Here is a 576716-nt window from a genome sequence, read left to right on the forward strand (position 1 = left end):
AACTGATTGGGTAGCACATTACAAAATGTAACTTTGTCCTGTAGAAAGAGTCAAGAGACGTTGAAGGACAAAAAAAGTGCTTGGCATGAACAAGGAAACCAAGCTTCTTGGAGGCAGCTTTAACAACGGAGGAGATGTGGGAGCTCAGTGTGAAGTCAGAGAAGATAGTAAGGCCAAGAAGGGTGGCGGATTAACAGGCGCATGCAGACACACCACACATCACACAGGCCCCTCTTCACTAATGTTTATGGTTTTCTGAAAATTCTTTTTGCATTGAGAGCTACATTACTATTCAGTAAATGCTTTCAGACAATCTGAAGGTCTGCTGAAAATGAATAATTTGCAGCAAAATGATGGTTCCCTCAAGGGCTTTAAGCCATGTGGTGAATTTGCTGTTGCTGCGTCCATAAAATAGACCCTTAGCTAAGTTGTATGTCCACACGTGGCTCTTTTTCAATATCAGAATATCTAGGCCCATTATTTGTTCTGCTGTATGTGCAACTGGCTATTTCATCTGGGTGGGCACTGCGCCAATAACTTTCTGAAGCATCAGCTTGCAGGGTGAGTTCTTCCTGCAGATCGCAGTACTTGGGTACTAGACGAGCTGTTTGCTAACTTTTGGCTGTGGAGGTGTAACTAGCACCAATCACCACCCTAAAGTGCCAGTTTTCTAATGGTATGTGTGACTTTGCAGCATTCCACAGGCTGCAGAGTAGGATATTCCTGCTGGAACCTAGGGTGTTTCTTCAAGCTGACGGTTGATCAGATCTCTCACGTGCTTGGTTGTGACGACATTGTAAGTTGCACTGCAACCAAACTCAATCAATTGGCTTCTGTTAATATATGAATTGGCATCAATCTAGTGGGGTAGCAGCATCCACTGTTGGCATTCACCTGTTCTTCTGGTAATAGGGTCATGGGCTTGTGCGATCTGCGAGCTAGAAACGATCAATAGGTACAGATGAAGGCCATTTGGCCTGCCTTAACTCATCCATCGACCTTCAATGCTCCTCAGCTGCAGGTTTCTAGTATTTCCATTACAATCATCAGAACTTTTCCATTTTCAAACTTCAAAGTAACTGGATCTTTTACATTTGTTTCAACTCGACCCCAGTGGCTTGTAATTTTGTTTTTTTATTTCAGACTTTCCTTCATTTTCTTTGTACAAAAAGCACTTCTGGCACTGTGTGGTCCCCCCCCACACTGGTATTATGCGATCAAGCAGTCAGAGACCGTATTTCCCAATAAAATATTTTAATTGTAGCATAAATGAACAATGCTTTCTGTCTCACAATAAATAATGCAATATACTTATTTAAAAAGACACATCAACATACATCATTCAGCTGTACATCAAATAGTGCTGCTCTAGAAATCTATGGGGTAGATGTTTCCGGTCCCAATGCATGGGCTGCTAGATTTGTTATGCAGCAAGCTGCATTCGGAATGGCTGACCCTGCTTGAATCATGGCCCTAATTAGTTATGTGGAGCGAGCTCTCAGCCTGGTATGGGCCTCTTGTCAGGACCTCACCAAAAGAGATTGCAGAATATCTGGAGCCGGTACAGTGCTTAAAGGCTGCAGCTGCCATTGAAAGTGGAATGAGTTTTTTTTTCTCCAGTAAGATCAGAGTTGGGGATATCTGTCATTGCGAAACAATGGTGCAATGCCCACAAAGAAGTCAATGGTAGAGCTGCTTCTTAACATGGGCCAAAGAGGGATTGTCTTACTTGGCATTGAAGGGTACAGGAGAACTATTGTAGTGCAAAAAGGGTCAATACAGTGTCCAACTTCAGAGGATCAGAAGCGCACAGCCTGTAAAGCACACATTCATCAGTTAGGCATCTGCGGCAGTATACATAGCTGCATGGGTAAGAGCGGGTGCGGGAGATCCATTGAGCTGTGGAGATATACTTTGTGCCTTGGATTTGGATCCACTAGGGAGTTGTAGACTTAGAGGGGATTTGATTCAGGTCTACAACATTTATTAAGGGCATTGATAACATGATAGATTGTTTGAGGTGATGGGGCCGTGTAGAACTACGATCCATCCATTTAAAGTAAGAAAGCAAGGAGTGAAATTGGATGTGTAGAAGTTTTATTTTTCTCACAAGACAGTTTATCTGTAGTACAAAAGTAATGAAACTGACTCCATGCAGTGCTTTAAGAAGACATTAGATGCATTTTTGGAAAATTATGATCACAGAAGAAAGATCAGATTTTGGATAATAATCAATGGTTTGGGCCTCCTGAGATTTCTCTGATTGTTGTGAGGAATTTTTGGCAGAGGTTTCCTTAATTGGCTATAGGCCTTTGACATAACATAACACCTCTGGTATGATTGAATTTGTCTCACACCCATTCTTTCATCCTCTTCTTGCACCTTCTCAAAACTCAGAGTAGAACAGAAGCCGCTATCTATTTTAAGAATTTAGATATACCAATGAAAATTCCAGCCATATGTAATCATTCACTGAAAGGCCAGAGAGTGGCTGCACTTTATCAAGCATTTTATCTGGATGAGCTAAGCACATTCCTGGTCAGAGAATCAAAAGGAATTCTTTGCAAATTTCCTTGCATGTACCTTTCACCCCAGTTTATGCCTGCTAGCCAAAAGGTTTATCCTTATATCTAAGCCATATGTTAGCTGCTTCGCCAGAGGTATTCACCTTTCCAAAACATTTTGTTTAAATTGCACTTCATGACTGCCATTGTGTGCACCAGGGATACAAACTGTGGGCTGCATTGGTTAGCTGGGGAAGAGCCCAAGGCAATCATCGGGTAATAGGTCTGCAACTTATCAGTCTAAGATTGGGGGTACACTGCACCCTCAAAATTATATGGGGAGGAGCTCCCTGTCCCAAAAGGCACTTGTATGTTTTGGTGCTCGGAATCAGCAAACCTCCACCCAACTTAGTATTGTGGCAAATGTGGTCTCTTGTCTGACATTTAATTGAACTCACCTGAGTTCTACAGAGACAGAATAGACCCCTGAGAAGAGAAGACATAAAAAAGAAATTGGGCCCAGTTTCTAGGGGGTAGATCTTAACTTTGTGCGATAGTGTAAAATGACGATAGTGAATTGGCAGCCTGTTTTACATCTCTCGTGATTTTCATTTCTATTGCCCGTTTTACACTATCGCACAAAGTCAAAATGAAGATGTTCTCAAAACTTTCAAATACGCATCCACTTAAGCCAACAGTGCCCTGGTTATACGGGACTACTTCAATTGGGATGTTTCCTTTATGGAGAGGCTGATGAGATCTGTTTCAATGACACCCACTCGTCTGGGCTTTGTAGTCAGAGTAGTCAATGTTATACTGAAAGATCATTAAATGTTTGACTTGGTTGTTTGAATTGCAAAGCTGCAGTGTCATGAGATTTGATTGGCTGCAGACCCAGTGTTTGGAGCTGGATTTTTTAACCTATGTGAATCAGTGGTGAGGAATGAGGGTGCAGGGGAACTGTTGAAAATTAATATTTGTAAATAGGAAATAAGGTCAAATAACTTTTACCATTGGATCACCTGGTTTAGTGGAATATTAGTCTCTCGAGGCTGGCCACATTTTTAAGGTTTCAGGTCACACAGCATGACACTGAAAACGAATGGTAGGATAACTAACAAATTGATTCAAATGTCAGAACTATTGTAACATTAACTATATAACTAAGAAACTTAAAATAATTTTACAAAAGTAAAGCATTTAAAACTCTTTAGTTTTGCTTGTCCCATCTTTCTTTCCCCATTTCTCTTTGTGTTATTTTTAAATGGATAACATAAGTGACAAACAATATTTAAAAAACGTGAAAAAGGAAGGAAGTAGCAAAGTAGAAAAAAAGAGAGGCAAAGCAAAAGTAAAAATTTTAAATCTTTTATTTGTATTCTTAAAAATGTGCTTTATTTTAGTAATATAATGCCCGTATTTTCCGACCCCCACGGGTGCGTATGAGTGCACCCATAGGGGCCTCGCAAGTGCCGGTTTCAGGCATGCAAAGCACATGCGCTAAAACCCGGCACTTCCGATCTGTCAAGAATCCTCTTGACAGATCATCCGCCTGCCCGGGAGAAGGGCCTCCGCGGGCAGAGAGTTCCGCTTTCTGCATAACCTCCGCCCACTGAAAACACTTCAAAATCTTACGCCTGTAAAAGCATGCGTAAGGCCTGCTTTTACCAGCAAAAGAGTTTTAAAAAGTTTTTTAAAAATTCACTCATTTATCATTTAAAAATACTTTTAAAAAAGGTATGTTTATTTTTAGCCCTGTAAAAATCTTTAATTTTTTTTTCAAAAAATTACATTTTTGTTTAAAATATTTAATTTAATGTAATTTTAACTAATTTTAAATATGTGATTTAAAAAATATATATTTAATGTTTTACTGTGTTTTGAAATGTGATCCCCATTCATACTTTTGACAGATCTGTGCGGAGAGATCTGTCACAAGTGTGAAGGGGTATTCCCTTCTTTGATTGGTTCCCCATGGCCTACATGATCCCAGGGACACTTGCGAACCGCCTGCACCCCTGGGATACCTGGGCCTCTGCACGCGCGCACCAGGAGAGGCCCAGGAGCGGAAGTCTCGGGACCTATGGAGCCAGTGGGTAAGTGATTAGATTTTTCCCGATCGGAGGCATCCGCACGCAGGAAACCTCTGATCGGAAACTCCGGCCCATTAACATTGCAATAATAAAGTTATTCCTCAAATCTGACTAGCATTACTACTGTAATATGAGGGGATTTCTGCATTGCAGTGCATGGGCTGAAATCGTAATAAAATGGGATGGAGAACAACATCCCAGCAGTGCTAGTAATCTAAGGATGAATGCTAATTGACAGTGATCCCTACATCACATTTAACATTAACTCGTCATGACAAAAGATCACTAATCCGTAATAGTTACTGTTACCATTTGATTTTCCCTGTCACAATTATGCATATTCTTGCCCTGCTAACCTGATCTGTGACACTGTTTTTCTTTTTCTTAGCTAATATTAAATATGCTTTCTGTGAAAAGTGCAAAAAGATGACAGGAGATCTCACAGTTTGCTATAGAAGTGACATGGAAAACTCCCAACATAGTTGTCAAGTGACTGATGCAATATATGCAGATGGTCGGGAACAGCTGCTGTATAAAACTTAATTTCCTCTCATTACTTGAAATGATACCAGGATAAACTGCCGATTACTAATCCATGAGCTCAAAACACATTTAAAGCCATCCTTTTGTCATGTGTTTAATTGTCTCTCTGTTCTCTTCTTGATAACAGTAGCAGTTGGAACATTTCTGATATATATATCAATTTTTTTTTAGTCATAAAGGTTGATTTTCAACAATCACTAGATTTGGCAGAAACTATTTCCTTCATAGTTTAAAGGGCCAATTTTAACTTGCTGTGCCCGGTGGGAACGGGGCAGTAGCGACCCTATAGTTGGAGTGCTGCACTTACCGCCCCGTTTCCCGCTGCGATCTTGCCCACCATCATTTTGCACGCGGGCTTCACCAGGACAACCTAAGTAACCCACCTGAAGAAGGTGGAAGCCTCATTGAAGTACGTAACCCTTATAAAGTCAATAGTACCCCAACGCCATTTTAATTTTGTAAAAGCACAGCGCTGGTCCCACCTCCCCCACTACTACTAAAATGGCAATTGGAAACGGTGTAGGGTAGGGTGTATTTGTATGATTTAGTAAAACATTTTTGTATAACTATAATATGTGAAATTGTATGTTAAAAGCCTAAAAGCCTGTATAAAATGACGAATGGCCGCGAGAGAAGTAGCATGGGAAATTATGCCAACCTGACTGAAACTCGCTCTGTTTTCAATTACTGAAGTAATGGAATGTAATGCTAAGTTTATGGAGACTATCAGGAACGTGGTATTCAGTAATGTGATGGAAAAGAGATAAGAGAAGAGAAGAGAGAGAGAAATTTAAGGCACCCTTCAGTGATACAACTATAAAATGGATAGACTGTTTAGACAACATCTTGGGAAATGGTCTTTGAAAAGAGAACATTTAAAGATAAAGGGCAATAACAACAGAAAATGCTGGAAAAACTCAGCAGGTCAGGCAACATCCGTGGAGAGAAATTTGAGTTGACGTTTCGGGTTTGACCCTTCTTCAAAACTGGAGAGGAAAGGAACTAGATCGAAGGCAGGGCTGCGATCGGACAAAAGAATAAAAGAACCAAAAGAAGTAAAAGAGATTAGAAGCTAGACGAGATGGTAATAGGCTGGGATTAGGTGTAAAGTGTACTGGCAGGGCAAAAGATAGCTGCCAGGTGTGAGAGAGAAACAAAAGGAAAGGGGGGGGGGAGGAAAGGAGTGGAAAAATATAAGTAAAAATGAAATAGGGGCCGAGGTTATGATCTGAAATTGTTGAACTCGATATTGAGACCGGAAGGCTGCAGAGTGCCTAATCGGAAGATGAGGTGCTGTTCCTCGAGTTTACGTTGAGCTTCCGTGGAACAGTACAAGAGGCCAAGGACGGTGAGGGCACTTTGATATGCACAAAGCAAGACCGAGTGGGATCAACAAGGTCATAAAACATGCACCAGGTGTCAGATAGCTGGTTGCAGTCACGTAGGCAAAAGAAGGGAAAGTGTATAAAGATAGAGATATTGAACACTGAAGGCAGCGCGAACCAAGTAATCAGAGTTGAAGGAGTTTCAGTCGACAGAACACAGCAAGAAACCAGAGAAGCGAGCTTCAGTCAACAGAAAACAGCAAGAGTCACTCGGAAGGAACGCCGAGGCTCAAACGAACAAGACTGTGACGATCTCCTTGTTAAGTATTACTTCTTTGTACTGGATGTTTAATGCTTAATAAACCTGTTTTACTGATACACAATATATCTGGACCCAGAGTGGTTTGTGTAGTCACGGACTGTTTTACTGATACACAATATACCTGGACCCAGAGTGGTTTATGTAGTCACGGACAAATTATTATAAGAGCTGTTGGAAGTTACAACGGTATTAAAAGGGCACTCGCCTGCAAGCACTCAGGTCATTGGTATCTGTGTGCAATTCATCTGGCTGGATTTCTTCACTAGTCTTTCAAATTGAATTTTCTGATTTTCACTTTTTTATTTGCTTCTACAGCCTCACAAAGTGCAGGGCTCAAGATGGGAGTCATCCTGGGCACTCTACTGTTGGAGAAAGGAGAAGCGGGAACAGCAGCAGCAGGGCGGGAAATCTCAGGAGACCACACAGGAGGAGGGCTGCTCGCAGGCATCCGTACCCAGACCATGGAGCCTACAGGCTCAGAGTGAGTTACCTCCACTTTTCCGAGGAGCAGTGCATCAGGAGGCTGTGCTTCTCCAGAGAGTTTGTCACGAACTGTACAGCCTCTTGCAACAAGACCCAAAACCCTCTCTCCCAGCTGGCCATGCATTGTCTGAATCAGTCAAAGTGACAATAGCTCTTAATTTATTTTGCCTCGGGCTCATTCCAGGCTGCAGCAGGTGACATCAGTCACATTAATCAGTCTTCAATCCATGCCTGCTTCAAACAGATCACTGATGCCCTCTGTGCCAAGGCCATCGATTGCTTTGCATTCCGAATGGATGCCAGCAGGAAAGGGCTGTGGCTTTTGCTGCATTAGCAGGCTTCCCACAAGTGCCGCTTGTCGTTGACTGCACGCCTGAAACCATGAGGCCACCTCCCAATCAGCCAGCAGCCTTCATGAAGAGGAAATACAGGAATCCCGCCCCAACCACGGTTTTGCCATACGCAGATTTCACGTATACACAGTTTCCTCTCTGCGATAATTTTTGCCAACCGCAGCAGTGAATTTTGCGAATACGCGGTTTTTAATTTTCAAGTTTCACGGGTCGCGCTTCCAAACACGAGACTGCATTAATCCACGCCGCCCTTTTCAGCATAATTACTACCACGCGTGGTCTCGCTCCACTCGTGGATATACTGTACCTGTACTGTGTGCGTGTAAACGTTTAGCCCTTAATCATGGCCCCTAAGCGTAATCTCAGTGGTAAAGGTGAATCAATAGCGAAAAGGGCAAGGAATGTACTAACCTTAGATAGGAAATTAGATGTCATTAATGGACTTGCCCGTGGTGAAAGTACAGCGTCGGTTGGACGACTAATGGGGGTTAACGAGTCCACCATTAGAACCATTAAAAAAGTGCGGTGTCGATAAGGGCTAGTATTGCGTCTGGCTCTTTGAAAAGTGCTAATGTGTCGTTTATGCCACGGGACCATAAGCTTGAAAAAATGGAGAAGGCACTTAATATCTGGTTGGAAGACCAGAACCAGAAAAAAGCGAATGTTAATTCCGCATGGGTACGTAAGAAGGCCCTTAGTATCTACAAGCATCTTACTGTGGCTGCCGGGGAAGTGTAGATGACATAAAGTTTTAAGCGAGTAAGGGCTGGTTGGAAAATTTTAAGAAGAGGTTCGCCTTGACTAACCTCAAGGTTGTGGGGGAATCGGCATCAGCCGATCACGAGGCCGCTGCCAAGTTCCCGGAGGAGCTGAAGAAGTTGATCGCTGAGAAGGGTTACCTGCCGGAGCAGGTATTTAATGCGGATGAGACTGGTCTCTTCTGGAAGTGGATGCCTTCCCGAACTTTCATCACGAAGGCTGAGAAGCATGCTTCGGGATTCAAGGTGGCTAAGGATAGGGTGACCCTTCGCCTTTGTGTAAACGTTTAGCCCTTAATCATAGCCCCTAAGCGCCTAAGCGTAATCTCAGTGGTAAAGGTGAATCAATAGTATATTTATACACTCAGGGATATATCTGTTTATACACTGTATGGATAGATCTGTATTTTTGTGTACAAACATGAATGTTTTTCGATGCTTTGGCAACATAAGATGTAACTTGTCATGCCAATAAAGCGATTTGAATTGAATTGAATTGAATTGAAAAGGGTAAGGAATGTACTAACCTTAGATAGGAAATTAGATGTCATTAATGGACTTGCCCGTGGTGAAAGTACAGCGTTGGTTGGACGACTAATGGGGGTTAACGAGTCCACCATTAGAACCATTAAAAAAGTGCGGTGTCGATAAGGGCTAGTATTGCGGCTGGCTCTTTGAAAAGTGCTAATGTGTCGTTTATGCCACGGGACCATAAGCTTGAAAAAATGGAGAAGGCACTTAATATCTGGTTGGAAGACCAGAACCAGAAAAAAGCGAATGTTAATTCCGCATGGGTACGTAAGAAGGCCCTTAGTATCTACACGCGTGGTCTCGCTCCACTCGTGGATATACTGTACCTGTACTGTGTGCGTGTAAACGTTTAGCCCTTAATCATGTGAATGTTAGCTCTCTGAATCCCCACGCTCTGAAGGGCAAAAACAAAAATTATCTACCTGTCTTTTGACGTTCTAACTGCAAGGCGTGGGTTACTGCTGCAGTCTTTGTGGACTGGTTTCATAACTGTTTTGTGCATGATGTGGAGTGGTACCTTGCGAGAGAAAATCTGGCCTTCAAGGTCCTACTCATCCTCGACAATGCCCCCGGCCACCCGCCGGCACTCCAATTCACCCACCCTAATATCGAAGTCGTCTTCCTGCCTCCCAACATGACTTCACTCCTTCAACCCATGGACCAAGGTGTGATAGCCACCTTCAAGGCATACTACATACGACGCAGCTTTGACCGCATGATGGAGGCTATGGAGGATGACGCAACACTGACGGTGAAAACCAACATAAAAGAATCGATGGATGAACTGAAGAGGACGACACTCAACGCCTGCTAGGGTAAACTTTGGAAGGAGGCAGTGAATGACTTCCGAGGCTTCCCTACAGTTGACGCTGAAGTTCAGCGCATTGTGAAGGTTGCGCGACGTTTGGGAGGCGAGGGGCTGGCCGACATACAGCCTGATGACGTCGAGGAGCTCCTTGAGTTGCACGGCAAGGAGTTGACGGAGGAGGACCTTGATGAGCTGATACAACATTCTAGTGAGGCAGAGGATGAGGACAAAGATGAGGATATGGTGGAGAAGTCGAAGATGACAAGTGCCAACCTTAGCAAGGCAATGCTCCTTGCCAATAATCTCTCGGACCTCTTTATGGAGATTGACCCATTCTTGGAGCATAGTTTAAAATTCAAACGAGGTTTGGAGGATTTAATGAGACCATACAAGCAGGTCCAGAAAGATATTCAGAAAAAAATGAGTCAACCGTCCCTTGCAGAACTCTTTAAGAAACTGCCCAGTTGATCTTTTTTATTGTGTTATTTGAACATTTATTGTTTTTGTTAGGTTATTGTGTATTTTATTTGTGTTTATTAAAAGAAGAAGCAACTTACACAGGCTCTGATGAGTGTAAATGCAGCCACGTTCCCCCTAACCCCATTTTCCCCATAGGGTCTTATATTTGCCAACCACGGTTTTACCAACCACAAGGGTTTCCAAGGACGTATCCCCCGTTGTTGGGGAGGGATTACTGTACTACAACTCCATCAATGTTTAGCTGGTGAGTGATCACCAACACCGAATCATGTAGGTCTGAGCCCGGTTTATTGGCAGCTGTCATGACTCATTCATACTGCACCAATCCACCATCCCCCCACTATTTGACCCAGCTCAGCACATCAGAGATGGTTGCTTGGGGACAAGGGCTATCCTCTGCACACATGGCTCATGACAGCTCCACATGACCCACACTCGCCTGATGAACGCTGATATTACCAAAGCCAGGGAACTACTAGAGCTATCATACAGCACGCCATTGAACTGGTCAAACACCAGACATTACAGGATCTGTAGCTACACTGCAGACAGAGTTTCAAAGTCAAAAGCTGCGATTTTCCTCATGGCTGACACAAGGGCCATAGCATCATCTTTTCATGGTAACCCAGGGTGCTTTTCTTAAGCTGCTTCTTGCCTATCCTACCACTCCTACAAGTTGTTCCCCGAGTGGCTTTAGTATGGATGGTGGAAGGCTGCTGGCTGGCTGGACGCTGGCCCTCTGCCACTTCTGGTCCTCTCCAGCTTATTTTGAGCTAACTTCTGCAGAAAGAGAGGGAGAGAATAGGTGAGTGGTTGCTGTAAAGCGTCGAGTAGATGTGTGGGGCAGCTTCATATGGTGTGCGTGCTGAGAAGGAGAAGCAGCAAGTTGCGAATAGGCTGGGGAGGGGGTGATGTGCAAGAATGTGGTACCTGTGTGAAATGTGAAAGCAGTCAGTAGAGGAGTGAAATACTTGCTTCCCAGGTAAAAGCATCATGCTGTTTGTGCCTGTTGTGAGGGCAGCAGCAACAGGCGAGAGTGCGATTAGAATGAGAAGGAGAGTTAGTGCAGTGTCCCCTTGTGATAGGTGGAGAAGCCTGTGCAGCAGGGAAGGGAAGTGTTGAGAATGTTGGGGGTGCGGGGGAAGGAGTGAGTGCTGTGGCCTGGAATAAAGATAGGAAGAACCCATGCTTAGCCTTGCTGTCCGGGTCAGGTCACTGAAGCATTTCCGACACTAAACCCACATCCTGGGGGGTGATGCTGTGAGTGTTGGCATTGTCTGCCACCTCCCTCCAGGTCTGCTGCAGCATCTGTTTGGGCACCTACCCGCCATCTGAGGGGAACAGGACCTGCCAGTGTGACCTCACCTGCTCCAGCAGCACCTCCAGCAGTGTATCAGAGAAGCACAGTGTTCTTGCCTGAGACATGTTGAAGTGCAGAATCCTCCCAGGGACAGCACTGAATTAAACTGAGTTGAATGACCTCTCACTTTAAGAGACGCATTCGCTCTTTAAATGGGTGATGGGCCCGCCAGAAATCCCGCCTCCACTGGAAATGCGTGGGCTGTCTACCAAAGAAATATAAATACTGACAAAATGGCGCGGGCCATGACTGATGATATCGGGCGAGCTGATTGCTCGGCCCACTGTCCGCCCGAAAACTGCCTGCGGTTAAAATTGGTCCTTCTGCGGGCTGCAAATAAATAAGTTTAGTAAAACATGTGATGATAAACTGATGCATAAAAAAAAAATTCAATCCAGTTTAATAATACTCCAAAACAACAACATTTCTGAATCTATTGATGGTTTCATTGTGGCTTTGTCAGAAAAATAAAGTTTCAGTTTTACGGTCTAATTAATTTTATTGCATTTCTATCAAATAACAATAGTTTAGAACTTAATCTGTCAAGGATAGCACTAAGAGTGGGCAGGGCACGTCCAGTATTTTACTGGAGTTTGTGCTAATAATGCAGATTTATAAACTGCAAAAGAATAAAAAGTGTTGGCACAGCACTGTTAATGGAGAGAAATTGCAGAACATGATATGCAGCTCAGTCTCAAACATTATTGCCTAAACTCTGGGACTGTTTAGAGTTTAAAACAAACTGTTTAATAACTTAAATTACTTGAACAATTTCCCTGCAATTTCCCTTAAAAACCAATAAGAACGCTTCTTTGGCAAAGTATGTAGATGTTTTGTGGTGATTAAAAACCAATATTATTATTTTCTCATGTACTCAAACCTGAGGAATGCATTCTATAGGAGGATTGATTGATTGAACACAGAATTAGAAATTAATCTCATTGACAAATGAATGAATCGGTTCAACATAATGAGGACAGGAAATGAAAAACATAATGAACTCAGTCTCAAATTTCACATTACAATCCTAACAAATATTGATCTACACTTATCACAAGGACTTTTAAAATTAAAGTATTATAGTGTGAACCCAGATGATATTTTTATTTGCATGGCTATGAGACAACTTAATGCTTCAGGCAGTGTAATCTGTTTAAGATTTGAAGGATCGCTCTGTATTTCTTTCTTACCTATTCCTATTTATTTTGGCCACCCTTAACGTTAATTTGTAGCGCATTCCATTGTTTTTTGCGTTAGGTCACGTTGACTCCTCATTCGCTGGAATAGATGCTAAATGTGCAGGTGGAAAACGAACAAATTAATTTCCTGGCTATGTCCAAAATCAGCAGCTTTTGTACTTGTCACAGAGGGCAGACCACAAATATCCACAGCTTGCCAAATGCTATTGCGCTGAGTATACTTAAACTTTGACATATCAGCCAGTGTGCCCTATTAAACCGATTAAATCACAACATTCTTTGAAACACTAGATATTAAACACAATTTTCTTGATCCTCCAGATGGATATTTAATAGCTCTGTGCAGAATAGTAGATTATGCAGAATGTGCTTGTCTCAATAATCAACCCAAATCTCTATAAACTGAAACGTAAAGCAACATGAACCTTTTGTTAGACAGTATAAACGGGTGCCACATCAGATGTGACAAAAATGATTCCAGTTGGAACATTAGGTCCCCTCTTTGGACGTTACTATTGGCTAATGAGGCATTTTAGACATTTTTGTGGTGGCAACTGCATTCAATTTCTGTGATGCTAATTGTGCTCTGTACACTAGCACCTAATCAAATAACATATAAAAACAGCATGCCCTCAACTTGACTACAAAAAATTGCAAAATACTTCAAACAAGGTACATAAAAAAAACTAAGATGTAGTCAGCCGCTATCTATGTGCTAAGCCCAATCACTCATAGGGGCAGAAATACATCTGGGCCTGTTTTGGGGCCCAGAATCGGTGTTACACAGCCAGTGCACGTCCAATCGTGTGGGCACAACTGGGAAGCAAAATTGGTGAGGGGTCCTCATCATTATTAATTAGCTGGGCTGCTAGCTCTCTCAGCACTATTGATTGCCAGCATGCCTAATGGGGGCAGGAATTTCGGGCAACCCGGTGCCATTTAAAGGCAGCCTGCACCACGTAAAGGGGAGGTGCACTGTGGCCGCAGGAACCTTGCATTGAATTCAACTTTGAAAAAGATGGCCGGCAGAGGGAGAATGTTTGAGGGCTGGCTTGGTTTTCGGACAGTGAATTGGAGGTGTTGGTAGAGGAGGTGGGTAGGAGGAGGGACGTCCTCTTCCCAGGCAGCAGGTCTCGAGACAAGCTGCTTGACAACAGCGGGCGGAGGTGGTGGAGTGGGTCAGGAGCGTTGTCCATGGACTTGGCTACAGTGCAGGAAAAAGTTCAATGGCCTGACTGGGGTTGTTAAGGTAAGACACCTAGCTCAGATCTTGCATTAAAATTTGCTCAACCCTGCACTACCTGCAGCCCCAGCACTGGCAGGTACTCCCTCTCCCTGATTACCACAGCTCCCTTCACTCCACCTCCTTCTGCTCCTAATGCCGCACACTATTCACCTCCTCACACCTCCGCCACCCTTCACACACCAGCATCACTAGTCTATCTGGGCAGGCACACCCTCATAGCATCTCACTAGGCTGTCGCTCACCCTCCCCATTCTTTCTTATAGGAGAAGCTCACAAGCAATAACAGGGAGTAGGTGAGCAAAGGAGGCAGGAGAGCAGTTGAAAATCGCCTCTAATGATTTTTATTCAATTTATATGATTGTTTATTCAGAAGCTCGTGCGAGTGAGAGAGCCGGTGGTGCAGTGTGTATGAACACACGGGAGGTGAATTTCTGCAAGGGCTTCTCCTGATCATCTACTGTAACTTTGGTAGAACAGCTGTAGAAACCCTGGGAAATGTGCGTGGACGGTGTTTATGCTGTTTCTCCAGGACTTCCACGGCTTTTCTGCCAAAATTACAGCGGTCCATGTCTTGTTTTGCACACTTTGTACAAAAATAATAAATTACAGGACAACGGAGTATTATAGTTTAAACTCTTTTAATGAAGCATCAGGTCTGTGAACTGACGCACAGCAGTACAGCACCATGTGGACAAGATGGGGTCAGGGCCCCTGGGGCTTCCAAACAATAGCAGTCCTTACAGATGCCTGCAGGCCAATGATAACTCAATATGCAAATGTTACATCACCTTTTAAAAGAAAAATGTTATGCATTACTTTTGAACCTTTCTTCTACATAATGTTCTTAGTAGCTTCAACATATAAGTAAACTCAACATTTAACTAGCACTGAAAACATCTCAATGTTTCAATAACGATCTACAGTTTTTTTAGGGCAGCGATCCGCCTACACCCTTTGGCAGTTCACAAGTCAAGGATAACTCTAGGCTTGACCTCTCGTCCTGACCTTGTGTGGTATGGAACTGGGCATGCTCCTGAATCGGTCAACAAATCAGGTTCAGGTTTAGGTTCAGGTAAGTATGATGTGTTTTGTGTATTGCTATGTTCATCACACTCTGTTGAACTGATCCTCTCGTCGGAATGACGGTGTTGTTCCTTGGTGTTCAGGAGGTGCCTGCGATTGTGGTGGTACACCTGTCCTTCTGGGGTGCAGACGTGATACGATCGCTCAGTGTCAGCTGGCTGGATGATGACTGCTGGCTTCCAGTAGTCATGCTCCTGGATTCTGATGGATTCTCCATTGTGCAGTGGCGGCAGTAGTCTAGCTGACCTGTCATAGTATCTCTTTTGGTGTTGCTGTCTCTGTACACATTTTGCATGCACTTGCTTGCAGCTGACGACCTGCCAGGGCCTGTCTGGGATACGGTGAGGTATCATGGGCTCTTTGACATTTGATGGGCGGCGTTCTAGACAAATGTCCTCAATGTGTTTGCACATTCCGGGCCAAAACATAATGTCACGTGCTCTTTGTTTGCATTTTTCCATGCCTATATGTCCAGCATGAATTTTTGTCAACATCTCTTCTCTGAGACTGGTAGGAATGATGATTTTCTCCCCTTTGAAGACGATTCCATTGATTTGTGACAGTTCGTCTCTGTGGTTCCAGAATTCAGATATGCTCTGAGGGCATTTCCTCCTTTCCTCAGGCCATCCTTCATGTATGACTTTGCTCAGCAGTGTGAGTTATGCATCTTTCTCTGTTGCTGCTCGGATCTCCTTCAGTTTTGAGTCACTGACAGGTAAGCTGTTGTATACCATGTGCACCTGCACATCCATGCCTTCACTGAGGCTGCTGTCCTGGTAGCTAAGAGACTTTCTGGAGAGCGTGTCTGCGACAGGAATGTCTTTGCCTGGACGGTGAATGATTGTGAAGTCATACTTCTGCAGCTGAAGGATCATTCTCTGTTGCCTTGGTGGGGCTACGGCTAGTGGTTTCCTCATGATTGACTCGAGGGGCTTGTGGTCAGATTCCACAGTGACTTGTCGGCCATAGACGTACTGGTGGAAACGCTTACATCCAAACAGAATTGCATATAGCTCTTTCTCGATTTGAGCATAGTTGATTTCACTGTCTGTGAGAGATCTGGAAGCATAGCCGATGGGCTTTCCTTCTTGCAGTAATACTGTGCCTAGTCCGTACTTTGACGCATCCACTTGTAGTCTGAGCTCTTTGTTGGGGTCGAAGTAGGCAAGACTGGTCCTGGTTCTCTGGTGATTAGGTCTTTCATTTTCTGAAATGCTGTGTCTTGTTGTTTGTCCCACAGGAACTCATTGGATTGTTTGAGCAACTGACGCATGGGTGTGTTGATTTTGGAGAGGCTCAGGGCAAACTTGGCTAAGTAGTAAACCATGCCTAGTACTGTCTCTAGCTCTGCGCGGTTCTTCGGCGGCTCCATCTTCTTGATGGCGGAGATTTTCTCTGGATCCGGCTTAATGCCATCAGTTGAGAGGCGATGCCTGAAATAACTGATCTCGGTGGATCCGATTATGCTTTTCTCGGGGTTGAGCCGGATGCCTTTCTCCCGTGATCTTTGTAGCATCCCACGGAGGTTCCTGTCATGTTCCGCTCTATTCCTGCCATAGATGAGGATGTCGTCTACGATTGCGACTACTCCATCGAGGCCTTCATAGGTTTCATCGATCTTCCGCTGGAATTCATCCTCAGCTGAGATAAGACCAAATGGTAAACGCAGAAATCGGTAGCGTCCAAATGGTGTGTTGAACGTTGTTAGCTTAGATGGCTCTTCCGTGAGCTTGATAGTCCAGTATCCTGATCGTGCGTCCATTACACTGAAGTAACGTGCTCCCACTAGCTTGGGTGTGATGTCATCTAGCATTGGTAAAGGGTAGTGAGGGCGTTTGATAGCTTTGTTCAAATCGCTGGGGTCAAGACAGACTCTGAGCTTGCCTGTACGTGGTTTCTCAACCACTACTAACGTGTTGACCCACTCTGTCGGTTCTGTTTCCCAGTCGATGATTTTTGTATTCTCCCTGCTCTGCAGCTCCTCCTTCAGGCGACTACATAGAGCAAGGGGTATCCTTCTCGGTGGGCAAACCACAGGGGTTGCTGCTGGGTCAAGGTGAATAGTGTATTCACCTGGGAATAGTCCGATTCCTTTGAAAACGTCAGCAAACTCTTCCATGACTGTCTGCTTCTCAACTGGTGCTGTCAATGATAGCACTAGCTTGACAAGATCTATGTCTAAACATGCCTTTAGACCTAGCACTGGAGGTGCTTGGGTGTCAATAATGTAAAAGTCCAGCATCATGTCGCTTTCTTTGTACTTGCATTTCATCCCGCATGTGCCTTTTACAATGAGCTGCTCACCCCCATAACCGGTCAGTCTGCGTGAGGTGGGCTGTAGCTCACAATCATCCTTCAAGCTGTGATACTCACTCAGAGGAATTACATTAACCTGAGATCCAGTGTCTAGTTTAAACTTAAGCTCTTTGCCCTGTTTTCCTATCTCAATATCGGCATTGGCTTGCTCAGTCCCTGAAATCTGTTTTTTCTGTGACACAGAATCAATAAACAGTTCCTCTGCATTTGGCTCTGCATCTGGCATTTGGCTGTCGCTCACTGTGTGTACTGCTTTTCCGAAAACAGTCTTGCAAACTTTAGCAAAGTGGTTCCATTTACCACATTTAGTACATTGCCTTCCTTTGGCAGGGCAGTACTCCTTTTCTCCATGCCAGTTGTTTCCACAATATCCACAGTTTTTGAAGCGTTTTATGTCTGTGTCGCCCATTTTTAGAACTCTCGCTGTTCTTTCTGTTCTGAAACATGCTCTCTGGGCGGTGTTCTTTGGTGTGTGTCTATTAACTGCGTGCACTGTCTGTTCACGCGAGCTGCTCGTGGTGCCGGTTATGGTTTTCAACTGTGCTTGGGCTATCTCGTGCGATCTAGCTATGTCTATAGCTTTGTCCAGCGTTAGCCCGGACCGAACATTCAAAAGTTTCTCTGTCACTTTAGCTGAATGTATTCCAAACACGATACGGTCTCTGACCATCTCATCTTTATCTGCATATGCACAGTCTTTTACCAGCAGTTTTAATTCAGTCACGAACTGTTCAAACGACTCACTAGCCCCTTGTACTTTCTCCTGAAACTTGTACCTAGCGAATATCGTATTTGTCTTGGCCATCACATATGCTTCAAAACGGTCAAAATAACTTTTCAGTACCTTTGCTTCATCCGCAGTGAGAGTCCATGTGTTAAAAATGTCTCTCCCTTTTTCTTCGATCCACAGAAGTAGATAGCTGCGTCTTTCTTCCTCCCCTTTGCTTTTCAACAGACCCGAAAACATTAACTGCACGTGTTGCTTGAACTTGCTCCATTCTCTAGGTAAGTTCAAAGATTCCCAATTCATTTGAGGTAAGGGAGTTCCAACGATGTCCATTTCAAATCCCTGTTCTGACACCATGGCCTAGAAATTGGGTTTTTGCTTAGCCAGGGCTTTAGCGCCGGAAATTAGTGCCGGCGCTAAGTCCCCTGCGCGCGCCAAAAATTCAGTGGCGCCGCGCCCAAACGGCTGCCGGCGCTACTGAAGGGTCTTAGCGCCTGGAAAAGGGCGCTAACTGCCGTTTCGCGCCGCAATTCCGGCGCTGCGGCACCCGATGCGGTGCGGCAGGCTGGGGAAGTGCAGGCCTCCTCCTTCCGTTAAGGAGGAGCTGCCTGCACCCGGCCGCGGCCCGCGCAAATCTCCTCAAAAATGAGCCCGGCACCTCGGACAAGTGCCGGGCTTGCATCTGTTCCGGGGGGGGGCGGGGAGAAGTCCGGGGAGGGAGCTGCGGGCAGGCGGCCGGCGGGAAAGCGGCCGGCCGCCGCGCCTCCTTAAAGCGCCGGCGCAGACTCCGGCAGCACTCGTTTGCCGGAGTCTTAGTTGCGGCTGCCACTGGCGAGGCGGCCGCAACTGAATTTCGGCTTGGGGCCGGGTTACCACGGCAACCGGGACGCTGCGCACACCGATGACGTCATCGGTGCCGGCGCAGCGCTACCGGTCTACCGCCGCGGTAGGGCCCCAGGCAATTTAGGAACCGGCGCCAATTGCAGCGCTAGGCCCTCTAGCGCCGCAAAATCGGTGCTAAGGGCACTGAATTTCTAGGCCCATGTCTTGTTTTGCACACTTTGTACAAAAATAATAAATTGCATGAAAACAGAGTATTACAGTTTAAACTCTTTTAATGAAGCATCAGGTCTGTGAACTGACTCACAGCAGTACAGCACCGTGTGGACAAGATGGAGTCAGGGCCCCTGGGTCTTCTAAACAATAGCAGTCCTTACAGATGCCTGCAGGCCAATGACAACTCAGCATGTGATCACATGTGAATATAATAGGTATTCCCTACAGATGCCTGCGGGCCAATGATAAATCAATATGCAAATGTTACAGTCCAGCAGAAGTCCTCCCAGGGAACGTTTCCCTCACTGACTCTGTGATTTGCCTTTGAATTCACCTCGGGTTGATGGGACGCAAGTGGCTTCTCCCCGCCGACCAAATTAAATTTTTACGGACTGCCTGACTTGAGGTGTCGGTGAGAACCAGTCCCAAACGCAAAGCTGTGAAGCACTTTACAACAACTGCCATTGAAATGGCCGGTTCACTCAGAAACGAAACTCTGGCATGGCTCTCGAGGACAATGAGAGTGATGCAGCAAGTGTGCTAATCTGTGGTCTAGGTCAAAGGGCATTGATAGGGAAGTGTAGAAGCAATTAAATACAAATTACTTGTGTTATGTCTGACTGGGTGATCCTTGATACTGACGATGTGTCTAAAAAAAAAGTAAAGAAATGTTCCATTTCCCTGCAGTCTTGGCCACAATGAAATTTCATCTGCTCCCTCATTTTTTTTAAATGAACCCACTTGATGGAGGTTATAATGATTGTAGGATAATCGGTGTACTGAGTAAGCACATTGATCAACCAACCACAGCTGCGTCTTTGAGGAGTCAACTAATTACATTTGCTCAGAATCACATGCCTGCTGCCTATAATAATTCTCCTCATTAAAGAATCCGGTTCGTGTTACGAAGAGTAAGCAGGCTGAAATCAGTGAGTCTGAATTTCGGCTTAAAGAAATAAATCCACGTTACTGATGTGGGGCCTAGCTCGGGCTTTACCATCTGATGACAGCACAATCAATGGGCTGTGAAGGGCCAATCAACTCTTTATTTTTGAGGGTGAAGTGAACCGCCAATCTAGATTCCTGTTTGTTTTTCTTTATGTTTAGTTGTTGCTTTCAGAAGCCCTCTCTGGTTTTCTGGTTGTCTGGGGGAGTTATTTTGCCTCTTCTTCCTCTTCAGAGCTGTACTGGGAACCAGCAGGGAGATTTCCTGTAATGAGTCGTATTTAATTACCATAAAATGCACGTGCTCATGCATGAAAAGCTCAAATTTTAAAACATTTTTGTAAACTTCGCAATTTGAGATATTTGATTAAAACATAACTTGACATAAATGGTTTCCTCAATCCATCATGGATGCAAATTGGCACAGTAACTGCCAGTGGTTTCACAGCCCCCATGTCCTTTAGCCCGACACTGTTTCTTCTTCCTGATTTCCATATCGTAGAATGGTATTGATAATTCTGAAAATATACACAGCTAAGATCATCCTCCTAGTCTGCACTGAGGAGACTAGATGGTAGCGAGCAGTGTGATGTATGGAGAGAGGTAGGATTTGGAAGAGAAAAAGATAAACTTAGTCCCTTTAAAAATCTGTAATTTAAATTTAGCTCTTGAGCATGTAGTGGGGAATGCCAATAATATTAGAATTGTAATAATGGATCTGAATTGTTTTTGTGATACTACTGTTCTGGGTCTTTGACTAATTCCCTGGTAGACTTATGGTGGTTTACATCCATTTTTTGGTAGTCTGCTGGCAGATTTATACCTGTATTCCCAGCCTCTGCATTGATAGGTTATTCTGCTTGAGGAGTGGTATCTCCATCTGATCTCTGTTGATGCCGCAGTCAGAATGTTTCTATTTCCTAGTGGAGCAGTGGTCCAGACAGGTTTGTTCAGTAGCTTAAAGGTAATTAGAATCAAGTTATGACTTTGCAAGTGTACATTTTCCAGGGCTCAAAATGAAAGCTGAAAGTAAATGTGGTTATCTCAGCAATTCTGAAACAGTGGAGAAAATGTCAAATATAAACCTTTAGGGTACAATAACATAGTGGTTATGTTACTGGACTAGTAATTCAGAGGCCTGGACTAATGATCCGGAGACATGAGTTCAAATCCCACCACGGCAGCTGGGGAATTTAAATTCAATTGAATAAATCTGGAATAAAAAACTCGTGTCAGTAATGGTGACCATGAAACTTGCGGATTGTTGTAAAAACCCATCTGGTTCACCAATGTCCTCTCGGGAAGGAAACTGTAGTGTATGTGCCTTTAAGTCAGAACTACTTTTACAGCTCCTGTATACTGTAGTACCGGCAGTGACCACACCTGTATATAAGCTTTGCGCATGCCTCTGTACCCCCAGTCTGGAGACTGTTAAGTCTGTGGGTTGTATTGTAAATAACACACAGACTCCAACATTAACAAAGAAAACAGGTCTTTACTATTCAGAGGTCTGGGCGATTTCTGTCCTAGTTAACATATCCCAGCCCTTATATACTGGTGTGGTCACTATCGGTATTACAGTATACATGAGCCAACAAATAGTGCCACACCTAAAATAGTGCTCTTAAAGGCGAACGGTTACATTCAATAGTTCCCTTAAAGGTAAACGGGTACATACACTACAATCCTCCCTTTTTAGCTTTTTACTTACAGAATCCCGTTAAACATACAATCTTCAACTTTATATAAACCGTTTGCAGATATACTCTCGATGGAGTCAACGTCATATAACAATTTACAGATATACTCTCGATGGAGTCAACGTCATATAACTTCATGTTTAACATAACATAATAACATATATAACTTCATGTCAAAACAGATCACAGATTCAGTCTCTGCGGAAAACAGTTCACAGATTCAGTCTCTGTGGTGTAGTCGGTTCACATTGCTGGAGTGACTCATTCAATAGTCCTTCCATGGATTTAACAGTTTGAACTTCCGAACTGATTTGGCTCCGTTCGGAGGGACCACGTGTGTGATCTGGTAGAGGTGATAATGGTTCAGATGGGTCATCTTCTGTTTCGACTTTTCCTTTTCTACTTCTTGGAGACTCTCTGGGCTCCACTGTCAGCTGCCAGCTGCATGCGCAGTTCCTCCTTCTCTTCCTCCTTTTTCCGTAGTAGAGCCACCTTCTCCCGATGTTCCGTAGACTTTTGGTGCTCCTCCATGATTTCTGCACTTTGGGAGTCGAAGTTACAAGCTGGGCAGGACAGGACATCGTAATATTCGGTGTAGTCCACCAGGTCATGGTAATATTCGGTGTCGTCCTGAGCTAGGCCAGCGAGAGGGTCGTCTATTTCCTCCATACCCAGCTGGACGTTAGCCAGCTCTTGTTCCAAATCCAGACATCTTTCCTGAAGAGACTTCTTCATGTGTACCTCTTCATCCAGCTTTTTCTGGGCTTTCAGCAAGTCGTTTACTAATGACCTCATTTGTGATTTTAATACTTCAACTTCCTTTGGAGATTGATTGATCGGACTATTCAATCCCTCTACCGGAGCAGCTGTTTCAGCGGTCTGTTGTTCTACATTGACGTGAGTCAGCGTACTTTTGGTATCCAAGGGTTGCTCTGCTGCCATCTTCTCAGTCTGTGTTGCAACCTCAGCTATTTCAATAACTTTTGAGAGCTCCAAACCCCTCTCCTCTTCCACCACTAATGTTTCATCTATGGATGGAATCTTTACCGATGAGGCAGCCTTGGCCTGGAGCTCATCAAACATTTCCTGCAGCCTTTGGACTTCTTGCTCATGTTCAACCTTTAGTTGTTCATATGCTTCTACTGAAACTAGCTTTTCGGGGGTTGCCGAGTTAATCCCCTCCAGAATTGTAGCCTGGGCCTGTCCATACTGCTCTTTCAACTTCTCACACTCTGCTTGTAAGGAGTCGTAGAGAAGGACTGGAATAAAATCCTGGCTTCCTGAAGATTCCTCTGCAATTGGTTTTTTTGCAATTTCCTGTTGGAGTTCAGCCAAGGCTGCTATGCTATCTGCCTCTCGAAGTCTCACTGCCATCAATTCTTCTTTATTCTTGCAGTCTATCTCAGCCATTTCCCGTTTACTCTCATTTAACTGAGTGAGTAGCCCCTTATTCTGGGCTGAGAGATATTGCACCTTCTCATGTAGACCATAGCACTCCTTCTCTGCTCGACATAGCTGATTTCTGCTGATTTGGTTCTGTGTTTCAAGTTCCAACATCCTTTGCTTAGCTTCTTTCAGTTTCGCCTCAATAATCCCCTCTCGCAACATGTCCACATTATTCACATCAGGTAAAGAAGCGTTTCTCTTTTCCATGTCCAAGATTTGTTTCTGCATCTCCTTAAGAGCACACTGCGATTCAACTTCTCTTAACCTTGCCTGCACTAGCTCCGTCTCCAATTGCAGAACAAAATCCTCAGTGTAGCGTGGTTTGCCCTTCTGCTGTATCTCTAGATCATGCAAATATTCTAACTCCTGAACATCATAAGGGAGATGTGATCGGTAATTGGTCACGATGGCTCTATGGTCGCTCTCTGCTTGAGCCAGTAGGTTCTGTTGTCTTTCCAGACTCTCCCATTCGGTGTCATAGAACTTTTTCATTGTTTTCATCTCTTGTACGAGGTGGTAACTTAATTGTTCTAATTGTTGTCGTACTTTGAAATAACGTTGAGTTCGAGCCCGGTGTTCCTCCGTAATGCATATGTCTGTAACTTGAACAGACTCAGAATTCTCTGTCTTTATGCACGCCATCGATTTTCCAACCTTAGTCCGTGAGTTCATGTTAACCTTGTTTTTCATACGTAAGCTGGACTTATCGTCTTCCGGCTCGGAGTCTGAGCTGCTTGTCTGCACCGAGTCCTCACTCGTCATTGCTTGTAGGTAGTGCCATTCCATGTCTATTTTCCTGATCCACTCCCGTCCTAGAAGTGGTGGTCCTGCCTCAGGTAGTACGTACAAATTCATTCTTGGGTGTACTTTACCCCTATCTCTCACCTTGACTCTTATTTTCCCCATGGGGTATACGTTATGCCCCGTGTATGTCTGTAATACGAACTTGGTATTTCTTAAGGGTATGTGAGAGAATAGCCGGTGGTAGTCCTTTTGGTTGATGACTGATACAGCTGATCCCGTGTCCAGCTCCATTCGTACTTGGACTCCAGCTATTTTTAGTGTGACCCAGATCGTCTGTAGATCAGTTACTTTACCCACATTGTGGATTCTCAGACTATCCAGCTCCTGGCTGTTTGGGTCTGAGTCCGAATTTTGTTCGTCTGAACTCTTTTCAGCCACCTGATGCACCTTGTACTTTTCTTGTGGTGGTGGCTTCCTTTGCTTGTTGGTCTTCTTTCCGGACCTGCATACCCTCGCAATGTGACCCAGTTTGCCACATTTCCTGCACTCTTGGTTCTTAAACCAGCACTGATTCTGGTCGTGCGTTGTCTTTCCACAACGGTAGCATTTGCAAGTGCTTGCAGTAATTTGGTCCACCCCGAGTGCCGCCGCCTTTAGCTGCATTTCTGCCGTTCCTTTCGCTGCGGCTTCGTGCGATGAAGCTATGAGGACAGCCCTGTCCAGTGTGAGGTCGTTTTCTTCCAGAAGTCGCTTCTGCGTTCCTTCTTTGGCCAAGCCGCATACGAACTTGTCCCGCAGCGCCTCTGTCAAATTCCCTCCAAACTGGCAGTATTTCGCTAGCTTACGCAGTTCGACTAAGTATTCCGCATTGCTTTCATCTTGCCTCTGGGTTCTGGCGTAAAATTTAAATCGTTCAGCCAGCATCAACGGTGTGGGGTTCAAGTGATCCTTCAACACTGTTACGATCTCTTCGAAGGTCTGGTCCACTGGTTTAACTGGTGCTATTAGATGTTTGAAAAGCCCGTATGTTTTTGCTCCCATCGAATTTAACAAAGTTATTGCCTTGTCGTCATCCTCAATTTCGTTGGCTACGCAATATATTTCTATGCGTTCCACATACGTGGCCCAGTCTTCTATTTCTGCATTAAAATCATTAATATTTCCTCGCTTAGGCATCTTCTTCTCTTTTCGAGAACAGCACAAATATTTCTTTACTTATTATTAATTTTCTTCTCTTCTTGAGAACAACACAAGTATTGCTTTACTTATTCTTATTTTTCCTCTCTTCTTGAGAACACACCAGCATTTCTGAAAATTCTTATTAATTTTCTAAGATGGCGGTTTCCCGCTTCTGTCTTCTTCCCCAGCGGTTTCCCCACGAAAAATGGCGGCTTTCCCGCGCTTCTCGCTCTCCCCGCCCACTTCAATGGCGGTTTTCCCGCGCTTGGCGGTCTTCATCCGACCCCCGACGCTGTCTTTCAGCCCGAGTGCGGCCCTTATCTCCGCCGCGATCAATGGCCCGCGCTGTTCACCGCGGCTCTCGCGCCTTCAGTGTCTGCCGACTCTGCCCTACCAGCCCGAGTGCGGCCCTTATCAGGGATTGCGATCGATGGCCCGGCTGTGCCCCTCACTTCAAAGCGGCCCGGCCCTTATCAGTGGATGCGATCGATGGCCCGCGCTGCGCCTCTCGCCCGAAGCGGCTCTCGGCCCTTATCGCTGGTGCGATCGCTGGCTCGCGAAGCGCCTCCCGCTCGAAGCGGCTCTTGCTCGCTCCCTCTCGGGCTCTGGCTCACCCGCTCGCGCGGCTCTTGCTCGCTCCCTCTCGGGCTCTCGCTCAGCGGATTCAAACGCCTCTCCCCGACCTCCCGCAGTCCGGCCCTTTCCTCCCCGGCTGCGGCTGATTCTTCGCGGGTTATTTAGTTATTTATTTATTTATCGCCACCGCGCCTTGTGATCCCGGTCGCTGTCCGGCCTTTTTCACCCCCTCGACCGTGGTGGTCACTGCCCTTATCCTCCGGATATTTTCCACACTTTCCCCTACTCACAGTCGTTGCGGTCGCCGGTTGCTTTCTTTTGTTAGTTGATCGACACACTCCGCACCATGGTAAAAGGGTAGTTGTGCCTGTTGCTGATGAACTTTCGTTGCTAGTCTGCTTCCTGTCTGTTGCTGCAGCCTCGTGTGTTCTTCCAGCAGCACGACGAAGGCGGTTGCCTCACTTCGACGCTCCTTAGTAGCTTAGGAAGTACTGTTGCCACAGGGTACGATCGTCCTCGTCGCCATTGTTAAGTCTGTGGGTTGTATTGTAAATAACACACAGACTCCAACATTAACAAAGAAAACAGGTCTTTACTATTCAGAGGTCTGGGCGATTTCTGCCCTAGTTAACATATCCCAGCCCTTATATACTGGTGTGGTCACTATCGGTATTACAGTATACATGAGCCAACAAATAGTGCCACACCTAAAATAGTGCTCTTAAAGGCGAACGGTTACATTCAATAGTTCCCTTAAAGGTAAACGGGTACATACACTACAGAGACTACCCTCTGTTTTGATTTATTTTGGGGTTCAATAAAGACTCATTTCTGAAAGAGAATGTTGTTTAATCTAAAGTCTTGTTCAAGACTTTCTACAGCTTTTTACAGAACACACTATGCTGTGATGCATCTAGAATGAAACTGAAAGTAAAACTCCTCTGGACTGCTTGTCTCTCACATGACCTCTGCTGGTCAGGCACAAGTAATCAAAAACACAGACAAATATGCTGTAAGGCATAAGTAATCAAACACAGACAAATATCATCACTATTTGCTGATATCATTACATCTCCCTTTCTTAAAACAAAAGTATTTTACTTTTAACTAACAACATTTAATGAACTTACATTATCATTATCATGATCAAGGTTTTTTACCCTTGCTTTGTGTGTTCACATGAAATATGTCAATACACTAGAACTTGAAGAAAGAATAAGATAACATTACTTCCTTCTTTAACAATAGTCCTTAAATTTGCTCAATGAGTCTCTCAGGAGGCTTCACGTGTCTTGAGGATTTTCTGATTGATTGTCCTTGAATCTGAGTTGTTGCCTCAGATGATTGGTTCTCAGCTGTGTGATCAGGTTGTTCACCAGTATCAGTCTCTTGACCTGCTGTGGCTGGTCCCATGAGAAGATCTCGACGATTTCTTCTCAGAACAGCACCCTCATCTGTCTGAATGATGTATGATCTTGGTTGAACTTCACTCAGGACAGTTCCCTTCTGAGTCCATGTGTTTGTTTTGTCTTTCAACCTTACTTGGTCACCAGTGTGGAGTTCAGGTAGGTTTTGTGTTCCTCTGTCATAGTAGTACTTTTGCTTTTCTTTCTGTTGCTCTTTGAACTTCCTCACTTTCTCCCCCTCTTTTGTTTTCAGGAGGTTCTCCGGGATGGGTAGGTTTGACCTTAGCCGACGTCCCATCAGGAGTTGGGCTGGTGACATACCACACTCGAGCGGCGTTGTGCGGTATACAAGCATGCTTTGGTAGAAGTCAGTTCCACTGTCTTTTGCCTTGTACATCAGTCTTTTCACTGTCTGGACCGATTTTTCCACTAGTCCATTGGACTGTGGATAGTGAGGACTTGACGTTGTGTGGACAAAGTCCCACTCTTTGGCAAAGTGTCGGAAATTTGCATTGTTAAACTGGGGTCCGTTGTCTGTGAAGACCTCACTTGCCACGCCATGTCTGGAGAATATGGCTTTCATACTTCTTATCACAGCTTCTGCAGTGGCGGTGTACAGTCTACAAACCTCTGGATACAGGGAGTAATAGTCTGTGACGACAAGATAGTCCTTCCCTTGACATACGAATAGGTCAGCGCCTACCTTCTGGTAAGGTCTGTCTGGTGCTGGGTGTGGCTTTAGTGGTTCTACCGGATTGCTTGCTCAATATTTCAGGCATATTGTGCAGTTTGACACCTCATTTGTCACATCTTGGTTGATTCGTGGCCAGTACATCACCTCTCGTGCTCTTTTCTTACACTTTTCGATTCCCAGATGTCCTCCATGGATCTTTTTTAGCATCTCTCTTCTCAGACTCTTTGGGATAACTATTTTACTTCCTTTGTAGATGATGTCTTCGACCACTGATAGTTCCGCCCTGCAGTTCCAGTACTCTGCTATATCAGGTGAGCAGTCTTGCTTCATGTTGGACCATCCATCCAAGATGCTTTTTCTCAGTCGTCTCATTGTTTCATCTTTGTTTGTCTCAGTCTTTATGAGCTCCATTTTTGCATCTGCTATGGGCAGTGCACTTGTGATCATGTCCATGTAGGCGTTCACTTTTTCATCCATTGTGGTGTTTGCGGGCTCACTTGGGTCAACAGCTCTGGACAACGTGTCTGCTGTATACATCAGCTTACCCGGTGTGTACGCAACATTCAGTTCATCATAGACTGTCTCTCCTTCGCTTTCCACAACGAGGACTCTCTTTACCAGGTTCAGTCTCTCACAGGCTTTTAACCCTAGTATGGCTTGCACATCCTTTGGCACCACGATTAATGCTAGCGTGTGCTCTCTGTCCTTGTGTGTTACTTTGACAATGCATTTTCCTTTCACTGGTATATCAGTACCTGAGTATCCGGTCACTTTCACTTGTATTCCATGTAACTTTGGTCTGGGTCTAATTCTCTTAAAATCGGTCTCTGATATCACATTAACTTGTGCTCCAGTATCCAATTTAAATGGAATGTGTATGTCGTTCACTTTTAGTGTCAACATCCAGTCTCTTTCTTCTCCTTTGTTTTCAGACACAACATCTACATAGAATTCCTCTATGTCGCTTTCATCTACTGCATGGACCTTGTTTTGTTGCACTTGGTTCTTGCAGCAACGGGCATAATGGTTGTTTTTGTTGCATCTATTGCATGTTTTACCATATGCTGGACACTTTCTTGGTGGATGCTGTGTACCGCATCGACTACATGACTTCCGATTGTCCCTTTTATTTTCGTTCGCTGGCCACGTCTCTTTTTTCACATTGGCGCTCTCTTTGTTAAACGGTTTGTATCCGTTCTTTCTCACTGCATCCACGTTGCAGCTACTGTCACTGAACAGCTCCTTTGCCTGCAACTTCACAGTCTCTGTAACCCTACACAGTGCTATGGCTTTTCCCAGGTCTAGATCTTGCTCTCTTAGCAGTCTTTCCCTTAGACCATTATCTCGAATACCACACACCAGTCTGTCTTTTATCAGCGAGCCTGTCAGTCCCCCAAATTCACACGATTTGCTCCGGTTTCTCAGTTCAGTCACATACTGATCAATAGTCTCGCCGATTTTCTGTACACATGTGAAAAATTTGTGCCTCTCAAAGGTCACGTTGCGTTTAGGTATGCAGTAGGCCTCAAACTGTTCCATTATTTTATCTAGCTTCATTTTGTCTCCATCAGCAGCAAATGTGAAATTATTATATACCTCCAGCGCTGCATCACCCACGACATGTAAGAACAGTGACGATTTCTGCTTATTACTTTTATCGTCAGCTCCGATTGCTGATAAATACAACCCTACATGTTGTTTGAATCTCCTCCAATTTTCAGCCACATTACCTGTCGATTGAAGCGTCGCCGGTGGGTGTAAACCTTCCATTCTTTCACTTCGTTAGCTATTCTCTAATGGTAAGCAACGATGTTCTCTTCTGGCTTGCTAATATGTGGAGAGCTGATTTTGCTTACTTGCCACAACTGCTTTCACTGTCCCATCAAGTTGCTAACTTCAGATTTTTTCTCTTTCAGCCACTTCTGACATCATGTTTTGATTTCTTTTTGGGTTCAATAAAGACTCATTTCTGAAAGAGAATGTTGTTTAATCTAAAGTCTTGTTCAAGACTTTCTACAGCTTTTTACAGAACACACTATGCTGTGATGCATCTAGAATGAAACTGAAAGTAAAACTCCTCTGGACTGCTTGTCTCTCACATGACCTCTGCTGGTCAGGCACAAGTAATCAAAAACACAGACAAATATGCTGTAAGGCATAAGTAATCAAACATAGACAAATATCATCACTATTTGCTGATATCATTACACCCTCCTCCAGTAAAGACCTGTTTATTGTTAATGTACAGCATCCATGTGATTATTTAATAACAGCATATCCACTGAACCACGGATCCAACAGTGGCGACGAGTGTCGATTCGAATCTACCTGCAACATAAAAAAAAAATAGTCGAGGCCAGCAACACGGGCGTCGACCATGAGCAACCGCCCAGCAGTCAGGCAGAGATTGAACTTCGCAGGGGAGGCTGTGGAGAGCCGGGCTTGGTTCCCCAGCCACGACGAGCAGCAAGAGACCGATGACAGGTCCAGCGCAGACCCTTCCCGAGCAGCGGCGGCTGGAGCCGACCGACGGCGGAGAGAAAGCCAAGCAGCGTCGACGGGGTAAGACAGAGGGTGAAGAGCGCAGGGCGCAGCCGGGGGTTGAACACCGAGCGGCGTCGAGAAAAAGAAAACAAACCGGAGAGAGAGAGCGTAGAGAAACAGCCGGGTTCTAGACTGAGCGGCGTCGAAAAATATAAAAAGAAGAACGCGCAGAGCACAGCCAGGGCTCACGGGCTGAACAGGGTCCACGGGGCAAAGAAAGAGGGCGGGAGACGCCATTTTTAGAAGCCGCAGCGGAGAAGAAGGGCGAGCGCGGGAAGGAAGGAAAGCGCGGGAGACGCCATTTTGTGCCAGCAGAGAAGAAGGGGACGCGCGGGAGGCACCATTTTTGACAGTTAACTCACACCCAAGGATGCCGAAGAGTGGCAGTATCTCCACGTTCGACAATGAAGTGGAAGATTGGGTGACATATGTGGAACGTATTGAGGTGTACTGCAGGGCGAATGAAGTGCCAGATGCTAATAAAGCACTGGTTCTGTTAAATTCCATGGGTGCAAAAACTTATGGGTTACTGCAAAATCTAATAACCCCAGAGAAGCCGGTAAACAAGAATTTTGAAAGCATAGTAGAAATCCTACAGGACCACTTAAACCCCACACCGCTGCTGATAGCAGAACGATTTAAGTTCTATAAAAGGAACCAACACAAAGACGAAAGCAATGCTGAGTACCTAACGGAACTGCGCAAGCTATCGAAACACTGCCAGTTTGGAGCGGGACTAGCAGATACGTTAAGGGACAAGTTTGTGTGTGGGCTACAAAGTGAAGGAACCCAGAAATGGCTTCTATCAGAAAAGGACCTTACGCTGGACAAAGCTTTCAGTATGGCAGTATCACACGAAGCAGCCACAAGGGGCACTGCAGAGATACAACGGAGACCGCAAGAATATGGCACCAACAAAATGACCTATGGAACAGGGAATTGCTATCGCTGCGGCAGTACAACACATGACCAGAAAGATTGTTGGTTCAAGGACCAAGTGAGCAGACAGTGTGGGAAAGCAGGACACATAGCAAGAGTCTGCAGGTCTGGGAAGAAAACCAACAGTAAGAAATCTCCACAGGAGAAGTACAAAAAGGTACACCAGGTGATGGACAGTGGTTCAGACGAACAGAAAAGTGACACAGACTCCGGAATCAAGGAGCTGGGTTGTCTGAAATTACATAAGGTAACAGAAATGGAGGATCACCAGACTATTTGGGTTACACTCAAGATAGACGGAGTCCAAGTGAAAATGGAATTGGACACAGGGTCAGCGCTAACAGTCATAGATCAAAGAGACTACAAGCGGCTACTTTCACACATACCCTTGAAAGCTACAGAGATTGTCTTGAAGAAGTATACGGGGCAAAAAGTCTACCCCAAAGGAAAAATAAGGGTGAAAGTGACATTTAAAGGCCAGGAAATACCTAAAATGGATATATATGTATTGCCAGATGGAGGACCACCACTGCTAGGACGTGAATGGATCCGGAAGATACAATTAGATTGGCATTCCATACAGGCACTGAAGGTTGAGGCCAAAAAGGATGACGACGTCACACCTGGATGACTGTCAAAAATGCTAACTGACGCAAAAGAAGTGTTCCAGGAGGGACTAGGAACACTAAAAGGAATAACAGCAACGATTAAAATAGAGGAAAATGCAAGCCCAAAGTTTCTGAAGGCCAGGCCAGTGCCTTATGCGATCAGACCAGCTGTTGAAGCAGAGCTGGAAGGGTTGGAATGTTCAGGAGTACTGTCCAAAGTGGACTGGAGCGAGTGGGCTACACACATTGTTCCTGTAATGAAGAGGTCGTTGAGTAATACGCCTGGGGAACCAAAGAAGGTCCGCATCTGTGGGGATTTTAAGGTGACAGTGAACCCAGTCCTTCACATGGTACAATATCCGCTTCCACGAATTGAGGATATTTTCGCCTCGCTATCTGGAGGTAAACGCTTCACCAAAATTGATCTAGCGCAGGCGTACTTGCAAATGGAGGTAGAAGAAGCTTCGAAACAATACCTTATGATCAACACTCACAAAGGTCTCTATCAATACAACCGGCTGGTGTTTGGAGTAGCCTTGGCTCCGGCTATCTGGCAAAGGGCGATGGATCAGGTCCTGCAAGGGATTCCAGGGACCCAGTGTTATTTGGACGACATCTTGGTCACGGGCGAAAATGACGGTGATCACCTCACCAACTTGGAGAAGGTGCTCACCAGATTAAAGGAGTATGGGCTACAAGCTAATCGCCACAAGTGCGAGTTTTACCAGAAACAGATCTCGTATTGTGGCCACGTCATCGATGAAGAGGGGTTACATAAGTCCCCTGACAAGATTGAGGCAGTAGTCAAGGCTCCAGCACCGGAAAATGTGTCACAACTGAGGTCGTTCCTCGGGCTGGTAAACTACTACCACAAGTTCTTACCAAATTTGTCTATGGTATTACACCCACTGAACACCCTGCTGCAAACAGGGGTACCATGGAAGTGGGATGACGAACGTAGACGAGCTTTCCAGAAGTGTAAAGAATTGATCACATCAAAAGAGGTGTTGGCCCACTTCAACCCAGCACTACCAATTCATTTGGCATGTGATGCATCACCCTATGGTATTGGAGCAGTGCTGTCGCACAAATTCCCTGACGGGTTGGAGAGGCCAGTAGCCTTTGCGTCTCGGTCACTAACCTCAGCCGAGCGCTACTACGCCCAGATTGACAGGGAGGCCCTCAGCCTAGTATGGGGAGTAAAAAAATTCAACCACTATCTGCATGGGCAGAAGTTCACCTTGCTGACTGACCACCAACCACTTGTCTCCATCTTTAATCCTAAGAAGGGCGTTCCAGTGATGACTGCACAGCGGTTACAAAGATGGTCCCTGTTTCTAGGGGCGAATCAATATGAAATATGAAATAGAATATAAAGGCACGAAACAGCATGGGAACGCTGATGGGCTATCGCGCCTGCCACTGCCTACTGTGGAGGAAGCACCAGCAGTGGACCCTATCGAGATATTTTATTCGTCAATAATTGAACAATTGCCAGTAACGAACGCGGATATAGAGGAGACCCACAATGATCCGACGCTGTCTCGGGTATATGAATTGACGGTGAGGGGATGGCCAACTCATGGCGACTCACTGTTGCCAGTGTAGGGTTTGAAAATCCACAACCACGTTTTATTGGAGCCCTCTAAGGGCAAGGTGACCAAAATTGGATTGCCCTATACAGTTTAAAACCAACATTTACGGCCAATGCAATGGTCCTGAAAAGTAGGCTGGGCTATCTGATTACAGGGGACTGTGGCTCAGAAGCGAGCCACAGATGTCGGCCAATCGAAACAAAGTGCATTCTCAAAGGCCAATCAGGGGACTGAGTCGGGCCTGAAGCAAGGATATGTGACTCACCCCTAATCGAGCTATGAGTACAGGCCATCATCACCTTAATCAACTCGGACTAGGGACAATAGTTTAGGGATCACTACAGTTAAGAGGTGGCCCAAAATAATCAAGTCCCAGGACTGACACAATGGGACAGCAGACTTGGAGGAGCCGCTGTGCACTCAAAGCAATACCCCTGCCCTCACACTTGTAAACACCAATTTAATTGGGTGCAAAGAGGCCGAAATGGAATTGGGTATAAAATACAGAACCAAGAGATTATTAGAAGACCAGAAGAAAGAGCAGGAGAGCGAGTTAAGAAGCTGAGGGAGAGACGAGCTGGGGCGAACTACCATCTAAAGAACTCCAACCACGCTGATGAGAAGATCCACCATCAGGCCCCAGACTCAATCGGCATACTGAAAGTTTACTCCGCTACCAGACGGCGCAACATCACCGCAAGAAACCACACCGTATACCGACTCCCGTCCCGGGGACATCAACAAGAAGACACCAACGACTGAAGTGGCTGTGGAAGACGGCATTCACTCCCGCTATTTCGGGAGCCTTTTCCATCAAGCACAAACCAACCAACAACAGCAACAACCCAACAACCGCACTCAAAGTAGGCTGTGAGTATAATCCAAGGGCCTGCAACTGTCAGTCTAGTCTAGGTAGGAAAGTGTGTTGGTGGGATTGGACTTGGTAAAGTTAAAACAGTGTAAAACATTTTTGTTCTGTCCGTTCTCTCCCATATTTTATTTACAGTTATAGAGTGTGTGTGTTTATTACGTTTGTGGTAGAACCAAATAAAATTGGTTGTCACCTGTTTTTTCCAAGGACTACTTGTCTCCGAGTGTCTATTTAAAGTGCATCGTTCTCCATCCAAATTCTGGAGTTAGAACCAGATAGGGGCATTAGGGCGCTTCGAACCCACCAAACAAGGGAACAGCAGGCTAGGGAAAAAGAGAGAGGACTATAGGAGCCCTTGGGCTCAGGAGTACCCCGCAGATTAGGTATAAACTGTGCGTGTCGTCACCGTATTCTAGTCCTCCTCTATAAGCTGTTGTTCTCTATCTCCTTAGAGGGTGTTTAGTGACACCCGACCTGCAGGCTAACATAAGCTGCAAGGGTATAAAGGAGACAGAGGCCCAATACATTAACAGGCACTAAAGACCCCTGTAATTGGGCAGAGCAAAACCCCCTACACAATGGAGACCGCGGCAGGACTCCAGTGGGTGAATGAATGCACAACCTCGGAAACAGTGGTTTTTGGTAAATCTAAGATGGAGAAGAGAATCTCCGCCTATGCTATTTCCAAGGTAAACTTCACAAAGGAATGGGTACAGAACCTAAGCAGGGCGCCACGCCCCGTGGACGCGGCGGCCCAGTGGACGGCAGGATCAAAGCATAATAAGAAGATAGAAAAGGCAATTTGGCTCATAGGTCCGGGCATTGGACTGCGAGATAGCCAGGCTTAGCGAGGAGCTGCGAGAGGCACTGCTCACCTCAGAAGCTAGGGAGGCTACAGGGCAGAGGATCATGTTAGAGCTGTTTGAGGAAAGGGAAATAAGGGCCAAAGAGGAGGAAGCCTCCCGCAGCCAGCAACAGTACCTGCAGGGGCAGGTGACCGAGACTAAGGCTGGGGAGCGCAAGGTTAAGAAGTTGAACGTGACTTATGCGCAGAAAATCGAAGAGCTGGAAGGCCAGCTGAAAGATTTGCAGGCGGCATATAGAGTTAGCTGCAAGGAGGGTTTTGAGAAAACAGATCACAGGCCTTGCAGAGAACGGGTTCAGTCGCTGCTCCAATCTCTTGCCCAGGCGAAGGGCACAATCTGTTTATTAGAGCCAAAGAGGGCTGACAACAGATCGGAGTATTGGGGAATAGTAGAGGACCCGGCTGCGAAGGACAGCCAACCGCTTCCCGAAGCACCAGTAGGTCCGGTCGAGCCACGGGGGGAACCAAGGGTGCAGACCAGGGAGCCCACAGGGCGGGGGACCGGAGAGGGAGGTCCGGCCCAGCCTAAGGGGTATGGGTCACCCACAGAAGGAGTTGGGTCTGTAGGATCGGAATCCGAGGCAGAGGAAGAGGAGGTAGAGGAAATAGGGACCCCAGCTACGGAGTCTGCGGCGGGACCTATGTGTCCAGTGGTCCAGAAAAAGTACGGGCCTCCACATGGGGCACAGGCCCGTGGGTCACTGGACAGTGAGTTTGTAGTCCCGCACGCAGCTCCAGCTCTGAAGGCCATGATTGCACATATCCCCACGCTCACCAGAGGGGGGGGAGATCCATCTGTACATTTCTCTAACATCGCACAAGCGGTGGAAATGAACAATTGTGACGACCAAGAAGCAGTAAAGATGCTGCTATTCTCAATAGAGGGGAGGGTGTACCAGGTGTGATGAAATATTCCATTCATCACTCATCAGTAGTTCTCTGCCTGTGACTGTGGTTGGTTTCAGTTTCATTTCCATTGTATTGTACTGTGTGTAGGGCTCCGCCCATACCTGGCTCCTATGTAAGCTGGCCCAGCCTGCAGCACATCCAGTACGGCAGACCTCTGGATGGAAGATACATTCTCCTCTGTGTGTTACCTTCTAAGTCAATAAAAGCCTTGTTTTGTTTCGCTAACATCGAGTCTCGGATTTATTGAGGCACATCAATTTTATTGACTTAATTTTCAACACAATGGATCAACTCTTGAAACCCGAACGTTTGGATTTGGACAAGCATGCTTCGGACGCATCGGCACGCTTCGGACACTGGTTTATGTGTATGGAATTCTTCCTGGACAATTCCGCAGCCGTCAAAGACGCTATGGACGCTGCGAGTATGAAACTCGGAATTCTGCGAAATTGGGTAAGCCACCGGGTTTACCCCCTCATCCAAGACGCCGACACGTACCCGGCCGCCTGCGACATCTTAAAGGCGCATTACCAGCAGCCTACGAATGAGGTGTATGCTAGGCATCTGCTCGCTACTCGCGCACAGCGACCTGGGGAATCGGTGGAGGAGTTCCTAGGCACCCTGAAAACGCTTGGCAATGACTGCAAGTGCCAAGATGTAAAAGCCGCAGTGTACACTGACGAGCTTGTTCACGATGCCTTTATCACAGGCCTCAGCTCCACTTACATCCGGCAGAGACTGCTGGAAAAAACAGGATTGGACCTGAAACAGGCTGCGGACACAGCACGATCCCTGGATGTGGCCCAGAGAAACTCGGACGCCTACTCTTCAGCCCGCGCCGTCCACGCCGCCACGTGTGCACCAAGGGCGCCGCCATCTTGGAAGGCATCTTCCCCGCCCGGCAGCCCGACACCGTCGGGGCCCCGCTCTCCCCCCAGAAGCCCTACGACAGCCGCGACGCGTCGGGGACCCAACTGCTACTTCTGCGGGCAGCTGAAGCACACCAGAAACCTGTGCCCGGCGAAAGGCACCACCTGCTTTAAGTGCGGTAAGAAGGGGCACTTCGGGAAGGTGTGCAGAGGGAACCCCGCCGGAAAACCCGCCACCGCCGCGTGTGCGCCGTGGGAGCGGCCATCTTGGACGCCATCTTGCCCGACCTCGTGGGGTCCGCCATCTTGTGAGCAGACAGCGTGGACGCCATCTTGTCTCGATCAGGGCCCTACAGTGGCATCGGTCACAGTGGACCAGACCAGGCCGCACCCGCTATCCAAATCAATGGTGGACATTGAGGTAAACGGGTGCAGGGTTAAATGTTTAATTGACAGTGGAAGCACGGAGAGTTTTATCCACCCTGAACTGGTACAACAACTCTCCCTAAAGGTGGTCCCTACTCGGGGTACCATCTCTATGGCTGATAAAACCCAGACATCGACCATTATGGGTTACTGCACGGTACAATTGTCCGTTAACGGAACTGTATACAATAATTTTAAAGTATTAATCATGAAGAATCTATGTGCGAGCGTGATCTTGGGCCTGGATTTCCAGTGCTACCACCAAAGCATCACGCTCAAGTACGGTGGGTCCCAGCCGCCCCTCACAGTGTGCGGTCTGGCTACCCTGAAGGTAAAGCCACCTTCGCTATTCGCGAACCTTACCCCTAACTGCCGGCCAATAGCGACCAAAAGCAGGAGGTACAGCTGGGAGGACAGGCGGTTTATCGCGACCGAGGTAGACAGGCTCCTGAAAGAGCGCATTATTGAACGCAGCAATAGCCCGTGGCGCGCCCAAGTGGTGGTGGTAAGGGGTAGCGAGAAGAAACGGATGGTGATCGACTATAGCCAAACGATCAACAGGTACACCCAACTAGATGCCTACCCGCTACCCCGCATATCAGAAATGGTGAACCAAATCGCCCAATACCGGGTGTTCTCCACCATCGACCTCAAGTCAGCGTACCACCAGCTCCCTATCAGACCAGAGGACCGCCCGTACACCGCCTTCGAGGCGAACGGACGCCTCTACCAATTCCTCAGAGTCCCCTTTGGGGTGACGAATGGGGTCTCGGTCTTCCAGAGGGAGATGGACCGCATGGTCGATGACCACCACTTGCAGGCAACCTTCCCCTTCCTCGACAACGTCACCATCTGCGGTCACAACCAGCAGGATCACGACTCGAACCTCGAGAGGTTCCTGAAAACCGCACAAAAACTCAACCTCACCTACAACGAGGACAAGTGCGTTTACAACACCATGCGCCTCTGCATACTAGGCAGCGTGGTGGAGAATGGGGAAATCGGACCAGACCCCGACCGATTGCGCCCCCTACGGGAACTGCCCCTGCCCAACACTCCCAAAGCCCTGAAAAGGTGCCTGGGGTTATTTTCTTATTATTCCCAATGGGTCCCCAACTACTCCGACAAAGCCCGCCCCCTCTTGAAAGCATCCTCTTTTCCGCTCTCTGCTGAGGCCCATGTCGCCTTCAAAAGCATTAAGCAGGATATTGAGCGGGCCACGCTACAGGCAGTGGACGAGAACACTCCCTTTCAAGTGGAAAGTGATGCGTCTGACTTTGCCTTGGCGGCCACTCTCAACCAGGCGGGGCGGCCCGTAGCTTTCTTCTCGAGGACCCTCCAAGGGCCCGAGATCAGACACTCCTCCGTAGAAAAGGAGGCCCAAGCCATCGTGGAGGCAGTGCGCCACTGGCGCCACTACCTAGCCGGCAAACGCTTCACCCTACTTACCGACCAGCGGTCGGTAGCGTTTATGTTCAATAATAAACAGAGGGGGAAGATTAAAAATGATAAGATTCTTAGGTGGCGGATCGAGCTCTCCACCTTTGATTATGACATCATTTACCGGCCAGGGGCCCTTAACGAATCCCCCGACGCCCTCTCACGAGGGATGTGTGCCAGCGCCACCGGGGATCGGCTACAGACCCTCCACAATGACCTCTGCCACCCAGGGGTCACGCGGCTGTTCCACTTCATAAAGTCCCGCAACTTACCCTACTCGATTGAGGAAGTTCGGTCCCTGACCATGAACTGTCGCACTTGCGCTGAGTGCAAGCCTCGGTTCTACCGCCCAGATAGAGCCCACTTAATCAAAGCTACACAGCCCTTTGAGCGGCTCAGCTTAGATTTCAAGGGCCCCCTCCCGTCCGTCGACCGCAATGTTTACTTCCTGAACATTGTGGACGAATACTCTCGTTTCCCATTCGCCTTCCCCTGCCCAGACATGACCAGCGCCACGGTCATTAAATGCCTCAACAGCCTGTTCTGCCTGTTCGGTATGCCGAGCTACATCCATACGGATAGGGGGGCGTCCTTCATGAGTGAAGAGCTACGCCAGTACATGCTGTCCAGGGGGATCGCCACGAGCCGTACCACCAGCTACAACCCCCGGGGTAACGGTCAAGTGGAGCGAGAGAACGGGACAGTATGGAAAGCAGTCACTCGAGCTCTAAGTACCAAAGGCCTCCCTATCTCCCGCTGGCAGGAAGTCCTCCCAGATGTGCTCCATTCGATACGGTCGCTATTGTGTACTGCCACTAATGCCACGCCTCACGAGCGAATGTTTGTCTTTCCCCGGAAATCCACCTCAGGCGTATCCATGCCGTCATGGCTCTCCACCCCAGGTCCGGTATTTGTGCGAAGGCATGTGAGGGGCCACAAGACGGACCCTCTCGTGGAGTCAGTGCACCTACTCCACGCCAACCCCCAATACGCGTATGTCCGGCACGCCGACGGAAGGGAGGACACCGTGTCCATAAAAGACGTCGCCCCAGCCGGTAACGACAACAACCACGACAACAGCAGCAACAACGACCACAGCAACTCTTACCCACCCACTACTCTTTCATCACCCCCGGAAGAACATCGACCAACGGTACCCCCACCAACTACCCCTTCAACAACCCTGGCGGCACCCCCGGCAGAGACCCAGGAGGCCACCGGGGACACCCAGCCAACACCCGCGGCACCACAACAGCCACGTCGGTCGCAGAGGACTATCAAACCCCCGAACAGACTAAATCTATAGAAGGAGTGAATGTGATGAAATATTCCATTCATCACTCATCAGTAGTTCTCTGCCTGTGACTGTGGTTGGTTTCAGTTTCATTTCCATTGTATTGTACTGTGTGTAGGGCTCCGCCCACACCTGGCTCCTATGTAAGCTGGCCCAGCCTGCAGCACATCCAGTACGGCAGACCTCTGGATGGAAGATACATTCTCCTCTGTGTGTTACCTTCTAAGTCAATAAAAGCCTTGTTTTGTTTCGCTAACATCGAGTCTCGGATTTATTGAGGCACATCACCAGGCCCTCCCAACAGCCTGTAGAACGGGGCAGGTTACCCCAGAGCGGTTACAACGGGCCATCTTAGAAGCCCTGGGGTGTAACAATGGGAACCCCCTTGACAGGCTCAACAAGACCAGCCAGTTACCTGGGGAAGCCCCGCAGGTATACGTGGACAGGCTGTGGACAGTGTACCGTGCAGCCTGTGACAATATCCTGGATAGAAGGGCTCTTACAGCGGACCAGCGTGAAGCGTGGTTCCGGATGATTATCGCAAACAGTCTGCCCTGTATTAAGACCCGGGCAGATCTCTGGTTCAACCCCAGAGACCCTAACCTCACCGAAGAGGCGGTGGCGGAAAGGATGTCGGTTACCCAGCGTAACGGGGAAACCCCAGATGAAAAGCTGGATAAACCCACAAAGGGGCGAGTGCATGAAGTGCACTCAAACCCTAATCCAAAAAGGGAATGGTATCAGGAGGGCAAGCACCCGTCCGTTAAGAGGGGAGTGTGTTACGGGTGTGGGAAGCCCGGCCACTACCGAAGTAGTTGTAGGAGCAATCCACCCCAGGCACAGGAAGGAAGGAACCCTCCCGCGACTGCCCAGTCCGGAGGAAAGAAAGGACAGGCAAACGAAGTTTTTGAAAACGCAGTGGTAGCACTCCGACAGCTGATGGCAGGGATGGGACACATAGATGTAGCCGTAGGAAAGGAAATCCCCACGGCGCCACAACCACAGGAACAATGACTAGAGCCCACGCAGCCTGCTTACTTGTGCCCACTAGATTATGACTCATGGGGTAGACCGTGGGTGAAGATGGAGGTAGAGGGAGCACGGGGTACCTACCTGTTGGACACAGGTGCCTCCAGCACCATCGTCCATGCGGAGGATCCGGGGGCTTCGCCTCTATCCAGCATGGTGCCCTATGAACTAGTGGGATTCACGGGGAATGAGAAGACAGGGTACTTCTCACTCCCACTTACGCTTCAGTTAGGCGCACTTACTGTGAAGTGGAAGTGTGTCCTGATGAAGTGGGAGCAGGCTGACAAGGGGATACTGGGGGCCGACTTTGTAATCGCCCACCAGATCCTGGTGGACTTGCAGAACCATTGTCTGTGGGGAACCGTAGACCCAGGGACCAAGAAGGGAGTTATGATGATTGACAAGGTGCAGGATAAGGGGACTCTCTGTACAGTGAAGCCAAAGGGGGGCTACGACCTGGAGCTTCTGGCCAGTGGCACCCCAGCCAAGTGCAGGGCCTATGTGCGAGCCAATCTCGCAGCATTTGCCACCCACAAGCACGACTGTGGGAGAGTCACAGGGGTGGAGGTCAGAATAGATGGGGATCCCATGTCTAGGCCCCAAAGACGATTTAGAGGTGGCGCTGGGTTTGCTAGTCGAGCAGGGTGTTCTGAGGCCCATAGCCACCCACGTAAACTCTCCCCTTTGGCCAGTCAGGAAACCGGACAACTCGTGGAGAGCCACGGTGGACTATCGGGTGCTCAATAAGAACATCCCGGCTTGCGCTCCCACGGTGGCGGCGGTTGCAGACCTGATCCGAGAGATCCCTGCTTCCGCCACCACATTTACGGTGCTAGACATTTCAAATGGCTTCTGGTCGATCCCTGTGAGGAGAGAAGACCAATACAAGTTTGCTTTCACATTCAAGGAGCAACAGTATACTTGGACCTGCCTCCCACAGGGATTCCACAATAGCCCCAGCATTTTCCACCAGTGCATGGCCAATTGTCTAAAGGGTTTCAGCCAGCCAGGACAGCTGGTGCAGTACGTGGATGACCTGCTGCTCTTCACAGAGAGCAGGGAACAACGCGGTCCACTGCTGGCTGAGCTGTTGGCTGTGCTGAAAGATGGCGGGTTTAAAATAAACCCCAAGAAGGCCCAGATAGGGTTGAGGGAAGTCAAGTTCCTGGGTTTAACCTTAAGGGCAGGAGAAAGGGGCATTGATGAGGCCCGAAGGCGGACAGTGCAGGAACTCCCGGTACCGACCAACGTGTCCGGAGTTCGATCCTTTCTGGGGATCACGGGCTATTGCAGAGACTTCATAGAGGATTATGCAGCCACGGCAGCCCCCCTGCTCAGGCTCCTCCACAAAGGGGTTGAGTGGCAATGGGACAACGGCTGTCAGGCTGCATTCCTTCGATTGAAGCAAGATTTGCAAAAAGCACCTGCACTGGGGGCAATTGATGGGGGTGAGGATTTCTTTTTGGAGGTGGCAGCCAGCGGGGACAGCCTGAGTGCCGTGCTTTTACAGGAAAGGCACGGACGGCTGAGACCAGTGGTGTACTCCTCTCGGGTCCTCACGGATGTGGAGAAGGGGTACTCAAAAACTGTGAGAGACATCTGTTGGCTACTCACTGGGCAGTGAAGAGGTCACTGGTCTTCACAGGAGTATCCCCTATCACACTCCTCACCCATCATACCCCGACCCAGATGCTGCTTGATGGGAGGATAAAAGATGGGACGGTCAGCAGTGCAAGGATCACTCGCTGGACCCTCCTCCTCTCCCAGATGGCGATCAGGGTCAGAGGCCTCTGTGAGCCAAAGCTCGCAGCCAACCTTACTTATGCAGGGGAACCGCACAGATGCTCAGTAGAGGGGGTGTGGGACATCGACTTCGGATTTCGGGCAGGGATACATCCCACAGGCCGCGAGATCTACGTCGATGGGTCAAGTTCAGTGTCCGCGGGTACAAGACTCACGGGCTGCGGAGTTTGGGACCCCAAGGCAGGCATAGCCTTGGCACTTAAACTCCCCAGCACCCTGAGCGCCCAGCAGGCTGAACTCTCGGCGGTGATGTACGTGGTCACTCACCCCGAGAAATTCCCCACCCCGTACACGATTTGCTCGGACAGTATGTTCACATGCAATTCGTGTACGGAGTATCTGGCGATTTGATCCCGCAGGGGGTACACCTCCGCGGATGGGAGACCCCTGGTCACCAAGCCCCTGCTAGTGAGGATAGTGGCAGCCCTAGAGAATAGTAGGGACGTCTACATCCATAAAGTAAAAGCCCACTCTAAGACCGAGCCACAGGCAGAGGGTAACCAGCGAGCCGACTTGCTGGCCCGAGAGGGAGCACAGACCGGTCGCTTCTGGGACCCGTACGAGAAAGGCAGTGTAGTAGCTGTCAGAGGCCAGCCGAGGACACCAGGGAACGCAGGGGTAGGATTGGCCCCGGACCTGAAAATGGTCCAGGCGCAGGATCCCGTCCTCAAGGCGGCCATAACAACCATCCTCGGTGGAGGAAAAGCAGAGGGCCCGTATGATACTGTGGACGTAGCTGTGAAGGAAGGGATGCTGCTTAAGGGGGACAAGTGGGTGGTCCCAGTGTAACACCAGCGGGAGTTCCTACAACTGGCCCATGAGGGCCCAGGTGCAGGACATCCCAGGCCAGAGTCCACCTGGCAGAAGGTGGAACAGGCAGCGTGGTGGCCAGATCTCCGGACCGACGTCTGCGACTTCTGTGCAGCCTGCCTGGTGTGTGCAGCAAACAACCCAGACCCCCAGAAAAGAAAGGCACCCATGAGGCACATAAGGCGGGTAGAGGGACCATGGCAGTTGATCCAGGTCGACTACATAGGACCCCTACCGACCGCCCAGGGAGGATACAAGTACTGCCTGGTGTTGGTAGACGTATTCTCCAAGTGGGTGGAGGCCTTCCCTTGCCGAACAGCCACCACAATAGGGACGGCCAGGATCCTGGTCAGGGAGGTGTTTTCAAGGTGGGGACTGCCACAGTTTGTGGAGTCCGACCAGGGGAGGCACTTCACTGGCCAGGTGATGCAGGCCACCCTAAAGGTACTAGGAATTAGGGCAAAATGGCATGTTGCCCACAATCCCCAGTCCTCAGGTCTAGTGGAACGCCTAAACTGCACCATTAAAGAAAGACTCCGCAAGGAGATTGGGGACTCACCGAACAAATGGGTAGAGGTCTTGCCTCTGGTCCTCATGGGAATTCGGGCCAGTCAGTCGAAGAGCACAGGGTACTCGCCCCATGAGCTGATGACCGGACGGCCCATGAGGACCCCGGTACACGTGTTGGTGCCCGGCCTCACCGAAGGACAGCTTCGGGAAACAGACCGGGACTGCTTTGCTGGGAATCTGCTGGAACGACTGCAGCAGATTCACTGGCAAGCGGCCACCAATATGGGGAAACAGCACCGCAGCAACAAACTGTTGCTGGAACCCCGCAAGCAGCAGGACTGGGAAGTCGGCGACCAGGTCATGGTCCGCAGCTTTGCCAGAGTGGGGGTGTTTGAACCACTGTACATGGGTCCTTATAGTATCATTGATAAAGCCAGCCCAATGGTTTATGCGGTCCAATTACCCCACCGGGTGAAGTGGTACCACATTAACCAATGTAAGCGGTTTGACCCCACTAGGGCAGGAAGCAAGAAGGTCCCCAAACCCAGAGAACCCCCAGAAGTGACAGGGGACGCCCCGGTGGAGGTGGCAGCTTTGACAGAGGTCGATGTCGGCCCGAAGGTTGTGCCGCCCGGGATGGTCCTCTGCCACTGCGGAGACATCACACCACTTGACAGACAGGTAGGAAGGATAGGACAGGAAGTTCAAAGTCAAGGTCACAGGGAGGCTGGAGCTCAGTGTGAAACCAACGCGCAGCCGAAGGAAGCCCTACAGCACGCAGCAGAGAAGGGAATTGTGTTAAGCATAGTAACCGGAAAAGCAAAGGAAGGGGAGGATCAGTGGGAGGACGAAGGGATACTGCCCATGATGTGGGACTGTGGCCTAGAAATTCATTGTAGCCACTTTTGGGGCGGTAAAGTCGGGCGGCCGCTAAAGTTTGCGCCCGCCGCCAAATCGAGGCCACTTCTCCGATATTCATTAGCTTCGCCCTAAGAGTTTGCTCGAGCGCTAAAACTGGCGCTGCACGCCTCTCTTTAGGTGCTAAGCCGGCGGGCCGGGGCGCTAAACCGGAAGTTGGGCGCAGGGCAGGTGCGGCGAGCTGCTGATTGACGGCAGACACTCTGGCTCCGGTGAGCTCTTAAAGGGGGAGGGTGGATGTGTTTTTTTGAAAGGCCGACACTGGTGTATATGTGGTTTTGGGGAGGGTTTCTCTCCATCAGTGTGTTATGTGTTCCCGGCACCACACCACTTCTCCTCCTCCTCCTCCTCCTCCCCAGCCAGCCAGCCAGCCAGCCAGCCGTACCATTTCTAGTACAGGAGGGCCCTTTAATTTGCGCTCCCCGCGGCCCGCATCGGCTGTGTACTGTTCCACTTCACAGTCGTTAGGGCCGCCCAGCGCACAATGGGCCGGCGCGAGTGAAGTTCCGGTTCGGGGCACACAAAGGGCGTTGCACGACGAAATGACGTCATGATCTGCGCGCGCAGCAGGGCGCGCGCTAAGACTTTGCGCCGGCGCTAAATGTGTACTGAAGTTGGGGCAAGGCGCAGATCGCGCTGCGCCCGGGCGCTAAGCGCCTAGCACTCGAGATCTACTCCTCCTAAGGCGCTAACGGCTGGCACGCCCAACTGAATTTCTAGGCCTTTGTACCGCCGGTGAGGCGTAGCTCCCGGGCGGTCCGACCCAGGGTGACTTGGTCCCCCGTGTATCCTTCCCCGAATACAAGGGTTCAAAAGCAGAGGAAGCGCCGGAAGGGTAAACTCTGTACTGTGAGGGGTAAGTCCCCGTCACAATCCCCAGAACGAGCACCAGACACAGGGGACAGTTGAAGGAGGTCCTCCTGCAAGCCCTACGAAAGGGGGTATCTCGATCCCCTGGGCAAGGTCGACAGGGTGACCAGGAAAGGGGAGGCAGTTACAGAGACTGACCTGGCCACCCGGAGACGGGTGGCGTTGTACATAGCACTGTTTTTTTTTGAAAGATAGTTGGGGTGATTTCACAGTGTTTTGGTTAAGCAAGGAAACAAAACTTGGTGCTACTCCAGTCGAGCCTGAAGAAGTCTCAGGCAAGACTGTGTTTTTCAATTTGTGTTCCAGAAGATGCTCCGGACCATTGTGATGATACTCACCTACCTGGGGACCTGCGCCGGACGCCGAGGGGACAGTGAGGGGTCCCTGGTGTAAGGGTGTTCCGGGGGCAGCGCGCCAACTGTAACCACGGGAGAAGGGATCATGGAGGCAGAAGACCAGGCCACCTACTTCCACGAGGGAAGATGGCCTGGGTGGGTGGGCTCGAATTCTACCCGGTATTCGAGCCACAAGAGCTTTACTTATGGAGAGGCCTCCATCCCCTGTCCGAACATCGAGGTGGCCACTTCCCGGGTTAGGGTGACAGAGGGGAAAAGGGTGTGTTTGACGTGTAAGGGGGACATACCTTTAGGACGCTGGTGGTGGCTCAGGAAATTGAGCACGGACATCGAGGACAGGAGCTCAGACTGGGAACGTCTGAGCAACGATACCTACCGGACCATCACGGGGTCACCGGGGGAAGTCACAGTGTGTTGGGAAAAATGGTGGGCCTACGACGAAGGGATGTACGTATGCCTATGGGGATCAGCCCAAGTATGCCCAGCGGGGCTGTCCATCGCCTTTGTCAGGTGGTGGCAGGACACAGGGTACGGGTTGGAGTGGGATAGAAGCAGGGAAGCTTGCGTCACCCCTCGCATCCGAGTGCCCATCAATGCCACCGAGCTCCTGGCTCAGGTGAGGAAACCCCTACCCATGCCCAAACACACTGACGCCCACGGATGTCCGACCACCACTAGGGGACCTGGGAATGGGTTGGTATTAGTACCGACGGGTAAGTTGGTGTACCAGGGAGTGCACTATGCGGTTGCATCTGTGGTCCTTAACCTAACAGAAGTTCGCCTACCTGCGTTCTGCCCCCGGAAAACCGAATTGCTGTATCAGGCTCTGCCGAGGGAGATGTTCCGAAGCTTCTATGAGCTGGACTTCGGGGACATCAGTGTGGCAGACCTGTACACAAAAGAAGACACGACCGAGAGGGGCAGACAGCGCAGGAGGGTTTTGAACGATGTTTTCACTGGGTTTAATACCGGGGCCTCAGTTATGAACAGCCTGGATGATGTGCAGCTGGCCCTACAGATTAATGGGCTAAAGTCTCAGCTGCGCAGCATCCTAGGGAAGGAGAATGATGTTTTGGGCTCCACGCTTCACGAGGGGGTGGCTATGACAGTGCACCTGAAGGAGATTGTCACCCAGCTAGAGGCTCATGCTCGGACAATAAACACCTTGATTAAGGAGGACCGGCTGGCCTCCGATCAGGCGGCACAGAATGAGGTGTGTGTGCTCTATGGGGCCTGGTTGCTGGGAGAGGGCCGCAGTAACTTGGAAGACCTTAGGCAAGGTCGGGTCCCCTCCTGGATCAGCAACCAGCACCTGAGGGACTGCACCCCTATAGCCACACCCTCAGCCCATGCCAGCTCCGAGTGGCGTCGGAGGCCTATCCTGTCCCGGTTGACTGTGGGAAATCCAACCACACTATTATGGGTGTGGTTGTGCAAATGCCAGTGATGGGGTCATCCGCCAAACCAGCACCCCTGTATCATGTGGAGAATGTCGGGGTCATTCGTGAGGGGGTACACGTCCGTTTCACAACGGTCCCACCCTATGTCATTGTGCGGAGCACACAGTGACGGGTACTGACCTGTCTGGTTGCCGTAGCCGGGGAGCACAGGTGATACTGTGTCCCCAGCACTTGAACGCCTTCAGGAGGTCACAATGCGGGTTTAGCACTGCTGGGGCAGAACCTATAAATTGCACGATGGAGGTAATGGCACCTGGCCATGTACCTCCACAGATAGCATATGTGGGTGGTGGGACATATTGTGTCGCCACGACTGCCCGCCGGTATAGGCACGGCCCGGGTGAGTGGTGTGATATACCGGACAGCAGCTTTTGCTTTAAACCTAGGGCAGAAGTTCACGTGGCCCAGGAACGGATCATTCCAATCCCGGAACCCTCCACAATTCACCTCACGGTACAGCACAATGTAAGTGACTTGCAGAACTATGTTGCCCGGTTTGGGTACTCTATACCACTCTTACCTGAGAAACTCACTGCCTTATTGAAGGCAGTGGACCTCAGTCAAAAACATTACTTCACCCTTGAACAGAAAAACAAAGACATAGCTCTTGGGATCGCAGACATACAGTCACCCGCGTGGTGGGAATGGGGAACGAGGGTAGATGTCCCTGTCTGGCTTCGCATGGCCTCCCACACGCTGGTAATTGTACAACTGGTCATTGTAGTGTATCTCATTATAAACACCTGCAAAGCCAGAAGAGCCCTCAAAGCACACCGGTATCTGAAATTATTCAACAAGCAGCAACAGAAGGACAGCCCAGTATAACCAGGAGAAGAATGCCCTTTTGTTTCCAGGTGTTCTTTCCTCGTCGGAAACAAAGAACCATTCTGATGCACTGTATCGCAGCACTACTCGCACCCGGAAGCTGGCTAATACCACACGCTACGTAAGCTGTCAAAACTTATATACGGCAAAGTTGTACGAACTTACGCCATCACGGATGGATAGGGTGAAAGCTGTACAACTTTGCAGGAAAGGACGCAAGGAACACACGCGGCATGGGGTATTTGTTATGCTCTATGTAATGGAAAAATGTAGTACCTTGTTTTGATGTATACCTGAAAGGGGATATGATTATTGTACCTTTTTCTTTAAGGAAAATGATATTGTTTTGTACACACTAACTTTGTAAGGGTTATTAGTTAGAGTAAACAACGGGGATGACTGACACTTGGTAGGCCTTTGGATTTTCTTACATGTCAATTGACACATCCCAGCTATATCCGGTTGTGTCAAGATGGGGGACTGTAGGGTTTGAAAATCCACAACCACGTTTTATTGGAGCCCTCTAAGGGCAAGGTGACCAAAATTGGATTGCCCTATACAGTTTAAAACCAACATTTTCGGCAGTGGTTCCGAAAAGCAGGCTGGGATGTCTGATTACAGGGGACTGTGGCTCAGAAGCGAGCCACAGATGTCGGCCAATCGAAACAAAGTGCATTCTCAAAGGCCAATCAGGGGACTGAGTCGGGCCTGAAGCAAGGATATGTGACTCACCCCTAATCGAGCTATGAGTACAGGCCATCATCACCTTAATCAACTCGGACTAGGGACAATAGTTTTGGGATCACTACAGTTAAGAGGTGGCCCAAAATAATCAAGTCCCAGGACTGACACAATGGGACAGCAGACTTGGAGGAGCCGCTGTGCACTCAAAACAATACCCCTGCCCTCACACTTGTAAACACCAATTTAATTGGGCGCGAAGAGGCCGAAATGGAATTGGGTATAAAATACAGAACCAAGAGATTATTAGAAGACCAGAAGAAAGAGCAGGAGAGCAAGTTAAGAAGCTGAGGGAGAGACGAGCTGGGGCGAACTACCATCTAAAGAACTCCAACCACGCTGATGAGAAGATCCACCATCAGGCCCCAGACTCAATCAGCATACTGAAAGTTTACTCCGCTACCAGACGGCGCAACATCACCGCAAGAAACCGCACCGTATACCGACTCCCGTCCCGGGGACATCAACAAGAAGACACCAACGACTGAAGTGGCTGTGGAAGACGGCATTCACTCCCGCTATTTCGGGAGCCTTTTCCATCAAGCACAAACCAACCAACAACAGCAACAACCCAACAACCGCACTCAAAGTAGGCTGTGAGTATAATCCAAGGGCCTGCAACTGTCAGTCTAGTCTAGGTAGGAAAGTGGGTTGGTGGGATTGGACTTGGTAAAGTTAAAACAGTGTAAAACATTTTCGTTATGTCCGTTCTCTCCCATATTTTATTTACAGTTATAGAGTGTGTGTGTTTATTACGTTTGTGGTAGAACCAAATAAAATTGGTTGTCACCTGTTTTTTTCCAAGGACTACTTGTCTCCGAGTGTCTATTTAAAGTGCATCGTTCTCCATCCAAATTCTGGAGTTAGAACCAGATAGGGGCATTAGGGCGCTTCGAACCCGCCAAACAAGGGAACAGCAGGCTAGGGAAAAAGAGAGAGGACTATAGGAGCCCTTGGGCTCAGGAGTACCCCGCAGATTAGGTATAAACTGTGCGGGTCGTCACCGTATTCTAGTCCTCCTCTATAAGCTGTTGTTCTCTATCTCCTTAGAGGGTGTTTAGTGACACCCGACCTGCAGGCTAACATAAGCTGCAAGGGTATAAAGGAGACAGAGGCCCAATACATTGACAGGCACTAAAGACCCCTGTAATTGGGCAGAGCAAAACCCCCTACACCAGCATTCTCATCCAGAAGAGAACAGCTGTCAGTATGCCAGGGGACAGTGATGTGTGGATCCAGAGTGGTGATTCCACCCAAGTTAAGGAAGAGAGTGCTAAATGAGTTACATGAAGGTCATCTGGGGGGAGTGAAAATGAAAAGCCTTGATAGGGCTTACGTGTGGTGGCCGGGAATCGATGAACAAATCGAAGACCTAACTAAGTGCTGCTTAGAATGCCAGAAGGTCCAAAATGCACCACCACATGCCCCTCTACACCCATGGGAGTGGCCCTCCTCTCCATGGCAACGGGTGCATATTGATTTCGCTAGTCCATTCATGGACTCAATGTTCTTAAAAGCAGTGGATGCTCATTCAAAGTGGCCTGAGGTGATAAAAATGTCTTCAACCACTACAGAGAAAACGATTGCAGTCCTATGGACCATATTTGCCAGAAATGGTTTGCCAGAGCAGATTTGCTCTGATAATGGACCACAGTTTGTGTCCGATGAGTTCCAAAAATTTATGAGAAGGAATGGGGTAAGGCATTACACATCCGCCCCGTATCATCCAGCCACAAATGGATTGGCTGAGAGGTTCGTACAAACCTTTAAGAAGGCGATAAAGGCCATGTGCGACGATGAAATTCCACTACAGCATAAGATGGACAATTTCTTATTAGCCTACCGAAATGCGACACATGCAATTACCAACCAGACCCCGGCCATGATGTTCTTTAACCGAAGGTTGAGATCTCGTCTGGACTTGCTTAGACCAAATGTGCGAAGAAATGTTGAGGACAAACAATTCCAGCACATCAATGAGAAGCCGACAAGGAGCTTCAATGTAGGGCAACCAGTCTTGGCCCGTGACTATCGAACAGAGAATTGGCAACCCGGAACGATATGTACAAGGCAGGGGCCATTAATGTACACAGTGGATGTCGGGGAGAACATTGTGAGACGCCACGTCGATCAGATCTTAGCGTCACAGGAATGCGTCAACCCCATGTCTCGAGTACCTGGGGATGAACCCGATATACCAGTAGCATCTACCTCAAACCCAGTAGCAGTGGAACCCGATGAACTACCCGATGAAAAGGGGTCAGAATTGCCTCTGCACCAAGAACAAGAACCTCCGGAAAGGCGCTATCCTGAAAGGGTCAGGAAGCCGCCCCAAAGACTGAGGCCTAGAAATTCAGTTGCGTTTGCCCCCAATTAGGGGCGCAAGAGTGGGTTGCGCCAGAAGTTGCGTCGCGCCCGAAATTAGGTGGGCCCTAACATCGACGTTAGCCGGTAGTGCTGCGCCGGCACCGATGACGTCATCGGTGTGCGCAGTGCCCCGGTACCGCCCGAAACCACGCCGATCCCCATCTTCAGTAGCGGCCGCCTCTTCCGTGGCGGGCGCTAACAACATCAGGAGACCGGGTCCTTACTGCAGCCTTAGCGGCGCAAGTTAAGGTGGAGGTGCGGGGCAGCCGCTTTTTCGGCGGCTGCCTGCCCGCACCTCCTTCCCCGGCCTCCTCCACCCCCCCCCCCCCGCGGCATTGCCGGCTGGTTTCCGTGGAGCCCGGCACTTCTCCGTTGTGCCAGGCTCTTTTGCCGGCACTTGCAATCGGGACTCCGGCCGTTGCAGGCACCTCCCCCTTAAGAGAAGGGGGAGGCCTGCAGTACAGCAGCCTGCCGCACCGCATCGGGTGGCGCAGCGGGACCGGGAGCGCTGAAATTCACTTTCAGCGCCCCAAGCGGGGCGGACACACCCTGTACCAGCGCCCGGTTCCGCTTTGGGGCGCTGAAAGTGAATATGGGGCGGGCACAACTGGCTCCGCGGCGGGCGCAAAATTTTCGGTGCAAACGTGCTGGCGGGGCTATACCCAATTTCTAGGCCTGAATCTATAAATGGACTTTTGTTGTTTAATGTACATGTTGAAATGTTAATTGTTATTTGAACATTAGGGGTACTACTAATCTAAAAGGGGAGGAATTGTAGTGTATGTGCCTTTAAGTCAGAACTACTTTTACAGCTCCTGTATACTGTAGTACCGGCAGTGACCACACCTGTATATAAGCTTTGCGCATGCCTCTGTACCCTCAGTCTTGAGACTACCCTCCTCCAGTAAAGACCTGTTTATTGTTAATGTACAGCATCCGTGTGATTATTTAATAACAGCATATCCACTGAACCACGGATCCAACAGAAACCTTCCGCCCTTGCCTGGTCTGGCCTATATGTGACTCCAGACCCACAACAATGTGGTTGACTCTTAACTTCTCTCTGAAATGGCCTAGCAAGCCACTCAGTTGTATTCCAGGCGGCGGCTCTCCACCACCTTCTCAAGGGCGATTAGGGATGGGCAATAAATGCTGGCCTTGCCAGCAATGCCCACATCCCACAAATGAATTAAAAAGAATCTGTAACTCACTATGAGCAAAATCCAAATGTGTTCAGTATATATTAATAATTCAACTTTTTCTGAAAACCAGATAAAGCACTATTGTGTATATCAACTTACTGCAGGTAAATGAAGAGTCTCAGGCTTAGGGCCTTGGTTCTTTTATATTGTTGAATACTTTAGACTTGTTTCTACACTCTGCGTGGAGGGGTTTCCCGTACGGGCTGCTCCTGCACACTCTCCCTCCCCCACACTTGATATCCCTCCGGACACAGCATCTTTCTGTCCGGCGGAGGTGGAGGTCCTCAATGGAGGGCTCTCTATGCGGGAGTCCTCCCTGACAATATTGGGGATCTGGCCTGGAGAATGTTGCACGGAACGGTACCAACAAACCATTTTTTAAGTCGCTTCACGGACTCCCAGGCCACTTGTCATTGTTGTGGCCGGGATGAGTCCGTGTTCCATATATACACAGAGTGTGACAGGTTGAAGGCCCTGTTCCGTTTTCTGAAGGGGGCCTGCTCCTCAACTTCTGGCTCCACTTCAGTCCCACACTCCTGATCCTTGGCCACCCTGTGCAGAGGGGGCTGGGCAAGTTGGAAGACCTCCTCGTGGGTCTACTCCTGGGCCTGGCCAAGGTGGGCATCCACAGGTCCAGGTTGGATCCGGCCCATGGGGTTGGTTGCTGTGGCTGCCTGCCTTTGTCCGCGGCTTTGTCCGCACCTGGGTGGCCCTGGAGAGGGAGCATGCGGTGTCCGCCGGTACACTTGAGGTCTACCGCGACCAGAGGGCCATGCAAGGACTGGAATGTGTAGTTGACGGTGTAAGTAATATTATGATATAACTTGCTAAGTTTCCTTTCTCATTTTCTATGATTTTGGGTGTTTATTGTTTGTGCCCCTTTAAAAAGGGGGCTCTTCTGTTAGATTTTTTGTTATTTGGGTTGATGACACTGGGGGTGTCAACTGTCGTCCTAATTTTCCAATAAGAAGAGTAGACTGGTTTCTAATTTACATATTCACTTGAGTTTCCATGGTTACTAAAAGCTAAAGGTCACAAATGCCAATATTTTATGATGGTGTAGTGAGCTTCTCTATCCATCATCCCAGGCAGAGCATTTGATAAAAACTGTCAATTATTTAATAGCTAAAGTATGGGTTATCATATTTGAGCATTGAGACTCTGAAAGATACATTTACCAGTGTAGTACATGACTCAGAACTGTTGTGTATGTAACCTGTTCCACCTTAAGAGAGCTTAAGCCTGTTCCACCTTAAGAGATGTACTACTTTCTCAGGCTGCTGTAGACGTAATACCGGGGGTGAACACACCGGTATATAAGCACTGTGCAGTAATCTTGTATTCAGTATAGTCCCTACCTCCAACCAGTAAAGACCTATTTTTATTGTTACTCATTAGTCTGTGTCTTAATTAACTAAATAATTCACAGACCTAACACTGGCGACGAGTCAGGTTCTTACCCTGCGGCAGTTATTCCACGGCGGTTGAAGAGAGGTTTCAAACCACACCACCCCACTGGAAGCGACAGGCATTAGGACCCTGAAGCCTCCATCAGCTTGTGAACCGGAGTAGAAGACAGGGCTGGGGAAGACAGGTACAGGGCGATAGCGATCGGCAGATAAGGGCCGGGCCGCTTTGAAGTGAGGGGCGTAGCCGGGCCATCGATCGCAACCACCGATAAGGGCCGCACTCGGGCTGAAAGGGCAGCGGCTGCAGAAATTGAAGGCGCGAGAGCCGCGGTGCACAGCGCGGGCCATCGATCGCGATCGGGAGATAAGTGCTTTGGAGTGCGAGGCGCAGCCGGGCCATCGATCGCAAGCACTGATAAGGGCCGGGCCGCTTTCAAGTGCGAGGTGCAGCTGGGCCATCGATCGCATCCGCTGATAAGGGCCGCACTCGGGCGATCGCGGCGAAGATAAGGGCCGCACTCGGGGGCTGAAGGGAGACGGCGTCGGGGGACGGGTGAAGACCGCCAAGCGCGGGAAAACCGCCATTTTGTGGGCGGAGGACGACGGGAAGAGCGGGAAGCCGCCATCTTTGATAACAAGTAAAGAAAATAAAATCTGAGAAATTGCAAATCTACAATGCCTAAACACGGGAATATTAGCACCTTTGATAGTGACCTCGAAGATTGGGCCATATATGTTGAAAGAGTAAAAAATTATTGTAAGGCCAATAAAATTCGTGACCAAGATAAAGCTCTAACATTATTAAATTTAATGGGTGTGAAGACATACGGGCAATTGAAACATCTGTTATCACCAGATGAACCGGCGGATAAGACGTTCGATGAGATTGTTACTGTCCTGAAAGATCATCTAAACCCCACGCCGCTGATGCTAGCGGAACGATTTAAATTTTACGACAGAAGGCAGCTACAGCATGAAAGCAATGCTGAATATTTGCTGGAATTGTGTAAATTAGCGAAATATTGCCAGTTTGGAACGGGACTGACAGATGCACTACGAGACAAATTTGTGTGTGGTTTATTTAAACAGGATACACAAAAGCGACTGCTCAAGGAGAATGAGCTGACGCTTGAGAAGGCGGTCACTATGGCAGCAGCACACGAAGCCGCAGCGAGAGGCACGGCAGTAATGCAGCTACAGTCACCGGAGCTCAGTGCACACAAATTGGGTGTGAGTTCTGGCAAATGTTATCGTTGTGGAAAGACAACGCATGATCAGAACCAGTGTTGGTTTAAAAACCAAGAATGTAGAACTTGTGGTAGGCTTGGACACATAGCTAGAGTATGCAGGTCAGGGAAGAAGACCAGCAACAAGAAGTCACCGCAAGGAAAATACGCAAAGGTACACAAGGTGACCGAACAGGAGTCCGATTCAGACGCAAGCTGTAATGAACTGGCTAGCTTAAGAGTACTCAACGCTAGTAAGGGTGCAGACCTCCAGACAATTTGGGTCACTCTTCAGATAGAAGGAGTCCAAGTAAAACTGGAATTGGACACTGGATCGGCATTGACGGTCATAAATAAGAAAGATTACGGAAAGTTATTCCAACATATTCCCCTACAGGATACGGGGATTATATTGAAAACATACACGGGGCAAAGAGTGTACCCCATCGGGAAAATAGAGGTTGCAGTGGTCCACAAGGGCGAAGACAGTCAAATAATGGACTTATATGTGATATCTGAAGGAGGTCCTCCACTACTAGGACGGGAGTGGATTAGGAAAATGAATATGGACTGGCATTTCCTACAAACAATAACGAGTGAGAACTCGGTGAAGATAGTCGGCCCAGACTCTGGAACGGATGATGGTAAGCCCAACTCAGGTGCAAAAGACAAAGTTTCAGCACAGAATTCCACTGAGCAACAACAACATAGTTTAACTGTGGATTCTGAGTCTGGCAAGTCTACTGATGTGCCCATTTCTGAGGGACACCGGGCTCGAACTCAACTCCATTTCAAACTACAACAGCAATTAGAACAAATGCTTCGCCGTTTTGAGCAAGAGTTGAATGCAACGAAAGAGTTCTTTGATATAGAGTTGGAGAATCTGGAAAGACAACAGAAGCAGCTGATGGAGAAAATGGAGCAGGAGCACACAAAACGTCTGATGTCAGAGGAGTTAACGGTCAGCCAACTCCTGCATATGCTGAAGGACAGGACTCTGAAATGGGAAAAACTTGAACACGAACTTCAATATTCAAACGAAAGGGGTTCGGAGCTCTCAAAGGTTATTGGAAGAGCTGAGGTGGCAACACAGACTGAGATGACTGCAACAGAGCAGCCCTTGGATGCCAAAAGTACGCTGACTCACGTCAACGTAGAACAACAGACCGCTGAAACAGCTGCTCCGGTAGAGGGATTGAATAGTCCGATCAATCAATCTCCAAAAGAAGTTGAAGTAGTAAAATCTCAAATGAGGTCATTAGTAAACGACTTGCTGAAAGCCCAGAAAAAGCTGGATGAAGAGGTACGCATGAAGAAGTCTCTTCAGGAAAGATGTCTGGACTTGGAACAAAAGCTGGCTAACGCCCAGCTGGGTATGGAGGAAATAGAAGACCCTCTCGCTGGCCTAGATCAGGACGACACCGAATATTACCATGACCTATTGAGTGACACTGAATATTATAGTGACCTGGTCTGCCCAGCTTGTGATGAAAACTCCCAAAGTGCAGAAACCATGATGAATCACAAAAAGTCTAAGAAACACCGGGAGATGGTGGCGCTACTACTGAAAAAGGAGGAAGAGAAGGAGAAACTTTGCATGCAGCTGGCAGCTGACAGTGGAGCCCAGAGAGGATCCAAGAAGCAGAAAAGGAAAAGTCGAAACAGAAGATGACCCATCTGAACCATTATCACCTCTACCAGATCACACACGTGGTCCCTCCGAATGGAGCCAAATCAGTTCGGAAGTTCAAGCTGTTAAATCCATGAAAGGACTATTGAATGAGTAACGTGAACCGACTACACCACAGAGATTGAATCTGTGAACTGTTTTCCGCAGAGACTGAATCTGTGATCTGTTTTGACATGAAGTTATATATGTATATATGTTATTATGTTACGTTAAACATGAAGTTATATATGTATATCTGTTATTACGTTAGGTTAAATGGGGGGATGACTATAAAGCTAAGAAGGGAGGAGTGTTGTGTATGTAACCTGTTCCACCTTAAGAGAGCTTAAGCCTGTTCCACCTTAAGAGATGTACTACTTTCTCAGGCTGCTGTAGACGTAATACCGGGGGTGAACACACCGGTATATAAGCACTGTGCAGTAATCTTGTATTCAGTATAGTCCCTACCTCCAACCAGTAAAGACCTGTTTTTATTGTTACTCATTAGTCTGTGTCTTAATTAACTAAATAATTCACAGACCTAACAAGAACCTTGCAAGGCCCAGAATGGATGAGCTCTCAGTTTCCCAAAGTATGCTTTTTTTTTAACCAATTTTGTCAATTTAAAGTCAGATTTTATCACAGTCTGGCCCTGCCAAGAAGAACGTTCAGCTGGATTATGATGTCAGATTTACTAGCCTTTTTTCAAGATGTCCTGACTTTCTCCCTCACCTTGATTTAATATACCCAACTTTTGTAATTTTTCCAGTTATTTACTTTATTACATATATTTAGACATAAAGTGTAGCAACTTGACCCATCAAGATTTTCATATAGTTTCTCACTTTTGTGAGGCAGGTGTTGATGAAGATGTACTCAAGTGATGAAGTGAAATGTTTTATTACTATTTACCGTAAAAGCATGTCATTATTTTAGTTACTAAGCAACAACTAGCAATAATGTTGGGCTGGATTTTTCCTGGGGAGAGGTGGTTGGCGGGTTCCGGTCCTGCTCTCGGCTGCAGCCGCTCTGCCAAAAGGATTTTCCGTTAATAGGGCTTTTAAGCCCGTCCTGCGGAATTCCTGGCCAATTAAAAGGAAGGAGGTCTGATGACATCATTTGATAATGCATCATCAGCCGGTTTCCTTAAAGGGACCATGACCACATTCATTTTGACAGTTGTGCTGTTGGTGTTCTGCAGCATTGAAGTGCTGAAAACACTGACAATCACTGCACAGAGGTGTACAGCTGCACCCAGGCTCTCCCATGACTCCCTCCATATGCTTATGGAGGGAGTCACAGCACGCAAGGAGGGTCTCTTCGCTTCCAATGGGCAAAAGAGACCTCTCCAGGACACCAACGCAGCCTGGTTGCACATTGCACAGGAGGACACAAGCAGGGATGTCGTCAGGAGGACCAGGCCGCAGTGGCACAAACCTTTCAATGATCTCAGTAAATCATGAAACGTTGCTGCAAAGCCACGCTCAATCTCATCCTGCTGTGCCACTCATCACATCCCCATCACTCTGCCTTCCCTACCCTACTCCTGTGCATCCTTACTCACACCAATTTACCTTGCACCTCCACCCATCCCTCTCTATCTACATTATCACATCCCCATCTCACTAGCCACCCCTCACACTCACCCTCATCCTAGTCCAATCATACCAACTAACAACACACAAGGGTAGGCACGTGGGTGTTATAAGCAATGTTCATGTAAATTTTCTGTTAATGTGTTGTCAAACATTTAAACCTTTATTTTCAACACTTTGTCTTATTGTTCAGATGTGTGCTCATCTTTGGAAGTATCTCAGTGAGTTGCAGTGAATGTTGAGACATAACGTGCCTCCCGCCTCCCCCCACCGCCCCCCCCGCACCCCCGCAATGGTGATGAGTGTGAAAGGAATGGCTTGGACATTGTAGGAATGCTTTATGGTGCTGGTGTGGGGTGGTAACTTGGCGCATTATGTGGCAGTCAGGGTGTACAGCATCAAGTGAAGTAAATCTGGATATGGTGATGACATCGCTGGCCTCCCGACAGCAATGTTGTCGGGTGCTGATGCCCTGTGTCCTGTTCAGCATCAGGTGATTGCGGAGAAGGTTGGTATTGTTGTTGGTGATGTTGGTATGTCTGGTGATGTTGGTGTTGGGGCTGATCGTGGAGGGATTCAGAGGACCAAGGTGAGATTTTTTCAAGGGCACCGATGTTGCTGGAATAGATGGCAGCTGAAGTGAGATGACAGAAGCAATCTGTCAACGGTGAGGGAGGTTGCTCCAAGGAGGTGACAGTGGATAGAGAGTTTACTCCAAACACTTCCAAACTGCACACAGCTCAAAAGTGTCTTTCAGGTCCTGAAGGCTCAAGCTTCTGACATTGGAAAGTGACCAGCTGTGAAATGGTAGTTTTCATACCACTTTTGCAGCTGCCACCTATTCACAGCAATGGGTAGACATAGAGAACCCGACCTACTTACCTGACGTGATCTCCTAACGACGGGAACCCCGTTAAAAATGTGAAAAAATAGAAAAAGGCTGGAAAAATAACAGTTAACAAGCAGTTAACTATCTTAAATGCATCACCCGCCGCTCGGTGTCGGGTCTGTTCTGAAATTGCAGATCCGACACTTTGGAAACTTACATGGAGGCTGGTTCACGGCGGGTTCCCAACCCGCCATCAATCATTTCAAATTTAACAGCTGACCCGACTCCGAACCTGCCCTCTGAGCGCCGGCAAAATCGCAGCCATAGTGTACAAACTGCAATATACAAAGTGCTCATAAATTATTTCATTCCCCCTACAATGTAATTCAGTCATCATAGATTCATTGGGCTGGATTTTAACAGCCCTGAGGAGGTGGGTTTGGAGGCAGGACTGCTGGCAAAATCAAAATGAATGGGAGCGGGTCCCGAACCCACTCCCAACCCACCTCCAAACAATCTTCCCGGGAATCGGGTCCCCGATTTGCGCAGGGACCCAACTCCTAGTGGCGGGAAGTGGATTATAGCCAGGTAGTTAACAGGCAGTTAAGAGGCTTTTTCCCATTTTGAGACTTCTGCTGCGGGTTTCCTGACGTCAGGGATCCCCGCCAGGGTAAGTGAGGCGTGCTGTGGGTCTGTTGTAACGTTTGTGTATAGATGACAGCTGCAGAAGTGGTGTGAAGGATCCAATGGGACACTGGTGAGTATCAGAGGTAAGGAGATGTTGGGAAAGTCATTTTTAATATGTTTAGATTTTTCTGTAGGTGGCAAGCTTTGAAGTGTTTGTGTGGTCTCACCTCATTGGGAGAAGTGACAGATCACTTCTGTACCCTCACCTGCAGCTGCCATCTGTTTTATCCTGAGGAGAGAGTCATTAGAGAGCCTGGGTGCAAGGGCTCACCATTGTACAGTGATTGCCAATGTTTGACAGCACCTCAACGCTGTCAAACACTGACAAATCATCTGTCAAAAATAAATGGTTCATGTCCCTTTAAGAAAACTGGCAGATGAAGCGTCATCAACTGACGTCATCTGACACCGGCTATCCCTTAATTGGCCGGCAAGCCCGCAGGGCGGGCTTAACAAGGCCAGTCAGGGGAAAATAGAGTCTGAGCATCGAATGTCGGTGGGGGCGGGACTAGAACCTGGAAGGCAGCAGTCCCGCCCCCCAACTCGTCTTGGCAGGTAAAATCCAGCCCATAGAGTCATAGAGTTATAACGGCACAGAAGGAGGGCATTCAGCCCATCGAGTCTGTGCCAGCTCTCTGTAGAGCAATCCAGTCAGTCCCGCTCTATCCCCGTAGTCCTGCAAGTTTATTTCCCTCAAGTGCCTATCCAGTCTCCCCTTGAAAACATTGAGTGTCTCCGCTTCTACCACTTCCGTCGGCAGCGAATTCCAGGTCATCAGCACTCGCTGCGTAAAAAAGCTTTTCCTCACATCCCCCCTGTATCTCTTGCCCAAAACCTTAAATCTGTGTCCCCTAGTCCTTGTACCATCAACTAGTGGGAACAGCCTTTCCTCATCTAGCCTATCCAAACCTGTCATAATCTTGTACACTTCTATCAAGTCACCCCTCAACCTCCTTTGCTCTAATGAAAACAAATCCAGCTTCTTCAACCTGTCCTTGTAGCCAAGATCCCCCATCCCCTGAACCATTCTGGTAAATCTCCTCTGCACCCTCTCAAGGGCCTTCACATCCTTCCTAAAGTGTGGTGACCAGAACTGGACGCAATACTCCAGTTGTGGCCTAACCAGCGCTTTATAAAGGTTCAGCATAACTTCTCTACTTTTGTACTCAGTGCCTCTATTTATGAAGCCCAAGATCCCATATGCTTTGTTAACCACTCTCTCAATATGTCCCACCACCTTCAGGGACCTATGCACATTAACTCCCAGGTCCCTCTGTCCCTGCATACTCTTTAAAACTGTGCCATTAAGTGTATATTGCCTCTCCCTGTTCCTTCTGCCAAAATGCATCACCTCACACTTCTCTGTATTAAATTCCATCTGCCACTTGTCTGCCCATTCTGCTAGCCTTTCTATGTCCTGTTGCAGTCGATTGTTTGCCACACCCTCAAGTTTGGTGTCATTGGCAAATTTAGAAATTCTACTCTGTATTCCAATATCTAGGTCATTTACATATATATCAAAAAAAGCAGTGGCCCCAGCACTGACCCTTGGGGAACACCACCATCTACCATCCTCCAGTCTGAAAAACAGCCATTTACCACAACCCGCTGTTTTCTGTCCTTAAGCCAATTCCTTATCCAAGCTGCCACCGACTCACCTATTCCATGAGCCTCAATTTTGTTAACCAGCCTTCTATGTGGTACTTTGTCAAACGCCTTCCGAAAATCCATGTAGACAACATCCATTGCATTCCCTTCATCAATCCTCTCTGTTACTTCATCAAAAAATTCAATTAGATTAGTCAAACACGATCTGCCTTTTACAAATCTGTGTTGGCTCTCCTTAATTAGTTTAAACCTCTCCGAGTGCCTGTTAATTTTTTTCTTTATTATTGTTTCTAAAACTTTACCCACCACTGATGTTAAACTGACCAGCCTGTAGTTACTGGGATTGTCCTTACACCCTTTCTTGAGCAATGGTGTCACATTTGCCACTTTCCAATCCTCAGGCACCTCCCCCACATCTAGGGAAGATTGGAAAATTATGCCAAGCCCTTCCGCTATCTCCTCCCCCAATCCCCTTAGCAACCTGGGATACAAGCCATCTGGACCAGGCGACTTGTCCACTCTAAGCATACCCAGCCTTACTAGTATATCCTGACTATCAATTTACACCCCTTCCATTGCTTCTACCTTTTCCACTTCTACCGATATTTTGTCAGCATCCACCTCCTTAGTAAACACCGATACAAAGTAGTCATTGAGTATTCTAGCCTCGCCCTGCGCCTCTAAGCATATATAACCTTCTTTGTCCCTAATAGGCCCCACACTGCCTCTTACTACCCGCTTACTGTTTACATGCCGGTAGAAAATTTTGGGGTTCCCTTTTACGTTAGCCGCCATTCTACTCTCATATTCTCTCTTTGCCAATCTTATTTTCATCTTCACTTCCCCTCTCAATTTATTGTATTTGGTCTGGTTCTCCCTTGAAGAATTCACCTGACATGCATCACACACCCTCTTTTTTTGTTTCATCATCTTCTCTATGTCCCTCGTCATCCAAGGAGTCCTTCCTTTGGTTCCCTTACCCTTCCCTCTTGTTGGAATGTACCTAGCCTGTACTTGAAACATCTCATTCTTAAAGATCACCCATTGTTCTGTTACAGTTTTTCCTGTCAGTCTTTGGTTCCATTTTACCCTGGCTAGACCCTTTCGCATCCCATTGAAGTTAGCCCTATTCCAGTTTAGAAGTTCCATTGTTCCTTGCTCTTCTCCATTGCTAATCTAAATCTTATGATACGATGATCACTCATACCCAAGTGTTCTCCTGCAGACACTTGGTCGACCTGGCCCACCTCATTCCCCAGCACCAGATCCAGCAATGCCTCATTCCTAGTTGGGCCAAGAACATATTGGTCAAGGAAATTCTCCTTAACATATTTCAGAAATTCCTCCCCCTCCTTTCCCTTTACCTTACCATTATCCCAATTGATATTTGGGTAATTAAAGTCCCCCAATATCACCACTCTATAGCTCTTGCATATCTCTGCGATTTCCCTGCAGATTTGCTCCTCTACCTCCCTCTCACTATTTGGAGGCCTATAGAATACCCCCAATAGTGTGATCATACACTTTTTGCTCCTCAACTCTAACCAAATGGATTCTGTCCTTGTCCCCTCAAGAACATCCTCCCTTTCCAACACTACAATGTCTTCCTTAATCAGCACTGCCACCCACCTCCCTTTTTTCCTTCCCTATCTTTTCTGAACACCTTGTACCCTTGAATATCAAGTGCCTAGTCCTCACCGTTTTTAAGCCACGTTTCCGTTATTGCCACAACATCATATTGCCACACAGCTAATTGTGCTTGTAGCTCACCAACCTTATTCACCACACTTTGTGCGTTTACGTACATGCATTCTAAACCCATTTTTGAATCTTTCTTAGTCTGCTCCTATCTAATATGGTACTACTACCGCCTCTAGTACTATCTTCTCTAGTACTATCCAACACACTCACTCTTTTATACAACTTATTCCTCTTTTCTACTCCTATATGCTGGTGCCCATTCCCCTGCTAGCTTAAACCTTCCCCAACAGCACTAACCAACCTCCCTGCGAGTATATTGGTCTCCGCTCTGTTGAGGTGTAACCTGTCCGGCTTGTACAGGTCCCACCTTCCCCAGAAAGGGTCCCAATGCCTCAGGAATCTAAAGCCCTCCCTCCTGCGCCACCTCTCCAGCCACGCATTCATCTGTTCTATCCTCCTATTTCTGTACTCAATAGCACATGACACTGGTAGTAATCCGGAGATTACTAACTTTGAGGTTTTGCTTTTTAATCTCTCTCCTAGCTCCCTAAACTCTGCCTGCAGGACCTCATCCCACTTTCTGCCTATGTCGTTGGTGTCGATATGGACAACGACCTCTGGCTGTTCCCCCTCCCCCCTCAGAGTGTCCTGCAGCTGCTCAGTGACATCCTTGACCCTGGCACCAGGGAGGCAACATACCATCCTGGAGTCACGTCTACGGCCGCAGAAACGCCTGTCTGCTCCCCTAACTATCGAATCCCCTACCACTATTGCTCTTCCACACTTTTACCTCCACCCCACCTCCCCTGTGCAGCTGAGCCACCCGTGGTGCCGTGGACTTGACTCTGGCTGCACTCCCCAGGGGAACCATCGCCCTCACCAGTACTCGGAACAGAATACTGGTTGGAGAGCGCGATGCACTCTGGGGATTCCTGCACTACCTGTCTGGTCATCCTATTCTGGCTGGCAGTCACCCATTCCCTCTCTGCCTGCAAACTCTTAAGCTGCAGGGTGACCACCTCTAGAAACGTGCTATCCACGTAACTCTCAGCCTCGTGGATGCACCGCAGTGACTCCACCCGCCGCTCAAGCTCCGAAACCAGGAGCTCAAGTTGCTGTAGCTGGCGACACTTCCCGCACATGTGGTCGTCCAGGCTATGCGAAGTGTCCAGGACTTCCCACATGGCACAGGATGTGCACTCCATGGGACTGAGCTGCCCTGCCATACCTTCAGTTAATAGACAAAAAACTAACCCAGCCAAAATAAACTTAAAACTTAACAAAATACACTCAGCAGCTACTCACCAATCGGCTCCTTCCCTTGTGCCAATGTCACTTTTTTTTACTCTGACATCACTTTTTCAAAAACTGCCTCTGTTGAGTTGCTGCTGCTCCTTTTAACTGCTCCGCTCTCGCTGTGCTCCCTCCAGGTTCGCTCCTTCCGGACTCGAGCTTCTGCCACTCGGGACTGCTCCTTTTAACTGCTCCGCTCTCGCTGTGCTCCCTCCAGGTTCGCTCCTTCTGGACTCGAGCTTCTGCCACTCGGGACTGCTCCTTTTAACTGCTCCGCTCTCGCTGTGCTCCCTCCAGGTTCGCTCCTTCCGGACTCGAGCTTCTGCCACTCGGGACTGCTCCTTTTAACTGCTCCGCTCTCGCTGTGCTCCCAGCAGGTCTGCTCCTTCCGGTCTCAGGCCAGATTCATCATTTATCAATGATAAATGCACCGACTACGGACATGGCAATGGCACACCCAGCCCAGTTGACCCTGTAAGGTCCTCCTCATCAACATCTGAGGACTTGTGCCAAAATTGGGAGAGCTGTCCCACAGACTAGTCAAGCAACAGCCTGACCTATTCATACTCACAGAATAATACCTTTCAGCCAATGTCCCAAACTCCTCCATCGCCATCCCTGGGTATGTCCTGTTCCACCGGCAGGACAGACCCACCAGGGGTGGTGGTACAGTGGTATACAATCAGGAAGGAGTGGCCCTGAGAGTCCTCAACATTGACTCCGGACCCCATGAAGTCTCATGGTTTCAGGTCAAACATGAGCAAGGAAACCTCCTGCTGATTACCACCTACCACCCTCCCTCTGCTGATGAATCAGTACTCCTCCATGTTGAACACCACTTGGAAGAAGCACTGAGAGTAGCAAGGGCACAGAATGTACTCTGGGTGGGGGACATCAATGTCAATCACCAAGAGTGGTTTGGTAGCACCACTACTGACCGAGCTGGCCAAGTCCTGAAGGACATAGCTGCCAGTCTGGACCTGTGACAGGTGGTGAAGGAACCAACACGAGGGAAAAACCTACTTGACCTCGTCCTCACCAATCTACCTGTTGCAGATGCATCTGTCCATGACAGTGACCACTGCACAGTCATTGTGGAGGCAAAGTCCTGTCTTCACACTGAGAACACCCTCCATCGTGTTGTGTGGCACTACCACTGTGCTAAATAGGATAGGTTCAGAACAGATCTATCAGCTCAAAACTGGGCATCCATGAGGCACTGTGGGCCATCAGCAGCAGCAGAATTGTATTCCATCACAATCTGTAATCTCATGGCCCGGCATATCCCTCACTCTACCATTACCATCAAGCCAGGGGACCAACCCTGGTTCAACAAGGAGTGTAGAAGAGCATGCCAGGAGCAGCACCAGGCGTACCTAAAAATGAGGTGCCAACCTGGGAAGCTGCAACACAGGACTACATGCATGCTAAAAAGCGGAAGCAGCGTGCTGTAGACATAGCTAAATGATCCCACAATCAACGGATCAGATCAAAGCTCTGCAGTCCTGGCACATCCAGTCGTGAATGGTGGTGGACCTTTAAACAACTAACGGGAGGAGGAGGCTCCATGAATGTCCCCATCCTCAATGAAGGTGGAACCCAGCACGTGAGTGCAAAAGACAAGGCTGAAGCATTTGCAACCATCTTCAGCCAGAAGTGCCGAGTGGATGATCCATATTGGTCTACTCCTGAGGTCCCCACCATCACAGAAGCCAGCCTTCAGCCAATTCGATTCACTCCATGTGATATCAAGAAATGGCTGAGCGCACTGGATACAGCAAAGGCTGTAGGCCCCAACAACATGACGGCTTTCGTGCTGAAGACTTGTGCTCCAGAACTAGCCATGCCTCTAGCCAAGCTGTTCCAGTACAGCTACAACAGTGGCATCTATCTGACAATGTGAAAAACTGCCCAAGTATGTCCTGTCCAGAAAAAGCAGGACAAATCCAACCCGGCTAACTACCGCCCCATCAGTCTACTCTCAATCATCAGCAAAGTGACGGAAGGTGTCATCGACAGTGCTATCAAGCGGCACTTACTCACCAATAACCTGCTCACTGATGCCCAGTTTGGGTTCCGCCAAGAACACTCTGTTCCCGACCTCATTACAGCCTTGGTCCAAACATGGACAAAGGAGCTAAATTCCAGAGGTGAGGTGAGAGTGACTGCCCTTGACATCAAGGCAGCATTTGACCGAGTGTGGCATCAAGGAGCCCTAGTAAAACTGAAGTCAATGGGAATCGGGGGGAAAACGCTCCACTGGCTGGAGTCATACCTAGCACAAAGGAAGATGGTTGTGGTGGTTGAAGGTCAATCTTCACAGCCCCAGGACATCGCTGCAGGAGTTCCTCAAGGCAGTGTCCTAGGCCCAACCATCTTCAGCTGCTTCATCAATAACCTTCCCTCCAACATAAGGTCAGAAATGGGGATGTTCGCTGGTGACTGCACAGTGTTCAATGCCATTCACAACTCCTCAGATAATGATACAGTCCATGCCCACATGCAACAAGACCTGGATGACATTCAGGCTTGGGCTGATAAGTCGCAGGTAACATTCGCGCCACAGAAGTGCCAGGCAATGACTATCTACAACAAGCAAGAGTCTAAACACCTCCCCTTGACATTCAACGGCATTACCATCACCAAATCCCCCACCATCAACATCCAGAAACTTAACTGGTCCAGCCACATAAATACTGTGGCAACAAGAGCAGATCAGAGGCTAAATATTCTGCAGCGAGTGCCTCACCTCCTGACTCCCCAAAGCCTTTCCACCATCTACAAGGCACAAGTAAGGAGTGTGATGGAATACTCTCCACTTGCCTGGATGAGTGTAGCTCCAACAATACTCAAGAAGCTCGACAACCATCCAGGACAAAGCAGCCCGCTTGATTGGCACCCCATCCACCACCTTAAACATTCACTCCCTCCACCACCGGCGTACTGCGGCTGCAGTGTCTACCATCTACAAGATGCACTGCAGCAACTCGCCGAGGCTTCTTCGGCAGCACCTCCCAAACCCGCGACCTCTTCCACCTAGAAGGACAAGGGCAGCAAGTGCATGGGAACACCACCACTTCCAATTTCCCCTCCAAGTCACACACCATCCTGGCTTAGAAGTATATCGCTGATCCTTCATCGTCGCTGGGTTAAAATCCTGGAACTCCCTACCTAACAGCACTGTGGGAGTACCATCACCACACGGACTGCAGCGGTTTAAGAAGGCGGCTCACCACCACCTTCTCTAAGGCAACTAGGAATGGGCAATAAATGCTGGCCTTGCCAGCAACGCCCACACGCCATAAACGATTAAAAAAAAAAAAAAAATGTGGCTTATTTAAAAGTATTTCAGTCCCGAATAGAGTGATTGAGCCGAGCATCATGGCCAAGTCTGCCTTCTAGCCTATGGCAGGTTTACACATGTTAGTTGACCTAGTTAAAACCAGCAGCCTGCTTCAGTCCACATGTTTAACAGAGAATATGACTCATATCCAAATTAAAATCTCGCTAGCATTAAGAAACAAGTATCAAATAAATTTAGAAACTGATTCTTTCCTCACCCCCCAGCCAAGCACTGTAAAATAAAACTTGTAGGTTTCCTGCAGGCTTATTCAGTAATTATTTAAAGATGCTTTACTTCACACATCAAAAAAGGGGGAAATGGTTAATTGATGGGTTCAAGCCAAGCTGAGACTCGTGAATACATCTTTTAGAATGAAAATGGCGATCAAACCCAAATTTCTATTTCAACATAAAATGAACAACATCTTGAATTCTGGACAGATAGGGGGAGAAATTCAGTAGGTTGCGCCACCCATTAGCACCTTAAGAGGGCGCTAAGTGGGTCGCAAGCCAACTGGCGCCCGGGCACGGCACTGCCCACGCCTCCCACAAAATTCCGCGGGACGCTAGTGGTGGCGCTAGCCATTAGCACTGCGTCGCTACCGATGATGTCATCGGTGTGCGCAGCATCCCGCTGATGCCCCGGCCGCGATATTTGGAAGTGCCCCCTGATTTACCGCCGGACGCTATGTCCGACCGGTTCAGGGGGGCCTGCCTGTGGCCAGGGAGGCGCAAATTAAAGGAGAGGTGCGGGGCGGCCATTTTTGTTGTTGGCCGCCTGCCAGCACCTGCCTGCGCTCCCGTCCCCGGCCTCCTGAACCCCCCCCCCCCCCCGGGGAGTGCCGGCTGCGATCCAAGAGCCCGGCACTTCTCCTCAGTGCCGGGCTCTTTTGCCTGCACTCGCGATCCTCGGGGGCCCAGCTGCCCCCCAGATCGCGCTGCACCAGGCCCCTCCCCTTTAAGAAGGGGAGGAAGGCCTGCAATACCGCAGCGCGACGTGCCGCAGCGTGTGGCGCTGCGGCACGTTGTGCCACGATATTCAGTCACAGCGCCCCAAGAGGGATGTGGGGCGCCTCCAGTAGCGCCGCGCTTCCCTTTGGGGCGCTACCACTCAAGTTCCGGCGGGCGGCCGGGAATGTTTCCGGGGCGCTACTTTTAGTGCCCTGGCGAGGCTGGCGCCCCAAACGGGGCTATACTCAATTTCTCCCCCATAGACTTTCCTATCCAATGCTAAGATTAGCAGACTAATATATCATATATCTGGGTGGAACATGGACTAACATGAATCCTATATAATCTATTGTGGTGTATGTAACCTGTTCCACCTTAAGAGAACTACTTTAAGAGATGTACTACTTTCTCTTGGCTGCTGTATACTGTAATACCGGTGGTGACCATACCGGTATATAAGTGTTGTGTAAGGATTTGCTGGGCAGTTCAGCCCTGACCTCCAAATAGTAAAGACCTGTTAAAAGTTATTCTTGTTGTCTGTGTCCAGTGATTGATCCTAAACATAACTGGGACACACAGACTCAACAGTGGCGACGAGTCTGATCTTACCCTGCGGCAGTTTTACATCCAAGGCAGCTTCGTCCTCAGAACGGGCGTCGAGAAGAGGCATCCGCCCTCATCATCCTGCTGAGCACCATCGCACGGGAGGCATCGAGAACCCGGGTTAAAAAGAAAAAGAATTCTGACCACGAAGCCCTCCATCAGCCCTCCATCATCCCTTCTACCACGGTGGTGGGTAAGCCGATCAGCGACACGAGCAGAAAGTCGGCCGCGTTGGCTGTGGGGTAGGGGAGGGAAAACGGAGGAATAAGGGCGGAGAGCTCGACCACGGCCGGTAGAAAGGGCCGGGCTGCAATCAAGGCCGAGAGGCGCAGCGACTGGGGCAGCTTAAGGCACGAGAGCCGCGGAGAACTCAAACGCAGCCGGTGTACAGGACCGGGCTGCAAGCGGGGCTGCGAGGCAAAGCAGCGTCGGGGAGTTGAGAAGCTTAAGGCACGAGAGCCGCGGAGAATTCAAACGCAGCCGGTGTAAAGGACCGGGCTGCAAGCGGGGCAGCGAGGCAAAGCAGCGTCGGGGAGTGAGAACCGCTGGGGAGGCGAGAATGGCAGCAGCAAGGCAATCGCCATTGCAACCAGCGGGGGAAGAAGGCAAACGCAGGAATCCGCCATTGTAGTCGGCGGGGGAAGAAGATGAGCGCGGGAAAGACCGCCAAGCGCAGGAAGCCGCCATTTTAGTAGGCGGGGGAAGAAGACAAGTGCGGGAAGCCGCCATTTTGAGAAAAAGAAAAATTAAAAAAAAAAAAAAAATTGCAAGGATGCCTAAACATGGGAGCATTAATACCTTTGATAGCGATATCGAAGATTGGACCACGTATGTAGAACGCATGGAAGTGTATTTTAAAGCAAATAAGGTACCAAATGATGAGAAAGCACTAACCTTATTAAGCTCAATGGGTGCGAAAACATACGGGCTATTGAAGCACCTTCTATCACCAAATAAACCGGCGGATCAGACTTTCACAAATATTGTTACTGTCCTGAAAGATCATTTAAACCCCACGCCGCTGATGATAGTGGAACGATTTAAATTTTACAGAAGAACGCAGCTGAAAGACGAAAGCAACGCTGAATTTTTAATTGAACTGCGTAAGCTAGCAAAGTACTGTCAGTTTGGAACAGGACTAGCAGATGCGCTGAGAGATAAATTTGTGTGTGGATTGTTAAAAGAAGGAACACAAAAGCGACTGCTTGAGGAGAATGAGCTTACGCTTGATAAAGCTGTCACTATTGCAGCATCGCACGAAGCCGCAGCGAGAGGCACTGCGGAAATGCAGCTACGGTCACCGGAACTCAGCACCAATCAAATGGTCTTGAGTACAGTAAAATGTTATCATTGTGGGAAGACAACGCACGATCAGAACCAGTGCTGGTTCAAAAATCAGGAATGCAGAAAATGTGGCAGGCTTGGTCACATAGCTAAAGTATGCCGGTCAGGAAAGAAGACCAGCAACAAAAAGTCACCGCAGGAAAAGTACAGAAAGGTACACAAGGTGACAGAGAACAGTTCGAACGAACAGAAGTCAGATTCAGACTCCAGCAGTAATGAACTGGGTAGTCTAAGAGTACACAATGTTGGTAAGGAAGCAGACCTCCAAACAATTTGGGTCACACTTCAGAAAGCAGGAGTCCAAGTGAAGATGGAATTGGACACTGGATCGGCATTGACGGTCATGAATAAGAAAGATTACAAAAGGTTATTCCCACATATTCCCCTACGGGATACGGAGATTGTATTGAAAACATACACGGGGCAAAGAGTATACCCCATCGGGAAGATAGAGGTAAAGGTGGTCCACAAGGGCAAAGAAAGCCGAGGAATGGACTTATATGTGCTACCTGAGGGAGGTCCACCACTACTGGGACGGGAGTGGATTAGGAAAATGAATATGGACTGGCATTCCTTAAAAGCACTAACGGTAGATTCCGGTACAAAAGATGTCAAACCTAAACGATTGTCCAGAATATTGGACGATGCTAAAGAGGTGTTCCAACAGGGACTGGGAACACTGAGAGGAATTACGGCAAACATCAAGGTTGAAGAACATGCAAACCCGAAATTTTTCAAAGCCAGACCGGTACCTTATGCAATACGACCTGCTGTGGAAGCTGAGCTGGAAGGGCTAGAACGTTCAGGAGTACTGTCTAAGGTAGACTGGAGTGAGTGGGCCACGCCCATTGTCCCCGTCATGAAGCATTCATCGAGCAACAAGCCGGGGGAACCGGGGAAGGTTCGCATCTGTGGAGATTTCAAGATCACTGTTAATCCGGTGCTTCACACGGTGCAGTATCCGCTTCCGCGGATTGAGGATATCTTCGCTTCGTTGTCTGGCGGGAAACACTTCACCAAGATAGACCTGGCGCAGGCGTACTTACAGATGGAGTTGAGGAAGAGTCACGCCAGTATCTCACGATCAACACGCATAGAGGCTTGTACCGGTATAATAGACTGGTTTTTGGAGTGGCATCGGCTCCGGTAATTTGGCAGAGGGCCATGGAGCAGGTATTACAGGGAATTCCAGGTACACAATGTTACCTGGACGATATTCTGATTACAGGAGATGATGACGAGGAACACCTTGCAAACTTGGAACTGGTGCTCACCAGATTGAAAGAATATGGTCTTCGAGTTAATCGCCAGAAATGTGAATTCTTTCAGAAGCGGATCTCGTACTGTGGTCATGTCATTGACCAGGAGGGGCTTCATAAGTCTCCTGACAAGATCGAAGCTGTTGTGAAGGCTCCCGCTCCGGATAATGTATCCCAATTGAGGTCGTTTCTAGGGTTGATTAACTATTACCATAAGTTTCTGCCAAATTTATCCACGGTGCTGCACCCGCTGAACGCTCTTTTGCAGAAGGGAGTACCATGGAAGTGGAGCGAGGACTGTAAGAGGGCCTTTCGCGAAAGCAAGGCATTGATCACCTCAGAGGAAGTGTTGGCTCACTTCAACCCAACGCTGCCTATTCGTTTGGCTTGTGATGCTTCTCCATATGGTATTGGGGCAGTACTCTCACACAAGTTGCCAAAGGGCCAGGAGAGGCCAGTTGCGTTCGCATCCAGATCATTGACCTCTGCTGAGCGCATCTATGCTCAGATAGATAGGGAGGCTCTCAGCCTTGTGTGGGGAGTAAAGAAGTTTAATCATTACCTGCAGGGCCAAAAGTTTACGCTTCTGACAGACCACCAGCCGTTGGCATCCATTTTTAACCCTAAGAAGGGTGTTTCGGTGATGACAGCACAGAGACTCCAGAGATGGTCCCTTTTCCTAGGGGCACATCAATATCAGATAGAATTCAAATGTACAAAGCAGCATGGTAATGCTGATGGGCTGTCGCGCCTGCCACTACCTACAGAGGAGGAGGCACCGACGGTTGACCCTGTTGAGTTATTTCACTCGACCATCATCGAATGTTTACCAGTCACCAATGCAAGTATTGAAAGAGAAACCAGGAACGACCCGACACTGTCCAGGGTCTACGAAGTGACAGTGAAGGGATGGCCAGCACATGGTGATCCACTGTTACCGGCATTCTCAGCAAGACGAGAACAGCTGTCCGTCTGTCAAGGAACATTGATGTATGGAACAAGGGTGATTATTCCTCCTAAGTTAAGAGAGAGAGTTCTAAAGGAACTGCATGAAGGTCATCTGGGGGGAGTCAAGATGAGAAGCCTTGCTAGGGCTTATGTGTGGTGGCCGGGTATCGACCAACAGATAGAGGAGCTGACGAAAAGCTGCTCAGGGTGCCAAAAAAGTGCAAAATGCACCTCCAATTGCACCGCTGCATCCATGGGAATGGCCTTCAACCCCATGGCAACGTGTACATATTGACTTTGCTGGTCCTTTCATGGACTCCATGTTTTTAATTGCGGTGGATGCACATTCTTAATGGCCAGAAGTGATTAAGATGACTACCACTACCTCGGAAAAGACGATCGCGGTGTTAAGAACGATATTTGCAAGAAATGGATTGCCAGAACAAATATGTTCAGACAACAGACCGCAGTTCGTGTCAGAAGAATTCCAGAGATTCATGAAGAAGAATGGGGTGAAACATTATACCTCTGCCCCATATCATCCGGCTACAAACGGGTTGGCCGAGAGATTTGTACAAACGTTCAAAAAAGCGATAAAGGCCATGAGCGAAGATTAGATTCCACTACAACACAAGGTGGACAAATTCCTACTGGCATATCGAAACGCCACCCATGCAGTGACAAACCAAAGTCCTGCCATGATGTTCTATAACAGGAGGTTGCGGTCTAGGTTGGACTTGTTAAAACCAAATGTGCGGAGGGAAGTTGAAAACAAACAGTTCCAGCATATAAATAACAAGACCACTCGGAGTTTCGAAATAGGACAACCAGTGTTAGCCCGGGATTATAAAAACGAGAAATGGCAATCTGGAACAATTCAGGCCAGACAAGGACCCCTGATGTACACGGTAGATGTTGGTGAAAATGTAATACGGCGTCATGCTGACCAACTGGTAGAATCGAGAACAAGGGTCGAACCCATGGTTACGGCAGAGACAACCGTGGAAGAAGTTAGTGAGCCTGAAGCATCTACCTCAGAAGTGAATGTACCTGATGATGATGTCCAATCCATAAGAGACCAACTAGATGAGTCACCCCAACAACGAGAATCAGAGACCCCTGAAAGGCGTTATCCAACTCGAATCAGGAGGCCTCCTCAGAGACTGAATCTTTGAACTGTTTTGCATGAAGTTGTATATATGTTATTATGTTATGTTAAATGGGGATATAACTGTTAAGCTAAAAAGGGAGGATTGTGGTGTATGTAACCTGTTCCACCTTAAGAGAACTACCTTAAGAGATGTACTACTTTCTCTTGGCTGCTGTATACTGTAATACCGGTGGTGACCACACCGGTATATAAGTGTTGTGTAAGGACTTGCTGGGCAGTTCAGCCCTGACCTCCGAATAGTAAAGACCTGTTAAAAGTTATTCTTGTTGTCTGTGTCCAGTGATTGATCCTAAACATAACTGGGACACACAGACTCAACATCTATAATCTGAGATACTTCTACACAAAATTATACATGCATTGAATATTTTAATTTTTATTAATGCATCAAGTCTAAATCAAAGTGATGTATAGAAACATATTTTGATCGACAGTATGATTTACAATATCTGTGGTGCTATTAAGAATTTTAAGTTGTTTAGCCTCCAATGAAGGTTATCCACTTTTAATTTTCTCCCTATCTTTCCCTACAGGCTCTCTGTCCTCTTGGTCCTCTTGATGAAGCGAGTCGGCTGCTCCACGGCCACCATCAGTGCAACTCTTGATCCACCGGAAGAGGAGGCAGGCGAGGGCACCCTCTCTCATTTTTTGCTTTTGCCCTATTGGGACAAGCCAAGCTCTCCTTTTCCAGCCAAAAAATTAGCAGAGTTGGGTTGGGGAGTGGCAGGGGGAGGGGGACGCGAGCTATTGTCTCTCCACTTGGTAGCGCTGTACATTGGTGCTCCATGACACCACTGTCCAAGAATCTGATCTTCATGTTCTTCTTCTGAGTAATGAATTTTCTGTACAATTTTCAAAGTGTTGTGTCATTAAGATGTTGACAAATAATATCTACATCTTTTTGTTTTTTCGGTTTGCGACAGTAAGGTGAGATTTGTGCTTTGAAATTGGAAGCATCCTGACCACCCAATTTATTGTGCCAAACAGCAGATTTCCATTCCCTGGATCTGAGATCAATTCAAAACCAGTCCCCAGAAGTGGAAGAATTGGCTAATTGCATAAATTCATAGTATTGATCAGTACAGAGTCTTATTACAGGCTCAGAATATATTGTGTAATGCTTGATTGCCTCCAAGATGCTTGAAAAATGACAAATGTATTGGTTTTTCCTTCTTTGATCCAGGAGTTATATCATTGTCCTTAAATCATTAAAACTCTGCCTTTGGGGGAAAACGCCAATCTTTCTTATCATTTGATCAATGGCTGTAAATTCAGACTTGTTCACAATTTAACAACTGTGTCAAATCCCACAACACTGGTTTGGATTGCGACCTGAAATATAATAAAAAATGATTTCAACTTCATTTCAATTTCACTCGCATGACGGTGACATAAATCTAGTTCTCATTCTGGGCACAGCGAGATAGATTTGCACCTTCAGTGTGCATATGTCGAACAACATTATTGTCTGAGGGTCTTCTTTGTTTAAAAGAAATTCCATATTTTACTCAAGTTCTTTAATAATCAGCACTAATGTGGTTTTCTCACCAATACCCACTTCAGCTTTGAATTGTATTTTAGCCATGCTCTGGTTTGCAGATTTTTGCTTTAACATTTATTAGTTGATTGCTGAAGAACTTTCTCTTCCTCGATAGTGTCTCCTGTTTATTCCCCATGTAAAGAAAGAACACAGCACTCAACAATCTATTATAGATAGCACAGTTGCTAGTTGTTCCTGTGAAGGCCTGAGAAAGGAAATATTAATTCTGGAGTCTTAGAACATACGCATGTACAAAAATGTACAGAAAGGAAAAGACCAGCTGCTCCATCAATCCTACCCCACACTCATGATGGCTGGAGCATCATGGCCAGACACTTTCTAACCTGGCTTTGAGGGTAAGGAAAGAGGCGTACACTAAATACATGGACAGCAGGGGAGAGCATGACAAGGGAGAATATGAAGAGAGTAGGAGAGAAGTAAAAAAAAATTAGGACGGCAAAGAGGAGCTATGATTTTAAATTATCAAGGAAAATAAAACAAAATAGTAAAATATTCTACAGGCACATCAGTAAAAAATGAAGGTCGGGACGGGAATAGGGCCACTAAGGCATGGACAGGATAAAGTCACAGGTAGTGTTATCGAAATGGCAGAAATATTAAATAATGACTTTGCTTCAGTATTTACCAGGGAAATGGATCAGGTGGATATGACATTGGAAGATGAGATTAGAAATGATATATCCCCATTTAAAATAAAAAGAGGAGAAGTATTAAATAAATAATTAAACTCAAAGAGAATGAAACCCCTGATCCAGACGGATTACATCTGCACATTTTAAAATAATCTAGAGAAAAGATAGCAGAGGCACTATTACAGATATTTAATAATTTATTAGAAAAAGGTGTAGTGCCAGAGGATAGGTGGATAGCTAACGTAATATCAATATTTAAGAAGGAAGATAGAATATGTCCAGGGAACTATAGACCAGTCAGCTTTACATCAGTATTAGGAAAAATAATGGAATCCCTACTAAAGGAGAAAATAGAAAAACATCTAGAAACCAAAAATATAATAATGAATAGTCATCATAGATTTAAAAAGGGAAAGTCTTGCTTGACCAACCTCATTGAGTTCTTTGAAGCGGTAACAGAGAGTGTAGACAAGGGTAATGTAGTAGATGTAATTTATCTATATTTCCAAAAGACCTTCAATAACGTGCCACTTAACAAACTAAAAGATAATGCCAGAGCACTCAGAGTCGGGGGACAAGTAGCAGAATGGATAGCTAGCTGGCTGCAAGACAGAAAGCAGAGAGTAGGGGTAAAGGGTAGCTATTCACAATGGCAGAAGGTGGGTAGTGGTGTTCCACAAGGATCAAAAATATACTTTCTAAATTTGAAACCAACACCAAATTGAGGTGATAAGCAATACTGAGGAGGGCTGCAACAAATTACAAGAAAACATTAATAATTTTATAGAATGGGAATATAATTGACAAATGAATTTCAACACAGATCAATGTGAGGTATTCCATTTTGGTAAGAAAAATGAGGAGGTCACATATTATTTGGAAAATAAGAATCTAAATGGAGTAGAGGAGCAAAGGGATCTGTGAGTACAAATACAAATACACAAATCAAAGTAGTGATGCAGGTTAATAAGGCCATAAAAAAAGCAAACCAAGCACTAGGGTTTATTTCTAGACGGATAGAACTGAAAAGTAGAGAAGTTATACTAAACTTATATCAAACATTGTGTGCAGTTCTGGTCACCAGATTATGAAAGGGATATAGAGGCACTGGAGAGGATGCAAAACAGATTTGCAATGATGGTACCAGAAATACCTATCAGGAAAGGATGAACAGGCTGGGTCTTCTTTTCTTTCTCTTAAAAAGAGAAGGCTGAGGGGTGACCTGAGAGGGGTCTTTAAGATGATGAAAGGTTTTGATAGAGTGGATAGAGAGAGAGTGTTTCCACTTGTGGGGAAGAGGCCATCAATATAAGATGGTCACCAAGAAAACCAATAGGGAATTCAGAAGAAACTTCTTCACCCAGAGAGTGGTGAGAATGTGGAACTCGCTACCACAGGGAGTGGTTGAAGTGAATAATACAGACGCATTTAGGGGGAGGCTAGACAAGCATATGAGGGAGAAGGGAATGGAGGGTTATGTTGATAGAGTTAGATGAGGAAGGATGGGAGGAGGTTAGAGTGGAGCATAAACACCGGCATGGACTGGTTGGGCCGAATGGCCTGTTCCTGTGCCATATATCCTATGTAATCCTCTAAGTGCTTACATCTTGCTACTTTTCTAAAATTTACTTTGGTGCAAAACACAACTGTGGTCCTCAAAGAATGAATAGATTTGAATTTATGATCCTCCCCTTCAATTTAATAGATGTTTGAAATTGAAAGTCAAACACTTTTCAGGTGCTTTTTCTGCTGGAAAATGTTAGCTCAGTAATGTATCAGGTTGATACAGCAAGGTAAGGTTAAGACATTAAGGTAATTTAGAACTTTTATTCTGATTAGATCAATATGTCTGATAAAGTTTGACAAAGTTAACGTGTGAAATTCAAAGTGAAATTAGAAGCAGAACCTACTAAAGCTTTTGAACGTTTTGTTTCCTTATTCGTTACCCTTTGGAGACCAACTCGTTACCCATTTGTGGAAAATCCCTTGCAAAAGTGGCAGTCATGACTTCCAATAGTTTCTTAAATTTGACATCACCCCTGCAAAGTTTATTTTCATTAGCTAAGGTGTACAACAGAAAGGACACGGTAGAATAATAATTATTTAAATTGCACAATTAAGCATGATAGTGGAAATTAGAGGTGCTCAATTCCACCTCTAATTTTAAGTGCTTGCCAAATTAAAAATAGATTTCTCAATGTGTGTGAGCACATTGTTAGTTTTAGACCAAGAGTTTTAGGGAGGCTTTTACCTAATTACCTGTACTTTAAACTACATGAACAGAGGTTCTTTGTAACTTCACTAAAAGATCAGGAGACTCTCTAAAAGGTGCGAATAACGGTGTTTAAAATCTGCCCTTGCACCCCTCCCCCCACCCCACCACCACCACCCCCCAAATATGGCTCTTATAATGGATTCTTTCTGGTGTTGTGCTTTTATGTATAGAGTTATCAAAGAACAAAGCAAATACTTCAGAACAGTTTAGGCTGACCAGGAGCTGGCTACTGCACAAGATTGTTCCCTTATGCTGCACATTCTACTTTCCATAATAGGCTGCTGCATACTTTGCTGGCCTGCATCATGGATGAATGTTTGCAATTTCCTGAACGTGAGCCCTCGGTGTGGGAGGATCCTCACCACTAATCCAGGATTTAGGCTGGGTCAAAACGGCCACAGCCAGCAAGTACAACACGGCTAACTTGTTCATTTAAACCTGGTAACGATCTCTTACTGTCATTACTAGTGTTGTAAAATGTAACATTTAAACGTGAATGCCTTGTAAATCTACTTGAATAAAAAATGATTTAATGATTGATTTTATTGTCGCAGCTTGGGGATCGGATATTAGAGGTGAGGGAAAGCTACACTTATCTGACTCAGAAAGAAGGAACATGATTTCTGAAGAAGTATGGTAAGTTTTAAAAAAACCTATAATTTGCAAGATCATTATAAAATGTTTTTTATATATGTTTTATTCAACAGACATACACATTGTCTTCCTTATAAAATTATCTTTGTTAATTTAACTAACAACAATGAAGGATGTAACCAAGCACCTTTTATTGATGGCCTGTAAACATTAATGCATCTAAATAATATTTTTAATATACATATCTGATAATATGGATTGAAATTCTACTTCTGCTCATCTGCATATCTATCAGTGTGTGCAATTATATAATTTTTAATGGGTTTTTTCAATACTGAAACCTCGGCCGCAAAATTCCGCACCTTAGTGCCGGCTGATAATGGCCGCTTTCAGCAGAAAAATGGCAGCCTCCTCGCTTCCGTCCACTTCCGGTGCGGGTCGCAGCGGCCGCGATTTTGGGCAGGTCGGTAGCGTGGCTGTTGCCGGCATTCGCCAGTAGAATGTTAATCAGTCAGATCCTGACGTCCACTGATTTGATGCATGACCTGCTATTTTGGATGTCGCCGCTCAACTGCACACCCTCTCCAAAACGCAAACAGCTGAACGTGCATTCAGCTGCATGAGGGACCCCCCCACCAGCGGTATTTAAAGGGATCATCAACAACTTGCAGGTGATTTGCTTTTCGATTTCTACTGGCTCTGTGTAAGCTTGTGTAACTGTTTGGAGCTTTGTACGGTGATTTAAAGTTGGCGAGGTTACAGGAAGTGGTGCTGCAAGTGGAGAAGGCCTTGCTTCTGAATTCAAGGGTTCTAATCAGACCACTTGCTCCCAGTCATGGGGGCTCTACTTGCAGTTCCCCTCACACTGGAGCATGACAGGGAGATGGAGCAGAGGCAGCAGGCAGCATAGAAGAGGACAAGACGCTCGCAGAGGGAGGAGGAGGAGGGCTCTCAGCAAGAAGCCTTACCCACGTAGGGTCTTCAGAGAGCACCTCTCCTATCTGCACTTAAGCCAAGAGCAGTGTATTCGGCGGCTCCGCTTCAACAAGGAGGTGGTCACAGAGCTCTGCCACCTCTAGGAACCAGACCTACAGCTTGAGCGCAGGCTGACGATGGTGCTGCCAGTGGCCCTCAAGGTCACCTTGGTCCTCAATGTTTTCGCCACTCGATCCTTCCAGCCTGGAGCAGGAGACATAGCTAACATCTCCCAGTTTGCCGTCCACCACTGCATCTGGTACGTCACAGAGGCTCTGTACTCTAGGAGAAGGGACTTCATTGTCTTCTCTCTGTTCGTGGACCAATGCATGCATTGCATACTCCCACACCCATTGGTCCCTGGCATTGAGGGGCCTAACCACTGCTGACCACTCAAGAAACTGGCCAAGATTTATTTTCTTTTATTTTAGTTGGGCCAAGAGGAGCAGGAGTGCTCTTGCTGGCTCCACAAAAATACTCTGACCTCTTACCTTCCTCTGTGCAGCCTCCCCGCGGAATCCCTTAGCCTCCCCCACCCACCCCTGCTTCCCCCCCACCCCCCGCAACCGCTCCCAGACCGGACTGTCGGCCGTTCAATTTCCCACCCTCCCTGACCGGCAAGTTGCCTCAGACTGCCCGATCAGCTGCATGCCAATGAGGCCCAACCACCAAGATGGTTGGGGCCTCTCGATGGTGTGATTGGGCGGGCAGCACAATCGCGATGCCTGCCACCTGCCCAATTAGTGCACTGATCAAAAATCGCCTCTTCCCTTTAAAAGGCATTTTTGGCCCTTTGTTATACCTTTGAGGTATACAACAGTAGAAACAATTCGGAACAATCACTGGCTACTGTTGTGTATGTACCTTTAAGAGAAGAACTGATTCTATACTGCAGTACCAGCAGTGACCACCCCTGTATATAAAGCCATAGCAGGCTTCTGTATTTCAGTCTTGAGTTCCCCTCTGTTCAGTAAATACCTGTTTTATTGTTCTCCTGCAGTCCGAGTATTATTGATACCCGGACACTACACTGGCGACGGGCAGGTTCGAACTCACCTGCTGTATTGCATCACCTCACGGGGATCTTTTCCCTGAAGAGAAGCTTCTTGGAGGTCGAAGTCAGAACGGCGGGCGTCGACCGCAGGCAACCGCCCAGGGATCCATCGGAGAGTTGCAGGGGAGGCTGTGGAGAGCTGGGCCTGGCTCCCCAGTCGAGGTGTTCCAGCAAGTCGTGCTGGTAGCAGGTAGTGCGCTGACCCTTCCGGACTGCGGTGGGCTCGGGCTCGATCGAGCGGCTCTGCAAAGGGGCCGTGCAGCGTCGTCGGGAGGAAGAGAGAGAGAGAGGGTGGAGCGCACAGGGCGCGGTCGGTGCTCAAGAACCGGGCAGCGTGGAGAGGATAGAACGAGGGGAAGGGAAAGTGATACGCGCCAAAGCCGCAGGTCACCACCATTACCCTGTAGAACGCGAGGAGCAGCGTGGCAGCAAGGGGAAGAAGGAAAAGCGCGGGAGGCGCCATTTTATTCCATTGGGGAAGAAGGAAAAGCGCGGGAGGCGCTATTTTATTCCATTGGGGAAGAAGAAAAAGCACGGGAGGCGCCATTTTAAATCACTCAAGATGCCGAAGAGTGGCAGTATCACTGCTTTTGACAACGAGGTAGAAGACTGGACCACGTATGTGGAAAGAATTGAAGTGTACTGCGAGGCAAATGAGGTGGCCGATGGAAAGAAGGCGTCGGTATTATTAAATTTGATGGGCGCGAGAACGTACAGCCTATTGCGGAATTTAATTACCCCAACTAAACCAATGGAGAAAAGTTTTGAAGAGATTGTTAATATCTTACAGGAACACCTAAACCCTACACCGCTGCTGATAGCAGAAAGATTCAAGTTCCATAAAAGAAACCAGCACAAAGATGAGAGCAATGCTGACTATCTTACGGAACTACGCAAGTTATCGAAGCACTGCCAGTTCGGAGCAGGACTGGCAGACACCTTACGGGATAAGTTTGTCTGCGGGCTCCAGAGTGAAGGAACCCAGAAATGACTACTTTCGGAAAAGGACCTGATGCTAGAACAGGCTTTCAGCGTGGCAGTATCCTACGAAGCAGCAGCACGGGGAGCTGCAGAAATACAACAGAAACCACAGGAATACAGCGCTAACGAAATGGCGTATGGAGCAGAAAAGTGCTATTGCTGCGGCAGAACAACCCATGATCAGAAGGACTGCTGGTTTAAGGACAAAATATGCAGGCAATGTGGGAAAATGGGACACATAGCAAGAGTCTGCAGGTCGGGAAAGAAAACCAACACTGCAAGAACTACTAAGGAAAAGTACAAGAAAGTAATGAAATTGACAGACAGTAGTTCGGAAGATCAGGAGAGTGATAACGACTCCGGGAGCAGGAGACTAAGTTGTCTAAAGTTACACAACGTGATCGCAAAGGAGGATCACCGAACCATTTGGGTCACCCTCATGATAGCAGGGTCCCCAGTAAAGATGGAATTGGACACAGGATCAGCCCTAACTGTCATGAATCGACGAGACTATGAGCGGCTATTCTCACACATACCCTTGAAGGACACGTCCATTGCATTGAAGACATACACGGGGCAAAAAGTCTACCCCAGAGGCAAAATAAGGGTGCCAGTTGAATACAACGGCAAGGAAACACAGAAACTGTATCTATATATACTACCAGATGGAGGACCACCATTATTGGGACGTGAATGGATCCGAAAAATACAATTGGATTGGCATTCCATTCAGGCGCTAACTGTGACTGATAAAAAGGATGATGACGTCACACCTGGCCGACTGTCAAAAATTCTAACTGACGCGAAAGAGGTGTTCCAACAAGGACTTGGGGCTCTAAAAGGAGTAACGGTAACGATAAAAATCGAAGAGAACGCAAACCCAAAATTTTTTAAGGCCAGACCGGTACCTTACGCGATCCGCCCAGCCGTTGAAGCAGAGCTGGAGAGTCTGGAGCGTTCAGATGTGCTGTCCAAGGTGGACTGGAGCGAGTGGGCCACACCCATCATTCCTGTAATGAAGAAATCATTGAGCAGCACGCCTGGGGAACCGAAGAAGGTTCGCATCTGTGGGGACTTCAAGGTAACTGTGAACCCAGTCCTGCACACAGTACAATATCCACTTCCACGGATAGAAGATATTTTCGCCTCACTATCTGGAGGGAAACGCTTTACAAAGATTGATCTGGCCCAAGCGTATCTACAAATGGAGGAGGAAGAAGCGTCTAGGAAATACCTCACGATAAACACTCACAAAGGCCTTTACCAGTACAGGTAGACTATCCTTTATCCGAAAACCTCGGGACCAGCCAAGTTTCGGATAAAGGAGAATTTCGGATTTCGGAAGGTGGGTCGGCGGGGGTCCGCGGGGGGGTCGGCGGGGGGGTCGGCGGGGGTCGGGGCCGGCGGGGTCCGCGGGGGGGTCGGTGGTTGTCGGGGCTGGCGGGGTCGGCGGTTGTCGGGGCCGGCGGGGTCCGCGGGGTGGTCGGCGGTTGTCGGGGCTGGCGGGGTCGGCGGTTGTCAGGGCCGGCGGGGTCCGCGGGGGGGTCGGCGGTTGTCGGGGCTGGCGGGGTCGGCAGTTGTCGGGGCCGGCGGGGTCCGTGGGGGCGTCGGCGGTTGTCGGGGCCGGCGGGGCCCGCGGGGGGGTCAGCGGGGGGTCGTGCGCACGACTTACCCTTTATCCGAACTTCCGAAACCGGAACCCTCTAAAAACCGAAGGTTTTTTCGTTCGTACGCACGACTTACGCTGAGCGAAAAAACCTTCGGTTTTTAGAGGGTTTCGGTTTTCGGAAGTCCGGATAAAGGGTAGTCTACCTGTACAATCGACTGGTATTCGGGGTAGCATCAGCCCCGGCTATTTGGCAGAGGGCGATGGAACAAGTCCTGCAAGGGATCCCGGGGACCCAGTGTTATTTGGACGACATCCTGGTTACGGGCGAAAATGACAGTGAACACCTTGCCAACCTGGAGCAGGTGCTCACGAGATTACAGGAATATGGGCTACGAGCCAACCGCCCCAAATGTGAGTTCTTCAGGAGCCAAATCTCGTATTGTGGCCACATGAATGATGAGGAAGGGTTGCATAAGTCGCCGGACAAGATTGAGGCTGTAGTCAAGGCTCCAGCACCGGAAAATGTGTCGCAACTGAGGTCGTTCCTCGGGTTGGTGAACTACTACCATAAGTTCTTGCCGCACCCACTGAACGCCCTGCTGCAAACTGGAGTAACATGGAAATGGAGTGATGAGTGTAAGCGTGCCTTTCAGAAATGTAAATGCCTAATCACTTCAAAAGAAGTATTGGCCCACTACAATCCAACACTACCGATTCGGTTAGCATGTGACGCGTCTCCCTACGGCATCGGAGCGGTGCTGTCACACAAATTCCTTGACGGTTCAGAGAGGCCAATAGCCTTTGCGTCGCGCTCGTTAACCTCAGCCGAGTGTAACTACGCCCAGATTGACAGGGAGGCCCTCAGTCTGGTGTTGGGGGTGAAGAAGTTCAATCACTATCTGCACGGGCAGAAATTCACCCTACTGACTGATCATCAGCCCCTGGTCTCCATTTTTAACCCAAAGAAGGGCGTTCCGGTGATGACGGCGCAACGGCTGCAAAGGTGGTCACTTTTTCTAGGGGCACATCAGTACGACATAGAGTACAAGGGTACGAAACAGCATGGAAACGCTGATGGGCTGTCGCGCCTACCATTGCCTACGGTAGAGGAAGCACCTGCAGTGGACCCTGTTGAGATATTCCATGCGACCATAGTCGAAGGTCTACCTGTTACAAACTCAAGTATAGAGAAGGAAACCCGAAATGACCCGACACTCTCTCGGGTCTATGATTTGACGGTGAAGGGATGGCCAGCACATGGCGACTCACTGTTGCCAGCATTCTCGCCAAGGAGAGAACAGCTGTCAGTGTGCCGGGGGACCTTGATGTGTGGATCCCTAGTGGTAATTCCACCCAAGTTGAGATAGAGTGCTCAATGAGCTTCATGAGGGTCATCTGGGAGGGGTAAAAATGAAGAGCCTAGCCAGGGCGTTTGTGTGGTGGCTGGGAATCGATAAAGAAATCGAGGATATGACCAAGAGATGCACAGGATGCCAGAAGGTCCAAAACGCTCCACCACAGGCTCCGCTACATCCATGGGAGTGGCCCTCAGCTCCATGGCAACGGGTACACATTGATTTTGCTGGTCCATTTATGGACTCAATATTCCTAATCGCTGTGGATGCCCATTCGAAATGGCCAGAGGTCATCAAAATGTCCTCCACCACCACGGAGAAAACTATTGCAGTCCTACGGACCATCTTCGCCAGGAATGGCTTGCCAGAACAGATTTGCTCCGACAATGGGCCACAGTTTGTGTCCGAGGATTTCCGGAGGTTTCTGAGGAATAATGGGGTGAAACATTACACATCTGCCCCATATCATCCAGCCACAAATGGATTGGCTGAGAGGTTTGTTCAGACCTTTAAAAAGACAATAAAGGCAATGTATAATGACGACATACCACTACAACACAAGGTGGATAATTTCTTGTTTGCTTACCGGAATGCGACACATGCAGTCACCAACCAAGCTCCAGCCATAATGTTCTTCAACCGAAGGCTAAGATGTCGCCTGGATTTGCTCAAACCAAACATAAGACGAGATGTTGAGGATAAGCAATTCCAGCACATCAATGAGAAGCCAACCAGGAGCTTCAAGATAGGGCAACCAGTCTTGGCCCGCGACTACCGAACAGAAAAATGGCAGCCAGGAACGATATGCACACAGCAGGGACCACTAATGTACACAGTGGACGTTGGAGAGAGCATCGTGAGACGCCATGCTGACCAGATTCTAGAGTCACAGGAACAAGCCAAACCCATACCACGAGCAGGTGCACCTGGTAATCAACCCGAAGTACAGATTACGTCTACCTCAGAAGCAGTGGTATTGGAAGCTGACGAACCAACCTATGACAATGAGCCAGAATCAACTCCGCCGCAAGAACAGGATACTCGAGAAAGGCGCTATCCAGTCAGGATCAGGAAGCCTCCTCAAAGACTGAACTTATAAATGATTATTTCAGTTGATGTATATAGTACAGAGAAAATTGTAATTGTAATTAGTTGTTATTTAGTTGTTAAATGAATGTTATGTACTGTTTATCTAAAAGGGGAGTAATTGTTGTGTATGTACCTTTAAGAGAAGAACTGATTCTGTACTGCAGTACCGGCAGTGACCCCTGTATATAAAGCCATAGCAGGCTTCTGTATTTCAGTCTTGAGTTCCCCTCTGTTCAGTAAATACCTGTTTTATTGTTCTCCTGCAGTCCGAGTATTATTGATACCCGGACACTACAGCTACAATCATTCTCGTGTCTGTTTTTGGTTAAATTTTCTACAGGACATCTATCATGAGAGAGATAGCAAGATACAAAGGGGATCGTGCACTAATGTAATAGCAAAATACTGCGGATGCTGGAAATCTGAAATAACAACAGAAAATGCTGGAAATACTCAGCAGGCCAGGCAGCATCCGTGAAGAGAGAAAGAGAGTTAACATTTCAGGTCTGGGACCCTTCATCAGAACTGGAAAAAGCTGGAGATGTAACAGATATTAAGCAGGTGCAGAGACAGGGGGTGGGGGGGGGGTTAGGAGGGGAGGAAGGAATAGAAAGAACACCCTGTGCTTTTGTAAGAGGCAGGAAAGATAAAATGTTGCAAATGGGAATGGCAAAAATCATACTGCATGAAAAATGGGGGCAGGGAAAATTATCTGAAATTGTTAAACTCAATGTTGAGTCCGGCAGGCTGCAAAGTGCCCAATCGAAAGATGAGGTGCTGTTCCTCGAGCTTACGTTGAGCTTCATTGCAGCAATGTAATAACCCGAGGACAGAGAGATCAGAGTGGGAGTGAAGCGGTGAATTAAAGTGACAGGCGACCGGAAGCTCAGGGTCACCCTTACAGACTGAACGGAGGTGTTCCGCAAAGCGGTCACCCAATCTGCGTTTGGTCTCCCCAATGTAGAGGAGACCGCATCGTGAGCAGCGAATACAGTATATTAAATTGCAAGAAGTACACGTAAATCGCTGTTTCACCTGGAAGGGGTGTTTGGGGCCCTGGACAGTGGGAAGGGAGGAGGTAAAAGGGCATGTGTTGTATCTCCTGCGCTTGCATGGGAAGGTGCCAGGTGAAGGAGAAGGGCTGTTGGGGGTGATTGAGGAGTGGACCAGGGTGTCTTGGAGGGAGTGGTCCCTTCGGAATTCTGAAAGGGGAGGTGAGGGGAAGATGTGTTTGGTGGTGGGATCACGTTGGAGGTGGCGGAAATGGCAGAGGATGATCCGTTGAATGTGGAGGCTGGTGGGGTGAAAGGTGAGGACAAGGGGAACTCTATCGTGGATCCGGGAGGGAGGGGCAGGGGTGAGGGCAGAAGTGCGCAAAATGGAACGGACAGGGTCAAGGGCCGTGTCAACCACGGTAGAGGGGAATCCTCGGTTGAGGAAAAAGGAAGACATGTTGGAAGCACTAGTATGGAAGGTGGCATCGTCAGAACAGACACGGCGGAGACGGAGGAACTGGAAGAATGGAATAGAGTCCTTACAGGAAGCGGGGTGGGAGGAAGTGCAGTCCAGGTAGCTGTGGGAATCGGTGGGCTTGTAGTGGATGTTTGTTGAAAGCCGATCGCCAGAAATGGAGACGGAGAAGCCAAGGAAGGGAAGGGAAGAGTCGGAGATGGACCATGTGAAGGTGAGGGAAGGGTGGGAATTGGAAGTAAAGTGAATGAACTTATCTAGTTCAGGGCAAGAGCAGGAAACGGCACCAATACAGTCATCGATGTACCGGAAAAAGAGGTGAGGGAGGGGACCTGAGTAGGACTGGAACAAAGAATGTTCCACATATCCCATGAACAGGCAGGCATAGCTAGGGCCCATGCGGGTTCCCATAGCAACACCTTTAATTTGGAGGAAGTGAGTGGAGTCAAAGGAGAAGTTGTTCAATGTGAGAACAAGTTCAGCCAGGCGGAGGAGGGTGGTGGTGGATGGGGACTGGTTGGGCCTCTGTTCAAGGACGAAACGGAGCGCCCAAAGGCCGTCCTGGTGGGGGATGGAGGTGTAGAGGGATTGGACGTCCATGGTGAAAAGGAGACGGTTGGGACCAGGAAACTGGAAACTGTTAAAGTGACGGAGGGCATCGGAAGAGTCGCAAATGTAGGTGGGAAGAGACTGGACAAGGGGAGAAAAAATAGAGTTGAGATAGGAAGAGATAAGTTCTGTGGGGCAAGAACAGGCTGAAACGATGGGTCTACCAGGGCAGTCCTGTTTGTGGATCTTGGGAAGGAGGTAGAAGCGGGCTGTGCGAGGTTGGGGGACTATGAGGTTGGCGGCCATGGAGGGAAGATCTCCAGAGGAGATGAGGTCAGTGACACACTTGGAAACAATGGCTTGATGTTTGCTAGTGGGGTCATGGTCCAGGTGGAGATAGAAGGAGGTGTTGGAGAGTTGGCGTTCAGCTTCCGCACGGTAGAGGTCGGTTCGCCAAACAACAACAGCGCCACCCTTATCAGCAGGTTTAATGATAATGTTAGGGTTGGATCGGAGAGAACGGAGTGCTGCAAGTTCAGAGGGAGGTAGGTTGGAGTGAGAGAGGGGAGCAGAGAAATGGAGACGGCCGATGTCACGTCGGCAGTTAGCAATGAAAAGATCTAGAGAGGGTAAGAGGCCAGAGGGAGGGGTCCAAGTAGAACGAGAATTTAGAAAGCGGGAGAAAGGATCAGCCGTGCAGGGGGAAGACTCCTGGCCAGAGAAGTGGGCACGGAGACGAAGGCGATGGAAGAAGAGCTCAGCATCGTGCCGAGCTCGAAATTCATTAAGATGGGGGCGTAAGGGGATGAAGCTCAGGCCTTTGCTGAGGACTGATCGTTCGGGGTCAGAGAGGGGAAGATCAGAGGGGATAGTGAAAACATGGCAGGGGGTGAGATTGGAAGAAGGGATGGGATCAGAGGAATGTAACAGGGAAGAAGGTTCTGGGGGGGCATTGGTGTCCACGAGTTGATGAAGCTTGCGATCCTTGACATCAGAAAGGAAGAAAAAAAGTTTTTTGTTGAAGCGTCGGATGAGTCGAAGGATGAAATGGAACTGTGGACCCGGACAGCATTGAAATAGAGTGCGTCGGTGCTGCTGAAGAGAGAGGTCGAGGTTGTTCATGTGGCGGCGCATGACGTTGAGCGTGGATCTCAAGATGCGGCGAGAGCAGTAGTTCGAAGAATGATGAATATCGAGGAGACATTTGTAATCCTGGGTGGATCCAAAACATGAAGGGTGGAAGTTTAGTTGGAATCCACGTGGAATAACTCTGAACCGGAGACAGTTACTGAGGAAAGAGATGTGGCTGTGAAACCGAGTCTTGGCAGATACCTGATCAAACAGGAGAAGGGAAACTGAAAGCAATGAAGATGAACAAGGTTGAATAGATAAACTGAACTCCCGTCGGAGAGAAGAGCAGAACTTCTTCAAGGTAGGCATTCCTAGAAGAGAGGTGGCAGTGAACCAAACACTAATGTAATAACAAAATACTGCGGATGCTGGAAATCTGAAATAACAACAGAAAATGCTGGAAATACTCAGCAGGCCAGGCAGCATCTGTGGAGAGAGAAACAGAGTTAACGTTTCAGGTCTGGGACCCTTCATCAGAACTGGAAAAAGCTGGCGATATAACAGATATTAAGCAGGTGCAGTAAGCTGTTTTCTCTCTCTATCTATATAATCAACTCACAATTTATATAACTCTCATAATTAGCAAAGTCACACAAGAGTTAAATCAGTATGGCTCATCAGGCAATAAATAGATTTGTTTCCCTCAGCTGCTCAACCATTTTATAAACATAAAATGGTTTCATTTATATCTTAAACAAATACTTTAGTGATTCAAGTGGCCATTTTTTGCACAGGAGCCAATCTCATGATTACTCTGCACGGAGTGATTTTTGTACTCCCTTTGAACACAAGACCATTAGCGCAGTTTGCAAAATGTCAAACTCCATTGTGATATAAAATATCAGTAATGTGATATCATCATAACTGGAACTTATTCCTGTTACTATATTTATTCACTTTACATGGGCAGTACATCATTTACAAGCTATTGTACGTGACTGGTTTTGTTCAAATGGTGTTCCATTCTATACGTTGTCCAATGGCAGCTTTGGCAATAGATGGACTCGTTAAGCTAAATATTCAGAGTAGTTCCACGACTAACTTGTGAAAGAAATAAGCCTCAATAATGTTGTTGAGTGTGCCTGGTGAGACGTTCAGGGTTGCCACGTGTAAAGGAGAGAACAAAGGGATGGACACCCATGACACCAGGGGGTGACTTTCCACGGGGGTTCTCCCACTCGCCACCACAACTTTGTTTACACCGTTTTTCCGTGGTTCCCGCGGCTCTTCCACCGAAGTTATGGTGGGAGAACTGCCACGGAAATTTGCTCCCAATTTTCTGCGCCCTTTACCTTAACCTGAGATTTCTGGGGCTGCCTCCAAAGGGGGTGGAGTGACTGCACCTGCGACAGTCACGGAATCAGGGGAGGTGGTATGCCCAGTCCCCCCAGATCACTTTCCTGAAGGGCGCCCAGACACGCGTGCGCCTGAAGAAAGTGTTGCTGGTTCTTGCACCTGCTCCCCTCAGGTTCGAGGGTCTGAGAGGGGCCGGCAGCACAGTGAGGAAGTCCCAAAAAAGTGTGGCCTTTTACTTCACAAGGACCCATTGGATCCTTTGGGCTGGATGCCTTCTGGCCGATGTTTTTAGTCAGGTGTTGCGGGGGTGGGGGACGGATATCGAGACCAAGGTATTTGGTGACCAGTTACATGAGTTTGACAACTCATCTTTGCAAAGAAGGCTTTCCAAAAGTTCTATTCATAGATTTGCTATAGCGATTTTCAAAAGAAAATAATTACTCAAATAATTCCTCGTCTCTGTGGCATTTTAATTTCCGTAAGTGTGATAATTTTAATGTTATGATCAGATTTATGGGGAGGAATAAAGGAATATACTGCACATGCGTAGATGACTGGTGCTGCATATTTTGTTACAAAATAAATTTTAAAAACCTATGTTTTGCAATTTGATAGGTTTATTTGGACGATGGGAGATTGATAAACTATGCTCTGCTCTTGTAATGCACTAAACCTCCAAGCATCGTAGTTTAATTAGCAAGGCTAGGTTAACTCAAGAATCAGATAATAATCCCAACGTGAAGTAGCTTTCACAGACACAAGCACTTTATTTACACAGTGAATTAACCTTGAATATTATAATGCACCTGCAACCCAGAATGCCACTCCATACTCCTGTCCCTATGCTAACCCACAACAGGATGTTGCATCAGACTGGCATGTGCAGAACATGGCTTTAATGGTTTGCTACTTCTGGTGGGGGGCAATAAAGCTTGAAGTGAAGGGAAGGGACAGGTAGCTGTGGTATAACGCAAACTGACCAGCCTGGCTTTACTTGGGCAGTGTTGATGAGGCGAGGCGTGGAAAGACAGCAAGAAAGCACAAGTATATCTCTCTTCATAATTTAGAGCCTTAAATTCAGAAAGTGCAGAGGGAAATAAATCAAAAACTAGAATAAAAACAGGGAAGAATGAAAACATATGAAAGGAAGGCAGTTTGAAAGAATGAAGGGAGGCTGGGCAGAAGGAAGGTTGAAGGAAAAGGGGAGACATGGAAAGGAAAATATTCCTTTCTGCTTTAGAGTTGAGAGTTAATCAACATAGAACTTAACTGAATTCTTTAAAGCCATTAATTATGTACTTGGTTCAGGCTAAGTCATTTTAATGTTTATTTTAGATAAACAGTTACATTCTGCTCTATTTTTAAGGGGAGTTACGGGACATAATTTAACTTTTTACAATGCAGTCTGGAACAAATGCAAAGGAAAGGAATAAATGAATGTCCTCCTACTGTAGAAGCCCTCCCATGATGGGCAGTGCACACGACAACATTTAGACTGCTGTATTTATTTGGTTGATTGCCTGTTTGTGTGTCACTCGATGAGCCGATGTTAACTGCACTTGGGGTTCAGCTGCTTTAAGCTTTTGTGTCTTTCAGCCAAATCTGGGATTATTCTTGAATAAAGTTCATTTTTATCCACAACTCATCCTATGAAAGAAAGGCAAGGAGAGGGGGGCACGGTGGCATAGTGGTTAGCACTGTTGCCTCACAGCGCCAGGGACGCGGGTTCAAATCTGGCCTCGGGCGACTGCCTGTGTGGAGTTTGCACATTCTCCCTGTGTCTGCGTGGGTTTCCTCCGGGTGCTCCGGTTTCCTCCCACAGTCCAAAGATGTGCAGGTTAGGTTGATTTGGCTATGAATAAATTGACCCTTAATGTGTGTTAGGGGATTAAATACGTGGGGTTACGGGGATAGGGTGGGATATGTGTCGGTGCAGGCTCGATGGGCCGAAATGGCCTCTATCTGCACTGTGAGGATTCTGTGATTCTGTGAGAGGAAGTGCAAAAGAATTCCATTTAAGGATGAGCCGTAATGCTTATAGCGGCCGCATCTTTGTTGCAAACTCATTTTGAGGCATTTGTATCAGAGGGACAGCCTCGTCCTTCCTGATCATTAAAATGGATTCCCCGGAGAGTTCCTTTCTTTTATCAGCTAACAGCTGTGGGGATTAAAACCCCGCAGAGGAGAAAAAAAAATCACACTCTTAGAACAAAATGCTGGCAAAATGCCCAGCCATTTATGTTAACCCTTCAAATTGGTGGGAGGATGGGGACGGAATTGGCACTTTCTCAACTACATGCCAAAAGGGCGTTCAGTAAAACACAAGTTTGCGAGAATTAAATCATACCTGCAGGAAAGATTCCCGTACCTCCTTTAGAGTAAAAGTGTCTTTGGAGCACAATCTTTTGGGGGGAAAATTGGGTGGCGCCCCCGCTAATGTCGCTGGGGCACTAATTTTAACGCCCTGAAAAGGTTAGCACCCCTACGCCGTAAATTCAGTAGTAGCGCCCCAAGTAGGAGGTGGAGAGCTACTGGAATCGCTCCACCTCCAGCTTGGGGCGCTACTACTGAATTTCACGGAGCTACGTGCAGCTGCATCACGCGCGTTGGCACGTAGCGCCGCGTCATTGCAGGCCTCCTCCCCTGATTAAAGGGGAGGGGCCTAGCGCTGCGCGCACCTGGGCCCTGCCGGAGCACTGGGGAGCGGGGTGCCGGGAAACAGCCTCAAGAGGAGTGCCGGGCTGAGCAACCACGGCCAGCACCCCGCATAAAAAAGTGAAAGGGGGCGGGCGCTGGCAGTCAGCCAAAATAAAAATAGCCGCCTGACACCTGCGCCCTTTAACTTGCGCTGCCGTCGCTACAAAACCGCCCCCTGATCCTGTCGCTCATATCGTCCGGCAATAGGTCAGGGGGCGCAAGGGAAGTTTGCGGCCAGGGCACTGTGCATAGTGATGACACCAGCGCCAGTGGTGCAGCGCCGCAGGGCGTTACCGGCTACTGCCGCCACCGCTAATCTCCCACTGAATTTCACAGGAGGTGTTAGCAGCACCACGCCCGGGCGCTAGGGGATTTGCACCCCGTTAACAGCCCCCAGGGACGCTAACGAGAGGCGCAAACCAACCCAATTTTTCCCTGTTCATTGAGGGTATTTTCAAGTATTCAAGAATTATTGAACCTGCAGGTTCACGTGGCTGAGCACAACATCAGCTGTTTCACTAAGGGCAGTGGCCAAGAAAACATGGGAGGTGATTGATGTCAGTCAGCAATGTTCCCTCTAATTTTTTTTTGGATGCGCAGCCCCTTTAACTGGTTGCCCTGCCCATTCACATTTTCGCGCATGTGTGGTTTTTTCCATTTAAAAGCCGGTGAGCGGCCTGCGCGGGACCTCCAGACCACCGCGCAACCACGCAGCTTAGCGGGAAAATTGTCACTCAGTCTGTGGCACAGCTCAGATAATTTACAAAGCAGCAGGGTTGAATTACCCTTAACTCAGTCTTCATTGAACTCCAAACATTTGGGCCTCGATATTTACCGAGCCGCGCGTTAGGAGCGGGGGATGAGGTGGGGGTGGTGGCGGGGCGGGAATAGTTATGGACGGGAAACCCGGAAGTATGGGTTTCCCAAATGTCTTGCAATTTTTAACAGCAGGACATGTTTTCAACTTTTTTTCTCCAGGTTTCCCGTCCGACAGCCAGCCTGATTCATAGGCTGCCTTGCCCGCCTGTCGGGCAGGACAGCCTTCAGCAGAAGGACGCAGCGGAGGAGCGGGTCAGTCTAGTGGTGAGGGGGGGGAGTGATCGCAGGGAGGGGGGTGTAGATCGTGGTCGGGATGGCAGAGCATGGTTGGGGGTGATGCCAAGATTGCAGGGGGAGAGATCGCAGGGGGTCGAAGATCGTGGAGAGGGGGGAATCGGACACATCGCGATGGAATTTACAGTGTAGCTTGTTGGGCCTGGGAGACGTCCTCTTGCTCCTCCCGGCCCACAAGCAGGACTGTAAACCCGCTTACCTTATGGATCCAGCCGTTCTCGCCTCCTGTTTCCTGCTGGATTTCCTGAGGCCTGGAAAACCCAGCCGACGTGAGTTAAAAATAGAAATCATGTTAAAATGGAGGCACGAGACCGCCTTAAAAGCTTTCAATGACCAACCCGCTTCCTGAGTGCGGATTGGGCGCCTGCCCCTCATCCCACCTCTGTTAAAACAGCAAGTGGGCAGGTTCAAGGTGGGTTGGGTTCAGCTTTGAAATTTTTTTAATTTAAACTTCCCATCCAACCGAAACCCATCTGTTTTGGGGTTAAAATTACCCCTCTTCGATGTCAATTCATTGTGTTCAAAATGAGTCATTTTGACAAATATTACTTTGCCATCATTCACACTGATTTATTGATATGAGAAGCAAGGTCTGCGAAGCAACAGCCAACTGGACTATTTGAACTTAAATGTGGGGGTTGTTATCAAATTTGACAAGTTATTTATTTTACACAACAGTGATGCAAAACATTTTAGTTGTGACTGCAAAGTGCACAGAAGGCAAAAGGAGGGTGGGGTGGGGGGGGGGATAAATGTATGTTTTGCTCTAATTCATGATTTTATTTGGTGAATAATTGTGGTTACCATGCAATCTCCTGAAGTAAGACTGCCTGAACTATGGCCAACAGGATGAGATATCGCCCAGCAAATATCCATGTTTTAGTTGTCGTTAAGGAATACTATTACATGGTCCAGGTGAAGAGTAAGAGGGAAACCTCCAAAGCAAACTTTCACATGTCTTTTCTGGTTTTTGTGAACCAGCTTCCCTGTTTACGCTGGATACGATATGTGAAACTATGACGCAGCACAAGTGGCATATTGTCACTCAATACTGTTAAATGTTGTTCCTGAAGCCACTTTATTCTCATAGAAATCATAGAATCATAGAAAGTTACAGCACAGAAGGAGGCCATTTTGGCCCATCTTCTCCGTGCCGGCCAACAAACAGTTATCCAGCCTAATCCCACTTCCCAGCTCTTGGTCCGTAGCCCTGCAGGTTAGAGCATCCCAAGTGCACATCCAAGTACTTTTTAAATGTGGTTAGGGTTCCTGCCTCTGCCACCCTTTCAGGCAGTGAGTTCCGGACCCCCACAACCCTCTGGGTGAAGAAAGTTCCTCTAAACCTTCCACCAATTGTTTTAAATCTGTGCCCCTTGGTTTTTGACCCCTCTGCTAAGGGAAATAGGTCTTTTCTATCTACTTTATCTAGGCCCCTCATAATTTTATACACCTCAATAAGGTCTCCCCTCAGCCTCCTCTGTTACAAGGAAAACAAACCCAGCCTATCCAGTCTTTCCTCATAGCTAAGATTCTCTACTCCCGGCAACATCCTTGTAAATCGCCTCTGTGGTGACCAGAACTGCATGCAGTACTCTAGCTGAGGCCTAACTAGTGTTTTATACAGTTGAAGCATAACCCCCCCTGCTCTTGTATTCTATGCCACGGCTAATAAAGGCAAGCGTTCCGTATGCCATCACTCAGTGCAAATGATGCCATGATTCGCCTCGCACACAAATATAAAGTTCAACTTTAATTGTCAAATTGTAAGAGTGCCTTTAAGAGTTAATTTACTCTACATTCTGTCTACCACCCAGACGCAGCATACCATGGTTACAGGCAGCTGCGAGTGCATTCTCTTTTTCAATTTATTAAGTAGCGTCAGTCCAATGTTATGTATTACTTTCAACACCATGCCACGGTGATCCAAATGTATCACCCTTTGTTTCCCTGGCGGAAGAATAATGGGGATGAAAGCCCGACTGGTTCTTGTGTCAATTTACCACAATGCAGAAAATGGTAATCTAGGTGTTAAGGCTACTTTGGGTGGTATTAACATCGCTTTTCAGATTGAAACCTAGCTTTTACATAGTGCTGAGTTTTAACCGGTTGACTAAAAATACTACTGAGCTAACTATCGGGATTAGATCCAATTAACTTCAGCAATGCTGCAAATGCTGAATGTTGTTGCATGTTGTACTTTAGTGTCACACCCAGACTAGGCATTAATCTCCACTACCAATATGTGTGCCAGACTAAATAAATTGTGAATACCATTCTAATGCTTTGTATGTTAATACTGGACAATTGAATCCACATTAGCGTTGATGCAATATCTGCAAATAACTCTCTTTCGGCTGGATTTTTCTGAGTGGAATTGGATACAAATGCAATATTTGCATGGAGAAAATAACTTGTCTGTTGTTACTGGTACAAATTAAGATGCCCTTTGCACAAATATATTAAGGAGAGCAGGACTTGCAGGATAAAAGAGCTCCATGTATCAGAGCATCTGTGCAACTAGCATTACAGTAGTTGTATATGTGATCAACATACTAAAGGTTTCAATTCCACAGGCAAAATGTTAAAGTTTCACACTCGGAGAACGGTTGCATAGTGGTTATGTTACTGGACTAGTAATCCAGAGGCCTGGACTAATGATCCAGAGATGTGAGTTCAGATCCCACCACGGTAGCTGGGGAATTTATAATTCAGTTCATTAAATAAATCTGGAGTAATAGTGACCACAAAACCACCAGATTGTCATAAAAACCCATCTGGTTCACTAATGTCCTTTAGGGAGGGAAATCTGCCATCCTTACCTGGTCTGGCCTATATGTGACCCACAGCAATGTGGTTGACTCTTAACAGCCCTCTGAAATGTCCTAGCAAGCCACTCAGGGTAAGTAGGGATGGGCAATTAATGCTGGCCTTGCCAGTGACGCCCACATCCCGTGAATGAATTAAAAAAACGAAGGACAAGGTTTTGCATAACGGGAGTGCATAATCAGCAATTTGGGCACAGAGGTTTGTGTATTTGATTCACAATTTTCCGTCCATTAAAACAGATGGAAATTGGTCGCGAATTACCCCTTCGTATGAAATTGGAATGAAAAACTGGCATGCAAGGGGAAAGAAAATAATATCAGACAGAAATGAGAAAAATCAATGTGCCAGAAGAATATTACAAGTAAAATGAACATTCACTAGCACTTTAAAACCAGTCTACAGGTTAGTATAGTTACCCTCACTCCCATCTAGATTTTTTTTAAAAGGTAACAAAATATATAGGTGTTTCTGCATGATATCTACAGTGTCACTGCCATTATGTTCACTACTGAAACAATGGGGTAAATTTCGTCTACAGTTTTAATGGGCAGAATATCATGGATCTGCAAGTGGGGTGTGTGGCTGAATTGGTAAACTGCATTCATGGTACATCTGTGAAACATGTAACATTTTTGAAATGTTGTTCAGTTAGTGGGATATCACAACCCATGCCTGCTTTCCTCCTCCTGTTTTTGATGGAGTTCATTTTGTCCCAAAATAACAATATTCGTATTTAATAAATCAGCCCCTGTAAAACACGGGCCTTTGCACTTTAGTCTTGGTCTCCAGTTTAGTACCAGCAGTATGCGATATCACACCATTAGTATGGACAAGGAACTCATTGCTGCTTTCCCTATATTACAACAGTGACTACACTTCAAAAGTACTTCATTGGCTGTAAAGCGCTTTGAGACGTCGGGTAGTTTCGTGGTCACTATTACTCCAGTATCTCTCTCTCTGTCTCTCTATCCGATCTCTCTGTCTCTGTATCTCTATCAAAATACTGTTGCTGGAAATCTGTAATAAAAACAGAAAATGCTGGAAACACTCAGCAGGTCAGGCAGCATCTGTGGAGAGAGAAACAGTTAACGTTTCAGGTCGATGACCTTTTGTCAGAACTGCTTGCATGCCTTCAATTAACAATAAGTTAAGATGCCGTATATCAGATTTTGCAGTGGGTGGTAAGTGAATGCATTTACTACTGCATAACTGTCTAGAATGCCTTCACACACACACAAGGTAAAGTATTGACCCAGTTATGTCAATGGGTTAGGACAAGGATAATATAGTTTAAGATGGATACTTTATGAACCATGCTTTTATAAAAAGAAATTAGATTAAAAAAGTAAAGAAATAATAAACTCACTAATTTAGAGATAGATAATTATTTTTAATTGGAAATGCCCGTTTTCATAATTAATGTCTCCCTAATGAATTTGCAGGATGACATGGCATTGAAATATGATAAATTTAGAATGTGATTTAATTAATAGTAATGAAATATATGAACAATCACAATGCGCCTGCGACAATGATCTACAACTCTTCTTAAACAGCTAACAAGTCACTTAACCTTCATAAATGTCAAAGTTTATGCATCTAGCTGTGGACTGTGCAATGTTTGTGGAAAATGGCTCAACAATGTTTCAGACAATTCAGATATACCGACGAGGCCCAGCATTTTTGTCACTGCTCTGGTGCTACTTCTAAATCTTCCTCTTCATCATTTAAGGGGATGGTAGCATAGTGGTTATGTTGCTGGACTAATAATCCAGAAGCCAGGACTAATGACATAAGTTAAAATCCCATCATAGCAGCTGGGGAATTTAAATTCAGTTAATTAAATAAATCTGGTAAAAACTACCATCAGTAATGGTGACCATGAAACTAGCAGATTGTCGTAAAAACCGATCTGGTTCACTAATGTCCTTTAGGGAAGGAAATCTGCCGTCCTTACCTGGTCTGTCCTATATGCAACTCCAGACACACAGCAATGTGGTTGGCCCTCTGAAATGGGTAATCAGTTGTACACATACGCTATGAAAAACAGTAATAAGAATAAAACTGGACGGACCACCCGGCATTGACTTCGGCACCGGATTCAGACACAGTACTCCTCCATGTTGAACACCATTTGGAAGAAGCACTGAGAGTAGCAAGGGCACAGAATGTACTCTGGGTGGGGGACTTCAATGTCCATCACCAAGAGTGGCTCAGTAGCACCACTACTGACCGAGCTGGCCGAGTCCTTAAGGACATAACTGCCAGTCTGGGCCTGCGACAGGTGGTGAGTGAACCAACACGAGGGAAAAATCTACTTGACCTCGTCCTCACCAATCTACCTGTGGCAGATGAATCTGTCCATGACAGCATTGGTAGCAGTGACCACTGCACAGACTTTGTGGAGACAAAATCTCATCTTCATACTGAGGACACCCTGCATGGCACTACCGCCGTGCGAAAGATTGGGATAGATTCAGAACTAGATCTGGCAACTCAAAACTGGGCATCCATGAGGCACTGTGGGCCATCAGCAGCAGCAGAATTGTATTCCACCACAATCTGTAACCTCATAGTGAAGACCCGGCATATCCCTCACTCTACCATTACCATCAAGTCAGGGAACCAACCCTGGTTCAATGAGTGGTGCAGAAGAACATGCCAGGAACAGCACCAGGCGTACCTAAAAATGTGGTGCCAACCATGGGGAAGCTATAACACAGGACTACATGCAAGGTAAAAAGCAGAAGCAGCATGCTATAGACAGGGCTAAGCGATCCAACAATCAATGGATCAAATCAAAGTTCTGCAGTCCCGCTGCATCCAGTCGTGAATGGTGGTGGACAATTAAACAACTAACGGGAGGAGGAGGCTGCATGAATATCCCCATCCTCAATGATGGCGGAGCCCCCAGCACGTGAGTGCAAAAGACAATGCTGAAGCGTTTGCAACCAACTTCAGCCAATTCGATTCACTCCACATGATATCAAGAAATGTCTGAATGCACTGGATACAGCAAAGGCTATGGGCCCTGACAACATGCCGGTTGTTCTGCTGAAGACTTGTGTTCCAGAACTAGCTGTGCCTCTAGCGAAGCTATACCAGTACAGCTACAACACTGGCATCTACCTGACAATGTGAAAAACTGCCCAGATATGCCCGATCCACAAAAAGCAGGACAAATCCAACCCGCCCAATTACCGCCCCATCAGTCTACTCTCAATCATCAGCAAAGTGATGGAAGGTGTCGTTGACAGGGCTATTAAGCGGCATTTACTCACCAATAACCTGCTCACCAATGCTCAGTTTGGGTTCTGCCAGGACCACTCAGCTCCAGACCTCATTACAGCCTTGGTCCAAACATGGACAATAGAGCTGAATTCCAGAGGTGAAGTGTGAGTAACTGCCCTTGACATCAAGGCAACATTTGACCAAGTGTGGCATGAAGGAGCCCTAGTAAAACTGAAGTCAATGAGAATTGGGGGAAAACTCCCCACTGGCTGGAGTCATACATAGCACAAAGGAAGATGGTTGTAGTTGTTGGAGGTCAATCATCTCAGCAGGAGAACATCGCTGCAGGAGTTCCTCAGGGCAGTGTCCTGGGCCCAACCATCTTCAGCTGCTTCATCAATGACCTTTCCTCCATCACAAGGTCAGAAGTGAGGATGTTCACTGATGATTGCACAGTGTGCAGTTCCATTCGTAACTCCTCATATAATGAAGCAGCCCATGCCTGCATGCAGCAAGACCTGGGTGACATTCAGGCTTGGGCTGATAAGTGGCAAGTAACATTCGCGCCACACAAGTGCCAGGCAATGACAATCTCCAACAAGCGAGAGTCTAACCACTGCCCCCTCAATGGCATTACCATTGCTGAATCCCACACCATGAACATCCTGGGGGTCAACATAGACCAGAAACTTAACTGGACCAGCCACATAAATACTGTGGCTACAAGAGCAGGTCAGAGGCTAGGTATTCTGCAGCGAGTGTCTCACCTCCTGACTCCCCAAAGCCTTTCCACCATCTACAAGGCACAAGTAAGGAGTGTGATGGAATACTCTCCACTTGCCTGGATGAGTGCAGCTCCAACAACACTCAAGAAACTCGACACCATCCAGGACAAAGCAGCCCACTTGACTGGCACCCCATCCACCACCTTAAACATTCACTCCCTTCACCACCGGCGTACCGTGGCTGCAGTGTGTACCATCTACAAGATGCACTGCAGCAACTCACCAAGGCTTCTTCGGCAGCACCTCCCAAACCCGCAACTTCTACCACCTAGAAGGACAATGGCAGCAGGCGCATGGGAACACCACCACCTCCAAGTTCCCCTCCAAGTTACACACCATCCTGACTTGGAAATATATCACCGTTCCTTCATCGTCGCTGGGTCAAAATCCTGGAACTCCCTCCCTAACAGCACTGTGGGAGTACCTTCACCACACGGACTGCAGCGGTTCAAGGAGACGGCTCACCACCACCTTCTCAAGGGCAATTAGGGATGGGCAATAAATGCTGGCCTTGCCAGCGACGCCCACATCCCAGGAACGAATAAAAAAAAAAGCTCACTAATCCCAGCTCTGGAGTGTAAAATACCTCCCTCACTTTTCCCTAACATTCATTACTCCATTTTTGGAGGTGTGGCTAAACACAGATAATAAGACAAAAGCAAAATACTGCAGATGCTGCAAATCTGAAATAACAACAGAAAATGCTGGAAACACTCAGCAGGTCAGGCAGCATCGTGGAGAGAGAAACAGAGTTAACGTTTCAGGTCTGTGACCCTTCGTCAGAACACGACCTGAAACGTTAACCCAGATAAATAAGATGTTGGCGCTTTCTGCTACGTGGCACCATGTTTTACTTGTGTCGCCGTTTTAGCTACAGTTAATGAAGAAAGGAATGTCAGCACCTTAACGACTCAAGGGTTGAGGTTTGTATTAAGGATATCACATTCCACTCATTATGGGCTTGAAGTCAAAAACAGTTATACCAAGGAAGGAATCAAAGTTAACTGTTGATAACAGGGAAAAGAACATGTCCGAACCCATTCAGCAATGCGTTGAAAGGAAGCTGTATTATTTGTGCGTGTTTTGTTTTTGGTTTACACTGACCTCCAAAATCTCTGAGTTTGGTGTGGAAGAAGTAAGGAAAGCTGAGCCATTGTTTATACAGTGTGTCCTGAACCTACAGCCTGCTGCAGAAGAGTCTCCATTTTTCAAATGATTTTTCATTGCAAACTCATTCCATTGCATTGGTACAGAAAAGTGACAAGTCTCAGACTAGCCGTATCAAATAAGCCTCATCTATCTCTATTTGTAATTGAGAGACACTAGCCATGTATTCTTCTCATCAAATAATATACAGCACGTATCAAAAATTTTATGTCTGATATGTTTCAGAGAATCAGAGAATCGTGCAGCCCCGAAGGAGGCCATTTGTCCCATTGTGCCTGTGCTGACTTTTTAAAGAGCTATCCAATTAGACCCACTTCCCCGCTCTTTCCCTATAAACCTGCACATTTTTCCTTTTCAAGTATATATCCATCTCCATTTTTGAAAGTTACTATTGAATCTGCTTCCGCCCCCCTTTCAGGCAATGCATTCCAGATTATTACAACTCGCTGCATAAAAATATGTCTCCTCATCTCCCCTCTGGTTCTTTTGCAAATTATCTTCGGTCTGTGTCCTCTGGTTACTGACCCCCCCACCTCCCCTCCCCCCCCCCGCCTCCCGCCCCCCCCCCCAGTGCAAACAAGAGTCCAAAGGAAGGAATATACCTTTAAATAGGTTCAAGCAAAGAAATCCATTTTAATCAGAGGGTCCATTTAACCAAGGGATATTAAAGATGCCAAGATTAGATGCCACCTTTTTTTATGAGAACCAAATATTTATTCCAATTTTCTCCACAAATTGATGTAAACTGAACAGTTTGAAAAGGACTGGAGTGAGTTAAATCGGCCTGATTCGTTGATAACTTTGAAGTTCAATCCAGGAGGGCTAACAAAAGATAAAAGAATGATTTTCAGCTGGAAAGAAAAAAAACATTTGGGCAACAGATAAAACTTTGCACTGTAACAACCACAGAATCTTGTTTGTTTTCCACAAACCAAAAGGTCTCCAATGTAGCAGTCCAAGATATGCATATTAAAAGCAGATTGTCTGCTTGACTGTGCCGTATAAAATACTCTTTGTTTGATAAATCCCTGTGCACAGACTGTACACTGCCAAGTGGAAGGAATGTTTGGAACTCAATAAGGTAGGCATATAATTCTATAATTGGTCTTGGGTCTGTTTTTTAAACAGTAAAATATATTTGTTTTTCCCCCAGTAAAGGTCGTTCCTCTAATGAATGTAGCATCAATGCTATAGCCTGCCTTCAAGCAAATCTTGATTAATACGTAATACTATATTTAAAATCAACAAACTGGCAATTTGCAGGCAAACTCATTAAAATCAGGCCCACGAATTCTAGTCGAGTACGACTGAATGTTCATTTCATAAACCACACCACAGTTTGTATTTTAAACCTGTCAAAGAAAAAAACAACGACCTCAAAGTATCATTAACATCTGCTGGTGTTACAAATTGCCCTGTGTTTGCTTTTCTGGGTTGTTAAGGGGGGTAAAACCGATACAGATCTTGTCAAGATTGCATTCAGTTCACATGAGGGCGACCTGAACTGAATCCACTACCCTGGCTGAAGATGAGGGGTTTATAGATTTAAGTTTTGTGTAGGGCAGTATTCAGATACTGAGAATACGTTGCTGATGTACGTGTCGAGTTTTCCTTCACCAGGACACTTGCTTTGCCAGCTTATGTCAGCTTGATGAAAACGTCCTGCTGTGAAGCCTAAACTACCTAAACTACCTAAAAGAAATTCAGTTGCGTGCGCCAGCCGTTAGCGCCTTAGGAGGAGTAGATCTCGAGCGCTAGGCACTTAGCGGCCGGGCGCAGCGTGATCTGCGCCTACGCCCAACTTCAGTAGACATTTAGCGCTGGCGCAAAGTGTTTGCGCGCGCTCAGCTGCGCGCGCAGATTATGACGTCATTTCCTCGTGCAACGCCCTTTGTGCGCCCCAATCCGGAACTTCAGTCGCGCCCGCCCAATGTGGGCGTGGCGGTCCTAAGAACTGTGAAATGGAACGCAGCAGAGGCCATGCGGGCCGTGGGGAGCGCAAATTAAAGGGCACTTACCCTGAACTATAAAGGCCAGCCATTTTGCAGCAATCACTCTTGTGCAACGGATTTATGGACAGAGACCAAGGAAGAGAGCTTACTGCTTTGGCCCAACATAGGAGAGGTATTTTTGGCTTCAGGCCAGAGCTTGGCAATTCGCCTTCATTGTGAGGTCATTGTTTGCCAGTATATTATGGGGGCTGCATGGGGTGCCAACCCTCAGTTTCAGCATTATGTGCGAAGGGCTCGCAGACGCTGTGTGAGAGGGGCAGCCCCGGCTAGACGCAGAGGGGGCAACAGGCGTCGGCAACGTAGGCCTTACCCACTCAGGGAATACCGCCAGCAGGTGTCCTATCTCACCATGCCTGCCGCGCAGTGTGTTAGGAGGCTGCGCTTCAGAAGGGAGGTGGTTGCAGAGATCTGCCAGCTGCTTCACAGAGATCTGCGTCCACAGCTGAGGTGCAGGACGTCTCTGTCGGTGGAAGTGAAGGTCACGGTGGCTCTGAACTTCTATGCAAGCGGCTCCTTCCAAGCCGCTGCTGGGGACATTGCTAACATATCCCAGTTCGCCGTGCATTGCTGCATCCGCCAGGTGACCAATGCCCTTTTCAGAAGGAGACACCAATTCATCTCCTTCCCCATGACCCTGGAGAAGCAGCAGCAGCGTGCAGTGGGATTTGCAAGAATAGCGGGCTTCCCCATGGTGCAGGGCACCATTGACTGCACGCATGTGGCTTTGCGGGCACCTATCGACAATGCCGAGGATTACCGCAACCGGAAGGGCTACCATTCCCTCAATGTACAGCTGGTGTGTGACCACAGGCAGCGCATCCTAGCTGTTAATGCCCGCTTTCCAGGCAGCAGCCACGATGCATTTATCCTGCGACAGACTACTGTGGCTGACATGTTCCAGGCACAGCCTCCCCCAAGAGGATGGCTTATCGGGGACAAAGGCTATCCTTTGTGTACCTGGCCCATGACCCCGCTCCGCGCGCCCAGGACCCCTGCTGAGGAGGCATACAACGAAAGCCATCAAGCCACTAGGAACATCATAGAACAAATGATTGGCGTCCTCAAGCAACGGTTCCGCTGCCTGGATCGTTCCGGCGGATCTCTGCAGTATTCGCCGGAGAGAGTCTCCCAGGTCGTGGTCGTTTGCTGCATGCTGCACAACCTGGCTATCCGCAGGACTCAGGCACTGCCACCTCACGCTGGAGCACCACCTCAGGAGGAGGAGCAGGAGGAGCATGAGGAGGAGGAGGAGGAGTACCAGCCCAGGAGGGAAGCACAAGGTCCAAGGGCCGCCTGTCGGCGGCTTATTGAACGTCACTTCTAGGCCCCCTGTCAGGGAATGGCTTGTGGCAATGAAGGGACCTGAATGCAGCCGCTCCGCAAGCCCTCAGCCGGTTAAGGCAACAACCACTTCAAACATCAAACATGGACAAGCTGAATAAATAAAATGCTTTATTGAACAAACTCAGGGCCCTTCCCACATGAAACCCAAAAACAGACAACACCCCCAAAAAACAGTCACACACATGACTCACTCCCACAACCTGGGGAGGAATAACAAAACATTTCCATCCAAATGGCCTTCATCCTTGGCCTTACAAAAACAACCATCCCCATAAACAAAACAACCATCCCCATATAAAAACAACCATCCCCATATAAAAACAACCATCCCCATATAAAAACACATTTGCCCACACCCTCTACTTTGTGGCCCGCGAGGGCGATTCCTTGACCAGCCTTTTGCGGCCCCTGGCCGCCCTGCTGCTCCTCCTCAAAGTGTGCCCAGTGGCTGCTGCAAGGCTGGGGGAAGGCTCCTGAGGGGCACATGGCGTGACGGCAGATGCCCTTGGGGGTCGGCCTAGATGAGCTCTTGCCCTCGAGGGGCCGGCTGGTGACTGCTGCAGCTGTGGCTAGGCAGCAGCAGTCTCTCCAGCAGCTCGTCGCAGCTCCACTGGGGGAGTGGCAGTGGCGGCTGCAGGAATGGGGGCAAGCTGGCTGATGGCAGGTGCTCGCTGCTCGCCTGAGACACTGGCACTCGCCCGGGCCAGCACTGCAGCATGCGCAGCAATCTGCTGAAGGACAGACCGCTGTGCTGCTGCAGCGCGGCGGGTGCCCTGGCGATGCCTGGCTGACACAGCGAGTGTGGCAGCAGTGAGTGCCCATACTGCCCTGGTCTGTGCCCGCATCAGACCAGCCAGTGACTGCACGGCACCACTGATCACCTGGCCACTCGCTGCGTGAGCTGCCCCGAATTCCGCCCAACTCGCTGCCTGTGCTGCCCCGAATTCGGCCCGACTCGCGGCCTGTGCTGCCCTGAATTCGGCCCGACTCGCGGCGTGTGCTGCTTCGAATTGCTCGAAACTCCTGGCCTGTGAGGCGCCGAAATCGGCCACACTATGAGCCAGGGACTCGATGGCCTCAGGCAACCGTCCCACAAACCCCATGAACTCGGTGTGCTGGCGATCCGAGTCCACGGACATTTGATCGAGGAGGCGCACCTCCTTGGCGAGGACCGTTTCCGGACTGGAGGCCGGACTCTCCCTCTGGGGAGAAGGCCGCCGAGCTGCCCGAACCTTCCCGCGTTGCTGGATGCCACTGGGCCCAGCAACTACACTCCCCTGCGACCCTTCCCCACTCTGGGAAGAAGGCCGCCGAGCTGCCCGACCCTTCCCGCGTTGCTGCACGCCACTGGGCACAGGAGCTACACTCCCCTCCGACACTTCCCCCTGGCTCTCCTCCAGGGAAGACGTGTCCCCTCCATTGGCATCCCCTGGCGCGGCTGAGGGTTCCCCTGATGGGCCGCCTTCCTCTTCCTCTTCCTCCTCCTCCTCCTCCTCTTCCGAGGGGCTGTCACTGGCAGCTTCAGGGACCTCCTCCTCACCATCTGAAAGCAGGAAGGCACAAGAGTAGCTTTAGAGTAAGGAGAGGGCGTCAGCGAGGGAGGCATGAGTGGTGGCATTCAGCGCATTGGTCGGACAGTGGCAAAGGATGTAGATCTGAAGCGCAAGTGGGACGAGAGAGGTCCAAAAGGTGATGTCCTTACCATTGGTGCCCAGAACAGGGTCGGCATCTCCAGATGCAGCGGGGCCAATCACCCGGGCACCCATGAGGCTACCCACGCGCTCTTCCAGGTCACTGAGCTGCTGGATCTGGGGACGGCCTCCCCCGGTCACAGTCCGGCTCTTCTGATTGTGTGCCAGCTTGGCCTGCAAGAGAAAGGACGGCCTCTAAGTACAGTGTGGTGCCCTGATCTTGTGTGCACTGCCTCCCATGGTCGAATAGCTTGGCCAGTGTGGAGCCCTGATCTTGTGTGCACTGCCTCCCATGGTCGAATAGCTTGGCCAGTGTGGTGCCCTGATCTTGTGTGCACTGCCTCCCATGGTCGAATAGCTTGGCCAGTGTGTAAAGTGCAGAATGTGCAATTGATGTTCATGCCAGTCCCATAGCTGCTGGATGAGGGCTGGCCATTAGGGCTTTTAGGTCCCTTTGCCCATAATGTGAGGTGCACATGCAAGGATGAGGAGGACACTGGAAAGGGGACTCACCCTGACAATCCTTGTGAGGTCATTGAACTTTTTCCGGCATTGGACAGCGTTCCTGGGGACCTCGCTGTTGGATGTGACCCTGTGGGCGACCTCCCTCCAGGCTTTCCTGTAGACGCTGGTGGCAGGCTTCTTGCCACTGTCCGGGAACAAGAGTTTGCGTCTCCTCTCCAAAGCCCTAACCAGCACCCTCAAATCATGGCCAGTGAAGCGCTGCGCTCGTTCACGGGCCTTCTGCATCTTTCCCGGCGCTATTTCGGTTCAGCAGCAGTGTTTAGGCCTAGCTGGAGGGCTGCAGTGTCCAGGGCGTGGCAGCAGACGAACTCGACCCTTCCCCCTTTAAGAGCTGGCCGGCGCCAGGGTGTCTGCTGTCAATCAAGAAATGACCGCACCTGCGCTGCGCCTGGCCTCGGCGGTTTAGCTCAGCACCGCTGGCTTTGCGCCTAAAGATAGTTGTGTAACGCCAGTTTTAGCGTCGAGCAAACTCTTAGGGCGAAGCTACTGAATATCGGCGAAGTGGCCTCGACTTTGCGCCGGGCGCAAACTTTAGCGGCCGCCCGACTTTTCCGCCCCAAAAGTGGCTATACTGAATTTCTAGGCCAGTATTTTTAAACTCCCAAATGTAGTTGGAGAAAATAAAGCTGGCATTATTTATATTTGACCACATGGTGTGATTTGGTTGCAAATTCACGAGAGTTTGAAACTCCAATATAAACCATGTTTCATTCTTAAGGGAAATTCTATCTAATGCACCCTTGAAACATCACTTATTTTGGGCAGCATCTAATTGGGTTACTGCAGCAATTTAACATGCTTTCAGATGAAACATCTAGCACATCGAGGAAAAAGATGACACAGTTTGCCAAATAATTGATTTATGCAATCATTGACAACCATCATTAGAAAAACAAGGATATTAAACACCATTTAAAACATTTTTACATTACTGTTGTGAAATATATACACAACTTGAAGTGTCATGGAGTGAAAATACATACCTGCTGCAATTTATCACTCATTTTGTAGTATCCTACTTATGGGCAGTGGACCTTGGGTAGGCTGCAGTTAACATTCACACTAACATCCAAGATGAGAATGGGGGCCTCCAGAAATCTAAACCTACTGATTGACAAACGTACCACACGTATCCAGGAGTACAGTTCCCTTTCCGTACCCGAAGACACTTCTACAAACTTGCAAAGCACCAAAGAATACTGAAAAATTCAGTACCAGCCGGACTTGGGCAGGTTCCTGCTGGGAGAATTGACATAAGCAGTTCTCCATTTGGCTGGAGTTTTACTTGGAATAGTGAGAATATCTCCTCTCAAGGAGGAAATATTCTCAGTAGAATTTTTTCCTGTCGTTATGGAGGGAATACTTTACATTAAGAGCATTTCCCCAGAGCGTTGCTCCTCTTATTCATGTATCAGATATGTGAACATTTTGAAGCACTTATCCAGCATTTTCCATCTGATTTTTGGATTTTTTTTCTCCAGTATTCCCTATTGCGTTATTAAAGATACGGGGGAAAATGACCATTCAATCATGTCCTGCACCATATGGTCAGAATATATGTTGGTATCAATGTAGGTGGAGTGGGGGATGGTTTAGTTACATTAATGACACGGTACTGGGTGCAGCGTAAACCTCTCTGCATGTACGGCTGGATTGAAAAATACTGCAGAAGGAATTCGTTTATTTTCCCAAGCCCCTGGTTCTCTGAAAAGGATTATTTTCTTCACAGTTCAGGTGCTTCTGCACAACACATGGCCCTAACAGTTTACAGACACTCTCAATACTAGGTTTGCTTGTGGACAAACCACCCACAGGGTCTTGACCTAGGTTTCTTTATATTGTGTTCAGAGCTCTGACTGCTTCGACAGATTCTCAGCAAGCACTGCATGAGACGGGCTTCCCTTCCTCTGAAGGGCCAGTTAGTTATGCATTTTCAAATAGTAGTGACCTTATTGTCCATTGAACGTGATCTGCTTTCAGCTCCCTGCTTTCTATTCCCACAAGGACCATCATGTAGCGAGTAATATGGTACCAAGCTGCCTCCAGCCAACTGTATTTAATATAGGAAACTATGTAGTCCAGACTCTCTGCGTTAGAGGTCGCCACCTGTATCGCAGGGGTAACTTTAAGAATATGCGCTCCTAGTGCAAAGCTGTGCCCACCATGAATGCATATCGGGAATTCTGGCATCGAGCCCAGCAGATTAATGGATGGAAAATACTGTGGGGCTCACTGACCTCCAAGCCCAAATTCCTGATGTGGACTTCCAATAGGTGAAAATCTATGCCAATAGTGCACATTCATAAAATAGCTCCAGCAAACTTCCCACTGCCCATTCCAAGTGCATTAAAAATAGAAAGCTCTATCTGCTACAATTCAAGCTACTTTCCTGTTCTACTTTGAGCTTTTACTTTCAATCATTTTCTGGGTTTAACATCTCAGACCATTCCCTAAGGCCCAGAATGTGCCTTTACCTGTCCAACAACTAAGTAATTTGTTGCAAACCCAGGGATCAAACTGAGAACTCTTGTTGTTTTCCAACTATTAATTATATCATATATAGTGATCAAATAAACAGTACACGAGACTGTGGCAGGAATTTTCCTTACCTGGGCTGGTCCGGTGCGGGCAGTGGCCATGTCGGGTCCCGACCCCGCTGCTGACTTCATTTTGCTGTCGAAAATTAACTTCCCTTAATAGGGCCTATTAAGCCCGCCCAGCGCATTACCCGGGCCAATTAGATGGAGCGGGTCTGGTGACGTCATAATGAGTTTTCAGCCGGGATACTTAAAGGGACCCTGGCCACATTAAATTTTAAGTTTAATCTAAAATAGTGGGTGTTAAATCTTTACTGTACAATAGTATAGTAAAAGTTATATATGAGTGACAAAGAAATATTTAAATAATATTATCATTAAGTAATGTGACTCCATCTACAAATACGATCAATAAAGTAATTAAAAAGTGCATTAATTGGGAAGTTATTGGTGCTTTAGTTGCAAATGTTGGCCCGGATTTAAATGTTTAAAAGTATTTATCAAAAAATTAAATTTTTATTGAGTTTGGTGCAATGAAGGGACTAATGAATAAAATTGAAATTCAGTGCATTTATATTTATTAGAATTGTGTAAATTATATAATTATTTGAGGATTCCATTGCATCTCATTAGAATCATAAAATGGTTACAACACAGAATGAGGTCATTCGGCCCATCGAGCCCATGCCAGGTCTCTACAAGAGCCCTTCAGCTAATTCCACTCCCCCGTCCTTGCCCCGTAGCTCTGCAATTTATTTTTCCTTCAGGTACTTATCCAATTCCCTTTTGAAAGCCACGATTGAGTCTGCCTCCACCACCCTTTCAGGCAGTGCATTCCAGATCCTAACCACTCGCTGGGTAAAAAACTTTTCTTCATGTCGCCTTTGGTTCTTTTGCCAATCATCTTGAATCTGTGCCCTCTGGTTCACGACCCTTCCGCCAATGGGAACAATTTCTCTCTATCTGCTCTGTCTAGACCCCTCATGATTTTTGAATACCTCTGTCAAATCTCCTCTCAACTTTCTCTGCTCTAAGGAGAACAACCCTAGCTTCTCTAGTCTATCCACGTAACTGAAGTCCCTCATCCCTGGAATCATTCTCATAAATCTTTTCTGCACTCTCTCTAAGGCCTTCACATCCTTCCTAAAGTGCGGTGCCCAGAATTGGACACAATACTCCAGTTGAGTCCAAACCAGTGTTTTATAAAGGTTCATCATAACTTCCTTGCTTTTGTACTCTGTGCCTCTATTTATGAAGCCCAGGATCCCGTATACTTTTTTAACTGCTTTCTCAACCTGCCCTGCCACCTTCAATGATTTGAGCACAGATACCCCCAGGTCTCTCTGCTCATGCACCCACTCCAGGATTGTACCCTTTACTTTATATTGCCCCTCCTTGTTCTTCCTAACAAAATGAATCACTTCACACTTTTCTGCATTAAATTTCATCTGCCACATGTCCGCCCATTCCACCAGCCTGTCTATGTCCTCTTGAAGCCTATCACTATCCTCCTCACTGTTCTCCTCCTCCTCCTCACACAAGTTTTGTGTCAGCTGCAAATTTTGAAATTGTGCCCTGTACACCCTGTACATCCAAGTCATTAATATATATCCACAAAAGCAGTGGTCCTAGAACCGACTCCTGGGGAACACCACTGTATACCTTCCTCCAGTCCGAAAAACAACCATTCACCACTACTCTCTGATGCCTGTCACTTAGCCAATTTCATATCCATACTGCCACTGTCCCTTTTATTCCATGGGCTTCAACTTTGCTGGCAAGCCTACTATGTGGCACTTTATCAAATGCCTTTTGGAAATCCATGTACACCACATCAACCCTCTCTGTTACCTCATCAAAAAACTCGATTAAGTTAGTTAAACACGATTTGCCTTTACCAATCCATGCTGGCTTTCTTTAATTAATCCACTTGTCCAAGTGACTGTTAACTTTGTCCCTGATTTTCATTTCCAAAAGCTTCCCCACTACCAAAGTTAAACTGACTGGCCTGTAGTTGCTGGGTTTATCTTTACACCCTTTTTTGAACAAGGGTGTAACATTTGCAATTCTCCAGTCCTCTGGCACCACCACTGTATCTAAGAAGGATTGGAAGATTATGGCCAGTACCTCTGCAATTTCCTCCTTAACCTCCCGATGCATCCCATCCTGTCCTGGTGACTTATCAACTTTAAGTTCAGCCAGCCTTTGTAGGACTTTCTCCTACTACTGTTCGGAACTCGAGAATTACAAATAAGCGTAACAATGACAGTTAAGTTTGTTATCAATAAAAATGGTCTTTATTCACACTACACATTATTAATTCATGCATTAATAAAAGTACCCTCGGCAATGTATATGCCCACAGTTTATTATTTCGACCGTACATAAAAGTATCCCCAGCAATACATATGCTCTAACTCCAGCAATTTATATGCTCCACAGTTTACACCAGCAATTTATATGCTCTACAGTTTCATACATAAAAATACTCCCAGCAATATACATGCTCTATGTCCGACTTTCATACATACACTCCTCCTCTGGTGATCAGTCCAAATTAGTGGTAGGTTGCAAAAGTCGACTGGCCATTTAAAATAGCTTCGTTTTGTCCTGATTTTCGCACCTCTGTCTTTCCCCTTTATAATGCTCTCCTGCATGTTCTCATATTTCTTCAGCTGCCTCCCTCTGTTAGGTCAGTTTCACTCCCAACTTTCATTGATTGGCGTTCCTTCTGCATTATTCGCTCATGATCCTGTGATGTGTGTGGGGTGGGACTTCCTCTTCATCCTGTGTTTCCCCTTCCTGTCCATGTGGTCTTCCAAAAAAAAGAACCACATGCTGACCTCCACCATTTGAATCCTTACAAACAAAGGACCACATGCTGGCCTCCTCCATTTTGAATCCATACAAACAAAAGATCACACACTGACCTCCTCCATTTTGAATCCATCCGTTATCATCTCACGATTTGTTCGCAATTTCGATCTCCACTCAGTACCAGTGGTTTTATTACGTGTATAGCACCTTTCTAGTACCTCCTCTTTATCAATTTTTATCTCATCCAGTAACTCTGCTCTTTCACTATAACTTTGGCAGCATCTTCTTCCTTGGTGAAGACAGATGCAAAGTACTCATTTAGTACCTCAGCCATGCCCTCTGCCTCCATGCGTAGGTCCCCTTTTTGGTCCCTAATCATCCCCACCCCCCCTCTTACTAGCCATTTATTATTTATATGCCTATAGAAGACTTTTGAATTCCCTTTTATATTAGCTGCCAATCTATTATCATACTCTCTCTTTGCCCCTCTTATTTTCTTTTTCACTTCCCCTCTTAACTTTTTATATTCAACCTGATTCTCACTTGTATTCTCAACCTGACATCTGTCATACACGCCCTTTTTCTGCTTCATCTTACTCTCTACCTCTTTTGTCATCCAGGGAGCTCTGGCTTTAGTTGCCCTACCTTTCCCCCCTTGTGGGAATGTACCTTGACTGTACCTGAACCATCACCTCTTTAAAGGCAGCCCATTGTTCGATTACAGTTTTGCCTGCCAATCTTTGATTCCAATTTACCTGGGCCAGATCCGTTCACAACCCACTGAAATTTGCCTTCCTCCAATTAAGTATCTTTACTCTAGATTGCTCCCTGTCCTTTTCCATAGCTAATCTAAACCTTATGATACTATGATCACTGTTCCCTAAATGTTCCCCTACTGACACTTGCTCCACTTGACCCACCTCATTCCCCAGAACCAGATCCAGCAATGCCTCCTTCCTCATTGGGCTGGAAACATACTGATCAAGAAAAGGTCTCCTGAACACACTTCAGAAATTCTTCCCCCATCTCTGCCCTTTACACTATTACTATCCCAGTCTATATTAGGATAATTGAAGTCCCCCGTTATTACTACTCTATACCTCTCTGTAATTTCCCTGCAAATTTACTGCTCTATATCTTCCCAACTAGTTGGTGGCCTATAGAGTACACCTAGTAATGTAATGGCACCTCTATTGTTTCTTAACTCTAACCAAATATATTCTGTCCTTGACCCCTCCAGGGCTTCCTCTCTCTCCAGCTCTGTAACACTCTCCTTAACCAATACTGCCACCCCACCTCCTTTCTTTCCTTCCCTATCTTTCTTGAACACCTTATATCCAGGAATATTTAAAACACAATTCTGCCCTTTTTTGAGCCAGGTCTCCATTATCGCCACAACATATTCCCATGTGGCTATTTGCGCCTGCAGCTCACCAACCTGAGTTACCACGCTTTGTACATTTACACACATGCACTGTAAACCTATGTTAGAGCATCCTGTGTTCTCTCTTAATCTGACCCCACCTTATACCTTACTATTTCCTACTCTAGGGCTATCTATCTCTCCCCATTCTTTGTGCACTTTGTTTCTCCTTTCTAATGCTACATCCTGATGCCCAACCCCCTGACAAATTAGTTTAAACCCACTGAATTAGGGGATTCGTTTGGAGTTGATTGCAATGGAATCCTCCTTGGTGATTGGAAGACCGGGCCCATGTGATCCCAGGGACGCTGGTGGTTCAGAAGCATCCCTGAGATCACGTGGGCCTTTAGCCTGATGTCCGCCTGGAGGCCTGAGACTGCAACTCTTCACTGCCTGGACGCCTGGAGGTAGGTTTAGATTTGTTTCACGGGTCGGGTACTCCGCAGGTACGCCTCCGACCACAATTTCTATCCCAATATTATGCAAAATGATAAATCAGCAATTGAGAATAACAAGTACATTACTTGACTTTCTTCAGTACATTAAAATGTTTTCTGAGGTGAACCTATTAAATCAGTTCAAAATTCTTAATCGTTCTCAGCGAGCATTAAATTAATGAAGCAAAACGTGGTAGTAACGGAGCCACGGGGCTGGATTTTAATTCAGGGGCGGGTTGGGGTCGTGTAATCCGTATTTCGTGTTATCCACATGAATCTAAATCGATGTGGGAGATTGATGCGATTTTAACTTAATTGGCCAATTGAGTTCCAACATGTGGGAACCCATGGCAAATGAGTTTTTCCAGTCTGAAAGTTGCCTCCAATGACGTCATCATTGCTGCTGCATTTAAGGTCTGCAACAAGCCTTGCTTCTTCTGCAGACTGCCAACCTTTTGGCCTTTCATGCTACAGGGACCTGGAGGCAGAATGGCCAGTGAAAGACCTAGGTCTGCTCCAAGGTTTGACGACGTTGCCCTGCAGGCTTTGGTAGAGGGAGCAAGAGCTCATAAAGAGGTGCTCTTCCCTTCTTCAGGGAGGAAGAAGCCTCCCCAGCAGACCAAGGCTGTGTGGCTGCAAGTGGCAGAGGAGGTCAACTCCTTATCAGTTACCCGCAGAACATGGATTCAGTGCAGGAAGAGATTTCATGACCTTCTGCGCACTGGAAAAGTGAGTATGAATTTCCCATCACGCTCAATCTGATCCCCATTGCCTTTCCTCACCAGCACTCCGCTTTAGCAATCTCTTCCTCCACATCCCACTTGACACTGACATCCATGCACCCTTAACCATTCCCTTTCTCTCTATGGTCACATTCACCTAACTATTCGAATATGCAGCCCTCACACTCCCTATCACTGTGATGTTATGAAAACAACTGACAATACACAGGGAGGGCCCTTGGTCTTGCCACCTCACTCCATCTTTGTCTCCTTCTAAGTATCTATGTTATGGAATCTCTACACTCACTCCTTCATTCTCACTCAACCTCCACTTGTCTCCCTCATTGCAGGAAAAGAGAGCTCACAATAAGCGAGAAAGAGCGAGGACAGGAGGAAGGCCACCCTCAGTAGCCCACCTCACCCCCTAGGAGGAGGCGGTCCTGGAAATCGGGGGAGTGGAGGAAGATTCCCAAGTGTGGGATGGACAGACGGGTGCATCACAGCAAGCTGGTGACAGAATAGTTTTCCGTCTCTCTCATTGACATTGCATGAGTTGCTGATAATGATGCTGAAGCTCTAACAGATGGACTTATGATCATCTGCAAAATGCAATGTGCATGTAACCTTGTCCTCACATCTCTGACTCTTTCCTTTACTCCCCCACAGGACCATCGCAAGCACCCGTCCCCACTATCCAGGAGGAACAGCCTGAGTCTCCAGACTCCTCAGAGGAAGCTGCAACCTCTGAGGGCACAGCGTCAGCAGAATTAAGCGCACCCAGCACCAGCGCAGACACTCACACCTCGGTGAGAACTTCGGGGCATAGAGCAGTGTTGTCACCTGGTGTATCACAGCTCACAAGTGAGCATCAGCAGATTGTGGAGACAGGGACAACTGGTTGAGAGTCCTAGTCGGAGGGCGCAGGACTCTGCCAGCTCGGCTCAGTTGCATGTCAACCCTCTGCCTCTGGGTCCATCCATAAGATCAGCGGTGCTGGAACTCCAGAAACAGATGCAGGAGTCTCTGGCAGGTTTTGTCTCCAGGGTCGCTGTGAGTGTGGAGCGAATGGAGGAGTCCATTGCGAACATGAGCAGAGCCTTTGTGAAGTCATTGGCGCATGAACGCATCACCATGGAAAGGATGTCAACCTCCATGGAGGTGATAAGTCACCAGAGTGCAGAAAACATGATGAGTGTTCAGACTAGAATGACATCTCTGGAGGAGCGATGGGCATCTATTGAACAGAGAAACCAGACCTTCATGGAAGTCCTTCTGAGTAGGACTGCCAGTGCAGATACGGGTCCCCATGGCCCCCCTGATGTGCAGCAAGGTGCTCTCAAGCCACTTGCAAGCGCTGAAGGGGACCTGACCCGTGAGAGGGAAGTTGGTGGCAGATATCAAGGAAGTGGGGGCTCCTCTCCAAGCACTCACACTTCCATGCCACTGCAGAGCCCTCGGTCAGAGCCCCACCAGAGTCCACACACAACTGAGATCAGCATCTCAACCCCTGCACAGCCACAGGAGCAGCAGACTGTTGACGAGCCCTCACAGGTTCGCAACCCCAGAGGATGCCCGCCAAATGTGTCGAGACAGGAGCAGCAGGAAAGTGAGCAACGGGCCTCCACATCTGCTGAAGCCACAGGGGAAGCACCACGTAGGAGCATGCATACAGTATCTGTAGGGAAATGGTGTTAGGAAAATTGATGGGACTGAAGGCCGATAAATCCCCAGGGCCTGATGGTCTACATCCCAGGGTACTTAAGGAAGTGGCCCTAGAGATAGTAGATGCATTGCTGGTCATCTTCCAGAACTCAATAGACTCTGGAACAGTACCCATGGATTGGAGGGTAGCTAATGTTACCCCACTATTCAAAAAAGGTGGTAGAGAAAAAGCGGGGAATTATAGACCGATAAGCCGGACATCGGTAGTGGGGAAAATGCTAGAGTCCATTATAAAAGATGTAATAGCAGAGCACTTGGAAAGCAGTGACAGGATCGGACAAAGTCAACATGGATTTACAAAAGGTAAATCATGCTTGACTAATCTACTGGAATTTTTTGAGGATGTAACTGGTAAAATAGATAAGGGAGAACCAGTGGATGTGGTGTATTTGGACTTTCAGAAGGCTTTCGATAAGGTCCCACATAAGAGATTAGCATGCAAAATTAAGGCACATGGGATTGGGGGCAAGGTATTGACTTGGATAGAGAACTGGTTGGCGGACAGAAAGCAAAGAGTTGGAATAAATGACTCGTTTTCCGAGTGGCAGGCAATGACTAGTGGGGTACCGCAAGGATCGGTCCTAGGACCCCAGCTGTTCACAATATATATTAATGATCTGGACGAGGGATTTGGATGTAATATCTCCAAATTTGCAGATGACACAAAGCTGGGTGGGAGGGTAAGCTGCGAGGAGGATGTCGTGAAACTCCAGTACGATTTGGACAGGTTGGGTGATTGGGCAGAAACATGGTAAATGCACTATAATGTGGATAAATGTGAGGTTATCCACTTTGGTGGCAAAAACAGGAAGGCAGATTATTATTTGAATGGCAATAGATTGGGAGAAGGGGAAGTGCAAAGAGACCTGGGTGTTATTGTGCACCAGTCGCTGAAGGTAAGCATGCAGGTGCAGCAGGCTGTTAAGAAGGCAAATGGTATGTTGGCCTTCGTAGCAAGAGGGTTCGAGTACAAGAACAAGGATGTCTTGCTGCAGCTGTACAGGGCCTTGGTGAGACCGCACCTTGAGTACTGTGTGCAGTTTTGGTCGCCTTACCTGAGGAAGGACGTTCTTGCCATGGAGGGAGTGCAGCGAAGATTCACCAGGCTGATACATGGGATGGCAGGAATGACGTACGAGGAGAGATTGTGTCGATTGGGCTTATACTCACTGGAGTTTAGAAGATTGAGAGGGGATCTCATCGAAACCTATAAAATTCTGTCAGGTCTGGACAGACTAGATGCAGAAAGGATGTTTCTGATGGCCGGGGAGTCCAGAACCAGGGGTCATAGTCTAAGGATAAGGGGTAAGCCTTTTAGGACTGAAATGAGGAGGAATTTCTTCACCCAGAGAGTGGTGAACCTGTGGAATTCTCTGCCACAGAGGGCGGTGGAGGCCAATTCATTAAATATATTCAAGAAAAAGTTGGATATATTTCTTGAGGCCAAAGGGATCAAGGGATATGGGGAGAAGGCAGGAACAGGGTACTGAATTTGGATGATCAGCCATGATCTCATTGAATGGCGGAGCAGGCTCGAAGGGCCGAATGGCCTACTCCTGCTCCTATCTTCTAAGTTTCTATGTTTCTATGTAAGAGAAAGATATGGCACAAATAGTCACAAGGGTAGTCACTTGGGTGAAATTTGATGTTTTCTGTGAAAAAGCCATCAGGTGAATAATGTAAATGAAAAATCTGATGACTACTGCTGTAGTTGTGGCGTGTGTCATTAAGCAAATGGGACTTTCACATTGAGGACTTGGGATTACTTGCAATTGTCAGTATGGTGGTCAAATTGCTAGGAATCCGCTGGTCCTTGGCCATTGTCAATGCTCAGGTAAGAAGCTGCGAGGCAAAAGTGCTTGATTGGCTAGGCTAAGCAAATCTGGCCAAGATGAGTGCGTTCCTTGCATCCCGGGCAGCAATGTGGTCGTGCGTTGGCGGCTTCTGGCCTGTGCAGCTTCAGGTGGTTGAGCAGCAGCTTGGAGCTCCTGCTGTTGCTGCTGCTGTTGTTAATGGTTCTGCTGCTGCCGCGGCTGGTCTTCGTCCTCATCTGATGTCCAGGAGGAAAGGAAATAAATGTTTCCCATGCTTCTGATATATGCCTCAGTTGAGGAAGCGCTCAGTGAAGGTGGCGAGAGGGGTTTCCCAGGAGGTCACACTGGAGATGGGTGTCAGGCTCCAAATTTCCACAGCTGTGGTTATGTCTTCTAAAAGTTCCCCCAGACCTGAGACTACAAAGTCCTGCCACCTGCAAATGATGGCTGATCAAATCTCCTCTTTAATGGTTGACCTGCAGCTGATAGTCAGCAATCCAATTGTGCTCCTGCCAGGTTTCACCGTCGTGTTTCAGAACAGGAGTGTTTCATGTGGGGAAAGGGTTAAAATCGCAAAGGCCTTTCAAAATGGCATTATAGAGGCAATTTAGTGCTTGTTAAGGGCCTTAACGGCCTATCCCGCCTCTTGGAGGCGGGACGGAGACGGGACCATTAGACACAAATTAATGAAAATTGCTTGGAGGTGGGATGGAGGCGGGTTTGGGCCTGCCCGCCAGTTTTTGCAATTTTAACCCCCCCACACGCCTCCAATCCCGCCTCCACGGCCCAATGAAAATCCTGCCCATGGAGTCCCTTCGTGCCACAGTGACTCAGACATGCAGTTTCCAAGTGAACTGAAGGTACTCAGGATTCGACACAGATACGTCCAGTGCAGGCATTTTCCTCAAAGCTCCAAATAAAAGAATCCTTCTCTCAGTAAGCAAGTTTCTTAAAAGAAGTGCTATAAAGTACAGCAGATTTGATGCATTTATGATTCTGATACAGAGCTTCAGGTGCTGGGAGTGTATATTGGGAATTTTAATGGCCAGAAAATCCTGCAGGACCAACTAACTTCTGTTCCTGAATTCCGGATCTGTGCTCCCGGCATGCAAAGCGCTGCGCCAGGACTGTGAGTTTATAAAATCTACTCTAGGGAGATTACTGGGGCTTCAAAGCAGATGAACTGACTTCTCATTCCAGACTACAGAAACAGGAGCCTCCCCATGGCAATTGCTGGCTGAAATCCATTTTTTAAATACCACGGTGTGGGCCGAGCTAAACTTTCTTCTTAAAAACGTATACTGCTCATGTTTTAAAATTTGAGACCTGACGAATTCCTATGCCTGTTATACTGGCCCCAGAATGCCTTGGTATCCTGGCATTTAGAAACATATAAAACTAATAGACAGGAAAAGACCAGCTGGTGAATCGAGCCTGCCCCATACAGTTATGCTGCAAGTAAGCATCATGAAGCCAGTGCTCCCTACACACCAACACTCATGTAATTATTTTTTTATTTGTTCCTGGGATGAGGGTGTCGCTGGCAAGGCCAGCATTTATCACCCATCCCTAATTGCCCTTGAGAAGGTGGTGGTGAGCCGCCTTCTTGAACCGCTGCAGTCAGTGTGGTGAAGGTACTCCCACAGTGCTGTTAGGGAGGGAGTTCTAGGATTTTGACCATGTGACTATGAAGGAGCGGCAATATATTTCCAAGTCAGGGTGGTGTGTGACTTCGAGGGGAATTTGGAGGTGGTGGTGTTCCCATGCATCTGCTGCGAGTTGCTGCAGTGCATCTTGTAGATGGTACACACTGCAGCCACGGTGCGCCGGTGTTGAAGGGAGTGAATGTTTAAGGTGGTGGATAGGGTGCCAATCAAGTGGGCTGCTTTGTCCTGAATGGTGTTGAGCTTCTTGAGTGTTGTTGAAGCTGCACTCATCCAGGCAAGCGGAGAGTATTCCATCACACTCCTGACTTGTGCCTAGTAGATGGTGGAAAGGCTATGGGGAGTCAGGAGATGAGACACTCGCTGCAGAATACCCAGCCTCTTACTTGCTCTTGTAGCCACAGTATTTATGTGGCTGGTCCAGTTAAGCTTCTGGTCAATTGTGACCCCCAGAATGTTGATGTTGGGGGATGTTGAGGTCACACCCGAACGACCAGATTTAGGAACAGCTTCTTTCCCAGGGCTGTCATCCTACTGAACTCCACAAATAAACTCTAAAGCCTGCACATCTGCCAATGCACTTTATTATGGTTATGTTTATGTTAATGTATTACAAGCCAAATGTATGTTGAATGTTTAAATGTCTTAATCTAAATGTACACTCTCGGGAGCCGCAAGCCTACATTTCGTTGTACTGCACCTGTGCACTAACAATGACAATAAAGTTGATTATTATTATTATTATTATTATTCGGTGATGGTAATGCTGTTGAATGTCAAGGGGCAGTGGTTAGATGTTTTCTTGCCGGTGATAGTCATTGCCTGGCTCTTGTGTGGCACGAATGTTACTTGCCACTTATCAGCCCAAGCCTGAATGTCATCCAGGTCTTGCTACATGCAGGTATAGACTGCTTCATTATCTGAGGAGTTGCGAATGGAACTGAACACTGTGCAATCATCAGCGAACATCCTCACTTCTGACCTTATGATGGAGGGAAGGTCATTGATGAAGCAGCTGAAGATGGTTGAGCCTTAGACACTGCCCTGAGGAACTCCTGCAGCGATGTCCTGGGGCTGAGATGATTGGTCTCCAACTATTATCTTCCTTTGAGCTAGGTATGACTCCAGCCAGTGTAGAGTCTTGCCCCTGATTCCCATTGACTTCAGTTTTACTATGGCTTCTTGATGCCACACTCGGTCAAATGCTGCCTTGATGTCAAGGGCAGTCACCTTACCTCTGGAATTCAGCTCCTTTGTCCATGTTTGGAGCAAGGCTGTAATGAGGTCTGGAGCCGAGTGGTCCTGGTGGAACCCAAACTGGGCATCAGTGAGCAGGTTATTGGTGAGTAAGTGCCGCTTGATAGCACTGTCGACAACCTTCCATCACTCTGCTGATGATTGATGACAGATGGGGACAGTATTTGGCCGGATTGGATTTGTCCTGTTTTTTGTGGACAGGACATACCTGGGCAGTTTTCCACATTGTCGGGTAGATGCAGGTGTTGTAGCTGCACTGAAACAGCTTGGCTAGAGGTGCGGCTAGTTCTGGAGCACAAGTCTTCAGCATGACAGCTGGGACATTGTCGGGGCCCATAGCCTTTGCTGTATCCAGTGCACTCAGCCATTTCCTGATATCATGTGGAGTGAATTGAATTGGCTGAAGACTGGCTTCTGTGATGGTGGGGACCTCAGGAGCAGGCCGAGATGGAACATCCACTCAGCACTTCTGGCTGAAGTTGGTTGTAAATGCCTCAGCCTTGTCTTTTGCACTCATGTGCTGGACTCCACCATCATTGAGGATGGGGGTGTTCATGGAGCCTCCTCCTCCCATCAGTTGTTTAATGGTCCACCACCATTCACAACTGGATATGGCAGGACTACAGACTTTTGATCTGATCCATTGGTTGTGGGATCGCTTAGCTCTGTCTATAGCATGCTGCTTCTGTTGTTTAGCATGCATGTAGTCCTGTGTTGCAGCTTCCCCAGTTTGGCACCTCATTTTTAGGCACACCTGGTACTGCTCCTGGCATGCTCTTCTACACTCTACACGAGTGACAAATCCCTAGGAACCAGATGGTTTCCATCCCAGGGTTTTAAAGGAAGTAGGTGAGTACATTGGGTAATGGGTAGGTACTCAAATTGGCAGGAGGTGACTAGTGGTGTCCCGCAGGGATCTGTGTTGGGGCCTCAACTATTCACAGTATTTATTAACAACTTAGATGATGGCATAGAAAGTCATATATCCAAACTTGCCGATGACACAAGGATAGGTGGAATTGTAGGCAGTGTAGATGGAAGCATAAAATTACAAAGGGATATTGACAGATTAAGTGAATGGGCAAAACTGTGGCAAATGGATTTCAGTGTAGGCAAATGTGAGGTCATCCACTTTGGACCTAAAAAGGAGAGAACAGGGTACTTTCTAAATGATGAAAGGCTAAAAATAGTGGAGGTCCAAAGAGACTTGGGGGGTCCAGGTACATCAATCATTAAAATGTCATGAACCGGTGCAGAAAATAATCAAAAAGGCTAATGGGATTGTGGCCTTTATATCTAGAGAATCCAAGGGGGTAGAAGTTATGCTGCAGTTATACAAAACCCTGGTTAGATCACACCTGGAGTACTGTGAGCAGTTCTGGGCACCACACCTTAGGAAGGATATATTGGCCTTGGAGGGAGTGCAGCGTGGGTTTACCAGAATGATACTTCAAGGGTTAAGTTACGAGGAGAGATTACACAAATTAGGGTTGTATTCCCTGGAATTTAGAAGATTCAGGGGTGATCTGATCGAAGTTTTCAAGATGTTAAGGGGAACAGGTAGGGTAGATAGAGAGAAGCTATTTCTACTGGTTGGGGATTCTAAGACTAGGGGGCATAGTCTAAAAATTAGAGACAGACCTTTCAGGAGTGAAATTAGGAAACACTTCTACACACAAAGGGCGGTAGAAGTTTGCAACTCTCTTCCGCAAACGGCAATTGATGCTAGATCAATTGTTAATTTTAAATCGGAGCTTGATAGCTTTCTGTTGACCAAACATTTTAAGGGATATGGGCGAAAGGCAAGTATATGGAGTTAGGTCACAGATCAGCCATGATCTCATTGAATGGCGGAGCAGGCTCGAGCGGTAGAATGGCCCACTCCTGTTCCTATGTTCCTATGCTGATGGCCCACAGCACCTCATGGATGCCCAGCTTTGAGCTGCTAAAACTGTACTGCATCTATCCCATTTAGCAGGGTGGTAGTGTCATACAAAATGATGGAGGGTGTCATCAGTGTGAAGATGGGACTTCGTCTCCACAAGGACTGTGCGGTGGTCACTGCTACCAATACAGTCATGGACAGATGCATCTGCGACAGGTAGATTGGTGAGGACGAGGTCAATTAGGTTTTTCCCTCATGTTGGTTCTCTCACCACCTGCTGCAGGCCCAGTCTGGCAGCTATGTCCTTCAGGACTCAGCCAGCTCGATCAGTAGTGGTGCTACCGAGCCACTCTTGGTGATGGACATTGAAGTCCACCACCCAGAGCACGTCTCCGGATAATTAATCCAGGCCTCTGGATTACTAGCCCAGTAACATAACCACTATGCTACCGTTCCCTTGATGATCTGGATCATGCCTACCAGTGCTATCCCCATTGGCATTTACCAGGTTGGGGGAAAGACGCCTAATTACCATGGCAGCCAGCCACCCCGCTGCAGGTGCATCCTGGGAGCCTGCCTGCCTGCCCCACGCTTCTGTGAAATTCATCCTCCACTGTGAGGTCTGGAGTGGAGAATCGGAAGCCCTCCTGGGAAAGCTCAATGTCTGCCCCAAGTGACCCACTTTGTAAGAGGGCTGCAGTAAACACAGAAGATAAATTCACGGTACGGTCAGTCTTGGGGAGGCCAGGCCAGGCCACTTCCTAGGTCATTAAAGAAAGAATGCAGTTCAAGACGGCATTAGCCAGACTGGCAGCTATATTCAATCATTTTCTATGTCCAAAATCTTAAAGGCACAACATTTCTATATAGGTTCTGTTGAGTACATTACTGCAGGAGAGGAGTTCTATTTTGGAAGCATGACGAGCTGTAATAGTGATGATGGAGTTGGCATTCATGTATTTGTTTCTCTGGAAACTTACCTATAAAAGGCAGTCATCTCCTGTACAAATGGTTCACAGAAGCTGTATGATATGAGGGTGTTACACAGCATTACTTATTAAACTACTATATATACCAGTCACTTATCAGTGGCTCCGTAAGATGAATAAATAGGGTTTCATTATGACAGCTGATGTGTAGACTATTTATAATACAAAGTTTAATTTGAAATGGTTACCTAGTTATAGTTTGCAACTTTTTGAAAACATGGCCACACAAATTGTATGTAGTTCCCAAATAAAGCTAAAGAGAAAGTGTCAGCAGAAGAAAATGTGTAGTTTAATTAAAGCATAAATCATGCTAAGTTGAAATTAATTCTTTATCCCATATGTGTTTCTTGTAGGTACACTGCCCAGCTGATGGCAGGCTGAAATAAGTGCTGTTTCTATATAGAGAAGGCTGTAACTAACATTCTTCAACTTTGAATGTCATCATTCAGTAACGTTCTAGGCTATCTACTCCATTAGAAATAAAACTTTATTTTAATAATTTATTTGAATTTGATTCTGTGTAAAGCCTCCATTACATTTCATGCACTACGAATGTAAGTAAAACGGTAAACAGGATATTAAAAGCTATGAACTGTTAAATGTCTGTTCCTGTAGCTCTTTGTTTATTAGGGTAAGTTTACAAAAGCCACGTGTCTAATTCCACGAGTCGTCTGTGATTACTGTTTTTGTGGCATTGGGAAGGAAACAGCTGTGCCAAAGAGTTTGTGAAAGAGTTGGATTTTTCCTGGAGTTACTGTTTATATTTTTGTACTTTCTCAATTACTGGCATGTTTTGGTTGTTGGTTTAACATACCCCAGGGAAATCTGTTCTGCAGGCACCAGCTCCCACGATAACCTACAAAGTTGGTTGCACTTTCTGAAAGTGACTCTGGTATTGATCTGCAAAGGACATTGACCTTTCTTACTTCAGTGTTTTGCTGGTCCCTGGTGGAGAGATACATATGCTGCTAACTTTTCTGAACACTCAGCCATTTCATCTCCAAAGTAACATGCCTGAGGCTGAAGGGTTGGCAGATTTAACTGTTTAACATCAGGCGGAGTGACGGAGCAGTAACTTATGAAAGGGGTTTGGAATTTTACATTCTAATTAACACTGTATATTTTGGCTTTAGCTACATTTACATTTGAAATGTTTTGTATGTACATTTCCGTGTGTACAAGGAAGTGAGTTTCTGCTGTATTTCAGAACAGGATTTGGCGTAGTTCTGATATATGTTTGTCCCCTGAAATTGGCATTCATAGTAGTAATAGGATAAGACATTAAAAGGTGAAAAAGAAGATGGATTATAAATCATAGAACAAAAAGGAGGAATTCCTGGCATTCATATAGATCATAAAATGTGAAAAGGAAAATTTACAAAAAAGTTAGCGAACTAATTAGTTTAGTCATTTTCCACCACTCAATCATATTATTCCCAGATCTCTCTTGATAGAATGTGAGGGAAAAACTATTTCCACTGGCAGGAGGGTCAATAACTAGAGTTCCCCGATTTAAGAAAATTGTCAAACGAACCAGGCAGGAGAGCATGAGAATTTTTTTTAATGCATTGTTATGATCTGGAATGCACTACCTGAAAGGGTGGAGGAAGCATAATCAATAGTAACTTTGAAAAGAGAATTGGATATATTCTTGAAAAGGAAAAAATTGCAGGGCTATGGGGAAAGAGCAGGGGAGTGGGACTAATTGGATCGCTCTTACAAAGAGCAGGAACTGACACGATGGGCTGAATGGCCTCCTCCTGTGCTGTATGATTCTAAAGGTTCTACGATTACTAAAAGTCACTCAAAGTCTATTGTGTTCAACTCTTTCTGATATCATATGACATCACTTTTAGGTACTTCAGAAAGTTGGGATAAGTCAGTAGTCAGTACGGTTTACAAGTCTACGGTGTACTGCTTTCTCAACCTGCCCTGCCACCTTCAACAATTTGTGCACACACCCCCCCAGGTCTCTCTGTTCGTCCACCCCCTTCAGGATTGTACCATTTAGTTTACATTGCCTCTCCTCATTCTTTCTACCAAAATGTATCACTTCACGCTTTTCTGCGTTAATTTCATCTGCCACGTGCCCGCCCATTTCACCAGCCTGTCTATGTCCTCTTGAAGTCTATCACTCTCCTCCTTACTATTCACTATACTTCTAAGTTTTGTGTCATCTGCAAATTTTGAAATTGTGCCCTGTATACCCACATCCAAATCATTAATATATATCAAGAAAAACAGTGGTCCTAGAACTGACCCCTGGGGAACACCACTGTATACCTTCCTCCAGTCCGAAAAACAACTGTTCACCACTACTCTGTTTCCTGTCACTTAGCCAATTCTGTATCCATGCTGCCACTGTCCCTTTTATTCCATGGGCTTCAACTTTGCTGATAAACCTATTATTTGGCACTTTGTCAAACACCTTTTGGAAATCCATGTACATTACGTCAACTGTATTACCCTCAACAACCCTCTCTGTTACCTCATCAAATAACTCAATCAAGTTAGTTAAACACGATTTGCCTTTAACAAATCCATGCTGGCTTTCCTTAATTGATCCACACTTGTCCAAGTGACTCTTTTTTGTCCCATCATTTCTAAAAGCTTCCCCACTACCGAGGTCAAACTGACTGGCCTGTAGTTACTGGGTTTATCTTTACACCCTTTTTTGAACAATGGTGTAGCATTTGCAATTCTCCAGTCCTCTGGCACCACCCCCATATGGAATATTATAGCCAGTAACTTCTCAATTTCCTCTCTCAATTCCCTCAGCATCCCAGGATGCATCCCATCTACTCCTGGTGATTTATCTACTTTAAGTACAGCCAGTCTTTCTAATACCTCCACTTTATCAATTTTTATCCTATCAAGTATCTCCACTACCTCCTCCTTTACTATGTCTATGGCAGCATCCTCTTCCTTGGTGAAGACAGATACAAAGTTCTCATTTAGTACCTCAACCATACCCTCTGCCTCCATGCATAGGTCTCCTTTTTGGTCCCTAATCGGCCCCACCCCTCCTCTTACTACCCTTTTACTATTTATATACCTGTAGAAGACTTTTGAATTACCTTTTATGTTGGCTGCCATTCTATTCTCATACCCTCTCTTTGCCCCTCTTATTTTCTTTTTCATTTCTCCTCTGACCTTTCTATATATAGCTTGATTCTCAGATGTATTTGCAATCTGACATCTGTCATACGCACTCTTTTTCTACTTCTTCATATTCTCTATCTCTTTCATCATCCAGGGAGCCCTGACTTTAGTTGCCTTACCTTTCCCCCTTGTGGGAATGTACCTCAACTGTACCTGAATATTTCCTCTTTAAAGGCAGCCTTTACAGTTTTGCCTGCCAATCTTTGATTCCAGTTTACCCGGGCCAGATCCTTTCTCATCCCACTGAAATTGGCTTTTCCCCAGTTAAACATTTTTACTCCAGATTGTTCCCTGTCCTTTTCCATAGCTAATCTAAGCCTTATGATACTATGATCTGTAGGGGGTTTTGTTCCAGGGGCTTATTGTAGGTCAGCCAGTTATGTCTTCCTGAGCTGCCCTGCCCGCTGTGCGGTTGCGAATCGCTTTCCCCTTCCTGATTCTGAGCTCAGGACTTATCGAGTGGTAACGAGGACAAACGAACAGACCAGTGGATTGGTGCAAGGAAAACCAATGTTTATTAATTAGAAAAGCTAACACTACAAGAAAAACAGTATTATACAGAAGATAAAAGAAATTGCTATGGATGCAATACAGTTTTACACTTAACGGGAGAAGAAACGGACACAACGAGGGAAAAATTCTAAAATCACAATTTTGTAATACCCCTTTAACTCCCACCCTTACACCTAGCTAGGTTGTCTTGTGACGGCCAGAAAGATAATGCTCACCGGTGAAACAGATGAAAAGGCCTGGCCCTTGTGCCCCGCTGCTGCCGTCGAAATGTGCTTGCGATGCTTTCTAGATGGTTTTCCTTCTTGGCTGCTAGCAGGCAAACAGGACACTGGGCCGAGGCGAAGAGAGAGAGAGAGAGGTGCTGGGCCGCCCCAGTTATATCCTCTCAGCAATGGGTCATTATCACGCCTCATCAGCCCGTTCCATTGTCCGATTTGGGCTTGAAAACGTAAGACAAGAGGACCTTGATTTTGGCCCATTTACGTTGATGGCACCGATCAGTACCACAACTGCCTTTCCATTGTTTTCTGAATGTCCTTAATTGTTCTGAATGTTCCTCAATTGTTCTGAATGTTCCTCAAGCAACTGGGACTATCTCCGCCCGAACTTAGATTGTGTAGGCAAACAATTGATAACCTGCCTCAGGGCGTGAATACAACTGAGCTTGCCTCACTGCATTGTTCAAATTAAACATGCAGTCTGTGAAGCTATCAGAAAATCCATATGGATGCCGCAGGCCCTTTGGCCATGTGCCTGACCGCAGCCATTTTGAGGCGCCCTGGATTTTTAAAACACAGTCACTCCAAGGTTTCTTTAATAACTCCAATTAATCTTCGGGGGGGGAACATATGAAATTTTGCGAATCCCTTCAGTCCCCCCTGTGGATACTTAAACTTGCTTGAACTGTCCATTCAAGGTGAGCAAAATTTCTGACCGCCGCAAACAACCCTCCCCTTTATTACCTATCCCCAATCCCTCGACACATACATTCCCTTACTTGGAGAGAGCCCCGGTGTACGGCAGGCATTCGGATAGAAAAGAAGGTTGAATTACAACAATCCCAGCACGGAGGGGTCCAAATACCCCTGCACCACTTGGGATGAAACAGTATTTCACATACTATGCATTCTTTATTAAAATAATGAAACAGGCTGCCATCACTCGCAAGTGATGCATCACAGAACTCACACGGGTGTTCCGTCTACCCGAGCATACTGGTCCTTCCATACCCTTTGTGTTCTAACTACCACCTCGGGACTCCTTTTCCTACACTGGACGCAAACCAGGTAGAGGACGATCCCGAGCTGACAGATTACTAGTATGTGCGATACCAGACGAATCCAGGAGGGGACCTCTATATTCTCAAAGATGTCCCACCGGGGTGGGGTCGTAATACTGAGAATATCGGCCCCTATCTGGACAGTCTTCTGTTCCAGCGTGTAAAAGTGTTTTTGGGAAACCACTACTGCTTTTAATAGTTTAACGAGGTGTTCTGGGAGAGGGGGGATCTGGTAGCCGAAGTGGGCTACATACTTTTGGAGGTTGGTGAAATTTTCTTTCACAGTGAGGTGAACAGTGGATGGTTCAGGGATGGGGACAATTCGTGACTGTGCCACTTGAACTTCTGCCTCGGGTTTAAAGCAGAAACTGCTGTCACTCACCGCGCACCAGCTGTGCTGACCGTGCTGGTAGTGGGACGCTGCTGTAGTGACGCAGTATGTCCCACCTCCTATATACGCCACCTGGGGGGGGACATGGCCTTGTGCCATGGCTTCCATGGTGCAGTTTATAGGCTTCGTGTCAGCAGCTCTGAACCTGCACTGTGGATTTGAATAGGCGTTCAAGTGCTGGGGACACAGGATTGTGTGTGATCCCCGGCTACGGCACCCCGAGAGGTCAGTACCCATCATAGCATGCTCCCACTTTATGACATAGGGCGGGACCGCTGTAAAACGAATGTGTGCACCCCCCTGAATGACTCCAACGTTCTCCACCCTGTATACCGGCGCAGGTCAGGCCGTCCCGCCCATGACTGGCATCCTTACAACTATCCCTATGATGGTATGGTTGCAACGTCCACTGGGACTGGGTAGGCCTCAGAAGCTAGGCGGAGCTGGCACGGGCTTAATGTGTTCTCAAAAGGGTGGAGGGCTGCGAGGTGCTTGTTGCTGATCCAGGACGGGACCAAACCTTGTTTTAGATCCTCCAAATTATTGCGGCCCTCGCCTAGCAACCATGCCCCGTACAAAACGCACACCTCGTTTTGCGCCGCCTGGTCTGACGCATTCCGATCCTCCCTAATGAGCGCATTCACCATCTTTGCATGCTTCTCCAGCTCCGCTATGATCTCCTTTAAATGGAGAGTCATGGCCTGGTCTTCGTGCAGTTCCGAACCCACCACTTTATTCTCATCAGTCAAAACCTTCTTTAACTGGGCCTTTAAACCGTTGATCTGCGACTGCAGTTCAATGTCATCTAAACTATTAATGACCGAAGACCCCGTATTAAAACCCATTAACACATCGTTAACACTACCCCTCTTTTGTCTCCCCACCCAGTCCCCAGCCTCGCGGCTATGCGTATATAATTTGGTCTTATCGACCTCTGAAAGATCGAATTCATAAAACCTTTGAAACGTTTCTTTTAACAGGGCTTGATATAGTTTGGCCGTCTCTGCAGGGCACCACGCGGGCAAGTGCACCTCTGTGAGATTTAAAATCACCGAGGCCACCACGTAATGCACCCCTTGATACAGCACCTGGTCTGTGGGTATCAGCACCAGGCCGTTCCCTGGTCCCTTGGTGGTGGTGGGGCATCCCTCTGCTACAGTCTGTGACGTCGGGGCCTTGGGCAGGGGCTGTCTCGATACCCCTGATATTTCTAAACGCTACTGTGAGCTGGTGGATCACCGTTTCTTCGGTGGTCTGGGGGCCTCGGGGGTCAAACCAGGCCGCAGCTTGAGTTCGAATTTGGGGCAGGCAGTTTGTCGTGAGACAGCGGAGCCAATTGAACTCTGTTCAGGAATGCCCGCACTGGCATTCCCGGGCATGCGCTCCGGTAGACTGGCCACAGCCTGTCTGCAAACGCCTGTGGGGACTCCCCGGGGAGCTGTACCATTTTTTCCACCCGGGCGAACGGACTCCGATCATTTAGTCCCATGGCCTCCAATATCTCATCCCTTAACTCCTCGTAATCCTTCTGCCCCTTTTTGCACTCATCTGATAAGGTTTGGAGGAGGTCACTACCCAGAGAAAACAGCAGCATTTTTGTTTGTTCTGCTTCATCGCAGTCATTAACGCACGCTGCCTGCTCTATCTCACGGAAGTGTAGAGAGGGGTCTCCCTTCACTGTAAGCTTAGGGATATGGCTAACCATGGCCCTGAGCTGTTGGGTGCCATGCGGCACTACAAACTGGTTCTGCATGGCCCCTAGGTCCTCGCCATTGGCGGGCGGGCCATACCTCCGTTGTCGGAGGGGGTACACTGGTCCCAGTCCCGGTCTCTCTACCAGGGCTTGCTGGGTCTCCCCTAATGCTTCATCCTCCACCCCCCCTTGCTGCCAGACCTCCTGAAAACTCGGGGCTATGGGTGGTGGCCGTGAAACCGCTGGTTCCCTAACCAGTGTCATTCTGGGAGCTGCCTGTGGGACTTCCCTGCTTGGGTTGCCGGTAAAATCTGACTGGCCTGCCTTCGGGCTAATGAGGCATACCATGCCCTTCGCCCTCGCTAAAGCCATGCTCAAGCTTTCTATTTCTTGCCTGCAGGGGCCATGATCTGCCTCCTCAAACCCCCGAGCGCAGGCCAGCTTATAGGCTGCTTTTACTTCGCCTACCTTTTCCTCCTGTGCCTTCAGTTCCCCCGTGAGGCGGCCAATCTCCGTCTTTAATCTCCTCTCTTTCTCCCTGGATTCTCTTGCCTGATATTCTACGTGTTCTGCCCTGAACCTAGCGCTCCCCTCCAGCTCAGCTATCTTGCCTTCCAGCCTTTCTACCCTGGCCTGGTGCTCACGCTGCACTTCAGCGGCCTGGCTTTCCATGTGCTCTACCTTCCCCCGATGGTCCCGGACCATCGCTGCCCTCTCCTGGCTTACAGCCTCCAGGGCCACTAGCACCTTCCCTTCCGCTGCAACCTTTTCCTGCAGCTCCCGGGACAAATGCCTTATTTTAGTTTCCTTACTGGCCACTGCTTGGTCCAGTATCAGAACCTGCTTTTTATAACACATAAGCCATACCGCTTTTTCAATGCCCTTGCGGCACTCTTTACTAGCCGTCCACTGGGCGGCTGCCTCTAGGGGACGCTCGGCTTTTAACATATCGTTCACCCACTTTTTCGCGATATTTACCTTGCCGCACACATAGGTGGACAACCTTTCCTCCATTGCGGATTCCTCCTCCGCACCACTGTCTGCCTTGTTACACACTTTCGCCATTTCTGTAGGGGGTTTTGTTCCAGGGGCTTATTGTAGGTCAGCCAGTTATGTTTTCCTGAGCTGCCCTGCCCGCTGTGCGGTTGCGAATCGCTTTCCCCTTCCTGATTCTGAGCTCAGGACTTATCGAGTGGTAACAAGGACAAACGAATAGACCAGTGGATTGGTGCAAGGAAAACCAATGTTTATTAATTAGAAAAGCTAACACTACAAGAAAAACAGTATTATACAGAAGATAAAAGAAATCGCTATGGATGCAATACAGTTTTACACTTAACGGGAGAAGAAACGGACACAACGAGGGAAAAATTCTAAAATCACAATTTTGTAATACCCCTTTAACTCCCACCCTAGCTAGGTTGTCTTGCGACGGCCAGAAAGATAATGCTCACCGGTGAAACAGATGAAAAGGCCTGGCCCTTGTGCCCCGCTGCTGCCGTCGAAATGTGCTTGCGATGCTTTCTAGATGATTTTCCTTCTTGGTTGCTAGCAGACAAACAGGACACTGGGCCGAGGTGAAGAGAGAGAGAGAGAGAGGTGCTGGGCCGCCCCAGTTATATCCTCTCGGCAATGGGTCATTATCGCGCCTCATCAGTCCGTTCCATTGTCCGATTTGGGCTCGAAAACGTAAGACAAGAGGACCTTGATTTTGGCCCATTTACGTTGATGGCACCGATCAGTACCACAACTGCCTTTCCATTGTTTTCTGAATGTCCTTAATTGTTCTGAATGTTCCTCAATTGTTCTGAATGTTCCTCAAGCAACTGGGACTATCTCCGCCCAAACTTAGATTGTGTAGGCAAACAATTGATAACCTGCCTCAGGGCGTGAATACAACTGAGCTTGCCTCACTGCATTGTTCAAATTAAACATGCAGTCTGTGAAGCTATCAGAAAATCCATATGGATGCCGCAGGCCCTTTGGCCATGTGTCTGACCGCAGCCATTTTGAGAGGCCCTGGATTTTTAAAACACAGTCACTCCAAGGTTTCTTTAATAACTCCAATTAATCTTCGGGGGGGGGAACATATGAAATTTTGCGAATCCCTTCAGATCACTGTTCCCTAAATGTTCACCTACTGACACTTGCTCCACTTGACCTACCTCATTCCTCAGAACCAGATCCAGCAATGTCTCCTCCCTCGTCGGCCCATTTTAACCTCTTTACACATTTCCAAACAAAGGGCCTGCAATTGATTCCTCTTTGAACAAAGGTTATAAGGGATTGCTTTTTTATTTGCATTGGGAACTTTGAAACATGTACTTTTGGAGAATGCAATTTCATTAGTGGTCCGTTGATTATAAAGAAAAATACGCATTTTACTGCGTTTTACAGGCAGCAAGCGGGGTGGTAGGTACTGCACACTGGGCCGTGCAGCACTGCCGCGTTGGAAGGCTCCTTCCCTCCCTTACAGGGAAGGGCCATCGCTGCAGACTCTGTAAGGAAAAATCTTACCTGGTCCCCGACGGCAGCCACGATCCGGCCCTATCAGCCCGATGCACTGCAGCAGAGTGCCGGGTTGATTGATCGCTGGCGAAGAAAAATGGAAAAAAAAACGGAAAGAGTGTTTCAGATTTTTTTTCACCTACCTCGGACACCTCACCTTTAATCATCGCCCCCCGAAGCACCCGGCCTCCCGATCAACACCTCCTGCAGCTGTCGGTGTTTTCGCCCGGCGATGCTGCAGGGGGCGGAAATTAATTTCGGGTCCGGGGCGATGTGCAGCCGGATGACGTCACAATTTCCGGGCACAGGAGATCGTGGCGCTAGGGGTTACCTCTGCCACAAACCGCCAGGTGAATTTCGCAGGCAGCGGTAACATCGAGCGGAAAGTCCTTAGCGGCCCGTTATCGCCCCCACAGATGTGCTAACGGGAGGCGCTAAGGCACCGAATTTCTAGCCCAACATTTTTAAAAAGGAAAAAGTACAGCGTATTATAGTTATTGATAGAGCTTACATTTTATCATAGAAGCAAATTACTGTATGACAAGCTTTGTCATATTGCACTTTTGACGTTTTGGGTTGTTCTTACTAGCAGTTATATGCGGATATCACATCACTAACAGCGGGTTGTTCTTACTAGCAGTTATATGCGGATATCACATCACTAACAGCTGAAATGTGAGTCTTTGTGACTTTGATACGAAAGATATTTACAGGCAGTTTCTCCAGTGCAATCTAACATAGTGCAGTAATACTCAGAATGCACATCTAGCTTTCAGCCCTTGGCAGACCTGTAACTCCATGTGAATCTGGCTCGCAGTTTATGACCTGTCAGCCGTGAGATGTAGCCAGGACTGGAATTCAATGCCATTAACCCTCTCTTACTGTTGAGTTACAGAAAGAAAGGGAAACTACTCGGAGGCAGGAATGCCTCAGCATCCATAAAGCAAAGAGCTCCATTAAAACTATTAAAGCTATAAAATTAACAGAGGATATTTTGACGCTTCCTGTGGGGAAGTAGCTGGCCTCCACTCAGCTCCCCATTTGGGGAACTGTGGATACAGACTCATGTCCTATTGTTCCGTGTACAGTATGTTGGTGTGTTCCTGGAATTGGCCCTCAAGCAAGACATGCCCTCAGCATTGGGGCTGTCAGCAGAGATTGAATCAGTAATACAGTGAAAACGGTGAAATATCAGATATATTTCACAAATAAGAAAGGCCTAATTACACATGGATGAGTTCAAAAGATCGAGCTAATAAGTGAAATAGAGCAGATGATTTATGTTTAAATAACAGCCACAGGAAAAATAAAATCCCTTTTTTTGATTTTTTTCCCCTCCCTTCCTCTCCTGTTGACTTGCTGGTTATGCTTTCGCAGGTAGCAGGTGGGTGCCCTTCGCCCAACCCACCATTATTCTACTGTGAGAGTTAATGTAGGAGCCTCACTCATCTACTTGACCAATGTGCATCACAGCTGACCATGATCTTGTCCTCTCCTGATGTCCAGACATGCCGATTTATAGCAGAAATCCCTTGAGAGTGATCAGGAGTAGAAACCTTGGCTGATTTTAATCCCCATAACCCATGCATTCTGAGCCCAACAGTAGCTCCCCAGGTGCCAATGTGGGGATCAAAGCTGGGCCTTTCCAGATCTGTCTGGGTCTCACTGCTTATATTAATCGAGCCAATTGTGTCCCTTTTGTCAGTTTCAATGGAAATTTTAAAAATGCAAAAGATGTTGTAATACTTCTCTGTTTAAGTGACCTACTTCTCTCCAGAAATGAGTGTCTACCTTCTTGGAAATCCCCAAATATGAATTTAATGGGCCATCAGCCCCAGACACTTAGGGAGAGAAATTCGGTTACGCCCCGTTTGGGGGTGGTAACCGAATTAGCGCCAGTCATTTAGCGCCCGGTGCAGGAGTACCGCCCCGGTGAGGAAGCGGCGTGCTATCTCGGGCATTTCACTTCCTCTCGGGCGGTGTCTGGGGCACAAAGCATGGTAGCGCCGGAGCGCTATCCAGCTGCTCCGCGTAGCGCAGATGCGTTTCATCACCCCTCCCCTTCCGTTAAAGGGGAGGGCCGCTGAGCACTCTGCAGGCCATTTGACGGCCTCCACTAGCCCACCAGGGAGACGTGGTGCCGCGGCTGCATAATGGCGGCCACGGCCCAGGCCAAGAGCCTCCACAAGGGGGTCGGCCAAAACAATAAAATGGCGGTGCAGTGCACAGCCAGGCTTCCCCTTTAATTACCACCTCGCGAGTGGAGGTTGGCCTGGTGCACGACCTGCGAGGCTCTCGCTGTCTTCGCCCGCGGCAGCTTCCCAGGGCACAGCCGCATTTCTGCCGTGGGGCGCTAAGGGATCGCGTCACTCGGTGATGACATCACCACCGGCGGCACAGCACCACGGGGCGCTACCGGCTACCACCACCACTAACCTCCCGCTGAATTTCACAGGAGACATTAGTGGCACCGCGCCCAGGTGCTAGGGGATTTGCGCCCCGTTAACGACCCCCAGGAGCACTAACGAGAGGCGCAAATCCACTCAATTTTGCCCCAATGAGTCAGGCATACTTATACCACAAATATGACATTTTAGCTCTATTGGCAAGAAACAAAAATGACAATTAATCTTATCAGATTGATCACTGTATGGAACAAAAGACCGCTTTACTCTTTCAAAATGCTGTCTATGTGGAGTCGACTCACAGTGAAAACAGCTCAGATTGATTTCTTTAACTCCTTCAAAAAGGAGCTAGATAAATAAATGGTTGGGAACTGGGTTGGATGTTAAATGGATATGTATAGAGCGAGAGGTTCATCTGCTGCTTGAGGTTGAGGCTTGGAGCAAAGAGGGAGGACAATGTTACCTGTAGAAGGCAGTAGGCTGAACTGAATAGTAGAGATATGAGAATGGATGAATAGTCTGGACTTTTATTTGATTAACTTTAGTGATTACGAATATATGCAGTTTCCTTCAGGAGATTGAATAGGTTATTACAGAAAAGTTTTTACACAAATGATTGGACATCTTTAAGCTGATAAACTCATGTTACCAGTGTGATGTAAATAATGTTCCACACACTTGTGATGACTGAGGCATCTCCCACTATCCAGATGTTTTTCAGTTTTAATACTGTACTTACTGCACTTCCTGAATCAAGGATAATTAATCAAATTTGTGGAAGGAATACTTGTAACAAATGATATGATAGAAGAGACACGGCCTGTGCAAGGAATGAGCTTGATGGATCAAATAGCTTTTCCTTGTCCCATGGTGGGTGAAGATGATTCAGTCATCACAAGTACAGTATGTGGAATATTATTCCTATGATTAAATGGGGGTGAAATTCAACTTTGCTGGGGGCACGAGACAGGTGGTAGAAGATCGTCCGCCCGTTATACACCTTGCTCGATCTTCCTCTCCATTCAAGTCAGGCGGGGAGGATAATGACTGACCAATCTTCGACCGCCCATTCATGCGCACCTGTTGAAGTTGAATTTCACCCCCTCCCCCAGGGGTTTATCAGATCCAAAATATTAAAATGTGTATTTATAAACATTTTTGTATAACTATTTCAATTAGTAAACTGCAGAAACATCTCTATTGTAAAAAATAATTGCAGACTTGCAATTTTAGCAATATCTTGGATATTTCAAGCAAATAAATTTGGTTTGAAAATACAAGTTTGAATCAGAAGATCTCTGATGACTTTAAATGCCATTATATCTTTTAATTGCTTTCTTTTACAGAGAAGGAACTTGTCATTTTATGTTAAAAGCACTTTTTGAATCAAGGATAACACATCAGATCTGTGGAAGGAGTAATTTTTTTGCGATCAGTGCTGTAACATTATTAATATTTATTAACTTTGCTTTGTTGGGAGGTTCAGTATTTTTTACTGGTTTGAGTTTCAATTTATTTCTTAGCACTGAGATGGGCTCTACTGACTACACTGTATACAGTTAAAAAGAAATCCCAATGCATTGACAGGTGAAACAAGACTTATCTCATCCTAAATGGACTTAGTTTTGTACGGGTCTGTTTGCACCTATAAAGAATTGATTCAGCAGAATTTTGATTGCATTCACTTAAGAATAAATTGGAGAGCAGTTTTTGACATGACTGAAAACTCTTGGCATGTACTTCTGAAAAACAAGCATTCCTTTAATAATTGCCAGATGTGTATCATTAAATGCAGATTTCCATGTGGTGAAAAACCACCAAAATTGAAAAAAAATTAGGGGAGTATGTGAAGTAAATCATGATGTAGGGATGGAACAACATGGTCATCAAGAATGGCAAAGGGTAGTGTGGTGATGGAAGCTTTACCTTGACTGACAGAGGAGCAGTCCTGAATTATAGAACTGTACAGATAGTCAGTAGTTGGCTCGAAGTTAAGTGCAACAGGAAAAAGCTACACTGTTTTAATGACAGAAACCACTGTAGCGATGAAAGGCTCAGTGAAGGTTCTATTCTAAATTCATTAATCAATCCGTTCGCGACTTTGCTTAGGTACAAGAGAATAGTAATACAGACTAAAGAAATAAGTTAGCCCTTGAGATACAATTGACTGTCAGGAGAGGAAAGACATGGGAGCAATACCCCATCTGAAGCCCTGCAGAGAGGAAGCCAACCTAATACCACTCCAACTAATGTAAGAAAGACTGCAACACCCCTCCACTTACCCAATCCTTTTCCTGGAGCACTGCGAATAAGCGACCATGTTTCTCAAAGTGTAGATCATCCACATATAAAGAACCATGTCAACAGTTCTAATCCATTAATGCATGGTCCTGTAAGCACCATGTGAACAAAATGTGCAGTGACTTAACCAAACATGTTAATCAATATAAGCTCTGAAAAATCAATTACAAATTGCTTATCATATGCTGCACATCATGGAGATCATGGCATTTTTCTGAAGTAATTGGTGTAGAATGTTGTGTTGTGTTGAATGTGCATGGTATTATAAACTACATAACTGAACTACTGACAGGATGATGCTATCATTGGTGGAATAGATTCTCCCAGAAGTCAATATTTGCTTCTGATGCTCTGGGATTGTGGAATGAATACCAACACTCTTTAAAATCAGAGACTGAAGAATAAACAGCAGCAATTCTCCAATATTTCCTTTCCAATACCACTGAAAAATATGCAGAAGATCGCATGTATGACGGAAGTGATGTCATTTTTACCAGCTGCACGCTGGCCTGGTACAAGATAGGAACTCCTCATCATTACTGCAAGACTCAGCATTATTTATAAAATCCCTTCCGTGAGAATTGACGCAATTTTAATACATATCCTTGTGAAAATCATGATAGTTTTGTTACTCTGAAATGAGGAAGACGGGGCTAAATACCTTTTCGAAAAGGAGTTCACATCAGCTTTAAATGCAGCATTTGGACTAGAATAAAAGGAATTGTAACTCTAATTGTAGTTTTAAAGAAGGCACAGCTTAAACTGAAAGCAATCCAAATCAATTGGCCTTAAATGAGAGTATGTCAAATCGCGAAGGATTTTCTCATGTAGCTACATATGGGAATATTTTATTACTGCTTTATTCTTGGAAAAGCTAAGCGTGACTTAGCTTATTTCAGGTAAATGAAGCACTGTGGAATGGTGGAAATGAGTGGTATTATAAATGGTTAATTAACCTGCTTCAATTTGCACAGTGAGGAAATTGGTTCATTATGATCCAGATCATTAAGTGTCAGTGCAGGCAGCATCTTAACATGATATGTGCCCTTTTCAAGATTAGGTTGGTTTAGTTTGAAACAACATGTTTTTATTTTTAATATAGGACATTCATTAAGGAAAGACACTTGGGAAATCTCCTGTGGGTGGGGAGATGGCTGGGGCTGTTTTCCGTTGCTGTTTAATGACAATGACAATGGAGATAGACATTAAAGCTAGCTGGAAAGCTAGGAGTTTTATTAGTTTTAAATTCTGGTTTTCTGCCATTTAAAAAACATGACTGAAATATTTAGTCAATTTTCTCAGTTTCCAGGTTGTTAAAACCAGTTAAGACTTTGTTAATTAGCCGGCTGGAGAAACATTTACTGTTTTCAGATGGTTGATATTACTGTGAGTACATCACATTGTGCTTCGCTGTTGAGCTAGAGTTACTCCAACAATGGGCAGTCAAGATCCTGGAGTAGCACCAACAGCCTCAAATTGGATGCTCAGGGTAGAGGCACAGCCACATATAACGAAGGAGGCAGAAGGAAGCGTGCTGGTAACAGACTGTACAAATAACAGAAATGTCCACTCATCTAAATTAACCGCAAAAACTGGTCAAAAATTCTTGGCTTAGTAAGGCGGTCATCTTAGAGGGACTTCAGTTCTGGTATTCCTTTTACCTGAGAGGACCACATGAATCACAGTTTGTTTATTTATGATTCATTTCAATTGAAGACATTACTTGCAGTGCTGGAGGAGTGGAGTAGCACAAGTTGACAGCAACAACAGCTCCATGCCACTAGTGCGATGATGTTGAAATGACAGCTCTCTCTCTCCCAACCGTGATTCTTGTCTAACTGTAGCATTTAATAACCAAACACAGAAAGGTAAGTGAGATAACAGAAATCAGAGTGTTTTTTTATCATTGACATCGTGTAATGATTCCATTTCAAGGGCAAGCCCATAGAGATGAGGTAAAAACAATTGACTGTTAGCTCATTAGTTGTTGATTGTTTGATATCTGTCTGTTGTGTTCTGCCCTAGGGCAAGTGCTAACTCAAGTCTCACACAAATGAAATTCTTCAGCCACTTACTAGGGAAGGATAGTTGAGGAGATTTCAGAATTCCGGAGATTAGGACGAAGGCGACTAAAGGCTTTGCCACCAATGGTGAGGTGAAGGGAGCGGAGAAGGATAAAGAGCCAGAGTTGGAGGGTTGTAGGATGTGGGGCCGGACATAAGGCTGAAGGAGCACACAGAGTTAGGGTGGGACTAGGGGATTTGATGATGAGAACAAGAATTTTAAATTCAATTCACTAGGGGTGGGGCCACTGCAGGCCAGCGAAGTTGGGGGCTACGGACCAGGTACGAATGACTGACATTTGGACAAGTTGAAGTTTATGGAAGGAGAGTCTGGCAGAAAGAAAGTTAGAAAATCAAGTCTAGAGGTCACTAAAGCTTGGATAAGGATAAGTGAGCGAGGATGTGGTAGGCAGACGCGGACAATATTGCATTATTTATTTTTCTCATTTATTTTCTTGTGGCGTTCATTCGCTATTCTTCTTTTATTATTTGTATTGAAATTGAAAGCTTTTAAAGTTCTGCAAATGGTTGGACAAATCTTTCTGGAAGGCAGGATGAGCAGAAAGGCTGTCCCATGATTCTCTGATGCCACCCTGGAGGCTTTAATTCAGGAAGTGAGGGGAAGGAGGGAGCAACACTTTGCCGCAAGCCAGGTGGGCAGGCTGGGTAAACTCCGGGCTTTTGTGTTTACTGTTGTGTGTTTTCTGCTTGGTGTCTTTGTTGATGTGCGCAATAGCTCTTGATACACTGTAGATAGTTTATACACTCATTGATCATAAGACTACGGCTGCGATTTTAACTCCAGGCCAGTTTTCAGTGGGTTTAGAAAGTCACCCACTGCTCCAGAAATGAGGCCCAGGGTACTTTAACTCTCGGGCCTCATTTAAATTGCGCCAGACAACTTACCGCCCCTTCCAGCAGGAAATGACGGAAAATCGCACAGCCTGGAGGTTGCCCCCTGACAGCAGCTAAGTGGTGGGATTGGCTGCCTGGTTGTTCCTGTGATCGGGGGTGTGGTGGAGGGGGGTGGGGGGCAGCGAGTTCACAGCAGGGGAGCCCTAAACTCTGCTTGTGGGGCCCGGAGGAGCAGACTCACTTCTCCTAGCCCCACAAAGAAAGTAGAAAGAAATTTTAAAAACGTACCTTTTTGGGCCTCTTCTGACCCCGATCCTCTTCATGCTGGGCTGACCTGGCAAGAAACTCTCTACCACTTTCCGCTCAGGTTGCCGAGTAAAAATTGCTGTTGTGACATGATGATGTCATTGGTTCCCAACATACATATGTTAAAAAGGACCCCGTCGACTTTGAGCGATTGTCCTTGTGCCTGTCAGCTCCATGCATGGGGTACACATGCTTCCTATTTTTACTTCCACCATGTAGTGCTTTACGTTTGTACGTATTGACCTTTATTGAACTGATCAGCCATAGTGCAAAGCCTTTTGCTTTGTCTTTGTACGATCTAAGCTGCCTTCCCTGAGTCCACAGTCTCTCACGTAGTGTCATCTGTGAATTTAGCACCTTGCATTGAAACTGTAATTCCAGGTCATTGTGTATACCAGGAAAAGGAAGGGTTCCACACCATTCCCTGGAGCACCCTAATTTACTTCCCCTATTGCAATCTACCTCTGTTCTTAATGCTCTGTTTCCTTCCTCTCAGCCAAGTGCTAATCCAGACCCACATCATACATTTGCCACCCATTGAGCTTAGTTTTTAAAGGAGAAGTGCACTTCACTAAAGGTCTTTTGGATGTCTAGGAACACTGTGGGGAATTGGTCCTTGTTGCACACAATATCCAGGCGTAAAACAGGGGCAACGAGGACCAATTTCATGGCATAATGTCCCGCCTCTGGGGTACAGGTGCCACCAATACATGAAAGAGGCCCGTTTCATATGCAAATCAGATGCCTAATGCTTGTTTTAAGCTCCCTCCCAGAAACTGGTCAAAGACTTGGTGGAGCATGTGTTATTCATGCTCCGACTAGTTTTTCCAGTTCTACAGTGGTCTGACAAGCCGACCTTAAAGGGACCACTGGAGACCACTATACAAAAGATAGGTAAACTTAATCTTCTTTACCTTTCTGTGGAGCCAGGTAGTGCAGGAGTGCTTGTTCTAGCTCCGCAGCATTACTGGAGGTGCTGCCAGCCCGTGCTCTGCTCCCTTCGCAGTCTCCTCTGAGGGCCACTGCCGGTGAGTCAGCCGGCCCGCATTGGTCCCACGGGGACAGTTGAGCTGCCTATGGAGTCGCAGCAGGCGGCCACAGCTCAATGATATTACACTGAAGCCTAAGGCTGAATTTCTGTTGATCCTCGGGTGTCCCAGTTCGGGTGTGCGCTGAAAGCGCGCTGTCAGTTATGTGCCTGAAAATGGGTCATAAAAAATTTCTAGCGCACTATGTCATATGGCTTTCCCTATGTCAAACATTGTCTGAGCATAGTCCTTCTAAACCTGTGTCACTGTCATTTATTATGTTATTTGCACACAGGTGCTCTTCCATTATGTTCCTATTAATTTTCAGGTTCAGGCTAGTAGGTGTGTAGCTACTAGTATGACTCTGGCTTCCTTCTTTAATATGGGAACTGTTATAAATCTCATCATCATGAAGAAACGATTCATGAAATAACACTGGACGGCCAGCTGGTGGCGCCGTCCAAGGAGTATAAATACTCGGGCATGGGCCCAGCGACCCAGGACATTTTGTAAGACAGGAACTAGTGAAGTACAACTAGACCTCCATGTTTTGAAACAAGTTGATTAAAGCCTCGCTTTATACTCGAACCAAGTGCGTAGTGAGTTTTATTAAGTCAGGAACTACATTTCGGGGTCGATTTTCATTGACCCGTGGAGTCAGGATTGGAGGCATGTGGGGGGGTTAAAGTCCCGAATTCGGGGGTCCCAACACCATCCCGCCCCCAACCCGCCTCCATGTAAGTTTCAAAGGAGGCGGGTACCTGCCCCGCACTGGGACCCGCCTACCCGAGGCGGGAAGGGATTAGTGCCAATTAACTGCCTGTTAACAGGTAGTAAACAGGCAAACTTTTAGCCTAATCCCTATTTTAAAGCTTGGAGTGTGGGATTCCTGATGGCTCCAAACCACGCCAAGTTAGAGGAGTCGGGCCGTCGGGTTGAAGGACTTGGAGGGGTCGAGATGTCAGTGTTCAGGTGAGTGATGGGTGCATGAGTGCAAAGGTAAGTGTGTTTGGTGTGTCTAAAGTGTGTAAAGAAGATTAAATTACCTGTACTTACCTTTTCAGCCTTCCTTCCTCTAGGTTTCGGGAGTCCATCATCTCACCGGCACAGAAAGCAGAATGGCTGCGAACTGTCAAAAGTGACAACCTGCAGCTTTCTGTGCCGGTGAGATTTCTAACTGAGTCTGTGTAGAAGGACTCAGGTTAGAAGTAAGACTCAGTGTTTGACAGCTTCAAACAGCTGTGAAACACTGATATTTCATCTGTCAAAACATCTTGGCACAGATGAAATTTCAGTCTGTGACGTCACCTGTTGCCGGGTGACCCTTAATTGGCCTGCTGAGCCCGCTGGGCGGGCTCAACAAGGTCAATCAAGTTAAAATTGCATGGATTAGCCGCATCTCGATGGAGGTGGGACTACAACCCCGAAAGTTGTAGTCTCGCCTCATTCCCGACTTCTGAATGAAAATCACCCCCTTCATGTTTCCAATCTGTGGAAACTTCCCCGGTATTCATTGGCTTTCTCAAAATGAGAAATTGTGCCTCAAAAATCTCCTCATTTGTCGCTCTAGGTACCTAGGGATATCGTTCATCCACCCTACAGGAATTACCAGTTGTCAGTTCTATTACCCTATCTACAGCCTTTGTTTCACTAACGTCAAAGTTCTAATCTCACACAATGGGGTAATTTTAACTTTTGCCGACAGTGTAAAACGGGTCATGTCGGATTGGTACACCTCAATTTTTCTTTCCATTAAAGTCGGTGTAATGTTGAATGGTGCATTGTTTGTGTCCTTTCTTTAAAAACCCCCAAGCACGGTGGCATAGTGGTTAGCACTGTTGCCTCACAGCGCCAGGGACCCGGGTTCGAATCCGGCCTCGGGCGACTGTCTGTGTGGAGTTTGCACATTCTCCCCGTGTTTGCGTGGGTTTACTCCGGGTGCTCCGGTTTCCTCCCACAGTCCAAAGATGTGCAGGTTAGGTTGATTGGCTATGATAAATTGACCCTTAGTGTTAGGGGGAGTAAATACGTGGGGTTATGGGGATAGGGTGGGATATGTGTTGGTGTAGGGGTTACGTGGATCGGGTGGGATATGTGTCGGTGCAGGCTCGATGGGCCGAAATGGCCTCTATCTGCACTGTGGGGTTTCTGTGATTCTGTGAAATGGTAGGTTGGCCTTTATTACAAAAGGATTTGAGTATAAGAGTAAAGTGGTCTTACTGCAATTATATAGGGCCTTGGTGAGACCACACCTGGAATATTGTGTATAGTTTTGGTCTGCTTAACTGAGGAAGGATAGACTTGCCTTAGAGGGAGTGGAACAAAGGTTCACCAGACTGGTTCCTGGGATGGGGAATTGTCCTATGAGGAGAGATTGTGTAGACTGGGCCTATATACCCTAGAGTTTAGAAGAATGAGAGGTGATCTCATTGAAATGTATAAAATTCTTAAGGGGCTTGACAGGGTAGATGCTGGGAGGATGTTTCCCCTGGCTGGGGAGACTAGAACCAGGGGTCACAGTCTCAGGATAAAGGTTCGGCCATTTAGGACTGAGCTGAGGAGAAATTTCTTCACTCAGAGGGTTGTGAATCTTTGGAATTCTCTACCCCAGAGGGCTGTGGATGCTCAGCCGTTGAGTATATTCAAGACAGGGATCGATAGATTTTTGGATACTAAGGGAATCCAGGGATATGGGGATAGTGCGGGAAGGTGGAGTTGAGGTAGAAGTTCAGCCATGATCTTATTGCATGGCGGAGCAAGCTCGAAGGGCAAAATGGCTTACTCCTGCTCCAATTTTCTATGTTCTTAAATATTTAGTATATGAACTGTGTCCTGCTCAATCTCCTGCACAACTCCATACTGGTCCCTTACAGTTTTAACTCCTGCTTGACAACCTTCTTATTGTTACAGCATGCAAAGAATTTTCTGGCATAATGTTTAGTTTTTGCTGCTGTGGTCCTTTCCAATTTTCACTTGGCATCCCAATTTCTTGTTTCACCTGCTCCTGTATAATCTTGTACTTGACCCAATGTTCACTCTCTCCCTTCTCTCTACATTCTTTCTAAAAAAAAAATCCTGATCGCCCTTTTAATTTTCCTCATGATCAATTGTTTGAGCATTTTTATTTAATTTGCAATTGCTGCATTTAGGTTCGACTTGTCTTACACGTCCTGCAAAATGCTTTTGAAGGATTTCCATTTATCCTCAACTGAAGTTCCTGAGTAGTGCCCCCTCTGTCGCTATGACTAAGCTTGCCCCGGACCTCTGAAGCTTGGCAGCCTGAAATACTGGAGCTTGGTTATATTCCCATCAATGTTCCCTCTAATTTTTTTTTTCATGCGCGGTCCCTTTAAATTGCTGTGCGGCCCATTCAAATTTTGGGCATGCGCGGTTTTTACAAGGTAAAAGCCAGTGAGCGGCCTGCGCAGGACCTCACAGACACTGCGCATCCACATGGCTGCGCCACTTCGAGGGTACACTGGCTCCCATGCTGTCTCCCAAACCAGATTGAAAGTTAACGCGCTACAGTTGCTATCAATACTTGCCTCCTCTTTTCTCGCTCGCTCACTCACTCATTTAATATTGATATAAAGTGCTGGGTCATTCTTATTTTCATCGACGGCGAACAACAAATGTTAACCTGGCCCTTTTTCTCATTGAAAACAATTAGCCAAAGAATTTCATAATTTGGCTTTTCCTGTAGTGCTGCTTCATTTACCTTCCCCCCACCCCTCAAGTGTATCTAAGGCAATCTCTCCAACTTTCCTGTTTTGTCCACTTCCTCAGCATCTTTCTTGAATGCTCTGTACCCTTGCACGTTTCATTCACTTCTATGTCCCTGTGATTCCTGACATCATAATTACTGGTTGCCATTATTGCCTCTAGTTCAACGACTTTATTTCAAATGCTTCTGACATTCATGTAGATACATCTAATATCGGTATTTGCCTCACTAACCTCGCTACCTAGTTGTTCTGATTGGCATGCTTTGACTTTGTTTTGGTGAATTTGTATTATGCAATTATTTAGATGCATTCCCAGAATTTTAAAATATATTGTCCAATTTTCAAGAGGTAAGTAGATTTAGATCGCGGCCTCTATATGAGAGGGTGGGTGAGTGAGATGGACAGAGAGAGAGAGAGAGAGAGACAGATAGACAGCCAAAGACGATAGCAACCCCAAATAAGCCCTGTAGTTATTGGAAACAGCAAGAGAGACAGGGTCACTCAGAAGTCTCCCTAATGGGCTGCCTCGATCAACTTGCTTTTTAATGATAGACTGCAGTAATCAGCTGTTCATTACAGTTGGTTTTGTTTTTTGTAGTGTGTGAGATGTACAATAACTACAATTACTGTCCCACGTGAATTAGCGTATAGTTGCACTTTTCTAAAATCAACAGGAATAATAACTATTCTACAATAATATGCATTTACTTATACAACAAATTAAAGCAAGTGACTTGGAATTGACTCAATTTTACAAACTATAACTTTGAATACATATGTACTTTGATGCCCCAACCCCTGAGATTTATTGGGTTTAAATGACTTACTGGTCTGGTTGATAAGAACACTCAGTGCACTAATTGCATTGGTATTATTTAAGGGACAGCTTCAGTTCTGAATCCCTTTCTCCTTAAACCCATGCACTATCCTCTAGAATACACAGACTGGAATGAAAGCAAATAAATCAGAGGTGCCACTGGCTGATTCTCTCCAACGTTAAACTCAGATTTAACAATGTATTTCCATTTGTTACAGCAACTATTGTGAGTTGGCGATGTCTGGAATATGCAAAAGTTTAATTCATGGGTTAAAATACAGCAGAGCAAAAATGATAGTTAAAAGAAAAGTGCCTGTGAATGAAGCTAGAGCTTCTATGAATAATTAGTTGTAAAGAAACATTATAGGAAGATATATGATTCTGAATAAATTATTTCAAGGACAAGTAGTTCTTTCGGCACAGAAATTGTAATTTGCATTTTCAATTTAAATATATATCAAGTTTTTTTACTACATTTCAATGCCAATAAGATGTAGCAGTGCAGTGTTTTACAAATTAAACTGAACTAGGGTACCATAACTCAAGCAATTAGTTGACGTTCTAAAGCTTATCTTAAGAACAATATAATGCAAGATGCGTATGAGTGTACATAATTTACCGATTCTATATTGCAGTTATCATTTCAATTTCTACTTTGTAGTTAATGCTGAATTAATGTGAAGATATTTTGAACTTGCTGATTCTTAGGGTAAAGCAAATGTCACCCACAATGCTCTGACGCTTTGTTCAAGAAAGATCCTTTCTGGGGCTTTTGTACTTCACTCCAAGATCAAACAGGGCAAGACATTCAGCATTGAGTCTGGTGTGTTTTAATCATTGGTCCTGAATGTCTCCAATTGTATCTTTATCCTTAACTTTCTTCTTCCCAGGCCATAAGCAAGGGCCAGTTATTCTATTAGAAATAATCTCTAGCATAGCATTGTAAAGTGTAACTTTGGGTTATCCAGTTACATGTATTGTAATAACCTTCCTGGTAGCAAACCCAAAATGTTGGGCCAGAATTTGCTGTCAAAATAATGGCGAGGTTATGCGAAAATGGTGCAGCAACTTCAGGCGAGGAGCAGATGCGCAGTAAAATGCTCTGTCGTTAGATTCATGAAAAGGGCGTCTCGCTGTCAGCCTCACCATTGAATTGCATTGAAATCATGAAGCTGCTGTATTTGCGCAGTAGATACGAACTAAACCCGCCACAGATATTTCGGGCTAGTAATTACAAGAGTGAGTAACCTTGTAACGATGTACTAAGTGTTAATTACTGTCAATCAACCCTTCTGGCACTGAAAATTAACTATTACAAATGTGGAGCCTCATTCCTTCAGGTTTTTAAATTTTTCAGGGAGATTTTGAAAATGTAATTTTTTTTAAAAAGATTCTTATTTTCCTTTATTTCTCTTTCGTTTCTCTCTCTCTCTTAATCCAATCTTTCTTTCCCTTCCTTTATTTCTCTTTCTGTACCTGATTTGACATTTAATTCACTCCCTTTAATTCTCCCTTCTCAGTCCTTCCTGTGTTTATTTCCCAATCCTTCAATCTGATTGGTTATGGAGATGCACTGTTAATTGCCCTGTTCACTCAGGTCCCAGAAGCCCGGTTTCCCTCACTGCGCCGTTATCAGCTCGCACCTGCAGCAACATTGTGGGCAATTTTTTTTGAGTTGTTGAGTACGGCGGCAAGCCTACCTAACGACAGACACAGTTAGATGCCCTGCTACGGCAAAATCTGGCCCGTTATGTTGTTTGTAACTATTGGGCCATAATTTGTTGCTAGTTAGACTTGCACATTTAGGTTTTCTAATCTTTTGCATGACAAGTTGCTGAAAGTGTGAGCTGATAACGTGCAGCGAGGGAAACCGGGCATCTGGGACCTGAGTGAACAGGGCAGCTTTTTACTGTTGATAACGTTTAATCAGTACAACATGTGGCAATGGAGGGGAATAATTGGTCTTTGTTGCAGTCATTTTCTGTGCGTAAAATAGGGCAACAAGGACCAACTCGCACTGAATTTCTCAAACCATTTCATTTATATAGGTCAGATACCACAGGGGCCTCAGCATTCATTCCTGGAGCACACCACTTGTACATCTCCCTAGCCCGACAACCTTCTTTCAGGCAGTTTCTTATTCAGCTCCAACGCTGACTTTGATAATAGCCTTCCATGTGAAAACTCATCCAAGAAGTCTGGGCACTATATCGTAGCGATTTCCAATGTCCATCTGGGATGTCACTTCTCAGAAAAAGCACTTACAGCCTTTTTCCGGGGTATCCGCAGGGTTTCTGCCAAAATCACGCTGGAAGAGCAGGAGAGCCCCCACAGAAATTCACCCCCTTATAATTATATAATTGTTACAACCAAACTGCCACAAACAATAAACGTGTTAATTTAAGTTTGGAAATTAGTGTGAATGATGTTATCATAATGAACACTTCACACACTCAAATTAGTGCTCTCTTTGCTATTTTAATGGAGGAATTAAAGCAGCTGGTCTGTTTAGTTTGGATGGGTTACTTCCTCCAGTGATACAGAGAAGACAGGAACTTCCAGTTGTGGTTTTATTCCAATTTGCGTGTAATTTTAAACTGACTTTTAATAAGTTAGAAAAGTATCTTGATGCAATTTTTATCGTATTATCGATGCCTTTGGTAAGTAAAACAGAATGTGAAGCTTTTGAGAGCAAGAGTAATTCCACTCTTACTTCAGTGAATTTGTAAAGGCTCACATGTTATATTAATCATTTCAGGAATTATGGCTTGAAACAGAAATATCTATTAGATGGTAGTGATGGTTTGTCCAACATATATCTAAATAGATCATCTACTGCAGTCTGATAATAACCGCTTGTTGTTGGCTTTCTTCACTTGAATGCATAGCTCCTGCATCATTTTCTAACCCTTTGCTCAGGGAGTTTTCAGCTGTTTGTAAATGTAATCCTGAAACTCCCTCAGACATAATGGAACTGTATAGTGTCGGCCAAAGAATCCTTTAATATGTCAGGGAGCTCAAATTCCGCTCTTAAACAGCCAAGAGCCACTCAACCCAACAAATAGCTTTTTTATTAAAAAAAACCAATTTGGCTAATTTAAAAGTATTTTAAACCCTCCCAGCAGCAGAACATTCATAAATCATCTTGTCACTGCCGGTCTCGGCAATAAGTCGTGTCCAACAGGGAAGGATGCAGGGCTGGATCTGGTTCTCGGTAATCCCACCAGCTGAAGTTAGGAAGACACTTGGGTAATAATTTAATTCGGTTCACCCTGAAAATAGATTTTTTTTAAAAGGGAGAGTCTGAGATAAAGGTGCTGGACTGAAAATGAGCTCATTTCAATGGAATGAAAAGAAACCCAGTCAAGATGAATTGATTGGGGAAAAAATGGCAGATTCAAACACAGACCAGAAAATGGGAAATGTTAAAAAAAATAAGATGGCTAAAGTTGAAAATTCCAGGAGTAAAGTGGATACGTCAACAACAGGGATAAATAGAGAGATTAGAGAAAAAATGAATTTTAAAATGAAGCATATGATAAATTTTAGGGGGGGATATAGAAGACAGAAGAAAACTATGAGAAATATAAAAGGTATGAAAAGAAAGCAGAAAGAGAGATTAGAAAAGCTAAGTGAAAGAAAATTCTGGGTCAACAAAGGAAAATAGCAATGGTTTTTATTAGCACATAAGTAAAAGGGATAGTCAATGAAGGGATGAAATCACTTAGAGTTGAAGGGGGAGGCAGCAATGCTTAATAAGTATTTTGCAGCAATTTTTACAGAGGAAGGTGAAATTAAGACTGAGTACCTGAGAAGGCTATGGATGAGCCATTTGGAGATAAGTATTCAAATGGACTTTGTATTTGAAAAAAGCTAATGGGAGTGAAAATGGAAGAGTCACCAGGCTCAGATGGTATGCATCCCAGAATACTGAAGGAGATTGGGGTGAAGATAACGGAGGCACCTGCTATCATTTTCCAGAATTCTTTAGAAGCAGAAATTGCACCAAATGGTTGCGCAAATGCTATGCCCCTGTTCAAGGAAGGGGAATAAGGTAAACTAGAAGGTTGCAGGCTGCTAACTTTTACCTTGGTTGTGGATAAACCTCTAGAGCCATTAATATGGGAAGAGATTAGTCAAAACTTAAAAAAGACTTGGGCTAATCCAAGCAGTCAGCATGAATTTGTAAAGGGGCGTCATGCTTGACTAATTTAATTGAATGTTTTTGAGGAAATCTTGACTAATTTAATAAAGATTTTGTGATTAAATAACAGAGTGTATGGTTGAAGGAAATGGATAAAGGAAGGCAGATGTTGTGCACATTTCTGGGCATCCCCTTATAGGAAAGATATTTGAGCCATTGGAAAGGGTACAGCAAAAATTCACTGGCCGCGATGTTGCTGACCTCGGTGGGCCCGGGGTGGGCGACGTCGGTGGCGGGTCCTGACCCCGCTTTCAAGCGGCAGGGAAACTGTTCAACCATCAGTTTAAAGAATCTTTACAGATGGCAAAACAGGAAGTAAAAAACAGGAAATATTTCTGCTCTGGAAATTGATTTTCCATTGATGGGGCTTGTTAATCCCACCCAGTGCATTTCCCAGGACAATTAGAGGAAGCGGGTCTGGTGATGTCAGTCATGATGCTTCATCAGCCGGTTTCCTTAAAGGGACCATGTCCAAATTTATTTTGACATTTGTGCTGTCAGTGTTCCACAGCATTGAGGTGCTGCAAACACTGACAAGCACTGCACGGCTGCATCTAGGCTCTCCCATGACTCCCTCCATATGCTTATGGAGGGAGTTACAGCACGCAGGGAGGTCCTCTTCCCTTCCCATGGGCGGAAGCGACCTCCCCAGGAGATCAACACAGTCTGGTTGCACATTGCACAGGAGGACACAAGCAGGGATGTCGTCAGGAGGACCTGGGTGCAGTGGCGCAAACCTTTCAATGATCTCAGTAGATCACGAAACGTTACTGCAAAGCCACACTCAACCTCATCCTGCTGTGCCACTCATCACATCCCCGTCACCCTGCCTTCTCTTCTCTACTCCTGCACATCCTTACTCACACCAACTTAACTTGCACCTCCAGCCATCCCTCTCTAACTATATTATCCCCATCTTACTAGCCACCCCTCACACTCACCCTCATCCTAATGCAATCATACCAACTAACAACATGCAAGGGTAGGCAATTGGGTGTTTTATGCAATGTTCATGTAAAGGTTCTGTTAATGTGGCGTCAAACATTGAAACCTTTATTTTCCACACTTTGCATTCTTGGACAGATTTGTGTGCACCTTTGGAAGTGGCTTAGTGAGTTGCAGTGAATAGTGAGACATAACGGTACCCCCCGCAATGGTGATGAGTGTGAAAGGAATGGCTTGGGCATTGTAGGGATGCTTTATGGTGTTGGTGTGGGGTGGTGCCAAACTGGCGCATCATGTGGCAGCCAGGGTGTACAGCATTAAGTGAAGTATATCTGGCCATGCTGAAGCCATCCCTGGCCTCCCAGGCAGCAATGTGGTCAGGTGCTGATGCCCTCTGTCCTGTGCAGCATCAGTTGATTGCAGAGAAGGTTGGTTTTGTTGGTGCTGCTGGTGATGGGGCTGATCGTGGTGGGACTCTGAGAACCAATGTGAGAGAGTATAAAGGGCAACCATGCTGATCGAGTAGATGGGAGGTGAAGTAGAGATGACAGAAGCGATCTGTCAATGGTGAGAGAGGTAATGAGGTCAGACTGAATGGAAACTTGTGTAAAGACTTGCAGCATGGTGAATCTGTTGTGGAAATGTAGTGAGGAAGAGCTTGTGGCTGAGGGAAGATATCTCTCTGTAAGGTAGGAGCTTTTACTGTACACTTGAAGCTGTCAACTCAACAGCTGATTCAATGGCCACTGAACTCCCACCTCAGCTTGATAGACATGGTCCACGAGCAGCGAGGACCCTATGGGCGAGCTGTCAAATGCAAAAGGTAAACTGAAAAGCATTCTTGTGGCTCTAAATAAGCCACTAATTACCTGAATTGGATCCCCTGGCCGCTGCCTGTCGGGTCTGCTCAGTGATGTCAGACCCGACATTGGGAAAGGCACGTGGTGGCGGGTTGACAGCGGGGTCCCAACCCACTACGGAAAAAAAACACTTTCCCACCCGACCCGCTACCAATCGCACCCATTGGCCCCCGGGAAATTCCGGCCACTAATATTGTAACCAGGCTCTTTTTTTGACACAAAGGATTATTAGAACATGAAATGCTATATTGCCAGTGGCTATTGGGACAGAAACTATAAGGGAACCAGGCAAGTAATTTAAAAGGAAAAAATATAAAAGAATACAGCAAAGAGAACGGAACTGGAATTAGAGAAAATATCCCCTGTTGAAGAGCTGACCCAATAGAGGGACAATAGGCCAAATGACCTCCTGTGCTGTAATTTGTATGATTTCTCTATACAGAGTGTTCACTTTGATCCTACAGATGCTTAGACAGCCCATGTGGATTATTGAACATGAAAGCACACACTGGACACAGTTCAGAGTGTTTTGACAAGTGGCTCATGTAGGGGCACCCAGCATGTCTGATTGGTCAGAAACAACATCACATTTACAAAGATTCCTTTATGCAATACTTATCAGTTAACATTTGTTTGTTATTAATCATGTTAGAAGTTGGAGAGTTGTCCAGGATAATGGAAGGGCTTGTGGTTTGTAGTTATCATGTTCTTTTAGCTGAGTACCCGCACCCAAGACTTATTTCACAGCGATTTTGAGGGAGATTTTCTACTTGGGTACCAAACAGGCGCGATCTTGGCAGCGAGCCCCAACTATTTTCAGGTCCAGGCCTCATTGTTGTTGTTCCAACAGGCTGTGAGCCCCAAACCGGTGGTCCTCTGCAGCTCACTGGATTCCTACGGTAGAAAATTGGCACACAGCTGACCAGCAGGTAAGACCTGTTGGGGTGGGGGGGGTGCGCAGGTGAGGGAAGGCGAATGAGACCGGGCGGCGGCGGGCTGGAAGAATTTTTCGGGGCCTGGTGAACCCACGCCTGCTCCTCCTGGTTCTGCAAAATCTTCACTTTTCAAAAACAAGCTAGAAATTGCCTTTCTGGAGAGGCCTCCAATGGTCCTTTAAGGACTGTCGGTTCAGCCTTTCAATTCCTGGTGAAAGTGGGCAGGCATGCGCCACACAAGCGCTTCCCATTTCTCCATGTAAATTGTAATTGAGGTCCTATAACAGGTGGAGGACCCCAATTTGCATGTTTAAACAGTCTCCCACCTATTTTGGGCCGTTGTGCTGGGTGGCCATTTAAAGGCCTGCCTGAAAATTGATTGAGGTGGGCAAATGGGTCCCCAACTAGACTTGCCTTGCCCGATGCCTTTTTTCAGGCAAGCAAGCAAGCAACTGGTGGTTGAAAATACTCCCTCATCCCCCGCTGAGTGTTGGAGACCCTTGCCTACCACGTGACCATTTCTTCCTAGTGTGACCTTGTCTACTGTTGACCCAAGAATAGCCTCGGCCGAATTGATGTTCCATCTGATTCCATGTAATCCATTCTGCTCTTGCAATAATAGAATGATTTAGGGAATGCTACTGGGGGATGAGATTATTCCAGTGCCTCTTGTACTCTGAAACTGTTACCATAATAGTTTCAGAATCTGAGGGAGGCTGGGATGACTACACCTCTCAACTGCATTACTTAAATCTGGCTCAACAGGAGGTGAACTGTTGCGTTACACAGGAAAAATAATAGTAAGCTGGAAGAAGAAGAAGGGACCCAGATAGGCGCCAGGCAAGAAACAAATCAAATGGGTGGAGACTAAGAGGCACAATGGCTATTAGAAGCATGAGAGGGATCTCATGGGGAAAAGCAAACACATATGAACCTTTGGCGAATGCAGTAGGCAGGTAACATATCAAAGGAGTGATATGACGGAGGGAATTGAAAACAGAAGCATAGGAAAGTTCAGAGGCAGAAATGGAAAACAGTAAACTGACACCATTGTCTTTCATCTCTCCCAGTGAGTTAAATCCCAGGGTTCAAACAGCGCCTCCTATTACTGTACCCTTCAGGGCAATGGTTGAATCACTAAAACTTGATCCACTTTGGGCAATAATAATCTTGTTTCATTCAATTCTTCAAATACAGCTTTTTCGTGTTTGTCAAAAGTCAGGTCAACAACTGGTGCCTTTGATGGCTCCACTGTTCGTTCTTTTACATTTCTCACCATCTCCTCTGATCTGAAAATGAACTTTCCTATTGTCGAAGCTGCCTTCTAGAAGCTTAGTTTCCTGTTATGAGCCAAATATTTCTTTTCCATCAACAATTATTAATTTTCTATCAAACTACAGTTGAATACTGCTCCCACATCACAGAGGCTCTTCTAGTGTCTCTCTTGCATTCCTTGAGAGGATGCCAGGTAAAGCTTGTCTAATGTATAATCCTTCTCTTACCCACAGTCTCCCTCAGACTTTCCTTTCTCTTAACACTTAAAGCCCAACTTTGAAGGGGTCCTGCACTGTGGAACTGCATCGACCGTTATCAATTTAAAAATAGCTATTCCATCGAGTCATGCATACACTGCCGATCCAGGGTGGCACTGTAACAGGAAGACAGACATCCTTGATTGTTTCGAGCATCCCGATTCAAATAGTGAAAATGTCATTTGCCTCACCTGCACAGATTTATAGGAATATAGCAAGATGCAGGACCAAAAGAGACCATTTTGATTGGCCCCAGATTTCAAAAACAGAATACACAGTCCACTACATACATTAATTTTCTCATCAAATACCTGTGCAATCCCTGTTCAAATAACTGATATTGTCAGCCACGACCATCTCCCTGGGCAATCCATTCCAAACATTCACCACCCTTTGTCATTTTTATTTAACTTAATGCTTTCTAACGTGTTAGTTATCCCTGATCTGGCATGTTTTCTGTTTCATTTGCTCTCCAGTGACTAAAAGCAAGACAGCATTATGCTCAGTGGCTCATATAATGCCTGTAATTTAGCAATGCCAAAAGAGAGTATGGCGAGGCACTCAATTTAAGTGACTTTGTGCATTAGCTTGTGCAAGAATCTCTGCTGTTTTCAGTTTTTATTTTAAAACCCCAGGGATATATATGAATTATATTATTTGGAAGTGTATTTATTTGTGTCTGTTGCACTGGATATGAAGCCGCATACTCCCTGCATGTGCTAAACTAAAAACATGCGCATCTTTTAGACTATATTGGTGAACAGCCAAGTTACAAAGCTTATTGCCTTAAGTGGTAATGACTGGAGTTTCATATTGGAGTTGACTAGGCATGTTTACGAGTCTCCAGATTACAGTCTGTGATTATTTAAATATGATTGATCTACACTTTTAAACTGTAGTTTTTGTTTACCACACACGCACAAAAACATTATATGAGCATTTATTGGGTAACAGTTTTATGGAGCAGAGAAAGCAACAAGTTACAATTCAGCCGTAGTAAGCAGTTCGAGTTTCAGTTGATACGTTCTTGGAACTGATTCAGGAACTCTCTAGCCTCAAGAAGATGCCCTTCACATTGCAAGCCTTATTTAAACCTAACTATTCTCTGCAAATTGCAAACTGGAGGAACATTTCTAAGAGTGTATAATGGAGGGATTTAGTTAGCGTGTAGACAGATTAATTATTTGCACACTGAACTAACTTTGTCAGCTTTCACTATAATACAACAAAAGGCCACAAAGTTTAGCATTTCACTTGCCAACTGTGGACAGGCTACCTTCCACCACTGGAAAATTGAAAAGCAAATTAAATTGCCCGTTTGTACATTTGTCCTTCCTTCACCCTTTGTTGTTTCTTTCTCTGCTTTCTTGCTGCATAGAACCCTTTCTGCACAATCGCAACTCTTCCTTCACACCGAGTAGCTAATGGTTAAAAAAAGTGAACAAATGTATCAGCGGTCTCTGCAGAGCGAAAAATCCTTCTGGAAGGTCATATTTGTAATTGGAGAAATCTTTTTACATTTTAATCTCTTAGTGATTATTATTGTCCCCTAAAGCTGAATGATGACTGCTAAGGAATGGAATATTTTTGAAATTATGGATAGTCAGGCAATCGAAGTTCAGGTTTAGTGTGGCCTCTATGAGCAGCAACTCCAGCTGCCCCACCCTCCATTCTTGTCAACCTTTTCGCCCAGAGCTCCCAATGGGAAACTTGTTACGTCTGTGTAATAATAAGAAAAGGACTGCAGAGAACGGTACAACAGGTGTTTACTCAACGTGGTTCAAACTGCAACTGAAACAACAGATTACTACTCAGCGTTATATACAGGTGTGGTCACTGCCGGTACAATAGTATACATGAGCTGTAGAAAGTAGTTCCCCCCTTAAAGGTACATACATTACAATTCCTCCCCTTTGTAGATTAACAGTACCATAACACTCATTTAACAATTAAATATCAAACTAATTACAATTAACACTTTTAATATGCAACATTGGCTGAAAATAGTCTATTTATAAATTCAGTCTTTGGGGAGGCTTCCTGATCCTTTCTGGATAGCGCCTTTCCCCGAGTGTCTTGCTCTTGGTGCGGCGGCAATTCTGGCCCCCTGTCGTCGGTTGGTTCATCAGCTTCCGATGCTACTGTTTCTGGGGTAGATGCTACCTGTACGTCGGGCTCATCACCAGGTACGTATGGGCGAGGCATGGGGTTGACTTGTTCCTGTGACTCTAGGATCTGGTCAGCATGGCGTCTCACGATGCTCTCCCCAACGTCCACTGTGTACATTAGTGGGCCCTGCCGTGTGCATATCGTTCCTGGCTGCCATTTTTCTGTTCGGTAGTTGCAGGCCAAGACTGGTTGCCCTACATTGAAGCTCCTTGTTGCCTTCTCATGGATGTGCTGGAATTGCTTACTCTCAACATCTCTTCGTACATTTGGTCTGAGCAAATCCAGGCGAGATCTTAACCTTCGGTTAAAGAACATCATGGCTGGGGCCTGGTTGGTGACTGCATGTGTCGCATTCCGGTAGGCAAACAGAAAATTGTCCACCTTGTGCTGCAGCGGAATGTTGTCATTGTACATAGCCTTTATTGCCTTCTTAAAGGTTTGTACGAACCTCTCAGCCAATCCATTTGTGGCTGGATGGTACGGGGCGGATGTGTAATGCCTTACCCCATTCTTTTTCAAGAACCTCCGGAACTCTTCGGACACAAACCGTCGTCCGTTGTCGGAGCAAATCTGTTCTGGCAAGCCATTCCTGGCAAAAATGGTCCGTAGGACGGCAATAGTTTTCTCCGTGGTGGTAGAGGACATTTTGATGACCTCAGGCCATTTCGAGTGCGCATCCACGGCTATTAAAAACATTGAGTCCATGAATGGACCAGCAAAATCAATATGCACTCGTTGCCATGGAGATGAGGGCCACTCCCATGGGTGTAGAGGGGCCTGTGGTGGTGCATTTTGGACTTTCTGGCATCCTGAGCAGCTCTTGGTCAGGTCCTCGATTTGTTTATCGATTCCCGGCCACCACACATAAGCCCTGGCTAGGCTTTTCATTTTTACCCCTCCCAGATGATCCTCATGAAGCTCATTGAGCACTCTCTACCTTAACTTGGGTGGAATTACCACTCGGGATCCACACATCAAGGTCCCCCAGCACACTGACAGCTGTTCTCTCCTTGTCGAGAATGCTGGCAACATTGAGTCGCCATATGCTGGCCATCCCTTCAGCGTCAAATCATATACCCGAGACAGTGTCGGGTCATTTCGGGTTTCCTTTTCGATACAAGCGTTAGTTACCGGTAGGTATTCAACTATAGTCGAATGGAATATTTTGACAGGATCCACTGCTGGTGCTTCCTCCGCAGTAGGCAGTGGCAGGCGTGATAGCCCATCAGCATTTCCATGCTGTTTCGTGCCCTTATATTCAATCTCATAGTGGTGCGCCCCTAGAAAAAGTGACCATCTTTGTAGTCGTTGCGCAGTCATCACCGGAACGCCCTTCTTTGGATTAAAAATGGAGACAAGAGGCTGGTGATCAGTCAGCAAGGTGAATTTCTGCCCGTGCAGATAGTGATTGAACTTTTTCACTCCCCACACTAGGCTGAGTGCCTCCCTGTCAATCTGGGCATAGTTACGCTCGGCTGAGGTTAGTGATCGTGACGCAAAGGCTATTGGACACTCTGAGCCATCCGAGAATTTGTGCGACAGCACCGCTCCAATGCCGTAGGGTGATGCATCACAAGCCAACCGAATTGGTAACGTTGGGTTGTAATGGGCCAATACCTCTTTCAATGTGATTAGTGTTTTGCTCTTCTGGAAAGCTCGTCTACATTCGTCATTCCACTTCCATGGCACCCCAGTTTGCAGCAGGGTGTTCAGTGGGTGTAGTATTGTAGACAAATTTGGCAAGAACTTATGGTAGTAGTTTACCAGCCCGAGGAACGACCTCAGTTGTGACACATTTTCCGGTGCTGGAGCCTTGACTACTGCCTCAATCTTCTCTGGGGACTTATGTAACCCCTCTTTATCGATAACGTGGCCACAATACGAGATCTGTTTTCTAAAAAACTCGCATTTGGGGCGGTTAGCTCGGAGCCCATATTCCTGCAATCTAGTGAGCACCTGCTCCAGGTTGGCAAGGTGATCACTGTAATTTTCGCCCGTGACCAGGATGTCGTCCAAATAACACTGGGTCCCATGGATCCCTTGCAGGACTTGTTCCATTGCCCTCTGCCAAATAGCCGGAGCTGATGCTACCCCGAATACCAGCCGGTTGTATTGGTAGAGACCTTTATGGGTGTTGATTGTGATGTATTTTTTTGATGCTTCTTCTACCTCCATTTGCAGATACGCCTGGGCCAGATCAATCTTAGTGAAGTGTTTCCCTCCAGATAGCGAGGCGAAAATATCTTCAATCCGCAGAAGTGGATACTTTACGGTGTGAAGGATCGGGTTCACTGTTACCTTAAAGTCCCCACAGATGCGAACCTTCCTTGGTTCCCCAGGCGTGCTGCTCAACGACTTTTTCATCACAGGGACAATGGGTGTAGCCCACACGCTCCAGTCTACCTTGGACAGTACACCTGAACGTTCCAGACTCTTCAGCTCTGCTTCGACGGCTGGGCGGGTCACATAAGGTACCGGTCTGGCATTAAAGAATTTTGGGCTTGCGTTTTCTTCAATTTTAATTGTCGCTGTCATGCCTTTTAGTGTTCCGAGTCCTTGCTGGAACACTTCTTTCGCATCAGTTAGGATCTTTGACAGTCGTCCAGGTGTGACGTCGTCATCCTTTTTGTCAGCCACAGTCAGTGCCTGTATGGAATGCCAATCCAGTTGTATTTTCCAGATCCATTCACATCCCAGTAATGGTGGTCCTCCATCTTGCAATACATACAGGTCTAGTTTTGGTGTTTCCTTACCGTTATATATAACGGTCACCCTTATTTTTCCTTTGGGGTAGACTTTTTGCCCCGTGTACGTCTTCAAAATAATTTTTGTGCCTCTCAAGGGTATGTTTGAGAATAGCCGCTCGTAGTCCCGTCGGCTTATGACTGTTAGAGCTGATCCTGTGTCCAATTCCATCTTTACCTGGACTCCTGCTATCTTGAGAGTGACCCAAATGGTTCGGTGATCCTCCATTGTGATCACATTATGTAGTTTCAGACAACTCAGTTCCCTGCTTTCGGAGTCGTTATCACTCTTTTGTTCGTCTGAACTATTCTCCGTTATCTTATGTACCTTCTTGTACTTCCCTTTGGTCGGTTTCTTATTGCTGGTTTTCTTTCCCGACCTGCAGACTCGTTCTATGTGTCCTACTTTTCCACACTGTCTGCACACTTTGTCCTTGAACCAGCAATCATTATGGTCGTGTGTTGTTCTGCCATAGCGATAGCACTTCACTGTTCCGTATGACATTTCATTTGTGCCATATTCTTGCGGTCTCCGTTGTATCTCTGCAGCGCCCCGTGCTGCTGCTTCGTGTGATACTGCAATGCTGAAAGCCTTGTCCAGTGTAAGATCCTTTTCTGATAGAAGCCGTTTCTGGGTTCCTTCACTTTGAAGCCCACACACAAACTTGTCCCTTAAAGTATCTGCTAGTCCCGTTCCAAACTGGCAGTGTTTCGATAGCTTGCGCAGTTCTGTTAAATACTCAGCATTACTTTCATCTTTATGCTGGTTCCTTTTGTGAAACTTAAATCTTTCTGCTATCAGCAGCGGTGTGGTGTTTAAGTGGTCCTGTAGGATTGACACTATGTTTTCAAAATCCTTTTCTGCTGGCTTCTCTGGGGTTACTAGGTTTCGTAGTAAGCCATACCTTTTTGCACCCATTGAATTCAGCAACACCAGCGCTTTCTTGTCATCTGGCACTTCATCCGCCTTGCAGTATACTTCTATGCATTCGACATATGTCATCCAATCTTCGACTTCATTGTCGACCGCTGTGATACTGCCACTCTTCGGCATTTTTGGGTGTGGTTAGACTGGCTTAAAATGGCATCTCCCGCGCTTTCCTTTCTTCCCCGCTGCGGCTTAAAATGGTGTCTCCTGCGCTGCTGCCAACGCCACTCTCGGCGGTCCTCGTGGCAAATGGCGACGCTCTGTGGTTTTTGCGCGCTGCTCCTGCGCTGCTGCCAACGCTGCTCTTTGCAGTCCTCGTGGCAGTGGCAGCACCTCGCATTTCCCTGCGCGCCTCTCTCCCCCGTTGATGCTGTTCGGCCCTTGAACACCGGCTGCGCTCTGCTCTCTCTCGCCTCTCTCCCCCGTTGATGCCGCTCGGTCCTGAACACCGGCTGCGCCCTGTGCGTTCTGCCCTCTCTCTCTCCCCCGTCGACGCTGCTTGGCCTTTTTCTGTGCCACTCGGTAGGACTCTAGCCCGTCTGCGCAGTACCTGTTGCCAGCCCGTTTCGCTGGACCACCGTGACTGGAAAGCCAAGCCTGGCTCTCGACAGCCTCCCCTGCGATGCTCAAATCTCCGCTGGATGACTGGGCGGTTGCCCGTGGTCGATGCCCGTGCTTCTGGACTCGACCTTCTTCCACTGTTCTCCAGGAGCGAATCCCTGGGAGGTGATGCAGAGTTGCAGGTAGGTTCGAACTTGCTCGTCGCCACTGTTACGTCCGTGTAATAATAAGAAAAGGACTGCAGAGAACGGTACAACAGGTGTTTACTCAACGTGGTTCAAACTGCAACTGAAACAACAGATTACTACTCAGCGTTATATACAGGTGTGGTCACTGCCGGTATTATAGTATACATGAGCTGTAGAATGTAGTTCCCCCTTAAAGGTACATACATTACAAAACTGGTCAACCGGCATCCCGTCCAGCCCAGCTCACCCCGCCCCCCTTGTCAATTTTGCTCCACTAAGTGCCAAATTGTGGTCAATTCTCTTCTACCTATTCCTATTAGGAAATTGATTGAGACTTGTAATGTATGTACCTTTAAGGGGGGGAACTACTTTTTACAGCTCATGTATACTGTAGTACCAGCAGTGACCACACCTGTATATAACGTTGAGTAGTAATCTGTACAGATCAGTTGCAGTCTGAGCCACATTGAGTAAACACCGTTTGTACCGTTCTACGCAGTCTGTGTCTGATTATACACGGACGTAACATTGGCGACGAGGCAGGTTCGAACCTACCTGCAACTCTGCATCACCTCCCGGGGATTCGTTCCTGAAGATCAGTGGATTGGAGGTCAAGGCCAGAGACTCGGGCATCGACCACGGGCAACCGCCCAGTCATCCAGCAGAGACTCGAGAATTGCGGGGGAGGCTGTCGAGAGCCAGGCTTGGCTTTCCAGTCGAGGTGGTCCAGCGAAACGGGCTGGCAACAGGTAGTGCGCAGACCCTTCCCGGACAGCGGCGGGCTAGAGCCCGACCGAGCGGCACAGCAAAGGGCCGAGCAGCGTCGACGGGGGAGAGAGAGAGAGAGGGCAGAGCGCACAAGGCGCAGCCGGTGTTCAGGGGCCGAGCAGCTTCGGAGAGAGGGAGAGAGAGACGCGCAGAAACCCGTGAGGCGCCGCCATTACCACGAGGACCATTGTGGCGTCGGCAGCAGCGGGGGAGGAAGGAAAGTGCGGGAGATGCCATTTTAAGCCATTGGGAGACGGCATTTTAAACCACACCCAAAATGCCGAAGAGTGGCAGTATCACCGCATTTGACAATGAAGTCGAAGATTGGACTACATATGTCGAACGAATAGAGGTGTCTGCAAGGCAAATGAGGTGTCAGATGACAAGAAAGCGTCGGTATTGTTGAATTTAATGGGTGCAAAGACGTATGGGTTATTGCGAAATCTAGTAACCCCAACGAAGCCAATGGAAAAGAGCTTTGAAGACATAGTAACGATACTAAAGGAACATTTAAACCCCACACCGCTGCTGATAGCAGAAAGATTCAAGTTTCACAAACGGAACCAGCATAAGGATGAAAGCAATGCTGATTATTTAACAGAACTGTGCAAACTATCGAAACACTGCCAGTTTGGAGCGGGACTGGCAGATACCTTAAGGGACAAGTTTGTGTGTGGGCTTCAAAGTGAAGGAACCCAGAAACGGCTTTTATCTGAAAAGGACCTTACGCTGGAAAAGGCTTTCAGCATTGCGGTATCATATGAAGCAGCAGCACGGGGCGCTGCAGAGATACAACAGAGCCCGCAAGAATATGGCACAAACGAAATGTCATATGGAACAGTGAAGTGCTATCGCTGCGGCAGAACAACACACGACCATAATGATTGCTGGTTCAAAGACAAAGTGTGCAGACAGTGTGGAAAAGTAGGACACATAGAACGAGTCTGCAGGTCGGGAAAGAAAACCAGCAATAAGAAACCGACCAAAGGAAAGTACAAGAAGGTACATAAGATAACGGAGAATAGTTCAGACGAACAAAAGAGTGATAACGACTCCGAAAGCAGGGAACTGAGTTGTCTGAAACTACATAATGTGATCACAACAGAGGATCACCGAACCATTTGGGTCACTCTCAAGATAGCAGGAGTCCAGGTAAAGATGGAATTGGACACAGGATCAGCCCTAACAGTCATAAACCGACGGGACTATGAGCGGCTATTCTCACACATACCCTTGAGAGACACAAAAATTATTTTGAAGACGTACACGGGGCAAAAAGTCTACCCCAAAGGAAAAATAAGGGTGACCGTTATATATAACGGTAAGGAAACACCAAAACTAGACCTGTATGTAATGCAAGATGGAGGACCACCATTACTGGGACGTGGATGGATCCGGAAAATACAACTGGATTGGCATTCCATACAGGCACTGGCTGTGGCTGACAAAAAGGATGACGACGTCACACCTGGGTGACTGTCAAAGATCCTAACTGATGCGAAAGAAGTGTTCCAGCAAGGACTCGGAACACTAAAAGGCATGACAGCGACGATTAAAATTGAAGAAAACGCAAGTCCAAAATTTTTTAAGGCCAGACCGGTACCTTATGCGATCCGCCCAGCTGTCGAAGCAGAGCTGGAGAGTCTGGAACGTTCAGGTGTACTGTCCAAGGTAGACTGGAGCGAGTGGGCTACACCCATCATCCCTGTGATGAAAAAGTCATTGAGCAGCATGCCTGGGGAACCAAGGAAGGTTCGTATCTGTGGGGACTTTAAGGTAACAGTGAACCCGATCCTTCACACCGTACAATATCCACTTCCGTGGATTGAAGATATTTTCGCCTCGCTATCTGGAGGGAAACACTTCACTAAGATTGATCTGGCCCAGGCATATCTGCAAATGGAGGTAGAAGAAGCATCAAAAAAATACCTCACAATCAACACCCATAAAGGTCTCTACCAATACAACCGGCTGGTATTCGGGGTAGCGTCAGCTACGGCTATTTGGCAGAGGGCAATGGAACAAATCCGGCAAGGGATCCCAGGGACCCAGTGTTATTTGGACGACATCCTGGTCACGGGCGAAAATGACAGTGATCACCTTGCCAACCTGGAGCAGGTGCTCACTAGATTGCAGGAATATGGGCTCCGAGCTAACCGCCCCAAATGCGAGTTTTTTAGAAAACAGATCTCGTATTGTGGCCACGTTATCGATAAAGAGGGGTTACATAAGTCCCCAGAGAAGATTGAGGCAGTAGTCAAGGCTCCAGCACCGGAAAATGTGTCACAACTGAGGTCGTTCCTCGGGCTGGTAAACTACTACCATAAATTCTTGCCAAATTTGTCTGCAATACTACACCCACTGAACACCCTACTGCAAACTGGGGTGCCATGGAAGTGGAGTGACGAATGTAGACGAGCTTTCCAGAAGAACAAAACACTAATCACATCGAAAGAGGTATTGGCCCATTACAACCCAGCATTACCAATTCGGTTGGCATGTGATGCGTCACCCTGCGGCATTGGAGCGGTGCTGTCGCACAAATTCTCGGACGGCTCAGAGAGGCCAATAGCCTTTGCGTCACGATCACTAACCTCAGCCGAGCGCAACTACGCCCGGATTGACAGGGAGGAACTCAGCCTAGTGTGGGGAGTGAAAAAGTTCAATCACTATCTGCACGGGCAGAAATTCACCTTGCTGACTGATCACCAGCCTCTTGTCTCCATTTTTAATCCGAAGAAGGGCGTTCCGGTGATGACTGCGCAACGACTACAAAGATGGTCACTTTTTCGTGGGGCGCACCACTATGAGATTGAATATAAGGGCACGAAACAGCTGATGGGCTATCACCCCTGCCACTGCCTACTGCGGAGGAAGCACCTGCAGTGGATCCTGTCGAAATATTCCATTCGACTATAGTTGAATACCTACCGATAACTAACGCTTGTATCGAAAAGGAAACCTGAAATGACCCGACACTGTCTCGGGTATATGCTTTGACGCTGAAGGGATGGCCAGCATATGGCGACTCACTGTTGCCAGCATTCTCGACAAGGAGAGAATAGCTGTCAGTGTGCCAGGGGACCTTGATGTGTGGATCCCGAGTGGTAATTCCACCCAAGTTAAGGGAGAGAGTGCTCAATGAGCTTCATGAGGGTCATCTGGGAGGGGTAAAAATGAAAAGCCTAGCCAGGGCTTATGTGTGGTGGCCGGGAATCGATAAACAAATCGAGGACCTGACCAAGAGCTGCTCAGGATGCCAGAAAGTCCAAAATGCACCACCACAGGCCCCTCTACACCCATGGGAGTGGCCCTCATCTCCATGGCAACGAGTGCATATTGATTTTGCTGGTCCATTCATGGACTCAATGTTTTTAATAGCCGTGGATGCGCACTCGAAATGGCCTGAGGTCATCAAAATGTCCTCCACCACCACGGAGAAAACTATTGCCGTCCTACGGACCATTTTTGCCAGGAATGGCTTGCCAGAACAGATTTGCTCCGACAACGGACGACAGTTTGTGTCCGAAGAGTTCCGGAGGTTCTTGAAAAAGAATGGGGTAAGGCATTACACATCCGCCCCGTACCATCCAGCCACAAATGGATTGGCTGAGAGGTTCGTACAAACCTTTAAGAAGGCAATAAAGGCTATGTACAATGACAACATTCCGCTGCAGCACAAGGTGGACAATTTCCTGTTCGCCTGCCGGAATGCGACACATGCAGTCACCAACCAGGCCCCAGCCATGATGTTCTTTAACCGAAGGTTAAGATCTCGCCTGGATTTGCTCAGACCAAACGTATGAAGAGATGCTGAGAGTAAGCAATTCCAGCACATCCATGAGAAGCCAACAAGGAGCGACTACCGAACAGAAAAATGGCAGCCAGGAACGATATGCACACGGCAGGGCCCACTAATGTACACAGTGGGTGTTGGGGAGAGCATCGTGAGACGCCATGCTGACCAGATCCTAGAGTCACAGGAACAAGTCAACCCCATGCCTCGCCCATACGTACCTGATGATGAACCCGACGTACAGGTAGCATCTACCCCAGAAACAGTAGCATCGGAAGCTGATGAACCAACCGATGACAGGGGGCAAGAATCGCCTCCGCACCAAGAGCAAGACACTCGGAAAAGGCGCTATCCAGAAAGGATCAGGAAGCCTCCCCAAAGACTGAATTTATAAATAGACTATTTTCAGCTAATGTTGCATGTTAAATGAGTGTTATGGTACTGTTAATCTAAAAGGGGAGGAATTGTAATATATGTACCTTTAAGGGGGGGAACTACTTTTTACAGCTCATGTATACTGTATAGTACCGGCAGTGACCACACCTGTATATAACGTTGAGTAGTAATCTGTACAGATCAGTTGCAGTCTGAGCCACGTTGAGTAAACACCATTTGTACCGTTCTCTGCAGTCTGTGTCTGATTATACACGGATGTAACAAGACTGTTCATTTCATTCACGGTGGCATCCAACTGGATTTGAACTCAGGCCAAAGATATGGAAGGGCAATATATTAACAATTAAATCACTTATTCCGTGCCAAATGATTTTCATTGAATTATTTTTGATTTGTTTCATTGCTATTCTCCCCTTCCCCTTTGCAGTATCCCCATAGTGAACGCTATCCTGAGCCAAGAGGGTTTTTATGTTAACTGCTCCAGGCTGCACCAATGTCATTCTAAAACTGGTTGTTGGAAAGTTTGAAAGAGCAATCTACCGTGACTCCATCTAATTTTCCTCTTCTTTCTTTGGGAAGACACAAGCAGCTGAAGTCTTAGGAACAGCCGCTCCTCTGACTCCATCCTCTTGTACATAGCCCTCTCTCTTTGCCCCACTCTTGACCGTCATGCCTTCAGCCATCTAGGTCTCTCTCTGGAATTCCCTCCCTAAATCCCTCTGCCCCTCCACCTTTAGGACTTCTTTAAAACCCAACTCTTTGTACCAAAGTTTTGGTCATCCCTTCTAATCCTTTTTGGCTTAAGCCTTAGTATTCTTGACACATCTATGAAGTACCTTTGCAATTTCTTCTACTTTTAAAGATGCTATTATCACTGGTGGTGACACTGTGAATCCACTCAGCACCTCCCCACAACAGTGAAGCTGAGGTTGGGAGCTTACCACAGAGGGAACTGTTGTGAAAATGCCCCCAGGGCAATATGTTTTCAAAGGGCACTTTACTCATTCATTAACAGCGAACAATTTATTGAGTTTGTTCCAATGGAAAGATTATCCATGCTTAACATATCCCTGAAAAGTATTTTAAGGGATGGTTGTGCATTTTTTCAGTGCAACTTTTCTTTTGCGTGTTGATATTAAAGATTAGCAGTGAGATAATGCAGAGATATAAAAAAGACAAAAAAATCTTATTTTTCCTCATTCACTCATATTTTATTTTGTAGGGCCTCTCCTGTGATGTTCTGAAAGCCAATTAAATTTGACAAATTAGAGCAACTTTGTTGTAGTTTAGTGTTCCATCCTAGATATTTATTTTACTTCTCTAATGTAAAGTGATTTTATACCTGAAGCCCCTGGTGTGTGAAGGCAGTTTCTCTTTGTAGGGACTAAATGATGAAACATTGTGCTCATTTTAAGCAGATAGTAATTTCACTATGTTAGAATCTCAAAATTAATGACACCATAATAAACAGCATCCTTTGACTCATGGGCAGAGAGAGGCATAGTGCTGCACAGCTTAATATATTTTGATCTAAAAAAAACCATGGCCCCGATATTTATGGGGAAGCGGGGAGGAGCAGGGGAACGTGATTGCGAGGGGAAAACTCAGATATACAGGGAACGCGGAGGACCTGCTCAATTTAACGGCGGGACCTCATTATTATCTTTTTACTCCAGTTCCACCTGGCAGCGGGCCAGATTTCCAAGCTGGATGACTTCCGGGTGAGGAAGCCTGCAGTAGAAGGCCGCAGCCAGGGACCGTTGGGGATGGTCCCCGGCAACCAGGAAAAATCGCGGTTTGGGCGGGGGGGATATGCAGCTGATTGCGGCAGAAGATTTCCTTGAGGGTCTGGGGGGGAAGCACTCCTGCTCCTCCTGACCCACAAGCAGTGATATAAAAAGCACTTACCTGATGGATCCGAAAGCTCTCACCGCCCTTTAGCCGATGGGTTTCTTGAGCCCTGGGAAACCCGGCTGGCCAGTGTTAAATTTAAATGGCTGCCAAAATATCAGGAACGGTGCCTCATTTGAATATTATAATCACGGAGCCGCCTCTCCAGAGCGGGTTACTTGGACGCCCCGAAACCTGTCGCGGTTAAGGTGGAAACAGGGGGGCTGTTCGTGGTGGGTTGGGGTTGGTTTTCACAAATTTGCCGATTTAACCCCTCCCCACCTGACCCTCTCCCACTCGTCATTGATGGGCGGGTTGGGGGGGGGTTTAAAATAACCCCCATTTGTTTAAGCGACAGATGTGATTGTTTGTATTTTGAATTTACTAAGCATTCTGAATTGTACAGTAAATGGTCCTTTTTTTTATAACCATGCAAAAAATTGTCCTTAATGTATTACCGTTTAATATATGTGCGTGTTTCTTGGTTTGGGCAGGTCACCCACATGGAGTAGGGTAACAATGGTGAATTGTAGCAGTGCAGGCCTGTATCTGAAGCTATGCTTCACTGGTGAGTAGGAGCTGTTGTGCACTGTGCAGAAGAACATAATTGGCTGGATCTTGCTGGAGCGGGACAACTCGTGACGCATGCCTTTAATTAGACATTTTCCTGCAACCTTCAGCTCGCAATGTTTTGTACCATAACTTGCTGGAAGTGTGGGCTGATACTGGCACAGCGGGGGCAACGGGGCATCTGGGACCTTAGTGAGTGGTGGGACCATTAGTCTATCTCCTTGGCCAATGAGATTTAAGGATTGAGAAAGAACTAGAGGAACAACGGAGAAGGTACAGAAAGTGCAATGGAGAGGGAAAGGAAAATTGGATTAAGAGAGAGAAAAGAGACAGAAAGGAAAAGTGAGAAAAAAGGCAAAAATTTTAACTTTGACATTTTATAAATCTCTATCAACAATTTACTATGTGCAGGAATGAAATTGAACGCTTTAAATTGTTCCCATTCTAGGCCAGAGAGATTGATTGGCATTGCATCACATCGTTAAAAAGGTACTAACACTGTTCAGTTCCAGCCCTAGCTTTCTGTGGCAAGTTTACTAGGCAATTAATGAGCAAGTCCAGCAAGCTTTTTAAAGTAACAGGGAGGCTAAAGGCGAGAAGTCGTTTGTATGAAGCAAACGGCAGAGCGGCGTAAATCGACCAGCAAGTTCTGGAGATTCGACCCTCACGGCATATCTCATGATCCCCTGAATTCGCTGATATGCACATTAATGACGGCATGCCTCAGTAAAACACCGTTTTTTCCCCTGCAAAATCTGACCTTATGTACCAGCTTCAACTAAATATTAGATTCAGGCAAAATTATTTACTTATTCAACCAACAAACAATGTCAACAAATGTCGTAAACAAGTCAGTGCTGATGGCATTTTCCAAGTATATGAATTAAGGTGCGCAATGGCAATGCAATTCTAAAATGTTTCCCATTCACTTTAGCTCCCTCCCAGTTTGACAGTAAAAGCAGTCAAGAAATTGCACTGCCATTGATCAAAGTTGGATCAGGTTCACAGCCTCGCAGAGAAATAGCTTTGCCTAAAAGGGTTAAAAGAGATGGCAAGTCAGAGGCTGACAATTTATGCAATTTTAACTGCACTCCTGTTAAAAGTCAGAGATGGATAGGGACAGATATTGGTCTTCCAAATGATTAGCAAATAACTCCGCCGCTATTGTCATGATATGACGGAATTTACACAGCCTGGCTATATGAAAACTGCCTCATAATTCAGCATTGAACTGTTTAATTATCCGCTCTTTGGGCTTCAGTCAGAGCAGTGGAGAACACCCATTGCAGCAGAGCCCATTAATGTCTGCCTGAATGGAACCACAAAACATTATGTGCATGACATCACTTCATCATCTCTCTCTCCTTATCACAAAGGCTGAACAGATCCACAACTGCTATTTGCTCCATTTTGTTACATTCAACAACATGCTGTCTCCTGCTTCGTTTTCATGCATGCTTTGTGGCCAACAAAGCACTTTTGATTTTTGGCATCTACCAGACTGTGGTGTCTTTCCTCATGTTCTACACTGTTTGCTCTCCTCCTCACTGAAGCCAACAGAGTTCCATTTGACATTTTATAAGGATTTTAAATAATCTAACCGATCAAAAACCAGCTGCCTTAGCCACTCTAGAAAACACGTGAGAGAAACATTTAATGAAGGAAAATGGAAAGAAGGACATATTGACCACAAGTGCAAGGAAAGAAATGAGGAAATATAAAGAGGTGGCTGCAATACATAAACAAATGTATAAAGCAGGCACTGCCATTATGAAACAGCAATGGAAAATATCAATAAAGAGTGAGACAAACAATGTTGAACAAACAGTATTAAAGTATACAGTCTGAAATTTAAATATTACAAGAACACAAAGCTGACAATTAGATCATTTTTTTTACTTGGATCAGCACGTCAAGCTCCTGCAGTTGCCCCCAATCTTGTGCGCTTCTCACCTCCCTACAGCTGTTCCATGGACCAGCTCCCACATCTGTACTGATCCCATGGATTTACCTTTCACTCTCCCCTAGCTCCAAGGACTTCATTACTCTTGGTCACTCTGACAGCTACTCACTCCTCTGCCGATATAAGAACATAAGAAATAGGAGCAGGAGTAGGCCAATCAGCCCCTCGAGCCTGCTCCGCCATTCAATAAGATCATGGCTGATCTGATCCTAACCTCAAATCTACTTTCACTCTCCATCCCACCCGAACCCATGTGATCTCCCGGGAGAGGCGAAAAACCAGATAAAAAACCCAATGTGCCAATTTGGGAGAAAAAATCTGGGAAATTCCTCTCCGACCCATCTAGGCGATCGAAACTCGTCCAGGAGATCACTCTGTCCCTGTATTTCCTACAGTACTTACCTCCTGTAAGAGGTGATCGCCACCCCAGCCAGGAACTGGCCCAATTTACTCTTGAAGGACTCCTAGCTGGCAGCCTGTTCTCGAGGCCTTCACTAATCCCTGTGAATAGAACCATCTCCTGAAATCTAACACATAATTAGAACACAAGAAGTAGGAGCAGGACCAAGCTACACGGCCCCTGGGCCCGCTCCGCCACCCACAGGGCCATGACCGATCCGAACCTAGCCTCATGTCCGATTTCCTGCCCGCTCCCCGTAACCCCTAATTCCCCTTACTTCTAGGAAACTGTCTATTTCTGTTTTAAATTTATTTAATGATGTAGCTTCCACAGCTCTCTGGGGCAGCAAATTCCACAGACCTACCACCCTCTGAGTGAAGAAGTTTCTCCTCATCTCAGTTTTGAAAGAGCAGACCCTTATTCTAAGATTATGCCCCCTAGTTCTAGTTTCACCCATCATTGGGAACATCCTCACCGCATCCACCCGATCAAGCCCCTTCACAATCTTATATGTTTCAATAAGATCGCCTCTCATTCTTCTGAACTCCAATGAGTAGAGTCCCAATCTACTCAACCTCTCCTCATATGTCAACCCCCTCATCCCCGGGATTAACCGAGTGAACCTTCTTTGTACTGCCTCGAGAGCAAGTATGTCTTTTCTTAAGTATGGACACCAAAACTGTATGCAGTATTCCAGGTGTGGTCTCACCAATACCTTGTACAACTGCAGCAATACCTCCCTGTTTTTATATTCCATCCCCCTAGCAATAAAAGCCAACATTCCATTGGCCTTCTTGATCACCTGCTGCACCTGCATACTAACTTTTTGTGTTTCGTGCACCAGGACCCCCAGATCCCTTTGTACTGCAGCACTTTCCAGTTTCTTGCCATTAAGATAATAACTTGCTCTATGATTTTTTCCTGCCAAAGTGCATAACCTCACACTTTCCAGTATTATATTCCATCTACCAAATCTCTGCCCATTTACTTAGCCTGTCCATGTCCCTGGATCCATGGGTGCACTCTGCTTCTACCCAGCTTCCTTTTTTGGCCTACATGCTACCTGACATTGTAAATAGTTCCCTCTCCTCAGGTACTGTCCTTGTCCCTTTCTAAAGGGCTGTCATGACCCCCTCCTCAAAAGTCCATCCTCGACCTCTGTCCTTGCAAACCCATCTCCAACCTCCCTTTATTCTTCAAAGTTCTTGAACATGTTGTCACAAAAGAGATCCCCTCTGTGACTGTGACTGTGGTGCACGATCACATAGAAACATAGAAGATAGGAGCAGGAGTAGGCCATTCGGCCCTTTGAGCCTACCCCGCCATTCAATGAGATCATGGCTGATCATCCAAATTCAGTACCCTGTCCCTGCTTTCTCCCCATATCCCTTGATCCCTTTAGCCTCAAGAAATATATCTAACTCCTTCTTGAATATATTTAATGAATTGGCCTCCACTGCCTTCTGTGGTCGAGAATTCCACAGGTTCACCACTCTCTGGGTGAAGAAATTCCTCCTCATCTCTGTCCTAAATGGCTTACCCGTTATCCTTAGACTGTGACCCCTGGTTCTGGACTCCCCCGCCATCGGGAACAGCCTTCCTGCATCTAGTCTGTCCAGTCCTGTCAGAATTTTATAAGTTTCAATGAGAACCCCTCTCATTCTTCTAAACTCCAATGAGTATAAGCCCAATCGACCCAATCTCTCCTCATATGTCATTCCTGCCATCCCAGGTATCAGCTTGGTGAATCTTTGCTGCACTCCCTCCATGGCAAGAACATCCTTCCTCAGATAAGGTGACCAAAACTGCACACAATACTCAAGATGTGGTCTAACCAAGGCCCTGTACAACTGCAGCAAGACATCCTTGTTCCTGTACTCAAACCCTCTCACTACGAAGGCCAACATACCATTTGCCTTCTTAACCGCCTGCTGCACCTGCATGCTTACCTTCAGCGACTGGTGCACAAGAACACCCAGGTCTCGTTGCACTTCCCCTTCGCCCAATCTATCACCATTCAGATAATAATCTGCCTTCCTGTTTTTGCCACCAAAGTGGATAACCTCACATTTATCCACGTTATATTGCATCTGCCATGCTTCTGCCCAATCACCCAACCTGTCCAAATCATACTGGAGTTTCTCGGCATCCTCCTCAGAACACACACGCCCACCCAGCTTTGTGTCGTCTGCAAACTTGGAGATATTACTCACTCCTCACCCTTCTCACCCTCAATGCAGTTGTTGGCAGGATCGACCACACCAAACTTTCCCAACACTCCTCCTTCATTATCCAAATCAGTGGGAAAGCAGGAATGCCCCCCCTTCATTTGACTCTTACCAACTGTAGACATAGCACCTCAAGTAATGGCTTCACTTCCTGCCCCCTCACCATTACCTCTGGGGAACCACTCCCCGCCCCACTCCCAAGGATCCATCCTTGGCCCTTTGTTGTTCCTCTTCTACAAACTATCCCTTGAAAGCATCATCTGAAGACATGGAGTCAGCTTCCACATGTAGGCTGACGACATCCATCTCTACCTTTCCACCACCTCTCTCAACCCTTCCACTGTTTCTATGGGGGTGATTTTGCCAATGGGGGCACGTTGGAGGCGGGACTGCTGCTCGTCGGGTTTCAGTCCCGCCTCCATCGACTTGTGGCCAACCCACGCTATTTTCCCTTGATTGACCTTGTTAAGCCTGCCCAGCGGGCTTAGCAGGCCAATTAAGAGGAAGCTGGTTACAGAGAACGTCGGCGTATGACATTGCATCTGTCAAAAAATTTTGACAGATGAATTGTCATCGTTTGACACCTTTGAGAACTGACATTCTCTGTTGAGTTCTTGTACTCAAAGCTCACCAAACTTATTTTCTGAGCAGAATGCAGAAGGCTGTTGCACTGGAGAATGCGGCAGCCATTCGGTCATCTCTGACGTGGAGATGCCGGAGCCTCTGGATCCCCAACGATTGAAGCCTGCAGGAAGAAACAAAGGTATGTAAACTTTTTCTAACACTTTTCACTCACCTCACATACTTACCTCTCCACACTTGCACCCATCACTCACCTCCATAGTGCACTTTTGGACTCCACTGACCCCCGCAGACCCACTGCTCACCTTGATGACCCTGGCGGGTTTCCCGACGTCGGGAAGCCCGCACCTCTGATGGAAAAATGGGGATAATCCTCTTAACTGCCTGTAAACTACCTGTTAACAGGCAGTTAAGTGGCTGTAATCCCCTTCCCACCTCCAGGAGACGGGACCCGGCACGGGTCGGGTACCCACCCGCCCCCAGATTCTGCCATTTTCCCGGCAGTCCCGCCTCCCCAGGGCTGGCAAAATGTTATCAGACTGTTTGTCCAAATCCAGTCTTGGTGGAGCCACATTCTCCTCCAGTTAAACAATGGCAAGACTGATGCCATCGTCTTTGCCATCCCCCCCCCCACATTAACTCCAGACCCTCATCGCTGATTCCATCTCCCCTCCCCGGTCACTGTCTCTGGTTGAGCCAGAACATTCACAGATTTGGCATTCTATTTGACCCTGAGCTGAGCTTCCATCCTCGTGTTCTCTCCATCACAAGGACAACCTATTTCCACCTCCGCAACATCACCTGCCTCCACCCCTGCCTCAGCCCATCTGTTGCTGAAACCCTCTTCCATGCCTTTGTCACCTCCAGACCCGACTATTCCGATTCTCCCCTGCCCGGCCTCCCATCCTCCACCCTCTGTAAAATTCAACTCATTCAAAATTCTGCGTTCCTACACCAAGTGGTGTAGGGGGTGACGTGTGGTGGTGTTGTTTGACGCATACATACGCCCAGTCAGTTATGCCCCTGACTGTTTTGTGAGCAGTTCGAATCGCTCCCACGCCCCTGGGTTCTAGGCACCAGACTTAGGTACAAGGCGGGGGTACAGAGAAGACTCGAGTAGACAGGTGGTTGGATGGAAACAAAATCCGAGATTTTATTTAAGAGGAAAAACTTGATACAATCTTATGGGAAAAATTACTAGTGTACACTTCTACAGGCGAAAATACAAATGCAAAAGAATAATAATTATACTTATGCAGGGAATGGGGAACACACGGCACATCGAGGGAAAACAACTATCTTAACAATCCCCTTATCCTTATCTATAGTGGATGTACCTTGAAGAAGGAACTATATTCTGCAGCCCCTGTATACTGCAGTACCAGTAGTGACCACCCCCGTATATAAGCCTGTATAGTAGTTCCAGTTTTGTCTCCATTCAGTAAACGCCTGTTATAACCAACTTCTGCAGTCCGTGTCTCAATTACACACGGACATTACATTGGCGACGAACAGATCCGAACTTACCTACAGTTCTGCACCACCTCACGGGGATCCATCCCTGAAGCGAAGTTATTGGAGGTCGAAGCCAGAAGGAAGAAATCCAAAAAGAAAAAAAAAACAGACAGAGGAAACGGGCGTCGACCGTGGGCAACCGCCCTCTGATTCATCGAATTCGAAGGTTTGCAGGAGAGGCTGTCGAAAGCTGGGCTTGGTTCTCCAGTCTATGGTGTTCCAGCTAATCAGGCTGGTGGCAGGTAGTACACTGATGCTTCCTGGGCTGCGGCGGGCTAGAGCTCGATCGGGTGGCTTTTCAACGGGGCCGAGCAGCGTTGTCGGGAAAGAGGAGAGAGAGAGAGAGGGTGGAGCACACAGGGCGCGGCCGGTGCTATGAAGCCGGGCAGCGTACAGACCCGAGAAGAGGGAGGAAAGTGTCCCATAGGGTCTGCTCTGACGACGGGAACAGTAATTAAAATAAAGGAAAAATAAGTTAGAAGCACAGAAAGCCGCGAGGAGCTGCAGTTTGCCACGGGGACCACGGAGAGCGGCGTTGGCAGCAGCGCGGGGGGAAGCGTGCGAAGACCATAGGGCGTCACCATCAAGGCATAAAAACGCCAGCAACAGTGCTGGCAGCAGCGGAAAAGACAGAAAGCGCGGGAGGCGCCATCTTAATCCAGTGGGGAAGAAGGCAAAGCGCGGGAAGCGCCATTTTGTTCAATCGGGGAAGAAGGCAAAGTGCGGGAGGCGCCATCTTAGATCTCCAAGATGCCAAAACTGGCAATATCACTGCCTTCGATAATGAAATAGAAGACTGGACCACATATGTGGAAAGAGTCGAAGTATATTGCAAGGCAAATGAAGTAGCCGATGAGAAAAAGGCATCGGTACTACTAAACTTAATCGGCGCAAGAACGTACGGCCTATTGCGGAACCTGATCACTCCAGTCAAACCGATGGGGAAGAGTTTTAACGAAATTGTTGATAGCCTACAGGAACACCTAAATCCTACACCGCTGCTGATAGCAGAAAGATTTAAATTCCACAAGTGCAGGCTCGATGGGCCAAAATGGCCTCTATCTGCACTGTGGGGTTTCTGTGACTTCTGTGACTTCTGTGACAAGAGAAATCAGCATAAAGATGAGAGCAATGCTGATTACCTTACGGAACTATGCAAGCTATCAAAGCACTGCCAGTTCGGAGCAGGACTGGCAGATACCCTACGGGACAAATTTGTCTGTGGACTCCTGAGTGAAGGAACCCAGAAGAGGTTACTCTCGGAGAAAGAGCTGATGCTAGATAAGGCTTTCAGCGTGGCAGTATCGTACGAAGCAGCAGCAAGGGTGGCATAGTGGTTAGCACTGTTGCCTCACAGCGCCAAAGACCCGGGTTCGAATCCGGCCTCGGGCGACTGTCTGTGTGGAGTTTGCACATTCTCTCCGTGTTTGCGTGGGTTTCCTCCGGGTGCTCCGGTTTCCTCCCACAGTCCAAAGATGTGCGGGTTAGGTTGATTTGGCTATGATAAATTGACCCTTAGTGTTAGGGGGATTAAATACGTGGGGTTACGGGGATAGGGTGGGATATGTGTCGGTGCAGGCTCGATGGGCCGAAATGGCCTCTATCTGCACTGTGGGGTTTCTGTGATTCTGTGAAGGGGAGCTGCGGAAATACAGCAAAAGCCACAGGAATACGGCACCCATGAAATGACACGGGGATTTGAAAAATGTTATCGCTGCGGCAGAACAACCCATGACCAGAAGGACTGCTGGTTCAAGGACAAAACATGCAGGCAATGCGGAAAGATGGGACACATTGCACGAGTTTGCAGGTCCGGGAAGAAGACTAACGACAACAAAAAGACTACTAAGGAAAAGTACAGGAAAGTACAAAAGATGACGGACAGTAGTTCCGAAGACCAGAAGAGCGATAGTGAATCCGGGAACAAGAGACTAAGCTGTCTCAAACTACACAACGTAATCGCAAAAGAGGATCACCGAACTATTTGGGTCACCCTCACGATAGCAGGGTCCCAAGTCAAAATGGAATTGGATACAGGATCAGCCCTGACCGTCATGAATTGACGAGACTACGAGCGGCTATTCTCACACATACCCTTGAAAGACACATCCATTGTCTTGAAGACATATACGGGGCAGAAAGTATACCCCAGAGGGAAAATAAGGGTGCCTGTTGAATACAACGGCAAGGAAATACAGAAATTGTATCTGTACATACTGCAAGATGGTGGACCACCGTTATTGGGATGTGAATGGATCAGAAAGATAAGTTTAGACTGGCACTCCATTCAGGCACTGACTGTGGCTGGTAAAAAGGATGACGACGTCACACCTGGACGATTGCCAAAAATCTTAGCTAACGCTAAAGAGGTATTTCAACAAGGACTGGGAACTCTTAAAGGTGTAACCGCCTCGATAAAAATAGAAGAGAATGCAGGCGTGTTATCTAAGGTAGACTGGAGCGAGTGGGCGACACCCATCATTCCTGTCATGAAGAAAACGTTAAACAATAAATCTGAGGAGCCAAGGAAGGTTCGCATCTGTGGGGACTTCAAGGTGACTGTGAACCCCGTCCTTCACACAGTACAGTATCCTCTTCCGAGGATAGATGATATTTTCGCCTCACTATCTGGAGGGAAACGTTTTACAAAAATTGACCTAGCGCAAGCATATTTGCAGATGGAGGCTGAAGAATCCTCTAGGAAATATCTCACGATAAACACTCACAAAGGTCTTTACCAGTATAATCGACTAGTACTCGGAGTAGCATCAGCTCCGGCTATATGGCAAAGAGCGATGGAACAAGTCCTGCAAGGGATTCCGGGGACTCAGTGTTACTTGGACGACATCCTAGTGACAGGTGAAAATGACAGTGAACACCTTGCCAACCTAGAGCAGGTGCTCACTAGACTAAGAGAACATGGGCTACGAGCCAATCGCCCCAAGTGCGAGTTTTTTAACAAACACATATAGTATTGTGGCCACGTGATTGATGAAGAGGGGTTACATAAGTCCCCTGACAAAATTGAAGCGGTAGTTAAGGCTCCAGCGCCTGAAAATGTGTCGCAACTGAGGTCATTCCTCGGATTGGTGAATTACTACCATAAGTTTTTGCCGAATTTGTCCACAATTCTGCACCCACTGAACGCCCTGCTACAAACTGGAGCAGCATGGAAATGGAGCGATGAATGTAAGCGGGCCTTTCAGAATTGTAAAGGCCTGATCACTTCAAGGGAAGTATTGGCTCACTACAACCCATCACTACCGATAAGACTGGTGTGTGATGCATCTCCCTACGGCGTTGGAGCGGTACTGTCACATAAATCCCTTGATGGTTCAGCGAGGCCGATAGCTTTTGCGTCACGCTCGTTAACTGCAGCCGAGCGTAACTACGCCCAGATTGACAGAGAGGCCCTCAGCCTGGTGTGGGGGGTGAAGAAGTTCAATCACTACCTGCACGGACAGAAATTTACTCTACTAACTGATCATCAACCTCTTGTCTCCATTTTCAACCCTAAGAAGGGCGTCCCGATAATGACAGCACAACGGCTACAGAGGTGGTCCCTTTTCCTAGGGGCACACCAATATGACATCGAGTACAAAGGAACTAAACAGCATGGGAATGCTGATGGATTGTCGCGCCTACCGTTGCCGACGGTGGAAGAAGCACCTGCAGTGGATCCTGTGGAGATATTCCACTCGACCATAGTCGAATGTCTACCTGTGACGAATGCAAACATAGAAAAGGAAACACGAAATGACCCGACACTCTCCAGGGTCTATGATTTAACGGTGAAGGGATGGCCAGCACATGGCGAACCACTGTTGCCAGCATTCTCGCCGAGAAGAGAACAGCTGTCAGTGTGCCGAGGAACCTTGATGTGTGGATCCAGAGTAGTAATTCCACCCAAATTGAAGGATAGAGTGCTCAATAAGCTTCATGAGGGTCATCTGGGAGGGGTAAAAATGAAGAACGTAGCCAGAGCGTTTGTGTGGTGGCCGGGAATCGATAGAGAAATCGAAGAGATGACCAAGAACTGTACAGGATGCCAGAAGGTCCAAAACGCCCCACCACAAGCCCCTCTACATCCATGGGAGTGGCCCTCATCTCCATGGCAAAGGGTACACATTGATTTTGCTGGTCCATTTATGGACTCGATGTTTTTAATTGCGGTGGATGCACATTCAAAGTGGCCAGAGGTAATAAAAATGTCCTCAACCACCACAGAAAAAACTATCACAGTCTTATGAACCATATTCACCAGAAATGGGCTGCCTGAACAGATTTGCTCCGACAATGGACCACAGTTTGTGTCTGAAGAGTTCCGGAGGTTCTTAAAGAACAATGGTGTTAAGCATTACACATCCACCCCATATCATCCAGTCACCAATGGATTGGCTGAGAGGTTCGTTCAAACATTCAAGAAGGCTATCAAGGCAATGTGTAATGAAGACATACCCCTACAACACAAGGTGGATAACTTCTTGTTTGCCTACCGGAATGCGACACATGCGGTTACCAACCAAACTCCAGCCATGATGTTCTTCAATCGAAGACTAAGATGCCGCTTGGATTTGGTTAAGCCAAACATCAAAAGAGGTGTGGAGAACAGGCAGTTTCAGAATATGAATGAAAGGCCAACCAGGAGTTTCAAGATAGGTCAACCAGTTTTGGCCCGGGACTACCGCACAGAGAAATGGCAGCCAGGAACGATCTGCACACGGCAAGGACCTCTAATGTATACCGTGGACGTTGGAGAGAGCATTGTAAGACGCCATGCTGACCAGATTCTAGAGTCACTGGAAAACGTCAAATCTACACCATGATCCTATACACCTGGTGATGAAACCGAAGTACCAATTGCATCTACCTCAGAATCGGTGATACTGGAAGCAGACGAACCAAACAACGACGTTGATCCCGAATCAACTTTGCCAGAAGAACCTGATACCCCAAAGAGGCGTTATCCAGACAGAATCAGGAAGCCTCCTCAAAGACTGAATTTATAATTGATTAACTTCAGCTAATGTATATAGCAACTGTAATTGTAAATATGTTATTTAATTATTAATCGAATGTTATGTACTGTTTAGCTAAAAGGGGAGGAATTGTAGTGTATGTACCTTGAAGAAGGAACTATATTTTGCAGCCCCTGTATACTGCAGTACCAGTAGTGACCACCCCCGTATATAAGCCTGTGAAGTAACTTTGTATAGTAGTTCCAGTTTTGTCTCCGTTCAGTAAACACCTGTTATAACCAACTTCTGCCATCCGTGTCTCAATTACACACGGACATTACATTATCCCACCCCCTATACCTAACTAGATTAAGCTATGAGGGGTCAGAACTTCGTGCTCACCAATCAAAAGCTTTGTTGGACTCGAAACAGCGGTTGGGTTCGGGGTTCGCTCTTGGTGCTCTCTGGAGCCTGCTGTCATCATGTGGTCTCCAGGCGCTGCAAGGGTGTTGTCCAGGTTTGAGTACCCCAAAATTAAAGTCTCTGTTTGGGTACTTTACCTTGCAGGGATGATTCTTCGTTGACAGCCGACAGATTGAGTTGGTGTGCAGATATTCTAAGGTCGGCTGAGGCTGAAGGCCCGATAATTCGAAGCCTCCCCTCAGTTCATCTCCTCAGTTGGTCTTCTTTAGCCAGTCTTCCTCAGGTGGCCTTCCCTCCGGTGGTCTTCCCTTCTCCCCTCGTCGCGTCCCGCCTCGCCTGGCCTGAATTGTCCGTGTCCGCCCGACACGGTGCCGGGGCTAGTTCCAGATGGAGTGGGAAAAGGGCACGGGCAAAGGCCAGGGGGTAAGCACGGGACAGGGAAAGAGCAGCAGCCACGAGGGTGAGGGGCCGAAGAGCAGCACCAGCACACCAACCAACAAGAACACCGAACACGAACACCCTTGCTACCCGATGGGGCCTTCAATTATACCTTCGTCAAAAACCCTTATCTGCGCGCCAAATCAGGTTAGTTCTTTGTTTTAATCTTGGTGGGCTATTTTAAATAATGGTAGCAATTCATACTAACTGGTTTTAGATGGCCAGTAATCGCATCTACCAGCCTGGTAATCGACTTGTATTGTCCTGAAAGTTCCTTGATGGGCCTGTCCGGTCTCGATGGCTCTGTTAATCTGTTTCCGATAATATATGTAGACTGCTTGATGGCCTTAACTATAGGTCTAAACTGAATTTAGACTTGCCTCCAATTCGGTCTAATGCATAATTCAGAGTCCTGTCTGGTTCCAAAATACAAAGTCTCTCTTCACAGAAGCCTGCAGCTTGGTTTCGATTTCTCCAAGCTGTCTGCGTTGCAGAGTCCATTTTAAAATCTCACAGGCTTTCTGCCATGAGGCACGGATGCCATCTTGGGTACCCTTCTTGATTTAAAAAGTCCACGCAGGGTCCCGTTTATTAATAACAGCCTTCGGGAAAATGCAGAAATGTTGCAAATCTTACAGTGGTAGAGTTTCCAATTTGGGCAATCGGTGATCTAGGTGCTAATTGCATCCAAAATTGAGCTAGTTTTGAGAAGTGTTTTTTTCCCCACAAGTTTCTGCTCAAACTCATTTGCATATCATCGAACATGCAATCTGCCATAAACCAGTGCAGTCGGGCAGCTTTTTAGAAAGTCATTTTTTTTTAATGTTGCTTTTCCAATAATTCCTTGCTATATTTAAGAGCAGTGACTTGATGCAGTTTGGTTAATACAGCTGAAAATGGCTTTATCACAAAAAATAAGCATTTTTAATGAGTGTCTAGTCCATCACCTGTGAGTAATCCGATTCTAAGTAACTGAAAATGACTTTAAGCAAACTATACAGAACCATTTGCTAGTTAGATTGGTGTACAGTAGTTAGTTTCTAATGATTAAAAAAAAATTATATTCAAAAGCTTTTAAAATGTGCATATTAGTGTCCTTGCACCCAAAAGAACCAGCGTAATGTTAAGAGTCTCCTCGAAGGCCCCCAAACGAGCATAATTAGCGGAAACTCGCCATGGTGATTAATTCGATCTGGCGTGTGACCACCTTTGTGGGCGGAGCCTGCTTCGAGCGCGATGTTTTTTAAACTGGCGCAAAAGGGTGCGGAAGCTCGATTTGTACCGGATGCAATTTGCGGCTGGAATTCCGTGATCGTTTGGGCGCTGAAAGAACAGTGCAACTGAGCAGAAATTCCAGGCACAAGTTCCACTCAGCCATCACCCTTGTGCTCACTGACCTATACTGGTCCCATGGCCACAGTGCCTCCAATTTGACATTCTCATCCTTGTGTTTAAACCCCTTCATGGCCTGGCCCTTCTCTATTTCTGTAACCTCCTACAATTCCCTCCAAATCTCCCTCTTCCTCCAACTCTGACCCACTGTGCCTTCCCCTCCACCCTGTGACTTCAGCCACTGAGGCCCTACACGCTGGAACTCCCCGCTTAACCCTCTCTGCTTCTCCACATCCCTTTTCTCTTTTGACGCCCTTCTTAAACCTCACCTCTTTCCCTTCTAATATCTCCTTCTTTGTCTGATTACGCCTCTGTGAAAGAAGTGGGAGGTTTTTCTACATTGAAGATACTACAGAAACACAGGATGTCACTGTTGTTCATTCAGCAGTGACTGAGTTTCTGGGAGGTAAAGTTATCATTCTGAATATCTCGGTTCCCCTAGCGTGTAATGGGAGCACTGTCTGTTCCTTCAAAAAGAACTTTGCTGATTGCTGGATGGGAATTGAGGCAGGAATAAAATAACATTTTAATACACATTTTTTTTTACGTTTCCAGACAATTGCCTATTTATATTTGTGCAGTTCTGTAATTTAGTTTTGGAAAAGTTCTCAGCAAAGGCTTTATTTCTGTGATAAATTGCACTTGGTTAATCAAAAACGTTAATTATGAAAGAGAAATAATTAGTGTGTAAAGCATGGAATTGGTTTAGCAATGCTTCTGCTAAATCTTACAAAATGCTGGCCATGTGTTCTTAATAATAGATATTCAGTGTTAATGTGCCTTGTGCTAATAATATGCAAGTCTGCAACAGTTGGGCAGTTAAGCCACCAATTTAATTTCTAGCCGCAATATTTTGATTGAAGTGGCACGTTCTGCAGTTTGAAATTCAAAGCTTTATGGAAAAAGATCAATGTGATCCATTTAATTGGTCAAAGTATCAGTTATGACCTGCAGTGATGTGAATGTGTTGTGGAGCTTTAAGGCAATCCTTGTAAATGTGTACATTATACAGTATACAGATTTTACTGCACAGTCGTTCCTACATGCCTGGAGGGTCATAAGCGACCCTCTTACACTGACAACATTATCACTATTTCTGGTTGCTCGAACATGAAAATCTGTTTTTGTAACAGGACTTGCATGAGGAATGATCTTTTCTCGGTGACTGGAGCAATAGTACTTAGAAAGCATGCGTGCAAAGAACTGTGATGAGAAGCAGTAACTGTGAAAGCACAGTCTTGTATTTATGGTGCAGATCAGTTTTTGCTGACCAGTTTGATCTCTGCATAGTCCGTGGTGTTACAAATATTGCTACAGCTGACTCACGCTCTCATCGTGCTTTAAAAAAAAGCTGTTCCTGTCACAATCATAAAAGATTGAGGCGGCCATTGGTAACAGTCACATAGAGCAGCGTGGCAATAATCTGCAGTAACAGCAGCAGCTGTGTTCTTCCTCTATTACTGTCACAGTGCTGACAAAAACATGGACAAAGAGATGCTTCATGATTTCATACACAATGCAATGGTGCGATGATTCATTACACCAGTGCATCTTGTGTGACGTGGGGACAGCGTTACTGTTGTCAGTTGGGAGTTCTGCATTGTGAAGCATTCACAAAGTGTACTGGAGTCCTACAGTGGGCAATTTTAATTTAGCTTGCCAGTTGGGAAACTGGCGAGATCAGTGTAAGGCTGCTTTTACACCCTGCCCAATGTTAGTCATTGAAGTCAATGAAGAGTAATATCAGGAGGAGTGTAAATCCAGCATTCCCACCGATTCCATAGGATTCCCACCTGGCGAGTTAGCTTAAAATTGCCCCCACAGTGGCAGTGGTAAGGACTGCATGGATTATTTCAGAAATCTGGATCCACCATGTCTCTTTTACCATGTGATACTTGTTTATTTTTCAAACTTCTTTATCCCTTTCCTGAAAGTGCTAACTTAAGCAAGTAATCGTTCTTCGTGTGTGTGCATCTGCAGACTATTCAACCAATGAGTGTCGGGACCAATCCTGTGCTCAACCACAATGTCAACATACATGCACTTTCCAGCAAGGATGGCCTTTAGGAGCAGGAACTTGGGCTAATTTCAACCTAATGAAGGTCCTACTGCCTCCCAGTTGAGATCAGGTACAGACTGGGATTGAACCTGGAACCTTTCTGGTCTCCATGGCTCAGAATGATTCAATAGCAATGGAGTGGGTCTAATTGGAGAGCTCTTTCAAAGAGCTGCCACTGGCACAATGGGTTGAATGGCCTCCTTCTGTGCTGTAATATTCTATGAGCCTCACCACACAGTGCATTTATGCAGCAAGCCACGAGGGGAGATCTCACATTGTTATAATATGAAGCACCTATTTAGCCTGATTCAACAGAAGAGGGAAAAGTGGACAGTAACACAAGATTTTAAAACTGTAGACTTTAAGTTGAAACATTCTAATTTTAGTGTCTTCAAAACTGAAAGGTAAAATACCAAAATGCAAAGTCCTAAGCTGCTCTTTGGGATTGAGGATGTTTTGGCTTCTGAGGCTCTAAATTTGAATATTTGCAAATAGAAGCCCAGTTCCAAAACACTGCGGGAAGATTCTTTCTCTACGTTATCTGTAACAAAGTCATAAATCAGTTCTTTGGATGCTCAACTTTGTCACACACAGTTCAGAGAGGAAGCCATTCCTCCACAGATCAGTCCTTAGATCAGAAGGCTGGAGAAAACCACCCGACATGGTGCAGCCAACATACCCGATTTGAAATCCATGGGATGTAAGTTGGACGAGGTTCTACAACGGCTGAGCGATCTGCTTCTTCAGATTACCACTCAGGTGGTAAAGGTGAAAATTACCCTCCATGTGTGACCAGATGCATAGATACATATGTGCCTCTAAATCTAACCCATTCTCTCCCAGGACTACAAATCAGTGAATTTCTGCCTTCCTTCCCTGCAATAATGTACATGCTTTTAAAACCTAAGTTTGATTTCATCTCACAGCTACTTCCTAATTTACCTCATCTTCTCTCCTGTCTTTTCAACCTTGATGATGTCCTACAATGTGGGGTTTCTCATTTTTTTTAAACTACCACCACTACCTTCGTTCAAGCCACCTGGACTGCCAGAGGACAATGAGCCATGCCCATCACTAGAACCACCAAAGTACCCAACATATTCATCAAGGGCTAATCAATGCATCCTCGGACCTCTTATAGTATTTCAAAATGATATTTTCCACTTACTCATGAAAGTTTTTGTCTTAAATTTTCTAATTATGTTTTCAATTGAAACAAAGTATTGAGATGGGTTTGCCTAATTAATAGAGATAAAGATTTATGAGCTGGTCTGGAAAACAGCTTGAGCTTGTAATAGTATCTAACCACAGCCGCCCTGCCATTGTGGTAATGTGGTGTGAGGGTGGTTCCCGTCCTTTCCTTACAGAGAACATGCGCAATGGGTGTGTTTCGGTGTCTTCTGATCATGCCAAGTGGGCGGCCGGTTCTTTGCTGTGACACATGTTGATTCAGCTGCCATGGAATTCCCCAGACATGTCAATTCTAACTCCACCCTGAAAAAGCAGCTGAGGATGATGCACTCTGTTTTGAAATGTGCAATCGTTTTTGAGGTTTATTCAGTCAGCTCAGTGTTAGATTTTTAAGCCCTCTTGCCAACATCCATTATCCACTACTGAAAGGTTAGAGAAGCGCACATGGATCTTATAAAAAAAAAGGGTTTCTAATGTTGAAACAAAACCAGAAGATGCTGGCAGTGTACAACAGGTCAGTCAGCATCTGAAAGAGAAAAGGTAGGTTAACATTTTGGGTGGGAGCATTCATCAGGGCTGGAAACATCAAAGAGCGAGGAGTCACCCACCCCCACCCCCCTGAATGTGTACCTGTCTCTTTTAGCTGCTGATCGATCTGTGCATTTTCTGTTTCCTTTTCATCCCTGTTAAAAAAGCTGTGAATTTCTCACCAATATTATGTGGATTGGATGTTTCTGAAATGGTTCCAGTTTAGTTCAATTTGGAGTTCAGGTGACACATGCAGGCTGATTCTCAGATGTTGCAGCTCAGAAAAACCCACAGCTGTTGTAGGTTTCACGTCTGCCTTTGATATTTTCTCAGGTACAGTGGTACTGATCACTCCTGTAAGCAGTCTGAGTGACTTGTGTCCAGGAGTGTTCACATACTGGTCAATATCTAATTATATGTTAGTGTCACCCAGGGATGCAACAATAGAACCTTCTTGAGATCTGAACTGGATATTATGTCTTGCTCACATGTGTGCCTCTCCAATCGTTCAGTAGGTGGACTGAGAAAATCTAGTGAGATGAGATCTGATGAGAATTGTGACTTACTTATTTTTGACATGCCTTTCTTTTTACACAATTTTGAACTGCAAAGACTGACCTTCTGCATTGTCATTTCTAGCTCTGGACTCAAGTCTGTAGTCTTCTATTTAAAATCTGACCAACTGCTCCAGTGTGAACTTTCCCTTTCATCTCTGTTCCCAGCAAACTTTCAACTCCTTCCCCATTCAGACATTCACCAGTGGGCCTGTGAATCAAACCAACGGTTCCCTCTTCCAAGACCATATTCTCAGCAGACACCTTATAACGAGTTCACATCAATAAAATTAGCCCCACCATAAAAGGTGAGGTTGTTTTGTTAGGCCTTCTGAGATGCGATAACGAATTGCTAAAGGTCCTGGTTGTTGTAAACAAGAATAAGAACAGTTGGCTCATCGTTACATCAAACCCCCCTCTGTCTCAGTGGCTGCATCCTGTGGCTTTTCAAATCCATACAAATTCACTTTCTTTTAAAACACAACACTGAAACATAACTCATTCCCAAATCCTCTCCATGAAAATAAAAAATGATTTAAACCCTGAAACATGACAGCAGCTTTCAAAGAAAGATTGCCAAATCTGATTCAGGTAGTTGACAGATGACGTGTAGGTGCAAATCTGAACATTGGATTTGGATTCCTCTGACAGTGCTGAAATAGGTTTTTTGTCTAGATATTACTGTTCAGGCTCAACTCCTGTAATAAGTACCTTGCACGCCATTTAAATAAGTTGCAATGGTCCTTTTGAACCATACTCCAGGACTTGAGCACATAATCTAAGCTGACACTTCAACACAATACTGGGTAAGTGCTGTCATTCAGATGAGATGTTAAACTGAGGGCCTGTCTGCCTGTTTAGGTGGATGCAAAAGATCTCAAAGTGTTGTACAACTTCCACCAGAAACAGGTTAACTTGTCATTTATCTCACTTGCTGCGTGTGGAATCTTGCTGCCACTTTTGCCTACAGAAGTATAGTGACTTCAGAAGTATTTTAATTGTCATATAGCTTTGGGACATAATATGGCACTATATAAATCCAGGTTCATTCAAACTGTCCATTGTTCTATCACTATGGGCAACAGCCACAGAATGTGAACGACAATCAAAGCAGTTAGATCATGCAGGATTTATATATTTACTGGACTTATGTCAATAGGCCCTCTAAAATCTATGGGGGAAAATTTCGGTTGGTTTGCGCCTCCCGTTAGCGCCTTAAGAGGGCGCTAATGGGGCGCAAAGCAACTAGCGCCCGGGCGTGGCGATGTTTGCGCCGCTCACGAAATTAACTAGACATTTTGTGGCAGCGCTCAACACTACCGCCACGATCTCCTGTGCCGGCAGATCGTGACGTCAGTCGAGCGTGCAACGCCCCGGTAGCGTCCCAGAGCGGATATTGAGTGGCGCCTCCTGCCTTACCGCCTGCCGCTAGCAACAACAGGTTGAGGGGAGCGTTTTGCAGTCGGGAAGGGACTGGGGGAGCACTATTTAAAGGCGACCGCTTCCTGCCTTTTTTTGTCGGCGAAATCTTTGCACCACACATTCTGAGTGAGAGAGACAGCAGGAGATATTCAAAATTATGTTGAGGAGTTTTGGGTACTGAGCAGCACTTTACAGGTTCTTTCTGACTTGATCTTCCTTGCATCAATTTATAAGAGAATATGGAGGTTGCACTCTGAGCTCTTTCCCTGGGCCTCTCCATTGTTCTTTCCAACAGAATTGATGTACAGGTCTCTCCAGGCCGAGATTTAAGGCTGCAATGAGCAGGGTGTGGATGGAGAGCAAGATCGACCCTCCCCTTTAAGAACTGGCTGGCGCCAGTGTGTCTGTGTTCCATTGCTGACTGACATCACATGAGCTTTACCAGCACTCTGATGTAACGCCTCGCTCCTCGGCCTTCGCGCCTTAAGACAGGTGTGTAGCGCCTGATTTAGCGCTCCAATCACTTCCAGGGGCGATAAAAGCCAAGTTTGCAGTTGGAGGCGATAATTAGCGCCAGGCCGATAATTGCGCCCCAAATGGGGCGATACTGAATTTCTCCCCCTATGTGTCATGATCTATTTAGAAGTAAATAATTCATATTTACAAATAGATTTTAACCTGTAAGCCATATCAACAAAACTATGAAGTTTCATAAAAGCCTCAACATTTTTTTAATATTCGTTTATGGGATGTGGGCGTCGCTGGCAAGGCCAGCATTTATTACCCATTCCTAGACATGTTATAGACATAAAAATTGCAGGACTACTTTGTGTACGTTCTTTCTTTAATGTATGAAATGTAAAATATAACTAACTGGCATCTTGGTGAGTCAAAGTATTTTATATACCCCAGATACCCTCAGGTGATTAACAGCAATCAAATGTAAGCTGCAGCGAGACTTTTAGCATGAAATGTCATCAACAAGGTGATCAGAAAGTTGGCGAGTTTCTATTTTTATTGGTCCTACGTTGCATTTTAAGCAGAATGAAATAATTAGCCTCAATTGGTCCACAGCTGCTGCTGCCGAAAGTTTATTTGTAGCCAGGGCAGTAATGTGGGGTAGAGTGGGGTAGAGTCGCGCCTGCTGCCGAAACAACCAGGGTATTTGAGCCACGCACAGTACTGCATGTGGATATTACTGTTGACTTTTCGGTAATGGGCCCTTTATTTTACATTAGTCACAGATACCTCCTGTAATGAAATCTTTATTTTCAATGAAAAGAACCCTTGATGTAGAATTGGTCTTAAGGGGAAAATTTCTGAATGGTCTCATCACAGGCATTATGATGATGGCATGGCACAGTAATATATGGAGATGGTGTTTCTGCACTGAATGCAATCAGATTCAGTCTTCTCAGTCAAAATAGTCTAGGCTTATACCCCCACCCCCTCCTCCCCCCAGCATCCAATATGATTGCAGTGACACTGGAAACTACTTCTACATGGAAATGATTCTGACGACATTGACACAATAATATTGCATATTAACCGGAAAACACAGCGGCCACATCCCTTTTCTAAATGTGGAGCCAGTTTACAGCTTGCTGAAATGACTTGTCACATTTAGTCAGGGTGTACTGCGCCCTGACCCTGCCTGGACTGTCTGAACAGTAACTTCAGCTCCATGATCTAATCCTCCCGTTGATGAATGATCCTCTGGCTGAAGCTTCTGATGTTACCCGACCGAAGGTTTCAGCTTGGCAAAATCTATTCAACTTCAAGGGGTTTTTTTTGGAAAGGGAAACTCTCTTCATTTTTCACTCTATTTTTCCCTGTCCTGCTTGTAAAGAGGCTAATGGGCAGTTGGCTGCTAACCCACTTGTCTCTCTCAGCCGTGGCTCACTTGGTAGCACTCTCACCAGAGTCAGAACGTTGTGGGTTCAAGTCCCACTCCAGAGACATGAACACAAAAATCTAGGCTGACACTCCCAGTACAGTACTAAGGGAATCCTTCACTGTTGGAGGTGCCATCTTTTGGATGAGACATTAAACCAAGGCCCCGTCTGCTCTCTCAGGTGGATGTAAAAGATCCCATGGCACTATTTTGAAGAAGAGCAGGGGATTTATCCCCAGTGTCCTGGCCAATATTTATCCCTCAGTCAACATCACAAAAAACAGATTATCTGGTCATTATCACATTGTTATTTGTGGGTGCTTGCTGTGCACAAATTGACGGCCGCATTTCCTGCATTACAACAGTGACTACAGTTCCAAAGTACTTCATTGGCTGTGAAGCACTTTGGGACATCCTGAGGTCATGAAAGGCACTATATAAATGCAAGTCAGTCATTCTCTCTTTTTCTTTTTTTCTTTCTTTCTCTTTCTTTCTACCAGTGCTGCTCTGTGTTGGTCATTATGAGGTGCATGAGATGAAACTCTCACTGCCTGTGCTGCCCGTTCTCTGCTTGCCATCTCCTCGCAGTGACTTAGCTGATATCAAGAGTTCAGCAGAGTGGGATATTGCTGGTATGAATGTATTCCTCACCATTCCACACCACCATTCCTACACCATTTAACGTGTAATTCTTAAAGGAGTGATATTCCTCAATTACCAAGTAAAGCTAATATTGCCAAGAACAAATATCACTTTGTATCTGTATAAAGTGAATGTCATTTTGGGCATATTGAGAAATACTCACCAGAAACCTGACCATGAGTCATGTCTGTCATGTATCTGTGATCACTTGGGTTGGGTTAGAAGTGTGTAAGAGCAACTGAGCAAAAATAAAATGTAAAAGTTCACTGAATAGACCAGAATAAAATATAGTGGGGTCAAAATTGGACCTTGTTTTACAGACACGACGAGAGACAATTTTGGGAATCAACGTCCCACACCCAAAGTACGCCTGAAAGACCTTGGACCCGATATTGTGTCGGGCCGTTTCTTAGGTGTCCTTGATAGCCACCAAAAATAAGCGTTTGGACCCTTGCATATGTAATTGAGGTGCCTAACCCCTGTTTTAGGCCCCCTCTGAGGAATTGGATAGTGGTGAGTGTAGCAGGAGCTGGGCCTGCTGGGGATTCTTCAGCAGCCAGTGAGCTTTTTTGACAAAAGATTTTGAAAATCATTCCTCTGGAGCCAGGAGGTGCAGGAGTGCCCGCCCCTACCCCCGACACTCCACAGTACTCATAATCGGCCTTCTCCCCCCAGATGCCGCTCCACCCCCCACCTCCCACCTCCCAGGACTTGCCTTTGGGTTGCTGCCGGTGAGGCAAGTGGCCCAACATTTACCTTTTTAAAATGGGCGAGCTGCAACAGGCACCGGCAGCCTAAATAATATTAATGAGGCCCGAGGCCCCATCTCGGGCTGGCCTCGGGTTCCTGGTTGGACGCGCTCTGTGCACGGTGACCGTTACAGGCCCGAAAACAAGCCTGCAGAAATAATCCACCCCATTCATATTTGTAAAAATGAAAAAATTAAAGTTATTGCTCTCTTAACCATCATTGAATTTGAAGTTTCTAGATTGAAGCTAAAGTTACCGAAGATGGACTGTTCATATATGGCCCCTGCTTTAACTCACGTATCATATACGGGTGAATTCAGTGTCTGTGTGCTTGTGTGCGTTTCTCTCCCTCTCCCTTCAGTAGCTCGCTCTTCCTCCTCTCCCACCCTGTATGAGGGATGATCAATTACTCAGTGACTAGCTCACAGATAGGACAACTGTCACAATGGTTTGCATTCACACCAAACAGAAACACCAGTGATTTATTTTACTTCTACACCACATACAAAAAATGAAAGAGCAGGACAAACACACACAATTAATTGGAAACGAAGGATTAGCATGGATTGGTCTGAAGATTCACATCCTTCACCAATCAGTTGACATTTTAACTGCTTCATATAAAAATTTAAAAGCATGTAAGTGTTTCATTAAAAATTGACAGAGGCATTAAATTTGATGGGGTATTGTTGATTCTGTGGATTTCATGTAACTTATGCAGCTTGTTCAGTGTACAGCCCTAAACATCTGTGACATTTAGCATACCCCATGCTATGATCTGCACTGAGAGCTTCTGTCAGCAAAGAAAGGCTCAGACATTGAATAGAGCATTCAAATCAGCAATATAAAGGATTAAAAAGAAAATGGGCATATGTGGGGGTGAGTAAGAGATTCAATTTCTCTTCTTAGGCAGTCCCTCGGAACCGAGGATAACTTGCTTCCACATTAAAAATGAGTTCTCAGGTGACTGATGAGTCCAATGCGGGACCTACAGTCTCTGTCACAGGTGGGGCAGACGGTGGTTAAAGGGGCGGGTGGGTGGGGTGCTTGGGTTGACGTGCGCTCCTTCCGCTGTTTGCGCTTGGCTTCCGCTTGCTCCCGGCGAAGAGACTCGAGGTGTTCGGCGCCTTCCTGGATGCTTCTCCTCCACTTTGTGCGGTCTTGGGCCAGGTGTCGGTGGGGATGTTGCAGTTTTTCAAGGAGGCTTTGAGGGTGTCCTTGAAGCGTTTCCTCTGCCCACCTGGGGCTCTCTTGCCATGTCGGAGCTCCGAGTAGAGCGCTTGCTTTGGGAGTCTCGTATCGGGCATGCGGACAATGTGACCCGTCCATCGGAGCTGATCGAGCGTGGTCAAAGCTTCGATGCTGGGGATGTTGGCCTGAGCCTTTTACAGCCTAAGACAATATCTGAAACCTTGCATCAAATTATTGCCTTTCCACATTTTGTTTGATTATCTTTCTTTTCAGACACAATTTTCATGTCTAAGTGAGAGCATCGTGCACACTAGGCCCAGTTGTACAAAGCATGAGCGGCTTAACCAAAGGTCCTTCAAGGAACCACTGCAAACTGCTCAAGAAAAGATACATTTTTGTATTTGATGGTTTTCTGTAGAGCCAGGAAAAAGCATTCATGCTCCTCGTGGTCCAACAAAAACTTTCCGGCCCGCTGCCGGCCTGTTCTACACCCTCCACCGCCCCACTGAGGTCAGCTCCCAACAGGCCCCATCTGCCCGTCAGCTCCATGTAGCGAATGGACGATTATCGGCCTTCCAAAACTGGTGAGCTGCCGCAGAATGCCCATTTGGCGCCGGCAGCTCATCAGCGGAACTCGAATGAGGCCCAAGCTGAAAATGGGTCGGGCTTCCCGCCTGGCAGGCACCATGAACCCCACTCTCCCCCTCCCCCGCCCTCCCTCCCTGCTTCCCGTCCGTTGCGGGCGCAGGTTGAAAATCTCCCACATAACTGGCTTGGGCCATTTCAATGTGGTAAAGGCGCTAAATGAAAGTTGTTGTTATGATTGTCTAAAATTATTAACTATCCTCATCAATCAGTTTTTTCAAATGACTCCCTGATAATCATCTCTGTGATGTCACTGCCAGAAGCTTGTGAAATTTGAAGTGTTGCACAAATCTGATAGAGGAAGAAGGTTTACTCTGTGCATAATCTGTAGCACAATCATAAAGCTGATGTAGTTACAGATAACAGAGGAAATCTTCTGATCATTCAAAAGGCAGACAGCAAAAATATCAACATGCCATCTTCTCTTCTTAGGCAGCCCCTCGGAACCGAGGATAACTTGCTTCCACATTAAAAATGAGTTCGCAGGTGACTGATGAGTCCAGTACGGGACCTACAGTCTCTGTCACAGGTGGGGCAGATGGTGGTTGAAGGGGCGGGTGGGTGGGGTGCTTGGGTTGACGTGCGCTCCTTGCGCTGCTTGCACTTGGCTTCCGCTTGCTCCCGGCGAAGAGACTCGAGGTGTTCGGCGCCTTCCCCGGATGCTTCTCCTCCACTTTGTGCGGTCTTGGGCCAGGGATTCCCAGGTGTCAGTGGGGATGTTGCACTTTTTCATGGAGGCTTTGAGAGTGTCCTTGAAGCGTTTCCTCTGCCCACCTGGGGCTCTCTTGCCGTGTCGGAGCTCCGAGTAGAGCGCTTGTTTTGGGAGTCTCGTGCAGATGACGTGACCTGTCCATCGGAGCTGATTGAGCATGGTCAACGCTTCGATGCTGGGGATGTTGGCCTGCACGAGAATACTGAAGTTGGTGTGCTTATCCTGCCAATGGATTTGCAGGATCTTGCGGAGGCAGCGTTGGTGGTACCTCTCCAGTGCTTTGAGGTTCTGTGCATAAATGACACTATTTTCTTAAAGAGACAAGCTCACTGGAATCATCATAATTGGACCAAAACTGGGATTTTTCTGCATGGCAGAGTTTTCAGCAGTTACAGTAATTACAGAGGGCACATACTTCAGGCAAATTTGTTTTACACAGCACACATAACGGAAGAAGAGGAGCTATTCTCACAATATGGTTCCTGGCACAGGTTTTGAGTCTCACACGCAAGTCATTGATTTCCAATTTGTGTCAGGAAATTGCCCATTAAGTGACTAGAATGCATTGTCCACAGCTATCTTGGAACAGAATCTCTCAGTTCATTCTTCTTGAACAGTCAGTAAAGTGACATTAGATGACCGGATCCTGGTTTTGCAGTAATTGTGTAAAGACATGACTATAGACATAACCGAACAAAGGTTCGGCCTGGTGACAGTCATTTGTCAAAATCCTGCACAGAGGCTCCAGAACTACATCCATTCTGTCAGCAGTGTGATCCGTGATTTGCTTGGCTCTTTCTTTAGACTCTGATTCAATCTTACCCTTTGCAGCTAAATATTTTTGTGGTAACTTCCAACTTCACTGGGTTGTAAAACTAGCGGTATCAGATCGGCCGCCTGTTATCCGGCCCGCCTGATCTTCCTGTCCATTAAAGACACACCAGCTGCAGTATTACTTGCTAGTGATTTGCTTTAGCCGACACTTGTTATAAAACCTTCTTGAGCAACAACAGCATCAAAATTATTGATTACGAATGTCCAGCATTTGCTGTATGATGGGCACGTTACTGTGTATGTTCTAGTGGAGACAGTGAGATGTCCAAGGGGATCATCAGGAATGATTGACTATTTCTGCTCCCTCTACTGTGCAGCATTAGACAAACAATTGAGGCTGATGGAACAATGGAGGAATTAGCAGAGTTAATAAAGCGAGATCCCTGGAGCAGTATGTCTCTTAGGTTTTGCAAAATGCTAACAATGCAGTGACTAATCGTTTTAAATGCCATGCAGTAAACCGCCAAGCTTCTTGCAGATATAATTAGATTAATAATTCCAAATGATGTCCAAACATAGATGGTTATATAGGTGATAACAGCTATTTCAACAACAGCTGCTTAATCCCTCGAGGTGATGAAATATACTTTCTGCTTCCTCTTTTTCTGCAGGATATGATGCTACATTTTAACTGATCAAACAGTTGTTGTCTGCCACCAGTGTTTGGATAGTGGGCCTTTGGGGTTTTCTTGTCAGATGCGTAAGGTGTAAAAACTGGACAGCATTACAGCTGTAACGATCATATCTCATCTATTTACATATAAACAAGATTTGACCTCAAATCCAATTGTTTGTGATATTTTTCAGAAGTATGCTTGAGGTAGTCAACGTAATATACACACGAAAAAATAAACATCATGGCAAAATATAATGCGGAACATTGTCGAATTTAGCGAATGTTTTCTGCCCAGAGGGTGGGCAGCATGGCAGATGCAATATAACGTGGATAAATGTGAGGTTATCCACTTTGGTGGCAAAAACAGGAAGGCAGATTATTATCTGAATGGCAATAGATTGGGAGAACAGGAAGTGCAAAGAGACCTGGGCGTCCTTGTGCACCAGTCGCTGAAAGTAAGCATGCAGGTGCAGCAGGCGGTTAAGAAGGCAAATGGCATGTTGGCCTTCGTAGCGAGAGGGTTTGAGTACAGGAACAAGGATGTCTTGCTGCAGCTATACAGGGCCTTGGTGAGACCACATCTTGAGTATTGTGTGCAGTTTTGGTCACCTTATCTGAGGAAGGATGTTCTTGCCATGGAAGGAGTTCAGCGAAGATTCACCAGGCTGATACCTGGGATGGCAGGAATGACGTATGAGGAGAGATTGGGTCGATTGGGCTTGTACTCGCTGGAGTTTAGAAGAATGAGAGGGGATCTCATTGAAACTTATAAAATTCTGACAGGACTGGACAGACTAGATGCAGGAAGGATGTTCCCGATGGTCAGGGAGTCCAGAACCAGGGGTCACAGTCTAAGGATAAGGGGTAGGCCATTTAGGACAGAAATGAGGAGGTATTTCTTCACCCAGAGAGTGGTGAACCTGTGGAATTCTCTACCACAGAAGGCAGTAGAGGCCAATTCATTAAATATATTCAACAAGGAGTTGGATATATTTCTTAAGGCTAAAGGGATCAAGGGGTATGGGGAGAAAGCAGGGACCGGGTACTGAATTTGGATGATCAGCCATGATCGCATTGAATGGCAGAGCAGGCTCGAGGGGCCGAATGGCCTACTCCTGCTCCTATCTTCTATGTTTCTATGTTATCATTGTTTTAGTCCTTGGACAAAAATTACTTGTGAAAGGTCACATTTGTGATGAGGGCAGTATTCATTAGCTGATAGTCTGGGAATTCTCAATCATTTAAAAAAACAAAATGCTACAGTGAAGCTGCAAAAAATAATAATGTTGTACATACGAACATACAAATTAGGAGCAGGAGTAGGCTGCTCCGCCATGCAATAAGATCATGGCTGATCCGATTACTCCACACTCCCGCCTGCCACCGATAACCTTTCACTCCCGTGCTTATCAAGAATCTATCTACCTCTGCCGTAAAAATATTCAAGGACTCTGCTTCCACCGCCCTCTGAGGAAGAGAGCTCCAAAGACTCACGACCCTCTGTGAGAAAAAGTTTCTCCTAATCTCTGTCTTAAATGGGCGACCCCTTAGACCCCTAGTTCTAGATTCTCCCACAAGAGGAAACATCCTCTCCACATCCACCCTGTCCAGACCCCTCAGGATCTTATATGTTTCAATCAAGTCACCTCTTACTCTTCTAAACTCCAGCGGATACAAGCCTAGCCTGTCCAACCTTTCTTCATAAGACAACCCGCCCATTCCAGGTATTAGTCTAGTAAACCTTCTCTGAATTGCTTCCAATGCATTTATATCCTTCCTTAAATAAGGAGACCAATACTGTACACAGTGCTCCAGATGTGGTCTCACCAATGCCCTGTATAACTGAAGCATAACCTCCCTACTTTTGTATTCAATTCCCCTCACAATAAACGATAACATTCTATTCGCTTTCCTAATTACTTGCTGTACCTGCATACTAACCTTTTGCGATTCATGCACTAGGACACCCAGATCCCTCTGCATCTCAGAGCACTGCAATCTCTCACAAATTTACCTATATTTTACCAGAGTGTTTAAATCCTAAGTATCGTTTGCTCCCTGATGGCTCAATAATGTTATCCAGTGATTAGTTGAAGCACACAAATTGGCAAGATCTCGGGTTCAATCCTCAATCTGTGCTGAGTTAGCTGATCCCAACTGGGGGAATGGCAGTGAAATGGCATCTGGTCACTGGAACCCTCGCACAGTGAGAGAAAAAATCAGCAAGGGCCCCACTCCCAATTACTATCCAGTTACCTCTACTGGAAGTGCACCTGTGAGGATGTTGAGTGTGGGCAGAATCAGGAATGGCAGCAAAACCCTCCCCCTCACGAAGCCTGCCAACACTTACTGCCCAGACTCTTAATGAATAACAGTTACCTGGGCAAGATTCTGAAGAGCAGTTGGTCCGTGGGCAACTGTTACCCGAGAAGGGACTCCACATTTTTGGGAGGGAAGGGTGAGGGGAAGAAAAAGCATTGCATTGTTGACAAGACTTTTTAAGTCCACTTCTTATATACTCATCCTGAGTTTTGAAACCTTTGCATTTTCTAAAAGAAGTTGTACACTCTGGAATTTTAGCAGAACAATTCAACCATCTGCAGTTAATTTGCATTTGAATTGCAGAACGCTACAGAAAATGTGTTTCCTGTTATTTTTGCAACATATGTACTTTATCTGCAAGGCAGTTGTCTTGGCAGAACAACTCCGAAGCTAAAAGGACCTGCCAGGCTGCTCTGCTATGCATCAGGCTTTAATAGTAGCTGATGGAACACTGGACCAAATTGCTCAGTACATGGCAGCGTGACCTGGAGGAAGTTGGTCGCTTAGGCTTCATAGAAGTTTCACCTGTGATGGTTCCCTCCCTCAGGAAATGTTAAAGTTAAGAGGCCATTGTAATGATCAGTAACATGTCATTCTAGAATGGTACACTAGGTGGAGCTGTATGTTGCTGTATGTAGGAGCTGTATGTATATAAGAGTGGGACTACCCACAAAGCACTAGGCTACCCACAAGGCAGTAGTCAAGATGGATGCTGTAGAAGTCCACATGGCATGAATAAAGTGACTAGCTAGAAGCTAGCTGTTCATAATGAAAACGACTAGTTATTAATGAACATAACATGGTACCAGAAGTGGTCAAATCTGCTGAATATTGTGAAATGCGACATGGAGAATTTGAAGCCACCGGAGGGTTTGAAACTCACGGGGAATGTCGACTGCAATTGGCGGACTTTCAAACAACGATTCGGACTCTACATTGCTGCCATCGGGTTTGGTACGAAGCCAGACGCAAGGAAAATAGCGTTGATGCTCACGGTTGCAGGCCCACAGGTGATAGAGGTATTTAATACGTTTGTATTTGATCAAGAGCAAGACAGAGAAAAACTGGATGATGTGCTAAAGAAATTTGATACACATTGTTCTCCCAAAAAGAATGAGACGTATGAGAGATACGTGTTCCGTTCACGGACACAGCAGCAAAATTAGACTTTTGATAGCTTTGTGACCGATCTGAAACTGAAAGCACAGACATGTAATTTCTCTGAACTGAAATCATCCATGATTCGTGACCAGATTGTGTTTGGTATTCATGATAAAAAGGTCAGGGAACGTCTGTTAAGAGAAACCGAACTAACATTGGAAAATGCTGTGAAAATATGCCAAGCCAGTGAGCTAGCTCGACAGCACGTGAAGACTTTCAGTGAAATTAATAATAATGCGATTGTAGTAAGTGATAGTGCTGCTGTCGGTGCTGTGTCCTACAAAAGAAAGAAACGTGGGCAGAACAGAAATGAAAAGCAATCGGAGGAAGGAATTTTTAATTGTAAACGCTGTGGTTACAAACACCAGTCACGACAATGCCCAGCGTTTGGAAAAATGTGCACAAAATGTCATGGAAAGAATCACTTTGCCAAACAATGCTTTTCAAAAGTAAAAACAAAGAAAGGGCAACAAGTCCAAGTCAATGTGATTGAGGACACTGATTTAAGTGAGACATTTTCTGTAGGAATGGTGTCATGTGACAATATCAAAAAGGATACAGAAAATGTGCAGCCCTCAGGAATGGACAATGCTGAACATAAAGTTAATGCAGTAAAAGAGGACAAATGGATGATCCCACTGCAGGTAAATGGAGCATTAGTTACATTGAAACTAGACACTGGGGCAAAAGCAAACTTAATCAGTATGAGTGACATTAAAAATATGAAAGAAAAGCCCAAAATACAGAAAAATTCAGTACTACTGAAGAACTATAATGGACAGAAAATAGATAGCTTAGGTGTATGCAGACTTAAAGTGACAGTCAAAGACAAAGTGCATCATCTCATGTTTTCTGTTGTGGCTGCAGGACTTGATTCACTACTAGGTGACAAAGCTTGTGAGGACTTAGAACTGGTCAAGAGAGTCTACCGTATAAACTGTGCCATAAGCAGACCAGATGACTCGATGGATTCTGTAGTGAGTAATTTCCAGGATGTGTTCAAAGGATTTGGAGTTCTACCATTCACTTACAAGATCCAGCTAAAGGAGGATGCTCAGCCAGTGGTACATGCTCCATGGAGAGTTCCAGCACCCCTGCATAACCGGCTCAAGAATGAACTGGACAGAATGACCACACTAGGAGTCATCAGGAAAGTCGAAGAGCCAACAGACTGGGTTAACTCCATGGTATGTGTAAAGAAAAAGAACAATGATCTAAGAATATGCATGGATCCAAAGGACTTAAATGCAAACATAAAACGTGAACACTACCAGATTCTCAAGCGAGAAGAAATCACCAGTGAAATGTCAGGTGCCAGATACTTCACAAAGCTCGATGCCTCACAAGGATTTTGGCAACTAAAACTGGATGAAGAGAGCACCAAATACTGTACCTTCAACAAACCATTTGGCAGGTATTGTTTCCTCAGAATGTCTTTTGGGATAATATCTGCATCTGAAATCTTTCATAGAGTGATGGAACACATAATTGAAGGTCTGGAAGGAGTTTGGGTCTATGTTGATGACATCATCATCTGGGGCTCCACACTGAAAGAACACAATGAGAGACTGACTAAAGTGCTACAGAGCATACGCCGGAATGGACTGAAGCTCAACAAAGCCAAGTGTCAGTTTGGCATCCAGGCAGTCACTTTCCTAGGAGATAATCTATCTGGTAAAGGAATAGAGCCAGATATGGAAAAAGTAAATGCCATACTCAACATGCCCTGATCCACTGACAAAAAAGGAGTGCTACGCATCATGGGGATGATAAACTTCATTGGAAAGTTCATTCCTAACTTGTCAGCCAAGACAGCCTGTCTGCGAGACATGCTACTTAAAACAAATGAGTTCGCATGGACAGAAAGACATGAACAAGAGTGGATGAACCTCAAAACAGTGCTGACAACCATACCTTTACTCACCTTCTTTGACCCAACAAAGAGAATCAAAGTGTCAATGGATGCATCAAAAGTTGGCCTAGGCGCGGTCTTGCTACAAGCAGAGGGTGAAGATTGGAAGCCTGTTGCCTATGCCTCCAGGTCTATGACTGATTCTGAGTGTCGATACGCCCAGATTGAAAAGGAATGTCTCGGCTTGGTAGTTGGACTAGAAAAGTACCATGGCTACATATATGGACTTTCCACCTTCACATTTGAGACAGACCACAGCCCACTGGTTGCCATCATAAAAAAAAAACCTGAATGAGATGTCTCCAAGGATTCAATGACTCATGATGAAGCTGCAAAGATATGACTTTGAACTGATCTACACACCAGGCAAACACATAGGGCTGGATTTTGCTACGGGGGCGGGTTGGATGTGGGAAACCCACATTCGGGCTTGTTGTCCTGCCTCCATGGAGATGTGGCCAACCCACTGGATTTTCCTCTGATTGACCTTGTTGAGCCCGCCCTGTGGGCTCAGCAGGCCAATTAAGGGCCACCCGGCAACAGGTGACATCAGAGATTGACATTTCATCTGTCAAAAGCTTTTGGCAGATGAAATATCAGTGTTTAACAGCTGTTTGAAGCTGTCAAGCACTGAAAAACTGCTAATTCAGCCTCAGTCCTTTCTCAGGATAACTTTAAAATCATTTTGCTGCAGAAACCAAGAAGCTGACTTTTTTTTTTTTAAATCGGAGCTTCTGTGGTTCTTGCAGCCGACTCCCGACACCGGAATGCAGGACTCCTGTAAAGGTAAGTAAAAGTAAGTTAAACTTATTTAAACACTTTAAACACTTGCAAAACACTGACCTTTGCACTCCTGCACCCCTCACTCACCTGAACACTGGGCATCTCGACCCCTCCAAGACCTCAGACCCATGTCCCGCCTCAAAAACTTTTCGTGGTTTGGAGCTGTCGGGAAGCCCACAAACCAGCAATAAAAATCGCGAATAGGCAAAAAACTACCTGTTAACTACCTGTTAACAGGCAGTTTAATTGCCTTTAATCCCTTCCCGCCTCTGGGAGTCGGGTTCCAGCACTTGTCGGCAACCCGACTCCTATGAAATTGACATGGAGGCGGGTTGGAGGCAGGATGGGGTCGGGACCCCCGGATCTCCGATTTTTATCGCCCGTACGCCTCCAACCCGACTCCAGGGGCTTAGGAAAATCCAGCCCATAGTGTTAGCAGATGCACTATCCCGAGCACCCACAATGAGTCATGTGAGCTCTACTGAAGAAGACGTGGATGTTCATGTGAGTATAGTCACTGCTGCGCTGCCCGTGTCAGACACAAAATCAAAGCAAATAGCAGAAGAAACAGTAAAAGATACAGTGTTACAAACAGTAATAGAGAACATTCACAATGGTTGGCCAAAAGGTTCCTGTCCAAAGTACTATCACATCAGGTCAGAGTTGAGTGTCGCAAGTGGACTATTACTAAAACAAAACAGAATAGTCATTCCACAGGCTCTACATCAAGACATGCTCAAAAGGATTCATGAGGGATACCTCGGAATTGAAAAATGCAAAAGGAGAGCAAGAGACACTGTTTATTGGCCTGGCATAAATAAGGACATTGAGAACATGATAGGCGAATGTGAGACATGTCAGAAACACCAAAACAAACAAGCAAAGGAACCAATGATAGTAGCTGACTTACCAACAGCACCATGGCAAAAGGTTGGTATGGACCTCTTTCATTTGAATGGTAAAGAATATCTAATAGTGATTGACTACTATTCTAACTATCCTGAGGTGGCGCTGCTCTCAAGCACCACAGCAAGCAATGTCATAATGCATGTGAAATCCATCTTTGCCAGACATGGAATTCCCAGGATTGCCATTAGTGACAATGGTCCGTGCTTCAACTGTAAGGAGTGGCAACAGTTTGCAGCACAGTATGACTTTCAGCACATCACATCCAGTCCTTTGTATGCTCAGTCAAATGGTAAGGCAGAAAAAGGCATTCAAGTTCTCAAACAGCTAATGAAGAAAGCGACAGAAAGCAAGTCTGATCCTTATCTCGCCCTGCTGAGCTACCGAGCCTCACCTTTAGACTCTGGTTCTTCACCTGCTGAACTCCTAATGGGTCGCAAGTTGTGCACCACGCTACCCTGCTGTGCAAAAGAAAAGCAGAGTAAGGAACTGAGACAGAGACTTCAACTGTTAAAGCTGAAACAGAAATTATACTATGACACGTCATCCAAAACTCTGAAACCATTGACAAGGGATGATATTGTCAGGATTGAGGATCCAGATGCATGGAACAGGAAAGCTACAGTTCTTGAGGAAGTAGGACCAAGGTCATACACTGTTAGAACTGAGGAAGGACAGATTCTCAGGAGGAACCGCCGTTCCCTCCTGAAAACACAAGAAACTATCCAAGAGCAAATCGATGACAATACCGCAACTGCATCTTGTCAATCACCACCAGAACAATCTAACACAAACACATATACAGGCTCTCATGAAAACACATCAGACTTACCTGTGCTGAGAAGATCCACACGTGAAGTAAAAAAGCCTGATAGACTTAATCTTTGAGTATAAAGTAAAGCTTTGAAAATGTGTTGACTGTTGTGAAAATGTTTATGTTTATAGAGAACTAACAAAAGTGTCACTGATATAATCTTTATCGTTTTTTCTTGTAAGTTGATTGATACTGATTTTGTTTAACCTCAAAGAAAGGGGGATGTAATGATCAGTAACATGTCATTCTAGAATGGTACACTAGGTGGAGCTGTATGTTGCTGTATGTAGGAGCTGTATGTATATAAGAGTGGGACTACCCACAATGCACTAGGCTACCCACAAGGCAGTAGTCAAGATGGATGCTGTAGAAGTCCACATGGCATGAATAAATTGTCTAGCTAGAAGCTAGCTGTTCATAATGAAAATGACTAGTTATTAATGAACATAACAGCCATGATGATAGAACTTGTACCTGGTACAGTTGGAGGGAATGGGCATGATGGGCCGAATTTCCTTTTCACATTCCACATGATCTTGAGAGCTAGTTGTTACTCAGTGTGAAAGGTGCCCCCGCCACCTGTAGTCATAAAACATGAGCATTGATTGGCATTCCATTAATCTAGTAAGTGTCAATATTATTTATAGAGACATTCCCGTAATGATCACTGCTGGATGCATCCATTAGCAACCAGTTTGAAGCAGGCAGCTCCAAGCAGCAGACTGAAGATAGAATTGATCTAAACTTTTGAAAGCAATCATGTATAACTGTGTTTAAAACTTTAAGGTGGGAAAATTGAATCGTGCCCCCTTTGGGGCGCTAACTTCGCTGGGGTGCTACTTTTAGTGCCCCAAAAAAATTAGCACCCCCGCAGCCGAAATTCATCGGTAGCATCCCAAGAGGGAAGCGGGGTGCTACTGGAAGCGCTCCGCTTCCCTCTTGGGGCGCTGTGAGTGAATATCGCGGTGCTACGTGACGCAGCACCGCAGTACTGCAGGCCAAAGGGGAGGGGCCTTGCGCAGCACGACCTGGGGCCCAGCTGAGCCACCAGTGATCGGAGTGCCGGCAAAAGAGCCCGGCACTCAAGAAAAGTGCCGGGCTCACGAAGCGCAGCCAGCACTCCATGGGGGGGCTTCAGAGGAGGCTGGGGACAGCAGAGGGGGCAGATGCTGGCAGGTGGCCAGCAACAAAAATGGCCGCCCGGCACCTTCCCTTTAATTGGCGCCACCCCAGCCACAGGTAGGCCTCCCTGACCCTGTCGGACATAGCGTCTGGCGGTACGTCAGGGGGTGCTACTGAAGATCGCGGCCAGGGCGCTGCGCACCGTGATGACGTCATCACCGGCGGCGCAGTGCCACGGGGTGCTTATGGTTACCACCACTGCTAACCTGCCGCTGAGTTTCGTGGGAGGCATTGGCGGTGCCGCGCCCGGGCGCTAGTTGCTTTGCGCCCCGTTAGCGCCCTCTTAGGAGGCGCAAAGCAACCGAATCTTTAGGCCTAAGAAAGTTATCTCTTTTTAATTCTGGATTACAAAGAGCTATAAATCAGGTTCAAAATATGAACATTGTCCCATCTATTCAGTCTTTGTAGTTGTGCATACAATATATGAAGATTTGACGTTTAGTCCCTATTCATTCATTGAAATCATAAAATGAATATTGCGTACAGCTATAAAGTTTGTGAACAGGGTGAATGCCAACCTCAATTTAACCAGTTTGAGGTTGTTCAGATTTATTAAAAAAATTTCCAATTTGGATTATTTATGATTTCAAGCATTGCTTTAACGGAGATTATAGACTTTTCTTCCTCTAATGTTAGCTATTGGTTGCACCCACATGTTATCACTACCCAGCTCCACTGACTATGAAAACTGGTTCACGCCGATGCACAAGATAAACCCATAACTTTTACACAAAGTGGCTCAATACCAGAAAAGATTGTTGACATTGCTGAAAATTGCAGCCGCGGGTTTGCAGATCATGAAGACACACTCAAAGTTGCTGTTATGTTTCCTTATCAGGTCTTCCAGTAAGTGCAGCAACAGAGGCAGCATCACTCATGCTGAGTGTTCAGCTTCAGGAGTGGCTGGGACAAAGGCTGGCTCGACTGTCTCTAAAACAGATGAGATATAATAAGACACTTGTCAGTGATTTTATCTACCAGCTAACAAACATTGAGCACTTGCACCTTAGTGACCTGAAATACTGTTGCCCTGTTGGATGAAAGCATCGTTAAGTATAAATAACTCCATGACTACCAAGAAGAAGAGGAGGGGTTGGCCAAGGAGGGGGAGATTGAGGAGTTTGTGGCTTTGTAAACCATCACTCAGCAATTCTGAAACTTGGCTTACGTTTTGTTCCTTGCAGCATTGAATGACCGAGAGGTTAGTCTGCAGACAAGTATAGCACAAGAGGGCGGGATGCTGCGGATCCTTGACTGAAATGGCCAGCAGGCTCTCTCTGGCAACAAAGCAGCTTTCACAATCAGGAGGAACTGGTGCAGCCTATGACAGCAGAGCATTCATCAAGATAGCTCGTTCAAGGGAACATTTACTTCGTTGTTTTCAGCTTAATTTATCAGTCAAGGTTTTCCCATATTGGAAGAACCTTTATTGTTAGCTTCCTCAGTGAGATTTTGCCAGCACTCTTGACTTTCAGTTTGATGCTGTATTTCTCCGTGTCCCTTAAAATTCTGAAATTTCGCTGCTGAAGAAAATGAAAGTGGGGCGGTCCGTGGAATCCTCACCAGCCATTAGCATAGGGGAAGGAGTTTTGTGACACAGCATCGAGGTAAGAACTGTCACCATTAAGGGTGAAAGAACTGTAGAAAACTGAGAATTCAATAGTAAGATACTGCAGGTGCTGGAGAGAAAGGTGGAAACACTCAATAGATCGGTCAGAATCTGTGGAGAAAATGGACGATCAATGTTTTAGGTTTCTACCCTTCATTGAAAAATAAGAGACGACAAGGATATTAGGATCAGAAGAAGGGTGGAGGGGAGAAAAGATATTTTAAAATTAACGGACAAACCAAGAGGAAATATCAGTGAACTAATGTAACAAATCATCTCAGTAAAATGACAGAAGCATTAAAGAAATAAAAGACATCCAAAATGCCAACGCATTTTACCCCCCCCCCCCTCCACCACCCCCCCGCCCACCCTCGCCTCGGACACAAACAGTCCTACCCTTACATCACCAGAAAACCAGCTGTAAAGGAAATGGAAGAGGTAGCTAAACTCTGAAGTTACTTTTAGCTACTTTTGCCATTTTGGTTGGGAGAAGACCATTCATCAGAACACAGCGCTGGTGGGGGGTGTGGGGCTATACGCTCCCTGAGCTGGTGGATTCACTGTGCTTTGCAACTATTTCAATCTCCAACCTCTTCTAACCTCAAACCTGATCTCCAAGTTTTCCATCTCACCCATTTTTTTTTGCCTTTTCCTGTAGCCTCCCATTGACACCCGTCCTTTTTTTCTTCACTGTATTTAACTTCTCTTTTCATGCTCCTGCCTATTACTTGACTGAACCTGAAACACTGGCTCTCTGTTCTCACCAAAATGCTGATTGGCCTACTTTCTGCTTCCAACTATTTCTATTTTTGTTTGAAAAATAAAGACTGGCTGCAGATTAATAAACCAAAAATGACATTTTTGTAGCTGCAGAGGTAAACTCTGATATCCTCTGTTTGTAGGTTTTGTAAGACGTCCCAATCCTCAAAAATACCTCTTCTCAAATGTCCTCACAACTCTTGCACTATGACTTGGTCTGACACTGAAAGCTGTAAAGCAAATATGAAAATAGTTTTAGGCACTATTATAGCTAAAGCAGCGAGAGAGTATAAGAGAGCCTTTTTCATTGAAACTCATTCTAAGTTAAAGAGCAGAAGAAGTCAAACACTGATAGAACAGTGACTCATCTGACAGTAACATACTAATAAGGACACAAAGGATGTCTTATTCCAGCAATGTGTCTGGTGCTGGGAAGTGATGCTGACTCGGGGGTACATTTATAGGTTTGTATGGTGAGTAGCGTTGCCTGCCCAGATTCCACAGGCTCAGTGTAACAAATCTGACTCTGACCTTGTATAAATATTTGACATCATCTCCATTTCCTATCTAAGGGTTGAACTGGTTTCCATTCTGGATATTTATTCAATATTTAGCACTGTGGAGCGCGATCTTGCCAGCCCTGGGGAGGCGGGACTGCCGGGAAAATGGCAGAATCTGGGGGCGGGTGCCCATCCCGCCCCCAACCCACCTCTGTGCCATCTTGCCAGGAGGTGGGTAGCCGACCTGCGCCGAGTCCCATCACCTCAAGGTGGGAAGGGGATTACAGCTACTTAACTGTATGTTAACAGGTAGTTAACAGGCAGTTAAGAAGATTACCCCCATTTTTCCAACAGAGGCGCGGGCTTCCCGATGTCGGGAAACCCCGCCAGGGTCACCGAGGCGAGCAGTGGGTCTGCGGAGGTCGGAGGGATACAAAAGTGTGCTGTGAAGGTAAGTGATGGGTGCAAGTGTGGAGAGGTAAGTGTGTGAGGTGAGCGAAAAGTGATAGAAAATGTTTACTTACCTTTGTTTCTTCCTGCAGGCTTCAACAGTTGGGGATGCGGAGAGTCTCACATCTCACCGGCAGAGATGACAGATGGCTGCTGCATTCTCCGATGCAACAACCATCTAATTTCTGCTAAAGAAAGAGGTTTGATGAGTCTTGAATACAAGGACTCATCAAACAACAGAGAATGTCAGTGTTTGACAGCTTCACAGAGCTGTCAAACGATGAGAATTCATCTGTCAAAAATTTTTGACAGATGAAACGTAATACACTGACGTTCTCTGTAACCAGCTTCCCCTTAATTGGCCTGCTAATCCCGCTAGGCGGGCTTAACAAGGTCACTCGAGGGAAAATAGCGTGGGTTGGCCACAAGTCGATGGATGCGGGACAATGACCCGACAAGCAGCAATCCCGCCTCCAACACGCCCCCATGAATTCAAAGAAATTAGGTACTCCTAAAGGCAGAAAAATGGTAGGTTTTCACATTTCAGATGAAATATTAAATTGTAAGAATCAAAACAAACCTGTTTTTATTTATGAAGTATAACTTTTTTCAGATTCAGAGGGGGCTAAATTTGGTTGATTTGTGCTCCGACTGTAATATTGGGTGGTGCCCCCCCACTTACTACCAGACGGTATGTTCGCCGGGGTCAGGGGGGCCACCTGCGGCTGGGGCGGCGCTCATTAAAGGGGAGGTGGCGAGCGGCCATTTTTGTTGCTGGCCGCCTGCCAGCACCTGCCCCCGTTGTTGTCCCCGGCCCCTGTGAAGCCCCCCCGCGGAGTGCCGGCTGCTCTCCATGAGTCTGGCACTCCTCTTGAGTGCCAGGCTCATTTGCCGGCACTCCCGATCCCTGGTGGCCCAGCTGGGTGCCGGGACGCGCTGCGCCAGGCCCCTCCCCTTTAATAAGGGGAGGAAGGCCTGCAGTACTGCGGCACGTAGCGCCGTGATATTGGCTAGCAGCGCCCCAAGAGGGATGCGGGGCTCTTCCAGTAGCGCCCCTCCTCCCTCTCGGGGCGCTACCTGAGAAAATCGGCCACGGGGGCTCCAATGGGGGCGCTACCCAATTTTTACCCCAGACACTTTAATTTCAACATTTAGATCCTAAAGTAGAGTATGATGGTTATAAGCTCTGTCTTTGTTGAAGTTTCTTCACAATTAAGACCAGGCATTTACATTACAACACCATGGGCCAGGTTTTGCAGAAAAAATAATGGCGTGTGAACAACGCACGCCATTATTAATGCGCAAATATGCCGGCAACTTGGTGAGAGAGGGAAACCAGGGAATTATAAACCAGTTAGCCTAACATCTGTTGTCGGGAAATTGCTAGAGTCTATAATTAAGGATAGGGTGATTCAACACCTCGAAAATTTTCAGTTGATCAGAGAGAGCCAGCATGGATTTGTGAAAGGTAGGTCATACCTGACAAACTTGATTGAATTTTTTGAGGTGGTGACTAAAGCAGTGGACAGGGGGATGTCTATGGATGTTATTTATATGGACTTCCAGAAGGCATTTGATAAAGTCCCACATAAGAGACTGTTAATTAAGGTAGAAGCCCACGGAATTGAGGGCAAATTATTGACTTGGTTAGGAAATTATCATTCTGGTAATTCTACGCTGCACTCCATCCAAGGCCAAGAAATCCTTGCTAAGCTGTGGTACCCAGAACTGATCACAGTACTCCAGGTGTGGTTTAATCAGGGTTTAGGAAATTGGCTGAGTGGCAGGAGACAGGCAGTAGGGATAATGGGTAGGTACTCAAATTGGCAGGTGGTGACTAGTGGTATCCCGCAGGGATCTGTGTTCAGGCCTCAACTATTCACAGTATTTATTAATGACTTAGATGATGGCATAGAAAGTCATATATCCAAATTTGCTGCTGACACAAAGATAGGTGGCATTGTAGGCAGTGTAGATGGAAGCATAAAATTACAAAGGGATATTGACAGATTAAGTGAATGGGCAAAACTGTGGCAAATGTGAAGTCATCCACTTTGGACCTAAAAAGGATAGAGCAGGGTACTTTCTAAATGATGAAAAGCTAAAAACAGTGGAGGCCCAAAGAGACTTGGGGGTCCAGGTACATAGATCAATAAAATGTCATGAACAGGTACAGAAAATAATCAAAATAGCTAATGGGATGCTGGCCTTTATATCTAGAGGACTAGAATACAAGTGGATAGAAGTTGTGCTGCAGCTGTACAAAACCTTGGTCTCATTGCTTCAGGTTGTGAATTGTTTTAGGAGATTTTTAAAAAGTCAAATTTTAAATTTTAAATTTAAGTTTTTTTTCTTACTTTTCCTCTCTGACATTTTTTTCTTGCCCTCTCTTAATCCAATCTTTCTTTCCCTCTCTTTATTTCTCTTTCAGTTCCTGATTTGACAATGAATTCACCCACTCTGATTCACGCTCCTTCTCAGTCCTCCCTCTGTTAACTTATCAATCCTTAAATCTCATTGGTTTACATTTACGCTTTGTCCCATTGTTAACCAAGATCCCAGATGCCCTGTTGCTCCCATTGTCAGCTCGCACTTCCAGCCACTTTGTGGGCAAAAAAATCTAAAACCTAAACGTGCACGAACAAGTCTAACTAACGGGGCATGCTCCAGCAAAATCTGGCCTTATGTCTTTATGAAACAATTTCTCACCGGTACTATATTGTATGTGTTATATTGTAAATATAGTCAGGGCCCAACCTGAGGCCAAAGCAGAGCACTGTGGCGTGCTCATGGAGTAGGGTGTTTCAATCTGCATCATTCTGGAGTCAATTTGGGCTGGAACTCCAAATTTACACTACACAACTTGAGCGACAGTGTGAAGTAGAAACAATGTTGCACCTATGCCATACTTGTAGTGTAACTGCACGCAAAGACTCCAGAGCTTGGAGTCTCAGTTTGTGGCCTCAATAATTTATCATTTCAGGAGCCTCGTACAGTTGTCGCAAATGGAAGTTCGCAACTTCATTGTAACAGATCTTTTACACTGAGAGATCACAGTCAGTTCAAGTCAAAATGATCTAAATTTGTCAACTTTTTAAACTCTCCTTGGCCCCAACTATTCAACTACAGATGGTACTGACGACTTTTTTTCCTCATTGGACAGGCGCACTATAGTTTTCTTTGGAACAGGAAGCGACACAGTGGAGGGTGATGGTTTGCGATTGGGGAAGTTGATTGACAATCCAGTTTGAATCCTGGTCTTTAGTTTCAGGAGATGGGAGTTTTTGTTCCAAACTAGTAAGTAGCTAAACTATTTATATTATTTTAATATATGCTGGCTGGCATTTCATAACCAAAGGGTGAAGTAAGAGCTGTAATGTAAAAAGGCTAGTGTAAATATGCTTTGTAATATATAATTGCACGGGGGTACCTGAATCATGAATACACCAGAAGGATTTGAAGTGAGGAGATTCCTTGGGGGCTATTATCCCTGGATACTTTAGGCACTAAAGAGTCTCCGAGGTGGCCAAGATGGGGTCTTGAGCAGCAACGCATGGTTAGCCCGCCTTTAGCGCAAGACGACATCTTGGTAAAGGAGTTGAAGTGCGGGAGGAACGGCCGCCCGGAGGATCATTAAGGCTCTGATGACCAACTAAATTGGGTCCTAACGCTCATTAAAGAGGCTGCGCCCCATTTTGCTGGCTAGCACTGCAATTACTGACCTCTTCTAACAACGACCAGATGAGCAGGAGTAAAGAAGACGTTGGTGAGGATTTCAAGTGTTACTTACAGCCATGCTCAGCTTTCACTGTCAGTTTGCTGCTGGGGATCGACTGACTTCACTGTGTTTGAAGAGGACTTTTGATACACATTAGGAGACTTTCTGGGGCACTTTGTCAAGACTTCAACACTCATCAACATTTATTTTGCAAATTCTCTGAGGACTTCACCACAAGATAGCGAGTGCTGTATGACTGTACCTTATGGGAGACCTTATAGGAGTCACCATGAGAAAGGGAGTGCTTGGTCATTGGGATCTTGCTAGGGGTCCTCCTTGGTCTGTAGGAGGATTGGGAGGAGGGGGATGAGGCCAGGCAGAGCAGCACCAGCTGCTGCAGGAGAGAGGGACAGGAGGGCTAGGAGGGCTCCAGATTCGTGCTGACTTGCTGCATGCTCCGGTATCTGGTGATCAGGAGAGACCAGGCGTTACCACCAGCAATTGTGCCAGAGGGACAATCTCAGGAGCCACAAGAAGAGGAGGAGGGGGAGATTTAGGAGGAGGAAAACGAGGGGGGCCAGGGAGAGCACCGGAGGGTTCCAGGTAGATTTCTTGGCCTGCACCTGGGAGGGATGCACGCCACCATCTAATTGAAGACCGTTTTTGAGAGACATCCTCCACCATCAGACATTGGGGCAACGTTGTCACAGGCCTTACCTTCCACGACTGAGGATACATCAAGTCCACCATCTGCACTCAATCCTTTCAACCCCTTCCCCATGAACAACACAAAAAACAGACCACCAATTCCCCCACTAGCTAATTACCATATTCACTCTTTATCTAGAGCAAACACAAGCAATGAAAACATGACATAATCAACAACACTTACTATTAAACGATTCACCCTGGTGCTTACCCTTAGTGTCTATCCTATAAGTGCTGTTGTCTACTCTGGGGCTTCTATGAAGTGCAACCCAAGTGGCAGCAGCATGCGAGGTGGATGGGTGCGGAGATTCTGAAGAGGGCAGTTCAGATGTCCTCCTGGGATGCCCTTGAGATGCTGTGGGCCGTGATGGTCCCACCTCAGATTGCACCATCTCATCATGGGCTTGAGCAGTCTGGGCCACCTGCCTGACAGGCAACTGCAAGGGCAATGGTGGAGTGCCGGGGGAGGGAGCATGAATACTGCCATCCAGAGAGAGGCCAGTAGGTTCCTGCTCCATGATTCCCACACCACTACCTAGGGGCGTCTGTTCAACCAGCCCAGTGATCTGCTGGAGGACAGAACTATGGGCAGCTGAGACACTTTGCAAACCCCTTTCAAACCGAGGAGCCCAGAGCCGCCATGGCAGCTGCCTGAGCTTCCATTGCAGCGCTTGGCTGTTCCAAGGAAGATGCTAATAGTGCAATGGAAGCTGATTGGGCTTCCATTGCAGCACTTTCTCATTCCATGCAAGCTGTTTGGCATTCCATGGAAGTTGCTGTGACTACAGTGGAAGCTGTGACCTCAGTCATCAGACAGGGTTGGGCTCCACAGGTTGCTGGATGGAATTGGCCAGCCTCTCCACACTGGAGAGGATGAGTTCCAGGGTCTGTGTCAAGCCACGGGCCGAGCTGGCAGCGAACCTCCATCCCCCTAGCCATGACCTGTAACTTTTCAGGCAGGCTGTCCAATGTACCAAGCATTTGATTTGTTAGACCCATCTGAAGCTTGGCCCTGCGAGGTCCTCATCTGATTCCTCTACAGTAGAACTAGTATGCGACCTTGCCCCCCAGCTAAGTGGCACCTGTGGTGTCCCTCCCACCCGGCGTGGCTGCTGTCCACTGGTGCCCGGTGCGTCCCACTGTGAGGATCCGTCTTCTACCCTAGCCTCTAAGTAGTGCTGGTCTCTGATCTGGTGCTTGTGACAGTGGTAGCGATTGGCACAGTGCCTTCTTCCTCGCTGTCCTCACCCAATCCTCCTCCTCCTCTGGGGGTGGGGGGAGGTGGGATTGAGGTGGATCTTGCTCCTGGGAGCCTGCAGTGATAAAGGTGGAAGTGTTAGACTGCAGCGCGTGTGGCCACTATAGGAGGACTTGTGCGATGAAACCATATGAACCTTGTGAGTGTGTGGTAAACCATTGTTATACCTGCCTGTGTGGGTGTTTGTATTCCACTGTGTACATGTCTGTACATGCCTCGGCTGACTCCTCCCACGAGTCCAGGTATAAAGGTGACTGCTCCACAGTCCCTCTGTATTTTGGACTGGTCGACCACTCGAGGCACACCTTCATTCTCTTGTTAATAAAAGCCTGTTAGTTACTCGCTTAACCTCAGTCTTTTGAGTAATTAATAGCGCATCAATTTTATTAACAAGATTTTTTTATAATGGAGAAGATCCTCACACCAGCATGCCTGGACTTAGACCATCGGGAGGCGGACGCATCCACCAAGTTTGCTCACTGGCTTAGGTGCTTTGAAAGATTCCTGATCGCCTCCGCTGCAACGGTCAAATCGGATGAGGACAAACTGGATGTCCTGACCTCCCAAGTGAACCACCGAGCGTACTCGGTCATCCAGGACGCGACCTCGTACACGGCTGCTCTCAAGCTCCTCAAGGACCAGTACACGCGCCCAGTGAATGAGGTGTACGCCAGGCACCTCCTGGGGAGTCGTAAACAACAACCTGGGGAATCGACCGAGGAATACCTTCAGGCACTGTCTGTGCTTGGCCGGGCCTGTGGTTGTAAGGATGTAAAGGCCGCCGTGTACACAGAGGAACTTATCCGGGACACTTTTGTAGCAGGCCACAGGTCCAATTACACCCGACAGCAACTGTTGGAGCAGAGTGACCTCGACCTCAACAAGGCCTCTGAACTCACACTATCATTGGACGCAGCCTACCGGGGCATGGATGCCTACTCCTCTGCACCGTGGACGCCGCGGGGAACGACAGCCTGGGACACGGTAGGACCGCCTCATAGCACCGTGCCACCCCAGCCACATCCCAGCAACGGCCCAACTACCACAGCAGTGTCCCAAGGCCAGAAATGCTACTTCTGTGGCCAGGCCAAACACCCCAGAGCGCGCTGCCCGGCGAAAAATGCAATCTGCTCGGGCTGCGGGAAGAAGGGACACTACACCAGCATCTGCAGGGCCAAAGCCACCCCGAACCCCAGCAGCGCCGCGTGTGGGCCGTGCGGGCTGCCATCTTGGGCCTCCCCAGCCATGTGCGAACCACCGGAACAGCAGCCATTTTGGACGCCTCCAGCCACATGGGGATCATGGATGCCGCCATCTTGGACGCCAGCCGGGATGCAGCAGGCCCCCAACACCGCCTCATCTGATACCCGCAGCGACACACCGACCCCTACGCTGGCCTCCGTTACGCTGGACCAAGCGAGACCGCACCAACTGGCCCGGTCCACAATGGACATTAAGGTAAATGGTCACGAAACAACCTGCCTTTTTGACTCTGGGAGCACGGAGAGCTTCATCCACCCCGACACGGTGCGGCGTTGCTCTCTCCCAGCCCTGCCTGCGCACCAGCGGATTTCTATGGCCTCCGAGTCCCAGTCGGCGGACATTGGCGGCTACTGCGTGGTGACACTCTTAGTAGACGGGACTGTGTACGATAATTTTAAACTTCTGGTCCTGCCCCACCTCTGCGCTGCCGTTCTACTGGGGTTAGATTTTCAGTGCCACCTTAAAAGTGTTACGATGGCGTACGGTGGACCCCTCCCCCCACTCACAGTCCGCAGCCAGCAGCTTCCAAATTGCCCGCCGCACACCAGGTGCAAGCTCTCCACACTCAGAGTCACCCCCCCCCCCCACTGTTTGCTAACCTCACCCCCGACTGTAAGCCCATCGCCACAAAGAGCAGGCGATACAGTGCCGGGGACAGGGTTTTCATTAAAACCGAAGTGGAGCAGCTCCTGAAGGAGGGGATTATTGAGGGCAGCACCAGCCCCTGGCGAGCCCAGGTTGTGGTCGTTAAGACCGGCGAGAAGCAACGCCTGGTCATCGACTACAGCCAGACAATAAATCGCTACACCCTGCTGGACGCTTACCCACTCCCCCGCATAGCTGATATGGTCAACCAGATTGCGCAGTACCGCGTCTTCTCGACCATTGACCTGAAATCAGCGTACCACCAGCTGCCTATCCGCCCTGAGGACCGCCAGTATACTGCCTTTGAGGCAAACGGCCGCCTCTATCACTTCCTTAGGGTTCCCTTTGGCGTCACCAACGGGGTCTCCGTCTTCCAAAGGGAGATGGACCGGATGGTCGATCAAAATGCGTTGCAGGCCACTTTCCCATATCTGGACAATGTGACCATCTGCGGCCATGACTTGCAGGACCATGACGCAAACCTCGAAAAATTCCTCTGCACCGCCCAACTCCTGAACCTGACGTATAACAAGGAGAACTGCATATTCCGCACAACCCGCCTCGCCATCCTTGGCTGTGTTGTGGAACACGGAGTCATCGGTCCCGACCCCGACCGGATGCGTCCCCTTATGGAACTCCCACTGCCCCACTGCCTCAAGGCCCTGAAGAGGTGCCTAGGGTTTTTCTCCTATTACGCCCAGTGGGTCCCCTACTATGCGGACAAGGCCCGTCCGCTGATCAAGTCCACCTCTTTTCCCTTGACGGCAGAGGCCCGCTTAGCCTTCCACCGTATCAAGGAAGACATTGCCAAAGCCACCATGCACGCAGTGGACGAAACCATCCCCTTCCAGGTGGAAAGCGACGCGTCCGACTTTGCCCTGGCCGCTACCCTTAATCAGGCGGGGAGACCCGTGGCCTTCTTTTCACGAACCCTCCAGGGCCCGGAGACCAGACACTCCGCTGTTGAGAAGGAGGCCCAGGCTATTGTGGAGGTTGTGCGTCATTGGAGGCACTACCTGGCCGGAAAACGATTTACCCTGCTCACTGACCAGCGTTCAGTTGCTTTTATGTTTAACAACAAGCAGAGGGGCAAAATCAAAAACGACAAGATCTTGAGGTGGAGAATCGAACTTTCCACCTACAATTATGAGATCTTGTACCGGCCCGGGAAGCTCAATGAACCCCCGGATGCTCTCTCGCGTGGCACCTGCGCCAGCGCGCAGATCGATAGACTGCGGGCCCTCCACAATGACCTCTGCCACCCGGGGGTCACCAGGTTCTTCCACTTCATCAAGGCCCGCAACCTGCCTTACTCCATTGAGGAGGTCAGGACCATGACCAGGAACTGCCAAGTCTGCGCTGAGTGCAAACCGCACTTTTATAGACCAGACAGGGCTCACCTGATAAAAGCCACTCGCCCCTTCGAGCGCCTGAGCGTTGATTTTAAAGGGCCTCTCCCCTCCTCCGACCGCAATGTGTACTTCCTCAACATTATTGATGAGTACTCCCGTTTCCCGTTCGCCATCCCCTGCCCAGACATGACCAGTGCCACGGTCATTAAATGTCTGAACGACCTCTTCACCCTGTTCGGTTTCCCCAGCTATATCCATAGCGACCGGGGCTCATCGTTTATGAGCGACGAACTCCGCCAGTACCTGCTCGCTAGGGGTATTGCCACAAGCAGGACCACCAGTTACAACCCCCGGGGGAACGGACAGGTGGAAAGAGAGAATGCGACAGTTTGGAAGGCCGCCCTGCTAGCCTTAAAGTCTCTTGTTAATAAAAGCCTGTTAGTTACTCGCTTAACCTCAGTCTTTTGAGTAATTAATAGCGCATCAGAGTGAGCATAGTTTTGGGGATTAGAGATCAGGAATAGTTGTGGAATGTAAGGAATCTGGAGTGGCCACGTACCTCTAGGCGAGATGTCTCCTACTCTGCCTGTGGCCATGGCGTCTGCCACTCCCCTCCCGATTAACGCCAGCGCTGCCTCCTCAAGGGGAGTGATCTTATGGTGTCGTGCTTCCCCTCCCCCGGACAGGTCCTGCTGGGGCCTGTTATATGCTATCTTGTCCTGGAAAAGAAAGAGTGGTGATTATGAATGAGTGTATTGACAGGTGTGTTTATGTGTGTGTATGATGCCTCACATGGTTGAAGAGTTGTGAGATGTGTCTGAGGTGTGAGTAGTGCCTGTGAAGGATGCAATAGTGTAGGGTGTGTGAATGTTAGAACATAAGAACATAAGAAATAGGAGCAGGAGTAGGCCAATCGGCCCCTCGAGCCTGCTCCACCATTCAATAAGATCATGGCTGATCTGATCCTAACCTCAAATCTTCTACCCCTCTCCATCCACCCGAACCCATGTGATCTCCCGGGAGAGGCGAAAAACCAGATAAAAAACCCAATGGCCAATTTGGGAGGAAAAATCTGGGAAATTCCTCTCCGACCCATCAAGGCGATCGTAACTGTTAGTGGGTAGTTAGATGAAGAATGAAATGTGTTGAGGTTGTAATGCTGGTGGTGGTGCAGTTACTGAAGTGTGTTTGTGAGATGGGATCTTATCTTGACCATTCGTGTCAAGTTGTTAAATTTCTTGCGGCACTGGAGCCATGTCCTGGGGGCAGTGCTCCTGGCTGTGACCTCCTTGGCAATCTCCTCCCACATCGGCTGCATTAGTTGCTCCGTGGCCTCCTTCCCCCTGTGGGTACAGGACATCCCTCCACTGTACCTCCTCCACCAGGGTCTCCAGTGCCACCTCTGAGAACCTGTGAGCGTGAGCCCTCTCCCTCGGTCCTTGAGCCATCCTGTTACGTGCCATTGTCTATCAGCCAGCGCACGCCACACCTTCAGTGGAAATGAGTACGTGGAGGCTACATATACCGCTGCAGGAAAATTGCTCCTAATCAGCCCTTGAGTGCTAAACGAGCAGGTCTCTGGTTTAGCACCTCCAGGCACGTTTAAATCACGGTAATCAGCAATTAGCCCCAAAGTTGCGGGCTAAAACCAGACTTTTAAACAGGCGTGTCTTATTAGCACAGCACCCACTTAGTGCCTGTTTTTACCCATTCCCCAAAGTAAACCCCTTGGCTTTTGAGTTGCATCTGCATGGGGAGCAGGTTCAGCAGTTGTCACAGGAATGCAAAAGCTACAGCTCCTATCCAATCATTAATGAACAATTTAATGCATGAACTAAAATTATGTGGCAAAAACAAATGAATACAGTGGCCGCTAGATTCGGCTCTGTAGTGCCTGATTTTCGGCGCTACGGTTGCCGATTTGTGTCCAAAATGGCATCTGTGGCACACGTGCACACTTCTGGAGCGGGCCGCGGTGGATGCCATTTTGGGTAGGTCATTAGTGCAAGCGCTGGGAGCGTGCGCCACAAGTATGCAGATAGTGACATCAATCAGAGTGCAACACTGATTTGACGCCAGTGCTGCCATTTTCGACTCCAATGCTGGAGCTGATGCCATCTCTTAAACAGGCACAGCTGAACATGCGTTCAGCAACAGGGAGGATCCCCTACCAGCAATATTTAAAGGGATTATCAAGTGCTTTCAGGTTAGTTGCTGATTGATTCCTACTGGCTCTTGGTGAGTTTGTAGAAGTGTTTGGTGGTCTGTTATCTTATTTGAAGTTGCTGAAGTCTCCTGGGAGTGGTGTGGCAGGTTATTTCAAGGCTTCTGCTCAGACCAGTTGCTCCCAGACATGGTGCAGTAGTTTGTATCCCCCTTGGCCTGCAGCATAACAGGGAGAATGAGCAAACACAGAGGAGGCCAAGCTGTTCGAAGAGCTGAGGAGGAGGAGGGAGGTAACCATCACAGCCCCTTTGTGGCTAGGCTGTCCCAATTCCCCATTCACTAACAGTAGCACCCCTTCCCTCCCTCTGTTACTGACCATCACAGTGTCCTTTTGGCCACAATACAACAATAAAAGCCACCACAAAATAAACATCCCGAATCAGATTTATAAATCAAACCATCCAATATTACATACCAAAGTCAACGAATTACCCTTGTGCATTCCCTTAGTGCCTGTCTTCCTTGTGCCTTTGCCTGTCCTAGTGCTCCTACGCAGTGCTACCCCAGTGTGTTAAGTCTGTGTGTTATAGTGATAATTACTACACAGACTATAAGAGTAAATTCAACAGGTCTTTACTGGTTGGAGGTAGACTGAATACAATATTACTACACAGTGCTTATATACCGGTGCGGTCACCACCGGTATTACGTATACAGCAGCCAGAGAAAGTAGTACATCTCTTAAGGTGGAACAGGCTTAAGTTCTCTTAAGGTGGAACAGGTTACATACACCACACAGTGGCTGCAGCATAACAAAGCTCATGGAATAAAAGGGACAGCGGCAACATGGTTACAAAATTGGCTGAGTGACAGGAACGGCTGTTTTTCAGACTGGAGGAAGGTATACAGTGGTGTTCCCCAGAGGTCAGACTGGAGGAAGGTATACAGTGGTGTTCCCCAGAGGTCTGTACTAGGACCTCTTGATTGATATATATATATATATAATAGATACACACATGACTTGGACTTGGGTGTACAGGGCACAATTTCAAAATTTGTAGATGACACAAAACTTGGAAGTATAGTGAACAGTGAGGAGGCTAGTGATAGACTTCAAGAAGACATAGACAGGCTGGCGCAATGGGCGGACACGTGGCAGAAAAGTGTGAAGTGATACATTTTGGTAGGAAGAACGAGAAGAGGCAATATAAACTAAAGGGTATGAATTCTAAAGTGGGTGCATGAACAGAGAGACCTGGGGGTATACGTGCACAAATCGGGCAGGTTGCGAAAGCAGTTAAAAAAGCATACGGGATCCTGGGCTTCATAAATAGAGCACAGAGTGCAAAAGCAAGGAAGTTATGATGAACCTTTATAAAACACTGGTTCGACCTCAACTGGAGTATTGTGTCCAATTCTGGGCACTGTAATTTAGGAAGGATGTGAAGGCCTTAGAGAGGGTGCAGGAAAGATTTACTAGAATGGTTCCAGGGATGAGGGGCTTCAGTTACGTGGATAGACAGGAGAAGCTGGGGTTGTTCTCCTTAGAGCAGAGAAGGTTGAGAGGAGATTTGATGGAGGTGTTCAAAATCATGAGGGGCCTAGACAGAGTAGATAGAGTGAAACTGTCCCCATTGGCGGAAGGGTCGAGAACCAGAGGACACAGATTCAAGGTGATTGGCAAAAGAACCAAAGGCAACATGAGGAAAAACTTTTTTATGCAGCATGGGGTTATGATCTTAATGCACTGCCTGAAAGGGTGGTGGAGGCAGACTCAATCATGGCTTTCAAAAGGGAATTGGATAAGTACCTGAGGGAAAAAATTTGCGGGGCTACGGGAAAAGGGCGGGGGAGTGGGACTAGCTGAAGTGCTCTTGCAGAGAGCCGGCACGGGCTCGACGGGCCAAATGGCCTCCTTCTGTGCTGTAACCATTCTATGGCTGGTAGAAGGCTGCTGACTTTCAGTGGGAGAGACTGCAGATGGCTTTGGAGAACTACCTCGAGCAGCTCTGGGTCTACAAGGCCCAGCTTCGGACTGCACCATCTCAGCATGGGCGGCAGCCGTCCAGGCTGGCTGGCTGACAGGCAAAAGCAAGTGCACTGGCGGAGTGGCAATGGTGGGAGGACGAATTCTCTCATCCTGAGACCTCCATGGAGCCACTGCCACTCCCCAGGGGTGGCGCCTCAGCGTTCCTCGTAATCTATTGGCGAACAGATTGCCGGACTGCTGTGACACCCTGCAAGCCCCTTTGAGCACTGCTATCTGCAGTCATGGTGGCAGCAGTCTGAGCTCACATGGCAGAAAGTTGAGCTTGCAAGACTTCAGTCTGATTGTGTGTGGCAACCAACTGAGCTTGTATGACTTCAGTCTGAGCTTCCACTGCAGCATTCAGACAATGGGTGGCCTCTGCTTGTTCTGCAATGGAAGCTGAGACACCGGTTATCACATGCCGCATCATCGTTGGTTCCGCAGGTGCGCTAATGGGTTTGCTCACCCCTTCCACGCCGGAAAGGATGGGCTCCAAGCTTTGCGTAAAGCCCTGCGCAACGTTGCTGCTGGACCCCTCCATGCTCCGTTCAGGCTTTCTGACAGGCCTGCCAATACATTTGTGTACCCATCAGCATTCTTCTGTAGGCCGCCCCATCCAAGTCCTCATCTGAGTCCTGTGCAGCAGAACTCGTGTGCGACCTCGCCCTCTGGTGAGCTGGCACCTGCGCTACCCTTTCCCCCGGCTCTGGCTGCAGGCCACTCGTGCCCAGTGACTCACCACCTGCAGATCCCACCTCTAGCTACCCTCTAAAGTACGCGCAGTGCCAGTATCTGAGCTGGTGGCTGCCAGTGTGAAATCGAGTGACGGTGCTGTGTCTTCAGCATCGCTGCCTTCTTCCTCTTGCTGTTCCTGCTCCTCCACCACTGCCTGGCTGGTTGGAGTTCTTGGCTATCTGAAAGGAGAATGGCACAAGGGTAGGGTTGTGGTGAGGGGAGGGGGGACAAACAAGAGGCGCATGCTCACACCATTGCAGCTTGTAAATCAGAAGAGATTGTGGTATGAGGCGAAAGTGGGATGTGAGAAGGAGGATTAGGTATGAGGATACCATTATCTTGCAGTGTTTTGGCCGCGCCACTCACCACAGGCTCAGCGATGACTGCTCCAATGATTTCCAACACCGTCTCCTCAATTAGGGTAAGGTTATACAGGCGGCCTGTCTCCCTGTGGGTAGCCCCTGCTGCCTGCGGTATTGAGCCACCTTGTCCTGCAAGAGAGAGGGAAGTGTGTCAGTGAATGTGGTGCAATGTGTTTAGGCGATATGCCTGTCATGGTAGAATAGCTGCCAGTGTGTGCAAGCTGTGAGATGTGGGTGTGAGGCTTGCAGCAGTGCTAAGTGTGTGAGGGTGAGGTAAAGCTATGAATATGAGGTATGAGTAGTGATTGATAGAGAATGTTGGTAGGTAAGCGAAGGGGGTGTGGAGAATTGAGCAGTGTCGACACTAGTGGTTCAGTTGTAAGTATATGGCATTTGAAGATGAATTCACTCATCTTGACCCCTCGTGTGAGGTCATTGAACTTCTTGCAGCAATGCATCCAGGTTCTCGAGGCTACACTACTGGCATTGACCACGACAGCTATCTGCTCCCATTGCCTTTTCCTCATTTGCCTGGAGGGCCACCTGGCCCCCTATGGAAACAGGGCCTCTCTCCTCCTGCCCACCACCTGCTCCAAGGCCTCCAGTGCTGCATCCGAGAACCTTGGAGCACATTCTCTCTCCTGTTATGCCATTGTACTTCTTCCTACTCACACTCTGTTTCCCAGCCAGTTGAATCACCTACTGCAGCCAGAATGCACCTCCCAGTTAAGAGGTGCAGGCTGGCTTTAAGAAGTACAGGCTAGCTTTAATTGGTGCTAGCCTCACATGAAGCTGGATCCCCTGCTGAGCGTGCAGCCACTCAGCAGCGAGTTCAGCGCTGGGCTGTACGCCACAATCATTATAATTAGCAGGCAGCATAAAGTTTGCATGCTGCCTGCATTACTTTGAACGGCCGCGGGTTGATCCCGCATCGCAATCCTTGTGCCCATTTCCGGGGGCAAATGAATTTTTAGCCCACAATGTTTATTTATTTTAAACCCACTGAGTGAGATTTTGTTACCACAAGAAGTACTAATGCTAACGGTGACCATAAGGAGAGTGTGGTAAACCACTGTTATAGTTCTCACTGTCACATCACTACACGAGGTCGCCTCTTGTCGCACTGTTATACCTGGGCTGACCACCTCCGACTCCGCCCATTACCTGCCCAGGTATAAAGGTAGCTGACTGGCTAGTATTCCTCCCTGTTGGATCGGATCACCCACGAGGGTGGGCTCTGTTATTTAGCCAATAAAAACCTTCAGTTACGTTCTTAACTCGTCGCCTTTTATTGGACTAATTGATAGGCATATCAATTTTATTGACTAAATTTTAAAGATGTCTGATAATGAACAGCAACAGCAAGGAGCTCACCCAGCAGCACAGCAACAGCAGCCTCCAGACAACGGGCCACACCAGCCGGCTTGGCTGCAAGCCTTGAAACCACCATACCTGGATCTAAACCCACAGGCACCAAACGCAGCCCTCAACTTCAAACACTGGCTGGACTGCTTCGAATCCTACCTGGAAGAATCCGGCGCCCCGCAGAGATCCAAACTAAGACTTCTGAACGCCCAAGCGAGCCCGAGAGTATACGCACTCATACAGGACACGACTACGTACGAGGCCGCTATCAACCTACTGAAACAGCAGTACCGCAGCCCGGTAAATTACATGTACACCAGGCACCTCCTAAGATCCCGCCCGCAACAGCCAGGAGAGTCTGTAGCTGAATTTTTACGGGCGCTAAGAGCACTCGGCAGGAACTGTGACTTTAAAGCGGTGACGGCTGTTGAAAATACGGAAGATAATATCCGCGATGCCTTTGTGAAAGGCCTACGGTCCGACTACTCACGGCAAAGACTGCTTGAAGCTAAAGACCTCGACCTGGACAAAGCTGAAGCCCTCGCTCTCTCCCTGGAGGTGGCCCATCAGGACCAGGAGGCGTTTTCCAGGTACTGCTCGCGACCCTGGGACTCGGGCCCGACCCCTACCGCAATACCCTTCGCAGCGCCGCCCCCGGGACCTACCTCAGCGTCGGCGTCCCGGACCCGACCGGGCCCGCCACCCCCGGTACCGGCTCCGACATCGGGCACCCGCGATCGGGCCGCCGGCTGCTTCTTTTGCGGCCAGGAGAAGCACCCGAGGTCGCGCTGCCCAGCCAGGAACTCTACCTGCACAACCTGCAGGAAGAAAGGCCACTTCTCTAAGGCCTGCAGGAGCGGATCTTCAGAGGCCAGCAGTGCCTCATGCGAACTGTGGGGGCGGCCATCTTCTTTCACGGCAACTGAGGCCAGTATCCCCACACGTGAGTCATGGGGGCGGCCATCTTTGATCAAGGCAACCGACCCCAATAGTGCCTCATGTGAGTTATGGGGGCAGCCATCTTCTCCGCCATTTTGTCCTACCTCGTGGGAGACGCCATTTTACACACCACGCCCGACTGCCACCGGGCCCCCGGACCCGACGACCGCCTCGCCCGCAGACGACAACGACTCGCTTACCTACACGCTAGCCTCCGTCACTCTGGATCAAGCCCGCCCACACCACCTGTCCAAGTCGATGATGGACATCAAAGTAAACGGCCACGCCACGACCTGCCTGTTCGACAGCGGAAGCACGGAGAGCTTCATCCACCCAGACACGGTGAGCCACTACTCCCTCTCTGTCCTGCCAACGCGCAACCGAATCTCGATGGCATCGAGGTCCCACGCCACGGACATTAGCGGCTACTGTGCTGTGACCTTGTCGGTTAAGGGTACAGAGTATAAAAACTTTAAACTCCTCGTCCTCCCCCAGCTCTGCGCTGCCGTCCTACTAGGGCTGGACTTCCAATCCCACCTCCAAAGTGTAACCCTAGCATACGGTGGACCCCTCCCCCCACTCACAGTCGACAACCAGCGAAGGTTAAACCGCCCACCGCGTAACACCTGCAGCCTATCCACCCTCAAGGTGCCGCCACCTTCCCTGTTCGCTAACCTCACCCCCGACTGCAAACCCGTCGCTACCAAGAGCAGGCGGTACAGCGCTGGGGACAGAGCTTTCATTAGCTCTGAGGTGCAGCGTCTCCTGAAGGAGGGCATCATCGAGGGGAGCAACAGCCCCTGGCGTGCCCAGGTCGTGGTCGTTAAGACCGGCGATAAAAATCGCCTGGTCATCGACTACAGCCAGACCATAAACAGATACACCCAGCTGGACGCATACCCCCTTCCCCGCATATCTGACATGGTCAATCAGATTGCACAATACCGCGTATTCTCGACCATCGACCTTAAGTCGGCCTACCACCAACTCCCTATCCACCCCGAGGACCGCCAGTACACCGCCTTCGAGGCGAATGGGCGCCTATACCACTTCCTTAGGGTCCCCTTCGGTGTCACCAACGGGGTCTCGGTCTTCCAAAGGGAGATGGACCGGATGGTTGACCAGAACGGACTGCAGGCCACATTCCCCTACCTAGATAACGTCACCATCTGTGGCCGCGACCGGCAGGACCACGACGTGAATCTGGAGAAATTCCTCCGTACGGCCCAACGGCTGAACCTCACCTACAATAAGGAGAAATGCGTGTTTAACACAGTGCGCCTTGCCATCCTTGGCTGTGTAGTAGAGAACGGAGTCATCGGCCCCGACCCCGAAAGAATGCGCCCCCTCATGGAGCTACCCCTCCCCCACTGTCCAAAAGCACTTAGGAGAACCCTGGGGCTTTTCGCCTACTATGCCCAATGGGTACCCAATTATGCGGACAAAGCCAGACCCCTCCTGAAAACCACATCCTTCCCCCTCACGGAAGAGGCGTGCGCGGCCTTCTCCCTCATTAAGGGAGACATAGCCAAGGCCACAATGCACGCAGTGGATGAGTCAATCCCCTTCCAAGTGGAGAGCGATGCATCAGACTTCGCCCTAGCCGCTACCCTTAACCAGGAGGGTAGGCCGGTAGCCTTCTTCTCAAGGACCCTACAGGGCCCCGAGACCCGACACTCGTCGGTCGAGAAGGAAGCCCAGGCAATTGTGGAGGCAGTACGGCGCTGGAGGCACTACTTGGCAGGCAAACGATTTACCCTCCTCACCGACCAACGCTCGGTTGCCTTCATGTTTAATAACAAGCTGAGGGGCAAGATCAAGAACGACAAAATCTTGAGGTGGAGAATCGAGCTTTCCACCTATGATTATGAGATCTTGTACCGGCCCGGTAAACTGAACGACCCCCCTGATGCTCTTTCACGCATTACATGCGCCAGCGCGCAAAGTGATAGACTTCAGACCCTCCACAATGACCTCTGCCACCCCGGAGTCACCAGACTCTACCATTTCATTAAGGCCCGCAACCTGCCATACTCCATCGAGGAGGTCAGGACCATGACCAGGAACTGCCAGATCTGTGCTGAGTGCAAACCGCACTTCTATAAGCCGGACAGAGCAAGCCTGATCAAGGCCACCCGCCCCTTCGAGCGTCTGAGCATCGACTTCAAGGGGCCCCTACCGTCATCCGACCGTAATGTGTACTTCCTCAACATCGTTGATGAGTACTCCCGTTTCCCCTTTGCCTTCCCCTGCCCAGACATGACCAGTAACACGGTCATTAAATGCCTGAACAAACTCTTCGCCTTGTTCGGGTTCCCGAACTATATACATAGTGACCGGGGCGCCTCCTTCATGAGCGAGGAACTCCGTCAGTTCCTATTGGAGAGGGGTATTGCAGCAAGCAGGACCACCAGCTACAACCCCCGAGGGAACGGCCAGGTGGAAAGAGAGAACGCGACGGTATGGAAGGCCACCCTCTTAGCCTTAAAGTCTAAGGGCCTCCCAACCTCCCGCTGGCAAGAGGTCCTCCCGATTGCGCTGCACTCCATCCGGTCACTACTTTGCACTGCCATTAACACCACCCCCCATGCCCGAATGTTTGTCTTCCCCAGGAAGTCGACTACGGGAACCACCCTACCAACCTGGCTGACCTCTCCGGGACCCGTCTTGCTGCGAAAGCACGTGAGGGCCCATAAAACGGACCCCCTGGTCGAGAAGGTGAACCTCCTGCACGCCAACCCCCAGTACGCCTATGTGGCTTACCCAGACGGACGGGAGGACACTGTCTCCTTACGAGACCTCGCACCCTCACCCCCCCCTCCCAACCCCCCGAGTCCAGCCGAGGTAGACGGCATGCCGGAACCCCACGAGCCTTTGCCGACTACGCAGACACCAGCTTTAACACCGGATAATGTAACACCGCCGCTGCGACGATCGGAGAGGCTAACGAAGCCTCCGGACAGACTGACATACCAGAGCTGGTAATACACTTCACCCCGCCGGACTCTAATCTAAACAAGGGGTGAATGTGGTAAACCACTGTTATAGTTCTCACTGTCACATCACTACACGAGGTCGCCTCTTGTCGCACTGTTATACCTGGGCTGACCACCTCCGACTCCGCCCATTACCTGCCCAGGTATAAAGGTAGCTGACTGGCTAGTATTCCTCCCTGTTGGATCGGATCACCCACGAGGGTGGGCTCTGTTATTTAGCCAATAAAAACCTTCAGTTACGTTCTTAACTCGTCGCCTTTTATTGGACTAATTGATAGGCATATCAGAGAGCTTTCAGATCGCAGTGTTATAATTTGGCAGAAATGAGTGAACTTTCACACGTCCTTATAAATATTTTAATTCCCACTGAAAAGTTCTTCCAGAGTGCTGTTTACTGCTGCATCTTTGCCAGAGGAATTGTTGTGCTTGACAATGGAAATTATAGCAGCCAATCCTCCCTGGAGCTCGTGACTCCCAAAACTGCTGGGCAGATGGCGACGGTGAGAATTTAACAATAGTGGGTACTGGTGTAATGACACTGTCATATTCCTTCTGAGGAGGTGTTAGCGGTTCATCAAGCCTAGGTCAGTGTGCTGCCAAAAAATAGTTCTTAAATTCCACTGGCACTACTTATTTCAACACACTACTGGAGATTTACAAATCGCACCCCCTCCATAGCGGCATTGTATGGTACCATTAAAATGTGAGGCTTTGTATATCACTGAATATACTGAGAGCTTGCACATCGTGGCACCAACGCTAATGCACTTAGTGGTGGCGCACTTGTAGAAAATACATCCTGCAATCTTACAGAAAATCATTCTTCCCTGGTTAAACGTTTTATGAAGATTGACCTTCATTTTTTGCAGTCGCATTTGCTTTGTTCATTTTATAATTTCAGCAAAATGGTTATCGTCAATATTCTACTGCGGAACTTTCGGAATAATGGATAACGATACAAAAGCCCGGAACAATTCTCAGCACATTATTTTCATAATCTGTTTCAATGAGATATTGGATGAATTGAGGACATAAGTTGAATATTTGTCCCACAAGTGAGCCTGATGGTTTAATACATGCAAACATTCGTTATGTTAAACTTGTATGGAGCCTTGGTTAGACCACGCTTGGAGTCCTGTGAACAGTTCTGGTCTCCATATTACAAAAAGGATATAGAGGCAAAGAAGGAGAAAGTGCAAAAAAGATTTACTAGAACGATACCAGAACTGAGAGGTTATACCTATCAGGAAAGATTGAACAGGCTGGGGCTCTTTCCTCTCGGAAAGAGAAGATTGAGGGGGAGATCCGATAGAGATCTTTAAGATTATGAAAGGGTTTGATAGGGTAGACGTAGAGAAGATGTTTCCACTTGCAGACCAGAACTAGGGGCCATAAATATAAGATAGTTGTTAGATCCGTGATTCTGAGAGTATGCTGTTTTTCAATAACCACACGGATGCTGTAACTTAACAATAAACAGGTATTTACTGGAGGAGGGTAGTCTCAAGACTGGGGGTACAGAGGCATGCGCAAGGCTTATATACAGGTGTGGTCACTGCCGGTACTACAGTATACAGGAGCTGTAAAAGTAGTTCTGTCTTAAAGGCACATACACTACAATAGTCACTAATAAATCCAGTCGGGAATTGAGGATAGATTAGTTGAGGCGACTCGCATACAAGCATTTAAGGGGGAGCCAGATAAAGATATGAGGGAGAAAGGAATAGAGGGATATGTTGATGGGGTTAGATGAAGAAGGATGGGAGGAGGCTCGTGTGGAGCATAAACACCGGCATTGACCTATTGGGACAAATGGCTTGTTTCTGTGTTGTAAGCATTCAATAGGTGTCCATTATGATGCCTGATTATAAATAATGGAGATAACAGATATTGTATATTAAAATGATTGCATTTATAAGCGATGCTGCTAGCTCCAGGTGAAGAATGATACTCATTAGAATATATTTGGTTCTTTGAGCACAGGTGAGGGTCGGGATTTTATGCTTCGGTCAGGTGTTTTTTAAATGTAAGTATTCTTCGGTCAGGAATTCAGCATTATACACGTGAATGGGAAGTGGTTTGGTGCACTGGAATGATATGTTTGGATCAGGTATGCCTTCATCTGGAGTCCATTAGAAGCGCACATGGAATTGCACGTGACATCCTTCCTGCAGCCGCACATAATTTGTTTCACTTGAATGTGCACAAGGAGTTGCATTTGATATCCTCGAGAGTTTAATCACAGTTAAATGCTCACTGATAATGTCACCGAGCCCGAACAGTTCAAAAGTTCAGGTTCTCAGTGGTTCAGCAAATGCTTTCCTCACCTTTCCTGACCCAAGCACAATGAATGGGCTCCTATTTTCAAACTTTAAAAAAAGGTTCGCACACAATTATCAGCAAGTCAATAATGCTTTTTTGGCTACGCTGTGTTTAATTTATTGCCACCATCATGGTAAGCAATCTAATCAGGCAGAAATTAAAATGATCCAAACATCCAACCTTAGTGAGTGAGAATGAGTCACTTCATCTTTGTAAATAAAGTGACTGGTGGTGAAGGGCAGAAAATGGCAGCAGAGATCAGACTGAAATTTTGGGGGTAATTTTAACCTAAAAAAAATGGGTGTGTTTGTAGTGTGGGGGTGGTTAAATTGTTAAAAATAGGTTTCCCGACCTGATCCTGCCTCCAACCCACCCACTTCTGGTTTTAACGGGAGCGGGAGGGGAGGCGGGGGGTGGGACGGGGGGGCGGAACGTCAATTTAAATATTATAATGATGCTGGAAGCCCCTTTTTCAACTTCCATTTTGTTTTGAACTGCATGTGGACAGGTTTCACACAATTAGTGAAACCCGGCAGTTAAAGTGAGATGGGGATTGTTGGATCCAGGAGGGAAGTGGCTTTCTAACTACCTCCTGGATCCAGGGTCCCCACCCCCCGCGATCGGAGATCCCCCCTGTTAGATCCGTGATTCTTTAAATAGGATGTTTCCCCAAGAACTACACGGATGCTGTAACTTAACAATCAACAGGTATTTACTGGAGTAGAGTAGTCTCAAGACTGAAGTACAGAAGCCTGCTCCGGCTTTATATACAGGTGTGGTCACTGCCGGTACTACAGTATACAGGAGCTGTAAAACAATTCTCTCTTAAAGGTACATACACAACAATTCCTCCCCTTTTAGATTAACAGTACCATAACATTCATTTAACAATTAACATTTTTAACATGCAACATTAACTGAAAATAGTCCATTTATAGATTCAGTCTTTAGGGCGGCTTCCTGATCCTTTCGGGATAGCGCCTTTCCTGAGGTTCTTGTTCTTGGTGCAGAGGCAATTCTGGCCCCTTTTCGTCAGTTAGTTCATTGGTTTCCACTGCTACTGGTTCAGAGGTAGATGCTACCGGTATGTCCCCAGGTACTCGAGACATGGGGTTGACTCGTTCCTGTGACGCTAAGATCTGATCGACGTGGCATCTCACAATGTTCTCCCCGACATCCACTGTGTACATTAATGGCCCCTGCTTTGTGCATATCGTTCCGGGTTGCCATTTCTTTGTTCGGTAGTCACGGGCCAAGACTGGTTGTCCTACATTGAAGCTCCTTGTCGGCTTCTCATTGATGTGCTGGAATTGTTTATCTTCAACATTTCTTCGCACATTGGGTCTGAGCAAATCCAGAGGAGATCTCAACCTTTGGTTAAAGAACATCATGGCCGGGGTCTGGTTGGTAACTGCATATGTCGCATTTCTGTAGGCTAATGGGAAATTGTCCACCTTATGCTGTAGTGGAATTTCATCGTCGCACATGGCCTTTATTGCCTTTTTAAAGGTTTGTACGAACCTTTCAGCCAATCCATTTGTGGCTGGATGATACGGGGCGGATGTGTAATGCCTTACCCCGTTCCTTCTCATAAATTTTCGAAACTCTTCGGACACAAACTGTGGCCCATTATCAGAGCAAATCTGCTCTGGCAAGCCGTTCCTGGCAAATATGGTCCGTAGGACTGCAATCGTTTTCTCTGTAGTGGTTGAGGACATTTTTATCACCTCAGGCCATTTCGAGTGAGCATCCACTGCTATTAAGAACACTGAGTCCATGAATGGACCAGCAAAATCAATATGCACCCGTTGCCATGGAGAGGAGGGCCACTCCCATGGGTGTAGAGGGGCATGTGGTGGTGCATTTTGGACCTTCTGGCATCCTGAGCAGCTCTTGGTTAGGTTTTTGATTTGTTGATCGATCCCCGGCCACCACACATAAGCCCTAGCAAGGCTTTTCATTTTCACCCCTCCAAGATGACCTTCATGAAGCTCATTTTGCACTCTCTCCCTTAACTTGGGTGGAATCACCACTCGGGATCCACACATCACTGTCCCCTGGCATAGTGACAGCTGTTCTCTTCTGGATGAGAATGCTGGCAACAGTGAGTCGCCATGTGTTGGCCATCCCCTCACCGTCAAATCATATACCCGAGACAGTGTCGGATCATTGCGGGTCTCCTTCTCTATATCCGCGTTCGTTACTGGCAATCGTTCAATTATTGACGAATAAAATATCTCGATAGGGTCCACTGCTGGTGCTTCCTCCACAGTAGGCAGTGGCAGGCGTGATAGCCCATCAGCGTTTCCATGCTGTTTCGTGCCTTTATATTCTATTTCATATTGATTCGCCCCTAGAAACAGGGACCATCTTTGTAACCGTTGTGCAGTCATCACTGGAACGCCCTTCTTAGGATTAAAGATGGAGACAAGTGGTTGGTGGTCAGTCAGCAACGTGAACTTCTGCCCATGCAGATAGTGGTTGAATTTTTTTACTCCCCATACTAGGCTGAGGGCCTCCCTGTCCATCTGGGCGTAGTTGCGCTCGGCTGAGGTTAGTGACCGAGACGCAAAAGCTACTGGGCTCTCCAACCCGTCTGGGAATTTGTGCGACAGCACCGCTCCAATACCATAGGGTGATGCATCACATGCCAAACGAATTGGTAGCGCTGGGTTGAAATGGGCCAACACCTCTTTTGATGTGATCAATTCTTTACACTTCTGGAAAGCTCGTCTACGTTCGTCATTCCACTTCCATGGCACCCCTGTTTGCAGTAGGGTGTTCAGTGGGTGTAATACCGTGGACAAATTTGGTAAGAACTTATGGTAGTAGTTTACCAGCCCGAGGAACGGCCTCAGTTGTGACACATTTTCCGGTGCTGGAACCTTGACTACTGCCTCAATCTTGTCAGGGGACTTATGTAACCCCTCTTCATCGATGACGTGGCCACAATACGAGATCTGCTTCTGGAAAAACTCGCACTTGTGGCGATTAGCTCGTAGCCCATATTCCTTTAATCTGGTGAGCACCTTCTCCAAGTTGGCGAGGTGATCACTGTCATTTTCGCCCGTGACCAGGATGTCGTCCAAATAACACTGGGTCCCTGGAATCCCTTGCAGGACTTGATCCATCGCCCTTTGCCAAATAGCCGGAGCCGATGCTACTCCGAATACCAGCCGGTTGTATTGATGGAGACTTTTATGAGTGTTGATCGTGAGGTATTGTTTCGAGGCTTCTTCTACCTCCATTTGCAAGTACGCCTGGGCTAAATCAATTTTGGTGAAGCGTTTACCTCCAGATAGCGAGGCGAAAATATCCTCAATTTGTGGAAGCGGATATTGTACCATGTGAAGGACTGGGTTCACTGTCACCTTAAAATCCCCACAGATGCGGACCTTCTTTGGTTCCCCAGGCGTATTACTCAACGACCTCTTCATTACAGGAACGATGGGTGTAGTCCACTCGCTCCAGTCCACTTTGGACAGTACTCCTGAACGTTCCAACCCTTCCAGCTCTGCTTCGACAGCTGGTCTGATCGCATAAGGCACTGGTCTGGCCTTAAGAAACTTCCTGGCCTTTATATATCACTTTCACCCTTATTTTTCCTTTGGGGTAGACTTTTTGCCCCGTATACGTCTTCAAGACAATCTCTGTAGCTTTCAAGGGTATGTGTGAAAATAGCCGCTTGTAGTCCCTTTGGTTTATGACTGTTAGGGCTGATCCTGTGTCCAATTCCATTTTCACTTGGACTCCGTCTATCTTGAGTGTAACCCAGATAGTCTGGTGATCCTCCATTTTGGTTACCTTATGTAGTTTCAGACAACCCAGCTCCTTGCTTCCGGAGTCTGTGTCACTTTTCTGTTCATCTGAACTACTGTCCATCACCTTGTGTACCTTTTTGTACTTCTCCTGTGGAGATTTCTTGCTGTTGGTTTTCTTCCCAGACCTGCAGACTCTTGCTATGTGTCCTGCTTTTCCACACTGTCTGCACACTTGGTCCTTGAACCAACAATCCTTCTGGTCGTGTTTTTCTGCTGCAGCGATAACACTTCCCTGTTCCATAGGACATTTCATTGGTGCCATATTCTTGCGGTCTCCGTTGTATCTCTGCAGCACCCCTTGCGGCTGCTTCGTGTGATACTGCCATACTGAAAGCCTTGTCCAGCGTAAGATCCTTTTCTGATAGAAGCCGTTTCTGGGTTCCTTCACTTTGAAGCCCACACACAAACTTGTCCCTTAACGTATCTGCTAGCCCCACTCCAAACTGGCAGTGTTTCGATAGCTTTTGCAGTTCCGTTAAGTACTCAGCATTGCTTTCGTCTTTGTGTTGGTTCCTTTTATAGAACTTAAATCGTTCTGCTATCAGCAGCGGTGTGGGGTTTAAGTGGTCCTGTAGGATTTCTACTATGCTTTCAAAATTCTTATTCACAGGCTTCTCTGGGGTTATTAGGTTTCGTAGTAACCCATAAGTTTTTGCACCCATGGAATTTAACAAAACCAGTGCTTTCCTAGCATCTGGCAGTTCATTCGCCCTGCAGTACACCTCAATACATTCCACATATGTCGCCCAATCTTCGACTTCATTGTCGAACGTAGAGATACTGCCACTCTTCGGCATCCCTGGGTGTGATTTAACTGTCAAAAATGGCGTCTCCCGCGCTTCCCCTTCTTCTCCGCTGGCACAAAATGGCATCTCCCGCGCTTTCCTTTCTTCCCACGCTCGCCCTTCTTCTCCGCTGCGGCTTCTAAAAATGGCGTCTCCCGCGCTCTTCCTTCTTCTCCGCGGCTCAAAGGCATCTCCCGCGCTCTCCCTTCTTCTCCCCACGGACACTGTTCAGCCCTTGAGCCCTGGCTGTGCTCTGCGGATTTTTTTTTCCTTTTTCTGTGCGCCTTTCCCGTTTCCGCCGCTCGGTCCTGTACCCAGCTGTTGCTTTACCCTCTCTCTCTCCATTTTGTTTTTCCTCGACGCCTCTCAGTTTGCAACCCCCGGCTGCGCCCTGTGCGCTTCACCCTCTATCTTACCCCGTCGACGCTGCTCGGCTTTTTCTCTGCCGTCGGTCGGCTCCAGCCGCCGCTGTCCGGGAAGGGTCTGCACTGTACCTGTCATCAGTCTGTTGCTGATCGTCGTGGCTGGGGAACCAAGCCCGGCTCTCCACAGCCTCCCCTGCGATGTTCACTCTCTGCCGGACGACTGGGCGGTTGCTCGTGGTCGATGCCCGTGTTTCTGGCCTCGACTTTCTTCCACCGCCCTCCCGGAGCGAATCCTCGAAGGGAAATGCAGAGTTGCAGGTAGATTCGAATCGACACTCGTCGCCGCTGTTAGATCCGTGATTCTTTAAATAGGATGTTTCCCCAAGAACTACACGGATGCTGTAACTTAACAATCAACAGGTATTTACTGGAGTAGAGTAGTCTCAAGGCTGAAGTACAGAAGCCTGCTCCGGCTTTATGTACAGGTGTGGTCACTGCCGGTACTACAGTATACAGGAGCTGTAAAACAGTTCTCTCTTAAAGGTACATACACAACACCCCCCACCCCAGGCCTCCGATCAGCTCCCCAGACCACCCCCCTGCCTCCGCCTCCGATCGCCGCCCCTCCCCTCCCCAACGATGGTGCTGAGGCCGGCATCGATCCTCCGGTGGCCCGGCCCTCACACAACCTCAATCTTTTTGTTCTGTGTGGCCTCAGGCCTACCCGCCCGCAGCAAGCCAGCCTCTCAATCTGGCTGGCTGCGGGCGGGAAACTGAGGCCTCACATAAAAATCAGGCCCTGCCATTAAAGTCGGCAGGGCCTGCGGGAAACCCGGCCTCCGAGATTTTCTGACCGCATTGGAGCCGCCCCGCCCCAATACGCATTCCTCCAGAAAATTCCGGCCTTTATGTATTGAATGCACAGTACAAGAAAAATGAAGCAAGTCTTCTTTGACGCTTAAGCAGCATTACTGACAACAGGGGCCCCTTGAAAGATGTGGACTATCATTGTCAGGGATGTTAATATGTCACTGAACATGCCCAAGGTTATAAAGAATTACAGAAAGCCTGAAAAGGACGGAAAGCAAAACTGCCAGACAATAGAAAATGCCATCAACTTCAAAAGTTAATGAATTTACTTTCAAATTGATGGACACAATGTGATGTTAAGACCATCAAAATAAGTTTCAAAGTTGATTGTTATTTACCATTTGGCATGAATTCAGTGTAAACATTATGAATAATCAGTAACCTCTTTAAAATCTTCAACTTTTATGTGAATGAAACATTTTCTACAAACTATCTATATAATTCAACCCACTCTGAATCTGCTAGAATTTATGCTGGGGCTCGACAGATCCAGAATCTACCCTGCATTCCTGTCCCAAAAAGGCACAAATTCCAATTTACACTCTCTTCCAATTCATGAATTCCAGGGCCAATAGATGCTGGAAATCAAACAGGAACAGAAAATTCTGGAAATGCACAGCCGGTTAGTCATCATCCTGAAGAAATGGAATGCTTCATATTTTGTATGTGCCTTTCATCGGTTTATATTGAGTAATTTGGGATCCATCCTGGATACAAGTTAACACTTTGATGATTTTAGAGGATATAGAGTTATCTCAAATATCCCAGCAATAAATCAGACAACCCACAGTTGTAAATTATAATATTGTCTTTCATTACTTTTCCAGAAAATTTGCAATAGAATTGAATGCATTTTCTAATACATAGTATTCTAAGCTGGGCTTTACAAGCATTGTTATGTCAAACATTCTATAGAGCAATTATTATTAAACTGACTTTGCCATTGTTTGTGCACAGTGCAAAGGATCATTGCAAAGATCAAGGGTTAAGTACTTGTGTGTGTGTGTGTGTGTGTTGGGTAACTGCTGAAGTGAAAAAAAATATACATTATATGACATCTGATTGCAGATATGTAGCCAAGAGAGTGTAACATGTCAAATGTCATCATGCACGGGCACTGGTACATGTAATTTAATCCCTGCTAAACCTAACCTTGATGATATGATCACAACCAAATGTTAAGGTTGTTACTTCTAGTGTAACAGTTTACAGAGACATCTATCCTTAGCTGCCATTAGTACAAAGTATCAGATCAAAGTTGCACTAATATAACCTTATTACACTTGGGCACGTTTGCACTTTACTTTCACGATTCAGGAAATTGTTAATGTTGTGGAGATTATGAATAAAGTGCTTCTGTGTACCACTCAAGCTGATATGAGAACTTGACACTAGGTTTCCATCGCTGCAATTGGGAAAATGGGAATGATGGTGTTAATTTACAGTCTTATCATTGCTCTGTTGGGAGTACATTACAGTTCAGCAAATAACTAAAGACTGGATTACTCCAGCATGGACTGAACAGCTTGTGTGGCCATTAGCATTCAGACCACAGTAAGGCCTCGAATTTCCTGAGTCTAATATCGCCGTTGTACCAAAGTGTTACATCTGCTATTGCCCTCTAGGAGGAGATACACACAAGTTTCCTGACTCTGCTCATTTGCATTGCCATTGGTGTATAAGCCTTCTTGCAACAACAACAATTGCATTTATGTAGTGCCTTTAACGTAGTAAAACATCCCAAGGTGCTTCACAGGAGCAATTATCAAACAAAATTTGACACCGAGCCACATAAGGAGATATTAGGACAGGTGACTAAATGCTTGGTCAAAGAGGTAGGTTTTAAGGAGCGTCTTAAAGGAGGAAGGAGAGGTAGAGGGGCGGAGAGGTTTAGGCAGGTGTAGTGTATGTGCCTTTAAGTCAGAACTACTTTTTACAGCTCCTGTATACTGTAGTACCGGCAGTGACCACACCGGTATATAAGCTTTGCGCATGCCTCTGTACCCCAGTCTAGAGATTAACCTCCTCCAGTAAAGACCTGTTATTTGTTAATGTACAGCATCCGTGTGATTATTTATCCATTGAACCATGGATCTAACAGTGACGACGAGTGTCAATTCGAATCTACCTGCAACATAAAAGAAAAAAAAATAGTCGAGGCCAGGAACACGGGCATCGACCACGAGCAACCGCCCAGCAGTCAGGCAGAGATCCAACTTCGCTGGGGAGGCTGTGGAGAGCCGGGCTTGGTTCCCCAGCCACAACGAGCAGTAAGAGACCGACGACAGGTCCAGCGCAGACCCTTCCCGAGCAGCGGCGGCTGGAGCCGACCGACGGCGGAGAGAGAGCCGAGCAGCGTCGACGGGGTAAGACAGAGGGTGAAGAGTGCAGGGCGCAGCCGGGGGTTGAACACCGAGCGGCGTCGAGGAAAAATAAAGCAATCGGAGAGAGAGAGGGTAAGAAACAGCCAGGTTCTAGACTGCGCGGCATCGAAAAATATCAAAAGAAGAACACGCAGAGCACAGCCAGGGATCACGGGCTGATCAGGGTCCACGGGGCGAAGCAAGGGGAGACGCGATTGAGCCGCGGAGAAGAAGGAAGAGCGCGGGAGGCGCCATTGAGCCGCGGAGAAGAAGGAAGAGCGCGGGAGACGCCATTTTGAGAAGCCGCAGCAGAGAAGAAGGGCAAGCGCGGGAAGGAAGGAAAGCACGGGAGACGCCATTTTGTGCTAGCGGAGAAGAAGGGGAAGCGCGGGAGGCGCCATTGGTGATAGTTAATGCACAACCAAGGATGCCGAAGAGTGGCAGTATCTCTACGTTCGACAATGAAGTCGAAGATTGGGCGACATATGTGGAACGTATTGAGGTGTGCTGCAGGGCGAATGAAGTGCCAGATGCTAATAAAGCACTGGTTCTGTTAAATTCCATGGGTGCAAAAACTGATGGGTTACTGCGATATCTAATATCCCCTGAAAAGCCGGTGAACAAGAATTTTGAAAGCATAGTAGAAATCCTACAGGACCACTTAAACCCCACACCGCTGCTGATAGCAGAACGATTTAAGTTCCATAAAAGGAACCAACACAAAGACGAAAGCAATGCTGAGTACCTAACGAAACTGCCAAGTTATCGAAATACTGCCAGTTTGGAGCGGGACTAGCAGATACGTTAAGGGACAAGTTTGTGTGTGGGCTACAAAGTGAAGGAACCCAGAAATGGCTTCTATCAGAAAAGGACCTTACGCTGGACAAAGCTTTCAGTATGGCAGTATCACACGAAGCAGCCGCAAGGGGCGCTGCAGAGATACAACGGAGACCGCAAAATATGGCACCAACGAAATGACCTATGGAACAGGGAAGTGCTATCGCTGCGGCAGAACAACACATGACCACAAAGATTGTTGGTTCAAGGACCAAGTGTGCAGATAGTGTGGGAAAACAGGACACATAGCAAGAGTCTGCAGGTCTGGGAAGAAAACCAACAGTAAGAAATCTCCACAGGAGAAGTACAAAAAGGTACACCAGGTGATGGACAGTGGTTCAGACGAACAGAAAAGTGACACAGACTCCGGAAGCAAGGAGCTGGGTTGTCTGAAACTACATAATGTAACCGAAATGGAGGATCACCAGACTATCTGGGTTACACTCAAGATAGATGGAGTCCAAGTGGAAATGGAATTGGACACAGGGTCAGCTCTAACAGTCATAAATCAAAGAGACTACAAGCGGCTATTTTCACACATACCCTTGAAAGCTACAGAGATTGTCTTGAAGACGTATACGGGGCAAAAAGTCTACCCCAAAGGAAAAATAAGGGTGAAAGTGACATATAAAGGCCAGGAAATACCTAAAATGGACATATATGTATTGCCAAATGGAGGACCACCACTGTTAGGACGTGAATGGATCCGGAAGATACAATTAGATTGGCATTCCATACAGGCACTGAAGGTTGAGGCCAAAAAGGATGACGACGTCACACCTGGACGACTGTCAAAAATGCTAACTGACGCAAAAGAAGTGTTCCAGGAGGGACTAGGAACACTAAAAGGAATAACAGCAACAATTAAAATAGAGGAAAATGCAAGCCCAAAGTTTCTGAAGGCCAGACCAGTGCCTTATGCGATCAGACCAGCTGTTGAAGCAGAGCTGGAAGGGTTGGAACGTTCAGGAGTACTGTCCAAAGTGGACTGGAGCAAGTGGGCTACACCCATCGTTCCTGTAATGAAGAGGTCGTTGAGTAATACGCCTGGGGAACCAAAGAAGGTCCGCATCTGTGGGGATTTTAAGGTGACAGTGAACCCAGTCCTTCACACGGTGCAATATCCGCTTCCACATATTGAGGAAATTTTCGCCTCGCTATCTGGTGGTAAACGCTTCACCAAAATTGATCTAGCCCAAGCGTACTTGCAAATGAAGCTTCGAAACATTACCTTACGATCAACACTCATAAAGGTCTCTATCAATACAACCGGCTGGTGTTTGGAGTAGCCTCGGCTCCGGCTATCTGGCAAAGGGCGATGGATCAGGTCCTGCAAGGGATTCCAGGGACCCAGTGTTATTTGGACGACATCTTGGTCATGGGCGAAAATGACGGTGATCACCTCGCTAACTTGGAGAAGGTGCTCACCAGATTAAAGGAGTATGGGCTACGAGCTAATCGCCACAAGTGCGAGTTTTTCCAGAAACAGATCTCGTATTGCGGCCACGTCATCGATGAAGAGGGGTTACATAAGTCCCCTGACAAGATTGAGGCAGTAGTCAAGGCTCCAGCACTGGAAAATGTGTCACAACTGAGGTCATTCCTCGGGCTGGTAAACTATTACCACAAGTTCTTACCAAATTTGTCTACGGTATTACACCCGCTGAACACCCTGCTGCAAACAGGGGTACCATGGAAGTGGGATGGCGAACGTAGACGAGCTTTCCAGAAGTGTAAAGAATTGATCACATCAAAAGAGGTGTTGGCCCATTTCAACCCAGCATTACCAATTCGTTTGGCATGTGATGCATCACCCTACGACATTGGAGCGGTGCTGTCGCACAAATTCCCAGATGGGTTGGAGAGGCCAGTAGCCTTTGCGTCTCGGTCACTAACCTCAGCCAAGCGCAACTACGCCCAGATTGATAGGGAGGCCCTCAGCCTAGTATGGGGAGTAAAAAAATTCAACCACTATCTGCATGGGCAGAAGTTCACCTTGCTGACTGACCACCAACCACTTGTCTCCATCTTTAATCCTAAGAAGGGCGTGCCAGTAATGGCTGCACAGCGGTTACAAAGATGGTCCCTGTTTCTAGGGGCGAATCAATATGAAATAGAATATAAAGGCACGAAACAGCATGGGAACGCTGATGGGCTATTGCGCCTGCCACTGCCTACTGTGGAGGAAGCACCAGCAGTGGACCCTATCGAGATATTTTATTCGTCGATAATTGAACGATTGCCAGTAACAAACGCGGATATAGAGAAGGAGACCCGCAATGATCCGACGCTGTCATGGGTATATGAATTGACGGTGAGGGGATGGCCAACACATGGTAACTCACTGTTGCCAGCATTCTCATCCAGAAGAGAGCAGCTGTCAGTATGCCAGGGGACAGTGATGTGTGGATCCAGAGTGGTGATTCCACCCAAGTTAAGGGAGAGAGTGCTAAATGAGCTACATGAAGGTCATCTGGGGGGAGTGAAAATGAAAAGCCTTGCTAGGGCTTATGTGTGGTGGCCGGGAATCGATCAACAAATCGAAGACCTAACTAAGAGCTGCTTAGGATGCCAGAAGGTCCAAAATGCACCACCACATGCCCCTCTACACCCATGGGAGTGGCCCTCCTCTCCATGGCAACGGGTGCACATTGATTTCGCTGGTCCATTCATGGACTCAGTGTTCTTAATAGCAGTGGATGCTCATTCAAAGTGGCCTGAGGTGATAAAGATGTCTTCAACCACTACAGAGAAAATGATTGCAGTCCTACGGACCATATTTGCCAGAAACGGTTTGCCAGAGCAGATCTGCTCTGATAATGGACCACAGTTTGTGTCCGACGAGTTCCAAAAATTCATGAAAAGGAATGGGGTAAGGCATTAGACATCCGTCCCGTATCATCCAGCCACCAATGGATTGGCTGAGAGGTTCGTACAAACCTTTAAGAAGGCAATAAAGGCCATGTGCAATGAGGAAATTCCACTACAGCATAAGATGGACAATTTCTTATTAGCCTACCGAAACGCGACACATGCAGTTACCAACCAGACCCCGGCCATGATGTTCTTTAACCAAAGGTTGAGATCTCGTCTGGACTTGCTCAGACCAAATGTGCGAAGAAATGTTGAGGACAAACAATTCCAGCACATCAATGAGAAGCCGACAAGGAGCTTCAATGTAGGGCAACCAGTCTTGGCCCGTGACTATCGAACAGAGAAGTGGCAACCCGGAACGATATGTACAAGGCAGGGGCCATTAATGTACACAGTGGATGTCGGGGAGAACATTGTGAGACGCCACGTCGATCAGATCTTAGCATCACAGGAACGCGTCAACCCCATGTCTCGAGTACCTGGGGATGAACCCAACATACCGGTAGCATCTACTTCAGACCCAGTAGCAGTGGAACCCGATGAACTACCCGATGAAAAGGGGTCAGAATCGCCTCTGCACCAAGAACAAGAACCTCTGGAAAGGCGCTATCCCGAAAGGGTCAGGAAGCCGCCCCAAAGACTGAATCTATAATGGACTTTTGTTATTTAATGTACATGTAAAAATGTAATTGTTATTTGAATATTAAGGGGGTTATTATTAATCTAAAAGGGGAGGAATTGTAGTGTATGTGCCTTTAAGTCAGAATTACTTTTTACAGCTCCTGTATACTGTAGTACCGGCAGTGACCACACCGGTATATAAGCTTTGCGCATGCCTCTGTACCCCAGTCTAGAGATTACCCTCCTCCAGTAAAGACCTGTTATTTGTTAATGTACAGCATCCGTGTGATTATTTATCCATTGAACCACGGATCTAACAGCAGGGAATTCCAGAGCTTAGGACCTAGGCAACAGAAGGCACGGCCACCAAAGGTTGAGCGATTATAATCAGGGATGCACAAAAGGCCAGAATTGGAGGAGTGCAGATATCTCGGAGGGTTGTAGGGCTGGAGGAGGTTATAGAGACAGGGAGGGGTGAAGCCATGGAGGGATTTGAAAACAAGAATAAGAATTTTAAAATAAAAGCATTGCTTAACCAGGAGCCAATGTAGATCAGCGAGCACAGGGGAGATGGGTGAAGCAACTTGGTGCGCATTAGGATATGGGCAGCAGTGTTTTTAATGACCTCAAGTTTATGGAGGGTGGAATGTGGGAGTCCAGCCAGGAGAGCTTTGGAATAGTCAAGTCTAGAGGTAACAAAGACATGGATGAGGGTTTCAGCAGCGGATGAGCTAAGGCAGTGGTGGAGTCGGGCGATGTTACGGAGGTGGAAATAGGCGGTCTTAGCGATGGTGCGGATATGTGGTCGGAAGCTCATCTCGGGGTCAAATATGACACCAAGGTTGCGAACAGTCTGGTTCAGCCCCAGATAGTGAACTCCTCTATAGTTGTCACCACACCTTGCTTGGGGCTATGGACAGTTCAACTAACTCAGTAAGACTATCATTTACCTTTACTTATAAGCAAGCTGTTCGGTTTTTGAGTCTCCACCTGTTAACCTTACCCTGGATTATTTGGCTCATGTATCATAGATTACTCTCATGGCTGAGTCCCAACTTCCCTTATTTTTGAAAGAGTCTGTGCTTCCTTTCAGATCTTCTTCTGATTTTGTTGACATGCCTGGGCTAAGACAAGAGAAAACCCTTTATGATAATAGATTTTAGCTGCTGGGTTTATCTTAATCAATCAACAACCCTCAATCAACATAACAGAAACAGATTATCTGGTCATTATCTCATTGCTGTTTGTGGGAGCTTGCTGTGCGCCAATTGGCTGCTGCATTTCCTACATTACAACAGTGACTACGCTTCAAAATTACTTAATTGGCTGTAAAGCACTTTGGGACATCTGGTGGCCATGAAAGGCGCTATATAAATGCAAGTCTTTCTTTTTTATGTCTTCATAAGATCTCAATCCAATCTTCAAAAGTTGGTAGAGTATTACATCAGACCTCATTTTGACTTTAAAATACCAAGGGGGAGAAATTCGATATCACCCCGTTTGGGCCGCAATTATTGGCCGGGTGCAAAGTTTAGTGCCCGGTGCTAATTATCGCCTCCAACTGCAAACTTGACTTCTATCGCCCCTGGAGGTGATTGGAGTGCTAAATCAGGCACTACACACATCTCTTAAGGCGCTAATGCCAAGACTGGCGAAGCTCATGTGATAAAAGTCAGCAATGGAACACAAACACACTGGTGCCGGCCAGTTCTTAAAGGGGAGGGTCGATCTTGCTCTCCATCCACACCCTGCTCGTTGCAGCCTTGAATCTTGGCCTGGAGAGACCTGTACATCAAATTTGCTGGAAAGAACAATGGAGAGGCCCAGGGAAAGAGCTCAGAGTGCAGCCCCCAAGTCTCTTCGAAATCGATGCAAGGAAGGTCAAATCAAAATGAACCTGCAAAGTGCTGCTCAGTACTCAAAACTCATTCACACAGCGTTGAATCTCTCCAGAAGTGTCTCTCTCTCTCAGAATGCGTTGTGCAAAAATGTCGCCGACAAAAAAAGGCAGGAAGCGGTCACTTTTAAATAGCGCTCCCCCAGTCCCTTCCCGACTGCAAAACGCTCCCCTCAACCTGTCGTTGCTAGCGGCAGGTGGTAAGGCAGGGGGTGCCACTCAATATCTGGTCCGGGGCGCTACCGGGGCGTTGCACGCTCGACTGACGTCACGATCTGTGGGCGCAGGAGATCGTGGCGGTAGTGTTTAGCGCCACCGCAAAATGTCTGGTCAATTTCGCGAGCGGCGCAAACATCGCCGTGCCCAGGCGCTAGTTGCTTTGCGCCCCATTAGCGCCCTCTTAGGGTGCTAACGGGAGGTGCAAAGCAACTGAATTTTTCCCCCCAAGAAATTTATTTTACAAAAGGTGAAGAAGTAACAGTCGTACAATATAGTTGTATATTTACTCCGGGTAATCTTCCAGCTAATTTCCGAGTGGTCAAAATAATAGGAAGATTGTAATTCTAAGTACTATGTTAACTCCTGGTAGATAACTTTGAAACATTATACAGTGATTTCTTCTCTTGAATTTCTGACCATCAGTAAGATTGATTATATCCCAACATTCAAATTTAAAAAGTAATCATCAGCCATGTACAAGCTGAACCAATCAACAGCATTGTTTAAGTTTCAATTATCCATCTCTTCAACGTGTAATGAACAAAAAAACCTGCGTTGAATAAGCTTCGTACAGGATATGAACCGCAATTGATATTTCAATTGCTTGTGTTCCATGCCTGGTTTTAAAAATGACGTTGGGGTCCAACTTGGGTCATTGTAGCCCGACATTTAAATATTCATGAGGCTCCTGCAGCGGGTGCTCCCACATGGCCCAAAAGCCGGCAGTTAAAATGGTGGTGGGTGGGAGTACATCGGGAATGGAGATAACGCATGCGATCGCCATTTTAACCACCCGCACACCCTGTTCCCATCGGTGGGCAGGGTTAAAACCAGCCCTTATATTATTGTACAAGTCTGAATGCCAGACCGAATTCCCCCCCCCCCCAAGAGATTTTTTCCAAAAAGGTAATTAGAAGTAGGAACGAGATCAATACCAATCTTGAGCCTCAATTCGACCATTTGAGTTCATTTGCAAATACTCAAATGTTGTCTAGTTTTGATTCTTCAAAAAATGTAAGATTTCACATGTAGAGAGATAATAATGTCCTCCAGCGCATTTGTGTTCTAGTTGTCATCAGCTAGCTCACCCTATATTCATGGAAGGCAATAGTTGAGTGGCTGCCATCTGTGTCTTAAGTCTCAGGTGCAAAAATAAATAGTGTTGTAATTCTTTAGGGAAGATCGTCCACTGGCTATTGAGAATGAGAAATTCCTGATCTGTAAGTACCCTAATTTTATACCTGGTAAGTCAAATTTGAGGGATATTGAATTCTCATTCCTTATGTGAAGGCAGTTAATTGAACCCTTGTTAGTCTTCCCAAGAGTAAGGAGCTCAATTCTGGAGATTTCTTCTGTACAAGTGAGATTTAGTGACATCTGGCCCGGGAGTCAGGCTACCGATGCCAGGAATATAGATTGCATGACAGATGCAGGCATGGGGACTAAGAGGAACATGGAGCCACAGTGAAAGTCTATTGGAGCACAGTCTGCTGTAAGGAGCCACAGTCCAATAAAAACGCATGGCACTAGTCAATCAGCCAGACAAAGACCCAGGGGGCACTAGGAATTTAGCGCCCGAGCGTGGCAAGTTTAGCGCCGCTCGCGAAATTGACCAGTCGTTTTGCGGCGGCACTAAACACTACTGTCACGATCTCCTGCGCCCGCAGATCATGACATCAGTCAAGCATGCAACGCCCCGGTAGCGCCCAGACCGGATATTGATTCGTGCCCCCTGCCTTAGCGCCTGTCGCTAGGAACGACAGGTAGAGGGGAACGTTTTCAGGTCGGATGGGGCTGAGGGAGCGCTATTTAAAGGCGGGCGCTTCCTGCCTTTTCTTGTCGGCAAAGTCATTGGTACACGCAGGTTGAGAGGGAGAGAGACGTCTGGAGAGATTTAACGCTGTCCTAAGGAGTTTTGGCCCTCAGCACCACTTTTGAGGTTCCTAAGTGCCGAGCTTTTTCCCTGGGCCTCTCCATTAGTACTTCCAACACAATTGCTTTTGAGGTCTCTCCAGGCCGAGATTCAAGGCTGCAATGAGCAGGGCTGGCTGGCCAGCAAGATGGCCCCTCCCCTTTAAGAACTGGACGGCGCCAGTCTGTCTGGCTTCCATGGTAACTGACATCACCTGAGCTTCGGAAGCGTTCTGAGGTAGCGCCTCGCTCCCCGACGTTTGCACCTTAAGAGAGGTGTGTAGCGCCTGATTTAACGTTCAAATCACCTCCAGGGGCGATAGAGGTGAATTTTGCAGTCAGAGGCGATAATTAGCGCCGGGTGCTAAACTTTGCGCCCAGCCGATATTAGCGCCCCAAAATGGGCGATACCCAATTTTCCCCCCCTGGACTCTATGGGCTCGATTTTGCCAAGCACGAGGAGGCTGGTTTAGAGGCGTGTGAGGTGGTAAAATCGCAAAAAATGCCGTGCGGGCCCGAACCCGCCTCCAAGCAATTTTCCCAGAATCGGGGTTTCAGACCCCATTTCCATCCCGCCTCCAAGAGGCGGAATAGGCCCTTAAGGCCCTTAACAACCACTTAATTGCCTCTATAATCTAATTTTGAGAGGCCTTTCTGATTTTTAGACATTTCCCCCATCCTACACGCCTCCTCTGGAACACGCCAGGTAATCCTGGCGGCCTCACAAGTAGATTGCTTACTAACAGCTGCAGCTCCACCATTAAAAAGGAGCTTTCACCAATCATCATTTGCAGGTGGCAGAACTTTGTTGTCTCAGGTCTGGGGAAACATTTAGCAGGCCTACTCATTGTTGTGGAAGTTTGGAGCCTGACACCCATCTCCAGTGTGACCTCCTGGGAAACCCCTCTCCCCACCTTGACTGAACGCTTCCTCAACTGAGGTATATAGCAGAAGCATGGGAAACATTTATCTCCTTTCCTCCTGGACATCAGATTTGGACGAAGACCAGCCGCGGCAGCAGCAGAACCCTGAACAACAACAGTAGCACCAACAGCAGGAGCAACAACAGGAGCGCCAAGCTGCTGCTCACCCACCTGAAGCTGCACAGGCCAGAAAGCGCCAGCGCGCGACCACATTGCTGCCCGGGATGCAAGGGATGCACTCATGTTGGCCAGATTTGCTTAGCCTGCACAATCAAACACTTTTGCCTCATACCTTCTTACCAGAGCATCGACAATGGACAAGAACCTGCGGATTCCTATCACTCTGACCACTATACTGACAATTGCAAGTCGCCCTAAGCCATAATCTGAAAGTCCCATTTGCGAAATGACACAGGCCACAACTTCAACAGTTTGCCATCAAATCTGTTTATGATACCATGACAAGGATGGCTGGTCCAAATACAATACATCACAGCACCCAAGTGACTACCCTTGTGACTACTTGTGCTTTATCTTCCTCTTACGCGTGTTCCTATGTGGTGCTGCCCCTGTGGCTTCAGCAGATGTGAAGGCCCCTTGCTCACTTTCTTGCTGCTCCTGTCTCGACACCTTTGGCGGGCGTCCTCTGGGGTTGCGAACCTGTGAGGGCTCAGCAACAGTCTGCTGCTCCTGCGGCTGTGCAGGAGCTAAGACGCCCATCTCAGTTGGGTGAGGACTCTGGTGGGGCTCTGACCAAGGGCTTTGCAGTGGCATGGTCGTGTGAGCACTTGGAGAGGAGCCCCCAATTCCTTGTTGTCTGCCACCATTTCAGAGCTAGCAAGTGGCTTGACAGCACCTTGCTGCACTTCAGGGGGGCCATGAGGACCTGTTTCTGCACTGGAAGTCCTACTCCAGAGGACTTTCATGAAGGTCTGGTTTGTTTGCTCAATAGCTGATCATCGCTCCTCAAGAGATGTCATTCTATTCTGAACAATGACCATGTTTTCAAGACCCTGGCGACTAAGCTCCTCCATGGCCGTAGCCATCCTCCTCTATGGTAGCCAGCCTTACCACGGAGGTAGCCATCCTTTCCACGGAGGTTGCCATCCTTTCCGCGGTGATGCGTCATACGCCAATGCCTCCACAAAGGCTCTGCTCATGTTCGCGATGGACTCCTCCATTTGCTCCACACTCGCAGCAACCCTGGAGACAAAACCTGCCAAAGGCTCCTGCACCTGTTCCTGGAGTTCCAGCACCGCTCTCCTTCTGGATGGACTCGTAGGCACAGGGCCAACATGCAGCTGAGCCGAGCTGGCAGAGTCCTGCTCCCTCTGACTAGGACTCTCCACTGCTGTCCCTGTCTCCACCATCTGCTGATGCTCACTTGTGAGCTGTGATACACCAGGTGACAACACTACTCTATCTCGCGAAGGACCCACCGAGGTGTGAGTGTCTGCGCTGGTGCTGGGTGCGCTGAATTCTGCTGATGCTGCGCCCTCAGAGGTTGCAGCTTCCTCTGAGGAGTCTGGAGGCTCAGGCTGTTCCTCCTGGACAGTGGGGACGAGGGCTTTCGATGGTCCTGTGGGGAAGTAAAGGAAAGAGTTAGAGATGTGAGGTCAAGGTTACATGCACATTGAATATTGCAGGTGATCATAAGTCAATCTGTTAGAGCATCAGAATCATTATCAGTGACTCATGCAATGTCAAGGAGAGAGATGCCAAACTATTCTGTCACCAGCTTGCTGTGATGCGCCCGTCTGTCTGTCCCCCACTTGGGAATCGTCCTCGATCCCGGGGATTTCCAGGGCTGCCTCCTCCCAGGCGATGAGCTGGGCTACTGAGGGTGGCCCTCCTCCTGTCATGGCTCTTTCCCTCTTATTGTGGGCTCTCTTTTCCTGCAATGAGGGACATAAGTGGAGTTTGAGTGAGAATGAAGGAGTGAGTGTAGAGAATCCATAGCATAGATGCTTATGAGGATACAAAGGGCCCTTCCTGTGTGTTGTAAGTTGTTGTTGTTGCATCACAGTGATAGAGAGTGTGAGGGCTACATGGTCGAATAGCTAAGTGAATGTGACCATAGAGAGAGAGGGAATGGGTAAGGGTGCAGGGATGTAAGTGTCAAGTGGGATGTGGAGGAAGAGGTTGGCAAAGCAGAGTGCTGGTGAGGAGAGGCGATGGGGATCAGATTGAGGGTGATGGGAAAGTCATACTCACTTTTCCTGTGCGGAGAAGGTCATGAAACCGCTTCCTGCATTGCAGCCAGGTTCTGCGGCTCATCGATATGGAGTTGACCTCCTGGGCTACTTGCAGCCACACAGCTTTAGTCTACTGGGGTGGCTTTTTACTCCCTGAGGAAGGGAAGAGCACCTCCTTATTGGATCTTGCTCCCTCCACCAGTGCTTGGAGGGAGGGCTCATCAAAGCGTGGAGCACACTTTTACCTGCTGGTGGACATAGTCAATCAATGAAGCCCTTACTACAATCACCATAAAGTTTGCAGTCTCCAGAAGAAGCAAAGCTGCTTGCGGGCCTTAAATCCAGCAGCATTGATGACATCATCAGAGACGACTTTCTGTATGAAAAGACTCATTGGGCCAGGGGCTCCCACACGCTGGAAATCAATTGCCCAATTAGGGGAAAATCGCACTTTTTCCCCACTTCACTTCGGAGTCGGGGTCCTGATACGAAAACCACCTGACATGCCCCAGCCCGCCCACAATGGTAAAATTGAGCCCTATATGTTCTGCATTAGAATTCATCGTTTTATTTGAAAGTACACCCCATAATAGCCCTAACGTTAATCATCCCGTGATAATCCTGTCTTTAATCAATCAGCCTCTGATTTCCATTAATCACTGAGAATGTTTTTGTTTATATTTTGAGCAGTTGGTCAATCATGTGGACGTGACTGAGATCATAAGCTCCAGTCTGAAGCAGCCTGTGGTCCTACTCACCTGGTTTATTGTAGAGATTAACAAATACAAACAAACTTCACGTTATTATATCTCCATTGTTCTATGAATCACTGACATTTGTTAAGTTCATTAGTTACAAATTAACTTAAGGAATTATGAGATCATACCGCTATTTAAAAAAATTGTATGGTATAGTTGGAATACATAATTTGGAAACAATATGCAGAAATATGGGCTTAGAAATTCTATCACACAGCACCTGATTTTTGGCCACTAAAACACCCTCCAATATGGAAGCCAGGAAATGCACGTTCATTACCAGCCAGAAGTGTGCCCCCTCCATATTGGTTTAGGCAAAAGAATCGGCATCCAGGGCATATGCCTGAAACAGGCAATAGGCCTGTTGCAAGTGCAAATAAGGCGCAGGCCTAATGCCTGTTTGACGCCCTCTCTGCAATATTGCTTTTCCCTGAGGCATCTGACACCGGCTGCATTCGGCCCCCTTCGAACGCCAGTGCTACTCCTCCGCCCCCCACCTGATCCCAGCCTCTGCCCTTCTCAATCACCACTGATCACTGCCCTACCTCCTGGCCATATTCTTCCATTCCTCTTCGCTGGTGAGCTGCCTGAGGACGCCTATCAGGTGTCTGTAGCTTGCCAGCTCGCTGATGATGAGGCCTGAGGCCCAATATTAAGTGCCCCTCGGGCCTATCCATTCAGCCGCAGGTTTCAGTCCAATTTCTCGGCCCAGAGCTTTCCTGACACAAGTGTCAAAAGCCCATTACAATCTCATCACTCGGTTATCAGCTTTCCATTAACCTCTGGGACTCATTGTGTATCTGATATTTAATCATGTGTAGCATAAATCCTTTAGTAAACGAAAATGTAAGTGCATTTTGTAAATCCAACATACTGTTCAATACTTCAATTGACCAGATGCTTGATAGATATTCTGTTAGAATAAATATGTGTTATTTTTGATTCTGGCCCAAAGTGAATTTTATTTAAATATCTTGACACTATTATGTAAATGCTGATCTTAGTTTTAAAATACCACAGAAATTCAGAGCCAAAAGCGTGGAAATTTGGATCCTTTTTTCCTAATTATCCCAGCTCAATGGGGTAAAAATTCATCTTGGAATGGAAAAGAAAATCGGGCGGCGTGTAAAACAAGCGTCTGATTCACTATCGCCCATTTTGCATGAGATGAATCTCGATGCCAGTTCGAGAAAGAGCTCACTCACCCATGAATGATTATTTATATCACCCAACATTTCAATTCTAAGTAATATTTCAGTTGCCTTGGGTCGCAAACGAGACTCCAGGATGGTGTGTTGCCTCCCTGGTGCAAGGGTCAAGGATGTCTCCGAGCGGCTGCAGAACATCTTGGAAGGGGAGGGTGAACAGCCAGTTGTCATGGTGCATATAGGCACCAAAGATATAGGTAAAAAGCGGGATGAGGTCCTAAAAGCGGAATATAGGGAGTTAGGAGATAAATTAAAAAACAGGACCTCAAAGGTAGTAATCTCAGGATTGCTACCAGTGCCACGTGCTAGTCAGAGTAGAAATAGAAGCATACTTCAGATGAATACGTGGCTAGAGGAATGGTGCCAGGGGGAGGGATTCAAGTTCCTGGGACATTGGAACCGGTTCAGGGGGAGGTGGGACCAGTTCAAACCGGACGGTTTGCACCTGGCCAGGGCCGGGACCGATGTCCTAGGGGGAGTGTTTGCTAGTGCTGTGGGGGAGGGTTTAAACTAAAATGGCAGGGGGTTGGGAACCTGAGCAGGGAGACAGAGGAAAGGGAAACAAGGATAAAAGCAAAAGATAGGAAGGAGAAAAACAAAACTGGCATTCATAGAAATCAACGGTTTAAATCAAACATGGCCACAGTAAATAATAATTCTAATAGGTCTAAGAGCGTTAAAAAAACATGCCTGAAGGCTTTGGCCTAGAAATTGAGTAGCCTTAGCGCCGCATTTGAGGCGCTAGAGGGCCTAGCGCCGGAGTTATGGCCAGTTGGGAAATTGAGTGGGGCCCTTCCGTCGGCGTTAAGCCGGTAGCGCTGCGCCGGCACCGATGACGTCATCGGTGTGCGCAGCGTCCCGGTTGCCATGCCGACGGGCCCCAGCGCCGAAATTCAGTTGCGGCCGCCTCGCCCGTGGCAGCCGCAACTAAGACTCTGGCAACCGAGTCTTCCCCGAGTTAGCGCCGGCGCATTAAGGTCGCGCGTCGGCCGGCCGCTTTCCCGCCGGCCGCCTGCCCGCACCTCCCTCCCCGGACTCCTCCACCCCCCCCCCGCGGAACAGATGCGTCTGGCCTGCAAGCCCGGCACTTGTCCGAGGTGCCGGGCTCATTTTTTTCAATATTTGAACGGACAGCGGGCGGGTGCAGGCAGCTCCTCCTTAACTGAAGGAGGAGGCCTGCACTTCCCCAGCCTGCCGCACCGCATCGGGTCCCGCAGCGCCGGATTAGCGCCGCAATGCGGCAGTCAGCGCCCATTGGGAGGCGCTCACGCCCGCCAGTAGCGCCGGCAGCCGTCTGGGCGCGGCGCTACTGAATTTTTGGCGCGCGCAAGGGAATTAGCGCCGGCGCTAAATTTCTGGCGCTAAAGCCCTGGCGCGGCGTCAACTCAATTTCTAGGCCTTTGTGTCTTAATGCGAGGAGCATTTGTAATAAGGTGGATGAATTGGCTGCGCTGGCCCACTGCAGCCCCGAAAACCGTTGCTGGCCCCTACTTGGCCTCCTCCTGATTCCCTCCCCCTCTTTCGGTTTCCAACTCCCTTCCTCCCAATTGCTTCCTCCCCCCCACCCCCCCCCCACTCAATCACTGCCCTCCTCCCTCTGTCAGGCTGCCAATGACGTCACAGCCTGATATTTTCCTCCTCTTCACCGGCAGGCTGCTTGGGGATGCCCAGCAGGCATTTGAAGCTCACCAGTCTCACCAGGAGCATTTGTAATAAGGTGGACGAATTGGCTGAGCAAATAGAGGTAAACGAATATGATTTGGTTGGGATTACGGAAACGTGGCTCAAGGATGGCCAAGACTGGGAACTCAACATCCAGGGGTATTCGATATTCAGGAAAGATAGGCAAAAAGGAAAGGGAGGTGGGGTAGCATTACTGGTTAAAGAAGGGATTAATACAATTGTAATGAAGGATATTAGCTCTGATGATGTGGAATCTGTATGGGTAGAATTGAGAAATACTAAGGGGAAAAAAACATTAGTGGGAGTGGTATATAGACCTCCAAACAGTAAGGTGGAAGTTGGGGATGGCATTAAAAGGGAAGTTAAAGAAGCGTGCAATAAGGGCACAGCAGACATCATGGGTGACTTTAATCTACATATAGATTGGGCCAACCAAATTAGTAACAATAATGTGGAGGAGGAATTCCTGGAGTGTTTACGGGATGGTTTCCTGGGCCAATATGTCGAGGAACCAACCAGAGTTCAGGCCATTTTAGACTGGGTATTATGTAACGAGAAAAGATTAATTAGCAATCTTGTTGTATGAGGCCCCTTGGGTCAGAGTGATCATAATATGATCGAATTCTTCATTAAGATGGAGAATGAAGTAGTTGACTCAGAGACTAGGGTCCTCAATTTAAATAAAGGAAACTACGATGGCCTGAGGAGCGAGTTGGGTAGGATTGATTGGGGAATGGCACTCAAAGGGTTGATGGTGGATAGGCAATGGCAAACATTCAAAGACCGAATGGATGAGCTACAGAATTTGTTCATCCCAGTTTGGCATAAAAATAAAACAAAAAAGGTGACTCAACCGTGACTAACAAGGGAAATTATGGATAGCATAAGATCCAAAGAGAGGACATATAAATTGGCCAGAAAAAGCAATAATCCTGAGGATTGGGAGCAGTTTAGGATTCAACAAAGGAGGACAAAGGGATTAATTAAGAAAGGGAAAATAGAATATGAGAGTAAGCTTTCAGGGAACATAAAAACTGACTGTAAAAGCTTTTATAGATATGTGAAGAGAAAAAGATTGGTGAAGTCAAGCATAGGTCCCTTGCAGTCAGAATCAGGGGAATTTGTAATGGGAAACAAAGAAATGGCAGACCAACTAAATTCATACTTTGGTTCTGTCTTCACAAAGGAGGACACAAATAACCTCCCAGAGATGCCGGGGAACATAGGGTCTGATGAAAGGGTGGAACTGAAAGAAATCAGTATTTGTAGGGAAATGGTGTTAGGAAAATTGATGGGACTGAAGGCCGATAAATCCCCAGGGCCTGATAATCTACATCCCAGGGTACTTAAGGAAGTGGCCCTAGAAATAGTAGATGCATTGCTGGTCATCTTCCAGAACGCGATAGACTCTGAAACAGTACCCATGGATTGGAGGGTAGCTAATGTTACCCCACTATTCAAAAAAGGTGGTAGAGAAAAAGCGGGGAATTATAGACCGGTAAGCCTGACATCGGTAGTGGGGAAAATGCTAGAGTCTATTATAAAAGATGTAATAGCAGAGCACTTGGAAAGCAGTGACAGGATCGGACAAAGTCAACATGGATTTACAAAAGGTAAATCATGCTTGACTAATCTACTGGAATTTTTTTGAGGATGCAACTGGTAAAATAGATAAGGGAGAACCAGTGGATGTGGTGTATTTGGACTTTCAGAAGGCTTTCGATAAGGTCCCACATAGGAGATTAGCGTGCAAAATTAAGGCACATGGGATTGGGGGCAAGGTATTGACTTGGATAGAGAACTGGTTGGCGGACAGAAAGCAAAGAGTTGGAATAAACGAGTCGTTTTCCAAGTGGCAGGCAGTGACTAGTGGGGTACCGCAAGGATCGGTCCTAGGACCCCAGCTGTTCACAATATATATTAATGATCTGGACGAGGGAATTGGATGTAATATCTCCAAATTTGCAGACGACACAAAGCTGGGTGGGAGGGTAAGCTGTGAGGAGGATGTCGTGAAACTCCAGTACGATTTGGACAGGTTGGGTGATTGGGCAGAAACATGGCAAATGCACTATAATGTGGATAAATGTGAGGTTATCCACTTTGGTGGCAAAAACAGGAAGGCAGATTATTATTTGAATGGCAATAGATTAGGAGAAGGGGAAGTGCAAAGAGACCTGGGTGTTCTTGTGTACCAGTCGCTGAAGGTAAGCATGCAGGTGCAGCAGGCGGTTAAGAAGGCAAATGGTATGTTGGCCTTCGTAGCAACAGGGTTCGAGTACAGGAACAAAGATGTCTTGCTACAGTTGTACAGGGCCTTGGTGAGACCGCACCTTGAGTATTGTGTGCAGTTTTGGTCGCCTTACCTGAGGAAGGACGTTCTTGCCATGGAAGGAGTGCAGCGAAGATTCACCAGGCTGATACCTGGGATGGCAGGAATGACGTATGAGGAGAGATTGTGTCGATTGGGCTTATACTCACTGGAGTTTAGAAGATTGAGAAGGGATCTCATCGAAACCTATAAAATTCTGTCAGGCCTGGACAGACTAGATGCAGGAAGGATGTTTCTGATGGCTGGGGAGTCCTGAACCAGGCATCATAGTCTAAGGATAAGGGGTAAGCCATTTAGAACTGAAAGGAGGAGGAATTTCTTCACCCAGAGAGTGGTGAACCTGTGGAATTCTCTGCCACAGAGGGTGGTGGAGGCCAGTTCATTAAATATATTCAAGAAAGAGTTGGATATATTTCTTAAGGCTAAAGGGATCAAGGGATATGGGGAGAAGGCAGGGACAGGGTACTGAATTTGGATGATCAGACATGATCTCATTGAATGGCGGATCAGGCTCCAAAGGCCGAATGGCCTACTCCTGCTCCTATCTTCTATGTTATGTTTCTATGTGAAGAAAATATCTAAACTAAGGACAGTTTGGAATAATCCACCAAGCAAGGTAAGGGAGGCAAAAACATTTTGGTTACTCAAAATATAATTAGATACCATGGTGGGAGAGGTAATGTACTAGGAGAAATAAACTTGAATTGGCAAAATGGCCTTATTTATTTTCTTACGGTATAATTGATAGTTCGGCATTCCCAGTGAGCGTTAATGCCCAGCAAAACTTACCAGCAAAGTGGTTAAAAGAGAGTAATAGTGACAAATAAGCTGAAAAGTTACACAAAGAAATACATTGGTCTAGAAATTGGTTCGCGCAGGCCTGCACCGGAATGTGTCGGCCTGAGGCACACCCGATATTGGGCCTTGGACCTCATTTAGAAACATAGAAGATAGGAGCAGGAGTAGGCCATTCGGCCCCTCGAGCCTGCTCCGCCATTCAATGAGATCATGGCTGATCATTCAAATTCAGTACCCTGTCCCTGCCTTCTCCCCATATCCCTTGATCCCTTTAGCCTTAAGAAAAATATCCAACTCTTTCTTGAATATACTTAATGAACTGGCCTCCACCGCCCTCTGTGGCAGAGAATTCCACAGGTTCACCACTCTCTGGGTGAAGAAATTCCTCCTCATTTCAGTCCTAAATGGCTTACCCCTTATCCTTAGACTGTGACCCCTGGTTCTGGACTCCCCGGCCATCAGAAACATCCTTCCTGCATCTAGTCTGTCCAGGCCTGACAGAATTTTATAGGTTTCGATGAGATCCCCTCTCAATCTTCTAAACTCCAGTGAGTATAAGCCCAATCGACACAATCTCTCCTCATACGTCATTCCTGCCATCCCAGGTATCAGCCTGGTGAATCTTCGCTGCACTTCTTCCATGGCAAGAACGTCCTTCCTCAGGTAAGGCGACCAAAACTGCACACAATACTCAAGGTGCAGTCTCACCAAGGCCCTGTACAACTGTAGCAAGACATCCTTGTTCCTGTACTCGAACCCTCTTGCTACGAAGGCCAACATACCATTTGCCTTCTTAACCGCCTGCTGCACCTGCATGCTTACCTTCAGCGACAGGTGCACAAGAACACCCAGGTCTCTTTTCACTTCCCCTTCTCCCAATCTATTGCCATTCAAATAATAATCTGCCTTCCTGTTTTTGCCACCAAAGTGGATAACCTCACATTTATCCACATTATAGTGCATTTGCCATGTTCCTGCCCAATCACCCAACCTGTCCAAATCGTACTAGAGTTTCACAACATCCTCCTCACAGCTTACCCTCCCACCCAGCTTTGTGTCGTCTGCAAATTTGGAGATATTACATCCAACTGCCTCGTCCAGATCATTAATATATATTGTGAACAGCTGGGGTCCTAGGACCGATCCTTGCGGTACCCCACTAGTCACTGCCTGCCACTCGGAAAACGACTCGTTTATTCCAACTCTTTGCTTTCTGTCCGCCAACCAGTTCTCTATCCAAGTCAATACCTTGCCTCCAATCCCATGTGCCTTAATTTTGCACGCTAATCTCCTATGTGGGACCTTATCGAAAGCCTTCTGAAAGTCCAAATACACCACATCCACTGGTTCTCCCTTATCTATTTTACCAGTTACATCCTCAAAAAATTCGAGTAGAATAGTCAAGCATGATTTACCTTTTGTAAATCCATGTTGACTTTGTCCGATCCTGTCACTGCTTTCCAAGTGCTCTGCTATTACATCTTTTATAATAGACTCTAGCATTTTCCCCACTACCGATGTCAGGCTTACCGGTCTATAATTCCCCGCTTTTTCTCTACCACCTTTTTTGAATAGTGGGGTAACATTAGCTACCCTCCAATCCATGGGTACTGTTCCAGAGTCTATCGCGTTCTGGAAGATGACCAGCAATGCATCTACTATTTCTAGGGCCACTTCCTTAAGTACCCTGGGATGTAGATTATCAGGCCCTGGGGATTTATCGGCCTTCAGTCCTATCAATTTTCCTAACACCATTTCCTTACAAATACTGATTTCTTTCAGTTCCACCCTTTCATCAGACCCTATGTTCCCCGGCATCTCTGGGAGGTTATTTGTGTCCTCCTTTGTGAAGACAGAACCAAAGTATGAATTTAGTTGGTCTGCCATTTCTTTGTTTCCCATTACAAATTCCCCTGATTCTGACTGCAAGGGACCTATGCTTGACTTCACCAATCTTTTTCTCTTCACATATCTATAAAACCTTTTACAGTCAGTTTTTATGTTCCCTGAAAGCTTACTCTCATATTCTATTTTCCCTTTCTTAATTAATCCCTTTGTCCTCCTTGTTGAATCCTAAACTGCTCCCAATCCTCGGGATTATTGCTTTTTCTGGCCAATTTATATGTCCTCTCTTTGGATCTTATGCTATCCATAATTTCCCTTGTTAGCCATGGTTGAGTCACCTTTTTTGTTTTATTTTTATGCCAAACTGGGATGAACAAATTCTGTAGCTCATCCATTCGGTCTTTGAATGTTTGCCATTGCCTATCCACCGTCAACCCTTTGAGTGCCATTCCCCAATCAATCCTCCCCAACTCGCTCCTCAGACCATCGTAGTTTCCTTTATTTAAATTGAGGACCCTAGTCTCTGAGTCAACTACTTCATTCTCCATCTTAATGAAGAATTCGATCATATTATGATCACTCCAACCCAAGGGGCCTCGTACAACAAGATTGCTAATTAATCCTTTCTCGTTACATAATACCCAGCCTAAGATGGCCTGATCTCTGGTTGGTTCCTCGACATATTGGCCCAGGAAACCATCCCGTAAACACTCCAGGAATTCCTCCTCCACAGTACTGTTACTAATTTGGTTGGCCTAATCTATATGTAGATTAAAGGCACCCATGATGACTGCTGTGCCCTTATTTCACACTTCTTTAATTTCCCTTTTAATGCCGTCCTCAACCTCCGCCTTACTGTTGGGAGGTCTATATACCACTCCCACTAATGTTTTTTTCCCCTTAGTATTTCTCAATTCTACCCATACAGATTCCACATCATCAGAGCTAATATCCTTCATTACAATTGTATTAATCCCTTCTTTAACCAGTAATGCTACCCCACCTCCCTTTCTTTTTTGCCTATCTTTCCTGAATATCGAATACCCCTGGATGTTGAGTTCCCAGTCTTGGCCATCCTTGAGCCACGTTTCCGTAATCCCAACCAAATCATATTCGTTTACCTCTATTTGCACAGCCAATTCGTCCACCTTACTACCAATGCTCCTGATGAGACTGGTGAGCTTCAAATGCCTGCTGGGCATCCCCAAGCAGCCTGCCGGTGAAGAGGAGGAAAATTTCAGGCTGTGACGTCATTGGCAGCCTGACAGAGGGAGGAGGGCAGTGATTGAGTGGGGGTGCGGGGGGGGGAGGAAGCGATTGGGAGGAAGGGAGTTGGAAACCGAAAGAGGAGGAGGGAATCGGGAGGAGGCCAAGTGGGGGCCAGCAACAGTTTTCGGGTCTGCAGTGGGCCAGCAGGAGCTTGGCTCCACATTCAGGTATGTATTTCTTTTATAACTTACCTTTTGGTGGCGGCCTCCAGTGATCCCTTTAAGGACCGGTGTTTAGGCCACATGTAGACCATGTTTCCCTAAACACGGAAGCATTCAGGGCAGTCCAATTTTGAAAAGGGGGCCTCAAACAAGCCTGAGGCCTGCTATTTGCAAAGGGCCTAACACTTCTTTCAGACGTGGTCCCTGGACACCTTATTTTCTGCCTTAATCAAAAGAGTGGGTGCCGCACTTCTGGTGCATAATGATCGTGCCCACCATATTGGATGGTTAGGTGCCCGTTTTGCGCCTGCAAAATATGCGCAACGCCATTGAATTTCTAGGCTCGAGTTTCCAAGAGCAAATTTCAGTGTAATTCATATTACTGCCTATTCCAGACACTTCTCGTTGAATTTATTCAGCATTAGTCAATCTGATGTGATAAGTAAACCAGATGACAACACCAAACCAAAAAGTGTCATATATTCCAGATACACATTATTGCCAACGCATTTATCAAAAATGAGGGGCATTATAACTTGAATAATCTTTTTATTATATATCTGTAAAAAATGAATAGAATAGAAAGTGAAACACCAAAAACAATTGAAGCCGTATATAATATGTGTTAAATCCGTGAATCTTGATGTATGGTGTCCTCAATAAATAGACAGAGACTGCAGAGGAACAATCAACAGGTGTTTACTGGATGAGGGTTACTCTAAAAACTAACAGTACAGATCCCTACTCAGGGTTTATATACAGGTGTGGTCACTGCCGGTACTACAGTATACAGGAGCTGTAAAAAGTAGTTCTCCCCTTAAAGGTACATACACTACAATTCCTCCCCTTTTAGATTAACAGTACCATAACATTCATTTAACAATTAAATAGCAACTAATTACAATTAACACTTTTAACATGCAACATTAACTGAAAATAGTCTATTTATAAATTCAGTCTTTGGGGAGGCTTCCTGATCCTTCCTGGATAGCGCATTTCCTGAGTGTCTTGCTCTTGGTGCCGAGGTGATTCTGGCCCCCTGTCGTCGGTTGGTTCATCAGCTTCCGATGCTACTGTTTCTGGGGTACATGCTACCGGTATGTCGGGTTCATCACCAGGTACGTATGGGCGAGACATGGGGTTGACCCGTTCCTGTGACTCTAGGATCTGGTCAACATGGCGTCTCACAATGTTCTCCCCAACATCCACTGTGTATATTAGTGGCCCCTGCCGTGTGCATATCGTTCCTGGTTGCCATTTCTCTGTTCGGTAGTCGCGGGCCAAAACTGGTTGCCCTACATTGAAGCTCCTTGTCGGCTTCTCATTGATGTGCTGGAATTGCTTATTCTCAACATCTCTTCGTACATTTGGTCTGAGCAAATTCATACGAGATCTCAACCTTCGGTTAAAGAACATCATGGCCGGGGTCTGGTTGGTGACTGCATGTGTCGCATTTCTGTAGGCTAACAGGAAATTGTCCACCTTGTGCTGCAGTGGAAAGTCATCATCGCACATGGCCCTTACTGCTTTCTTAAAGGTTTGTACGAACCTCTCAGCCAATCCATTTGTGGCTGGATGATACGGGGCAGATGTGTAATGCTTTACCCCATTCCTCTTCATAAATCTTCGAAACTCCTCGGACACAAACTGTGGTCCGTTATCAGAGCAAATCTGCTCTGGCAAGCCGTTCCTGGCAAATATGGTCCGTAGGACTGCAATAGTTTTCTCCGTGGTGGTGGAGGACATTTTGATCACCTCAGGCCATTTTGAGTGCGCATCCACGGCTATTAAAAACATTGAGTCCATGAATGGACCAGCAAAATCAATATGCACCCGTTGCCATGGAGATGAGGGCCACTCCCATGGGTGTAGAGGGGCATGTGGTGGTGCATTTTGGACCTTCTGGCATCCTGAGCAGCTCTTTGTCAGGTCCTCGATTTGCTGATTGATCCCCGGCCACCACACATAGGCCTAGAAATTCAGTATAGCCACGTTTGGGGCGCTACAGTCGGGCGGCCGCTAAAGTTTGCGCCCGGCGCAAGTTCGCGCCACCTTCGCCGATATTCAGTCGCATCGCCCCAAGAGGTTGCTGCTGCGCTAAAACAGGCAATGCACGACTATCATTAGGCGTTAAGCCGGCGGTCCGGGGCGATACCCCCGAGGGCGGGCGCAGCGCAGGTGCGGCGAGTTGCTGATTGACGGCAGACACTCTGGCGCCGGTCAGCTCTTAAAGGGGCAGGGTGGACTTGTCTGGCTGCCATGCCCTGCGCACTGCAGCCCTGAAGCAAGGCCTGACCAATGCTGTTTCATCAGTTCTACTCCCTGGACCATGGGGAAGCCCGCTATTCTTCCAAATCCCATTGGACGCTCTTGCTGCTTGTCCAGGGTCATGGGGAAGGAGATGCACTGACGTCTCCTTCTGAAAAGGGCATTGTTCACCTGTCGGATGCAGCAATGTACCGCGAACTGGGAGATGTTGGCAATGTCCCCAGTAGCGGATTGGAAGGAGCCGGTGGCATAGAAGTTGAGAGCCACCGTCACCTTCACTGCCACCGACAGAGACGTCCTGCTCCTCAGCTGTGGCTGCAGATCTCTGCGAAGCAGGTGGCAGATCTCAGTGACCACCTCCCTTCTGAATCGCAGCCTCCGAACACACTGCTCCTCACACATGTTCAGATATGAGAACTGCTGGCGGTATACCCTGGGTGGGTAAGGCCTCCTGTGCCGACACCTGTTGGCCCTTCTCCGTCTGGCCATGACTGGCACTCTCTCACGGCGTCTCTGATCCCTTTGAATGCAATGCAGAAAGCCAACGTTTCCACCCATTGTAGCCCCCATTACAGTATATGTGGTGTCTCAAGGCTATGGCACTGAAAGTGAAATCCAAGTGCAAAGCTCTGGCCTGAAGCCAGAAGTACCTGTGCGAGCGCTGAGTCAAAGCAGAAAGCTCTCTGCCTTTGTCTCTCACACAGAAGGATTGGCACAAAATGGCTGTCACTTATAATGCAGGAGGAGTCCCCTTTAAATAGTGCCCCCACACCCCGCAGCGACTGGGAACCGTTCCCCTCTACCAGTCGCTGGGGGCGCCAGGCGCAAAGAAGGGCGGCGCCACTGAAGTTCCGGTTTGGGGCGCAAAAAGGGCGTTGCACGATGAAATGACGTCAGGATCTGCGCGCGCAGCTGAGCGCGCACAAAGACTTTGCGCCGACGCTAAATCTCTGGTGAAGTTGGGGAGAGGCGCAGATCGCGCTGCGCCCGGCCGCTAGCCGCCTATCGCCCAACATCTCCTCCTCCTAAGGCGCTACCGGCTGGCGCAAGCAACTGAATTTCTAGGCCATAAGCCCTAGCAAGGCTTTTCATTTTCACCCCTCCCAGATGGCCTTCGTGAAGCTCATTGAGCACTCTCTCCCTTAACTTGGGTGGAATTACCACTCGGGATCCACACATCAAGGTCCCCTGGCATACTGACAGCTGTTCTCTTCTGGATGGGAATGCTGGCAACAGTGAGTCGCCATGTGTTGGCCATCCCTTCACCGTCAAGTCATATACCCGAGACAGTGTCGGGTCATTTCGGGTCTCCTTCTCTATATCAGCGTTAGTTACAGGCAAGCGTTCAATTATAGTCGAATGAAATATTTCGACAGGGTCCACTGCTGGTGCTTCCTCCGCAGTAGGCAGTGGCAGGCGTGATAGCCCATCAGTGTTTCCATGCTGTTTCATGCCCTTATACTTGATTTCATATTGGTTCGCCCCTAGAAAAAGGGACCATCTTTGTAGCCGTTGCGCAGTCATCACCGGAACGCCCTTCTTTGGATTAAAGATGGAGACAAGTGGTTGGTGGTCAGTCAGCAAGGTGAACTTCTGCCCGTGCAGATAGTGGTTGAACTTTTTCACTCCCCACACTAAGCTGAGGGCCTCCCTGTCAATCTGGGCGTAGTTATGCTCAGCTGAGGTTCGTGATCGTGACGCAAAGGCTATTGGCCTCTCTGAGCCATCCGAGAATTTGTGCGAAAGCACCGCTCCAATGCCATAGGGTGGTGCATCACACGCCAACCGAATTGGTAGTGCTGGGTTGAAATGAGCCAACACCTCTTTTGATGTGATCAATTCTTTGCTCTTCTGGAAAGCTCGTTTACATTCGTCATTCCACTTCCATGGTACCCCCGTTTGCAGTAGGGTGTTCAGTGGGTGTAGTACGGTAGACAAATTTGGCAAGAACTTATGGTAGTAGTTCACCAGCCCGAGGAACGACCTCAGTTGTGACACATTTTCCGGTGCTGGAGCCTTGACTACTTCCTCAATCTTTTCAGGGGACTTATGTAACCCCTCTACCCCTCTTCATCAATAACGTGGCCACAATACGAGATCTGCTTCTGGAAAAACTCGCATTTGTGGCGATTAGCTCGGAGCCCATATTCCTTCAATCTAGTGAGCACCTGCTCCAGGTTGGCGAGGTGATCACTGTCATTTTTGCCCGTGACCAGGATGTCATCCAAATAACACTGGGTTCTGGAATCCCTTGCAGGACTTGATCCATTGCCCTTTGCCAAATAGCCGGAGCTGATGCTACCCCGAACACCAGCCGGTTTTATTGGTAGAGACATTTATGAGTGTTGATCGTGAGGTACTGTTTCGAGGCTTCTTCTACCTCCATTTGCAGGTACGCCTGGGCCAGATCAATCTTAGTGAAGCGTTTCCCTCCAGATAGCGAGGCGAAAATATCTTCAATCCGCGGAAGTGGATATTGTACCGTGTGAAGGACTGGGTTCACTGTCACCTTAAAGTCCCCACGGATGCGAACCTTCTTTGGTTCCCCAGGCGTATTACTCAATGACCTCTTCATTACAGGAACGATGGGTGTAGCCCACTCGCTCCAGTCCACTTTGGACAGTACTCCTGAACGTTCCAAACCTTCCAGCTCTGCTTCAACGGCTGGGCGGATCGCATAAGGCACCGGTCTGGCCTTAAAAAACTTTGGGCTTGCATTTTCCTCTATTTTGATCATCGCTGTTATGCCTTTTAGTGTTCCGAGTTCCTCCTGGAACACTTCTTGTGTGTCAGTTAGCATTTTTGACAGTCATCCAGGTGTGACGTTGTCATCCTTTTTGGCATCTACAGTCAGTGCTTGTATGGAATGCCAATCTAGCTGTATCTTCCGGATCCATTCACGTCCTAGTAGTGGTGGTCCTCCCTCTGGCAATACATATAGGTCCATTTTTGGTGTTTCCTTGCCGTTATATATAACGTTCACCCTTATTTTTCCTTTGGGGTAGACTTTTTGCCCCGTGTACGTCTTCAAGATGATCTCTGTATCTCTCAAGGGTATATGTGAGAATAGCCGCTTGTAGTCCCTTCAGTTTATGACTGTTAGGGCTGATCCTGTGTCCAATTCCATTTTCACTTGGACTCCGGCTATCTTGAGCGTGACCCAGATAGTTTGGTGATCCTCCGTTTTGATCACATTATGTAGTTTCAGACAACCCAGCTCCTTGCTTCCGGAGTCTGTATCCCTTTGCTGTTCGTCTGAACTACTCTCCATCACCTTATGTACCTTCTTGTACTTCTCCTGTGGAGATTTCTTGCTGCTGGTCATGTGTTGTTCTGCCGCAGCGATAGCACTTCACTGTTCCGTATGCCATTTCATTTGTGCCATATTCTTGCGGTCTCCATTGTATCTCAGCCGCGCCCCGTGCTGCTGCTTCGTGTGATACTGCCATGCTGAAAGCCTTGTCCAGCGTAAGATCCTTTTCTGATAGACGCCGTTTCCGGGTTCCTTCACTTTGAAGCCCACACACAAACTTGTCCCTTAAAGTATCTGCTAGTCCCGTTCCAAACTGGCAGTGTTTCGATAGCTTGCGCAGTTCTGTTAAATACTCAGCATTACTTTCATCTTAATGCTGGTTCCTTTTGTGAAACTTAAATCTTTCTGCTATCAGCAGCGGTGTGGGGTTTAAGTGGTCCTGTAGGATTGCCACTATGCTTTCAAAATCCTTTTCCACTGGCTTCTCTGGGGTTACTAGGTTTCGCAGTAAACCATACGTTTTTGCACCCATGGAATTCAACAATATCAGTGCTTTCCTGGCATCTGGCACTTCATTCGCCTTGCAGTACACTTCTATGCGTTCTACATATGTCGCCCAATCTTCGACTTCATTGTCGAACGCTGTGACACTGCCACTCTTCGGCATCCCTGGGTGTGGTTAGACTGGCTAAAAATGGCATCTCCCGCGCTCTACCTTCTTCTCCGCTGGCTCAAAAATGGCGTCTCCCGCGCTCTCCCTTCTACTCCGCTGCGGCTCAAAATGGCGTCTCCCGTGCTTTCCTTTCTTCCCCCGCGGACGCTGCTCAGCCCTTGAACACCGGCCGCGCTCTGCGCGTTTTCCTGCGCGCCTCTCTCGTTGACGCCGCTCGGTCCTGAACCCCGGCTGCGCCCCGTGCGCTCTACCCTCTCTTTTTTTTTCCGTCGACGCCGCTCGGTCTTCAGCCCCAGCTGCGCCCTGTGCGCTTTACCCTCTCTCTTACCACGCCGACGCTGCTCGGCCTTCCCCTGTGCCGTCGGTCGGCTCCAGCCGCCGCCGTCCGGGAAGGGTCTGCGCCGTACCTGCTGCCAGCCCGTCTCACTGGAGTCTCCGCCGGATGGTCGACGCCCGTGCCTCTGGACTCTCCAAAGAAACAGCAGTACTTTCTTCACTATCTCCTTGTCAAAGAACCGTTTACAACAGAATTCACAGCAATGATGGAATTTCCTTCTGCAGAGTTGCAGGTAGGTTCGAATTTTCTCGTCACCAATGTTAAATCCGTGAATCTTGATGTATGGTGTCCTCAATAAATAGACAGAGACTGCAGAGGAACAATCAACAGGTGTTTACTGGATGAGGGTTACTCTAAAAACTAACAGTACAAATCCCTACTCAGGGTTTATATACAGGTGTGGTCACTGCCGGTACTACAGTATACAGGAGCTGTAAAAAGTAGTTCTCCCCTTAAAGGTACATACACTACAATTTGGACAAAGGTACACCAATCATTCTATTCCAAAATCCAGGCCAGTGCCTTGTCTAATTCCTTGGAAACACCAGCAGTTTTATACTGCTCGGTGTAGAACTGTGTGTAGAGGAATCAGACTTGGACACGTGCACAGGGTCTGCCTTGGATATCCAAGGCATTTCAGTCACAATGCCATTTGAGTCTGCTGATCATTCTCTATGTAGGTCGGCTATCTAATGTCGAGAGAGAGAGGTATGACGAGCAACATCTTTATACTGGGTGGAGGAGGCTATTCTGGGAGAGATCATTTCATTCAGCAAGCTTGGGCCCATGAGCCAAGCTGTCACTTGCTTCCTGACAGTTCACATAGTTGTTCGAGTACGTTTTAGGGTGTTATTCATCTGGGTAAAGCCAGTCTAGATAGCTGCCGTATTTCTTCAATTACCAGGGCACTGGGAGTTTCCTGCCTGACTCCTGTGAGAAGTCCCAAATGTCGATTCCTCCTCCAATTGGTTGCTTGCAATATTCAACTCCTGGTGTGCAGGTATACTGTTGTGAAAGGCGACATCCTCAGGTTATCCATGTTTCATTTTCATCCTCATCAAAAGCCATAGGGCGGATTTCTTTGCTGGTGCCTTATGTTCTCCAGGTTGCGACATTCTAGAAGAGTTGGTTTAACACATGGGAAAGAAAGACAAGTATCGGTTACCCAGGTAGAATAATGCGACATTTGTTTTACGCTAGATTTAAAACAATTATTGCTGATTCTGGCCAATGTTTATCCCTCAATCAACATCACTTAAAAAAAAAAACCAGATTATCCTGTCATTATCACATTGTGTGCAGAACCTTGCTGTGTGCAAATTAGCTATTGCGTTTCCTACATTACAACAGTGGCTACCCTTCAAAAGTACTTCATTGGCTATAAAGTGCTTTGGGATGTCCTGAGGTTGTGAAAGGCGCCATATAAAGGCAAGTTCTTTCCTTTATTTTCTTTATTGAATGAAAAAGGAAGCTGGTGATGTGAAGCTTGGCCACAGTTGGAGTATGGTGAACAGTTAAGATCAGCTCACTAGACAAAGGCTATAAAAGAAGTGGAAATGGTGCAATGTAGATTCACTAGGATGTTGCCAGAGATGTAATGGGTTACAGTTGTGAAGAAGTTGGGGCTTTTAATTTCACTAGAGCTGAGAAGGCAGAGGGGCGACCTGCTATAGGTCTTCAAGATTAGGAAAGGTTATGACAGTGTAAATGGCATTACACTGGTCAGTGAGGCACCAGCTAGAGGGCCCAAATTTAAAATAATCGCAAAAAGAATTAAAGTAAAGGTTAGAAAAAAAATTATTTTCCAGAGGGTGCTTAGAGCTTGGAATTCTCTGCCACAAGCTGTAGAAGCAGAGTCCCTGAGTACTTTTATAAGAGAGTTAGATAATTGAAAAAGAATAATATTGAATAATAAGGGAAGAGAGCAGGAGAGGAGACGAGTGTGGAGAAAACTCCAGGCCCAACTCAATGCCCTTCCTGTGCTATAACATTCTATCTTTCTAACATACTCATCAGCCGTCGTGCTGCTCAGACCCAAACATAATCAAAAGAAGTAGATAGAAAGCACAGAAAAAATAAACGTAATCGTAGTTTCTTTAGTCAAATAAGGAAACATTTTTCTTTTGACATCTGTTTGAATTCCTGGGCAGCAATTATGAGGAAACCCACCCTAAATGTACAAACATATTAGAGGCCAAATAGACAAAATTACGAATAAAAATGGGATAGAGATGATGATGAAGAAAATAGCTAAATGATGTGAAAGGTTTGTCAAAGGCAAGATTATTTTCAGTTGGCAACCTTAACATGCAGCTGTGGGGAGGGGGGAATCGCCAACCCAAGCAGCACTGACCCCTGTGGCGCAGAACCTAGGAACATAAGAAATTACAGGACTGATAAAGGCTCTGCAGTCAAACTGGCTAGTCTCAAAATATTATGGGGTGGAAATTTGTTACTGCCCATTTTCAGGGCTGAAAAAGATGGTGTGCTGGGAACACGCGACAGAAGCCAGCGGCCTAGGGATCACCCGAAATCGAGTCTCGGGCCTAATCAACATATTGCCAGTGAGCTGCGAAAGGCAATCAGGCATCCAGAGACAGCTGACCCGTTTCACGAGGATGAAGTTGGCCTGACTGCCTCCCCGGCAGCGGCCCTCAGGTAGTTCCTGGGAGGGAGGTGATCGGAATGGAGGGATTGATCGGGAGGGTGGGGGCCGCGCGGATGCCGGCAACGGTCTTTGGGACTGCTGTGGAGCCGGGAGGAGCACTTCCTTACTTTTTCGGTGGCACCCACCGGCGGTTCCTTTAAGGGCTGGTGATTAGGCCGCGTGTAGACATGGTGATCCTAAACACAGCAGGCCCAGCGCCGGCTGCCTTCAGGACAGTTAATTTCGGGAAGGGGGCCTCAAGCAAGCATTAGGCTCCAATTTGTACATGCAAAGGGCCGAGCACCTGTTTCAGGCGTAGGCCCTGGACGCCTATACTGGAGCTTTTATCAATATGGCGGGTGGCGCACTTCTGGTGCGGAATGTGTGCGTGATCCCCTCTCCCGGCACATTGGACGCATCGGCACCCATTTTTATGCCTGTAAAACAGGCAGGGAGTCAACAAATTTCTAGACCACTATTCCTAAATCATCCACCCCCTCAAATATCTATCTAGTTCTCTCTTAAATGTTCTCACATTATCTGCCTCCCTGGGAAGTCTGTTCCACACATTCACCATTCTTTGGTTGAAGTAGTAAAAATTTAAACTGCGATTGAGACTGGAGCGCCGATAAATAGTCAGAATAAAACCAGCTTCAGCAGAGAACTTCACGGAATTTAAAGATCCTAATAATTATTTGAAATTGAAGGGAAACACTTAAAATTGTTGCTGATTGATCGGTACCTTATTGGTTTCATCTGGATCATAATTGAAATGACTGATGTGCAAAAACTATTCATGCAAATCACTCCTTGGTAATCTCGAAATAAAGAATCAAAGAAGAAAGAAAGAACTTGCACTTGTATTGCCCTTTTCACGACCTCAGGATCTCCCAAAGCACTTTACGGCCAATGCAATATTTTTGAAGTGTAGTCACGGATCAGTAAACTAATACATGCTTCAAGCTAATTTATGTTTTAGTCAGTTTACAGCCCAAAGTCTTGTGGCAAATTATATTCTGCTCGCAATGAATGATGTGATGGCTCCATCACTGAGTAATCCAATCTCCAAGATAATACAGGTAGACTACCCTTTATCCGGACTTCCGAAAACCGAAACCCTCTAAAAACCGAAGGTTTTTTCGTTCAGCGTAAGTCGTGCGTACGAACGAAAAAACCTTCGGTTTTTAGAGGGTTCCAGTTTTGGAAGTTCGGATAAAGGGTAAGTCGTGCGCACGACCCCCCGCCGGCCCCGACAACCGCCGACCCCCCCGCCGGCCCCGACAACCGCCGACCCCCCCGCGGACCCCGCCGGCCCCGACAACCGCCGACCCCCCCGCGGACCCCGCCGGCCCCGACCGACTTACGCTGAGCGTCAGCGTAAGTCGTGCGCACGACCCCCCGCGGACCCACCTTCCGAAATCCGAAATTCTCCTTTATCCGAAACTCGGCTGGTCCCGAGGTTTTCGGATAAAGGATAGTCTACCTGTATTTATTTAGTTGACAAAATGTACTGCTAGCACAGACTGTGATTCAATTCCTAACTGATGGAAACATGGAATATTTAAAGGATCAATTCTTTTGTGCTCTTATTTACTTTAACCATCCTTTTGCCCCAGTATCTACTTTATTCGTTACTCTACAAGAGACTTTTGGGGTTAAATTTGATAGCCCCAAAAATGGGCACAGGGATCGCGATGCCCAATTAACCCGCGCCCGTTCAATGTGACGCAGGCAGCACACCAACTTCTCACCGAAAATCGCGAGAGACTAGCAGCAGTTAAAGTTAGCCTGCATCTTTTAAAGGGGAGGTGAACTGTGGCTGGAGATTGTTCTCCAATGGATTCTGACCTGGGAAACATTCAGTAATGGCACAAAATGGGAAAGAGTGTGCTCCAAGTTTTTCTGAGGTTGCATTGAAGGCCTTGGCGGAGGAGGTGGAAAGGAGGGGAGATGTGCTGTATCCACAGGGGGCCAGGAAACCCACCAGACACATACTCAGAAGGCAGTGGGAGTAGATAGCTGTGGTAGTCAATGCCAGCAGTCAAACACCGAGGACCTGGATGGAAGGAAGACTTGCATTTATATAGCGCCTTTCACGACCACCAGACGTCTCAAAGTGCTTTACAGCCAATGAAGTACTTTTGAAGTGGAGTCACTGTTGTAATGTGGGAAATGCGGCAGCCAATTCGCGCACAGCAAGCTCCCGCAAACAGCAATGTGAAAATGCCCAGATAATCTGTTTTTGTTATGTTGGTTGAGGGAGAAATATTGGCCAAGACATTGGGGATAACTCCCTTACTCTTCTTTGAAATAGTGCCATGGGATCTTTTAAGTCCACCTGAGAGAGCAGACAGGGCCTCGGTTTAACATCTCATCCAAAAGACGGCACCTCCGACAGTGCAGCACTCCCTCAGCACTGCACTGGAGTGTCAGCCTAGCTTTATGTGCGCAAGTCTCTGGAGTGGGACTTGAACCCACAACCTTCTGACTCAGAGGCGAGTGTGCTACCAACTGAGCCACAGCTGACACTGATGCAGTGCCGTAAGAAGTTCAATGACCTCACACAAGTGGCCGAGGTCAGTGAAAGCATCTTCAAATGCCATATCTGTACCATTACCCTCAGCCACTGCTCAATGCACCACACCCCCATCACTCACCTACCAACAATCTCTATCAATCAGGACTCCTACCTAAAATTCATAGCTTCACCTCACCCTCACACTGCTGCAAGCCTCACACTCACATCTCACAGCTTGCACACACTGCCAGATATTCAACCATGACAGCCACATCACCCAAACAGATTGCACCACACTCACTGACACACTTCCCTCTCTCTTGCAGGACAAGGTGGCGCACAACTGGAGGCAGCAGGGGCTAACCGGCAGGGGACGGGTATGCCTGTATTTCCTAACCCCCATGGAGGAGACGGTGCTGGCCATTATTGGGATGGCCATTGCTGAGGCTGTGACCAGGGGCAGGGCTGAAACCATAGAAGGTGACTGTAACCTCATACCTCATCCTCCTTCTCACACCCCACTTCCCCCTCATCACACAATCTCTTCTGATTTACAAGCTGCAGATGGTGTAAGCAGGCACCTCTTACTTTCTCCCATCCCCTCACCACAACCTTACCTTTGTGCCGTTCTCTCTTCTGATACCCAAGAACTGCAACATGGCCAGGCAGTGGTGGAAGAGCAGGAAGAAAGTGAAGGTGAAGACACACCGTCACTCGATTTAACACTCGCAGCCACCAGCTCAGATACTGACACTGCATAATTTAGAGGATAGCATTTAGGCGGGATCGGCACGTGTTGAGATACTGGGCATGAGTGGCCTGTTGCCAGGGCAGGGGGCAAAGATAGAGCAGGTGCCAGCTCGCCAGAGGGCGAGGTCGTACACAAGTTCTGCTGCAGAGGACTCAGATGAGCACTTCGCTGGGGCAGGCTACAGAGGAAGGCTGATTGGTATGCACAATGAAATGCTTGGTCCATTGGGAAGCCTACCTGCATTGTCAAGGAGCACGGAGGAGTCTGAAACCAACTTGGCACAGGGCTTTGCGCAGAGCTTGGAGCCCATCCTTTCCAGCATGGAAGTGATGGCCAACTCCATTACCACACTTGTAGACCCAACCATGATGCAGGGTCTGATGGCCAATGTCTCAGCTTCCATTGCAGCACAAGCAGCAGCCACCCAACATCTGCGTGCTGCAGTGGAAGCTCAGACTGCTGTCATGCAAGCTCTGCTGCTATCATGGTTCTGGATTCCAGTGTTCAAAGTGACTTGCAGGGTTTCACAGCAGTCCAGCAATCTGTCCTCCAACAGATTACTAGGATTGCTGAGGCACCACCCCGGGGGGAGTGGCAGTGGCTCCATGGAGCACGAACCTGCTGTCCTCTCTCAGGATGAGAGCATTCGTCCTCCCACCACTACCACTCCAACAGTGCCCTTGCTGTTTCCTGTCAGCCCAGACTGCTGCCGCCCAGGTTGAGGTGGTGCAGTCTGAAGCCGGGCCTTCTAGGCCCAGAGCTGCTCGAGGTCGTCGTCCAAGGACATCTGCAGTTTCCTCCACTGAAAGTCAGCAGCCTTCCACCAGACATGCTGCAGCCTCTGGGGTAGCACCTCGTAGGAGCAGTAGGACAGGCAAAGGCACAGGAAACACAGGCACTAAGGAAATGCATAAGGGTGATTAGTTGACATTTGTATTCAAAATGGCACGATTTTATTTATAAATTTGGCTTGGAATGTTGATTTTGTGGAGGCTTTTATTTTTGCATTGTGGCCAAGCTATGCTGTGATGGTCAGTGACAGAGGGACGGTAACGTGTGGGACTGCTGGTGATTGGGAATTGGGGTTGGTGGTTGCCGGTGTAGCCAATATGGTGTGCGCCATTTTGGACATCTAAGACCCAAAAAACGGTCGATATGGATCCAAATTTTGCACCATTTGACTATAGTAAAATTTTAAGTAAACTGAAAGGTTTTACTTGACTTTGGGTGCTGGTGTAAAATGGGCGATATCAAATTAGCCGCCTCACTCTATTGTCCTTTCTGTTGTCTTCAATAGAGCGGAAAATCAGGCAGGGTGTAAACTGAGCGGCTAGTTCGATATCACCCATTGTAGACCATCACCCGAAGTTAAAATGACCGCCTCTGTGTCTGAGCAAACTAGTTTACGAGGCTTAATTTACTTTCTGCACATTTCCCTTGAATTAGAAGTCACAGCTGGTGACCAAATTTAGGAGATTACCATCGGAGAGATTTCCCTTTCCTCAGGTGTCTGGGAATACTCTGCAAAGGAGAGTAAAAGGCAGCGGGGATGCGTGACACCAGGTCCCTGCCCCTTTATGTTGCTGGGGATCTCCCGGGGGGGGGGGGGGGGGGGGGATGCCTACAGCTGCAGCAGCCGGACATCTGAGAGGGGAGGGCCCTCATTAGGAGGGGTACCCAAAAGAAACAGACGTCAGTCTTTGAGCCCAGGCCCGCTCAGAGTAACAACTGGATTCAAAATGATCTTCTAGCTTCACACCTGTGGAACAGAATGGCAGCGATTAACAGATGGATGAAGTCGGGAACTAGGATGTCTCCAACTAAAAGTAATTTGTTCCTTTGCCTAAGAAAAAGCCCTTTGTTTGTATTGTATAATGGATTACCATCCAGGCAGTAAAGCTGAAAATCTACCTGAACATATTATCTGACTTACCTTGTGCCACGTCAGAGAAGATCCATTAGTGCTATTTGCAGCACTAATGCATCTTCCATGACATTGCTCCCAGTAAATCAGATCATAAGTTCAGGTGGATTTTCAGCTTCACTAATACAGATGCTGGAAATCTGAAATAAAAACAGAGAAAGCTGGAAAGACTCAGCAGGTCAGGCAGCATCTGTGGAGAGAGAAACAGAGTTAACGTTTCAGGTCTGACAAAAGGTTCCAGCATTTTCTGTTTTTTTTTTAGCTTCACTGCCTGGACGTTAATCTATTATAGAACCAGCAATGGAATGCAAATCAGGCACTGTAATGCCACCCTCCCCCCCCTTTCCTCTCCCCTCTTTTCCCCTCCCCTCATATCCCCTCCCCTCATTTCCTTTCCCCTCCCCTCCCCTTACTTCCTCTCCTCTCACCTAGCCTCCTCTCATCACTTTCCTCCCTTTCTCTCCTTTCCTCTCCTTCCTTCCCTGCACCTCCCCTCTTCTCCCCAGTCCTCCTTTCTCTCTCCTGCTTTCCCTCCACCTCCACCTTCGCTCTCCTTCTCCTCCTCCTCCTCCCTTTCCCTCCCCTCCCTTTCCCTTTTCCCTCCTCCCTGAAGCACCCTCTTCCAATGACAGGAATACTCGAAGCATTCAGCCCACATTTAAAAACAGCAAGCATAGACTTTATTTTTCTTCGTAAAGCCAGTACATTTTCCAGGCTGAGTCACTCGGGGTTGGACTAACGATACCGCTGCACCAGCTGAGCTGCGCTCCACGCTCTGCACCACATTCCTCCTGACCTCCTTCCCGTTGACAAGGCAGCATGCTCTGCTCACCAATCAAATGAGAAACACATGTGTCTCTAAACTCACAAAGTTACATGCTCGCTTTTAAAGGAGACAACCTTTCTTGTAAACTCTTGCAATACTGGGGGGGAGGTGGGAAACCCGCATTGAATCTCGCTGTAATGCAGCTTAGTTTTAGGTCATTATCCAGATTTATACTTCGATAAATATCGTTGAGGAATAATTAAAATGTACAAGAGGGAAATAGGAACACACCATCGCAAGGCTCCAGGCGCCACAAGAAGAGTGACCCAACCTCTCGGCAAGATAACGCAACCCCCCCTGTTCACCTTATCCAGCTCGGCCCAGGACTACCATCAACAGAATACCTTGATTGAGGAAGAACAGAGGAAGCAACACCACATGACCCTAGATTGACTAACCTGTGGAAACGCCTGAAACGTTAAGCTGTATATTTTGTTCCATGTGTAACTTTTTTTTAAATTCAGTTACTAAACTAGGTAGGATTATAATGACTCAGCAAAATGCATCAATAAAAATCTAATACTCATTCTATTTCTCTATCCAGTTAGCTGTTTAGCTAGTAATCAAATTTTGATATTGATTTGCATGATTCAGTCCTTGTACATTGCTTAGCTTGATCCTGTTTAATGTAACAGTTCCACGTTGTGCCAACATTTTTATTGGGGGTAATTTTAACCCCTCCGCCCCACGAATTTGAAAAGATGGGAAACCCGACCCCAAACCTGCCACGAACGAGCCTACTTCTGGCTTAGCCGCGGTGGGATTGGGGTCCGAGTAAACCCTTCTGTAGAGGTGGGTGGGTAATTATAATATTTAATTGAGGCTGTGTGCTTCAATTTGGATTTAACGGCTACAGGCTGGGTTTCCCAGGGCTCCAGAAACCCAGCAGCAATAGGGAGGTGGGAGCTGCCAGATCCAGCAGCTAAGTGTTTTCCAGCACTGCTTGTGGGCCAAGAGCAGCAAGGGTGCTCCACCGCCCCCCCACCCACCCCGGCCCCGCAAGCAAACCTGCCACCATCTCTCCCTTCCATGCCATCGGTTGAACGTCCCGCAATCTCTTCACCGCGCGCTCCAAGCCCCCTTTCTCCCCCACGATCTCTCTCCCCCACCCCCACTGCGATCTCTCTTTCCCCTACTATCTGAGCTCACCCATACCAACCCCCGGCCTTCTCGATTGCCAGGAACTGCAGACTTTCCCGCCCGGCAGGTGGCCAGCCTTTTTAATGTGGCTGTTAAATTCGGCAGGACTTCCGCGTTCCCAGCTTTTCAGGCCACTGACGGGTGCCCCCGCTCACTCCCCGCCTCACCGTAAATATTGGGGCCATTATGTCAATGTATGCTGTTGTTACAGTGGAATGAAAGGGTTCAACTGCATCAGTATGTAAACCAATGTGCAATTCTGAAAATAATTTAAGAAATGAATCTTGGAGTGTGTTAAACTCCTAGAATGTCATCAGATTCCACACCTCAGTTAGTCAATGTACTTGTTCCTCAGTTGAGAGAGCAGTAGTTTATTCTTCCTCATTAAACCTGTCTGGCCACTGTTTGACACTAAGTACTGCTGACCTGAGTTTTCGACTGGAGACCCAGTCTAACAGTCACGTTCAGGTTATGCATGCTTAGCTGTGGTGTGAGCTTGAGGAGGATGTTGCCAGTGCAGGGAAATATATTCATCTGGTAAAGTAATCATCAGGAACATTTGTTACAAAATAACCTCTAAATCCTTACACACATCAATTATTTCAACATGTTCACCCTGTGCCTGATGTGGACAGCCTAGCCCAGACGCCAGGCTCTAATGCTGGGTAACATTACCTCTCGAAGGGCCTTCTATAACAAATCATCTTGTCCATGTGAGCTTTATCTTTTACAACAACCAACAACTTGCATTTATATAGTGCCTTTCGAGTGTGTCTCAAGGCGCTGCACAGGAGCGTAATCAGCCAAAAATTGGCACCGAGCCCAAGAAGGAGTAGGACAGGTGAGTCAAAGAGGTAAGTTTTAAGGAGCATCTTAAAGGAGGCGAGAGAGGTGTGGCGGTTTTGGGAGGGAATTCCTGAGCCTAGTTACATTAAATTTACAGCACAGAAACAGGCCGTTCGGCCCAACTAGTCTATGTCGGTATTTATGCTCCAGCCAAGCCTCCTCCCAACCCTTTTTCTCTAACCCTATCAACATATCCTTCTATTCCTTTCTCCCTCGTGTGTTTACCTAGCTTCCCTTAAATGTATCTATGCTAGTCACCTCAACTACTCCGCGTGGTAGCAAGTTCCACATTCTAACCACTCTCTCGGTAAAGACGTTTCTCCTGAATTCCTTATTGGATTTATTAGTGACTATCTTATATTTATGACCCCTATTTATGTGTTGGCATTAATATAAATACTAGTAGAGATTGGTGACACTGAAGTGCTAGTTATTTTCCTTTCAGCAGCCACAAATTCTGTGCTATCGAATGAATATTAATTGGAATACTACGGACATACAGCCTGCAAAAGCTAATAATATCTAACATTGCTATTTTTTCAAATGCAATGATAGCAACTTTCAGTTAGCATTGGGTGTAAAATACTCTATTAGGAAAATTCTGCAAACAGCAAGAATGTTGAACCCAGTTGAAGGCAAGGGTCCTCAGCATTTTTAATATAATGTAATATTTTATACCTTTCTGAAATATTTTGAATACCACATACGTGGCACTGCCACACTGCCACAATCCGGGTGTTACTGGTATCAGTGGGCCAAGGTCTACACGAGGTGACAAGAGTATAAAATATTGGCATACTGTGTTAAAGGGGTTTGCCTGACACCACCTCCTCCTTAAGTGGTGTGTATGAAAATTCACAGTTAATCAAAGGGACAAAATGCATCACTGCGGTTGCAGTTATTACACAGCGTGGAGTTAAACATTGCAGTGCCAGTGTCGTTTGATGACAGCTCAAAAGTAATAATTTCTACTCACTCTATAAACACACTGGAAACCCAATATTGATCCATTTAAAAAATGTTATTATTGAATATCCCATACAGTAAGCAATAGGGAGAGGAGGATCAAACAGGAGTCAGCAAAGATATGACTGAGAGTTTTGTTTTATTCAGCACTTTTTCTTGTGTTTCCAGTACAGTGGAATAGCAAGTCACAGGACGAGCAGGGTACTAACTGTGTCACAATATGTGAGCTGCGCTAACAGATGCCAATGTCTGTATATTGAGCACTGCCCTGTGGGTAAATGTGCCAAAGCCACACTGGGTAAATGGAGGGCATTCCTGCAGTTCTGTTTATTTAATATTGTTACTGAGGCCAGTACATAATGGAGCCAGTAAGTAATGAAGGCCGTACATAATGCATTCTTCAGCTCTAAAATAACAAGCCTGGACATTTTGTGTGCACCAGCATGCACACGAATGTTGCCAATACACAGAGAATAAATAAAACTATTTCTTTAAGTGGACCTAAAAGAATACACAGTAAACCACTTGGTATCTAACTCACTGTTTGGGCTCATAAAAATCTTGCTGTTAGTAACCCATCAGAATTGGCAGCCGTTAAAATATTCTGTGGATTATTTACAGTGTGGGCTCTTTCATGTTTTCATGAAAATGTTTCCAATCTGCTGGTTCAAAAGTACTAAAATACTTTGAATAAAGAAAATATAATGTAAAAGTTAAATGAAATGTTGGGGTTGTTACTGGGACAAGTGTGTTTAAATATTTCCTGAACATTTATCCTCGAATTTAATTTGTGCCATATTGTTTAAAATATATATATGAAAATGTCCTTTAATGTGGACTTCATTTACTGGCTGATTATTTTACATCTGTTGATAGTCCAATAAATGGTGAAGTTAAATATTAAAGGATTCTTGATCCTGGTGTTACAATGGCTTTGTGAGCTCCATTTAATTGGTGTGCTGTGTGTCTGCTGCCCCCACACAGGAATGCTGGCACAGACTGGCAGATCCAAACAGACACATTAGCATAGCAACGGGAAGAGGATTAATGCCTGCTTTCTGTTACTGGAATAAGCGTGATCACTTAGAATTACAGCTTTATCGCATTAACTTCTATTTCTCTGGTTTCTGTTTTGCTCAAGCTGATTATGAGCCAGCAAGGTTGGTGACTAACTTCCTTCAATACAACATTAAATTGCTGCTGGTGACTAGCTAACACTGAAAGCTACAGTTTTTGAACAGATCTTGTTCTGGTCCAGTGCAGGCTACTTGTTTTAATAATCTACTTAAGCTTGGGCGACTTCTGATGAATGATGTCATTGAATGCTTTTGACCAAAGTAAGGAAAGCAGTAAACAGTGGGACGTGAAACAATAGGGTACAGTTGTCTAAAAGCTGCTGGAGCTATTACATGGCTGAATGTAAGGTAAGGTGTCAGCAATCTGTTTTGAAATTGCAGTAGAGTTTGATTTGTTATCCCAGTAAATTTGCCTCTCGTTTTATACCCGCTCTTGGCTTTGGATCAGGAGTTGAACAGATGTCTTTCTGTGTCTTAAAGCAGTTAGAAATTCCCTCTGTTGTGCCATTTCACTGTTTAGTCAACTTAAATCTGACTTAGAGGCACATGGTGTGTTGTTAAAGATTGTACAATTACCTAGCAACCAAGAACTTAAATAGCTAAGGAAAATCTAACTAGTTTAGGAAAGTGATGAACCACTGCATTTCCAACAAGTTTTTCAGGAAAGTAAATATTTTGGCCAGCTGATATGACTTATTCTTGTGTAATTTCAAGCACATTGAAATGTTGCCTGGTTTAGTTGCAGGTTACAAATTCTTGCAACCTCTATTCAGATTTTCCTGCACAGTCATTGTGAATTTGAGGCCAGTAGATCGATTTAGACAATTTAGGAAGCAATTCTCATCATGAGTAATTTCTTGGAGAAATGTGTCAGTGGGTGGTAGAAGAGCTTATATAGTGGGAGTGCAGTGCCTTTGTGACAGTATCCAGTCGCTTAAAGCTACAGTGGTCCAAAGGCAAGCTGGATATCCAGGTAATGACTGACTGTATACTCAATGGGGCTAATTCACCAACTGACAAAAGAACTGGTGACTGGAAGAAAAAGGGAAATGGTCACAAACCATATGGCAGCTTAAAGATCAGCACTGAATTTATTGAGTTCAACAATTTCAGATCATAACCTCGGCCCCTATTATATTTTTATATATTTTTTATCCACACCTTTGGTTTGTGCCTTTTCCTTTTTTTTCTCTCCCACATGGCAGCTGTCTCTCACTCTGCCAGCGTATTTCACACTTCATCTAGAGCCATCTTTTGTCTCTTTACCTGTCCTATTACCATCTCGTCTCGCCTTGAATATCTCTTAATGTCTCTTCACCTCTCTGACCTTCCCTTTTGTTCTTTCATCCCCTCCCCCATTTCCCAGCCCCCAAACCCGCTTTTCAATCTGTCTCATTTCCTGCTTTTTTCTCAGTTCTGAAGAAGGGTTTCGACCTGAAACGTTAACTCTGTTTCTCTCTCCACGGATGCTGCCTGGCCTGCTGAGTTTTTCCAGCATTTTCTGTTGTTATACTGAATTTATCTTCCTCGGTTGGCAATCTTTGTTCTTTAATTCCTAAGTGAGGCTTAAAATAGCTCCCACTGGATTCATAAGTGTCATCTATCCTGGACACAATCAAAGCCTGGCTACTTGCTAATGCGGGGTTGGGCTTATTGTTGTTTCTGAGTGAACCACTGAATGGAGAGACCCAACAGCTTCCCTGAGTTATGTTATTTGTGATTCATCACCGGTTAAACCAAATGAAAGATGTTTCACTGCTTAAAGAGGGGACTTTTCATTGACTTCTGGCTGAGGTTTAAATTATTATAACTGTTTGGCTATTGAAAATGAAACACCTCTGTTCTGGGCTAAAGGCAAAGTATTCTATTAGGTTCTTGATTGATGTAAAATATTTCTTTTATACCTGAATATTAAAATTTTAGGATATAACCATTTTTTAGGAAAATTGACTGTTAACTTCCATCTCACTGAGTAATTTCTAATTTTTTTAGCAACTAATGTGTGAAATTATTAAACTAGTATTAATAACTATTTCTGTCGATTTATGTTGTGAAATATTTTGCCAAGTTTGACAGGTTAATAAGTAAGGGATATCCAGCCGTATACTAAATGACTGACCTTTTAACACACAAGTAATCAAGTGTAAGTGTACTAGGAATTGCAGTTCCTGAATATGTGAGAGCAGGTGGCAGCTGGATTCTCCATTTGTGTACTATGAGCAGCTCAGAGTGTCGGTATTGAAAGTTTCTTTAAGACTTGGTTAATATTTATTATGAGGGAACACTTCTATGATGGTGCAGACTGCTCTGTGATGATATTTGAAGAGGCCGCCACAGTCGGCCACGTTCTCTCATTTGAAAGACATTTTAAAATTGCTTTTGAGTCCAGTTGTGTTCAGTGAGTCATATTCAGTGGAGACTGGGCCTCTGGAAAACATTTCATAGTATAAAGAAAAATGACTAATGTAGGCTGAATGAGAGTAACACAGCACAAAGGAAGGAGGAGCAGGGGATTGCAGGATATATAAATAAATTGAGTACAAATTGCTCAGCTTTCTGACTACAGATATATTATAATTCAGAGTTTGAAGGGTATTTCTTCCTCTTGATGAAACTCTGCAGACGTGCTAAAGAAAGTTGGGGTTGCAGCATTGCTATTGCTTTAAAAATTCAGCAGCAGTGAGTACTCACAGTAAGTTGCGATGAAGAAGGGTTGGATGCTCATTTTTTTGATTTTAGTTTTGTGGCTTTTACAGCTTAAAATGCAGATATGATTAATGATGTGATAGTTCATAGTGTTGGTAATGGTGGTTTTGATGGGCGTATCCATATATGTGAAACATAAGTACTGCTACGTTATCAGTCCGAAATGAAAGGGACATAGATGGTGCAAAATGTTTTTCTCATTGTATTTCAAATCTTTTGTCTGAGAGGAAAAACAACTTGATATTTTCAGTGATACTTGGTGCCTGATGTTAAAAGTACCGCAAAGCGTTATGGTTGGCCTGCTGAACTGTTGTTCACCTGTGCTGTGTGTAGTCATCTGCATTTTAACATGGTGCGCAGCACTGTAACACAGCAAACTGTGTGGGTCTTAGCCATTGAGGGTAAAAAGAGGTGCACTGTGACATGAATCTTGCCATTCATGTGAAAATGACTTATGTAATAATACTGGGCAGCCTGCTGGTGGCGCTGTCCAGGGAGAGTATAAATACTCGGGCATGGGCCCAGCTTGTGCAGGACATTCTTTAACAGGAACTAGTGAAGGACACAACTAGATCTCCATGTTGAAAAACAGTTGATTAAAGCCTTGTTTAATACTCAGATCAAGTGCCGAGTAGTTTTCTTACGTCACACTGCTCTTCCAAATATGTGATCAGCAAAAGTGATGATTGGATGGGACTCATTGTCAATAGTGAACTTGACATGACTCTGTGGTTAATGGCTCTATTTGTGTCGCAACCAGTGTGCCTTGTGTATTGAAATATGTTTAATGTACCCTAGCCACCGACTCCATCCCTCTCCCTGCCAAGTGTCTGAGGCTGATCCAGACTGTTCACAACCTTGGTATCATATTTGACCCCGAAATGAGCTTCCAACCACATATCCGCACACTCACTTAGACCGCCTATTTCCACCTCCAGAACATCGCCTGACTCGGCCCTTGCCTCAGCTCATTCATGCCTTTGTTACCTCTAGACTTGACTATTCCAATGCCCTTCCACGTCCTACCCTCCGTAAACTTGAGGTCATCCAAAACTCGGCTGCCTGTGTCCTAACTCACACCAAGTCCCGTTCACCCATCACCCCTGTGCTCGCTGACCTACATTGGCTCCTAGTTAAGCAATGCCTCAATTTTAAAATTCTCATCCTTGTTTTCAAATTCCTCCATGACCTCGCCCCCTCCCTATCTCTGTAACCTCCTCCAGCCCCACAGCCCCCTGAGATATCTGTGCTCCTTTAATTCTGACCTCTTGAGTATCCCCGATTTTAATCGCTCCACCGTTGGTGGCCGTGCCTTCTGTTGCCAAGGCCCTAAGCTCTGGAATTCCCTTCCTAAACCTCTCCGCCTCGCTACCTCTCTTTCCTCCTTTAAGACGCTCCTTAAAACCTACCTCTTTGACCAAGCTTTTGGTCATCTGCCCTAATATCTCCTTATGTGGCTTGGTGTCAAATTTTGTTTGATAATTGCTCCTTTGAAGCGCCTTGGGACGTTTTACTATGTTAAAGGCGTTATATAAATACAACTGGCTGTTGTTACATGTGTCTTGTAATGTGGGTGGCATACTGAAATAAAGATGGAAGAAGGTAGAGCTGGTTCTGCTGAGAATATTGACCGCTTTCCGTGTATACATTTGTAAATATGCAAGTGAAGGCTGTGTGTGAAAGTATATGTGTATATACGGGTACTGTGATTTGCCTGGTGACAATTCTGTGGTGTATTATGGAATAATGGCATTCTGAATCAGTTCAGAACAAATAGTTGATATGCTTTTATTTTGACAGGAATAATACAATTGAAAGTTAAGGTCACCATCTGAAATAATCGAAAGTAAAGGCACTTTTTTAAGCTGGAATCACCTGAATTTCTAATATTCCCAAGAGATACTTCACTGTTTTGAAAGTATGTTCTTGACAACTCCATCCCAGCTACACTGCACCAATTAATCATCAGTGATGGAAAAGGTGTGTGAGGTTTTTCAATCTATAGCATTTGGAGGTAAACTAACTTCATACACACTGACTGCAGTGTTATAGCAACCATTGTATATCACTACTGATGTGGGACTATTGTTTTCAAGTTGAATCCATGTAGCATTACAGTGCTAGACTAAAGAAAATATGCTGTAGGTCTTGCACACAACACACTGCTCATATATAAACCCTGCAGTATAACAGGAATATAACTTCACATTAGAGGGTGAGTATTCAGATCGGCAGTATTGGTACTACTGGCGAAATTCCAGTGTGCGGAGAATGGGAGTTTGGATGCTCAGCACGACTGCCCACTCCCTGCTGGAAACTTGCTCCCTCTAGTTTTTCATTTTGATTTTGTACGTTCTGATTGGGAGCCTAATTTTAGCAGCATCCTGCCTGCTAATGAGATCTTTAGCGAACTCACTGAATCGTGTCATGTTTAGACGAAGGTTACTGCCTAACGTTACTCCCAGTGATTCCGAGCAGGCATTAAAGGGAAGCCACTTGGTAAGTCACAATTTAAAGGGATGTTGGCTTTTTTAACTAATGACTGTGAATGGATTTTTCCTTTGTTTTCCGGCTCAGGCAGTGGAGGAAATGTTCATGTAATGCGACAAGAGGCAGAATCATTGCTGCCAATGTCACAGAGAAACTGACTGTAAAGAAACGTTCATCAGAACAGAAAGGTCCTTAAATAAGTCAAGATTTGTAAAGAGCCTTCCACTATACCAATGTTCATTCTATTTCAGGGAACGCCATAGTATCGAACTGAAAGCTACCAAGTCTAGTGTCCCTTGGCAAGCCACTGCTACCTTTATGCTGGGGGCTGCTTTAAAGGCACCACAAGCACCGTATTTTATACATTGACTGCTACTAAATTAAAGGAGATCAACAGGCACCAAAGCTGGATTGCTTGCACCCGCTATGATGCCATCAAAAGTATCTGCAGATCCTGGCACACCTACCTGACAATGACTGTGAGGAATTGCCTCCACAGACTTTAGGTCATCATGGAACCACTTGCAGATCTGTTCCATCTGTTGCAAGGACACTTGCAATGTCTGAGCCTGGTCTGTTCAACATTTTTGGCTCTTCCTCCTTTAAGTCTAGCACAGGGAATTATCAACACCATCAGCCAATGTGCTGCCCGCAAATGTATGAAACAAGCGATTGATTTATTGGTCAGCACAGCCAGCTTTTTCATTTCCTTTACTATAGCAAGTACAAGGACGATGACACAGCTGGCTAATGTCACTACACTGCTGCTGTTCTCAAAGTACAGTGGATTTTTGATGGCCATTAACAGCTTCCTTCTCCTCTTTTGCCTGCATCAATTGTTTCTCCTCACTGTATCCTGTAACTCATTCGATGCTGCCTCCTCAAGCTCGCTAACTGCATTCTCCAGGATTGGTACAGCCCTGTGAGTGCTTGCAAATATATTGGTGAGAGGGTGCAGGCTTGTGTCAAGTGTTGTCTTGCCCTGACCTTGCAAGCAGGGTGCTGTTTCAGACCTAAAATGACAGAAAAGTGATGAGCATTACACTTCTGCCTCCAACAGACACCTTCAAACAGGGCTTGCATTATAAGATGATGACTCTGTGTGCTGTTCATGTGGATGTGTGTATGGGAGTGAGTGAGAGACACAAGAGGTGGATGGTACTGACCCATAACTTGGGGAGACCTGTGGCTTTACCTTCTTTTATTCCCTTGATCCTTTTACCTTGTGCAACATTGTCTAGGATGACCTGTTCAAAAATAGTCAAGAGCTTGAATCTGCCTCCAGTTCACATCTGTCCCCTTGTATTAATGAACACCTTGTCCTTTAAGTAGACCAGTAATGTTGCCACTGTTGTAAGTTGAAGCTGCACATACACAGTGATAGTCACGTGCCCATGCAGCAGCCAATCCTGGGTGTTACTAAGGACCCACGCATTATGCAACCAAGTTGTGCTTTTATATGTAAAGCCCTTTGAAGATATCAATGACATAATGCATGGTGCACCAAGGCTTTCAATTGTAATTTACAGCTGTAATGTGTACCTTATATGTATGAGGTAGGCCTCGTCAGCCATGCAGAAAGGGACGGTGAGGGATGCCTTCCTGCTTCACAATTGGATTATAGATAGGGAACAAATGATTGACACCAGGTAATCACCAGCCCACTGAAATAACTATAAATATAGATGACCGAGAGAGGAAATCGGGCAGTTAGGGGCGAAAGCTTCCCCGAGGTGGCTACGGCCTAACACCTTGGTCAGGTTTAGCCTCTGAGGTGGTTGACAGTCTAACACCTCCAACAACCGTCCATCTGGTTGTTTCGTTCCATTCCATGGCCGTAGATTGCCCTCATCTGCAGGGGGATGGGGCTCTGCTCTGCCCAATTGCAGGGGTCTTTAGTGCCTGTTGATGTATTGGGCCTCGGTCTCCTTTATACCCTTGCAGCTTATGTTAGCCTGCAGGTCGGGTGTCACTAAACACCCTCTAAGGAGATAGAGAACAACAGCTTATAGAGGAGGACTAAAATACGGTGGCGACCTGCACAGTTTATACCTAATCTGTGGGGTACTCCTGAGCCCAAGTGCTCCTGGAGTCCTCTCTCTTTTCCCTAGTCTGCTGTTCCCTTGTTTGGCGGGTTCGAAGCGCCCTAATGCCCCTATCTGGTTCGAACTCCAGAATTTGGGTGGAGAACGATGCACTTTAAATAGACACTCGGAGACAAGTAGCCCTTGGAAAAAGAACAGGTGACAACCAATTTTATTTGCCAAGGTAAGTTCTACCACAAATGTAATAAACACACACACACATTTATAACTATAAATAAAATATGAGAGAGAACAGACACAACGACAATGTTTACACAGTTTTATCTTTACCAAGTCCAATCCCACCAACCCACTTTCCTACCTAAACTAGAGTGACAGTTGCAGGCCCTTGGATTATACTCACAGCCTCCTCCCTTGACAGATGGAATTTTGAGTGCGGTTGTTGTTGTTGCTGTCGTCGTCAGAATTCGACCTGTGCCTCGGGGTTCGCCGTACCCCGAACCTCGGAGAGGACCTTGCTGCGTCTGGTCGGGTTTTCTCGAAGTTTGGTTTTGTTGATTGCGCTTTCGGTCGGTTGTCGTTGGTTGGTTTGTGCTTGATGGAAAAGGTTCCCGAAATGACTGGAGTGAATGCCGTCTTCCACAGCCACTTCGGTCGTTGGTATCTTCTTGTCGAGGTCCCCGGAATGGGAGTCGGTATACGGTACGGCTTCTTGCGGCGATGTTGCACCGTCTGGTAGTGGAGTAAACCTTCAGTATACCGATTGAGCCTGGGGACTGATGGTGGATCTTCTCCTCAGCGCGGTTGGAGTTCTTTAGATGTTAGTTCGCCCCAGCTCGTCCCTCCCGGGCTCGTCTTTTCCCTCAGCGTCTTAACTTGCTCTCCTGTTCGTTCTTCTGGTAATAGTTCTCTCTCAGCCTTGGTCCTTCTTGTGTTCCATATTTATACAGGTAGGTGTGAGGACAGGGGTATTGTTTTGAGTGCACATCGGCTCCTCCAAGTCTGCTGCCCCATTGTGTCAGTCCTGGGACTTGATTAGTTTGGGCCATCTCTTAACTGTAGTGATCCCAAGACTATTGTCCCTAGTCCGAGTTGATTAAGGTGATGATGGCTTTTATTCATAGCCCGATTAGGGGCGAGTCACATATTCAAACCCGGACCGGGTGGTCCCCATTGGCTGGGGGTTTCCTCGCTTCAGGTCTGGCTCGGTCCCCTGATTGGCCTTTGAGAATGCACTCTGCTTCGATTGGCCGACATCTATGGCTTGCCTCTGAGCCACAGTCCCCTGTATTCGGATGTCCCAGGCATATCCCAGCCTGCTTGTCGGGACCTCTGCCTTGGCCGAAAATGTTGGCTTTAAACTGTATAGGGCAATCCAATTTTTGGTAAAACGTGGTTGTGGATTTTCGAACCCTACACATCTGTCACGGGTGTATGTCTACCGTATCTATTTCAATTGCATGTAGTAATATCTGATTATTCTTTAAACTGTAGCTCTTTAATAAAATGCCTTACAACTCCTAAGACCTTTTGGGTAATCTGTGTGTGACCTGTAATCTAAATCTTACAATAGTCAGAAATGAAAGAGATGTAAGTCTGTGTGAGAACGTGTTATGGGCCAACAGTAAATGTGCAACATGTTGCCTGATGGCACTTAACAGCATTTATATGTCAGATATATATCTGGCAAATTATACTGTGAGTGAGGTAGGCTAGCCTTGGAGAGCTCCTGCTGTAGGCCCAAGGTGGGCCAGGAGTTTGCCTACATATATTAGACTATATTAAATACACCAACCATGGGAAATTTCATGAACTTGGCATCTGATCAAACCAATAATGCATGGCTACTTAACAACACCCAAGATGGCCCACACCTTTTATACTGGGACTGGAAGTTTCATCCTTACGTGCTTCCATATAACAAGAGGGAACTAAGAGGATATATTCACAGAATGAAAGAAAGTGCCAATTGGCGATGTAGTTGATAACATCAAGCTCATGGTCTACAGAGCAGTAGTAATACCCGCGCTCCTGTATGTCTCAGAGACATGGACCATGTACAGCAGGCACCTCAAAGCACTGCAGAGGTACCACCAACGCTGTCTCCGCAAGATCCTGCAAATCCATTGGCAGGATAGGCGCACCAACGTCAGTGTTCTCGCTCAGGCCAACATCCCCAGCATTGAAGCTTTGACCACGCTCGATCAGCTCCGATGGACGGGTCACATCGTCCGCATGCCCGATACAAGACTCCCAAAACAAGCGCTCTACTCAGAGCTCCGACACGGCAAGAGAGCCACAGGTGGGCAGAGGAAACGCTTCAAGGACACCCTCAAAGCCTCCATGAAAAAGTGCAACATCCCCACCGACACCTGGAAATCCCTGGCCCAAGACCTTACAAAGTGGAGGAGAAGCATCTGGGAAGGCGCCGAACACCTTGAGTCTCTTCGCCGGGAGCAAGCGGAAACCAAGCCCAAAGTAGCGCACGTCAACCCAAGCACCCCACATACCCGCCCCTTCAACCACCGTCTGCCCCACCTGTGACAGAGACTGTAGGTCCTGCATTGGACTCATCAGTCACCTGAGAACTAATTTTTAATGTGGAAGCAAGTCGTCCTCGGTTCTGAGGGACTGCCTAAGAAGAAGAAAGGCTCAGAAAACTATTACACTCTATTAGAAAAATATTTTAAAACGTCCTTTAAAGTGACCAATTTTAATTACATTGCATAGAAAGTAACCTAACCTTGATGTTCAGATTATGATTAGAAACTGCTTAATCTTCATTCTCGTAGATTCTGATATTGTCTGATCCCTTTGATTTCTTGTTACCTTGTATTCACTCTGGGGATCCATAATTCTCTATTATTTCTAAATTTCTTTTCTGTTATATGACTGCATAACTTTAGTGATAGGTCAAAACCATTTATAATAATATTCAAAAAGACTAATAATTTCTTGTCATATTGGCAAAATATGAATTATTTATTCTACTGTTGATTACCACTTCCTACCAAGCTCTTCTATAATGAGGAAATCTATAATATATAAAAATCTATGAGCCCTTTCTGCCAACTTTTTGGGCGCAAAATTAGAAGCGCTAACTTTTAACTTTTTGAAAAGTTAGCGCCCGGCATAATTCATTGAAAAATGTTGCAAAATTGTGCGTTTCAGCCCCAGGAGTGAGCGGGGCGGTAAATGAGGCGCTGATGGTCTGAGTGGAGCGCTGCAGGGGGCGCTATTGCCAGAGCGCTGCCCAGTTTCAGATGACTTGTGTTCAGCAATCAGCCTTCAAGCCTCGACTCGAGCTTATTCCAGCTCTTAAAGGGGAGGTCATTTCAAGCTGCCTCCTTGTCCTCCTCGTCCTCCTGAGGTAGTGCGTCTATGCCTAGTGGCAATGGCTGTGCCCTCATAATAGCGAGGTTGTGCAGCATGCAGTAGACGACAACAAATAGGGAGACCCAATGAGGAGAGTACTGGAGGACTCCTCCCGAGCGGTCAAGGCAGCGGAACTGTTGTTTCAGCACTCCTATCGCCTACTCAATCACGCTCCTGGTGGCAGCATGACTGTCATTGTAGAAGTGCTGGGCAGGAGTGTTTGGGTTGCGTAGGGGAGTCATCAGCCCAGTGGAGAGGTTGAGCTTGATGTGGTGGCTGGAAAAGATCTGGCACACCGGTCTGGCGTAGGATAAAAGCATTGTGGCTACTTCCAGGATATCGGGCATTGACAGTTAGGAATCTGCGTGTGTGGTCGCACACCAACTGAACATTCAGCGAGTGGTAGCCTGTTCAGTTACCGAATATCTCCGGATTGTTCTGAGGTGCCCGCAAGGCGATGTGGGTGCAGTCAATGGCGCCCTGTACCATTGGGAAGCCCACTTTCCTGACAAATCCGCATGCACGCTCGTGCTGCTTCTCTCTGGTCATAGGGAAGGAAATGTACTTCCTTCTCCTTCGATACAGTGCATCTGTGACATCTCGGATGGAGCAAGGCACGGCACACTGGGAGACATTGGAGATGTCTCCTGTTGCACATTGGAATGAACCGTTGTCATAGAAGTTGAGCGCGATGGTCACCTTCGCTGCCACTGAGAGAGCCGTCCTCACCCTGGTCTGAGGCTCGAGGTCTGGCTGGAGGAGGTGGCAGAGCTCTGTTACCACCTCTTTGCTGAAGCACAGCCTTCGCAAACACTGCTCCTCAGTGAAATGGAGGTACGAGACTTGCTGCCGCAATACCCTGGGAGGGTAAGGTCTCTTGTTGCCAGTCCTGTTGCACCTTCTCCCTCTGACCACATGTTGCGGACTTTCTCCATGCCTCTCTCCTTGCATTTCTCCAAGCCTCTCTCGCTGCATATCTCCAGGCCTTTGACCCTGAGTATCTCCAGGCTTTTGTCCCTGCATATCTCCAGGCCTTTGTCCCTGCATATCTCCAGGCCTTTGTCCCTGGATATCTCCAGGCCTTTGTCCCTGCATATCTCCAGGCCTTTGTCCCTGCATATCTCCAGGCCTTTGTCCCTGCATATCTCCAGGCCTTTGTCCCTGGATATCTCCAGGCCTTTGTCCCTGGATATCACCAGGCCTTTGTCCCTGCATATCTCCAGGCCTTTGTCCCTGCATATCTCCAGGCCTTTGTCCCTGCATATCTCCAGGCCTTTGTCCCTGGATATCTCCAGACCTTTGTCCCTGCATATCTCCAGGCCTTTGTCCCTGGATATCTCCAGGCTTTTGTCCCTGCATATCTCCAGGCCTTTGTCCCTGCATATCTCCAGGCCTTTGTCCCTGCATATCTCCAGGCCTTTGTCCCTGGATATCTCCAGGCCTTTGTCCCTGGATATCTCCAGGCCTTTGTCCCTGCATATCTCCAGGCCTTTGTCCCTGCATATCTCCAGACCTTTGTCCCTGCATATCTCCAAGCCTTTGTCCCTGCATATCTCCAGGCCTTTGTCCCTGGATATCTCCAGGCCTTTGTCCCTGCATATCTCCAGGCCTTTGTCCCTGCATATCTCCAGGCCTTTGTCCCTGCATATCTCCAGGCCTTTGTCCCTGCATATCTCCAGGCCTTTGTCCCTGGATATCTCCAGACCTTTGTCCCTGGATATCTCCAAGCCTTTGTCCCTGGATATCTCCAGGCCTTTGTCCCTGCATATCTCCAGGCCTTTGTCCCTGCAGTGCTCTCCTCCTAAGAAGCCTCCGACATTCACGGCAGAGCAGGTAGTCGACTGCCAACAGAGCCCCATTAAAGTGTATAAATTGTTTTCACAAATATTCACTGAGTTATATACAGCAATTGTTAACACTCACGACAGCCCTTGGAGCTAAAATCACAGCGATATGTTCAGCAGCTTGTCTGACAATGTCTCAGCAGAGTTATGGCCGTTAAAGAAGTTTCCCCAAGATGGTGCCTTTAAATAGCGCGCGCAGAGCCGACTCCCAACTGCAACTCGACAGCTGATGCTGTTGTTGTTAGCGGCAGGCGGTAAGTGAGGGGGTGCGGCCGAATTTTGCATCGGGGCGCTGTGCACGGCGATGATGTCATCATCGCCAGGCGCGGCCGAGTGGGGCAGTACCTACAGGTGCGGGGCGCTAACTCTTAGCACATCCGCAAAAACCCGGCCCAAATTAGTGCGGGACGCTAATATCACCGCACCTGGGTGAAAACCCATTTGCGCCCCGGTAGCACCTCATGGAGGCGCTAACGGCAGGCGCAAAGCGGCCGAATTTTGCACGCTTTGTCTATGAATTCTTGTGTCCACATTTATAATGGAAACTGCATTTGTAAACTTATCATGTTGTAATGACACTCTCTTGCTGGTGGAGATGCTGCAGCACCACCACTGGCAGGAAAGTGTAATGACAGGGTGACAAGTTTACATAGGCAGTTTCCATTGTAAATTGGGCATAGGACCAGCTTCACCTGAAGACTACACTTAGTCGTGGCTGCTGCATGCAGGAGATCAACTAGTATTATATAAAGAATGATGGAAAGTTGGAAACAATTACAAGGTCATATTCTCATGGACATCAGAAGATGTCACCTGAAATCAAGATGACATTACTATTATTTTTTTATCCTGTTGTCTCCCTTCTAACTGAAGCAATCACACTGCCAGGGTACGTTTCCATCAGTGCCAGAGACCTTCTGGCACATGGCTGAAACATGGCTCAAATCCTCTTGGGAGTATTTATTAAGAGTTAACCACGTAGTGTAGGACTAGAGTCACTTGTAAGACCGTTGTGAAGCAGTTGGGTTTTTACAACAGTTTTCATGATCATTTTTTTTTCTGGTGCCAGCCTGCAAATTAGCAGAAATATTTAATTCAATTTCCCAATTTACCATGGGGGTGGGGGTTTGAACACAAATCCTCTGGGTTGCGAGTCCTGCTCCATAACCTCTAGGTTACCGTACACTAATTGGCGCAATTGTTGAAATGTTCTTTTTCATCACATATCTTGCCCTTGCCTTAAAGGAGCTGGTGCTTTACCCTGGGCAGTGCTCTCTGCACTGCTCTTGTGTAAGGCTTTGATTGTATCTCTGTGAAGCACAGGGTGATTGGGAGCAGATAAAAACAAAGTCACTGCCTGCTATATATTCAGAAACACACACTGCCTAATTTCGCAGTACATCCTGTCATGCCTTTAACTTTCCAACAGAATATTTCAGCAATGAGGATGTCATCTGATTATTATTTACAAGCAGCACATTATGTGTTTTGCGAATCATGCAATCCAATGTGGGGTTAGCTGCAGGATTTGCGAAACGGGCAGTGGAGCAGATCTCACTATGCTTAATGTAATTGGAGACCTACAGTTTGCTTTGGGTCCCTCCCCAGTCAGAGAGCGTCTTGACTGCAGCCTTGCTATTTGCTCTGACAGTGAGGAGCATGAGCGTATATTTCAGCTGTCACAGGGATCTTAAGGAACAGTTTGAGGAAAACCCTTTATATTGGTGGGGAGCAAGAAGACAATGAGCTTCCCAATGAGGTGTTAAACAAACCATGTCATGGTCAATTGTTTAGCGTTAAACTGATTAACTACCAAACCACTAGTCCTCAGTCATTCAAAACAGTTTGCTGCAGGATACTCTCTGATTGATTATAGGTAGGTACTAATTCTATATTGTGTTGTGATTTAGAAATGTGTGTGTGGAAAAAAGAATGTATCATTAATGTACTCCAGTTAAGAAAATTTGGAAAAACAAGCTTAACTATTTAGTAATATTAAATGAGAATTTTAGTTAGTATGTAAGGTAATAATAGTTCATATCTAACTAATCATTAGCCATTTCACTTTTTTACACAGATTATTTAGAGTATAGTGCAAATCAGTATTCTGTATTTATGATTGTATTTATGCCATATAGATCAGATAAGTTCATACCACAACGAGCACTTCAAGATGTAATGTAGAATAAATTTGAAATGTGGATCATATGGTGTTCAGAACAGGTTGTTGAAATCCGTTAGAATTATGTAATTAATATTTTTCGAGTGTGCTTATTAATCTATTTGATTTATAATTCATATGTTACAAAACCTAGGTAGTGCTCCACGAATATTGCAAGCCTCTGTGCAGCACAGCATACTTTCTATATATTTGCATGTACATTTTACTTCTATGTGGTGGTGCAGTTCCGTCATTCTGCAATCTCTAGCAGTTAGCATTACTGAATGGCAGAAAATACTGGATCAGCTTCATTTGGCTTTGCACAGCAACAGTCAGAAGGACATTCTGAACAGAAAGACTGTCAGTTCTGATTCATTTCCACATCATAAAATATAGCTCGTATCTCCAAATGATTTAGGTTTTCAAAAGATCCCTATTTTGTCTTTTCTATAATTTTATGCTTCAAAAATATTGATAAGGAGCGATTAATTAATGGTTTTGTAATAATCATTGCAATACACAAATACATCTTTACCATTTAAATTTTGTGTGTAATTGCGTTAATTGACACGACCAGTTTGATGTAGTGCATATTTCTATAACACATAAATAATATAATTTTTGCCGTATGTGTATTGAATTTTATGCTTTTTATATATATATTTATGTAGCTGGCGGTGAGATACAATGGTTCCAATTCAATATGATGATGTCATAAATAGTGCAAGCAAAGCTTGTGCAATTTTCAAACATCAAGGAGATTAAATTACTGCCTTTAACTCACTACCAGATGTTGGCTTGTATGATAAGCAGTCTTCTGCCCATTTTTCCTTAAATTGTTAGATGTCAAGCACGCAGTATGGGAGTGGTATGAATGAGAGAGCAGTGACACATGATCTAATGATACATGACATCATATAACTGACATAATTGTAATACAGGTATATTTTCTGATAGAATGCAGGAAGATATTCTGCGCGGCATATGTTATAAGATCCTGCCTCTCTGAGATGAACGCGTGTCTACTTCAGAACAACGTGCAAGAACAGCTTTTGTCCATCGTATCAATGCCTTGCATTAACTCCTTGAGCATCAAGCATGACGACTGGAAACATATTGTGGATTGCCCCCAGCAGCTCTTAAAAACATATGTTTTTAAGTCTTTGCTTTTTTCAGGGGTCCAACTGTGTGGACCGCTGCCGATCCTGAACTGGGAATGTGGCAACTCTGTGCACTGGGAGTCCCGCCCGAGGCCCTGCCCTCTCTTGAGTCAGTGGCCTTGCTTGAGGTGGATGGAGGCTCCACCCCAATCGGCCATTCATAAAATTCCAATATATGGCCGAGATCCAGCATAACCAGGTCTTAGCCTAATTTGTGGCCCCTCCAGATTTTCGGCCACAAATGTTTAAATGTTTTTATTTTTAAAGAATCATAGAATAGTACAACACAGAAGGAGGCCATTCAGCCTATCGAGTCTGCGCCAGCTCTTTTGAAGAGCAATCCAGTTAGTCCCACTCCCTGGCTAATGTAAGATGGAGGTTTAGTGTTTTATTAAACTATAACAGATAATGTTATTTGTGACTTTGGTTACAGCCATTTTGGTGCTCTGGCAGGGGCAGAAATCGGGACAAATTCAAACATGGATTTGCAGGAAAGATGGGCACAGATTTGGGAGGTGACAATACATTCAAGGGCTTTGGAAGGAAAGAGTAGTTGGAGATGGGGTGGTAGTTTGCAAGGACAAGCATGCGTTTTATGAGGAGGGGTGATGATGGATGTTTTGAGAGGGAGGGAGACGGTATTTGATGAAGCGGAACCAGTAATATGTCAGCCGGTATGGTGGCCAGAACGGGAAGTTGGGTGATCAGCAGTATATTGGGTATGGGGTCAAGGGAGCAGGAGGTGGGTCTCATGTTGAGCTTGGAAAGGGCATGAGGGGAGATTAGAAAGAGAGTTGGTGGTTCAGGACTAGAGCAGGGGGAACCTGGGGGAGATTTGGCTTGGTGGGGAAGGGGGGATACATGCAATATGGATGCACATCATACAATATATGTAATATAAATATAGTAAAGTACATGTAATATATTTTTTGTAATGACATGCGAGATCAACCAGTTTAGGATTAATATTAGTGAAGCAAAGTTATGCCTGACCTCACAATAACATTGTTATTATGCCATTAATATTGTTTTCATTGTTATGTGTGAGTGAAAAACAACAGAGGTGGTCAGTCCAAGAAGACATAAGTTTCCCTGGCAATGCCAGTAGTCTAAGGGTTACATTTGCTGCATGCCATTTTTCAAGTAGTTTAGTTCTGATTTTTGCATTTCTTCAATCTAAATCAGTATTTTATGTTCATAGGTTCCTGCGCAAGATAACAAAATCAGTTTGGAAAAACTTCACAATCAATTTAGAAAAATGTCTAGATTGTATCAAATAGTAAATTAAGACATTTTCTAAATGAACTACCTAGTTTTAACAAAATTAAATTCAACTTTCAGATGAAAGAAAAGCATTTTGAACCAATCTCAAAAGTTTAGTAAACGTACTGCTGTGAATTGCCATAATTGTCAAAGTAGATGGTCACCTTGCAGAATAATACACAGTGGCTAGCTGGGAGCACTCAGGTTGCAATTTATTCTCAGATGATGTCAAAAGTGATGAGAGTAAAGTACCTATCATCTGAGATTAAACAATAACCTTTCAATGTCATCTCTGTCCTTCAATCTGCTACTGCCTTGGAATAGCTCTTGAATTCTTGATGTCCTCTCAGTCCCTCAATGTGTTGTGGCTTTATAAAGCAATCTAAGATATGATATTCTGTATGTTTAGTTTATAGAAAATGCATTCTCCAGTTGTTTTTTTTGCTGGTGAGGGTGTTATGGCAGATAGCAAAGGGCATTCTGCTGCCGCTCGTGTCTGGATTTATGAGCAAATTTAATGCAATGTCAAGGAAGAATTATCCAGATTTAGTGCAAAAGGCTGGGCAAGAGGCTTTTCCAACAGTTCACAAGGTCACAAGATACTGTAATTACAGATGAGGGAGGCCAGATTAACGTTTCATATAGCCTTAACAATATTGTATATGTATATCAGATCACCTCTCGGATGCTGCCTTTCCAGGTTGAAAAGCCAAAGCCTATCCAGCCGGTGCCCTGACACTGGGGTTTAGCTTCATTGTTCTCCTCTGCACCGCCTCCAGTGCTTGAATGCCTCTGTTGTTTCTTGTAAAATGCATGACACATGCAAAGATTTACTAACAAAGGAGAGTATTCTGATTATCTATCTCAAAGGTTTTGTTTTTCCACTTGAAGTTCATGTTTTAAAGTGACTGTGCACAATTGAAAATTGTATTACTTTAGCACTTTACTCAATTCACTGGATACAAGAACTATTGATTGTGCTGATATATTAGATTTGGTAAAGAATGATGATGAATGGAATTTCATGTGACTTTTAATAAGTGTCAAATCAGATTAAATGTCTTGAATATTGTCCACTTCTTTGTCTCACACCTTATAGTCTTGGTCATGATGGATGCTCAGTCACATTTCCAGTATAGGTTACACTTGAGCCCCAGCTTGGCAGAGTAAGTTGAGGTTGGTTTATTGAAGAGCATCTAAAATGGTCCTCTTATATCTGTGGATTCTGCCTTCATTTATATATCAATGCAGTATGTGATGTTAATCATGCGACTTCAAAAATACATACAAATTATTAGCCATAAGCTTAATTGGTGCAATTATAGTATGGAGATAGTTTCTGTTGTAAAATATGGGTGCCCAGTGATATATTTAAGTCAATAATCGATCTGCAATGATTTGCAATGGAAGAAACATCATTGTACAATGCATTGTATTCTATTTTGAAGGTTTCATATTTGAGAAGGGAAAAAAATTCACCTTTTCTGCAAGTTGGTGTGGTTTTATGTTTCATTTAGTTTAAATTCCACATGCAGAAATGGTGAAGATAAGGTGAATTCTGAATCCATCCTATATAAAATGACTTAACTGATAATTTTCTGACTGTGAGGAAAAGTGTTTCCCTTTATTTTAACATGAGCCCTATATGTTCAGTATGTTATAGTCACAGAACTTAACAGAAGTTATTTTCAATACTCTGTGGGGAAGAATGCAAAACACAGCAATCTTTCAGTATGGATAGTATCTTTCAAGTAAACGCTAATTTGACCTTGCACATTTAAGTAGTACAAGAATGCTACCCGAGTACTAAGTGGTGGGAGGAGAGAAGAGGACAAAGGTTAAATAAACTCCAAAGTTTGCTCAACAAAATGCTGTCATCTATAACAAAATTGTTTTAGGGACCATATTTTATATATATATATATATATATATATACTCCCAGGTATTAAGGTGCATTTCCTTTACAATTGGTTGACACTCTACTGGTAAAACTTGCGCTCACCCGAAGAATATATCTTGGCAAAACACTCACTGGTATGGTGTAACTGCTACTAATACGCATATGCCTTATTCATTGTTCTCTGTTACCTGTATGAACACATCAACCTTCCAGTGTTAGTTGCCTAAATGAAACATTGGAGAAGACCGGTGATTAATTCTATTTCATCTAATTTCAGAATGTTTGTAAAGACAAATATTTATGGTGAGACTTCCTAATATTATAATAACGTGTTTGGGGCAGACCTGGAAGTTCTTCAGGTAATGATTAACATTTCTATAGCAACCCAGTATCACAGGTAACTGAGCATCTACAACACGACAGCTGGCTGTAAGCCTGAGGCCCAAACGATCTGTCAGTCGGGTTCAGCTGCCACTATAGAGCGGTGAGGTTTCACAGTTCTCAAGCTGTCAGATGAAGCACTATCTCAGGGAGAGGGGGTGGGTGGGGGATTCAAAACTTGCATGATCATCTTGGCTTCTCATAAGATCATCTCTCCACCCTCCTAACTCCAGCCACCCCCTCCCCCCCAACCCCCCCCAATCAACAAATCAAATCACAGAGTGCACTTGCAGTAATCACGGAGACGCCTGTGTCTCAGACTGTTCAACTGTTTTTGCTGAAGACACACGTCTGCTGGGCAAGAGAAGCTGGGCAAGGATAAGAAAAGTCCCCATCTTTGAAACAAATGCGCCTTTCATTCTACAGCATTGCTGACTTTATACAGAAGGATCAAACTGAGTAACAAAGAATGTATTATGTTTGAGTAAGATGCTCTTTTCCTGATATGTGAAAAGATCACATTTTATTTCCCAGTACAATCACCTGATATCCTAGTTGCGCTACCACTGAGAGTGATTGTGAGTATAAAGCAGCAAGATCTGTTCTGACCACCCTAGAGGTATTGAGGTCAATTGTAGCACTCCCACTGCCGTTCCAACTGAGATTGACAAATTCAGCACAGACTGGAGATTGACTTGGAACTTTCCCGGTCTGTGTGGTTCAGAGTCACACCGGTAATAACTTTGTCCATTAATCCATGGGGAGTGGGGGGGGGCAGGGAAACGAGCATTGTACTCTTACATTTAGAAAAAATATCACCTAGCAGGAAGGAGCATGGAAAAACCCAGCAGCCATCGTGGTACCAGTTGGCAGACGTAAAGAAAATTCATCTGTGCTAGCAGAAGGCATGAACACCAATGGAAAAACTTTAATGGGAATTCTGGGACACAATGTGCCTGGATATGTGGGAGAGAAGTTTTTTTTTTAATCTACAAATGTTCCAGCTTTGACATACTCTTGGGAATCAGATGAGTTTTCATAAACATTTTAACACAATCCGAGCTGCAAGATAATAGCATAGCCGTAGAACACATTCCCAGCCATCTGTTATTCTTTAGTAGTGTCAAACATTAACATGACAAGCTTGTTACCCCCTTATCACAATTCTTGATGTACCCTACTCTATCAACTTTGGTGGTGTCCTTCACTTTAGGCCTTTGTTCTCACCCAGGTTTCTCAATAGAAATAAAATACCAGTGTCGGCAAAGTTATATTAGTACTTTGTACTAGGAGTGCGACAATATGAGAGACAATTGTGTGATCCTGTAGTCCCAGGGGGAGCTGTGCTCACGGGGAGTATGGGTTACCGAATCGGGGTGACAACGTTGTAGCTCCCTGTGACCTGTGCCACCTGTGAGCACAGCTGCCCGTTGGAAGCTCGGGATCATAGAATTAGCCTGAGGATGCCCAAATCTATGTTACAGGTTCATACAAATGTATATTTGCCTCTTTTGATATAAACACAACTGCAGTATGGATCTGAGAAATCAACTGAAGACCCACTACCGATGTTCTGGTTTGCAGCAGGTGAAGAGAATGTCTTGAAGATGAAAGGCTAGAAATTGAATGCAGTAATTTTTGGGCAGCGCTAAGGAGCTCAGTGATGAATGATGGATTTAATACTGATTGAAGTTTTTACACTCGGGCACGAATGTTTGTGAAACATTCATCTTACATATTTTCCATGTGCGGCAAATGGATGTAATAGGATATTGAGTTGCAAATCACGATTTTGAGTAACAATGGCAGCTTTTAAATCTGCTTGCCATATGTTGCCTTCAGTACAAGCTCAGCATTCTGTGATCGAAGCACCCAATTGTGATTATTACTCTAGATTGTTCTTTCAGATTTCTCTTTCGAGTACACCTAAAGGTTTTTCTTTTACAATTGCTCTATCCAAAGAACTATTTATCATTAATATTTCTTTAAAAGTAACCATTCATGTAATTACCTTTAAAGGGAAAAGTTGTAATTTATTAAGAACACAGAAAATTGTGTGTCAATGATAGACCAGAGCAATGCTTCAACAGCTTGTGTCTACACTGACAACTGGCTCTCACATAAAATTCCATGCAGGTCAATAATTAATGTTAGCACGAGTGTGATGATGGCTGAAGCAGATGCGCACTAAGCATCATTTCAAAGGAAAAGCATTTCTGCCTCAAAGCCAGAAAACTAGTAGGTGTTTACATTTTTCACACACCGTATCCCACCACTGGTGTGGTTGATGGAAACAATGTTCATTCCTAAAACATTTTTCTAGGAGTGAGCCTTGTCAATATAGAAGGAAGACACCAGACATCCGGAAAGATCACATCCACATAAGACTGGCAGGAAAGACACAGGCGAGAAAGTTAACTTTTCTGAGGTGGAGACCACGGTGTTTGGTTGGGCCAAGTTAATTTTGACCTCATAAGACCGTGTGGAATGGGATTGGTTCCAACCGTGTGCATTGTGTAGTGAAATAGATGGCAACTCTAGGGGTGGCGGCTAGCTCTCCATGTACAACCATGGAACCTGATTGGCACAAATTGGCTACACAATGTTATAAAAGTGAAATATTATCTTTCTATTATTTTAATTAAGTTTACTAAATATGTTTATTGCTTCCAAATGATTCTCCTACAGATCTCCAATTGGCCACCTTCATGTATGGAAGCATAGGCAAGGCTTCAGACGAGATGAAACCAAACTCGGAGATTTTTGATGGGAGAATATACTTGCGGGGAAACCTATGTATTCATAACATTTTAAACTGTTTCAATCTGATCCCAGGCTGGGAACTCACTCACACTTATCCCAACAAAAATATGAAGCAATTCTTTGTAGAAAACAGGACAGTTTTTAATGGATTAAAATGAGTATATCTTTTAAGATGTCTTATCACATGATGGACCTATAGTAAAAACATCTATGTAACAGTTCTCTCTTGATTTTCCTACAGCTTATACTGATTGGACATAATATTTAAAGCTCAAAAAATGGCAAAATTATTTCTTCTCGTCATTCTGGGAATCTTTCTGGAGTCCCGCGTAGTTTTCAGCCATCAGCATACTTTGCCACGAGTGTATCTCACATCTGAAGGTAAGTGCAACATTAAAAATATATATTCTTATATGCTAATAGAATGCTGACCTTTATATCTAGAGGACTAGAATACAAGGGAGTAGAAGTTATGCTGCAGCTATACAAAACCCTGGTTAGACCACACCTGGAGTACTGTGAGCAGTTCTGGGCACCACACCTTAGGAAGGATATTTTGGCCTTGGAGGGAGTGCAGTGTAGGTTTACCAGAATGATACCTGGACTTCAAGGGTTAAATTACGAGGAGAGATTACACAAATTAAGGTTGCATTTCTTAGAACTTAAAAGGTTAAGGGGTGATTTGATCGAAGTTTTCAAGATATTAAGGGGAACAGATAGGGTAGATAGAGAGAAACTATTTCCGCTGGTTGGGGATTCTAGGACGAGGGGGCATAGTCTAAAAATTAGAGACAGACCTTTCAGGAGTGAAATTAGGAAACACTTCTACACACAGAGGGTGGTAGAAGTTTGGAACTCTCTTCTGCAAATGGCAATTGAAGCTAGATCAATTGTTAATTTTAAATCTGAGATTGATAGCTTTTGGTTAACCAATGGTATTAAGAGATATGGGCCAAAGGCGGGTATATGGTTAGGTCACAGATCAGCCATGATCTCATTGAATGGCGGAACAAGCTTGAGGGGCTGAATGGCCCACTCCTATTCCTATGTTCCCATTTGAAGCTGTTAAATATCTTTAAAGCCTTTTTCCAGTGCGTTGGACTTTTCATCAGCAAAGTAGAAATATTGTGGAAGAAATGAAAGAAAGGTGTGGCTGTATGATGTGGGATGGGTGCGGCTGTGATTACATTTCTGTGGAAGTTACTGAAGTTAGATTATCCGCTGACTCCTTTTTTTACATGGCTGAGTAAGGAAAGTGCTTCAATGTGTGGACAGATCTGATGTCTATTAATAAGGAGCTAATTGAATAGTAAAAGGATTGTCTATTGAGCGAAGACGCCTACTAAACATTATCAACATTTTAATGATTTGTTTCTTAAATCATTTTTAAGTGCACCTCATATTCATTTCAACAAGAACAAAATTGATGCACGTTTGTATATTTGGGAATGTTATTACGTGTAACCAACAAACTCTATGCACTAAGAGTTAGAATGGAACATCACAGCTGGAATGTAGTCTAGAAATGAAGGAATGGCATGGATTTATTTTTGTTTTTATAGCAGACGAATAAGGTTTATTTGCTTCCATTGGAACATTTTTATGCATCAAACGGTATCTGATTAGCTTTATATGTCTGACACAACAATGGGAAAAGCCTATTAGACATGAGTGACCTGAAAGTATCAGCAACAGAACATTGACCTCTCAGTGGAGGCAGGGAGGGAACTAGAGTTCAGATCCTGGCTTTTGTATGAAGGTTTTCTTGTTTTGTTGGGGGCAATTTTGTCATACCGGGTCATCTGAAGGAGGGAGGGCCAGCTCTCGGGGGAGGTGGGTGGAGATGGTCGTTTCTCTTTAACTGCACAACTCGGGTTGTCATGACACTGACAGCGTCTGTGGCGAGGTCAGTGAGATTGGTCCATTCCAATCTTTTGCTGAAGGAAGACGCAACAATATAGATGCAAGAAGTTGAAAACAATAGGGCAAAGAAGGACAATAAAGCAGATTGCCAGGCACTAGGCACTCAAAGCTTCAGTTGACGGACTCATGCTAAAGAAGTACCTTCGCATTCTTCCCTTGGAGAATAGTGTGAGGTAGTGGAAGGATTCGCAGGCTGATTAACAGCCTGACAGGCCGTGAAGTGAATGCTCCTTTCGTGGTCATAACCATCATTACACCAGCCAATAGGACGGCTAGTCCTGTGCAGTGAGAGAGTTTTATGAGCTCCCACATCCCAGAAGATGAGAGGACACCCACCGGACGCAAGTATCTCGCTGGATGTCAACCCAGAATTCCGAGCCGGAGCTCTGGTCTCCACTCACCGGGACTGTGGAGCGGGGTGTGAACCCGACACCTTCTGCCTCAGAGGCAGGTATGCTACCACTAAAGCTAAAAGCTAAAAGCTCACTCCATTATGCTAAAAAATTAGCTTTAATGCAAGACTAATACATTTTTTACAATCAATTGTTACCTAAAATTCACATAAATGAACTAAATATGGAAGGAATGTAAAATATTCCCCTCATCTACGTAATGTAAAGTATTTATAAATAATATCATAGAGGAGGCATTTGAAGATTCAGTGCATGTCCACTTCCTGTGCGGACATGCTATTTTTTGTCTCAACGTCATTGCAGAGGCATTCAACTAATGTCAATTATGGGGCTGTCAACAAACTCGGCTCTCCTGACTGAGATCCTGCAGATTGGCATTTCCAATCTTTGTGTCAATTGGGAGTAATTTGAGCTGGCAAACTTGAGAATATTGAGAACACAGCAAAATATGCTGAATGTGAGGCTGCGATTTCCCCTACCTGGGCGGGTCCGTGGCGGGCGAGGTCCGCAGCAGGTCACAGCCTTGCTGCTGGCTCCATCCTGGCCTCCGACATGACTTCCCCCTGATAGGGCTTGTTAAGCCCACCCAGCACCTTTCCCGGCCAATTAGAGGAAGCGGGTCTGATGATGTCATTTATGACGCGTCATCAGCCGGTTTCCTTAAAGGGACCATGCGCAAATTTATTTTGACATTTGTGCTGTCAGCGTTATACAGCATTGAGGTACTGCAAACACTGACAAGCACTGCACAGAGGTGCAGGGCTGCATGCAGGCTCTCGCATGACTCCCTCCATATGCTTATGGAGGGAGTCACAGCACGCAGGGAGGTTCTCTTCCTTTCCAATGGGCGGAAGAGACTTCTCCAGGAGACCAACGCAGCCTGGTTGCACATTGCACAGGAGGGCACAAGCAGGGATGTCATCAGGGGGACCAGGCTTCAGTGGCACAAACCTTTCAATGATCTCGGTAGATCATGAAACGTTACTGCAAAGCCACACTCAACCTCATCCTGCTGTGCCACTCATCACATCCCCATCACTCTGCTTTCCCTACCCTACTCCTGCACATCCTTACTCACACTGACTTACCTTGCACCTCCACCCATCCCTCTCTATCTACATTATCACTTCCCCATCTCACTAGCCACCCCTCACACTCACCCTCATCCTAGTCCAATCATACCAACTAACAACACACAAGGGTAGGCACTTGTGTGTTTTAGCCAATGTTCATGTGAAGTTTCTGTTAATGTGCTGTCAAACATTGAAATCTTTATTTTCAACACTTTGCATTCTTGGACAGATTTGTGTGCACCTTTGGAAGTGGCTTAGTGAGTTGCAGTGAATGGTGAGACATAACGGAACCCTCCACAATGCTGATGAGTGTGAAAGGAATGGCATTGTAGGGATGCTTTATGTTGTTGGTGTGGGGTGGTGCCAACCTGGCGCATCATGTGGCAGCCAGGGTGTGTAGCATCAAATGAAGTAAATGTGGCCATGGTGATGCCATCTGTGGTTGGGTGCTGATGCCCTCTGTCTTGTGTAGCATCAGGTGATTGCAGAGAAGGTTGGTGTGGTTGTTGGTGCTGCTGGTGTGCTTGGTGATGCTGGTGTTGCGGCTGATCGTGGTCAGATTCTGAGGACCAAGATGAGAGAGTATAAACCGTACCCATGCTGATCGAATAGATGGCAGGTGAACTTGAGATGACAGAAGCAATCTATCAATGGTGATAGAGGTTGTTCCAATGAGGTGACACTGGATAGAGAGTTTGCTCCAAACACTTGCAACCTGCATAAAGCTCAATCTGTCTTCCAAATACAGTAAGCAACAGCTTCTGAGCTTAGAAAGTGAACAGCTGTGAGAGGGGAGCTTTTATAGCACATTTCAAGCTGTCAAGTAATGAGATGATTCCATGGTCATACAACTCCCGACCTGCTTACCTGACGTGATCCCTGAGCAGCGTGGACCCCATTGGTGTGCTGGTAAATTCTAAAGGTGAACTCAAAATTGTTATTAATCCTCTGTTAACAAGGTCATAATGACCTGAATTGCCTCCCCCGCCACTACCTGTCCAGTCTGTTCAGCGCTGACAGACCCGATATTTGATAAAAGCACATGGCGGCGGGTTGACAGCGGGGTCCCGATCGCTGTCAAAAACAAACATTTTTCCACCCGACCCGCCATCCATCCTACCCACTGACCCGCCAGAAAATTCCCTCCTGAGTGTGAATATCATGCTTCCATGACTCGCCCAATAATTCTGTGACTCAGAGGAGGCAATTTTGCCAGCCCTGGGGAGGCAGGACTGCCGGGAAAATGGCAGAATTTGGGGCCGGGTGCCCAACCCACCCACAACCCTCTTCCATGCCATCTTCCTGGGAGGCAGGTAGCCGTCCCGCGCCGGGTCCCGTCTCCTTGGAGGCGGGAAGGGATTAAAGCCTATTAACTGCCTTTAATTAACAGGCAGAAAATAGGATTATCCCCTTTTTGTCCTCACAAGTGCGGACTTCCCGAATGCTTGAAACCCACCAGCTCAGTGAGGCGAGTAGGGGGTCTGCAGGGGTCGGCGGCGGGGGGGGGGGGCAAAAGTGTGGTGTGAAGGTAAGTGATGGGTGCAAGAGTGTAGAGGTGAGTATCTGAGGTAAGTGCAAAGTGTTATTAAAAGTGTACTTACCTTTGTTTCTTCCTGTAGTCTTCAGTCGGTGTGTATGTGGAGAGTACGGACCTCCGCGGTGGGGATGACAGATGGCCGTTACATTCTCAGATGCAGCAACCATCTCATTTCTGTAAAAAAAATAAGTTTGAAATACAAGACCTCATCAAACTACAGAAAATGTCACTGTTTGACAGCTTCACAGAGCTGTCAAATGATGACAATTCATCTGTCAAAAATTTTTGAAAGATGAAACGTCATACACTGATGTTCTCTGTAACCGGCTTTCCCTTAATTGGCCTGCTAAGCCCGCTGGGCGGGTTTAACAAGGTCAATCAAGGGAAAATAGCATGGATTGGCCACAAATCGGTGGAGGCGGGACAACAACCCACCAAGCAGCAGTCCCGCCTCCAAAGCGCCTCCATTAACAAAATCGCCCCCATAATATTAGTGCTTGTGGATGAGAAATTCGGCTTATGCCCAAAACAGGCGCGAAGTCGGCGGAGCAGCTGCTCCACCCGCAGGTTCATGCCAACATGAGGCCCAGGCTAAATCAGGGTTTGGGCTTCATTTAAATGCCGCGGACACAAAACAGGCACCACACTGCAGCTCACCGGCTGGGGGAGGGCGGTAAATGGGCCCGAGCCAGCCAGCAGGTACTTAGATAATGGAGATTTGCTTCTGAAGGTGAAGGGGTCCATTTACATATTTATAAGCTCATTATCTAGCTTGATTTCAGCTGATATATGATTGGGCGACTACTGTTTGCCTATATAGCAGCAGCGACTGCAATTCAAAAAGTAATTCCTTAAGTAAAGAGCTTTGAGTATTGTGAGATAAATGTAAGTGTTATTATTAAGTTCATATCAATGAATTTACTGCCGCAATAAATATGGAACTAGCACTTTATTACGTTGGTGTTAATTGCACAAGTTTTATGTGAAATCGCTCAAAAAACTCTCCTGAAATGCATCACTAGCAAACTGTAAGATGTCATTTCAGCCTCCGAAAGGTGAAGTGACTTTCTTACTCTAACTAATGTGCACCCGGGGCCTTTTGCTCACTTTTAATTTGCTGAAAAGTTTTGGGGGTCTGCCAGCACCGTCAGGTCTAGCACTCTAGATATTTGGCAATGAAGAGCAAGTGAATGATTTAATCTCAGGAAAGTAAACTAGGGGAGCAAACCTTAAGTGGTTTGTGACTTTGTGAGTATCAGGAGATTCTCTGAGATTGAATTACTGCCTTATAGTCAGGCTTTGGAGAGGGTACAGAAGAGATTTACTAGAATGGTTCCAGGGATGAGGGATTACAGTTGCGTGGATAGAGTGGAGAAGCTGGGGTTGCTCTCCTTAGAGCAGAGAAGACTAAGAGGAGATTTGATAGAGGTGTTTAAAATCGTGAAGGGTTTAGAAAGAGTAAATAATGAGAAACTGTTTCCAATGGCTGAAGAGTCAATAACCAGAGGGCACAGATTTAAGGTGATTGGCAAAAGAACCAGAGGCGACATGAGGAAAAACTTCTTTACACAAGTGGTCAAGATTTGGAATGCACTGTCTGATAGGATGGTGGATACAGATTTAATAGTAGCCTTCAAAAGGGAATTGGATAAATATTTAAGGAGAAAAAATTGCAGGGATATGGGGAAACAGCAGGGGGAGTGGGACTAACTGGATTGCTCTTCGAAAGAGCCGGTGCAGACTCGGTGGGCCACATGGCCTCCTTCTGTGCTGTACTATTCTATGATTCTATGAACATTTAAAGAAAAAAAAGAAAGACTTGCATTTATATAGCACCTTTCACGACCACCGGATGTCCCAAAGCACTTTACAGGCAATTAAGGACTTTTTGAAGTCTAGTCGCTGTTGTAATGTAGTTTGTTATACTTGTACCATTTAAACTATACCATTATACAGCTGATGTTCTTAACTCAACTCAACTTATGCAAGCATAACATAAGTGTCAATAAAGATTGTTAGTGGTGTAGGAGCTGGAAGTATATGGAATTGTGTGATTATTACTATATTAAAATCACATTTTAGTTTCCTAGCAGAATTCAGTGAAATGCACTATATTACAATTCAATTCAATTCAATTCAATTTTATTTGCCGTATGTAACTAGTACAATGGAATGCTTACTCCCCGTAGGGACACGTCAGCTATTCTTACAGCGCCATGTTCAGAAAGTCAATTCTTTGGCATCCAGTGGCAGTGGGAGCACGATGTCCCTCAGCCGCTCCGTCCTCCTCGTCACCGCGGCCTCCTCCTCACTGTTGCCGGCTCGGCTCCACATGTGGTGGCCTGCTTCTCCCACTCACCCTCTGGCCACCATTCCCGGCTCCCCTCCTCCCAGTCGGACTGCGAGTCGTCGTGGCTGCTGCTGCTGCTCGATGCGCTGCGCTGCCTCCGCCCGACTCGCCGAACACATCCTCCAGTCGCCGTGGCCTCCACCTCACCGTCGCCGGCTCCACGCTCCGACGGCCCGGGGCCTGCTTCTCCCACTTCCGGTCTGGCCTCTGGCCGCCATGTTCGGCTCCCCTCCTCCCAGTCAGAATGCCTTCCCGCTGAGGAGCTGCCGGCCGATGAGCTCTAGCGGGTTGACGTGGCTGCTGCTGCTGCTCGATGCGCTGCGCTGCCTCCGCCCGACTCGCCGAACACCTCGCTCCGGTTGCGGAAGCGAGCGGCGAGAGCGGGCCGCCCGAAGCAGGGAGAGCGCGCTAGCACCGGACCGTCTCGGTTGCCATCTTGACCTCTATAATATTCCATCAGTGAGAGTAAACAGGTGCAAGTTACAAGCAAAGCTTTTAAACAATAAATTAAAGAGATCCGTATTTGTGTCAATGGCAAGCTTCATAACTCAGCAAAGAGCCCAAATGGTTTTCAGTCCCAGCAGTGCCAGGTGTTCCTCACAATGATGTAACCCCAGGTGGCCCTCAGTCTATAGTTTTATTTGTGATAGTTTTATTTGTGATAATTCTATAAAAGTGCCTTTGAGGATAATTGCACATGTTGCATATATATTAGCTTTCCAAGGTTTGCAAAGTAGAACTAGTTTTAACAGCCTGTGTAGGCATTCTTAACGATGATTAGTACTGTATCAACAGACTGCATGATTTTCTAACCCAGTCAGTTCCCAGGCTCTTTGTAATTCTGTGATGGAGCACTGTTACCTAATGAATAATGTAACCATTAGCACTTGAACAGCCAACGTTGAACAGATCTGCTCACATTACCACGTGCCCATTTATTTCTCAAAAGGCAGTTGTCATATCGTAGGGCTTTTGTCAGTATGCCACAGAAGTTTGATTTCTGTACAAACATTAAAATAAGAGAATGATTGAGGGTCACGTAAACTGCATGATTTTTTCAGTTTCTCCATTAATCAATTAATTCACCCATTACAGCCTGAGAGGGCAAAAGTTCAAAGTTATTAGCAATCTGAATGTATGGTTAAACAAGAAGAGTATGTCTTTATTGGCCATACACATTATTTGAAATATTCAACTTCCATATAGGTTGGCACCTGCCAGGAGAGAGAGAGAGATTACCCACAAATGATAGACTCCATCAGACATTAAAGTCCCTAATGAGTGCAGCACTGATCCCCATTGCCAAACGAGAGGGTAACAAGCCATGTTGCAGTTTCCTGCTTCTCCTCTAGTACTCAGAGGCTTGAGTGAATGCAAGACCTTCTGGTCTTAAGCCCCGCACTCAACCAACTGACCTACTCCAGCTTCCCGGTAGGAATTAAACAGTCTAATTTCAACCAATCAAATATTTTGTGGAATCAACTTTGCATACCCCATGTTTTGGCTTAGTTATGATACTTATATGAGTGCCAAACATTGATCTTTTTCCTACGTATTACATTATTGACAAAGTATGTCAGAGAAACATGGTGATTTGACAGTTCTGGGGCTTGAGATGGATAACTTGTTGATTCTTTGACATACTACATTAATGTTTTGACATGTATATCAAGAGAAAGAAAAGGTCAATTGTGTTTAGCCCATCACTGTATGTCAAGGGAATGTAAACGTCATTCATTTTATTTTTAGGCTAAATGGCCTACTCCTTGATACAAATATTGATACAAAAATTGGCCATGTGACTGATAGTGAGGAAGATAGCTGTAGACCGCAGGAAGATATCAATGGACTGGTCAGGTGGGCAGAAAAGTGGCAAATGGAATTCAATCCAGAGAAGTGTGAGGTAATGCATTTGGGGAGGGCAAACAAGGCAAGGGAATACACTATAAATGGTAGGATGCTGAGAAATGTAGAGGACCAGAGGGACCTTGGAGTGCACGTCCACAGACCCCTGAAAGTAGCAGGACAGGTAGATAAGAAGGCATACGGGATACTTTTCTTTATTAGCTGAGGTATAGAATATAAGAGCACGGAGGTTATGCTTGAACTGTATAAAACACTAGTTGGGCCACAGCTAGAATACTGCGTACAGTTCTGGTCACCACATTACAGGAAAGATGTGATTGTACTAGAGAGGGTACAGAGGAGATTTATGAGGATGTTGCAAGGACTCGAGAATTTTAGCTATGAGGAAAGATTGGATAGGCTGGGGTTGTTTTCTTTGGAACAGAGAAGGCTGAGGGAAGATTTTATTGAGGTGTATAAAATTATGAGGGGCCAAGATAGAGTGGATAGGAAGGACCGATCCCCGAGCAGAGAGGTCAATAACCAGGGGGCGTAAATTTAAAGTAATTGGTAGAAGGATTAGAGGGGAGTTGAGGAGAACATTTTTCACCCAGAGGGTGGTGGGGGTCTGGAACTCACTGCCTGAAAGGGTGGTAGAGGCAGAAACCCTCATCGCAGTTAAAAAGTACTTGGATATGCACTTGGAAGTGCAGTAACCTGCAAGGCTACAGACCAAGAGCTGGAAAGTGGGGTTAGGCTGGATAGCTCTTTTTCGGCCGGCGTGACATGATGGGCCGAATGGCCTCCTTCTGTGCCGTAAATTCCTATGATTCTATGATACTCCTGCTCCTATATTCCGACGTTCCTATGACCAGAGTGGGTGATGAGCAGATGGTTACAAGAAGGTAGAGGCAATTTAAAAACAATTGCCCATGAGCAATACCAACTAGTGGCTTTTAAACTTTTATAGATTTCCTGCTGCATTAAAAATCAAATACAGTGAAATAAAAACAATGAAATCTCTTGCACATTGAAAGCGCCAGATGACAGGGTTATTAAAGTCTCTGTTATTTTTGGTATTTATTTCTAAACTAGACTTTATAATGGTGGGAAAACATTCTCCTTGAAAGCTCCATCATTCCACAGCTTCTTTATCTGGTGCTAAAGTACTTTATAAAATAGCTCCAATTTGAAAAGTGTTCAGTAACCAAACCTAGATGCAATAATGCCAAGTGTGTCACACTTGTTTACTTTTTGAGGTATTAAGACAACGATATGTCATCATATTATAAAAAGGATACAGAGGCACCAGAGAGAGTGCAGAGTAGATTTACAAGGATGATACCAGAAATGCAAGGGTAAATATATAAATATCAGGAAAGGATGAACAGGCTGGGTCTCTTTTCTCTTGAAAAATGAAGGCTGAGGGGTCTATAAAATTATGAAAGGTTTTGATAGAGTGGATAGAGAGAGAATGTTTCCACTTGTGGGGAAGAGCATAACTAGAGGCCATCAATATAAGATAGTCACCAAGAAATCCAATAGGGAATTCAGAAGAAACTTCTTTACCCAAAGAGTGGTGAGAATGTGGAACTCGCTACCACAGGGAGTGGTTGGAGTGGATAGTATAGATGCATTTAAAGGAAGGCTGGACAAGCATATGAGGAAGAAGGGAATAGAATGTTATGCTGATAGGTTTAGATGAGGAAAGACAGGAGGAGGCTCGAGTGGAGCATAAACGCCGGCATGGACTGGTTGGGCCAAATGGCCTGTTTCTGTGCTAAATTGAAAAGTAGGACCTCAAAGGTAGTAATCTCTGGATTGCTACCAGTGCCACGAGCTAATAAGTTTAGAGAGAGTAAGATAGATAAGCTAAATACGTGGCTTGAGCAGTGGTGCAAGGGAGAGGGATTTAAATTCTTGAGGCATTGGAACCAGTTCTTGGGGAGGAGTGACCTGTACCAAGGGGACGGTCTACACCTGAACTGTGAGGGAGCCGATGTCCTCGGGGTAATATTTTCTAGGGCGGTTCGGGAGGATTTAAACTAATTTGGCAGGGGGATGGGAACCTAGGTAGTGGAAAAGAGGGAAGTCATATGAAGTCAGAAATAGATGGTAGAAAGGTGAGAAGCAATAAGCAAAGGAGAGAAACACAAAGGGCCAAACTAATTCACAATGAGAGTGTGAAAAAAGCAAGCCTGAAGGCTTTGTATCTTAATGCTAGAAGCATTAGGAACAAGGTGGATGAATTAGTTGTGGAAATAGAGGTAAACAAGTATGATTTGATTGGGATTACAGAAACGTGGCTGCAGGGTGGGCAAGGCTGGGAACTTAACATCCAGGGATATACAATATTTAGGAAGGATCGGCAAAAAGGTAGGGGAGGTGGGGTAGCATTGCTGGTAAAGGAGGGGATTAATGCAATGGAAAGGAAGGATATTAACTCGGATGAAACGGAATCTGTATGGGTAGAAATGAGAAATAGCAAGGGGAGGAAAACGTTAGTGGGTGTGATATATAGGCCTCCAAATAGTAATATGGAGGTGAGGGAAGGCATAAAAAGGGAAATTAGAGAAGCGTGCGATAAGAGCACAGCTGTCATCATGGGTGACTTTAATTTACATATTGATTGGACTACCCAAATTAGTAAAAATTCTGAGGAGGAGGAATTCCTGGAATGTTTTCGGGACAGTTATCTGGACCAATATGTCGAGGAGCCGACTCGAGATCAGGCCATTTTAGACTGGGTATTGTGCAATGAGAAGGGACTTATCAGCAATCTTCTTGTACGAGGCCCCTTGGGTCAGAGCGATCATAATATGATCGAGCTCTCAGTCGAGATGGAGAGTGAGGAAATTGAATCAGAGACTAAGGTCCAGAACTTAAATAAAGGGAATTACGAGGGTATGAGACGGGAATTGGGTAAGATTGATTGGGTGGTGTTTCTGGGGGGATTGACAGTGGATAGACAATGGCAAGCATTCAAAGATAGAATGGAAGAATTCCAGAACATGTTTATACCGGTTTGGCATAAAAATAAACCTAAAAAGGTGACTCAACCGTGGATAACGAGGGAAATTAGGGACAGCATAAAATAAAAAAAAAGGGCATATCAACTGGCAAAAAAAAGCACCAGACCGGAAGATTGGGGGCAGTACAGGATACAGCAAAAGAGGACAAAGGGATTAATCAGGAAGGGGAAAATAGAACACGAAAGTAAACTTGCAGCAAACATAAAGACAGACTGCAAAAGCTTTTATCGGTATATCAGGAGGAAAAGACTGGTAAAATCCCAAGTCGGTCCCTTGCAGTCCGATTCGGGAGAATATATAATGGAGAATAAGGAAATGGCAGACCAATTAAACTCATACTTTGGTTCTGTATTCACAAAGGAGGACACAAATAACCTCCCAGGAATATCGGCAAACATAGGGACTAATGAGAGGGAGGAGCTGACAGAAATTAGTATCTCTAGGGATATGGTGTTGGGTAAGTTGAGGGGACTGAAGGCCGACAAATCCCCGGGGCCTGATAAACTACATCCTAGGGTACTTAAGGAGGTGGCCCTGGAGATAGCAGATGCTCTAAGGATCATCTTCCGGAACTCCATTGACTCGGGAACAGTACCCGTGGATTGGAGGGTAGCTAATGTTACCCCAATATTTAAAAAGGGGGGTAGAGAGAAAGCAGGGAATTATAGACCAGTAAGCCTTACATCGGTTGTGGGCAAAATGCTAGAGTCCATTATTAAGGATAAAATAGCGGAGCACTTGACAAATGGGGAAAGGATCGGACAGAGTCAACATGGATTTACAAAGGGTAAATCGTGTTTGACTAATCTGCTGGAATTTTTTGAGGAAGTAACTGGTAAAATAGATGGGGGAGAGCCAGTGGATGTGGTGTACCTTGACTTCCAGAAAGCCTTCGATAAGGTCCCACACAAAAGATTATCATGCAAAATTAAGGCTCATGGGATTGGGGGCAAAGTATTAACGTGGATAGAGAACTGGCTGGCGGATAGAAAACAGAGAGTTGGAATAAACGGCTCGTTTTCGGAGTGGCAGGCAGTGACCAGCGGGGTGCCGCAAGGATCTGTCCTGGGACCCCAGCTGTTCACAATATATATAAATGATCTGGATCAGGGAATTGGATGCAATATTTCCAAATTCGCTGACGACACTAAACTAGGAGGAGGGGTGGGCTCTGATGAGGATGTCAGGAGGCTACACTGCGATTTGGACAGGTTGGGGGAATGGGCGGATACGTGGCAGATGCACTATAATGTGGATAAATGCGAGGTTATCCACTTTGGGGGTAAAAACAGGAGGGTAGATTATTATCTAAATGGCAATAGATTGGGAGATGGGGAAGTGCAGAGGGACCTGGGTGTTCTTGTGCACCAGTCACTGAAGGAGAGCATGCAGGTGCAACAGGCGATTAAGAAGGCAAATGGTATGTTGGCCTTCATATCAAGGGGGTTCGAGTATAGGAATAGGGATACCTTACTACAGCTGTACAAGGTGCTGGTGAGACCGCATCTGGAGTATTGTGTACAGTTTTGGTCGCCCCATCTGCGGAAGGATGTTCTTGCCATGGAAAGAGTGCAACGGCGATTCACCAGGCTGATACCTGGAATGGCGGGAATGACCTACGAAGAGAGATTAAATAGTTTGGGCTTGTACTCACTGGAGTTTAGAAGATTGAGAGGGGATCTCATCGAAACATATAAAATTATGGCAGGCCTGGACAGGCTGAATTCAGAGAGAATGTTTCCAATGGCCGGGGAGCACAGAACCAGGGGCCACAGTCTAAAAATAGCGGGCAAATCATTTAAAACAGAGATGAGGAAAAATTTCTTCACTCAAAGAGTGGTGAGCCTGTGGAATTCCCTGCCACAGAGGGCTGTGAAGGCTAATTCAATAAATATTTTCAAGAGAGAATTGGATATATTTCTGAAGGCTAAGGGGATTAAGGGTTACGGAGAAAAGGTGGGGACGGGGAACTGAACTGGTAAGATCAGCTATGATCTCAGACGAAGATCAGCCATGATCTCATTGAATGGCGGAGCAGGCTCGAAGGGCCGAATGGCCTACTCCTGTTCCTATCTCTATGTTTCTATATCCTATGTAATCCTATTTAATATGCACATGACTGGGACCGCAGGCTGCAATCAGAATGGAGCCTGTAGTTCATGGGTGGGAATACATGATTCAAGAATTTTCACCTAATATGGCTCTTCATTGTCCTGGATCCAACATGTACCCTTCTGCCAAGAACTATTTTGGTTAAGCCCTTAATTGCAGCGAGTCAGACCCAATGGGCTCAAGTTACTTCTTTTTATTCAGCCTAGTTACTGTGGTTGCTTGCAACCAACAGATAAGTCACCTTTTTCCTAGTTAGTCCATCTAAGAGGTGAAATCAGGATCACCACTAATTTGAAATGAACGCTTCAACTACTTGTACCAGATTCCTCCCTGTACTATTTTAACGTGGGAATTAACAGTTTTAACATCTGTATAAATAAAGCACTGAGAGGAATTTGATAGAAGCAAATAAATGCTCATCCAAGAAGAGCATCAATCATACATCTTACATGAGAATTGCGTCTTCTAGTCAATTGCCTTTGATACCAGAATCGTATATAAATCGCTTAATTTGGGCTAAGATTGGTCTGGTTCTGCATCAATTTCCCCCATCCTGGTGTTTCTTCCATTCAAAATGACAACAATGCCAAAGTGATTAGCTACGTCATGTAACAATTTGCAAATCTTGGTTATGGAAAGTAATCAAATGTATTTGGTGTTGATGCTATAACACGCATTTCTAATGGCCCAGAAATTCGGGTCGGGGGCTTCCCACGGGTGCAAACCCCCAACCTGCACTTACCTAGCACCGGCCGTTGTGCTGTGGGCCCGCGTGGGATTCCGATCCTGGGCCTGCTCCAGCTGCCGGCGCGCAGTGCTTGCGTATCCCAGGGGCGCAGTTAGTTCGATGCATCCCCTGGGATCACGTGGGCCATGGAGAGCCAATGGTAGCAGGGAATGCTCCATTCATAAGTTTGACAGGAAGAGCTGTCAAAACTATAAATACTATAAGCCCCAAAACATCACTAAAACTTCAAATAAATACATCACATTTTTAAAATAACTATAAATTAATGAAATAACTATTTTAAACAATAATTTAAATTTTGGAAAAAATTAATTACATTTTCTAACAGGGCTAAAAATAAACTTACCTTTCTTTAAAGTATTTAAAATAATAAACCTGTGGAAAAATGTTTTAATTTAAATTAATTCACCACTTACCTTGTTAAAAGCAGGCCTTGCGCCTGCTTTTTAAAAGTGTAACTGCTGGGGACTCACCCTCCCGGAGAAACCTGCAAAACAAACGTAAGTTCAATGCGCATGCGCAGTGCATGCACGAAACCTGCACTTTCGTTGGGCCTACGCGTGAGTACCCCGTGCATACTCACGCATTGGGACCCGAATTTCTGGGCCAATATGTCAACCAAAAGGAATCTTGTTTGCCAGTACTAGAGTGCAAGGCTACCAAAGTTCAGCTGATTATAAAGTCAGCGTATTGTTTAAGAACTTCCTCCTCCACAAAGCATACAATGCTACATACACTGACTGCTCAACTTTTACACAAGGGAATTGTTGAGTATGAGCACACAACCGCAAACTCAACAGCGGGAAGATTCTATACAAGGGACATGTGGTGTCGAGGGAATAACAGGAACCTGACAATGACAATGATTTTAAAAATAGCCCACTAATTATTTTTGCAGCTTGCTTCAAAGCAGAGTTTGAAAACTTTAATGCATTAAAAATGCGTTCCGGGCTATTCCAGGAACCTTAATATTTCAAACAAGGTCGCACAAAAATCATTCAACCGTGCTGACTTCTCAGTATTAATGGACAGAATTGACCTGCATCAAGATATAAGAACATAAGAAATAAGAGCAGGAGTTGGCCATACGGCCCCTCGAGCCTGCTCCGCCATTCAATAAGATCATGGCTGATCATCGACCTCAACTCCACTTTCCTGCCCGATCTCCATATCCCTTGATTCCCTAGAGTCCAAAAATCTATCTATCTCAGTCTTGAATACACTCAAAGACTCAGCATTCACAGCCCTCTGGGGCAGAGAATTCCAAAGATTCACAACCCTCTGAGTGAAGAAATTTCTCCTCATCTCAGTCTTAAATGGCCGACCCCTTATCCTGAGACTATACCCCCTAGTTCTAGACTCTCCAGCCACATCTACCCTGTCAATCCCCAAATGCATTCTGCTCTCTATGCGTGGTTCAGTCGAAATAAGTACAGCCAAACATTTAATTTTTCTCCTCTTAGTCATCTTTACCTGAATGTTGAGCGACTCCTCCTTCAAAGCTTCATGCAGCCCAGCATTGGAGTACAAAATGCTAGTGCTTCTCATGGGAAATGCGCCCCACTGGTTTCTGCATGCACACTGAAACACCGCATGCAAGAAGCACAATTGGTTTATATTTTGATATTTTTAATACTATTTAATTCTAATTGATATGAAGTAACTCGGGGGACTTTGTAAATAATATTGCCTATAGACTGGATCTCATAACTGAGCCAAGCTGATCCCAGTGTCAAACCCCAGTCCAGAAATTCAGTACACTATCTAAGCAGACAATGCCTGCTGTGGGCGTACTGCATTGTTTGAGGTGCTGTCCTTCAAGTGAGATGTTAAACAAGGCCCTGTCTGCTGGTTCAGCTGGATACTAGAGGTGCTAAGGCACTACTTGAAGAGGAACCGGGAGCTCTCCTGGCCAGCATTCTTCCCTCAACCAAACCACCAAATAACTGGTCATTCACATCACTGTTCCTAAGTGACTGACATGTCTACCCATGTCACAACACAAGGTAATTCATTGTATATGAAAAACTTGGGGAATTTTCTGAGAAAGGTGATGTGAATACAAATTATTTTCTAAAATATCACTACCATAAATATTTGTATAATAAGCATTAAATGGAAACATTTATTCCTTTTTTTTATGTCTCAATGTTAAAATAGTTAGTGTGGAAACTGATTCACACCCCAAATATCAGCTGGAGGAAATGCCAATTGACTGAGTTCCATTCCAACTAGAAACACATCACACCGAGCTATTGAATAGATGATAACTGTTATTAGTAGTGCCCTCGTCTCTGAGTCAGAAGGTTGTGGGTTCAAGTCCCACCCCAGAGACTTGAGCACAAAAATCTAGGCTGACACTCCTGTGCAGTGCTGAGGGAGTGCTGCACTGTCGGAGGTGCCGTCTTTCGGATGAGACGTTAAACTGAGGCCCCGTCTGCTCTCTCAGGTGGACATAAAAGATCCCATGACACTATTTCGAAGAAGAGCAGGGGAGTTATCCCCGGTGTTTTGGCCAATATTTATCCCTCAATCAGCATCACTAAAAACATATTGGCCTAGAAATTCAGTATAGCCAGTTTTGGGGCGGTAAAGTCGGGCGGGCGCTAAAGTTTGCGCCCGGCGCAAAGTCGAGGCCACTTCGCTGATATTCAGTAGCTTCGCCCTGAGTTTGCTCGAGCGCTAAAACTGGTGTTACACAACTATCTTTAGGCGCAAAGCCGGCGGTGCTGAGGGATAGCGCCGAGGCCGGGCGCAGCGCAGGTGCGGTCATTTCTTGATTGACAGCAGACACCGTGGCGCCGGGCAGCTCTTAAAGGGGGAAGGGTCGACTTGGTCTGCTGCAACGGCCTGCACACTGCAGCCTTCCAGCTAGGCCTGAACACTGCTGGTGAGCAGAAGGAGCCATGGCAACGGTACAGAAGGCCCGTGAGCGTGCCCTGCGCTTCTCAGCCCATGACTTGAAGGTGATGGTGACGGCCTTGGAGAAGAGGCAGCACATCTTGTTCCCGGACACTGGCAGGAAGCCTCCCACCAGCGTCTATAGGAAAGCCTGGAGGGAGGTCGCCCGCAGGGTGTCGGCCACCGGCGATGCCCCCAGGGACAATGTCCAATGCCGGAAGAAGTTCAATGACCTGACCAGGATTGTCAGGGTGAGTACCCTTTCCAGTCTCCTCCTCATCCTTGCATGTACACCTGACATGATGGGCAAAGGGACCTGAAAGCCCTAATGGCCAGCCCTCAGCCAGCAGCTATGGGGCAGTCATGAACATCAATTGCACATTCTGCACTTTACACCATGGGAGGCAGTGCACACCACATCAGGGCTACACACTGGCCAAGCTATTCCACCATGGGAGGCAGTGCACACCACATCAGGGCTACACACTGGCCAAGCTATTCCACCATGGGAGGCAGTGCACACCACATCAGGGCTACACACTGGCCAAGCTATTCCACCATGGGAGGCAGTGCACACCGCATCAGGGCTACACACCGTACTTACAGGCCGTCCTTTCTCTTGCAGGCAAAACTTGCAAACAACCGAAGGCACCAGGAGGAGACCGGGGGAGGCTGCCCCCAGATCCAGGAGCTCACTCCCCTGGAGGAGCGCGTGAGTCGCCTCATGGGAGCCCGGGTGATTGGGCCCGTCGCCTGTGGAGATGCCGACCCTCTTCTGGGCCACAATGGTAAGGACGTCACCTTTTGGACCTCTCTCGTCGCACTTGCGCATCCGATCTACCTCCTTTGCCACTGTCCGACCAATGCGCTGAATGCCACCAGTCATGCCTCCCTCGCTGATGCCCTCTCCTCACTCTAAAGCTACTCTTGTGCCTTCCTGCTTTCAGCTGGTGACGAGGAGCTCCCTGAAGCTGCCAGTGACAGCCCCTCCGAAGAGGAGGAGGAGGAGGAGGAGGAGGAAGAGGAAGGCGGACCATCAGGGCAGCACTCAGGTCCGGCTGCAGATGCCGAAGTAGTGGACACGTCTTCCCTGGAGGAGAGCCTGGAGGAAGTGTCAGAGGGGAGTGGAGCTGCTGGGACCAGTGGCGTCCAGCAACCCAGGAGGGCTGCGGTTGGTCCGCGGCCTTCCCCCCAGAGGGGGGAAGGATCGGAGGGGAGTGCAGTTGCTGGGCCCAGTCGCCGCCGGCAACGTGGCAAGGGTCGGGCAGCTCGGCCCCCTGCTCCCCAGCGGGCGAGTCCAGACTCCAGTCCGGCCACGTTCAACTCAGAGGAGGCGCACCACCTCGATCAAATGGCCCAGGATTCGGATCGCCGGCACACCGAGCTGATGGGGGTAGTGGCACGGATGCCTGAGGCGATCGAGTCCCTGGCTAGCAGTGTGCGCGAGTTCGGGGCCTCACATGCCGCGAGTGGCCAGCTGATCAGTGATGTCGTCCAGACAGTGGCTGCTCTGTTGCGGTCGCAGACCAGGGCAACAGGGGCACTCACTGCTGCCACACGCACTGCGTCAGCCAGGCATCGCCTGGACACCCGCCGCGCTGCAGCAGCACAGCGGGCTGCCCTTCGGCAGATTGGTGCGCATGCTGCAGTGCGGGCCCGGGCGAGTGCCAGCATACCACATCACCAGCCAGTGCCTCCCATCCGCCAGCTTGCACACATTCCTCCAGCCGTCACCGCCACTCCCCCAGTGGAGCCTCAACGACAAGCGGCTGCGAATGATGTTGGCCAGGCACAGCTGCGCCAATCACCAGCCGGCCCCTCGAGGGCCAAACCCCGTCTAGGCCGCCCCCCAAGGGCATCTGCCGGAAGGACATCTGACCCTCAGGAGCCTTCCCCCAGCCTCGCAGCAGCCACTGGGCAGAGCTTGCGGAGGAGCAGCAGGCCGGGCAGGGGCCCCAAAAGGCTCGACAAGGTCTCGCCCTCGCGGCCCAATAAGTAGACGGTGTGGCCAAGTGTTATTTTATATGGCGATGGCTATGTTTCTTTTGGGGATGGTTGTTTTGTTTCTGGGGATGTTTTTTGGGTTAAGGCCGAGGATGAAGGCCATTTTTGTCCAAATGTTCAGTTATTCCTCCCCAGGTTATGGGAGTGAGTCATTTGATGTACTGTTTTTTGGGGCCGTTGAATGTTTCTGGGTTTCATGTGGGAAGGGGTTTCATTTGTCTAAAATAAAGATTTCTCTTTATTCAGAGAGTGTCCATGTTTGTTGTTGTAAGTGTTTGTTGCCTTCGCCGGCTGAGGGCTTGCGGAGCGGCTGCGTTCATGTTCCTTCATGGCCACAAGGCATTCCCTGACGGGGCTTAGAAGTGACGTTCAATAAGCCGCCGACGGACGGCCCTTGGACCTTCTCTCTCCCTCCTGGGATGGTACTCCTCCTCCTCCTGCTCCTCCTCCTCATGCCCCTCCTGCTCCTCCTCCTGAGGTGGTGGTCCAACGTGAGGTGGCAGTGCCTGAGTCCTGCGGAGAGCCAGGTTGTGCAGCATGCAGCAAACTACGACGAATTGGGAAACTCGGTCAGGCGAATACTGCAGAGATCCGCCGGAACGATCCAGGCAGCGGAACCGCTGCTTGAGGACGCCGATTGTTTGCTCAATTATGTTCCTGCTCGCTTGATGACTCTCGTTGTATGCCTCTTCAGCAGGGGTCCTGGGCGCGCGGAGCGGGGTCATGAGCCAGGTACACAAAGGATAGCCTTTGTCCCCGAGAAGCCATCCTCTTGGGGGAGGCTGTGCCTCGAACATGTCACGCACAGTTGTCTGCCGCAGGATAAAGGCATCGTGGCTGCTGCCTGGAAAGCGGGCATTGACAGCTAGGATGCGCTGCTTGTGGTCACACACCAGCTGCACATTGAGGGAATGGTAGCCCTTCCGGTTGCGGTAATCCTCGGCATGCTCCACAGGTGCCCGCAAAGCCACATGCGTACAGTCAATGGCGCCCTGCACCAAGGGGAAGGCCACGAATCTTGCAAATCCCAGTGCACGCTGATGCTGCCTCTCCAGGGCCATGGGGAAGGAGATGAATTGGCATCTCCTTCTGAAAAGGGCATCGGTCACCTGGCGGATGCAGCAATGCACGGCGAACTGGGATATGTTAGCAATGTCCCCAGCAGCGGATTGGAAGGAGCCGGTGGCATAGAAGTTCAAGGCCACCGTCACCTTCGCTTCCACCGACAGAGACGTCCTGCTCCTGAGCTTTGGACGCAGATCTCTGCGAAGCAGCTGGCAGATCTCTGCAACCACCTCCTTTCGGAATCTCAGCCTTTTTACACATCGCGCGCCACTCATGTTGATGTAGGAGCGCTGCTGGCGGTATGCCCTGACTGGGTAAGGCCTATGTTGCTGACGCCTGTTGCCCCCTCTGCGTCTAGCCAGGGCTACCCCTCTCACACTGCGTCTGCGAGCCCTACGGACATGACGCTGAAACTCAGCGTTGGCACCCCATGCAGCCCCCATAATATGCTGCCAAACAGTCAAATATCCAAGAGGCCACTTGCAACGCTCTGGCCTGAAGCCAAAAATACCTGAGCTAGTGTTGGCCCAAACCAGAAAGCTCTCTTCCTTGTTCTCTCTCCAGAAATCCGTTGCACAAGAGTGTTTGCTGCAAAATGGCTGCCCTTTATAGTGCAGGGTAAGTGCCCTTTAATTTGCGCTCCCCGGGGCCCGCGTCGGCTCTGTTGCATTCCACTAAACAAGCGTTCGGGCCGCCGGCCGCACAATGGGGCAGTCCCACTGAAGTTCTGGATCGGGGCGCGCAAAGGGCGTTGCACGAGGATATGACGTCATTTTCTGCGCGCGCAGGTGAGCGCGCGCTAAGACTTTGCGCCGGCGCTAAATGTCTACTTAATTTGGGGCGAGGCGCAGATCGCGCTGCGCCCGGACGCTACACGCATAGCGCCCGAAATTCACTTCTCTTAAGGCGCTAACGGCTGGCGCAACCAACTGAATTTCTAGGCCATTATCTGGTTATTATCACATTGCAGTTTGTTGGAGCTTGCTGTGTGCAAATTACCACATTGCAGTTCCTACATTAAAACAGTGACTATACTTCAAAAAGTACTTAATTGGCTGTAAAGTGCTTTGGGACGTCTGGTGGTCGTGAAAGGTGCTATATAAATGCAAGTCTTTCTTTATTTCTATATCTGCTTAAAATGACAATTTATTGGGGGCTTCAATTAATATTACCCCTCAGTCAGTGGAGAACTCTGGTTTCCCCCATCAGTTCGTTTCTCTTGTTCCTCGGGCAGTCCAGCTGTCCCTGGGCACCCAAACAAACAGGTCCTTCTGCTCTCTGAGATTATGGGGGCGATTTTGTCAATGGGGGCACGTTGGGGGCGGGACTACTGTTTGTTGGGTTTCAGTCCCACCCCCAACGATGTCCGGCCAACCCACGCTACTTTCCCTTGATTGACCTTGTTAAGCCCATCCTGCGTTTGACAGCTACCTGCCTCCCTAGAAGATGGTACGGAGGCAGGTTGGGGGTGGGATGGGTACCCGCCCCCAGATTCTGCCATTTTCCCAGCAGTCCCGCCTCTAAACCCGCCTCCCTGGGGCTGGTAAGATCGCGCCCAGTGCCTCATTTCAAAAACTTTGATCTCTAAATCTGACTCACTCCCTCTTGTTACACCAGCCAGACTAATTGACTCTAGTCCATACAACTTCTTGTCCCAGAAATTCGGGTCGGGAGCTTCCCGCGGGTGCAAGTCCCCGACCTGCACTTACCTAGCGCGCCGGCCGTTGTGCTGTGGGCCCGCATAGGATTCTGATCCTGAGCCTCCTCCAACTGCCGGCGCGCAGTGCTTGCATATCCCAGGGGCGCAGTTAGTTCGATGCGTCCCCTGGGATCATGTGGGCCATGGAGAGTCAATGGTAGCAGGGAATGCTTCATTTATAAGTTTGACAGGAAGAGCTGTCAAACCTATAAATACTATAAGCCCCAAAACATCACTAAAACTTCAAATAATTTTTTTTTTAAATCACATTTTTAAAATAACTATAAATTACATGAAATAATTATTTTAAACAATAATTTAAATTTTTGAAAAAATTAATTACATTTTCTAACGGGGCTAAAAATAAACTTACCTTTCTTTACAGTATTTAAAAATAATAAACCCTTGGAAAAAATGTTTTAATTTTAGTTAATTCACCACTTACCTTGTTAAAAGCAGGCCTTGCGCCTGCTTTTTAAAAGCGTAACTGCTGGAGACTTACTCTCCCGGAAAAACCTGGAAAAAAAACTTAAGTTCGATGCGCACGCGCTGCCTCTCCGGCTCACACTTTCCACCTGTCAACCCCTTCTTTCAGGGGAACGGAAGTGCCGGTTTCCCGCGCATGCGCAGTGCATGCATGAAACCGGCACTTTCGTTGGGCCTACGGGTGAGTACCCCGTGCATACTCACGCGTTGGGACCCGAATTTCTGGGCCATGAATTCTCTCCTAAGCTTTGTTAAAATCCTGCATAAAAACCATCTCCATCGATTGTTCTTTTTGTTTCCTGAAGGATTCATTAGTTCAGCCCAGCCATGTAACCTGACCTGAACACTACCCACTCACCCTTTCCATGCCTGCTGTGTACAGGTCCAGTTTCTGCTCTAATGTGCAGCTAAAAATGGAAAGCTGTTTTAAAGTACCAATCATTAACACCAAACATGTATTCCGTGCCCGCTGCACATTTCCACTGCTGTCCTACTGTGTTTGAGTTGAAAAAGGCCCAGAACAAATCTTTCCAGTTAAACACATGTTCTACTTATACAGTACTAATGCAATCTGTTGGAAGATCTCCTATCTTGATAACAAATAAAAACAGTTGCACATTGCACAAAGCAAAGCTTTAAAGAAGGAATTCTTTAAGGGGGCCTCGCCTAGACCAAGGGTTGTCAACCTTTTTGCTTCTGAGGCCCCTCTCCAGTATTATAAAAATTCCACGGACCCTCAGTAACACAACATAAGTATTTTTTTTCTGTATAAAATTAGTTCTACAATTCAACATATATATGTCTGAATATTTTTGTTTTACTTACTTAATTATCATGAAGTTGAGAGACTGTCTGCGAGGTTGGTCAAGTTCTGTTTAAGTTAGTAGCCTGTCACTGAGGTTAGTAACCTGTCACTGAGGTTGGTAGAGTTATACTAAGGTTAGTAGACTGTCAGTAAGGTTAGTAGACTGTCAGTAAGGTTAGTAGACTGTCAGTAAGTTTGGTAAAGTGTCAGTAAGGTTGGTAAAGTGTCAGTAAGGTTGGTAAAGTATCAGTAAGGTTGGTAAAGTGTCAGTAAGGTTGGTAAAGTGTCAGTAAGGTTGGTAAAGTGTCACTGGAGCAGAGAGAGTGCTGATGAGACCGATGGTGTTGAGGGCCGTACCAGCTCTTGCTTCTCCTCTCATGCGTTACTAATGAGCCGAGCGGAGCACCTCCCAAACCTGTGACCTCTGACGCCTAGAAGGACAAGAGCAGCAGGTGCATGGGAACACCACCACATCCAAGCTCCCCTCCAAGTCACACACCACCCTGACTTGGAAGTATATCGCCGTTCCTTCATCGTCGCTGGGTCAAAATCCTGGAACTCCCTCCCTAGCAGCACTGTGAGAGTACCTTCACCACACGGACTGCAGCGGTTCAAGAAGGCAGCTCACCACCACCTTCTCAAGGGCAACTAGGGATGGGCAATAAATGCTGGCCTTGCCAGCAACGCCCACATCCCGGGAATTAACAAATAAAGAGAGTAACTTTCAAAACTCCAATCACATTCTAAACCACCAGAATGAAAGTCGAGCAGTTCAGGAATGTAATTTAATCCTCTTCATGAGATTAATACACGCACACCCTCACACGAATTGATTTCCCTTGATGTTGCATATGAGGAGTGAAGACCAAGTGTAGGCTTCAGGTGAAGAGGGGGTGAAGGGCGGGGGACAATTGGAACAGCGTGCACAGAAGTAACTCATTTTAAAGTCATACATTCTGTCCTTATTTTTATATTTTGCTTTGATTTTATATTATTTATAGTTAAGTAGCAAATCTAATGGCGAGTTGGAAAGTGAGAGGTAGAGTAGATTGGATCATAGGAGTTTCTCTGCAGTACACGCAAGGAGCCGAGAGACGTAACACTGAGGAGCTTCATGCCACATTGGTTGGAAGTTGTAATTACAACACGGCAGGTTCTCATCGGCAGTTTTCATTATTAATGTGGAAACTAAAATTCATAATCAGAAAATTGAAACAAAAATGTGACAGCAAGAAGTACGGTTTTGTGGATAGGAAAGGTGCACAATTGTGTGTGTATATTATGTATATATATATGTATCATACACACACACACACAGGACATTCATATCATTCGGCTGATAGTTCTGAGTGCTTTTGGCTCAGTTAATGCTGTTTAGTCTATCACAGTTTTGTAAGGTAACCTGACAACAGAATGCAGTGAACCCACAGTGTTTACAGATTAATATTAAGCTTGTTTTTGACGTCATTAATGTGGCTTTCTGGAGCTGATCACTGGTTGAAATTCAATGCTCAGTCCATAACTCACATGCTTGCAGTTCCCAATGACCCATTTACTCTATCAAGGAGAGTGTGGGTAACTTTCATGTTGAAAACTGTATACACTGCATGTTATTCACTGCATATAAATACATCCTTACTAACTTAGAGATTCAGGTATCCATTTAGTTCTCTTTCCTAGTTAGTTTCTTGTGAAAGATTCTAATAATGGGACTTATATATTTAACCTCTAGAAATAGTTTGTGTTCATTACTTTATGGGTAGAACATTTAATGCTTCTTTCTTCATTTTCTTGTTAGGATTTAAGATTACTGTGTATCTTGCTTTATTTAAAAAAACATCATGGAGGAAGATTCCCTTGGTTCATTATGTGTAAGACACTCTTAAACACCTCTCTTATAAGCAGGGTTATGATTTTGCTACACATAGCACTAGGTTGCCACCTATTGGGAAGTCCAAAATCAGGTAAGGGAGAGGATGAGGATGGGGGCGAGGCGATGGGACTATGGGTTCAGTTCTCATGTTTGCTTTGATGATGGCAAATATTTATTGGAACCCGTAAAAGTTAATGGGGCGATTTTCCGTGGCTACTTTAGGCGCTAAAGAGCCTCTGAGGTGACCAAGATGGGGTCTTAAGCTGAAACGTCGGTTTAGCCCGTGTTTAGTGCAAGACTTGGTAAAGGAGTTGACACTAGGAACGGCCACCCAGAGGATCGTTAAGCAGCTGATTGCCACTTAAATTGCCTGCTAGCGCTCATTAACGAGGCTGCATGGCACGTTGATGGCTCACGCTTGACCCAACGCCCTCTCCTAACAGCGAGCAGCTGATTGGGAGTAAACTAGTCGTTGCTGAGGATCTCGAGCGCTACTTAAAGGTACATCACCTTTTACTGTTCACTTGCTGCTGGAGGTTTGAAGAGGACTTTTGAAACACATCAGGAGAATTTCTGGCACACTTTGTCAAAACTTCACCAACACTCTCTATCAACATTTATTCTGGAAATTCTCTGAGGACTTCACCTAAAGAGAGTAAGTGCTGTGCTACTGTACCTTATTGGAAACCTTATAGGAGTCACCAGGAGAAAGGGAGTGCTTGGTCATCGACATCTTGCTAGGGGGTCCCCTTGGTCTGCAGGAGGAATGGGAGGAGGAAATGAGGCCAGACAGAGCAGCACCAGCTGCTGCAGGAGAGGGGGCCAGGAGGACGAGGTGGACTTCTTCCCCCACTATGGGTGCAGGACATCCCTCCTCCTCTGGACCTCCTCCACCAGGACCTCCAGTGCCGCGTTCGAGAACCTGTGCGCCCTCTCACTCGGTCCTTGAGCCATCCTGAAACATGGCACTATGTATAATAAAACTCTTTGACTCTTAATTTATACCTGCTCAGTATCTTGAGTCTAGTGCCAATTAATTATACATGTGATAATTTCCCTACTGTACTTTGCTCTGACAGGGGAAAAAATGCAGTATATTTAATATGATTACTATCATTACTCCCTAATTCCTTAGTTTAGCAATATATTTGTAACTGCTATGAACTTGTGCAACCTGTCTGACAAGTGAAGCTATGATTTGCGGGTTTTGTTCTGAATTACAAATCCTGTTTAGAGCCTTGTTAGAATAGCAAAAGTCATTATTATATTAAGCCCTAACGTCAACATTTGTGCAATAAGTTACTTATGATTCCGTTTTTGTAGAGTTAAAACCAGTTCAGTGCCCAATGAGAGTTCAGACCCCAACAACATTTATATTGCAACATCTCTGGAGGGAAAACTCTCTGAAATCTGAGACTTGAGTTTTACAGCCCCAATCCCTGTGGGGTGTGAAGTTTGTCAGCTTTTGTGTTACCTGTATCACTTCAAATTGAGTCCCTACTGAATTTATTCTGGCACAGATCTAATAGAATAAATAGGATGTTAACTCAGTTGAACTCAGTTACAGTTTATTCGTTTTATTTTTAATAATCTTTTCCTCTGGACTGTTAAAAAGTTAAAATGGAACGGGTCATTGAAGTGGAATGTTATTTTTTAGATATAGGATAACTGAGGCTTGGGAGGGTGTTACAACATATTAAGGGGATCAGTTCATGATTTAACATGAGACTCTATGAGCTCGCCGATGTGTTGCAGCTTTGATATGCAATCCTAAGTATTTTTACATTCTAGATATACTGTGCAAAGGCTCAAATGTTGTGTTATTTTAAATTTTTGTTCTGGTTACCGAGACCAGTGCTTGGTCCGCTGTTGTTTCCCTTGCCCCTCTTCCCCTTCCTCTCAGCCTCTTGTCCCTCCCCCCCCCCCAAGTCTTCTGCCTCCACTACACTCCCCATCCCCCCAAGGCTTGCTGCCTCCTCTGTGCCAGTTTCCCACCACTCAGCTGGGAAATTGACAGTTTGGTTCTTAAAGCACTCGTGGGCTTATAATGTATTTGTTTCCAGTCAGTATTACAGTTGCCAAACAAAACATAAATGTTACATAACTGAACTTGATGCCAGAATCAATTGTAAGCTTATCAAATTTGCAGGCAGCCCTAAAACTGGCAGAGCAGTCGGTGCGCGTGCTGGTCAGTGGGTGGTATGGGAGACAGTTTATGGGGGGATATAGCCAGGGCTGTAGGCAGTGTTTAGGTTGCGGGTGAGGGGGAGGATCTAGCCAGCGCTGCAGGTCAGCTTTGGTTAAAGAGTGGAAGGTCACAGAGTGGCAGCAGAAAATAAAATATATGGGGTGATAATCCAATCCTCTTCCTTGCCACCCCACCCCCACTCCCCCATTCCCCCTGGACTCCATCTCCTCCCCTCCACTTCACCGTCCCTTTCCTCCACACATGACCTATCACCATGTGTCCTCCTATCAACTATCTCACTGCCGTACCCTCACAGTTGTCAATTCTGTTCCACCACCCCAAACTGACTCATCCCCCATTTATCCCTTCCCTCTTTCATCTTTTCCTGTTTCTCCTCCTTTCCCACCTCTTCCCTCCCCACTCCTCTCATTCCCTCACTCCTCGTACCCTTCCTCTCAGCCTCTTGTCCCTTCCTCCACCCTACACCCGCTTCCCCCCCCCCCCAAGTCTTCTGCCTCCACTACACTCCCCATCCACCCCAAGGCTTGCTGCCTCCTCTGTGCCAGTTTTCCACAACTCAGGTGGGAAATTGACAGTTTGGTTCTTAAAGCACTGGTGGGCTTATAATGTATTTGTTTCCAGTCAGTAGAACAGTTGCCAAATGCACGATAAGCACAATGCATGCTTTAAAAACAAATCTGCCTGGTGTTGGGAAACTGACAAAGAGGAGGGAGCAGGCCCAAGCGAACAGGTGGCAGGAAGTGGGGCAGCCAAGGCCCAAAGGAGCAGGCTGAGGGGGGTGTGGGAAATACAGCAGCTGAGGCCCGAGGGAACGGGGGGCCGGGAAGCCACGCTGGAGACCAGGGTTCTGAGACCCAAGGCTCAAGGCACGAGGCCAGAGGGAGCGAGAAGCAACAGCCAAGCTGGAATTTGAAGAACCAAAGAGCAGGCAGAAAGTGGGAACTGTGATGGCAGTATGGACGGGAGATGAGGGCAGGTGGCCAAAGCCTAAAGTGGCAGTGAAGTCAGCTGGGGAGTGGGGTTAAGGGAGAAGCAAGAACGAGTGGAAAAGAAGTGAGATCAGGTGGGAGGGAGGCAACAACAGGCAGGAGGGAAGCAAGGACAAGCACGAGGGAGGTGAAAACAGATGGTTGGCTACACTGGAGAGCAGGAAGGGATAGTCTGTGAAGTGGATAGCACTGTATAATGGTGGAGACCAGAGGTCTGAGACCCAAGGCCCAAGGCATGAGGCCAGAGGAAGCAAGAAACAACAACCAAAGAGGCAGGAAGAAAGTGGGAACTGTGATGGCAGTAAGGACAGAAGATGGGAGGTCAGGGCAGGAGGCCAAAGCCTAAACCAGTGGTGAGGACAGCTGGGGGGGATGTACATACCTTACAGATTGGAACTAACTCAAGTGTGATCCCTAGGTGTGATGGGAATAGGGTGGCATGACTATTCCTGCAAGCATAGGAAGTGATTGATCAACGTAAGTTATTTATTATAGAAAGATAAATAACTTCAAATAATAATCCAAAGTAATACAGTCGCATAGGGCCAGAGGACATGAATTTATAGGAGATATATTGAGAAAGAACTTCTTTACTCAAAGGATGAGAAATGTTTAGAATAATCTGCTAGGCAGGGTAGCAGAGACAAAAGCCGGAATTTTCCCGACGCTCAGGGGACGGGTTTGGAGGCGGGTCCGCTATCAAAATAGCAAAGATTGACAGCGGGTAGGAAACTCGCTGTCAACCCGCCACCACGCGAGTCTCCCAGGTGTCGGGTCTGTCTGCGCAGAACTGACCCGACACCAAGCGGCAGGGGGAGACGATTTAGATCATTAAATGGCTTGTTAGGAGCCAATTTAATGTTTTTTTGAGGCTTCCTTCCAATTTTACGTGCACCCCCACAGGTTACCCACTGCTCGGGGAACACGCCAGCTCACCCTGGTGTGAGTTGAGTCTGCTTTTATGTTTCTGATAAGCTGACAGTGGTGGGAAGGGTGCCAAGTTGCAGATGGTCAGTTTCAGAGCACAGAAACTGTTGGTGACTGCATTTGTAAGACATATAGGCCTAGAAATTCAGTTGGTTGCGCCAGCCGTTAGCGCCTTAGGAGGAGTAGATTCCGGGCGCTAGGCGGCTTGCGCCCGGGCGAAGCGCGAACTGCGCCTCGCCCCAACTTCACTAGAGATTTAGTGGCGGCGCAAAGTCTTTGCGCGTGCTCAGCTGCGCACGCAGATCATGACATCATTTCCTCGTGCAACGCCCTTTGTGCGCCCCCAACCGGAACTTCAGTCGCGCCGCCCCATTGTGCGCCTGGCGCCCCTAGCGACTGTTAAGTGGAACGGTGCTCAGCCGATGCGGGGCACGGGGGGCGCAAATTAAAGGGCACTCATCCTGCAATATAAAAGGCTGCCATTTTGCAGCACACCTTCTTGCGAAACGGATCTTTGGAGAGAGACCAAGGTAGATAGCTTTCTGTTTTGGCCCAACACTCGGACAGGTACTTCTGGCTTCAGGCCACAGCTTTCAAAAAGTTTTTGCCTTCATTGACATCTCATTGTTTGCCAGCATATTATGGGGGCTGCAATGGGTGTAAACGCTGGCTTTCTCAATTACATCCAAAGGGCTCAGAGACGCCATGAGAGACTGGCAGCCCTGGCTAGACGGAGAGGGGGCAACAGGCGTCGGCAAAGGAGGCCTTACCCACCCAGGGTATACTGCCAGCAGTTCTCCTATCTCAACATGTCTGAGGAGCAGTGTGTTCGGAGGCTGCGATTCAGAAGGGACGTGGTCACAGAGATCTGCCAGCTGCTTGCCGGTGATCTGCAGCCACAGCTGAGGAGCAGGACGTCTCTGTCGGTGGCAGTGAAGGTGACGGTGGCTCTCAACTTTTATGCCACCGGCTCCTTCCAATCCGCTACTGGCGACATTGCCAACATCTCCCAGTTCGCCGTGCATTGCTGCATCCGCCAGGTGACCAATGCCCTTTTCAAAAGGAGACGTCAGTTCATCTCCTTCTCCATGGCCCTTGACAAGCAGCAACAGCGTGCAATGGGCTTTGCCGCATTCGCGGGCTTCCCCATGGTGTAGGGCGCCATTGACTGCACGCATGTGGCTTTGCGGGCACCTCTGGAGAATGCCGAGGATTACCGCAACCGGAAGGGCTACCGTTCGCTGAACGTACAGCTGGTGTGTGACCACAGGCAGCTCATCCTAGCTGTCAATGCCCGCTTTCCAGGCAGCAGCCACGATGCCTTCATCCTGCGCCAGACTTCTGTGGCAGACATGTTCCAGGCCCAGCCTCACCCACGAGGATGGCTTATCAGGGACAAAGGCTATCCTTTGTGTACCTGGCTGATGACCCCGCTCCGTGCGCCCAGCACCCCTGCTGAAGAGCGATACAATGAGAGCCATCAAGCGACGAGGAACATCATTGAACAAACAATCGGCGTCCTGAAGCAACGGTTCCGCTGTCTCGATCATTCCGGGGGAGCACTACAGTATTCGCCGGAGCGAGTCTCCCATTTCGTCGTCGTTTGCTGCATGCTGCACAACCTGGCTATCCGCAGGACTCAGCCACTGCCACGACACATTGGAGGACCACCTGAGGAGGAGGAGCAGGAGGAGGAGGAGGAGGACCAGCACAGGAGGGAGGCACAAAGTGCAAGGGCTGCCCGTCGCTGGCTTATTGAACGTCGGTTCTAGGCCCCCTCTCAGGGACTGGCTTGTGCCAATGTCAGCAGATGAATGTAGCCACTCCACAAGCCCTCAGCCAAGCAGGTCAACCAGGACTTAACCAAAAAACCATGCACACTGCAATTTAACAACAAAAATTTATTGAAAACCTCTGCCCTTCCCACATTACATGCTCATGTGGAGAAGCCCCCTCCAAAAACACAAAACTACCAGTCTCGGCCTTACAAAAATAAAGAAAGGCACCAGTCTCGGCCTTACACAAATAAAGAAAGGCACCAGTCTCGGCCTTACACAAATAAAGATATACACCAGTCTCGGCCTTACACAAATAAAGATAGACACCAGTCTCGGCCTTACACAAATAAAGATAGACACCAGTCTCGGCCTTACACAAATAAAGATAGACACCAGTCTCGGCCTTACACAAAAACAGATAGACACGAGTCTCGGCCTTACACAAAAACAGATAGACACCAGTCTCGGCCTTACACCAAAACAACTGCACAAGTGTCGGCCTTCCAACAAGCACCAGGCATTTGTGCATACCTCTACTTTTTGCCCTGCGAGGGCGATGCCTTGCGCATCCTTGCCTGGCCCCTGCCCGCCCTGCTGCTCCTCCTCAATGGGAGCCCAGTGGCTGCAGCAAGGCTGGGGGAAGGCTGCTGAGGGGCAGATGGCGAGACGGCAGATGCCCTTGGGGGTCGGCCTGCACCAGCTCTGGCCTTGGAGGGGCCGGCTGCTGACTGCTCCAACTCTGGCTGGGCGGCAGCAGTGTGTCCAGCAGCTCGTGGCAGCTGCAATGGCGGACTGGCAGTGTCGGCTGCAGGAATGGTGGCAACCTGGCAGATCGCAGGTGCTCGCTGGTCGCCTGACACATTGGCACTCGCACGGGCCAGCAGTGCAGCATGCGCAGCAACCAGCTGAAGGACAGATTGCCGGGCTGCTGCTGCGCGGCGAGTGCCCTGGCGAGGCCTGGCTGATCCAGCGAGGGTGGCAGCAGTTAGTGCCCGTGTGGCCCTGGTCTGTGTCCGCAATACACCAGCCAGTGAATGGACGGCACGACTGAGCACTTGGCTAGAAGCCAACTGTGCTGCCGTGAAGTCCTGCAGACTCGTGGCCTGTGCTGCCGCGATGTCCTGCAGACTCCTGGCCTGTGCTGCATTGATGTCCTGCACACTCCTGGCCTGTGCTGCATTGAATTGTTCCAGACTCCTGGCCTGTGCTGCACTGAATTGTTGCAGACTCCTGGCCTGTGCTGACCCGAATTCCTGCACACTCCTTGCCAGTGACTCTATGGAGTCAGGCATCCTTGCCACTACAGCCATGAGCTCAGTGTGCCTGCGCTCAGCCTGGACGGCCATTTCCTCTCGGAGGCGCACCTCCTCTGCGCTGACCGTCGCAGGACTGGAGGCCGCACTCACCCTCTGGGGAGAAGTCCGCTGAGCTTCCCCACCCCTCCCGCGTTGCTGCAGGCCGCTGGGCCCCGGAGCTTCACTCTCCTCCGACCCTTCCCCCCGGCTCCCCTCCAGGGAAGACGTGTCACCTACATCGGCATGGGCTGGCGCGGCTGAGGGTGGCACTGATGGGCCGGCTTCCTCTTCCTCCTCCTCGTCTTCCGAAGGGCTGACAGTGGCAGCTTGAGGGCCCGCCTCCTCACCTGGCGATTCACCATCTGAAAGCAGGAAGGCACAAGAGTAGCTTTAGAGTGAGGACAGGGCGGCAGCGAGGGAGGCATGAGTGGTGCCATTCACCGCATTGGTCGGACAGTGGCAAAGGATGCTGATCTGATGCACAAGTGGAACGAGAGAGGTCCAAAAGGTCATGCCCTTACCATTGGTGCCCAGAACAGGGTTGGCATCTCCAGTGGCGACGGGGCCAATCAGCCGGCCTCCCATAATGCGCTCCACACGCTGGTCGAGGTCGGAGAGCTCTTTGATGTCAGGACGGCCTCCCCCGGTCTCAGTTTTGTTGCGCCGGTTGTGCGCAACCTTGGCCTGCAAGAGAAAGGACGGCCTCTAAGTACAGTGTGTAGCCCTGATCTTGTCTGCACTGCCTCCCATGGTCGAATAGCTTGTACAGTGTGTAAAGTGCTGAATGTGCAAGTGATTTTCATGCCAGTCCCATAGCTGCTGGATGAGGGCTGGCCATTAGGGCTTTCAGGTCCCTTTGCCCATAATGTGAGGTGCACATGCAAGGATGAGGAGGACACTGGAAAGGGTACTCACCCTGACAACCCGAGTGAGGTCGTTGAACTTCTTCCGGCATTGCACAGCAGTCCTGGCAACCACGCTGTTGGAAGACACCCTGTTGGACACCTCCCTCCAGGCTTTCCGGTAGGCGCTGGGCAGCGGCCTCTTGCCACTTTCTGGGTACAAAACATGGCGCCTGCGCTCCACTCTGCCAACCAGCACCCTCAGGTCACCGTCGCTGAAGCGCTGCGCTCTCTCCCTGGCCTTCTCCATAGTCCTGGGCGTTGTACAGGTGAAGCTGAAGTGGTCAGGCCTAGGTTGAGGGCTGCAGTGTGCAGGGCATGGCAGGCAAACAAATCGACCCTCCCCCTTTAAGAGCTGACCGGCGCCAGAGTGTCTGCCGTCAATCAAAAACTCGCCGCACCTGCGCTGCGCCCGGCCTCGGGGGTATCGCTCAGCACCGCCGGCTTAGCGCCTAAAGATAGTCGTGCATCGCCTGTTTTAGCGCAGCAGCAACCTCTTGGGGCGATGCGACTGAATATCGGCGAAGGGGGCGCGACTTTGCGCCGGGCGCAAACTTTAGCGGCCGCCCGACTTTACCGCCCCAAAAGTGGCTATTCTGAATTTCTAGGCCATAGAGATTTCTTTAGCTTGCAAGTGTTTAGAGGCAACTGTATGTCCAGTGCCACCTCATTGGAACAACCTCTCCCACCATTGACAGATCACTTCTGTCATCTCACCTGCAGCTGCCATCTATTGCAGCTACATCAGTGCCCTTGAAAAAATCACACCTTGGTCCTCTGAATCCTTCCACAATCAGCCCCAACACCAACATCACCAGGCACACCAACATCACCAACCTTCTCCACCATCACCTGATGCTGCACTGGACACCGGGCATCGGCCCTTGACAACATTGCTGCCCGGGAGGCCAGTGATGGCCTCACCATGGCCAGATTTACTTCACTTGACCCTGTAAACCCTGGCTGCCACATGATGCGCCAGGTTGACACCATCCCACACCAGCACTGTAAAGCATCCCTTTAATGTCCAAGCCATTCCATGTACACTCATCACTATAGCGGGGTGGGGGGGGTGGGAGTTATGTCTCAACATTCACTGGAACTCAGTAAGACACTTCTCAAGGTGCGCACAGATCTCTCCAATAAGGGGCAGTGTTGAAAATATATAGATGTCACTGTATGACAACACATTACCAGAAACTTCACATGGACATTGGCTAAACCTCTCAAGTGCCTACCCTTGTGTGTTGTTAGTTGGTATGCTTGCAGTAGGATGAGGGTGAACGTGATGGGTGGCTAGTGAGATGGGGAAGTGATAATGTAGATAGAGAGGATTGGATGGAGGTGCAAGGTAAGTTGGTGTGAGTAAGGATGTGCAGGAGAAGGGTATGGAAGGCAGAGTGTTGGGGATGTGTTGAGTGGCACAGCAGGATGAGGTTGAGTGTAGCTTTGTAGTAACGTTTCGTGACCCACTGAGATCATTGAAGGATTGGCGTCACTGCAGCCAGGGACACCTGACGACATCCCTGTTTTTGCCCTCCTGTGCAATGTGCAACCAGGCTACGTTGGTGTCCTGGGGAGGTCTCTTCCGCCCTTGGAAGGGAAGAGAACCTCCCTGCGTGCTGTGACTCCCCCCATAAGCATATGGAAGGAGTCATTGGAGAGCCTGGGTGCAAGCATCCACCTCTGTGCAGTGCTTGTCAGTGTTTGCAGCACCTCAATGTTGTCAAACACTGACAGAACAACTGTCAAACTCAATGTGGCCGTGGTCCCTTTAAGGAAACCGGCTAATGACGCGTCATCAAATGACGTCATCAGACCCGCTTCCTGTTAATTGGCCGGGAAGCCCGCAGGGCAGGCTTAACAATGCCAATCAAGGGAAAATCACTTTGACAGAGCGGCTGCAGCTGGGAGCCGGACTGGAACCCAGCAGCCAGCTCTCCCGCCACCATCCCGACACCGATGATAAAATCCAGCCCAAAGATATTAGAGGTGTACAAAATGAAGTTAGAAGCTAGACTAGAAAATTTATGGTACTAGAAAGATGAGTTACGATAGTCCAAATGGCCTTTTCTCAGTCTTGACTGTTCTTTTTAAACTTATCATTTTGAGAATGCCAATAAAAAATCCAGCTGTTGATGGGATATCAAAATATAAATCACATTGCACATAAACCATAACATAGACTATTGGTGAACTCTCTCCTGTTCTGGTGATGTCAAGGAGTGGGTGTCATCAATATTAAATTAATAGGCTCCATATCCTTTTGGCATTATTGTTTGACAATTAAGTTATCAACGTCACGAGCTGATATCGCTCCGACTTATGGGCCAATAAAAACAATGTATTTACCAGCCATCTCACTTCAGAGGGGTAAGCGGGGTGGGCTGCTCTTGGTTCCAGGAAAAATTCTGAAAAGCAACTAATCACTTTGAGTACTTTACGTGCCCCATGAGATCGAGCTGGGTAATGGCGGAAGGCGTGCTGCCAATGTTTGAGGCACTCGGAGAGGAAGAGCTCAGTTTCCTGTCTCGTGTCCAAGTTCCACTCTTTGTCTTGCAATTTGTTCAACTCAGGCAGGTAACCTCTGGCAGGAAAGACTGTTTGCAAATTTAACAGTGTTTCTTTCAGTGCCTTGGAGATAAGGCGCCAGAGGGATACAGACTCATTCTCCAGTTGGCAGTCACTGGGAATGTAGCTAAGAAACATTTCAAGAGTGGGAACTGATCATAAATTGCAGGAATCAGTGGCCGTCTAAGCATGAGAACCTGGGAGCTCACTAACATTGCGCTGCCATAAGTTAAGTGATGGTGCTGACCCTGAGTCATGACGCTGAGCTACAAGCATGATTTGACAGCACTATATCATACAGTCACACCAATCCCAAAGGTGAGAGTCATAATGTGTGCCTCAGGAAACTGTCCCAGCATTAGCCAGTCTTCACCACTCATCAACGGAGCAGTTGGCTTTCCACCTCTTAGTTATGCTTAGAATAAATGGCATTTTTCTTCTCACGTAGATTTTTGTGGTAAAAACTTTGTACAGTATAAAGGAGATTTACAAATCGCATGCGGTTGGGCCAGCAACAAATGCGGTGGCGTAATTATCTTCTGCGTATACTTGTGATTTTTTTTTAGAAATAAATTCCCACACAAATTAATAGCAAAAGCATTTTGCACATCTTCTCATCGTGTGGTTTCTCCAACCTTGTCCTGGGCAAACATCGGCTGCATTGTATAACCTGTGAGAGTTGAACTGTTGGCTGTTTCACACTCTTGAAGCAAAACAGATCTTATCCAAACACCAGCCAGCAGAACAGTGACCTGCTATCCAGCTGTGAAGAAAAGACAAAATACACTTTCAACAACACTTTCCCTTGACAGTTTGCTCATAACATTGACAAAACTTTGACCACAACTGAGCTAGACTCTATCAATACCCGATATTGTCTGGCACATGGGGGGAGGTTTGTAACTTGTTTTAATAGAGCAGTTATGTGATTTTCAATGAGTAATATCCTGTGCTGTGGAGTGTTTGATGTGGCAAAGAGCTTTTGCCACCATAGAAAACGTTAAAGCGTGTTATGGAAAGGAAATGCATAAGGCCTTATAAGTAAGAAATCATTAAAAGACCATGGGCTAGAAATTAGGTATAGCCCCGCCAGCTCGCTTGCGCCCAGAATTTACCGCTGGGCGCAGAGCCACTCGCGCCCATCGGATATTCAGTTTCAGCGCCCCAAGTCGAGGACGGCTGCTGTTCAAGGGTGTGGCCGCCCCCGCTTGGGGCGCTGAAACTGAATATCGGCGCGCTAGTTGCCGCAGCGCCACCCGCAGCGGAGCGGCAGGCTGCGGTACTGCAGGCCTTCCTCCCTCTCTTAAGGGGGAGGTGCCTGCAACAGCCGGAGCCCCGATCGCGAGTGCCGGCAAAAGAGCCCGGCACAACGGAGAAGTGCCGGGCTCCCGGAAACCAGCCGGCAATGCCGCGGGGGTGGGGGGTGCGGGCAGGCGGCCGCCGAAAAAGCGGCCGGCCGCACCTCCACCTTAAAGCACCCCACTAAGGCTGCAGTACGGACCCGGTCTCTGAATGTTATTAGCGGCCGCCACGGAAGAGGCGGCCGCTACGGAAGATGGGGGTCGGGCCGGTGTCGGGGCGGAACCGGGGCACTGCGCACACCGATGACAGCATCGGTGGCGGCGCAGCGCTACCGGCTACCACCGCAATTAGCGCGTCACTGAATTTAGCCCGAAGTTTCCAGACTGGCGCAGAAGCCCTCTTTGGGCGGTAACTGGGCGCAAAGCCCACTGAATTTCTAGGCCCATAAGTGCTGACATTAACCCCGCTTGCCTGGCTGTTAAAATGGCCCTTGCGATGTACCCACACCGATCCCACTGCCTTCCCGCAGGGTGCAATCTTGACCTGCTTTTCTGAGCAGGTGAGAGGGACACCCGTCGGCAGGCAGCGGGGTCCTTCTTTAAATATGCAAATCGGGCTCTGATGACGCCATCAGGGTCTGACTGCCATTTTGACTGGAGACCTGCATGGGGAAACAATTGTGGATTCTCCATCAGGCAAATCTGACAGCAAGAGGAGCCGGGGGCAGAAGAAGTCCTAAAAGTAAATGGCCTAGAAATTCAGTGGGCTTTGCGCCCAGTTACCGCCCAAAGAGGGCTTCTGTGCCAGTCTGGAAACTTCGGGCTAAATTCAGTGACGTGCTAATTGCGGCGGTAGCCGGTAGCGCTACGCCGCCACCGATGACGTCATCGGTGTGCGCAGTGCCCCGGTTCCGCCCCGACACCGGCCCGACCCCCATCTTCAGTAGCGGCCGCCTCTTCCGTGGCGGCCGCTAATAACATTCAGAGACCGGGTCCGTACTGCAGCCTTAGTGGGGCGCTTTAAGGTGGAGGTGCGGCCGGCCGCTTTTTCGGTGGCCGCCTGCCCGCACCTCCTTCCCCGGCCTCCTCCACCCCCCCCCCCCCCGCGGCATTGCCGGCTGGTTTCCGGGAGCCCGGCACTTCTCCGTTGTGCCGGGCTCTTTTGCCGGCACTCGCGATCGGGGCTCCGGCTGTTGCAGGCACCTCCCCCTTAAGAGAGGGAGGAAGGCCTGCAGTACCGCAGCCTGCCGCTCCGCTGCGGGTGGCGCTGCGGCAACTAGCGCGCCGATATTCAGTTTCAGCGCCCCAAGCGGGGGCGGCCACACCCTTGAACAGCGGCCGTCCTCAACTTGGGGCGCTGAAACTGAATATCCGATGGGCGCGAGTGGCTCTGCGCCCAGCGGTAAATTCTGGGCGCCAGCGAGCTGGCGGGGCTATAGCTAATTTCTAGCCCAATGTTTCTTTAAAAAAAAATGTATTTTTTAGTTCTCAATTTATTGTTTATTTAGAAACTCAGGTGACGTGTACTCAGCTTGAATGGAGTCAGAGAGAAGAAGAGGTAAATCATGGTAAACTAGAGTAATATTAAACAATAGTAACACTGTAATGAAAGGAGACATGCTGGCTTGGTCCCAGTTCAAATTTTGACAATAACAATGAAATACATTCAGTTCCAGTTTTCTGTGGACTGTGCTGATCTGTATGGCTTAAATCTGTGGTTTCCAGTGTGGAGGACCTCCTGCAAATGTTTATACACTCCTGGGGTCCCCTGCTCTACAAGAAGTGCCAACTACTCACAGGAAAAGAGTACTATACCGCAGAAAATGTTTTGTATTGGTATACAGCAAATAACATGCTAGTAAGTCAACAAATACAGAAAATTACAGAAATCTGGTGGCAGATGGATAGGAATTTTACAGCCTTGCAGATCTGTGAACTCTGTTTGTTTTTTCCCTTGGGCATCACTGACAAGGTAACATTTATTGCCCATCCCAAGTTGACCTGAGGGCATTAAGAGTCAATCATATCATTTGGGACTGGAGTCATATGTAGGCCAGGCCGGATAGAGGAGGCGGGCTCCCCTCCCCGAAGGACATTCGTGAAATGGGTGGGATTCACAACAATTCAACAGCTTTCATGGTTATTTTTTTTCCTGGTGCTAAGCCACAGATTACCAAATTTATTGGAGTAAAAATTTGTCTGGGGTCACTAACATTTTGTCCACAGGCAGCTCGTGCATTTGAAGAGAACCGATGTCGGGCTGCTTGCCTCACTGGCAGCGGCCCAAATCTAAATCCCAGGATTTAACCGCCGGGCCGCATTTAAATGCTGCTTCACTTCCTGCCCAGAATGAGTGTGAAGAGGGTGCAGAGTGGCTGGGGGTAGGTAATGATCAGGCAGCTACAACCCCACCCAACTTCCAGGTAACAATGGCGGGGGGTGAGGGGGGATTTTTTGGAGATTCTCACACGAGGTGGGGGTGGGGGGGAGCGGCAGATGGGAAGTCCGGTGCAGGCAGGACTTTCTTTCTGAGATCCAGAGGAGCACTCTTGCCCAGCCAGGGCCTCTGCCATCTTCAGACCAGCTGCAAACCTGCTTCTGCCTAGCGGGAAAGCCGCCACAGTTTCAACACTCAGCCCTGGTTAAAACTGCATCGCCGTCCTGTCGACACGATCGGGCCAGCATTTGCGTACCTTTATCAGCTTCCTGTCTGCTTTAGGCGGGAGCCTCATCCGCCTGCAAAAACCTGCACATTAATATGGCAAACGATCAGGATCTGAGCAGGTAAGTAAGCTGCTCGTTTTTACCTGCCCAGTTTCTGCTAGGTGGGCAGGGTTAAAATCGACCCGTGCATGTCAGTCTGCATCTGGAAAGGAACGGCAGGTTAATTGTTTAGGCGTCATACTTCATCAGAGCCGCTATAAGTACTTAGGAAGGTTTATGCCCAAAATATGAATCTATCTTTTCCAAGTGCTGACTGACCTGTGCATTTTCAGAATTTCCTGCTGGATTTCAGATTCCCAGAATTTTCCATTTCCTTTTGACCTTTAAGACCAGGTGCTGGGAACATCAAAGCAGCCGTTTGTATGGTTTAAGTGGCAAGTCCAAGCATGCTGGCCATCCGGCACGCTAACAATAAGTATGATGAACCACACTCGCTCTCAGCAAGGCAGCTAAGTGGGTTTTTATGACCACTGCAACACTCTCCCATCTTACTTTGTTTCATAGAAGGGAAGGGCGAATTTGTGTAAAAGGACACCAGCTGGAGTAGATGGCACCAATTAAATAGGGAAAGAATAACAGGGAAAAGTGAGAAAATAGTGAAAGACTTCTGTTTGTTTTGTTTAATTATTTCAAGGCTTATTTAACTCTTGAGTATTATATTTCTCTCCCCCTCTCCACGCACGCATGTTTTCAATCACACGCCATCTGTACAGCCGATGCTTTGTCAATTTCTCACACAGAATAAGGTAGAGAAGAATTATTGAAATGTACAAGCTCTTTGTTTGAATTGCTCTGAATAAACTTACAAATTAAGCACTATTTACATATTTTAATTTAGTGAAATTTACAATCATGGCCCTGGTAATTACACGGTGCAATATTGTCGTACAAATGCTTTTAATGTGTTATAAAACTCCCCTGTCCGCTATTTTCACTGAGGCATTAAGCCAGTTATTTTAACCGCTTCTGTTAAAATAATTGATAAAGGAATGTGATACGAACACATGAAGCATTTATACAATTATATTGTTCATTGTTATTTCCAGACTTCAGCCCTCAAAGGCATAATTCCAAAGTTGGTGTAATAGTCACAATCTTATTGACCCTTTTAGTGCATGTTGGCATTTTATGTGCTTTCCCCCAGCCCCTCAAACAAACCTGCCGCGATCCCTCCTGCCCCACCATCTCTCCCCCATGATCTCTCCCCATGATCTCTCCCCATGATCTCTCCCCTGTGATCTCTCCCTCCCCCGCGATCTCTCCACGTGATCTCTCCCTCCCCACGATCTCTCCCCCTGTGATCCCTCCCGCCCCGCGATCTCTCCCCGTGATCCCTCCCACCCCACGACCTCTCCCCCTGTGATCCCTCCCGCCCCGCGATCTCTCCACTGTGATCTCTCCCCCTGTGATCTCTCCCCCCGCGATCTCTCCCCCCGCGATCTCTCCCCCTGTGATCTCTCCCGCCCTGCGATCTCTCCCCTGCGATCTCCCCCGTGATCTCTCCCCCTGTGATCTCTCCCCACAATCTCTCCCCCTGTGACCTCTCACTCCCCGCGATCTCTCCCACTGTGATCTCTCCCCCCGCGATCTCTCCCCCTGTGATCTCTTGCCCTCGAGAGTTCTTCCTCTCCGCGATCGCTGTCCCGCAATCTCTCTTTCCCCCCTCTCGCCCCCCTCGCCCCACCACCACCACCATCTTCTCCGATTGTGATCCCTGGCTGCGGCCTCCTGCCTGGATTTCCCACCTGGCAGGAGGCCAGCCTGTTAATCTGGCCGGCTGTCAGGTGGAAAATGTAAAAAAATGCTAATGAGATCCTGCTGTTAAATTCAGCAGGACCTCCACGTTCCCGACATTTCCAGGTTTCCCAGCTGCAAACGCGCTCCCTCCGCGCCTCCCTGTAAATATTGGGGCCTACTGGGGAACTTTAGCTATGAGGAAAGATTGGAGAGGCTGGGGTTGTTTTCTTTGGAACAGAGGAGGCTGAGGGAAGACCTAATTGAGGTGTATAAAATTATGAGGGGCCTAGATAGAATGAATAGGAAGGACCTATTTCCCTTAGCAGAGAGCTCAATAACCAGAGGGCATAGATTTAAAATAATTGGTCGGAGGTTTAGAGGGGATTTGAGGAGAAATCTTTTCACCCAGAGGATGGTGGGGGTCTGAAACTCACTGCCTGAAAGGGTGGTGGAGGCAGAAACCCCCTCATCACATTTAAAAACTACTTTGATATGCATTTGAAGTGTCGTAACCTATAAGGCTATGGACCAAGTGCTGGAAAGTGGGATTAGGGTGGATAGCTCTTTGTTGGACGGTACGAACAAGATGGGCCGAATGGCCTCCTTCCGCGCCGTATATTTCTATGATTCTACGATTCTATGTTCCTGTGGCTCTGGCCTCGTGTGCAGCCCCCTCCCTTCACCCCACCATTGGTAGAAATGCCTACAGCCGTCATAGCCCTATGCTCTGGAGTTCCCCCCGAAAACCCCTCTGCTTCTGCACCTCCCTCTCCTCCCTTAAAACCCGGCTCCTTGATCAAGCTTTTGGTCACCAACCCCCCCCCCTCCTAATATCTGCTTTGTTGTCTTGCCATCCATCTTTGTCTGATTTCTTCTCTGTGAAAGGCCTTGCACGATTATTCCAATGTTAAAGGCGCTACATCAATGCACCTTTTAATGTTGCTTTATAACTGTTGATGTCATTATTCGATTAATTGAATTCATGGTTGCAATCTCCATTGTAATCCTTACAAGTTTGAGTGCCGCAATGAAAACCCCAGATTACCAATTCACAAAGTGCTTCTTGCATTTTGTGATCCTGTGCAGAAGTGCTACTGTTGGAGTTGGATTTTTCTGCATCTCGCAAATCAGCGTACTTATCAGTGGGGCTGACAGCATTCTCACAGATTTTCTGCACACATCACACCGCCGATACCAGCCTGACAAACATCTATGTCATTTGCTGATGTGATGTTTAAGCTGGAGATTTAGCAGATTCAAAAGTCAAAGCCATAGACAACATAATCAGTGACACTGTTTTAAGAGAAAAGCTAATTTCTTGTTAAAGTAATGATTTAGTTTGGGAAAGTCTAGGGGTGAGTAAATCTCAACCACCCCTAAAAGCAAGATCTTGGCTGATGTGACAGAGGTGATATAGAATGTAGCTATTGCTAGCTCCTAAATCAGTTTCATATCCTTACCAAATGGTAACTGCATACATTACCTGATCACTGACTGAGAACAGATGTAAGAATTGTGCTTTAAAACATTGTCTATGATCAAAACTGACCAGTGATTTAATGTTTTTATGTTTAGTTCTAGAATCAGATAAGACAAATATTTTGTGAAACTATCTTTTCTCTTCCCTGGTCCCCTCTGGACTGCTTTAGCTCTTAACCATCTTAGACCTGACAGTGTGGGCTATTCAAAGCTTTCTTCAATGAGATCCTATATAATTCGTTATTACAAATCGTGTTAGGCTTCTACAATTGCTATTATGTCCTATGGCATGCATTAGAAACCCATAGGAAGACTTTAGGTAATGTAGGATATTTTCGTCAGTGTAACATTACTAAATTCTGGATTGTTGCATTTAAGTGTTTTTGTCAATTAACAACTTTGCTCAGCCTAACGACTGTGTGTTATGAGGCATTAAAACATTAATAGGTACAGATTACACCAATAATTGGCGAGTTATTTATCCACATTAATGTTTTGAAACACAGTTTCTATATAATATGGGTATTTTCTGAACTGTTGCACCCTGCCTGCGTTTTCTCTGGCATTGAGGGAAATGCCTTCTGGTTGCTATGTGTTAGCAACACGGAGAACATACTGGGGGTGAAATTGGATTTGGGCGGGAGAAGTAAAACCAGCAGTGTGGCATCTGCTGCCAGTTTACACGCCTCACCCGACATTCAGTCCCTTTGAAGTCAGCGGAGCTGAACATCCGACGGGACGTATAACAGGCGGCAGGTGCGATACCGCCTGTTTTGCGCCCCTGCCCCCAAGCCGAGCTTCACCCCCAGTGTGATAGCAAAATACTGCAGATGCTGGAAATCCAAAATAACAACAGAAAATGATGGAAAAACTCAGCAGGCCAGGCAACATCCGTGGAGAGAGAAATAGAGTCAACGTTTCAGGTCAAAACCCTTGTTATTTCATCCCCAGTGAGATGGTTTTCTACATCCGCAATTTTCAGCAAAATCATTAAATATTTGAAAAGAACAATGGCGCTCAGTGTGATGATTGTCGCGTCTTATTTTCTAAGTGACATGAATGCTCGTCAGGCTGTCACAATGACATGGTGATCAGAGGAAATCTCCCGCTGTGTTTATAATGTCGCTAAGATGCGGTGATGGAAGGAAAATTCCCTCTGCTGTTTCCCGAGCTCGTGTTACTTTCCACTACAGCGACTGTGGCTCGTGTGCTACGGGGCTCCCTCTGTTTATGCTTCCAATGCTGCCTATTTTACTGTTGGGACCTTCAGGACATTTAACGTGGGCCGTGCTGTCAATCATAAAACAGACAGAAGTGTAAGAACCGCTGCTGCTGAGTGTAATGCCAGCCACAGACATCTTATTAGAATGTAACAGCAGTGGAACTTAAATGAATGATGATCTGAGGATTTAAGAAAGTGAAAAAAGCAGGGATTAAGACAGCAGTAAGGGTTAAATTAAAGCCTAACGGAGTCCAAAATTGTAGGAGCATTGCTCCTTCAAACACCTCCATTATTTCAGAGTAAGATCTTTTATTTTCCCATGTATGAATTACAGTGGTTCGTTCCTTCATCACTATCATTTAAAAAGTATTTTAGTTATTTGCTGCTTTCAGTTAATGGACAGCCATTGTTCTGAATCAGCCTGTGAAGCACCAATTGGTTTTTTAATGAAATGCAGCTGTCATTGACAAGGTGCTAGATGTCAACTGAGATATTGCAGCTTTATTGAAAATATTCTGATAAATGCTATTATTTGTAACACCTCTTATGTTGCAATCTTTAATTATCCCATCTAAAGGTACCCCAATATCTGTGCTGTGAAGCTGTAAAATGGCACATGGGTGCCATATGGAGACGGGAGCAGATGGCTGTCATTCTGTGTGACACCCGTGACAGATGGAGTATCTATCGTGTCTTCTCTCCCTGGCAGCTGTTACGGAGACAGCTGGATATTGACTTTTGCCAGTGACATGACCCTTAAACAGAGCTGCTGTTTACATTCTCTGGCCTGAAAGCTTCTGGCATCATATTGCTGGAAGAGAAAGCAAATGCACGTTTGTGCACAGAGGACTATGTGAGAATCTAACATTCCACACAATGTACAATCTGTTAGATAACTGCAGTTAGAATTCCCATAATGGCTTTAGTGTCTGACTGCTAATACCCAAAAATAGTGACTTATTGAACTAGTTAATAATGGATTGTCTTGTTTTCTCAACGGTCTTGTTCTGAACTTTGCAGTTTCTAAATGTCAAAGTATTGCGAGTATGCCGAATGGGTAATTTGAGCTAATGTGGCTATGAGGTCCGATAGCACTGATTTGTGTCACTAGATTCCTTAGCGCTGCTCAGATCACCACTCAGTCCTAAATGTCCCCACTGAAACCATTAGGGGATCTGAAATGGCCTTTGGCCAATCTTGTTTCCATCTTACCCAACTATAGCTCCTGTTGTGGTCACGGTATTATCTTCCCTCCCTCTGGCTCTTTCTAGGAGCAGGGACAGCCAACCAACATTACCAACAGTAAAGATGATCTACTCACTCTCCTGACACGACTTTTATTTTCCTTCAAGAGTGAAACCTTCAAGAGTGTTATGGTTTGCATGGGAATGTATATATTAGGTGCTCGGGCAAAGAATGCATATGGGCCAATTTAATAGATTTGCTGTTTATATCTTTTAAAGAAGAATGTTGTTTTGGTTGAAATTTTGAAGCCACCATTAAATCTGAGATGGTTGTTAGGTTATGAACGGTATCTAATAAATCCTTCAATTCACATTGTGAAAATAGCTAATATAATTCACACACATTGGTTGTAAATAAATTCCCACCATTTCCATAAATATGTGAGCAGTTAATCACACAGCCCTGCTCTCTTGTATACTGATAATATTTCAAAGGGAATTTTTGTGAGAAAGTGTTTAGAGACCTTTATGTTTTTTTCAGAAGTGAGCAGAGCTTTTACTGACACAGGCCCTGTTAGCAGAAGCAGCTGTTCCCTTAGCCAGATTTTATAGTTCTTTAATTTCCAAAGGAATGATGTCATTTGACTTTCAGTACAGTAGAAAAACACTGGTACTAGATTTTGGTTTCCAAGTGAAATGAAATGTATTTCAGGCTGTTGAGGAAAGCAAGAGAGGAAATGGCGGAGGCTCTGACCATCATTTTCCAATCCTCTTTGGCTACAGGTGTGGTGCAGAGGACTGCTAACGTGGTACCGTTGTTTAAAAAGGGAGAAAGGGATAGACCGAGTAATTACAGGCCAGCCAGCCTAACTTCGGTGGTGGGCAAATTATTGGAAAAAGTTCTGAGGGTCAGTATTAATCGTCATTTAGAAAGGCACGGATTAATCAAGGACAGTCAGCATGGGTTTGTTAAGGGAAGGTCATGTCTGACTAGGTTGAATTTTTTAAGGAGGTAACAAGAAGGGTCGATGAGGGTAATGCATTTGTGTAGTCTACATGGATTTTAGCAAGGCCTTTGACAAGGTCCCACATGGCAGACTGGTCAAAAAATTAAAAGTCATAGGCCTAGAAATTCGGTTGGTTGCGCCAGCGATTAGCGCCTAAAGAGCCCGAGATTTGGGGTGTTACCCAATTTTCGGACGTGCGCAGTGATCCTAGCGCATCCTGCCATATTGAGTAGCCTGTGAGTGCCGGTGCTAAGTCTTTGCGCCCGCTCGCGGGCGCAGCCAGATAATGACGTCATTTCATTGTGCAACGCCTTTTTGGCGCCCCGTACCGGAAATTCAGTGGCGCCCCCCCTCCGTTCCGCCTGGCGCTTTTAGTGACAGTTGGATGGAACGTTACCAGGTCTTTCTCGGACTTGGGGGGCGCTCTTTAAAGGGGACAGCACTAGTATAAAGCCGGCAGCCATTTGGCCTGGCCATACTGCTCGCTGCTGGAGAGAGTTGCAGACCTTCAGTTACACAGACTTGTTCTTATTGAGCCAGAGGAGCCTTGGGACCTTCAGCCCTGTCCAGAACAGTTGGATCCAGAAAGCTGACTGCATCTTACTCGTCGGCCAGAATAATGGGAGCTGCTTTGGAGGGGAACGTCATCCTGGCTGAACAACTGGCAAGGGCACAGAGACAGAGGGAGAGAGGGCCGGGATTGGCCAGAAGGAGGAGGGCCAATAACATCGCCAAATCCGACCATACGCTGCCAGGGTTTTCAGGCAGCAGGTCTCCTACCTTACCATGTCGGAGGAGCACTGTCTGCGAAGGCTCAGATTTGGTAATGATGTTGTCACTGAGCTGTGCCACCTGCTTGCTGGGGATCTGCAGCCGCGGATACGGTGCAGGACCTCTCTGTCGGTGGCCGTGAAAGTCACTGTTGCGCTCAACTTTTACGCCAGCGGATCGTTTCAGGCAGCAGCTGGGGACATATCAAATATCTCTCAATTTGCAGTGCATTGCTGCATCCGGCAAGTGACAGCTGCTCTCTACAAAAGGAGGCGCGAATTAATCACCTTCCCTGTGACCCTGGAGAAGCAGGGGGAGCGCGCGCAGGGCTTCGCGGCTATTGTGGACTTCCCCATGGTGCAGGGGGCCATTGATTGCACACACGTGGCTTTGTGGGCGCCATTACAGAATCCAGAGGAGTTCCGTAACCAGATTCAGATCAGATTCAGATTCAGATTCAGATTAGATTTATTTGCCATATGTAACAAGTACAATGGAATGCTTGTTCCCCGTAGGGACGCGTCAGCTATACATACAGCGCCACGTTCAGAGTCAATACAATGGCTTCCCATGGCAGTGGGAGCACGATGTCCCTCAGCCGCTCCGTCCTCCTCTTCACCGCGGCCTCCTCCTCACTGTTGCCAGCTCCACGTGTGGTGGCCTGCTTCTCCCGCTCTGGCCACCATGCCCGGCTCCCCTCCTCCCATCCGGACTGCGAGTTACCCGAAATGGAGCTGCCGACTGACATGCTGCAGTGTGTCGTGAGTCTGCTGCTGCTGCTCGTTGCGCTGCGCTCCTCTGCCCGACTCGCCGAACACATCGTCGGGATGTGAATGCTCCAATACGGCCTCCTCTTCACCGTCGCCGGCTCCACGCTCCACGGCCCGGGGCCTACTTCTCTCTCTTCACGGGTCAGCCTCTGGCCGCCATGCTCGGCTCCCCTCCTCCCAGTCGGAATTCCTTCCCGCCGAGGAGCTGCCAGCCGATGTGCTCCAGCGGGTCAGCTTGGCTACTGCTGCTGCTCACCGCGCTGCGCTGCCTCTGCCCGACTCGCCCAGCACCTCGCTCCAGTTGCGGGTGCGAGCAGCGAGAGCTGGCCGCCCGAAACAGGGAGCGCGATCTCAGCACCGGACCATCACGGCCGCCATCTTGACTCTTCAACCAAAAGGGGTTCCACTCCCTTAATGTGCAGCTGGTCTGTGATCACCGGCAGATGATCATGGCGGTGAACGCACAATTCCCTGGCAGCAGCCATGACGCGTTCATCCTGCGGCAGACCTCAATGGCTGACCTTTTTGAGGCTCCGGCTCACCCACGAGGCTGGCTTCTGGGCGACAAGGGCTATCCTCTCTGCCCATGGCTCATGACCCCGCTCCGTTTGCCCAGCACCCCGGCAGAAGAGCATTACAACAACAGCCATCAGGCCACCAGGAACATGTGGAGCACACAATTGGTGTGCTGAAGCAGCGTTTCCGTTGTCTAGACCATTCGGGGGGCACCCTACAGTACTCGCCGGAGCATGTGGCGCGCATCGTTGTTGTCTGCTGCATGCTCCACAACCTGGCCATTCGACGCACCCAGCCAATGCCAGCCGACCCTCAAGGTCCAGCAGAGCAGGCGGACGAGGAGGAGGAGGAGGAGGAGGAGGAGGAGCATGCAGGCGAGGAGGATCAGGAGGAGGAGGAGGAGGAGGAGGAAGATGGGAGGGCTCCAGAAACTGGAAGGGCCGTTCGTCAGAGGCTCATAAGGACTCGGTTCTAGGCCCCTCGGACGGAATGGTGGCTGTGATTCGAACAGCGCCCTCCGGTTCGCTGTAAGCCTATGAAGACCTCGATGATTGTAAATAGTGTACAGCTTGATTGTAAATAAAAAGTTTTCTTTATTTTCAAACAAGTGCTTCCTTCCAGCATGAGAACGTAATGGTAACAGAAATCATAACTAACAAACTAACAGATAACTGTCTGGCAACCCGGTGAAACTAACCAAACCATAACAAACAAACACAGCAGGTGTGGATGGCCTTAAATCCGGAAAAAGAGACATCTTAGCACCTCCCTCTACTGGTGATCCCTTGATGGAGACCGACTCCTCTTACGAGGTCGGCCCCTTCCCTCCCTGCAGCTCCTCCGTAATTGGACCCCAGTGGCTGCGTCAAGGCTGGGGGACGCCTGCTGAGTGTCTGGAAGCGCTGAAGCCCCTGAGGGACAGCCTGGACGACCTCTGGGCTTGGAGGGCGCCGAAGCTGGCTGCTTGATCTGAGCATGGCTGGAAGCAGTGTGCACTGCAGGTGGTGGCAGCTGCACTGCAGACGTTCCAGCGGTGGCATGAGCAATGCTCACCTGCCGAGAGAGGACACCTGCACCATGGTCGGACGACACACTGGCTCTTTGAGGGGACCGGCTCGGATCATCCGCCACAATCGACTGCTCCACTGATTCCTGGCCTCGTGTGGTACTGGAAGGGCCCGGGGTGATCCTGGCTGATGCAGATAGGGTGGCTGCAGTGAGAGTTCGCGTTGCCTCAATCTGGGTGTGGACGAGGCCAGCAAGTGACTGCGTGGCAGCAGTGAGGACCTGTGTGGCAGGTGCCAGTGCTTCGGAGAAGCCCTGGACAGTTCTTTCCATTGCTTCGGACAAGGCCGGAGCAGTCCGTTCCACTGCCTCGGACAAGCCCTGGACAGACCTTTCCAGGGATTGTCCGAAGCTCTGAACAGTCCTTTCCATAGCGGCCTCGAAGCCCTGGACAGTCCTCTCCATTGCTGCCCCGAAGCCCTGGACAGTCCTCTCCATTGCTGCCCCAAAGTCCAGCACACTCTTTGCCAGTGTGTCGATCGACTGAGACATCCTCCCCACTGCAACCATAAGCTCAGTGTGCCTGAGCCGGGCCTGGGTGCTCATTTCAGCCAGGCTACGCACCTCCTCTGCACTCTGTGCAGCAGTCATCGTTCCCTGCCTTGCCCTCCGGGGAGCCGGTGCCCGAAATTGCCTACCCCCCTCGCGTTGCTGCAGGCCGCTTGTTCCGGCAACTGGCTCATCATCAGAGCCCCCCGCCTCCCCTCCAGGGAACTACTATCCCCAGTCTGCAGATGTGTAGGCTCCCCTGAGGCTGGAATGGATGGTCCGGCTTCCTCCTGCTCCTCGCCTCCGGAGGCACTGGCACTGGCAGCTTCAGGGCCCGGATCCCGAGCTGGTGATGCAGCATCTGAAAGCAGGGAGGTGGAAGAGTGGCTTTAGCGAAAGGACAGGTTGGCAGCAAGGCATGCCAGATTGCGGCAAAGCTATGACATGGCTCCACAGTGAGAAAGCATGCTGGCGGGGGGACCAAGTGGAAGGAGACAGTTGTAAAAGGTGAGAAACTTACCATCGCTGTCGACAATGGGGTCGGCAGCTGCAGTGGTAACAGGACCACTCAGACATCCTCCAAGAATCTGGTGCACTCTCTCCTCGAGATCCGTGAGAGTGACCACTTGTGGAGGTCTGCCACCGGTTCAAAGCTGGTCTTTGCGAATCTTCGCCAGCTTGGACTGCAGGGGAAAGGAGGGGAAGTTATGTTACATGATGCCCTGAGTGATCATCTCATGCCCCCCATGTTGCAAGAGCCCTTACATGATGCCCTGAGTGAGCATCTCATGCCCCCCATGGTGCAAGAGCCCTTACATGATGCCCTGAGTGAGCATCTCATGCCCCCCATGGTGCAAGAGCCCTTACATGATGCCCTGAGTGAGCATCTCATGCCCCCCATGGTGCAAGAGCCCTTACATGATGCCCTGAGTGAGCATCTCATGCCCCCCATGGTGCAAGAGCCCTTACATGATGCCCTGAGTCAAATGTGGATGTGTGTGCCCGGAAAGGGCCATCGGTGCTTGCTGGCAGATGGCCAATGGGGCACAGGCCACCCTGTAGCCATAAAGACAGGTGCTAATGAAGGGATGCAGAAGTATGCAGAAACAACACTCACCCCGACGACCCGAGTGAGGTCGTTGAATTTCTTTCTGCATTGGACAGGGCTCCTGGTCACCATGTTGCTGGAGTTGACCCTCTGGCATACATCCCTCCAAGCTCGTCGGTAGTCCTTATGATTCGGCCTCCTGCCATTGTCTGGGTAGAGAACATCTCGCCGGCGCTCCACTGCGGCCACCAATTGCTCCAGAGCCTCATTGGTGAAGCGCTCTGCTCTCTGCCTCACCTTCTCCATCTGGTCCAAGTTTTTTGCGCCAGAGAAGGGCCTGCGCCGATTCTGAGGCCTGCAAGGCGCAGAGTGTGGATGCTGAAGCTGACTGACCCACCCCTTTAAGAGCCGGCCGGCGCCTGGAAGTCCCGTGGTTATCGGTAATTGAGAGCACCTGTGCTGCGCCCGTCCGCGCCGATATTGGGTTGCGCCGGAAGTTTAGCACCTTAGGAGTCCCGTGCAATGCCTGAATTCGCGCCTCAATCACCTTTGGGGGCGATGCAACCCAATATCGCGCCAGGCGGCGATAAGTTGCGTCTGGCTATAAACTTTGCGCAGCGCCAGTTCTAACGCCTCAAGTGGGGCTATACCCAATTTCTAGGCCATAGAGTCAATGAGAAATTCGGTTGTTAGCGCCACCGATTAACGCCTAAAGAGGCCGAGAAGTGGGGCGCTAGCCAATTTCCGGGCGGGCGCAAGACGCCTAGCGCCTCGCCCCATATTGAGCATGCATTTAGCGCCGGCACTAAATCTTAGCGCCCGCTCATGGGCGCAGGCTGATTATGACGTCATTTGAGTGTGCAACGCCTTTTGGGCGCCCCGGACCGGAAATTCAGTGGCATCCCCCTCTGTAGCGCCTGGCGCTAATAGTGACAGCTTACCTGGACCTTACCAAGTCGCTCTCGGGCTGGAGGAGCGTTATTTAAAGGGGACTGGTGTGGTTTAAAAATGGCAGCCATTTTTGGAGCACAACTTCCTCGAGAGCTACAAAGAGTTGCTGAGCTGCACACTGAGAGCCATTTGACCACTGAGCCAGCACAGGCAGACGATCTTCAGCCTTCTGACCATCACCTTGCTGTTGGTGAGCCTTGACAACGGGGAACCTTCCTGTGGGCACTTATTATGGAGGCTGCATTGGAGGGGAACGTCCTGCTGCTGAATCACCTGGAAAGGGCACCGAGACGCTGGGAGAGCGGGGCGGGCATGGCCAGACGGAGGAGGGCCAACAGACGTCGCCACAGCAGACCTTACGCTGGCAGGGTTTTCCGACAACAGTTTTCCTACATGAACATGCCGGAGGAGCAGTGATTTAGAAAGGAGGTGGCGACTGAGCTGTGCCAGCTGCTTCAGCCAGATCTGCAGCCTCAGATAAGGTGCAGGACATCTCTGTCGGTGGCTGAGAAAATGCCTGCTGGCCTGAACTTCTACGCGAGCGGCTCTTCTCAGGCTGTGCGTCAGAGGCTGATCAGAAGTAGCTTCTAGGCCCCTCTCACGGACTGCTTGCTGCCATTCCAAGAACAGGAATGGAACCGGTCTGATACCCCCAAGCCTGTGAAGGGCAAGATGCATGTAAATAGCAGGCATGGCCATTGTAAATGAAGAAAGTGTTTCATTACACAAAATGTGGTTCCTTCAAACATGAGAAAGCTATGACAACAGAAAGCAAAACTAATACACTGACACATAACTGCCTCTCACACCCGGGAGACTGTCCAAAACATAAATCACATTCCGACCATCTTCTTTGGCCTTGATTCCACTGCGCCAACCAAAGCATCCAAAGCCCCATCAGTGAGGCGTTCCGCCCTCTGCCTCACCCTTTCCATGTCTTGCTAGGCTGGTGCGCCACAGGTAGGCTCCCACCGCTTTGAAGGCCTACAAGGCAGTGAGTGTGTCTGGTGATGCCAACTGACCTGCCCCTTTAAGAGCTGGCTCAGGGGAAGAGCCAGTGTGTCTCAGGGAAAGTGATTATTGACAGCACCTTCGCTGTGCCCCGCCGCCGCGAAATTGGGTTGCGCCACCGGGTTAGCGCCTTAAGAGTAGCGTGCAGTGCCTGATTTAGCGCCGCAATCACCTTTAGGGGCGCTGCAACCCAATATCGTGCTAGGTGGCGCTAAATTGCGCCTGGCGCTAAACTTTGTGCATCGCCAGGACTAGCGCCCCAAACGCGGCTATACCGAATTTTATACAGCACAGAAAGAGGCCCTTCGGCCCATCGTGTCCGCGCCGGCCATCAAGCCCTGTCTAATCTAATCCCATTTTCCAGCATTCGGTCCATAGCCTTGTATGCTATGGCATTTCAAGTGCTCATCCAAATGCTTCTTGAATGTTGTGAGGGTTCCTGCCTCTACCACCCTTTCAGGCAGTGAGTTCCAGATTCCAACCACTCTCTGGGTGAAAAAATTCTTCCTCAAATCCCCTCTAAACCTCCTGCCCCTTACCATGAATCTATGCCCCCTTGTTATTGACCCCTCTACTAAGGGAAAAGGTTCCTTTCTATCTACCCTATCTATGCCCCTCATAATTTTGTACACCTCAATCAGGTCCCCCCTCAGCCTTTTCTGCTCCAAGGAAAACAACCCCAGCCTGTCCAGTCTTTCTTCAAAGCTGAAGCGCTCCAGCCCAGGTAACATCCTGGTGAATCTCCTCTGCACCCTCTCCAAAGCAATCACATCCTTCCTATAGTGTGGCCACCAGAACTGCACACAGTATTCCAGCTGTGGCCTAACCAGCGTTTTGTACAGCTCCATCATAACCTCCCTGCTCTTATATTCTATGCCTCGGCTAATGAAGGCAAGTATCCCATATGCCTTTTTAACCACCTTATCCACCTGTTCTGCTGCCTTCAGGGATCTATGTACATGCACACCAAGGTCCCTCTGATCCTCTGTCTTTCCTAGGGTCTTACCATTCATTGTGTATTCCCTTGCCTTGTTAGTCCCTCCAAAATGCATCACCTCACACTTTTCAGAGTTAAATTCCATTAGCCACTGTTCCGCCCATCTGACCAACCCATCTATATCGTCCTGCAGACTGAGGCTACCCTCCTCGCTATTTACCACCCCACCAATTTTCGTGTCATTTGCGAACTTACTGATCATACCTTTTACATTCACATCCAAATCATTAATGTAGACCACAAACAGCAAGGGACCCAGCACCGATCCCTGCGGTACCCCACTGGACACAGGCTTCCAGTCACAAAAACAACCTTCGACCATCACCCTCTGCCTTCTGCCACTAAGCCAGTTTTGGATCCAATGTGCCAAGGCACCCTGGATCCCATGGGCTCTTACTTTCTTGACCAGTCTCCTGTGCGGGACGTTATCGAAAGCCTTACTGAAATCCATGTATACCACATCCACTGCACTACCCTCATCCACACACCTAGTCACCCCCTCGAAAAATTCAGTCAAATTGGTCAGACATGATCTTCCCTTAACAAAGCCATGCTGACTATCCCTGATTAATCCTTGCCTCTCCAAGTGGAGACAAATTCTGTCCCTCAGAATTTTTTCCAATAATTTCCCTACCACTGATGTTAGGCTCACTGGCCTGTAATTCCCTGGTTTATCCCTACTACCCTTCTTGAATAATGGTACTACGTTAGCTGTTCTCCAGTCCTCTGGCACATCCCCTGTGGCCAGAGAGGTTTTGAAAATTTGTGTCAGAGCCCCTGCAATCTCCTCCTTTGCTTCACACAGCAGCCTGGGATACATCTCGTCCGGGCCTGGGGATTTATCCACTTTTAAGCCTGCTAAAACCGCTAGTACCTCCTCCCTCTCGATGCTAATATGTTCAAGTATATCACAGTCCCCCTGCCCGATTTCTATGTCTACATCGTCCTTCTCCATAGTGAACACAGATGCAAAAAATTCATTTAAAACCCCACCTACATCTTCTGGCTCCACACACAGATTGCCACTTTGGTCCCTAATGGGCCCTACTCTTTCCCTAGTTATCCTCTTGCCCTTAATATACTTATAAAACACCTTAGGATTTTCCTTTATTTTGCTCGCCAGTGTTATTTCATGGCCCCTCCTCGCTCTCCTAATTTCTTTTTTAAGTATCCCCCTGCACTTTTTATACTCCTCTAGGGCTTCCTCTGTCTTTAGTCCTTTGTATCTGCCAAAAGCCCCCCTTTTTTTCCTAATCCATTCTCGTATATCCCTTGACATCCAAGGTTCCATGGGCTTGTTGGTCCCACCCTTGACCTTTACGGGAATATGTTGCCATTGTACTCTCTCAATTTCCTTTCTGAAAGACTCCCATTGCTCCGATGTGGATTTTCCTACAAGTAGCTGATCCCAGTCCACTTTGGCCAGATCCTGCCTTATCATATTAAAATCGGCCTTCCCCCAATTTAGAACCTTTATTTCCGGTCCATCTCTGTCCTTTTCCATGACTACCTTAAATCTCACCGAATTATGGTCACTGTCACCAAAGTGCTCACCTACTAACACTTCTACCACTTGCCCGGCCACATTCCCTAGAATTAGGTCCAGTACCGCCCCCTCTCTTGTAGGACTTTCTACATGCTGGCTCAAAAAGCTCTCCTGGATGCACTTTAAGAATTCTGCACCCTCTAAGCCTTTCACACTCTGACTATCCCAGTTAATATTGGGGAAGTTGAAGTCCCCCACTATTATTACCCTATTATTTGCACATTTCTCTGAGATTTGCCTACATATCTGTTCCTCTATCTCCCCCTGACTGTTTGGGGGCCAATAGTACACTCCCAGCAAAGTGCTTGCTCCCTTTTTGTTTTTAAGTTCTACCCATATGGCCTCATTAGATGAACCTGTTAATATATCATCCCTCCTTACAGCAGTAATTGACTCCTTAATTAATATTGCGACACCCCCTCCTCTTTTACCCCCCCTCTGTCTCGCCTGAAGATTCTATACCCCGGAATATTGAGCTGCCAGTCTTGCCCCTCTCTCAACCATTGTCTCCGTAATAGCAACAATATCATACTCCCATGTGTTCATCAACACATTCAGTTCATCCGCCTTATTCGCAAGATTCCTTGCATTAAAATAAATGCCATCCAGCCTTGCCCTACTCCCTTGTGCCGTTACATATTTGCTCTGCCTTCCAAGCTGACTTGTTTTTTCTTCTATATTTGGCTGTACATCACCCCCTATTATAGCTCCACTCTGTATCCCATCCCCCTGCCAAGTTAGTTTAAACCCCCCCCAACAGTGCTAGCAAACCTCCCTGCAAGGATATTTGTCCTGTTCTGGTTCAGGTACAACCCGTCCAACTTGTACAAGTCCCACCTTCCCCAGAAGCAGACCCAGTGATCCAGGAAACTAAAGCCCTCCCTCCTGCACCAACTCTTTAGCCACGCATTCATCTGCTCTATCCTCCTATTCCTATACTCACTAGCACGTGGCACCAGGAGTAATCCAGAGATTACAACCTTTGAGGTCCTGCTCTTTAATCTGCTACCTAGCTCCCTAAATTCTTGCTGCAGGACCTCATCCCTCTTCCTACCCATGTCGTTGGTCCCAATGTGAGCCACGACCTCTGACTGTTCACCCTCCCCCTTCAGAATGCCCTGCAGCCGTTCAGTGACATCCTTGACCCTGGCACCAGGGAGGCAACAAACCATCCTGGAGTCACGTCTATGGCCACAGAAATGCCTATCTGTTCCCCTTACGATAGAATCCCCTACCACTATTGCTCTCCCACTCTTTTTCCTCCCTTCCTGAGCAGCAGAAGCACCCCTGGTGCCAGGAAGTTGGCTGCTGCTGCCTTCCCCTGGTTAGTCATCCCCCTCAACAGTATCCAAATCGGTATACCTATTTGAGAGGGGGATGGCCACAGGGGTCCCCTGCACTACCTGCCTGCTTCTACTGCCCCGCCTGATGGTCACCCATTTCCCTTCTGCCTGTGCAGCCCTTACCTGCGGTGTGACCAACTCACTAAACGTGTTATCCACGACCCTCTCAGCATCGCAAATGCTCCAAAACTCATCCATCCGCAGCTCCAGCGCCTCAATGTGGTCTGCTAGTAGCTGCAGCTGGATACATTTCCGGCACACATGGTCATCAGGGACACCGGCAGTGTCCCTGAATTCCCACATAGCGCAGGTGGAGCATAACACGGGGCTGGGCTGTCCTGGCATGACTTACCCTTTAATTCATTAAAATTAATTCAATACCACCAATTAAAGATATACTCTAGGGCGTTTGTATGGCAGAAGTCCCCGCTACACCAGAGAGACCCTAGAAAATATAAACCGCAGGGAGCCAAGGGAAAGTGGCAAGTTGGATCCAAAATTGGCTCAGTGGCAGGAAGCAAAGGGTACTGGTTGATGGGTGTTTTTGTGACTGGAAGGCTGTTTCTAATGGGGTTCCGCAGGGCTTAGTACTAGGTCCAATGTTCCCTCTACGCTGCGCAGATGCGCAGCACTCCGGGGAACCCGTGCAGCCGGCTTGCCAGCTTTTCAATGCAAAAAACGTGTGTATTTTGAATGGGCTGTGTGGCGCCAAAATAAAATGACAGAGAACATTAACTAGGTCCCTCGCCTTTTGTGGTATATATCAATGATTTAGACTTTGATGTAGGGGGCATGATTAAGAAGTTTGCAGATGATACAAAAATTGGCCATGTGGTTGATAATGAAGAAGGAAGACTACAGGAAGATATCAATGGACTGGTCAGGTGGGCAGAAAAGTGGCAAATGGAATTCAATCCAGAGAATTGTGAGGTAATGCATTTGGGGAGGGCTAACAAGGCAAGGGAATACACAATAAATGGTAGGATACTGAGAAGTGTAGAGGAACAGAGGGACCTTGGAGTGCATGTCCACAGATCTCTGAAGGTAGCAGGACAGGTAGATAAGGTGGTTAAGAAGGCATACGGAATGCTTGCCTTTATTAGCCGAAGCATAGAATATAAGAGCAGGGAGGTTGTGCTTGAACTGTATAAAACACTAGTTGGGCCACAGCTAGAGTACTGCTTACAGTTCTGGTCACCACATTACAGGAAAGATGTGATTGCACTAGAGAGGGTACAGAGGAGATTTATGGGAATGTTGCCAGGACTGGAGAATTTTAGCTCTGAGGAAAGATTGGATAGGCTGGGGTTGTTTTCTTTGGAACAGAGGAGACTGAGGGGAGATTTAATTGAGGTGTATAAAATTATGAGGGGCCGAGATAGAGTGGCTAGGAAGGACCTATTTTCCTTAGCAGAGAGGTCAATAACCAGGGGGCATTGATTTAAAGTAATTGGTAGAAGGATTAGGGTGGAGTTGAGGAGAACTTTTTTCACCCAGAGGGTGGTGGGGGTCTGGAACTCACTGCCTGAAAGGGTGGTAGAGGTAGAAACCCCTCATCACATTTATAAAGTACTTGGCTATGCACTTGAAGTGCCGTAACCTACAAGGCTATGGATCAAGAGCTGGAAAGTGGGATTAGGCTGGATAGCTCTTTTTCAGCTGGCACAGACACAATGGGCCAAATGGCCTCCTTCTGTGCCATAAATTTCTATGATTCTATGATTCTATGTAGCAGTGCTGTGAGTTATTGGCCCAGAGAAGAGCCACTTTACCTTTATCAACAATTCTGCGGCTGTTTGTGCTTGAGGTAAGCTCTGGAAGATGGGGAGCAGAAAACAAGTGGGGAATCTATGAGGGCCTTCTCCCACTCCCCTGGTGTAACTTTAGCAGAAACTCTGTTTATGCTCAAAACTGAGTTTCTGCTGAACTTTGGCTGTAGTTATGGTGACGGAGTGAGGGAAGCCCCGAGGAAATTCACCTAGGTTTTTTGGTGGTTTTACATTACTTACTTGCTGCCTCCCGCCATGCCAGTGGCCAAATATAAAAGAGGTGAACTGGCAGCGTTGTTACATTTCTGCAGATTTTGAGAGGTGTTATTGGAGCCAGTGCAACACACTGACCCTCCGATGAGCCCATTGAGAACCCGTGGCACAATGCAAAAGAAAAATGGGGAGAACAGGTCTTGTAGGGTCGCTTTCACTTGAGTGCCATCCTCCTGGCACACCACTGACGACAGAAAAATGGCTTTTGAGATGCAAAGACAAATCTGCTGATGGCTGAAGTCTTAAAGCAGCACAAAGCCATTCCTGAGCCTGGACAATATGCTTCAGCAGATGATGAAAGTCACAGAGAATAGACAGAAAACAGTAACAAAATGTCATCAAAATCAAAATCTATGAGGTTGAAGGCAGAACGTTGGAGGCAGACTTAACCCAGGTCACTCTTTTACATCTCTGGGTGGCTGGATTCAAAGTGGCAGATCAGGTGGTGAATGGTGTGGTTAGACCAGGAAAGGGAAAGGAGAGAAAATGTCTGAAAGGAAAGGCATTTAATCTTCCAACAAAACAGTCATTACAGTGTTATTCTCAAATTGCAGCAACAGGGAACTCCCACCCAATGTCATTAGAAGAGAGTTATGTGCTGTTGCTCAGAGTTTCCTTGCTCCCTGAAACATATGCATTCAACTATCAAAATTGGCTGGGAACATTTGGCTGAGTATATTGGCTCATTGAGCAGCCTGCTGATTCAGTTCATCTTCTGCCAGACACCCTTGGCAACCCAGCCCACTGATACTGCTAGCAACATCTCTCCTGAGACATCAGATAGTCTTCCTGTGGGCATAGTAAGACGGCCTCAAACACTGCTTGGCTGACATGCCTCATAACTCGAGGGATGAGCCTCGGATCCTCCAGCTCTCAGAACCACACCTGCAGTCCTGCATCAGAGCTAATGCAGAGCAGCAAATACATCAAAAAATATTTAAACAATTTCTGGACTTATTTTATGTCATTTTTTATATCTCCACTTTTCCATTTATCTTTTTTTCAATGAAGTCAAAAAGTTGATTTCACCTTTTATGACGGGTACCAGGCTTAGGTTTGTTCTACAGAACTTTTGCTTTCAGTGGAGAGGTCTGGTATTTTGTTCGAAGATTCATCTCCTCTTCCACCTATTTGATTTAGTTACTGTATCAGTCTAGGCATGACGCACAAATTGAAATTTCCTTAATCAGTAAAAATGTCTGGAAAGAATCACCATTTTGTACAATCACTACGTGCAATTCTGTAAATGCAAACAGGTAGTATTGGAACTGCACAACATCTGAAAGAGAAAGATAAGTTAACACTTCGGCCGCGATTTTGCAAATGGATGTGGCTTGGGAGCGGGTCAGGTGGTTTCGGGCTTCCAGTCCCACCCCCAACTGCATCCGGCCCACAGACGTGATTTTACGTCGATTGGCCTTGTTAAGCCCACCCTGCGGGCTTGTCGGCCAATCAAGAGGAAGCCGGTCAGATGACGTCATTTGATGACACGTCATCTGCCGGTTTTCTTAAAGGGACCACGCACAATTTTTCTTTGACAGCTCATTTCTCAGTGTTTGACAGCATTGAGGTGCTGCAAACACTAACAATCACTATACAAAGGTGAGCTCTTGCACCCAGGCTCTCCAGTGACTCCCTCCATAGGCTAGAACAGATGGCAGCTGCAGGTGAGGTTACAGAAGCGATCTGTCACTGGTGAGAGAGGTTCTCCCAATGAGGTGGGACTAGACATCCAATTCAAAACTTGTTACCTACAGAAATGTGTAAATGCATTAAAAATGATTTTCCCAACATTTTCTTACCTCTGAAACTCACCAGTGCACCATTGGATCCTTCACACCACTTCTGCAGCTGTCATCAATGCAGAAACATTACAGCAGACTCACAACACGCCACACATACCTGGTGTGGTGTCCGGACATCGGGGAACCCGAGGCAGAAGCGGAAAAATTGAAAAAGAGCCTGTTAACAAGTATCAAGTACCTGTTAACAGTCAGGTAAGTGGCTATAATCCTCTTCCCGCCGCTAGGTGTCGGGTCCATGCGCAAATCGGGAACCCAACACTTGTGAAGATTGATTGGAGCCGATTTTGACCGATCCCGCCTCCAATCCCGCACTCTGAGGACCGGCAAAATTCCGGCTTTCAGGTCTGACCCTTTGTGAGAGCTGAACCCTAATGAAGATCCCTCTGACAATGCTAACATTTTTATCTTTCAAATAGTGATGGAGCTGCTCTATATTTCTATTATTTTTCTACTTTCATTTCAGATTTCCAGCATTTGCGGTTTTTCTTTTGATCTCTGGAATTCTTTCATTTTTCTTTCAAAAGCTTTCTAAGTCACTTTGTTAATTATAGTGAACATATTGAAGCTTATTTCAAGACTCTATATTGTCCTGAAAGTCATCTTTCATGCATTGGCAACCTCAACGAAGACCTGGCAATGCCTGTGCTTACAGTTAGTGTAAGAGAAGAAGTACTAAAGAGTCATCTAACTTTATGAAAAATTGCCAGACCTACAACTGAGATTGAAGCATGTTCAATCTTAATTCTTAAAGGAGCACAGTCACCCCGGTAAAGTGCTATTTTAAGCAACATTCTCAGATTCCTAAACAAAGGCGCACCACAGTGACCTCATCACTAGATGATGATGTTATCATTTATCAATCACATGTCCCCCGTTAATTTTTAAAAGCCAAAAATCTTGTGGCAGATTGGACTGTTCAAGAGAGGCTATGCGGATGAGTTGACATCACAAACTGTTTCAACAATTATAATTAAAAAGGAAAGACCGGCAAATGCTGGAATTCTGATCAAAACAGAAATGATGGAAATGTGCAACAGGTCAGTCAGCATTTGAGGAAGATAGACTAATGTTGAGAGTGTAACTCTTCATCACAACTGGTGAAGGGTCACAACTGAAAAGTTGACCTATCTTTCTCTTTCAGATGCTAACCAAACTACTTTCCATTTCCAATATGTTCTCTTTCTCTCCCATATGTGTGCCTGCTAAACTCCCCAAGAAGATGGTTATTGAAGGACAATATTTTTTGCCATTCTGCTTAGAGCCACCTGCACTTGCTTCTGATAGGGTCATTCCACCATCAGATTTTTGACCACCCCACCCCTACCTACAGTGAGATCTTCTCAGAAGCAGGTATGGCATTCCCTCTGGGCATACCTTGGTATAGCATTATCATGATGGAGGAGGAGGAGGAGCAGTACAGGATGGAGCAAAGGAGAGTTAGACGGCATGTAAGGAAGATGCAACTGTACCAGAAAATACATACATAGAAATTCTAACATGGAAATAGGCCATTCGGCCCAACCAGTCCATGTTGACATTCACCTTCCACGCGAGAAAATAGTTCTAATCACATTTGCCCACCATGTTCCCATATCCTTTCAACCCCTTTTCCTTCATCCACCTATCCAATCTAATCTTGAATGTTGACAGCTTCTGCTCAACCACTGAACTTGGAAGTGAATTGCACAGCCTCAGTACTTTGTGTAAAGAGGTTTCTCCTGTCCTCTTGCATTTCATCTCTGTTCTAGTGCTTCTCCTAGGAGCAAACCTGAGGGTCAGGATTGGGGGAGGGGGTTGGCTGCTCATTCTCTACAGAAAGGTCATGGGACTGACGTGGGTCTCTTTCATGGCAACTTGTTCCTGGCAGGGTGTCTCTGCTGGTTGCATCTCTGGAGCTTGCTCCTGAGCAGCCTGGTATCCCTTCCCAAATTCCATTGGCGTGAGGGAGAAGGCCAGGGACCTGCCATGTGCTACTGTCCCAAGAGAGCGGTATCAAAAGGAGGACTGCAGCCATCACCATACCACTGGGCACTGGATCTGTGGCCCTACTGATCAGCGAGATGGCTGGTCCAATGACAGCTATCAGATCGTGAAAACCTTGAGCGACAGCAGCATGCATCCTGGCCACCATGGTCTGAAGGCTGCTATGCAGGTTGCTCTCTCTTCTCTTCCCCTGCTGCCACAAGAGCTGCAGTCTGTGTTTCCATGGAGGTGGAGGCACTGAGCAGTCCCTGAATGCTTCTTAGCTGGGGATGTGCTGCAGATTGTAGTGAAACCGCCGCACTCTCCCCCTTTGGCTCCTGCACAAAAGCAAAGCTTCCATAATGTTGCTGCAAAGGAGAGCTGTCTCCTCCTCCTCATTATCATCAGCTTACTTCTCCTGTGCCCTCTGTGATTAAGGAGACAGAGAAGGGGGTAGAAGGTTGTGCCTGTGTGGTGCTTCACAGGAACGGCAGGGCAATAAAGTAGGTGTTCAGTCACTAACCTGGCAGTGACAATATGCTGCTAACCTCACCGTCTCCAACAGTATGAGCAGAGTGCCTCCCCATGAGCTCCATGGCATTTTTGAAGGGCATTTGAAGATGGCAATGATCCCTCTGGTGGCCTGCCTCTGGCGAATATTGTGTGTCATTTTATCCTGCAAGAAGATTGAATACCTGAGGAGTAGGCTAGCAGTTGAGGAATGTGTGCCAAGTAGCATGGGAAAGCTGAAGTAAGGGATGTGGGGATATCAGCTTGTTGAAGTGGAGGAAGGGTTTTTAGGTGAAATGGGTAACACAGTGAAAGATCCCGAGTTAGAGCCCTCCTTAACCAAAGCGCATTGTGAAGGGTTAGTTGTACAAGTGTAGCTTTAAAAGGATAAAGAGTGTGCTGGTGCCCAGGGTGGGCAAGGAATTCTTCTTCTTCTTCTTTCGTATGGTAGTAGCAAAGCAAATCAGATGTCAATATCTAAGTCAGATATCCAGGCCAAAGCTTCCAGTGTAACAGCGTGGATATGGTATAGGCTGCCTGTGAATTTCCTCTGAGGGCAGTGCTCAATGAGGTGCTCCAGGGTCTGATTAGGAGCTCCCCAGTCACATGATGGGGATGCTTTAATCTTCCATCTATGGAGAAGGTGGCAGCATCTACCATGACCCGTTCTGCGGTGGTTGATGGTTGTCCACTGTTTACGAGGAAGGTTTGATCCTTCAGGTTGTACTGTAGGGTCCTCTATAAGGAATCCATTCCATATGTCACAGTTCTTCCAAGCATTTCACCATCGGTCATCAAGGATGAGGGGAGATCGTTGAAGGGCTTCGGTGATGGTCCAAAATGACCTTCTAGATTTGAGACAGGTTGGTGGTAGGTTGTTCAAGTCGGCCTGGATTGACATGTCTTTGCTGGTGTAGCGGTTGTATTCTCTGGAGACTGCATATTCGCGGCGTAGGTGTGGTGGTGCGATGTTCGCAAGCACGGGCAGCCAAAGTGTTAAAGAAGGAGTGTGTTACCTTGCCTGCCTGCCCTGTGAAGTTAGAATCATAGAAAGGTACAGTGCAAAAAGGAGGCCATTCGGCCCATCGTGCCTGTGCTGGCTCTTTGAAAGTTGTTGAACTTTTTGCATCACTGAGCGGCAGTTCTGGGGGTGAGAGAGTTGGCATTCACTGCCGGTGCCACCTCCCTCCAGCTGATACGAGTAACTGATTCATTCAGTTTCCTTGAGGAGGGCTTGAAGGTCCAAGTCAGAAAAAGTCTCTGTTCGCCTCCTGTGCCTGTGTTCCAAACTCTGTTGCCTTGTTTGGCTGGTTGCTCCACAGCGTCCCGCCGTAGACTTGCTTGAAAAGTAAGTAAGAAAGATTGACGAGACATAGAAACATAGAAGATAGGAGCAGGAGTAGGCCATTCGGCCCCTCGAGGCTGCTCCGCCAGTCAATGAGATTATGGCTGATCATCCAAATTCAGTACCCTGTCCCTGCTTTCTCCCCATATCCCTTGATCCCTTTAGCCTTAAGAAATATATCCAACTCCTTCTTGAATATATTTAATGAATTGGCTTCCACTGCCTTCTGTGGTAGAAAATTCCACAGGTTCACCACTCTCTGGGTGAAGAAATTCCTCCTCACCTCTGTCTTAAATGGCTTACCCCTTATCCTTAGACTATGACCCCTGGTTCTGGACTCTCCGACCATCGGGAACATCCTTCCTGCATCCAGTCTGTCCAGTCCTGTTAGAATTTTATAAGTTTCAATGAGATCCCCTCTCATTCTTCTAAACTCCAACGAGTATAAGCCCAATCGACCCAATCTCTCCTCATACGTCATTCCTGCCATCCCAGGTATCAGTCTGGTGAATCTTCGCTGCACTCCCTCCATGGCAAGAACATCCTTCCTCAGATAAGGCGACCAAAACTGCACACAATACTCAAGATGTGGTCTCACCAAGGCCCTGTACAACTGCAGCAAGACATCCTTGTTCTTGTACTCGAACCCTCTCGCTACGAAGGTCAACATACCATTTGCCTTCTTAACCGCCTGCTGCACCCTGCATGCTTACCTTCAGCGACTGGTGCACAAGGACACCGTTGCACTTCCCCTTCTCCCAATCTATTGCCGTTCAGATAATAATCTGCCTTCCTGTTTTTGCCACCAAAGTGGATAACCTCGCATTTATCCACATTATACTGCATCTGCCATGCTTCTGCCCAATCACCCAACCTGTCCAAATCATACTGGAGTTTCTCGGCATCCTCCTCACAGCACACACATCCACCCAGCTTTGTGTCGTCTGCAAACTTGGAGATATTACATCTAGTTCCCTTGTCTAGATCATTTATATATATTGTGAATAGCTGAGGTCCTAGGACCGATCCCTGCGGTACCCCACTAGTCACTGCCTGCCACTTGGAAAAAGAGCCGTTTATTTCAACTCTTTGCTTCCTGTCTGCCAACCAGTTCTTTATCCAAGTCAGTACCTTGCCCCCAATCCCATGTGCCTTAACTTTACACGCTAATCTCTTTTGTGGGACCTTATCGAAAACCTTCTGAAAGTCCAAATACACCACATCCACTGGTTCTCCCTTATCTATTCTACCAGTTACATCCTCAAAAAATTCCAGTGGTGAAGTTATCTGAGAGTCAAGTGAGTGAGCCGAGCACTGCTACTTCCTTACCTGTTTGTCTAATGCATTAGATTGAGCTGACACCCTTCTCCTGGTATCAGAAAATGGGGTTTAACATGTGTGTGCGAATCATATAAAATTGAATCAAGTTTTTAATAAACATTGTAATAACAAAATGAGCATAACTTCATAGAAATATGAGAAGTTTTTACCAGTCTGATCTGTAGAGCTGACGAAAGGTTGTTTAAATGGGATTATAACAATAGCCAATAAATTGTGTGAAATCCTGGAACATACAGCAGATTTACACAGTTGCAAATGAGAAATGTTGCTTATCATCCTATTGCATTAATGGGATCGATTGGCATATTTGGTATGAGATGGACTAAAAAATTAAACAGAAAATAGTTGGGCTCTTGGGAACACTTACAAGGCAATGATCTAATTGAGGGGTTCAAATCATATCCTGAGTAAAGTTCGAGATTATAAACATCGTCCAAACTCCACGGTTAGATTATAGCTTTGCAGTCATATTTTGAGCTGACAGTGGCTGCGCGTTCTAGACACAAAAGGCATTAAGGGGTATGGGGAGAGAGCGGGAATATGGTATTGAGATAGAGGATCAACCATGATCATATTGAATGATGGAGCAGGCTCGAAGGGCCGAATGGCCTACTCCTGCTCCCATTTTTCTATGTTTCTGTTTCTTTGAATGCCAACTCTCAGTGCCTGCTTGGTACCGGCCGATAAAGGGTAAACAACTGTAACTTTATTGTTGCAGATTGATAGAGAAATGACCTGCAATTGGTTGTGCCTCTTCTGTATTTCAGCAGTTTGAAGTGAAAAGCATTGCAAAGCACAAACACTGTTGTTTTTAAAGCAACCAAATGATAGACAATAATAGAGGTTGTGAAATATTAATACAACGATTAGAGTCTTCATACGTGAACCCCACTTTTTCAAAACAATATCATGCATGCACCTTCTGCAGAATGACAGGTAGTCAGTGATTCATATTCTTGAGAGACGTGAAACTAAGTGCTCTGCTCCGAAAATTTGACAAGTGTTGCCGAGCAATCTCTAACTGAGCATGTTTTTCATTAAAATATACACGTCTGAAAGCTGTTTGTGTAATCACTGGCTGTCCTCAGTTTGGCCGAAACCAAGATATTCTGAAGAAATCAGTCACAAACCCTTGGCTGATGTGACTGAGGCAGCTGTTTGGCATATAACGGTGGCTGGAATCATCTTTCAACACAATTCGTAAAAAAAATGTAGCTTTAGTCTGAAATCGCAAGTACTTCATGGGGGAAAAATTCAACAGCTCCACCCAACCTTTGGCCTATTTTCCCAACATGTTATTTTTTTCCCCCCAGCCTCTTTTCACCATGTGTCAGTCACACCTGCTCCACAGCCTGTTGCAGCTTCATTTACTAATGGACTGTAAACACACTCATCATTTATCATTGCAGTTTATTATTTTGTTGTTGGTCAGCTGTGCTAACTAGCAGTTTTAAATGGCCTTCTCAGTTTATAGATGACTACTTTGTGAGGATAACTTTACCGCTGTACCAGACACTGGAGGTAACGGAACACAAACAGATGTGTCATGTATGAGATGGACAGATCAAATGTCATGACCGAAGGATACTGAGAGCTTCAAAACAAAAGAAAAAGAAAGAAAGACTTGTATTTCTATATCACCTTTCACGACCTCGGGACGTCCTAAAGCGCTTTACAGCCAATGGAGTACTTTTTGAGGTGTAGTCACTGTTGTAATGTAGGAAACATGGCAGCCAATTTGCGCACAGCAAGCTCCCACAAACAGCAATATGTTAATGACAGGATAATCTGTTTTAGTGATGTTGGATGAGGGATAAATATTGGACGGGACAAAAGGTAAACATCGGCCGGGTATTTCCTCAGAGCTGTTCTCACTCTGCCACTGTGACTTTCCCAATCTCAGCTATCCCACGGAAAATAAGGAAAGGTGGAGGACAAGTCGACCCAATGCTGCCCTTCAGTGCCTGCCAGTGATCAGTTTACAGACATCCTGGTGAAGGCCTGGGATAAGCAGGCTTTCCTACCTCCACGTCTGACATCATGAGTGGAACCTCTGCTGGATGGTCGGGGGGGGGGGTGGAAAAAGAGAAGAATCTTTAAGCAGAATAAGGTTGGAGTAAGTAAATTTAATTTTAACAACATTTCGGGAGAAACCAGTATTGAAATAATACTATAAAATTCAGAGCTAAAAGATACCTTTAATCTTGTAGAAATAAAAACAGAAAATGCTGGAAATACTCAGCAGGTCAGGCAGCATCTGTGGAGAGAGAAACAGAGTTAATGTTTCAGGTCGATGACCTTTCGTCAGAACTGGAAAAAGTTGGCGATGGAACAGGTTTTTAAGCAAGTGTAGGGGCTGGGAGAGGGGGGAGGGGAGGAAAGAACAAAAGGGAAGGTCTGTGATAGGATGGAAGGCAGGAGAGATTAAGAGACAAAAGGGATGATGGTGCAAGGCTTTAACCTTGTAGATATATGTTATACAGGAAACTCTCTTTTTACCGGCAAAATTCAGGAGTAGGTTCAGGTAAGTTTTACTTCATATTAGTGGCCGTGTAACCGGGGTTCCTGGATCTGTGGCCATGTAACTGGGGTTCCTGCACCTGTTGCCATGCAACAGGGACGCCAGGATCTGTGGCCGTGTAACCGGGGTTCCTGCACCTGTTGCCATGCAACAGGGACGCCTGGATCTGTGGCCGTGTATGGGGCTCTCGTACCTTAGTGAGTATACCTCTCTGTAATCTGGACTTTTTGATCAACTGGCACCACGCAGGTCCCGTCGGTGCCGGATAAAAAAGAGTTTCCTGTAGATCGGAAAAGCATTGCAAAAAAATTCACACGATGATGAAATGCAATGTGGACGGAAAGATTCCTGCGATGACATAAACTCAATTAACCAAGGATAACTTGTATGAATTGTATCGGTAATTGTTTCTACCCTGAGTATCATTTTTTTAAGCTTGTGATTTGAACTAATTACAGGGTATTGGGCCTATTTAAACTAGAAGATCAGCCACTTCAGGCTGCTGACAGGGCAGCTTAAACCTGCCGCCACCTGACATAGTTGCCGAGCTGTCAATTCATTGATTTAACGTAAATATTACAATAAGTGAAATGGGAACCATGTGTAACTTCTCTACACAACCACTTACGCTCCATTGGAAGAAGGCTGGCACTTGACTTGCTGCTAAAAGCAAATCAGTAGGAAAATCATCGCAGACTCACAGTATAAATAAACAAAAGGATTGGTTTGTGAAACGCAAGCCCGAAGGTCCCAGAACTCCGTCTCAAAAGGTGTCTAACATTTCTGGTTGGCTGCTCGATCGGGTTAAACCTTTAATTCAGCCAAATCAAGTGAGGTGTGCAATTCATCCACCCATCAGTGGAATTTACCATACTGACAGGCCTTCCTCAATTGACACTGAATTTCCCTTATAAAAGGGCATTGGTGCGAGAGTTGGAGATGTTACCTGAAACAATTGGGCTTTGTGGGTTTTTTTTCCATTAGTAAAATAATGTGTTGGAGCAAAGGCAGTTAGTATCATTGTGTCACTGCACATGCTTCTGTCTGCAAACCTTGTGCAGTGCCTACAGGATTTAAAGGGCACAAAATGCTCAAAGGGAATGTAAACCTCCCGAAAGCATAGCGATCACAATAAGTTGAATGCTCAGTACTTCCCTGTGAGATACATATATTGTATTTCCACTTGAGAAACTGACTGTGTCACTGATGAGTTGTCAAGCTAACTCTTGCTCGTAGAGCAAAAAAAAGGGGTGATTTTAACTCTGCCTGCTTGGCGGAAACGGGATGCACGGGCAGTTAAAATCACCCGGGGAACTTATCCACCAATGATTCACTTTCTTCTTGAAAGCTTTGATTTTAACCTGCTCTTCTGAGCAGGCGAGAAGGACACCACCAGGAATTTGCAGTTCGGGCTCCGGTGACATTACTGGGGCCTGACTGTTATTTTAATCGTGGGCCTGAGCGGGGCAGGGGGTTGTGGCTTTGCCACCAATTCAATCTAGCGGGTAGAGGAGCCCGGGCCAGAAGAGTCCCAAAGAGGTAAGTCCTTTTAACTTTTTCGTTACTTTCCTTGTGGGACCAGGAGGGGCAGGAGTGCTACTCTGGACCCCGCAAGGCGGGTTTAGGCCTCGCCTCCCTCTGGCCCCACCCTCCCGTTCGCAAGGCCCTCCTGAAACACCCTTCCTGCAACTTAGCTGAGTGTTGGGGACTGTCCCATCGGTCCCCAGTGACGACCTCCTGCTGCCCCACACTGCGCTCCCTCTTTGAGTGGGAAATTAACCAAGGGTGAACATATGAAGCCTGGGAGTTAAAATCACCTGGGTCTCACACTGACAAAGTCAGGAAGGTTTACCGCCCATTTTAGCCCCCAGTGGCCTGATTCCCACCCCAAGTTAAAATTGGGACTAAATGTTTTTGTGGGAAGCACTGAGGAGCCTCAGCTTCTCTGCTATGACACTAGACATGTTACAAGTACCTATTTGTGACCTCCTATTTCTTTTGCCGTTCACCTACCGTATATCCTCCTTCAGTTGGGAGGACAGGATCCTGTGGCCCAAGAACCTTTCTTTGTTTCATAGATCGTTAGGATGAAGCTGGAATACGTTGGGCGAACCACAGATGGTGTTGTGTTCTCTTCTCCTGAGGATGTTTTGATTCGGTTTGTCACTGTACCCAGCAGCCCAGCTGGGCAGTGAGGGAACTGTGACAAGCAAGTTGTGAGTGATCAATGGGCTCGGGGTCCCATCAGGTTTCACACTTGGCAAAGCCAGAGAAACCTGGTGAAATCCCAGATACACCGCATAAATCTGAACTAAAATTTTGTCGGCGCCTGTTCGAAATCCAGTCTTATTTATTTTGATATTGAAGCTGGTGAGCTTGAACAGACTGAAAACTGCAGTTTCACAACTTCAGAATCAAATTAGCTGCAGCAAACATTTCAGGAAATAGAAGCAGGCCGGATCCATTTTTGACAAGGGTCTGTTCTAACTTTTCACTTTCACACTTCACTGGTGTTGTGTTGAAAATGTATTCTGTAAAGCTCGGGGCGGCTTGCTGACAGACAAACAACGTATTCACCCTGCTCTATTCAGAAGGCAGGAAGAACACTCCGAATGGGAACTACAAGACCACATTTATATACTGCTAGAGATTTATGTAGTCTACCAAGTCTGTGAAAGAACACTGTAAATGCATTGACCTGGCTTGCTGAGAATGTGAATACATTTTTGCTAGATTTCAGAACAGCCGCTGAAAAAATAATAGATAAACGTTCCTCTTTGTTCCTCTCTCTCTATCCTTGTTTCTTTTCAAAATCAATTGCTTGTATAAAGAATTATGTTAAACATTCTTCATTTTAAACATTTTTGTTGATTTGTTTGAATATTTTTGACTAAATGAATGTTGATGAGATGACATCAGTGAGGGAAACAAGCTTGGAGAAATCTTAGAGCCTGACAATGGGAGGGACCAGAATTAACACACACAACTGAAACTATAGGATTGCTGAAGTTAATGAATGCATACACTGACATTAATTAATCTCCCTGGCACTGTTGCGATCAGTTATTTCTTTCAGCCAGCTCCTTTGAGAACACTAAGGGTGCAGTCACACTATAATTGTAGTGTTGGTGTGAAATGTTTCACTTTGCATCAAGACTTCAGTTATAGAGTAAAAGCAACCTGAATTCCAAGCTATGCCCCAATCTGACACAGAGTAAGAACTTCTGGAGGAGGTAGTTTCACTCTGCTTTGCTTCAGAGTTAGTTCAAGTACGCTCCGCTTGTTTAGCATCAGTCTAAAGCCAAAATCACTGAACTTGTGACCCCGAATCTGCACAGGGGAGAATTAGGCAAAGTAAAATAAAAAATTGGCGATGTCTTGAATTAAAGGTGGATAATACTTTATTTTTAAAATGTGTAACAACAACAAAAACAACTTGCATTTATATAGCGCCTTTACATTCATAAAATGTCCCAAGGCCCTTCACAGGGACGTTAGCAAACAAAATTTGACACTGAGTCACATAAGGAGATATTAGGGCAGATGACCAAAAGCTTGGTCAAAGAGGGTTTCAACAGCAGATGAGCTGAGGCAGGGCCGGAGTCAGGTGATGTTCCGGTGGTGGAAATAGGCGGTCTTAGAGATGGCGTGGATATGTGGTCGGAGGCTCATGTTGGGGTCAAATATGACACCAAGGTTGCGAACAGTCTGGTTCAGCCTCAGACAGTTGCCAGGGAGAGAGGTGGAGTTGGTGGCTAGGGAACGGAGTTTGTGGCAGGAACTGAAGATAATGGCTTCAGTCTTCCCAATATTTAGTTGGAGGAAGTTTCTGCTCATCCAGTACTGGATGTTGGACAAGCAGGCTGACCATTTAGAGACTGTGGAGGGGTCGAGAGAGATGGTGGTAAGTTAGAGCTGGGAGTCGTCAGCTTATATGTGGAACCAGATGTGTTTTCGGATGATGTCGCCGATGGGCTGCATGTAGATGAGAAATAGGAGGGGGCCAAGGATAGTTCCTTGGGGGATACCAGAGGTAACGATGCGGGAGTGGGAAGAGAAGTCATTGCAGGTGATTCTCTGGCTACGATTAGATAAATGAGAATGGAACTAGGTGAGTGCAGTCCCAGCCAGCTGGGTCAAATTCCTGGAACTCCCTCCCTAACAGCACTGTGGGACTACCTTCACCACACGGACTGCAGCGGTTCAAGAAGGCGGCTCACCATCACCTTCTCAAGGGCAATGAAGGGTGGACAATAAATGCTGGCCTTGTCATCCCAGGAACAAATAAAACAAAAAGCTGGACAACAAGGAGTGGCATTGGAGGAGGATATTGTGATCAACCATGCCAAATGCTGCAGACAGATCAAGAAGGATGACAAGGGATAGTTTACCATGGTCACAGTAACATAGGATATCATTTGTGACTTTGATAAAAAACCATTTTGGTACTGTGGCAGAGGCAAAAACCTGATTGGAGGGATTCAAACATGGAATTGCAGGAAAGGTGGCCATGGATTTGGAAGGCGACAACACATTCAAAGACTTTGGAGAGGAAAGGGAGATTGGAGACGGGGTGGTAGTTTGCAAGGACAGAGGGATCAAGGGTTGGTTTTTTTAGGAGAGCGGTGATGACAGCAGATTTGATGGGAAGGGAGACAGTACGTGAGGAGAGGAAACTGTTATCAATATCAGCTAACATGGGAGCCAGGAAGGAATGTTGGGTGGTCAGCAGTTTAGTGGGAATAGGATCGAGGCAGCAGGAGGTGGGTCTCATGGACATGATGAGCTCGGAGAGAGCATGATGGGATATAGGAGAGAAACGAGAAAAAGGGTATGAGTTCAGGGCTAGGGCAGGGGTGGACCTTAGAGGAAGTTTGGCTCGGTGGTTGGGAAATGGCAGAGGCAGCTGAACGGATGGAGTCTGAAACAATCCGTGCAAACTTTCATCATGAGTTAATCGCAAGATCAAGTTTTTCTGGGCATTCCTTTATAAGAAGAATATTTCACAAGAAGAGTTTAAATCACAATGGGGGCGAAATTCAGTTACGCCCTGTTTGTGGGCAGTAACCGAATTAGCGCCTCACATTTAGCGTCCGGGGCCAGAATACCAACCTGGCCGCTAAATTGGGCTTACCATCCCGGCGAAGAAGCGGAGCGCTATCTCGGGCGCTCCACTTCCTCTCGGGGCGGTCCGTGGGGCGCAAAGCGCGGTTCCGCCGGAGCGCTACGTGGCCGTTCCACGTAGCACAGACGCGCTTCAGCACCCCTTCTCTTCTGTTAAAGGGGAGGACCACTGCGCACTCTGCAGGTCATTTGACAGACTCCACTGGCCGCAGCCTGGCACTGCGATGGCGGCCAAGGAACACGCCAAGGGCCGCCAAGAGGGGCCGAACTGGAGGTTGGCCGAAATACAAAATGTTGGCGTGGGGCGCAGCTGGACCACCCCTTTAATGAGTGCCCCGCCAGCGGGGTGCGGGCCAGCTCGCCACCCGCAAGGCTGTCGCTGACATCGCTCGCCGCAGCTTCGCAGGACGCAGCCGAATTTTGGCCGCAGGCACTAAGGGGTTGCGTCGCTTGGCGATAACATAATTGCCGGCGAGGGGCGCGGCGCTATCGGCTAGCACCTCAGTAGCGCCCCGCAGAATTTCTCGGCAGGCAATATTAGTGCCCCCCACCCGGGCGCTAAGCCATTTGCGCCCCGTTGCCTGGAGATGCTAACGGCGGGCGCAAAGGAGGCGAATTTTGCTCCCAATGTGTCTTAAAATACATAAACTAACAGTAACAAGAAAAGTGACACAGAAACCTGCCAGGTTTGAACACATCAATGCAGATTGGAACAAGTACAGTATACAAGGTCAATCATTACAGGATTAATTAATCCTTCCAATTATAGACAATATAGATAAAGTAACTAACAGAATCTCAGAGTTAGAAGCAACTAACGATACATTATACCTGTCCATTATCTCTTGTTGGCGATCAGTTGCTTGTGGCGGTCAGCACCTTGGGACTTGTTACTACATTAAAGATGCTATGTACATACAAGTTGTTGTTTGAAAATTAGATGCAACCTTGAAAGAAAAGCAATAAATAACGCATTGCTGAGTGGCATTTATTGCTTTATTTGTCAAAACTCAAATCTCAGCATAATATACATGTAAGGATAGCTTTCCAAATTGATGGAACCAGAAGAAAGTGTACATCATCTGTGTGTCAAACGTCACAGAGCACTGAGCATACATCACACCACTTTCTCAACTCTGTCCTTGGGGACGGGTCTGCCCAGGATTGAAGCTCAATGAAACCATCTACTTGTCTTCTCCATAATGATTTCAAAGGTGCTCTGACCTTTTAGTGAAGTCGATGTTGCTGATTACATCAGTAAACCATTGTACTCGGACTTTGTAGACTCCTGGGACACATGTTATAACTTCAAACGTCATACGTTCAGTTGCAAACAATGTGAGCTGGGAGGGTCTAGAACATGTTGAGTTTAATGAAAATAAGTTAGCCCTTTGAGGATTATTGCAGTAATTTTTCCAATGAATTATAACAGGGCTTCAGTTTCTAAATCATTTTCAAAATACTACAGAGAATAGCAAATCTGTGACATACATTACATTTTATTTTATAACATTCAGCACTTAATTGGGTCAAGATTGTTCGTATTGACATAATAGGTACTTAAATTTCAAGAAATATTGCCTTTTATACTCAGTGATGCTTAGAAAAAAAGTAGCATTCAGTAGATGTTGGTTACTGGTCTATTACAGCGCTGATTTTAGCATTGTTTTCAAGCAAGAAACATAGAAGATAGGAGTAGGAGTAGGCCATTCGGCCCCTCGAGCCTACTCCACCATTTAATGAGATCATGGCTGATCATCCAAATTCAGTACCCTGTCCCTGCTTTCTCACCATATCCCTTGATCCCTTTAGCCTTAAGAAATATATCTAACTACTTCTTGAATATATTTAATGAATTGGCCTCAACTGCCTTCTGTGGTAGAGAATTCCACAGGTTCACCACACTGGGTGAAGAAATTCCTCCTCATCTCTGTCCTAAATGGCTTACCCCTTATCTTTAGACTGTGACCCCTGGTTCTGGACTCCCCCGCCATCAGGAACATCCTTCCTGCATCTAGTCTGTCTAGTCCTGTTAGAATTTTATAAGTTTCAATGAGATCCCCTCTCATTCTTCTAAACTCCAGTGAATATAAGCCCAATCGACCCAATCGCTCCTCATACGTCATTCCTGCCATCCCAGGAATCAGTCTGGTGAATCTTCGCTGCACTCCCTCCATGGCAAGAACATCCTTCCTCAGATAAGGCGACCAAAACTGCACACAATACTCAAGGTGTGGTCTCACCAAGGCCCTGTACAACTGCAGCAAGACATCCTTGCTCCTGTACTTGAATCCTCTCGCTATGAAGGCCAACATACCATTTGCCTTCTTAACCGCCTGCTGTACCTGCATGCTTACCTTCAGCGACTGGTGCACAAGGACACCCAGGTCTCGTTGCACTTCCCCTTCTCACAATCTATTGCCATTCAGATAATAATCTGTCTTCCTGTCCTCGTATTTATCCACATGATACTGCATCTGCCATGCATCTGCCCAATCACCCAACCTGTCCAAATCATACTGGAGTTTCTCGGCATCCTCCTCACAGCACACACACCCACCCAGATTTGTGTCGTCTGCAAACTTGGAGATATTACATCTAGTTCCCTCATCTAGATCATTTATATATATTGTGAAAAGCTGGGGTCCTATACCGATCCCTGCAGTACCGCACTAGTCACTGCCTGCCACTCAGAAAAAGACCCGTTTATTCCAACTCTTTGCTTCCTGTCTGCCAACCAGTTCTCTATCCAAGTCAGTACCTTACCCCCAATCCCATGTGCTTTAACATTATACGCTAATCTCTTATGCGGGACCTTATCGAAAGCCTTCTGAAAGTCCAAATACACCACATCCACTGGTTCTCCCTTATCTATTCTACCAGTTACATCCTCAAAAAATTCCAGCAGATTAGTCAAGCACGATTTACCTTTTGTAAATCCATGTTGACTTTGTCTGATCCTGTCACTGTTTTCCAAGTGCTCTGCTATTACATCTTTTATAATGGACTCTAGCATTTTCCCCACTACCGATGTCAGGCTTACCGGTCTATAATTCCCTGTTTTCTCTCTACCACCTTTTTGAATAGTGGGTTTACATTAGCTACCCTCCAATCCATGGGAACTGTTCCAGAGTCTATAGAATTTTGGAAGATGACCAACAATGCATCTACTATTTCTAGGGCCACTCCCTTAAGTACCCTAGGATGTAGATTATCAGGCCCTGGGGATTTATCGGCCTTCAATCCCGTCAATTTCCCTAACAACATTTCCCTACAAATACTGATTTCATTCAATTCCTCCCTCTCGTTAGACCCTACATTCCCTGACATCTCTGGGAGGTTATTTGTGTCCTCCTTTGTGAAGACAGAACCAAAGTATGTATTTAATTGGTCAGCCATTTCTTTGTTCCCCATTATAAATTCCCCTGATTCTGACTGCAAGGGACCTATGCTTGACTTCACCAATCTTTTTCTCTTCACATATCTATAGAAGCTTTTACAGTCAGTTTTTATGTTCCCTGAAAGCTTACTCTCATACTCTATTTTCCCCGTCTTAATTAATCCCTTTGTCCTCCTTTGCTGAATCCTAAACTGCTCCCAATCCTCAGGTTTGCTGCTTTTTCTGGCTAATTTATATGTCCTCTCCTTGGATCTTATGCTATCCCTAATTTCCCTTGTTAGCCTCAGTTGAGTCACCTTTTTTGTTTTATTTTTATGCCAAACAGGGATGAACAAATTCTGTAGTTCATCCATGCGATCTTTAAATGTTTGCCATTGCCTATCCACCGTCAACCCTTTAAGTAACATTCCCCAATCCATCCTAGCCAACTCGCGCCTCATACCATCGTAGTTTCCTTTATTTAAATTCAGGACCCTAGTCTCTGAGTCAAATACTTCACTCTCCATCTTAATGAAGAATTCTATCATATTATGATCGCTCTGCCCCAAGGGGCCTCGCACAAGATTGCTAATTAATCCTTTCTCATTACATAATACCCAGTCTAAGATGGCCTGATCTCTAGTTGGTTCCTCGACATATTGGTCCAGGAAACCATCCCGTATACACTCCAGCAATTCCTCCTCCACAGTATTGTTACTAATTTGGTTAGTCCAATCTATATGTAGATTAAAGTCACCCATGATAACTGCTGTGCCCTTATTGCATGTGTCTCTAATTTCCCATTTAATGCCATCCCCAACCTCAGCATTACTGTTTGGGGGTCTGTATACAACTCCCACTAACATTTTCTGCCCCTTGGTATTTCTCAGCTCTACCCATACAGATTCCACATCATCAGAGCTAATATCCTTCCTTACTATTGTGTTAATCTCCTCTTTAACCAGCAATGCTACCCCACCTCCTTTTCCTTTTTGCCTGTCTTTCCTGAATATTGAATACCCCTAGATGTTGAATTCCCAGCCTTGATCACCCTGGAGCCATATGTCTCCATAATCCCAATTATATCATATCCATTTACATCTATTTGCACAGCTAATTCATGCACCTTATTACGAATGCTCCTCGCATTAAGTCACAAAGCCTTCAGGCTTGTTTTTTAACACTCTTAGACCTTTTAGAATAATTATTTACTGTGGCCATGTTTGATTTAAACCCTTGATTTCTCTGACTGCCACTTTTGCTTTTCTCCTTCCTGTCTTTTGCTTCTATCCTTGCTTCCCTTTCCTCTGTCTCCCTGCACAGGTTCCCAACCCCCTGCCATTTTAGTTTAAACCCTCCCCAACAGCCCTAGCAAACACTCCCCCTAGGACATCGGTCCCGGTCCTGCCCAGGTACAAACCGTCCAGTTTGTACTGGTCCCACCTCCCCCAGAACCGGTTCCAATGTCCCAGGAATTTGAATCCCTCCCCCTTGCACATACCTCTAGCCACGTATTCATCTGAAATATCCTTCTATTTCTACTCTGACTAGCACGTGGCACTGGGAGCAATCCTGAGATTACTACCTTTGAGGTCCTATTTTTTAATTTACCTCCTAACTCCCTATATTCAGCTTTTAGGACCTCATCCCGGTTTTTACCTATATCGTTGGTACCTATATGCACCACAACAACTGGCTGTTCACCCTCCCCCTCCAGAATGCCCTGCAGCTGCTCCGAGACATCCTTGACCAGGGAGGCAACATACCATCCTGGAGTCTCGTTTGCGGCCGCAGAAACGCCTATCTATTCCCCTTACAATAGATGTAATAGATAGAATAGATACAAAGAGTGAAATTCAATTGGTATAGACATGATAATGGGCTGAATTTAAACCTCTTGCAGAATAATCCATCAATTTAGATTTTATTTCTATGTAGATTGTATTACTGAGACATGGAAAGCCTAAAACAGACATCAGATAAAATACAAAATAATTGTTTCCAGTTTCTAAAAGTTAAGCATTTATAATAACTGGTCTTATACCAAGATTCAGTGCACATTTTTTAGTTATTTTGGTTCCACTTATTGTAATGTGCTTTATGCTATCATACAATGACGAGGGGAAACTTCATGCTACAGCACGCGGTCTGCACACTGATCTGCGCAGTACGATAAGTCGATGGGTTGAATGGCCTTTTCTTGTCCATATCTGTTTGCAACCTTATGTCCTTTCTTATGCTCTTTATTTCTAATCACATAATTCTGCCCAAAGTGCCATCAAAACAGTAAAAAAAAAGCAATCGTGGTGATTTGATAATATCATGGCCCCTGCAATTATTTCTACTGGTACATTACTAACAGTAGAGAGTTCTTGCAGAACATTATCCTTTAAAAATAATTTATGAACAAACTGATTACGATGAAAATCGCAATAGTAATGGTCTGATTGTGTGTGGTGGCTGAAACAATTGAATATAAGTTGCAATAATCCTTCATGGGTAAATCGACATCGCACTCCACGTAACAGAATATTTCACTTAGAAGAGGCCTGGATACTGTGCATAAAAAGAATGAATTTGTAGGGATGAGTTGAAGAGCTACGCAGGGCTACTATTGGTCACCTGCTGTAACTGCAACGGGCGGGAGACCGGTGGAAACGCCAAAGAAACAGTGTAAGCGTCTGTTTACACCATTTCCCCAGGGCTTCTGCCAATCGTCCACTGAAATGGTGGCAGGAGGTCACGAGAATCCTTGTGGAATTTCCTGGGTATGCTCTTTTAGGAGGTTTTTGAAGACAAGGCAGGGAGATAGCAAAGTAAAGTGGTTTTTGGACAGAAATCCACAGTGCAGGAGTTTAGTGACTGAATAATCAACTGCTGATGGTGGAGGGAAAGGTGCAGTGAACAAGCAGTGATTTTGAGTCAGAGAAGTGGAGAGACGTATAGCTGGAGAAGATCACTCAGATGGTATGGAGTAAGTTTGTGAAGGGATTTGAAGAAATGGGCGAGGCACTTGAAATCATTTAACTGGTGCACAAAGAGCCAATGGAGTTCTTCAAGGGTGGTGGTAATAGGTGTATAGGACTGTGATATCCGAGTGGTAAGGTCCAATAACTGCTATAAGCCAGACTTCAGGAACCCAAAACTTAACTTTTTAATTACACAGTTTAGGAGAGAACATAGCTCTTACAGCTACAGGCATGCACTTCTATTTCTTACTGCACGATGCAAAAATGGAGGATCCTATGAGTCATTCCCATAATGCAATGTTACCTTAATACTAGTAAATATAATCCCTTAGCATTTGTCTCCCTCTGGTGGATAACTTAAGCATTACATCTGAGATTACTATAAGGACTTTGTGTCGTAGTGGACATGAGCTGCAGATTTCTGATGAATTTGTGAATAGTGGAGGTTCTGAAGTCTTTGAAAAGTCAATCCTTGAGCTGATGAAGATCTGGATTAGAGTTTCAGAATTGGATTGGAAGAGGTAGTGCTTGAAGCAGGCAATGTTCTCAAGATGGAAAAGTGCAGTCTTGGTGACACACATGGAGAGCAGTAAAAACAGCTCAAAAAGAATATCAAGGCAGTGCAGCCAGATGCAGCCTAAGAGGGTAGATGGGAAGGTTGATGGAGTTGGAGCTAGAGGCACGTAAGAGATGGTGAATCTAAGAATCAGTTTTGCTAACACTGACCTGAAGAAAATTTCAACTCATCCAAAACTTGATGTTGGCCAAACAGTTGGAAAATGTAGCAACAGTCCTGAACATGGAGAGGTAGAATTGGGAGCTTGTCTGTAACCCCTACCATCTAACTGCCTCTTGTTTTTAGTTATCCGACATTACTTCACCATGTCTTACTTTATTACAAAGAATCCAGCAAAGCAATTATATTAACTAATAACTATATTACCTGTATTTCTTTTATAGATTTGAAGGCCACTCATACATCTCAGTTTTATGGTCTATCCTTGAATCCTTTGGATTATAGAATCCTGTTAATGGATGAAGATCAAGATCGCTTATACGTGGGTTGCAAAAATCACATTCTGTCTCTCAATGTAAACAGCATCAGCCAGAATCCTCTTACTGTAAGTTTCATCTCTGAGGTTTTTTGGATGTGAATGTGGCTTTTGGTTAATATTGTTATTATAAGCTTTCTATGTGCCCTTTGTTGTTGTGCTGTTGCAACCAGATATTGTACAGACCACCCAGTGATGAGAATTATTGGGTGTATCTAACCACACTGGCCTCCTAGGACGTGACAAGGAGCTTCCTATCACGTTTCCCCACAGTTTTAAGTAGGTACAGCCAGTCCAGGAAATCCAGAAGCTGCTTTTAATAGGAAATTCCTGCCCATAATCATGTCAGCACATCCAAAAATGATACAATATTGAATTACCTTCCAAATAAACTGATAAAAAAAATCGATTTGATAACGTACCAGAAGACAACCGATTCTGATGGCTATGCGAGTCGCTGTTCTTTTCTTTTTATAGAGGGAGTGGTAAGGCTCTCCTCCTGGTATTTTTTTTCCTAATTGACCTCTCCCCGGCAACTTTTCTGTTACAATAAGAATGCCTAACTGAAACAGCTAACAATAAACAGATTGTAGATTTCCATCTAAATTGGTTGTATTTCTCATTTACTGAGTCCTGAATTGCTTTATTAGTGTGTTGAAGTATTGCGATGTCTTTCATCAGGTTCACTGGCCAGCTTCGAGCAATAAAGTGGATGAATGCAAAATGGCTGGCAAGGATCCAAATGTAAGTAGCAAATGTTTAGATTCTCCATGTGATGCTGGATATTTTTTTGACAGTCATGGAATTACTTAGAGTTACAACATGGAAACAGGTCGTTTGGCCCAACCAGTCCGTGTCGATATTTATCCTCCACATGAGCAGTAATTCTAATCCCATGTGCCTACCCTGTTCCCATATCCCATTATTCCACTTTCCTTCAACTACCTACCATATACTTAAATGTTGGCATGGTATCTGCTTCAATCACTAACTCTAATCACTCACCCTGGTAATGAATTCCACAGTCTCACAACCCTCAGTGTAAACATGTTTCCCCTGCTGTTTTGCCTAAATCTCTTCCATTTAACCTTATATCTATGTCCTCTTGTTCTAGACTCCTCGACCATGTGAAGCAATCAATTTCTATCCATCTGTCTCATCTGTTCATAATTTGAAACACCTCTGTCAAACTACCCCAGACTCTCCTCTGCGCTAATGAAAATAGCCCCAATTTTTCAAGTCGTTCTTTATATTTGTATTTCTTCATACCAGGCAGCCTCCCAATGAAATTGTGCTGCACCCTCTATTGTCTTAACAGCCTGCATATAGTGTGGAGCCAAAAACTGCACACAGTACTCCAACTGTGATCTTACTAAGATTTCATGTAGATTCATAATTACATCTCAACTTTTATATTCCATACCTCTTGCCATGAAACACAGTATTCCCTTAGCTTTTTTTTTAGCCTTATCTACTGGAGGAGCTACTTTTGATGTCTTATGAACCTGAATCTGCAAATCCTCTGCTCTTCCACATCACCCAGCTTTCCCCCATTCTAAGTATAACTATTATTTTTATTTTCTTTACCAAAATGTACCACTTTGCATTCACTGACATTGAATTCCAACTATTTTTTTGCCCGTTCCACCATATTGTCAACATAGAAACATAGAAGATAGGAGCAGGAGTAGGCCATTCGTCCCCTCGAGCCTGCTCCGCCATTCAATGCGATCATGGCTGATCATCCAAATTCAGTACCCGGTCCCTGCTTTCTCCCCATACCCCTTGATCCCTTTAGCCTTAAGTGATCCCTTTAGCCTTCCTAAGGTCCTCAGAAATATTTATTCAACTCACGACCGTCCATTTTGCCCCAGAAAAATGGGTAGAATTGAAAATCGGGGAGTGGGGGCAAGGAGGGGCACCTTGGCTGCCCCATTGGCAGGCCTGTAAATGGACAAGTAGCCCGTCTGCCTCAAATAGGCATAAGGCTGCTTTACTTTGCAAATCGGGATCCTACGTCATTTGTAGGACCCTAATGAAAAATTCAGGTGCAAATGGGCAGAGCTTGCACCACGCAAAGCTCCGCATAGTTGTACCAGGTCTCGAGCGGCATGACCAATGCTCCTTCAAAGGACCGCTGGAGGCTACTCAAGAAACAGCCACAAATTTTTCAAAGTTAGGTTTCTGTGGCGCCACAGGGAGCAGGAGTGCTCGCCCTGGCTCCACAAAAATACAGCGTGCCGTGACTGGCCCAGGCTCACCCTGCTCGGCTTCACCTCCCCACCGCCCTCCCCCACCCATATACCTACCTGGAGGCTGCTTCAGCATAGGAACCAAGCAGAATTGGTCAGGCCCCAACCGGTGAACTGCATCCAGACATCCATTTGGCGCCTGCAGCTTACCACTTCCGTTCAAATGAGGCCCGATGCCAAAGTTGGCTTGGGCCTCAGGCCAATAGGGAGCAGCGTACAGAGCAATTGCTTTACTGACTTGCTGTTCATTTTGAGAGCAAGTTGAATTCCCTGTGGAACCACCACCCCCCCGTTTCCTCTCTTTTGAACTAAATTTTAATCTAACTTGCAACCCTCTTCCTAGTTTTATAGCCCTTAATCTTCTCTAATAATAAGTACATTTTCAAAGACTTTCTGACAGTCCATGTACACCACATCCAATGCACTCCTCCATCCATTTTATCTGTCTCTCCCTCAAAGAACTCTATCAGATTTGTCAAGCATGATCTACCTTTCTGAAATCCATGTTGGCTGCTTCTAATTTATTTTCTCTTCAACTAGATATTTCGTAACCTCCTCTTTAAGTAGACTCCAAAATATTCTCTACCACAGATGTTAAACTAACTGGCCTGTAGTTACCCAGGTTAACTCTACCTCCATTGCCCACTCTCCAGCCCTCCATCACACATCCACTGTCCATGGAACCCGCTGCTATTTCTTTCCCCATTTCCTTCAGGATCCTTGGATGTATCCCATCTCGCCGCTTTGTCCTCCTTTAGTTTAAATAACTTCTCTAATGGTTTCCTTTTATTTATTATAATATCTCTTAGCTGGCTTTTAACCAATTCGGGATTTACCTCTGCCCCAGTATCGTTCTTTTATAAACACTGAAGCAAACCATTTGTTAAATATCAGTAACAATAGCGAAACAAAGATTTGGCGAAAAGATTAGGGCCTGGAGTTTCCGCTTGATTGCTCTGGTTGTTTCGGAGCAGTTCCCCCGATATCAGCGTAACCGACACACAAGATCAGGGAATTTTAAGTGCAAATTGCATTCAGCGCAACTTGAATTTCCGCGATGTTTTGCACTAGTTTTAAAACATCGTGCTAGAAACAGGCCCCGCCCACAAAACTGTCCACATCCCCAGGAAGAATTAATCACTATTGGGAGTTTCCGCTAATTGCGCTCATTTGCAGTCCTTCGAGGAGGCTCCAAAAACGAAGCTGACAATAGTTTGTATATTTTTTTTAAGTAATTTTCAGTCATTTAAAATGGGGTAACTCACAGGCAGTGGATTGACACTGTGATTTAAAATGCTTTTTTTTTGTGATAAACCCATTTTCAGCTGTATTAGTCAAACTGCACCAAGTTACCACTCTTAAATTTAAATTTAAATTGCCCTAATTTATCCTTATGTAGATCGGTGTCAAATATGTTGTTTTAAAATACTCCTGTGAAGCGCCTTGGGACGTTTTACTACGTTAAAGGCGCTATATAAATACAAGTTGTAGTTGTTGTTGTTAAATATATCAAGGAACATTTTTTAAAGCAACATTTTTTTGTTTTTAAAAATTATATTTTAAAACGCTGCCCGATTGCGCTGGTTCATGGCAGATTTTGCATTTGTTGATATGCAATTGAGTTTGAGCGGAAACGCAGGGGTTGGGGGGAAACACTTTTCAAAATGGGCTCAATTTGCAGCGGAATCGCCGATTACGCCCAAAGCGGAAATTCTACCCCTAGAGTGCAGTATTGGTGCAAATAGCTCAGCAGATATTTAAACAACTGCACTGTGAAGATTTGGAATAAATATTCACTATATCCCCTGAAATCACCCAATGTGTTTAAAAAATCTCATATATCTCTAATAGAATACTTTGGTTCAGTTGTACCTCTCTATTAGTAAAAACATTTTTTTTTAGTTCATGTATATATTATCGATTGCTTATTTAATAGCGGCTCCTTGATCACTGCCCTCTTCATGATTTTCTGTTTTTGACAGAATGGTTGCGGTAACTTTGTTCGTGTCATACAAGTTTATAACCGAACTCATCTATTTGTTTGTGGAAGTGGTGCATTTAGCCCCGTCTGCACGTACATCAACAGAGGTCGCAGGTCTGAGGTTAGTACTATATCACCAATAAAATAGTCATTATATAACATGTACATATATTTGCTGTGCATTTGAATCTAGAACTGACCAGAGGGATTTTGTTCTGTCACAACAATGCTGTAATATCCAGATTAATACCACCTGGCGCACATTACATGCTAATCCTTGTAATTACTGCACTACATTCTGTTTCCTGAATTTCTGCGGTTCTTCTACTTTAAAAGACTTTCACTTACATAACCTCTTATCATGTCGCTCAGAAACATCTCGGAGCACCTCATGTAATTAATTACTTTGACGTGTAGTCACTGTTGCTCTGTAGGGGAAAGCTGTTCACTGACCTGTGGTGCAATGTATTACAGAGTCCTTAGGATATGCAAGGAAACAATAGTTTCAGGGGACTATGTACAAAACTGTAAACCTGGCTGCACCTTGCTTTTAAATAACAATTACATAAATTACTAAATAGACTTTCATGAGTTGCCTGTAAAAGTAAAATATACAACCTTTGATCTTTGTGCTAAATACAAAATTCCAACTTTATTTAGTTAACTTAAATTTCTTTTTTCCCTTTTTAACGATGAGTACTAACTTTCCATCAAAACTGTCCTCAATGTAATGAAGGTTTTTTTTCCCATTTGAACCCAACGTGTGGCCCAATCCAACCATTGTGCAAGAGGAACCACGGTCTGCCAATGCACGGCCTAGGATTCACTTGAAGATCTGTTTCCAGTTTCTTATCCTATATTTGTTTCTTATCTTTTGACACAGTTCTTCCAACTGGGACAGGAAACAGCAAGTTATTTAATTTTTCATGGTTCTCAATGCCTGTCCAGCCTTAGATTAATTAGCAGTACATAGATACATAATCCATGTGGTGCGAGAGATAAAAATGATATTTTTATTTACTTAAGGTTGGCTACTTAACCGAATGGGAGGCATAAAAAATAATACCCTTATCACAAATAATGGTAAGAAGATGGAGTGTCGGCCACCATGGGGTCAAATTGCATCATATAAGCATCGTATACAGCAGCAGGAGGATGAGTAATTAAACTTACACTGTACCTCCAGCCCAGTAGACTAGAACTAGAACACAGAACACTTTGTGGCTTGTACAGCTTATAAGGTAACAATTGTTATTGGCTGCCCGATAACAATCGGCCACCTGAGGATCTGGATTCTGGTAAATGTTCTGGCACAGTTTGTTGCATGAGCACCAAATATGGGTGGGAATTGGCACAAACTTGCTGTAGTGCCTAAAACAGTCAGATAAAGAGAAACAGTAGCACTGTTGCCTTTTTTAACTCTTACAATGTCTGTCATAGCAATAATACTGAGTATTTCAGAACACTTTCCACATATATATTTCTGCTTATAATTAGGATCCCCTTAGGGTGGATTTTATCAGCTTGGCGTGCCTTTACCTAAAAGCCCTTATACAGCGGAACCTCACTGAAACAGCAAACCTTTCACAATTCACACAATTCAAATCGCTTTATTGGCATGATAAGTTACATCTTATGTTGCCAAAGCATCAAAATACATTTATGGTTGAGCACATAAACACAGTTCTATTCATACAGTGTATAAACAGGTATATCCCTGAGTGTATAAATATACATTCGCATTGTTTGTATATATTCTTTTCTTAGTTTACTGGTTGTCCCTCTGTTCATGGCAAGCTGTAACATAGTGTGCCGCCAGTGTTACACAGCTTCTCTCCTCTCCCAGTAGGAATGGGAGTTTTTGGTTGTCATTCAGATTTCTGAAATCAGGGCATATTTGTGAGAACTTTTGGTAGAAATTCTCCCTGATGCCCTGATATTTTCCGCAGGCTGTGAGGAAGTGCATCTCTGTCTCCACTACTCCCTGACTGCAGTGAGAGCATATCCTGTCTTCTCTTGGCAGCCTGGTCTGCCTGTGTCTGCCTTTTTCGATCGCTAGGCTATGTTCGCTAAGTCTGTACCTTGTCAAGGTTCTTCTCAGTTTGTTATCCTTTACCATGGTCAGGTAATCAGCTATGTTGTATTGTCTGTTTAGGGCCAAGTAGCAATTGAGTTTGCTTTGGGTTTTTGTTGTTTCTGCCCAATATGTCAGATAGTTTTCCTTTTGCTTAGCGACGATTGTGTTGGGTCGAATTCTTTGTGTTACCCTGTCACTGTCCTGGGGCTGGTTATTGTTAGTATTGTTAGTAGTTACTTCACTGAGTCCCAGGACTAGTTGACTGAGGGTATTCTTCTTTATGGTCAGCTCTTGGCATTTCAGGGCGTCGTAGTGATAGCATTGGGGATCGCTCATTTGTAGGTGATTCCAAAATTTGGTGGCTCTTTTTTGGATAGTGATTATTAATGGATATTGGCCTAGTTCCGCCCTGCATGCATTGTTTACTGTTTTCCTTTGAGGCCGGAGGATACTTTTACAGAATTCTGCATGTAGGATCTCAATTGGGTGTTTGTCCCATTTTGCAAATTCTTGTTGAGTTAGCGGTCCCCATACCTCACTGCCATAGAGTGCAATTGGTTCAATTACTGATTTGAAAATTTTGAGCCAAATGCTAATTGGGATTTCTATTTGGATTGATTTTTTGATGGCATAGAAAGCCCTTCTTGCTTTCTCTTTCAGTTCATTCACAGCCAGTTTGAAGTTTCCCGTAGGACTTTCAATATACATTGAAATTGCTGAGAAAGAGACACACACCCTGCGTTCAAATCAAGAGGCTGATTTTGTGCACGTGTAGAAATTGGCCCTCAAGCTCCCCAAAACGTGGACCAATTTAGGGAACTGACCTCTGATCTGATATTGAGTCAGACCATTTTTGAGGTGTCCCTGCGGTCGCCTAAAACAGGCGTTAAGCCACTTTCATATCTAACAGATGGGCCAAACACCTGTTTCAGGCTCCCTGGCAGAAATTGGTTTGGGATGAGCGGAGCAGGAGCTGGACCTGGACCTGGACCTGACCCGCGCTGCATTCTTCAGCGGCAGCCAACAAAAGATGAGGTTTTATTTGCACTTTTAAAAATCATTCCTGCGGAGTCAAGAGGAGCGGGAGTGCTCCCCGACTCCATTGCCCCCCCCCCCGCCCCCCCCGCTGACACCACGCCGTTGCCGCTGCATCCCCCTTACTGGGATTATCTTCGGGCTGCTGCCTTTGGGGGGGTGGGGGAAAGTGGCCCGAACTTTATTTCTATCAAAAGGGCCCAGCTGCCTGTGGAGGCACGACGGACAGCTCGCCCAGATAATGTTAATGAGGCCAAAGACCTAATTTCAGACCCAGAAACAAGCCTCAAGGAATTTGCGCTCCTCACAACCTGTACTTGTGTTCGACCTGAAACTCACTCCAACTAATGACGAATCTTCCTTAATGTTCCTTTTTATTTTGCAGGATCAAATATTTAAGATAGAATCAAAGAATGAATCTGGAAAGGGCCGTTGCTCATTTAACCCTCAAGTTGACACAGTGTCCTTTATGATCAGTGAGTAGAATGGAGAAAATAAAACAACTGATCATTTTTTTTTTAATGTTATACTATTTAAGTATGCTTTCATTATATGTTATTTATGATCTTCATGTCACTTTCTCTCTAGAGGAAGAATTATTTTCAGGAATGTACATAGACTTCATGGGCACTGACGCAGCAATATTTCGCAGTGTAACAAAAAGAAATAGTATAAGGACGGACCAGCACAACTCCAAGTGGCTAAGTGGTACTTATCCTTAATTAGGACTCATCTATGCAATTAGATAATGGTGATTTTGGTATAAGTAAGCTAGCTTTGCTGAACCTAATGCACCAAGTCAACCTATAATGACGTGTTATTTTGGCAAGCTTTTTTTCCCACTGTTTGAATTCTTACTTTCTGAGCCATGAACTGCAACCAAGAAAGCTCTGCCAGGTAGCCACGCTGCAAAACTATCTCTGTAAAACAGGGACATTATTAGTCAGAGTGTGTGGCTAATTTAGCAATTTTTGGTTTATGAAACTAGCCCTGAAATTTGGTATGCGGATTATTTAAAAAAATAGTAAATAACTGGCAGCTGAGAGCGATGTTACTTCTTCTGCAAGTACAGTTACTAGTCATTTCAGATGGCTAGATTATAATGGACCATCATTTTGATCACTTTAGTGTATTTTATACAACATTTTAGCTTGGCTCATTTGGTAGCACTGTTCACCTTTGAGTCAGAAGGCTGTCGGTTCAAGTCCCACTGCAGAAGGTGAGCACATAATGTAAGCTGATATTTTTTCAAAGACTTTCAGATCATTTTCATGGCCCACTACATAGAATAGAATTATACAGAAACAGGCCATTCAGCCCAACTGATCTGTGCTGGTGTTCATGCTCCACACGAGCCTCTTCCCACCCTACTTTGTCTCAGCCCATCTGCATATCCTTCTATTCCTTTCTCCCTCATGTACTTATCTAGCTTCCCCTTAAATGCATCTACTCTCTTCCTACTTTAGTAACCTTGCTCATGTAGAGATGGTCATTTTCCTGTGTGCCCAAGACTTTGAACTATCAATCAAATCACATTTCTTAATTTTGATTTAAGTTTGAACTCTCTTCAATGTTGGCTCGAAGGTGTTAATCGTCTATTCACTGCTGTACCTTCTCTTCTCTCTGTTATTAGAGCCTGTGTTTGTGGATGCCCAGATCATTCCTGATGGCACAGACCCAAATGATGCAAAATTGTACTTTTTCCTTCGGGAGAAGGTGACAGATGGTAATGGCAAGACCAAACAAATTCACTCCAGGATTGCCAGAATATGTCCCGTAAGTAAAGCTCTTGACCATAGATTCCAACCTCATTGTATTACTGGGCGCGATTTCTTGAGTATACATCTGACAAATTGCAGAGCCATTGAATAAACAAAGCTCGTCTTGTTTTGAAAGACTGAAATTCTGAAGCAGATTTCATTTTGCAATCAGAATATATACCTCACTCACTGTATGAGTGACGGTGTAACTTTGGTGGGGCAAGATTTCTGCCCACCCCATGTCTCGACCCCTAACCGTTTTCCTGGGGTCAGAATCATTTCACTAATTTGATGGACTCCTATTTTGGGTGGGCCAGGCCAATCGCCTTGGCTCAGCAGAGAAAAATGGTTGCTGTGTAGTTTGGCCGGGGGTGCAGCTGAAATACTTTAATATTTTTGATTTCAAACCTCCTGCTTTGCCTGCCTCAGTTGATCACTCTGCACTCTTACTAGGCAAAGTGGGCCTTCCGTTTTTAAATCCATCCCTGTGGCCCATTGCAACCCTAGACACCAGGAACGTATCGCTTTCCTAGTGCCCAAAATTGCTAAGATGCTAATGACAGGAAATATGATATCTTCCTGCCACTTGTGTCTAATTACGATACACCCACCCATATTTGAGCAGATGTATTGTAAACCCTATATCAATTCTGGCAGGGAATTATGGAAGTAGCAGTGGAGAGACAGCAGAATGGCTTCCAGCCTGATTTTCCTCTCCTGCCCACCCAGGTTACACCAGTGAACTGAGGAGGAAAGTGGGCCCCATTAAGTCCTAATAGCTGGTATCAAAAAACCATAAGTGCATTTGTCAAATTTAGTTCTTTCGATAGCAAACTTCCATGTCTTTCCAGGATAATGCACACTGATAATACTCACTTAGTAGAAGGCATTAATGATCAGGAGAATGAGGTGCCTCTTATAAGCCATCGAACACACAAAATACAAAACTGTGCCCGGTGACTGGATGGCAAATGTTATCCCAGTATTCAGAAAAGAAGTGAGAAATGAACCGTGAAATTATAGACCAGTTTTTCTAACACCTGTAGTATGCAAACTGTTTAAGAACTCAACTAAATGTATCAATGTTCAACTAAAGAACACCGTGGTCATAAAGCATAACCAGCATGGATGTAGAAGCAAATATGTCAGACTTCACTAATCCACTGGGATTCTTTAAGGGTCACTGAACTAGTGAATACGGGCTATTCAACAGATATCTTTTACAGAAATTTGAGAAGGCAGTTGATAAAGATCTGTGTGTGAAACTTTTAAAGGAAGTCGGGGTTTATAGAAATAACAGCAAATTAAATGGCTCAATTGAAAGCTAGCCGGCCAATAGGAAGCAAGATGCAGTGTAAAATGAAAACATTCTATCTGGAAGCAGTAACTGATGGAGTTCTACTGGATTCTGCTCCAAATCTCTTGCTGTTCACACTATACATAAATAATTTGGAAGAGTGCATTTCTAATAAAACATTTACTGATAATACCAAACCAAGCGATCAGATGACAAATAGAAGGGAGATAAATAGAATTCAAAAAATCTGGACCAATTAAGCAGTTGGTCTGAAGAATGGCAGTTGGATTTAATGGGCCGTATTTTCCGACCGGAGGCTTCCTGCGTGCGGAGGCCTCCGATCTAGAAAAATCTATGAACTTACCTGAGGGCTCCCGAGGTGCGTATGGTTCCGATGCTGGGCCTCTCCAAACTCCAAGTGCACAGGGCCCAGAGGCGCAGGTAGTTCGCAGCGTCCCTGGGATCACGTGGGCCATGGGGAGCCAATCACAGAAGGGAATCTCCCTACATACACTTGACAGATAGACCTGTCAAATATATGAATGGAGATCACCCCCCAAAATACTGTAAAACATTAAATAATTTTTTTTTAAATCACATTTGTAAAATGAGTTGAAATTACAATAAATTAAATATTTCAAACAAAAATTACATTTTTTGAAAAAAATAAAGTTTTTTATGGGGCTAAAAATAAACTTACCTTATATTTTTTTTACTTTTTTCAACTCTTATCCTGGTAAAAGCAGGCCTTATGCCTGCTTTTACCAGGTGTAAGAATTCTAAGGGTTTTCTGCGACCGGAGTTTCTGCAGAAAGTGGAACTCTTCCCCCGCGGAGGCCCTTCTCCAGGGCAGGCGGAGGATCTGTCAAGAGCTTTCTGTCAAGAGCATGCCTGAAATCGGCATTTCCAATGTCCCTACGGGTATGGACACAGCCCGCGCACACCCGTAGGGATCGGAATATCCAGCCCAATGTAGACAAATGTAAAGTAATGCATATTGGAATAGGAAACAGCAGATATATGTCCACAATGGTGCCAACCTGGGGAAGCTGCAACACAGGACTACATAAAGGCTAAACAGCAGAAGCAGCATGCTATAGACAGGAATAACAACAGAAAATGCTGGAAATACTCAGCAGAACATAGACAGGGCTAAGCGATCCCACAACCAATGGATCAGATCAAAGTGCTGCAGTCCTGGCACATCCAGTCATGAATTGTGGTGCACCATTAAACAACTAACGGGAGGAGGAGGCTCCATGAATATCCCCATCCTCAATGATGGAGGAGCCCAGCACGTGAGTGCAAAAGGCAAGGCTGAACCGTTTGCAACCCATCTTCAGCCAGAAGTGTCGAGTGGATGACGCATCTCAGCCTCCTCCTGAGCTCCCCACCACCACAGAAGCCAGTCTTCAGCCAATTCGATTCGCTCCACATGATATCAAGAAATGGCTGAGCGTACTGGATACAACAAAGGCTATGGGCCCCGACAAAATCCCGGCTGTTGTGCTAAAGACTTGTGCTCCAGAACTAGCCACGCCTCTAGCCAAGCTGTTCCAGTACAGCTACAACACTGGCATCTACCCGACAATGTGAAAAATTGTCCAAATATGTCCTGTCCACAAAAAGCAGGACAAATCCAATCTGGCCAATTAGCGTCCTATCAGTCTACTCTCAATCATCAGCAAAGTGATAGAAGGTGTCGTCAACAGTGCGATCAAGCAGCACTTACTCACCAATAACCTGCTCACTGATGCTCAGTTTGGGTTCCACCAGGACCACTCGGCTCCAGACCTCATTACAACCTTGGTCAAAACATGGACTAAAGAGCTGAATTCCAGAGGTGAGGTGACATCAAGGCTGCATTTGACCGAGTGTGGCACCAAGGAGCCCTAGTAAAACTGAAGTCAATGGGAATCGGGGGGGAGGGGGGGAACTCTCCACTGGTTGGAGTCATACCTGGCACAAAGGAAGATGGTTGTGGTAGTTGGAGGTCAATCATCACAGCCCCAGGACATCGCTACAGGAGTTCCTCAGGGCAGTATCCTAGGCCCAACCATCTTCAGCTGTTTCATCAATGATTTTCCCTCCATCATAAGGTCAGAAGTGCGGATGTTCGCTGATGACTGCACAGTGTTCAGTTCCATTCGCAACTCCTCAGATAATGAAGCAGCCCATGCCCGCATGCAGCAAGACCTGGATGACATTCAGGCTTGGGCTGATAAGTGGCAAGTAACATTCACGCCACACAAATGCCAGGCAATGACTATCTCCAACAAACGAGAGTCTTGACATTCAACGGTATTACCATCACCAAATCCCCCACCTTCAACATCCTGGGGGTCACCATTGATGAGAAACGTAACTGGACCAGCCACATAAATACTGTGGCAACAAGAGCAGGTCAGAGGCTACGTATTCTGCGGCAAGTGTCTCACCTCCTGACTTCCCAAAGCCTTTCCACCATTAACAAGGCACAAATCAGGAGTGTGATGGAATACTCTCCACTTGCCTGGATGAGTGCAGCGCCAACAACACTTGAAACTCAACACCATCCAGGGCAAAGCAGCCCGCTTGATTGGCACCCCATCCACCACCTTAAACATTCACTCCCTCCACCACCGGTGTACCGTGGCTGCAGTGTGTACCATCTACAAGATGCACTGCAGCAACTCGCCAAGGCTTCTTCGACAGCATCTCCCAAACCTGCGACCTCTACCACCTAGAAGGACAAGGGCAGCAGGCGCATGGGAACACCACCACCTCCAAGTTCCCCTCCAAGTTACACACTATCCTGACTTGGAAGTATATCACTGTTCCTTCATCGTCGCTGGGTCAAAATCCTGGAACTCCCTCCCTAACAGCGCTGTGGGAGTACCTTCACCACATGGTCAGTAGAGGTTCAAGAAGGCCGATCACCACCACCTTCTCAAGGGCAATTAGGGATGGGCAATAAATGCTGGCCTTGCCAGCGACGCCTACATCCCATAAACAAATAAATGTTTTTAAATGACCAGCTCCTATTTTACATGAAAACATGCGAAGCAGACTGCATAGTGCATGAGGAAGGATGTAATGCCATGATTCAGATTCAGAACAAGATTGTTGTAACCACAGCACTATCCACTTTATGATTACAGTGCACACGAACCCTTTCACCCATTGTCAAAGTGGACAAGGATAGAGTTTGGGTGTGATTATTGGTCATTCACTAAAAGTTTCCAGTCTATATGAAGCTGTTGTCAACAAGGCTAATCAAATATTAGTTTACAGAGTGAAGACTTTTAACAAAAGAAGATATGATGCAGGTTTTCAAAATCCTGAGTCACGTAGATCATGGAGATAAAATGAGGCCACTTGACATTGATTGTAAGTGCAGAATTAGGGAATATGGGTTAAAAGAAATGCCAAGTAAGACTAGATGTTGGAAGGTTTTAAAAGATCTTCAAAATTACCTGGTTGTTAACAGCATTGAAAGGTGTAGGGATTGATATAGAGTGTGGTGATCAAATACTCCATGACATGCGATTGTCGGGGAGGAAGTTGTTGACTGTAGAGGACTGCGAGCTAAGGCTGCATAATAGAGAACTTGGGGGTGAATGGTATTCTGAAGTTTTGCTTGATTACTTTTGAGGATCTGAGAGCATTTATGAAGAAAGTTCCCCTGAGATTAAATAAGTAGGAAAGAATTCGTAGAGGGAGGAGGCTTGATGGGCCAACTCTTGTTCTGTCTCCTCTTATGTTCCTAATGTCACTGCGCGCACCTTTTTAAATAGCAAAAAGAAAATACTGCAGGTGCTGGAAATCTGAAATAAAAACAGAAAATGCTAGAGATACTCAGCAGGTCAGGCAGCATCTGTGAAGAGAGAAACTGAGTTAATGTTTCAGGTCGATGACCTTTCGTCAGAACTGGAAAAAAGCAGGAAATGGAACAGATTTTTAAGCAAATGCAGGGGCTGGGAAAGGAGGGAGGGGATGAAAGAACTAAAGGGAAGGTCTGTGATAGGATAGAACTTTTTTAAATAGCATGTCAGATTCACCAATCGCAGCATAAAAATATATCTTATAAAAACCACTGAAGTCCAAAGGTCTGATGCCCAGAATTTGCCAGTTAGTTGATAGTTCTGAACATATATTCATAATATTTTTCCAAGAAAAAATTACAGTGAATATACCTTACTGAATAAAGAGAAGAGTTTTCAAAAGAATGTGAGCAAGATCAGTTTCAAGGTTCGCTGTGAAGTCACAATGCAAACCCAGCTCACAGCTACAATAACTCGAGCAGTTTGGTACTCCTGCCAACATAAACAGAACATTGCTATTGCAAGAACTTTATCTTTGCTAATGGTGTGCTAATTCTGAGTATACCACAGGGAAGTGTATCCCTGCTTGTCCACAGGGGTGGCATGACCTTCAAATAGTATCAAAAGAGAGCAAAAATGAGTTGGCAAAGCACAGAAGGCACGTTGTTTATATACGTGGATTAATTGTTCAAAATAAATTCCACCAGGAAACCTTGGACAAAACCAGGGCTCCCCAGGGAGTCTCTCAGGCTGAACCTCCTTTAGTGGACGTTAGGAATATTATGTACTTGCAACAGCCCTCATGACAGTCTGAAGCCATCGTAAAGGCTTTTTCACAGAATATGAGTTGCAAAGCCACAAGAGAACTGGAAAATAGAGGAATTTGTTGCATTCCAATGCCAACTAGATGTTTAATCTCTTGCTGCTCTGCAAAAAGGCAAGTTAAAAATAAATTGCAAGTGGCAAAATGTCATAAAATCAAATTGTGATGACAAAAATGCAAGTTGCAAACAGCCTTGTGATATTGGGGGGGTCAAATTAGTCAACGGCAGTGGTGTAAAACGGACCGATAGCAAATCACCAGCCCATTCTACATCACGCCCGATTGTCTGCTCCATTAACTTCAAACTAGTTTTCTCAAATAGTTACCTTGTTAATATTGCAAATATAATAAGGAAAAGCTCTAATGATTACAATGTATTAATTTTTATTTTTATAATTCTGCTTCATGAACTTGGTCTCCCAACCCCTCCAATTTAAAATTCGCATTCTCTTGTTTAAATCTTTACATGGCTTATCCCCTACCTGACTTACCTGTAACCTCCTCCAGCCTGACACGCCCCACCCCGAACTCTGTACTCCTCTGATTCTATAGCCTCTTGTGCACCCCCTTCACTCCATCATTGACGGCCATGCCTTCAGTCATCTAGACCCCCTCACTCTGGAATTCCTTCCCAAAGCTCCTCCACCTCCCTCTCCTCCTTTACGCCTTTAGGCCTACCTTAAAACCCACCTCTTTGACAAAACTTTTGGCTACCCCTCCTAATATCTCCATTTTTGTCTGATTACGGCTCTGTGACTCTGACCCGAGACATTTGTTACAGGTGCTATATAAATGCAAGTTCTTGTTGTACAAATCTGGCACCGGGAATTGCATCCATCCCAAACAAATGGAATTAATGTCTTATTTCTTTCTCCCCTCACATCAATGAAAAGCATTCAGCCTATAACAATTTCATAGTTGATGTGCATCAACAGCACAAAGTACCTATAATTTGACAAGAACTGGCTAGTCTCACTCAGAGAGGTTGGAATATCAAATGTCAAAATTATGATGGAAGGATAATGGAGTCGATATTAAGCCCCCAGGACGGTCGGTGGGGGAGGTTTAAATCCTAAAAAGCGGGGAACGGATCTCCAACATGATGCGTACGCGCCAGTTGCCAATTGTATGGCAGCGGGTTACGAGGCGAGCGTGTGTCCTACTATCTTGGGGAGGCGAGACACTTCATTATCATATTTAAATCAGGCTCCTACAGTGCAATTGAGAGCCTGGTTTAAATTGAACTGCCGCGTGGGTTTCCCAGGGCTCGGGAAACCCGGCAGTGAAAGGGAGACGGGAGCTGCCGGCTCAAGAAGCTAAGTGCATTTTATAGGACTGTTTGTGGGCAAGGAAGAACAGGAGTGCTCCTCTGACCCCTCATACAAACCTTTCCGCCTCCCTTCTGCCGATCGCAGCCTCTCTCTCTCCCCCTGCTGCAATCACCGACCTCCCACCGCACCCCCCCCGCCCCAATCTCCGTCCTGCTCTGCGATCGCCATTGCCGGGGACCCCAGCTGCAGCCTCCAGCTGCTTGTTTTCCCGCCGAGCAGCCAACCAGCCTGTCAATCAAAGAAAAAATTACAATGAGGTCCTGCCATTAAATTCAGCAGGACCTCCACCTCCCCGGCCTAGCCGGGTTTCTGCCCCGTTACCGTGCTCCCTGCACCCTTCCCGCCTCCCCATGAATATAGGGGTTAATGTTTCTGGGGTAGTCTAACGGGATCTCTGCAATGCACCAATCCAATGCTGTGCTTGATGGGCGGTTCTTAATGGCAAAGCTAACTTGAAAAAGCACAAATGTTCCATACTGCAGCTTGAATTAAAACAAATATGCACAATTTAAAATATTGACAAACGGGTGTATAATGTATTTTTAAAACCGCCAAAATCCTTTTTAAACCTATGTGGTTTTGATGTTGTGCTAACAATGTTATAGCTGTGAGTCACAGGCCATGGAACAAGTGTGAAATCTATTTTTACTCCTACAGATGTTTTAATGTCTTCCTTCACTGCACATTTACGATAAATTTCCTTTACTGTCTAGAATGACATAGGAGGTCAACGCAGTCTTGTTAACAAATGGACAACATTCTTAAAGGCCCGTTTGGTGTGTTCAGTGATAGATGATGATGGCACTGAAACTCACTTTGACGAATTGCGTAAGTGAATAATTTTATAACCTTATTTTATGTATCATTTGTTTTATCATTAAATCTATTATAATGGGGAAGTTGGAATAAAGAAAGAGCTTTTTTACTGCAGTTCTAATGTAGAAAAGGAACTGCTTGTTTTCGTAAGATGTCCGGTGTTCTTTTGTGTCTTGTGGTGGGACAGGTTAGAACTGCCAGTAGTTAAGATGATAGGAAAAGGCCATTGTGGTCCATCTGGTAATTAAAAGTTCAAGAAATGCCATACTTTATCTCCTTTATTCCTCATTTGCTTCTTTTGGCAAAAACCTGCCCAGCTTCCTCTTGAATTTGCTGGAACTATCCACCTCCACTGTCCCCCTTGACAGCCTGTTCCACACACTCACTGCCCTCTGTGTGACGTCGTTAAATCGAAACTCTCTGTTTCACCTTCCATCTTCTGAGCAGTTACTGGCCAGTAACACCTCGCCTGCTCAGCTTGTCTTTTATATAAAGACAGTTCAGAACCTGAAGGAAAATGTTACTTCACTGTAATGTTGGGTGAGCTGGCTTTGGAAATGTTTCTGGCAATCAATTCAGTTTCCATATTTCAGAGCACGAAAATACAGTCAAAACCTGATAACATGCCCTCACACAGGATGTAGCTATGATCTGTGTTGATCTCACGCCATTTTAGGTCTGCTGTGATGGGTGCTTCTTTAAAACAACCTGGAATGCAGAATGTCTAATTACAAACCTTATCCTTTGTTAGCAATATTGTTAACTTATATTTTACTTCTCTATTTTGGAAGGCTGTTCATTTTAGATGATAAAATTATTGAATGACAAAGAATCCTTCCATTGCTGTTAAATCAAGGCATAAGTGTGTGTTCTCTGTACAAAGAGTTTTCACCTTTGGCACAACATAGTGCAGCTCTGCAAGTTTAATAACATGAACCTTGTATTTTATGAAAACACAGCCCGACTATTCAGACCCTTTCCTTCCACTCCAGTCCTAGGATTTATCGTTTCGAACACTAGAGAATCCCTGCTAGGAATGTTTTCAGAATCAACAAATGACTAATAATTACATTTTCTTTCTCTCAGAGGATGTATTTTTATTAGAAACAGAGAATCCCAAAAACCTTCTTGTCTATGGACTGTTCACATCTTCAAGGTAAGGCATAATTCAGATGTCTTTGTCTCATTTTCTATAAACTGTTTTTATCCTTGTTAATGTATTTTTATTTTTGTTAAGTATTTATTTCATGTTAAATACAATACATGGATCACTTGTAAAATACTTCTATTACAAGGCAATTTATGTGTCAGTAGCTGACCATAACAGAGTGTTTCAAATGAAAACTAGTTGGCTTCTACAATACCTTTATGATGTTGAGCAATAGAAATAAGAATCACATACTGTTACTGAATATCAGTGGTAACCAAATCTAATTCATCTTCTTTATTGTTAAATGAAAGCTTTCTTGAGAGATTGCATTCATCAATACATCAGTGCTGTGGAATGGGATGCTTTTACATTTTTGACATTCATTTTCATTATCAAGTGATCCAAGCCCAGGTATAGCATTGGCAGTGCAGAGCAACGCCCTTCTATTCGACTCTATCATTGTATTTAAATAGAACCTCAGATGAGCCCCAATAAATGTTTCCATTTCTCGTGAGTTGAGAAAACGCCTGTTCCTAATATGAATTATGCTCTTTCAGTCTCTTTTCTCTCTCATTATTTTTTTCACAAAGCTTACCTCTTCATTTAGTTTGAAATTATTTTAATATTTGACGCTATCCTTTATGTCTCCATCTATATGTGACGTTGAATAATGCTGAACAAATAAAAATTATACATTTCCTTTCTTATAATCTTCATCGTCAATAACTATGCATTTCCCCTTGTTCCCATAGCTCAGTATTTAAAGGTTCAGCTGTGTGCGTTTATAACATGCTTGACATTCACACTGTATTCAACGGACCATTTGCTCACAAGGAGGGACCAAGCCATCAATATGTTCCATACCAAGGCAGGATTCCATACCCAAGGCCAGGCACAGTAAGTAATAGAGGTCTCCGATACATTAGCCTGGCTTAATAATTTACTCAATTTTAAAAATGATTTTCTAGCCTAAAGGTATCAGTCTTGGCACAGTGGTAGCACTTTCTCCTCTAAGTCAGAGGTTATGGTTTCAAATCCCACTCCAGACACTTGAACATGTAATCTAGACTGGCATTTCAGTGCAGTAACGAGGGAGTGCTGCACTGTCAAAGGTGCTGCCTTATAAATGAAATGTTAAACTGACACCCGTCTGCCCCCTCAAGTGGGCATTAAAGACCCCATGGCACTATTCAAAGAAGAACATTTGACTTTCTATTTGGGAAACACAGCCTGAGTCTACTTGTGGGTTGAATGATGAGGTTCACTGATGATTATTATGTGCACTTGAACAGGAAGCCAGTCTTCAATTTCATCTTTATCTTAGAAAATGTAGTTTTCTTGGTCTGTCTTCAATGCCAATCAATCTACAGCTGCAATTACATGCATTATCGAGCACACAAAGCTATCCAAACTGGACATTCTCTGTTCAAAAACATCTAACTAGGTCCATGCTCAACCCCTCAGGATCAGTTTGAACTTTGCATGAATCCTTGACAATCAATAATTGATATAGACACTCCCAGTAAATTCAACATTCATTGAAGCAGTCACTAAATATTATTCTAAATAAAAAACAAATGAAGGATGTATTAAGAACTGAATATTAGATGTGAGAATATGTTCCATTCAAAGGGTCAAATCCACCTTGGCCATTCTTTTTAATAATGTATTTAACATTCTTATTCAATAGAAACTATGAACCAGCAAAAACTATACAGCTGAGCCACATATTTGCTTTGTCTACTAACTTTGGCTCCAATAATAATGGGTAAGATCTAGATTTAGGTTTGATGGGCAATAGAATCAGTTCAAGTCAAATGCTATGATGCTCACAGGAGCTGTCTCCTTGAGCCATGTCTGCAGTTGATGTGTAGCCCTCTTTCTTCAGCTGGTGTGTGGAATTCATGATATACTATCAGGGCAAAGTGCACCTGAACACGTATTCCTAAAGTAGAACTATTAACATAGTATACCTATTAACTGCTATTTGTTTAATCTAACAAACAGAAATATTTCAGGTCGTAAAGCCACAATATTGAAATAACATCAGGCCCATCATTCCTAAACTGGTGAATTTCTGATCTCAGCCTGGTTGTCTTTGCCCAAGGGAGGAATATATATTTGGAGAAAGTGTCAACCAAAACCTTCACTCCCATGTATCTAGGAGATTCTGGGAACAATTGAACTGCCCATCTATTTGTTCAGTAAATTGTATATAAGTAGCATAGATTTAAAGAGGGGAAGAAATAGCTAGCAAATAAAAGGGAGAATTATTTTTAAAGTACTTATCTGTTTTATAGAAATGCATAGAAGTTACAATACAGTAACAGGCTATTTGGCCTAAACAGTCCATGTTTGTAAAACCTGACAATTTTGTGGGGATTTTGTTTTTATTCCAGATACTCAGTGTCAGACCAGGTACAGCAAACTAGATTCAGCGTAAAGCTCCCTCTACTTGCCCTAATATTGTGTTTCAGTCCAATCTAAAAGAATACAGGTTTTTTCTCCTCATTCCCACACCAAACCATCCTTGCTTAAGGCCCTTTGAAGTGGCATTGCCAAATAGTGTCAAATTATTTTATGCTAGAGGCTATTGCCCACTAGAAACTGTATTGGAACTGATCGAACATGTTTCATGTACAGACAGCAGATTTATCTCCTCAGTCTGGGCAGGATTCGAGCCATTGTCCCAGAGGTAAAAGTTTAGTATTTAACTCACTACGCTGCCCTGTTCCCACAAGAGTTTTAATTTTGTTGGTTACACGCACTTAAAAATTTCAGTGAAGATTGCGTTCCGGTGAAAGGCACTGCAAGTCAGTAAGACCAGAGCTTTTAGCGTTAGACAGAAAATCCAATGAATATGTCAGTCATCCTACAATAATGTTTAAACCCCACAAAACGGAAGGAGTTTGCAGCACCTGCCACCAAAAGGATAAAGGAAACTTTCGTTCTTTACTACTTCTCACTTCTCACTGAAATCGCCATACTACCCAACTGCTGTACTGTCTACTGTCTGTAAAACATATTCAAAATGAAGACCAAAGATCATTTTACACACACTTTTGGGGTTTTGAAAAAAGAATTATCTGCCTACTTCGATGTAACTAAAAATTCAAAAAATTGGTCCATTCAAGCTTTTACAAGCTCCAATATATTTAGTTGCCCTGGATTTCCCTTCAATGTCCTCTATGGATGTCCACAGCATCTGCACTTCCTCCTGCCTCAATCAACCGGATCATGGTTTTCCCACAACTACCATTCTGCAGCTCAGTGATCAGCCAACCGGAAGTATACATTTGCTGTATAGGACAAATCCTCCCGGTTTTACTTTCTTCTTGAGTGGAACCGTATCTCCTTTGTTAGTCCAAGACAAAAACTGGTTAGCATTGGCACCTTTTACAAACTTCAAAACAATATATGGTTAGAATTATAGATGGAGGTCTTAACTTCTTATAAATGTTTCCACATCATCCACAGGAGTAGAAACGGTACTGCAATTTAAAAACTTGACTTCTGAACCTAGAAATTACTGTTGGTGATATTTGTTGATGAATCTTTAACTCGGTGAAGGGGCATTCCATTGATTTTAAATGGGTGAGCACCACTGCTAAAACAATGGAGAGAGTAACGCCATGCGAGCATGTTAGCCATTTATCCACTGATGTCACCATCAATAATTCCTAGACTTTGGTGTCCTTTTCAGATGTTGGAATTATTGTGCAGTACAATATATACAAAAAACAGGAAGAGTGGGAAACCTAAAGCTGGTAGAATCACCCCGACAGCTTCATTTGATTGGAAAATGAGTAAAAGGCTAGGATTTCAATTCAATTTCAGACTGAAAATCCAATGTTCTGCTGTTGAGTCCTGAAGGTTTAGGCAGCCTTTTATATGATGTATTCATATATATTGCCTGTTTAAATGATTTATTGTTTGAAGTCCAGATTGTCAGAGATGTTTTATCAGGCTAATAATCACTGCACTTTATTAATGAACAGTGTAAACTCTGATTCATTCTGGACAGAGCAAACATTTATAATTTACTGTTTAAAACTATCTAGTTGATTGCAGCAGGAGCGGAGAGTTACTGGAGGTAATATATCAGTCCAAACAGCTAAAAAAAATTCCACAAGAATAACATAATTTAAGCTGACAAAGTGCCTGACAATCAAAGACTGAGCCAGACATGAACCATTAATTTCAGTGTAATTCAATGAAACAGATTTTTACTTGCTCTGTATTACCTTCTAGTCTTCATCTTTTAATTGTTAGTGCCCTGGAGGAGCATTTACACCAAACACATTGTCAACAAAGGAGTTTCCAGATGAAGTGGTTACATTTATTCGGAACCATCCTATGATGTATAACTCTATTTATCCAATCAATAAGCAGCCTCTGATTGTAAGGATTAACACCGATTACAAGTACACCAAGATAGTGGTGGACCAGGTGAGGGCTGCAGATGGAAGATACCATGTCCTCTTTCTTGGCACAGGTAAGACATCCAAAAAAAATCTAAACTCCAATAAGCAGGATTGCATTAAAGGCATACAATTGTCATTCAGAAGAACTGAGGAAACCTTTCTCGTTTGCCAGACATTCAGAAGAACAATACTCCTGCTCCTATAGTCCTATAAAAGTTGACATACTATGGATACCGACAGTCAGCATAGCCTGATTGGTCCTACACACCAGGTTTCCACCAGCCATGCGTAAAGGATTGTTGCATCTACCCAACAATAATGCTTGGGAGATGTCCGCTGAAAGCCAGATGCAGAGCTGTGCCATCGGTTGCTAGGACAGCTGCAGCACAGGGCTGGCAACCTGAATGCTTCCTCCATCTTCTTGAAGCCATGCTGCAATGCTGAGCTATGAGGATAGTGCCACTGAGTGACAAGGAGAGCCAGCTTCCTCACAACCACCTCATAAAGAACCACCTCCTCTTCAACAACCATTATATGGGTGTCAAGTGCTGTGTTGCTGGGTCATTCACCTGCAGACTCATGCCTGCACCTTGGATTTCCTTTCACTTAATTTTCACCTCTAATTTCTTCAGTCTCTCCCCCCCTTAGTCTTGGCAAAGGCTGCCAATGAGTTGAAATACCATCAGAACCTTTACAATGAGGATTTTTGTTCTCCTATTCCCCCTTTAATTATCTGCATCCTTTATATTCCACCTACGCATAATTGCATAATAGTGGCATAATAACCCACCACTAATATGCTCCCTCTACACATCGAAATCTGCATCTGAAGCAATGCATGATTATGATAATGAGCTTTCTATGAAAAATTGGGTGCCAAAGGCACATTTCATTTCAGGCCAGCATAAGACCCATTTCACACCAGTTGGGGGTAATTTTAACTTTTGGCAACAGTGTAAAATGGGCGATAATAGATTGACCGTCCGATATACGCATCTCCTGATATGTTTTCATTCCACAATGGAAAGGACCCGATATGGCCCAAAAGTTAAAGTTGCGGCCATTGGGTTTAATCTACACCCAGAATGGAAAATCTAGACTATTATTCCTTTATCTTGTAAGGTTCATCAAACCACTTTGACTTCAAAAAATATAATTAACAATGAATCTCAATGTTCCATGTTAACCAATTTTCATTTAGTTAAAGTAATTTGCTTCTAATATGTCTTTCAGATAAGGGAACTGTCCAGAAAATTGTTGTTCTGCCTAAAAATGCGTCGGATAATGAAGAGCTTATCTTGGAAGAAATGGAAGTTTTTGAGGTCTGACTCAGTCATTTTTATCAGAGCAAGTTAAACAGCATTGACCAGCTTGTATTCATTAGTTTGGAATTCATAAGGAAGCTGTTCCAAGTTTAACTCAGCAGGGTTTTGTAGGTGAAAAGATGTTGGTCAAAATCATAAACAGTTAGATGCTGTGTAGCAGAGCCATGTGGAAATAATCAACCCTTTCTTTGCATTCAAACTGCTGTTTCAGGTTCAAACCAGAAGACATACAGAGCGTGCTGCTAATTATACAAGTCCCCAAAGATCTTTCATTTTTTTTTTGGGCAGCCAAACCATTCATGCTTTGAAGTAGTATGCTGTGGGTTTAGTGTGAGACTCACGGACTGCATATGCATTTTAACGCTGTGCAGACCATGACATGTTAAGCTAAATAGCGCCGTTTATTTACCACATCATTTACTTATTTTGCTTTTCTTAATACAGGATATAGATTTCAGCCAACTGCAGCTAGCCTGGGTAATGATTTGAAATAAATAATGACAAAAATACATTCATATAATTTCTCGAAATTCTGGAACTAATACCGAATGCAGACCCCCACGATCTGATCCCCTTTGGGCCATGTGGTAGTTCTGCAGTCCTCGTCAACACTTGGAATACTTAGGAAGAAGCAGCTCGGGGTGTAATTTGTGCCAGCCATTTTGAAAAGTACTTAATATAAAAGAGTAATTTGAATGTTCGTAAATCAAAATATTTATTTAAAACACAAGTCGATCGCCCATGGCCGAACACACGGGAGAGTAAGGTTGCCAACTCTGGTTGGCCCGATTCCCGGCGGTTTTGTCACATGACTTCCTACCTCCAACTACTACACTCCCACCATTGGCTGCCCAACATGACCATTCTCGCTGCACACTTCAGTCCCACACCGATTGGAAGGCAAACAGGCTCTTAATTAGCCAATTGGATGATGCTTGATTGTCATTCGAACGGCCTTTTATCCCATCGCCAATCTTTTTCTAACTAATACATTTTCAAACAAAAAGGACAAAATCACAATTGGCCTGAATTTGTGGGTGGAGGCCTCCGAAAGGCAAGAAAACTACGGACCTACCTGATGGCCCTGGATCCACGGAGACTGGTGCTCCTGGGCCTCTGTGCGTAGTCTATCACCATCTTGTCTTGTTTTGAATACCTTTTAATGTCTCTTCACTTCTGTTGTTCTGTCCCAGCCCTACCTTTCGATCTATTTCATTTCCTTTCCAGTTTTGAAAAAGGGTTAGACCCGAAACGTCGACTCTAATTTCTCTCCACGGATGTTGCCTGGCCTGCTGCATTTTTCCAGCATTTTCTGTTGTTATTTCGGATTTCCAGCATCTGCAGTATTTTGCTATCGTCCTCTGTGCGTAGGCCTGTGTAGAGGCCCCACGTATCCCAGGAGCACAGGCAGTTCGCAAGCACCCCTGGGATCACGTGGGCTGGCCCAACCAATGAAAGAAGGGGGATCCATATAAAAAACACATTTACATAACAAATAATTTTTTTAAATTACATATTTTAAATTAATTAAAATACAACTTAAAATTACATTTTTGTTTTAAATGTTTAATTTTGAAAAATAAATGTAAATGTTTTAAAGGGGCTAAAAATAACCTTATTTTACTTATTTTACAGGTGTTTTAATGTTTAAATAATTGAAAAAAAATGTTTTATATTCATTTAAACTCTTATGCCAGTAAAAGCAGGCCTTACCAGGCGTAAGAATTTCACGGGCATTCACTGGGCAGAAGTTGGGCAAATAGCCTAACTCTCCGCCCGCGGATGCCTTTTCCCGGGGATGCGGATGGTCTGTCAAGAAGATTCTTCAACTTACTTGATATTTAAAAAAAAGAAATCAAATTATTTGATGAGACACTACTGAGCGGGAAGTGCTGGAAAGTAAATAAAAATGTTCCATTACTCCGGCTGCCTGAATAATCATTGCTCCTGAAAATTAGGTTCACTGAACATAATCATCTGTAACTCTCTCTGTAACGCAGCCTGCCCACCATCCACTGTTGGATGAGTAGAAGTTTCCTCCAATTAACTATTGGGGAGACAGAAGCCATTGTTTTCAGCCCCCATCACAAACTCTGTTCCCTGGCAGTGATCCGTCCTGTCTATCTGCCTTTCCTCTTCTTCTGGAGCAGCTTCCTGATTGGTTCAGTGTTTCTACTATTTGTGATTGGTGTCTATGGTCACATTTGTGACCAAACCTAACATGTTCTACCAAACAAAAATTCCATCACATGCCGGCCCGGTGAGAGTTGGATGGCTCTGTTTCATTACTATTTAGAAATTAATTAACGACACACTAAAAGGGATAAAACTAATTTCTAAATTGATGTCCTCCACCCCGTTTGCCACCTCTTCTTCTCCCAGTTGGGGTCCATTCCCCTACCTCAGCAGTGTGCCTGTCAAAGCTGGGGCTTGTTCCTCCTGCTTCCTAGCTGACTCTGCAGTCACAACACCAGTCCCACCCCATCTACCCACACTGTCCCCAGCAGACTAATACTCTCCCATCTCAGCACCAGCTCTATTACTGCCATGTATCACCCATTGTTGCTCTCTTCCAGCTCCAGACTGACTCTACCCGCAGTCTTTCTGCTACCTACTTGCTGACGTACTACCACCCTGTGCCCTGTGCACCGTGAGTGCTGGCACAAGGGGATTCACTATTGATGTAAATTAATCATTGTATTAGAGTGAGATACAGAGAGTAACACATTCTCAGGTGGTCAAATGTTTATAAACTGCCTGAGCATTATTCTGATACTTTATGATATCACGGCCCAGAATTTGCGGTCGGGATACTGGCGAAATGGCAGCCTTCGCCATCATTCCGCCTTTGAAACTGACGGCAACTTCGGGATTTGGCGCAAGCACATGCGGAAGTCCTGAAGTTGTGGTCAGTCATTGACAGCCCAGAAACAGGCTGCGCTGTGCCCCCAACGCCCCCCGCCCCGCCCCCCGCACCATCCCCCACCACACACAGCCGGCAATCTGTGTAATCAGCCAAATCACAGAAACAGACGAAAACTTCGGCTCTTTCACAGTAATTACACTGTTAAATTCCCCACTGAAAATTAGACCCAAATGGATTAGGTATAACTGGGGTTTTGACAGCATTATTACTGCTAAACAAATGTTAAAGGCCTGGAAAGCTAATTTTAACTTTGTGCAGTGTAAAATTTGTCCATTTCAATAAAAATTTAAATTTTTAAGAAACTTTTCAACATTTTTTTTAAGTTTGTCCATCTTTATTTCAGGTTTGCCTTTTCCCCATGTGAGCAAGTACAGTTAAAAATGGAGTGGAATTCTCTGTGGCCTATCGCTAATAAAAAAATGTATGATTTTTATCATGTACCAGGAGACATATATCTATTTTAATGTTTCCTGTTATTTTCCTGATCCCTTAAATTATATAAATTCAATCAAGAGAAACTAATTTGATTTTGAAACAAGCACGTACATTCTCTGTGAAGAAAGTAGCAATGTGAAAAAACAGCTGTAAGATGGGTGGATCCGAGTTAATGTGGTTTTTCTTTGTTTTGTTCTCTCTAACATTTTTTAAAAGTTAGAAGAGCCCACTCGCTTCCTTGTTCGCTAGCTGTGCGAATTCTGCTTTTTGATTGGCTGCTTAGACAGCCCGTTGACATCACAGCAGTTCGCACAAGGGAATCCCCACTAACCTCCGTTGATTTGATTTGAAAGTCAGAAAACACAAAGTTCTTGACACAGGGATCATGAGATCTTTGTGCGGAGCGTACTTCGGGGCCAGCAGCGAACGCCTTCGCTTTGCGGCTGACCGCAAATTCCGAGCCCCTGTCAGCTCCTCGCGTTACTGTCTCTAGCACGCTCCGATCCAACTGCTTCTCACTATGTTTTAGATACTGTGATATAAATGCTTTGTGAGCAAGTGCAGTTAAAAAAGGGGCGGAATTCTCTGTGACCTATCGCGAATACAAAATGTATGATTTTTATCATCCACCAGGAGACATATATCTATTTTAATGTTTCCTGTTATTTTCCTGATCCCTTTACTCATATAAATTCAATCCAGAGAAACAAATTTGATTTTGAGACAAGTGTGTACATTCTCTGTGAAGAAAGTAGCAATGTGAAAAACAGCTGTAAGATGGGTGGATCCGAGTTAATGTGGTTTTTCGAATAATGTGTAGAAGAGACCTATAGTGTAGGCATTTCCATGCTCGTCATCACAACAGCTGTTCCATCCCTGGCTATGGGGTGAAGCAGTCAAAGGGTGGGGCCTCAGCAAAACTCAAAGTCACTTTTCATTTTCCCCAGAGTGGAATGCCTTTCTGTTATATCACATTCGATCTGATAGTCTGGCTGAGGAAAGCGTATGGGCCTCAACCAACTGAGGAAAATGAGTGTAAGTGACAGACAGCTGGTGGGACTTGCATTTGTGACCTTCTGATTAGGAGCCAAGTGCTCAACCACTGGAGCAAGCAGGCTGCCAAGACGTCTATTATTTAAATTTCCATACTTCATTTACAAGCGATATTCTAGATAGAAACACAGAAACATTTGGGAATCTTGGACTGCACTCCTTAGCAAATGCCATCCAAAATGTCTACATTAAGCTTTCGTAAAGAGTTTGAAAATGGCACTTTTTAGACAAGGTGCCTATTTTGCATTCTGTTTTCTATCACTAAGAATTCCAGCATTGATTACAGATCATTTAACTTAAATACTAGCAGGGTGGAATAAATCTAAGGAATTAAAGGTCTTGTATTGAGCAAGCATCCATAGGGTTACACCTTTCAAAGGCAAGGGCCTAGAAATCCCCTATCGCCGCGCCTGGTGTTTAGCGCCCGAAAGTTTGCGCTGCGCTCGGATTCCCGTAGCGCCCGCCTGAAATTCAGTTGCAGCGCCCCAAGACGGAGGCGGGCGCTATTGCAGGGTTTGGCCGCCTCCGCTTGGGGCGCTGAAAGTCAATTTCAGGCGTCCAGCTGCCGCAGCGCCACCCGATGCGGTGCGGCAGGCTGGGGTACTGCAGGCCTCCTCCTTCTCTTAAGGAGGAGCTGCCTGCAGCCGTGAGATCGCCGCTGGATTCCCCCGGCAAATGAGCCCGGCACCACGGAGAAGTGCCGGGCTCGCGGGGGTCAGAGACCAATGCCGCGGGGGGGGGTGGTGTGGGAGTCCGGGGAGGAAGGTGCGGCCAGGCGGCCGCCGGGAAAGCAGCCGGCCGCACTTCCACCTTTATGCCCCGGCCTCTCGGAGCTGCAAGGCCCCGTTTTACAAACGCTCTTTGCGGCCGCTACGGGAGAGGCGGCCTCAACTGAATTTGGGCGTCGGGCCGGCATCGCGTTGGAACCGGGGCGCTGCGCACACCGATGACGTCATCGGTGCCGGCGCAGCGCTACTGGCTAACGCCGAATTTCGCCCAGAACTGAATTTCAGGCGCAACAACACTTCCGGCGCAAAACACCTCCTCAGGCGCTAAGTGGGCGCAAACACCACTGAATTTCTAGGCCAAGGTGCCTGAAAATGTGACCTCAGAGGGGGACACCTCTCACTCAGTGAAAGGAGTCCCATCAAAATCAGCCCCCGCCCCCCTCCCCGTTTCTGACTTTTTGCTGTACCACACATAGCCCTGCTTACCACCATATGGATTCTTATTAAAACCTTGTGTAGCTATTTTCTGTTGAACAGTAGTTTGAACCAGCATTAATATTGATGCTAAATAAACAATTAGGTTGTGATTATACACACAGAAGGAGTTAGATATATTTCTTAAGGCTAAAGGGATCAAGGGATATGGGGAGAAGGCAGGGACAGGGTACTAAATTTGGATGATCAGTCATGATCTCATTGAATGGTGGAGCAGGCTCGAGGGGCCGAATGACCTACTCCTGCTCCTATCTTCTATGTTTCTATGTTTCTATACTGTGCTGATGGTGTGAGATGAGCAACTATGGAAAGAATTTGCTATTGGTAATACCTGCGTTTTCCTACTTGGCTAGAATCACGGTCTCATAGCCAGAAGGAAGATCATTGTATCCACAGAGCTCCAGTCCAGGGCAGTAACATTTAAATGTTCTGAGTGTGGCCACTTTCACAAAACATTGAATTCAATGTTGATGCTACCTTTGGAGCCAAGCCAAGGAATGTGAGATGGCCTCCCCAGGGGTCTCGCACAGCTGCACTCTAGAATCGCATTGGAACCTGATTCCAGAGTTATGCTGTCACTCGTGCAATGTAGGAACTGATCTTCAATGATTCTAAAGTACCAGTATAATTGCATCTTTAGAGTATTTGATGCATTATTACATAGTTGACGAGAGACTTCTGTGAAGTTTGTATTCATTAATGTGCTTTGGCTTAAGACATGTCTGTTATAGAAACATAGAAACATAGAAGATAGGAGTAGGAGTAGGCCATTCAGCCCCTCGAGCCTACTCCGCCATTCAATGAGATCATGGCTGATCATCCAAACTCAGTACCCTGTCCCTGCCTTCTCCCCATATCCCTTGATCCCTTTAGCCTTAAGAAATATATCTAACTCCTTCTTGAATATATTTAATGAATTGGCCTCAACTGCCTTCTGTGGTAGAGAATTCCACAGGTTCACCACTCTCTGGGTGAAGAAATTCCTCTTCATCTCTGTCCTAAATGGCTTGCCCCTTATCCTTAGACTGTGACCCCTGGTTCTGGACTCCCCCACCATCAGGAACATCCTTCCTGCATCTAGTCTGTCTAGTCCTGTTAGAATTTTATAAGTTTCAATGAGATCCCCTCTCATTCTTCTAAATTCAAGTGAGTATAAGTCTAATCGACCCAATCTCTCCTCATACATCATTCCTGCCATCCCAGGTATCAGTCTGGTGAATCTTTGCTGCACTCCCTCCATGGCAAGAACATCCTTCCTCAGATAAGGCAACCAAAACTGCACACAATACTCAAGGTGTGGTCTCACCAAGGCCCTGTACAACTGTAGCAAGACATCCTTGTTCCTGTACTCGAACCCTCTCGCTATGAAGGCCAACATACCATTTGCCTTCTTAACCGCCTGCTGCACCTGCATGCTTACCTTCAGCGACTGGTGCACAAGGACACCCAGGTCTCGTTGCACTTCCCCTTCTCACAATCTATTGCCATTCAGATAATAATCTGCTTTTCTGTTTTTGCCACCAAAGTGGATAACCTCGCATTTATCCACATTATACTGCATCTGCCCAATCACCCAACCTGTCCAAATCATACTGAAGTTTCTCGGCATCCTCGTCACAGCACACACGCCCACCCAGCTTTGTGTCATCTGCAAATTTGGAGATATTACATCTAGTTCCCTTGTCTAGATCATTGATATATATTGTGAATAGCTGGGGTCCTAGGACCAATCCCTACAGTACCCCACTAGTCACTGCCTGCCACTCGGAAAAAGACCCGTTTATTCCAACTCTTTGCTTCCTGTCTGCCAACCAGTTCTCTATCCAAGTCAGTACCTTACCCCCAATCCCACTTTACACGCTAACCTCTTATGCGGGACCTTATCGAAAGCCTTCTGAAAGTCCAAATACACCACATCCACTGGTTCTCCCTTATCTATTCTACCAGTTACCAGCTTTTTATTTTGCTGAAGTGATCACAATTGCATCAAATGGCTTCTTGACTACACATAGAACAATCCACAATTATTACAGTTATGTTTATGGCCAATTAACCTCACCACAGCATAAACATTAATGCTAAGTTCACAAAAGAACATAGGAACAATAGAGACCAACTTCAAACAGGAAAGTTATATCCAGTCAATTTGCTGCTCACTGTTTGCAATATTTATAAAAATTGATTTGGAGATCTACCAATATAAGTTGACTTGGCGAACCACCAAGAGTGCAAGTTAGCCCTAAAATAATCTCGACTATTTTCTCTTTTGTAGAATCGATCAGCTATCACAACAATGAAGATTTCATCCAAAAAGGTAGATTTTTATTTTATTTACTGCAATCTTTTTTAATCTATTTCTTGGCATTTCATTGCACTTTGAGATTAAAACTGTTGTCAGTCAGTGTGTTATATCTGCTAATGTCATGATGCTACAGTATATTTCAATAAACTAGTTCATCACTGTTATAGCCCAGTTATAATGGTGCATTTGGATTGGTGCTAGGTGTTTTTCATTTTTCATCGACACGACCTGCAATATAATTAAATGGTGAAGTGGCTGATCTAACTGATCATCAAATTCTGGCAAGCAGTGTGAGACCACCTCAAGCAGGTCTTTTGTCATTAGATGCAGTATAACTGCAACCTATGTGAGAGAACAAACTTCAGGAAAAATTCACAGGTAGTTACAATGTTCTAAGCTTCATTCCTAAATGTCTTATAGAGTCCTGTCAGCTCCTTGTTAACTTAAAAAATTGTAACCAGCATTTCGACGCTGGTGAACAGAATTTTGAATGTGTGTCAAACCAATACCCACAGTGAATCGCTAACCACAAATATCTTCCCTTAACTGGAAAAATGCTGTTCCATAAAAGTTGATGGGCCAAGTAAAATCTGAGGCAGATTATTCCAAGATAGTGAATTTGCTCGACTAATATTAGTGTCTGTAGTTTGTAGTCTGTAGTGCGGCTCGTGTGGAGCATAACACCAGTATGGACCTGTTGGGCCGAATGGCCTGTTTCTGTGCTGTAAAGTCTTTGCCTGAATGAATATTTACAAAGTTATCTGAATATATTTAAAGGTGTAATTCCTTGGTAACATTGCATAAATACCTCCTTAGTGCACAGAATAATAGATCATTGATACCAATGGGGGAGAAATTGGGTTGCTTTGCACCTCCCGTTAGCGCCCAAAGAGGGCGCTAATGGGGCACAAAGCAACTAGCGCCTGGGCGCGGCGCCGCCCACGCCTCCTGCGAAATTCAGCGGGAGGTTAGCGGTGCGCTAATGGGGTGCTACTCAATTTTTAGCCCAATTGTCAGTGCCCATCTGGTGCACTCCTGAGACAGACAGACCAGGAAGGACTCGTATTCCATCTGTGGTCTCAGTCAGGTGTTGAGTAGAGGTCAGTGCACTTGGCCTTAGCTCCCCTGGGCTGGTAATGTAATAAAACAATCAGCCAATGTTCCTGCTCCTGATTAGCACCCAGTGACTTCCTCAGGAATGTGTGCGGAGATGCCACCCAGGAAGGAATAGTCTACCGACACTCCCTGAAACATGAAAATGGTCAGGTGGCTGAAGTCGCGTGAGTCAGCACCTTCAGGAAAAAGAGAGGGCAGGCGAAAGGAAAAATTGAAAAAAATCTTTGAATAAAAGAAAGTCTCCTAGATCTTGTTTGTTGCTGTGTCACTTGTGCATTCTTTTACAACTAGGAGGGGAAAATGAGATCATCAGTATTAACCACCATTTATGATCTCATTTTTGTAACAGCAACAACTATACTTGAGCTCAGATGAAGGTATTACCCAGGTGTCTTTTCATCGCTGCCATGTCTACGGTACAGCATGTGCTGACTGCTGCTTGGCAAGAGACCCTTACTGTGCTTGGGATGGCAAATCCTGTTCCAGGTTCTTTCTATCTGGCAAAAGGTAAGAGAAACAACAAATATTGTATGCTAATTTATGTTGCCCAAAGGCACCATGAGTCAAATAGTTATACATTCAATTTGTAACCAACAATTAAAATATTTGATTTCTTCAGAAAATTATTCAAATAGATCCCTCAGTTAAATGACTACATGTACATGCTGTTTGCACTGCATGGTCACTGATGATTGCAATCTATTATGTAAACAATCAGCCTTAATAGAACCGTTGAGCCATAGAGGTTTCCAGCACAGAAAGTAGTTATTCAGACCATTGTATCAGTGCCAGCTCTTTGTTAGAGTAATCCAATACTAATTCCACTGCCCTGCCCTCTACCCATAGTTCTAATTCTGTTGGAGCCACCAGACTCTGCTAGGAGGAAGTTTTGCTGGGTGCCTCTAATACAAGTGCCTTTGGTGTCAAAGCTAATGGCTTATTACAGCTTTAGAGCTACTACCTTGGCTCCAGCCATGGGACAGCCAGGTTCTTAGTTCACCCATACAGACAAGCAATGCATACGCATTTGTCCCCTTGCTGCCGAATCCACCTGATAATAAATGAGGCAATTTCTGCATCAATGGGAACAAACTCCATGGAAGCAGTTCTGTAATGTTAAAGTGGCAAAGATAGGGATTCATTCATAAAACAATCGCTAAATATAGGCTATTTGTCACATGTAAAGACCCTGGTGCCTCCATTTTCTACAGTGCCTGTGCTGTTTTTGAATGGGTCTTTCATCATCCTGAAAGAATGGTGCATTCAGCAGTCTGCGGGGAATTGTTCTGTTTTTAATGAGCTTTTCTGAATAGGTGCTCAATTTAGTGCCACCAGGGATAAATATAATGCTGAAATACCACATCACATCCATGAATGATTCTTTGCAAGTTTTACCAGTGTAAAATAACCACTTGTTCAGACTTCTGAATGGCCACTCGCATCCCAATCACTCACATTTACAGAGTAAATGAGAATGACAAACTGTTCCAGTGAAGACAGCAGCAGTGGAGAGGTAATAAGATACATAATTACAGGCTTGGGATTGGAGTTTAGCCAAACACTACCTCACCAACCCGCTCGGTTTATCATTGATAATGCTTGTCAGTTCTCAATCAGGCCATTAAGTGAGAGGTTCCGCAACTGGAAGGAGGCGGCAAACAAATGATTCTTTGCAGCTACTTCCTATAGATGGATTTAGGCCTCCTACCAACCCACTTATAAAAAAAAAACACCTTCACGTTGTGCACTTGGACTCTACAGTTCTATCCTATTGCCCTGTTGTCTAGTAAGACAATGACAAGGTGCTAAGAAAACAGGAAAATCTCCTTACAAGCAAAGATTGCCTGGAAGAGGATTAAGTAATAGCAATTTTTATTCTGGAGTTCTGCAGCACAGGATGGACAGAGCTAGGTTGTTTCACAGAAACCCACAACTCTTTACTCAACAAGTCATTTTCTTGAAACGCATGGGGGCAAATTTCATCCCCGATGCCTAGGCTGCAATCTGGTGGAGAGGTTCACCTACCCGCTGTAGAAACCCGCTCGATCTTCATTCCATTGATTTCAGTCATTGGTTTCTATCACTTTCTCAGGTATGGGCAATTAGGGATGGGCAATAAATGCTGGCCTTGCCAGCAACACCCAGATCCCATGAACGAATATGAAAAGAAATCCACTCCGCCAGATTACTGCTCCATGAGATGAAGAGGAAAACTTACTCAACTTTATGCCCACCGTTCTGCCTGCCATACGAATTCTAACGCTGTTTACATCCTTTTTAACTGTGTTTTTGTTTTGGTTACAGGAGAAGCCGTCGACAGGACGTGAGACATGGCAACCCGATGGCACAGTGTAGGGGCTTCAATCTAAAAGGTGAACATTGCAATCTGCTATTAATGATGCAACAGAAAGATCTTAAAAGTCGTTTATGTTACCAATGTAGGCATTGGAAAAATTCTAATTTCTTATCACCAAAAAGAAGCAGCAATACAATTAGGAATTGTGAAGTGATATTTGTTTAATAAAAAGGAAAATTATAAAGGCTGGGAATCACAAGTAAGAACAAAAAATATGGGACATATTTGCATAGTATTTGCAGTGCAGAACCAGGCCATTCAGCCCAATAGGCTCATGCCAGCAGGTTTATGCCCCACACAAGCATCTTCCCACTCAACATCATCTAACCCCATCGGTATATCCCACTATTCCTTTCTTCCTCATGTGCATATCTAGCTTCCTCTTAAATGCAGCTAGGCTAGTTGACTCAACTACTCCTGTGGTAGCGAGTTCCACATTTTTACCACTCTTTGGGTGAAAAAGTTGGATTTATCAGTGACTATCTTATATTTATGGCCCCTAGTTCTGGTCTCCCCGTAAGTGGACACAGAGGGGGAGAAATTGGGTGAGTAGCGCCACCTGTTAGCGCCTAAAGAGGCAGTCAGTGGCTGTAGCGCCACTGGCTGCGTCTGCGGCGATATTCAGTAGGGGCGCTAATGGTAGCATTAGGCATTTGCACTGCGCCGCCACCGATGACGTCATCGGTGTGCGCAGTGCCCCATTCGTGCCCCGTTCGCGATATTTGATAGCGAACGCCGCAGTTGCGCTGCTCGCTACCCGCGCCCGGTTCACGGGGCCTTACTGTGCCGGCAGCGGCGCAAGTTAAGGTGGAGGTGCGGGGCAGCCGCTTTTTTGGCGGCCGCCTGCCAGCACCTCCGTCCCCGGCCTCCTAACCGCCCCCCCTGCGGCATTGCCGGCTGTTTCCCGAGAGCCCGGCACTTCTCCTTGGTGCCGGGCTCATTTGCCGGCACTCGCGATCGGGGATCGCGCTGTTGCAGGCACCTCCCCCTTAACAGTGGGAGGAAGGCCTGCAGTACCGCAGCGTGCCGTGCCGCAGCATGTGGCGCTGCGGCACGTTGCGCTGCGATAATCAGTTTCAGCGCCCTAAGAGGGACGCGGAGCGCCTCGAGCCTCGCCCCGTCTCCCTCGAGCGGCACTGAAACTGAATTTCTGGCGATCGGTTTCACTCCGATCGCTGCGCTAAATCCTGCGCTCCGCCGACTTTTGCGCCACTTTGGCGCCCCAACCCAATTTCTAGGCCAGAATCTCTACGTCTACCCTATCAAACCACTTCATATTCTTAAAGACCTCTATCAGGTGATCTCTCAGTCTTCTATTTTCTAGCGATCAGAACCCTAGTCTGTTCAATCTTTCCTGATGGGTATAATTTCTCATTTCTGGTATCATCCTAGTAAATCTTTTTTGCTCCTTCTCCAGTGCCTCTATATCCTTTTATTAATATGGAGACTTCAACAGTTCACAGTACTCCAAGTGTGGTCTAAACCAAGGTTCTATACAAGTTTAACATATCTTCTCTGCTTTTCAATTCTATCCCTCTAGAAATTAACCCCAGTGTTTTGTTTGCTCTTTTTATGAACGTATTAACCTATCGCTACTTTTAGTGGTCTGAAAAGAGAAAAGACAGGTGAACATCATAACAGGGGTTTTAAATTGCTTTTTTCATTTTAATTCTTTAAAGTGTCATCTGTTAAAATATGTTAAAGCTGCACTGGGGCATTTTGAGACTGGATAAGTTCCTGTAACACCACGTTCTAAAACCTCTCTTGCAGTCTACAATTTTGGCTGCAACCGTCAGTTTGTGCTGTAGGAAACACTGTAGCCTAGAAATGACTGTTGACAATATTAATGGACAAATGTATTCGTACATTCTTTTGCCTGCTACTTTAGCAAAGGTGTTAACCCAGTTAAAATAGTAGATAAACGAATGTCATATGAATGAGTTAAGCATTCATCCACTCGTATCTCCAGCAGTCACTTCTAGTCGTTTCTGTTGCAGACAGCATGAGATTTTCCAATTTGTTTTTTGGGGACGAGTCCTTGGCCTGGAATTTCCTCCACATTTGCGCCCGATACACCCATAATCTGGGCTCAAACCAATATGGCAGCTAAAAAGATTGCGTACTTTTCGTCGTAAGTGAGTTACTCGTGTAGCAACAATCTTCCCAAATCTCCTCGATCTATTATGTCTGTTCATCAAACTTACTCTCAGAACAAATCTCCAGCCACAAAACTGGCCACTCCCCCGACACTCAAATGTGAGTATCCACCAATTGTTCGGGGTCTCTCAAAACTGTGAACAAACTCATTTTTCTGGTCCTTTAATTCCAATTTTTTTATCTCTTTAAAAGTTCATCCTCACTACTCTGTAGTTTCTGGTACTTTTAATGCATTTTCATGGCATAGCTGTAAGTCACAGTCCTAATCCAGATAAGTAGAAGCTTCTATTCCCACACTGAGACACATTTCTCAAGGAGCCTCAAAGTTTGAATGGGAGTTGGAAGCCAATAAATGTACAATTATATGACAAGTGTCATTTTGACAAAGATCCAAGAATTGCCTGCCTAGCAAACGGTTAGCAAATGTTGCTTGCATGCCATACAAAACCTGAAAGTATAAAACCAAGGTAAAGAACCGCCCTTAGAGTGAGATTAAAATGCCCCCTATTGTTTTATCACATATAAGTGCTAAATTTTCCATGCTCCTTTGGCATTCCATTCTTTCTAAAAGAGAGCGTGTTTATTTATCATTTTATGAAACCACATTTAAAGGCCGCAGTGCGACTGCAGTTTCAAACAGGTATCTGTGGACCACAATGTGCAGCTGGTAGTTATATTGCCAGCTGTGCAGCAGGTCAAAGGAACTCTGCTCGTGCGTGCTTGGGCGTGTGTGTGTGCAGAGTTCCACTCCCGGGAAGGTCATTTTTTAATATTAGCAGAGCTGTTGAGAATATCCGCTTTCTTATAGCATTAGAAACTTGAAAAATCGACAAAAGTACCCTTATAAAGTGCTTCTTCCTCTGGCCCTTCAGCACCATTGGAGGCTGATTCTTCAGCCATTGCACCCTCTAGAGTTTGTTTCCAGGCTAGCTCATTCTCTCATCATCAGAAGCCTCTTAAAACCTCAACTCTTTGTCTCCCCTCAAAATACACTACAAATATTTTATTATGCTGTGCAAAAATGCTCCCATAGTTTGTATATCACTTGGCTTGCAAAACCTGATGCCAACAAAATTATCAGCATCTGTTTTGATAATTTATAACTTAAAATGCAGACACATGCTACAGATTCTTCACAGAAATTTCAATTTTCTTTTATTAAATTATAATTCCAACAAAAGATATATGGTTAGAGTTATTACTTTTCATTATTTTTTGGATTGCGTGGAGATGGTGTTATAATAAAGAACAGACAGGACTGTATGAAAGATCGCATTCACAGAGACATCATCAGTCGCTCTGAATCTGCTCAACGACACAGTTTTAAATTAATAGTTACATTTTATTTCCTTTTTTTTTAAGTTTCACCTATTTACCCAATCTGTACTATATATAGAATGGAGAATGGTGTTCTACGGGATGTGAATTATATTCCACTTGTCATGATTTTGTTACTTCTTATTATCTGGCTAGCCCACACATTGAGATATCTCTTATATCCTCCCTTTAGTGTGTAATCTCAATGCACTACGTTCAATTCAGTACATATAGCAAGTCATAATATTGAGATTATTAGATAAAGTTCAAGCTTGCTATGACTCTGGCTTCATGTTTAAAGTAATATGTGACATGAATCTTGTCATTCATGTGGAAATGACTTATGAAATGATACTGGGCGGCCTGCTGGTGGCGCTGTCCAGGGAGAGTATAAATACTCGGGCATGGGCCCAGCTTGCTCAGGGCATTCTTTAACAGGAACTAGTGAAGGACACAACTAGATCTCCATGTTGAAAAACAGTTGATTAAAGCCTTGTTTAATACTTAGACCAAGTGCCTAGTAGTTTTCTTACATCAATATGCATGGTATTTTGTAAGTTTAAAATATGTGCATTAATTTCAGCATACAGAAATGCAGTGGAGTCTGTGCAATATGGAGTGAAAAACAACACTGCCTTCCTCGAATGCACACCAAAGTCACCCCAAGCATCAGTCAAATGGTTGATGCAGAAAGCAAACGACAGAAGAAAGGAGGTGTGTATTCGTACAAGTATACAACAGTTTTTTTTTAAAGTAGTGACACCAGAATAAAGCACTTCAGGATTCTGGTGTGTGACCATAAAACTGTAGAGGTTTACAGCATAGACGGATGCCATTCATCCCATCGTGTCCACTTGGCCCACCATTTGTAACACAACTCGTATATTTGAGTAAGTCAAATAATGGTTTCAGCAAAAAGCCTTTGAGTTATCAATGCTTCATTTGACCATCTCCCCTGATTAGAAATAATATGCTTGATTGATACATGAAGATCAATTCAGCAATCCTGGCTGAAATAGTGCTGGGATCGCTGCCTTTGCACAAGACCTGCAGTATGGGATTGGTTAGTTGACTTCACAGCAGAGAACAGCAGCTCATAAAAGAACATAAGAACATAAGAAATAGGAGCAGGAGTAGGCCAATCGGCCCCTCGAGCCTGCTCCGCCATTCAATAAGATCATGGCTGATCTGATCCTGAGAAAGGTAGGTGCTGCTGCCATTTCAAGACAACTGTAATTTTAGGCTCCAGGAAATCTACTAGGTCAGCAAAGGAATGTGGTCAAGAAATGTTCCCTTTGTTGAAGAAAGCTTGGATATTCACCTGGAACAGGCACAGCAGAGGACGCCAGCCATATATGAGGGTGAGAACAGCCCTGCTCTCCACTATAAAGTGCGCCGACCAATGGCCGGAGGTGGTTCATCATCTCGATGTTGATTTTCAAATCTATAGGCAAAAGATGAGGAATAAAAACTCTCTGGCCTGAGGAACAGTACCAAGGTAAGGCTGCCCAGAGTTTGCCAATTGGAATAAAGTCTTGAGCAAGCATTATCCTCCAAGAATGGTGCATGAAATTTAATAGGAAGCACTGACATCGTCTCTCACACCTGTACTCTCATGTCCCCATTGCTGCTGGTTGAACTTTATGGCTTCTAATATGACCCCTAACCTTTGCATGTTGCAATCTAATTCAAACTGGCACCTGAAAGCAACTTGCATGCTGCTTTGCCATGCATTCACACAGGGTGGGGCGTACACTGGGCATTGGGCTGACATGTTTTGTTCTTGTACATGTTAACAGTTTTAACTTTTGTCTGGCTTTACAGGAGAAGGCAACCCACCACCATAGGTAAACAACAAGGATTGATGGTGGCCCTTGCACCCTGAGGAGACTCTCTTGATATGAGGAGGGAGGTCTGCTGTTAGTTGGTGTGGAATGGAATCAATTAAAGATGGAGTAAATCAAGAGCTTATTGCCAGTCCAACAAGGCAAGTGCCCTCTTTTACTTAATCTACTTACTTCTGCTTCAATTCACTTACTCAGTAAGAAGAAGGCTCATTCTGCACAACAACAGCAAGGCACTCAATGTATTTGTGTTGGAAGCCTGTATATTGCCAGTTCATACAAGCACCCTGATAACACGTTCCTTTTCTGTTTTTATAGGGGTCTCTCTCAATTGAATTCCTGGCACCAGAGAGCATCAGGAGGCAAATCCATCACAGGTGGACCCACCTCACATTCCTATTTGCACAAGCACCTGCTCAGATCTATCCACCTTGGGCGATTCACTTTGTCAGAGTTAGAAAGAACACCCAGCACAAGTGAGAAGGAGCAAATGGAGGTAGCAGCATAGGAACAGGAACCAGCTAAGTAGAGGCTCTGATCCAGACATTCCTCTACTGCCAGGGCCTTGGATTCTTTCTTTACAGGGTGGCTGGCTTTAGACTTGATCTTATTGGCAAACAAAAATGCTTGATGCTCTCCTTTAGAGAATGTCCAGAGAAGTTTGCAAGGTATGCTGGAGAGTCTCTGCAGATATGCACGCCTACACCCCTGCAGTAATGCATGAGCAATTCATAAACCATAGATGGAGTGGCAACTTCATGGGCATCTGTAGTGGAGTCTCTGACAATGAAGGTTCAGAGTACAGATTTAGTTTAAATCTCTAAGGCTCTACTTGCAGCGATTAGAACCCAGGGATCCAATTTACAAGAGGTTCTTGCTTCCAGATTAGGGAGACGAGGGAATCTGCTTGAGACAATCTTGATGGCAGGCTTCACATTCCTCAGTGGTGACCAATGGTCCGCTCCCATGCAGATCCCTAGTTATCTAGAAGGCATGTCCAACAATAAGAGCAATGAAGGAGGAGGCATGGATGAGGCAGGATCCTCTGGGTGCAACCAGATCTGTCAAACTCAGTTTGCCTCCGCAAAGGATCAATGAAGCAATGGACAGAGGCTGCCAGCCAAGGTACATTCCAAAGTGCTGGCATTAGTTTCTGGAACATCTCAGGACCCAATACAAGGAGGTACATGGCCACATGAATCCCAGGAGGCCTCCATTGAGGAGCAGCAGGCGTCCGCCACACTTACTGCTGCCACGGAGGTTGCATTTCGAAGGAGCATTAGATTCAGAAGCAGAAGGGACACACCATACACTGGGAGGGCAAAGGGTAAAGAAACAATAATAGCACATACACTGAATAATACTAGTAGGAAAATAAACTGAATTCACATCATTTCAATGTAGTTCTGAATACTCTTTTGAAAAGAGGTATATGAAGGTGGGAGATGAAGGGGTAATGGGTATGTATGGTAGTTGAAGTACCATTAATTGCAATGGATAGCATGACGTTCATGTGGCCACTGCATTGTGTTTTAATAAGCAATAGACATGGATGATTTTGGAGACTTTCCCAGAGATATAGAGAAAGAATACTCCTGTTGTGTCCAAACAGTGGAATCCTTGCTTCAGCAAGAAGCTGAATTCAGGTGGGGACATCTGTATTCCTCTGCTCCTATCATCTTGTGCATTCACTTGCATGATTCTGTTCTTGTGGTCTGACACCACCTGCATTATAGCAGAGTGGAACCCTTTCCTATTTATGTAAGCCATGGGTTGTTCTTGGGGCCCAGATGGCCACATGTGTGCCATCAAAGAGGCCCTCCACTTTTGGGAAATCTGCCACCTAGGAATCCTGAGTGCTCTGCCCTCTTGGGTTGCTGTCTCACTTCCAAGGAAAGTGACAAAAGTGTTCCCCCTGGCAAACAGGACTTGTGTCACTTGTTTGTTGCATTGATTTACCAGACTGACATCTGGGAAATGTCTCCAGTGGGGATTTGAAGGCATAGAAATGTAATGCGAGATAAAGGGGAACCAGTGGATGCAGTACATTTTGATTTTCAGAAGGCATTCGATAAAGTGCCACACGAGAGTTTATTACACAACATTCGGGCTCATGGGATCGGGGGGTAATGTATTAGCATGCATTGAGGATTGGTTAACAGACAGAAAACAGAGAGTAGGGCTGAACAGGTCATTTTTGAGTTGGCAGGTTGTAACTAGTGGGGTGCCGTAAGGATCAGTGTTTAGGCTTCAGCTATTTACAATCTATAACAATGACTTATATGAGGGGAGAAAGTGTAATATATCCAATTTTTCTGACGATACAAAGGTAGGTGGGAAAGTAAACTGTGAGGAGGATGTAAAGAGGCTGCAAAGGGATATAGACTGGTTAAGTGATTGGGCAAGAATGTGGCAGATGGAGTATAATGTGGGGAAAATGTGAAATTATCCACTTTGGTAGGAAAACTAGAAAAGCAGAATATTTTTTAAAAGGTGAGAGACGAGTAAATGTTGGTGTTCAGAGGGATTTGGGGGTCCTTGTACACAAATCACAGAAAGTTAACATGCAAGTACAGCAATCAATTAGGAAGGCAAATGGATGTTAGCCTTTATTGCAAGGGGGTTGGAGTATTTTTTTTATTCCTTCATGGGACGTGGGTGTCACTAGCAAGGCCAGCATTTATTGCCCATCCCTAATTGCCCTTGAAAAGGTGGTGGTGAGCCACCTTCTTGAACCACTGCAGTCCGTGTGGCGAAGGTACTCCCACAGTGCTGTTAGGTAGGGAGTTATAAGAGTTTGACCCAGCGACGATGAAGGAACGGAGATATGTTTCCAAGTCAGGGTGGTGTGTGACTTGGGGGGGATCTTGGAGGTGGTGGTGATCCCATGGGTCTGCTGCCCTTATCCTTCTAGGTGGAAGAGGTCTCAGGTTTGGGAGGTGCTGTCGAAGAAGCCTTGGCGAGTTGCTGCAGTGCATCTTGTAGATGGTACACACAGCAGCCATGGTGCACTGGTGGTGGAGGGAGTGAATGTTTAAGGTGGTGGTTGGGGTGGTGATCAATCAGGCTGCTTTGTCTTGGATGGAGTCGAGCTTCTTGAGTGTTGTTGGAGCTGCACTCATCCAGGCAAGTGGAGACACTCCTGACTTGTGCGTTGTAGGTTGTGGAAAGGCTTTAGGGAGTCAGGAGCTGAGACACTCATCGCAGTATACCCAGCCTCTGACCTGCTCTTGTAGCCAAAGTATTTATGTGGCTGATGCAGTTAAGTTTCTGGTCAAGGGTGACCCCCCTGGATATTGATGGTGGGGGATTCAATGATGGTAATGCCATTGAATGTCAAGAGGAGGTAGTTAGATTCTCTCTTGTTGGAGATGGTCACTGCCTGGTACTCATGTGGCGTGAATGTTTCTTGCCACTTATCAGCCCAAGCCTGGATGTTGTCCAGATCTTACTGCATGTGGGCATGGACTGCTTCAATATCTGAGGATTTGCGAATGGAACTGATCACTGTGCAGTTATCAGCAAGCATCCCCACTTCTGACTTTATAATGGAGGGAAGGTCATTGATGAAGTAGCTGAAGATGGTTGGGCCTAGGACACTCCCTGAGAACTCCTGCAGTGATGTCCTGGGGCTGTGATGATTAGCCTCCAACATCCACAGCCATCTTCCTTTGTAAGCTTCCTTTCCTATAAGCTTCCTATAAAGGTAAGGAAGTCTTGCTGCAATTATATAAGGCTTTGGTGAGACCACACCTGGAGTAATATGTACAGTTTGGTCTCCTTACCTAAGGAAGGATATACTTGCCTTAAAGGGGCTGCAACGAAGGTTCACTTTATTGATTCCTGGGATGAGAGGACTGTCCTATGAGGAAGGATTGTATATTTTCTGGAGTTTAGAAGAATGAGAGGTGATCTCATTGTCACGTCCAAAATTCTTCGAGGGTTTGGCAGGGTAGATGCTGAGAAGCCGCTTCCCCTGGCTGGAGAGTCTAGAACTAGGGGTCATAGTCTCAGGATAAGGTATCGTCCATTTAGGACTGAGATTAGAAGAAATTTCTTCACTCAGAGGGTTATGAATCTTTGGAATTCCCTACCCAGAGGGCTGTGGATGCTCAGTCATTGAATATATTCAAGACAGAGATTGATAGATTTTTGGACACTAAAGGAATCAAGGGATATGGAGATAGTCCAGGAAGTTGAGGTAGAAGATCAGCCATGATCTTATTGATTGGCGGAGCAGGCTTGAGGAGCTGTATGGCCTACTCCTGCTCCTATTTCTTATGTTCTTATGCTGAGGTCACTTTCATAGCCACTGCAGAACTGTCCCTGTGATGGGACTTGTGCGGAGGACCTGTTTGAGTAGGTGGCAGAACTTGACCACAGCCAAAGATATGAATCGTAGATGACAAAAACAGGTCTTTTCAGACAAACCCAGGTAGATGTACCTAGGTCCGAATGCATGGCTCCTGGGATTAGCATGAATAGGCTTCATGTTCATCAGTTGCATCTGCTTTTCTTCCCTCCACATAAAGTCCTCTTCCTCTTCTAAATCAAGGGCTTCCAAAGGAATGCCTAAAAGAATTAGCATGCTGAAAAATGTTCTTGCTATCATTAAACTAGCAGCTGTCAGCAAGACGTTTGTGGGAAAGGAATTGTGGAAAAAAACAGCGCAAACCTCCAGTAGTAACTAATTCACCAAGGACAATACAGAAGCAGATTTACACAAATGCCAGAATGTTTGAGGCGGGAGCAATCAGTAAACCGTGCCTTGTAGAAGTCAATTCCCACAGGCCAGAGCAGCAAATCCTAGCAGCACCCGTTTAATATGGGCAAGCAGCAGAAAAGTGGTGACCAGGCGAAAAATATCACTGACTTTCATGGGACCAATTTGCAGGAAGTTGCATTAAATTAGGATCTCTAATGGGACTCCTTGTGAAGTCTCAAATATAAAAACCATTTAATTCAGCATACTGCATTCCTCATGCTTGGCCCGACTGGCTGGATTCAGTGGGTTGTGCTCCAAGAATTACTGAGTTGGCCCTGTAATACTTTTATTTTCAATGAACAATGAGAAATCCGTAACTCTCAATGAGTAAGTGCAACCTAATATTGATGCTCAATATCGAGAGCAGACGGTGAAAGTCATTTTTGCTTTATGGTAAAGTAATGAATTAATATGTATGTCCATACTAAGGGGTGATGATATTGTGTTCATGAACCAGTTCTTATATAAAGGAAAGATAAAAATGAAGTATTTTTTTCAGTTTTAGATTCGACTTTTTATATCATTTTGATTTTCAGTGATGAAAACCTGTTTGCAAAACCTTGTTCATCCGAGGGAAGTATTGTCAGAGGAGACAACTGTCATTTTGTCACAACGACTTTTGATGCAATTGATATTGTTCCATTATAAATAAATGAGAAAAGGTTCACCAAGCACTTTTCATGAGCCATTGCCCCTTTAGTTAAATTAATGTCGTCATTTCAGGTCTGTTATCAATATCGCACTGTTTTAAATTCTGCCCTCCTTCAGCGCTCCCTCTCATACTGGTTTACCTCCACACATTCCCGACCAGAGCCAACAAAGTGATGGGAGATGCAGAACAGCAACTGTCCTCCCTTCCTCATCCCCACTTTGATAGCAGTTTACAATGACAAAATGTCCTCCCAAAACCTCCCTGCCTCTCCATCTCCCTCTCTTTCTTTAAAACCTTCCTTAAAACCCACTTCTTTGACCAAGCTTTTAGTCAACCCTTCTAATATGGCTCGATGTTGATTTATGGCCGATTACGCTTCTGTGAAGCACATTAGGATGTTTTTTCTACGTTAAAGACACTATATAAATGAAGGTTGTTGTTGCTCTTTACTTTAATTGCTAAGAAGGGCCAGTGAATGATCTGTACATGATAATGTATTCAAATGTTTATTCATTGACTTAAGATGCGTGTAAAAACATTGAATTTTGTTTGCCTTTAGGTTTGATTTTTTTTCTTTTATTTGTCAGCGTACAAACAATTTTTTTAATATAAGTTTATTGATTTTCCCTCGTTTCTCCTGTTACCCCCATTACATATCATCACGGTTAAGAAGATGGGTCAGGAACGAGCTCCCAGCCTTCACCAAGACCGCTGTGGATCGGCTCCCAGGAGAAGCATGAGAACAGGTCGGGGTAATTCTCCCTCCCTACCTGGTCTTTGCACTTCTCCAGCAGTGTGAGCCTATGTCCCAGAACTTTGTGATGTTGCACACTGGGGCTGGCGTGACAATGCTGTCCAGGATGGGCAAGATTTATTCGGCGTGACTTTTTTGTGTTTTAGGGGGGAAAACACTTCTTTAAGCTGCACAGTCTTTTAAAATGAGTGTCTATTTCCTAACAGGTAAAGCAAGATGACAGAATTGTAGTAACTGAACACGGCCTACTGATTCGTTCTGTACAAAACGCTGACCAAGGGCTTTATCACTGCATTGCCACCGAGAACAACTTTAAAAGCACAGTGATCAAGATCAAACTGAAGGTTGTTGATGCAGACCTAGTTTCCCCCACAGTTAACAAAGGGACATCGTGGTCCTGGGGTGCTGCTAATGGCCTGAATGGCTTGCACCTCCTTCACAAGGACCTGGTAGCACTATTCAGTTACTCAGAAATGCAGGCAATCAATAAGTATTGTAAGGAGAGTTGGCATCGGCAGAGACAGAATGAGGAGGGACAATCAATTAGAATAGATCACCCGAAACTAAAGGCACTCATCGACAGAAGAAAAAGTCGAAATAGAAGAAACCAGTTGCCCAGTACTTAAAGAACTGCCTTCAAGTAATAATTCTTTGATGGTATGGAACTATTTAATATAAAGTGTACAGAATACATCTGTAGTCATGCTTTTTCATTTTTTTATCTTTTCAAAGTACAACTAAATTCTTAAGTAATGTCTGAGCATGCTGTGATTAACAGAGCATTTTATGCTGTAAGTTGTCTGTGCTATTTAATGCCTTTTTCATATGTTATGTCCAGATATGTGTTTAGATTTAATTCCTGTCTCGTTGTAATAACCTATGAGGAGGCAGTATTCTATTGATCCGTTTTTAAAAGTAACCTAGCTCAAACCTATGCTTTCATTCCGTAACCTAAAGCTGCTGTAGCACTTTGATTTTCCCAACTTATATTTAGCTCCTAAGCCAAGGCCAATGATCTCTGCAAGCTCATCTGAAGTTAATGAACGGGGTGGACCAAAGCATCCAGTTCATTCATGAGAAAATGTTAAATTAAGTGTGGTGTGGTACTACTTCAGTTCTAATGACCTACGACTTCATAATATAGTGAGGGTCCGGAAGGTCAAAGGAATAATTGGACCTACACTTTAGTGTTATATATAATGGTGTAATATATGAGGGTAATGCCATCTTAAGTGCATAACCTTGAAGAATATTATCTTAAGAATCCAATTCTGTAAATACTCAATAAATGTATTGCAATGTACTGAAAAGATTAGCTATTAAACTAGAGAAGGACACAGAAAAAAACATTACCTGGAAAACTTCAAGCTGCTCTACAACTGAAATAAAGACAGCAAATATTGGAAGTACAGGAAACTTTGTGATATCCGGCACCGACGGGACCAAGCTGTTGCTGTCCCATCAAAACTGCCGGACAAACCAGTGCTAATGTTAAAACATACGGAGCTTTTGAGCTTCGTATCTAGCAACAAACCCTGTTGCTTAGCAACAGCTTCTAAACAGTCGGCCGTAGCTTGCAAGCGTCTCTGTAGCTAAGCAGCAGCTTTAGCTAGACCTTGCAGAGCCTGACTGGTGAAAAAAAAGCAACGAAAAGAAAAAAAACTTACTGAACCGACTCCTGAATTTTGCCGGTGGATTGAGCATTCCGGACAGTTAACCTCCAGATAAACCAAAGTTTCCTGTACACTGCAGAGCAGTCAGCATTTGCAAGGAAATTAAGGTTAGCCTTTTGTGTAGATGCCCTTCTTCCAGTTCGAATGAAGGGTCCTTCCCAAAACATTGACCCCTCTCTATCGTTCAAGTGTCAATTGATTTGCTGTGCATTTGTAGCATTGTCTGTTTCTATTTCAGATTTTTAGCACTTGTGTTTTGTTTTTGCATTGCCACTGATTCATGTGCAGCGAATGAAAATCACTACTGTCACTTGTCATACAAATAGTCTACAAGGAAAATTGGACAATATTGGGTCATTAAAAAAAATGCGGACCTTCACTAGGTAAATAGTAGATTCGCAGAGAACCCCCTCACTGAGTGGCCCATCTACATATCGCCAAACCTCGAAGCACATTGACTAATGTTGCTGAAAACAACCCTGCAAGCCATAAATAACCACAAATGGAATAAAAACTGTCTCCATCATTCCTACTAGAATTAAACCTGCAAAGTGTAAAGATGAATGTGATATGAGACTTTATTGTAAATGAAATGTTTAAGCTATTATTTGGTATGGTTAAATGTTATTTGGTATGGTTAAATGTTATTTGGTATGGTTAAATGTTATTTGGTATGCTGTAATGTGTAGATTAAGTACAAAAACTCACTAAATTAAGCATTTCTCTTCCATGTGCCAGTATATGCTGCAAGTTAAATTGAACAGGAAGGAAATCAAAAGTCAGTGTACAGTTTTTACTAAAGTTAAATTTCTGTCAGAGCAAACAGCAAATTAAAAAAAGAGAACTTGGTGTTCCTACAAAATAGCAGATGAAGTATAGATTAAACACTTCTGCTGGATTAATTTATGTAAAGTAAACACGACACAATGTACTTTCATGGTGATGATAATAAATCTTCCAAGACACATTTAACCTTTTCCAGTGCGTGTGTTCTCTCTACCTCACACAGCATTCCACGGGTTACATAGACTGGTATTCTTCCACCTTTTGTTCTTTCTCATCTCCAGTCCTGACGGCATGGACTCATTCTGAGGCAGAGTCCAACGGACACCAACCGCCCTAAGGTACCTGACCCAAATGACCATTCTAGATGAGTGAGCCTGACCCTATCCATTCCCAGCGTCCACAAATGTACACTTTCCAGCGGGAGTCACTGGACAGCAGGCAGGAGGGGATTTTTCTTTTTACCTCCTTAACCCACAGGTACTGAGGCCAATGGTGTAGCCCACCACCACTCAGGCAGAGATTAGCTAATGCAATGCAGACCCGGGAATACTAACCACAACCTTTACCCATCATGGGAGTTTTTGTTTCAAATACTTTAACTCTTCCCATAGTTATGTGTGCAGGTTCTCTACAGAAGGGGAAATATGCTTCTTTGGGATGTTAAGGGGCATGTCCCTGAGAAAAACTGAACAAATCAGCATGAATTCCACTGTGCTTTGGATTAATATTTATACAGGAATTTTAAATATCCCCTCTCTCCGTGTCAGCTGTGGCTCAGTGGGTAGCACACTCGCCTCTGAGGCAGAAGGTTGTGGGTTCAAGTCCCACTCCAGAAACTTGAGCACAAAAATCTAGGCTGCACTATCGGAGGTGCCATCTTTCGGATGAGATGTTAAACCGAGGCCCCGTCTGCTCTCTCAGATGGACGTAAAAGATCCCATGGCACTATTTTGAAGAAGAGCAGGGGAGTTATCCCCGGTGTCCTGGCCAATATTTATCCCTCAATCAACATAACAAAAACAGATTATCTGGTCATTATCACATTGCTGTTTGTGGGAGCTTGCTGTGCGCAAATTGGCTGCCGCGTTCCCTACATTACAACAGTGACTACACTTTTTTTTAAAAAGTACTGTAAAGCGCTTTGAGACGTCCAGTGGTCGTGAAAGGCGCTATATAAATGCAAGACTTTTTTCTTTTTCTCTCAAGTTTGTGCATGCATAAGTATCCCCTTCCATTTCCCCCATTGCCCTCATTTAGAAGGCTTGTCATTGTGGCTTTATATTCAGTAAACTAATGGTTAAGATTAAATCTAGCCAGGGGAAGAGAAGGCAGTGATGCAATTGGTTATGGAATATTCCATTTTACTCCCTGTGACCTTTAGAGAGCAGTGCATAAATCTTTTTTTCACAGAAACCCCACAGTGCAGATAGAGGCCATTTCGGCCCATCAAGCCTGCACTGACACATATCCCACCCGATCCCCGTAATCCCTACACCAACACATATCCCACCCTATCCCTGTAACCCCACGTATTTAATCCCCCTAACACTAAGGGTCAATTTATCATAGCCAATCAACCTAACCTGCACATCTTTGGATACTGTGCACAGTTCTGGTCTCCATATTATAAAAAGGACATAGAAGCAGTGGAGAAAGTGCAAAATAGATTTACAAGGATGATACCAGAACTGAGAGATTACAGCTATCGGAAAAGATTGAACAGGTTGGGTTTTTTTTATTTAGAAAAGAGAAGACTTAGAGGAGGCCTGATAGAGGTCTTTAAAATTATGAAAGGGTTGAACAGGGTAGATGTGGAGAGAATGTTTCCACTTGTCGGCGAATCCAAAACTAGGGGCCATAAATACAAGATAGTTACTGATAAATCCAATAGGGAAATAAGGAGAAATTTATTTACTCGGAGATGGTTAGAGTGTGCAACTTGCTATCACAGGAAGTGGTTGAGGCAAATAGCTTAGATGCTTTCAAAAGGAAACTAGACGAGTACACGAGATAAAAGGGAATAGAAAGATATGTTGAATGGCTGAGGTAAGGTCGATGGAATGGGTGGAGACTCGGGTGGAGTATGAACACCAGCACAGGCTAGTTGGGCCGAATGGCCTGTTTCTGTGCTGTATATATCTATGTAATTCAATATAATTTATAGCCCATCTCCAGTTACCCTGAGATGGTGGAGGTGGACTTTCTCAGTGAACCGCTCCAGTCCTATTGTTTATAACAGTTTGAAACAACTGAGTGGATTGCTAGGCCACTTCAGAGGGCAGTTACGAGTCAATCATGTTGGTGTAGGACTGGAGCCCTTGATAGGAATTATGTAGTGTAAATCAACACTTTTATCAAACAAATGACAGCATCCTTATTAGGACAGAAGATAGCATTTTTAGCAATTTAAAATAATGATTTTGTTAAATCTGTGAATAATGGCACACAGCATTTCTGACAATGCAGAGCAACTATACATAAATTAATTTATCAGGCATTGGAGCAGAGGATACAGAGTCCAACCCCTCTCACTTGGATCTGGTTTAAGACACGATAGTATGTGAATCACTACATGAAATGGAAGCAGGTAGTTCCCACATTGCTCAAGTGCTTGTGATCTTCCAAGTGTCCCTCTGCACATCTTAGAATCATAGAATGGTTACAGCACAGTAGGAGGCCATTCGGCCCGTCGAGCCCGTGCTGTCTCTCTGCAAGAGCACTTCAGCTAGTCCCACTTCTCCGCCCTTTCCTCATAGCCCTGCAAATGTTTTTCCTTCAGGTATTTATCTAATTCCCTTTTGAAAGCCATGATTGAGTCTGCCTCCACTACCCTCTCAAGCAGTGCATTCCAGGTCCTAACCACTCGCTGCATAAAAAAGTTTTTCCTCATGTCGCCTTTGGTTCTTCTGCCAATCATCTTAAATCTGTGCCCTCTGGTTCTCGACCCTTCTGCCAATGGGAACAGCTCCTCTTGCCAGAATAGAACTTGAAAAACTGCAGCACTGCTGACACACAAATCCCTAATGTGCTTTCAGTAATTCAACAGAGAGGAAAACACTGGTGCATATAACATCACATTGCACTGCATCGCATTCACCATTACAACTGCAGAAACATTGCAGTCATAGAAACCTCTCATATACTAAACGGTGAACATGAAATTTGCTACAGATACACCAAGATGTGTAGGAACATGATTGTTTAGGGACTAGAAAAGGGCATAAGGCCCAACAACACTGTCCACTTTTATTATTTCTCAACCCCATCCACTTGCCTTCTAATCCATGCTCCTCTATTCTTTCATCAAAGGTAGAATCAAACATTCAAGTTATCTGAGCCAGCATCAGATAACAAACAATCCTTCTGCATGCATAACCATAGGCAGTTTTTATATAATCCTGTAACACTTTATATCAGGTACAACCAACCTGTTAAAGGTGGAAATTGTATCTATGGTGACCCAAATGAATGGAAAGTGATGTTGCCTCTTGTCTGTGGAATTGTTCAAAATGGAGAAACAAACTGCTCACTTGTCAGTGGAGGGGGGACACTAAGTAAAAGGGGTACTTTAAAAGGGGAAGAATGGTTCTGTCCTTGGTAAAAGGTTATGACTCTCATGGTCATATAAGGGAGTGAGAGGACCTATCAATGGAGCAGGAGTTTGCCTAGTGTATCTGTTTTTGAGAATTCAATCATGTTAAAACAGCAGTGTCCAACCCTTAATCTGGACAAGCTCTTTTTCATCATGATACAGCATTCTGAATCTGTATGAATAATAAAGAGTTTATTATTATCTATCACTGCTATTTGCAACAATATTTTCTAGAGCAAACCTGAATAGTGCGCTGTATCTCAGTGCTCTGGCGAATGTGACATGCAGTTGAATCACTTCACTATGGTTCACACAAATCATATCTGGGATGATTTACCTCAACGTAAATACTTGGGACGTTTGTTATTGGGACACACACATTGCTGGATCACACCATAACCTTGAGTATGTAGGAAATGCTTTGTGCTGCTGTTGACCACCTTGTGATCTATTGAGAGTTCCTTCTGCAATTATACCAAGTGGCATGTTATACAGGCATGGCTATGAAGTTAAGCCTCCAACAATGACAAATGAGGCAGCTGATTGACCCTCGCAAAGGATTTGAATTGGTCAGTGCTGACCGTGCACGACCACTGCATTCCCGAGAGCCCACCCTGCTTCACTTACAAGACCAGAGCGACCAGGGTCAGCATAAATGCAGCTGGTTGGATTAACCTCCTGAAAAGCTTCCACTATATACAAGGACACGGGATATGAGGTATTCCATCATTATCAAAGCACTATAACATTTAAACCTTTTCTTAAAACAACTTGGAGTAGAAATTCATCTTGGGCTGTCGCGCAAAATGAGTGGCATCGCATGGCCCGCCTGTTATACGTCCTGCCCAATACCAGTGTCGTTCAAGTCAGTAGAGCTGAATATCAGGCTGGGCATATAACAGGCGGGCGAAGCGATACCGTCTGTTTTGCGCTACCGCCCATGACAAATTTCTACCCCTTGACTCCAGAGACAAAAGAAATATGCAGTGAGGTAGCTTTTATTAATGGACAGTAGAAAACATCTCTGTACCTGTCCCCCTGTGCATTGCCTCTTGAACTAATGTTCTAATGTAAATGAGACAGATTAATCAAAAAAATGGCAGCTCCCCGAGTTGGCCAGAAAATATTCTCAGAACATCCAAATAATTATGAAAGCTTTACACGAGATTTATGGCCATGCAACAAACCTGCTCACATTTCTGATTGCCAGTATTCGAAAGTAATCTACTATTACCTCAGGACACCAGTTACAGCATATACCACTGACATTACAAATTGATAGGAAAAGCTGGAAATTAATTGGCAAAAGTTGCCGGGAGCTTTAACTATCCTAGCGACCAGAGTTCATGTGTGAGCCAGACAATGGTTGTTCATAAGAACAGAAATCGCTGGAAAAACTCAGCAGGCCAGGGCAGCATCCATGGAGAGAGAAACAGAGTCAACAGTTTGGGCCGATGAAAGGTCATCGACCTGAAACGTTAGCTCTGTTTCTCTCTCCACAGATGCTGCCCTGGCCTGCTGAGTTTTTCCAGCGTTTTCTGTTGTTATTTCGGATTTCCAGCATCCGCAGTATTTTGCTATCGTAATGGTTGTTCGTAGTCTGTTTTACTGCACGATGAATCACTGTCAAGGCTGGCCCTGTCCTCACTGACAGACACACCTACCCACTTCCAGCAGGGGTCATGTGACAGTGATCAGAGATCAGAATGTTGGTCAACTTTCCTCCTCCTAGCTCAGGGACAATAAAACCAGTTGTAATACCCACTGCTGTCCAGACTGAAATTGGCTCACTCAACACAGACCAGGAATTGAATAGCAGAGAGCAGAAATGTCATCTTTAGAATCATAGCATGGTTACAGCACAGTAGGAGGCCATTTGGCCCATCGAGCCCGTGCTGTCTCTCTGCAAGAGCACTTCAGCTAGTCCCACTCCTCCGCCCTTTCCCCGTAGCCCTACAATTTTTTTCCTTCAGGTACTTATCCAATTCCCCTTTGAAAGCCATGATTGAGTCTGCCTCCACCACCCTTTCAGGCAGTGCATTCCAGATCCTAACCACTCGCTGAGTAAAAAATGATTTTCCTCATGTCGCCTTTGGACCTTCTGCCAATCACTTTAAATCTGTGTCCTCTGGTTCTCGACCCTTCCGCCAATGGGAACAGTATCTCTCTACCAGCTCTGTCTAGACCCCTCATGATTTTGAACACCTCTATCAAATCTCCTCTCAATTTCCTCTGCTCTAAGGAGAATCACAGAATCACAGAAACCCCACAGTGCAGATAGAGGCCATTTCGGCCCATCGAGCCTGCACCGACACATATCCCACCCGATCCCCGCAACCCCTACACGAACACATATCCCAGTAACCCCACTTATTTAATCCCCCTAACACTAAGTGTCAATTTTTATCATAGCCAATCAACCTAACCCGCACATCTTTGGACTGTGGGAGGAAACCGGAGCACCCGGAGGAAACCCATGCAAACACGGGGAGAATGTGCAAATTCCACACAGACAGTCACCCGAGGCCGGATTCGAACCCGGGTCCCTGGCGCTGTGAGGCAACAGTGCTAACCACTATGCCACCACTATTATGTCCATGTATAATTGAGACACAGACTGCAGGAGTTGATTATAACAAGTCTTTACTGAATGGAGACAACCTGGAAACTGAAACTACAGAAGCCTGCTAGGGCCTTTTATACAGGGGTGGTCACTGCCGGTACTGCAGTCTGAGACCAGTTATTCCCTTAAAGGTACATACACAACAATTCCTCCCCTTTTAGATAAACAGTACATAACATTCATTTAACAACTAAATAATAACTAATTACAATTACAATTACGGTTGCTAGGTACATTGGTTGAAGTTAAGCAATTATAAGTTCAGTCTTTGAGGAGGCTTCCTGATTCTGTCTAGATAACGCCTCTTTGGGATATCAGGTTCTTCTGGCAAGGTTGAGTCGGGATCAATGTTGTTGTTTGGTTCGTCTGCTTCCAATATCACCGATTCTGCGGTAGATGCAATTGGTACTTCGGTTTCATCGCCAGGTGTATCAGATCGTGGTGTGGAGTTGACGTTTTCCAGTGACTCTAGAATCTGGTCAGCATGGCGTCTTACAATGCTCTCTCCAACGTCCACGGTATACATTAGAGGTCCTTGCCGTGTACAGATCGTTCCTGGCTGCCATTTCTCTGTGCGGTAGTCCCGGGCCAAAACTGGTTGACCTATCTTAAAACTCCTGGTCGGCCTTTCATTCATATTCTGAAACTGCCTGTTCTCCACATCTCTTCTGACGTTTGGCTTAACCAAATCCAAGCGGCATCGTAGTCTTCGATTGAAGAACATCATGGCTGGAGTTTGGTTGGTAACTGCATGTGTCGCATTCCGGTAGGCAAACAAGAAGTTATCCACCTTGTGTAGTAGGGGTATATCTTCATTACACATTGCCTTGATAGCCTTCTTGAATGTTTGAACAAACCTCTCGGCCAATCCATTAGTGGCTGGATGATATGGGGCGGATGCGTAATGCTTAACACCGTTGTTCTTTAAGAACCTCCGGAACTCTTCAGACACAAACTGTGGTCCATTGTCAGAGCAAATCTGTTCAGGCAGCCCATTCCTGGCGAATATGGTTCGTAAGACTGTGATAGTTTTTTCTGTGGTGGTTGAGGACATTTTTATTACCTCTGGCCACTTTGAATGTGCATCCACCACAATTAAAAACATCGAGTCCATAAAGGGACCAGCAAAATCAATGTGCACCCTTTGCCATGGAGATGAGGGCCACTCCCATGGATGTAGAGGGGCTTGTGGTGGGGCGTTTTGGACCTTCTGGCATCCTGTACAGCTCTTGGTCATCTCTTCGATTTCTCTATCGATTCCCGGCCACCACACAAACGCTCTGGCTAAGTTCTTCATTTTTACCCCTCCCAGATGACCCTCATGAAGCTCATTGAGCACTCTATCCTTCAATTTGGGTGGAATTACTACTCTGGATCCACACATCAAGGTTCCTCTGCACGCTGACAGCTGTTCTCTTCTCGGCGAGAATGCTGGCAGCAGTGGTTCGCCATGTGCTGGCCATCCCTTCACCGTTAAATCATAGACCCAGGAGAGTGTCGGGTCATTTCGTGTTTCCTTTTCTATGTTTGCATTCGTTACCGGGAGACATTCGACTATAGTCGAGTGGAATAACTCCACTGGATCCTCTGCCAGTTCTTCTTCCACCGTCAGCAACGGTAGGCGCGACAATCCATCAGCATTCCCATGCTGTTTAGTTCCTTTGTACTCGATGTCATATTGGTGTGCCCCTAGGAAAAGGGACCACCTCTGTAGCCGTTGTGCCGTCATTATCAGTGCGCCCTTCTGAGGGTTGAAAATGGAGACGAGAGGTTGATGATCAGTTAGTAGAGTAAATTTCTGACCGTGCAGGTAGTGATTGAACTTCTTCACCCCCCACACCAGGCTGAGGGCCTCTCTGTCAATCTGGGCGTAGTTACACTCGGCTGAAGTTAACGAGCGTGACGCAAAAGCTATCGGCCTCTCTGAACCATCAAGGAATTTACGTGACAGTACCGCCCCAATGCCGTAGGGAGATGCATCACATGCCAGTCTTATCGGTAGTGATGGGTTGTAGTGAGCCAATACTTCTCTTGAAGTGATTAGGCCCTTACTCTTCTGAAATGCCCGCTTACATTCATCGCTCCATTTCCATGCTACTCCCGTTCGTAGTAGGGCGTTCAGTGGATGCAGAATTGTGGAGAAATTCGGCAAAAACTTATGGTAGTAATTCACCAATCCGAGGAATGACCTCAGTTGCGACACATTTTCAGCCTTAACTACCGCTTCAATTTTGTCAGGGGACTTATGCAACCCCTCTTCATCAATCACGTGGCCACAATACGATATCTGTTTCTTAAAAAACTCGCACTTGGGGCGATTGGCTCGTAGCCCATGTTCACGTAGTCTAGTGAGCACCTGCTCTAGGTTGGCAAGGTGTTCACTGTCATCTTCATCTGTCACTAGGATGTCGTCCAAGTAACACTGAGTCCCTGGAATCCCTTGCAGGACTTGTTCCATCGCTCTTTGCCATATCGCCAGAGCTGATGCTATTCCGAATACCAGTCGATTATACTGGTAAAGGCCTTTGTGAGTGTTTATCGTGAGATATTTCCTAGAGGATTCTTCAACCTCCATCTGCAAATATGCTTGTGCTAGGTCAATTTTTGTAAAACGCTTCCCTCCAGATAGTGAGGCGAAGATATCTTCTATCCTTGGAAGAGGATATTGTACTGTGTGAAGGACTGGGTTCACCGTCACCTTGAAGTCCCCACAGATGCGAACCTTCCTTGGCTCCTCAGACTTATTGTTTAACGTTTTCTTCATGACAGGAACGATGGGTGTCGCCCACTCGCTCCAGTCTACCTTAGATAACACGCCTGCATTCTCCAGATTCTCCAGCTCTGCCTCGACGGCTGGGCGAATTGCATATGGTACCGGTCTTGCTTTGAAAAACTTGGGAATTGCATTCTCCTCTATTTTTATCGAGGCGGTTACGCCTTTAAGAGTGCCCAGTTCTTGTTGAAATACCTCTTTGGCATCAGCTAAGATTGTTGACAATCGTCCAGGAGTGATGTCGTCATCCTTTTTACCAGCCACCGTCAGTGCCTGAATGGAGTGCCAGTCTAAACATATCTTTCTGATCCATTCACGTCCCAATAACGGTGGTCCACCATCTTGCAGAATGTAGAGATACAATTTCCATATTTTCTTGCCGTTGTATTCGACAGGCACCCTTATTTTTCCCCTGGGGTATACTTTTTGCCCCGTATACGTCCTCAAGACAATTGATGTCTCTCTCAAGGGTATGTGTGAGAATAGCCGCTCATAGTCTCGTCGATTCATGACAGTTAGAGCTGATCCTGTATCCAATTCCATTCCATATCGTGAGGGTGACCCAAATGGTTCGGTGATCCTCTTTTGCGATTACGTTGTGAAGTTTGAGACAGCTTAGTCTCTTGTTCCCAGATTCACTATCGCTCATCTGCTCTTCGGAACTACTGTCCGTCATCTTTTGTACTTTCCTGTACGGTTCCTTAGTAGCCTTTTTGTTGTCGTTGGTCTTCTTCCCAGACCTGCAAACTCGTGCAATATGCCCCATCTTTCCGCATTGCCTGCATATTTTGTCCTTGGACCAGCAGTCCTTCTGGTCATGGTTTGTTCTGCCGCAGCGATAACATTTTGCAAATCCCCGTGTCATTTCGTGGGTGCCGTATTCCTGTGGCTTTTGTTGTATTTCCGCAGTTCCCCTTGCTGCTGCTTCGTACGATACTGCCACGCTGAAAGCCTTATCTAGCGTCAGCTCTTTCTCCGAGAGTAACCTCTTCTGGGTTCCTTCACTCAGGAGTCCACAGACAAATTTGTCCCGTAAGGTATCTGCCAGTCCTGCTCCGAACTGGCAGTGCTTTGATAGCTTGCGTAGTTCCGTAAGGTAATCAGCATTGCTCTAATTTTTATGCTGATTTCTCCTGTGGAATTTAAATCTTTCTGCTATCAGCAGCGGTGTAGGATTTAGGTGTTCCTGTAGGATAGCAACAATTTCGTTAAAACTCTTCGCCTTCGGTTTGGCTGGAGTAATCAGGTCCCGCAATAGGCCGTATGTTCTTGCGCCCATTAAATTTAGCAATACCGATGCCTTTTTCTCATTGGCTATTTCGTTTGCCTCGCAATATACCTCGACTCTTTCCACATACGTGGTCCAGTCTTCTATTGCATTATCGAAGGCAGTGATATCGCCAGTCTTTGGCATCTTGAAAATCTAAGATGGCGCCTCCCGCGCTTTTCCTTCTTCCCCGCCGAGTTAAGATGGCGCCTCCCGCGCTTTCCCGCCGCTGCCGCTGCTGCCAACGCTGTTGCTGGCGATTATATTTATTTTACTATCCTGTAATGGCGACGCCCTATGGTCTTCGCGCCTCCCCGATCGCTGCTGCCAACGCCACTCTCCGCGGTATTTTTATTTTTCTATTGCGCTTCAATATTTGCTCCGTTAATTGAAGAACCGTTCCCGTCGTGGAGCGGACCCTCTGGGACACTTCCCTCCCTCTTCTTAGGTCCGAACGCTGCCCGGCTTTGAAGCACCGGCCGCGTCCTGTGTGCTCCACCCTCTCTCTCTCTCTTTGCTTCCCGACTCGCTGCCCGACCCCGTTGCAGAGCCACCCGATCGAGCTCTAGCCCGCCGCAGCCCAGGAAGGATCAGTGCACTACCTGCCACCAGCCCGATTAGCTGGGAAACCACAGACTGGAGAACCAAGCCTGGCTCTCGACAGTCTCTCCTGCACTTTTCAATTCAATGATTTGGAGGGCGGTTGCCCACGGTCGATGCCCGTTTCTCGAGTTTCTTTGGATTATTTTTTTTTTCTTTCTTCTGGCTTCGACCTTCAATAACGTCGTCTGAGGTGCTGCCGAGTTGCAGATAAGTTTGTTTCTTACTCGTCGCCAGTATTATGTCCGTGCATAATTGAGACACGGACTGCAGGAGTTGATTATAACAAGTCTTTACTGAATGGAGACAACCTGGAAACTGAAACTACAGAAGCCTGCTAGGGCCTTTTATACAGGGGTGGTCACTGCCGGTACTGCAGTCTGAGACCAGTTATTCCCTTAAAGGTACATACACAACAAGAACAACCCCACCTTCTCCAGTCTATCCACATAACTGAAGTCCCTCATCCCAAGAACCATTCTTGTAAATCTTTTCTGCACCCTCTCTAAGGCCTTCACATCCTTCCTAAAATGCATTGCCCAGAATTGGACACAATGGCCGGAATTTTGCCAGCGCTCAGAGGGCGGGTTCGGAGGCAGGTCCGCTGTCAACATCTAAAAGATTGACAGCGGGTCGGGATCACGCTCTGAACCCGCCTTCATGTCAGTTTCCCAAGTGCGGGGTCTGCCTGCGCTTTGCAGACCTGGCACCAAGCGGCGGGTCAGGCAGTTGAGATAGTTAAGAGGGTCGTTAAAGGTAGTTGAACAGCATTTTACCACCTTCTAACCATTTTTCCAACTTTGCCACAAGGTTCCCGTTGCTCGGGGATCACGACAGGTAAGTGTGTCGGGTTCTCTGTGACTCTCCATTGCTGTGAATAGGTGACAGCTGCAACAGAGGTATAAAAGCTACCATTTCACAGCTGTTCACTTTCCAATGTCAGAAGCTTCAGCCTTCAGGACTTGGAAGACACTTTTGAGCTGTATGCAGTTTGGAAGTGTTTGGAGTGAACTCTCTATCCACTGTCACCTCCTTGGAGCAACCTCTCTCACCACTAACAGATTGCTTCTGTCATCTCAACTTCAGCTGCCATCTATTCCAGCAGCATTGGTGCCCTTGAAAAAATCTCACCTTGGTCCTCAGAATCCCACCACGATCAGCCCAACACCAACATCACCAAGCACACCAGCAGCACCAACAACAACACTAACCTTCTCCGCAATCACCTGATGCTGCACAGGACACAGGGCATCAGCACCCGACCACGTTACTGCCCAGGTCGCCAGCGATGGCCTCATCATGGCCAGATTTACTTCACTTAACACTGCCACATGATGCGCCGGGTTGACACCACCCCACACCAGCAGCATAAAGCATCCCTACAATGCCCAAGCCTTTCACACTCATCATCATTGGGGGGGCGGGCGGGGAAAGTTATGTCTCATCATTCACTGGAACTCACTAAGCCACTTCCAAAGGTGCACACAAATCTGTCCAAGAACACAAAATGTTGAAAATAAAGGTTTCAATATTTGACAGCACATTAACTTTACATGAACATTGCATAAAACACCCAAGTGCCTACCCTTGTGCGTTGTTAGTTGGTATGATTGGACAAGGATGAGGGTGAGTGTGAGGGGTGGCTAGTAAGATAGAGAGGGATGGGTGGAGGTGCAAGGTAAGTTGGTGTGAGTAAGGATGTGCAGGGGTGGGTAGGGAAGGCAGAGTGATGGGGATGTGATGAGTGGCACAGCAGCCTAAGGTTGAGTGTGGCTTTGCAGTAACGTTTCGTGATCTACTGAGATCATTGAAAGGTTTGTGCCACTGCGGCCTGGTCCTCCTGACAACATCCCTGCTTGTGTCCTCCTGTGCAATGTGCAAGCATAAGCATATGGAGGGAGTAATGGGAAAGCCTGGGTGCAGTCATGAGTAACGGGAAAGCCTGGGTGCAGTCATGAGTAATGGGGAAGCCTGGGTGCAGTCATGCACCTCAATGCTGCAGAACACCGACAGCACAACTATCAAAATGAATGTGGACATGGCCCCTTTAAGGAAACCGGCTGATGACGCGTCATCAAATGACATCATCAGACCCACTTCTTTTTAATTGGCCGGGAACTTCGCAGGGCGGGCTTAACAAGCCAAATCAACGTAAAATCATGTCGGAGGTCGGGATCCAGACAGCTGCGGGGTCGGGACCCGCCAAGGATGTCGCCCGCCACGGACCCGCCGAGTTTGGTAAAATCCAGCCCAAAACTCCAGTTATGGCTGGACCAGTGTTTTATAAAGGTTCATCATAACTTCCTTGCTTTTGTACTCTATGCCTCTATTTATAAAGCCCAGAATCCCGTATGCTTTTTTAACCGCTTTCTCAACCTGCCACCTTCAACGATTTGTGCACATATACCCCCAGGTTTCTCTGTTCATGCATCCCCTTCAGGATTATACCATTTAGTTTATATTGCCTCTCCTCATTCTTTCTACCAAAATGTATCACTTCGTACTTTTCTGCGTTAAATTTCATCTGCCACGTGTCTGCCAATTCCATCAACCTGCCTATGTTCTCTTGAAGTCTATCACTATCCTCCTCATTGTTCACTATACTTCCAAGTTTTGTGTCATCTGCAAATTTTGAAATTGTGTCCTGTACACCCACATCCAAGTCATTAATATATATCAAGAAAAACAGTGGTCCTAGAACTGACCCCTGGGGAACACCACTGTATACCTTCCTCCAGTCCGAAAAACAACTGTTCACCACTACTCTGTTTCCTGTTACATAGCCAATTCCGTATCCATGCTGCCACTGTCCCTTTTATTCCATGGGCTTCAACTTTGCTGGCAAGCCTATTATGTGGCACTTTATCAAACGCCTTTTGAAAATCCATGTACACAACATCAACCGCATTGCCCTCATCAACCCTCTCTGTTACTTCATCAAAAAATTCAATCAAGTTAGTTAAACACGATTTGCCTTTGGTAAGAGCTTGGTGGGGTGAAAGAATGTATCACAAAATCAGGCACAATGAAAATGAATGGATGCAAGGGCTTTCGGCCTAGCATTGAAGAGGAAAATATACTGCCAGGTCTCCGTGGTCTATATGGCTCTATGCCACATCATTGCATTTACACAAAGCTTTTGGGGTAGCTGTCAGTACCCTTTCTTTCACAGAATACCACAAGCTCTGTGGGTTTGCTAACCATGGGGTTATGGTATTGGACTAACATGCCAGTGGTTGTGAGCTTAAATCCCATCATGACAAGTTGTGAAGCTGAATTTAGTAAACCTGGGTATTTTGTTGGCTAGCTCCAGATAAATTGATGTTGAGAGCGGCTCGCATGGTAAAACCTCAGCTGGTTTATTACTGCCCTTCACGGAAAGGGACCTGCTATCCCTACCTGGAATAGCCTACATGTGATGCCAGTCCCACACTATGTGGTTGGTTCTTAATGCATTCTGTGCAAATAGAGATGGGCAATAAATACTGTCTTGCCAATATTGCCCACATCCTAAGAAGAAGTTTTAGAAATGGAGCAGCGTATGATGCTGCAATATGGACCAGATCACAGTATTTAGGCCATGATCAAGCATATGATTCCAGAATAAAAAATACAGTAGATTCTTAACCGGTGTCAGAATGGAGCCCGTATATTGTTTGTGGTATTCACTGAATTGTGAAAATTGGAGCTGCATATTTGTAATGACTTTATAACGAGTAATAAGGCTGATGAAGGGGCGCGGGGAAGATCATTCTCCGTTGTATAGATCAGTGGGTGGTCGGAGCAGCTTTGTCCCATATGGTCTGCGTAGAATTTGTCATAATGATGACTGTCACCCAACAGGAAGATAAAATAAATGGATGGGTCAATTATGGACTTGAAGTAGAGAGTGAGGTCACTCCTAATTCATAGAGGCTGAAAGAAATGTACCTGCACAAGGCCCAAGGCTGAAGACAGCAGTGGTACACCAATGTGCTTTTTGAGTTTTCTTTTCACTCTCTCTCTCTCTAACAACAAACTGTAGCTTTTAATGTCATATACCTGCTAATCCTTAGCAAGCAAGTTGGGTGAGGGATAAAGGAAACAGGAGTATCATGAAGTGATGCCTTTGTGTTTTGGGAGGTCCAACAGAGGGCTGGGAACTGAATATTCCAGGGTGTATGATAATTTGGAAGGATAGACAAAAAGGAAAGGGAGGTGGGGTGGCTTTGTTGGTAAAGGATGGGATCAGTGCAGTGGTGAGAAGTGATATTGGCTCAGAAGATCAAGATGTAGAATCGGTTTGGGTGGAGATAAAAAATAATAAGGGGAAAAAGGCTCTGGTGGGCGTAGCTACAGGCCCCCAAACAGTAGCAATGCTGTTGGAAAGAGTATAAATCAACAAATAATGGAGGCCTGTAAAAAAGGTACAGTAATAATCATGGGTGATTTTAATCTCTATATTGGTTGGACAAATCAAATTGGCCATGGTAGCCTGGAGGAGGAGTTCATAGAGTGCATCCGGGATGTTTTCCTAGAACAGTATGTAAAGGATCCTCTAGGAAAGAGTGATCATAGCATGGTTGAATTTCAAATTCAGTTGGAGGGTGAGAAAGTTGTATCACAAACCAGTGTCCTGATCTTAAATAATGGCATGAGGGCAGAACTGGCTAAAGTGGACTGGAAAAATAAATTAAAGGGTAAGACAGTTGAAATGCAGTGGTGGACATTTAAGGAGATATTTCATAACTCTCAACAAAAATATATTCCAGTGAGAAAGAAAGATTTTAAGAGAAGGAAGCACCATCCGTGGCTAATTAAGGAAGTAAAGGATGGTATTAAATTGAAAATGAAGGCATACAATGTTGCCAAGATTGGTGGGAGACCAGAGGATTGGGAAATGTTTAAAAACCAGCAAAGGATGACTAAAAAAATAATAAAGAGAGAGAAGATGAATTATGAGAGTAAGCTGGCAAGAAACATTAAAATGATAGTAAGAGCTTCTACAGGTGTATAAAAAGGAAGAGGGTAGCTAAAGTAAACGTTGGTCCCTTAGAGGATGAGACTGGGGAATTAATAATGGGGAACGGGGAAATGGCAGAGACTCTGAACAAATATTTTGCATCTGTCTTTACGGTAGAAGACACTAACAACATCCCAATAATGGATAATCAAGGGGCCACAGGGAGGGGGGAACTAACGACAATCACTATCACTAAGGAAATAGTACTCTGTAAAATAATGGGACTAAAAGATGAACACGTCCCCTGGGCCAGATGACCTGCATCCCAGGGTCTTAAAAGAAGTGGCTGCAGAGATAGTGGATGCATTGGTTGCAATATACCAAAATTCCCTGGACTCTGGAGAGGTCCCAGCGGATTGGAAAACCGTTAATGTAACACCCCTATTTAAGAAAGGAGGGAGACAGAATGCAGGAAACTATAGACCAGTTAGCCTAACATCTGTCGTTGGGAAAATGCTGGAGTCCTTCATTAAGGAAGCAGTAGCAGGGCATTTAGAAAAACATACTGCAGTCAAACAGAGTCAGCATGGTTTTAGGAAAGGGAAATCAAGTTTAACAAATGTACTGGAGTTCTTTGAGGATGTAACAAGTAGGGTGGACAAGGGTGAGCCAGTGGATGTGGTGTATTTGGATTTCCAGAAGGCATTCGATAAGGTGCCATATAAAAGGTTACTGCATAAGATAAGAGCTCACGGAGTTGGGGGTAACATATTAGCATGGATAGAGGATTAGCTAACTAACAGAAAGCAGAGAGTCGGGATAAATGGGTCATTTCTGGTTGGCAAACGGTAACTAGTGGGGTGCCACAAGGGTCGGTGCTGGGGCCCCAACTATTTACAATCTACATTAATGACTTGGATGAAGGGATCGAGTGTAATGTAGCCAAGTTTGCAGATGATACAAAGCTGGGTGGGAAAGCAAGTTGTGCAGAAGACTCAAAGAATCTGCAAAGGGATATAGACAGACTAGGTGAGTGGGCAAACATTTGGCAGATGGAGTATAATGTGGGAAATGCGAGGTTATCCACTTTGGCAGGAAAAATAAAAAAGCAAACTATTATTTAAATGGAGATTACAAAATGCTACAGTTCAGAGGGACCTGGGGGTCCTTGTGCATGAAACACAACAAGTTAGCATGCAGGTACAGCAAGTAATCAAAAAGGCAAATGGAATGTTGGCCTTTATTTCAAGGGGGTTGGAGTATAAAAGCAGGGAAGTCCTGCTACAACTGTACAAGGTTTTGGTGAGACCACACCTGGAGTACTGCGTACAGTTTTGGTCTCCTTATTTAAGGAAGGATATACTTGCATTGGAGGCAGTTCAGAGACAATTCACTAGGTTAATTCCAGAGATGATGGGGTTGACTTATGAGGAAAGGTTGAGCAGGCTGGGCCTATACTCATTGGAATTTAGAAGAATGAGAGGTGATCTTATTGAAACATATAAGATACTGAGGGGGCTTGACAAGGTAGATGCAGAAAGGATGTTTTCCCTCATGGGGAAATCTAGAACTCGGGGGCACAGTCTCAGAATAAAGGGTCGCCCTTTTAGAACTGAGATGAGGAGGAATTTCTTCTCTCAGAGGGTCGTAAATCTCTGGAATTCTCTGCCCCAGGGAGCTATGGAGGCTGGGTCATTAAATACATTTAAGGTGGAGATAGACAGATTTTTGCAAGATAAGGGAGTGAAGGGTTAGAGGGAGCAGGCTGGGAAGTGGCTTTGAGCCCAAGATCAGCCATGATTTTATTGAATGGCGGAGCAGGCTCGAGGGGCTAAGTGGCCTATTCCTGCTCCTATTTCTTATGTTCTTAGAAGCAAAGAAGGTTCTCTTGGCCAATCTCGTCATCCTTTTTAGCAGTTGTATAAAATTGGAAATTGCCATACGCAATTAATTTTCTTCCAGAAGTATTTATTAAATGGCCGGAATCTGATTACTGCCCATGTCACCAGCGATGGCCTCACCATGGCCAGATTTACTTCTTCTTGCCAAATAGAGTTAGTGCCCCCAGTAACTGCCTCAGCGGAATGGGGGGAGGAGAGGAAACCAGCAAACTCTCTCAGCAGGGAGCAGTAAGGAGCTCCGAAGCTACGCTGCTGTCTGCCAAGGTTGGAATATTAGCTCAGTTGAGGGAATGTGGTGAAATCCCCTTTGCTCTCCCAGACCCAGATTTTCAAAAGGGTGAGGAAGGGAAGGTTTAGGTTAAGCTGACCTTTGCTTCCCCAGGGCTGGATTATTTTTAAGTCAGGGATGGGAGCGGGACTGCGAGGTATCCATCCCCCATTAGTCTCAGATTTGTATCTCAGCAGGGATGGGCAGGGGGCATAGAAACATAGAAGATAGGAGCAGGAGTAGGCCATTCGGCCCCTCGAGCCTGCTCCGCCATTCAATGAGATAATGGCTGATCATCCAAATTCAGTACCCTGTCCCTGCCTTCTCCCCATATCCCTTGATCCCTTTAGCCTTAAGAAATATATCCAACTCCTTCTTGAATATATTTAATGAACTGGCCTCCACCGCCCTCTGTGGCAGAGAATTCCACAGGTTCACCACTCTCTGGGTGAAGAAATTCCTCCTCATCTCAGTCCTAAATGGCTTACCCCTTATCCTTAGACTATGACCCCTGGTTCTGGACTCCCCGGCCATCGGGAACATCCTTCCTGCATCTAGTCTGTCCAGGCCTGACAGAATTTTATAGGTTTCGATGAGATCCCCTCTCAATCTTCTAAACTCCAGTGAGTATAAGCCCAAACGACACAATCTCTCCTCATACGTCATTCCTGCCATCCCAGGTATCAGCCTGGTGAATCTTCGCTGCACTCCTTCCATGGCAAGAACATCCTTCCTCAGATAAGGCGACCAAAACTGCACACAATACTCAAGGTGCAGTCTCACCAAGGCCCTGTACAACTGCAGCAAGACAGCCTTGTTCCTGTACTCGAACCCTCTTGCTACGAAGGCCATTTGCCTTCTTAACCGCCTGCTGCACCTGCATGCTTACCTTCAGCGACTGATGCACAAGAACACCCAGGTCTCTTTGCACTTCCCCTTCTCCCAATCTATTGCCATTCAAATAATAATCTGCCTTCCTGTTTTTGCCACCAAAGTGGATAACCTCACATTTATCCACATTATAGTGCATTTGCCATGTTTCTGCCCAATCACCCAACCTGTCCAAATCGTACTGGAGTTTCACGACATCCTCCAGACAGCATACCCTCCCACCCAGCTTTGTGTCATCTGCAAATTTGGAGATATTACATCCAATTCCCTCGTCCAGATCATTAATATATATTGTGAATAGCTGGGGTCCAAGGACCGATCCTTGCGGTACCCCACTAGTCACTGCCTGCCACTCGGAAAACGGCCCATTTATTCCAACTCTTTGCTTTCTATCTGCCAACCAGTTCTCTATCCAAGTCAATACCTTGCCCCCAATCCCATGTGCCTTAATTTTGCACGCTAATCTCTTATGCAGGACCTTATCGAAAGCCTTCTGAAAGTCCAAATACACCACATCCACTGGTTCTCCCTTATCTATTTTACCAGTGACATCCTCAAAAAATTCCAGTAGATTAGTCAAGCACGATTTACCTTTTGTAAGGCTGCAGTGAGCTTCCCCTCCCCCACCTTCCCCCCCTCTCTAGATTTCCATCGCTGGGATGGGGTGTGGGTGGGGGAGTGGGGGGGCTCTGATACCTCACAGGGCACCGAATCTCAATCTCTGCGGGATACGGGAGGCCCTTCTAGTCATCAGGCCCAAATTTGCAGCTCAATGCGTGGTGAGGAGGGGGCCACAAAAATGTAAATCAACGAGAGGGTGAAAAGCGAGAAAAACACACAAAAAAAAGGATTGTGAGGGTGGGGGTGCATTCGACATCAAGCTACAGTATACAGCAGCCATTACTGGAGGAGCGGTGGAGCGAAGAGAAAGCTGTGTAAAGGCCAGGCTGTACTTGGGGGGAGGGGGCAGAATAAAGTGATACCGAGGCCACAATACTCGCTTGTAACTGTGGGCCCACTGGTGTGCATGGTGTCCATAGAAAATCAATCATCAGAGCTCATAAAAACATCACAATGTGCACTCCTACTCTCTGGGTCACGGCAAAAACAGCCACAACCCAGCTGCTGGCAACTGGATGTGAAAGCCACCATTAATTAGCATGGGAAGAATGATGGGGGAGGGGGAGGGAAGGTCGGCAAAGGGTCAGTCACAGTGTGGTGGGGGGGGAGCAAGCCAGAAGAATTGGTCAGGGCGAAACTCTGGGGATTCAGGCTCGTGAAGGCTTAGGCCAATAACAAATTCAGGATGTTGAGTTCCGCTCCCTAACACCAGGCCCAGGGAAGCTGCAGACTACTAGACCGCCAGGTCACTAGGACAAGTTTAAAATAGGACATGGGGGGCTCAGAAAAGAAGGCAGGTTCAAAGATTGAGGGAAAGGAAACAAGTGGACAGGAAGTGGTCCAGGATGAATAGTATGCTGAAACCTTAATGCACATTCATTATCTTGATCCCGACATTTCTCCTTCATCGTCGCTGGGACAAGATCCTAGAACTCCGAACAGCACTGTGGGAGTCCCTTCACCACACGGACTGCAACGGTTGTAAAAGAAGGCGGCTCACCACCACCTTCTTGAGGGCAACTAGGGATGGACAATAAATGCCAGCTTTGCCAGCAACGCCCACATCCCGTGAATGAATTTTAAAAATGAAATGCTTGCGAAAGTTGCCGGTGGGACTAAATTAATGGTGCAGAGCCACCTGGAGGCCAAGGTGTTGAACTGCACGAGGACTCACAATTGCCAGATTATAGCATCAGTATTTTAATCTAACATTTAATGATATATTTAATGTAGAAATGGCCTAGCACAATACCCCCAATAGGCATAATTGGTACTGCATCCAGATGTTGATACTTTTAAAATGAATTTTCCCACAGATAGAGCCTGGCATAGGAGATTTCAATGCATTTTGAAATGGTGTAGGTATTGTCGTATACCTAACCAATAACGGAGTTCAACTCAGAAGAACAACAAACTGGTTTTTAATGTTGAATTCGATTATATACAGCAGACAACGGAGATTGATGTTGGAGAGCTGTGGAACAGGTCGTTCCCCAGTGGGAACGCCACGAGGACTGATTAGGCAGTCTGGAGTTTTGCGCAATGACGTCATCACGTTTGCATCGTGACGTCATCGCGTTGCTCGCGTTTCCCGCACTTGGGGCGTCACGTGACTTGCGACGTGACATCATCGCATTTGCCCGCGCTTGGGGCGGTCACGTGACTCGCGTGATGACGTTATCACGTCTACCCGGCACCCGGCACTGCAGCTGGCCGTTGCGGCCGAAGTCGCGGGAGCAGGAGGCCAAACCGGGCCGGCGGCCATCGCGGGCGCGGGAGGCCGAACTGGGCCGGCGGCCATCGCGGGCGCGGGAGGCCGAACTGGGCCGGCGGCCGTCGCGGAAGCGGAAGGCCAAGCTGGGCCGGCTCGCGTCCTTAAAGGGGCAACGTACCGTACAGGTAAACTGTATATACAAACATAGGTAAGGGGAATTATGTACAGGTAAGTAAGGGACACCCGGTGGTACCGCTACATGCGCCCTCCCAGAATTCGCTTTAATGAACGACAAAAGGTGAGGTAGTCTGACGAGCCTGCCCGAACGACTCCTGCAGTCTCGAGATGGAGACTGTTGGGTGGCTGATGGTCAGGCGGACGATCATAACTGACGTGCTGTAACGACGATGGGTGGTCGGTGGTCATGGCAGTCGTGCTGTCTGGACTTGGCGGGCGAGGTCGAAAGCTGCTGGTCGTAAGCGGATCCTTGCGTGCATCGCGGCGAATAAACGTATTCAGCCATGCGAAGGACCGTGGAGACGCGTGACCTCTGCAGCCCGTGGGTCGAAACGGGCACCGGGGCGAAACAGCAGGCCGCGTCATAGTGACGGGCAGGTTGGGCAGGCGCGGACCATGGCTCTGATGATGTTGGAAAAAGTCCCCAGTCTGACGAAATCTGCAGGAACGCCGAACGGGCGATCCAGGAGGACTTGGCGGGCGAGTTCGATGAACTCGCCGACAGGTAAGCGAACTCTTCGGCAGTCTGGAACGCACGGAACGGTGCATGCCATAGTGCTAAGACGGTAACACAAAAGAGCGTGAACCGTTGCTGCGTTGATCAGTGATCGGTGATGACAGCAACTTTCGCGTAGCCGACCGTTGGACCCGTCGTCGATGTTTGCAGCGACAGTAGATGTTTGCGTTTGTTGAGGGGACCACTGTAGAGAGGGCGGTAACACTTCGAGTTGTTGTTGCTTTAGGGGGAAAACTGCCGGGAGGGCGGCAACGCTTCTAGTTGTTGTTGATGTAAGTGGAAAACTGCCGGGAGGGCGGCAACGCTTCACTTTCGCGCCGAAAAGCGTGGTATAAAACATAACCAGCAGGCTGACAGGCTGGTGCGTCGTTGGCGGGGAATGAGTCTTCGTGTTTCACGAGGATGGGTCCTCGTGGTTCGCGAGGGATGGGTCCTCGTGGGTTGCGAGGAGTGCGTCCTCGTGGTTCGTGAGGGATGGGTCCTCGTGGTTCGCGAGGGATGGGTCCTCGTGGGTCATGAGGAGTGAGTCCTCGTGGCATCTCCGCGGGGGCGCGCTCCGATCTTGAGGGCCCGAAAACCTGCGGAACCCGCGCTTGGTGGGATTCATACTTGCTGTTGTGTTGGGAGCTGTCGTGGTGGCGGACGATCCGTAAGGCGGTAGAGCAAACGAATACGGAGACTGTAAGCAGGTGCGTGGTCTGCGCCGCAGCGACGTTCTCGGCGAACGGGGCTTCTACCTTTATAAAGCACGAGGGCAGTTGTTGCTCCATGAATTGCGGTAGCGACAGCAAAACGGCTGATGCTTCCATGGCGTGCTTCGTTTGTGAAAATCGTTCACAAAAATCGGGGTCCGGCTGCGTTTCGTCCGTGAAAAACGGGATCACCTCCAGGCTGCGCTCACTTTTCGAATATGTTCGCAAAGACGGGGTCGCCAATGTAGGAATTGGTGTTCGTCGGTTGTTGTTCATCGGTTGTTGTTCGCCGTGCTCTTCTTCTGCGAAAGCGTTCACAGAGACGGGGTTCAGGCTATGCGCTGCTTCTGTGAAAAACGTTCACGGAGACAGTGTCACCAATGTAGGTGTTGGACGAATTCGGCTGTGCACGTCGGTCGTCTTCTGTGAAGACGAGGTTCAGGCTGTGCGCTTCTTCCGTGAAAAACGTTCACGGAGGCGGGGTCACCAATGTAGGTATTGTCGTATACCTAACCAATAACGGAGTTCAACTCGGAAGAACAACAAACTGGTTTTTAATGTTGAATTCGATTATATACAGCAGACAACGGAGATTGATGTTGGAGAGCTGTGGAACAGGTCTTTCCCCAGCGGGGACGCCACGAGGACTGATTAGGCAGTCCGGAGGTTTGTGCAATGACGTCATTGCGTTTGCGTTGTGACGTCATCACGTTGCTCGCGTTTCCCGTGCTTGGGGCGTCACGTGACTTGCGACGTGACGTCATCGCGTTTGCCCGCGCTTGGGGCGGTCACGTGACTCGCGTGATGACGTTATCACGTCTACCCGGCACCCGGCACTGCAGCTGGCCGTTGCGGCCGAAGTCGCAGGCGCGGGAGGCCGAACCGGGCCGGCGGCCGTCGCAGGAGCGGAAGGCCGAGCTGGGCCAGCTCGCATCCTTAAAGTGGCAACGCCCCGTACAGGTAAACTGTATATACAAACATAGGTAAGGGGAATTATGTACAGGTAAGTAAGGGACACCTGGTGGTACCGCTACAATGGAATGTTAGAAACCACTCATTGATTTTAATATATAGATATTTCCATTCTCACATTTGAAGATTTGTAACGAGCTCTTAGTGAATGCATAGTTAAAAACAGTTGAAAACTGCAGCTGGTGCTTTTGGTTTTAAGGTAAACTTGCTGCCCTGTAATCTCCATTTTATTGACAAAAGATGGTACTTTGCAATCTGACTGATAGAAGGCTGGACCATTAACCATCACAGTGTTGCCGCTAAGGTTTAAACAGCACTGCAACCTTTCATTTTGCCATAAATTGCATCAATTTAGGTTTTCATCAATCATTGATTTACATGTGTCAGCCTTGTCTCAGTGGGTAGCACTCCCGCCTCTGAGTTAGGAGATTGTAGGTTCATAGTCCCACTCCAGACACTTGAGATAATGTAGGCTGACGTTTCATTGCAGTATTTGCTGCGTCTGTTTTCCTACACGACAAAAGTGAGTAGACTTCAAAAGTACTTCATTAGTTGTAAAGTGCTTTGCCACGTCCGAAGGTTGTGAAAGGCACTGTATGCAACTTCTTTCTATATTGTGTTACAGAAACTGTACTCTTCATTGAAAATGCACCCAGTCATTTCCCAGCTGAAGCCAGCATCAGAGTTAAAAGACTACATTAACCAATTAGTGCCCACTATAAAAAGGCCATCTCTGAAACACAGTCATGGCAGCAAATCAATACATTTCTGCAGCTTACTATCATCTTGATAAAAGATGTCTTTCTTAATGGAGTTCAATCATAAATCTGACATACAGTATATGTGTTCATTACCTCTGGGTGACATCATTCTTTGTATGTATATTAATTAACAAGGACAATTCTTTAACTTTGTGTTTCACTGCATGTATACCAGTAGGTCAATGAAAGTGATTTACGAATTTAGTTACCAAGCTACTGATTCCATTACCGCACGAAGGCACTTGTCCAGCATTTCAAACATATTTTGTTGAAAATAATGTACTTAGGGCTAGATTTTCAGTATAGACAGTTTTGGGGCGCTAACCTTAGCGCCCGCCCGAAGTTAGCGCCCGCCCCAAAGTAGCGCCCCGTTGCCGGAAATTCAGTGGCTTCGCCCTAAGAGGTTGGTGGAGCGCTAAAAGAGGCGTTCCACTACTATCTTTAGGCGCTAAGCCGGCGGTGCAGAGCGCAACACCCGAGCTCGGGCGCAGCGCACGGCAGACACTCTGGTGCCAGTGAGCTCTTAAAGGGGAAGGGTGCATGTGTTTTTTTCAAAGGCAGAGTCTGGGGGGGAAAAGAGGAGGAGGAGGAGGAGGTGGAGGAGGAGGAGGAGGAGGAGGTGGTGGTGGTGGTGGCCGGAAACATAAATACACCGTTCACAACAACACACTGGATCCTTCCACACAACACTTGCAGACTGCCTTTTATAGTGCAGGAGGAGTGCCCTTTAATTTGCGCTCCCCAGGGTGTGTTGCGTTCCATTTTACAAACGCTCTGGACGCCAGCCGCACAATGGGGCGGTCCGACTGAAGTTTGGATTCGGGGCGGCCAAAGGGCGTTGCACGAGGATGTGACGTCATTTTCTGCGCGCGCATCCGGGCGGCCGCTAAACTTTGCGCCGGCGCTAATGGGCAACTTAATTTGGGGCGGGGCGCAAACTGCGCTGCGCCCGGGCGCTACACGCATAGCGCCCGAAAATCACTTCTCTTAAGGCGCTAACTGCTGGCGCAAGCAACTGAAAATCTAGCCTTTAAAGTTTAGAGAATCATTTCATTAGATACCTAGTTTTGAGTTTCCACTGAACGTTTCAACATATTCAACATATTCAACTTAGACAGAAATCCGTTTCTGCCATACAACTCACTTAGACTGAGATCTGTTACTGTGTACAACTCACTTAGACTGAGATCTGTTACTGTGTACAACACACTTAGGCTGAGATCTGTTACTGTGTACAACTCACTTAGACTGAGATCCGTTACTATGTACAACACACTTAGACTGAGATCTGTTACTGTGTACAACACACTTAGACTGAGATCCGTTACTGTGTACAACACACTTAGACTGAGATCTGTTACTGTGTACAACTCACTTAGACTGAGATCCGTTACTATGTACAACACACTTAGACTGAGATCTGTTACTGTGTACAACTCACTTAGACTGAGGTCCGTTACTGTGTACAACACACTTAGACTGAGATCTGTTACTGTGTACAACACACTTAGACTGAGATCTGTTACTGTGTACAACTCACTTAGACTGAGATCCGTTACTGTGTACAACTCACTTAGACTGAGATCCGTTACTGTGTACAACACACTTAGACTGAGATTTGTTACTGTGTACAACACACTTAGACTGAGATCTGTTACTGTGTACAACTCACTTAGACTGAGATCCGTTACTATGTACAACACACTTAGACTGAGATCTGTTACTGTGTACAACACACATAGACTGAGATCTGTTACTGTGTATAACACACTTAGACTGAGATCGGTTACTGTGTATAACACACTTAGACTGAGATCGGTTACTGTGTACAACACACTTAGACTGAGATCTGTTACTGTGTACAACACACTTAGACTGAGATCTGTTACTGTGTACAACTCACTCAGACTGAGATCTGTTACTGTGTACAACACACTTAGACTGAGATCTGTTACTGTGTACAACACACTTAGACTGAGATCTGTTACTGTGTACAACACACTTAGACTGAGATCGGTTACTGTGTACAACACACTTAGACTGAGATCGGTTACTGTGTACAACACACTTAGACTGAGATCGGTTACTGTGTACAACACACTTAGACTGAGATCGGTTACTGTGTACAACACACTTAGACTGAGATCGGTTACTGTGTACAACACACTTAGACTGCGATCGGTTACCGTGTACAACACACTTAGACTGAGATCTGTTACTGTGTACAACTCACTCAGACTGAGATCTGTTACTGTGTACAACACACTTAGACTGAGATCTGTTACTGTGTACAACACACGTAGACTGAGATCTGTTACTGTGTACAACACACTTAGACTGAGATCTATTACTGTGTACAACTCACTTAGACTGAGATCTGTTACTGTGTACAACTCACTTAGACTGAGATCTATTACTGTGTACAACACACTTAGACTGAGATCTGTTACTGTGTACAACACACTTAGACTGAGATCTGTTACTGTGTACAACACACTTAGACTGAGATCTGTTACTGTGTACAACACACTTAGACTGAGATCTGTTACTGTGTACAACACACTTAGACTGAGATCTATTACTGTGTACAACTCACTTAGACTGAGATCTGTTACTGTGTACAACACACTTAGACTGAGATCTGAACAGATCGCAAAGGCTCTGAAGAATGGACTCAGTCGAGAATATTTTGTGGACTTTATGGGATTTTTCTGAGGGTATTTTCCCTGTGATGGGATCGCCCTGTGCAGATACATGTAAAACTGGTTTGTTAAAACTCCAGAGAACACATGGCAGTTGGCTGTGACAAAAGAACTGTCAGTCATCCAGAATGTATGGGTTCGCCCGACAGTGCTGGAAAAAAGAAGTGGGGCCATTGACGAAGAGGCTGAGGACCCCGAGGCACCCGTCAACTTGAACCTATTAGAAAGCCACTCTAATATGCAAAAGCACTTCTCACCTCCATCTCAGAAGAGAAGCAGAACAATTAACCCATTAGCCTAGCCAGCCGAAGAGAAGCCAGTTTTTCCCAACACAAAGACCGAGATATGTCCCAGACTTAGGGCCATTAGTCCAATCACGGAATACTCATGGGTCTGATGATGGCCCATCACTGACTAAGCACTGGAGTGCTTAGAGACAAAAGGATTTTAAAGATTGGCGGGAAAGATAGAGGTAGCAAGACTCCTATAAAGATAGATCCTTTTCCACCATTCTCTCTCTCTCGCTCTCGCTCCACCAAGATCGACCTAACAAGAGGAAGTACCAGAGGAAGAAGCCGCTGAGACTGAGAACCGCAAACCCCTCACAGGGAACGGCCTCCAGGCAGTGACTTCCCACAGCTGAGCGGAGCGATCAAGACCGACTGTGTGTGGTGGTAAGCATGGTCTCAAGTTTCCCGAGCCGGTAACCAGATATCCCAGGCGAGCTGGGTGAGGTGTAAGGGCTCAGGGTTTTTCTCAGAAGTGAAGTATTTTTGGGCTATTCCAAGGGTGGGAGCTTCGTTTGGTTCAGCCAGGCGAAGGGGTTTATGTGACTGGGTAATTCGTTGGTAGGGGTGGAGTTAGAGTCCGCCATAGCAACAAGGGAATTACTGCATGTTATAGTCCCCAGTTGTGTACTGTATGTATATAGACTCTGGAACAGTACCCATGGATTGGAGGGTAGCTAATGTAACCCCACTATTCAAAAAAGGTGGTAGAGAGAAAACAGGGAATTATAGACCGGTAAGCCTGACATTGGTAGTGGGGAAAATGCTAGAGTACATTATAAAAGATGTAACAGCAGAGCACTTGGAAAACAGTGACAGGATTGGACAAAATCAACATGGATTTACAAAAGGTAAATCAAGCTTGACTAATCTACTGGAATTTTTTGAGGATGTAACTGGTAGGAAAAGGGAGAACCAGCGGATGTGGTGCATTTGGAATTTCTGAAGACTTTCCATAAGGTCCCGCATAAGAGACTAGCGTGCAAAGTTAAAGCACGTGGGATTGGGGATAAGGTACTGACTTGGATAGAAAACTGGTTGGCAGACAGGAAGCAAAGAGTTGGAATAAATGGGTCTTTTTCCGAGTGGAAGGCAGTGACTAGTGGGGTACCGCAGGGATCGGTGTTAGGGTCCCAGTTATTCACAATATATATTAATGATCTAGACAAGGGAACTAGATGTAATATCTCCAAGTTTGCAGACGACACAAAGCTGGATGGGCGTGTGTGCTGTGAGGAGAATGCCGTGAAACTCCAGTACGATTTGGACAGGTTGGGCGATTGGGCAGATGCATGGCAGATGCAGTATAATGTGGATAAATGCGAGGTTATCCACTTTGGTGGCAAAAACAGGAAGGCAGATTATTATCTGAACGGCAATAGATTGGGAAAAGGGGAAGTGAAACGAGACCTGGGTGTCCTTGTGCACCAGTCGCTGAAGGTAAGCATGCAGGTGCAGCAGGTGATTAAGAAGGCAAATGGTATGCTGGCCTTCGTAGCGAGAGGATTTGAGTACAGGAACAAGGATGTCTTGCTGCAGTTGTACAGGACCTTGGTGAGACCACACCTTGAGTATTGTGTGCAGTTTTGGTTGCCTTATCTGAGGAAAGATGTTATTGCCATGGAGGGAGTGCAGCGAAGATTTACCAGACTGATAGCTGGGATGGCAGGAATGACGTATGAAGAGAGATTGGGTCGATTAGGCTTATATTCGCTTGTGTTTAGAAGAATGAGAGGGGATCTCATTGAAACTTATAAATTCTAATAGGACTAGACAGACTAGATGCAGGAAGGCTGTTCCTGCTGGCGGGGGAGTCCAGAACCAGGGGTCACAGTCTAAGCAAAAGGGGTAAGCCATTTAGGACTGAGATGAGGAGGAATTTCTTCACCCAGAGAGTGGTGAACCTGTGGAATTCTCTACCACAGAAGACAGTTGAGGCCAATTCATTAAATATATTCAAGAAGGAGTTAGATATATTTCTTAAGGCTAAGGGGATCAAGGGATATGGGGAGAAAGCAGGGACAGGGTACTGAATTTGGATGATCAGCCATGATCACATTGAATGGCGGAGCAGGCTTGAGGGGCCGAATGGCCTACTCCTGCTCCTATCTTCTATGTTTCTATGTTGTTTGTAACCTGGATCTTATTCTCCACAGAGACAGTGATTTTGTTTAGTAGTGCATGTTTTAGCCAGTGTATGTTAGACCAAATAAATATAAGTATGAATTTTCACCGAAGCATTCCTGTCCGTGACTTATTCCATTTACACTCTGAATAATAATTCCCGGGTATAGAACTTTCGTAAGGTGGGGGCGATCAGAACCGTCCGTCTAGCAATTGGGCTAAGATCAAAACCGCTTACATCTCTGTTACTGTGTACAACACACTTAGACTGAGATCTGTTACTGTGCACAACACACTTAGACTGATTTCTGTTACTGTGTACAACACACTTAGACTGAGATCTGTTACTGTGTACAACACACTTAGACTGAGATCTGTTACTGTGTACAACACACTTAGACTGAGATCTGTTACTGTGTACAACACACTTAGACTGAGATCTGTTACTGTGTACAACACACTTAGACTGAGATCTGTTACTGTGTACAACACACTTAGACTGAGATCTGTTACTGTGTACAACACACTTAGACTGAGATCCGTTACTGTGTACAACACACTTAGACTGATTTCTGGTACTGTGTACAACACACTTAGACTGAGATCTGTTACTGTGCACAACTCACTTAGACTGATTTCTGTTACTGTGTACAACACACTTAGACTGAGATCTGTTACTGTGCGCAACACACTTAGACTGATTTCTGTTACTGTGTACAACACACTTAGACTGAGATCTGTTACTGTGCACAACTCACTTAGACTGAGATCTGTTACTGTGTACAACACACTTAGACTGAGATCTGTTACTGTGCGCAACACACTTAGACTGATTTCTGTTACTGTGTACAACACACTTAGACTGAGATCTGTTACTGTGTACAACACACTTAGACTGAGATCTGTTACTGTGTACAACACACTTAGACTGAGATCTGTTACTGTGTACAACACACTTAGACTGAGATCCGTTACTGTGTACAACACACTTAGACTGATTTCTGGTACTGTGTACAACACACTTAGACTGAGATCTGTTACTGTGCACAACACACTTAGACTGAGATCTGTTACTGTGCACAACACACTTAGACTGAGATCTGTTACTGTGCACAACACACTTAGACTGAGATCCGTTACTGTGTACAACACACTTAGACTGAGATCTGTTACTGTGCACAACACACTTAGACTGAGATCTGTTACTGTGCACAACACACTTAGACTGAGATCTGTTACTGTGCACAACACACTTAGACTGAGATCTGTTACTGTGTACAACACACTTAGACTGAGATCCGTTACTGTGTACAACACACTTAGGGGGACAAATTCAGTATCGCCCATTTTGGGGTGCTAATATCGGCTGGGCACAAAGTTTAGCACCCGGAGCTAATTATCGCCTCCGACTGCAAAATTCGCCTCTATCACCCCTGGAGGTGATTTGCGCGCCTCTAAATAGCACTCCCCCAGCCCCTTCCCAACTTGAAAACATTCCCCTCTACCTGTCGTTCCTAGCGGCAAATGCTAAGGCAGGGGATGCGACTCAATATCCTGTCTGGGATGCTACCGGGGTGTCGCACGCTCGACTGACGTCACGATCTGCGGGCGCCGGAGATCATGGCGGTATTAAACGACTGGTCAATTTCGCAAGCGGCGCTAAATTCGTCACGCTCAGACACTAAGTTTAAGTGCCCCATTAACGCCCCCTGGAGGTGCTAACGGGAGGTGCTAACCAACCGAATTTTTCCCCCTTAAAGTGCCTTATTCTAAAATGGAGTACCACTAGTTGCTCACATCTACTTTTCATTAAAATTGATGAATACGGGAATATGTCTTGGACTGATGGCAAACCATTTTAGTTGCTGTTTTCCATTTTTGATATTTTGCAGTGGGAGTGCCATGACAGGGATGGTGGGACGGTAAGCTCCGTGATTAAATCATGTCACTTGAAAAGCTGTGATACTGGGATTCTTTTACAGACAGATTGAGGATTTATCATCAGAGATGGTATATATTATAGTAGCTCAATGATTTTAAATGTAAAAATTATTTGGGGATTACTTTCATACCACTGCATTCGAATAATTTCCAAAGGGAGTGTTACTTCTCGTACTTCCAACTATTACACTATGTAAGGACTGGCAATGTTTTTACTGCAACTAGTTCACAAAAGACATGTGAAGGACAAACAAGATTGCAATAGATAGCTGCTGATCTTATAGGACCTCAATCATCTCTGTAAAGCTTTCAGTCTGTAATCTGCATGTGGCATAGTGACCTTTATCTTCAGGCAGTAAGTCTGTCTTCCAAGCTTTTGTTCTGCTGCTTATTGCTTTGAAGAAATTACTCTGTTTGCCAGCATAGCACAACATAATATCCACGATCCAAATCTGGACTTGATTTTTTTTTCATCCAGCCTGCGACGTACTCTTCAATTACCGTCATGACAAGAGAATTATTCCTTTTTTGACAACTGTTTTACTTTTGCATTGAGTTTGCTACATTAAAAAGCACAGTTCTCATTAAAAAGAGTGAAATCACCATGCTCCACAGTTGTGTGGTCTATGGTTTCTCAGTGCTATGCATACATGTTGAAAGGCATCTATCTTCCTCACGGGAAAAAAAACATTTTTCATTTGATTGCAAGCACACCACGCCATGAGCTGAATCCCATCAAAGTGCATTTTTCTGTTGCTGAAGGATGATGTAGCGTTGGTGAAAATAAGATGTGCATCTTCTGACTTTTCTTCCTCCCCCAAACAAAACAATGGATCAGCCAAAATCTTCATTTTTGGGGGATGACTGCCACTTTATTTAACGAATGGAAAACCAGCAGCGTTTTTTATCCCCCTTGGATCATCTACGGGATTTTAAATAGAATCATCTGTTGTTCAGCACTTGGTGCAGCAAGAAAGTTACGTTCTGGACCCCTGTGGCTGAGTAAATTGTGCCTCACTGGAAAATCTGGAGCTTTCCTTTGAAGGGAAAAAGGCATATGTATTTTCACCCAATTAGCTACTTGCTTCAGTAAATGGTGCGTCAAATTATCAATCATTTCACAACTGTAGCTCCCGTCCATTCCAGTGTGAGTTGACGATGATTAAACGTTGTCATCAAATATGGCCTTTTAGCCCTCCCCATTCCTGTGTTCCTCTCTCAGTGATTCCATTAATGACATGGATTGAGTGTGAAATGTCACGATGAAGAGCTGATCTCAATAGCTTTAAAAGAAAGCAATTAGTCAATCAACGTTCAGGCAATGGGTCGTAGTGTGCACTTAAGGGATAGTCGAGACAATGATTGATTTCTTTTTGCTGCATTTGGCAGCTGGCAATAATTTTGTTTTCTAGAAAAGAAAGACTTGCATTTATATCGCGCCTTTCACGACCACTGGACGTCTCAAAGCGCTTTACAGCCAATGAGGTACTTTTCAAGTGTAGTCACTGTTGAAATGTAGGAAACACGGCAGAAAATTTGCGCACAGCAAGCTCCCACAAACAGCAATGTAATAATGACCAGATAATGGGCCAGAAATTCCAGAACGGGGCTTGCAGCGCGTGCAAGCCCCGTATTTGCACTTACCCCGCGCTCCTGCCGATCAGCTCCAGGGACGCCTGCACTTCCAGAAACTGAAGCAAGAATCCCGGGCAGCGTATGACGTCACGCCGCCCAGGAGCGCAGCCAGCGCGGACCCAGGAGCGTGCAGTGTAAGTGAGACACGCCCCTTGAGGTCTCAGTTTCACTGGACATGCCCCCAATGTTTCTGTCAAGCTGCTTTGCTTTTTTACATGCAAAGCAGCAGTTTAAATAGGTTTTTGGAAGTTTTTTGAAGATTTTGGTAACTTTTATAAACTTTTTAAAATGTTTACATTATTTTGAGTAATCTGAAGTAGTTTTAAAGAGAATTAAAGCAATTTAAAGACTTTTAAAAGCCCTAAAAGAATTTTTTTAATTCCATTTATTTATTTAGCAATGTCGTCGTCATACGTGTCTTCACACTGTTCCCTTTGGGGAACTGTATGAAGTGGTGGAGGGATTTATGGCCGTGATTAACGCTCATTCCGTGACCGTAACCATCTTTGAACCAGCCATTAGGGCGGTTAGTCCTATGGCGGGAGGGTTTTACGGGCTCCCACAAGCTATACAAGGAGGGGGGGCCACCCACACCCACGGACGCAAATATCCCACTGGATGTCAACCCAGAATTTAGAGCCGGAGCTCCGACTCCACTTGCCGGGACTGTCTGGAGCGGGGTTCGAAACCCTACCCTGATCTGGCCCAGCGGCGGGGATCCTACCGCTATGACAAAGGCCCAATCCGATTAGCAACGTGAAATGGCAGCATAGGGCTCCAGTCACGGGGAGGGAAAAGGTGCAGGAAACGTATGGCTGTCACCTTTTGTGCGGAGTGGGCCTTTTGCGTAGCAGTAAGCATCCCCGCCGCTGGGCCAGAAGGAGTAGGGTTTTGAACCCCACTCCAGACAGTCCCGGCAAGTGGAGTCGGAGCTCCAACTTTAAATTCTGGGTGGACATCCAGCGGGATACTTGCGTCCGTGGGTGTTGGTGGCCGCCCCCCCCCCCTCAGATGGGTTGTGGGAGCCCGTAAAACCCTCCCGCCATAGGACTAACCACCCTAATGGCTGGTTCAAAGATGGTTACGGTCACGGAATGAGCGTTAATCACGGCCATAAATCCTTCCACCACTTCATACAGTTCCCCAAAGGGAACAGTGTGAGGATACGTCCGATGATGACCTCTTGCGCAATGCACCTCCTTGGACCCTCAGTCGCAGGTGCGAGGGGGCAAGTTGTGCAAGTGTTAAATTTTTTATTTTATTGACATGTAAAATGTTGGCCCAATAATTCCCTTCCAAATGCGCTAGTACGGTCGGGGTACTTACGCATCTGGCCGGATGAACTGCCGGTTTTCAGCATGCACAGTGCATGTGGGGAAAACCGGCATTTCCTGTCCTCTGAACGAAGGGGTTCAGAGGCAGAACGCGTGCGACTGCACAGGCAGCGCGTGCGCAGTATAATTCGCCGCTTTCATTAATGCTTTCAGTGAGGTCCAGTCATTACAACTTACACATGAAAAAAGCATGGGTACAGTTGCTACAGAGGCTGCGGAGGAAGATATTTCTTATCGTGGAGCTTCTGAAAGTATGTATGTCTGTATATATTCCTTTGCGTGTTATGTATATATTCCTTTACTTATGTGTATGAATGTATTATTTAATTATGACTTTCAGAGAAAGTAACTTATTGGAAAATCATAATTAAAAACATACATTCATAGTAAAGGAATATAAAACATACATACATATACGTAAAGGAATATATGTGGACATACATACATAACTCATTCTCACATTCCATTCACACAGCCACAATTGCTCCTTCTACCTACCGTTCTGAAAACCCTTTAAAAAAAAAAAAAATTTTAACTTTAAAACTTACTTAAAATTTCTTAAAATAACTTCCCTCCCTTTCCCAAACAAAAATATTGCATTTCAAAAGCTCCACGATAAAATATATCTTCCTCCGCAGACAATGAACCACTTTACACTTGCTTTTTTTCAGTGTAAGTTCTGAGGACTTACCCTCACGGATTTCATGAATGAAATCCACGAAGTTCACTGCGCAAGCGCTGCCTGTGCAGTCGCACGCGCTCGAGGTCTGGAAATGCCGGCGTTCCCCGCATGCGCTGTTCCTGCTGAACGCCGGCATTTCCAACGGCCAGAAGCGTGAGTACCCCGAGCGCACTCACGCTTCTGGCCTGGAATTTCTGGCCCAACCTGTTTTAGTGATGTTGGTTGAGGGATAAATATTGGCCAGGAGAACTCCCCTGCTCTTCTTCAAAATAGTGCCATGGGATCATTTACAGCCACCTAAGAGAGCAGACGGGGCCTCAGTTTAACGTCTCATCTGAAAGACGGCACCTCTGACAGTGCAGCACTCCCTCAGCACTGCACTGGAGTGTCAGCCTAGATTTTTGTGCTCAAGTCTCTGCAGTGGGACTTGAACCCATGACCTTCTGACTATTATCTAATGTCTTGTAAAAAATATTTTCAGGGCCTTTAACAGCAAACCTGTGAAAAATATTGGATCCACAGTAATTACCTGAATTCAAAGTACTCTCAGGATAATCTCAAAAAACAAATTATTGATTTTGTTTTGGTGTTGGAATCCTAGTTATCATTTTTTCCAGTTTTCTCCTCTTATTTCCTTAGGCACTGACTCATATCAGGGGTTAGTTCCAGAGGTGCTGACATCCATTCAACCCTTTGCCAGAGTGACATTCTTCATGTGTGAGTGCAGATAGTGAGAAGTTCCTAATTACCTTTCAAAGCTACTGAGATTGAATCTTATTGTTTTCCTCATAGAACCATGGAACTTTACAGCACGGGGAAGGTCCATTCGGCCCATCGAGATTGTGCCAGCTCTTCGCTAGAACAATCCAAAATGATTTTTTAAGTGCCCTTGTGAAGGAATAAGCCATATAACCTAATCAGAAAAATACACTGTCTCATGAAAGAATTCTGGCCATATTAAAACATGACAAACTGGGTTTGGAAATTTAGAAATCTAACTATGAAATAGCTATGAAAGCATTCTGGCTATTGAGATAAGATAGTTGTTGACCCTGAATAAATAACCTTATTGAAGCAGAAGGTTAAAGGCTCCCGACAGGCTGACCTTTGGGAACGAAACAATGGTCCTGGATAAGGTGTTCTAATTTACACTTCGTAAAGAAGCACATAAAGTAAGGAACATCTGCCCTCGTAAATATGACATAAAGTAAGAAACACCTGCTGTCACACTGTTTTTTATATGGTAAAATTAGAACACCTCGAGATGAGACATGAGTCTGGCAGAGGTTAGCAGAAAAATGACTAGAGATAATTAGCTTACATCAGCAGAAAACCTTAAAGGAAATACCACTGGAAAAGGGTATAAATATTGAACTCTCAAATGGGATAACAGACTCGCTTTAATTGGGCAAAGTGATTCTCGGCTTCAGAGGCGGCTCTGTAAGTCTCCAACTCTTTGTACCTCGGGGATCAAAGGTATTTGATTTTGGTGGATATCCTGAGTAAAACACTAAGGGCTAGATTTTCAGTTGCTTGCGCCAGCAGTTAGCGCCTTAAGAGAAGTGATTTTCGGGCGCTATGCGTGTAGCGCCCGGGCGCAGCGCAGTTTGCGCCCCGCCCCAAATTAAGTTGCCCGTTAGCGCCGGCGCAAAGTTTAGCGCCCGCCCGGATGCGCGCGCAGAAAATGATGTCACATCCTCGTGCAACGCCCTTTGGCCGCCCCGATTGCAAACTTCAGTCAGACCGCCCCATTGTGCGGCGGGCGGCCGGAGCGTTTGGAAAAAGGAACGCAACACAACCAGCGCGGGCCCCGGGGGGCGCTAATTAAAGGGAACGTCCTCTCCAGTATAAAGGCCAGCCTTTTTTCAGAAAACAGTCTTGTGCAACGCATTTCTGGAGACACAACAAGGAGGATAGCTAACTGGTTTCAAGCAGCAAGAGCCAGGTATTTTTGGACTCAGGCCATAGCGCTGCAAGTGGCCATTTGGAAATTACACTGTTTGCCAGGATTTGATGGGGGCTGCATGGGGTGCCAACGCGCAGCTGCAGCGCCATGTCCGTAGGGCTCGCAGACGCATTGTGAGAGGGGCAGCCCTGGCTAGAGGCAGAGGGGGCTACAGGCGTCGGCCACGTAGGCCTTACCCAGTCAGGCTATACCGCCAGCAGCGCTCCTACCTAAACATGAGTGCCGCGCGATGTGTTAGAAGGCTCCGATTCCGAAAGGAGGTGATTGCAGAGATCTGCCACCTGCTTCGCCGAGATCTGCGGCCAAAGCTCAGGTGCAGGATGTCTCTGTCGGTGGAAGTGAAGGTGACGGTGGCATTGAACTTCTATGCCACCGGCTCCTTCCAATACGCTGCTGGGGACATAGCAAACATCTCCCAGTATGGCGCGCATCGCTGCATCCGCCACGTGACCGAAGCACTGTTCAGAAGGAGAAGCCAATTCATCTCCTTCCCCATGGCCCTCGAGAGCCAGCATCAGCGCGCATTGGGATTTGCCAGACTCGGGGAATTCCCCTTGGTGCAGGGCGCCATTGACTGTACGCATGTGGCTTTGCGGGCCCCTCTGGAGCATGGCGAGCAGTATCGCAACAGGAAGGGCTACCATTCTCTGAATGTGCAGCTGGTATGTGACCACAAGCAGCGCATCATGGCAGTCAATGCCAGCTTCCCAGGCAGCAGCCACGATGCCTTTATCCTGCGGCAGAGTACTGTGCATGACATGTTCCAGGCACAGCCTCCCCCAAGAGGATGGCTCATCGGGGACAAAGGCTATCCTTTGTGCACCTGGCTCATGACCCCGCTCCGCGCGCCCAGGACCGCTGCTGAAGAGGCCTACAACGAGAGCCATCAAACCACCCGCAACATCATCGAGCTAACTATTGGGGTCCTCAAGCAGCGGTTCCGCTGCCTTGATCGCTCCGGAGGAGCTCTCCAGTATTCGCCGGACCGGGTCTCCCAATTTGTGGTGGTTTGCTGCATGCTACACAACCTGGCTATCCGCAGGACTCAGGCACTGCCACCTGACGTTGGACCAGCACCTCAGGAGGAGGAGCAGGAGGAGCATGAGGAGGAGGAGGAGGAGGCGGAGCAGGAGTACGTTCCCAGGAGGGAGCGACCAGGGCCAAGGGCCGCACGACGCCACCTTATTACACGGTACTTCTAAGCTCCCTGTCAGGGAATGGCCAGGGGCCATGAGGGAAGATGAATGCAGCTGCTCCGCAAGCCCTCAGCCGGCGAAGCCAACAAACACTAAGAAGAACAACCATGGAGACTGCATGAATAAAGATAATTTTTTATTGCACAAAAATGAAAAGCCCTTCCCACATGAATCCCCAAAAACAATAAACGGGCCCCACAAAAAGCCCAACAAACGACTCACTCCCACAAACTGGGGAGGAGTCACTCCACCTTTCTTCAAACCGGGCCTCAACGTCGGCCTAACGCAAAAAATAAGCCCTCCAAAAGCACAACCATGGGCAAAATAAAGATGGCCACCGCCATATTAAAGGAAAGCTGCCCACACCCTCTACTGAGTGGCCCGCGAGGGCGAGACCTTGGCCAGCCTTTTGCCTCCCCTGCCCGGCCTGCTGCTCCTTCGCAAGCTCTGCCCAGTGGCTGCTGCGAGGCTGGGGGAAGGCGCCTGAGGCTCAGATGCCCTTCCGCCAGATGCCGCTGGGGGGCGGCCTACATGGGGTTTGGGCCTCGAGGGGCCGTCTGCTGAGTGGCGCACCTGAGCCTGGCCACCATCAGCTGCAGCCGCTTGCCCTTGATGCCCCAGTGGGGGAATGGCGGCGACGGATGGCACAATGTGGGCCAGCTGGCGTCTGGGATGCGCTGGCTGGTGCTGTGGCGCGGTGGCACTCGGCCGGGCCCGCACTGCAGGATCCGCAGCAATCAGCCGACGGGCGCCTTGCTGGGATGGTCCAGCGCGGCGGCTGCCCTGGCGATGCCTGCCTGAGACAGCGCGTGTGGCAGCAGTGAGTGCCCCTGTGGTCCTGGTGTGAGCGCGCATCACATCCGCCAGGGTCTTGATGGCATCAGTCAGCATGCGGCCACTCGCGGCAGTTGCTGCCCCGAACTCGCGCACACTGGTCGCCAGCGACTCGATGGCCTCAGGCATGCGCCCCACCACGCTCATGAGCTCCGTGTGTCGCCGGTCCGAGTCGTCGGCCATCTTATCCAGCTTCCGCACCTCCTCCGAAGTGAAGGTGTCCGGACTGGAGTCGCGACTCTCCCGCTGGGGAGGAGGGGGCCGAACTAGGGGACCCTTGCCGCGTTGGTGACGGCGAGTGTGCCGAGCAGCAGCACTCCCCTCTGATCCTTCCCCCCTTTGGGGGGAAGGCCGCGGGCCACGCGCACGGCTGCTGGGTGGCTGGACGCCACTGGTCCCAGAAGCTGCATTGCCCTGCGACAGTTCCTCCAGGCACTCGTCCAGTGAGGAGGTGTCAAGCATTTCCTCCTCTCCTGCGGGACGTGACTGTTCCCCCGAAGGTCCGGCTTGCTCCTCCTCCTCCTCCTGGTCGGAGGTGCTGTCACTGGCAGCTTCAGGGTCCTGGTCGTCACCAGCTGAAAGCAGGAATGCACAAGAGTAGCTTCAGAGTGAGGAGACGGCGTCAGCGAGGGAGTTAGGACTGGTGGGATTCAGCGCATTGGTGGGACAGTGGCAAAGGAGGTAGCTCGGATGGGCCAGTGCGACGCGAGAGGGCCAAAAGGCGAGGTCCTTACCATTGCCGGGCAGTGGAGGGTCGGATACACCGCACGCTGTGGGGACAATCACACGGGCTCCCATGAGCACACACACGCGCTCCTCCAGCCGAGTGAGCTTCTGCAGCTTGGCGCGGCCACCCCTGGCACGGGCCTGGCGATTAAACGCTACTTTAGCCTGCAAGAGAAAGGACGGGCTGTAAGTGCGCAGTGAAGCCCTGATGTAGTGTGCACTGCCTCCCATGGTGGAATAGCTTGGACAGAGTGAAGCCCTGATGTAGTGTGCACTGCCTCCCATGGTGGAATAGCTTGGACAGAGTGAAGCCCTGATGTACTGTGCACTGCCTCCCATGGTGGAATAGCTTGGCCAAAGAGTAGAGTGCCGAATGGCCATTTGATGCTCATGACTGTCCCAATGCTGCTGGCTGAGGGCTGGCCAATAGGACTTTCAGCTCCCTTTGCCCATCATGTCAGGTGTACATGCAAGAATGAGGAGGAGACTGGAAAGGCTACTCACCTTCACAATCCTGGTCAGATCGTTGTATTTTTTACGACATTGTTTGTGGGTCCTGGGGGCCTCGCCAGTGAACGTCACCCTCTGGGCGATCTGCTTCCAGGCTTTGGTGTAGTCATGGTGGGTTGGATTCCTCCCACTCTCTGGAAACAAGATCTTGCGCCTCACCTCCAGAGCTGTGACCATTATGTCCAGATCACCCTCTGAGAAGCGCAGGGCACGCTGACGGGCCTTCTCTGGCGTTGCCATGACTCCCTGGGGCTGAGCAGCAGTGTTGAGGCCTCTTTGCAAGGCTGCAGTGTGCAGGGCGTGGCAGCAGACCAATTCGTCCCTTCCCCCTTTAACAGCTGGTCGGCACCACGGGGTCTGCTGTCAGTGCAAAAATGACCGCACCCGCGCTGCGCCCCGCCTGGGCGCTATCCCTCTGGACCGCCGGCTTAGCGCCTAAAGGTAGGAGTGGAATGCCTCTTTTAGCGCTCCACCACTCTCTTAGGGCGAAGCCACTGAATTTCCGGCAACGGGGCGCTACTTTGGGGCGGGCGCTAACTTCGGGCGGGCGCTAAGGTTAGCGCCCCAAAACTGTCTATACTGAAAATCTAGCCCTAAGAACTGTAAAACTGTAGCGAAGTTAAGATTTGAAAGTAAGGTTCTCTGATAAGATTGTAAGCTTTCTCTTTTTGGAACTGTTAATGTTGCGATTGACTCACCAACTGTAAACTACATGTTGGTTCTTTAATAAATCTATATATTTTTAGAATTGTCTCACATAAGACTTCTGTATCAAAAACTCACGAACTCAATCTCTGTACACTCTTTGGTGAGAAGTTTCCGGACCCTCATAATATCTGGAATGTTACAGTCTAGCTAAACTTATTAAAAGTGCTATCTGGAGGATGGTAACATTTTCAGGTTGTTCCTTTCCTTTAAGGAGAGATAGTCCGGACCTTTAGACCCAATTTAGCGTCTTTAGGATTCGGCTACCTCAAACTTTAGTTGAAAGTGAACGTCTGAGGAATACGCCTGATCCAGGGTAACCCTAAAAGGGCTAGGACTAGTAATTATCCCTTCACCCTGTTACCACTTCCTCAATAATGGATTACAGCATTTTCCTGACGACTGATGTCAGGCTAACTGGCCCTTAGTTCCGGGTTTTCACTCTCCCTCCTTTCTTGAGGGGTTACATTTGCTACCTTCCAATCTGCTGGGACCTTTCCTGAATCTAGGGAATTTTGGAAGATCACAACCAATGCATCCACTATCTCTGCAGCCACCACTTTTAGAACCCTAGGATGTAGGCCATCAGGTCATTTGTCGGCTATTAGTCCCATTAGTTTCTCAAGTACTTTTTCTCTACTGATATTAGAGGGCGGAAAACATTGGTGGGAGTTGTGTATATGCCACCAAACAGTAGTGGTAATGTAGGGCACAGTATCAATCAAGAAATTAGAAGTACATGTAACAAGGGCAATACGGTAATCATGGGGGACTTTAATCTACATATTGACTGGGCAAATCAAATTACCACTAATTATGTGGAGGACGAATTCTTGGAATGCATGCGAGATGGTTTCCTGGATCTGTATATGGAGGAACCAACCAGGGAACAGGCTATTCTGGATCTGGTACTGTGTAATGAGAAAGGGCTAATCAATAATCTTGTGGTAAAGGGGCCTTTAGGGACAAGTTTGAATTTGAATTTTACGTTAATTTTGAGAGTGATGTAGTCCAATCTGAAACTAAGGTCTTCAATCTAAACAAAGGAAACTACAAGGGTATGAGGGACAAGTTGGCCATGGTAGATTGGGAGTCTACACTAAAAGATATGAAGGTGGACATACAATGGTTAACATTCAAGGAAATAATGCATAATTTACAAGAAACATATATTCCTCTAGGGCATAAAAACCCAAAAGGAAAAGTGATCCAACCATGGCTAACAAATGAAATTAAAGCTACAAAAAGCAGGACAAATCTGAGCCGGCCAATTACCGTCCCATCAGTCTACTCTCAATCATCAGCAAAGTGATGGAAGGTGTCGTCGACAGTGCTATCAAGCGGCACTTACTCAGCAATAACCTGCTAACTGACGCCCAGTTTGGGTCCCGCCAGGGCCACTCAGCTCCTGACGTCATTACAGCCTTGGTCCAAACATAGACAAAAGAGCTGAACTCAAGAGGTGAGGTGAGAGTGACTGCCCTTGACATCAAGGCAGCATTTGATCGAGTGTGGCATCAAGGAGCCCTAGCAAAACTGAAGTCAATGGGAATCAAGGGGAAAACTCTCCATTGGTTGGAATCATACCTGGCACAAAGGAAGTTGGCTGTGGTTGTTGGAGGTCATTCATCTCAATCACATGACATCACTGCAGGAGTTCCTCAGGGCAGTGTCCTAGGCCCAACCATCTTCAGCTGTTTCATCAATGACCTTCCCTCCATCATAAGGTCAGAAGTGGGGATGTTCGCTGATGATTGCACACTGTTCAGCACCATTCGAGACTCGTCAGATACTGACGCAGTCCGTGTCCATATGTAGCAAGACCTGGACAACATTCAGACTTGGGCTGACAAGTGGCAAGTGACATTCGCACCACACAAGTGCCAGGCAATGACCATCTCCAACAAGCGAGACTCTAACCATCTCCCCTTGACATTCAATGGCATTACCATCACTGAATCCCCCACTATCAAGATCCTGGGGTTACCAATGATCAGAAACTGAACTGGACCAGCCATATAAATACTGTGGCTACAAGAGCAGGCCAGAGGCTGGGAATTCTGCGGCGAGTGTCTCACCTCCTGACTCCCCAAAGCCTTTCCACCATCTACAAGGCACAAGTCAGGAGTGTGATGGAATACTCTCCACTTGCCTGGATGAGTGCAGCTCCAACAACACTCAAGAAGCTCGACACCATTCAGGATAAAGCAGCCCGCTTGATTGGCACTCCATCCACCACCTTCAACATTCACTCCCTCCACCACCGGCGCACTGTGGCTGCAGTGTGTACCATCTACAAGATGCACTGCAGCAACTCGCCAAAGCTCCTTCAACAGCACCTTCCAAACCCGCGACCTCTACCACTTAGAAGGACAAGGGCAGCAGACGCATGGGAACATCACCACCTACAAGTTCCCCTCCAAGCCACACACCATCCTGACTTGGACCTGTATCACCGTTCCTTCACTGTCGCTGGGCCAAAATCCTGGAACTCCATTCCTAACAGCATTGTGGGTATACCTACACCATATGGACTGCAGCGGTTCAAGAAGGCGGCTCACCACCATCTTCTCAAGGGCAATTAGGGATGGGCACTAAATGCAGGCCTAGCCAGCAACGCCCACATCCCATCAATGAATAATTTTTTTTTTTTTAAAGTATTAAGTCAAAGGAGGAAGCTTATAAAATTGCCAGAAAAAGCGGTCAGCCTGAGGATTGGGATCTTTTTAGAAATCAGCAAAGGGGGACCAAGAAATTGATAAAGAAAGGGAAAATGGAATATGAGCACAAATTAGCAAAAAATATAAAAACAGATTGTAAAAGCTTCTATATGTATGTGAAAAGGAAAAGACTGGCAAAGGTAAATGTAGGTCCTTTACAGTCAGAGATGGGAGAATTTATAATGGGGAATGAGGAAATGGCAGAGAAATTAAATAAATACTTTGTTTCACGGAGGAAGACACAAAAGACCTCCCAGAAATACGAAAAAACCAAGGGTGTGGCGAGAATGAGCAACTTAAAGAAATTGTTATTCGTAAAAAAACAGTACTAGCAAAATTAATGGAACTAAAAGTCGATAAATCCCAAGGACCGGATGACCTACATCCTAGGGTTTTGAAAGAGGTGGCCATTGGGATAGTGGATGCATTGGTTGTCATCTTCCAAAATTCTATAGATTCTGGAATGGTTCCTGCAGATTGGAGGATAGCAAATGTAACCCCGCTATTTAAGAAAGGAGGGAGAGAGAAAACAGGGAATTACAGACCTGTTAGCCTCACATCAGTAGTTGGGAAAATGTTGGAATCTATTATAAAGAATGCAATAACTGGGCACTTAGAAACTAATAGTAAGATTGGGCAGAGTCAACATGGATTTATGAAAGGGAAATCCTGTTTGACAAACCTATTGGAGTTCTTTAAGGATGTAACTAGTGGAGTAGACAAAGGGGAACCGGTAGATGTGGTGTATCTGGATTTTCAGAAGGCCTTCGATAAGGTCCCACACAAGAGGTTGGTGAACAAAATTAGGGCACATGGAATTGGGGGTAATATATTAGCATGTATTGAGAATTGGTTAACAGACAGAAAACAAAGAGTAGGGATAAAAGGGTCTTTTTCAGGCTGGCAGGCTGTGACTAGTGGGATACCGCAAGGATCGGTGCTTGGGCCCCAGCTATTCACAATCTAGATCAATGATTTGGATGAGGGGACTGATGCGCCATCAATTACTCAAAAGACTGAGGTTAAACGAGTAACAACCAGGCTTTTATTAACTAAAGAATGAAGGTCTAGTCTCGAGTGGTCGACCCGTCCAGAATACTAAGGGACTGGGAGGTAGTCACTTATATACCTGGAATAGTGGGAGGAGTCAGCCGAGGCATGTCCAGACCTGTACCTAGTAGAATACACATACACATACAGACAGGTATAACAGTGGTTTACCACAGGGACTAAATGTAACATTTCCAAATTTGCTGATGATACAAAGTTGGTGGTAGTGTCAGTTGTGAAGAGGATGTGAAGAGGCTTCACGGGGATCTCGACAGGCCCAATGAGTGGGCGAGAACATGGCAGGTGGAATATAATGTGGATAAATGTGAAGTTATCCACTTTGGTAGAAAAAACAGAAAGGCAGAGTATTTCCTAAATGGTGAAAGATTGGGGAATGTAGATGCTCAAAGGGACCTGGGTGTCCTTGTACATGAGTCACTGAAAGTGAATGTGCAGGTGCAGCATATGCTGGCCTCCATTACAAAAGGATTTGAGTACAGGAGTAAAGAAGTCTTACTCCAATTATATAGGGCCTTGGTGAGACCACACCTGGAGTACTGTGTACAATTTTGGTCTCCTTACCTAAGGAAGGATATACTTGGCATAGAGGGAGTGCAACGAAGGTTCACGAGATTGATTCCTGGGATGGTAGGGCTGTCGTATGAGAAGAGATTGAGTAAACTAGGCCTCTATTCTCTTGAATTCAGAAGAATGAGAGGGGATCTCATTGAAGCATACAAAATTATTACAGGGTTTGATAGGGTGGATGCTGGGAGAATGTTTCCCTTGGCTGGGAAGTCTAGAACCAGGGACCACAGCCTCAGGATAAAGGGTAGGCCATTCAGGACTGAGATGAGAAGAAATTTCTTCACACAGAAGGTGGTGAATCTTTGGAATTCTCTACCCCAGAGGGCTGTGGAGGCTCAGTCATTGGGTATATTCAAAACAGAAGTCGATAGATTTCTGACTAGTAAAGGCATCAAAGGATATGGCGATAGGGCTGGTGAATAGAGTTGAGGCAGAAGATCAGCCATGATCTCATTGAATGGCGGAGCAGGCTCGAAGGGCCAAATGGCCTACTCCTGCTCCTATTTCTTATGTTCTTATTAATTACTTTAAGTACCTGGCTCTCATTAGTCCCTTGGTTCCCCATTATTTTTGGTATACTTTTTGTGTTTTCTACTGTGAAGACAGATACAAAATATTTGTTTAAAGCCTCTGCGATTTCCTTGTTCCCCATTATAATTTCTCCTGTCTCAGCCTCTAAGAGACCAACACTTACTTTTGCTACTCTCTTCCTTTTTACATACTTGTAGAAGCTCTTACAATCTGTTTTTATATTTCTTGCTAATTTACTCTTATTATATTTTCTCTCTTTTTATCAATTGTTTGGTCATCCTTTGCTGATTTCTAAAGCCCTCCCATTCCTCAGGCTTACTACTATTCTTTGCAACAATTATAAGCCTCTTCTGTTAATCTAATACTATCCTTAACCTCTTTAGTTAGCCACGGATGGCTTACTTTGCCCTTGGAGTTTTTATTTCCCAATGGAATGTATATTTGATGAGAATTTTGGAATATTTCTTTAAATGATTGCCACTGCTTAGCTACTGTCATACCTTTTAATCTAATTTCCCAATCTACCTTAGCCAACTCGCCCCTCATACCTATGTAATTGGCTTTAAGTTTAAGATGCTAATGTTGCACTTAAGAATGTCACTTTCAAACTCAATGTGAAATTCTATCATATTATGATCACTCGTTCCTAGAGAATCCTTTACTGTAAGATTACTAATTAACCCTGTCTCATTACACAAAACAAGATTATAAATAGCCTGTTCCCTGGTTGGTTCCATGATGTATTGTTCTAGGAAACTGTCTCGAATACATTGTATGAACTCATCCTCCAGACTATAATTGCCAATTTGATTTTCCCAATCTATATGCAGATTAAAGTCCCCCATGATTATTGTATTACCTTTGTTACAAGCTCCTATTATTTCTTGATTAATACTCTGTCCAATGGTATAGCTACTGTTTGGGGGCCTATAAATTACTCCCATCACTGTTTACTGCCCCTTGTTATTTCTTACCTCCACCCATACTGCTTCTACTTCCTGATCTTCAGAGCCAAGATCCTTTCTCACTACTGTCCTTATGTCATCCTTTATTATCAGGGCTGGAAAATGTTACAGGTACTTTTATGCTATTGTTAGGTCCCCAGAGGTCGGTGCCTAAACAAAGACCCATGACCACCATGTGCTATTCCCTCTGATTTCCCTTGTGATTTGCCACTGCTCTTGTTTTATGCTCAATGGAGGCCAGTTTCTAATTGAAGACCTGCACATGATGCATTTTAGTGACCTAAATGCATGTGCAACCCGGGGAGTGTCAAAACAGAGCAATGTCACAATGCATGCAGACACACAATGTAAGCAAAGTGTGGACTTGAGAATCAACCAATCATGATATTACTCATGTCATGATGCGTGCACCCTGGCATATGAAACTGGTCCCACACACTTAGCAGATACTTATAGGAGCTGCAGAATCCTGTGACAAATCACAAGACCATGGGTCGGGTTTAGCTGTGAGTGGTGAATGAATGGCGGCTGCAGTTTGGTAGATTTGCTCTTGCCCATAGACTTTCCTTGGGGTATTGCTGTCAGCGGGACATGCAAATGGCACAGCGCCCTCTATAGGGCATCTGGGACCTGTGCGGACAGGGCAAGCAGTCAGATTGAAGAGTCGTTAATGAGCAGCGTGAGTCTGAACCAGGAAGTGGCAGTTAGAATAGTGAATCAATGTCAAATCAGGTACAGAAATCGAAATAAAGAGAGGGAAATAAAGATTGGATTATAAGAGAGATATAAAAGAGACAGAAAGAAAAAGTAAAAAAATATATACTTTTTTAAATCTCCAATAATTAAAATCTGAAGGAATGAGACGCCACACTTATTAAGTTAATTTTCAGTGCCAGAGAGGTGGTTTGGGAGTAATTAAGACTTATCACGCTGTTAAAAGGGTACTTAGACTGGAATGACTTGACTTCATTTTTTATGGCGAGTTTAGTCCGTACTTACGACGTTAGTACCGGAACTTCACACTTCAATACATTTGAATGGGGAGCCAGACGTCGAGATGCAGCTTTTGGAGGAGCTGCGTATCTCGAACACCAGACACTCAGAGTGCCGAACTGATCGATCGCGGGCAGGAACCGGCGAAAAAAGCCGGATCAAAAAAGGTACGTTTTTTTTTACTTACCTCAGCCACCTCGCCTTTAAGCATCGCCCTCGAAGCGGCCGGTTGCCTGGTGATGCTTCAGGGGGCAGAAATGAATTTCGGGCCCAGGGCACTACCAGGGCGATGCGCGGTAGGATGATGTCACGATCTCCGGCCGCAGGCGGGTGTGGGGATAATGGCTACCGCTGCCGCAAACCAGCAGGTGAATTTCACGGACAGCGGTAACATCACCGCGCGCCCGGGCGGAAAGCTCTTAGCGCCCTGTTATCGCCCCCCGGAGATGTTAACGGAAGGCGCTAAGGCACCGAATTTCTAGCCCTTAGAGTTTTATATTATGGCCAGATGATTGTGTTCTCCCTGCTACGTTGTGGTTGCTAAACCTGTCCACTAGGTGGCATTTATTCTGGTCTAATCAGGTGATCTCACTTCCTGACTGCAGAAAGAGGAGGGTCAGAGTGATGTTGTCCACTGCCAGAAACTTGTTGGAGGAATCCTGAAACATGTAAGGTCAATCTTATTGAAAAAGGTAATAAATATGCCACCTTTTCGGAATTTGTAGACAATTTTTCCACATAAAGGATATGGAAAAAAAGAATTACATTTAAACTTTGTGTTTTTAAGACAAAAAGTGTATTGTGGCGGTACCACTGGTTGTCCCTTACATTGAGACACATAATTCCCTTTAACTTACCTTACTGTATGTTTAACTTACCCTTTGGGGCCGTTGCCCCTTTAACTTACCTGTTGGGGCCATTGCCCCTTTAAGACGCGCCCTAGCGCGCTGACGTCACATCATGTACGACGTAATGTGCGTGCGCCGGCACAGCCCGGCCTAGCGTCTTCGGCCTCAATGGCCAGCCGACGGGAGCGACGCGATCTTCCGCTCCCGCGGCAAGCACCGGCACAGCCCGGCCTCGCGACTTCGGCCGCAACGGCCAGCGACGCAACGACGCGCATCACGTGACGCCCTAAGCGCGGGAAACGCGAACACCGTGATGACGTCACAACACAAACGCGATGACGTCATCACGCTCCCCACAGGACTGCGAACTCAGTCCTCGTGGAGTCCCCGCTGGGACAAGACCTACACCACGGTGCTCCTACAGTCAGCCATCTTACCTGCTATCTTACCTGCTGTAATTAGCCTGTTCCTGTAAATAAACAACTTATTTATAGTTCGTCGAAGTCAAACTCTCTTATTTAGTGGCGATCTACACGAACCGCTACAGTATTAACACAAGTTTACGTCACATCCTTTGCGACTGTGACAAAAGTGAACTATCCCTCCTCATCCTTCTCGACTTGTCTGCAGCCTTTGACACCACTGACCACTCCATCCTTCTCCAATGCCTCTCCACCATCATCCAGCTGGGTGGGACTGCACTCGCCTGGTTCCATTCTTATCTATCTAATCGTAGCCAGAGAATCACCTGCAACAGCTTCTCTTCCTGCTCCCGCATCGTTACCTCTGGTGTCCCTCAAGGATCTATCCTTGGGCCCCTCGTATTTCTCATCTATATGCTGCCCCTTTGCGACATCATCCAAAAACACAGCATCAGTTTCCACATGTACGCTGACGACACCCAACTCTACCTCACCACCACTTCTCTCAACCCCTCCACGTTCTCTAAATTGCCAGACTGCTTGTCCGACATCCAGTACTGGATGAGCAGAAATTTTTTCCAATTAAATATTGGGAAGATGGAAGCCATTGTCTTCGGTCCCTGCCATAAACTCCGTTCCCTAGTAACCAACTCCATCCCTCTCCCTAACATCTGTCTGAGGCTGAACCACACTGTTCGCAACCTTGGTGTCATATTTGACCATGAAATGAGCTTCTGACCACATTTCTGCATCATTCCTAAGGCCGCTTATCTCCACCTCCGTAACATCGCCCGTCTCCACCCCTGCCTCAGCTCATCTGCTGCTGAAACCCTCATCCATACCTTTGATACCTCTAGACTTGACGATTCCAACGCACTCCTGGCTGGCCTCCCACGTTCTATCCTACATAAATTTGAGGTCATCCAAAACTCGGCTGCCCATGTCCTAACTCGCACCAAGTCCCGTTCACCCGTCACCCCTGTGCTCGCTGACTACATTGACTCTCGGTTAAGCAACACCTCGATTTCAAAATTATCATCCTTGTTTTCAAATCCCCCCATGGCCTCGCCCCTCCCTATCTCTGTAATCTCCACAACCCCCTGAGATATCTGTGCTCCTCTAATTCTGCCCTCTTGAGCAACCCTGATTATAATCGCTCAACCATTGGTGGCCGTGCCTTCTGTTGCCTCGGCCCTAAGCTCTGGAATTCCCTGCCTAAACCTCTCCGCCTCGCTACCTCTCTTTCCTCCTTTAAAACGCTCCTTAAAACCTATCTCTTTGACTGGTCATCTGCCCTAATATCTCCTTATGTGGCTCGATGTCAAATTTTTGTCTTATAATATTCCTGTGAAGCGCCTTGAGATGTTTTACTACGTTAAAGGCGCTATATAAATACAAGTTGTTGTAGTTATTAAGAAGTTACTGAGACTGTCGGTGGTTGAAATGCTAATGAGCTAAGCTTTGATGTTGTTTCCCCTTCGGCTGTCAATAAAAAGCAATTTGTTAGCATATCTTGGCTATTAATAAACATCCCACACCCACAGCGTCTCTGGTCTTTTCTGCCTGTGGACAGAGGCTGATAAAGAACAGAGCGACAGCAACAGAGGCTGGTTTTAAAGACAAAGCTGTGAGGTCAAGCTTTAGCCAGGCTCGGAACGAGAATGAAGGATGTTAGTTCGGAATTATTTTGTGTAAGTCCCACTAGATGACACTTTAATGGGCCCTGGACCGGTGGCCCCATTGATCAATGGGATGGCAGCTATCCTGAGACACAGCAGGCTCACAGTCTGGAAGCTGTGATTCGCGCTGCTCTCCATTCTGTCCCCTATTGCCTCCAGAGCTGTATATGTGCTTCTGTAGAGGGAGAGACACTGACTGGTCCCTGCCACTTCTTGGCAGGGGATCTGCTGCACATTCCAAGGAAGCCACCATTTGACCCATTGGTGCCACAAGGGAGATAAAGCTTCCGTGATGTTGCCACAAATGACAGTTGTAGGCTCGAGAGTCACGTGCTGTCATTTGCCGCTCATCCTTGAAGATTGATGTCAGAGTCTGCACGTGGGTGTGATGTTCTTCAAACATCCTTCTTTTCAGCTGAGCACCCAGAGTTCAAGATCCCATGGCTCCGAAGCTTTCTTCTTGGCCTCTGCTGGGCAAGTGGCACTTTTCACTCCTCCTTCTCAGTCGATAAATCACCTGGTGCCGCATCCTCACAACCACAAACTCATTTCCCCCAGGGGAGGCTGCCTGAGCTGCTCTCTGGGAGACAGGAGGTAATTTGGAACAGGGTTGTTGTTGTGTATGTACCTTTAAGAGAAGAACTGATTCTATACTGCAGTACCGGCAGTGACCACCCATGTATATAAAACCATAGCAGGCTTCTGTATTTCAGTCTTAAGTTACCCTCTGTTCAGCTGCAAGCACGAGCAGAGGGAGCAGCCAGACTTTGGAGAGTGGATTAAAGTGGTGGTCCCCTGACCAGGAAGAGGAGGAGAACGTTGGACCACCACCACCAACTCCACCATCATTACATCAACTGAGGTGCCTGGAGAGAGAGGACAGAGGAGGAGAAGGAGAAAGGAGGCCTACATCAACATCAACCAGGGGAGAGGCCTTTCTATCACTGCCTCCCCAATTTGGCCTCCACTTCAGGAGAGGGAGAGAGGGGAGAGAAACCAACTGCTTGAAAGGAGGGAAGAAAACTTCATCCGGAACATCTACAGGTGGGTGTTATTTGGGGCACTCTCCCAAGACTTTGTATTTTAGGTGGGGGGAGAAAAGAAGAAGCAAGGCCGGATCATCAAGGGGTGTAGTGTGTGTGTGTGCTCTTGTTAAAAGCTAGGCCACACACACCACTAATTAGCATCCCTTCTATTGCCTGCCCTGGGAGAGCTTGGAGCTGCCCAAGGTGAAGTCCTTAATTTAATTTAATTACATCGTTAAGACCTGTTGCAGGACTAAGCCTGGGCTTCTCCAGCTTTTCCAGGTGAAGACGTCTTCTCCCCCTGCCAGAAGACCACCATCACCAAAGACTTTTTCCATCGGAGAGTGCAACCCTGCCAACACCCACCCACCATCCTGAGTGGCAACACTGCCCTTTGCGGCCTCCCTCCTTCCCACCCCCCCCACCTCTCTCTCTCTCTCTTTGTCTCTCTCTGCCTGTCTTTCTAAGGCACCTTAGTTTCATCTATTTTATTAATTGCCAATTGAGCAGAGGGGAGAGGCCACTCTCCCAATTTAAATCAATAAGGAGAGAGGTGTGTCCTCATTTTAATCAGCTCCCTCTGCTCAATAGAGGACAAAAAAAAATATATATACACCGAGGCCATTAACACCTTCAGGCCTGTGACTTGGGGTGAGTGTAGCCCTTAAAAAAAGCACCCCAGAATGGCGACTGCGTCTTCGCCGGTGGTGGGGCCAGCCGGGACCTATGCGAGAGTGGTAGCCACGGCCACAGCTGCTCCCGCTGTTCCTGCTGCCCCGTCACCTTTTCGATTAATAACAAAAAAGCTTGGGGTGAAGAGCTACACTCACCCCACTATGACCATCGAGGCCTGCGTCAAGGCCATGGCTGGGGTTGTCGGCCCCTCAGCCATCGTCGCGGCCTCGAAAATGTATGGGAAGGCTGTGTTCTTCCTGGGGTCGGAGCGGGCGGTGTCCCTGGCTGTCGCCAAGGGGCTCACCGTGGGCGGGACCTTCCTGCCGGTGGATCCTCTCGAGGCCACCGCGCAGAGGATCATTATTTCCAACGTCCCGCCCTATGTTCCTGGTGAGCTCCTCCTTCCCCATTTGCGACAACTTGGGGAGGTGAGGTCGGGGATCACGCCCATCCCGCTCGGCTTCCGGGAGGCCAGCCTTCGCCACGTCTTCTCCTTCCGGCGCCAGCTGTTTATCCAGCTGGCGCGGGAGGAGGACACTGAAGGGGCGTTCGTCGTCCTCCACGAGGGGACCGCCTACCGCGCCTTTTGGACGTCGGACGGTGTGAGGTGCCATGCCTGCAGGGAGGTGGGGCACATCAGGAGGAACTGCCCTGCCTCCAAGGCCGCCGGATCATCTCGTGCGGCCGAGGCTGGCGCCGCCGCCGCCGCCCTTCCCCCCGGATCTGCCCACGCGTCAAGTACGTCTGATGCGCGGTTGACGTCGGGGGCCGATGCCACCAAGGCCTCCAGCGGGGGGGAGGGAGCGTGTCCGGCCGGAAAGAAGGCGCGGGGAAAAAAGAAGCACCTTAGGGCAGGTCCCCCCGTGGATGGTGAGCCCTTGCCCCTTGAGCCCCTTACACCCGCGTTCCTCGCGGAGTTGATCAGGGCAGATGTGAGCGGGAGGGGCCCCGTGCCCGAGCCTGTGGCCGCAACCGCCGCAGCGGTAATGCCAATACCTGCGGCCGGGCTCGGGCCCGAGGTACCCGACAAACCTGCTCCGCCGGAGGGAGTCGAGGAGGAGGCCTTTGCAGACATGGAGGTCTCCCTCGCTCCCTCCGTGCTAAAAAGAAGGCGCGACCCCCTGGAGGAGGACCGGGAGGAGGAAGGTCCCTCCGAGCAGGGGGAGTCGTCGCCCGCCGCGGGTACTGCGCCCCCCCGCCCCCCCAGCGCTGTCGTCATCACCAGCGATCGGCAGGGGTCGCCTGTCCCTCGGGAGGCTGAGGCAGATGTGTCTGTCCAGCACGTGCCTCCCGGGGATGGGGATGAGACCCTGCCCGTGGGGGGGGTTGCGGAACAACCCGCGGCAGTAATTGAAGTTGACCTTTTATCGGTGTCGTTACCCCTCGCCGGGTCGGGCAGCCTGGGGGTTGGGTCGGGCGAGCTCGAGGATAATGAGCTCGCCCAATGCGACCCGGACGTCTCCCAGGGGATGCTCGTCCTGGTAGAGCTTTTAATTCAAAACCCCCCGTCCGCTGGGTCGGAGGTTGGTGGCGGGGAGGAGGATGGCCCCCTGGCTGCGTCTCTGGTGCCGGACGTACTGGAGGAGCTGGAAATTGTTCTCTCCCCGGTTTCTCCGGTCGTTCCGGCGTCTGAGGCGGAGGGGAGCTCTGAACCGCCGCCGTCTTCTGGCCCGGCACCCCTAGAGGAGCCCAGGGAGAAATCCTCTGCCGCCGATCCTGGGGGTGGGATCCGGGCGGAGGCGGGGCTGGCTGGCGCGGCCGAGTCGTTCGCTTCGCACTGCGCGGCGGACGGGTCGGCCGCTGGTGACGACCCCCTGGAGGAGGATGGGGACTCGGTGATGGGCACGGAGGACGATTCGGACTCCAGCGCCGACGTGGCGATGGATGACCTCGTGCCCCTTGCCAAGTCTCCCCTCATTTCCGTAAGGGAACTCCGGGATTTTATGGCCACGTGCCTGGGTCAGCGCAATAAGGTCCGGCTGGCCCTCGACAGGTGGTCGGAGCTGGCGCTGCTCATCGATTCCGTCCGCGCCGCCGTTAAGATCTTGGGCGCGGACGAGGGTGTGAACCCGCTCGAGCTGCGTCGGCTCACAACGTTTCTCACTGGGCTGCTGAGGAAGTGGCGGCGGACCAGCGGCTGCGCTTCCTCGCCCCGTTAGGTGTAGGTAGAGGTTGCACTATGCTTCTGACATGAAGATAACCATAGCCAGCCTCAACATCAACGGCAGCAGGGAGGCGCGCCGCAGATTCAATAACTTCTCGGTCCTTCGGGACGGGAAGTATGCGGTGTGCTTCCTGCAAGAAACCCACACCGTTCCGGGAGACGAAGCCACGTGGCTCCTGGAGTGGCAAGGAGGGGTCAGCATGAGTCACCTCTCCAACAATTCCAGCGGGGTGGCTATCTTGCTGGCCCCGCATTTTCAGCCGGAGATCTTGGGGGTCAAGGAGCACGTGCCGGGCCGCTTGCTCCATGTCACTGTTCGCCTGGGGGGCGTGCCGCTCCATCTAGTGAACGTGTACGCCCCTCAGACCAGTGCGCAGCAAGTGCGCTTCTTCGAAGAAGTGTCCGCTCTCTTGGGCTCCATCGACGTGGGCGAGTGCGTCATCCTCGGGGGGGATTTTAACTGCACCCTCGAGGCGAGGGACCGTTCGGGTCCCCCGCGAAGCCCGGCAGCGATGGAGAAGTTGAGGGACCTGGTTGGGTCCTTCGACTTGGTGGACGTCTGGCGAAATCTCCACCCCGACTCCAGCGCCTTCACTAGCGTGAGGTCTGGGGGAGGAAGGTCCAGAATCGACCGCCTCTACATTTCCCGGGCGTTCGTCTCCTGCGTTCCGGCAGCTTCCATGCGGCCGGTGCCGTGCACGGACCACCACCTGGTGTGGGCGGAGCTCGCTCCGCTGCGCACGCGGGGGGGGTCCGTGTACTGGCATTTTAACAACCTGCTGCTGGAGGACGCACGGTTCCGGGATTCGTTTCGTCGATTCTGGGCCGACTGGAGAAGGAAGCAGGGGGGCTTCCCCTCCTTGAGGCTATGGTGGGATGTGGGCAAGGCTCACATCCGTCTCTTCTGTCAGGAGTACACGAAGGGGTCGACCAAGAGGCGGGAGGCCCGGGTCGGGCGGTTGGAGAAGGAGGTGCTCGACCTGGAGTCCCGTCTCGGTCAGGTCGTCGAGGACCCGGCCCTGCGGAAGGTGTACGAAGAGAAGAAGGGCGTGCTGAAGGACCTGCAGCTCGTCGGGTCCCGAGGCGCGTACGTGAGGTCGCGGATCCAGCTCCTGCGGGACCTGGACCGCGGCTCCCCCTTCTTCTACTCGCTGGAAAAAAGACGGGGGGTCCGTAAGCAGCTCTTGGGGCTGCTGGCCGACGACGGATCTCTGGTCTCGGATCCGGAGGGAATCAGCGCGGAGACCCGCGCCTATTACGGGGCTCTGTTCTCTCTGGATCCGTCCAGCGAGGATGCGCGCAGAGTTTTGTGGGAGGACCTGCCGAAGGTTGGCCCGGAGGGCGCCGAAAAATTGGACGCTCCGCTAAGTCTGGCGGAGCTGACCGGCGCCCTCCGCCAGCTCTCTAGGGGAAAGTCCCCGGGGCTGGACGGGCTGACCGTGGAGTTCCACAGGGCGTTCTGGGACGTCTTGGGGGGCGACTACGCGCGGGTCCTGGGGGAAAGTTTGGCGACCGGGGAGATGCCCCTCTCTTGGCGCAGGGCGGTCATTGTCCTGCTGCCTAAGAAGGGCGATCTCCGCCTCCTTAAGAACTGGCGCCCGGTCTCCCTCCTCAGCACGGACTATAAAATCTTTGCCAGGGCCATGTCTGCTCGCCTTGGCACCGTGCTGGCCCACATGATCCACCCCGACCAGTCCTACACGGTCCCGGGCCGGACCATCCACGATAACATCCATCTGGTCCGGGACCTGGTCCACCACTCCCAGAGGGCTGGTCTGTCGGTCGCCTTCCTTTCCCTGGATCAGGAGAAGGCGTTCGACAGGGTGGATCACGAGTATCTCTTCGGGACTCTGCGCGCATTCGGGTTCGGGACGCATTTCGTCGCCCGGATCCGACTTCTGTACGCCGCCGCGGAGTGTCTGATTAAAGTTAACGGGTCCTTGACGGCGCCCCTTCGCTTCGGGCGGGGGGTGCGTCAGGGATGCCCCATGTCCGGCCAGTTATATGCCATTTGCGTGGAGCCTTTCCTGCGCCTCTTGCGGAAGAGGTTGACGGGACTGGCTCTGCAAGGGCCGGGCGTGGAGGTGGTCCTCTCGGCTTACGCCGATGACGTGCTCCTCACGGTCACGGATCCCGCTGACTTGCGGAGGATGCGGGAATGCCAGCAGATTTACTCGGACGCATCCTCCGCCAAGATCAACTGGGAGAAATGTTCCGGACTCCTGGTGGGTCAGTGGCGGGTGGACTCCCTGCCGGAGGAGTTCAGGCCTTTCGCCTGGAGCACCACGCACCTCCTCTATTTGGGAGTCTACCTTAGCCCTGCCGAGGACGCTTGGCCGGCGAACTGGCAAGAGCTGGAGGCCAAAGTCACCGCTCGCCTAGGACGCTGGACAGGACTGCTCCGAGTGTTGTCCTACAGGGGTCGAGCGCTGGTCATAAACCAGCTGGTGGCCGCCATGTTGTGGTACCGGTTGGTCACTTTGATCCCTCCCCCTGCGTTTGTCGCCAAGATTCAGAAGAAGCTCATCGACTTCTTCTGGGACAAAAGGAAGCACTGGGTCTCTGCCGCGGTTCTGTGTCTCCCGCTTAGGGAGGGCGGTCAGGCGCTGGTGTGCCTTCGCACCCAGGCTGCGACTTTCCGTCTTCAGACGCTGCAGAGATACCTGTACGTCGAGAATCCTCCGAGATGGTGTGCGCTGGCGACGTTTTTCTTCCGCCAGCTGCATGGCCTCAATTACGACACGCAGCTCCTGTTTGCGAAAGTGGGCAGCAGGCGTGCCGGCCTGCGGGAGCTGCCTGTCTTCTACCAGGAACTACTATGGGTTTGGAACTACGTCGCTTCCAGGCGGAGCTCTCCCCCGTCAGGAGCGGCGGCTCTCCTTCGGGAGCCGCTGCTCAGGAATCCGCACCTCCACGAACACGGGTTCGGGCGGCTGGCGGAGGGTAGGGCTGTGGCTGGCAAGGTGACCAGAGTCGGGGACCTGCTCGATGGCGGAGGAGCGGGCTGGATGGCGCCGGAGGAGCTGGCGCGGCGCCTGTCCTGGGCCAACGTCCAGCTCGCGGTCGAAACCATCGAATCGGTAAAAGCGGCACTGGGCCCTGACTCCACTAGGTGTATCGAGGCGGCTCAAGCACGTGGGGCGATCCCGTCCGAGCTTACCCCCGTTCGGACGGAATTCCTCATCGGCGCCCGGCCCCGAAACTCCCCTCGGGAACCGGCGCCTCACAACTTGAGCCGTCTCGAGGAAATACCCTCCGTGCCTTTTCATTCCGCGCGGAGGGGTTTCCTGTACGGGCTGCTCCTGCACACTCTCCACTTTGCCATCTTCGTCTACCGTCCGGACACGCCTTGGCGTGGCGTTTTGCTGACCGGCGGTAGCGGAGGTCCCCAATGGAGGGCTCTCTATGCGGGAGTCCTCCCTTGTTCCATCGGGGACTTGGCCTGGAGGGTGTTGCACGGAGCGGTCCCGTGCAATAAGGTTTTAAGTAGGTTCACGGACTCCCAGGCCGCCTGCATTTTTTGCGGCCTGGAGGAGTCCGTGTTTCACGTTTATATGGATTGTGAGAGGTTGCAGCCCCTCTTTCACTACTTGAAGGGGCTGCTCCTCGATTTTTGGTTGCACTTCAGTCCCACGCTCTTGATCTACGGTCACCCGGTGCGGAGGGGAGCGGACAGGTTGGAGGACCTCCTTGTGGGCCTGCTCCTGGGCCTGGCTAAAAGAGCCATCAATTGGTCCAGGCAGCGGGCGGTCGAGGGGGTCGTCCAGCCGGATTGCCTGCATCTCTTCCGCAGCCATGTTCGCGCCCGGGTGGCCCTGGAGATGGAGCACGCGGTGTCCGCCGGTGCGCTTGAGTATTTCCGCGACCGGTGGGCGCCGCGGGGACTGGAGTGCATCATCAACACGGAAAACCGAATTTTAATTTGATTTGTTAAGCTTTAGTTGAACTTTTGTTTATTTACAGTCGAATTGTTTTTTTTTTTGGGTCCAAATAAAAGAGTACCCTCTGTTCAGCTGCAAGCACGAGCAGAGGGAGCAGCCAGACTTTGGAGAGTGGATTAAAGTGGTGGTCCCCTGACCAGGAAGAGGAGGAGAACGTTGGACCACCACCACCAACTCCACCATCATTACATCAACTGAGGTGCCTGGAGAGAGAGGACAGAGGAGGAGAAGGAGAAAGGAGGCCTACATCAACATCAACCAGGGGAGAGGCCTTTCTATCACTGCCTCCCCAATTTGGCCTCCACTTCAGGAGAGGGAGAGAGGGGAGAGAAACCAACTGCTTGAAAGGAGGGAAGAAAACTTCATCCGGAACATCTACAGGTGGGTGTTATTTGGGGCACTCTCCCAAGACTTTGTATTTTAGGTGGGGGGAGAAAAGAAGAAGCAAGGCCGGATCATCAAGGGGTGTAGTGTGTGTGTGTGCTCTTGTTAAAAGCTAGGCCACACACACCACTAATTAGCATCCCTTCTATTGCCTGCCCTGGGAGAGCTTGGAGCTGCCCAAGGTGAAGTCCTTAATTTAATTTAATTACATCGTTAAGACCTGTTGCAGGACTAAGCCTGGGCTTCTCCAGCTTTTCCAGGTGAAGACGTCTTCTCCCCCTGCCAGAAGACCACCATCACCAAAGACTTTTTCCATCGGAGAGTGCAACCCTGCCAACACCCACCCACCATCCTGAGTGGCAACACTGCCCTTTGCGGCCTCCCTCCTTCCCACCCCCCCCACCTCTCTCTCTCTCTCTTTGTCTCTCTCTGCCTGTCTTTCTAAGGCACCTTAGTTTCATCTATTTTATTAATTGCCAATTGAGCAGAGGGGAGAGGCCACTCTCCCAATTTAAATCAATAAGGAGAGAGGTGTGTCCTCATTTTAATCAGCTCCCTCTGCTCAATAGAGGACAAAAAAAAATATATATACACCGAGGCCATTAACACCTTCAGGCCTGTGACTTGGGGTGAGTGTAGCCCTTAAAAAAAGCACCCCAGAATGGCGACTGCGTCTTCGCCGGTGGTGGGGCCAGCCGGGACCTATGCGAGAGTGGTAGCCACGGCCACAGCTGCTCCCGCTGTTCCTGCTGCCCCGTCACCTTTTCGATTAATAACAAAAAAGCTTGGGGTGAAGAGCTACACTCACCCCACTATGACCATCGAGGCCTGCGTCAAGGCCATGGCTGGGGTTGTCGGCCCCTCAGCCATCGTCGCGGCCTCGAAAATGTATGGGAAGGCTGTGTTCTTCCTGGGGTCGGAGCGGGCGGTGTCCCTGGCTGTCGCCAAGGGGCTCACCGTGGGCGGGACCTTCCTGCCGGTGGATCCTCTCGAGGCCACCGCGCAGAGGATCATTATTTCCAACGTCCCGCCCTATGTTCCTGGTGAGCTCCTCCTTCCCCATTTGCGACAACTTGGGGAGGTGAGGTCGGGGATCACGCCCATCCCGCTCGGCTTCCGGGAGGCCAGCCTTCGCCACGTCTTCTCCTTCCGGCGCCAGCTGTTTATCCAGCTGGCGCGGGAGGAGGACACTGAAGGGGCGTTCGTCGTCCTCCACGAGGGGACCGCCTACCGCGCCTTTTGGACGTCGGACGGTGTGAGGTGCCATGCCTGCAGGGAGGTGGGGCACATCAGGAGGAACTGCCCTGCCTCCAAGGCCGCCGGATCATCTCGTGCGGCCGAGGCTGGCGCCGCCGCCGCCGCCCTTCCCCCCGGATCTGCCCACGCGTCAAGTACGTCTGATGCGCGGTTGACGTCGGGGGCCGATGCCACCAAGGCCTCCAGCGGGGGGGAGGGAGCGTGTCCGGCCGGAAAGAAGGCGCGGGGAAAAAAGAAGCACCTTAGGGCAGGTCCCCCCGTGGATGGTGAGCCCTTGCCCCTTGAGCCCCTTACACCCGCGTTCCTCGCGGAGTTGATCAGGGCAGATGTGAGCGGGAGGGGCCCCGTGCCCGAGCCTGTGGCCGCAACCGCCGCAGCGGTAATGCCAATACCTGCGGCCGGGCTCGGGCCCGAGGTACCCGACAAACCTGCTCCGCCGGAGGGAGTCGAGGAGGAGGCCTTTGCAGACATGGAGGTCTCCCTCGCTCCCTCCGTGCTAAAAAGAAGGCGCGACCCCCTGGAGGAGGACCGGAGGAGGAAGGTCCCTCCGAGCAGGGGGAGTCGTCGCCCGCCGCGGGTACTGCGCCCCCCCGCCCCCCCAGCGCTGTCGTCATCACCAGCGATCGGCAGGGGTCGCCTGTCCCTCGGGAGGCTGAGGCAGATGTGTCTGTCCAGCACGTGCCTCCCGGGGATGGGGATGAGACCCTGCCCGTGGGGGGGGTTGCGGAACAACCCGCGGCAGTAATTGAAGTTGACCTTTTATCGGTGTCGTTACCCCTCGCCGGGTCGGGCAGCCTGGGGGTTGGGTCGGGCGAGCTCGAGGATAATGAGCTCGCCCAATGCGACCCGGACGTCTCCCAGGGGATGCTCGTCCTGGTAGAGCTTTTAATTCAAAACCCCCCGTCCGCTGGGTCGGAGGTTGGTGGCGGGGAGGAGGATGGCCCCCTGGCTGCGTCTCTGGTGCCGGACGTACTGGAGGAGCTGGAAATTGTTCTCTCCCCGGTTTCTCCGGTCGTTCCGGCGTCTGAGGCGGAGGGGAGCTCTGAACCGCCGCCGTCTTCTGGCCCGGCACCCCTAGAGGAGCCCAGGGAGAAATCCTCTGCCGCCGATCCTGGGGGTGGGATCCGGGCGGAGGCGGGGCTGGCTGGCGCGGCCGAGTCGTTCGCTTCGCACTGCGCGGCGGACGGGTCGGCCGCTGGTGACGACCCCCTGGAGGAGGATGGGGACTCGGTGATGGGCACGGAGGACGATTCGGACTCCAGCGCCGACGTGGCGATGGATGACCTCGTGCCCCTTGCCAAGTCTCCCCTCATTTCCGTAAGGGAACTCCGGGATTTTATGGCCACGTGCCTGGGTCAGCGCAATAAGGTCCGGCTGGCCCTCGACAGGTGGTCGGAGCTGGCGCTGCTCATCGATTCCGTCCGCGCCGCCGTTAAGATCTTGGGCGCGGACGAGGGTGTGAACCCGCTCGAGCTGCGTCGGCTCACAACGTTTCTCACTGGGCTGCTGAGGAAGTGGCGGCGGACCAGCGGCTGCGCTTCCTCGCCCCGTTAGGTGTAGGTAGAGGTTGCACTATGCTTCTGACATGAAGATAACCATAGCCAGCCTCAACATCAACGGCAGCAGGGAGGCGCGCCGCAGATTCAATAACTTCTCGGTCCTTCGGGACGGGAAGTATGCGGTGTGCTTCCTGCAAGAAACCCACACCGTTCCGGGAGACGAAGCCACGTGGCTCCTGGAGTGGCAAGGAGGGGTCAGCATGAGTCACCTCTCCAACAATTCCAGCGGGGTGGCTATCTTGCTGGCCCCGCATTTTCAGCCGGAGATCTTGGGGGTCAAGGAGCACGTGCCGGGCCGCTTGCTCCATGTCACTGTTCGCCTGGGGGGCGTGCCGCTCCATCTAGTGAACGTGTACGCCCCTCAGACCAGTGCGCAGCAAGTGCGCTTCTTCGAAGAAGTGTCCGCTCTCTTGGGCTCCATCGACGTGGGCGAGTGCGTCATCCTCGGGGGGGATTTTAACTGCACCCTCGAGGCGAGGGACCGTTCGGGTCCCCCGCGAAGCCCGGCAGCGATGGAGAAGTTGAGGGACCTGGTTGGGTCCTTCGACTTGGTGGACGTCTGGCGAAATCTCCACCCCGACTCCAGCGCCTTCACTAGCGTGAGGTCTGGGGGAGGAAGGTCCAGAATCGACCGCCTCTACATTTCCCGGGCGTTCGTCTCCTGCGTTCCGGCAGCTTCCATGCGGCCGGTGCCGTGCACGGACCACCACCTGGTGTGGGCGGAGCTCGCTCCGCTGCGCACGCGGGGGGGGTCCGTGTACTGGCATTTTAACAACCTGCTGCTGGAGGACGCACGGTTCCGGGATTCGTTTCGTCGATTCTGGGCCGACTGGAGAAGGAAGCAGGGGGGCTTCCCCTCCTTGAGGCTATGGTGGGATGTGGGCAAGGCTCACATCCGTCTCTTCTGTCAGGAGTACGCGAAGGGGTCGACCAAGAGGCGGGAGGCCCGGGTCGGGCGGTTGGAGAAGGAGGTGCTCGACCTGGAGTCCCGTCTCGGTCAGGTCGTCGAGGACCCGGCCCTGCGGAAGGTGTACGAAGAGAAGAAGGGCGCGCTGAAGGACCTGCAGCTCGTCGGGTCCCGAGGCGCGTACGTGAGGTCGCGGATCCAGCTCCTGCGGGACCTGGACCGCGGCTCCCCCTTCTTCTACTCGCTGGAAAAAAGACGGGGGGTCCGTAAGCAGCTCTTGGGGCTGCTGGCCGACGACGGATCTCTGGTCTCGGATCCGGAGGGAATCAGCGCGGAGACCCGCGCCTATTACGGGGCTCTGTTCTCTCCGGATCCGTCCAGCGAGGATGCGCGCAGAGTTTTGTGGGAGGACCTGCTGAAGGTTGGCCCGGAGGGCGCCGAAAAATTGGACGCTCCGCTAAGTCTGGCGGAGCTGACCGGCGCCCTCCGCCAGCTCTCTAGGGGAAAGTCCCCGGGGCTGGACGGGCTGACCGTGGAGTTCCACAGGGCGTTCTGGGACGTCTTGGGGGGCGACTACGCGCGGGTCCTGGGGGAAAGTTTGGCGACCGGGGAGATGCCCCTCTCTTGGCGCAGGGCGGTCATTGTCCTGCTGCCTAAGAAGGGCGATCTCCGCCTCCTTAAGAACTGGCGCCCGGTCTCCCTCCTCAGCACGGACTATAAAATCTTTGCCAGGGCCATGTCTGCTCGCCTTGGCACCGTGCTGGCCCACATGATCCACCCCGACCAGTCCTACACGGTCCCGGGCCGGACCATCCACGATAACATCCATCTGGTCCGGGACCTGGTCCACCACTCCCAGAGGGCTGGTCTGTCGGTCGCCTTCCTTTCCCTGGATCAGGAGAAGGCGTTCGACAGGGTGGATCACGAGTATCTCTTCGGGACTCTGCGCGCATTCGGGTTCGGGACGCATTTCGTCGCCCGGATCCGACTTCTGTACGCCGCCGCGGAGTGTCTGATTAAAGTTAACGGGTCCTTGACGGCGCCCCTTCGCTTCGGGCGGGGGGTGCGTCAGGGATGCCCCATGTCCGGCCAGTTATATGCCATTTGCGTGGAGCCTTTCCTGCGCCTCTTGCGGAAGAGGTTGACGGGACTGGCTCTGCAAGGGCCGGGCGTGGAGGTGGTCCTCTCGGCTTACGCCGATGACGTGCTCCTCACGGTCACGGATCCCGCTGACTTGCGGAGGATGCGGGAATGCCAGCAGATTTACTCGGACGCATCCTCCGCCAAGATCAACTGGGAGAAATGTTCCGGACTCCTGGTGGGTCAGTGGCGGGTGGACTCCCTGCCGGAGGAGTTCAGGCCTTTCGCCTGGAGCACCACGCACCTCCTCTATTTGGGAGTCTACCTTAGCCCTGCCGAGGACGCTTGGCCGGCGAACTGGCAAGAGCTGGAGGCCAAAGTCACCGCTCGCCTAGGACGCTGGACAGGACTGCTCCGAGTGTTGTCCTACAGGGGTCGAGCGCTGGTCATAAACCAGCTGGTGGCCGCCATGTTGTGGTACCGGTTGGTCACTTTGATCCCTCCCCCTGCGTTTGTCGCCAAGATTCAGAAGAAGCTCATCGACTTCTTCTGGGACAAAAGGAAGCACTGGGTCTCTGCCGCGGTTCTGTGTCTCCCGCTTAGGGAGGGCGGTCAGGCGCTGGTGTGCCTTCGCACCCAGGCTGCGACTTTCCGTCTTCAGACGCTGCAGAGATACCTGTACGTCGAGAATCCTCCGAGATGGTGTGCGCTGGCGACGTTTTTCTTCCGCCAGCTGCATGGCCTCAATTACGACACGCAGCTCCTGTTTGCGAAAGTGGGCAGCAGGCGTGCCGGCCTGCGGGAGCTGCCTGTCTTCTACCAGGAACTACTATGGGTTTGGAACTACGTCGCTTCCAGGCGGAGCTCTCCCCCGTCAGGAGCGGCGGCTCTCCTTCGGGAGCCGCTGCTCAGGAATCCGCACCTCCACGAACACGGGTTCGGGCGGCTGGCGGAGGGTAGGGCTGTGGCTGGCAAGGTGACCAGAGTCGGGGACCTGCTCGATGGCGGAGGAGCGGGCTGGATGGCGCCGGAGGAGCTGGCGCGGCGCCTGTCCTGGGCCAACGTCCAGCTCGCGGTCGAAACCATCGAATCGGTAAAAGCGGCACTGGGCCCTGACTCCACTAGGTGTATCGAGGCGGCTCAAGCACGTGGGGCGATCCCGTCCGAGCTTACCCCCGTTCGGACGGAATTCCTCATCGGCGCCCGGCCCCGAAACTCCCCTCGGGAACCGGCGCCTCACAACTTGAGCCGTCTCGAGGAAATACCCTCCGTGCCTTTTCATTCCGCGCGGAGGGGTTTCCTGTACGGGCTGCTCCTGCACACTCTCCACTTTGCCATCTTCGTCTACCGTCCGGACACGCCTTGGCGTGGCGTTTTGCTGACCGGCGGTAGCGGAGGTCCCCAATGGAGGGCTCTCTATGCGGGAGTCCTCCCTTGTTCCATCGGGGACTTGGCCTGGAGGGTGTTGCACGGAGCGGTCCCGTGCAATAAGGTTTTAAGTAGGTTCACGGACTCCCAGGCCGCCTGCATTTTTTGCGGCCTGGAGGAGTCCGTGTTTCACGTTTATATGGATTGTGAGAGGTTGCAGCCCCTCTTTCACTACTTGAAGGGGCTGCTCCTCGATTTTTGGTTGCACTTCAGTCCCACGCTCTTGATCTACGGTCACCCGGTGCGGAGGGGAGCGGACAGGTTGGAGGACCTCCTTGTGGGCCTGCTCCTGGGCCTGGCTAAAAGAGCCATCAATTGGTCCAGGCAGCGGGCGGTCGAGGGGGTCGTCCAGCCGGATTGCCTGCATCTCTTCCGCAGCCATGTTCGCGCCCGGGTGGCCCTGGAGATGGAGCACGCGGTGTCCGCCGGTGCGCTTGAGTATTTCCGCGACCGGTGGGCGCCGCGGGGACTGGAGTGCATCATCAACACGGAAAACCAAATTTTAATTTGATTTGTTAAGCTTTAGTTGAACTTTTGTTTATTTACAGTCGAATTGGTTTTTTTTTGGGTCCAAATAAAAGAGTACCCTCTGTTCAGCTGCAAGCACGAGCAGAGGGAGCAGCCAGACTTTGGAGAGTGGATTAAAGTGGTGGTCCCCTGACCAGGAAGAGGAGGAGAACGTTGGACCACCACCACCAACTCCACCATCATTACATCAACTGAGGTGCCTGGAGAGAGAGGACAGAGGAGGAGAAGGAGAAAGGAGGCCTACATCAACATCAACCAGGGGAGAGGCCTTTCTATCACTGCCTCCCCAATTTGGCCTCCACTTCAGGAGAGGGAGAGAGGGGAGAGAAACCAACTGCTTGAAAGGAGGGAAGAAAACTTCATCCGGAACATCTACAGGTGGGTGTTATTTGGGGCACTCTCCCAAGACTTTGTATTTTAGGTGGGGGGAGAAAAGAAGAAGCAAGGCCGGATCATCAAGGGGTGTAGTGTGTGTGCTCTTGTTAAAAGCTAGGCCACACACACCACTAATTAGCATCCCTTCTATTGCCTGCCCTGGGAGAGCTTGGAGCTGCCCAAGGTGAAGTCTTTAATTTAATTTAATTACATCGTTAAGACCTGTTGCAGGACTAAGCCTGGGCTTCTCCAGCTTTTCCAGGTGAAGACGTCTTCTCCCCCTGCCAGAAGACCACCATCACCAAAGACTTTTTCCATCGGAGAGTGCAACCCTGCCTACACCCACCCACCATCCTGAGTGGCAACACTGCCCTTTGCGGCCTCCCTCCTTCCCACCCACCCCCCCACCTCTCTCTCTCTCTTTGTCTCTCTCTGCCTGTCTTTCTAAGGCACCTTAGTTTCATCTATTTTATTAATTGCCAATTGAGCAGAGGGGAGAGGCCACTCTCCCAATTTAAATCAATAAGGAGAGAGGTGTGTCCTCATTTTAATCAGCTCCCTCTGCTCAATAGAGGACAAAAAAAATATATATACACCGAGGCCATTAACACCTTCAGGCCTGTGACTTGGGGTGAGTGTAGCCCTTAAAAAAAAAAAAGCACCCCAGAATGGCGACTGCGTCTTCGCCGGTGGCGGGGCCAGCCGGGACCTATGCGAGAGTGGTAGCCACGGCCACAGCTGCTCCCGCTGTTCCTGCTGCCCCGTCACCTTTTCGATTAATAACAAAAAAGCTTGGGGTGAAGAGCTACACTCACCCCACTATGACCATCGAGGCCTGCGTCAAGGCCATGGCTGGGGTTGTCGGCCCCTCAGCCATCGTCGCGGCCTCGAAAATGTATGGGAAGGCTGTGTTCTTCCTGGGGTCGGAGCGGGCGGTGTCCCTGGCTGTCGCCAAGGGGCTCATCGTGGGCGGGACCTTCCTGCCGGTGGATCCTCTCGAGGCCACCGCGCAGAGGATCATTATTTCCAACGTCCCGCCCTATGTTCCTGGTGAGCTCCTCCTTCCCCATTTGCGACAACTTGGGGAGGTGAGGTCGGGGATCACGCCCATCCCGCTCGGCTTCCGGGAGGCCAGCCTTCGCCACGTCTTCTCCTTCCGGCGCCAGCTGTTTATCCAGCTGGCGCGGGAGGAGGACACTGAAGGGGCGTTCGTCGTCCTCCACGAGGGGACCGCCTACCGCGCCTTTTGGACGTCGGATGGTGTGAGGTGCCATGCCTGCAGGGAGGTGGGGCACATCAGGAGGAACTGCCCTGCCTCCAAGGCCGCCGGATCATCTCGTGCGGCCGAGGCTGGCGCCGCCGCCGCCGCCCTTCCCCCCGGATCTGCCCACGCGTCAAGTACGTCTGATGCGCGGTTGACGTCGGGGGCCGATGCCACCAAGGCCTCCGGCGGGGGGGAGGGAGCGTGTCCGGCCGGAAAGAAGGCGCGGGGAAAAAAGAAGCACCTTAGGGCAGGTCCCCCCGTGGATGGTGAGCCCTTGCCCCTTGAGCCCCTTACACCCGTGCTCCTCGCGGAGTTGATCAGGGCAGATGTGAGTGGGAGGGGCCCCGTGCCCGAGCCTGTGGCCGCAACCGCCGCAGCGGTAATGCCAATACCTGCGGCCGGGCTCGGGCCCGAGGAACCCGACAAACCTGCTCCGCCGGAGGGAGTCGAGGAGGAGGCCTTTGCAGACATGGAGGTCTCCCTCGCTCCCTCCGTGCTAAAAAGAAGGCGCGACCCCCTGGATGAGGAGGAGGACCGGGAGGAGGAAGGTCCCTCCGAGCAGGGGGAGTCGTCGCCCGCCGCGGGTACTGCGCCCCCCCGCCCCCCCAGCGCTGTCGTCATCACCAGCGATCGGCAGGGGTCGCCTGTCCCTCGGGAGGCTGAGGCAGATGTGTCTGTCCAGCACGTGCCTCCCGGGGATGGGGATGAGACCCTGCCCGTGGGGGGGGTTGCGGAACAACCCGCGGCAGTAATTGAAGTTGACCTTTTATCGGTGTCGTTACCCCTCGCCGGGTCGGGCAGCCTGGGGGTTGGGTCGGGCGAGCTCGAGGATAATGAGCTCGCCCAATGCGACCCGGACGTCTCCCAGGGGATGCTCGTCCTGGTAGAGCTTTTAATTCAAAACCCCCCGTCCGCTGGGTCGGAGGTTGGTGGCGGGGAGGAGGATGGCCCCCTGGCTGCGTCTCTGGTGCCGGACGTACTGGAGGAGCTGGAAATTGTTCTCTCCCCGGTTTCTCCGGTCGTTCCGGCGTCTGAGGCGGAGGGGAGCTCTGAACCGCCGCCGTCTTCTGGCCCGGCACCCCTAGAGGAGCCCAGGGAGAAATCCTCTGCCGCCGATCCTGGGGGTGGGATCCGGGCGGAGGCGGGGCTGGCTGGCGCGGCCGAGTCGTTCGCTTCGCACTGCGCGGCGGACGGGTTGGCCGCTGGTGACGACCCCCTGGAGGAGGATGGGGACTCGGTGATGGGCACGGAGGACGATTCGGACTCCAGCGCCGACGTGGCGATGGATGACCTCGTGCCCCTTGCCAAGTCTCCCCTCATTTCCGTAAGGGAACTCCGGGATTTTATGGCCACGTGCCTGGGTCAGCGCAATAAGGTCCGGCTGGCCCTCGACAGGTGGTCGGAGCTGGCGCTGCTCATCGATTCCGTCCGCGCCGCTGTTAAGATCTTGGGCGCGGACGAGGGTGTGAACCCGCTCGAGCTGCGTCGGCTCACAACGTTTCTCACTGGGCTGCTGAGGAAGTGGCGGCGGACCAGCGGCTGCGCTTCCTCGCCCCGTTAGGTGTAGGTAGAGGTTGCACTATGCTTCTGACATGAAGATAACCATAGCCAGCCTCAACATCAACGGCAGCAGGGAGGCGCGCCGCAGATTCAATAACTTCTCGGTCCTTCGGGACGGGAAGTATGCGGTGTGCTTCCTGCAAGAAACCCACACCGTTCCGGGAGACGAAGCCACGTGGCTCCTGGAGTGGCAAGGAGGGGTCAGCATGAGTCACCTCTCCAACAATTCCAGCGGGGTGGCTATCTTGCTGGCCCCGCATTTTCAGCCGGAGATCTTGGGGGTCAAGGAGCACGTGCCGGGCCGCTTGCTCCATGTCACTGTTCGCCTGGGGGGCGTGCCGCTCCATCTAGTGAACGTGTACGCCCCTCAGACCAGTGCGCAGCAAGTGCGCTTCTTCGAAGAAGTGTCCGCTCTCTTGGGCTCCATCGACGTGGGCGAGTGCGTCATCCTCGGGGGGGATTTTAACTGCACCCTCGAGGCGAGGGACCGTTCGGGTCCCCCGCGAAGCCCGGCGGCGATGGAGAAGTTGAGGGACCTGGTTGGGTCCTTCGACTTGGTGGACGTCTGGCGAAATCTCCACCCCGACTCCAGCGCCTTCACTAGCGTGAGGTCTGGGGGAGGAAGGTCCAGAATCGACCGCCTCTACATTTCCCGGGCGTTCGTCTCCTGCGTTCCGGCAGCTTCCATGCGGCCGGTGCCGTGCACGGACCACCACCTGGTGTGGGCGGAGCTCGCTCCGCTGCGCGCGCGGGGGGGGTCCGTGTACTGGCATTTTAACAACCTGCTGCTGGAGGACGCACGGTTCCGGGATTCGTTTCGTCGATTCTGGGCCGACTGGAGAAGGAAGCAGGGGGGCTTCCCCTCCTTGAGGCTATGGTGGGATGTGGGCAAGGTTCACATCCGTCTCTTCTGTCAGGAGTACGCGAAGGGGTCGACCAAGAGGCGGGAGGCCCGGGTCGGGCGGTTGGAGAAGGAGGTGCTCGACCTGGAGTCCCGTCTCGGTCAGGTCGTCGAGGACCCGGCCCTGCGGAAGGTGTACGAAGAGAAGAAGGGCGCGCTGAAGGACCTGCAGCTCGTCGGGTCCCGAGGCGCGTACGTGAGGTCGCGGATCCAGCTCCTGCGGGACCTGGACCGCGGCTCCCCCTTCTTCTACTCGCTGGAAAAAAGACGGGGGGTCCGTAAGCAGCTCTTGGGGCTGCTGGCCGACGACGGATCTCTGGTCTCGGATCCGGAGGGAATCAGCGCGGAGACCCGCGCCTATTACGGGGCTCTGTTCTCTCCGGATCCGTCCAGCGAGGATGCGCGCAGAGTTTTGTGGGAGGACCTGCCGAAGGTTGGCCCGGAGGGCGCCGAAAAATTGGACGCTCCGCTAAGTCTGGCGGAGCTGACCGGCGCCCTCCGCCAGCTCTCTAGGGGAAAGTCCCCGGGGCTGGACGGGCTGACCGTGGAGTTCCACAGGGCGTTCTGGGACGTCTTGGGGGGCGACTACGCGCGGGTCCTGGGGGAAAGTTTGGCGACCGGGGAGATGCCCCTCTCTTGGCGCAGGGCGGTCATTGTCCTGCTGCCTAAGAAGGGCGATCTCCGCCTCCTTAAGAACTGGCGCCCGGTCTCCCTCCTCAGCACGGACTATAAAATCTTTGCCAGGGCCATGTCTGCTCGCCTTGGCACCGTGCTGGCCCACATGATCCACCCCGACCAGTCCTACACGGTCCCGGGCCGGACCATCCACGATAACATCCATCTGGTCCGGGACCTGGTCCACCACTCCCAGAGGGCTGGTCTGTCGGTCGCCTTCCTTTCCCTGGATCAGGAGAAGGCGTTCGACAGGGTGGATCACGAGTATCTCTTCGGGACTCTGCGCGCATTCGGGTTCGGGACGCATTTCGTCGCCCGGATCCGACTTCTGTACGCCGCCGCGGAGTGTCTGATTAAAGTTAACGGGTCCTTGACGGCGCCCCTTCGCTTCGGGAGGGGGGTGCGTCAGGGATGCCCCATGTCCGGTCAGTTATATGCCATTTGCGTGGAGCCTTTCCTGCGCCTCTTGCGGAAGAGGTTGACGGGACTGGCTCTGCAAGGGCCGGGCGTGGAGGTGGTCCTCTCGGCTTACGCCGATGACGTGCTCCTCACGGTCACGGATCCCGCTGACTTGCGGAGGATGCGGGAATGCCAGCAGATTTACTCGGACGCATCCTCCGCCAAGATCAACTGGGAGAAATGTTCCGGACTCCTGGTGGGTCAGTGGCGGGTGGACTCCCTGCCGGAGGAGTTCAGGCCTTTCGCCTGGAGCACCACGCACCTCCTCTATTTGGGAGTCTACCTTAGCCCTGCCGAGGACGCTTGGCCGGCGAACTGGCAAGAGCTGGAGGCCAAAGTCACCGCTCGCCTAGGACGCTGGACAGGACTGCTCCGAGTGTTGTCCTACAGGGGTCGAGCGCTGGTCATAAACCAGCTGGTGGCCGCCATGTTGTGGTACCGGTTGGTCACTTTGATCCCTCCCCCTGCGTTTGTCGCCAAGATTCAGAAGAAGCTCGTCGACTTCTTCTGGGACAAAAGGAAGCACTGGGTCTCTGCCGCGGTTCTGTGTCTCCCGCTTAGGGAGGGCGGTCAGGCGCTGGTGTGCCTTCGCACCCAGGCTGCGACTTTCCGTCTTCAGACGCTGCAGAGATACCTGTACGTCGAGAATCCTCCGAGATGGTGTGCGCTGGCGACGTTTTTCTTCCGCCAGCTGCATGGCCTCAATTACGACACGCAGCTCCTGTTTGCGAAAGTGGGCAGCAGGCGTGCCGGCCTGCGGGAGCTGCCTGTCTTCTACCAGGAACTACTATGGGTTTGGAACTACGTCGCTTCCAGGCGGAGCTCTCCCCCGTCAGGAGCGGCGGCTCTCCTTCGGGAGCCGCTGCTCAGGAATCCGCACCTCCACGAACACGGGTTCGGGCGGCTGGCGGAGGGTAGGGCTGTGGCTGGCAAGGTGACCAGAGTCGGGGACCTGCTCGATGGCGGAGGAGCGGGCTGGATGGCGCCGGAGGAGCTGGCGCGGCGCCTGTCCTGGGCCAACGTCCAGCTCGCGGTCGAAACCATCGAATCGGTAAAAGCGGCGCTGGGCCCCGACTCCACTAGGTGTATCGAGGCGGCTCAAGCACGTGGGGCGATCCCGTCCGAGCTTACCCCCGTTCGGACGGAATTCCTCATCGGCGCCCGGCCCCGAAACTCCCCTCGGGAACCGGCGCCTCACAACTTGAGCCGTCTCGAGGAAATACCCTCCGTGCCTTTTCATTCCGCGCGGAGGGGTTTCCTGTACGGGCTGCTCCTGCACACTCTCCACTTTGCCATCTTCGTCTACCGTCCGGACACGCCTTGGCGTGGCGTTTTGCCGACCGGCGGTAGCGGAGGTCCCCAATGGAGGGCTCTCTATGCGGGAGTCCTCCCTTGTTCCATCGGGGACTTGGCCTGGAGGGTGTTGCACGGAGCGGTCCCGTGCAATAAGGTTTTAAGTAGGTTCACGGACTCCCAGGCCGCCTGCATTTTTTGCGGCCTGGAGGAGTCCGTGTTTCACGTTTATATGGATTGTGAGAGGTTGCAGCCCCTCTTTCACTACTTGAAGGGGCTGCTCCTCGATTTTTGGTTGCACTTCAGTCCCACGCTCTTGATCTACGGTCACCCGGTGCGGAGGGGAGCGGACAGGTTGGAGGACCTCCTTGTGGGCCTGCTCCTGGGCCTGGCTAAAAGAGCCATCAATTGGTCCAGGCAGCGGGCGGTCGAGGGGGTCGTCCAGCCGGATTGCCTGCATCTCTTCCGCGGCCATGTTCGCGCCCGGGTGGCCCTGGAGATGGAGCACGCGGTGTCCGCCGGTGCGCTTGAGTATTTCCGCGACCGGTGGGCGCCGCGGGGACTGGAGTGCATCATCAACACGGATAACCAAATTTTAATTTGATTTGTTAAGCTTTAGTTGAACTTTTGTTTATTTACAGTCGAATTGGTTTTTTTGGGGTCCAAATAAAAGAGTACCCTCTGTTCAGCTGCAAGCACGAGCAGAGGGAGCAGCCAGACTTTGGAGAGTGGATTAAAGTGGTGGTCCCCTGACCAGGAAGAGGAGGAGAACGTTGGACCACCACCACCAACTCCACCATCATTACATCAACTGAGGTGCCTGGAGAGAGAGGACAGAGGAGGAGAAGGAGAAAGGAGGCCTACATCAACATCAACCAGGGGAGAGGCCTTTCTATCACTGCCTCCCCAATTTGGCCTCCACTTCAGGAGAGGGAGAGAGGGGAGAGAAACCAACTGCTTGAAAGGAGGGAAGAAAACTTCATCCGGAACATCTACAGGTGGGTGTTATTTGGGGCACTCTCCCAAGACTTTGTATTTTAGGTGGGGGGAGAAAAGAAGAAGCAAGGCCGGATCATCAAGGGGTGTAGTGTGTGTGTGTGTGTGCTCTTGTTAAAAGCTAGGCCACACACACCACTAATTAGCATCCCTTCTATTGCCTGCCCTGGGAGAGCTTGGAGCTGCCCAAGGTGAAGTCTTTAATTTAATTTAATTACATCGTTAAGACCTGTTGCAGGACTAAGCCTGGGCTTCTCCAGCTTTTCCAGGTGAAGACGTCTTCTCCCCCTGCCAGAAGACCACCATCACCAAAGACTTTTTCCATCGGAGAGTGCAACCCTGCCTACACCCACCCACCATCCTGAGTGGCAACACTGCCCTTTGCGGCCTCCCTCCTTCCCACCCCCCCACCTCTCTCTCTCTCTCTTTGTCTCTCTCTGCCTGTCTTTCTAAGGCACCTTAGTTTCATCTATTTTATTAATTGCCAATTGAGCAGAGGGGAGAGGCCACTCTCCCAATTTAAATCAATAAGGAGAGAGGTGTGTCCTCATTTTAATCAGCTCCCTCTGCTCAATAGAGGACAAAAAAAATATATATACACCGAGGCCATTAACACCTTCAGGCCTGTGACTTGGGGTGAGTGTAGCCCTTAAAAAAAGCACCCCAGAATGGCGACTGCGTCTTCGCCGGTGGCGGGGCCAGCCGGGACCTATGCGAGAGTGGTAGCCACGGCCACAGCTGCTCCCGCTGTTCCTGCTGCCCCGTCACCTTTTCGATTAATAACAAAAAAGCTTGGGGTGAAGAGCTACACTCACCCCACTATGACCATCGAGGCCTGCGTCAAGGCCATGGCTGGGGTTGTCGGCCCCTCAGCCATCGTCGCGGCCTCGAAAATGTATGGGAAGGCTGTGTTCTTCCTGGGGTCGGAGCGGGCGGTGTCCCTGGCTGTCGCCAAGGGGCTCACCGTGGGCGGGACCTTCCTGCCGGTGGATCCTCTCGAGGCCACCGCGCAGAGGATCATTATTTCCAACGTCCCGCCCTATGTTCCTGGTGAGCTCCTCCTTCCCCATTTGCGACAACTTGGGGAGGTGAGGTCGGGGATCACGCCCATCCCGCTCGGCTTCCGGGAGGCCAGCCTTCGCCACGTCTTCTCCTTCCGGCGCCAGCTGTTTATCCAGCTGGCGCGGGAGGAGGACACTGAAGGGGCGTTCGTCGTCCTCCACGAGGGGACCGCCTACCGCGCCTTTTGGACGTCGGACGGTGTGAGGTGCCATGCCTGCAGGGAGGTGGGGCACATCAGGAGGAACTGCCCTGCCTCCAAGGCCGCCGGATCATCTCGTGCGGCCGAGGCTGGCGCCGCCGCCGCCGCCCTTCCCCCCGGATCTGCCCACGCGTCAAGTACGTCTGATGCGCGGTTGACGTCGGGGGCCGATGCCACCAAGGCCTCCGGCGGGGGGGAGGGAGCGTGTCCGGCCGGAAAGAAGGCGCGGGGAAAAAAGAAGCACCTTAGGGCAGGTCCCCCCGTGGATGGTGAGCCCTTGCCCCTTGAGCCCCTTACACCCGCGCTCCTCGCGGAGTTGATCAGGGCAGATGTGAGCGGGAGGGGCCCCGTGCCCGAGCCTGTGGCCGCAACCGCCGCAGCGGTAATGCCAATACCTGCGGCCGGGCTCGGGCCCGAGGAACCCGACAAACCTGCTCCGCCGGAGGGAGTCGAGGAGGAGGCCTTTGCAGACATGGAGGTCTCCCTCGCTCCCTCCGTGCTAAAAAGAAGGCGCGACCCCCTGGATGAGGAGGAGGACCGGGAGGAGGAAGGTCCCTCCGAGCAGGGGGAGTCGTCGCCCGCCGCGGGTACTGCGCCCCCCCGCCCCCCCAGCGCTGTCGTCATCACCAGCGATCGGCAGGGGTCGCCTGTCCCTCGGGAGGCTGAGGCAGATGTGTCTGTCCAGCACGTGCCTCCCGGGGATGGGGATGAGACCCTGCCCGTGGGGGGGGTTGCGGAACAACCCGCGGCAGTAATTGAAGTTGACCTTTTATCGGTGTCGTTACCCCTCGCCGGGTCGGGCAGCCTGGGGGTTGGGTCGGGCGAGCTCGAGGATAATGAGCTCGCCCAATGCGACCCGGACGTCTCCCAGGGGATGCTCGTCCTGGTAGAGCTTTTAATTCAAAACCCCCCGTCCGCTGGGTCGGAGGTTGGTGGCGGGGAGGAGGATGGCCCCCTGGCTGCGTCTCTGGTGCCGGACGTACTGGAGGAGCTGGAAATTGTTCTCTCCCCGGTTTCTCCGGTCGTTCCGGCGTCTGAGGTGGAGGGGAGCTCTGAACCGCCGCCGTCTTCTGGCCCGGCACCCCTAGAGGAGCCCAGGGAGAAATCCTCTGCCGCCGATCCTGGGGGTGGGATCCGGGCGGAGGCGGGGCTGGCTGGCGCGGCCGAGTCGTTCGCTTCGCACTGCGCGGCGGACGGGTTGGCCGCTGGTGACGACCCCCTGGAGGAGGATGGGGACTCGGTGATGGGCACGGAGGACGATTCGGACTCCAGCGCCGACGTGGCGATGGATGACCTCGTGCCCCTTGCCGAGTCTCCCCTCATTTCCGTAAGGGAACTCCGGGATTTTATGGCCACGTGCCTGGGTCAGCGCAATAAGGTCCGGCTGGCCCTCGACAGGTGGTCGGAGCTGGCGCTGCTCATCGATTCCGTCCGCGCCGCCGTTAAGATCTTGGGCGCGGACGAGGGTGTGAACCCGCTCGAGCTGCGTCGGCTCACAACGTTTCTCACTGGGCTGCTGAGGAAGTGGCGGCGGACCAGCGGCTGCGCTTCCTCGCCCCGTTAGGTGTAGGTAGAGGTTGCACTGTGCTTCTGACATGAAGATAACCATAGCCAGCCTCAACATCAACGGCAGCAGGGAGGCGCGCCGCAGATTCAATAACTTCTCGGTCCTTCGGGACGGGAAGTATGCGGTGTGCTTCCTGCAAGAAACCCACACCGTTCCGGGAGACGAAGCCACGTGGCTCCTGGAGTGGCAAGGAGGGGTCAGCATGAGTCACCTCTCCAACAATTCCAGCGGGGTGGCTATCTTGCTGGCCCCGCATTTTCAGCCGGAGATCTTGGGGGTCAAGGAGCACGTGCCGGGCCGCTTGCTCCATGTCACTGTTCGCCTGGGGGGCGTGCCGCTCCATCTAGTGAACGTGTACGCCCCTCAGACCAGTGCGCAGCAAGTGCGCTTCTTCGAAGAAGTGTCCGCTCTCTTGGGCTCCATCGACGTGGGCGAGTGCGTCATCCTCGGGGGGGATTTTAACTGCACCCTCGAGGCGAGGGACCGTTCGGGTCCCCCGCGAAGCCCGGCGGCGATGGAGAAGTTGAGGGACCTGGTTGGGTCCTTCGACTTGGTGGACGTCTGGCGAAATCTCCACCCCGACTCCAGCGCCTTCACTAGTGTGAGGTCTGGGGGAGGAAGGTCCAGAATCGACCGCCTCTACATTTCCCGGGCGTTCGTCTCCTGCGTTCCGGCAGCTTCCATGCGGCCGGTGCCGTGCACGGACCACCACCTGGTGTGGGCGGAGCTCGCTCCGCTGCGCGCGCGGGGGGGGTCCGTGTACTGGCATTTTAACAACCTGCTGCTGGAGGACGCACGGTTCCGGGATTCGTTTCGTCGATTCTGGGCCGACTGGAGAAGGAAGCAGGGGGGCTTCCCCTCCTTGAGGCTATGGTGGGATGTGGGCAAGGCTCACATCCGTCTCTTCTGTCAGGAGTACGCGAAGGGGTCGACCAAGAGGCGGGAGGCCCGGGTCGGGCGGTTGGAGAAGGAGGTGCTCGACCTGGAGTCCCGTCTCGGTCAGGTCGTCGAGGACCCGGCCCTGCGGAAGGTGTACGAAGAGAAGAAGGGCGCGCTGAAGGACCTGCAGCTCGTCGGGTCCCGAGGCGCGTACGTGAGGTCGCGGATCCAGCTCCTGCGGGACCTGGACCGCGGCTCCCCCTTCTTCTACTCGCTGGAAAAAAGACGGGGGGTCCGTAAGCAGCTCTTGGGGCTGCTGGCCGACGACGGATCTCTGGTCTCGGATCCGGAGGGAATCAGCGTGGAGACCCGCGCCTATTACGGGGCTCTGTTCTCTCCGGATCCGTCCAGCGAGGATGCGCGCAGAGTTTTGTGGGAGGACCTGCCGAAGGTTGGCCCGGAGGGCGCCGAAAAATTGGACGCTCCGCTAAGTCTGGCGGAGCTGACCGGCGCCCTCCGCCAGCTCTCTAGGGGAAAGTCCCCGGGGCTGGACGGGCTGACCGTGGAGTTCCACAGGGCGTTCTGGGACGTCTTGGGGGGCGACTACGCGCGGGTCCTGGGGGAAAGTTTGGCGACCGGGGAGATGCCCCTCTCTTGGCGCAGGGCGGTCATTGTCCTGCTGCCTAAGAAGGGCGATCTCCGCCTCCTTAAGAACTGGCGCCCGGTCTCCCTCCTCAGCACGGACTATAAAATCTTTGCCAGGGCCATGTCTGCTCGCCTTGGCACCGTGCTGGCCCACATGATCCACCCCGACCAGTCCTACACGGTCCCGGGCCGGACCATCCACGATAACATCCATCTGGTCCGGGACCTGGTCCACCACTCCCAGAGGGCTGGTCTGTCGGTCGCCTTCCTTTCCCTGGATCAGGAGAAGGCGTTCGACAGGGTGGATCACGAGTATCTCTTCGGGACTCTGCGCGCATTCGGGTTCGGGACGCATTTCGTCGCCCGGATCCGACTTCTGTACGCCGCCGCGGAGTGTCTGATTAAAGTTAACGGGTCCTTGACGGCGCCCCTTCGCTTCGGGAGGGGGGTGCGTCAGGGATGCCCCATGTCCGGTCAGTTATATGCCATTTGCGTGGAGCCTTTCCTGCGCCTCTTGCGGAAGAGGTTGACGGGACTGGCTCTGCAAGGGCCGGGCGTGGAGGTGGTCCTCTCGGCTTACGCCGATGACGTGCTCCTCACGGTCACGGATCCCGCTGACTTGCGGAGGATGCGGGAATGCCAGCAGATTTACTCGGACGCATCCTCCGCCAAGATCAACTGGGAGAAATGTTCCGGACTCCTGGTGGGTCAGTGGCGGGTGGACTCCCTGCCGGAGGAGTTCAGGCCTTTCGCCTGGAGCACCACGCACCTCCTCTATTTGGGAGTCTACCTTAGCCCTGCCGAGGACGCTTGGCCGGCGAACTGGCAAGAGCTGGAGGCCAAAGTCACCGCTCGCCTAGGACGCTGGACAGGACTGCTCCGAGTGTTGTCCTACAGGGCTCGAGCGCTGGTCATAAACCAGCTGGTGGCCGCCATGTTGTGGTACCGGTTGGTCACTTTGATCCCTCCCCCTGCGTTTGTCGCCAAGATTCAGAAGAAGCTCGTCGACTTCTTCTGGGACAAAAGGAAGCACTGGGTCTCTGCCGCGGTTCTGTGTCTCCCGCTTAGGGAGGGCGGTCAGGCGCTGGTGTGCCTTCGCACCCAGGCTGCGACTTTCCGTCTTCAGACGCTGCAGAGATACCTGTACGTCGAGAATCCTCCGAGATGGTGTGCGCTGGCGACGTTTTTCTTCCGCCAGCTGCATGGCCTCAATTACGACACGCAGCTCCTGTTTGCGAAAGTGGGCAGCAGGCGTGCCGGCCTGCGGGAGCTGCCTGTCTTCTACCAGGAACTACTATGGGTTTGGAACTACGTCGCTTCCAGGCGGAGTTCTCCCCCGTCAGGAGCGGCGGCTCTCCTTCGGGAGCCGCTGCTCAGGAATCCGCACCTCCACGAACACGGGTTCGGGCGGCTGGCGGAGGGTAGGGCTGTGGCTGGCAAGGTGACCAGAGTCGGGGACCTGCTCGATGGCGGAGGAGCGGGCTGGATGGCGCCGGAGGAGCTGGCGCGGCGCCTGTCCTGGGCCAACGTCCGGCTCGCGGTCGAAACCATCGAATCGGTAAAAGCGGCACTGGGCCCCGACTCCACTAGGTGTATCGAGGCGGCTCAAGCACGTGGGGCGATCCCGTCCGAGCTTACCCCCGTTCGGACGGAATTCCTCATCGGCGCCCGGCCCCGAAACTCCCCTCGGGAACCGGCGCCTCACAACTTGAGCCGTCTCGAGGAAATACCCTCCGTGCCTTTTCATTCCGCGCGGAGGGGTTTCCTGTACGGGCTGCTCCTGCACACTCTCCACTTTGCCATCTTCGTCTACCGTCCGGACACGCCTTGGCGTGGCGTTTTGCCGACCGGCGGTAGCGGAGGTCCCCAATGGAGGGCTCTCTATGCGGGAGTCCTCCCTTGTTCCATCGGGGACTTGGCCTGGAGGGTGTTGCACGGAGCGGTCCCGTGCAATAAGGTTTTAAGTAGGTTCACGGACTCCCAGGCCGCCTGCATTTTTTGCGGCCTGGAGGAGTCCGTGTTTCACGTTTATATGGATTGTGAGAGGTTGCAGCCCCTCTTTCACTACTTGAAGGGGCTGCTCCTCGATTTTTGGTTGCACTTCAGTCCCACGCTCTTGATCTATGGTCACCCGGTGCGGAGGGGAGCGGACAGGTTGGAGGACCTCCTTGTGGGCCTGCTCCTGGGCCTGGCTAAAAGAGCCATCAATTGGTCCAGGCAGCGGGCGGTCGAGGGGGTCGTCCAGCCGGATTGCCTGCATCTCTTCCGCGGCCATGTTCGCGCCCGGGTGGCCCTGGAGATGGAGCACGCGGTGTCCGCCGGTGCGCTTGAGTATTTCCGCGACCGGTGGGCGCCGCGGGGACTGGAGTGCATCATCAACACGGAAAACCAAATTTTAATTTGATTTGTTAAGCTTTAGTTGAACTTTTGTTTATTTACAGTCGAATTGGTTTTTTTTGGGTCCAAATAAAAGAGTACCCTCTGTTCAGTAAATACCTGCTATTATTGTTCTCCTGCAGTCCGTGTATTATTTATTCTCGGACACTACAGTTGTGACAGAGGAAGATGGGGCGGAATGAAGCAGCCGCAGTTGGTGGCTGGACTGGTTATTATCCTCATCATCACCACTGTACGAAGGAGAAAATACACTCCCCAGCTCCACCTCTTCCTCCTCCTTCACCTCATCATCTTCATCCTCAGCCTCCTCCTCTTGTGCACCGCCCCCTCCCCACCCCCCGACCCCGAAATTGCAGGAAAGGAGCATAGACGGTCAGAATGGATGAGCATTCTTACCTTTAAGGAGCTAGAGAAAGCATCCGGAAAGTTCTGTCTCTGTAGCGCGTCAGAGTGACGCCAGGACGACAGTCTCAGTGCTCGGTTATTAACCTTGTGCAGGCAAGAGGCAGCCGACCTCGCCATCTCCTGAAGCAAGAGTTGAGCGAGTGCCCACGAGCTGCATAGCCTTGCCCCTGAAGGGGGTGAGGGGTTTAAAGGTAGACGGGAGGAAGGTGTTTTCGGATTGTGCACGCAAGTGATTTCTGTAAGGGGAGCTGGGTAGCAAGATACTGAGTTAGAGCCGCCCTTAACTAGAGTGCAGAGTGAAGGGTTAGTTGTGGAAATGTTGCTTTAAGAGAGTGAAGAGTGTGCTGGTGCCCAGGGTGGTGCTCAGTGTGTTACCTTGCCAGCCCTGGTTAGGTCATTGAAAGTTTTGCGACAGTGCTCTGCAGTCCTAGATGTGACGGAAGGTGGCACTCAGTGCCAGCGCCACCATCCTCCAGGTGGCACAGTTAGAATTCTGGGTGGCTTGTTGGCAGCCATACCCAGCAGTCTGTGCTTCCTGCCTTTGATTTCCTCAGAGAGTTTGAGAGATCTGATTCAGTGAAGTTCTGCTTATTCCTCCGACTTGATGCCGTGCCCTGTTGCCCTCTGGTCCAATTGGTGTCTGCCTATTTGCACAAATATAATAAAAATATTGCTAAGACAGGCAGTGAAGTTATCAGAGAGTGAAGTGCAAGAGCCAAGCACTGTTCCTCTCTTACCTGTTTGTCCCCCGGTCAGCCTCTGAAGATTACAGGCTGAACTGTCTATTTAAAGGCTGCAGAGAAGTTTTCAGTTAGTTCAGCTTTTTGCACCCTTTTGTCATGGGTTTTACGTGAGAATGTGAACGAGCCGATTATAAGCTCCCTCTGCAGGACACCAGCGAGTGCAATTTTCTTTTAAAGAGGCAAGTGTGGTGTGACTCATTCCAAGCAAATTAGAGGCCAATTTCTCCCAGCTCAGCCTTGAGTAGCTCATTTCTTCAGACTGGGCTACTTTTTATAGCACCTGGAGCCACAGTCAGGCTGCAGTTAAGAGGAAATCCAGGCATTTACCAAATCTGGGTCCAGAGGGCCCTTTGTGAGGAGAACCAGAAGTGCAGTGGCTTGGTTAGGTGTTTGGTGATCTTTGGTTAGTCACGGTTAGGTTGGATCTTAGGCATGACCAGAAATTGTGGAAGTTTGTACCCTGTCTGCCGAGAACCTCTCCAGCATTTTGCCGTGGTTTCACCGTCCCAGTTGTGTGAGTGGGAAGGCACTGTAAGCATTTATGTCCTGAAAAAGTACTCACAATGCGAATAAAAGAGATTTTATCAATCAGCCCTTGTTAATATTTTTCGTGGTAATACAATGATCTGTAGTATGATTTTAACAATGTCTTTGGTAGTTAGGCAAAGGGAACAGGCGTAGTGCTCTTCATGAATAGAGGGGGTGAAATTCAGTAGGTTAGCGCCCCCCAGTTAACGCTTGGTGGGGGCGCTAACGGGGCGCTCAGGCAGTAGCGCCGCGGCGGGGCAAATCCCGCGCCACACAGCAAATTCACCGGCCCCGTAGCGCCAGCGATAACAGTTAGCGCCTCAGCATCTTTCGCCATGCAGATCGTGACGTCAGCGAGTGTGCAACACTCGCTGGGCGCCCAATCTGCAAATTTCAGTAGTGCCCCCCACCTTATCACCTTGCACCGACAGCGCCAGGGAGAGGAGGCATGAACCAGCCAGCTGGCGGCTGGCAGGGCACTACTTGAAGGGATGCGCCCCAGATGGTCAAGGAACTTCCATTCCAAAGGTCAGTTATGATTGGCAGAGAGCACAGGATGTATCTGCAGCCAAATAAAGGCTGCTTAATCCCCGGAGTGTTGTGGTCCATCAAAGGACTTTGCATTTCATCCCACAGCATATCGTCGTTCTGCACTCCCTGAATCATTGGGGGCTGGTACGCAGACTCCAGTGACCCTCCCCTTTAATGGCTGGAAGGCACCTGCACCAATGCTCATTCCTGATTGCACAACACCTCATATTCGTTATCGCTTGCAGCCTAACGTCACTCAGCTACACCATTAGCGCCTGATTTAACTCTCCCCTGCATTCTTTGAGCGCTGAGACTGAATTTAGCGGGCAGCAAGATTGATTAGCGCCTGGCGCTAAACTTCCAACTTCTCAAAAGTTAGTGCCCTTTCCTGGACACTACTGAATTTCTAGCCCAAGGCTTAGAAGCTCCAATTGTTTCTGTGACATATAGCACCATCTACTGGGCACAAGAGAAATACTAATTAAATGATATGGTGTAGGAATCAACGGATTCCCATCTAAATCACTGAGGTCTAGGCAGTTCAGTAAATTAACCGAATTTAATTAAACTGGTGAACAAAACAAAAATATGCAGGAGCAACAGTAAACAGGTCTACACATTAACTAGTTCCACGAGGTCTGAACTCAGAACCTCCCACCTCTGACGTCATCACGTTTCCCGCCACTCGGCACCACGTGACCAACGTGATGACGTCATCGCGTTGTTTCAGGGTTTTTACAGAAAGCTTGTTTACACTCAGCAAACGGACGTAGGTGCTGTAACATTGCTTTAAAGACAGTTATTCATTTGTACAGGAGTTCATTGGTGGCTTTACCACATGCGCCCCCCCAGAAGTGTCTTTAATCATCAAAGTCAATCGCCGAGGAGGTCGGACAATCCTGTCGGAGCGACTCCGATATTCCCGGAATCACCAACTGTCATTGTGGAGGCGAAACCGACCTCGGGGCTTCCCTTCCAGTCGCGCAATCGGTGTTGCTGCTTTCTCGGTGCCGGTGGCACGAATTTACACGGGGGTCGGCAGCATCTGGCTTTCTGACCGAAACGGGCGTGGTAATAGCAAAAGCCGGTCTGTGGAGGTGCCGAGGCGGGGTTCTTGGCGGCGGGGCATGTCGAGGTGGTGCAATACTGTTGCATCACCGCGTAAATGGTGTCAGCTTCGGCCGCGAGCACCACACCGTCCGTAGCCGTCGACCTGGCCAGGGCTGCTTGTACCTGCTCAGGGAGCTGGCTGAGGAACAGTTCACGAAATATAAAACACTGCGGCTCAGACCCGAGGAGGGTGAGCATGTGGCTCATCAACTCGGAAGACTTAGCATCGCCTAACCCGGGGAGTGCGAGCAAGCGTCGTGCGCGCTCCGCCTTTGTGAGACCAAATACCTGCAGGAGGCGCGCCTTGAGCGTTTCGTACTCGTTCTCCGCGGGCGGGGTCTCCAGCAGGCTGATAATGCGGGAAGCTGTCGAGCTGTCCAGTGCGGAGAACACATACAGGTAACGGGTCTGATCCAGCACTATGTTTCGCAGTTGGAACTGAGCCTCCGCTTGAACGAACCAGGAGGCTGCCTGTTGTTCCCAAAATTGAGGGAGCTTCAAACTCGCTGCATTTACATCCATCTTGTTCTCGAGCTTGTCTCCGCGAAAATCGTCCGCGAAGCTTCGGGGTCACCAATGTAGGAATCAACGGATTCCTATCTAAATCACTGAGGTCTAGGCAGTTCAGTAAATTAACCAAATTTAATTAAACTGGTGAACAAAACAAAAACATGCAGGAGCAACAGCAAACAGGTCTACACAGTAACTAGTTCCACGAGGTCTGAACTCAGAACCTCCCACCTCTGACGTCATGACGTCATCACGTTTCCCGCCACTCGGGGCACCACGTGACCAACGTGATGACGTCATCGTGTTGTTTCAGGGTTTTTACAGAAAGCTTGTTTACACTCAGCAAACGGACATAGGTGCTGTAATATTGCTTTAAAGACAGTTATTCATTTGTACAGGAGTTCATTGGTGGTTTTACCACAATGGTACATTTGAATTTTGCAACTAAATTTAATCTTAATGTCCTAATGACTATTACTGCCTCACTGTAACATTGCGATTCTCAAAAAATTACATTTTGACTTCCAAGCACGTTTCATTTGAAATAAAAGCCACCTAAATAACATTAATTTCTGAACTAGCCAGATTGTGTCTTGTTTCAATATATAGTATAGTGGGTTCCCTTGGTCGTAGCACTCTCATCAGAAGGTTGTAGGTTCATGCCCATGAATGGAGCGCGTGATCTGGGCTGAGTACCGTATTGTCAAAGGTGCTGTCCTGTGGGTGAGGTCCCATCTACCTGCTTAGGTGGATGTAAAAGATCCCATGATAGCATTGTTCCCTCAACCAAAGCATCAAAAGCAGATTAGCTGATCATTCATTTAATTTGCTCTTTGTGGGACTTTGTTGTTTACAAATTGGCTGCTATGTTTGTCTACAAAGCAACAGGAACTGCACTTAAGAACATAAGAGCATAAGAAATAGGAGCAGGAGTAGGCCATTTGGCCCCTCGAGCCTGCCCCACCATTCAATAAGACCATTGCTGATCTGATCTTTGCCTCAACGCCACTTTCCCGCCCGCTCTCCATAACCTTTGACTCCCCTGTAGCTCAAATGTCTGTCTATCTCCGCCTTGAATATATTCATAGAAACATAGAAACATAGAAGATAGGAGCAGGAGTAGGCCATTTGGCCCCTCGAGCCTATTCAATGACTCTGCCTCCACAGCTCTCTGGGGTAGAGAATTCCAAAGATTCACTTCCAGAGTAATTAACTGGCTGAAACACACTTTGGGAGGTCCTGAGGCTGTACAAGGTCCTATAGAAATGCAAGTTCTTCTTTATTCTAGGCTGTTGCTTCTTTTGGAAGTTAACAATATATATTAAAGTACTTGGGCTCATCGTCCTGCAGTGAGACCTTGAGCTCTATAACTCAAACAGTGATGATGGTGGAGGTGTGGTACCAAGTTCACAATGGATGTGGTACCAAGTTCACAATGGGTGTGGTGCCATGTTCACAATGGATGTGGTACCAAGTTCACAATGGGTGTGGTGCCATGTTCACAATGGATGTGGTACCAAGTTCACAATGGGTGTGGTACCAAGTTCACAATGGAGTACAGACCCTTTCAGCTCATTAATGGAAAATGTCAGCCACCACCTCCTTCAAAGGAGCAGAATCTTTCTTCTCCGCCCCCCCCCCCCTCCCCGCCATGGCTTGCAGGAATCATGAAGAGCACAAATTATGCAACCAGTGACCTTTCAACTGAACTATAATTTTAATTAGGCTATGTTTCCCATTTAACATGAGACTATAACAACAATGCATGTAACTGGGGTAGGGTAGTGTAGTGGTTATACTACTGGACTAGTAATCCAGAAAATGAGAAGTTCAAAAATCCCCCACCCCTCCCACCTAGCAGTTAGAAAATTTGAATTAATTCAGTTTAAAAAAGCTGGTGTCAGTAAAAGTGACCATGAACTTGTCAGATTGTCATAAAAACCCAAATGGTTGACTAATCTACTGTAGGGAAGGAAACCTACCTGCTGTTCTCACACGGTCTGGCCTGTTCCTATACTACAGCCATACTGGCTTTGCTATATTCTTCCCTGATATCTGTATTTATATATCCCCCAAAAGTATTGGGGGTCTGTAGACAACTTCCACCACAGAGTCTCGCATTCTTTGTTCTTTGTTCATTACACCCATAGTATTTCCACTGTCTGATAACCCTTTCTGAAATACCTTCTTTCTACCTTTTTATACTCTCTCCGTCCAGTCCCAAGCTCCTCAGTGCCTTGCAGACGCTCATGTGTTACACTTTTTGTCCACCTCCCTCGTACCGAACCCATCAGATAAATCCAGCTCCACAGAAGATCCCCTTTCTCTCCCCACCTGGTGCTTGCTGCCCTGTCTGACCGTGGCCACTCAGCCTGATGAACCAGCTTCTCGACTTCGAGCAACCTGTGGGCTGACCTGGCTCTGGAACGTCTGCTCCAGAAAACGTCCTCGCTCCTGACTGTTGTGGCGTGATGTCCAGTTGATTTTCAAGCTGTGCTACTTTCAACTCGAGGAGGGCAACCTCTGTGCACTTCATACAGACATGTTCATCCTGCATGGTGTATGAGTCCAGGCTGGCCCACATCATGAATGCAGCACACATCACTCTCGACTCTGATCCTGCCATACCTATTTATATTTTTAATCCATAATTCTTTTTCAATTATTTCTATTTACGCACTCTAATTTATTATTTTTATGTTTTGAAAGTCTTTTTTTGTCCTATCCCCTGAAGCTATTATATAGTAAACACTGTAAATTAGAGTTCAGATGAACAATTGCTATATATATTATATACATATGTATATCTGTATGTATATTGTACACATGTATGCAGATATCTATATGTTTGTTATACATATGCATGTGCATATATATATATATATATATATATTATTATACATATATATAAAAGCTGGCCAAGGTTTAAATGTTCAAGTTCACTAAGAGACTAGCAGCAGCATTACACTAAAACAAGCCAGACGTATATCAGCCATTCTGTGTATCCTGGGAGCTGTAGCAAGAGACTTTTCTACAAATCAGCTACAATAACATAATATAGTTTAAGGTTGCGCAGCATTTTATAGCTCTTTTGGCAATGAACGATAAGAGTGCCCCATCACAATCATGGAACTACCTCTGGAATATTATCTCTGTTATCTCTGTTAAATAAGGTAATGGAAAGCATTAGTGATAAACTTTGAAGCTCAGTTGGCTGCTCAGTATTACATTTTGATTTGCATCGTTCGTGTTCATTCAGCAGGTTTGATTTCTTTAATGCCTCATAACTCTTAATATCTGATTCATATCATTTCGATGAATAACAATTTGGAAAATCAGAAATGCTCCCTTTAAGCACTTCCTATTAAACTAATGCTTGTATTTATATAGCACCTTTCATGTTGAAATGTCTCCAAGTTTTTACACTCTGAATTACTGTTTGAAGTGCATTGACTGTTGCTATGTATGCAAACATGGCAGCCAATCACAAACAGCAATAAAGTGAATGGCCAGTCAATCTGTTGATCAGTCAGTCAAACTAGTTGTGAATTACAACTTTCATTGACACAACTGTTTATAAAATTAGTGCTTAAAAAGCTATATCTTGCAGCGTATTACCCTTTCATCAAGTCAGATATGGAGACTTCGGGCTGGATTTTGTCAATGGCGATGTGCTGGAGGTGGGACGTCTGGTTTCCGGGTTTCAGTCCCGCCCCCAGTGATGTCTGACCAACCCACGCCTTGTTACCAGCCAATTAACGGAAAGCCGGTGACAGATGGCGTCAGCGTATGACGCTTCATCTGTCGAAAAGTTTTTGACAGATGAATTGTCAGCGTTTGACAGCTTTGAGAAGCTGTCCAACACTGACAATCTCTGTTCTAAGGTGAGCCCTTGTACAAAGGCTCACCAAGACCTCTCCCCTCAGCAGAAAGCAGATGGTTGCAGCATCTGAGAATGCAGCAGCCATTCTGTCACCTCTGCCGTTGAGATGAGGCACCTCCAGATCCTCAAAGGTTGAAGCCTGCAGAAAGAAGCAAAGGGAAGTAAACTTTTTCCAACACTTTACACTCACCTCTCGTACTTACCTCTCCACACTTGCACCCATCACTCACCTCTACAGCTGACATTTCAACCCCTCTCACCCCCGCAGACCCACTGCTCGCCTCGCTGACCCTGGCGAGGTTCGCAGCCATCGGGAAGCCCGCAATTGCAGGCATAAAATGGGGAAAAGCCTCAAAATTGCCTGTTAACTACCTGCTCTAATCTCCTTCCCGCCTCAAGGAGACGGGTCCCTGCGCGACTCGGGGACCCGCCTCCCGGGAAGATGGCACGGAGGCGGGTTGGGAGCGGGGCCGGTACCTGCTCCCAGTTTCTGCCATTTTCCCAGCAGTCTCGCCTCCAAACCCACCTCCCCAGGGCTGATAAAATCCAGCCCCTTGATTCATGAATAGCTTTGATTATTGTATCATAGAATAGAACAGCACAGAAGGAGGCCATTCGGCCCATCGAGTCTGCGCCAGCTTGCGAAGAGCAATCCAGTTAGTCCCACTCCCCTGCTCTTTCCCCATATCCCTGCAATTTTTTCTCCTTCAAGTATTTATCCAATCCCCTTTTGGAGGCTACTATTGAATCTGTATCCATCATCCTGTAAGGCCGTGCATTCCAAATCCTAACCAGTCATTGCATAACAACGTTTTTTCTCAGGTCGACTCTGGTTCTTTTGCCAATCACCTTAAATCTGTGCCCTCTGGTTATCGACCCTTCAGCCATTGGAAACAGTTTCTCTTTATTTACTCTATCATGTTCATATTGTTAGTGCAGTGGTCTCTTTTGGATACTATCCAGATCCCAATTGCATCTTAGTCCTAGTTGGGGAAGAAATAAAAAATAAATTCTTTAATTTTTTTTCAAATGGGAGTTATTTACTTCATGGGCAGGTCAGCACACTCACGTCAGGCATGAAGCGTGCTGCTGCACGGCAATATATTTCTATCTCGGGTTTCTCTATACAATCATGCAGCTTTTAATCTTAGTTTTCACTGCTTCATTGCCTCAATGATACAGTGAAGTCCCAAAGCTTTTATGATTAATTAGTCCCCATAGTACGTGCTTCTTTCAGTAAAGAATTGCAAAGATTATTTAAGTGTACAGCTGCACAATGGTCCAGGGCTGCCACCAACACAAGGGTTCAATTTATCCTTCGTAACAGTCAGTAACCCATAAATTGGGTGCCTTCAAAATTGTAAAACTGCTAAGATGATACAGTCAACCTTGGTTCCGACAAACTCACGTGGACTATGATTGCAGTTCTTGTCAGATGTTCAACTCTTCAACGTTAAAGCTTGTCTGCTGGCAGCAACGGGGCTACAGCCAGGACCAGCGGCGGGAACTTCGATATATTGCCACACAATTTATTATAACAATAATCAACTGTATATGTATCAAATGTGAGTCGCAGTCACTTTGATGGAAAGACCCCTGCTACCCAAATCAATTCAGCAGGAACAATTTAATCAGTACTAATGTAACTATAGCACTATTCGGGAGACATCTCTCAGAGCTCGAAGCCCTGGTGATTCAACACAAATCCTCATTAAGTGAGCCATCTTTTCTCTTCCTGTTGTCTTTTGCAAAATGTTTCTGCTACTAATATTATTATTCTATGAACTTTTTGACTGATATTACACAACTCTTGATAAGATAAAGCAGTCTGTGCATATACACAAAGGTCTTTGTTGCTCAGATATGTGTTGTCTTGGTTACAGGCCATAAAATGTCTAAATGTTATCATCAGCACAATGCTCCAAATAGGTTAAAGCTTATAATATTCAAGTAAAGAAGCAAAAAATAACTTGCATTTATATAGCGCCTTTTAGAACCTCAAGACATCCCTAAGCACTTAATGAGGTACTTTTGAAGTGCAGTCACTGGGGAAATGCAGCAGCCAATTTGCACACAGCATGGTCCCACAAACAGCAAGTGACCAGACAATCTGTTTTTAAAATTTAATTCCCTGGCTTCCAATGAACATATCTGGCTAGAACTCTACACATGAGAGGATACGAGAGTTTGGGTTAGCAAGCTGCTGTTTTCCAATAATCTTGGTACTGAAACAAACAAATTGCGCCACCATAAACATTATCTACCCTGAATTTAGGAGGTAATGCACCTCAGGCTGGACTTTGTACTACACGTTTTGCATGGTTATCTGTGTAGCATCGTTTACATGAATATGCAAAGTCAGGAAAGTTTCAATAGCAGTACATATCAATATGGCATCATGAGAAGGCCGTATCAGTGGTGTTCAGCAATCCAATAGTACACAAGTGTCAGCAATTAGTAACTGCCAACAAAACCCAGCACTGTAGACCTTGTATTGGTCTGTATCGAGGCCAGGAATTAGGCTAGAATGCTGACTTGATTTCAAGATTTTTTTAAGTTGACTGGATGGCCTCCAAGGTCCTCCAACACCTGGATCCCCTTATGTTTGCCATTAAATGGGCTCTGATCAACGTTCCCTTTAAGCTGCATGGCCGCGCAGCGCCCTATGACCCCGTGCAGTCGATGAGCCGGCTTTTAAATTGAAAAAAAAACACGCATGCGCGGAATTTTGAATGGGCCGCGCAGCCAGTTAAATTTACAGGGAATATTGGCTCCGATGCTGACGGAGTCAATTTCTTCCACACCAGCCCTGCAAATTTTCCCCTTGAAGTATTTATCCAATTCCCTTTTGAAAGTTACTATTGAATCCGCTTGAGTATGAAAATGATGTCAATTAGGGGCAGTGTCTGACCGGCTCTTGATGCCTGCTCATGTCATTCGAGCAGTGTAAGCAGTTGTTCACATTTGCTGCAGAATATTTCACATGGAGAGCAGCTATGACATTTAAAATCCTGTCTACCTCCGTTGCAGTTGAGGGAAGGAGCAGGTAAAGTGAGTGGACTTGGTAATCCCATAGCTTTCACATTGGGATCCAGGAGGTAAAGGTATGTTAGGATAGCTACTACAATATTCTGTAACCTGGCAATCATAAACATTATCTACCCTGAATTTAGGAGGTAATGCACCTCAGGCTGGACTTTGTACTACATGTTTTGCATGGTTATCTGTGTAGCATCATTGTCCTATGTCCGCAGTACTACTCCAATATGCCCACATTGTGGGGGGGGGGGGGTGGAGAGGGCAAAATTACTCTTGTTGATAATGTTAATGGAAATAGTCAGCGTGAATACAAAACTGGAATCCTGTTCTCACTTGGGCTGACGTTCTTCTTAAATGAAGGACATTCACCTCCAGGAAACTGATGCAAAGAGAGAAAAAAGCCAAGCTTCATAAGGTTAACTTTCAAGAAAGATTTATTCCAATAAAATGTAATCCATCTCAAGAAAGTGCTTTCTTCGGCAAAACTACATTGTGATTAGTCATCAAGCAACAACACTTACTCTATCACAAGGAATGCCCGAGGTAGTGTAATCATACTCGCAAGAGTCAGTTAAACTAATGACCCACTGCAAAAAGTGCTTATGTAATTTTTACACCACTGGTAATAATGGACTGTTTTCCCCTCGCCGTGTGGGATCATTCTCTCTCTCTCGCTCTCTCTCTCTTTCTCTCTCTCTCTCTCTCCAGAACAACTATGAATTGTCGCAAAACTAAGACATAGGATAAATTAAAGACTAAATCTGAATTCCATGCATTCAATGTGTGGAGTTTGCACATTCTCCCCGTGTTTGCGTGGGTTTTTTCCGGGTGCTCCGGTTTCCTCCCACAGTCCAAAGATGTGCGGGTTAGGCTGATTGGCTATGATAAATTGACCCTTAGTGTTAGGGGGATTAAATACGTGGGGTTACAGGGATAGGGTGGGATATGTGTTGGTGTAGGGGTTACGGGGATTGGGTGGGATATGTGTCGGTGCAGGCTCGATGGGCCGAAATGGCCTCTATCTGCACTGTGGGGTTTCTGTGACTCTGTGAATGTGAGTCACCTAGTTGGCTGTGATCAAAACTTGATTTTAGAGTCTGGAAGACAGGCCTTAGCTGGTTTAAAAAGTCATCAGTGCTTACTGAGATGCACCATTCATTGTTTCTGCCACTGCCAGTCAATGTTTATCCTATGCCAACAATCAGCAGTATAAGAAGTATAACAACATTTCAGGGTGTTAGACAGCAGGTGGGTAGCTGAACTCCCAAAGAGCCCGGGCTTGAATTTTAGTATCTATTGGCCTTTGAACTCAATTTTCCCCATTAGTTTCACTGGGACTCAGATGGGTTTCTTGATTTGCTTGTGGTAGTGAACTGTTCCATCTTCCACTCTGAGAGGAGCTGCCAGCGGACCAGAATATTAGGTATGTCTGATATTATAAAGCCAGAAAAATTTCATTTCAGAACAAAATGATTGTAGGTATCTTAGAGATTCCTGACTAAAGTTTAAAAAGAGTAATAAGGGCTGGTGTAAATTAGTGCAGTTACCACATTTGTCCAAGAATGATGATATGTGCACACACACAGGTTAGTATAAAAAGATTCATCAGCCGCACTCACAAGACAGTCCAGAATGTCACCCGAGCACAACGCAATGCCATCCACGCTCTCAAGACCAACCGCAACATCGTCATCAAACCAGCAGACAAAGGAGGTGCCATCGTCATACAGAACAGAACGGACTATTGCAAAGAAGTATACCGACAACTGGACAACCAGGAACACTACAGACAGTTACCTGCAGATCCGACCAAAGAACACACCCGCCAACTCAACAGACTGATCAAAACCTTCGATCCAGACCTTCAAAGCATCCTACATGCTCTCATCCCACGTACTCCCCGCGTGGGAGACTTCTACTGCCTCCCAAAGATACACAAAGCCAACACACCTGGACATCCTATCGCATCAGGCAACGGAACCCTGTGTGAGAACCTCTCTGGATATGTCGAGGGCATCCTGAAACCCATCGTACAGGGAACCCCCAGCTTCTGTCGCGACACTACAGACTTCTTACAGAAGCTCAGCACCCACGGACCAGTTGAACCAGGAACACTCCTCGCCACGATGGACGTCTCGGCACTCTACACCAGTATCCCCCACGATGACGGCATCGCTGCGACAGCCTCAGTACTCAACACCAACAACAGCCAATCTCCAGACGCCATCCTACAACTCATCCGCTTCATCCTTGACCACAATGTCTTCACCTTCGACAACCAGTTCTTTACCCAAACACACGGAACAGCCATGGGGACCAAATTCGCACCCCAATACGCAAACATCTTCATGCACAAGTTCGAGCAAGACTTCTTCGCTGCACAGGATCTCCAACCAACGCTATACACCAGATACATCGACGACATTTTCTTCCTATGGACCCACGGCGAAGAATCACTGAAAAGACTACACGATAACATCAACAAGTTCCATCCCACCATCAAACTCACCATGGACTACTCCTCAGAATCAGTCTCATTCCTGGACACACGAATCTCCATCAAAGACGGACACCTCAGCACTTCACTCTACCGCAAGCCCACGGACAACCTCATGATGCTTCACTTCTCCAGCTTCCACCCTAACCACGTTAAAGAAGCCATCCCCTATGGACAAGCCCTGCGAATACACAGGATCTGCTCAGACGAGGAGGAACGCAATGGACACCTACAGACACTGAAAGACGCCCTTGTAAGAACGGGATATGACGCTCGACTCGTCGATCGACAGTTCCGACGGGCCACAGCGAAAAATCGCATAGACCTCCTCAGAAGACAAACACGGGACACAACCAACAGAGTACCCTTCGTCGTCCAGTACTTCCCCGGAGCGGAGAAACTACGCCATGTTCTTCGCAGCCTTCAACATGTCATCGATGACGACGAACACCTCGCTAAGGCCATCCCCACACCTCCACTACTCGCTTTCAAACAGCCGCCTAACCTCAAACAGACCATCGTTCGCAGCAAATTACCCAGCTTTCAGGAAAACAGCGACCACGACACCACACAACCCTGCCACAGCAACCTCTGCAAGACATGCCAGATCATCAACACAGATACCATCATCACACGTGAGGACACCACCCACCAGGTACATGGTACATACTCATGTGACTCGGCCAACGTTGTCTACCTCATACGTTGCAGGAAAGGATGCCCCGGAGCATGGTACATCGGCGAGACCATGCAGACACTGCGGCAACGGATGAACGGACACTGCGCAACAATCACCAGGCAGGAGTGTTCCCTCCCAGTCGGGGAACACTTCAGCAGTCAAGGACATTCAGCCTCCGATCTTCGGGTAAGCATTCTCCAAGGCGGCCTTCGAGACACACGACAACGCAAAATCGTTGAGCAGAAACTGATAGCCAAGTTCCGCACCCATGAGGACGGCCTCAACAGAGATCTTGGGTTCATGTCACACTACATGTAACCCCACCTGATGCAGGGTCATCCAGACTCGAGTCAACATTGGCTTGTTCTCTCTACACAGATGCGGCCGGACCTGCTGTGATTTCCAGCCAAAAAAAATGTTTTTTGTCTGTTTTTCATACAGACCCCAGCATCTGCAATATTTGACCCCTTGTGACCCCACTTCATTGTTCTTTGATGTAATGTTTCCCTGACTGACCTGTTTGGACACCATTCACACCTTTGACTGCTGTGATTATCTCTCTGCCGAGGTGTGATAAATGGCAGTTGGAAAGGTTACCTGTAAACATCTGACATGATTCTCTGACTATATAAGCTGTGTCTTTATGCATTTCTCCACTTCACCTGAAGAAGGAGCAGCGCTCCGAAAGCTTGTGATTTCAAATAAAGCTGTTGGACTATAACCTGGTGTTGTGTGACTTCTTACTATAAAAAGGGTGATATCTGATCAGCCTGATTTTGAAAATTCAGGAAAGCTGTATAACAGGAGGCTGATCTGATATCGCCCAAAGTCAAAATGACCCCCATGGTGTCTTAGGGATAAGGAATGATGTCCTTCTACTTCTGTGTAATTATCATACATGTAAATAAAGCGAACAATTTTTAGCCTGAATGAGCAGTGTGGTATTTACCAACTTTTGGGATAGCCGGGAATGCAGTGGGGATTCCATGTATCACAGAATCACAGAAACCCCACAGTGCAGATAGAGGCCACTTCGGCCCATCAAGCCTGCACCGACACATATCCCACCCGATCCCCGTAACCCCTACACCAACACATTTCCCACCCTATCCCTGTAACCCCACGTATTTAATCCCCCTAACACTAAGGGTCAATTTATCATAGCCAAACAACCTACCCTGCACATCTTTGGACTGTGTAGTCTTGTGTTACTGTGGTTCAGGGGTAATTATTAACCTCATTGCACAATTTATCACTCATGGCATGCATAAAGGGTGGATCTTTCAGTTCACAGGAGTTTCCATCTGCTGAATACAGTGTTTTTGCTGTGAATACAAAAGTGTTGGGAGAAAGACCAAAGTGTAACTGCATTAGATTCAGCTTTTAGAAAAGCTGATCAAAGAGCTTTAGACAATGAATGTAAGCTTTCTGTTCAGGAATATTATGCCCAGTACACTAAGATACTAAAATCTGTTACTTTTGTACAGTTCATAATTTTCGATATTAAGGTTACATATTTTGTGTAGCATTTTGTTTTACAGAGGCCTTGAAGCTCCAGTGTTGGTGGAACCTGATTTTTTTGATGCAAGTATGCTATCTAATGACTGAAGCAGACCCCTATGAAATACATCAAGTCTCTTCTCTTCCTATCCGCCCTCCCCCACCACACCACCCTGCCCCCCCAAAAAAAATTTGCAGAAATTCCATGAAAAAGTGCAATTTGTACAATAATTGTGACCCTAATATTGGCCTATTGCCACTGAAAATTACTAACATTAACAAAAAACAGCAATCTTCTCAACATGTGGAGTACTCTGTAGATGTTCAAACCAGAGGCATATTTGTTCATCGTGTTCAATACATCAAGCAGGGTTAAAATATCTATTGAAACAAAAAACACAGAAATCATTTTTGTAGCTCTACACATGTTGATACATGTATGGCACTCCATCCGCTACAATGATTTGCATCAATCACGAGGGTCAAATGACTGGGACTAATTTGAGAATCCATCAAGTAGTGTGTCCCAACAGGAAGAGAGTGCACCATCCATTTTGAGCAAATAGAAGTCTACCAGTGTGGATTCCTCAGTAGCTTGGACCGGAGACCCTTAATGAAGGTGATGGGATCTTGTTTGTATCAGACGCCAGACTAACCAAGGAAACAGTGATCCTCCTAGCTATATCCCATCTATATTACTAAAAATATAACATTTCTGATTTCACAAATATGTCATAAACCAATCACTGATTTTTCTGTATATAAAGTGGTAACTGATACTACAGCCTTTAAAATACATCACTAAGCAAGGTGGGAAGAAATGTTGCCGATGTCCCTACTGTGATGCAGCAATATCGACACCATTGATAAGGCAGTAAGTTAATTGCTATCTCTATTCTTCACAGCAGAATAGTTTCTTATTCTTCCCATTCTACACTGCATGTCATTGCATTCTTTGAGCATTGTACATGATCACTGCCCCACTCACCAACTAACTCGTAACCTTAAATCATGATGAATGACTATCACTTGTGATAAAGTCAAGAAAGCTATCCCAGCACAATATGCTTACATTTCTCAATGTGAGTTGTACATCCTCCTTCACTTAATCTGACATTTAGCTCTAACGTTATAACAAGCAACCATATTTGAGAACAAGAAGGAGTACAGATAAGACCTCAGTTAGTCTTCATGTCAATTATCTTTTGATATTTCTGTGATCAACTATTTGGGATTTCCAAGTGATGACCCTCCTGAAAGTTAAAAGCCTTGGTTCAAGTTGTACTTCTGAACATCCTTCATCGTGGACACTTGAATATTGTGTTTACATCTGAAAGTGACCCCTATAACTTTTCAAAATGTTGTTTCTCTGTCCTGACATTTCTGACAACTTCTGAAATATGCCAAAATTATAATTTTAGTTTCATACTGGTAACAGTTATATGTGGATGCTTTATGCTTACCTTTTCGGTCCTGGAAGTCTTGAAAAGAGCAATTGCACATGAAAGTAAAAGCAGACTTCCAACACAGATCAGGGTTATCTGAATAATACCAAGTGTCAACATGGGTGTTGTTAAAGAAGCCCTGAACATCTCTGCAGTTTCATCATCAACAGTCGCTGTCTAGGATTTAAAAAAAAATCAGAACCTTCTCTACGTTATAGCAAACAGAGCATCAACTTCTATCGGTAAAGGCAGCAAGCCAAGGTTCAAGTAAATTCTACTTATTCTCCAACTTCATTAGAACATAGGAACAGCAGTAGGCCATTCAGCTCCTCGAGCCTGTTCCGCCATTCAATTAGATCATGGCTGATCTGTATCTTAACTCCACCTACCCACCTTTGTTCCATAGCCCTTAATTAGGGAGCGCAGAGCTCTGGGTAGGTATATTTAAACATTACATATGGTGCTCTTCTCACCAGCCTCCAACAGCAGGTAAATTTTAACTATCTATTAATAGAAAAAAAGTTGACTGTGTTACCAGCTCTTTGATAACTTTAAAAAAAGAATTCAGATGTTTCTATAATTACAAGTAAAGTTTCAAAATTAAGTTTTGCAAACCAAAGCAGTTTGGGACAACTGCGAGAAAATGCCAACTCTCACTGCTCAACTTGCAATGGTGCAGCACAGTGCACTGACACAAGGCTTGCTGCATAACTGCCGCATTAAAAATATTGCATCTCAAGAAACAAGAGTAGCCTAGGAATATGTATTTGCTTTCTAATCACCTCCCTGAATAAATTCCACTCTTAGTCTGTAAATCTACCAACTGATAACTTCTCCCACCCTATTGGTGCCAATTGCTTCCTCATCCCTTCAAAGTTAGCCTTGTTTGACTACAAAAAACTGGTTTGGGATCTTTTTTCCTTTCAAGCCTGATGGTGAATTCAACCATATTGGGCCAACATTTGCGATCGGAGGCTACTCGCGGGCGGATGCCTTCGACCTGCAGAATTTCTACGAAAGTACCTGGTGGCCCGGGAAGAATGGTGGCTTGCGCTGCTGAGCAGCTCCGGGTCCGCACGGGCAGAGCCCCACGTATCCCGGGGGCACATTCGGTTCGTAGGCGCTCCTGGGATCACGTGGGCTGGCCCAACCAATAAAAGAGAATCCCCATTCATACTTTTGACAGGTCCGTATGTACAGAACTGTCAAAAGTATGAATGGGGATCACTTAAAAAATACACCAACACATGAAATAAATTTTTTAAAAACATTACATTTTTTAAATTAATTAAAATGCCATTTAATTAAATATTTTTTTAATTAATTTTTGAAGAAAAAATGAGTGATAACATTTTATTTTTCTATTTTTTAAAACTCTTATGCTGGTAAAAGCAGGCCTTATGCCTACTTTTAGCAGGCGTAAGAATTTGACAGGCTTTCAGCAGGCGGAAGTTGTGCAAATAGCGCCACTCGCCACCCGCAGAGGCACTTTTCTTGAGCATGTAGAGGGTCTGTCAAGCCGCGCATCACATGCCTAAACCCGGCACTTGCGCGGCTCCTACGGGTGCGTACACACCTCGTACGCATCCGTAGGGGTCGCAAAATACGGCCCATTATAATTCCCTTTCCCAAGATTCTACTTGACTATCAGATTCTTAACTATTTCTAGCTAATTACTCATAATTAAATCAAGTATCACCTGCTCCCTTGTTGGGCTAAAGACATGCTGCTTTTGTGAACGACCTTCAATAAATTCAGTAAATTTATTTCCTTTCTGATTGTGATGCTGTTTTCCATGTTGTATTAATGGAAGTTTAAATCTTCCATTATTACCACAATTTTCTTATGGGCCTCTCTGATTTGCATATACACACATTCCTCCATTAAGTTATCGCACTCAGGAAGTCTGTAAGATAACCAGCACTTTGAATCCTTTCCTGTTCCTAAACTGTATCCATAGTGATTCCACCTGTTAATTGCATTTGCATAGATCCCTCCTTTCTACCCCATGATGGTGTCCTTTATTAATATTGTCACCCACACCCATCCCCACGCCCCAAACGATTATTTTCCATTTTTCCCTATCCTCTATAACAACCCTATATTCTAGTATATTTGGCTCCTAAACTTGCCTGGACTGCAATTGCTGCCATATCATAGCCTTCTGGTTGTAGTCGAGCTTTTAGTTCCTTTATTATATTTACAATGCTCTTAGCATTGGACCTGTGTCTGGTACATGTGGGACCAAATTACATGGTTGACTCTTAATGGCCTCAGGGCAAGTAGAGTTGGCAATAAATAGTACCTTGCTCGTGTTCCCACATCCCAAGAACAAGTATATAAAGACTCAGCTGATTTAATTGATTATTTTCTCCTTCTCAGTTCCTCACCATATATTTGTTAATTTACCATCTTGTTTAACTTGTTAATCTGCCCACCTCCACTTCTGTAACACTTGTCCTCCACTCGTCTCACTAGTTTAAATCCATCCACTTTGTTGCATAATTCACAACTCTGTGGTATACCATGTCAGACTACCAAATAAGTCTACAGATACATTATTTTTGAAATTATATAAATATATATATATATATGATTAAAATAAACTTGTTTAGTTTATAGAACTGATTCTAGGTATCACTAAACACTGAAATTAAAATAACGTCAATGTTTTAGTTTCTCCAATAAAGCACTTTTTTCCCATTGTAAAACTATAGTGCAGAAATATCCTCTTACCTCATTAAGCCAGAGAAGTGGAAAATATGTTGGCTCCTTAATCTTTGATAATATTCTGCAAAGAAAAATATTTTGTTTGAAAAATTTGAAATATACAGTTTCTATAACAATGCAATTGTCATTGGACAGAGCACAGTTTGAAATACAAGGCACTGTTACTTTTGTTTAATGCCTGTGAAGTGGTACTTTAATATATTCCCAATACTCTGCTGACAGGCCTCCCAGCTCCACCCTCCATAAACTTCAGTTCATCCAAAACTCTGCTGCTCCATATCGTATCCCCCACCTGGTCCCACTCACACATTAACCGTGTTCGCTTACCTATATTGGCTCCCAGTCCCACAAAGTCTCAAATTTAAAATTCTCATCCTTGTATTTAAATCCCTTCATGGCCTTACCCCTTCCTTCTCTGTGTAACCTCCTCCAGCCCTACAACCAACGTTCCCCCTAAGCTGCGCAGCCTCGCAGCGACCGGGAGGTCCCGCGCAGGCCGCTCGCCAGCTGTTCCGCTGGAAAAGATACCGTGCGTGCGCGGCCGCACAGCAAGTTTAAAGGGACCACGTGCCAAGCATAAAAATTAGAGGGAACATTGCCTACAACCCCCTCCCAAACTCTGCATTCTGCTCACTCTGGCCCTTTGTGTATCCCCCTTCCCTTCACCCCCACCACTGGCGGTTGTGCCTTCAGCTATCTAGGCCCCACATACTGGAATTCCCTCCACCTCTCCACCTCCCTCTACTCCTTTAAGGCCCTCCTTAAAACCCCCCTCTTTGACCAAGGTTTTGGGCACCACTCCCAATATTTCCTTTGGCTCATTGTCTGAATTGTCTGATTCTGCCTCTGTGAAACACCTCGGGCCGTTATATAAATATTGTTGTTGAATGATTTAAAAATGCTCGAATTTGCCTGAGTTCTTTTCGTAATAAATAAAAGACCTGACAGAAACCCCTTAAAATTTGATATTTACTTTAACGTGATGATTTATCCTAGAAATACATATCAAAATACTATTATTTTTTAGTATAATGAATTATTTGTATGTGTTTGAATAGTGAATACAAATCAAACATACTTGATTTTCTTTGAAGGTTTAAACATTAAGTTGATTTGTAGTCGCTTAGCAACTCTCAAGGTAAACCCAGTGATCTACAAAGAAGCAGAAATTGTAAAGACATCATTCAGAGAAAAAAAGATTTGTTGAATGTTTCCAGTTAAACAGTGTGTATTCGATAAATAGATAATTCAACCCAATCTGGGAGTGTATGGTACCGAATAGTGTGTCTCACTGTGAGCTCCTGTTGTTAAAAATTTCAGGTCTGACCAATTGTTCTCTCAGGTTCAGTCTCATCTGTTTCTCCCATAAGCAAACTGCCCATTCCCTATGATCAGGAGTTTGCCGTTACTGCTCATTATCTAGTAATACGATAGATAGGGTGACCCAAGGGTCATAACAGTGAAAATCCCTTGTGTGCTGTAACCTCGCACATGACCCCACATGTGTTTCTTTTTTCTTTTGTCTCATTTCTGCAGACTTTCTAAGTGCGTCCTTTCTTAGCTGTACAGAAATCCAAAGGCCTGTCCTATGACCCTGCCCTCGCTCCCCATGCCCAGGGGTTGGCCAGTCAAGCTGCCAATTATATACTGGGACTGCAGAGGGAAAGCAGTATCTGTCACAGGGAATAGTGTAAAACAGCAGGGGGTTTTTCAAGGAAAATAGAGAAACCATGGCCCCGATAGTTAAGGGAAGGAGGGGAGGGAGCAGGGCGGAGGTGTAGCGGCCAGCAAACACAGAAATGCAGGTTTCCTGGCGGCCCTGCCAAACTTAGCAATGGGGGGGGGTGGGGGAGATCCGATCGCAAGAGTCCGATCATGGGATCTGATCGCGGCGATGGAGGTTAGCTTGGTGGGCCAGGGGGAAGCACTCCTGCTCCTCCCGGCCCACAAGCAGTGATGGATCCGGCCCTTCTCGCCTCCCTTCAGCTGCCAGGTTTCCTGAGCCGTGGGAAACTAGGCCCGCAGGCGTTAAAAGTAAAACTGATTAAATTTGAGGCACGCAGCCTCATTAACATATTTAAATGACGGACCCACCTCTGAAGAGCAGGTTAGTCGCCCTCCCCCCAACAAGCCTCTGTTAAAACCGGAAGGAGGCAGATTGGGGGTAGGGTTTCATATTTTTGAATTTTTAACTCCCCTCCCGCCCCTTTCCCGCTCATCCTGGGGGTTTAAAATTACTCCCTCTAACTCCTGTCATAAGCTTCCCAAGTGCAGTTAAAACTTGATCATTGGAGAGGCACTCTGCTTATCCTAAAGATCTATGGCTGCTGGTGGAAAATTACATGCTTCAGTAGATTAATTTTGGAAAGACATACACTGTTTCTAATTAAATATTACTTCAGACATGTGCTATTGTAATCAAACACAGCCTGAAGATTGATATCATTGAAAAATATTAGTGAAGCCCTTAACAGATGATACTTTTCACTAAGCTTTTGTGTCTTTAATTTGCATAATTAGTGTTTTATATAGTGCTGAATGCTATAAACAGGATGTAGGATAAATGTACCAGTAATGAACATACCAGGACAGGGAAAAATCTGAGCTGTGAGGTTCCTGTAGTCATTTTCTAACTACTTTATTCTTTAACACTTGAGTAAATGCAATCTCTTACTCCTTTTGCTAGAAATAGGCTGGAATTTGTTCAACCACAGAATAGGGAGGTGAAAAGTTTTTTTTTTAAGTTGCTATCACTTACAGGTTCCACATCTAGTACGGTTTCGTGTTCTTCCTTGTTGGGTCTCATCCCATCTATCAAGTTTACAAATGCACCAGTTGCATATAAAAAGTGAGGGAGTGAAATAAAAATTGGTTTCTCTGAAATTCAAACACACCATTATGTTACAGTACAACCACATGTCCAAAGAGTATTTCACAGGACAGGATCTTAAGTTACATTACAACGTGCTCTGTTCATCAGCTAATCTTGAAGGAGGAAATTGGAAATCAATGAAAATTGGACATTGGTCCATCAGACAAGTGATGTAATTGCATATTCTAACGATACAACAACAGACCAGAAAAAGCATAAAATGAGAAAGGCCATTTGGCCCATCCAGCCTATTCTTTCTCCACTCCAAGTACAATCTATTCTATTGTGAACTCTTACCTAATCTAACCTCTCCCTCACCTCTTTTTCCGGTACATTATTGACTGTATCGGTGCCGTTTCCTGCTCTTGCCCTGAACTGGAAAATTTCAGCAACATTGCTTCGAGTTTCCACCCCTCCCTTGTCTTCACATGGTCCATCTCCAACTCTTCCCCTCCCTTCGTCGACTTCCCTATCTCCGTTTCTGGGGATAGGCTGCCAACCAATGTCTACTATAAGTCCAATGACTCCCACAGTTACAATAGCAAAATACTGCGGATGCTGGAAATCTGAAATAACAATGGAAAATGCTGGAAACACTCAGCAGGCCAGGCAGCATCCGTGGAGACAGAAACAGAGTTAACGTTTCAGGTCTGTGACCCTTCGTCAGAACTGGTAAAAGTTGGAGATGTATCAGGTTTTAAGCAGGTACAGAGGCAGGGAACGGGGGGGAGGGGGGAGAAAGGAATTAAAGGCACAGTCTGTGCTAGGATTGAACTCGGGGGAGATAAAATGTTGCAAATGGGGATGGCAGAATCATCAACAACTGCCGCCTGAAAAAATGGGGGGGTTATAGTCTGAAATTGTTGAACTCAAATTTTGAGTCCAGAAGGCTGTAAAGTGCCTAATCGAAAGGTGAGGTGCTGTTCCTCGAGCTTACACTGAGCTTCATTGGAACAGTGCACGAGGCCGAGAACAGAGAGGTCAGAGTTGGAGTGGAGCAGAGGATTAAAGTGACAAGCGACCGGAAGCTCGGGGGTCACCCTTACAGACTGAACGGAGGTGTTCCGCAAAGCGGTCACCCAATCTGCGTTTGGTCTCCCCAATGTAGAGGACTCCCACAGTTACCTTGATCACATTTCCTCCCACCCTGCTTCCTGTAAGAACGCTATTCCATTTTCTCTGTCTCCATCATATCTGTTCTGATGATGCCACCTTCCACACCAGTGCTTCCAATATGTCTTCCTTTTACCTCAACTGAGGATTCCTCTCCACCATGGTTGACAGGGCCCTCGACCACGTCCGTCCCATTTCCCATACTTCTGCCTTTATCCCATCCCCTCCCTCCCAGAACCACGATCGGGCTCCCCTTCTCCTCACCTTCCACCGCACCAGCCTTCACATTCAACGGATCATCCTGCGTCATTTCTGCCACCACCAGCGTGATCCCACCACCAAACATATCTTCCCCTCCCCTCCCCTTTCAGCATTCCGAAGGGGCCGCTCCCTCCATGACACTCTGGTCCACTCTTCCATCACCCCCAACACCCACTCCCCTTCCCATGCAAGTGCAAGAGATGCAACACCTGCCCTTTCACCTCCTCCCTTCCCACCATCCAGGGCTCCTTCCAGGTGAAACAGCGATTTACTTGCACTTCTTTCAATTTAGTAAACTGTAATCACTGCTCACAATGCGGTCTCCTCTACACTGGGGAGACCAATCGCAGATTGGGTTATCGCTTTGCAGAAAACCTCCGTTCAGTCTGTAAGCGTGACCCTGAGCTTCCGGTTGTTGCAATTTAATTCTCCATTCCACTCTGGCCTCCCTGTCCCCGGCTTCCTACACTGTTCCAATGAAGCTCAACGTAAGCTTGAGGAACAGCACCTCATCTTTCAATTAGGCACTTTACAACCTTTTGGACTCAACATCAAGTTCAACAATTTCAGATCATAAACACGGTTCCCATTTTTTTGGACAGCAAGTGCTGGTAATGATTCCGGTGTTCATTTGATTACTCCTGTCTTCCACTCTATCACAGACCATCCCTTTTGTTCTTTCCTCCCCTCCCCCTCACCCCTCGCCCTTTCCCTGCTAAAACCTGTTACATCTGTAACATTTTCCAGTTCTGATGAAGGATCATTGACCTGAAACGTTAACTCTGTTTCTCTCTCCGCAGATGCTGCCTGACCTGAGTATTTCCAGCATTTTCTGTTTAAATTTCAGATTTCCAGCATCCCCAGTATTTTGCCTTTGTCTTACCTGATCTACTTCATCTATCTAACCGTACATCCTACATTATACAAGCATAATAACTGGTTTCTTTCCTTGGCATTTCACTTTCACAGTCAGCTCAGGAACCATCACATTATACACAGCATTTGATTATTGCTTTTGTTCTTATCAGCAGTATTACTCCCTACTCACACAAACTGCCCAGTTAACTGAAATACAGATCTCATGTGATCAACGTTGATTTTTTGATCACATGAACCTCCATTTACAGAGACAGAAACTTTAGAAAATTCAAATTAATCCACCTTTCACAAATGCTTCTGGATCATTTATTTCTGCAGAACAGAGTCTTTCAGCTCACTGCTCACTGACTAACATGTCTATTACATAACCTTTTAATGACTGTTTTGGGGACAATTAGAAAAATATCTTCAACACATGGCAGGTAGCAAATACAAAGTGCTGTGCTTTCATCCGGGAATTCAGAGACGACTCACTTGGTTGATTCCTGTGATGAGGGGGTTGACTTATGAAGAAAGGTTGAGCAGGTTGGGCCTATACTCATTGGAATTTAGAAGAATGAGAGGTGATCTTATTGAAACATAAGATACTGAGAGGGCTCGACAAGGTAGATGCAGGGAGGATGTTTCCCCTCGTGGGGAAATCTAGAACTCCGGGGCATAGTTTCAGAATAAAGGGTCGCCCTTTTATAACTGAGATGAGGAGGAATTTCTTCTCTCAGAGGGTCGTAAATCTGTGGAATTCTCGGCCCCAGAGAACCGTGGAGGCTGGGTCATTAAATACATTTAAGGTGGAGATAGACAGATTTTTGCAAGATAAGGGAGTGAAGGGTTATGGGGAGCCGGCAGGGTAGTGGCTTTGAGCTCAAGATCAGCCATGGTCTTATTGAATGGCGGAGCAGGCTCGAGGGGCCAAGTGGTCTATTCCTGCTCCTATTTCTTATGTTCTAATACAAAATAAAACAGAAGACTACATCTGGTACAGTTAGTTGCCAGTTATTTGGCACAAGTCAGCACAGCAAGTGCTTGCAGTCTTTTACCTTGGGTTTTAGGAGTTGGACATTTAGACTGGTGTATTTGTGAGTAGAGTTGTTGTGCTATATTTTCTTTTTTTTTAATTCTTTGGTCTCTTTGCCAAGACCTGTTTTCAGGGTTCTGAAAATAACACTTTATAGTTGGAGCACAGAGAAATCACCCACCTTTCTGTGGAGAAGCTTCCCTTCCGAGTCTGCACTTTGGGAAGTCACGGTGTTGATGATTTTGGGCACAAGCCTAGATCCCTGCCACTTCTTTGCACAACACATGCCCGTGTCATAATGATGCTAAAACAGAGGTCATTATTCAACAGCATCTTTTTAGTCAGCTGAAGCCACCCTATCCACGGCTGACTGTTATAATGTTATGGAAGATTTCTGGCAAGTGACATAGAGCTCATTGAAAAAGCCCCTTGAATTCTGGTGGCAAAATTCCAATTGGAAAGCCTTAGAAAAAAACAAACAAGGTAAGCTAATGTATAATATGTTGTGAAATGATCATATTTAGAGTTGTGTTCCCCCAGAATTGCTATGGCCTAGTGACAGATTCCTAGCCGTTGCTGGCTTCCATCTAACACCCTGCTGCACTTACTCTCCTTGCAGGCGCTGATACCCAGGATTCCTCCAAAAGTGCAATTTTCTGTAATGCTCATGTCTTTGCAATAACAGCGATTGTCAGGATTCTCATCACAAGATGCAAGAGCTTTAGGAGGAACAACAAAACGATGGACGGGAATGCTCTTTAGTCGTATTTTTTGTTCATATTCTGCAAAGATGGATCTGTGGGGAGAAGAATCAGTAAAAGTGAATTTGCTTTGTTTATCCATTACAAACACCGGCTAAGACTGTGCTCTAGGCAGTCGCAAACACTTCCCTTCCTATTTGGCAGTAACGGTCGTACACAATATTTTGTTGTCTGTTTAGTACACCTCTGACCGCGCAGTGTGCACCAATGATGCTCTGGATAGGCTGCCTGATCAGCAAGTGGGGTCTGTATTGCAACATTAAAATCTGTTAGTCACAAACCCCACCACTGTCAAATGTAGTTTGACCATATTGGGGGGAGTTTTAACCTGGAGGAGCACGTGAGTTTGGGTGCAGGTGGCGGATAAAAGCGGCAAAAATGTGAGCACATCAGGAAGCCGGCTCAAACCCGCCAACATCTGTGTTTAACTGGAGTGCATAAGACTGCGTTCGCGCAACCCCCTCGTGGCAGCAGCTGGTTTCTTCCTCCCGTTACTGGGGAACAGCATCGCTCTCTGACTCCTCACAGCCCCCCAAAAAAAGACTTGCATTTATATGGCGCCTTTCACGACCACCAGATGTCCCAAAGTGCTTTGCAACCAATGAAGTACTTTTTGAAGTGCAGTCACTGTTGTAATGTGGGAACCATGGCAGCCAATTTGCACACAGCAAGTTCCCACAAACAGCAATGTGATAATGACCAGATAATCTGTTTTAGTGACATTGACTGAACGATAAATATTGACCAGGACACCGGGGAAAACTCCCCTGCTCTTCTTCGAAATAGTGCCATGGGATCTTTTACATCCACCTGAGAGAGCAGACATGGCCTCGGTTTAACGTCTCAGCCAAAAAAATGGCACCTCTGACAGTGCAGCACTCCCTCAGCACTGCACTGGATGTCAGCCTAGATTTTTGTGCTCCAGTCTCTGGAGTGGGACTCGAACCCACAACCTTCTGACTCAGAGGCGAGGGTGCTACCCACTGAGCCACAGCTGACGCTTAAGGGAGTACATTAAGGGTGGTGTCAATAAAGCGGGGCGCAGCTTTTGAGCGCCCTGAGTCCATATTCTGCCAAACATCCCAACGCCTCCAAATTCCATCTTGGGATTGTCCCTTTAACTACTGGAGTTGAGATCGCGTCATGCAGGTCCTCATCATGCTCGCTGCCACGCAATCGACGCCAAACCCGGAAGTAAAATGATAATGAGGTAGCTACGTTAAAATGCCACAGACAGACGCGCTGAACTTCTGGGTTTCCCCACAGGATTTTTTTTTCATTAGTTCATGGGATGTGGGCGTTGCTGGCAAGGCCAGCATTTATTGCCCATATCTAATTGCCCTTGAGAAGGTGGTGGTGAGCCGCCTTCTTGAACCACTACAGTCCATGAGGTGAAGGTACTCCCACAGTGCTGTTGGGGTGGGAGTTCCTGGATTTTGACCCAGCAACAATGAAGGATCGGCGATATATTTCCAAGTCAGGATGGTGTGTGACTTGGAGGGGAACTTGGAGGTGGTGGTGTTCCCATGCGCCTGCTGCCCTTGTCCTTCTAGGTGGAAGAGGCCGCGGGATTGGGAGCTGCTGCCAAAGAAGCTTTGGCGAGTTGCTGCAGTGCATCTTGTAGATGGTACACACTGCAGCCACGGTACGCCGGTGGTGGAGGGAGTGAATGTTTAAGGTGGTGGATGGGGTGCCAATCAAGCGGGCTGCTTTGTTCTGGATGGTCGAGCTTCTTGAGTGTTGTTGGAGCTGCACTCATCCAGGCAAGTGGAGAGTATTCCATCACACTCCTTACTTGTGCCTTGTAGATGGTGGAAAGGCTTTGGGGAGTAAGGAGGTGAGACACCCGCCACAGAATACCTAGCCTCTGATCTGCTCTTGTTGCCACAGTATTTATGTGGCTGGTCCAGTTAAGTTTCTGGTTAATGGTGACCCCCCAGGATGTTGATGGTATGGGATTCGGTGATGGTAATGCCATTGAATGTCAAGGGGCGGTGGTTGGACTCTCGCTTGTTGGAGATTGTCATTGCCTGGCACTTGTGTGGTGCGTATGTTACCTGCCACTTATCACCCCAAGCCTGAACGTTGTCCAGGTCTTGTTGCATGCCAGTGGCCAGTGTTTACCACTTCTCTTTGAAGCAGTTAAATTTGCATTCGCAGATAAGGCTGCTAATGTATAAAAGTAAATATGAAATGTATATGATTTGTGCACATTTTCAGTGGTACATTACCTGCAAATCTCAGAAGAGAAAAAATACAATTTCTCCTCATTATGAAGAAATGGTGGAAATGAGCTTGCATCTGTTGAAAAATACAAAGGTATATTATTTGTGAAAAATGGCACTCAACATCCAGTAGCAAGTTTGACAATTTGTAGACACTAGTATTTGAATATGATTTTCTATGTTTAGTCACTCACATGCATAAAATGGAACCCACATTTTCCCAACCCTCATCCCTGCCTTAAACCTATCTTTGGGCACCAAACATAAAGCATGGTGTTGACATTTTATGTGGATTCCTTATGAACAATGGAACCCCAAATAACTTGAGTTATGTCAGTGGTTGTGGTATAATAAAGAGGCTTACAGAGCATCTACTGGAGATAGACTAGTGTGTGATTTCACAACTTTGGAAAGCCCATAGACATGGTAAAAACTCTACACACTGAAGAGTGATTGTAGTCATATGGCAGTTGCCACTACATTATGAAAGCCATGGATTTGGTGTGGAGAGTGTTGCACAGGGCAGTCCCGTCCAACAAGTGTTTAAGCAGATTCCCGGACTCCCTGGCCACCTGTAATTTCTGCGGCCTGGAGGAGTCCGTGTTCCACATTTACATTGAGGGTGAGAGGTTGCAGCCCCTCTTCCACTATTTGAGGGGCTGCTCCTCGATTTCTGGCTGCACTTCAGTCCCACGCTCCTGATCTTTGGTCACCCGGTGCAGAGGGCAGATTGGAGAACCTTCTCGTGGGACTGCTCCTGGGCCTGGCCAAGATGGCCATCAACAGGTCCAGGCAGCGGGCGGTCGAGGGGGTCATTCGATCCGACTGCCTGCCTCTCTTCCATGCCTACGTTCACACCAGGTGTCCCTGGAGATGGAGCATGCGGTGTCCGCCGGCACGCTCGAGGCCTTCCGCGACTGGTGGGCACCGGAGGGACTGGAGTGCATCATCACCCCAGGGAATACAATTTTAATTAAATTTATTAAGTTTCATTTAAATTTTTAGTTTAAATTACAGTTTATGAGTTGTGCCTCTTTAAGAAGGGGGCATTTGCTACCTTTTAATTAACGATGGCACCTGTCATTAATTAAAGTAATTAACATAAAAGGTAGAATAAAAATCCATGAACACTCATCCTTAATCTTCTGTCTGGATAACAATATGTATGCTTTTTATCAAAGATTGTGTGGACCATTCATTAACATACCTTCCCAGCTCAAGGCCCACCCATGGAGAGAAAAGTAAGTGGAATACAATAGCTAGTTGAAAGTGTGTTACAAGATAGCAACAGCAATCAAAGAGTTCTGAGCATAGTTAATGAAGTGATCTATAGTTACGCTACGGCCTGTGACTAACATTCTCAGGTAGCTGTTGTTTTTGGTAATACAAGGAATCCTCTCTATTTTGTATTTAGGTTTTTCTGTTTGGGATCATCAACTTTTGTCAGAGGAGTTTCGGCCCCACACCATGAATGACCATATATTAGGCATGAGTCTACCACTGTCAAATTTTGCAGTTTAGGCTATTTTCAATTTGTTGTTCAGGCTCTTTCACTTGAAATCTCCTTCCTCGCCCCACCCCCCCACCCCGCCTCTATTTTCCCGCCTCCCTTTAAGCCACTGACTCACTTTGAGTACAGTTCCACAGACACCAGCTGCCCTCCTGTACCTCGGCAAGCAGTTATTCGTCATTGGTGACCCCAGAGAGTGAGTGACAATTGATCATCTGCCATGGGGAACGTGAGAGCGGAGCCTGATCTTGGCCTTATTAAAATTCACACACACACACACACACTGAATAGCAATTGTGCCCTGCCTGCCAGAATCTTCCCCTCTAGCCTAAGGAGCAGTGAGGCCAGTTGTAGCACCACTTCATATCACCACCACAGCTCACGGGATAATGACGTGTGAGGAAGGTCATTCAATCTTAGTTCTTCAGTGTAGAATGGCCCTAAAGTCCCTCCGTTGCAGCTTCCAGTTGGTTCTTAAATGATTCCAGGGTTTTCACCTCCAGTACTCTATTCAGAAATCCATTCCATCACTCTTTGTGAGAAGGAGAACTTCCTGATACGAATTCTGAATGTCCAGATGATTCATGGGGGAATGTTTGTAGTGTACTCATCTACAAGCAACAAAGTGGCCACTTTTGATTCTAACTGCAGCAGAGCGTCAGTGACCCAGACTGTTGGTTTATTACTTTCTGCCTTTCATGTGGTTTTAATTCCTAAATATTAACTGTACAAAGTCACTGACCATCTAAAGATCGATAGGACCCACCAGCTCAGAGAACTGAGGTCTTGCAATATTTTTGTTCGGGTCTCCAGCATCTTCTGTTTGAGACAGTTTAGTTAATGATACTAGGGTAGGTCCGATGATTGAGTATCGTTCTTACCTGAGCCATTGATCATATCACAGTAAGGATCATCCCAGAAAGTGAGTTTCCTAAAAAAAAGATAATTATCACTCATGTTTTAGTCAAATTCAAACATTAAATTGGTTAGATTAAAGGTAATGAAATATTATAAAATGTGACACTATAGATTACGGCAAAACTGTTTATGAATGGTGAGGTGGGGGATCACATGTCCCTTTTGTATCTGGTACCTCTGGTTCAATGCGCACTATCACCATTTAGTTGTGAATTTATATCGTAAGTTAAAGCATTTATGCAACTGCACTGATCTATTAAACTTGGGTTGGGCAAAGTAAGCAATGTGATTACTCGTATTGATTTAAATAAGTGTTAGAAAATATTAGCTTGTATATTTTGGCCCTTACTTTGGTGCAATACAGTGTATTGTAAAACACACACAAATTTCAATCTGCTTTTTCCTAATTAAATAGGGATCCAATGACACATATGCAATTTAATTTAAAATTCAGTTTGAAAGTTGCAGATATCTTATTATAACTCTGTAAATGAAGATAATAAATGGTTTTGTGTGCAACCTAGCTTTTGGCAAGTACACAGTTTTAACATTTAGGAGGAAAAATTGGGTAGTGCCCTGAAAAAGTTAGCACCCCTCCGCCGGAAATGGAGTTGTAGCGCCCCAAGCCGGAGGCGGGGCGCTACTGGAAGCACTCCACCTCCTTCTTGGGGCGCTACAACTGAAGATCGCGGCGCTACATGCAACAGTGCCACGTGCATCGGCACATAGCACCGCATCATTGCAGACCTCCCTCCCCTGATTAAAGCGGAGGGGCCTAGCGCTGCGTGCACCAGGGCCCTGCTGGACCACTGGGGAGCGAAGTGCCGAGAAAACAGCCCTTCACTCAAGAGGAGTGCTGGGCTGAACGATTGCGACCGACACCCTGAGGAACAAAAGGGGAAGGGGACAGGTGCTGGCTGTCGACCAAAAAATACGGCCGCCCGACACCTGCCCTTTTAAGTAGCACCGCCGCCACTGCATAAATGCCGCCTGACCCTGTCGGTCATATTGTCCAGCAATAGGTCAGGGGGCGCAAGGGAATTATGTCATCGCCAGCGGCGCAGCACCACGGGGCGCTACCAGCTACCGCCACCGCTAACCTCCCGCTGAATTTTGCGGAAGGAGTTAGCGGCACCATGCCCGGGCGCTAAGGGATTTATGCCCCATGGGGCGCTAACGAGAGGCGTTTATCAACGCAATTTTTTCCCCTTAAACTCATGATGGAAACCACAAAAGTAATAGAGCACTTGTTGTTACTACCTGTATATTTTTATAAGAGATTTTTTGGAAATATTGCATTTTAACACAGATGCCCAGAAGGCATTAAAAGGCATCTTGTATTACTTTCAGAGGAAGGTGCTCAGAGAGTACATGAAAAGATGACGACAACCTCATTTTACTCTTACTTCACATTCCTCCAGCGGTCAATGATTGCAACTTTGCTAATGTCGTCTTTTCCAGTGTACACGTTATACAATCCATCTGCTGTTCCGTTGTACTGGAGGCACAGACAAGTCAAATGCATTAAACAGTCGCAAATACAGCGTAATAAGTTGCAGCGGTAGCGCAAGAGATGCCGAGAATTGTCAGAGCAAAACAATGTAAAACCAAACAAACTGACGGGCCTGAATTTTTCACAGGCTTGCCGCCCATTTTCCGGCAGCTTCTGGGCCGCTTCAGAATTTTCCACAGGAAGTGATGGCTGACGCCGAATACCCCAGCCCATATTTGGGCAGATGTATTCATATGAAATATTAAGGACTGAAATAAGTCATTTGAGCCATCTGCATTAATACTTTAGCAATTCTGGGCATCAGGAATTTGTTGCGTTCCTGGCATTTGGTGTTGCTAAGGTGGTGGGTGGGGCGGGGGTGTGGTGGGGTGCTTTAAAAGATTAAAGGGCCACAATTGCACCGTATAAAGAAAAGCAGAACATTGAAAAGAAAATAAACTTTTTTCTTCAGCCAGCATTGCTGGCCAAAATGGATTTCGACAGGTGGTGTAGCGATTTCCTCCGCACCCCCCTTCCAACAACACTTTTAGCCTGTGCAATTCTAAATAAGGCTGTTCTGGGCACGGATGTGGGTTAAGGGCGGGATGGGCACCCGCCCCCAGATTCTGCCATTTTCCCAGCAGTCCCGCCTCCAAACCTGCCTCCCCAGGGCTGGCAAGATTCCACCCTATGGGCTCGAATTTATCAATGGGGACATGATGGAGGTGGGACTCACACTTTTTGGGTTGTAGTCCCGCCTCCACCGGCTTGTGGCCAACCCACGCTATTTTCCCTTGATTGACCTTGTTAAGCCCACCCAGTGGGCTCAGCAGGCCAATTAAGGGACACCTGGTTACTGGTAACATCAGCGATTGACATTTCATCTGTCAAGAGCTTTTGACAGATGAAAAATCAGCATTTGACAGCTCTGTGAAGCTGTCAAACACTGACAATCTGTCTTCTAACTTGAGTCCTTCTACTCAAACTCAGTTAGAGAGCTCTCCAGACCAGAAAGCAGAAGGCTGCAGCTTTTGACAGTTCAGCGGCCATTCTGCTTTCTGTGCCGGTGAGCTGAGGGACTCCCGAGAACTGAAGGAAGGAAGCCTGCAGGAGAAAGTAAAGGTAAGTAAAACTTATTAAAACACTTTACACTTACCTCACACACTTACCTCTGCACACATGCACCCATCACTCACCTGCGCAACGGACATCTCGACCCCTCCAACCCCTTCAGACCGATGGTCCGCCTCGCTAACTTGCTGTGGTTCAGAGCCATCGGGAAGCCCACACTTCAGGGCTAAAAATAGGGATTAGGCAAAAAACTGCCGGTTAACTACCTGTTAACAGGCAGTTAATTGGCACTAATCCGCTTCCCACCTCGGGGAGGTGGCTCCCAGCACAGGTCAGATACCTGCTTACTGGGACATTGGCACGGAGGCGGGTTGGGGACAGGATGGGTTCCTGCCCCCCCCGATTCTGCAATTTTCCCACCACTCCCGCCTCCAAACCCGCCTCCACGGGGCTTGGAAATTCGAGCCCTATGGCTCCATTACCGGCAACATAAAATCTGAAAGTTAATCCTTTAATACTTACTGGGTAAAATATACCAGTAATTGTGTCTTTTGAATGTGCTTGTTTCAGGATTGGATCTTCATATCCCCAAAGTAATTCCTTCACTGTTCTGTCCTGGAACAAGGAGGCGTTTGCCTTTTTCAAGATATTATTGACAAGACCATGAAGTAGTGGGGGATACAGAGATGGTGCACCCTGTGAAAGGTAGAAATAATATGTTTGAGTTCAGCAACTCCAGTACACAGAATTTATATCATATTTATGACTCTGTTTGCTGTCATCCATCAAATACAATTGTGTACAATAACTGATTTACACATAAGGAAGGAAACTGTCTGGCCTCCATTGCCTACTGACTTTATTCTAATGTGATCTTTAAATCTCGCCATGTCACAGAAAACGTTACTCACCGATTAAAATGGGAAAACTTCCCCAGCTTATTTCTGGAGTCTGACTCTCAATGTTGTTAAAAAGTTGAAAGTTTTCCCATTTTCTTTAGAAACCTGACGATGCCATTTGCCTGGCATGCCTGTAATTCTTTTCACGCATCAACCCCACCTGCCCACCTTTTCATATACCTGTTAACCTATTGCACAATTCTATTACTCTTTGAATGAAAAATTCACCTGACTTCCTTCTTACTCTTATTTTCTTCACTTTTAACTTGAATAATTCATTTGCAGCAATTATGTCAATTCCTAACAAAGTTTTGCAAACTTCATCAGGCCATCTCAAAGTCTTTTCTTGTCCATAGAAAGCAAGGGGGTAATTTTGACTTTGGCCAATAGTGTAAATTGAGCGATACTGATTCAGCCTCCCGTTCTACATCTCTCCCAGTTTTCATTTCCATTGAGCTTCTTCACCCACTTTAATTTCCTTTGACTTCAATAAAAATAAAAATGGGGAGAGATTTATAATGGGCAGCTGAATCAACGTCGCCCATTTTACACCATCACCCAACGTCAAAATTGCCCCTCAAGACTTTCCTAATGACTTAAATTCCTGACACCCGGAATCCTCATTGTTGCTCACCTTTCTACCCACTCAAGGATAACAATATTCTTACTATGACTCGGAGATCAGAACTACACGTTGCTTTTGTTATTGATTTGTTTAATTCTTGCCTTATTTCAAGATATAGGTTTCAGAGTTTGGCACTTGGGAAACCAGCGCCACATGGAGCTCAAACTCTGCATTGCCCTAATTGTCCACTGCACTCAATAACTACACCAATACTAAGTGCAAATCAAATATCTTTCATTCAGTGTTCAAAGATTCAATCGGATCTTAATGATATTGTGTCACTAGAGGAGCTATGCAAAGAGAAAATAACATGCAAATCTTTCCAGGTTTAAAGTTCTGGGCTGTTTAACAGATGTGTGGTATCAGAGCAAAAACAATATGTAAAAATTAGAAAAGGCAACGTATCTGATTTTCAACATTTAAATTGAGTGATATAATTTTTGAGTCTATGATAAATGATATTTGCCACTGCATTAGTTATCTATCTAATGGAAATTGTTCTCTCCTCAGTTGAAGTTTCCACTGAAACAAGATGCCCATGTTGCTTACTACCAATAAATATCAACAAAATTAAGTGCAGAATCTCAGTACTAGTGTTTTGTCACGTAAATTTATTCTTTCCTTTTTTTTGATTGATTGATTGGTTTTAAATAAATATTTTCAACAAATGCGATTGTTGCTTACTGCAGCAGCAAGGTTGAGGGCTGTGAATCTGTCCGTTTCTGGGCCAACTGACATGCTAGGCTCAAAGATAGCTGAATAGGGCTGTAGGTATGATACCGTGTTATTATCATTTACAGTAATGTTGTCCTTCGGGAGATACCGCACCCTAGAAATAAAACAGAAACAATAGTCTGTGTTGCATTCAGCAGCAACAAAGAGGTATGGACAAACAACAACGAGCACTTGCACCTTCATACATGCACTGCATTATGTATCATGGAGGAGACATGGATGGCAAACAGTAAGAGGTGTTGGAGGAGATGTGTGAAAGTACAGTAGAAAAGCTCCATTTTGAGAAGGCTTTTAATGCAAGAAAGGAATTAGGAAGGGGATGAGGATTGCGGTGCGCAGAGGGTGAAAGGTCAAAATAGATGAAGAAGCCTGAAAATAACGAGGGGAAAAGATCCTGCATGTGGGGAGAAATTATAAGAATATCACTGAATGCCACAGAGTTATCTCCACAGTGAAGCTCAAAGGGAAGAACAGTAACTCTCATAACAGAGAAGGCAACTGAGAATGAAGATGTTGGTGATGATTATATGGTCAGATGTAATTGTAATTGTATTGGTAGTTCTAAATTTGTTTTTCAGAAGTCTTCGATATGTCTTTTTTATGTTGTAAATGTTATAAATTTGAGCAAATTGCGTGCTTATTTGGGCTAATCTGAAAAATATGACTCTTGTCCAACATACATATTTAAAGTGGCTAAAGCCAGTGCTTTAATTTTTTTTTTACAGTGACCAGATAGAAAAGTCTCTGAACACATGTTTTAGGATATTAACTGCTTATAAAGTTTGATCAATCCCATGCTGAACCTTGTACTGTAATATGCTTATCGGGTGATTAAAATATTCTCAGACCTTTAAATTTTTTGCAACCTTTGGAATTATCAGAGGTACATAAAATGACTGGCTGAGATTACACAAATGCAGAACAGATATGTGTTACATTGGTGTAATCAAACAAGGGGGTTGGATTGTATCCAGAAACCACAAGAGCATTTCCTAAACAATACCTGAATCCCAAGATTCTGTCACAACATTAAAATCTAATCCTACATCTTTTTTAGTTTCTATATACACAAGACTTACCACACAGGCCCATATTTTCCGACCCCCACGGGTGTGTATGAGCTGTGTACACACCCATAGGGGCCTCGCAAGCGCCGGTTTCAGGTATGCGAAGCACATGCGCTGAAAACCGGCATTTCCGATCTGTCAAGAATCCTCTTGACAGATCATCCGCCTGCCCGGGAAAAGCGTCTCCGCGGGCAGAGAGTTCTGCTTTCTGCAGAACCTCCGTCCGCTGAAACCCTTTAAAAATCTTACGCCTGGTAAAAGCAGGCGTAAGGCCTGCTTTTACCAGCATAAGAGTTTAAAAAAGTTTTAAAAATTTCACTCATTTTATAATTTAAAAATACTTTGAAAAAAGGTAAGTTTATTTTTAGCACCGTAAAAAACTTTCATTATTTTTTTCAAAAAATTTAATTTTTGTTTAAAATATTTAATTTAATGTCATTTTAAATGTGATTTTTTTTTTTTTTAATTTATTGTTTTTGTGTGTTTTTTGAATGATCCCCATTCATACTTTTGACAGGTCTACACAAAGAGACCTGTCAAAAGTGTGAAGGAGGATTCCCTTCTTTGATTGGTTCCCCATGGCCCATGTGATCCCAGGGACGCTTGCAAACCGCCTGCGCCCCTGGGCTACCTGGGCCTCTGCACGCGCGTGGACCAGGAGAGGCCCAGGACCGGAAGTGTCGGGACCTACAGAGCCAGCAGGTAAGTTCGTAGATTTTTTCCAGATCGGAGGCATCCGCATGCAGGAAGCCTCCGATCGGAAAATCCGGGCCACAATATATTTATTTATATTCTCATTTTTTCCCCCCTCCCTTCATCTCCTGAAGGCATTGAATCCTTCCTGGAGTATGGTTCCGGGGGCAGTGACTTTCAGTAGCTCTCCCAGTTGCCCGTTGTTCATTTTCACCTCTGAGTCAGAAGGTTGTGGGTTCATAGTCCCACTCCAGAGACTTGAGCACAAAAATCTAGGCTGACACTCGAGTGCAGTGCTGAGGGAGTGCTGCACTGACCGAGGTGCCGTCTTTCGGATGAGACGTTAAACCGAGAGCCCATTTGCTCTCTCAAGTGGATGTAAAAGATTCCATGGCACTATTTGAAGAAAAGCAGAGGAATTATCCCTGGTGTCCTGGCCAATATTTATCCCTCAATCAATGTCACTAAAACAGATTATCTGGTCATTATTGCATTGCTGTTTGTGGGAGCTTGCTGTGTACAGATTGGCTGCCGCGTTTCCTAAATTACCACAGTGACTATACTTCAAAAGTACTTCATTGGCTGTAAAGCACTTTGGGACGTCCTGAGGTTGTGAAAGGTGCTATATAAATGCAAGTCTTTCTTTTTATATGCGAGTCCTTGGTTTTTCAGGCTATTTGACAATGTATCACACTGAAGCCTGATACTGTCCTTGGCCAACATCTCACAAGGGGCTATTGGATAGCAATTAGCAACAGGAACCCTGCCCAATTTTCCCACCAGGGGTGTTGAGGTCAATATAGCACCCCGCCCACCTCCCCTGCTGAAACCAGTTAATTCAGCACAAGCCAAGGTTCGAAGCTGGGGCCTTCCTTGTCTGCATGGCTGAGCTACTCACTGACTAAATTGTATGAGCCATTGGGAGAATTCACCATAATATTTTAATCCGTTCTCTTCCTATGGAATTGGTGGTAAAGGATTTGATTGGGAAGCTAACCTCTGACTGAGAAAGGACAAAAAAAGGGAGTGAGAGATGCTCACAGCAGAACGCATAATAACAGAGTGGTTTAACTGAGGATTTATCTTGCCTAGATCAAATTTTCAGCATCGCTTAAATTAAATGACATGTACCTGTAGGTATAGGGTCCTCTTTGCTCAAGCATAATTTTAGCCCCCAAATTCATAATTTCTGATGGATTTTTCACATTGAAGAGCCAGAACTGCCTGTAGACAGGGCTTCCTGTTTCTATCCAGTTTTCATATGCGAGGGTGCCTTCTTCAATAACGCATTCCTGTAATAGTGATCGAAAAGAAACCCTTTTATAGATAACCAAAAATACCACAATAACCAGAAATAGTTTCTCACTAGTTTTGAAATATTAAACTACTTTGTCATTGCAGAAAATCGACAATCCCGCTTCTCCAAGCTGTAACATTGGCTTACTTGAAACTTCTTCCACACCACTCGCTTATGCACCTCACCCTGTCGGAAATGCCAGGGTCAGGCGGTTTACATACAGTGGACAGGTACCTGTGCCAGTATTGGGGGCGGCGGGGGGGATAGCTGCAAATTGCAGCATTGGTAAGGCACTGTGAGCAGTGCTGGTGGGTCTAGCAGAAGAAAGGACATAAAGACTTCTTTCATTACAGCAGTGCTGTGGCCAACTGTTGTAAGGAAACTAGCCTGGTGGGCCCACTTCCGCCTTCTACGAAGTGCACCTGCATTGTGGGCACCAGAGGTGGGACTGACAGGAACACCAGATGGTTACACCATCCCACCAGTCCCGCTTACTACCCTGATATTAGATTGATAGGGGGTGTACACGGGAACTGTCTCTTCACTGCTCTCGTGCCCAGTGATGTCCAGGATAGCTTCTCAAATGGAGTCAAGGACTTGTAGTACCTGGGACCTCCTCCAGTTCTTGTTTCTTTCCTTTCTATATGTGCCATTTTGTCCTGCCAGAAGATAAGTATTCTAGAGATTGGCTTACAAGGATATTGGGATGCTCACAAGTTTGAATTATATTGTGGATTATATTTCTCCCACATTGCAGTATGGTCATGTGAATAGCAGTCAGTCCCCTTTTTCTTGCATGGTGATGCTTTTGTTTTTACTGATTGGTTTAAATACAAAATGAATGACAGGTTTACACTTGTGACACATCTACCTAGAGCAGGTGGCCTTATCTTAATACGATAGCAAAATACTGCGGATGCTGGAAATCCGAAATAACAACAGAAAACGCTGGAAAAACTCAGCAGGCCAGGCAACATCCGTGGAGAGAAATCAGAGTCAACGTTTCAGGTCGAAACCCTTCGTCAGAACTGAGAAAAAAAGCAGGAAATGAAACAGATTAAAAAGCAAGTTTGGGGGCTGGGAAATGGGGGAGGGGATGAAAGAACAAAAGGGAAGGTCTGTGGGGGGGGGTGAAGAGACATTGGCCCAGTAATTCTGGGCACAACGCGTGAGTACGGACGGGGTACTCACGCGTGTGCCCGGAGGAATTGCCGGTTTTCAGCATGCACAGCGCATGCGCTGAAAACCGGCATTTCCTGTCCTCTGACCCAAGGGGTTAAGAGGCAGAACGTGCGCGACTGCACAGGCAGCGCGTGCGCAGTGAAATTCCTTTCACAGTTGCCCGAGTGTAAAGGCCTCCGGTCTTTATGCGTGGAAAAACAAGACGTAAGTATTTAGTTTTTCAGGTAAGTGGGCTTTTAGTACAATGTAGAATTTTTTTTCCCACCGGTTTGTTATTTTTAAAGAATTTACAGGATGGTAAGTTTAGTTTTAGACCCTATTTTTTAAAAATTTATTTTTTTCAAAAAATTGATTAATTGTTTAAAACATTTTTTAAAACTTATTTATAGTTATTATAATCAGTGGGATGTTTTTTAAAATTTTATTTAAAGTTAAAGTAGTGTTTTGGCAGCCCATACTTTTCATGAGTTTGACAGCTCTTGCTGTCAAACCCATGAATGAGTTTCCCCTCCCCTGATTGGCTGCACAGTGCTCACCTGATCCCAGCCGGCACATCGCACTAACTACGCCGCTGGATCAGGTAAGCACATCGCGCCGACATCTGAACCGGGCCAGTGACAGGAAATGCAAGCAGGCCCGGGCTTCAGATGTCGGCGCGCAGGGTGAGTGCACATCTGGGGCTTGCACGCGCGGCAAGCTCTCGATCCTAATTTCAGGGCCAATAAGAGATATTCAAGGCGAGATGGTAATAGGACAAGTTAAGAAATAAAGGATGGCTCTAGATGAAGTGTGAAAGGCGCTGGCAGAATGAAAGACAGCTGCCATGTTGTTGTTATTAATCTTGTTGTTATTCTGCCTACGTCACGGTTCAGCCCATTGTGAGGACAATGTAGCACATAATTTAGTGAAACCTGTACTATCCGGAGTTGCAAAATCCTTTTGTAACTCGATACTAAACCCAGAACAATGCACCAACAGCAAGTCTTGGGCTATTAAGTCAAACAAAAACACACACTGTACTGCAAAAACTATAGGTTAAAAAATGTTGTGATTTTCCTTTAGTTTTACTCCAGCCTTCATTATTCAGGCTGAATAGAGCTGCTGATAAATGCCGTGGGAATTTAATACATTAAAGGCATTGAGATAAGAATGACATTGAGTTAAAGCAAATTAAATAGAAAGCTGCATTTTCCAAATCTGAAATATCTGACAAACATTTGCATCGATTTCAATAATCTACTTAAACATCACATGTAAGCACTACAACAAAAGCATGTATCACAAAATAGAAAATCCTAATATATCACTGAGGAAAAACAGAATAAACGGTGGATATTGAAAGTTCTTCATTCTCATGAGGTATGTCTTTTTTTTAATTTGTATAATCAGCTTCTAGATCAGACTTTCCATATATTCAGACTCAATGGATGGAAAATCTAGTCATTAACAGATAACAATTAACTAAGTCTAGTTAACTGGACAAGTGTAAACAGAGAAAGGCTGCTGAAAGCTGTTTATTGTGTTTAATGCTCTTGAACTGGCAATTCACTGTTCCCATTTCATGATCATGTTAACCTCTTTGCCAAACTGGTTTTTTCCTATATTTCCACTGAACTTTTTGGGTATGCTTTACCTGTATATTTTCATGTATGTAGTTACGGGTTAAAAAAAAGTGCAATAAATATTAAGCCAAGAATGTTAAAAGTTAGAAACAAATGTGATCAAATATTAAGTGATGCTTTCTGTTCTTCTGGGAAATTACCCAATCTGAACTGAATAATGGAGGGTTTATGGTTAAAGAAATTAATTCAATAGATTTGAAGGCCAGGGAGAAATTCTGCAGAATTTTCCCCAGGAGACTAAGTTGGATAGAGTTCACAAAACATGCTTGTATGTGGTCTGTGAAACAGATGGATCTGATGGGCTTGATTTTCATTGGGCCGTGAGGTGGGCTTTTAGGCGTGTGGGGGGTTGAAATCGCAAAACCTAGGGGTCGCGACCCCCCTGCCTGGTTCCCGCCTCCACGCCATTTTTACCTAGGTGTGTCTGATTGACCCGAGTCAGTCCTGCCTGTAACAGGCGGGACTGGTCTTTAGGGTCCTTAAACACCACTGATTGGCCTTTATAATCCCATTTTAACAGGCCCTTGCCTGTTTAACCCTTTTTCCACGTAAAACGCACCTGGTGGGGATGACGCCTGTGAAACCTGGCGTGAACACTATTGGCTTGTTGACTTATCAGCTGCAGGTCCAACATTAAAGAGGATATTTGATCAGTCATCATTTGCAGGTGGCAGGACTTTGTTGTCTCAGGTCTGGGGGAACTTTTACCAGGCCTAACCACACCTGTGGAAGGTTGGAGCCTCACACACATCTCCAGTGTGACCTCCTGGGAAACCCCGCTCGCCACCTTCACTCAGCGCTTCCTCAACCGAGTCATACACCAGAAGCATGGGAGCCATTTATTTCCTTCCCTTCTGGGCATTAGATGAGCTTGGACACCAGCCGCGGCACCAGCAGAACCAGGAACAACAACAGCAGCAGCAACAGGAGCGCCAGGCTGCTGCTCACCCACCTGAAGCTGCACAGGCCAGAAGGGGCCAGCGCTTACAAGTGGCTTGAGAGCAACTTGCTGCACATCAGGGGGGCCATGGGGACCCGTATCTGCACTGGCAGCCCTACTCAGAAGGACTTCCATGAAGGTCTTGTTTCTCTGTTCAATAGATAACCATCGCTCCTCAAGAGATGTCATTCTATTATGAACACTCACCATGTTTTCCATAACCTGGCAACTTAACTCCTCCATGGAGGTTGCCATCCTTTCCATGGTGATGCATTCATGCGCCAATGACTCCACAAAGGCTCTGCTCATGCTCGCGATGGACTCCTTCATTCACTCCACACTCACAGCTACACTGAAGACAAAACCTGCCAGAGACTCCTGCATCTGTTCCTGGAGTTCCAGCACCGCTGATCTTATGGATGGGCCCAGAGGCAGAGGGTCGACGTGCAGCTGAGCCGAGCTGGCAGAGTCCTGCGCCCTCCGACTAGGACTCCCCACTGCTATCCCTGTCTCCACAGTCTGCTGATGCTCACTTGTGAGCTGTGAGACACCAGGTGACAACACTACTCTATGTCCCGATAAAAAGACCAGTCCTAGTGTGAGCAAGCACTGAGTGCAAGTCATCAAAGAGTGCTGTGAGATTGGGTAAGTGTGAGTTAGGGTAAGTGGGGTGTTAGGTGCTCTTTTCAAACTTTAACTCTGTGGGTTGTAGTTAATAAGGCCTTTCTGGTGCAGAGTGACTGTTCGTAAACCATTTAACTGGTGTAACTAGAGGGATTGATTTAATTTAAATCCAATTAATTAAAGGGGATACTAGCATCTAAAATCGGCCAGAGGGTGTCCATAACTAACAATAAAAAAATTAATTAATTACATAGAATGGAGCAGGTGATGTGTTACTGTTGCGAGATGTGGGAGCCGGTGAACCCCATTGAGGCTCACGGTGATTACGTCTGTGACAAGTGTCTGCTGCTACAGGAACTCCAGTTGATGAGCTGGAGTCTGAGCTTCAGACACTGCGACACATCAGGGAGGGGGAGAAGTACCTGGACTCTGTGTATCAGGAGGTGGTCACACCTATGAAGTTAATTCATTCAGATGTAGCCCATGGTCAGGGACAGAACGGTGTGACTATGAGTGAGGCAGGTACGGGGATCCAGGAGGTAGAGCTGGAGGAGCCGCAGCCCTTGCTCTTGTCCAACAGGTTCGGATTTCTTACTCCCTGTGGGGACAGGAGCAGGGACTGCAGGGAGGATGAGCAACCTGGCCACAGCACTGTGGAACAGGGGGCCATTCAAGAGGGGGGAGTAAATAGAAATGTTGTAGTGGTAGGGGATAGTATTATTAGGGGGATAGATAGAGTTCTCTGCAGCTGAGAGCGAGAGTCCCGAAGGCTGTGTTGCCTACCCGGTGCCGGGGTTAAGGACATCTCCTCTGGGCTGGAAAGAAACTTGCAGTGGGAGGGGGTGGATCCAGTTGTCGTGGTCCATGTTGGTACAAACGACGTAGATAGGACTAGGAAGCCGGTTCTGTTAAAGGAGTATGAGCAGCTAGGGGTCAAATTGAAAAACAGAACCTCAAGGGTAATAATCTCTGGATTATTACCTGAGCCACGAGCGAATTTGGCTAGGACAAATAAAATTAGAGTTAAATGTGTGGCTCAAAGACTGGTGTGGGAGAAATGGGTTTTGCTTCCTGGGACACTGGCACCAGTACTGGGGCAGGAGGGAGCCGTTCCGTTGGGACGGGCTTCACTTGGCCAGTGCTGGGACTAGAGTCCTGGCGGATCATATAACTAGGGCTGTAGAGAGGGCTTTAAACTAGCTAGTGGGGGGAGGTTCCTAGAGAGCAAATAATAAAAATGACAACAGAGAAGGTCATAGACTTAGGTAGCAGTGGGGAAATTAGAAACCAGAGCGTGTCAGGAAGGGGCAGAAGGTATGGAGTAAAAGGTAAAGTAATAAAAAGGGCAAAAGCAGGAACTAAGTGCCACAAAACATATTTGAAAGTTCTCTATCTGAATGCACGTAGCATTCGTAACAAAATAGACGAGTTAATGGCACAAATAACTACATATGGGTATGATCTTGTGGCCATTACAGAAACATGGCTGCAGGGTGACAATGCCTGGGAATTAAACATACCAGGTTATTTAACGATCAGGAAGGACAGGCAGGAAGGAAGGGGAGGTGGGGTGGCTATGTTAATAAAGGAAGGAATCACTGTAATACAGAGAAATGATATTGGGTCAAAAGATCAGGATAATGAAACAGTTTGGGTGGAGGTAAGGAATAATAAGGGGAAAAAAACACTAGTGGGCGTAGTCTATAGGCCTCCGAACAGTTGCAACTCTGTTGGATGGAGTATCAATCAGGAAATAGTTGAGGCTTATAATAAGGGAACATCTATAATTATGGGGGATTTTAACTATCATATTATTTGGACAAATCAAATTGGGCAGGGCTGCCGTGAGGATGAGTTCATTGAGTGTATTAGGGATGGGTTTCTTGAGCAGTATGTAACTGAACCGACCAGGGGGCAAGCAACCTTAGATCTGGTCCTGTGTAACGAGACAGGATTAATTAAAAATGTCCTAGTAAAGGATCCCCTTGGAATGAGTGACCATAACATGGTTGAGTTCCATATTCAATTAGAGGGTGAGAAGATTGGATCTCGAACAAGCGTGCTAAGCTTGAATAAAGGAGACTATGAAGGTATGGGAGCGGAATTGAGTAGAGTGGATTGGGAAAATAGATTAAAGGGTAAGACGATACATGATCAGTGGTGTACATTTAAGGAGTTATTTTACAACTTCCAAAAAATATATATTCCACTGAGAAGAAAAGGGTGTAAAAGAAAAGACAGCCATCCGTGGCTAAGTAAAGAAATTAAGGATAGTATTCGACTAAAAACAAGGGCATATAAGGTAGCCAAATCTAGTGGGAGGATAGAGGATTGGGAAAACTTTAAAAGACAGCAAAAGATAACAAAAAGATTGATTAAGAAAGGGAAGATAGATTATGAAAGTAAATGAGCAAAAAATATAAAAACAGATAGTAAGAGTTTTTATAGTTATATAAAAAGAAAAAGGGTGGCTAAAGTAAATGTTGGTCCCTTAGAGGATGAGACCGGGAAATTAATGGTGGGAAATATGGAGATGGCAAAAACACTGAATGAATATTTTGTATCAGTCTTTACAGTAGAGGACACTAAGAATATCCCAACACTGGACAAACAGGGGGCTATAGGGGGGGAGGAGCTTAACACGATCAAAATCACTAAGGAAGTGGTACTCGGTAAAATAATGGGACTCAAGGCGGATAAATCACCTGGACCTGATGGCTTACATCCTAGGGTCTTGAGGGAAGTGGCGGTAGGGATTGTGGATGCATTGGTAATAATTTTCCAAAACTCCCTGGACTCAGCAAAGGTCCTGGCAGACTGGAAAACTGCTAATGTAACACCCTTATTTAAAAAGGGCAGCAGACAGAAGGCTGGAAACGATAGACCGGTTAGCCTAACATCTGTGGTAGGTAAAATTTTGGAGTCCATTATTAAGGAGACAGTAACAGGACATTTGGATAATCATAATTTAATAGGACAAAGTCAGCATGGTTTTATGAAGGGCAAGTCTTGTTTGACAAATTTGCTGGAGTTCTTTGAGGAAGTAACATATAGGGTGGATAAAGGGGAACCAGTGGACGTAGTGTATTTAGACTTCCAAAGGGCATTTGACAAGGTGCCACACAAAAGATTATTGCTTAAGATAAAAAATCACGGGATTGGGGGTAATATTCTGGCATGGATAGAGGATTGGCTATCTAACAGAAGGCAGAGAGTTGGGATAAATGGTTCATTCTCAGACTGGCAATCAGTAACTAGTGGTGTTCCGCAGGGGTCAGTGCTGGGTCCCCAACTCTTTACAATCTATATTAACGATTTGGAGGAGGGGACCGGGTGTAACATATCAAAGTTTGCAGATGATACTAAGATGGGAGGGAAAGTAGTGAGTGAGGAGGACATAAAAAACCTGCAAGGGGACATAGACAGGCTAAGTAAGTGGGCAGAGATTTGGCAGATGGAATACAATACTGGAAAGTGTGAGGTTATGCACTTTGGCAGGAAAAATCGTAGAGCAAGTTATTATCTTAATGGCAAGAAACTGGAAAGTACTGAAGTACAAAGGGATCTGGGGGTCCTGGTGCACGAAACTCAAAAGGTTAGTATGCAGGTGCAGCAAGTGATTAAGAAGGCCAATGGAATGTTGGCTTTCATTGCTAGGGGGATAGAATATAAAAATAGGGAGGTATTGCTTCAGTTGTACAAGGTATTGGTGAGACCGCACCTGGAATACTGCGTACAGTTTTGGTGTCCACACTTAAGAAAAGACATACTTGCTCTCGAGTCAGTACAAAGAAGGTTCACTCGGTTAATCCCGGGGATGAGGGGATGGACATATGAGGAGAGGTTGAGTAGATTGGGACTCTACTCATTGGAGTTCAGTAGAATGAGAGGCGATCTTATTGAAACGTATAAGATTGTGAAGGGGTTGGATCGGGTGGATGCGGGGAGGATGTTCCCGATGATGGGTGAAACTAGAACTAGGGGGCATAGTCTTAGAATAAGGGGCTGCTCTTTCAAAACTGAGATGAGGAGGAACTACTTCACTCAGAGGGTGGTAGGTCCATGGAATATGCTGCCCCCAAAAGCTGTAGAAGCTACATCATTACATAAATTTAAAACAGAAATAGACAGTTTCCTAGAAGTAAAGGGAATTAAGGGCTACGGGGAGCGGGCAGGAATTTGGACATGAGTCTAGGTTCGGATCGGACATGGCCCTGTGGGTAGCGGAGCGGGCCCAGGGGCCGTGTAGCCTGATCCTGCTCCTATTTCGTGTGTCTAATTCTGTTAGATTCAGGAGATGGTTCTGTGGTAGTAGATTGGCGGTTAGGATCAGATCAGCCATGATCTTATTGAATGGCAGAGCAGGCTCGAGGGGCCGATTGGCCTACTCCTGCTCCTATTTCTTATGTTCTTATGTTCTTATGTCCCACCGAGGTGTGAGTGTCTGCGCTGGTGCTGGGTGCGCTGAATTCTGATGATGCTGCGCCCTCAGAGGTTGCAGATTCCTCTGAGGAGTCTGGAAGCTCAGGCTCTTCCTCCTGGACAGTGGGGATGGGGGCTCTCGATGGTCCTGTGGGGGAGTGAAGGAAAGAGTTGGAGATGTGAGGTCAAGGTTACACGCACATTGCATATTGCAGTTGATCATAGGTCCAACTGTTATAGCTTCAGAATCATTATCCCCGACTCATGCAATGTCAATGAGAGAGATGGAAAACTATTCTGCCACCAGCTTGCTGTGATGCACCCGTCTGTCCGTCCCCCACTTGCGCCTCATCCTCCAGTCCTACGATCTCCAGGATCGCCTCCTCCCAGGGGGTGAGGTGGGCTACTGATGGTGGCCCTCCTCCTGTCCTCGCTTGTTCCCTTTTATTGTGAGCTCTCTTTTCCTGCACTGCAGCCACGTTCTTCATGTGAGCCCCAAGGAGTTGACTTGACCTGCCACCTGTAGCCACACAGCCTTGGTCTGACTGGGAGGCCTCTTCCTCCCTGAAGAAGGGAACAGGGCCTCCGTGGGCCCTAGCACCATCCAGTAATGCCTGGAGTGAAGCCTCATCAAATTTGGGGGCAGATCTGGCCCTCCCGCTGGCCGTTGCTCCTGCAGGCTCCTGTGCCATCTTAATGGTGAAGTTTGGGAGCCTGCAGAGGAAGCAAGGCTTGCTGTGGACCTTAGAAGCAGCAGCAATGATGACGTCATATTCTCCGACTTTCTGACTGGAAATACTCAATTGCCAAGGCTTCCCACACGCTGGAAATCAATTGGCCAATTGTGTTAAATTTGCATCAATCTCACAGACACATTTACAATCGTGTCAGAATCATTAAATTCGGGGAACCCGCCAATTCCCCGCACCAGAACTAAAATCGACCCCAATGAGTCAAATGGCCTTTTTCCATTCTGTGCTTTCTTGTATTCTTTTGTATATTAGATGGCATAACATCAGAGTACATTTGGCGCTAACTGTATACATGTTTATCAAATTTGAATTTGTTACTGGGGTGGGGGGGGGGAGATTTATCAAGAAATTGCAAGTCAAAGATTAACTCCGCCTTTAGACTTTTGCACACAAGGCACAAAGTTCTGGATGGCAACACTCTCTGGAGGAGAGTTTAACAGGTTGGTGAACTTCATTTTAAAAGAATCTCATCTGTGCATTTTAAAAGAATCTAGGAAAGTGATAGCAGAGGCATTACTACATATATTTAATCATTTGTTAATAAGGTGTAGTGCCAGAAGACTGGCAGATAGCTAATGTAATACTGATATTTAAGAAGGGAGATAAAACATGTCCAGGGAACTATAGACCAGTCAGCTTAACATCAGTGGTAGGGAAAATAATGGAATCCCTACTAAAGGAGAAAATATAACAACATCTAGAAACCAAAAATAATACAATGAATAGTCAGCATGGATTTCAAAAGGAAAAGTCTTGCTTGACCAACCTTATTGAATTTTTTGAAGAGGTAACAGAGAAAGTAGACAAGGGTAATGTAGTAGATGTAATTTATCTAGATTTTCAAAAGGCTTTCGATAAGGTACCACATAACAGACTAATGAATAAGGTCAGAGGATGCGGAGTCAGGGGACAAGTAGCAGAATAGATAACGAGCTGGCTTCAAGACAGAAAGTGGAGAATAGGGGTAAAGGGTAGGTATTCAGAGTGGCAGAAGGTGGGAAGTGGTGTTCCACAAGGATCCATGCTAGGACCACTTATTCGCAATTTACATTAATGATTTAGACTTTGGAATCAAAAACACAATTTCTAAATTTGCAAATGATACCAAATTGGGGGGAATAGTCAATGCTGAGGAGGACTGCAACAAATTACAAGAAGACATGAATAAACTTGAAGAATGGGCATATAATTGGCAAATGAAATTTAACACAGATAAAGGTGAGGTATTACATTTTGGTAAGAAAAATAGGGAAGTCACATAATACTTGGAAAATACGAATCTAAATAGGGTAGAAGAGCAAAGGGATCTTGGAGTACAAATACACAAATCACTGAAATTAGCAACACAGATAAACAAGGCCATAAGAAAGCAAACCAAGCACTAGGGTTTCTTTCTAGAGGGATAGAATTGAAAAGTAGAGAAGTTATGCTAAACTTATCTCGAACCTTGGTTAGACCACACTTGGAGTACTGTGTACAGTTCTGGTCTCCATATTATAAAAAGGATATAGAGGCACAGGAGAGGGTGCAAAAAAGATTTACAAGGAGGATAACAGAAATGCAAGGGTATACCTATCCGGAAAGGATGAACAGTCTGGGTCTCTTTTCTCTTGAAAATAGAAGGCTGAGGGGTTAATTAATAGAGGTCTTTAAAATTACAAACGGTTTCGATAGAGTAGATACAGAGACAGTGGGGTAGATTTTCCTGGAGCCGTCAGGCGGGGTTTCAGGAGTGTGGGGGGGGGGTGGAATCCCGATTTCGGGGGTCCCGGCACCATCCCACCCAAAACCCGCCTCCACGTAAGTTTCAGGGGAGGCGGGTACCCGCCCAGCACTGGGACCCGCCAACCCGAGGCGGGAAGGGATTAGTGCCAATTAACTACCTGTTAACAGGCAGTTTTTAGCCTAATCCCTATTTTGAGGGGTGTCGTGTCGGAGTCCCGACGGCTCCAAACCACGCCAGGTTAGAGGAGTCGGGCCGTCGGGTTGAAGAACTTGGAGGGGTCGCGATGTTCGTGTTCAGGTGAGTGATGGGTGCATGAGTGCAAAGGTAAGTGTGTTTGGTGTGTCTAAAGTGTGTAAAGAAGTTTAAATTACCTGTACTTACCTTAACAGCCTTTCTTCCTCTAGGTTTCGGGAGTCCATCACTCAGCCGGCACTGAAAGCAAAATGGCTGCGAGCTGTCAAAAATGACAGCCTTCAGCTTTCATTGCCGGTGACAGTTCTAACTGAGTCTGTGTAGAAGGACTCGGGTTAGAAGTCAGACTGTCAGTGTTTGACCGCTTCAAACAGCTGTGAAACACTGATATTTCATCTGCCAAGACCTCTTGACAGAAGAAATTTCAGTCTGTGACGTCACCTGTTGCCAGGTGGCCCTTAATTGGCCTGCTGAGCCCGCTGGGCGGGCTTAACAAGGTCAATCAAGGGAAAATCGCGTGGATTGGCCGAACATTGATGTGGACAGGACTAAAACCCGAAAGTTGTAGTCCTGGCTCCTTCCCGACAGCTTTAGGAAAATCAACCCCAGTGTTTCCACTTGTGGGAAGAGCAAAACTAGAGGCCATCAATATAAGAGTCACCAAGAAATCAAACAGGGAATTCATAGTCATAGAGTCATAATGGCACAGAAGGAGGCCATTCAGCCCATCGAGTCCGCACCGACTCACTGTAGAGCAAACCAGTCAGTCCCGCTCTATCCCCGTAGTCCTGTAAGTTTATTTCCCTCAAGTGCCTATCCAGTCTCCCCTTGAAAACATTGAGTGTCTCCGCTTCCACCACTTCCGTCGGCAGCGAGTTCCAGGTCATCACCACTCAATACAATACAATACAATACAAATCGCTTTATTGGCATGATAAGGTACATCTTATGTTGCCAAAGCATCAAAATACATTTATGGTTGAACACATAAACGCGGTTCCATTCATACAGTGTATAAACAGGTATATCCCTGAGTTTATAAATATATTTTCGCCTTGTTTATATATACTCTTGTCTTAGTTTACTGGTTGTCCCTCTGTTCATGGCAAGCTGTAACATAGTGTGCCGCCAGTGTTACACAGCTTCTCTCCTCCCCCAGTAGGAATGGGAGTTTTTGGTTGTCTGCATAAATTTTTTTTCCCTCACATCCTCCCTGTATCTCCTTGCCCAAAGCCTTAAATCTGTGTCCCCCAGTCCTTGTACCACCAACTAGTGGGAACAGCCTTTCCCCTGTCTAGCCTATCCAAACCCGTCATAATCTTGTACACTTCTATCAAATCACCCTTCAACCTCCTTTGCTCTAATGAAAACAAATCCACCTTCTCCAACCTGTCCTTGTAGCTAAGATCCCCCATCCCCAGAACCATTCTGGTAAATCTCCTCTGCACCCTCTCAAGGGCCTTCACATCCTTCCTAAAGTGTGGTGACCAGAACTGGGTGCAATACTCCAGTTGTGGCCTAACCAGCGCTTTATAAAGGTTCAGCATAACTTCTCTACTTTTGTAAGAGGTCACACAACACCAGGTTATAGTCCAACAGCTTTATTTGAAATCACAAGCTTTCGGAGCGCTGCTCCTTCATCAGGTGAAGTGACTTCACCTGACGAAGGAGCAGCGCTCCGAAAGCTTGTGATTTCAAAAAGCTGTTGAACTATAACCTGGTGTTGTGTGACTTCTCTACTTTTGTACTCACTACCTCTATTTATGAATCCCATATGCTTTGTTAACCACTCTCTCAATATGTCCTGCCACCTTCAGGGACCTATGCACATTAACTCCCAGGTCCCTCTGTCCCTGCACACTCTTTAAAACTGTGCCATTAAGTGTATATTGCCTCTCCCTGTTCCTTCTGTCAAAATGCATCACCTCACATGTCTCTGTATTAAATTCCATCTGCCACTTGTCTGCCCATTCTGCTAGCCTTTCTATGTCCTGTTGCAGTCGATTGGTATCATCATCATTGTTTGCCACACCCCCAAGTTTGGTGTCATCGGCAAATTTAGAAATTCTATTCTGTATTCCAATATCCAGATCATATATATATATATTTTTAAAAAGCAGTGGCCCCAGCACTGACCTTGGGGAACACCAGTGTCTACCATCCTCCAGTCTGAAAAACAGCCATTTACCACAACTTGCTGTTTTCTGTCCTTAAGCCAATTCCTTATCCAAGCTGCCACTGACTCACCTATTCCATGAGCCTCAATTTTGTTAACCAGCCTTCTATGTGGTACTTTGTTAAACGCCTCCCGAAAATCCATGTAGACAACATCCACTGCATTCCCTTCATCAATCCTCCCTGTTACTTCATCAAAAAATTCAATTGGATGAGTCAAACACGATCTGCCTTTTACAAATCCGTGTTGGTTCTCTTTAATTAGCTTAAGCCTCTCCAAGTGCCCATTAATTTTTTCCTTGATTATTGTTTCTAAACCCACCACTGATGTTAAACTGACCAGCCTGTAGTTACACCAAGAAATCAAATAGGGAATTCAAAAAGGAACTTCTTTACCCAGAGAGTGGTGAGAATGTGGAACTCGCTATCACAGGGAGTGGTTGAAGCGAATAGTATCGATGCATTTAAGGGGAGGCTGGACAAGCATATGAGGGAGAAGGGAATAGAGGGTTATGCTGATAGATTTAGATGAGGAAGACGGGAGGAGGCTCGATTGGAGCATAAACATCGGCGTGAAATGGTTGGGCCGAATGGCCTGTTTCTGTGCTGTATATCCTGTGTAATCTCTTGGACTCCTTGTTTGCATTTTTTACAGCCTTACAGAACAAGTTACAGTGTTGGGTTACATTAGCGATATCAGGATCCCTTTACGTTCCTTAACTATAACCTTAAAAAGTCTCACTATCACTACAATTTGCAAATGGTTATAGGATTTTTACCTTTTAACTTTTGTAATCATTTGTCTTTGTTTAAAAAGTATATATTGGAGCAGGTTTTCAACTTTAGCATTCCCAGCATAAATCTTTGTGGAGTGAAACACAGATCGTGAATTGGACGCAAGCCCAACTTTCTGTCAAGCGCTCCCATGCATGAAACTTCAAGCCAGAAGCATTAATAACAAAACATTACTCCATGGTGTTTAGACAATGACTTCTCATAATATCATTGTTGGAATTGACGACAATGACTTGCTCAACCCATAGTACAAGGAAGCCCAAATTAATATCAGCAGATACAACCATTACCCCAGGTTATTCAGTTAACTTGTCATTGTAACTGTGGGTGTTAGTTCCCTTGCATTGGTGTGCACAGTGGCACACTCAAGCCACATTGTCCAAAGATGTTATTTGTTGCCAAGAAAAATCAAAATAGCAACAGTAATAGGAAAAATACTAGAGATATAACTTAAAATTAGAAGGGGGCTATGTAGTGATGTCAGATGGTTAAGCGTGTAGTTCAATGGTGAAAGGATGGGGCAGTGATGAGAGTGAGGAGTGGAAGAGGAATGGATATTAGGAAGATGACGGGGTAGGGGACAAGATGGGCAGAAGGGGTGAGGAAAAAACATGAGCTATTGGGGGAGTGTTGGGAGGTGCTGAGGGCCACATTTCCCCCACAATCTCCACCCCAAGTGCAGGCTGCAGCCATCGAGGGCTCCTTCCCCCGGACATCACCTCCCACCTGAAACAACATGAAGACAGCAGAGATAGGTAAAAAGATAACCTTCAGGGGAGGCTGGAGAAAACCCCTCTTTAATCAAGTAATAGTTATATTCAATACCTTAAGCATTGGCCGAATACAACAACAACAACTTGCATTTATATAGCACCTTTAACAAATACCTGTGATGCACAAGCATAGGCAGGAGCCGCAAATAGCATTTTTATGCTTGTGTCACGTCCGCTTCATCTTGACTTTTTTAAATGGGTTTTTACACTTTACAAGTCCTGCAGCATCTCTGAGTGAGCTGAGCAAGCTACTGCCAATTTGTAACAATTGTAGGCAGTTTCATATTTGAATTCACGCTAGTTATGAAATACCCGGTTTATTTCATGAAGCTCTCGATACAGCCAGCAGAGAGAGGGCAAACGTTAATCTAGATCGAAACCCAGACACCAAAGATGAGGCACCAGTGTGCTAACAAAGTACACAATCCAGTGAGTATCAGATGAGTGAATAAACACAACAGGAATCTGTTAATTAGATCACAGCACACTCACACCATCATTATCATTAGTATCAGCATTATAGTGCAGCAGAAACATGAATATAAAATATAAACAATACATTCAGCACACACCTATTAAGATTTTGAAAGATAAAGTAACATCATTCATGTTTTAGATAAAGTTAGAATATACCTTATTTATAGTACTCTGAATTATCCCATTTCCAGCTGGTATCAGAATACCTCCAATTATCACCAACAACACACCAATACCAATTCCAAGACTAAGTAAATTTTTTCTGTTACAGCCCATAATTCCTAATCAGACTAAGGACAGGCAAAATCTTCTGTTGCAGAGCATGTGTTAGGCAAAGACAGCCGCCAACAATCCAGTGCAAAAAGACAGCCCAGGAAGCCAGTTAAAAGTCCAGCTACTCGTCAGGTGATGAAAGAGCACTTGGGGCAAATCAGAAGAATGAAGCACTGATAACATGGGGCTTGACTGCTGCCAAATTCCAACCACACACAATTTGTTTTCACGAAACATACAAAGGTCAGATAGCAAAGTTCACATGATAAGCATTCTACATTTATATAGTCAGATTAACAGGTTCATATGGGTCTCCTGTGTCTGCTATTTTATCAAAGGAGTTAACCTATTTAGAATAGCTAGGATGACAGGCCTTTCCGTCTGCCACTAGCAACGACAGGTTGAGGGGAATGTTTTGCAGTTGGGAAGGGACTGGGGAGCGCTATTTAAAGATGGCCGCTTCCTGCCTTTTTTTGTCGGCGACATTTTTGCACCACGCATAGAGAGAGAGACTTCTGGAGAGATTCAATGCTGTGTGAAGGAGTTTTGGGTACTGAGCAGCACTTTGCAGGTTCATTTTGATTTGACCTTCCTTGCATCGATTTAGAAGAGACGATGGGGGCTGCACTCTGAGCTCTTTCACTGGGCCTCCCCATTGTTCTTTCCAACAGATTTGATGTACAGGTCTCTCCAGGTCGAGATTCAAGGCTGCAATGAGCAGGGTGTGGCTGGAGAGTAAGATTGACCCTCCCCTTAAGAACTGGCCGACGCCAGTATGTCTGTGTTCCATTGCTACCTCACATCACCTGAGCTTCGTCAGTGCTCTGAGGTAGCACCTCGCTTCTCGGCATTAGAGCCTTAAGAGAGGTGTGTAGCACCTGATTTAGCACTCAAATCACCCAAGGGGTAATAGAGGCCAAGTTTGCAGTCGGAGGCGATAATTAGCGGCAGGCGCTAAACTTTGCACCCGGCCGATAATTGCGCCCCAAACGGGACGATACCGAATTTCTCCCCCTAGATCTTTATAGTAAATATCTTTCCACCTAACTCAGTTTTTTTTGATTTGTTCCTGGGATGTGGGTGTCGCTGGCAAGGCTAACATTTATTTCCCATTCCTAATTGCCCTTGAGAAGGTGGTGCTGAGCTGCCTTCTTGAACTGCTGCAGTCCGTGTGGTGAAGGTATTCCCACAGTGCTGTAGGGTAGGGAGTACCAGGATTTTGACCCAGCGACGATGAAGGATCGGCGATATATTTCTAAGTCAGGATGGTCTATAACTTGGAGGGGAACTTGCGCCTAGAAACATAGAAACATAGAAACATAGAAACATAGAAGATAGGAGCAGGAGTAGGCTATTTGGCCCTTCGAGCCCGCTCCACCATTCAATGAGATCATGGCTGATCATTCAAATTCAGTACCCTGTCCCTGCCTTCTCCCCAGATCCCTTGATCCCTTTAGCCTTAAGAAATATATCCAACTCTTTCTTGAATATATTTAATGAACTGGCCTCCACCGCCCTCTGTGGCAGAGAATTCCACAGGTTCACCACTCTCTGGGTGAAGAAATTCCTCCTCATTTCAGTCCTAAATGGCTTACCCATTATCCTTAGACAATGACCCCTGGTTCTGGACTCCCCGCCCATCAGAAACATCCTTCCTGCATCTAGTCTGTCCAGGCCTGACAGAATTTTATAGGTTTCGATGAGATCCCCTCTGAATCTTCTAAACTCCAGTGAGTATAAGCCCAATTGACACAATCTCTCCTCATACGTCATTCCTGCCATCCCAGGTATCAGCCCGGTGAATCTTCGCTGCACTCCTTCCATGGCAAGAACGTCCTTCCTCAGGTAAGGTGACCAAAACTGCACACAATACTCAAGGTGCGGTCTCACCAAGGCCCTGTACAACTATAGCAAGACATCCTTGTTCCTGTACTCGAACCCTCTTGCTACGAAGGCCAACATACCATTTGCCTTCTTAACCGCCTGCTGCACCTGCATGCTTACCTTCAGCGACTGGTGCACAAGAACACCCAGGTCTCTTTGCACTTCCCCTTCTCCCAATCTATTGCCATTCAAATAATAATCTGCCTTCCTGTTTTTACCACCAAAGTGGATAAGCTCACATTTATCCACATTATAGTGCATTTGCCATGTTTCTGCCCAATCACCCAACCTGTCCAAATCGTACTGGAGTTTCACGACATCCTCCTCACAGCTTACCCTCCCACCCAGCTTTGTGTCATCTGCAAATTTGGAGATATTACATCCAATTCCCTCGTCCAGATCATTAATATATATTGTGAACAGCTGGGGTCCTAGCACCGATCCTTGCGATACCCCACTAGTCACTGCCTGCCACTCAGAAAACGACCCGTTTATTCCAACTCTTTGCTTTCTGTCCGCCAACCAGTTCTCTATCCAAGTCAATACCTTGCCCCCAATCCCATGTGCCTTAATTTTGCACGCTAATCTCTTATGTGGGACCTTATCGAAAGCCTTCTGAAAGTCCAAATACACCACATCCACTGGTTCTCCCTTATCTATTTTACCAGTTACATCCTCAAAAAATTCCAGTAGATTAGTCAAGCATGATTTACCTTTTGTAAATCCATGTTGACTTTGTCTGATCGTGTCACTGCTTTCCAAGTGCTCTGCTATTACATCTTTTATAATAGACTCTAGCATTTTCCCCACTACCGATGTCAGGCTTACCGGTCTATAATTCCCCGCTTTTTCTCTACCACCTTTTTTGAATAGTGGGGTAACATTAGCTACCCTCCAATCCATGGGTACCGTTCCAGAGTCTATCGAGTTCTGGAAGATGATCAGTAATGCATCTACTATCTCTAGGGCCACTTCCTTAAGTACCCTGGGATGTAGACCATCAGGCTCTGGGGATTTATTGGCCTTCAGTCCCATCAATTTTCCTAACACCATTTTCCTACAAACACTGATTTCTTTCAGTTCCTCGCTTTCATCAGACCCTATGTTCCCCAGCATCTCTGGGAGGTTATTTGTGTCCTCCTTTGTGAAGACAGAACCAAAGTATGCATTTAGTTGGTCTGCCATTTCCTTGTTTCCCATTATAAATTCCCCTGATTCTGACTGTAAGGGACCTACGCTTGACTTCACTAATCTTTTTCTCTTCACATATCTATAAAAGCTTTTACAGTCAGTTTTTATGTTCCCTGCAAGCTTACTCTCATATTCTATTTTCCCTTTCTTAATTAATCCCTTTGTCCTCCTTTGTTGACTCCTAAACTGCTCCCAATCCTCAGGATTATTGCTTTTTCTAGCCAATTTATATGTCCTCTCCTTGGATCTTATGCTATCCCTAATTTCCCTTGTTAGCCACGGTTGAGTCACCTTTTTTGTTTTATTTTTACGCCAAACTGGGATGAACAAATTCTGTAGCTCATCCATTTGGTCTTTGAATGTTTGCCATTGCCTATCCACCGTCAACCCTTTGAGCGCCATTCCCCACTCAATCCTACCCAACTCGCTCCTCAGACCATCGTAGTTTCCTTTATTTAAATTGAGGACCCTTGTCTCTGAGTCAACTACTTCATTCTCCATCTTAATGAAGAATTCGATCATATTATGATCGCTCCGACCCAAGGGGCCTCGTACAACAAGATTGCTAATTAATCCTTTCTCGTTGCATAATACCCAGTCTAAGATGGCCTGATCTCTGGTTGGTTCCTCGACATATTGGTCCAGGAAACCATCCCGTAAACACTCCAGGAATTCCTCCTCCACAGTATTGTTACTAATTTGGTTGGCCCAATCTATATGTAGATTAAAGTCACCCATGATGACTGCTGTGCCGTTATTGCACGCTTCTTTAATTTCCCTTTTAATGCCATCCCCAACCTCCACCTTACTGTTTGGAGGTCTATATACCACTCCCACTAATGTTTTTTTCCCCTTAGTATTTCTCAATTCTACCCATACAGATTCCACATCATCAGAGCTAATATCCTTCATTACAATTGTATTAATCCCTTCTTTAACCAGTAATGCTACCCCACCTCCCTTTCCTTTTTGCCTATCTTTCCTGAATATCGAATACCCCTGGATGTTGAGTTCCCAGTCTTGGCCATCCTTGAGCCACGTTTCTGTAATCCCAACCAAATCGTATTCGTTTACCTCTATTTGCGCAGCCAATTCATCCACCTTATTACAAATGCTCCTCGCATTAAGACACAAAGCCTTCAGGCTTATTTTTTTAATGCTCTTAGACCTATTAGAATTATTATTTACTGTGGCCACGTTTGATTTAAACCGTTGATTTCTCTGACAGCCACATTTGTTTTTCTCCTTCCTATCTTTTGCTTTTATCCCTGTTTTCCTTTCCTCTGTCTCCCTGCTCAGGTTCCCAACCCCCTGCCATTTTAATTTAAACCCCCTCGAACAGTGCTAGCAAACCTCCCCGCAAGGATATTTGTCCCGCTCTGGTTCAGGTGCAACCCGTCCGACTTGTACAAGTCCCACCTTTCCCAGAAGCAGGCCCAGTGATCCAGGAAACTAAAGCCCTCCCTCCTGCACCAACTCTTTAGCCACGCATTCATCTGCTCTATCCTCCTATTCCTATACTCACTAGCACGTGGCACCGGGAGTAATCCAGAGATTACAACCTTTGAGGTCCTGCTCTTTAATCTGCTACCTAGCTCCCTAAATTCTTGTTGCAGGACCTCATCCCTCTTCCTACCTATGTCGTTGGTCCCAATGTGAACCACGACCTCTGCCTGTTCACCCTCCCCCTTCAGAATGCCCTGCAGCCGTTCAGTGACATCCTTGACCCTGGCACCAGGGAGGCAACAAACCATCCTGGAGTCACGTCTACGGCCACAGAACCGTCTATCTGTTCCCCTTACGATAGAATCCCCTACCACTATTGCTCTCCCACTCTTTTTCCTCCCTTCCTGAGCAGCAGCAACACCCCCGGTGCTAGGAAGTTGGTTGCTGCTGCCTTCCTCTGGTGAGTCATCCCCCTCAACAGTATCCAAATTGGTATACCTGTTTGAAAGGAGAATGGCCACAGGGGTCTCCTGCACTACCTGCCTGCTTCTGCTGCTCCGCCTGGTGGTCACCCATTTCCCTTCTGCCTGTGCAGCCCTACCCTGCGGCGTGACCAACTCATCAAACGTGTAATACACGACCCTCTCAGCATTGTGAATGCTCCACAACCCATCCATCTGCAGCTCCAGCGCCTCAATACAGCCCGTTAGTAGCTGCAGCTGGATGCATTTCTGGCACACGCGGTCGTCAGGGACACTGGCAGCGTCCCTGAATTCCCACATAGAGCAAGAGGAGCATAACACGGGGCTGGGCTCTCCTGGCATGTCTTACCCCTTTAATTAATTTAAATTAATTCAATACCACCAGTTAAAGATATACTCTAGGGCGCTTATTTACTAACTGTCCCCACTACACCGCAGAGACCCAAGAAAATATAAGCCGCAGAATTTAAGCTTGTAATAAAAGAAATACTCACCAACCAATCACTTACCTGCTTCCTGGTGACATCACACTTGGATTACTTTTTACCTCTCTCCTCTGCTGTTGAATTGGTCGGGCCTCGTTCGCTGCCGTTGCTTTTATCTCCCGCCGGTCGCGCTGCTGCTCTCCCACAGGTCCAAGCTCTCTGGTCGGGCCTCGTTCGCTGCCGTTGCTTTTATCTCCCGCCGGTCGCGCTGCTGCTCTCCCACAGGTCCAAGCTCTCTGGTCGGGCCTCGTTCACTGCCGCTGCTTTTATCTCCCGCCGGTCGCGCTGCTGCTCTCCCACAGGTCCAAGCTCTCTGGTCGGGCCTCGTTCGCTGCCGTTGCTTTTATCTCCCGCCGGTCGCGCTGCTGCTCTCCCACAGGTCCAAGCTCTCTGGTCGGGCCTCGTTCGCTGCCGCTGCTTTTATCTCCCGCCGGTCACGCTGCTGCTCTCCCACAGGTCCAAGCTCTCTGGTTGGGCCTCGTTCGCTGCCGCTGCTTTTATCTCCCGCCGGTCGCGCTGCTGCTCTCCCACAGGTCCAAGCTCTCTGGTCGGGCCTCGTTCACTGCCGCTGCTTTTATCTCCCGCCGGTCACGCCTCTGCTCTCCCCCAGGTCCAAGCTCTCTGGTCGGGCCTCGTTCGCTGCCGCCGCTTTTATCTCCCGCCAATCGCGCTGCTGCTCTCTCCCAGGTCCAAGCTCTCTGGTCGGGCCTCGTTCACTACCGCCGCTTTTATCTCCCGCCGGTCACGCTGCTGCTCTCTCCCACAGGTCCAAGCTGTCTGGTCGGGCCTCGTTCACTGCCGCTGCTTTTATCTCCCGCCGATCGCGCTGCTGCTCTCTCCCAGGTCCAAGCTCTCTGGTCGGGCCTCGTTCACTGCCGCCGCTTTTATCTCCCGCCGGTCGCGCTGCTGCTCTCTCCCAGGTCCAAGCTCTCTGGTCGGGCCTCGTTCACTGCCGCCGCTTTTATCTCCCGCCGGCCGCGCTGCTGCTCTCCCAGGTCCAAGCTCTCTGGTCGGGCCTCGTTCGCTGCCGTCGCTTTTATCTCCCGCCGGTCGCGCTGCTGCTCTCTCCCAGGTCCAAGCTCTCTGGTCGGGCCTCGTTCGCTGCCACCGCTTTTATCTCCCGCCGGTCGCGCTGCTGCTCTCTCCCACAGGTCCAAGCTCTCTGGTCGGGCCTCATTCGCTGCCGCCGCTTTTATCTCCCGCCGGTCGCGCTGCTGCTCTCCCACAGGTCCAAGCTCTCTCTGCTATTACATCTTTTATAATAGACT

General features: G+C 47.0%; 2 protein-coding genes across 6 annotated transcripts; one reads left to right on the forward strand and one right to left on the reverse strand.

Annotated features, from left to right (window-relative positions):
- Positions 1 to 79563: 79563 nt before the first annotated feature.
- On the forward strand, positions 79564 to 435136 carry sema3c (sema domain, immunoglobulin domain (Ig), short basic domain, secreted, (semaphorin) 3C). 5 transcript variants are annotated; one of them, XM_086010363.1, is made up of 19 exons: positions 79564 to 79672; positions 79786 to 79867; positions 304006 to 304145; positions 385421 to 385581; positions 386194 to 386256; positions 389747 to 389866; positions 393243 to 393333; positions 393446 to 393565; positions 394491 to 394633; positions 402585 to 402699; positions 403774 to 403843; positions 404590 to 404734; positions 408110 to 408332; positions 409495 to 409583; positions 417496 to 417537; positions 418991 to 419148; positions 420946 to 421013; positions 425055 to 425185; positions 432693 to 435136. In XM_086010363.1, the coding sequence occupies exons 3-19, from the start codon at positions 304043 to 304045 to the stop codon at positions 433110 to 433112; spliced, it is 2262 nt and encodes a 753-aa protein (XP_085866489.1). In that variant the 5' UTR covers positions 79564 to 79672; positions 79786 to 79867; positions 304006 to 304042; the 3' UTR covers positions 433113 to 435136. The 5 variants fall into 5 exon arrangements, with proteins under 5 accessions (XP_085866489.1, XP_085866492.1, XP_085866493.1 ...); XM_086010366.1 differs by lacking the exons at positions 79564 to 79672; positions 79786 to 79867 and adding an exon at positions 208896 to 209147; XM_086010367.1 differs by lacking the exons at positions 79564 to 79672; positions 79786 to 79867 and adding an exon at positions 281663 to 281760.
- Positions 435137 to 529629: 94493 nt separating this feature from the next.
- Positions 529630 to 570016, reverse strand: cd36 (CD36 molecule (CD36 blood group)). The gene is made up of 13 exons (XM_086010368.1): positions 569844 to 570016; positions 553842 to 554002; positions 550900 to 551044; positions 549214 to 549387; positions 547535 to 547626; positions 546092 to 546141; positions 543707 to 543776; positions 541323 to 541510; positions 537333 to 537451; positions 535653 to 535726; positions 534581 to 534635; positions 531863 to 532021; positions 529630 to 530780 (listed from the first exon to the last, which is right to left on the reverse strand). Exons 1-13 carry the CDS (start codon positions 569961 to 569963, stop codon positions 530772 to 530774), a joined length of 1416 nt encoding a protein of 471 aa, XP_085866494.1. The 5' UTR covers positions 569964 to 570016; the 3' UTR covers positions 529630 to 530771.
- Positions 570017 to 576716: the final 6700 nt, after the last annotated feature.

The sequence above is a fragment of the Somniosus microcephalus genome, chromosome 17, assembly GCF_052327205.1.
Source record: "Somniosus microcephalus isolate GS21.2 chromosome 17, FLI_Smic_1.0, whole genome shotgun sequence".
NCBI classification, from domain to species: Eukaryota; Metazoa; Chordata; class Chondrichthyes; order Squaliformes; family Somniosidae; genus Somniosus; species Somniosus microcephalus.

What these genes read in the sequence shown, in the direction of transcription:
- sema3c (XM_086010363.1), top strand. Translation starts at nt 304,043, where the DNA reads ATGGCAAAATTATTTCTTCTCGTCATTCTGGGAATCTTTCTGGAGTCC. An exon ending in TGTCCTCTTTCTTGGCACAG is followed by an intron (nt 408,333 to 409,494) that starts GTAAGACATCCA and finishes TATGTCTTTCAG; the next exon opens with ATAAGGGAACTGTCCAGAAA. An exon ending in TAGGGGCTTCAATCTAAAAG is followed by an intron (nt 421,014 to 425,054) that starts GTGAACATTGCA and finishes CATTAATTTCAG; the next exon opens with CATACAGAAATGCAGTGGAG.
- cd36 (XM_086010368.1), bottom strand. Translation starts at nt 569,963, where the DNA reads ATGGGCTGTAACAGAAAAAATTTACTTAGTCTTGGAATTGGTATTGGT. An exon ending in CCCTCAACCTTGCTGCTGCA is followed by an intron (nt 549,388 to 550,899) that starts GTAAGCAACAAT and finishes TACCTTTCACAG; the next exon opens with GGTGCACCATCTCTGTATCC. An exon ending in CACTTCTCTGGCTTAATGAG is followed by an intron (nt 532,022 to 534,580) that starts GTAAGAGGATAT and finishes TTTAAATCCTAG; the next exon opens with ACAGCGACTGTTGATGATGA.